This window comes from Struthio camelus, chromosome Z (assembly GCF_040807025.1).
Source record: "Struthio camelus isolate bStrCam1 chromosome Z, bStrCam1.hap1, whole genome shotgun sequence".
In the NCBI taxonomy this organism is placed as follows: Eukaryota; Metazoa; Chordata; class Aves; order Struthioniformes; family Struthionidae; genus Struthio; species Struthio camelus.
Genome location: NC_090982.1, coordinates 48,320,739 through 48,730,997, shown reverse-complemented (window position 1 = coordinate 48,730,997; position 410,259 = coordinate 48,320,739). Strand labels below are relative to the sequence as shown.

General features: G+C 37.4%; 1 protein-coding gene across 1 annotated transcript; it reads right to left on the bottom strand.

The window, feature by feature from the left end:
• Positions 1–57,534: 57,534 nt before the first annotated feature.
• On the bottom strand, positions 57,535–358,603 carry FBXL17 (F-box and leucine rich repeat protein 17). Its single transcript, XM_068928189.1, has 9 exons — positions 357,691–358,603; positions 347,741–347,863; positions 345,407–345,664; positions 344,464–344,595; positions 266,678–266,785; positions 256,178–256,308; positions 156,899–156,975; positions 75,545–75,687; positions 57,535–59,830 (listed from the first exon to the last, which is right to left on the bottom strand). The coding sequence occupies exons 1-9, from the start codon at positions 358,441–358,443 to the stop codon at positions 59,693–59,695; spliced, it is 1,863 nt and encodes a 620-aa protein (XP_068784290.1). The 5' UTR covers positions 358,444–358,603; the 3' UTR covers positions 57,535–59,692.
• Positions 358,604–410,259: the final 51,656 nt, after the last annotated feature.

The following is a 410,259-nucleotide window of genomic DNA, read 5'->3' as shown; positions in this document are numbered from 1 at the left end:
TCTCATTTCAGCATCTGTGCAGATTCAATGTTCTCCTGTGATGACATGGCAGGACTGAAACCAGTTAAGGTAAACAAGAACCCTGTTTGACCTTGTGACATTTTAAAGTGATATTTTGTGGTACATGTTGTCCAAAGGCCCGTGCTGAGACTGTGCTTTTCCAGAATTTACCATGTGACGAAAGTTAGCATTTCAGGATGCTTTCTGTGCAGTGAGTAACTGCAGCTGGTCCAGACTAGAGCATCAGTGGTTGGTTAGCTGCCCTGCTTTTAAGCAGTCTTTTCAAAATAGACAGAAGGAGATTTAAAAAAAAAAAAGGAGGAGGAGGAGGAAGAGAAGAGAGATACACCTGCAGATAAAACTAAGATATTGAATTCAAAGCAATAACATATGAAAAGAAATAGGTGTTTTCAGATATATGAGGTACCTGTTCTTGTAGTAATACATTGATCACTGTTACCTTGTTTATGGGTGTGCCAGTTGGCTGTCCCTTGCCAGTTTAGTTCTTGTTGCTTGGGATGAACAACTAGCAGTTTCTTTCTCCTTCTCTGTCCAGGTAAGTTAAGAAAGAAAAGTAGTGGAGGATCAAGGGTATCCCGTACAATGGAAACCCCTACTTCCCTGACTCAAGCACTATATAGTAAACATAATTATTAATTTTTATTATTAATAACACATATTAGAAGAGTAAAAACATTCTCAAGATACCCTTTAACACTTTTCAGAATTTAATCAACATTCAGGAACTTTTCCAATTGGAGTTCGCAGAAGTGCTACAATTTTTCTTGCTGGCCCATTTCACATGTGAATCACAAGCCGTCAAATCGAGAACAGTTCCTATCTGTTGCAAAACTACGTGCTTGCTTGTGCGTAACTCCCAGCGCATAGCAAAGTCTCAGGCTTTGACACCATTCCCTCCTCGTGCAGCAGCACCCGTCAACCAACATTACTCACAGTAGTGATAATGAATCAACAGAAAGAAAACAAAGAGCTGCAATGTAGGTTATTACAGGTCATGCTACAACTCTGCTTTCTTAGCTCTGGAGGCACTTGTCCTGATATGTAGCACAAGCAATAGTGGATAGTATTTTAAAATCTGAAGCCAGCCCTCTGAAGTCTGTATGCAAAGCTAGCTAAAGGGAAGTAGTTAGTCCTTCTGTTTAGGATAAACTTCAGAGCTCTTTTGGCAATGCAAGCTTTCTGTACAGTACATTTGCTGACCCATTTGCAGAACAGCTGCTTTCTTAACAGAGGCAACAAATGCATTACTAAGCTTTGTGTGCCACGGCTGGCTCTCAGTTGCTGCTGATGGTGGTCTTCGAGACGGCTGTCGGCAGGGAATGAAAGTCACCTCTGTGGATACCGGCTGTAGTTTCTCACCAGCGCTGCTGGTTTTCTAGACACAACAAGTTCCACTCGTACGGCCGCAACTGAACAAGTTTCTTTATGTTGTGGAGAAAATCTTATCTGGTTAAAAGAGCAAACAGAAACAAGACTGGTATATATGAATACAATCAATTAGCAAGCAAATGCTAGACAAGTCTGTGTGCTGCTACACACCTGGGAGTGTAGGTCTTAGTTGGCTGAGAGAAATCTCAGAGGTTTCAGTGATGAAATACTGAAGATATATTTCCTTTAGGCAATGTGGTTGCAGTGGTTTCAATTATTCTGATTGTATTGCAACAGTATTTTTCTTGAAGAGCCAATTCTCAGAAACATTTGATGAAGAGAAAATCCATCCTTTAATTTAAAAAATACATTTCTGTACACCGTGAACCCTAAAGTTCTTAAATACCAAGGCAAATATAGAAGCCCACAAATTCATGATTGGGTAGGGTTTGCAGTCCTGTGCTTGTGTCAATCCCAATATAAAAAAGAGGAGAGTTAGAGAGAGAGAGAGTCAAATAAATTCTAGAAGACAAATAAACCACAACTTTCAAGACAAAGACCTGAGAGAAGGCACTAGCAGACCATTTTTCTTCACTTTCTTTATTTCTAAATCAGAAAGGTCCATTAACATCACACTTAGCTTTGTAGCTTTCTTATGCAGGTTTTCTGTCTGCGTACAGTATGCTGAGTTTGGCGGACTTTTGAATTCCAGTAGATTAGACCCAGCCAAACAAGAACTCAGCAGACATAGCTGCCCTGTGTGATCTATGCCAACAAAACAGATTTCAGTTTGAAAAATGCCAGGCTGATAATGGTCATGGAAAGCCAGATGCAGAAAAGAAATAAGCTTTAATTTTTCTAAGGCTGCTTAGCAAGACTTTGATTATAGTCTCATGGTCAGTGAAACTGCTACAGATGTAGTGCAGAATGAATTTATGAAAACCTTGCAAAAGTTGGAATGACATAGTCCGCTTTGAATCAGTTCTGAGTAAATGCTATTCTTATTGTCAGTTGTTCCACAGCCCTGCAAAGTGTTGTACCATTAGAAAAGAAATTATCTATGAGAATTTTCCTACGCTGTAAAGTAAAAATATGAGGCCATATGGTTGCCTTAGAGAGAGAAGGTACTTCTTTGGAGAACTTACAATCCCTCTTGTTTTATTGTGATTTTTTAATATGTAGTCCATCTCAACTTAGCTTTTTAAAGACTTTGCACTGCTTAATGTGAATAGTTCATGAAAATGTTACTTTTTGAAACTGAAGTTATAGAAAACTTGTATAGTGAAGATATAAATTTTGCATCTTTATGGCAATAGTTTGCTCCTTCTGTCCTTCATTTTGGACCTTTGCCATATACACTCCAAAGACGTACTTTTCTCATTTGGCATTGGAAGGGTGTGCTCAGGAACTAATTATATCAACCTTCCATTTCAAGGTGAAGAAACCAGAAAAGATTGTGGACTCTAGCTAGTAGAAGAATAAAGAGTAGTTCTGAAATATAAGACAACAACTCTTACAACTTTAGAGGGGTGTGCCAAAGTCAAGAATTGGGTAATTACTGATAAATCATAAAAGGGCAGAAATATGATCGTGAAAAGAATTTGTAAGTAGATCTCTTAATGAGAAGGGATTATTAATGTCTTGTAAAATCCACTGTGTATCCTTTATGCCACAGCATTTAGCATTTTTGCATAAACAAAAGAAAAAAACTAATTGTTTTATACTTCTGAAATCCTTAGTCAACAGGCATTTGGTGGGAACAGAGTGGAAAATCATGTAACTGTAAAGGTTGCAACTAATGTGCTATCAGTTATGACAGTAAAAAGGCTTTCATTTTGACTGATAATTGATGTTACCTACTGTGCAAACATCGCTACATTTTCTCTGAGCAAAGAAATAGGATTAACAATTAATTTTGCACAACTATTAAACCTTACTTCAGAGAAAAAAGAAAAAAGTAGAAAGTAAAAGTAAAAAAAACCCCAAAACCCCAAAACGTTAAATCAAACCAGAATGACAGTGGAGGTCAAAAATCGCTTTTTTTTTTTTTTTAATTTAAGTTACCTAAAATTTGACCAGCTTAATATTTCTTTAACATGTACTAGAATGTGACAGCTACCAGAACTTTAACAGCAGAAATTCGCCAGGTAACTTATTGCCGCATCTTCACATTTAACAGATTCACAAGGTTAAATTCCGCCTTTGTCTACATGGCCTAATAAGCAGCAGAATGGATGTTCTTTCCTCAAATGCAGCGCGCGACTAGCATCGCAACTGCCCTACAGTAGCGCACAGTTAAACTTCCTGCTCCTGGAAGGCACTGAGGGAGACTGTCACACGCTGAGCACATTCATTTCTCATTAACTTTAGGAGCAGTTAAGGATGGATGCCTAGAGTTTCACGGGACTGAATTCAACACGATTAGCCCTTCAGCACCATCTTCTGCGAGTTGCACTAGAGAAAAACAGGGATGTTAGAAAACATACCTGACTTGAGCCCAGAATCCATGCAAAACATCAGAATAACGGCTTGCAAGTCACTCACGAGAAAAGCTACAGCAACACATTTAGCAGAGCTCGGGCAGCGTCACGCAGACCTGCCACGGCAGGATTTCTCTTGCGTGCCTTGTGCCTCAAAGATCATGTTTCGCGGCACAGGAGCTAGGGCTTAATGCCAGGGATGACCTTCTTACACCTGCAATGAAAATTTAAATGTGTTGTAAAAGAGAACTCAAGACTGATAAAATGTATGATAAATTGTGATTAATAATTGAAATGGTTACATGAAAGAGCAAAGAATATTCAAATGAGCTGAAGTTTTTGCCTGCAAATTTGTACTTGCCAACAAAAATATTGTGTGTTGTAGATCCAGAAAGTGTAGTACGTGTTGTTTTAATGTAACTGGGCAGGACAGCAAAGGATATCATTATAGCACAATAAATAACCCTATAGTATAAAGCCTGATGTGACTGTTTATATGGGTAGGCTAAATATGGAACTCCAAACCCTTTTTCTGACAAAGTCTCTTTTTTACGTACATATATATCTGGAAGAAAGTATATTTTTTCTAAAAAACTTAAAAGGTTATAATCATGGTTTAAAATAAGTAACTCTGAATTTTTCCTTTGTGGCCATCAATTCCACTTCTCCAAAGAACCTCATAAACACAATGGGCCCAATGCCAAAACAAAAATTAAATGCTTGTGTGATCCCCAAGGGAAGACATACTTAAACTATGAAGTATTCTCACAAGAAACCTTGTAAACCTAACATGAAAGTGAATGATCTAGTTTGTGGCATTCACGTTTGTTGCTTTGACAGCACTGTTTATCAAAATAACTACAATTTTCAAAAAAAGACTCCTTGATTTTGACTATATTGCTTTTCTGTCGGAAAGGAACTATAAATAATAAGTTCAGTAAGTTTTTGGTTTAGTTTGCAGTTGATCTAGTTTGTTCCGCAGCAGTCAGTTAATCCCTTCAAAGTATCATCTACTCGTCAGTTCATTATTTGCTCTGAGCATAGATGGAATATATTAAAACTATTTGGAAGTATTTAAAAAGAAAAAAGGTTGGAAAAGAATAGGACCCCTGCATGTCAGCCCTTTAGAGAATTAAAAAAACTCAGATGCTTTGTTGCATTGTTTCCCAAGATATTTCTACTGTCCCTTCCCCTTTTCCTCATCTACTCTATTTATCTTTGTTTTTCTTATACTCATTTAGGAACCGCACTTAAAAAGCAAGTCAGGTTACATTTGACAGCTATAGCTGCACTTGTATTACCCTGATAGTCTCTAGCTTCTTTTTGCTTCTGTTACTGATTTATAAGAGCTGGCTGTAATTTGGTAGCATGCATTCAAAAGGTGTGGCAGTTTATCATCGAAAGATATAGAAGTAGTAAAGGTCTCGGACTTGCACAAACTTTCTGCATACACAATATGCTATTGTTTGCACTGCATATGCATAACAATTGTTTGAAAGTGTTCAGCTTTCCTTGCCAGTAACTTCTCAGTCATGTGTATGGGCCTAGACCTTTTACAGGTGGAGTTTTTGATTTGGTCTGCTCAGACGGACTGAGGCAAAATTCCTCCTGGACTTCAGTGAAATCTGGATTTCACTCAGAGTGAGTAAGTAGCCTAATAGCACCAAAGAGAGGTCCTCTGAACAGCAAGAGCTGCTGTGTGCAGCTAAATGGCATTAAATCTCAGAATACTGTGCCGGCTCTGCTAACGTAAATAAGTTTTATTTGCAACTTGCATAAAAAATGTCTCTATATTAATGGATTTCAGAAGCTTGAAAATTTCATTCTAGAATAAAAAAATTCTCTGATGTATTTCATGCTACGGGCATCAAAAATAGATCTTGGTGAGTCAAGAAACATGCAGTAGAATATATGGAAAATATAGCTGGTTGTAGACAAAGGAAAATATATGAGGCTGAATGTGAGTTAGAATGAAATAATGCATTATATTCAGTCTTACATTAGCAATTTCACTTGACATATGCAAACAGGGGATGATTCAAACAGGCATGGAAGTCATAACAATCTAGCAGCAATGAACTAGCCTATGGTTATTCAAGCAGTAATGTGAAGCAAGGCTGTAAAGGTGATTATATGACATGGTTGCCTGTAGTAGCAAGGCAATGGATTCATGTCCTCAGTGCTAGAAGTTCCTTTCCTCTCATATGTTCTTGTGTTTCTAAAATCGCCACTGGACACTGGCAAACCACCCTGAAGCATGCATGGCTCCGCGGGCACAAAAATTATTAAGTGTCGTGTTTAGATACGCAGCAGTCTAGATGCGTTTTATATAGGAAGATCATGAACAGTGTTATCTTCCCCTTTTTGCTGGAAGCTCAGAGGCATTTGAATTTGGTACTTTTCTAGGAGCATCTGTTTCACATCTGCAGCTGTGCCAGTTCTGTAGGTCCCCAGAGGTAGGGATGGCTCTGGATTACCAGTCTCTGCCAGCTCAGCAAGTTGTTACCCGCAAATACAGCATTAAAATACTGTAGTTCTGAACCTGTAATTCCTTTTTGTGACTTTTCCTCAGCTATTCTTGGGTGGTCAACAGGAGGGCTTGCTTAATGGTATCACAGGTCCTGGAGGACCCGTCCCATTAAGAAATCAGAGCTGTGGAATACTGCTGAACCAGCTTCGTTCCCTGGGGGTACCCAAAATATCCTTCTATGACATCTTGTACTAGGACCACGCTCCTCAAGTCACAAATTATGCTGGATTGAAAACACTGTAGTAGGTGTGTCACAGAGTTTTCGTTCCATTCTCACAGGTCTCACTGTGGGCCAATTTAATAGGATGCTGAGGGAGAAATCACTCCCCGGACAAACCTAAGGGGAGAAATAAAATGTAATAAGCAGTGAAAACTCTAATTTGGACTGAGACTTCGGAGCAACACAAGATTAAAAGACTGAAGTCTGGAAGAGTTTTGCCATTGACTTCAGTGAAATCAGAATTTTGCCCAAATATTTTAATGTAGCATAATCCAGGCCAGGATTTATGGACACCCTGCATGGTGATATCAGACAGCACAAAGCTGTATTTAATCAGATTGGAAGTGGAGAGTCAGAAAGCGCTTGTCTGTGGTGAGTAGCTTCAATAAATAGTGCCTTTTAAAGTCTTTACAAATGTGTTCCATCATCTTTTTTAGACAAAGAAAACACTGCACCCCAAACTATTAATATTATCAGCTATTTTTTGGTTTAATTAAATAAACTGTGTTCTCTAGCTGGTATTTTGTCACTAACCTCTCAGCTTCGCAGATCAACATTCCCGTACCTCACTTCCTCACTTCAGATTTAGTCTTTTACTGTTGTAAATACTTACTTAATGCCATCTGGCCATTAAGAAATTAAAAGATGAAAGTCGTTCTGTCCAGGATATAGTGTAGTTACTGTACTTATAGTGCAGTATTCACAGCCTACATTTTCCAGTAGTCCTTTACCAGATCTGACACTTGCTTGTTGTACAATCCCAGACAAATCATTTAACCTCTGAAGCACAGTTTATATATCTGCAAAGTAGATTTAATAATAATTACCTACTTTTCACAAGTGTTGAGGGGATTCATTAGTGTTCATTAAGCACTTAAAATGCCTTGGATGAAAAGCACTAAATTTAAAAAAAATTACTGTTAGACTCAGATTCTTAAATGCCAGAAAGGACTATTGCAATACTCTGTCTGATCTTGCATATCACACATAAATTCATCTTCATCTGGTGCATGTAATTGCTCAAAAGTTTCTCTCCTAAAATTATGTCCAGTATTGGGTTTAAAAAGTTCAAGGGTGGACAATGTGATATCTCTGGGCAGCTGAAACCTGGTGATACCGTAAAACTGTTTGTTACACAACTGGATCAGGTTTGCGGAGCTTCGGCTTTTATCCCTTTTGATTTCATTTAGCTTTTGTCAGCTACAAAAAAGTGTTCTTTTATAAACCAGTATCTCTTCTACTAGTTGATGTTTATGATTCCCTCTTACTAAAACTTCTCTTTGATACACTAAACCAAAAGAGTAACTATAGGAGCTCAGTAATAAACTGCTTTTCCATTTTCCATTCATCCCTGAAGTTCTTCACTGAACACTTCCAGATTTCCAGCTTTTTTTCTTTTCTTTTCTTTTCTTTTCTTTTTGGTGGCTACAAAAACTAGATGCAAATGGACTCAGTAAGCCATATAGAAGCAGTGGATCTTCTTGCTTCTCACAAATATGCATTTCCCTACCTACGCTTCTGACTACTGCATTATCTCTATGAATAAAATTGAAGCAAATGAAAGTAGAGGTTATTAACCACTTGACTATTCATCGTGGTTCCCCATTTCTTAAAAGCCACTGCTCTTCCTCAGAGAGATACACAGCCTCTCAGTCTGCCAAAATGACCAGCATTTTCTTTTCTGTATGCCGTTGCTCATGCACTAAATTATAATAGAAGAGATGAACACCTTACCCCATTTTAATCTGCTCAAGCACTGTAAGTAGTAATCCAGAGATGTTCCCCTATCCTAGGAATATATTTTGAATTTTTGGGAGACTAAAGATATGAGTCAGTAGCCTTTCTCTCTCTGCACCTTATTTGTGTACATTTACATCCGCAGATTTTTGCAGATTTACATTGCAGATTTACTTTTGTGATCCCGTGCCTTGGGTGTCTGCGTCTTGCAAGGATTTCTTTCACAGGACATTTTCTCCTTCCCCACATTTTTTTCCTCTGCTGCTTTCTTGCATCTTGCATTGTTTCAAACTGACTAGAACAATCCTCCCCCCCTTGCTTTGTCACTTTTCCTTAGGAACATGATCTCCTTATTTTCCAGTGGCATCTATTCCTTTGGGACCTCCATCTTCATGCTCATCCAAACAATGAACTGCATTTGAGTCAGTTTTCTTTACTTTGCATTAGTTAGACCAGTGTAGCCTGATTTTCTGCCTGGAAATATATTTCTTATTGAATAAGATAAATGGCATTCTTGACTTTCTTTGTCTTGTTTTTAAGATAATAGTAAAGACATCAGTGACAAGAAAACCAAAGACTCCTAGAGTTAGAAAGAAATAGTATTATAAGCACATACAGTAGATTTAAAATAAATTATACATTATAGAAAACAGAGAGAAAAGCTCCCTGTGGTATATTCTCTAGTGATTTTGCCAGTGGAGTTTCAAATGCCAAGTGTTGAATGTTCACCTTCTCTTCAGAGGCTATTCCATAATCTTACAGCTCTAACCATGAAAATTTTTTACTCTGACATGCAAACTACATTTCCTCTTACTTTAATCTTATGCCATCCTAGCTAGCTGTATCCCTGAACAGTTCTTCTCCCTTAGTGGGGTTTACACTCTTTCAATACATGTGTTTGAATTTAATTAGGAGAAGTTTCAAATCAAAATGATCAAAACTAGTTTTGACTCTGTCTTATTGGACTAGGTTGATGTGACCTGACCCATAGCGATTTTGCAGTTATTTCCACAGAGAGAGAATAACAATTATGTTAAGATACATGCACTTTAGCTAATGCACTAGTGAGGTCATCAGGAAAGAAAACAGCAGAGATGGCACAGGCTGTTATACCCATATCACACCATCCTGAAGAAGCAGCATAATAAAAATGCAGTTGAGATGTATACGTTAGACTGAGTACTTCTAACTGTGAAGTCAGTGCTCATTTGCCATCCAGGCAAAATGAGACTTTTTTATGCTTCTCCTGCTCTGACACCTTTTTTTCTGCGTGACCCTGCTGACACTCTCATGACTGACACTCTCATGACAGGCTAGTGGACAAGACAAACCTTTGGTCTGAGCCGGTGCAGCTGGTCTCATGTTCTTAATGCAGCAGGAACATCCTCAGGGCCACTGTAGTTTCTGTGCAACATGTGAAATGTTTTAGTCCAAAAATCTTTTGGAAAAAAAAATCTTATATTCTTTAGATGGATTATGGCCCCGTTTCTTGAATTTCCTTAAATAGCAGAGATGAGCAAACCAAGACTTACATGCTTAAGACCAGGCTAAGGTTTATTTTAACTCCTTGCAGGCAAAGATCTCAAAGTAAATACCAGTCTAACACCACAGAATTCCTCTGGGAAGTACTCCTGATTCTGGATTATTCTAATAGCTTTACAAATGCATGAATAGGCTAAGTGAATGATTCCACACAACTCTGACATAATACTGTTTCTGCATTTGACTTGAAGACTTGAGTAGACCACATACATGTAACGCCCCAGTGAATTAGTGTTACGCAAACAGAGCTAGGCAGAGTTGCCGCCACAGGCGGGTTATAACCTTGTTAGTGTAAAATTAATCTGTATATATGTGTATGTATGTATATGTATGTATCTATGTATAAGTGTATATGTGCTAAAAAGATATATTCTTGAACACAGAATAAGTCACAGTTGAACTCACAAGAGCAAGAATCCTCACAAATAAAAAGGGACCCTCACAGGAAGGCACGGATTTATCAAAGGGCCAGACCTCCCCTTTTCACTTCTGCTTACCATCCTCTTCCTATAGCAGAATGTGTAGCTTCTGGATCCCAAATGCACACACAGGATATGGGGAGCCAGGTACTATATGACGGGTGAAAAGGGCAGCCACTCTTCATGGTGTAAACCATGTTCCTTCTCCCACCTTCCCTCAGATGTGGGGCAGTCCAGGAGAGAGGAGCAGGATGTCCCGTCTCTCCAGCTCACCCTTCTGCCCACAGTCTGCCCTTTTCCAAAGAGTCATTCTAAAATGAAACTTTCATTCTGAAATGCGCTGCTAGTTTGTGGGGAGGTGGAGTCCTCACTAGGAACTCATGGTCTAGACCAAAACTCAAGAAAAGTTGAGACCAAAACTCAGTGAAAACTGAAATGATAAAACCAGGCCAATAATTTCAAGTTGCTTCCAAATTAATAGGAACTGTGCATGAACACTAATTGTTCAGCACATTGTAATCCCCTGTCGGAGGGAAAAACAGAAAATGAGCAAATGTTCAATCTGCATCATAACTAACATTTCACATGCAATTACATACATTTCATTAACAGTCAAAGTGCATATCCAAAATAGGCAGACTGGTAAACATATACATAAGGTATAGTTTACAAACCATAGGCAGCAGAAAAAGTATGCAAGCAAGCAGGAGACTTATATTAGGAATGGACATTGCTGATAATATTGTCAAAGGATTTTATGCTGTCTCTAGTTGACTGTAAGTCTTTTTACTAGTTTATGGATCCAGAATTCTCCAGCCAGCAAAACAAATGTGTAAAATACAGCATGATCATTTGGGGGCTTGATTTATCTGCTAGATATCCAACTCCTCCTCCCTCTTTTACCTATGTAAAGAGCAACGCAGGCGTCACCTGTTGCTTTCTGTGTGGAGCCCCATGATCTGAAAAAAATAATGACAACTGACAAATCAGGTATCCTGATAAAAATTTCTGTTTTCATTTCTCTATGTTGTTTATGCATTTTTCAAATTCTAGCCATTTTTTGTCCAACCATATGCTTTCTGAGAATCTCCTACCAGAAACGCACATATTTCTACTTTCTGAATGACAGCTCTAGATTACCAGGTCAACAACGTTGTAAAGAGTTCATTGGCAACCTCTCTAACAGATAGATCACTCTGAGTTTTAAAAGCTTCCGTGTACATCTGGCGGAAGGACTGGGCACTACATAAGACAAAATTTTCTAATAAATCCTGAGGAGACTAAAGAATGAAGTGGAATTTGAGAATAAGCCCAATCTTCATGGCAAGTTGCCACTGCGCTGCCAAATGGTTTCAAAATGAAACAAGGAGAGAATGAGCGATCTTCACAGAGCAATACGAACGGCCAGAGGAAAGGAATTAAAGGCAAAATATTTTGAGGTTGTAAGGAAATCAAATTAACTTACTATTAATGAAAGACCAAATTCATATCACATCACCACTGGCTGAAAAGGCTTTAGCAGGTTATTGGGTATGACAGATAGCTTTGAGAACAAGCAAATCACTTCTATGCAGTTCCTCAGGTCTGTTCCCTGGTTGCCTACTATGGCAACTAGGTAATGGAGATTACCTCATGTCTAATTGGGAATGAATAGACTACCATGTATGAGGTTGTTGGGAAGAATATTTTTGATTATCTTCAACTCAGAGCAGAGTGTCTTTGCAAACAGTCCAAAGCAGAATCATTAGCTTGTAGTGAGCAGGGTGATGTAGTAAGTAACAAAATGATAGGCAGTTTGGGTAACCTTTGGAATTGTATTAATTTGAGTTGCTTTATTAGTCTTTCTAGAAAATTCACATTTGCCTTTTTCTCTTCCACATGTGGTAGACCTGTGGAAGTCTCTACTGTCCTGAGACTAAATAGAACAAACCTCCTTTCTTAGGGATAACTGTGAGTACTGAAACGAAGATCATGTGTCCATGGCAGTGACTTACTTCCTAAAGTCCCTCCTTCACAAATACCATGACAACCTTCTGCCACAGAGCTAGGCAAAACATGCTCTTACACTTCTGTATGAGGACTGGTTAGACGGATATGACACTGTCAGAGTAAAGCACTAACATGTTCCTTTGTCCCTGCTGCTGTGTCACACTAGGTCAGGAATTGGTCCTGGGCACTGAAAAATGGAAGAGTTTGAGAAGTGAGTCTTGACTAATAGTGTGATGAAAACCAATTTAGCTGTAATCTGGCAGCTGTAAATTTAACAGTGATGGCAGAATATCTAAAATTAGGAACTGGACAGGCAGGCAGACAGTATAGGAATAGAAAAAGAGCCAGCAAGCTTTTGCTGAAGTTTTCTGACTGTGATGGATGAGTATAAAACTGAAAGAAAATGATATTAATGAAGATGGCTTAATTACTTTTCTAATGTCTGTTTCATATATTAGGGACCAAAACCAGGGCAGTAATGCCAAAAAAACATAGTTTTTTCATATAACAAAATCCAAACAAATGGACAAGTAATGAGGCTGGCAAAAGCACTGTCTGAACCAGAAGATGGTAGCATTAAGTCAATGTGGTGCATTTCTGGCTTTCAGATGGAACTGCTTGATGATCAATATGTGTACTTGCTCTATGAATAAAAGGACTGACATGAACCCTGCAAAAATGCTCAGCAACAGGTCCTTAAAAACTGTAAGAAGTATGTAAAGTAAACCATAACAAAAGAAAGAAACCTTGGGATTTATCTGAGATTTCCCCCATTATCCTCACATTGGGATGTGGCAGTATACACTTTGCTTATGCCATCTGCGCAAGTGAGAAACTCAGTCCAGCACTCCAGGCACTGCTATATTAAATATTGATGGGAATTCACTGTATAGTAGATTTTTCCTTCCAAGGAACTGATAAATAGTTAATGAAGAGTTAGGCAGCTGAGTCCATCCTGAATGGGTAATTCCTTCAGTAACAACAGTTTGCCCCTTGAGGGTTCATTTTTCCCCCTTGTACAAGAAAATATAATTGTGTTATACATTATAATTGTAATATAATAAGCTCAGGTTTATTGTTTTGTAACCTAAATACACACACACACACACACTCTTTTATATATATATATATATATATATATTTTATATATATATATATATATATGTATTGATTGCTGGCTTCTCAATTATGTGAACACCTTTGGAAATCTTTCCCTGCTCATAAATAAACAATGAACAAGTAGCTAGTCAGCATCTGTCTGATGAATTACGGTGTTTGAAGCATCACAGTCAATGTCGTCTAGTCAATAACAGACAGCAGCAAAGAAGATACCAGCCTATCAGGCACAAAATGAGTCTCTCTAACTTTTACTCATTTCTTCTTCCTAGCCACAGTGAATAAATATACCCTAAAACATTCTAAACTGATGCTACTACAGTGGCAAAAGCCTTAGTATGGCGAGCCAGCTGTTTGCCCACTGCGTATTTATTGGCTGTCACTTGGCCAGAAAGTCTGCTTCTTTGTTAAAAAAAAAAGAAAAAAAGAAAACAAAGAAGCCCTTTCTTTTGTACTTCAAGAAGGTGGCAGCAGGAGCTGGAATCCTTCTATCTGTGTACAGAGGAAAAGCAAGGCAGGCAACACTTCCTCAACAGCACACTGCTAATATGCCTCAATCAGGCAGTGAAAGGAGAAAGCAGCACTGCGAATCCTCGGGAACATCCAAGTCTGGAAAAAGCATATGCTGTGTATGTTGTTTCTCTAACGAATCTGACCACAACTGAGTTTTGACTCTTAATTTGCACTAGGATACGGAAGGTGAATGCTCACAAATAATGGTCTGGTGCTGCTTTGAGCTGGTGCTCAAATCTAATCCAAATAAGCCTTTGCCTGCTATAGCAGTTCAGTAGCATAAGCAGAGGTCTAGCTCCAGGTAGACCAGACAAAAGAAAGCGTGTAGAGACTGCTCAAAACTTGTACTGGCTTTTTGAGTCATCTGTTATGAATGGATCCAACGGTTCATAGCACCTGTAAGTATCTGTTCTGGAGGCAGACACAAGGTGATTGGGTTGTTGATCTAACATTTTTAAGATCCATTTAACGTTTCACAGATATTTTAAGAGAAATTATATCAAAGAATGTTACGATTTTTTTAGTCTAAGGTCGGGGGGGAAGTTAAGATGTAAAATATACCAGTTAATTTTTACGTAGGTATTTTAAAATTTTACTGGAAGAGGTAGAAAAAGCCAGCTCAGTGCACCAAACAATAATATTGCTGACAATGCAGTGTACCACATAAAAGACTACCTTGTAGAAGCTAAACTTTTTTTTTTTGATAGCTAGGCCACCTTCACTCCACATTACTCTAAACCATCATAAAGCATGATCTACTCTAATGCACAAATAGCACTTGCTAATTCTGCTAGAAAAGGACAATCCTGAATATAGTGCCAAACCCAAACAAACTTTGCAATGTACATTAGGGAGATCCATAGCAGAGGACTGTTAGAACATAAACATTTCATAAAGCAATAAATCAATATTACATTAAATAAGTAAACCTGAGGATGGACAGCCACTTCTCAAGTTAATGGGGGAAGAAATTGTTTGGCTTATGTTTTTATGTTTTAAAAATAAGCCTATTTTCCCCAAAAATATATTTGAGTATTAAGAAGAAGAACTTATCTGAATACAGTGGAAATATAGTCTCCTTGTCAGTTAGGCACAAAAACCTATCACAAAAGAAAACGGGATACTGCTATTTCACCAAAACAGGCACAGAGAAATACAAATTGCGTATTTTACGTCCAAAAGGCCCTCTGTCCCCAAGGGAATTTATCTGAATGGAAAGAAGCTTGTGTTTGTCACCAACAGTCCATAGGAGTTTGGGTTGTCACTACAGCTATTGATCATGCTGACAGCACTCTTTTACCAAAAGGCACTGCTTTTCAGCCTGCTCCTCAGCTTCCCCCTGATCTATGAATAGAAGAACAATGTATGCCATTTTCCGTCACTGCAGCCACTCTCTCCTCTTCTGCAAAGCTTTTCTCTCACTGAGGCCTTAGTCACCTTTAACAGAGAAAGGGGTAAATTTGGCTTTCCATTCTTTTCTTTTTTCTTCTGCCTATACTGTTTTATCAAATCATAGATAGAGAGTATCCTAACTACCTAAGAAGCAGAGTACAGCAGAGGAGGTTGCAAACAGCTGCCCGCAGCAAGACAGAGTATATGCAACAGGCAGGGTCCTAGCCTTACCCTTCGGTAACACCCTTTAGGCCCTACTTTGAGTCACAAAGACACAAATATAAGAACGTGAAATCAATCCTGCTAGATCAGACCAAGTCATCTAGCACAGGGTTGTGTCTCTGCCAGTAACCAAAAGCAGGTGCTAAGGGAAGTTCCTTAAATGGATAGCATAAGCTTATAGGATGCTTCCTCGATGTTGGTACATTGCTCAGACCAGGATATGAGAGAGGCTGAAGCTTCCTTCTGAACCTAATGTATGAGAACAGATGCCAGAGAAAGATGGGGTTTGTGTACTTTTATCAGAGTTCCTATTAACAAGGCTTAATTCATCAAAGTATGACTGAAGATTGCCTGATGAAAATAAGGTGATAATGCTCTCCTGTGTACAACTTCATGCAATTTAGAAAGGAACATCAATAGTGAAGGAATGGCAGCCAAATCAGTCTGCAAACTACAGCAACGATGACAACAGCTCTTGAAGAAACTACTTCAAGGGTAGGTTTACCTGGATAAAGGGTCATGTTTCTAGTACATTTTCACAACTCCTTAATTAACCTAGGACACGCAATCACCTTTGAATGGGCACAAGCAACAGTTTCGTGCGACGGAGCTTTCCTTTATTTATTTGGGGGGATGAAAAACACAAACCACCAGATCCTGGGTACAATTACACTTACAGAGTATGTAGTTAAAAAGGGGATATTTTGAACAGTTTGACTGAGAAGAAGGAGAAAAGCTTGAAGAAGTTGTTCTTTAAAAAAACACGTGATAGACTGGGCTGAAGTGAACAGGGTGATAATTATGAAACACTTGTTAGAAAGTGTGAGACAACACGGACTGCAGCAAACCTCACCCGTCCTGACAGATCTTGTGAAAGGCAACACAGGCTAAGCCACCAGTGAGAATAGCGTGGCTACAACTAAATTCTAGAATGGAGCAGCTGTCATTGGGACAGATGCCAAAAAATATTATGGAAGAAAAAAAAAGGACTGAGATAGAATTTGGAGAGTAATGGCTTTGGCAGAGAAGTATGCAAATACCAGTGTGATGGACATCTCACTAAGGAGAATGCAAGCAGTTGCTACTTCTGTAGTGCAAATACAGCAAATCACACAGCTCAAATAAGACTCATTCAAGAGTACCAAAGGAAATAAAGTGTGAAATAGCAGAGACACCAATAAGAAAGCTGAATATAATGGCCAGTAAACTTAGAGCATAGGAAGAAAAAGCTATTTCGCCTGGTTGGTAGTCAGACTGTAGAAATCACCGTCAGAGTGGGGTCATTGAATCAAACCTAGATTACAAGGTAAAAAAAAAGGTTGGTTCATGCTGTGCCTTAGTGATAACTCTGAGGTTATTCAAGTGACAGGTGATCTGCTCCCAGGTTTTGGCACATAAAGATTTAAGGGGGAAAGGGAAAGAGGTTAGGAAATAAGAAGTCACATGCCTCAGCCACTTGTAGCAGGACCGGTTGGTACATTATAAGGTTTGCCACCCTCTGCAGGACCAAGACTGGCCGCTCCCAATGACCAATGGCTATTTTTGATTGGTGTAGATTGCTCTGCTATAACAGATTATTGATTCTCCTTTAGTATCTTTCTCTGTGAAGCCTCTGATCCTTGATCAGCTTCTCGTTCAGCTTTACTACAGCTAATATATTTCTGTGACAGAGGCTGCTGGCCAATGAATCAGCTCTGCTCAGAGGGTAAAGCATTCAGAGGCTTACCATTAGTGTCTCTACATTAATGCATGGAGCTTGAGCAGCAGTCAAGAAGAATTGCAAGGTCACCAAATCTCTGTGACTGTGCTCGTATTGTAGCCTGGTGATTTGGTGGGACAGCATGTGTGATGAGGGCTGTCATGGATGGACACAGGCTATTTAGGGAGGGAAGAAGCAGAGGGAGACTTGCACCCTGCATAAAGCAGCTTCTTGACTGCACAGAGCTCCGGGATGAGATCGGACACTTGTCTGTATGTTGCCCTTGGATAAAGCCCAATTAACCCTGGGGACATTGTGTAGAGGATATGCTGCAGACCACTTCACCAAAAGGATGAAGTGGATAAGACTTCTTACAAATAACAGGAAGAAGTCTCCTGACTGTGGGCCATTGTCTTCAAGGGAAATTTCAACTGTCCAGACATCTTCTGGGAGGGCAACATGGCACTGTGGAAGCAACCCAGGCAGTTCCTAGACTGCGCTGCTGACAATATCCTACCTAATCCCATGCTCGATGGGCCAGCCAGCGCAGGCAGAGTCCTGCTTGGCCTCCTGCTCACAAGCATGGAAGAACTGCTGGCAAACGTGGCCATAGCTGGCAGCCTGGGCTACAGGGACCAGGAGATGACTGACCTCAGGCTCCAAAGGGAGGCTAGTGAGTAGTGAGTTGCAGAGCTGGGTCTCTGGATTTCAGAAGAGCAGATTTTGGCTTATCTAGGGAATTACTGGTGAATGACTGATTTTTAAAGAGAACTTACATAGAGTTCAGGGACCATCCCATTATGAAGAAAGACTGGAGACTTCAGCAGAAGGCCTAAGTAAGGAGCTTTTTTGTGAACTAAAATGCAAAAAAAAAAAAAACCTCAAACAAACAAAAAGATGTTCAAGAGGTGGAAAGCAGGGCAGGAAACAAAGGAGAAGCATAAAGGAGGAAAGAGTTTAGAAGAACTATGTCACATGTCTCAGGCACCTGTAGTGACTGGATACATTATAAAGTTTGTATGCTCAAGTACTTAGTAAGAAAATCAAGAAGGCCAAAGCTTAGATGGAGATAAAACCAGGTCTGGACTTAACTTCTATAAGTATGCTAGTAGCAAAAGAAAATTTGAAGAAAGCAGGGGCCAGTTGTTGAATGGGGAAGACATCCTAATGATGGGCAGTATAGAAAAAGATAAAGTACCTAACAAATTTTTAGTCTGACTACACACAAAGTATGCTCCAGACCTCTGTGTTTGTCCAAGCTGTTCAGGAACAAGGGGACAGCCAACAATGGCAAGTAACAGGTTAGGAACTACTTAGAGAAGCTGAATGTATTCTCTTCAGTATCACCATGTGGGATTCACTGAAGGTGCTGTAAGAAGTGGCAGAAGTGATTGCAAAGCTACTGACCATCATCTAGGAAAAATCATGGAGACCTCTAATGACTGGATAATGGTGTTATGCCCATATGTAAGAAAGGCAGAGAAGGATGACCTGGGAAACTCTAGGCTGATCAGCCTCATTACAGTCTCCAAAATGCTCGTGGGGTGCTTGTGGCATCCGTCGCCAGGCGTGTGAAGGATAAGAAGGTCCTTGGGAACAGCCAGCACAGATCCACAAGGGCAGATTGCACTTGACCAATCTGAATGCTTCCTATGATGAAATGAGTGGCTACATGGGGCAAGGAAGAGCGCTGGATGTAATGAATACCTTACCAGGCTTTGTCAGCATCTTCACAGCACTCTCATTTGGAGTCAGGGGAAGGATGGGCTGGACAAATGGACTGAGATGGAAATGTGGGCAAAGGGGAGTGAGTAATCAATGCCTCTGTATCTAGTTGGCAGCTAGTAACAAATAAAGTACCCTTGGGGTACTGGGGTACTGTTCAATAGTTTCAATAGTAACCTGGATGCTGAGATAGCAATTTGTAAATGATACTAAACTAGGAGAGGAGGTGAGGTGCTATTAAGCTGAATAGTAAACCCTCACTCCAGATGGACCTTTAGAAACTTGAGGATTGAGGATTGTTCAAGAAGTGCAAATTCTGCACCTGGGCCTAATAACCTAATGCATGCATGAATAGAGGCTGGAACCGATTGACTGAGTAGCAGCCCTGACATAAAGGCCGTCGAAATGGCAGCAGGCACTAGGCTGAATATGAGACAGCATTGCACTCATGTCACAAGGAAGGCAAAACGCATACTGCCATTAAGAGGAACCTGGCCAGCAAATGGAGGGGAAATCACAACACATCTCTTCTCAGCCCTCGTGAAGCTGCACCTAAAATACTGTGTCCAGTTTTGGGCTCCAGATCAATACAAGTAAGGAGAAAGAGGGTCAAATAGAGGGCTACCAAGATGGTTAGGAGCCTAGAGCACTCCTTCCAGGAGAAGTTGAGAGAGCTGGAAGTGCTCAGTGTGAAGTAGAGGTTAAGGGGTTATCTGATAGCAGCCTACAGCTACTTAAAGGGAATTTACAGTTTGCTGGAGCCCAACTCTTCTCATTAGTGGAAAACAACATTAAAAAAAATAAAGGAGCAACGACCACACCCTGCATCTTGGAAAGCTCAGGTTGAACATTTGGAACAACTTTTTCATGAAGGGTAAAAGTGCAGCATTGGAATGGGTATGCAGAGAGCCTCAGTATCTCAACCCTTAGAGGATGTTCAAGATTTGACTAGGCACAGGCATGTCTGACCTGATCTCCTCTTGGTGATATTTTTGCTTTGGGAGAGAAGTTGAACTAAGCGACTTTCAGAGGGCCCTTCCCCATAGAGTGTAACAAACACTCTATGAATCAATGACTACCTCCAGCTTAAGCACATTGTATTTCTCATAAGCTGTGTGTGTCTGATTTCCGCTGCATCAAAAAGGACTAGTTTAGATTTAGAAGCTACTCTTCATACCGATTTTTCACATATCCTTTGCCTTAAAGGAAAGACCAGCAGGGGAATTACGCTTCTGTAACTTGGCAGGAGACCTACAGTTTAGGATAAGACCTATTTTCATGCTAGTTTGTCCTGTATCACCTTTGCCAAGAAAAAGTGCATGTTTTGCTTTGCAGTGTCACTTCATTTGAGAGGATAGCCTTGAGTTAGTAGCAGCAGTGAACGAAGGTCAGGAGATTAGAGAGAAAAACTAATCGCATGCTATAAACCCACCACATATACTTCATTCTGCACCAGGGCTTTTATCAGCTCTTGTTTGATCAGAAATCAATCCATCCCTTCACAGTTTACTTGTTCATGGGATAAAAAATTAGAGCTTGCAATAGTAAATATGGAAGTGATAGCTATAATTCATCAGCCCTTTTATCTCTGATAAGCTTGCATTATTCACCATAGAAGCTCCAGTATCTCTCATTTTACCAGAGAATGTGACATTTATTTCTATACACCATTTATACAGATAAACTTACTCACAAAGCTGAGTCCACAGACATACCTTGAATGTCTTCCCAGTGCAGCTGTACTGAAAAGACTATTGGTCATTTGTAGCTTCCATGGTTTCATCTAGCTAAGAAACAAACCTTAAGATAGCCAGAAGTCTCTTCCTTTATGCTTTCCCATAAAGTAGCAAGCATTAGGGCTAGCTATATTCTCTGGCTGAATCCATTAATGGCCTTTGTCTTCAGTATGCAGCTCCCTTCAGCTTCACATGCAGCTAGAACACAACCTTTTAACAGCAACCTTTGGTTTTCTTTCATAGTCATCTAAGCGCAAATCTCAGGGGGAATGCGTGATTAACACTAAAAAGGAGATTCCGGCCGTCCTCTGCACTCCACACAAGGACTTTTCAAAAGACTGTTATTTACCCAGCATCGTAGGAAACGTCCAGTGCTCCAGAAACGTGTGGAAGGGGAAAAAATGTAGGTCCATGGTCTAAGAAGCACATAAGAGAAGAAGAAAGAGCAAACAGAACAGAGGGAGGAAGGACAGAGAAAGGCACAAAACCTCAAAGATCGATCCCCTCTGGGACTAAGCTTTGCTTGCACTGTGGTAGGGCAGGAAGGCCTGGAGGTCGGGGTGCCACGGGAAGCTGTGCCCCAGCCTTGTGGAGTGGGAGGCTCAGATTTCCCCAGCTGGGCGAGAGCTCTTGTGGACCTACGTGCACGGAGAAAATCAGCAAGGCGTAGCCCCTGCCCTGGTCATGGGGCATGGGGAAAGAGCAGCAGGGAGAGGCAGGGGAGCTGCCAGCACCCTTCCAGCTGCCTTCCCTGGGCCCCCCTCCAACTCCCAGTCCCGCTGGACCCAGGCTATGGGGACGCCCAGCGAGCACCGTGCTGTTTGCAGGGGCTGGGGCACGCTGGCTGCGAGCGCCTTTCTTGCAGAACACGGAGAGAGGTGAAAGCGGGAAGGTGTCACTGACAAACCCTCTAAATCCCTGCCCGGATCCTATGCCTCACCTGTCTCCGACTGCCGGTTGCTTTCTTACTTCTTTCTGTCTCGTTTGATGCCCACTGCTGGCTTTTCTTTCTGTATCTTTTCTTTTTTTTCCCTCTCTTTTGGAGGTTATTAAAATGCAGTCCTTTCTTTCAGAGCACAACCTTTCTTGCCCTGTCATGAAATAAAATCGTATTGAACCAGAAGGCTTTACTTGGAGTTCGGAGAGGAATTAAATGCACCAGTTTTAACAGGAACATGCATAAACATCCCCAGACTTCACGTCCTGCAAAAGTGAGCTTGCTTGTTCATGTTAAGACATTGACAATCTATTTCCAAGATAGGAGACATACCACTTTGCAACTTTCATACATGAAACATTTCTCAGCGCTATAAGTGTCTCTCAAAGCCAGCACTGCATCTATTCCTCTTACAATCCTCTCTAACTGCCTCCTTTTCTTTGCAGTTAATGCATATAAATAACTGCCTTGAACGAGTATTATTTGTGTACAGTTTTAATGGGGCAGAAAAAAGTCCTAACTTTGTCAGTGTGTTGCTGCTGATTTAATTAGTGTATATTTGCAAACCAGGAAAGCACACACGATATCTTCCTTCTGTCTGCTGCTTGCTCTCCGTGTCTGTTAACAACAACACATGGATAATACTGGAGCTGCTAATTCTCTGCTTGTAGTGCTTAGTGCTCTTGCCAGCGCACTCATTACTAGAAAGAGGCTGAGGATCAAACTCATCCCTAGAGTAATCCAGCGTAGCACTCACTGAAGTCAATAAGAGTTGTGCCTGCCCATGCCAGAGCTGTATTTATCGCTGAAACTGTCTCCAACCCAGAGATGCCTGCTCTGTTTATTCTGTCGCGCCATGTCTTGTATTATCAGGAGAGAGTAAGACGCAAAAAGTTTACACCGTTGATTTAATGTCTGCCCATAACAAGGCTGGAGATTCACTGCACTGAAGCCAATCCGTTCAGCGAAGTGCTACGCCGCTGCACAAAGCGCTCCGTCTCAGCGCCGCAGCCGATGGCGCCGTACAGGGGACCTTTCAATATGCTCTGCGAGGCTGTGCTAGCAACGCTGGTAATATGCAGCCTGCCTGACTTGCTGACTTGCTGAAAAAAAGAAAATTAAATACATCTCTCATGTGGCTGGATTGTGGAATTTTTCCACACCATTAAATAAAATGTTGCTCCAGTTTATCAGCATTTTCTGAGAGAAAAACATTTCTTAAGTTAAACTAACGGAGCTGTGTGGGACATTCTGCTTGTGCACACTGTATTTTTTTCTCTAACGCATATAATGTTTCTTCTGTTGTGCCAGCAGCTTATCAAAGGTAGAAAACTGGTGGCTTCTTCATCTCTTACCAGAATAAATCAAGAGTCTCTCTTCTGAACTCAGTGGAGTCAGACCAGCATAAGGGAAGAGAAAATCATGTTCTGCCTGATCCGCCCTGTAAAAAAATAAATGGCAAACTTTTATTATGAACAGCTGAGTTACAGAAAGCTATTTTTTTAATGGACTTTGAGTGACAGAGGCTGGGACATAATATCGGCAACGTTTCAGGAGTAATTAAGAAAAATAGCTGCATGACATGCATCTTTTGCAAGCAACAAGCATGAGAAAGAAGTTCTTTCAAACTGTAGGATCCCTTTGTTCATGTATTATGCACACACCTGGCTATGCACATAGGTTAATGGCAGGGCAAAAGGAGTCTTAGTGCAAATGTGATAGCCGGAGCAAAGCAAATACAAAGGAAAGCTATACTGACAGACAGACAGAAAGGTTTAATGTTAGCCATTGGAGCTGCTGGAACTGATACTTTGAGCTAGAGTTTCTTAACATTAAGGCTTCCTTCTCCTCCTTCCTCAAAAGGCTATTACATAAGCCTGGTTATTGGGTTGGACTCATTTAAAATCCAGCCTTGTGTCACCTATTAAGCGAACAGATGTAGATCTACGGATGGATGAATTACTACTAGCTTCAAAGATGCTTGATTCATGTGAAGGGATTGAGGTGTTGTGTGATGCCTGGGTTTTTTTTTTTTTCCCATTGGCTTATCCACAGGAGATATACTTTGCAAGACACTAACTCACTTGGCCTTTTTGTCTCAGTCAGAAATATTCTATTAAAAATAAAAAATGATCCTAACAGGGAGATACCAAACATCCATCGCTTAATCTCTTGGGTCCCTTCAGCCAATTTGAAAGTCAACGTTGGAAGAGGTAATTTTTTGCTGTTTGTTGCAGTCTGATCTCCTACTGCTGTTTAAATTGGACCAACAGATGAGAATTTTAAATTAATTGAAGAGTAAAGTGAAACTATTGCACATACTTTTACATGATTCGCATTGGAAAATGTGATCATGTTAAAAAAAATTAAGTGCAAGGGGCTATAAGAGGTTTTCTTTAACACACAAAAATACACAGAGATACACATTATACAACAACAAAAAAAGGCTCTCACTATAAATTCTAGCTTCAAACAGGTCTGAATCTCAACTGTTTTAGGGGTTATTAACATATTCTTGGTAAAGGATCTGCTTTTGCTCCTGTGTAACCCTACATGAGATATAGATAAATTATGTGCATCTCTGCAGCCCAGGCTATGCACGTGCATGTGCACATTAACATCCATGCTCTTACTGAGACCTGTATGTATTATAACGTGGTATTGTGCCTGACAGGACAGTCAAAAAGAAAATACAAAACAATCTGCTCTTAAAGATGCGTGATGAAATCATTATAATGAGTTGCAGCAGTTTTGGCAGTGTTCGCCGATCAAAATATAATCTCCAGCACAGTCCTTACATATTTTGAAAAAATACCAGTCTGCTGAGTGAGGATTTATAGTTTTAGAATCAAAATTTGTTTATAGTTCTTCAAGAGGAGGCAGAAGCCTGGATGATTTTCTTAGTATTTAGAAATGCCCAGGAGAAAATGTTAGCTACAGGTGATCCCAGAGAAACAAGTCCAGTGAGACAGCACTGCAGCATGCACCAACACAAAACTCATTAGCTCAATGCTGCTGTTATTCATTTCGCGTCTGATAAAGAAACCACTGGATAGTTTAGCTTTATACTTTGTTTAGGATAAAAGTAACCTCATTTCAATGGCTTTTTATAATTGCATGTGCTACATTCACTTTAAAATATCAAAGTCTCCGGACTGCAGCTGATTTGTATCAAAACAGCCAACTGCAGGGAAGCCACACTGTAATGCGAGGACTTGTCCTTCCTATAAAATCTCATATCTTGTAAAATTAACACAAGCTTGACAGTGAGTTAACAGAGAATATAAACATGCTTCCACCGAGCGCATCGAAGCTCCCCCCAAGCGAAGAGCAGCGCAAGGCGGCCCTAGCAGCGTTGCAGAAGGAAGAGGGATCGTCCCTGTCCTGAAGCGCAGCTCATTCTGGCCCTAAGCGACGCGACGGATTTCGCCTTCGCAGAATCGCGACCCGCCGAACAAATTGCTCAGGAGATGGCCTGAGACGCCCAGGTCTCTTTACAAACTCTTTACGCCTCTTTACAAACTGCAAAACAGCAACCCCGGTAAGCAATCAGAAGGGGGAGGCTTAATTGGGTCCCCCGGAGTTGGTAGTCTCAGGGCTGCTCTGAAGCAAGCAAACAAGACGTGGGCCCAGCTTTCCGCAAGCTAGAGCAGGTGCTGTGCGCGGGGAGGCTTCCTTAGAGGGCTGACGAAAAAACCCAGCCTACTTTGAAATTTAAACATGTGGCTCGTGACACAGCAACTTTTCTGTTTTTCTCCTTTGCTGGTTGATGTTCAGCTCTAGCAAGGAAAATGGAGAGTCACCTGTTATGTATTAAACACTCGTTTCTGGATAGGCTGTATTGCCTGTTTCATGTTTTGTCCAGTTTTAAGGGGAAACAAAAAATTTGCTTTTGTATTTCCATGTGGATTTTTGAGGCATCCTCAGCAAGCGGAGCTCCATAAAAAACTCAGCTGTAAAAATTAAGAGATGTTGGACGAGGGCAAGGTTTGGCGTTATACAGCTGTTAATCAAGTGCTCCTGTGGAGCAGGTCCTTTTCCAATTTTTTTTTACTGAGCAGAAGTTCAGTACCGAGAAAATGATGTAGGTGATCTTGGGGTAACCTGAATTGGCTATGCCGTCTATTCTGTTTCCTTTAGTTCCTGAAGACAGTAAATCTTATTTAATAACATTAAGTTCCTTTCCTGCATGGTTACAATGACGCGACCTGACGTTTCACGAGCGCTGCAGTCACAGCAATGAAGCGTCCGTTCCCATTCAACACATAGCACTAGGCTGGCATTCAAATCCTATTCCACCAAAATCTTTTCCTTTCTTTTCTTTTTTCTTTTTTAAGGAAAAAAAACCTCCCGCAAGAGGAGCCCTTTCCGACTTCCCTGAAGCGTGTAGGTGCTGCGCCAGCCCTTCGGACGGGTCTGCAGTAGGAGGCTCCGGCAGAGACACGTTTGACGCCGGGAAGCGCCTGTCCCCGTCCCCGGCCACCAGGCTGCGGGCCAAGGGGCTCCCCCCCAGCCCCCACCGTATGGAGAAGGCGCTCGAGCCTGGCTGTGGATTCACTGCCCAACTCTTCACCTAAAACACCTGATTATTTGGGAACGGTGGCCAAAGTCTTTTCAAAGTATTATTTCTGCTTTCCCTGACTGCACTTCACGGTGGACACACATTGCTGCAGGGTTTTCATTTTTTGGAATTTTAGTTCATGTCAATTTTTGGCTAGTTGTGCTTGGCAATTTCTCTTTAAAATAATCTTCCCTTCTTTCCCAACTCTCTCTTTATGTACAGTCCTTGGAGGCAATTCCTCAGAATAGTTAAAAAAAAAAAAAAGAGAGAGAGAGAGAGAGAAAAAAAAAAAGGAATAAAGCCACCTAGTAAAGGAATAAAGGAACACAAGGCACATCTATGTCAGAAAACTCTTGTTAGTGATTTCTGAACCACTTTTGTTGCTGGAATTTAAAGCAAGAATAACAAAACCCTGCTATAAAGGAGGACTGAAACGCTTTTTCTCCCTTTTACCACTTTGTATTATCATGTCACTCTGATTCAGCTGAAGCTGTGGAGAGGGAGGGAACCACATTCTCAAACCCTCTGATTTTTGTAGCAGGCCTAATTTTAGATCTGTTGTGTCAAGTTTTTCTAAACCTGTCAGTTTAATTTGGCAGATGCGGGTTAATGGAGACCTACTGAAAGCAGGGTGAAAATCTATCTGGGTAGCAGAACATAACTCATGATTTTCAGCGGTAAGGTAACAGATAAATGTCTCTTCCCTGAAGTTGTAGCAGGAAGCTATAGACAGAGGTACCTATTAAAAAAAAAAAACCTAAAAAAGAAAAAAAAGTTAATGGCCATAGAAAGAAAAAAATTGCAGCTACGTTAGATGATCCCTTATCTTCAAATTCTGAAGTGGCAGCTGCAAAAAGGATCAAGACAGGTAGTGCAGCCGAAGGCAAAGGCTTAGGGACAAAAGGCATTAAATGGAAGCAGAGCACTCCAGGCACCATGATACAAATCAGCAGTGGCGGAAGAAGCCTTTCAAGAAAATAATTTAATATTTGTTAAATAATTTGTAAGAATTATTACAATATTACTTAGCTCACTTCAGCCCCAGACTGCCAGTGAGTCAGGAGTCCAGAAAACGCTGTCCTGACTGGACATGGGTCCATTTAGGTAACTTAATACATAAATCTAATCTGTGGAGAGCTGAGGGATATTCAACTTTCTAATTAAATTATATTAATTCTGCAGTGATTTTCCTTCTGGTAAAAAAATGCACAAGTGAAAGTTCACAGCAATAGAGCCCTTGGTAGTGAACCCTAGGTCTTGGGGGAGCTCTCCTCAGCACTTCATGCTGGTCCCCTAAATGGCTCTTCAGAGGGGCTTAGCACTTCCTATTGTATCTCATAAGGAATTAAGTGTATTTAAGCCTTTTAAGTTCTTAAGGGCCACACTTCCTATTGTATCTCATAAGGAATTAAGTGTATTTAAGCCTTTTAAGTTCTTAAGGGCCAACTTTCCAAGAGCTCTCCTCTTTAAGATAGTCACATGATCATCAACGCACAGTCATCAAACTTGCTTGTGAAAATGGGCCATCCTCTCACTTGTGGTGGCGCACGCTGTAAACGCTTGCGGAAAAGAAAGCCTGGAGCGTTGCAGCAGAGTTACCTTGCATGCAGCTGGGGCTTGCCAGACAATACCCTGTTCGCTCTGAGCAAGCGATCGTGGCCACAGCACAGATCCGACAGCCATGTCCGGCAGGGTAGCCAGCAGGGAAGGAAGGAGCCGCTCTCCTACAGCCACGTCATGCCAATCGCACAACTAAATGTTGTGAAAGTCAGGCCATTTAAGTTTCCTAAGAGTGAAGAAGAAATGCTTATACTCCTACAGCTCCTTCCTAGCTAGATTTTTGTTTATAGAGGATCGTTTGCAAGACATTCTGCAAGCCGGCAAGGAAGCAACCGGTGACCAGCAGCTCTCTGGAGGCCCTAATGTGTTTGTCAAGTCTGGCATAGCTTTTCTCTATAGCAAAAAGGTATCTCAGTTATAAATGCTGTTCTCCATATGTCCAAAACTGGGGACCTAAACGACTGGAGAGTCACCTCCTAAGGCAGAGGCAGAGCACCTTTAGTGAACTGTGAAACCAAAATCACTACAGAAGAGAAGCGAAGCGCAGGCATACAAATCCTGCTACTTTTGTCAGGGAACTACCCTCCGCCCATGTTGAGTGGTTCTCTATCAGACTGCCCCATGTCTGGTAAACTCCGGAAAAATCCTGGACACACGTACACGCACCGAGCACCACCACTGCATGTTAAGTGCTAGCATCGGCTGGGCCTGGGCAGGGTGATTGTACATAGGTAATATGCACAAAGCAGATTCATTAGGTCTATGACTTTTGGACCATTATTCATCTGCTTACCATGAAAGACTCAGTTTAGACTATTAAGAATTATGGCAGCTTTAATTTATCAATATGGTTTTACTGCAGCACAAAATCAGCATCGGCACAATGTGAGGCACTTCTAACATGTCGAGAAGCAAAATCAGCCAGTGAAAGAAACTCCACTTACGAAGAGAAGTTACGTTCAGATGAAGGCTATTTGAGCAGGATTTGGTTTACGTCACATTCCTCCTGGGGTTAGTTCAAAACTCATTGGAATACTTTTAGTTAACGGTGTGAATCGTGCAATCATAAGGAAAAGGGCTGGAGGGGAGCTGCAGAGGTCACCTTTCCAATGGCCTGGCCTAAGGCAGAAACCCCAGGGGTGCTAAGCATTCAGCAGTGATTATCTCCGATTCTGTGAGAAGTTTGCCTTTCAGACACGCTGAAGGGCAAAGGCCACCAAGAACAACTCTGATCCGTTGTACCATGCTTGAGACATTCACTGCTGTGGGTTAAGGGTCAGGGTCTATCCAGATTATTTTCCATTGTTGCTTATAAAGGAATGGCCCCTCTGAATTCTAAGAAACAACTTTAAAGCCTTGGTTTAACAGCACAGGATTTGCTATGCTGGATCACAGCACCCGTTCCACTGAGAGTGGTTTCCCTCCGTGTTGGGCAACCCGTGCCAGATGCTTGGGAAGGTCTCCACAGGTCTGAGCAGCGGAGATGCATCAGCGGGATGAACACATACGAGACTGTCCGGGCTTGCACAGCTTTTGTGCCATGCTTATTGCTGGTCTAATTTGCACAACAATAAATATTGTGAGCTGTCATAAGTGTATCCAGACTTTTTCAAGTATGTGACCTGCCATATCAGGGAACTTTGACTGCTCACCTAGAGAAGAAAGATTTCCTTGTTTGTGTGCTGAATGCACTGCTTTAAACTTCCTTATAACCTACCACAGTGTGGGACAAAGGTGAAGAAGAGAGTCTTCAGTTTTACTATACTTTGCATAAGTGCTTTGCAATGATTTGAAAAGCTACTTCACATTTTCACTATCGTCTCTTCATGCCTAGTTAAGCAGTCTTACTCTATGCAATTTCCTCTCTCGTCTCCCCATACCTCCTTTGTTGTCCCTCTCAGGTTTTATGCAACTCCTGCTCTCTTTTGTAATAAAGCAGACTTTACTAAGCATCTGTGGGCCAGATGCAACACAGATCTAACCAGTTTAGTAAGCACTAGGGTCAGCTCTGGAGTCATTTTGCACATCTCCTCCAAAAGCTCTCAACTTCCAACGTATAAGCAGGAGTTAAAGCAAGGAAAAGTTTAACCAAAGAGCGGTCCTAAGCCATAGCAATTCTCAATAGCTATGCTTGCATTTAGAAAAACAATTCAGGGCAATACATGGGGTTGCTTAAGCCTCCGGAACTAGCGTGACTCTTCGGGGTCCTTTAGAAGAATTGGTATAAGCTACCTATCCTTACACAAGCTCTATCTAGTCTCAGAAAAGTGACGAATCCCTCTGAGGATATCTGAAATGAGGTATGATCTCCATGGCTAGGCAAAGGTGAAAAGTAACCTTTTCTAAATGTTATAGTCATATTTACAACACTAGTTTCTCTCTCTTTCACACAGACACAAGTGTCTTGACTGCCAGTTGTTGCTAAGGACTTAGCAATGATATATCAGCCGTGATTGCGTACTGTCTTGCAAATTCAGGGCTTCTCAGCAGAAATCACAGATTAAGGTTACTTTCATAACATACCTTATCCAGTCGACAGATCCACAGGAGGGAGCGGGGCACAATGTCTCCATAATTCACCTTCCAGCACCTAGCCCCAGTATTTTCTTGGGTTTAAAACCTGACTTGCAAACATGAATTAGGCACCAGAGAATAGGATCCAAAAGGTCAAAACTCTGAGGAAGAGCTGGTTAAGCTAAACAGGAAATGCTGGGGAAGAACATAGGGACCTGGCTTCATGGCATGGCCCACGCTTCCTAATAAAATATGGTCAGAGCCATGGGAATTAGAAAGTCTGCATTTTGAGATTCCTAGCTTTTAAGTCTTTGCACCACATTCTTTTAATTTAAAGTAAGATATATTTATTCAAGTGATGAGATAGCTGGTTCATAAATTTGTTACGTAAGCCACAGTTGTGATTTTTTTATGAAAAAAATTACCCACTAAATTGAGCCTTATTCTTTTTCTATTTTCTGGAATATACGTTAAATAAAAGGATAGGTGATTTTATTTCATAATTAACAGGAATCTTTAGATAAATGCATTGCTCAATACGTCATATCTAAATTGTATTTTTTTGCTTTAAAACACTTTACCACCATTAACTAATTAATTTTTTACAGCCCTTTTTTAAATGGTGGAGTTCCATGGAACAAAAGCCATCTTAATCATTCCCCTTGTTGTCTTCTGGATGTTCAGGGCCATGGCATCAGAGATTGCTAGGTTCAATACGTAAGTCAGCTCTATGGTCAGTTATGAAAGGACTCATCTTAAAAGAGGGCCTGATCCAACCCCATAGAAATCAGTAAATCTATACTTCTCCACTGTACACATTGTGACTGGAAGAATTTAAGAAGTTATTGAGCTAATAAAAACAAATGATAAATAGGGCTGGGGAAAATCTGCTGTTACCTGAACCGGAGTTGTTGAACTGCCAGCAATCTGGCATCCTGAAAGGCTATTTCACCCTGAAGCGCTGCTCTTTGCACCTTGGAGAGACGCTGCTTGGAGGGTACGTCTGGACTGAGTAATCGGAGTGCCCCGTGGTGAGCAGAGGAGCCTCGTTTCCAAATTGTCCTGCTCCTTCCCCAGCTCCAGGCAGGACGCAGGGGAAGAAGGGCTCAACCCAGCGGTCCCTCGGCTTCCCCTGCTACAGCGTAGCCCAAGCGTCCTCCCCTCGCGCACAGGAAAGCAGTGAGGGTCAGCTGTACCCCAGCACGTCCTCCTATTCACCCCCAATTATGGCTTTTCTGGACTAGCAGCCCAGCAGCACCCATGGCCCTGTTAGGCTGTGAACAAATTAGGCTTCAGCCTTATTAGGACTTGCTAGTTCATTAAACTGTTCTTGTGTAATAGATGGTGTAGCAGGATCTGCTCCGGATAAGAACGTTGGCTTCTCCCACAGGAACCTAACAGCAATGAGGAACAACTACAGTATTTTGAGCAATTGTCATAGTGATAAAAACATTAAATCGTTGCCGTTTACATCAGATGCCTACAAGCTAAATTCTACTTTTTCCAAGTCTGGCAGATCTGGAGGAGGAAAGAAAAAAAAACCCACTGCAATCATAATAATTCTCCAAAATCTGAAAACCTGGGAACAGTAAATATTTATAAATTTACCTTCCGAACAAGTTTTGGGGGTGTAAGCGGATATTGTTGATATGCAAACTGATGCACAGAGAGCTCTCATGATTTACACAGCAAGACAGTGGAAATTCTAGGGAAAAAAATCAAGACATTTTGATGTGTAATGGCTCTTCTCAAACTACAGAACTGTATTTCAGACGCGTTGACATGTTGTAGATTCACTGCTTTCTTCTCAACACGTTACTCTTCTATAAAAGACAACCCTTGTTCTCTTGCACTGTCTTATCTGTTATAAACTTAACTTTAAAGTATGAATTGCATGTGTTCTCAGGTGGTTGTACTTTGCTCTCATCCATTACCTGATCTGGGGAAGGTAAAAGGTATATTTACATTTCTATAACAAACTTTCAGTTTATCAGACTCATTTTCTTCTTTCCTCCACCCACCCTTCCTATATTAACTGTGTTTGCATGATAACAATTAATAGAAGCAAGAATTTTTATGATAGTTCCTAGGATCGAGTTTTCAGCTTTTAAAATTCTCACTCTATGTATACAGATCGTATTACCTTTGGGAAAGCTTTTATTAATCTCAATGTCAGGGCTGTTTCAACAAATCTACCGTAGTAATGAAAAGTCATCTTATCACATTTTGCTCTCAGTAAATTTACTATTCTTTGATAAGGTTGCAAACAACTGGGAAGTAATTGATCTGTAATTAGTGTGGCAACTGCACAAGATAGACTGCACTGGGATTTCATCATTTATCTGCCCAGTGCTGTGCATCCTGCTCGGTAATATTAAATTATTTAGCATCTCTCTTCAAATACAAATGGTCTTATGCATCCTCCATTATTTTAGGAACTCTCTGAAGCTGAGAATAACATTTAAATTTCTGATTATCTGTCACCAGTGGAATTATTGCTGGAGAGATCATTTTTCACACGTGCCCTGCTGTGTCCTTACTTAGCAGGCCATTGTCTGCCTGCCTCTATGAATGGATGCTACGAAAGCCCCTTTGATCTGCACCTAATTTGCCCTTTTTATCACTTGACTGCACTAAGCCTCCTGATATATGTGATTTCCACAGCTGAATTCTTCAAGAGCTGTGGTAACTAAAGGACAGAAGCCTAGCATGCAATGGCATAGCATCGCTACCATCATCTTCACCACAGTTTCCAGTTACTAAAGCTCTGTCAGCCACCCTCAGGAAGCGTGCGCTGCTTGCCATCATATCGGTCCACAGTGAAAACAGGTGCCTGTTGGCAGGATGTGTTTATAGCATGACTTTTTAATGTCACACTGGCATGAAACATGTAGGCTTCCTCAGTGTTGTGTCATTTCTTAACTACAAAGATGGGAGGGAAAGAGGTAGTGCACATATGTTTGTTGACCTGGGAACAGAGGTGGCCATAGTGTAAAGTACATAATCGAAGACATAATTCCTGCAATAGATGAGGGAGAGAGGGATAACATTACCCTTTTGTCGCCCAGCTTCATTTTCTTTTCATTAATAGTTACATTAATCAATTTATCAAGAAGGTCAAGGAGAACCAATCGCTTGAACTCAGAAGTGTCAGGACAGTTGCACATTAGTTCACGTCTCGTCTCTGAATCCTTATTAATTTCTGCTGTATCACTGACACAGGAAAATGAGCAGAGCAGAATAGCAAGTGAATGCGCTCCAGCACTGTATAGAGTGACACGATAAAATTTTGGGTATTAGTTTCTTTTCCATTTCTTACACATCCTAAGTCTAGCTTTTTGTCCACAAAGCAACAAATAGCCGAGCAGAGTTTTTTGATGAGCCGAGCTGTTAATCTGGGACATAACAATTAAGCCCAAGCGGTTCAAAATTCCTCCCCATGTATATTTGTCATTAGCTAATTTCATTTGCTCATTGCCTTAGCTTTGTGAAGCCCTCTGGAGTGTGTCCCGGCGTAAGCAGTATCAATGAAAACGCCTTGGTGTTCTTTGGCTTCTTTTAATCGCTAATAAATATATCAACACCACCATTCCTGCCTCAGCACTTTGAGCAGTGTGTTGGTAATGGCCCATTTCTAATGTATGCATACTTTGCTTTTCATGCTTGCGGTATTTAGTGCTCTAGGTATCCCTTTTTGTACCAACTGCCTAGAGATTCACTTCTCTTTCCATATTACACCTGGGGAGTGTCTAGCCCAGCAACAAAACACAGGCAGCCTTTCTCTTCTGCCTTCCTCTGGTAGCATATGTTTCAGTGATTTCCTGGTTTCCCTGCAGCCTGTTTTCTAGTAAAAATTACACATGTGCTGAGAAACAGCCATCTTCGCAAGTGCCTCAGCGGAGCTCTGTCGTGCAGAGCGTCGCAGATGGCCCTTAGCTCGGTGCCAGCTTCGCAGGGACTGGAACTGGGTAAGTAGGTTTTGAGTACAACACGTCTGCAAACTGCACCTCGTTTCCTGCAGCAGCGAAACACGTTTCTCAGCGTTGTTCGTGGAAGCTGACCTGCTGACAAGAATTTTGACTTTGAGGCATTCTTGACGTATGTTAGATTAAGTAAAATGCTGGACTCTAAATACATCCTTTTATGTATTACACTTAATCAAATATTTATCATTCTTTCTGCCCATAATACCTGTAAATCTCCCTCTCTCCAATCCTAATCTTCCTTTTTAATCTCTGAGCTAAGCAGGAATCACAGATTGCAAAATCATGCATTAGTTTGTTCACTTGAAGTATGATATAAAGCAAGAAGCAAGACGTGTATCAGAATGTATTACATTTCCCAGGACTGACTGTGCTAAGAGTAGCTAGTGCTGTGGTATATCCTGGAGCACAAAGTGCTCCTTTTCACCTCGTCTGAACCCACTGCGAAGCAGAAAGGTGAAAAGTTAGCGCTTTCAGCAAGTCTCACCACACAGAACAGCAGATGCAGTTTGGGAACCTCAGAATTAGTGGGATTTAACTTAAAATGTATTAGTGAGAGAGGGAAAAAAATAAAAGGGAAATGAAAAGACGCTCTAATGCCATATGCTATAAATCTATTCATAGGCCCAAGATGCTTAGAACGAGAGGCAAGAGGAAGAAAGCACTAAGGCCTCCCCAGTTTCAGCTGCTTTACCCTTTGCTCCTCCCTCCGGGCTTAGCTGAGCTGAACCATACTTCAGATCCGCTTGCATAAAGTATCTGCCCTTATTTGACTTCCCCTAGACTCCGCTGCACCGACTGATTGTGAAAATCAAACAGAAGCTGAACCTCATTAGTATACACTAATGGGGAACTGGCAAAAAGCCTCTCGACACACAACTGAATGGCAAGGGGGTGCACTGCAGGCAAGCCAACGGGAGCGGTACAATCCTGACCACGGGATGAATATTTTGCGAAGGCTTTGCAGGCGCCTGCCAATGTAGCCCTTGCTGCTGCCTTGCCTCCCTTGACTTGCACAGGAGCTATCGAGGGGCTGCCTCCTCCGCACTACACTTAAAGTTTTTTGTTTTCTTTTTTTAGTGCAACCGAGCAGAGTCTGTAGAAGCTGCTCATGAATTCGCCGCACAAGTTTCCAAAGCATTTCCGTAAGCCAACAAGTGCAGTTGAAAACTGCCAGGCCCAATCCCAGATTTGTTCCAAGAGATAGATGGTGTCATACAAAAAAAGTGCTCTGTGTATTTTCCAGAGCAATGATAAGAAAAGTTAGGTGCATGAATGTGTTAAGACTACCGCTTGACTCAAGAAACTGGTAATGACAACCAGCTTACCAGTTTAAACCCAGTGCGCACTAATAGTGACCAAAATCAACTACCACACAATTGACTGATGGCCTGGGCGATGTGAGCTCGGTGCTCTTGGTCCAGACCACAGAAGGCAGGCATCCTCCTCCCAAAACCCCATCACCCAAGCCGAGGGCTGGCAGAAACAAGGGAGATCCCCCAGCATCTCAGGACTATTCCCTGCATGGCATGCTTGGTGCTGGACCTTTGGAGCAATCCATGGTGGGCACGCGTGGCCCCAGTGACCAGCAGCTCTGACCACAGGGCTGCTCCCGGCCCCACCAGGGAGGGACCTGGGAGACAACTGCCCTGGGCCACCAACTTTAACCCACAAGAAGGTTGCCCAACGTCTCAGTGTTTTGCGGCACCCTGAGACATCCTCAGTCATTAAGGGCGAGCAAATTTGCTGAAAGAGCAAAAGCAAAGGTAAACGGAAATTATTTCCATAAACAAAAGTGAATGGAAATAGGCTGAATCCTGATGAGCCTACGTAATGATTATGTAGAGGAACGGAGAAACATAAAAGCCCTACATGTGCACACGCACTTATAGCCTGCCAAAACAAGAAATGATCAAAGCAAAAAAGAAGCAGACATGGACAAGTTTCTAGCAAGAGAAAAGTGTGGCCAAGTTCACTGACCTTTATTTTAATTTTCTTTAGTTCTCAGCCTGATGAAGAGTCCAGGAAATGGAATGTGCTAATCCCAGCTGGTACAATCTGCAAGAAAGGTGCAAAATCTCTCCAAACCAGAGAAAATTGAATGCAGCCAGAAGCCTGTTTAATCTCCCCTCCCCCAGTGTCCTTCTAAATAAAGCTCTGCTGATGCCTCTGTCAGGGGCCACCAAATGAGGCAACAAGGAAGTTGCAATGCGGCGGAGAGCTCGTTTTTTTAAAATATATTAATATATCTCACAGAAAGATGAATTCAACCAGCTGAGAATTTGTTTGAAACACTGGGGGATAGTTTTTCATGCAGCAAGGAAGAGCTCCCGATTTTTTTGTTGTTGCTCTATTTCCAGCCCCTCCAGTTATTGTCACATCATTCGATAGCACCCAGCAGAGCAATAGGGGAATATTACTAGGGAACGCTCTGGCGGGGGGTTTAAACCGACTCCTAGGTTTGTTTTTTAATTTGTGATGTTCCCAGCCTGCTGCTACATAAACGTGAACGCTGAGGGTACAGATGGAAATTTTCACAATTACTATTACGTGACATTTACAGCACGCTTTTCATCTCAAAGTATAAACTCAAGACAGCGAAAATCCTTCCGAAGTAGACAATTTTGCACCCCTTTTACAAACGAGCAGGCGACGGCACAGAAATACGTACGTGCAAGCGGCAACCCGCAAACGAACCCAAAGCTGAGGGAAGATGAACGGCAGGTCTGCCAGCCCCTGGCCCCGGGCTCGGGCCGGTGCAACGGCAGTACCAGCTTTGCCCGCTCCAGAGGGATTTATAACCCGCCCTATTCGTGTCAGTGGGAGCGTTACCGCGGCCTTTTGCGGGGCTGGCGCGAGGCTGTCGAGGTCACCCACGTCAGCGTGGGGGGACAGGGGCGCGGGGCCACCGGCCAGTCCCCACCGCTGACTCCCGAAGGCGGGTGCACCGCTTGGGTCGGCCTCGGATCGAGCGAACGCCCGGCTATTTAACCTCTCTCTGCTCGCCTAAGCATTCCTGAAGGCTAATCTGTCCTTTCAAGCCATTGAACGCCGCGGTGCCTAGCTGGTCGCTGAGTTTTGTTTTGTTTTTTACCAAATATCTTTTGAAAAACTTAAAGACATTATTTTTCTATTATTTCAAAACTAAACCAAGATTTTTATTTGCATTCTTTTTGTATTTTTGTTATTTTCTTCTTATACCCCCCCCCCCATTTCTGCTCTGTCAGGTTTTAAAACTTCTATAGAGTTTTCACATTCCTTAGTAAAAATTCTGCAGCTTTCTCTGTCTTTTGCCGCTCTAAGCTCTCTAAACATGGAAAGGTATGGGGTATGGAAAGGTGGAGAAAAGTAAAATTAAAAATGAAAATTAGCCTTCTTAGGCTGAGGCTAAAAGGATGAATCAGAAGAAAGAAAAAAATTCTGAAATAGCAAAATCTGAAGCTTTTCTGCAAAAAAAAAAAAAAAAGAATAAGGACTTTCAAAGGAAAAGCACAAATGACAATTTTAGGTAGCAGAACTCTGCCATACATTCTTTTCTTTTTTAACTTGTAGTCAAGAAGGTGAAAAACACAGCTTCAACTCATATAAATCAGCAGGCTGAGAGGGTGTGGTGGTGTGATGATACTGCATGCTGCATCGCTGCCAGACAATCTGGAGATTCATTTTTGCCATTTCAGTTTTTGCTTGGTATTTTAGACCTGTGCAAAATTTTGTGATGTAACATTTAGGAGCAGCTGAGCTATTTCTTTTCATCTCTGACTGACATTATATAAAAACAATTAATTAAATGCAGAGAATGATTTTGCTATTTAGCAAACAAAATAAGATCATTTAAGTAATCTGCAACTTTGCAAAGAAGAAAACAGCAAAAAACACTAGTTCAGAGCAATGCACATGCATATTTCCAAGTCCTGCTTTAATAAATAAGTCCATTAACAAATTTCGAGAGGCTCATACACCTTCGAATACCTCCCTCTAATGAGAAAGCAATAGAACCTGAAAATAAGGGTAGGATAGAGCTGGAAAAAGCTGTTCTTTCTTGTATATTTTTAGGCGCATCAGACTAAACCTTGTAATGTTTTTCTTTCACATATGATCATACTCACTCAGCAACGTAGACATTCAATGGCCACATTTGCATGTGCAAACTGGGTAATTACACAGTTGATGTTATCAGATCTAGACTCAGAAATACAAGGGGAAAAGGTCTATTCTGCCTTGAAAGCGTGCCTTTTAAGTGACAACAAACGTTCTGTGTTCACATGTCCGCAGAAAAACTATGTTCAGTGACTTTGCTAAATTCAGAAAACCTTACCATTAAATTAATCACAGCCTCCCCTCCTGGGTTTACAGAGAGAGGATGCACCACAAGCATGGCAATTTGCATTGCTGGGGCTGACATGCACCTCTGCATGTGTTTACTGCATTTACTGAAGCTTTAAACACAAAGGAGGGAAAGCAAATTTGAACAAATACCTAAAGGTTTGTTTAATAATGTAATAATCTTCCTGGTTAAAGCACAAAGTTCTGGAAATTGCTCCCAGAGCTGGTAAAGCTGCATTCTGAATCTGTATTTCTCTTCCTGGAGAGACCTCAAAATAGGCTGTTTTCCCTTCAGATGACTGAGGAAATGCATTTTTTGCACCTGAAGGCACGTGCAGGAGAAACACAGAGCCCTCTTCTCGCCTTAGCAGCCTCTCACGCTGGTATCTACCAAAGCCCTTGTCCAGGTTTTGTACCCTGAACCTACCACTCTACCTGCTTTTTACCCACTCTTAAATTTGGGTGTAGTGGTCACTGCGCCCTCTTGCATTTGAAGCTCAGTGAAGGGCAGCAGGGATGCCTTGGGCTCCCGCACACCAGGACGCTTTGCCCTGCTCAGTGTGGCTGGACCACCACGTCCCCTGAGCAGCGCTGCCCTGTCCAAACCGCTCCTCTCCCTGCTGTTTCCCCTCTTCGTCCGCATATGAGTACTGCGACACCCAATGTGATTTTTATAGCGTTTATGTTCTCAAATTTACTATTTTATGAGGCCTTATTAATGAGTTTTACAGCTAAGATGTTTGTTCAACCTCTCCTCACATGCTGTTAAAACTGTGCTGTTTTAATAGCTGTGAGCCCACAAGATCAGATCTCCGCTCCAGAATATTTATATGTGTGGTAAGATTATTCAATTTGCCAACAAATGAGGTTACAGTACCTTGTAAGTCATTCATTTTGATGTTTATTTCCTCTGAAATTGCTCTCAGGGGTAGATCTTCCTTCCTGTCAAATGGCTCCGCGTTCACTTCTCACCAGCTGTTCCCCCTTTCCTCGGCATCCCTGGATGGTTCCTGGTTTGAAAGAAACACATATTCCTCGGCTCGTTTCATTTCTACCCGTGCCAACGAAAGCAGACTCTAGCTCGTTATTTTCATCAAATGCTATAGGAGGAAAGGGAAAAACGCTGGGAGAAATCAAGCAATATTTTTTTCTGAGCTCTCTGGTTCACCTTTTCCGTATGTAAACGCACAGCTCTCCCTGGGAGGGTGCGGTGCAGACACAAGATCCTGGCCGTCCTCTAGGTCTGGGTCCCAAAAGTAATTCTGATGATCTGGTTCGAAAGGCTTCGCTATGAAGAACTGCGCTATGTCAGCAGCACGTACTCCCTCTCCTTCACCTCGTTGCTTCTGAACAGGCCATTTCTGTTCTAAAGACAACTTCAATAAGCACATAAAGATGCCAGCCCCTACTGAAAGGGGAACAGGACGATTACAATTCCTCCAAGTTTAGGACTGAGGAAAAGTCTGCCGCTGCCTGTCACGTGCTGTCTTCCTAAGTGTAGGTCCAACTGATGCACTTGGCCATTGGAACCGTGGCCTGAGCGTGGCCTAATTCTTCGCCAACAACAACAAAAACTAAATGAGGCCAACAGGGCCTTTGTGCTATTGTCTAAGCTCTGAGTGTCACTTCCAATGACTTTGTGCTGCTCTTTCTCTTCTTCTTCTGTAGGGCCTTTTACTGCTAACGAAAACAGAAGTTGCAAAGCATGCACGTCTTGGTATCTTAATAGGTTTTCTATTCTACCGGGACACCTTAGCATCTTGAAAGTTTTAAGTTGATATACAGTATAACAGTAAAAAATTAATTATTATTAAGGGTTAACCAAGGACCTGAGTGGTAGAAACCAATCCAGTTGTGTATAATTAGACAGTAGCTACCTTGTAATATTGAAGCTGTAAATAGCCCCAAAGGGGACCCTGACAGAAGGCTGAGGTGTTTACAAGGCACAAGAGATGCTGTCTCGAAGTACATAATTCCTGTTGCCATAACTATTGCTGATATAATGGATGTGTTCATTAAAACCAGAGGATTATTTGTTTATCCATCTTTTTGCTATCACAGGCACTTCCTCAGAGGAGGGGGGGCAGCTTCTTTTTAATATAGGTTTATTGTATACACCTTTATTTTGCCCAGGCAGAGAAATATTGAAGGATTGCTTTATCGATTGTTAACCAGAGATCTGCTCCCTGCTGGGAAAACCCCCTTCTCAGAATCGCTTCCAAGCAGCACAAAAGAAAAAAAAAAACCAGAAGGGAAGGAAATATGCACGCCACATCCATTTTTAGATCCCCGTTGGGTCCAGAGAGTGCTGACACCTATTAAATCTTTGTCTGCGAGGCATATTCTGCTTTCCCCAGCAGAGCCATGACAAAGTCAGGTTACACGCTCAGGTGGGCTGGCAGTACATGCAACCTGTGCCTGCATGAGGTGGCTCACGCTAGGCGGAAGGTAAGATAGCTACCCCAAAATGGAAAACATTCCTTACTAACGTAACTTCAAAACGCTAACGTTTTAAAGTGCTGTTGCAGCCTTTGAGGGGACGATCAGTGGGGATTTTGTCTGCAACGGAGCAGGAGGGAAAAGGCGCAGCCCTGGCTAGCAGGATTCCCAGGAGGGTGCGAAGCTGCAGCAGAGCTCACGCAGAGCGCATGGGCAAGCACGTGGCCCCAGCACCCGCTATACGAATATACATTATGATACCTATGCCCTAGTCCTTTTTTACTGTTTGTGCAGCAACCTGATGGAAGATATTAGGACGACTGCAGCAAAACCAAATTAACAAACAACTGCTGAGCAGGCAGCATCTCTACGTGGAGCTCTTCGTAGCTTGTTTCTGATGGTGTTGCTGGAGCAGAGGTGGAGGCAGGAGGCTGCTGGTGAGGTGATGTATTTGCAGGCTACGCCAGAGGCTTCATCACAGGTCTGCGCACACGGAAACAGGCAAGGGGCTGTTTTTCACAGACTGCTATTTCTGGGTGGGCTGTCAGCTAAGCCTAATTTTTCTTCCTCCTTAACACTATCTGAGCTCTGAGGTGGATTTAATATATGTTGTGCTGCTAGCTCTAAAAGACACTGCTCCTGGGAATCAGTGTTGGTATTCTGTTGTTGCCAGCACGCTGGCACTGCTTGCTAATTTTGGAGCAAATGTGAAAAATCAGCTTGAGTTTCAGAAGGTGGAGATCCTCTGAAAGGCTATGGAGAGCCGCAAGCATGATAGGAATAGTAAGTCTGACTTACCTGCACTCTTCCTGCAATGCTCACTTGAAAATTAAATAACCTGCTTGGGGAAGAGTAAGTACCCCACAGACATCCATAAAATATCTCACTTGAACTGGATGATACCAGAGTTTCCATGCACAACTTTATCTGAGAAAAGATTAATTTAGCAACAGAAGCCAGCTTTGCCTATAAGAAATAAGAATAGTGCTTTCTCCTGACACTACCTGCAGTTTAAATCTTTCCCTTATTATTGCTGCTAGCCTCACCTACCATGCCTCATTATTTCATACTTCAGATTTCCTTCTTGTCTTTGGTGTGCACCTTTATCCACCTCTATTTTTATACACACGTATATTTATCTTAGTCAAATTTTCATCATATGTGGAATTTCTGTCACATCTATATTGGAGCCCAGAACTAGAAAAAACATATGCCATCTCCAAGATGGAGTAAATGCAGTCAGTGGGCCTGGTGCAAACAGCCTAATCCACCAGCTCACAGGAAAGTCCTGGGTGTTGGGGCCAAGCCATACTCCTTTCGTTCCGGCCAGGTGAGAGGAAGCACGGCTATCGCACTGAAGGCATGGCAACAGGCTCCAGTTGAAGTGACCCAGACTTGCACGTTACGTTCTTCTGCATGCTGATACCATCAGAAAGGGAAGAAAACATAAGTAGGTCCTGTCCAATTTTGTTGCTCACAAAAAAAAAAAATGCATTCAAGAGCCCTTCAACTGCATGGGTGCCCAGTTGCTGAGGATGAGTCTGGAGGCCAAGACTTGTAAGCCATTTCATTATTAACCATTTTGCCAAAGGGTAAAACTCCAACGGGTTCAAAGGCTAGTTAGGCATTTCAAGCCTGTACACTGGCATGAGTGTTTTAAAGTCTTATGAGAAGTAGTTCACTGCAAAGTTAGCTTAGTAGACACTTCTCATAGTTCAATATTTTAGACATCTTACATTATTACATTATAACTTACATTCCATCTTACATCCTCACCTAGGAGTGGCTTCATCCAGCCTCTGCCTGAGCCAGCCCACAACTCGTCCACTCAGTCGTGGTCGGTAACAACCTCTTCAGATATTACTGAAGCTCATGAGAGCAAAACAGCTCTGTAGAGATTCGAATAACAAGATGGCAAGAAAACATTTCAAAGGAAATTAGCACTTTGTGTTCTTAAACAGCATGGAAATGCTATTGTAAACCTGCTCCTGGCCAAGTGGTAAGGACATGTGCTTAATTTGAAATATTGATTTCATGATTAAGCACTATCCACAGTATTGACATATGTCCCTGAATCAGGGCCTTAAAATGAGCGATTCTTCCAGAATCAGCTCCCAGAGGAGAATAGCTCTTCTAATTAGCTACTGCTGCCATTCCCTCCATAATCTCTTCATTTTGTATGACTGGAGTTTTATTTGCTTATGATAGGAAATAAAAGCGTTCCATAAGAATGCAGGAAATAATGAATCAATTAAATCATTTCTTACAAAGACATTTGATCCTGGAAAATGCTGAGCAACAACAACTCCTTCCGAAGTCACCACGGAAGCCATCATACTACTTAATCCACACCGTCATTAAAGCAAGGCATGAGCTTTTCCGATAATTCATGTTTTCACACACCAACAAAAATCTTAAAGCATAAAATAACATTATTCTTATTTAAAGGGGTCTTGAGAGACTGGAACATTTAGCGGTTGGCAATAAATACCCAGTACAGCCACTTTTGGAACTAGCCAACTCTCCTGCAGTATTTTTTAAAAGATGACAGCACTAAGACACAAATTCTGAAGAAACGCACTACTGGGTCCATTTGCACAGAGAAGTAGGGAGTTTTAGCAGCCATAGCTCTTGTTAATTTTCAGAGATGTGGTGCTGCCACTGAGTGCAAACCTCTCAACGTGAGCACTCTGTTCTGCCTCAAAAATAGATCAAATCCCCTCTTATACCTTCGCTACATTTGTATAATTACAGCGACCAGAAGACAATGTCAGAAAAACTGCTTACAAATTCCTCCCTCCATTAAAAATGAGTACAACTTAATGGGAAAGGTTACTTTTTTGATATTGATACAGTATTGATACCTATAAATAAATAAAACCTGTGAGATTAGAAAGGATAGTGTCCCGCATGTTACAGAACGGGAAAGCAATTGGCTCAAGGTCACTCACGTATCAGACTTGTTCAGGAAAATAGTTTGGTCCTGAGACTCTCTCAACTCTGTTTCAAATTGCTGACTAGGGGAATGATATTTATATATCTCTGTTCATAGATAACAAGATATTTAATATGTACGTCTGGATAATACTTGCACTGAACAAGCAGGAAAAGAAAGACAGAAGAGGCAAATGTCAAACGTTTTATGTTTATGTGCACAACAAGAGGGAGAGTCAGCAACTTGTTTTTGTCTTCCACTCCCTCAAAACATCTCGCCACTAAAAATTAGATGTGACAAGAAATTAATCCATATTGTGATCTAATTATTGTTGGAATTATGGGAAAAATGTAAGGTGTCTGAAATACTTAGCTGTGAGAAGTGTCTATTAAGCTAACTTTGCAGTGAACTCTTAAAAGTCTCATAAGACTTTTAAGCACTCATGCCAATATGCAGCTTTGAAATGCCTAAATAGCCTGAGGACTGTGCTTTTCTCTTTCTAAGGCACAAAGGAGTCCACCAGAAAACCTTCCTCTGCTCCTAAAAGCCATCCCAGGGCCTGGGCACAGCATTGGCTTCCTGGCAGCTGTTCCCCACGGCAGGACATCGGGGATGAGGCGCCCGGCTCCCGCATTGCCTCTGCCCAGGTCGGCTCTTGCTCCCTGGCAAGGCTGAACTTGGGGGAACTGGTTACACTGGCAAACTGTTAAAAGCTGAGAAAACTATTATTATGTTTTAAAGCTCATTAAACTACCTGACTTATCTCACTAAACGATCTCTGTGAGAGATTACTGTTTGAGGTAGTGTCACTAGGGGCAGCCACACCACGATCAAAAGCCCGTAAATACTTGTTTACATTCCTTTCTACTAACGCAGTCTGCAGTGGTACGTTTTCATACTAAGCCGTGACAAGACAACGTGGCAGTTTGCCTGTTACTTTGGCAAAGCCAAGCAAAAGGAAAACGCTGTGCTCCAGAGAGCCTGCCACAAAGTAACGTGTGCCGAGCTGACCCACTGTGTACCAAACTCCTCCATCACCGGCACGATCGTTTGCACCCCTCGCTACACCTAGAGGAGCTCACCTGAAATGTGGAAGTGGAGGGTTTTGCCCCAGTTCTTTTTTTTTGGGCACCTACTAGCTGTAATTGAAGAACATAGAATAGAGCTAGAGAAAGATTTCTCTTTCAGGTTATTTTACATAAAATATTTCTAAAATTATGGCAAATATTTTAAAATGGTGATGAATTGTTTATAACCAAATGATCTGGTAACATTTCACATTATCTATGATCACTAAATTAGGTTAAGGATGTCAAATTTCAGAGCACAAAATAAGGGGCCTTATGCACCTTTGCACTAAAACCTTGACGCCGTGCAAAGCCCCAGAAGAAGGAACGATAAGTCTCTCCGCGTTATTGGCAGAATTATGTAACTAGCTCCAATGCAAATAAGAACCAGGATCATTGCTTCCTATCTGACACAGATACTGACACCCATGAGAAATTGCTACAAACGCTACTACGACGATTACAGCTCTAATGATAGACTACAGCCAATTTTCACAAATGGAAACGACTACTGGAACTGCAGGCAACAGAGAAAAGGGGCTTTTGGGTTCCCTTCTGATTTTACTGTAGTAACACTGATATAAATCGCAGTCTCCTTCCGACAAGAGGTCACGAGGTCAATGGACTGGTGTAAATTCAGAGTAGCTTCATTTCAGTCAGTAGGACTGTTCGGTTGTACAACTGTATGAGACCATCATCAGGTCCCACAGGCTTGCAGACCAATTTTGCTCCTGTTTAACTTGGGGTAGCTCCAGAGTAGATCCTCATCATTAGTGGAATTAATCCAAATATATACCATTATAATCTTTGGCAGCGTTCTCCTATTCAGAGACATGTTCTCTCTTTATTCCGTGCACATAACTTCCCTTGACATTAACAGGAAGGGATAATAGACATGGAAATGTAAAGAGCGGTTAATACTCTTCCCCACGACCTTTCCAGGGCCATCATATTTTCTCAGGCTGACCCCTCATTACGCTAAAAATTGCAAAGAAATAACATGGTTTCTGTTGCCTTTTTTGTTCGCATCAGGGACTCCAGACATTTGCCCTAAGTACGTTTTGTTAATAGTTACGACAAACGTATTCCAAAAATCCACATCGTTCCCAAAGAGGGGAAAAACACAAAGGAAACCCCAGTTGGTGAGGGAGGACAATGGGTGACATTGTAAACAGAGCTGGAGCTGCCTGCCTTGATTGCCACTCGCAGATAAAAATCATTCCTCACACTTTGAGACAAAAGTAAATGGCAGTTTGCAATGTTAAGAACCCCTGTGGAAATAAGATGAAATGAGACGAGGCTTCCAGACCTGTGAGAAAAATCAATCTGATGGAAAATTGACAAACTTGTTTAACGTGTCGGCACAAGATCCGAGAGCTGACCCGTAGAGACCTCCACTTAGGCATACCGTGAAGTTACTGTCAGTTCTCTTAATCTGTTCAATTACACAACAGGATCTCAGAGGGGACTTTTTACCAAACATCACTTTAAATTAACTTTTCTCCTTTGTGTTTTAAACTTCCGGGCCTTCCCCCCATCTTTGCAGCAACATGGGCAAATTATTAAAAAGCCCCATTGCCAATCAGTGTAAATGCTATAGAAAGAGCAGCCTAAAATTTTGATTGGAACGAGATAAGGTTATGCAGTTAAAAAGAGAAAGCTGCTCCTCTCATTACACGTGGCCAAATTCACCGCCAGGATAACTCCTCTGAGGTAAAGGTCCGTTGTTTTTTTGATTTCAGGGGTGCAGGAAAGGTAGTTAACAAGCAAAACACCATTATTTTTATTCCATTAGCAATAAGAAACTGTGCCCCTTTTCACAGCCACAGGCCAGAAAGTGAAATCAGAGAAAGATTTCAAATGGAAGAAATACTACTGTGCCAAGCTGACCCTAAACACTCCTCTCTTCTGCCTACCTCTTTTTTCCTTGAGGAAGTGGAGGAGGCAAAGTTTGGAAGGGAAGACGCTGAAGTATCCAAGCGATCAAAAACATTTAACTTCAAAGAATTTTTTAAGTAGGGCAGAATTGAAGACAGGATGACTGAACTCCAGGTGACGTGGGAGGAGGAGGACACAGTGTGGGCTTTCCTTTCTTATCTTTTTAAATGCAGCTTTGAAACAACAGATTAATTTTCCCCCAGAACTATGGCGTCCAAATTCTGCAGTAAAGGACTCGGAAACTGAGCACAAATACAGAGCAGCAGGAATACATCTTATCAATTAAGCTCGAGTGCTAAGACTCATTTAGATTAATAGGTGTTACAGTGCCAATGCCCAATAACATTATTTAGTAGGTTCATTTTCAGTAAATGCAGAAGTACCTGCAGTAACACAGCCTTTTTTTTTTTTCTTTTTTTTTTCTTTTTTTTAAATCAGCAACCCTCAAAGGAAATGTCCCAATAGCTGCAGTAGTCTGCTTGCTATTAAGTTGGATGGATTTTACCGAGGGAGGAATTCTTGGTCCCGTTGAATTAAGTGGGGTTAAGCTTTAAACCAGATTCTTCTCTGTTTGTTTGTTTTATAGCTTGTTTCTCTATTGAACAGATTAAAGTTGAGGAGAAAAAAATTCTTGATAAAATAATAACAAAAATAAAGAGAGAAACACCAAGACGACTGGAGGTGAATTTTTGGAAAAAATTGTCCATGGAGCATGAACACTGTGCAAGAGATTAGGTCTAAGAAGGAGGCAGAAGAAAGCAGGATTTTTTTTTCATTCAGAAGGGATTAAGTGATTTTATACTGTGCTTGTTAGAGTAAGAAGCCTTACTTCTGTAACCACATAAAATACAAAAGAGCATCAAACACAGAAGGTCTCGTTAGTTATTTTTATGTTAGAGGTAAAAGCATTAATATTGTTATATTCTAAACAGCTCTTGATAGAACAAAATACTATCAATTGCTTAAACAGACAATACATTAAATAATTCTCACTCAATTAATAGTAGGTTCTTGATCCGAAGATTTAAGTTAAAGGTTAACTGTAATTTATATTAGGTACCTACTCTACTATATATTAGGTACCTACTCTACTACTGTATCCTGCAATGCCACCAGAAATAGCTTTATTTTAGGAGGGAAAAGGTTTTCTCATATATAAGGCATCGGTAAGGCTCACTAGAAACTGGTTAAAAAGTAGTATCAACTCTTTTCCCACTTCCTCACTGACCTGAGGAAGGCCTTGTTGTTCTTTTCAGCACCAAACACTTTATAAAAACTATGCTTCTCAATTAAAAATGTTACTTATTCTCTCCAATACCTTTTCACAGCCTTCAAAAACTTCACCTGCATGGCTGTAGGTTTTGCAGTCCTCATTTTTTACATTCCTTCCTCCAGCCTCCTCAGGGTCTGAGGAGTTGGACAGAACTCAAGCTAGACTGAATAGTAGATAGCCTTATGTTTGTGGGTTTTCAATGCTATCTGGCACTCTGCAGATCCACAGCTTGGGCCACGCACACACAGAGGAACAAAATGAGAGACTAAGGAGGCAAGTTCCAAGCTGGTGTGAGTACAGATAGATTTAACTGAGGTTAAAGAGTCCCAAATTCATGATATTTCCATTTTGAAAGACTGACAAAATGTTAGCCCTCAACCATATCAAGTCTGACCCGCTGAGCCAAATGCAGAGGTGGCACATTACTGGCAGCTGATTCCAACCAGTAGCTCCTGTATGTTACTTAGTTGGAAAGTACAATAAACACCATTAAACACTATTCAAAAGGTAAAGGTCAAAGTGCGCTCAAAATGAGAATAGTATCAGCTCTACTCTTTTATGAAAGCTTTTGATGGATCTCAATGCTCTGAGTCACCTACAAGGAAGACTTGGTATTACTAAGTATTAATACTAGTACAAATGCTAATTATTAACCAATAAAATACTAAGTGTTTGCCAGGCAAAGGATAAGGAACAGCAAGGAAAAAAAAAAACCTGCAGATGTAACTAAGACAATACATCTGGATCTCATTATAAAATTAAGTATTATAACACATATATAATACATTAATTTATGTAATGACAATGAAGCAACCCTCACGTCACGTTTTCACTGTTCGTAACTGAGACAAAAATGTTAACATAGTAACAATAGCTTTCCTAGGAAGAGGGTTTAACTGGACCTAAAACAATAAATACTGTGGTTAAAAAAATCCTTTGGGGTGGCTCAAGGCAAGTTAATAAATTAAAAAACAGCCTTCCCAAAATAGCTGCCAGCACATTAGACTAGTTGTTTTGCAGATAGCCTAAGAGGAAGCAAGATCCACATATGACTTGTTTCATATTTATTTTAATAAAAATACTTGTGCTTTTTGGCTGAGAAAAAAGAATCATCCCAGTGCTAGATACCATCAAACAAGGAGTTGGAAGGGCAGATGTACACGCATGTGGTAAGGACAACCTTATTTTTTGCTTTTGTTGATTCAGACTTCCCTTACAGAGAGAGCAAGAGACAAATTCCTATGGCCCCTGTCATAATAGCATGTGGGCAGCTTCAGTTAAATTTCCAAAATGCCTCAAGGACTTAATTACCTAAGTCACGCACAGGTTTTTGAAATTCTTACCCTTTATCTAATACCAGGAGTAATCTGTGATTCCTATCTATTAGAGCTAAGTATTCCTATCAGGCTAAGTATTACCATATATGGTCATTATCTGTCCAGAGTTTTTCTTGGTTTTCTTTGATCCACGTGCTTCCTTCTCCCCACACGTACTCGCTACGGAAGTTTTCTCTGCCTTTCTCCATCCCTAGGTGTACTGGGCGACTTCCCAGAGCACAAACAGACAGATGGGCTCATCGTACTTGCAGAGAATTTCTCTTCCTTTAATTTTGCCCTTGCCACTTCCCAAACATATTCTGTCATGCTGGCAAAGATCCTACACAAGGCATCTTTATTTCTGCCAATTCACAGTCTTATCCTCACCCTGTAGCATACTGAACTGTTGAATACTTAAAAGTGTTAGGTGCCTCTAGTTTGTTTTCTAATGGATTCAGATGTAATATTTCTCTTCAGTTTTCAAGAATATCAACAGAATTTCATGTAAGAAGTTCTACGCAAACATACAAAGGTCAGAAAGGAAAAAGTAAGTATTTGAAGGCTGATAATTATTTCTGTACTTGATAGCTGCCTGCATTTGCTCAGCTCTACCTCTGCTGAAGAGTCTTACACCCACAGAAGATTTACACAAAATCTATATTTTTCTCAGCAAATTACTTGAGCATAATTTACTGCACGTCCTTGCTGGAATAGCTCTCAAGCCTTCACAGATGCAAAGCCAGCAGGGAGTTGCTGTATGTGATTCCACTTGCCTTGCAGATAGCTCGGAGATGCAATTGCAAAACCCAGCACTCATGGACAGCTGGGAATTTGTGACAGTCCCTGAAGGACTCTGTGACCATAAACCAATGAACGGATTACACTGATCCATAAATGCATTTTTCTCCTATCTCTGGTTGATGAAATACAAATATTCTTCCTACTGTTAACTATTTCTGAAGCCATACACAGGAGAACATAAAGGCAATGGCATAGATTCAAGGAGAAAGGCCATTTTAAATCTCTGTGTTCAGAAAGTTTTGCTAAAAACTAATGATTCATTCAAACTACAGAGGGAAGCACTGACAACTTCTGCCACGGAGCAGAAACGCGAGCAGCTCTCCTCGGCTGCGGCAGCATGTGGGACGGGCCTCAGGCTTCAGACAAGCCCGAAACAGAGAGGCAGCTTTCAGTCAACAGCAGCAACATGCAAAAAACGCCTGATCCGCAAGGGCTGCGGCCGTGTGAGCAGAGCCGCCTTGCCCGATCCACAGCCACTCTCGGCACAGAGGCCACCGGGCACACGATGCCTACCATTAAATTCCTTACCGCTCAGAGAGCGGTGTTTGCACCCCAAAAGCCCAGGGGGACGTGCTAGGACATCACTGACACAAAAACCAGCTGGAGCTGTTCAGAGGGGTGTTAGCTGTCACGGGCCAAAGACGCACCGGTGGCTGCTCCGTGACTTGACAGCTGAGGGAGCGGAGCGCCAGGGCCCAGCGATGCTCCTGGCACTGCTCGTTTCACCGGTAGAAACGTAACCAAAGAATCAAAATCACTCGCTGAAAAACGCACAGTGCCCAGTCAGGGGCCACCACAGAACAGAAACCGTATCTCCCCGTTTCCAGTTTTCAGACCTCTGTTTTATATTCCAGTTCATCCTTACCACTGGTTTTAAGCTAAATTGATCTGAACCCTCCACAGTTTCCCCAAATTGTCACAACTTCTGTTGCTTCAGAGACACTGTATTAATTTTTGGGTTTTTTTCACTCAGCATTGGTCTCTATTTTAGTTTAATAGAAAGAGTCTTACTCTAAAACTTCCAACTCCCTTCCCTTGTTCTTCTGTTGGGAAGTCCATGAAGGCATTCGGGCTTCAGAGCTCTCTTCCCATTTCTGCAAAGGCATTAAAAAGTAATATTTTTTTTCAGCTGCCCCTAGCAACTTCCAGGCCCATTTGCTCTGTAATGTTCCTTTGCTGTAAGTCTCTCCCTTAAAGAGATTTTTTTTTCTTATTGTGTAGCTTGCTCATCGTCTCTATATTTGAGCATCTTTTAAGGCATTAAGCAATTAACATTCACTACATTTATTTATCATGTCTTCAAGGAGAGACATATACGAAGCATTTTGTTTTGTATGGATATATTAGAGAAAAAATACCCAGCCCTTAGAGCAGAGAACTGTAAAGTTTGTATCAGCTTGGGGCCACGTTTTGCACAAGATGCGTTACTGTTGTACGAGACGATCCAGTGAGAGCGCCTGGTGGCCATGGCCTAAAACAACATGAAGACAATCTTCTAGTGCATGAAAAGGGAGACCTGAGACCTTGATCTAGATTCAGTAGGAAGCCAGACCGAGGCAGCTGGGACAGGTTAGCTGTGCTCACAGGAGCCAGCGTTGAAAAGGCTGCCCCCGCAGCTTTCTGTACTGCTTGGTATTTTGAAAGCACTGAAGGCTGTAGCACCTTGCTGTAGGGTACATGATGAAAGCATGAGATTGTGAAATTCACGGTCCAGAAGCCTTTATAACTGCAGAGTAGCTCAAAATGCCTAATAATCAAGGTTGTAAAACTTTTCATTTCAAGACTTCTAAAGCTTATTTATACACAAATACTTTTCTTAAGGTACATATAGAGCCCTGCACGACAATAGAAGTGGAAATGTTTCCGCCAGTCGTTATTGGTGTTTTTTCCCCCCAAATAAATCTGAAACATAATCTTATTAGTAAAATTTTATAAAGCTGGAACAGTTGGACTTACCTTACATAATCCTGACAGCCCTAGTAAGGAGATGGCAATTAAATAAAAGGTTATGGAGGCTTCTAAAAATAAAAAATAAAAAAAAATCTTAATCCACATTTCTTTTTGACAACTGTGGCTGTTACAGGGCACCCTTACTTCAGCACTACCTTATTCTACCTTGTGAAAGTGTCGCCAGTCAATCAATCACAGCTGCAATAGTGGTGCTTTACCCATTTATTTGTAACAATATCAGCCTAATGCAGTTAAAGGTTGGTCCAGAGGAACAGCTGAGCTATCTGACGGTTCTTCAGCAACTCGTATCCTCTGCAATGATTGCACCTGTGGGCAATAGCCGCAAGGAGACAAGCAACAGATGAGGTAAGGAATCTCAAATCATCTAGTCCCTTCAATTCCATGTTAAACAGAAGACGAAAGAATTAATAAGCAGTCTGTACAGAGCACAGGACAAACACTCTTGGTAAGAAATGTTGTTCAGTGAATATCCAAATAAGTTACTGTAACTACCTTTAACATTGACCCCATTTCCTATTCTTTCTCCACAGAAAGCAGAAACTGCTGACTTCACTCCTATGAGCAGGATAAGATACCTCATGCTGTAACATGAAATGCTGAGGATCTGCAACTGAACTGTTGAGTAACATTTAATCTATGTGATGGTTTTGTTTCCTGAGTCATTTTGTCTTTCAGTTGCTTCTTTGAACTGCAGCATTGCAGCAGCAGATCAAGCAAAGCAGAAGTAGTCAAGAACAACATATTATGTTTTTAAATTCCTGAAAAAGTATAAGCAAAGAACATCACAGCAACACAATAGTAATTGAATCCTTTCATTTAAAGCCTCTGTTTGAAGTGTGGCTATTTAGCAAATGTTTAAGTTACTTACCTTAAGGTTATAGATGCTTGCACTTTAATTGAAGACATTTAATGGAGGCAGTCAGTTTGGCCTAAATTTATGCTGTAGAATAAACAACTTAAGAAGCGAAATTTCAGGAAATTCTTCTCATTATCTATTCACCCTGATGTGTAGTTATGAAACTTTTTTTTTTAATTTTTGCTTGAATTTGAATATTTGCATTTGAATACATGCAACATGAGGTATAGAAAATATTTTATAGATACCTAAGAAAAAAAAATACATCCATCTCAATTTTCACCTTTCTTTTAAGGCATGGAATGACTATTTTCATTTGCTTTGGACTTGATGTGCAGCATACTTTCTGCATTTTGCCTCTGCCTAAAAAAAAAAAAAAAGGGAAAAGAAATTGTGTGTGCAGATGTTGGATCAATAAGCAGCTGTCGGTAAAGCTCAGTGCTTTGCTCTGCACACACCCTCTTGTCAGCTCCATGCCACTTCCCAGGGCGAGACTGACTGTAGGCAGAGAAAAGATGATACAGTAGCTGGAGAACAGTTAAAGCATAAGAGATTACAGGGATTTGGGAGCTTAAACAAATATTTACCAGTAAGTCCTTAGCTTAATTTTGATAGACTTTTGCAGTTAAATGTCTATCACTTTTCCCTAGCAGAACTGCATACAATTTCATGAACAGAGCTGTTTATAATGTTTCAAATAAAACTTAGAACAAACAAACAAACAACCCCCTTCCCTTCCCTCCCCCCCCCCCCAAACACACACACACAGGTTTCATTGATAAGCTGAAAGTAAGCCTCAGGTTTTTTGGCTTGCAAACCTGATCCAAGATTTGGACAAACACGAGCTCTTTCCAACTCCTCTCTTCCACAGATTGCAGGGAAGAACTTATCTTTTAAAACCTGAAAATCAAATTAAGTGCAGCGTTTTTAAATACTTCTCAATCAAAGAGAAACGCATTGTGATCATGCCAACACAAGCTGAAAGCAAAAGAAGAAAACAGTTATTGAACCTTCCACTCCTTTTCCAAAAATTCTTAAAAAATTGAAAGCCCCCATTTTAAACTTCTAATATACTTTGCATAGTCTCAAGATCAAGACATGGCATAATTTCAGTTATGCTTTTGTATAAAGAAATCATGATACCAATGGGTGCATGGTAATCCAAAAGCTAATACTACTTCTCTCCAACAGATGACTCAATTATAATTTAAAAGACCAGCAGACTTCTGTTACCAGGGAAGTTGAAAATGTTTGTAAATGTCTACATGTATCATGATCTTACCAAGGACTACCATGTATGGGAACTCCCACATGAATTCATCAACTCAACATCTTTAAGACAGCCATAATATGTTTATTCTCTTTCCCTACATGATAACCACAGGAGAAAAGATAAAGAAATTACAACGCCAAAAAAGACAGGGTGAGAAGACGGAAGGGAGAGGACAACTCTTCAGTCAATCAATAACTTTTCTACAGCTTTTCAGAGAAAAAAACCCCAAGAAACCACAAAAATTTGCCAAGTACCCACCTGGTCTATTTCAGTGAAATAAAACTATTCTCATCAACCATTCATGGTTATCCCCTACCAAATCTTTTAAGCCGTGCCAATCTATGGGAGATCGCATGCTCAACACAGAAGAATCTCCCAAGTGTGTCTGTGGTTTGAAAAACTGACTCAGTAACACCACTTCTAAATTTACCAGAACTTCAGACAAAATCTCCATTACAGCAGGTGAGACATGGAGAAGGCTGGGAGAGAAGGCAGCTACAGGATGAAAGAAATAACAGATTTAAATAATTTAGTTTATTGGACTCTTTAAATGCATCTTCTTTAAAGTCACTCACTGTTAATATGGAGAGTTCTATAAATGAGCAGCATATACCCTCACCTAATTTAAAATATACATCTGAAAATTTACAAGATCTGACACCATAGCCTGTTTACATGCATTTTTATGATTATTATTTTTCAATGCATTCTTTTATGAGACACAGGACTTTTTTCTTTTGTTGTACAAGATCACATTACCTGGACAAGGCCCTGTCTGCCTCCTAAAAAAGTTATTTTGTGCCTCTGTAATATGTTGATGCAACTAGCATGTTTGTGCTGCTACCTTTCTTCATTGGTGTATAAATTCCAGAGTTTATTAAGTAGCAGTAAGGCCATAGTTATTTCTTGCGAATCTGGGTGGTTATCAGTGAGCCCACCTGGAAGCCAACTCAGTCACTGTAGAAGTAGCACAGAAATCTCGGGGCAATCGTTGGGCAACACTGAAGGTAACTCCCTCTAGCCATCTATGACCACACTGGACTCAGTTTATCCATATCTAAGAAAATTTTCAGAAAAATTCACTTTGTCAGTGCTCAAAGACAACTAGAAGCTGCCTTGTGCTACACACTTGCTGAGAAAGAAGATACGCTAACTTGAATTTGGCAATTCACTAAAATTCCTGCTCATCCGGGTGTCTGGGCAAAGTAAACATGAATCTGTGTGCAAAACACCATGGAGCTATTTCCCCTGCAGGGACAAATCTCATGAGGACGCTCCCCCCCACATCGCCTTCAAAGTGGTGAGAGATGGTTAAAGTGACAGCCAAGTGAGCAATTCGAGTGGGATTAAAAAAGAATTAGATCTGGATTTAGAATGGTGAATGATTGAAAATAAATTGTTATTTTAAGAGCCTGCATGCCCACAAGGTTATCTGCTGACAGTTCTACAGAGACTGTAAACTCCTTGGGAAGGGTCTGGTTTTTTATCCTCTCCGTAGATCCTGCAAACCAACTGCTGGGTTCTAATCCTGGATTTGGGCCTCTAAGTTCTTTCATAATAGAGCGGAATAAACTCTGTGTGCACATGCCTTGTGAGTGCAGAGTTTCAGAAAAGCCACCAGTCTGAATACTAAGGTGGGGCAGGGGAGGCAGTTTAAATCTAGAACCACAGAATATAGTTATACGATGACTGAGGTTAGCAGGGACCTGAGGTCATCGAGTCCAAATGCCTGCTCAAAACAGGGACAACATAGAGCAGGTTGCCCAGGGCCTTGTTCAGCTGGGTTTGGATATCTTCAAGGATGGAGATCCCACACCTCTCCAGGCCAAAAACCATTGCCAAACCTGTTCCAGTATCGGACCACCTTCACGATGAAGATTTTTTTCCTTATATCTAATTGGAATTTCCCTCCCTGCAATTTGTAATCACTGCATCTTGTCCTTTCACTGTGCAGCTCCAAAACATCTCACTCCGTTTCTTCTACGGCCACCCACCGGTTTAGTTAAGAAAACATTTAAAGCTTGCCTTAGCCTTCTCTTTTGTGGGCTGAACAAATCCAGCCCCTCCAGCCTCAAAACATTCTCTGCTGATGCAAATTCTGAGCTGTGGGCCATCTGAAAGAGTCGTGAGAGAAAGAGAGTGAAGAATCTTACTGGCAGGTTTCAACAAAGATCTTGAAGGAACAGAGAAACTGACAGTAACATGGAACTGACGGAACCTCGGAAATCCAGCTTGGGACTTGCCTGCAACTTTTTAAATCCACTGTTAGTTTTGAAACAGGGGGAATTGGGCATTTTTTCCCTTTATAAGGTACAATATCTTTTCTTTTTCTCTAAATGATATTTAAAAATTAAAGAGCACATAGCACTGTCATTTATAAAAATATTTAAGAAAACTGACTTATAAGGAAAGTAAAGAGCTATTTGTAGCAGTAGCACAGTTAGAAGAACATGTTTTAGTATGGATTTCTTATACCATGGAAAATTCCAAAAGATGTAAACACCAACATCCACGGAAAATATTTAAATAGAGATTTAAACATTGAGATTTATAAAGATTAATGAGTTCAGAAAAGAAAGAAAGAGATGAATAGCAGGTAAAATTTTGTTTGAGACAAGACAGGAAAACATATTTCCAAGTACATGTTACGCAAGACTACTGACTGACTTAATGGCAGAAATAAAGAGATGACCTACTAGCTCTGTAATATACACACAAGCTTAAATATCAAGTCAGAGGTTTTTTTTTTTTTTTTTTTTTTTTTTTAAAAGATTGGAAAGGATCTTTGGAGGTCATCTGGTCCAACCCAACACTCAAAACAGGGCCAGCTTGGATCTGGTTGCTCTGTGTTCTGCATCCTCAAAGATGTAGATTCCAGTCTCTCTGTTAGCAGAGCCTAAATATAGTTAGCAGCATAGATAAACAGAAGACACCACCTTTTTCTTCTTTCTTTTATTGCAACCCATTGCAAGGTCAAAGGTTTCACGGAAAAATAGAAACTTACAAATTGTGTGAATTGTTTTAATGCACTCATAAAAAGACATTAAATGAAGAATGACTAAGATTCGGCACTATATCTGCAATATAATCCATTGGCTTTATTCTGAAAATATTGTTGCCATTTTGGAGTAGATAAAAAGCCCAGCATTGTACATGTTCACATGTATTTACGGTATTTCAAGCAAAAACTTTATCATACATTTTTCCAGAAAATTTGTTCATCCTCATTTCGAAAAGTCTAATAAAACATTCAACACCATCACTGGAATTACTGTGAGCTGATGTTCCTGTCATCAAGAATTATGCTATGGAAATCCACATACAGTCCAATAGATTTGTACAGGCATACTAAACACTTTTTCCAGGTTATGCTGCACCAGACCTTCTGGATTAGTAAAACATTTTGACGATAATGGCAACCCTTCAGCTGAAGCTTGAGCATTTCATATTTTGGATTAAAACACTGTAACCTTTAAAAAGCAAATATCCAGTGTTACATAGCTCAAAAAAATTTGCAGCCAAACGGTAATACTCTAAAGGTTAGTGCAACCTCAAACTGAAGCTGCAATGTCTGTATTTTCACTATCCACCTGTCAAATTTAACTCCTTAGAATGCAATGTGACACACAGAAAATTAAACTTTTTATGTATTTACTCTGGTTCTTTTCCTGTACACATCATATTGCAAATCAGTTTTGTACTAAAAAGAAAAAGAAATAATACTGCAAGTAAGGTAGCCTAAAGAGTTGTGGAACAAATATGAAAGTCAGGACAATGTGTAGGAAGCATAATTTAGATGATATAAGTACTTCTCATCATCCTGAGATTTTACTTCCAGAGTTAGTTAGTTAGGCCTTGTTCCTGCAAAACGATACCCCTGCTTGGGATCATTTTTAGATGGCCTTTTCGAGGTCAGTACTCCCTGCATTGTGAAATCTGTTCTAAAATAATAACCACACATGAAACCAGAGAAATCCTCTTACTGACTTCTACTTATTCATCTCAATTTCACAATTCAGCAACATAACAGCATACTCAGAGGAGACAAGATCATTAAAAAACAAAACAAAACAAAACAAGCTTTTCAGTAAGATTTTTAAATATTGTCTGCTAACTTATTTCTGATAGTTGGTGTCTTCAATTCAGCATTTGACTTTACGAAGTGGGAACCGGCTATCTCTGTTAAGTTAAAGGTAAAGTACTGTTAACTCACCTATTACAAAAATGGCAAGGTGCAAAGATTTAGAAATCTGTACAGCATCTCCTATATGATCATTTTAACAAAACAAAATGAAACAAGAAATCACTTCTGCAGTCCAATAATAGAAAAGAAGATTGTCCATTAAATATCCATTCCATCATTATCATCATTTTACTAAGATTTCTGTTCAAAATAATGATTTGTGTAATTATCAAAATGTTTATAAGAAAAATCACAATTCTTTGCAGATTCTCTTATTACTGCACATCTTAAAACTCCTGGGGTAGCTTTAGTCTAGGTAAATAATAAGCGTTGAGCTGAGCTCCCAGATTCAGCACAGGCCTATACTGATCAATCACACTGGTGCTAGCACTGAGTTACCATTTACAAATCAAAGGAAACGCACATGACCAAGGCAAAGGAAAGTAAACAGAGGAAAACAAGCTTAATATCTTCTATAATTCAAGCTATCCATAGAACTAGTAGGCATCCACTTCAAGAAGTCTACCAAAGGCTTTTATATCTTTTATGCAAACAAAAAGATACGATGCATTTTTGAAGTTCTGCTTCAATATGAGTACATAGTTGTACAGTACATCAAAGTCAGTGTATAACTGTTTCCATTTTACTGTAACCTGTGTAAACTTGCAATTATATTGCATCACATGTAAAGTTGTGAACCCTCTTCTTTATCTCTGGGGACTTGCAGATTTTTAGAAAGACAATTTAATATTCTGGATAGTTACAAGTCTCTGACTACATTGCAGTCCACTTTCTCTCCCACAATTTCCAAGAGAGACCATCAAACATAACATTTTCATCATTAAAAATTAGACAAAACTTGTTTTAAAAATAAAAAAAAATAAGGATACTTATTTTGGAATAAGTGATTTTTCAATATATATTTTGTAGAAAATAAAATGAGGATAAAAAGGAAGTTTAAAATATTCCCGCAACATTGTACAAATAAAATCTGCAGTCCCCATTAGACCTACTGAATGCAGCAGTGCAGAACTGTCATTGCGGTAGAGGAGGTTAAGAGGCAGTAGACATACTGGGTGTCCAGCCCATTTGATAAGCCCGTTCCAACGTCCTCTTGCAATCCTGTAGTACAGTACTGAAGGTTATATGCGGATACTGCTGCACTAGCTGCTCCACTGTGGCTTCATTCACCTGCAGTCAAAGAAGAGAATCCGTAATGGACAAAAAGGCTAAATAAATGATCGGATTTCAGACTCCCGGGAGGACCTGAAGGACTGGGCTCTCCACTGATAGTACAGGTTTGAGTGCATTTACGACACAGTAAATGAACAAAAGGCAATGCTCCGTTACAGGGGTGTGGGGGGAACACAGCTCAGTCTTATTCTAAAGGGAAAAGTATTACATAATGCATCCTAGTAAAAACTGTTCTTTCATTATTTGAAACTGAAAACAAAGAGGAATGACAAATAAACAGCCTCAATTTCAAAATAATTTTGTTTAGATTGTTACACATTGTTGCAGTTTTCTATTAAACTATTTTAATTCCATGCTCCCCTATGCTGGCCACCCACAGAGCCTAAATCCTAATTATTCAAAGTAAAACTATCTTGTTTAACATGGCACTGTCCAGAGTAACAGATTTCTTTCTCTACCTTGAAATAGAAGTGTATTAATTCAAACTCCCTCAAGCAGACAGAGGTTTGAAACATAAGATTTTTTTGGTTTTGGAAAATGAAAATTTATTACACCTGTGCTGATTAATTTATGGCATGATTATGATACTTTCATACACACTAAGTAGTACCTCTACAGTTAGCCTTATCGAAATGAACTTGCACTTTATAGTAACTATCAATGTGACTACCATGACTTAAAAAAAAAAAAAAAAAAAAAGGAAAAAAGAATATAAACAATTCTATATTGCTGGTACATCAACTGGTCAACATTTCCAAAGGCTAAAAGTCCAACATATCTTTGCATGCATCACAGGCAGAAGTTTTTAATTGTAGCCTTTCGGTGCGAGGCTAACACTGCGCTAAGGAGTTTGTGGGCAGAAATGGTGGGATCAATAACTAAAACACGCAAGCCTGTCAGGTCAGGGATGGCCCTCCGAAATCTTAGACATCAAAGGTAGCACCTTTATTCTTGATTAGACAAGGCAATCAGACAAGCCTAATTAAACCTAACACCTTTACAATTGCAGTGCTGTGAGGGGATTAATTTGTCAATTATTTTTAAGCTGATTGCAGTTCATATCACAGAAGTAGACAGCTTCCTTCATCCTTTAGATAAATAAAAGATTAACCTAAGAACCATAACTTTCAGGTAGCTTTCTTTGAAATCTTCGCTGTACACTTGGACATTTTTAAATGCACTGATATTACATTTAAATGCTGAACAACCTAGATCAGTAGGATGTACGACTGATATAACTGTTTGCCTTCCCCTCTCCCCCTCAGTGAACCACATTCAAGGCCAAAAGTAAAAAAATAAACTAAAATGTTTACTATCATTACAAAGATCCATCTGGGGAATAACATTTTAAAGCACAGTGACCACAATATTTAATAATATTTTTGTCCTTAAAAGACATCAAGGAGTGCATCCTTCTGAACAGTGATTGCATCCAATGACAGGGATAAATGAAAGGTTTAATATCCAGTTCTTCTGCTCTGATAATAGAAACGCTCAATCTTCATTGGAATTTTCATCTAGCCGAGACTGACTTGGATAGAAAACTGGTTTAACCGCCCTTCAAGGCACAAGCTGTATGCTTTTGGCAAATAACTACGTTACAGCAACGTCCTCCAGTGCCAAAAAACAAGAAGTGACTTTTAATAAATCAAAATGAAATCAGAGACAGCATAAGTTCTCCAAAATATTTGATATTTATAGATGAATACATACTTTCAAACTGTCAGCAACACTTCATAGAAATATTGGTTGGAAGGGAAGAATCCTCATAACAGTATTTGTTACTTTTTGCCTATTCAAAAATAGCCAGAAACCTCTTCTCTTTAAAATCTGTGGTGCACAGTGCCACAGCAGAATCTATCAGGTTACCGCTTTCACCTTCTGCTCTCAAACACTAATTCTGAATCACCAGAATTATAAACTTACTATTCTTGTCCACAACAACTTCTCCTAACGGTTACCTCTGGCAGAATAAAGATGCTTACCACAGACAGCTGCTTGTTTTGCCCTTCCTAAGTGGGAAACTAAAGAAAGGATATTGCTTATCTACTAGATATCTGTAGATATTAACCATGGAGAGAGGATATCGTGCTTTAACACACACCTGTTTTGCTTTTCTTGTTCAACAGCATGGATATTAGTGTTTGATGTTGTACCAATATTGTTGGACACTGTACCTAATTGGTACAATATCATAAGCAGATTTTCTATCACAGGAAACAAATTCAGAAAGTAAGGCAAATTTTTTTTTTTTTTTGTTCAAACGCAGTACGAGAAGAAATGAGCAGTCTTTGACTCGAGACTGAACATATATTTGCAAGCAATAGCCTAGCTAGATACAAGTTAATGTATTTAATACAAGGCTAATTTATGGAAAATGGCATGGCCCATGATAATCAGAAAGGCAGATTAGATGTTACAATAGTCTCTTTTGGTCTTAAAATCTATGGAGAGATCTATGGAAAAGCATTTAGCTTTAACCACTTGTGCCGAGTTTTTCAATACAGTTATTACTACATACAATAATATTCAATAAAATTATTACTAATTACTATTATTACTTTGCTAAACAGGAGAAGAATTTTTTTGGTATTGAGTGCCAAATAGAATAACTATCTGGTTGAAAAGTTTATAGGAGACACAGAAATATAACCACTTGGGACAGCATGACATTGAAAGCAATGCAAATGTGTAATTTGTAGGTAAAATTGGAAGCCAGATGACAGATAAGGATGTATCCTTATACAGTACAGCAAGTGGACAAACAACAAATAGTGAGGAATTATGGATGTACAAATTCAAATTTAGATTATGCAGAAGCAGGGGGGAAAAAAAAAAAAAAGATCCTATCTGGCAGTAGGACAACCTAACAACCTATATGAATTCCAAGAGGAGAAGAAAACGTGGAATGTTAAGCCACAAACGATTCCCTATGGTTCCCTACCAAAACAAACTGAAAGCTTGTCTTTTACCATCCGGAAAGTCAAAAACAAACACTAAAACAGTGTGAAATTTTTAGTATTTTAAGCTTTCTATAGTATTGGACTAAAACTAAATCTAGAAGGCAGGAAAACAGAGAAATCAAGAAAATTTCAGTACTTCACTATTAAGATAAATAACGTCTACAGGAACTCCCTTGGTATCCTTGTCATCCGTCCCGTAATGGTAGGATTAAGATGCAAAGTCGTCTGATATCTAAACCATTAGAATACAAGCTTCTGTCTCTTTGTTTAGTTGGTGATAAAACAAAAGTATTGAATGCCATCCCCAAAATAAATTCATTACATAAACAGAATAACTTTCCTTTCTGGGCTTGAACAGTCCTATTCAATGAATGAAAAATAAAAATCTTTATATCTTAATATGCTTTAAAATGTTGTATTTTTCTTCCACAGAACTTCCATTAATCTTCATCTTTTGAGTTGTCAAAAGGAAGACTAATGGCTGAAGATAAACTAGCTAGATTATCTAATACATAATCATTCATTTGAATTTGAATAGCCCCTTCAATTACAGTTTTAACACAAAATGAAAGAATGCAGTTCTCACCATTAAGAATCTAAATAGGTTTGTGTGATCTTAGTCATCAAATAGAAGAAATAAAACAACAATGAATGCTGGTTTGAAACTTATTTTTCTTGCTGAAAAAAAATTATTCCAGGCCAAAACGAAGATTCGTTTTATGTAACTGTCATAAAAGCAAAGGAGAAGATGAGTTAAAGAACCTGGCAGGAGGAATTGATGTCATTCCCTTTTAACTCTACAATGCAGAAGTCACGAGTTTGAATCCTTTTTCTTAAAGGCATCTGAACATATATCCCCTATTTCCTAGGACAGTATACTTGACTTTGTGACAAATGTTATCTAAGACGGGTCCTCTCTAATTTCTTCTGACGGCGTAGTATGGCTATACAGAGAGCATTTAAATGTTATCTGCACCAGATAAAAAAATGACTTCCTTGTGTAACAATTAGGAATTCATCTGGGAAAGAGGAATATGAATACCCATCTAGTCCATATGAAACAGAACATCAACAGAATGGAGTTGGGACATCTTCCTTGATGTACGCTAATCTCCCTCTACTAGGTAGGTATACATGTAACGTGGGTCAAATATTGGGGAAAATAGGAGATCCACGGTCAAAATCCTTTCCCTGCTTTAGATTAATTGATCTGCCTAAAGCAAAAACGTTGAAAAACTCTCCTCCAATCTGAAAATATTTTTCCCCAGAAGAAACTAATCGGCAGGTATGATCAACTGAAACTACAGTTTTCAATCAATAAGCTATTCACTCAGATTTTTGATCTGGTATCACTAGATTTACCAATCTGGTAAGACTGCCAGTATTCAGTGGTTTGGTAGGTCACTGGCAGCTGCCATAGAACTTCAAGAGTAGTTTCTTTTATGCCATCCTCCCTGAGTTGTCATGGAAAATCTGAAATGCAAACATAAATAAAACCTTGATAATTTTCAGGTTTTGCTTTTTAATGTGCCATGCCATTTGGTAGACCTCCAGTGATAATTTCAGTACTGAATTCTTTCATTTCTAGACTCTAAATTAAAGAGTTTCTAAAGATATCAAACCATTCCATAGGGAATTATTTAGGAGTAATGTCTATTTTTCTTTATCTATTGCTTTCATTATGTTCCCCGCACAGATCTTATTAAATTCAGGAGACTCAAGTGCTCCTAATCCCGTCAAGATAAATTAGAGCTTTCAATTGAAGCCATCAGTAGAATAAGAAATTTCTTTTTAATGAGGCTGATACCCTCATTTGCAAGTGAGGAACAGAAACAGAGGTTGAGGGGCTTTTCCTAGATAGGACTTTCCTAGTTACTTTTAGCTAGCATGCCTTTAGTTGATATAACGTCCAAGAGCTCTTCTCCTGGATCAGAATACTTAACAGCAAATAGCAAAGCTTTAAAAAGCTCTGGTTTTGACCAAGAGAGCTCCTTTACTGTATTCCTAAGGAGAGCTGTAAGACTGCCTACCAATCTCAAAAGCTCCTCCTGGAGGTATATCAAGAGCAGCCTCAGAACGCAGTTCTGACCCTAAAGCTAGCGAAGCGCATCAAGAACTTCCGTTCTGTTCCATTCAGAGCGGCACTGAAAAGGGAGAGCAAAGTCGTTGCCTGGGCTGCAAGTTTCATGTTGCTCACACTCACTCATGCTGAATTAAGAAGTATTCTCCCTTAATCTAGAAAGTACATGTTTTTCTGTTAATCGACTGGAAATATTCACATATACACACACACAGTTGCACATCACAGCTAGCAATGGGTTTTAATCACTTTCATGATCTGCATCAACATTCCAAGTTAATAACTGACATGAATGAGTGGCGATCCAGTTTAATAAAAAATAATAAACTCATATCACATGCCAAAATTACTCTCTTCACAAAACACTTCTGAAAAGATGCTATGATTGCAAAACTACTAGTGCAGAGATGCAGTAATAGAACTTAACTAAATTCACCTATGCTCCTTAACTGCTTGTAACATTATAAAGGAATGGACTGTTAAAACCGTTTCTGCATTGTATCAACTCTTGCAACAGGCATGCGGCTGGCTGATTTTGGAAAGTGCTGACCTCACGGGCGCTTGCCTTCTGCCTGCAATCTCTCTAGGCGACGGAGCCTCGCTGCAGGTCATACAGATTAAATACGTCTTCAGTCATATAGCTTTACTGACCAGTTGCTAATCAAAAACTAACAAACAAAACTATAATATGATTAGCCTGCAGTATTTGTACAAAAAGGCATTAACAGTACGAAGAACAGTTAGCTTAATTTTAGAAATCAAGTACCTGCTAACGCGTCCTGAAATTATTTGGAAGTGAGAAGCAACACTGATGATGAAAGATTTTCAGGACTGCTGCACAAATGATGTTTGATAATAAAGGTCAAAGTGGCACAAACATGATCATTACATTTCTGAATAAAAAGACTCACAAAACCAATCTTGCATAAAAAAATTACAAGCTGATTGGATCCAAAAGGGTTTTCTTAATACGTTATTGAAAATTTGCTTATGCAATGGCATTGCAACATTAGGGGCACTGACATTCTACGCATCATTCTACCTCAGCATACATAGGGTAGTATTACATGAAAGCCCAATTTGCATGTAACAGATAAATAAATGAATCTATAGTCATTATGTGGACCCATAATCATGGATTTCAGATATATTCTATTTTCCAATTTTTCTAACATAACAATAAAATCCAAAATATACCTACTTGGAGTCGTTAAGAAGGTAAATTCATATATACTTTTTCTCTCTTCTCTATGCTATCGTTTGCTTCCTCAAGTCAATGTCTTATAAAAAGTGTACTTAATAACAAATGTTTGACTTTTTTTTCCACTAATAGTTGAATGAGTTATATTCTCAGGTGGCCCAATTATAACTGTTGCCTGTAGCCATAACAAAATTAAAGATTTCTGGAATCGTTTGTGTGAAGTGCACTTGATCAGCTAAGGCAGACATATTCCACAGAGTGTAAAGGACTTGCCTCGTGCCCAGGGGCACAACCTTTGTTTGGGACTTTAATAAAATAACAGCACTACTTATGTTAGCACGGCATCCTATAGTCCAAATAAAGTCTCATTATTTCAACAGAAAATGCATTTTAGCTTAATGGATGCTGTTATTAAAAAAAAAAAAAAAACCACACATGAAAAGGCTGTATTTGTGGACTCATAATGAAATTGTCAAGTACAGTCTTTTTTCCAAATTTTGACATACTATTATTATCATGACACTCAACAACTTAATTGTGTACCTGAAAGAGCTTATCCACTTATCTCCCACTTAGATTGGGGAAGGGGAAGAAGAGGGGTGGATAAGCAGAAATATACGGCATCTCTTCTGTGGGGTAAAGGGAAGCAAACAGAATACACAGGTCTTGCCGTATTCAATGGAAGCACTTCTGGGAGGATTTCAGAAAACGTACCAAGGCTGCCAGTGGAGCAGACCCCCTTTTAACTTCTTGGCTTAAACCTCAGCAGAAAGGTACAAGCCTGGAGGGATGAAATATTTTGTTGCGGTTGTTTACACAGGTGAATGTTACTTCCTCAAACTGCCAGTCCCTGCCCAACCGCTGCCATCTCAGAGAGGAAAGCGTTACTGCGGACTAACAAAATAATCCATTTCAGGCCTCTGAGCTTGCATAGTGTTTTGCAAGAGCCTCAAGTCTCAAGGCTTGCAAGAGACTTGGGACTTGCTCTCTTGCAAGAACAGCCTTGCAAGTCTCAAGGCTTCCTGTGCTAATCATTACTGCCAACACAGTACTGGGTATGAAAGGCCTGTAATGGAGATTTTCATTCTCAGTTCTCCTTGCTCACCATTAAATCAGAGAAACTACTCTCGAGGAGTCTTTCGGGTTGGCTGGTTGGTTTGCTAATTCTGCTCATTTCAATCAAACTTCTTCTAGACCCAACCTGTACCAGTGTTCATAATTATTTCAAACTGATGATGAAAGTCTGTGTGTTGCTTTGTTCTTATTTATGAAAATTACAGTTCACAGAAACCTTATCTAGTGAAATGATAGTTTTTTTAATATAATGAGAGATATTCTTTCAGATTACTTTCTGCACATTAAATTAGTAGTTTTGAACATTCTCCTTCCTATTCTGCTAGGTTAACAATTTGAGCACGTTATTGCAATACTTGTCAAAATGAGGACCTGTAAAACTAACAGGAAAATCATTCTGAAAAAGCTTCTGGCTGACAAAAATAATTGGAAGTTCCTGGGGACAGTGCTTCTAAAAACGTTCTTTTTATCATAAAAAAAATGCTGACTACATCAGATTGCATTTTCCCTTAATAGTTGGCCTTACCCCGATTTTGAACCATTGATTAGCAGCTGAGAGCCCATCTCTTATTACAGTAAGACATGGCCAGGTGGCTGTTTTTAATAACAGGAGCAGACTCATTAACTCAAGACGACTATCTCTAGCTTACTGTCACACATCACTAAACAACTCAGCCTGGAAGATAAAAGTGTTTTAGTAAAGAAGTAGTTAAACTAGAAGCACAAAAAAGTTCAATTTGTATAAAGAATCCTCTTTTATATCTTAGCAGATGCTTTCGTTCACACACTTTCCGTTAGCTAGGGAAAAAAAAATGTATTGTTCTGTCTTTTAAAACTGTTGTGTTGAAAACCAAAGTGAAATAAATGCTATTTTTCTTCTGTTGTGGGTTAGCAAGGATGACTAATTTCTTTTTAGCAGGATTCACAGAATTTATGAACCTAAAATCTTCGTTATTCATACAGAGATGTATCAATGGCAGCTCCTACATTATATACATTGCTTTAAAAAATACAGAGAAACCTTTTAAATACACAGCAATGTCACTTGAACAAATTATAGTGATTTATAGAGAAAATAAGTGCTTTAGAATTTTTTTTTAAAGGGAAGGAGGATTGGATTTTTAGTCTTTTTCAATATCACAAAACCATAATTTCAAATCTTAAAATGAACCCCTTAAAAATAAAAGAACCACCGGCAGTAATTTGGCAGCAGTTTTGATCAGGCTAACATTTGCTGGCATTTTATGAACACGGAAAGTAAATTGCTGTGATAATTATATTAAAGCAAGCCATGGCTCTGCGTTCTTGGTGTTCTACTGTTGACTAAGAATAATTTGGCTGGAAAAGACATACTTCTGTAGCCTAAGATCTTATCTCCCTTCTTTTCACTTACAAACTATCTATGTAAATTAAAACACATTGTGGATGAAGGGTAAAAATGTTTCCAGTCATGCTTACTAATAAATATATAAAGTGGAAAACTCTTTTTGCCCCGAGTTAACAAGCTTTTTCACAAGCTGGCATTTCTGCGTACACAACAGTTGCTGCAGCCCAGTCACGCCATTGATTTGCAGTTTGAACAAGATATGTATTTACAAATGTTTCTAAAATAGATTATATAGAAGGGTGAAATGATAAATTACTAAAAATCTACTGATTTTCTAAAAACCTTACTCTTACTTGAGATGCAAATCATTTCTTATCTGACTATTTTTAGGGGTCATCTATTTTTCTTCTCCTCTGTGGTAATATAAAAGAGTGTCTTTTTTGTCAGTTGTACTGACCAGCAATTTCTGTACTCTGTAATCTCAATACAAGTATAATAGGAAATAGTTTTTACAGTTGATCTATTCTCTGGAATAAGTTACAGATTTAAGCAGTATTTTCATGAAAAGCAACCTGTACTTCTCAAACAACAACAACAAATAAGCAAGGAATAAAGGCCACGATTTTTTAAGTGAAGTAAGGGAATCCATTCACAGCCAACTTTGTCAAATTGCTTCATTTCATTCACTCAGTATCTGGGAATACTGAATTTTGCAGGTCTTTGTTTTTCAGTGCCATTTTTCTGTATTTTTTCCCCAATACAGGCCTCCTGCATTTAAGTGGTGGCACTGGTGTTGACCATTGCAAAATAGCACGCACCACAGCTACAGGGAAAGGATCCGCAACTGTGAAAATCTGTCTGAGAAAAGTTGCTAACTCCACCCGAAGATTATTCTGACACATTGTTCACCCAGTCAAAATGTCACCCAGAAAAACGGACCAATTTTTTAGCCGCTATTTCCTAGGTGATATCCAACCATTTTCCACAAAGGTGAAGAGTTCAGACTGCCATTATTTAAAGCTCTCTGGGATGTAGCGAAGCGCAGTAAAGAAGTGCTACAAAAACATCTTTAAAATAAGTTCTCGCAATAAATAGCAAAGAGAATGCTGCCCTCTTTCTCTGATTTGTTTCACAGAAACATAAAATGTGAAATATTTATAAATATTTCAGATATATTTAATTATGATTAAATATTACATAATTAAGATTACTTAATTATGATAAGTAAATATGATCGAGATCAATTTAGGGGCATGAACGTATAGAATTGTGTTCAGAAAAAGAAACTTGAAACATGTAAATTTGAATCTGTGAACCTTACACAGCTATAATTTTATGCCCTTAAGATGTAAGTAAGGCTCATAGGAAACCTGATGTCAGTTTTGTGGGCGAGAAGTGAGCCATCGCATAACTGCCCACACTGCTCTCAAAGTATTTCAGATATCACTGCTTATCATAGAAGGTGTGTGAGAAAACAGTTTAGGGACACAAAAAAACATCATTGCTTACTGATGGCAGATGTAAAGGAAAGGACAATGATACTTTAAAGTATATATATATATTCATAAAAAATACACAGATACAGTTAAGACTTGGTTTGAAGACTAGACGGTTATGTTCACTGCTGTGGTTGTGCTGGGACCAAGGTAAATCGAGTATAACCCCATGACTCTAGAGACAACTCTAGGTGCCTCCTGGTGGCAAACAGAGCATCGGCATACCCGAGCAGCACTCCTAACGCTCCACAGCGGGCTTCCTGGTGACTGCAGAGCAGCACAGCTGCTTGGTGCTCCTACACACCCATGCCAAGTCCCAAAACATGGCCCTGGATGGCCCTGCTCCACTCGGGGAAAGTGGCAGCTCCTGGGTCTGCTGTGCTACCAGAGCGATGGCAGAGGCCACAGCAGGGAATGAAGCCTGGCTCAGCAGTCTTGGGAACTGTACGCACTGCTAAACTGTACTGTAACGCCAGAACGCAAAACAGAAATACTATGCTTTTATGCCCTTTCCCATTATGAAAGGCTGAAAAGTCCTGTTTAGGCCTACTAATAAAACCAGTTCCCTCTATTACTGCTTTCAAAAGAGATGCGGAATCAGAAATGCAACATTTACTTTTCATGAAACACCTAAGTCACACAGTCTCCAAAAGTCAGTTAGGTGCCTGTACACGCACATACATACATATACACATCAATACACACGTTTGGACGCAGCACATATTGTACACAGAGAAAGAGGCACTTCGGGAAAACCGTACAGCGCTCCACACTCTGAGTGGGAAACAGCAATATGTCTTAACAGATCAGGCTCTTTCAGGAATGTAGCTGTGGCTTGTGCACTGCCACCCACACCTGGTACCTTGAAAGAGATCGGATGGGAGAAGTGCCTGCTTGCTTCTGAGTATATATTGATGCTTATCACTAGGCAACCAGTGAATTTTATTGTCCCAAATATAGACACCTAAGTATTTTTAGGTACCTATCTTCTATCTGGACATCAAAATACCTTTGAAGGTCTAGATTACAAGCAATCAGAAGTGTATGTATTACTGAAAATAATGGGACTTGGGCTCACTGTATCTATACCGTACAATGTAGGACCCTGTAGATATCATCAAGCTAGCGTTACCTGAGATATCATCAAGCTAGCGTTACCTGAGCTAGTATGGAAGTGGAAGCAATAAGTTATATTGCATATCCATATGACTGTATCTCATGAGCCTTGCTGACTGATGACTTTCCTCGCAAGGTGCTGTACTTTGGTAGTCAAGCTGCTTTCAGGACCTAAGCCAGTATGTCCACACTGCCCTGCATCAATAATATCAGTTCATCCATAGCACTTTCATCATCTCAGATACTACAGCTGTGTAGTGCAGGGCAAATATCTTATAAGCCAGATTTACCTAAATCATAAAGGTGCTAGGGAAAATTAAAAAAAAAAAATATATTTTCTCGGTAAACCTCTAACATTTTGACATTGTAAAGAATGTTTAGATTTTGTTTACTTGAGCATAAACATGTTTTGTAAAGCAAATTTCTACTATGGTAGTTCTGAAAGGCTTTAAACATTTACCGATCTTTGACTTCACTCTTTTCTGGATTTCTCTAAACAGTCATTATGATGTTCGATGTTGAATATTAAGTATTAAAATGCTTATTAAAAAACCTCCAACTTAAATACGTGCTCTCACTATGATGATCTCATGGTGAAGTCGGCATGTTTTATGAGACTTCCAAAGATAATGACATTTATTTTAAGGCAAAGAACATTTTGCTGCTGTGGTGTGCATGTTGGATGGTAGGGAACATGATAAAAAGAAAGGTCATGGCAACAGCAGTTTGATGAGAAATGAATAATTTGATTATTTTCATGGTGTGGATCAATAACACTCTGCATCCACTGAAACCCATTGCCCGGAGGCACTTAGATAATCAATGGAATAAAACAGAGCCTGCCTTTACCCAGGCTTGCAGCCTCTCTGATCTTTCTTGGGAGGACCCTTGACGCCTCTAATTTATGTCAACTGCATATCAAAGAAATTCCAAAGAGACTGGGTCATAAAGAGTATTTTACTGGTAACCATTTGAAGTCTACTTACATATGTTCCTTATGTAACTTTGTGTTTAAGTGCTTCTCCTTTAATGCCTAGGAATTCCTAGAAAGGCATAAATGCTACCTGGGACAAGCACAACAATCAGTGCCTTGGAAGAGGAAGGCTGATCAGAAGGGCCAAATCTTCTAACTTCTCATCGCAAGCTGAGAATATTCCAAGAATATTCAAGAATTTCAGTCAAAGGAGCATGCAAATAAACCCTTCTGCACCACCCAAGATTTCTCTTTAATGATGTGCTGGACATTGACATTTTTAACCTAACAGAGCAGCCACTGGAAAAAATTAGGCCTGCATGATATTGGGGAGAGACAGCTGAAGACATGATTTTCTTCAGTAATTTCTCTGTTCTTTTGCAGTGGAAAAAGGGAGCTGGCATCTTCTAGCTGCCAAAAACTCTCAAAAGTCAAGGATACTTTGTTCATTCTCTCTGTGGAACTATTTTTCCCACCAAAGCTTCAGAAGCCGGAAAATGGTTCCCAGTGGTAGTCCTAGTACTACAGTGTTTGCTTTTACAGCACTTATTCCTCTCTTATCAAGTTTTAGCTACCATACTTTGAATACACAGACACACACACGCATGCATGCAGAGTCAACACTGCTTTTCTATCTGCCCTGGAGCTTTCTCAGAAAGCAGTTTTTTTTCTTTTAGTTCAGCTGGCTTTCACAACACAAAAGACGGTGTACAATCTTTTGTAAAGAACTAGGAAAACATTAACCACCAATTAGAGGAATACAGACTGCAGTTCATATAGTTTAACTGATAAGGTAGTAAAACTTGTTTTCAGCATCAAGGTCATTGATTTTCTACAGCAGCTGAAGACAGGATAAAATTATTGCGCTTATTAGATCCACGTTGATTGTACAACAGTAGCTAAATCCACAAAATAAATATATGTAAAATTGATCAGGTGATTCAGGGTCAGATCTAATTCCCAAGGTCAAGTAGCCCTTTGAACATTCTCTAAGTACATAATCTTAGCCCAATTCATCAAAGAGACTCATACACTCTGTCTTCTACGGGCTCTTACAAAACACTAAAGTTTAGGAGATTAAATAGAGTCAGCTTTAACAGACAGAGCAATTCTTCCAAAGTGCTTGCCCTCCCCTCACTCTGGAAAATTTCTAAAGTTGAGCTTGCAAAATGATATTTTTAAAAATTTCTAACTCAGTTAGAAATTTTTGTTCATTGACAGCTGATTTTTTTTTTTTTTAAATTGTCCTCTATAAAGCAGATGCATTGCAAGAAACGCAAGGGAGTGCTTTTGCTCATGAAGCACCTTAGACTAACAGATTGTGTTTCTACAGGTTGTATCCAATTAGAACTTTGCAACCTGTGAGAGATGTTTCTGATGGGGATCACAACCTGGACATTGAGGTTTGGTTCACAATGGCTGAAAAAGAAACAAGCCCTGCAGGTGCATTTGCAGATTTGAGATCGGAGACTTTGAACCACCAGCGACTCTTAGCTCTTTCTGCCCTGTTTCCAGACCTCTTTCTCTCTCTGAACTAATAGATCTTTGAAAACATGATTCCTGAAGCCTATGTACAGGGTGATATGGTGCTGGATTGTCTTGTTCTCTTTTCTTCTAGTGATGAAGTGCTAAGAGGCATCCTCCTCTAAGAGCTGGATGGAAATGGGGGACTGGTTGTAACTACCAATAAACAATTATGAAGGAGGGCAATCTACTGCCATTTACACAACTTGTATGAAAGTGTTAGGAAATGCGCTAATTTCTTCTTTTCTTTGGAGACAAGAATTTTTCCCTCATTTGCCAGCTACAAGAAGATGGACCTGCTTTGTACGCTCCCTACAGGCATCAGGGACGCAGCTGAGTATGTAAGAAGGTTCAGATGAGTAGCGTATTTCCTGTTAGGTGTATATTACCCAAAGGGTTCAATTTTCTGATAAACTAGAATGCAGCAAGGAGAAGGCAGCCCTCAAACATGTGGAAACAATCCCCAAAAGAATGCTAACATATAACTGCACAATTTAGCGTCAGTAGTGTTTGAAATGACTTAAAAGTTATGAACCAACTAAATCACATCCCAGGAATCACGCTTTTCTCCCATACGACAGGACTAAAGGGTGATGAGCTTTATGGGAAGAAGCAGAAGAGAGGATAGACACGAGGTATACCATATATCCAAATGTGCAAAACTCACCAGCCTATATCTATCAAACTCTCGAAACTACAAACTGGGGCTCTAGACACAAAGACTCCATTTAAGATATTCATTATTTGTGAGACTTAGGGCATATATATTTAAATATGTTTCAGGCTTTAATTAAACTAGAACTAAACTTCTTTTTTTTTTTTCTTCTTTATACAAAAATGAGTAGTGATGGAGTACTGAAAAGGAAAAAAGAAAAAAGAAAAAGGCTGAAAGAATTTTAGGGGTTAGTTAAATTCATTGCTATCATTCCTAACATTACTCAAGAGCTTTTATTCAAGCTAATATGGGAGGAGAAAGCTTCAGTTTAAAAAATATGAATTCAATACAGTTGAACTTCTAGTATAAATATGCTCATAGAGATAAAGAACATATATTTTAATCGAGGCTCTAAAAATAGGTAAGACATGAATGCACTAGTTTTTTTCTGTCCTTCCTCTGAATATTCCTACTTTTCAGGCCATCCAACCAAACTGACATTTTGACTGAGGACTTCCTGATGTGAAACTCATTAGCTCTAACACAAGCTAATCCCAAATCTCCCCTTTTCCCTAAAGGCTCCCCCACATAAATGTTATGCAGTTAACATGCCTGTCTCTCAGTTCAGGGGGAAGTTATCACCCATATTCAGTTCCTTTCAAATTATGAAATTACAAACTAGTATTCTGTTTAACAGAAATCTTTACAGACTATTACATTTAATGAAAAGAGTAAAATTAACCTAAGGCATTCTTAGTACAGTCCAAGTGGGAAAGCTCTATAATAAGAAATTCAATACTTTTTCTTTTGTTTTTAGCATTATCCAAATCCTTGCCCATTGTGTTTCCGAAAGCATCAGAAGTGAGCAAGAACACAGACCTGTAGAAAAATCTCTCTGGAAGTAACACCACAACAGTTTTATTATTCTTGTGTTTCTTTTTATTTTCTTTTTTAAAAGCAAGCAATCTGTCATAGTAATGATATGACATAACAATCACTTTTAGCCAAAAACGGTCAAAATCCTCAGAAAGCAGATTTTCCTGGTGTGAGCACCTCAGTCCAAATAGTCTATGCGTGTGTTTCAGAAATCTGTGTCAGCAAAAATTTTATAATGTTCTTTTTAGTTCTCTAGATACTTTTTTAGCTAAACATGTAAACCCAATACACTAAAAGAGTTTCCGCAGCAGCGAATACCAAAGTTATTTGTACAGAAAAATAAAAATCTCTCTCTCTCACACACACACACACACACTCTCTGCACTCGCTCAGAAGCGGACTCCAGTTGACGCAAAAGCTGCTTACCTGATCGCATCTCATCAGCCCTAAGTATCTGAGAGACTTGCTGCTTTGTGCAATTTGGGTGGCTCCATGGTCTGTGATTTCTTTACACCATCCAACATCCACTGTCTCTATTGTCATGCTGTATCGTCCAATAGCTATCAGAGCTGTAAAATATTAAAGATATGAAACTATGGAGGTCAAAATTGGTGATGGGAAAACTGAGTTAAAGGTATACATGAAATGATATTGAAATGAAATTCTGAGTAGCAGTTTTCATAAATTTCCTGGAAGAGTACAGTCTTTCATCTTTCTAATAAATGGACCTATATCATGTGAAACATCTTCTATTTCAGCGTTTTATTACTATAGAATAGCTCTTTCTCTTCAAATTAGGAATATACATATGTGCACATACAGACAAACATAGAGATATTTCTATATATTTATCTATCAACCAAGATGGATATAAATCCCTTCTGTTAGCAGATATATTATACAGAATTCTTTTAATTTCTTTTTTCAGAAGGATCAGTCCGTTGATGAAATGACTATAGAAGAAAAACAATTCTACCTCACTCTTCAGAGAGAATAACTGATTTTACACTACTAACACTTTTTCCCAACAAAGTAATATTACAAAGACAGCATAGAATAATAGGGCGTTTTCTCTGTCAATACAACAAATGGTATTAGAAAACCCTACAGGTATCTTATGTCATGTATTTTGTAACTATGTCCTAAAATTGCATTTGTTTCCCATTGTTCATATTGATGATGTAACAACCACCATATGCCTCACTTCCTTGTTTTTTTCAGGAACACTTTTCTAATAAAAAATAATAAAAAAAAGCTCAGGAGAAATTAAAACAAAAGCTTGAACCTTCATAAAAGGAACAGAAAGAACATCTGGAAATTCCCTGAAAGGACTGAAAAATGGTAGAGAGGGCAGAAACCATAACACATCTGAACAACTTGGAAAGGCTTTGTCATGACATGGTGAGTCTGGAACAACAAAATGGATTGAGATGACTAGCAACCTGATTACCATGGACTAGAACACTTTTCAGGAACCATAGGATAGGAGACCTTTAGTCAAGTTGGCATTTATTAACCGAAACTAGCAGTAGCCTTCAGCAGCTAAAAGCTCAGCTTAAGAAAAAAGTCCAAGGCTTCCAGGGTGGAAGTCAGCTATCTCGGTGTAGCCAAGGTGTACAACGTTTTTACTCTAGTTATACACAGTTGCTGAAAGAGATGTGGAGGAGCGACTTAGTCCAAATAATGCAAGTATTTACTGCCCTTAAAAGGATGATTTTTCAGCGGTTGTGGGCCTGTTCTGTTCAAACTACAGAACTAACTGTCAGAAAGAAAAAAAAGTAGTTATGAAGAGCTGAGACCAGCTCTTGATATGCCAGATGTCAATCTTAACTGCTCAGGGTATAACTGAGAGCTAGGAGCAGAGAGAAAGAAGAGAACCCATCTGACCGCACTGTGGTTCTGCAGAGACCAGTACGGAGAGCAGATAGCACTGAGGATAATTTGTTAACTTATAAATATTCAGGTGGACTTGATTTGCAATCAAAATCAGCCCAAAGAGGCCAAATACATTCTCAAAAGCTGTAGAATTTGCAGTGGAACATCATTTTTTTTCTTGCAGCAGTTCACCAAAAAGGGCAATGACAATTCAATTCTGTAACTGACATAATGAACTTATGATACAATCATCTGCGTACTTTCATTATGGTTTCATTGATTTTTGTAAGACGTTACCAACTCTCCATTCTCAATACATCGCTTGAAAACACACCCTAATTTTGTAAATGTGTACATAGATGGATAAGAGAGCCTGAACTTGGTACTACTTTTCACAGAGCCCTTTAACATATCATTTCTATAGAAAGAACCATAGAAACCATAGAAAGAACGAACGATAAACTGATATATTTTGCAATAAGTTATAGCAATTAGAGATTATAACAACTGTGCAAAATGTTACAGACTGGTTTAAAGTAGTACAGGAATACTGACGTCTACCATTAAATTAGAATGTTATTGACTACACAGTCTCAAGTGCTGTTTGTCTTTGAATATTTTTGCTAGTTTGTGTAAAGTTATAACTTTTTTTTTTTAAACTTAAAAAGGAAAAAAAAACCTTTTTGCCATTTCACAAACTATTATAAATGGAAGAAAATCAGCAGAAAATATTTTCACTGGAGTACATAAGGTGTCATCACATCTCATGGGTGAGGAATTCTCCTTCTACAGGCATTACACAAAATTGGACATCTGAGATCTGAGACCTCCCTCACAACACCTAGATTAGAGAGGGAAGTCAACAATGGTGCTGTTTAAAGACCAAGAAAGGGAGCTGCTATGCTGTGTGCAAAAATCTCAAGTCTAAAACATAACCTGAGCATCATTAGTCCAAGAAGCTGCCTGGAATCAGGCAAAAAGATGGTTTAAAGTATGAAAATCTCATGCAGGTATTTTCATATACACATATGAAACTCGAAAAATAAAGGATTCTCTTTCTTATTCAGTTACAGTAAAACACTTCATAACAATAAAAAACAATTTAAAACAGATGTGTAATTTGTCAGTTGAAACGTTACTCTATTTTGGCATTTTTTGGAGTAAAATTTCTAGACTAAGACTTTAATTAAATCTCTGTTAAGTTTTATAGATTTTTTTACATAAAAATGTTCTCTTTTGCACAATGGAAAAAACAGTTAATAATTATTAAAATAATTACAAAATGATTATTGAATAACGGATCTTGCACTTCAACCAGACAGTTAATGCTATTTCTCTGATTAAAAGAGCAAAAAAGAATAAGATTACTGGGATTTGGAAGTAATTAAGTTTCCATAAATCAAAGTGTATATATATGATTTTTAGACTACATCTTCATTACTACACTCTGTCAGATATCAGGTAAGCCAGTACACATAGTTCAATAATTTCATGAGACAGCCAGCACATTTTTGGTATAAATATCAAGACTTACTGGAATAATACAAAATAGAATAAAAAACCTCTGGATATTGCATATCAATATGATACATTAAAAAAAAAAAAGGAATGGAAAACCAAAAATACCATCTGGAGATTTTTTTTTCTTCTTCTTCTAAGCAAGCACATTTTACAGTTCAGAAGTTCAAAAATTTCCAGACAATTGGTAATCTGATGTCCTCACCTGTGCTTCACATTACTGTATATGAAAATAATTGGATGAAGTTTCATGCTATAATTGATCTGTGTGTCTAATCCCAGCTATTTCTTAACCATGCCTGGGATACGTTTTAGGTTAGAACTGCTGAAGAGGCAGTACTTTTTTGGTCGACTCTTCCTCTATCCTTAGCACCATCTCTATCCTAAGTGTTGCTATATAGCCCCCAGATATCATCTGCATATGTTTTATTTTCTGTTCAGCAGTATTAAATATTTGAGTATTCTATGATAAATAAGAATAATTTTCAAAGTATTTTTAAATTTACTTATAGATCATGATAAAAATCAATTACTGTATTACAGATTGAGGACTGTTATACTATTTTACCATGCCCTAGTACAAAATAACCGATGTCTTCTGTACTTTGCAACTCCGTCCCCAGGTTAGCAGCCGTCTTGCTGGAAAACTAAACATTTTGACAACACTGCATTCAGAACATTGTTAATGTTACACTGCGTTCATAAATTACAACAATTCATGTAACAAGCACGCATTTCTGGAGCGTATGTCATTTAAAAACGTCAATGCTTTCAGAAAGCCTCAACGCATGTAGCTGCATCCTCACGAGAACAGCAGTACTTGGGCAGAGGAAAGGTCCACTACTCAGTCTCTGACAGTGCCCAACAGCGGAGGCCAAGGAGAGACCGTGAGAGCACATGAAAACGCATCGTCGCTCTCCCAGAACGCTTCACCCACATGAAAAAAAAAACTGCGGTCAGGGACGCTTTCTGAACCTGAGATGAGCTCTCTGCACTTCCATGAGTCCATCTAATCACCCTTAGAGGCAACCAAATCCTTTAGCCTCCGTGACACCCTGCAGCGAGGAGTCCCTCAGTTCAACTACCTTCCTGTTCCTGCCCCTTCTCAAATGTTTTCTGGAAATCTCAAGAGACTGCATCAGCCAGCTCTTCCTTATTCCTCATAGACTTCTTCAAAATACTCAGATATGGCTGCAAAGCACAACTTCCCTTAACGAAAGTTGCAGCAGCTCCTCCCCTGTAGGTCACGTTTATCCATGCGTCCACTAATTCTATTCTTTAGTATACTAACTTGCCTTATACAGATGTCAGGTTTATTGATTAACATTTTCCAGCTTTTCCCTGGAACATTTTTGAAATACCTCTGCCAACCTGTGGTACCAAAGCAGTTTTAAGCGAAAGATTATACGGAGCAGCTAGGAGCTCAGCTATTTCATCCTTGAGTTCCTTTAGAAGTCTTGGCTACACACAGTTCTTCCGCTTGTATGAACAAAATACTTTAAGTCACAAATTTCAGTTAGAAAAATATTTGCATTGCTCAACAGCTTTTTTTTTTTTTTCCCCTCCCTCTATCTGCATTTGCCCACAATCAACAGATAACAGGGTTACTCCCAGAAAGCTGAGCAGTCCTTGAGCAAGAAAACACATGGTAAAAGTCTCACCAAGTTCGGACTCCACGTCTTGGGAACTTTTAGCACAATCAGCAGTAAAGACGACTCAAAGGCATGTTTCACTACTAACGACAACCAGGATCAAAACATAGCGATTAACAAAACTGATAGTAATAGCAAAACATCACATACTGAAAGTAAGCAGAGGTGGGTGCACAGGAATCCACCACAGAGTTTAAAGATGTTAGCTTTGACATATGAACATCTCTGTATGTGCATATTCAACAGTGCACCCAATTCTTTTCACTTTTTTCCCTATACTCCCATTTATTTTTAGCAAAAACAAATTTTCAGGTTTCTTTTTTTCAGAGCAAGGTTAGGTGGAGTAAAAGTCAACTGATGCATGGCTCCCGTATAGCCAAAGATAAAGTGTAATATCTGTTTCTGATTGGAACTGGATAATCACCTGTGCAGCCTTGAGATGTATTAAGCAAATACGTTTTCCAGTTTCAGTGGTACTTTGTTGTAGCTGAGACAGTGAAAGGACATAGGCAGGGCAAGATTTGTAAGTCGAAGTAGCATATTTTAGATGACCAATTGGCACAGCTGGAAAAATCAGACAAATCTTGTCCTTAGCGCACCAACGTTAGAAACTTATACTAATTAAACTGGATTTTTTAAGAACTGATTTAGTTAAACTGTTGCAGTTCAATGCATCTACCAGAGGGAAATGACTGGCTTAGGTGATGGAGGAAAAAGTCGCCGCTTAACTGCATGCAAAATACAAAACCAGTGGTCGCAACGTAAATATCATCATGGTTAACTGCTTCAGGACTTATCAGTCAGGCAATGAGCTCACCCATCTAACAAAACCAGGGGGATTAGAGTGCCCTATTTATTTAGCAGGATCTTTTAGGAAAACTACATTTGGCAGTGTATGGCTTTGTGGCTTTCCTCCTTGATTTCCTAAAAGGACAGGAGCAAATATTACACTAATCTGTTAAAAAAAAAAAAAAAATCAGTAATCTGCCATTTATATTTTGAACCAAGTCATGACCACTCCAAAGTATGATGTCATTACAACAGAAAACAGAACATACGGTCTTTGGGTATGAAAAGCTGATATTTGGCCCAATTCTAATTTAACTTCAGTGTATTTTTATATCTTGGGGGGGAGGGAGGGAAACAGGTTTTGCATAATTTTTAACACATAAAATTGTTTGGAAGTTTAGTGTATTAAGCAGAATTATATCCAATTAAACAACTTTTTTTTTTTTACTGTCATGCACCTACTACATAATAGAGAACTTCCCTAAATCAATAAAACCTAGTTCAATTTAACTGCAAATGAACCTCTCTGAAATTGAGTTGTGGTGCTGTTTGTCTCCTATCATCATCTAACACATTGCATTTGCAAGAGAAACTTCATTTGGTCAGCCTTCGCTAAAGGCTGTCAAGAAAAGCTGATTTTAGAAAAGCTGGTTTTTAAAAGCTGATTATGACTGACATCACCTCAACATCATGGCATTATATATATATATGCATTCACTCAAAAAAAAAAATTAGCATTTGTTTATTTAGTTCTCTTTATCATTAATGACAAAAGCATTTAAAAATGCAAGAATTAGAATTTAAAATTTCTAAACTCTCTAAGGTCAAGTAGAAATCAATCAGTCCACTGAGTATTACACTAAGTAAAAGCTTTCTTATGGAACTTTTCATTATCTTTTATTTATTGCATAGCTAAAAGCTATTAAAGGTGGCTATGCTAACCATCTACTAAGTACTGAAAAGCCTAAAGGACAAAAAAATAGTGAGGAAGTTTATGAGAGAGTTAAAATGGAAATAAGTAGATGTAATAAAAAGAAAATTAACAAAGAAAACTGTAGAACTAGATATTAAGAAAACCCTGCAGCAGCTAGACCTAGTGGACTGTGAAATATTCTCCTTCTCCTGTTGGTGGAAGTTCTTCTGCTTGAGTCATTTAGCATATGAGTGGACAAAGCTCTGGAGAGACCACAAGGAACACGAAAGACAGATAGAAAAGACCTTTTAAATTGTCTTATTCAGTCATTTATATTATTGTAGTAAATTAGAAAAAAAAGATGTAAATGGCGCAGATATACACATGTAAATGTATACACAAGTTATATACACGTGACTGCAATAAAGCTATAGCAGGCATATAATTAGTTTGATGTTCCATTTCCAATAACTTGTGGAAAGTATTAATAAATTAGCCTGCAATTAGAAATAAACACCACTTGACTGTGAAATACAGTTGCATACAGAGATAATGTACTGCCAGCTAATTTTAATATATTACTATATTTAAGAATTAAAATTAAAACATTAACTTATGTAACCAATACCCACTATGCTATATAATAGATTATACATTTATTATTCAGTTAACATAAAAATTGCTTACACATGAAAAAGACTTTCCTTCACGATTACCTACTCATGAATGTCATTCATTTTATTTTCTGCATTTTAAAGCTATAAAAAAAAAAAGTGCCTCATACTCATAAAAATCTTCTTTCCAAAAAATTTTGCATTGATTTTTAATACTTTTCTTGAAGAAGATGGCAACAGAATGTGATTCCTCAGAGCAAACCTTGATGCCATAAGCAAAAGCTTGATGAGTTTGCCCATGCGATACAAAGAGTCTGGCATACTCAAACAGGATTTGTGGTCATCTTCTGCATCAATAAGGATGATGGCTATCTACCATGTAAATCACAGGAGGTCTTGCAACTTGGCCAATCCAGCCTATGCCCAGACACACAGGGTACATGCACCTAATCCCATATCAATGGGTCACAAATCATTTTACTGTTTTAACTACAGACAGCCGTTGAAGAAACTGCAGTTTGAGCTGTCTGCTACTTTGATCAGCCAGCACAGAAGAATCATAGCTCACAATTCACATTGTTTATGCCTTACATGAAAACTGTATGTATAAAACTCACTGCATGATACAGCTTTTTACAACAAATGTTTCCCTTACTCCTGTTGCACATTTTTAAGGCTATGTCTACAACTAAATAAATGTTTGTCCATCGTCTATTAATAGAAATTATGCATCAAACACAATAGTCCATCTGCTAAGAAATAAAGGCCATCACAGGTATATCACTCCAAAATTTCACTCTGCGCTGGTTTCCCACTCAAGAGCCCAACCCTCTTCAGGCTTTTGCTCCTCCATCTGACAAGTACTGTGACATATATTTTCTTCTTGTATAATCATGACCTCGCATAACAGCTATATTTCAGTGGCACCATGAAAGAGTAAAGCAAGAGAGACAGAATTTGTACAAGAATCGCCTTCCTGCCAGGGAACTCAGCCAATCTCAGTTATAATCAAGCACTTAAATACATTCCTGATTTTAACTGTATGAGCAGTTCCCTTGAAATAAAAGTAAATACGGAAATATAGGAGGTAACCATGAAGTTCACTGTTCTTATAATCAAATGTCAACCTTAATTCCTTAACTAGTTTCCCTTTTAATACTTACATACATGTAATAACTAAAATAATCAAACAAGGAAGCAATTAACTCATTTTCCCCATAGCATGCAATGCTGCAAGAGGGAGATTGTTCATGTTATTTTTAATATTGTACAGTAGTGATATTTTAACATTTAGCAAGTGTTCACAGATTACAGCACATGGATAGGGATACAGTGAGGTAAATATTTAAGCTTTGGTAAATCTTAAAAAAAGTGTTAGGGAAAGAGTTGCCCAGTATGAAATATTTCCCCGATGGAATGCTGTATGACCTCTCTGGATGGCGAGCCTGCATTTTAACAAACTTGGTGTATTTTGTTTTTTCTATTGGCTTCACCTGCCTTAGGCTGCTTGAGGTCTCCTGTGATAATTTTATTGTTATACCTTTGTGCATATGTGGCTATGGGCAACATGTCTTGAGAATGAAGTATGGGACTGCAATAAAATGCAGAAAGATATAAAGGGCATGACCACACTGGGAAACCAATCTAAAAAAAAATGCCTCAAGGAAATGAGAAGGAGTCAGACTGTATCCCTTAAGCAAGCCTGTTTTCTCCAAGAGTTTAGCAAATCTGGGTAAATTCTCTCTATCTGAATGCATATTTTGACCTTTATTTGGAAACTCAGCGGCAAACCACTCAACAACTACTACTGCAACAGTAATTTTGACTAAAAATCTACTTGAAAGAAATAACATTTATACATTTTAAAGCAACATATTTCTGGTTTCCTTTCTGAAAATAAAATCTCATTATTTGAAGCACTGATTACCTAAAGCAGCCTTCAGAGAAACCTCAAAGACAAGAAAAGTCCCAAGGAACTGAACAGAACTCATGCCTCTGAGAGAAAAGAAGAGAGACCAGGTAAATATCTACCAATTATGTTTACATTTCTTACAGATAACATTTTTGAACGTAAAATACCATTGCAAATGCTCTGGGGAAAGACTATTTAACAATCGGCAAGAGCCACATGTTGCCTTTTGCGACAAATTTGTAGAGGACTATATTCTACAGTACAGTCCACGAGGGCTTTTCAGGACGAGGGGCTGTGCACTGGGCCACCTCCCTCCAAGCTTGTTTGACTGGCACGAGGCCCTTTGGCAGCAGTCAACAACAGATCTGCTACAGCAAATGGCACGGTTACCAATAAACTGGTGGAGCACAAACTGCTGTCTTCCAGGCCAACTTTATTAGTTGGTATGCAGAGAAAGGGCAACTGCTCCACTTTTATCCTAGAGTTCAAACCCCTAGAAACATAGGGAGATTACAGGGTATGATTTCCCAAATAAAATTAACCTTGGTGCTCTTTTTTTTTATTTTTTAATCTTCCCAGTGAAAAATACACATGAAATAGCACAGCTGTACAAAGATTATTTAAAAAAACTACCTGTTCTCCCTACAGTAAAGTAAAACTCTGCCATTAACTAGAAACTACATAAAAAAGCAGAAAACAATCAGTGATCTTTAGTAGTCATCTTCAACATAAACAGTAAACAGTTGTTTTGCCAGAAGTCCATGCTAACAACAAAGCTAAGCTATGGTAGTATAAAATACAAAATGGTTCATGGTATTTTACAGAAGACTCTGAAGAAGGGATTTCAGTGTTGATAACACTGAATTACTGCTAAATACATCTGTATTCTAAGTAAACTCTACCTGTGCAGAAGAGAACTCAGAAACCTTCAATATGAGGATGCAAAAAAGATACTAGTACAGAAAACTGAAAGGTATGTGAATATAAACATGAAAATATAAACAAATAAAAATCAGTTCAGAGATGGATTATGAAAGTGATAACAGTTGCTGGTTTTAAATCCACGGTCTTAAGACAGTGATACCCTCTGTGGGCCAAGCTAGTCAAACCAGATTGGCCGTGTTCTTACTTGTTTAAGGGCAAAAAAATATAACTTGTTCTCCTTACTTGATTTGGCATACAAGTGTTATCTGTCATTGTCACAGACGTATTCTGATTGCAAATGGAAGACCAAAGTAATTTAAATAGGACAGCCCATCCTGTCAACAAGAAAGGTTTCTATATATAGGCTGGTAGCAAAAGGAAGACTAGGAAAAACGCAGCCCTGCTGTTGAACATGGTAGGGGATTTACTGACAACGGACTAGGAAAAGGCCATGGTTCTCCATGCCTACTTTGCGTCAGTTTTTACCAGCAAGGTCTGTTCTCAGCGCTCCCAGCGTCGAATGGTGGATTTAGGGGATGGGGAGCGAAGTATTAGCGAGCAAAAGTAGGTCAGGTTAGCAAACAGGACACATACAAGTCCTTGGGACGAGATGGGATGCATCTGAGGGTGCTGATGGAGCGGCCAATATCACTGCAAGGTCTTTCTCTATCATCTTTGAAAGGTCGAGGTGACTGGGAGATGTTCCCAATTACAACAAACAGACAAATGCCATCTTCGAGAAGGTCAAGTAGGAGGATCCAGGGGTCTACAAAACAGTAAGCCTTCAGTCCCTGGAACTTTATTATTTCTAACGATTTTAATTCTCCTGGAAGCCACATAAGAAACATAAAAAGATGATGGGGAACAGCCAGCACAAATCTACCAAAGATTAAAAAAAAAAAAAAGCCTGACCAACCTGATCACCTCCTTATAACGAGATACTCATTCTGTGGACAAGGAATATGCAAATAACTTCGTATCACGAGAGGCTCAAGAACGACTACATAGCATTGAGAAGAAATGCTATAGTCTGAAGATGACCGGTTTTTAATTTCCAGCTTAAAGATGAAAACATTTTTGTTTCAGGGCAACAAAAATACCAAAAATTACCTGAACCTTATAAAATAAGAACAAGAGATATACAATTAAGGTGAAATATAACCCTTTCAAAATAGATAATAGGATGTGGGTTTATTTAAGCAGCATGTAACTAATCTATGAAAGCTGTTACTGAGTCCCACAGCTTAGCAGCATTCAGAGATGACAGGCACTAATAATGACAGTGAAAATTCAGATATAGACAGGGTTAATATCAAAGGTTGTGAATGATCTGAAGTATATGCAATTCAATAACTAAGAGAGGTATGAAAGAAACTATCTTTACCAACAACTGGCATGATTTGGAGAACTGATGTATGCACCGCTGATAAATTTTAGTGAATGCCTTGAAAAAGCTGAATCATGGAGTACTTGAGGGGCGATGGAGACAGTCACAGAATGCAAAACATCTCACACAGACCAGATACAAAGTTCTCCCACTGTTTTGCTGGAACTTCTTGGGATAATAAACCAGCAGAAGCTAGGAAAATCACTTATTATCCAACTACCACTTATTATTCCAAACTTCTGATGAGCGAGTTGGGTTTGGAAACTCCAAAGTTTACAGATCAGGATGTTGAGATATTGATTTTCAATAAAGGAAAGTTTTTGTTAGCTCTCAGTCACATGGGTTTGTAACAGAGTGAGCAGAGACAGAGCGGGATGCTTTCCTAACAAAGGGAATTTTAGCCATTTAGTCTGTTTAATTATGGGATCAGCCAAAATGAGAGACAGTTGCTTTGATGAATGACAGAAAGTAAATCCTAAACCATGTGGGAACACAACCCTTTTATGAATTTTGCTTTGTCCTTCTCACCAAAAGATCCTAGCTACTGTATTCTTCTGATTAATAAATGCTGACTTGCTTTGAAAAGGCTTCTCAGTGCTCGGCAAATACTTGCTGAGATAATGGATGACATCTCTGACAGGGGTCTACACTCATTCTGCCATTAAGGGAAAATGTTGAAATCGGGGGGCCTCTAAATGAAGAGCAAGAGAATTGTCATTTGCCCCTGCAAAAAGAGTGTGTGTGAAATTTGTCACTCCAAAAAAACTAAGCAGAAGAGTGCAGGCAGGAAAATGTCTAATAACCGAGTAACATGTTACTTCTGAAACATGTACTAAAGGCAATTCTACTGCCATAAAGTATTTCAAATCAGCTGATACTGAAAAGAAGATAATAACTGCCTAAACCACAATTCAGTAGAACAGCTCTTAAGTTTCTATGAACTTTGCATTGAACAGAATGCAGTTGATACTTCTTTTGGCACACAAAATCGAATTTAATGGAGATAAAGGAGCCCTATAAGTACTAAACAGAAGTTGAAAGATGCTTACAAAAATGAAATTTCAGGTATAAAATCCCAAAATAGAAGAAAACGGCTACTGGAAATTGTAGATTTCATTGTAAAACTCCTGCTACACAACTTCAGTACTCAGGGAGGTAGCTATTTGACTGCTTACCAAAAAAAAAAAAAAAAAAAAGTAGCCAGCAATAAAAGCACAAACACCATCACGAAACAGAGAATGAGGTGTTACAGCAGACAGACCATTTGTACACTTCAAGAAACATCTGTGGGCTAAGTGTTTTTTAATTCCTGGGAACACATCCAATGCCTCTTTAAGATATTGACACAATATTTACTGTTCTCCAGTCTCAGGATAGAGGTTATTTTTCATGAAGTATTGCATATTTATTTTTCTAACTCAGCCAGTCCATATTCACTGTCCTTCTTACTTAGTTTTCTTGTAAAATGATATGGGAAGACTGGAAAAATGAGATTCATGCACAAGGGTTAGATTCATTGCTTAATCTTGTAAAGTTGTAGGCCTAGGAAGTATGAACATGGGTTTGACAGAACAGCACTAAACACAACGAAGAGATTTTTTGAGGACTTTAAGACACTAGGGCACGTTATAAAAAGGCAACTAGCTATGTGAAAGGTCTACGCAGGATAGAAGATGACTGTATGTAACATAATGCATTATGAAAGAAAAGAGCAAAGCGGAACAGAGCAGAGCAGCAGATGAAAAAAGCAGAACAAGATAAACTTCCTACGCATTTAAACATACACATATAGCTGTATAGCCCCAGACATACGCACACATAATCCAGTAAATATAGGATAACATAGAAAATTAACATCTGTATTAAAACTCCGACAGCCCTGCAAGTTCCCTGACATAACACCATCTTTATTATGTTTTCCACTCTAAACAGTTCTGGACCTACTAAGACCTCTGCAGTTTGCAGCAGGACCTTGAAAAAGTCCTGGCATCAAGACGTTTGCTTGCCCTGTGCAGCTCTGAAGATTTGGCTGTGTTGCAAGCTGTTGGAAAAAAAAAAAAACAAAAAAAAACTGAACCAAACTACTCCATAGACACACCTCAGTATATCCCATATACCATCTCGCAGTCTTATTACCCAATTTGTCTGGCTATTTTCTATAGTCCTGAGGACCGTAGTTTGAAAACCACTACTTTCGTAAGGAGAGACTGAAGAATTTCAAAACGAAAAGAAGTTATTTGGCTTCAAAGGACAGTAGAAAAGCTAGAATTAGTCTAAAACACATTAAAGAAATACTTAGGCTAATATTGGAAAAGTAATCTAAAAAATAGCAGCAATAATAGACACTGCCAAGAGATGTAACCGAGATATAATTACAGTATTCCCACAGCATTAAAAGAGAAGTCTAAAATGCAGAATTCAGACAAGATAATTCAAGTGCACCATCACTGATCTTTCTACTGTTTACTACCTCTCTTAAGGACTTCTTCCTTATTTAGCTAGAAAATAAATTACCTTTGTGCACTAGCTTTGTCTTCTTTCATCCACAGTTCATGTTTCTCAATGGAACTAGCATTAACACACCTATTTTATTTAGAAAGTTTCTCTAAAGACCTACAGCTTTTAATAGATGATGTGCATCACTTCAGAAGCATACGGATAGCTATAGCTATGAGACAACATAATGTTTCTCCCTGAACCGAGCCTGACCACCAGCAACATTCTCCAAGACATAAAATTTGCTACTGTCATCAGCCAGCATGATCCCCAGGAGGCATACACATAGCTCAAGTATAGTGGGTACAATGGGCTATTGTTTCGATTCCGCCTCTCATGTGGAAAATCAAGTAGGATAGGAGAGGATAGGTATGAAGCTCGGCAGTGGCAGGATGGTACGAAGCTCGGCAGTGGCAGTACCTATTTTACAACCTTAAGCCTGTGCAGACTCCTTATCTAATTATGCCCCAGTACCGTCGTACACGAGCATCCAAGACAGCTCTGGGAACACCATTTGCTGTTAAAGGCTTTGCAGCGATGAGAAGGACAAGCATTGTATTTTGTCAAGGAGAGCTGAACCTTCAGAAACGGGGGAGACTGTCTGGAAGAGAAAACCCATGGACTTTTGTGTGAAGAGGGTTCACACGGTTAATTCAAGGTACAGATTAACCTTTCAGCTGTACAATAAAATGTAACAGAATCACACATACATTTGACACAATGTACTTTAAAATGCTGTCAGTCAGTTCCCTATGTCCTTATTAAAAGTAAAATTAGAGTGAAAAATGTAATTTTACACATAATCAAGACATACTTATTTTACTTTGATGAATTCTGGAATGGATATACTGCTCTTCTTAAAATTGCTGTTAAGCTTTAATATGCTACTGAAACTATCCTTTAGATCCTTAAACATGACCAAAAAATACAATAACATTTGATGCCCTGGTTGACAGACTGTTTTGAATGTTTCCTATTGTGCCTGTTGCTGCTTAGGTCCCAAATCACAGCATGAACTTACATACTGCATGTGCTGCAACACATCTATACAATCAGGGAAGGACAAACTGTCACTTTCAATTTTGCATTTTTCTGTTTTTGCCAGCATGTATCACTCCAAATCTCCACATGAATTAACTTTAACACAGGATTTTGTGTTTGCTAACATAACATTTAATATGTTCCAATGCAGATATGCTGTTCTGCTTTGGGGAACACAGGCAGAGAACAGTGTGCTGTAACTTGTCATTAATTTCATTATGACTAACAGAACTGAGGCTGCTCACATAAATCAATGCAACCAGATGCTTAGAGTGAGTACAACCGACAGGCAGAAATGAACAAAATTAAAAACGGCTCCATACTGTGAATCATCACAAGCAGACTCAAAAAAACAGTGCAAGAGCTACTCATTTTAAAGATCCTCCCTGTAAATGTCTGAGACGTGTTGTGGATATTCTAGTAGGACAGCGAGAGCCATGGTTGCATGAAAAGAATGGATTTCTTTACAATTCCTTACAGAATAGTTTGGTACCAGAGTCAAACTGCCTTCGCATAATGACACAGTTCATCTGCAAAATGTTTGTAGCTGAACGGTTACACAATCTTCCTTAGAATAACAACACTTCCAGCATTAATTAGCTGTCCTGTATAATGAAACTTGATAAAATTAGCTGAGTGTAATCACCTCAGGAGCTCTTTAAAAAATAACTAACGTGACAGAAACGCAAACCCAAAAGTGTTAGTTCCTAAGGCCTTTAAAAACACTTGTTTCCTGAAGTATTTCTTCAGTGTACTTCACATTCAGGCATCTAATCTATTCCCTTCACAATAAAGGCCATTTCCTTGCAACCATACAGAAAAGCAGTTTAGCAGAGTAAAATCTCTTCTCTTTGACAAAAACAGAAGTTTGATAAAACTGGATGGAAAAATACCAACGATTTTATGCCAATTAGATCATTTCTAATTACTCGTACTACTCATTAATAAAGTTTAAAATCAGCAGCATAAAAATGGTTTCAACAAAATAGAAATCCATAGCCATGCTACTTGCTAAAGTACCTGCTTATCTAAGTTGTTCAGCAGGGATTAATCTTCCTGTTGGCCAGTTAATATAAACAGGGAAGTTTTCCTCCTTTTGTGATCTTACGCAAGAATGCAATTTACTGGATACCTTGTGTAATAATTTTATTTTGGACAGCCTGTTCAAAAGATGTTCAGAACGGATATTAAATCAGTTTTTACTAAACTTTTTTTTTTTGGTGGTAAAAATCTGCTGGATAAAGAATGGGTGTCTGGGCATTGGCATGCACACTGGCAGCACCAGGATAGAAGATAAATTGTACTGGGTACTAATTGTATTGATACCCAGTATCGGGTACTAATTTTTCAGAAAAGTAGATTGTTAAAACACTAAAAGTGAGTCTTGCTCTTCGTTTGCAAACGGGGACTTAACTACTGGCCCAGGAAGAGAACCAAAGCTGTACGCTGGGAACTACATGCCTCAGTAATAGAGTCTGACTTCTTTTTGTCACCTCTTTCTTTTGTTTACAGTTTTTGCTGTCATGGTAATAACAAGTTGTGGTACATTACTTTTACAGAGTATTACAGATACGATCTTCAAAGCTGCATGAAATACTACATACACATTTCCCACAACGACAAGTAGTGGGCTACAAGTATGATCTGTGATAAAGTGAGGAAGGAACAAAAGGGTCTCTGATAAATGCCGGATATCTCATTAGCCAGTGGTTTTTTTTTTTTTTTTTTAAAAACAGTGCTTAATTATTGGTGCTGGTTTAAATACATATATAAAGTAAACTCATAAACTAATTCATACAAGCTTAAGCGAAAATAATCTTAGTGAAGGAGAACCACATAAAGGCTCATAACCTTAAGACAGGTAACTCTTGGCATTTTCAGGTTCTGGCACAAAGTTCCCCTTTATCATTACTCATTAATAAAGCTTAAAACTTTCAGTCTAAAAATGTTCCTGTGTAAACTCAGTTGAACGTGTGTTTGAATCCTTCAGTAAACCCCCCCCTTTTTTTTCTTTTTTTTTTTCATTTTGTCACAGGAAAAGTTGTCCTTCCATTTAACAGCAGAGTCATTCAGATAAACGAATCCAAAATCTCTCCCTGTCTTCTGGCAGAACAATATTTCTGAGACTGACTCTTGAAGTCGCCTGTTCTACTACCAGCTAAAATTCTTTAAAAATGATGTAAACTGTAGCTTATGGGAACGGTCCAAACATCCAGACATTATCCAAATGGAGAGTGGTATACATGGAAACTTTTTAGACAGTGGCAAGTATTTATCTGCAGCAAGTCTACAGCAGTTTTGAAGTCTTTTCTGGATGCGTAAGCAGTCACATATGCTGAAGAAAACTTACTCCTCCTTGTTGCTGGAAGAATAATTCCTTTAAAAATTATTAATATTTTTTTGAGCACGAATTTTAGAATTTTATGAGGAAGAATGTGGTCAATCATTCCTTGTTTTGCAGTCCAGAAGAGTAAGCAGTGTAGTGCTGGCATAACAGTGACCATGAAAGACAAAGACAAATTACTAGCAATGGAAATTTCCAAATATATGATCTCAGCAGATAAATTACGGTCTCTTCTGGCTTGTCCTCTGACTGCTTTTATTCCAGAGTGCTTTTATGGGGGCTGTCCTGCTCTACTTTCCATTATAGACAGCGTGGTGCACACATGGCAGGGCCCCAGTCTGAGCTAATCATTCTGGGACAAGAAATTCCAAGTGCATGAATGTACGCAGGAAATTTTTTTGTAGCAGAAATGTTGGGAAGCTATCTCCAAACTTAGATCTAATTTGTTCGCTATTGAAATTCTGAAACTATGAATATTTAGCTGAATTGTATGTTCACGGAAGCTACCAACCAGGCATGAAGGTAAAAAGAAAAAGGCCAGCATACAATAACATTTAAGCTTAAATCCATACTTTCACTTTTCTTTAATAATAAGAGGAGAAAAAAGACAGACAAACATTGCCAAAGAGTTTCAGAAGTAATTTTTTCATCTGTCTACCAGCCTTAAGTTTCAGTGAACACTGCTTACAATTACTACCAATTCTGGTGCAGGTAATTTTCAACACTAAACACACCTTCGTGCATGCAGAGAAAAAAGCGAAAACAAAAACTTTTTTGATCCTCACAATAGATCAATATCTCTTTGTTTTTGTCAGCTGTAAACATTGCTTTTATTCTGAACGCCCCCTGTTTCACTATATTGCAAAAGATATGTCCCCAAACCTGAAATGGACTTCCACCACATTTTACTGTTATTGCTTTTTGCCTTGCCGTATCTCTCCTTGTCTTCAATCATATTGACAATAATTGTTTCCAGAAAGAAAAGTTCAAACTCCTTTTCATCCAATATAGTACTTGTGCCAAAACTCTGTTTGCCGCTGTAACATTCTATCCCTTGTACCTAAACACTTGGTCATTCCAAAAAAAAATGATACTGCATAGGACCTACCTGGTAAAATCCATTACTAGCTAAGTACCATCAGTCAGGCCACTGCTAGATAACAGTATCTTCCTGAGGAGAAGCCCATGTATGATAGATCCTGTGGCCTTCCAAAGTTAGCAATTTCAAATATTCTTTCTCGGTTCAGTCTGTTATTTGCCTTCTTTCTCAGCCCTTTTGCTGCTTGCACACTCATTAACATGAACAGCACTGCTCGTACCATATTAAACAATTACCAAAATTAAATGATCAATAAAATAAGCAGTAAAAGTCAATAAAGAAAAAAACCCAAAAGAATAAGACAATGAACATATACTATTTACTACTATTTTTTATTATTTTCAATGCAAGTGAAATTAAAACTAGGAAGTATCCACAGAGCTACTTCTTAATTTACTTTGGCAGATAAGTATGTCCACAAATTTGTTAAGCTATAGAATCGTGCAGGAAATGATTAAGATGTAGGTGAGATGCCAGGACCATACATATCCATTTCAGAAGGGCATGGAGTACCTATTATCTTTCACGAACACTAAACTAAACAGAATGCATAACTCCTTCCTTGCCGTCCACAACATAGCCATGTTAAAATTTCAGAAAACTGCAGCTGCTTCACTAAAACAAGCCTTATCTGGAGGGGGAAAAGTAACATTGCATTTATTCACACCTAGAAAAAATTTAGTGGAGTATAGCAGCTATAACTTTCACTTGTGGTAGGAGACAGTGAGTCTGCTACAGCTGATGATCTTCATCTGAGCTATTCACATCAAAATGCTGCAAGCAGAGGAAATCTATGAAACTTTGTCTCTCTTGGTATTGGCCTGTTACTATTTGAAGGATGATAGATCCCATAGCAGAGAGAGGAAAGAAGAGGGAAAAAAGATATAGCTAGCTGGAGGTATGAACATGTCAAAATTTCTCTACTCTTTCTACTGTTCTCTAGATTCCATAGACTTCATGCCAAAGTCGCTTGCAAAGCTTCTTTAAAAGACAGATAAGGCCAACAAATGAAATCCCCAAATCGCAAAACCGCCTCCTGCAGGCTTTTAAAGTATAGTGGAAGCGATGAGGTCGTCACATAACTTTCATGGGCTAAAACTTTAACGGTTTCAATGAGAAAAGCCTCAACTCACTTATTTTCTTCTTTTCCTTGAAATGAATGGAGTTCAGTTCTGACTGATTATATCAGAGAACCGCACTCCCACGTACCATTACCATAACTTATTTTCCTTTACTGAAAATCCTGCATTACAGTGACAAGAATTTAGTCTTAAATTGTGATCAAAGGTAAATCACCAAGTTATGTTCCTTTTTTTAATCTATGTATTCACTTAGCTTTCCATGCAAACCAGCTTGTTTTAATTAAACATTGCCTTACTGGGACGTCAACGTAAATAGCAAGTAACCTCTCCTCCTTCTCCTATTCACCCCCCAAAAACTAAACAAAAAGAAAATATTCTGGTATTGGCAAAATTAACACTGAAAGTTAGAAGTATGTTAGCTGAATTAAAAGAAGACATAACTATATCATAAAACAGATGGTCCTGTAAAAGATTAATAAATAGCACAGTAAGCAACAGATTGTTGCTTAATTAATACCAAGTCATGTTCAGGTAGCATATATTGTATCTTGGGTGCAATTTTAAAACCAGTCAAGGAGAAAGAAAAGTATGAATTATGCCAGGTACAAACTCACTTTATGTTTCTAATAGCCTGAGGTAATAGCAAAACATAAAACAGAAAATAGTACAGCCAAGACGATTAAGAGTTTAAACAGACAGAATTATCCTGTAAATCTGTCACAAAATGGTTCATTCTGCTTATAATGCAAAGTTTTCTTCATTTTTAAGAAGCAACAACCAACTAATCCGTGTTTCTATAATATCACTCAAATTACAATTGCACCATTTGGTCGAGAGAAAACTAACACAGATTCGCTTTCTGTTGGTATGAGGCAACGGGTTTCAACCAGTGCTCCGTGGGCTGTAGGGACCTGCAATATTTCTGAACAGTGCCTAGGAGACTCAAATACGACATAACAGTCATCTATGCATATTGCTAGAATGAACATTTTCTAATGGAAACGTGGCCAAGATCCACACACCGAGAAAGGCTAAATAGCACTATGACTCAACAGTTACATTGATATAAATAAATTTTAAAAAAAAGATTTAAATTGTTTAAATGTATTGTTACATTAGACACTCAGAAGGATCTGTCTCCTTTATAAAATGCAAAAAACACACAATTCTATTGTCACATCTAAAGCAGCAAATAGAAAGTCTGATTATTATACATATCAATATTAACAATGCTTAATTTTAAACAAGGGCATGCATTCATTAAATGTATACATGTACTAACCAAATCTGCATGAACCTCTTAAAGATTAACAATGCACCAAAGTAGTTAATTGCTCAAGAGGATTCTTTATCCCTTGTAAGTCTCAACATTTCTAATATTTTTTAATGTTAGAAACTGCCATGCTTTCCAAAAACATCCTCTCCTCCTTTAAACAGTCTCAACAGAAAATGCTAACATTCAACTCAAAGAAGGACACCCTTAGACATTGGGGGTCATCGGAAGATTAAAGTCCAGGGTCCTGAGCCATCAAATGAAATCATCAGTCTTTTACAATGAGATACTGTATCCTCTTCCTCTAGTTCTAGTTGTTGGTACTTAGCCGTTGTACTAAATTTAAATTTAGGCCAGGACAAGCCTAGAGAAATGATCTGGAACAAAATCACATAAAGTCTTACAGTAAAACCACCAATTCGAATGCAGCTGCAAACCACAGAAAAACTAGAGCACGCTCTGGAGTGTATATTGGAAAGCCCTGCAAAGAATCCATTAAACAAGCAGGCAGCAATATTCTGTTCTAACCAGAATTTTACAATAGCTTTTAGATGTAGCTTCAAGACGAGCATGTTGCCTTAATGTGCTCTCAAGTCAATAGGTGAAGACAAGAGTTAATGGAGCAGAGACTACAGCCTGGAAAAAAATTTGAAGTCTCCTTGCTAAACACATAATTCCTGCTTGTTTGCTTCTATTTAATCATTTCAAAGCTTAAAATAACCGAAAAAAAATATGCGTACGTGGAACACTTTACCAGCAAACGGAAGTTTCATCTGGTATAAAATTCATTATCTGGATGCTTCGTCAAACTAATCGCTTTTGCTGAAACGGATCACCTTTACCTACTATAGCTTGATAGCTGTGTAGGCAGGTCTCTTCCACATCCCTATCCCTATTATACACCCGAATAAGGAAAAAACTTTTTTTTTTTTCAGCTCAATGAAAAATGCAGATTCTACTGTAATTATTCAGATTCAACCGTAAGCCAAAATAAAAGCATTTTTCCCCACTGACTAAATGAAAATACTCAAAGACCTTAAAGAAGGCAGTACATTAAGCATAAGAGTTACTGTGTTATGTTTGTTAGTCCTTGGATGTTAGAGGAAACAAAAAAGTAAATCTAAGTATGTTACCTTTTGTTTATTCCGAGTACTTCATAGACATCAAACATGGGAGGGAATCACAATAAGATGGCTATTTAAGCCTTAACACGATTGCTACTCAATTTTAGTAAACGCGAACATGTAGCCAAAATGTTTTTAAATGAATACTGTTAAAAGAAACACTTTCCTGAAAGGACAGATATTCTAGACTACCAAACCTCAGAGACAATTTTCAAAAATTAAATACATACGATAAACTGTTTCAAATCAGCTGTTTATTAGCTCAGATCAATACAGCCTATTCTAGCTAGTCATCTGAAACAAGTGATATACACAGCAATAAACCTGTTGCTGAAGCATATTTAGTGTTCACCAAGACTAAGTGTTTAACAGGCCTCCAAAGCATAATCTGTCAGTACTAGAAGATTTTGTTGCAACTTTAAAGCCACGAAAATTGCTGCATAGCTCCACCAGGAGCTGTACAACTTCCTTGTGTCAAAACAACTACAAGAGATGCTTTGCCATTTCCACAGGGCCCAAGCACAGCTCTTGCATTATTTCCTGCTTACCTCAAATTTTAGCGAGTAGTTAGATGATGCTTATCTCCCTACAACATATTCACACTGCCAACAAATTTAGAAAGTTCAGACGTACTGCCAACTTCATCTCTGCACCAGTTTGCAAACTCTATTGCTACTGGGATTACAAGCTAACTAGACTACTGGATCCGTTCTACGTGATTTTATTTAACCTCTGAATCCTTTCAGCTAGTGAGATTAGAATCAGAGGTACTTCACATATATTCTTAGCAAAAGAGGGTTAATCGTAATAAGTTAGGAAATCAAAATATGCTAGAGAACATAGATAACCACATTTGCATTAGTTATCTGTTTTTTTCAATGTATTTGTCCCAGTATTTGATAGAATGAATACTCCAAGATAAAAGAAAAGAAAAAAAGGCATGGGAAGAGGTCACTTAACATGATTTGATATAGTTTCATCTCAAGAAAATGATGTTTCCCAACGCAAAACAATAAGAAAAAGCATAATCCGCTTCCATTTTTTTGTGTTAGCAAAACACACATTTGCAGAAACAATACTTAAGGGAATTTCTTGGCCACGCGGGAGATACTTGAGTTCTGAAGTAAATTAACAGCTCGCTCTGAACTACTACAGATCAGACGTGATGCAGAAGCGAGATGCTGGTCACTGGGGTGATGGTGCCAGATGCACAACTCCCACTGCACCAACTTGTCAGCTAATACGCACGCAGACATCTCCTGCCTGCATAATACATTATCAGGAAATGGATGCCTAGCAGCGTTCGGTAAGCCCAATAAGGGCCCTTTCAGTTAAGACACTTTCACACAACGTTGGCCACTTCAAGCAACTTTACAGAGAGATTAGCGGCCAGCCTTTTTTCGGTTAAAGGCCTACAGGAGCAATCATCCGTATGTGGCCAAGCGGGGAGTAGAACAGACAGGCAGTTTGGTACTAATCTTCCCTCAGGATTCAAGGACTCAGAATAAAATCCCCAGTGAGCAAATACTGTGTATTTATGTAAAACGTAGAACAGAATTATTCTATCTTTATAAGACAAAAATGACACTTCTCCTCACAGTGATAATTTACGTGAACATTTCCAAAAGAAAAAACTAGAGATGCAGTTAGACAAGCAATTTTTTTATTCCAGCAGCAAGCGAAGCTGTTTTTCCCCAACAGCTGCTGCAGGACTCCACAAACTCACAGCTAGGGACAGCTACTTTCAGCACAGCAGGGGAGCGCGAGCACCTGGAGAGGTTTGCTTCAAGTAACACATGAGAAACATTCTTAGGCCTGTCAGATGGGTTTGTTCCCAGTCACACCTGAAGCCCATTTTTCATGGGCACTGAAAACAATAGCTTAGCATGGCACCAGAAGCTCATCATAATGCCCAATACCAGCCATTGCAGACAAACCTGATCTGTCATAACCTGAGGTCTGAGCACCTTCAAAGGTACTATTCTGATTTTTGCAACCAAGGATCTAGACCATCTTGTGGTTCCATGAGATTATACTGAATACAGTATCTCTCTAAACCACTAAATCAACAGGAAGGCTTACACGCTCCCCTGGCAGATCGTAGATTACTCATTACTGACAACATTTCTCCTCTGAGCAACCACTGTTTCATTAAGAGACTCTTCACTCTGCTTTAAGCATATCGGATCAGCACAGAATCCTGGAGGAGCAGCAAGATTTAAAGAGTTGGGAGAACAATTTCTGGGGGGGGGGGCTGTAACAAACGAATAATGGAACTCGAGCAAAAATAGAGAAGTTAGAATCTGAGATAACTTGAGACAGACTATTAGAAAAAAAAAAAAAAAAAAACCACTAACTCATTTAGTACCTATGCCTAAGGTAGATTTTAAAAGGCTGTTCTCATTAGGCACAGTTTCTCCAGATGTCCTCCTGAACCCCCCTGATTTTCATCAGGGTCCTGATATTCCAAGAACTTCCTGTGTCCAAAATCTAATATTCAATTTGACATTTTATTTTACAATTAAAATATTTGTTAGTAACTCCATAACTAAGGAATAAAAAGGCAGCCTTTCAAATTTATTTCAGAACATATTAAAAACTACCTGCTATCTTGCTTTTTTTTTTAGATGAGTAGTATTATTTCTCAGTATAAAACATTTGTATATAGTTCTTCCAAATGCAGTGTGATATAGTACCCAGAAAAACACCAAAATAAAACTTCTCCTTATTGCAAGATTCAAATCTAAAGGTAAAATATGTAAAATTTAAATTAAGCTATTGAAAGAAGATGTTGGAGGAATAAGTATATTCTGTACAAAATAACTTCAGATATTTCAGATTAAAAATCATGATCTAATTAAATAATACATGGAAAAAGCACTAGGCCTATCATTTCTCCTTTTTTTCTTCCTTTTATGCTTTTTTGAGCTGACTGCTCTAGTTCCAAATTCGAGGATTATTGTCAGAAAGTTGCATTAATAATAGATAAATAAGCATAATCATTTATAAACAGTTCAAACAGATTCTTTAATTAACTCTTCTCCTTATTAGTTTTGTTATGCTTTTGCTTATTCTTCCTTCTATTTTGTAAATATATGTAGACAAGATGGAAACAGAGGGAAAGAAGGGGAAAGACCAGCTGTAACGGTCAATGAAAAATGATGAAAAATATAACTGGTGAAACACTACGTTATGCCAGCTGATTGCATGGTAACTCTGCTGAAAAGCTGTTATACGCACACACTTTTATTTATACCTATTCAAAAGCAATAAAACGTCAAAGCCTTCAGGATGAAGCCAATTTCCCTCTTCTGTATGTGCACAGCTTTTGATTATAGGCTTGCTCTTGACTGATGAACTATTGCGTGGAGTTCTGAAAATCACTTTGCAAAAATAATGCTGTGTTTGGGCTCAAAGTTTCTCCAAAACTCAGCTATAAGGCTTGCACTGATTTTAAAGAGAGGACCAGGACCTCTATTTTCTCTAGAGAATTCTTGGGAGTCCTCTGCCAGGAAGAATAAGACTACACATATGATTAGTTTGTGGTATTCATGGATTTTTTTCTCCTAAGAGGAGAAATCAAACACTGTTTTAAACAGTTCTTTAAAAGAGAATGATCTTTCAACATTGTTAATTCGTGCTCAACATAATGAAACTTTCAAATAAATTAACACTAAATATTATATATATAAGAAAAGTATGTTAAAATTACAAATTAAAACAACATTCTCTAAGGACTACCTTCCTCAGTGTTTTTAGTATGTTTGTTCTAACCTCTCTTCATAAACTTCATTGCCTTTCAAGATTCACTCAAGTGTTTAAACACGCGTCTTGCTTTAGTAGGTGCAACATACGTAACTAGTTTCATGTACATAACTGGGAATCCTAGGCCGTACACTTTGTATGGAAAAAAATGATTTCTGTCTTTTTTTTTTAAACACAATATTAAGTAAGAAGTCTGAGTACTTCTGGGACTTGGAAGTTTTTATGCATCCAGCAAGTCCCATACCAGCTTATAGCATTTTCCCACTATTTTCCCTGCTTTTCTCTTTCCAGTATTTTCTTTACACCATCCCCTTCTCCACTAACAACAAAACACACATCTAAACTCCCTGTGTATACTGTCGCAATTGATGAGGCACTCTTCAGTTCACGTGATGTGTTCCACGACCCAAGTACTTGTCTTTGTACTGCAAAAACACTTACTGGTGAAGGCCTGAAATGAGATTTCAGCCTTTGAGCATTACTTCAATATAAACATGTAATTAGAATAAAAGTTGCTGTAATAAAGGCTTGCAGCATTGCCATATTAGGTAGTATATACCACGTAGAACTCAAAACCCTTTCAGAAAAGGCATTTTTATTATCAGATAGGGAAATAACACAAGACAGATTAAGCAAAATTCCTGAAAGCCATAAACCAGTCTGACCAGGACAGGAACAGAGCAGGGTCTTCTGACCCTCTGTCAGTTCATTTAGCCTTTAAACATACTGCCTTCTTTACATGTGATACAAACTTAAAAATCACATTTAATTGGCATTAATTATAGGGTTTACTGTGCACTTGTTCACTGTTTTAAATAATTTTATGTAATAATTTCTGGATATTTAGAATCAATATGCTGCCACTCCAAGTTTTGCTGCAAAATACCCCAAAAGGAAGACAGGATTATAAAATGCTGCTTTGTACTTCAAAGCCAAGTGTTTTTTTTTTTTTTTTCTCTCCTCGCAAGGACTACCACTCTTTCCATGGAGCAGCATGAATTATACTTTTTCCACCTAGATCTTTTTTTTTCCTGACCTCCTTTGGCATTTAAGCGCAGAAAAGAAAGTATTTCAGCGTTGCATGTGTCACTCTCAGACATCTGAAGATCCGGTTGCCTGCAGAGGCCATTTAAAAACATTAGCGTTGTCCTGGGAAAAGCAGCCTTTGGACGTACTCTCATCCATAACAAAAGAGATTCTAAATAATAATAAGTGTGAGAATATATTGTTCCTCTTTGACCACTGGTGTAGGAAACCTGGGTGTATCATAAAGTCTCACGAAGAGAAGCAGCATGTAGAGGCAAATAATGGGAAAATAGGACACCTATGGAGCATGTTCAAACTCTAGGGAATAGCTTTCACCAAGATTAAAAAGGGAAATGAAACTGAATCCTTTGACTAGCTTTGCAGTGAAGTGAGCATACAGTAGCAATCCGTTCCACTCATGGCTCTAAAACTTTTTTTATGCTGTATTTATGTAAGACAGTTTTGTTACATGATTTGATTTGGCAAGCAGGAAGTTGATTTCATTTTCAATAAAGATTTATTTTCTACACAATTACACTAAAATTGCATTTTACCTGTAGACACAGGCACTGTCTTTAAGCGCAGGGCAATTTTATTTCTTTAGTAAATGTTAATGTTTAAAAATGAACTTAGGTTAAAAGCCTTTAAAAATTATTGCAGCTTTTTTGATCAGCGGCTTTAAGACAAGTTGACAGCAGCCGGATGGACAGTTCATGCTTTCAGAAAATGGATGCCCTTTTATTAACAAGTTTACTGTTGATCTAGATTTACTTCTTACAAAAAGAATAGAAATCAACCTTTCCCCAATTCTGAGCGCTTCCATGTTTTAGTTAGTTGCATAGCTACTTAAAATTACATTAATTTTAAAACAACATACAGAAGCTTGCTTAGAGCATCACATTTTAAAACTTCTTCCATTTCTAAATTGATTTCCTCATGAGAAAGAGCAACATGTACTTTATTTGGCAAAGTCCATGCTTACATACTAAAATTACAGAATATCTTTCGTTATGACTGAACAATTCAAATCTTGCTTTGTCAAGCACTGTCTTTTATGGTTTATATATCCATAGATCATTCAATGGAAAGAAAAAAAAAATCAAAGCAAGGAAAGGTAAAATCTTTCTCCTCCTAAATATACATCTACAGTCCCACAAAGGATCTTTCCTTATCAACAGTGAAAAGAAACCCGTTTGTCAATACAGAGCACCCTGAAGACTAAAGAGACACAGTAACCAGGGTCTTTGGGTACTTTGTTCCTGAACAACTGATATTTCGGGTTCCTTTTTGGGAACAAGGGGATTCAGAGACTGAATGTCAAAACATTTTACCATTGCTAACTCCTGTATGCATCAGTTTTGTGTATCTGAAATACCTTAGGTCCTTGCAGTTCACCCCAAAACAATACATGAATTACTAACAGCTTTAACAGTTTCAACTAAATACACAGATTAATGGCCTGCCTCCAAATTCCCCAGGAGTCTGTGCAGTAAACAACGAACAATTCTGAGACTACCTTTTAGCGTAACTTGATTTAGCAAGACAGACATGCAGCGAGAGCATTTCCTGGGCTATGTGAAAACATTCGTATATGTACAAATAGTATTTGATAGGGGCTGCTTTAAGCAGCCGGGCAAATAATTGCGACACACATCATGCCAACCTTTGCAACTACATCTAATGTGTGCTATGCTGTCACAGCAAACGATTCTAATCGCATCTTGAGCATCAAATTGGATAAGTTGGTCCTTTCCCCCCCCCTCCCTTCTCCCTCCCAACTATGCTATGAAGATTCACCACAGCTGCAAGTTTCACTGGTTCTTCAAGGCTATTTTAGCGTGGTGGTACCAAAAGAGCCCAGAAATCAGCACAAATGCATTACAATTACAGCAGACTTCTTATCATGAACTTTGATATGAAAACAGAGATCCAGACAAACTGTATCTGCTGAAGATAAAGAATCACTCACGTAAAACATTAGATTTCAAGTTTTAGTGTGCAAAAGCCCAGTCCCCAGCCTGTACTGCGGCGTAACCAAAGCACATTAAAAAAAATTAAAGATGGAAACCTACATTAATGGACAGTTGGGAGAAGAAAATAGTTTGGCATAAGACAATTTGATAATACCACAGCTTTATTTTGAAACCTAAAAGGGTAAAGAAAAAAAACTTTTATCTCAGGAAAAGAGATTCACCTTTTTCCATGGCAAACGGGAGATTTGAGATCATACTGATTAAAAAAGACTTACATCTATCTCATTTCTCACTTCTGCAGAAGGGAGTCTGCGAGACCAGAAAACATAAAACTCAAACCCCAGTCTCCTTGCGTAAGGTCCGCAGTGTCTTTCAGCACTAGCATTTTACCGGATGGGAACTAAACTATGGGGGCTGTCCATAAAAACAGAGGAATCTGAAAGGTATTTATGAGAGATCAGAGTCATTTGTACGGACTCACTGGAACCTAGCACATGTCCTCTATTCTCCTGGAAATGCTGCTTCAAAATAGCCACACTACTCCATAATTCCTACTACCTTTCCCTTGGGAATCTTTGTTTAAGAAAGGATCATTGCCTGTCTGTTTCTCTGCGAAACAAAAAATGATTAAATTTAAGTTTTATCACCCAGCCTTTGATAATTTCAGTTAAATACACATTTTTTAAGTAATACAGCTTGAAACTTCCAACGTATTTTAAAAGGTGACACAACATATCAAATTACCTTTGTACTCAAAAAGTCACATTTGAGACCAATTTTATTCAGTAATGCCCACATATAGGGCATGCCCATTAATAGGTAGATGATTAATAACAACACGTAATCATATTATGTGAAATATATCTGCTGTTAAAATCAATTTTTAATTTAATTTTCTGACTTGTGTGCAATAAAAGCAGGTAAGTCTCTGACTTAAAAGATCAAATTTACTTCACTTTCCTAGGGAAAAAAAAAAGATATTTGTTATTGAATCTTAGGGGATATCAGCAGGTAAAAAAAACTGAAAAATAAATGAGAATGAACTTCCCTGTTTGTTATCGTGTACACTGTTCTACTCTTGGACTACAGAGTAATACTGAATAGTTTCCTAAACTCTTACTCAAAGTTTTCTAAATAAAGTAAATTATATTTTTATTTAGCTTTTTCTGTCAAACTCCAAGAGTTTGGCTTTAACCCAAGGACACTCAAAAAACTGAAAAATTCTAAATGCTGCCAAAGCGTACACCAACATTCAGATAATAATCATGCGAAAGAGCAACATTTACTTAAGCAATCACATTTTTCTCCTCAGATATTTAAGATTTTTTTCAAATGTGGAAAGATATGAAATGCGGAAAGATCAAACTCAAGTTCCCAAGACCATTCTATAAGAATTCATACGGGATCAGAAAGCAGATTTGAAATTTTACTTCTGCATTACGTCATTGCTTTCAATTAAATTCACAGTAAAGAATTAATGGTGAAGAGTAAGATCAATTTCCTTTAATAACTTAAAGGGCTTCTGTTGGTGAAATCATGCTAGAAGTATACTTTTTGCTTCTGAAGAAATTAGTGAACACAACAATTATCTGTTATTTTGCCCATACTATAATGATTGAAACCCTGAGAAAAGGTACAGGGCCAGCTGGCATAGGTTCTAGACCTCTCAATTTCCAAAAAGTTAAAAAGTTTCTTCAGTCTAAATTAAAGTCATCCTAAACAGAACCATCAAGAATCTGAAACTTGATATACTGCTATCACAAACCTGTCCTAAACTCAACTACATACTCACATCTTCAGCCGATTTACTTGGTAACACAAATTTCAGAAAATATATTTCAAAAAAAAATTTTTTGTTTTTTTTGGCAAGACCCATGCTCCACACAGCAACAAAATTATTTAGCTAAGGTCATGCCTATACAAGGAAAAATGCATTGATTTAACTAAACTGATTGATTTTAAATCTAGTTAAACTGGTGCAAACATCTAACATAAATGCACTTACCCCAGCTAAGACCTCACTTAAATTGATTTAGCTTACTTCAGCAATTTATCAACATTAGCTAAACCAATTCTAGGAAAGGTTAAGCAGGTTTAAGTGCTTCTGTATAAGCAGTTTGAACAGATTTAACTACATTGATTTAAAAACGTTTTAATTAAACCAGCGTAACATCTCATATGGGCAAAGTTTAAATTCCAAATGCAGAGCAGTGCATTTAGTTACACTGTATCCAAATTGAAATTTGTGCTCATTTCCACTTGAATAACCCGGGGCAGGCAAAAGGGTACACGATATACACAGCATTTTCCTAGAAGTAAAGCAGAACCAAGATTAATGTTCAGATGCCTAAAGAGTTTGTGTGACCAGTAGGAAGAGGAGAAAGAAAAAAACCCAAAAATCTAGGTTGTGTACTGAGCAAACCTGGATCAGGTATTGGCGAAACGCAACAATTTTACTGCAACGTTTTACAAAATCACTTCTCAGAATAGCAGCTCCTAGATATATTTCAGGCATTAAAAAAACACAGAGGCAGTATTCAAAAAAGAATTCTCTTTTCCGTATCAATCCAATTGGTGTGGGAATTTCCTGCTGGGTATGCATGGTATTCTTTACTCATCACATATATTTCAAAGTCAGTCTCATAGCTAGCGATGACCAACAGTAAAAGGCATCATAACTAATTTTCCCCTTCCTTCCAAAATAGCAGCCGCTGTACACTTTTAAAGAAGACAGCATACCAGCTCCTCCACAGCAGTCTTAAGGGGCATGGCCATACGCAGAGGTGCAGAACCAGCCCTCCACACCTCATTGCCTGGGAGCAAGCCAGTCCCATCCAGAAGCCACCTAGCACCTTACTCTGCCTGAGATGACGCACCTCTAGCAATAGATACACACCTCTAGCAATAGGTGACACACCTCCTGCGTGCAGCTCGCCCACCTCCCGAAGCGGGCGAGCTTGGTGCGCCAGCAGAATCAGTGCAGCTTCCTGCACCAAACACATCTGCATGGACACGCACCAACTTCACCTTCACAATCTGTAAACGTGTTAGGGCAAGATTTGAAAACAACATACAACTACAATAGGTAAGTTTTAATTTCCATTAATCAGCAGAGCAAGAATCCCAAAAGTAGACACTAAATTAACTCCCTGCAGGTGATGCAGTTATATGTTACACCACTTCTGCTCTCTTCCCACCAGACCACTTGGCTTTCTGCTGTTTGGCTTTTTGATTTCACAGCTATCCTTCTCCACCTGAACTTTACTAGCACTCTGAGTACAATTCCATGATTCTAGCTAAAAAGCTGTTTAAATGTCTTTCTGACCCCAATTCCCCTAGATGAATCAGCTAAGACAGTATTAGTGGGCTGCAAGTCTGAATCCCTCCCTTGGCACCTGAGATCATCACCACTGCAAGTTGCTCTGTCACTGCTGGTTTAATTTCTGGCATCCAAACTTACTTCTCTCACAGAGACATATCTCATAGCAAATGCATCATTAAGTTAGTGGTTGCATAAGCTTAAAATTGAAGCATTTAGAGAAATTCAATAGCGTGTTCCAAACTGAACCAGATATTATATCGCTCCTCCACTTTTAGGAGGAAGAAAGAATTGTAGTTAAAATTTCTGAAAGAAAATTCTGAATTGATAAATTTTTTTGCTTTAAAATTAAAAATCTATAAAAACGCTACAGTATGCGTTGATTTGATAACTCGGTAGGAAACAGGAAAAAAAATGTATCTGAGATTTTTCTACAAGTGAGGAAGGAAAAGGCAGGAGTTTTAAATGTTTCTTCATCAAGTAGCTTCTTCCTATTGTAATTATTCTTTGCTAGCAGCCACCAGGCTGCTCCACAGGTAGGGTTAATGTTACATGCTACTGATAGAATACTAAATATCAAAGATAGAACTATATTTGCAGATGATACCACTAAGCCTTTTTCTTAATTGTTTTATGAATTATTTGCCCACTCAGAGCTGCAATCTCTCTGAAAGGTATAGCAGGAACTTCAAAAAAAAAAAAAGTTAAGGATGGATTAATCTCACCTTATTTCAGCAATGTAAAGTTAGAAGTCTCATCCTAACTGTTTATCTAACCAACTTCTGTACCCAACTCAGTGGGTAACAACCCAACTGCTTCTAGAGACACTCGAAACAAGTGAATCACCCTGGAGACACAGGTCTCACTCCTCACTGATTGAAGAGGCAAAACTGGCTTAGACTCAGGCTAACACAAGGCGAGCTGAATCCCACGCTGACTAACAAAGGAAGACAAATATGAACAACTCAAACAATTTATGTATTTCCTAGGGAAATTGCTGATGTGTATAAAATAGCATATTCACACCATACTTAAGTACAATTTGTATGTTTTGCTTTAACAAAAATAACAGTATTTAAATCTGGTATTTGCTAGTAAGGCATGCTAACCAACGTGTAATAAGTTTTGCAGGTTTAAACTTCATCTAAGATAGGGATTTTATAAAAGGAGTAAACATGCTCACATAGATCGAATTTAAGAATCTTCTATATAATTTTTTTCAGTCTGTATCTTACATGAACGTGTGTAGAGGGCTTCACTCAGTTCAAACTCAAAATCTGCTTAACAAATTTATACACTTTTCTTAGTAAATAAATTTTTACTTAGTTGCAGATATTGCTACATTTCATACTGTCATTTATCTTCGTGCAGACTTCATACGAGCCGCTGCAAGACTATTAGGAAAGATTTTTCTTTTTGTTTCTTCTACTGCTGTTAGGTAGGCATTGCCTAGAAGGTTGCTGCAATAAACAACTACGATGAATAAATGCAGACAGATCAATTTACACAGTTTTAAAAAGCCACAACAGAATAAACTAAAAACGAAGAGGGCTTGGCACTTAGGCGTTCTGTACTGGGCACAGACTTCAAGAACATCAGACTGCACTGAAGTGCTATTACATTTTATTAGCCTCACCTGCAAAAACACCTTCAAACAGACCTTCAAAGAAAAACCTATGAATGCCTCTTTGCAAGACGGCTGTGACTTTAAGATGATTTCCATTACTGAAAACCTTAACAACACTAATGAAAAATCTGAGATCTTTGCTGAAAGTGCTACTAAAATCTGCCACCAGTTTTGGTTGCTAACACCTGCAACAGGCTGAAAATAAAAGGAGGCAGAAAATGATGTGGTTTAATCACCGAATCAGTTCAGCTGCAAATTAACCAGGCAGCCAAGTGCTGGTGTTGGAGAATATCTACCCTGGGCAGAGGAAGCAAGGATTAATATGTTGCACCTGACTGCCAGCTCTCTTGGAAGCACCTGCTGTCAGTGATGGACCAAATCTATAACAAAACAATTTTTAGCCTTTAAAACTGCTAACTCAAACCCAGGACGAGACACGGCTGGAATGGTTCACGTTTATGACAACCCAAAACGTCAAGGATGTTTGGATATTTTCTCCTAATTACTCAGGTTCACATAGAGAGGAAAATACTCCTGCTCCAGCTGTTACCAACAGAGAACAGGAAGAGAGATGAGTATAGTCTGGACAAGGAAGGGAACCAATAGGACAGAAAACCGTCACATGAGAGGATCGGTTGTCTGCCAGCTACGAAGACAAGGCGGGGAGCACCCAAATCCCCGCAGTGAAAGTACAGAATAAATGAAACATGCTGTGGAGTACAACTGAAGTACTACAGCATGCATCAGTTTGTTTTAACAGAAATGAACAGACTTATTTTTTCATGCGGAGTACAGTAAACACATTGTTATAACAATGTGGCATGTTGAATTAGATTCAACTTATGAATTTATCCCAATACACTATAGTCATATTTACAATGTATGTCTTTTCAAACAATCTGCTATATCTGTCTTGCAGCTTTAAAAAAAAAAAAAAACAACAAACCAAAACCTTCTATTCCCAATACTGATAATCAGCAAGTGGCTAAGACACATTTTTATATCTGCTTAGTAGTGATATATTAGTTTAATCTCTACAGCACTGGCAGTGCAATTCTTTCCATATGGGTACCCATATGCTATATTACTACCAACATATCTTCTAGGAAATAGCCATATGTTTCACTTTTAAGCCTGTATAATTTAAAGACTTCCTTGTATTTTTATCGTTGTTCTCACCGTGCATTTGAAATATCTGCAGACATTAAATAGCCTGAGAATAATTAATGTTATACTGAACTCTGTGCAGGCCTATCTTTAGAAGTGCTTCCACATTCTTGTCCATTTTCAGCATTTTCAGCAGTGATTTAAAAGAAATATATATATGTGTGTGTGCATGCGCACGTATTTCTTGCCTTCACCATTGACTGCTTGCACTTTTTCCTTCTATTTCTATGAGCAGTGATGAACACTTACTAATATAATGCAGAGCATAATGTTAAGTGAACACTCATGCTTGAATTTAGCCCACTAAAGACAAGGTAATTGAGAAGTCTGTATCTCCGTGCAATCACAGCACTGCACCAGCGTACCGCAGGAGCCTTTGAACGTCCATCCCATATATCACACCAGAGCCAGTAATTCTAAGACTGCAAAATTTTACTCTCCAGGACTGGGTTAGAAGAAGGTTGTCCTCCCCCATCCACTCTCCCTCCCCGAGTATAGCCCACTCGGGAGCCGTGGCCACGAGAGCAGGTTGCCACCTTAGCTTGGGACCTAGCAAGTCTCCCACAGGCAGCCTGGCTCAGAGAGAGGGGGAAATTGATACAGCTCACAAATTACCCTATTCTGGACTCTTTCCCTATAGCGCTGACTCCTCCTAGACACATCAGGCACGCTATGGGCGTACAAAAAGACAGTGGGTAAGCTACTACTAATGAAGAGCGCTCACTTATAAAACGCGTGGAGTTTTAAGGAAAAGAATACTGTGGAAAGCAGCTATTTCTGAACCCCTGAGAATGAAACTCTTATCTTGAAATCTAATTCCAGAGGAGTTACTGCTACTGGGTACTTGGAAAAGGTGGCTCTTTTGGAGAACTGAAATGACCTTACGGACTCTTCCTAGTCACGCTTTTCTTGCTGTGTCTCAAATTATGAAGTGCAGCTAAAAAAAAAAAAAACAAGTATAAATTGGACTGATAAGTCCAAGGAAAAGAGAACTGATGAGACAGTATATGACTTTGCAAGATCTTTTTAAAATGCCTTTATTCAATGGTTTTCAACAAAACAAAAAAAATTGTCCTGTGAAAGGAAAGTCTAGTCAGAAACTCTCTGCTACTGCCATTTGTAATAACACTTTCACTGCATAAAGAGGTTTTTATTGATCAGCAATTATATTTTTCCTGCTGTTTCAGTATTATGTCATTATTTCTTGTTCTATTGCTTGATTTGTTCCCACAGAGATCAAACTAAATCTGTTTATCTGAAGTTTATTTAGTACGCAGTTACAAAGAGGTTTAATCTCAGGATTTTGTAGTTGTCCTGTTTTGAAATGCATAACAGTTATGAGTTAACTATATGAATTATTATGAATTAAGATATTTGTCTGTATCAAAATATGGATTTAAAAATATCATAGGTATTTCATTTTCAGTAGAATTTATACCATTGTTTATCCAATTAAAAGACATTAGGCTGAAACATCAGTCCTACCAAATCGAGAGCTAGCTGGCTCTTAGAGTATATTTTTTACTTCCATTGCTGACACAGGGTGACAAATGATAAAGGTCCAGGATATTAAGGGACAGGGTAACTTTCTCTGATAACTCATGTCTCCCCCTCTATTCTCTTGCCCTCTCTCAAAAAGAAATACTCATTTTGAAATAAGGTTGTGGTTCTAAATGCAATTAATAAATACAGGGATTTGATATATAAGTAACTATATAAAATGTATTTTATAATCAATGCATGTAAACTGATTGTTTTTGCCTATAATTTTGAACACGATATTCTTCAGTGGGACTATTTACAGCAGTAGAGAGTTGCAAAATTAAATTCCAAATACAGAAGTTAAATATATACAACCTAACACTATAACAAACATGATTTCATTGCTGTTTTTCTGCCCTTTGTTTATGGCAGCAGCAGCAAATGAATTGCATTTGAGTTATACTTCCCATATCCATGTAGGCACATATATACTAACTCATCATCACATAGAAAAGTTCTAAAACGTGTATTAATGCAACACGTTATGATGTCAAGCCTCTGCTTTATTTATTTAGAGAACCAAAAAAGCAAAAATAATACTACTACCAATCTCATCTACAATAACAGCCAGATATTGCACTAAAATAAAATTTTAAAAAGTATTGTTTATAAAAAGTATTGCCAAAGAAAGTTATGTACGATAATGCATTATGCTTGATTGAGTTTTCTTATAATCTGTGATCAATTTGCACCACAAATCTCATTTCACTTATTCAAACCAAAAAAAAAAAAAAAAGCAAAAAAAACCCAAAGAACTTTTAAGGTTTTTTTTCCAGCAAATTTCAGGAAGATCACCATTAGTAACAGCCTTTTGTTTTATATTATGTTCCAACCTACAAAACATGCTCAACATAAAAAGGTGCATTTTTGCTGTCCTGAATGTTTCAGTTCTGTCTTTAAGGGATTGTTAGTTTCAGCTCTGTTAGCACTGATTATTGCTCTTTCTTCTTAATAGTTGTGCATCACAATGTAAATGCCACTAAATACTGCCCAGTTCCAAAAGAGCAGTCTTTCAAATCTAAAAGCAAATTGATTTCCTCAGCTGACTACAGAATTGATTTACTAGAACAACAGAGCAGATTATATGACATGAAGATTATCATGACATAACTACTTTCGGTGTTTAGTCACGTCACTGCAGGAAAGATCACCGCAGTGAATCTGAGGCTACGCAGTGCTCCACCTGTACGGGCAGCCTGGTCACTCTCCAGGGAGCGAGACAGGACCAGAGCCACCAGCAAACAGTGCTGGGTTTCTGGCCTGCCTCCCCAAGGAAATGAGGCTAAGCAAAGCAAATTTGATGGCTTTGTGTGTCTGTGTGCCCACATTTGCCTTTTTACCACCTCCACAAAACAACAAAACCCCAGACCCTGTTTGAGCACGTTGTTCAATTCCAAACATATCTGACAGAAAAGCAGAAGTCCCAAAGACGCGAACTTCTTTCTTACAAGGTTTGTGAAAGCTCCTGTCTTCTGAGGAGGAGACACCCATCAATGCTCACATGGAGACAACAGTGACAGTGGGAGCTCAGCCTTCTGTTTAGATATCAGGGACGCCACGTGAGCTCAACTCCCAAAGACAAATCTGTAGGAAACTAGGCTTCATTGGCTGTGCTGCTCACAAATAAATTGTTTTCTAAAACCAATATATACTGTAACATAAAAATATTAACTGGAACAAAAAACCATAACAACTGAACTAATAGTCTGAGATTTCTCCTCAGTATCTTAGAGGTGATACACAAGAGACTGCTCTTCTAGTCATATCTCAAAATCTCAGCTTGCAGAGAACGTATACTTTAAAAAACAAAGCAACACAACTTGGCTATTCTAGCCCTGAATAAACTATGGCTCTGCGGTAGAGCACACAGAAGTAGACCCTGTCTGTTCCAAAATAATTTCAGTGGCTAACGTTGATAATGTTACCTTGAATATTGATTTTTACTGCTGTGATTAACCCTGCTCTGACTGTCACTATTAAGAGCTTTCTCACTGACTTTGTGGCAGCGAGATCAGATAGATCTCCAGCCTTCATTGCGGCCTTGAGATCTACAGCAGGTCCTAGGAAAAAAACTTGGTATTTGTGTGCTTTTCATGAAAGTCAGGGAGATAAAGTACATGCAAAGTAGCAAAATAAAGGAGAATGGATTCATTCTTAATTTTTTGCCTCCTAAATATACCTCCTCAAGCCAGAAAAAAAGCAGGTGTATGTAAGTGACCTCAAGGAGTAACTGTAAAGCTGCTGCATGAGCCTGTTAATGGTGATGTGACTTCCCAGCGCTCCCAAGAGGGCTGTGCCTAAACCAGGTGACTGGGCTGCTGTATGCCCAATATAGCCTGGCAGCTTATACTGCCTGGCACACAGTCAGTGATGGAGTTCAGTAAAGACTAATAAGGTACTATTTTGGAAGTTCACTGTAAACCTGAACACGAATGATCTTCCAGAGCGTAGTATTTTTGTACAAAGAACGACACATACGTTTCAAACTCGGGGGTCATAAATTCATCAGCTGTTCTGAGGGAACATGGCAGCAGCTGTTAATTGGCATACAACCAGCACAGGACGCTAACACAGTTTAAAGATAACTCCACGGACACTCCGTAGTGCCTTGCTCATTCCGGAAATGTTTTTATCTTAAACTTCAGATATTTAAAACACAAAGACAGTGCCAAGTAGCTTATGAATTTGTATGTAGCTTTATAGTTTATAAATATACAAATTTTGTGAATAGGTGTGAATATATAGAACACTGAGAAAACAGTTATTAGTAAGGGAGTAATTATTAGCTATATTTCATGTAGTTGGTACTTATGAAATTTATATTCATAATGTGGGACTAGTAAAACAAAAGTAGACTAAAACAGTAACGATACACGCGTCATTATCCGTGACAATCACGACATGTAAATAGAGGAATGCTAGTTTAGTAATATGCTGTCTTTGTAATTCCAGACACATTAATACAGGCAATGCTTGAATTATAATAACGAGTCTCACAATTAATACCTTTTCTTTGTATGACAAACACACGTTTGAAGAACAGGCTGTTTTTGAGGTCATACTTAACAGTAGAAGCAGCCAGCAAAACCTTTGCCTTGTAGCAGGGAGAGCACAGATGCTGCTGCTAACCTACTAGACTCGCCATGCATGAAGTCAGAGGGTACAGGCATAAAACAAGTTTTATTGTTGGCTCAAGGCAATGTGCTTGAGAATTCTAGCTCACTTTTCTCAGTCCTGTTTTCCAAGTCTGGTAATACATTTTTACTTTAGGGTTTTCATGTACACTTTCAGCAATTCTGATCTCTTAGAACGTAGATCTAATGTTTTTGCACGATAAAGTAAGAGTTGGTTTTGCAAGACATATCCGCTATTTACAATGGTTACTGTCATTCTAGAATGAAAAATGAACATGAAAAAATACCATAATTGAGTAAATTACACGTGTACCTTTTTTTTTATTATGTCTACCAACAGGACACGTAAAAAAATTATCTGGACTGTCACATCCATACCTCAATTTCTTCTGTCTCCTAAAAATAATGTATGTCCAATTCATGTTTCTGTTTGTTTTCAGGACTCACTGCCCAATTTTGTCTCATCTCGCTTTCAATCTCACACGCTATCTTCTCTAGCGGTAAGACTAAAGTTATCATCTTTGTATCTTCCCACCTTTCCCGGCATATTTCCTTCATGTTCCTTCAGAACAAAAAAAGCCATTACTTTCTTTTTATTGAAATTTTTCTAAACAATCACTTCTTTCAGGTAAGAAAGATTTCTCATATCTAATAAACATTCCCATACATTCAGGTACCCACAAGTTTAAAAGCATGTTTGAAACATCAATAATTAAGTTTTTATTACAGGGAGCGGTTCACTATTTGTTTATCTCTCTTCAGTATCTTCCTTTTCTACTGAAATTAGACAGGTTTGTTATTAGAACAAGATGAAATTTTCCAAGGCGGGTTGGAACTGGATGGCTCAAACATTTCAAAGAATAAGGGTTGCAATATACTTTTCTCATTATTTAAAAAATAAAAAAGTTGTCACAGTTGAACATGCTAAAAAAGCCTGACCCAAAAAGATGAGCAGCAGCAGCAGCCTGAAAAATATAGGGAGACGGTTTGAAGGATACACAGGAAAATTTCAGAATTCCAGTGAAAAGGCCTCATAGTTCATCAGAAACCATACTATAGCATATGCTGTATCATACAGAGTCATTCAGGAACAGCCACATGGGAACAACTGTTCTCAAGTAACTTCACGTACACACCAGTCTATAGACACTTCACATGACCTGAGCAATAAAGATGGCGGACTTTGTGTAGAAAAAGCACTTTAATTACCACCTGTTACCCTCCTGCTCCAGGTATCACAGATCCCTTAAAAAGCCACCCTCGGAGTTATGCCCCCAGCATTCTGCGACTGCACCCTTTCATGTTGGACTGCAGCGCCTCACTGAGTCTCTGCATTTCCCCGTTTGATTTCATTTACCTCTTGTCTCTGGTTTTATACAAAGAGCGGGAGCTCTCGAGGACAAGAACCTCAGGAACCTTTTTGTTCTGCTTTTGCACAGTGCCTTACAGAGACTACCAAAGCGTTTTCAGCATTTGTCCCAAAGTACTTTAAAATTACATTATAGAAAATGAAACAACTAGTTCCATGACCTTAAGGACTAACAAAGCTTTGTTTCAGACTGTGTTGTAGTTGATTGAGCTTTCAGTTGGATTACAATAAGGCTGTAGAGGAAGGCTGCTAATTTTACATGTATCAGAGAAGCTACGCAGGCAGGAACGGTCATCAAGGACCAAAGAACATGACTGGAAAAGAAATCCTGACAGAGGATGAGATACTCTGGCATCCGATATAGCTTACACTACTCACTCTTACAACTAGGGCATTCATACTGGCTCACTCATACCTGGATCTGTGGGCATCTAATGTGAACTAGCATACAACATCTTGGACTATTTGCTTCATGGGCCACTACTAGTGTTTCTCTCTTTTACCTGAAGGCCAGTTTTCATGAAATGTGTGGGAACTTAATAGCTGAAATTTCTATCCCTTTATCAGATTTAGCTGAAATTAGCCAAAGAATAAAAAAAGAAATGTATTGGGCAGGGGAGAACAGATGTAAACACATATTCAAATACAGAGCGATAGGCAACATAGTAAAGCTGAACACTCAACACTTAGGCAAAACCAGTACTGAGGTTAGCTGCTTACCAATTTCATCCTTTATGTCTCCTTGTGGCATGCTGATGACATAATGGTATTTAATTATGCGATCCCAACACTGGCCCACTGAATGGGCAGATTCCCTCTCTCCAATATTTCAGTAGTATCTGTTCAATATTTCTCACTAACCTCAGAATGCATTATACATCCTTTTTGCATACCATATACCATTTCTTTATGACCTATGCTAATGGTGGTGTTTTCTCAGTATCTTTCTTTACAAGAATTAAGATCTTATTGTATGTCCGTAACTGTGATGGAAGATAGAATTCTATTATTATCACCATTTATATACATGGGGAATTGAGATGCAGATTAAAGCCAGAAACAGCCAGAGGGTCAAAAACCATCAAATGATTTTGAAATGCCTGAAAAATGGAAGTTTTCACTGAACCTCACAACAGCTTCCTAATTTCACCTACAGATCCTATATATAGTAGATTGGCTGCACTGGGACACTTAGGGGCCAGTAAGAAGTCTAGGTACATTGCTTGCCCAGTACCACACAAGAACTCTCTGGTGGAGGCGTTCAGGGAATTCAGCTCCCTAGCAGGGCACTCGGGTGCCTTAATATGACCCTATACTTTCTTCTACCATCTCCAGTTCATTCACTACACATTTTCCAGCTTCCACAATAGAAGAGAAAGTACTACAGTCAACAGTCTTACTGCAACCCCAATGTGTTCTTAGAACAGAATCCATTCTGGTCAAGGGCTGGGGTGGGGGGGGGGGAAAGCATTAAGCATTTAGATATTTAAAATCTATTGTGCAATGTCCAGGCAACTAATAATCTTAAATCAGGTTTTTCCTCATCTGCGAGCATTTGACCTTAATACATATGCAGAATCTTGATGTTTTAAGGTACAGTGTCTCTAAAAAGATGCTTTAAGATGTATAAAAATTGTAAACTAAAAAAAAAAAAAAAAAACACAAAAAGCCACAGACACACTCTAAAACACCATCCATGGGACTAGCACAAAGATGCAACCTCTTGGGAAGAGAGAGCAAGTTATAAACTGACATCAAATCTCTCGATTTCAAGGGGATATACTCTAGTGACTATGAACTCCTTTGTCCCAACCCCCAAGGCCTCTGCCTACTCTCCTCTTTTCCCACCTCCTCTGGCTCATGTTCTTCTCTATCCCTCTGCCCAACTTGCTTCTTATCTTTCACCATTCTCTGCTCTTTTCTCCCTTAGAATTGGAAAAAACCCTCTTTTCCCTTTTCCTTTACCTTCAAACTGTTGCCTTCCACTATTCCTCCTCATTGTACTAAGGCAGGTGCCACACTTTCAGCTTGCCAGAAGCCAACATGCTGGATCGAGGAGTGCTAGGTACACTGAAAAGATTTTCTCCTCTTATTTCCAGTGTTGAACAGCTGATCGGGCACTTTCCAGTTGCCATTAGCAGCCAAGAGCCCCCAAGCCTTGAGCGACAAAATGTTCCCTCTTTGAAGAGGATTGACATGAAGAGCTGTGAAGCGATATGCAATACCCAGTGCAGTCCAAGTATCCTGTTATTTTGGCTGCTAACCCATAAGTCTTGCCTAAGCACACGCAAACTGAATTTTTTTGTTTTCAACTTTACAATTTAACCAATGTGGATGAATTTGTACAGGAACAGCTATTACACCAGTATAACTCTGCCCTCAAATTTCATGACATTTTAAAGTCATGACAGCTAATCAGTGAAAGAATTTTAGTGACAGTTAACATGGAGAAAAATTAACTTAATTCTTGAAAACTGCTGATCTGTTTGAGCAAAAAATCTTTCAGAAGGTTAAACTGAAGCAGACATCTCCCATGGAAAGAAGCTTTACAGAAGCTGTAAGAAATTGAAGACAATGTTATCTAGTAAAAACTATCAGGCAGCCTCAGTTATGAACTGCGCTACATTTATCATCTACAACTAGGAAAGCTATTTAAAGTAAATATGCCATTGATAGTAGTAATTATTACATAGAACAACTTATTTACTACAAATCTACCATACTTTCCTTAACATCATTAAGGAAACTCTAACTTATTAAACCTTAAGTTCCATGTTAAGTACACTTGTAATTTAGGAATTTAACAGTGAAAGAACATTGTCTTGAGGGAAGCTACCAATGGTGCTTTACTTTCTCTAAAGCTCATTTGAAAGCATTACTAAGTGTTGAATCTAAAAGCAGTAACTGCAGCTTAAATCTATTACAGTACAATGCGACAGCAGCCTGCTTAGGAGATGAATGAGACTATCCTATTGATAAGGTCATAATCGATCTGAGGCAGACTTTTTTTAAATTAGTAAAATGTTGCAGCACTTTAGAAAGTGTCCAAGAGCCCTTCTCCATGAAAAATCTACCAACTTGTAGAAAGACTGTCATTTATTATGTTAAACAAAAATTTGCCTCATAATGAGAGAGTATCATCTGTGCCTTATTTATTCTGACACCTATCCTTTCATTAAGGGTGAGCTTATTTTTCCGAAGATAATAAGCAGATCAGTGCTCTTAATTTCCTTCTATACCTACTCCTATGTAGACTAGCTCTTCTGCAGTCGCGTGAACTAGTTAAAAGCCAATGTTCACGCAACCAGAACTCCAATGCACTCAGTTCAAAATACACTGAATTGAATAGATAATAATCAAAAATAAATTGTTAGCAGCCAACTTTAATTTCAATAAAATAAAAACATATATAGGAACACCTGGAATAGCCTATACTTCCAGTCATTCAGCACATAAGGTAGGGAGGTGAGGATAAAAAGGATCACAATCTCATAGAGCCTGAACAAAAAAAAAAAAAAAAAAAAAAAAAAGGGGATACTCATCCTCACGGCCTTTTGCACAAAGGCTGTCCCTATGAGCTGCTAAGCACCCTTAGCCCCCATTGATTTCATTGTGCTGAGACCCTGGCAGGATCTGAAGTGTTGAGAGCAATGCAGTAGTGATGTTCACATACACACTGTGAAAAACTGGATCATTTAAGAAAAAGAAAGAAGGTATAAAGGAGTGGAACACTTCAGTCTTTTAATGCAAATTGAGTTAATTTTCATAGACTTTAGAAAGAAGTTTTCCCAAATACTATAGCTCCATCTAAGCTGGTACTTTTAAAGTTTCCTGCAAAAATATGTTTTTGAAGATCAAAGAGTGATGAAAATGCCAATGACCAAGGTCACACAAGGACAACATTTCTGACTGAACCCAGCCACTAACAGCAAATAAACTTCACTTCAACTCTTTAGTAGATGTAAAAGCTGTGGGGCAAAGCATGGACTCTGTAATAGTAAAGTGTTAACTATTTCCGTGTGAAAGAGATGACTCAGCTTTAAATATGAAAATGCATGTCTGCTATCCTAACCATATTTGAAACAATCTCTTACTAAGGCTGAGACTTTTCAGTTCTACTTTTCTGGGTTATTTAACAAATAATCTTAACTTGTTACATTACAGACTCTTAACTGTTGCCAATCTTATTTTGGGAAAGGCCGTGGGCTGAGCTAATATAAAAACTGTTTAAGAAAAAGAAATAATTCATGGGCAAGAAACATAAAATGAGTGAAGTCTCTTGAAAGCTTATATTTGAATTACTGTTCTCATGATGCTTGATTTTTGGCTACATAACACTTCTAATTTTTAAAATGTAAAAACATACCTGTACAGCATGTGAAATAGGTACTGTTCATACTACGTATGTGTGTGTGTGAACATATACATATATATGTGTATGTTTAGAGTATGTTTCATCTAAAAGCTAGAAAGAATCTAAGACACATTCTGTGCTTTTACTCAATATTATGTGCTACAGGTAGGAAAAAAAACGTAGTAAAACTAAGGCTGTATTTTTAAACTAATTTCCTGTTTATTGCAGAAACTAATGTAAAAAGAAGGGTAGGCTGATAAAATAAACAGTCATACAAACAGTAAACTTACCATCATCATCATCAACACAATCACAGTGCATACTCTAAATATGATGCTAAATACTTTCAACAAAATAAGCAGTGACATTTACTTCTCATTATTAACATGAAACATAATTAACAGAAAAGTATGATACAGTACGATACTTGAAAAAACAAACTGGACTGGGGTTAACATTCTAGTACAGCAGTTACTTTCTCCTGTCATGACTTTAGAAAATGCTACAACTGACTAGACATAGAACGAATCTTCCTCTGCAAACAAGTTATTTCCTTTTAAGGAGGTTTTTATCTTCCTGCAAAGCATGTGATACTACTTATTCTCAGATAACAGGATTTATTGGCCTATTGGTCTAATTTGGCAAGAAAATTATGTACTTCTCACCCTGAAATTCTCACATTTCATTAGCACCACATCTTTTTATCCGAGAGTAATAAGAGTGAACTTCAACTCAGGCATAATTCACACACAAATATGTATTTTGCATGCAATTCCTGTGTACGTCATTCTAGTGATATTCTCCATTGGCTCTGTTATTCTAAATCACAACGAAAAAGTAACACAACGAAATCTTCCAGATGAAGAAACACTTTCTAAAACAATAAATATTTCTCAGATTCAAAGTCAATTCAAAAACTTCAAGGTAATAAAAACTGTTTCAAGGGAACTATACGTTCCCTTCAAGTCAAACACACGTTCAAATGACTAAATCAGGAATATATTGTCTTGCAATGTTCTGAAGGGAAAAAAACAACCTTAAAAATCAGCATATGTAGGGGAGTCTTGGGTAAGAGACCTGAAGGGCAGTAAGAAGTCAAACGTGCAGCATGAGGACATGTCACAGGTGGCTGCTCTCTGGAGTACCCTGATTCCTAGCAATTGTCAGGTTCTCTCAAGGAATCATTCTCACATCTCTTGATCTTCTGACCATCCAGCACCTTGGCGAAAGACTAGGTCCTTTCTGTTAGTTGGGAGAAACTAACTGAAAGTAACAAAAAATCTCACAGTTTAAGGGAAAAACTATGCACCCAAGTTGTATCAGTGTTGTATCAATGCCTCTTTAACTTAAGATGCAGGAAATAATGAGAGAAGTATGACAGAGGTCGTCAAACTCCATCTTTTTACTCTAATCAGAGGGTCACAAAGACATGTTCCTTCTTGTTTACTTTTCTGATTCCATGAACACTTCAGTACTTTCTGTAGAAGGTGTCAAAATGCAGATGTTGCAGCACTCAGCTGGTTCGTGCCCAAGTCCTTTCCTGTATCTAACCTTAAAGCTCCGGACGGCTGACACCCTACCTTCTGACAACTGCCCCACGACACACACAAAGGGACAGACAAATTTTGCTACAATTCACTGGGAAAGAGAACAGAGTACAAAGCCCAATGGACACATCCTAGGGTCTCTGTAGCACACAGGGAGCAACACAGCACCAACCAGGGTACCGTCACTACAAAAGCAGGTAGGATAACTTGTGCAATAACTGTTAATCACTCCATCGCCACATGGCAAAGTCTTGGTAATTTGGCTGGATTCTGGTTTACACAAATCCTATTGGTAAAGCTGTTCTATAGGAGAAATCTCAATGGGATTTCCGTGAGCAATCACTGACATGCCTTGAGGTATTTCCTAGGGAATTCTTCAAGGATGCATGATGTCACTCTTCCAACCCAATCAGTGAAATATCTTAGGGCTGCAGTGTGTCCTTATGTAGGCAAAACGCAGCTTTATGTCTCACTTCCATTAGGGTGAAAAGTCTCTGCTTCCTCAAAATCTCACTATAGTTACGACTGGATGAGAGCCAGCTGTCAGCATCTGGAGGAGGAAGATACGAAGCTCTTTCTCAGGGACTCTTCAGAACACAGAAGAAATCTTGTTAGGAAAACAATGCATCTGTACCCTGCCTAGAGGGTTTACATATTGTGAACATTTGACAGAGTCAGTTCAGCTACTGAAAAATGATAGCTTTTCTTAAACTATATTAAGTTCATGAATTGTCACTGTGATCCTGACTATTTATGCTTTGAATGCATATGAGGTTAATTAAAAGCTATAAATTAAGTCTAGCGAAAAAAACTTTACCATAGTTTCTACAAACATGGTAAAAAAAAAAAATACTTCAAAAAGTTAGAAAGAGACTAATTTCCCCCCCCAAAAGAGAGAGACAGAGAGAGAGAGAGAGAGAGAGAGAAATAGAAGAAAATCATGTTAACGAATAGAAACATAGATGTACCAATAAACTAAGTAACAGAAAAGGGGGTTAGCTGTAGCTTCTGTTTTTGTCCACTGATACCTAGATGACAATATCTAGATAATTGTTTACCACATAGTGTGGGGTTGCTTTCCTCCTTATCTATTCTCTCCTGCAAGCCTAGTAACGTGACCTGCAAGACCTCAATTTACATAAAAAGAGGGCACCACTGCTTTTACATATGTACCCTAGTCAAAACCATGCAGACAAAAGTTTTAAAAACTCATAATCTCTTCTTAGGTGGATTTGGGCAGGGATGACTGGCTAATTGGGGAAAACACATGAAAGCACCTCACAATCCAATTAGCACTTCAGTGCAATTAAATAGCTTTGCTATTCTGCAGAGACATGGCTTTGATCTTGCACTGAAAAGTGTCCTTCCTTAAAGCTGCTGTTTTGATTTTTTCCTCAGTAATTAGTGCTAATTGTAAAGCTATTCCTGACATGCTATAAACAGAGTATTTTGCTGCATTTGACACAATGACCTTAAATCAGTGTTCCCTTTTGTCTGTATTGTACTGGCTTATTATTGGCCTAGCTACTTTGCTCATTATTAAAAGCACAATATGCAAGACATGTTAAAGTCAGATGAAACAAATTACCTAAGTTTAAGAGATTCTGTGGATACATTCATCGGCGTTTTTAAAACTTTGGTTCCAAAGAAACAGAGGAGAGAATCTAAAATAATTTCACAATTTGATTACATTTACATTAGACTACTGTTTTAGGCTTCCCCCCCCCCCCCTTCTTTCCTTTTCATCCGGAGCAGGAATAGATGAATTCTGATTTACGTCAAGGCTTTTCAGTCTGCCAGACTATGCAGACTGAATAATGAACTGTACAAACTGCTCTTACTCCAGTTGTCTTAGCCATTCTTCTCTCCACTCTACGCTTCCTAAACCTGGGAATTTACTGGCTGGGTTACAGACCTCTGTCCCCATTTACAAAAAGGTTGTATATGTCAACTCTACCATAAACTTTTTGCAGGTAAACAGTCTTTATGTCTTAGGTTACATCGTTAAAATCTGAAAATAAAGGTTTAGAATCAACACAATAGCAGTCAGCTGCAAAGAATTTTCCATTTTAAAATATTCCTTAAGAAAGCATATATTTCACAAAGGGAATAAACTGAGTGTAATATAGTAAAAACAGCTAAAATATCATGCATAAAGCAACATCCTCTCAGAGCAAGCATCTAGAAAGAAAAGAGAGCTCTTTATAACACACAGTTTGATCTCAAATTTCGTCTCACTAACACAAAACCAGACTATTATATGCACTAATATTCTACTTCACATGAAAAACGTTATATCAATATTTGCAATTTTAAGGAATCTCTCACATATAACATCTTTCAAAAGACAACATTTTGAACGTCAACTGCTACAAAAAAATATAGAGATGAATTAAGATACATATGGATTCACAGAAGCCTCTCTGCTTATATTATACCTGTAGTGTTTAGATTACAAGATTCATTAGAGATAAGCATTTCTAATTTGAAACAAGCAAAACTTTCTGGCAAAAAGTGCACCTTTCAGAAAATACAGTTTCAGTCACGCTAAGAGTACTTGGGAACATGAGTCAAATTTATGAATGCTTTTGGCAGGCATTTTTACTTTGCACAAAGCTGTCAGAAAAAGAAATTGGCGATTTGTGCTGGTTCTTATTCTTTTCCTCGTCCTTAATAATTTCATAGTTCAAGAGTACAGAAATCACCGAGGACACAAAGCAAATCCATCCAAGCTAAGCCACGCAGTTGAGATAGAACTGCTCCCTTTCTAAGGTAACATCCTAACCCACATGGAATATTCTACATGTGGTCTTTCTCAGTTCCTCCTACTTGAATCCCATTAATTTTCTATAAAATGCTTGGACTCTGAGTGTACTCGGTTAATTGTGAAAAACAGTGATGCATCATTAGGAGAGAGTGAGAAATACAGTTTTGAAGTGATATCATGCCGAAGTTTCGCCTTCTCTGCTTTTCATGCAAATACATGAGAGGAAACATTCTGCAGAAAAGCAACACAGCAAACATTTTCATTTTGTTTCGCTTCATATTTGTTTCAATTAATTTGCACAGATGTAGACAGAGTATGTGTTAAAAGACAGGACAACCGCGGATGCCAACAGCAATCACATTTCTCATCTCCGTGCTATATCTTGCTGCAAGTAGTTTGGCCCGATACTCTTAACGTCCCTGAGAAGACCTTTACCTTGCTGTGGGTTTGTTTGACGTTTTACGGAGATTTCCAGTTTTATGAATCCAAAATTACATCAACAATTAAAGAGCCTCAACTGAGAGCCACGATGGATGGCTGACTACAGCTTTTCACATCGATGGTCTGTTGAGCTGCACTCAGCCTCTTGCCACTGGAACATAACCAGAGGCAGAAAAACACCAAAACTGCCCAGGTAACTAACGTTGTTCCCAGCAGATAATTTTATACAGCCTAGAAGGGCTGGTCTTGTAGTAACATTGGCAATAGTTACAATAGTTTACAAACCTCAGGTAATCAGAATAGTCATTTAATAATCAGTTTTCAGAACTGAAAAAGTTTTATGACCTCTGCTAGATTTCAAGAAAAATCTTTACATTAGCTCAGAAGCATTTTTTCCATTTACAAGCTTTGAGCCAAAAGCCACCAGGTTAAGGTCCTGGGCAACATGCACTAGGTGACCCTGATTGAGCAGGGGGGTTGGACTACATGATCTCCAGAGGTCCCTACCAACCTCAATCATTCTGTGATTCTGTGCAAGCCAGCTACTAAACAGGCAGCTAATCACTTATATTTAATAAATAAATGACAGCATTTTATATTGAGGTTGCTCACAAAAACATAGATCATAAGGCCTAACCCTGCACTTTGACGTCAATGGGACTTTTGCCATTGGCCTCAATGGGAAAAGAAGAGGCCCATTAAAATATAATTTTACTTTTAGTCGGTCTTAATTATACAATGATGGAATGACTCATTCAATTGTCCAATTCATAACATTTTAGCATTTATAAACATGATTAAAACAGCTCTGAAATAATAATTTAGCTTTAGAAGCATCATTGTAAATAACATTTACTCTATTAACTCTAGTAATAGGCATTAGAAATAAACCTAAATGGCACACACTTAGTTTTGAAGCAAAAGGTGCGTCACTGCTAACGACACTGATATGTTTTATCAATACATTATACAAAGTCAAATACTTGGACAAAATACTGAATTAGGCACCAGATTTCCCACGGCTTTACTAACGGGGCATTCCATCTCACCAGCTCTCTCCCCCAACTCCACTGCACATTACCTTCCCATCTTTTTAGCAGATTTGTAAAAAGCACGCAAATAGTCGATAGCGAGACTAAAGCCAAATTCTAGAACCAGAAATTAGTTGTGTTTGAGAAAAAAAGGAGGATATTGTTCATTTTTCCAGTATTCTTACCCATTATCTGCTCCCCAGTCAGGCTTCCACAATGAAGAACCCTCAATGACCATCAAGCACTTTGCAAAACATTTCCCTAAAACACTTATCTCAACCCTAGCAACCTCTACTGACACTCCACTTGCAAGCGTCGTTACCATCCACAAATAACACTTTCGCATCCTAACCACACCAGGCATTAGACTTCAGTATTTTCCAGTATCTCAAGGTTACTTTCCTCTTGCTAGTGCTATAGTCAAAGCAGACTTGAAATGGGCAATCTTGTGTAAGAAAAAGAAGAATGCAAGAAGAAAACAAATTCTCCAGCACTTCCTAGAAAGAGAGAAAAAGATCTGATGATTTATCTTATGAAATGTAATTTTTCTCAACAACCCGAAAAGGTCTCTTTAATTAGATAGACAGTGAATAATCCTGGTATGAATAGCTGCATTATGAAATCTAATACCTTAAATTAAATTGATAATTGGCATTTATTCTGGAATCTTAACCAGAATTTGACATACCAGAAAATATAGGGAAAAGGACATTTTTCACAAGTCTGTAATACCGCAGGTAGATCTAAGGAAACCAGTCAGGACCCAAATAGATGTTGGCAGTCAACAGATCCTCAAAAACAGAGTCAAAAGGCCAGTGACATTCAGCAAGAACTATAACAAGCTGTTGAAGAGCACAGAAAGATGAGGTCTCCACTGGGTCCACTGAAGGAGGGGCTATACCAGCTAAAGCTAAAAAGCCAATTTTGTCACAGAACTCACGTTAAACAACAATTAGAAAGAATTGACCTAATGCTGTGAAATACTTCATGCTATAATACTTACATACAACAGAAAATTAATTCAACTATAACATCTATATCCTGGAAGATGGTAGGAAAAGTCACAAACTGCCCAGAAACAGTAATATGTTACATTATGTGAATGCCAAGAACTAGAGACAGGTCAGGTGGGTTATAAGGCTCTCCAATAGCCTCTTCCTAGGCTGCATCAGAACCTCCCAAATGTTATAACAACTAAAGTTTAAATTCCAAAAGCCAGATCTTTCTGGATGCCGAGTAGGCTAAAATCCACAGGGCAATCTGCCACTTTTGTCAGATCCCAAAACTGTCGACCAACCAAGTCTGTGATCATTTCCATTCCAGAAATTCAGAAAGTATTTTAAAGATGAGGCTTTATCTGTGAAAGTAACCTTCCATTCTTTAATATAACTTTGGATATAAGCCAGTCGCCTCTCCTGCATAGGCAGGGCAGTCGGTTTACTTTTGCAGCATTCTCCCCCTCCTCCCCTCCCCCCCCGCCCATATCACGTAGCAGATTGGAGCAAAGGAGCCAACCCAACTCACAAGGGATGAGAATGATGGGCAAGGAAAAGATACATGGTCATCTGAATGGCTCAACTTTTTCTGCCAGAAATTACCTTCACTTCTTTCCCTCAGCCGCTGGTGTCAGGGTGAGCACTCCCTAAACTTTGAATAGGGCTTCCTCCCACCCCAAATGTTTCAAGGTAAAATACTGAAGGTTGTTTACTAAACATTTAATGCAAAAGCAGAAGAAAAATCAGGTCGAAGTTTGCTATATTTGAAAATCTCTGCAGGAATAGAAAGAAACTCACAAATGAACGTCAGATTATGTACTTTTGGTCAGAAAGAAGAGGGAAACTAATACATCATAAGCATCTTATGACTATGTTCTACTGACATAGCACTTACACTACCACTTCCCAGTTAAAGGTTGGCCTTGCTTCAAGAGCATACGCACACAGTTCTAGTTTTTACTTTAAAACTTCCTAATGAAAAATGCCTTCATATCTAAAAATAAATGCATTGCACTATGGACAACTCTTGAAGAGCTAAGAAGCGTCCTGCATCACCCTATTAATATTCACAATGGGGGAATATGATGGAATAAAGAAACTCTCCACCTTCCTCATATGGAGACTGTATTTAGTCAAAAGAAACAGGTGAATTTTTAAAAGCTAAATAAGAGTTTAAGATCTGTTTTGCCACATTTTAAGTACCACTATTTGGAATTCATTCATCTTTTAGTACCTGTGGCAATACGTAGGCAGTGAACTGTGAATGCTGCCCTAGCTAGAGATGAAAGAATTTTAGTGTTTGGACTGTTAACGTGAAACATGTTTGGATGAGCCTCTTCATTTTCATATGCATTCCATGCATTTACAGTAGTTTTATTTGACCAATAAAAGGTTGCTTTTCCCACTTTAACTGTATTCCTAATTTCTATGCAAATGTTGACTTGTACAAATCACATATATGTAAATAAAAGTTTAAAAACATCACACTCACTATGTTCTAACATAAAAACATGAGAAGGCGGCTAGCAAATAAGCTTTTGCTAAATCATACAGTTGCTTAAATAATTTTCTGATGATACAGAATACAATCTTGATTAACAAAAGGAATGACCAGTTACAGAAACAGGCTTGTCCAGGTCTGTACATCACTCATCCTGATTTTACAGATATATCTGACTACCAACCAATAAACGCCTGCACCTCTCTCTGGGAGCAAGGAACCTGGTCCTCGTCAAGGGCTGGGCAGAACGGAGCACCTTGGGCTGACTGTGCATGACACACCTTGGCCACGCTTCCTGCTCTCTGAAACGTACAGCGGTACGCAACCCTCTGCACTTTCACTCTGTGTCACTCCAAGCGATGGCAACAGTTTTATGCTGCTCAGTCTCCTCCAACCTCCCAAAGCCTTCAAAGCAGGATCTGTGCTCCTTCGTCAAAGGGCTGCCCCAACTCCACAGCAGCTACTTCATATCCAACACCTCGGTGAGAGGTGGTGCCTGCTTCACAGAAAGGCACTCGCCTTCATGAGGCCCAGCACTCTCGGTCTGCCATGTTTCACATACTGCCTATCCACTACCTCAAAAATATACACAGCACTTCCTTATGTAAAGCCCTTGACCCCATCCCCAGACCGGGATGACGCCGACCTCCCTTTCTGCACTCCCATACGATGCAGCACTCTTTTTCAAGCCACACAAATAGCACCTCTACCACATATTGCACCTCCGCTCTCCTGTTGCTCCTCATATGCCCAGCGGCACTGCAGCCTGTGCTGAGCTCTGAGCCATAAGGCCATGTTACCTAAATACACTCGCTTTCATGAACTGCAATTATTGTCTTAAATTGTTACAATGGCATAATTCTGTGCTTGCAGAAAGAGACTGAGAATAGGTCAGTCAAGATTTTGGTCTTTGCTTCCTAGTGTTTTCATCCAGACAGTTTTGTTCTTTGTTGTACTCCCAATCTTGTGTCACTGTGCTTATCACAACGTTTGATCCAATCCACCTTTCCTTCACCATTTTATTACAGCCACAGACTAATTTCCTCTGTAGCCTCATTCTTCCCCCAGTTCACAGTCTTCTATCTTTTCCCCGGTTCCTTATTCCGGTTGTTTTGCCCACTCAGCCTCCCTTCTTCCCGCTCTCAGGAGGACGATCCAGTCTTATGGTCCTAGTTCCACTGTTCTTTGATCCCTCCCCATTTGCTTCTCTGTCGTCTTAGTTTCAGGCTTTCCCTCTGTTGCTCCCAGGTTTGCCCTTTTTCCAGCTTCCCGGTCAATTTATTCTTTGAACTGTTTTCCACTTCTTTTTTCTTGCCTTCAGTACAGCTTTGGCTCCTCTGCTTTCGAAACAGGCAGCTTTCTTTTTCTCGATAGTAAATTGTCAACAGAAGGAATACTGCCAGCACAGAGGAGACAAACACTATACTTTCGATTACAGTGCTCAATTCCAGCTCAGCCCACAGATGCTGAGAGTGGGCAAGTTTTGCTTGTATTTGCTGTTTAATTCTATCACTTCATCTAGATTAAACTGTAAACCTTGGCCTCATAGTGCCTCACTACAGCATCTTAGTTCATGATAAGGTATTTGCTTGAAGTAAGTAAAAACTAAACCAAAATAATACGGATAAATGCCAGCTGTATTCAAATTTCTCTTTGGGTATGGATTACAAGGGAAATGTGTTATTTGGAGCTTCTCTCTTCAGGTTCAAAATACTCTCTGTTAATTACACTTCAGGGCATGTTTCCAGGCTCATTTATTTTCCCATTACAAGGGCCAGAAAGAATATTATGGGAGACTAAAAACCTTGGATCTTGGATATCTTTTCAGCTATTGGGTTTTCTTTTTAAACAAAGGAAAAATTTAACTGAGCAGTCCTTTAATAATTTGTGAAGAATGCACACAAAATGTAATATAGAGCAGCACTCTTGCATCTTTTACTGGCTGACTACAGACCGCATAGAGAACGCGCATGAATTTACCTGATTTCATACTCATTGTGTCCATTTTATAAATAATTCTCAACCTCTTTTGAGACTTAGATTTGCATAAGAGACCAACGTTTAGGGAAAAATCAAATGATATGGTTAACGCACAAACATGCGCGGATTTCCTTTAATGTATAACCACTGCAAAGCCATGGTTCAGTGTTTCCCATTTTGACATCAGATAAGAGGGGAGAAAAAGGAAGTTTATGCCAGTTCTCCAATAAGTGGCATAGATGAACAGTGTGCTGTAGTTTGACATGTCCTCTACTGCCTGTTTGTCAAGCAACACTTACAGGCAAAAGGGAGACTTTTTTGCATTACTGGTCTTTCAGTTTTAAGTTATTCTGATGAAATATACACTTCCAATCATACCTCCTTCTAAATATTAAACATTTCTGTGTTTTGTTTGAATTACAGTCTCCCTAAAGAGAGCAGAATTGATGACAACAATAAATACAGTGCCATTTGGTATCCGCTTGAGACAATAATGCAAATATGCCACGGAAAAGGTATCATTAGTTAAGCAGTAAGCTTGTCCTTTATGCTATTGTAAATGGATGTTTCATTTCACAGCTCTGAAGCCCGTGATTCACGCTTAAGCAGCGGAAACATAGCTATGAACTTTAACTGTTCTGAAAAAATTAAGCATATCATAACACAAATCAGAAATTCAGAAACACATTAGTTGCATGCTGAACGTATTTCCACAACTGAAACTTCTTCTGAAATTATTAGGTTCCACCCACATCAGTTTACTGCAAGTTTCTAGCTAAGCGATGGATCCTGGAGACAACATTTCTATAAGCTGATCTTAATTACCATACGTACTGATTAAAATGTCATTCAGAAATAGACCGTAATCCATCTTCCTATCATATTTAATAGGTTTCTAGAAAACACCCTAAAAGTACAGCTTCTAACAGGTGATGAATTACACTGATGCCCTGCACTGCCCTTCCAGTTAAGTTCCGTCATATTTCCATTATAAAATAGTTTCACTTCCTACCTACATCAGGCATATGTGTTTACATGTGACTGAACATTAGCCTTTACGTAGCAAGCATGCGCTTCCTACTTGTACAGTACCTAGCACACCACACAATTTACTACAAAGTAATATCAATGTTAGAAGGATGCATTTTAAATTCCCCAAAGCAACTAGCCTTTCGCACTACTAGCTCCTGATCTAATCCTTCAGTTGTCAGGCACACTCTCGCATGGCAGTGTGTATTCTTCAAGAACTATCACCATCTATAATACTGGTATTCTTCAGGCTCACCAAACATCTTTCCATCTTTTTTGCGTAACAGTTGTTTTCTCTATTTTTTCATGTAAGGAGATTGAAAAATGTAAATGCAGGACTGAAGCTAAACTGTACTGGGTCCTGCACATAAGGGGAAATCAGTGAACATCAAGTATTGCCTTAGTAACATCATTAGGCAGGTGGCTGTTATTGCTCAGCATCTGTCAAGTTTTTAACATTTTGGGGTACACACATCTCTTGAAATTACCAGGGCCCTACAGATCTACCTCAGTTGTAAGTACATGCATGGGAAAGAAAGTGAGAATTTATAAAAGGTTCTGATCACTTGTAACAAAATATTTTAGAGAGAAAGGCACAATAGGGAGACAAATAAAATTAAATAATCCAAATGAAAGGCCTACTGCTGTAACTTACTAGCATAGACTTAACCTTAGCACAATTTAGACCTTGTCTTGAATTCTGGACTTTGTATACCATGGAATTAAGTGAATTAAGCTGTCTATATGTGAAACTCAAATCTTGGTTAATGAACACACAATAAAACGGTCACGTTAACGTCTCTAGCTTATTTGGCCCACTCAGCCCATAGACATTAATAGCACACACCTCTTGCAAAGTATGTTGTATATACAGCAGTTACAAACACAGGAATATGCTGCGTCTTCATTAAAGCCAGAGTTAATTCTGTATAGAACAAGAGGCTGGAGAAACATAGTAGAATATTAAAAAATTGCAGTAATATGTCTGCTTAAGTTTCAGTATATTCATACCAGACTATTCTGTCTCTGAAATAGTCCCAGTCAAAACAGAGATTTGATAAATAGTGGTAAATTCATTTTAAATATTCAAAGATCATACAATTAACTTCAGCTTCTCACGAGGTAATTCATAAACACATATATAGGGTTTAAACCAGGATACAAAGAGTTATGACTTTCCCTTCCCAGATCCCCCCTTTCCTCCTCCATCCTAGAAACATAATCAACCGTGGAACCAGAACAAATTAACTTTATTATGGAACCAGAACAAATTAACATGAAGAATATCATAACCCACTATGTCATTATGCCAGAGGTACAAACCAATTTCTTCTCAAGCAGTTTAGCCAGGTTTCTTTTTAACCACATGGACAATTTTAAATCAAAAGTGTCAAAAAGGAAATGACTAAAAAAAAAAATTGCACCCCAATTTCATATGAAACTAGGTCTACCCATGTGGAACAGGCTTATCACAAATTCTTGTGACAGAATAAAGATAACTGATAAACTTCAGCGACCAAAGTAATTGAAAAAAAGACATCTCGGTCTTGTGATCCGATTTGTTTTTGAAGAATTCTACACACCTTTGCAGCTGAGATGTAGGGAAGCATAGGGATGATGAGCCCTATACTTTTGGAATCAGGCTGTCATGGCATGTTGCCATGTTTTTCAAGAGAAAACTAAAAAACCAGTATGAGGGGTTCAGATGGTGTAGCTATTCTTGGATTACCTTGGAGAACGTTCCAACTTCCCTGCTGAAGTCCTGTCAGACCTTGGTATATTCAAGACTGTTCTAGGAAACATTTCGATTTGGCCTCTTGAACTTTTTCCCCTTTTACATTACAAATTACATAGTAACACAAAAGAACCCTACTTGATGCGTTATCTATCTACACTATACTAACTCTTCCAGGTTAACAGATAACCTATTGATACTTTGCTCTCTATTCACTTCCAAGAAAGTAGACTGCTAGCAGGGTCCAAATGAAAAGTTACTTCCACAGCTTTTACATTATTATTGAAAAAAGCTACTATAGAACCACCCAAACAAAATGAATAGCTACTATATTCAGAATAAGTACAGACAGCTGGCAGCAATGGCCTTGACAGTACCTACAAAACTAGTGACAGAGGTTGGTCAAACACGCACATCATGATGTACAATTACTAGAAGAAACTTGCAAAATCCCCCATAAGCCAGGAATAGACAGGATGCTTCCTGCAAAAATCTCCGAATTTTCTTAAAAATCCATGCCAAAACATCCCAGGGAAGTTGACTGACAGATCTCTGCAAACCCTTCTGATGGCCTAAGCACAGACTTTCTAAGATGAAGTGCCATGTACTTCAGAGAGTTCCCTTCTCTTTATTGCTGCACTCCCAAGACAAGCCTAAATAACTGCCCACATCTTGTACTGGACTGAGCTGCATAGCGCTATCTACCCTATGGCTAGCTCTCTGGGCTTTCTGCCTTTTCCTGATATTATTTCTGCACACTATTAACCCCGTAAGTCATCTGGATTTGACATCTGTAAAACCCTCCTCTGGCCTACAGCAGCAGGTACCTAAATTACTCTACAGAGCTTCAAAATAGCAGTTTTTCCCCTTCATCCAAAAGCTGCAAAAGACCTACACACATTTTAAATATATATTATACTTTTTCACAAAACCCTATAATCTTTGGAGGCTTATAGAAGTCCCCCTTAGCTCACTTATTTCCAGCTCTAGGATGAATGAAGCAACCCTTCCTGCACCTCCTGAGCTTCTTCTCTTCTGTGAATGCTTTTGAGAGCACCGACTAGCCATTTTCTCACGTTCTTTTCCACTAGAAAAATCCTGGCGATTGATGCTGCCTTTCACACTCTAAGTCTTGGCCAAACAGCGGTGCAACTTTGCTGGTGCCGAGCAGCTAGCTTCTGTGCAGCTACCCTACGCATCTTATTTGGTTGTTGGTATGCCACTTGTCTAAGTCATCGTCCTGCTTTTTTGCCTAGTTCTTCAAACCAGTTCTCTTGATCTTCCCATGTATATTTTTATTCTAAAAAAATAAAACTACACATACTTTGCAAAGGATGATGACAGCTGACAGTTTTGCAAAGCTTGTATTCCAATTATGACTGCCACAGAAAAATTTCTAAATATAAACAGCACATAAGCAGTATACTTGTAGGGAGTATTTCATAAGGTCCACATTGAAAACTGCATCACTTGCTCAAAAAAACCCCCCAAAAAACAAAAAAACCCACCCTCCACTTTAAAAGAGCAACCTATTTAATCAACTGCCATACGTTAAAGATATCATTCACTGAAACATATACCATGATACAGATCTACCAACTAGATTCAAGATATCTTTTTTCAAGCACATGCATTTATGTTTCGAAATTTGCTCATTAGCTCTTGTAGCTTCCTTGTACCTCAGAGTGTGTCATTATTCAACAACATGCATGTCAACAATGGCCCTAATAGACCAAACATGTTCTGCCTTCTGATCTAAGTAGTAAATATTCCTACTACCTGCACAGTGCCACATATATATTTAAATAAATAAAAATCAAAGTAGAAAAAAGCCACCGGGAGGTAAAGCATCTGGAACTGAGTATATAACTGATTCAAATACATTTATTATTTTACCATTAAGCAAACAAGACGACAAATAAATTAAGGAACACCACACATGACTAGTAATACTCATAACATTTGTATTTGTTAAGAATATAACTAGATAACAGTTAAACTTGTCTTTAAAGCCATCTTGCATTCACAGCAACCTATACTTCAATATTTTCCTGAACAGGGATGCTCTCCTGAGTTAGGGCTGCAGTAAACAGAAGCTGGACAGCTCACATTGGTTTATGAAAACATTACATGAAGATATCTAGTTTTATTATTTTTTTCAATTGCTAAAAAAGTATCAAAACAACTTGTTTTCTGCAATGCCAGATAAATTGCTACTTTAGCATAGATCATTTATTTGTAAGAAAAATGTTTCCTACGAAACTAGAAATTAGTCTTTTTTGTTAGCTTGAACTATTTTCTACTTTTCTAAACCATAAGGCAGGCCCATAAGGCAGAAATCTGTCAAAGAATCACTCCATGTTTGGAAAACTGTTCCATTTGTAGAAGTACCTCATCACAATTACCAGTTCGCTTATTTGATAAAATCATCATCTCATTTTTCAATTTAATACATCTGTATCCCCTAAAGACTACAAGACATTAAGGTGATGAAATCAACACAATGCTGACCAGTTACTTTACAATTCCATTTTAAAGCTTTAAGGGGTTTATGCTCTGCCCTAGTACCTACTGTGACAGCTGTTTGTAAAATAAAAAAAAGCGGTCAATAACAAGATTTTTTTTTCCAGCAAAATTTTCAAAATGCCTAAAAAGGCATTTGAGATGAAAAACAACAGGGAAAAAGAGAGCTTTACAAAAAGGTTCAATACTAGAGTAACTGTTTTCTTTTGCATCTTCTCTTTCAGTTTTCAAATAGCTATATAAAATTTCTCTGTGCAAGTTAAAAAGAATGATCTTTACTATTCCTGAATACAGCACAGAAACATTCCTTTAAAAAATTACAATTCCAACCTAGAGTAGAGACTCTGCTCATGATATCTTCTAGGGCTAAGAGATGCTATTAAACCATTCCCTTATGTATGAAGTTGTTCAGAGTGCTGCCTTGCAGGTGGTCCATGATACACTATTGCTCCAAAAAGTGCTGAATAGCTCTAAAATCCTTCTGACTTGCCTACCTAGAAAAGCGATAGCAAAATAACCCAGGGTGTGAGTTTAGTAATTGTACTCCATGCTTCACTAATTCCCTAAGTAGACAATTATCCTGCATCTCAAAGCACGCATAATCAGTCTTCTCCTGCACATAGTCAACATAAAGCATTTATAGCTCCTTCAGAAGCATATGGAAAGTACTAGTAGTAATAGAGGACATACACTTTTTATTATGCAAGTTGCAAGTGATATAAATAACCCCAAACCTCAAATTTCAATTACTTTTTTTCTAGGAGAAAATAGGATAAAAGCAAAAGTAGCAGTAGTCAATTCTGAAGTCTTCCCCATAAGTAACTGGATTGGAAAGACAATGCAGTTTAAAAGCAGAGAAGTAGGGTAGACTGCAGTTTTATTCATTATTCTATTTTTTTCAGTCCTGTCATACATGCCATCCTTCCTCTTCTCTTCCAGCCCCCACACCTCCTTTAAACCCCTTCTATTTTTTCAAAACTTTTCTCTTAGTATCTGACTGTATTGCCCTACAAGACTCTGCCTTGTCTCTGGCCTACTCCAGCATACAAAATATTTACTTTCAGTAGAAAGAATAAATTGCACCTTATTCCTACTCAAGGACTTGGTGAAGAAGTTATCCTGCATCTCAAAAACATGCATTGTTTGCCTTTTCCCACCAGAAAGGGTCAGAGAGACATCTAGGAAACAGAATTATCCACATGAAAAGAGGACAAGCGGAAGTCAAGCACACAGGAGCGGTGAGTTGCCTGGAATGAACGACCTCACTAACAAACACCCACTGCACGCGGAAAAGAGTAGAAACGGAGCAAGATGTTCTGCTTGGCACGGACAACCATGAAATCATGGCAAGCAGGCTTGAATTTTTATGCCAAGGTACAAGGACTTTAGAAGCGTGCTACCACTCAGTAGAGAAATAGATATGAAGACCTGAAGAAGAAAAATTTTCAGGGTTTTTCCAATCCCCATCACTTACTGAACCCTTATCTTCCAAAGGCGGAAACCACAAAAGCTTATTTCATCACTGATTTTGTTAGAATTCTGCAGGAAGCTAAAGAGCTACAAAAAAGAGGAGTCTTGGCCTGACAATTAATGCAGATCTCTGCAGGAAATACTAGACATCAGTTTTCAAGACAACACAGAAATATTTATGCAGGATAGATGACTGTTGTTCTGCCTGTATAGTACAGATGACATCTGGAACTATGAAACTAATTTTTTCAGGTACAAAACAGCAGGATCTTTCTCTTGCCATGAAAGCTATCATCACCTTTATATCATACGTTCTAATGATTATTTTGCTGGCTGAGAGGGATTTGATAAGCTCCAAATAATTCTACTCGTCCATGATATCCAAAAGCAAAACTTCAGGAAGCCAATTTCTACAAAGCAGAGAAAATAAATCCCCTTCTCTGCTGCTTATATTTTCCAATCCTATCCCAGCGACTTTTCTCTGACTAATGCATTTGCAAAGCTTCTTACATTAGGCTGTGTCCATTTTTCTTTCTGAAGTGGCGACTCTGCAGGTCAGCTTATCTAATTTAGAGTCTAAAGCAGACATGTATTTTGTGCATAATTTCCTGTTTATTTGCTGCCAGACAGTTTGAGGCTTACCTGTGCCTACAGGACAGAAGAGATGTCTCCTGGACCCTGACGGCCATAAAATTATTTCCCAGATTCTTTTCAGCTCAGGAGAGTTTTCCCTAATATTTCACATCTTCTCATGCTAAATCTTCCTTTGTTCATGAATCAAACTGGAAAGCAGCTTTTAGTTCTCTATTTAAATTATTAGAGTAACAGATCTGTTCGTGAGCTTTCTTGCTCACATCACTTTTCTACCCAGTTTTTATTTTCAATCTTCATTTTCCCTTTAAAATGTCACCTTGAGTACTTATGCTTTATAAGAGCAATCCATACTTCCATAATTACATAGAACAGCTGTGAGTGTATTATGTATCCTTACCACAGATGTAGTTATTTTTCCCACCTAACTTAGTTTTATGTAATTCTAGCCTATCCTTTCTTCAATGAGAACAATGACTTGGTGCCAAAACTTCTAGACAGAGCAACAAATATTTTAATCAATCAATGATGCTCTCCTGGTGCTCAGATATTTTTTGGATAGATAGCAGGGTTTTCAAATGTGTGGTTTTAACTGACAGATAGTTTTAGAAATATACACACAAGAAGCTCACAAAGTAGATTTCAAATGCCAGATGAAACACACAATATTGCTGAAATCCGCCTAAAAGCTGTAGGTCCAAGAGTCTGTGCAACACTTGGAAATTCTGTATCTGGTTTCGATCAGATTTTTCATTTTCTAAACAGGAAATCCACATATAAATATTTAAGGCAGAACTGTATACCTTTTATTCCATTGCTGTTTGCAAACAGAAAGAAAACTGTGTCAGACATTCTGACCTCACTACCACTAAAATGTGAAACTATTTGTTTTGCTAGCTCATACACAGTAAGATATAAGATGGAAAACAGGCACCTGGAAAAGGCAAACATAAGTATGAAACATTGAAAGCAGAAATTAGACAGGAGCATTGAGCTGGAAAGAACAACTCACAAACCTAAGTTTCTCATCTCAGATAAGCTTATTTCCAACAGGGGATTCGTGTGCTTCAAGTACAAATATGACACAGGGTATGTTTGAGGAACAAGTAATTTAAATCTACAAAAACTAAGGAAAATTCCTGCAAATATGCAGAAGGAAGTGGCAAATCAGAGGAACTGTAACCTGAAAACAAAAAATAAGTAGCAGCAGAAACATTTAACACTATAAACTACATATTTGTTATAGAAAAATCTGTGGTGAAGCTAAGGTTGGTAAAGACACTGTACACTGAAAACAGAGATAGACATCTGTTAACTTTCAGTTTGAGGATATAAATGAGACAACAGAGATTCTTCCTATCTAACCACACAAAGTTATTTGTTAAAATACTGGGCAGGCCTAAAATGAAAAAGTAGCTGGAAAGCTTATGAACATAAGTGGCTGATAAGAATGAAGAAAACCTTGGTTACTAAGATAAGCATCTGACTTCCTATATATCTCCAATTCCAATATCTTACCACTGATGCATGGCAATTTTCTTCTGTTAGTACTTGTACCAAATGGTCTAGAACATTTTATTTTTCTTCCAAATGACCAAAATATTTTTTTCTTCTTTATGGAAAAAGTACTTTGCGATTATACAGAGCTTTAGAAACCAAACAAATACTGGCTGCACGATGCATCAGGCAGTCCCAGAAATATCTATCCCATAAAACATATCACCCTAAAGATAGTTTTTGGATAGATGATGCATAATTGCAAACTGATAGCATTTTCTAGTCCTCAAACTTCACCTGGAAAAGGCAGACTTCAATCATAATAGGGACAAGGCTCATTTAAATATTTAAATTGGAGGGCTTAGAAGCACCCTTATGCACAAAATTTCTGGTAGCAACAAAGAAATGGAATGGGTAGAAATGTCATGTTTCTGTACTGGGAATGAGGGCATGCGTCTGCGTGGGTGTACTCTTTGTCCCAAGCAAAGGGGTACCCCCAACTGAACACTCCCTGCCTGCCCTTCCCACTCCAAACTCTACACCTTTTATTTCCCTCAATTTCTCTGCGCTTTAACACTCAGGCACTCTCCATCCAGATGTCCTATCCCATTCCCCAATTGCTTTTCTTGAGGGTTTCACCTCAGAGCCCCCCAAGTCACTGCTGTGGCACCAAATCCTCAGCCCTGCTCCCTCCACAGCTATTCCCACTGGCCACCAACACCAGCTGCTGACTTTAGGTCTGCTCTCATGCCTGCCCGAGCCTGCTGCCTCACCTGGTCCTTCAGAGCAAACTCACATCAGCTGTTAGCTTTAGAGGAGATTGAAAATACCTGTGCTGCACTTACGAAAACAGCAGGAAAGGGGAAAGAGGACATGTCTAGGAAAGAGGGAACCTAAGAGTTGCACAAACACAGCTACTGTGACTCAGGTTCAGCAATACGTATTCAAAATTTGCAACGGCCAAAGTTAATAACTTTTTTCTTCCAAACAATTCTGAAACATAACAAAGAAGGCTGATGTCTCCAAAACAGATCAATGTTGCCTCAAGACCATCAACAGAAGTCAAAGTTACTATAATCTCCTTTGGATTCGATGTAAGAGAATTCGAAAATACTTTACCATCAATTCATACTTTGAAAGACAGAGATAATCTTTTCCAAGATCCAGAACAGCTCCAGGTTCCAACTGACAGCATAAATCCAAGGGTTTCCCCCCCCCAAACATTGCCTGTGCATCTTGTTATTTCCTGTGACTGACTGGTTTTATTTTGAATTCCTCTGCTTTTATTCCAACACTTCTAAAGCTGCTTTTATTCCCTATGTGATAGCATCGGATGTTCAAGATTTAAAGTCTATATCAGCAAAAAAACCAACAGGGTTTTCCATCTTTCACAAATCTGAAGTGCACCAACTCGCATTCAGCAAAAGACCTGTCAGTAGCTCCATTATCAAGTACAGTAATAAGCTTAGCTTTCTGCGTGCGCTTCTAAGCCACTTTCCATAGGACTGACACAAATACTTCTTTGTTAAATTTTGATTTGAGATCGTGGTCTTTTTATCAGCAGACCACAAGGTACTTCAAAATCTTTAATACTGGACTCCTTGGTTATCAGTTGAGTGATGATACACAAAATTGCAAATGTGCTGATCACAGAATCACGAGCATTTTACATAAGGAACACAGCACAGATGTGCTGATAGGGAATTTCATCCACTTACACAAAGAGTTATGAGTACCTGTACTAAAAAGATTTATGGGGTTTCCGCATGTTATCTGAAACAATGAATCTTTCCACATGAACCCTACGATCAGTTAAATCTCCATGAACTTAGGAAATGTTTACTTGTGTGATGGGTTGTTGTCAACTCTCCATAAATTTTTTCAATAAATACTACAGCCCAGTTAGATACTTAACAAAATTCATGCACTTTAGGAATCTGAGGCATATTTTGTATTTGTACATTTTCTAAATAGCTTAAAATCCAATTTTTATTTTTTGCTGCACATCAGCAGCAGTACTTACAACTGCATGGGTAGAGGAAAATATGAAAGGGTGCATCTAATCTATACAGTCCATTTCCCTTCCATTAGAGACCATCCTCCTCCTAAAAAATCAAATTAAATGGTATTATGCATTAGCTGCAAGTAATCAAATTGTACTTTATTCTACCAGAAAGACTACTTTGTTGGCCTTTTTATTTTAGTTAAAAAAAAATAACAGGGATGCACGTGAAGAAATTCACCAGTGACGTACTTTATTATAAATAAAGTGTTCAACTGCATTAAAAACTAGTCAAATATGTTTAAATTAAATTTAAAATGCTATTTAATCTTTCTTTTCCCTTAAAGACATCCTTGTAAGATGTGTACCATTTTTCTACTCCAGTAGCTTTTTCCAATCATAATTAAGTAATAATAATAATAAAAAAAATCTTTCATTGAAGTTATATTTTTGTGTGTGCCTGTTTGTACAGGCATGTGCAGTTACAGGTAAATGCATACATGTGCACACATACGGCTGTTGGCAAAACCCTCTACATAAGATCACAAAATGATTTTGTGTAGCTACAAAGTCATTGAATCTCTTAGCCTCTTGAACAAGACTCATGCAAAACCTCACTGCCCATAAATCATAAGCTTATAATAAAATATGAATTGCAGGGGGAACAGAGACCTCTGTGAAAGGGTTTCTTTTAGTCTGCAGTCCCTATTGGTTCCAAAGTGTATTTCTCTATTTACTGATTAAAGGATAAAACAGATTTCTTTTTCCTTCCTCTTTTTCTCACGAATAACATTTGATCACAGACCTTACTTAATTTTCCTTCTTTAATTATCTGACAAGGACATGGCATAGTAAAGAAAGTAAATTCTTTTTTTCATAAAAATTGATGAACCACGTCTAGGAGAAATAAAGAGCTGATTTGTCCCTAAGCTACCTAAGAGAAACAAAAGAGGCCACTTCACTAGCCAAAGTGAAATCAGGGGGTTTTACCATTTATTTTGGTGACACACACAGGTGTCATTTGATGGGTATACGGGCCAGAGTTTAAAAATAGATACTTCAGTCCAAAATTTTGTTCTAGTAATCAACACTAGGTTAGTAGCTGTGGAAAGCGACTTCCTCTAAGCACCTCTTTGTTGACTGAAAATTTCCTGTAAACTGCCCTGATCTAAACAGTTCCATGCGGATCAAGGAACCAGGAAAGGTCTTCAGCAAAGCTCACAGAGCTGCTCGCTGCACCACTGCCACCCCACGCAACAAAACAGCAGCTACCCTCCCTCTCACTTAAACGCAATTTAAGTGAGATGCAGAATTCAAAAGGCAGCGCAACACTAAAGACGTTGTTGTGTTTGATTCTTCCAAAAAGCTAGCGCTAAATAACTTTCCATTTAGTGTATAGTCCTGCTGCCTGGCCAGCTGCAGCACCCGCATACTCTGTCTAAGGATCGCACGCTCCCAAGCGGCGGTTCTGGATTTCCTCGATGCGTGTTCCTAAAACCTAAGCGCCGCAGTGCCTCTTCAGGATTTTATTAGATTTGACCCTGACTCCCAGAGTTTGGGTCTGGAAACAGCTTGCAAACGATTTTACTTAAGATTAGTCAAGAAAAAAAACACAGATGCAATAAATCAGACAAAACTTTATGGTGGTATAAGAAAAAAGAACAAACTGGAGACTAACGGTAAAGGTTACATCCCACTGCCGTTTTCCACTTCATTGGTCGAAAGAGGTGCAAATCTCTACTTCTAGGGAAATACCAGGGATTCAACTCGAGAGCGAGAGGCTACAGGAGAATATTTAAAATACATTACTCTAGGGATTTGTTGCACCAGGCCAGCAACTGCTTGTAGCAATTTAATTACGCTATGTGACCTTTTACTAGAACGTGCTCTAAGTACTAGGATCTCCTCAGCCAGAAAGTTGTTTGTCCATTTTTTACTACAGCGATGCTACAAGCAGGGCCTATAAGTTAGAGGTTAGGGACCTTTAACCTGTACTGCTGTTCAGATGCACGGAGCTTTCTTGTTTTCATGTCTGCTTTAGAAACAAAACTTAACGAACTTTTGGTTTACTACCATGAAAACATAGCATCCAAACACTTAAAAACCTTAAAAAAAAAAAAACCCTCTTACTGGCTTACAGCAAAGCTATAGTGTCAGTGTTTTTATTTTTTATGCAACTGCAAAAAGAAAGCAAATAAACAAATGCTTGTAAATTGATTGCAAGTAAATAAGTTAAAAGGAAGTAGAGGAAAAAAAAAATACCGTTCTTAGCCTAACAAAAAAATCGAGTATGCAAAAAAAAAAAAAGCCACATAAAAAGCTTCCAGTAGCAAAAACCATTGGCTGGCTAAACAAGAAATGGAAAATTCTTTTGTGAATACTTAATATTTGCTAACATTTGCTCATTTCCAAAGTTAATTCCAGGTTCATAAAAAACCAAAAAACACACACCCACACCACACACATTCTCCCCTCCCCCCCAAATATATTACTATGGGAAGATCTGAATTGCACTTAATTATTATCAGGACTTGCAAATCTCACACCTCATGCATGAGACCCACACAGCTCTGTCCCCCACATCCCTATGGATACGGCTAGGTATTGTTAAGTCTAGATTTGTCAGTTCTGTACCCATATCTGAATGTCAGCTACATTGCTGACTGATGGTTTGGCACATGAGGTGACAGAGGGACACAGTCCTCAATGCCATCCTTTGAGGGACACTGCATTCAAAGGAGCCCTATAACATAGGCAGGGCTAACAGCAGCCTACGACTATTCAGACGATGACTATGAAAATGATGGAATCAAACTCTTCCCAGTAGCTCACCTAAAGATGTAACAAGGACAATGCCAACACCATGGTGGTTTGCAAGGTTCAAGATGGGCATGGGGGAAGGAGGGGGAACAAAAGGGAAGAAAAACCCAACAAACAGCAACACCCCAAAACCCAAGACTTTTGGAGGTAAGGGCAGCAGTGGAACAGTTGCCCAGGGAGGCTGTGGAACCACCATCCGTGAAAGTTTGAGACTTGGCTGGATAACACCACATCTAACCCAAGCAAGTGCTGGGAACAGTCCCACCTGGAGAGGGAGGCAGATTGCATGCCCCCCGCAGGTCCCTGCCACTCAAACCTCCTGTGGTTCGACGATCACCTCATACAGACAGACGGTTTGGCTAATGCTCATGGTAAGCCTCTAACACAGCAAGATCTAGATGTATGACAAATTCTTACCACCGATAAATGAGCTGATGAACAACTCTGATTTCATTCCTGGCATTTTTGTTTCCTGGCTACTTGCTAAACTTCTTAGATTTTTTTTTTTTAAATAAATAAGTAGCAATTTTAGGATCCTCTCTTTGTGAGTGGCTACCTTAAACTAAGCATCTGTTAGGTATCTTAAAAGATCCTGAGAAAACCCTTTAGCTTAAGATGTATTAACTCAAATATTTGAGAGTGAGACACACAAATCAGTTACTTTTAAAAAAAAAAAAAAAAACACCAACCACAGACAAGGAACTAAGAACTGCTAGCACTGTTGCCAAGTGTGGTGCCAACTAACAATTGAGTTGCCACCAATAAAAATGAGATATACTGGTTTAAGTGTAAATTGGGTGCTAGATGATTATGCCTGATATAGAACTAAAGGATTTCACCAAGACTTCATCAGGATTTCATATGCTTCCACACGTAAAGCAGAGCGTTGCGTTGCTCTGTCGGCTGCGTGTGGCGGGGTGAGGGGATGGGCAGTGCTAAGGGTACATACTTGCTACTACATCTTTAAGTTAAAATGATTTACCTAAAGCTTAAGCAACAATTTCAGTGCTTTCAGATTTTGGTTGTATAGACTTTTTTTTTTTTTTTTTTGCCAAGACCTTGGCAGACAAGAGCAAGATGCAAGTTCATAAAAGACAGCTTAGCTCTATAGCATATAATATGTGTTATATCAAAAGAGTAATAGGATCATAGAGCTGGACTGTAAATAAATAATATTAATACCATCAGATCACTGAAAAGTTTTGAAGACTGCAATACAGAATCACTATCTCTAACAAATACTGCTCAGACTCTCCAGACGGTGTGTTTTTTTTTTTTTTTTTAAAAAAGGTATGCAAACAGGTTGACACCATGGAAGGTATTTCATTTATCAGTTACAAAATAGCTATAAATATGAATAGAAGAACCCAAAATGGACACTTTAAATTCATCTTTTTTCCTTAGTTCGTCAAGAATTTTGTTTTTGCAGAAATTTGTTTCCTTTATTCATTTCTAGTTCTTTCTCCTTGGCAGTTTCTCTTTTTTGTTGTACTAACAACCCTGTAGCTACATATTATGGACACTTTTTATTACGCTTTTGTATTAAGCATCTTGTAAACAGAAGTACCGTGGTTTGGTTCAGTATTTATAGTTAACAAATAAGCAGGTATGAGGCACCAAATGAGGGAGAATTGCAAATCAAGTAATCCTGCTGTCAAAGGTTTTCTGAAAGATACTTGACATTTAAAAGGCAAAATGATCCCACTTGACTTATGAAAAATGAAAATACATAAATTAAGAGCTACTCAGAGACTAATTTTTTTTAATAGAAAACTCTTCAAGACTGACCAAACTAAATCCTTGCTGTCAATTTTTGAATTTTTGAATGCACAAAGATTACTTGCCTTTCAGTTTTTCTTCCTGAGAAGTTAATCCCTGTCCTCTACAGCAGTAGCAAAACTGTTTCTGCCCTCTCTTGCATTGGGGTGCAGGAAGAGTTCTTCAGTTTACAAAGACAACAGTAACTTTTTCGTATACATCTTGGGGGGGGGAGGGGGGAAGAAATCGAATACTTCCGTTGCATCTAAGCTGATGAGGAACCACCACAACAAAAGGAATGCAGAGCTGCAATTCCACTTATCCTACTTCATTATCTAACATAATTTTATTTTTGATTCAGCCTCTGTTCTCAGACAAGTTGATAAAAAGCTGTATTATTAGAATTTTTGTTACTGTTTTTGCTGTTCACTTATAGTTCCATGTTTCAAACTGTAGTACAAAAATAAACAAAAAAGATGTAGCCTCTGCTCCTTGATATTTTAATAATCGGCCACAGATATGCAGTTCTGGAAGATCTGTTCATACATGTACTTACTAAAGCCTAGGAATTATACTAAAAGGCAGAGATACAATAGTATTCTCCTTTGTATTCATAAAAATTATTTGACCACTGAACCATTTCCATTAAGTTTTTTCATTTTTTTATTAAAAAAATAGGGTTTTAATACAATTAATGTTTATGATAGAAATAACACCAAATACCTGATATAATGTCTATTCTAATAAAGTATAGAAATATTATAATCATTTTTCCATAAAAATAGATTTCCATTAAATAAAAAAGTTCCTAAGCATTCAGTCTTTTAATGTAATCCTTCAGACTAGAGACGTGATTAAAGGAATAAAAGCATTTCTTTCTCCCATTTGGACAGTCACAATAATTATTTCTATAACTACAACTATTTCTATAAACTACTTCACATGGTTTTTAAGAGGTGCAGATGGACCGAGTATGGTCAAAAGTCATCCTTCCCTTCAGTCACTGTAATCTGAATATTGCTGGAACTCAACAGCAGTCTCACATCACAAAATAAAACTTACACTTATTTCAGAATAATTACTCAAGCTAAATAAAAGTTATTACTTGTTAAGAAGTTTAAACAAAAGTTATCATATTTAAGCATTCTGAACTTATTTTTCCCTTAAGGATGCTGCTAGAAGTAAATCACCACTTTTATTTAGACAACACTGAAGTAGCAAATTCATTTTTAAAATGTAATTTGTTATAAAATATTTGATAGTGCATTAAACAGAAAAGAGGATCATAAAACTGAATGCAACAATTTAGAAGAAAAAATAAAATGAAACTGCAATCCATCACTGCCAGTTTAAAATACAATGCTTGTATGATTCCAAATATCAGCCAGAGTTTAATATTAAACTGATTAAATGTAACAAGACCTAGTTTAAAAAAAAAAAAAAAATCTTTTTCTCTCCTTCTGGAACCTTTTTTTTTTTTTTTAAACATACACTTTAGACAAACACAAATGCTGTTTCTAACTTTAGAATTATGAGAGAGACCCTTAAATAACCCCCACCGAGATGAGTATTAGTTCGTATAGACATCATCACTAACGCAGAAAATGTATGGATTTTTTTTTTTTTTTTTTGAAGTATATTGGTAATTGCTACTCGGCAAATCAAGGGGATTAGAGGCAAATCCTAAATTAGTTCAAAAGTTCAATGAAATATAAAACAGGATTATAACACCACTGTGTTAATGTAAGTGATTATTGCTGTACATGGGAAAACACTAAATATGATAAATTGTTAAATGAAATTATGCTCTCACTAAGCTAAAAATGAGAATCACGTTAAATGCAAGTCTCGAGTCCAAATCCACGGCCTTTGCTCAAGTAAATCTACCACTGACGGCAAATTAAATGCTCCAGTGTTTTAGCAATGTTAATTTTCCATTGCGGTAAGAAATTAGCAGATACTGTTTTGAAGTGAAAGATAAGTCAAAACATAACATGACAACAGATTTGTTCGCTGGCTTTCAGTGTTATCAAAACATAGCAACAAATTGCAGTGACCCTAATGTTCACATTTGGTCTACATTTAATTAGTTATTTGCACTTTAAATCAGTTTAAAGCGGTAAACAAGAAGCTTTTAGTTATAATTTCAGTAATGTTTTTGCAATGGGGTAACTCGCTGAAAAGGCCCCTGGCGCACCATTCTCAGCACAGGGGTCAACGTGCACGCTGAAGGAATACAGCTTTATATGATCTTTTAAAAATGACGTAAGAGAGGACACGTATTCACATATCACCGGGGAACAGAACCCAGATCTCGGGTCAAACAAAAGTTTAGCTTTAAAATACAGTCCCCTAGCACAGTAAATTAACACATTAAATGAATAAACAAGAGCCTGAAAACGTACTTCTGACAATGTAAACCGAAAGAGCTCGTGGCCATTTAAGTTCTCGTTACATCACAAATATATTTTGTTTTCCGGTGCTCAGAAGTGAGGTGCACGCAGAAAGCTCCAGGCACTGCTCCCCCAAAAAGAGAAAAGGCATTTCTGCAAAGATTAACTGAGGCACCTCTCAGACCTCGGGGGGGGGTGGGGGGGGGAACATGAATTATTTCTAAACTTTCCATTATGACCAACAAACTCCTGCCTGAAGTTTGTCAGTAAAGAATCAATATAACCCCCCAAAACACTGTTAAAGTTCCCCTCAGAAGAAATTAAATGAAAGCAGCAGTAACCGTGGGTCCCCCTCTGCGACGGGCCAAACCCCGAGTACAGCACGGCTCCCGTTTCCCCATTTAGCACAACCACCCGAGAAGAACTTGTGTGTGCAAATCACAGGCTTCTGCTCTCTGCATCTTGATGACTCACAAGCGCATCTACATCCAGCTCCCTCCAGCCAGCTATTCGACTACATTATTTTTAAGGATAGAGGCTAAGGGGACAGCCCACCATCTAGCATGATAAAAAGAAAAAAAAGCTGGAAACTTTGGCTTATCTCATTGCTCAAAGAGAAAATCCTTTATTATGTACTGCAGGACAAAGGATTTGCAACTATGTTATTTGAGAAATATGCTATCGCTGTAATTTATCTCCCTGTATGGGGCTCGAAGATGCACAGTGGTGCTCCAAAGTAACTTTTAAAGAAAACTGCCTGGAATTTTCATGACATTGGGAGTATTCTTTAAACTTACACAGAGAAATTGATTTTTGATATGCTTATGAATTACATATGGTGCTGCAAGATTGTTCAAAAGGCTCTTCTTTGCTTCAGTGGTTATGATTACTTTTGACAAAATTCTAATTTGAATTCTTAATCATAATAATTTATACCGAATCCTCCAGACAGATGACTAAAGTATCTATTTAGTCCTTGAACACTGTTACTTGAACTACTGCAGCTTTCCTCTGTTAAATACCCAATCCCAAAATACATGAGCATACATACAGCTTTCCTTACATTAATAGACCTATTGGTTTCGATGTCAACAGGATCCCTTATGCAAATAATATGATGCGTGAAGAGGTGCAGTAAGTAGTCCAAATCAAAGCTTTATTTACAATCACATAAAAAACCTCTGGGCATGTAATAAGAGGAAAAAAAAAAAGAAAAATACACCAAAACAAAGTTGAAAAATGTCCTTAAGAAAGCTGTATAATCTATAATTTATTGTCTTAGTCAGACTGAAAGGTGCAGAGGTTCTGAAATACACAGAAGACTCTAGGCCTCCACTCTGCACGCTCCAATATGAACTAAATAGAGGAAGGGATAATAAGGTGTATTGTGTATTGTTCTTTTGTTAGGCCACATAAAACTCCGTAATTGACCCCTGCTGCTAGAATAAGCTTTTCGTTGATCCTTATAATTACTTGAATTTCTATAAACCTAAGAAATATTTAACCCGCTTCAGAATTCTCAAAATATTTCAATGTACACCCAAACAAAAACATTTAACTAACCGCCAGAGTTTTTGCCAAAGGAAGCATCGTTAACGCAAACAACACGATATAGATTCTTTACCATCTACTCACCAGATGATTAGTACTTACAGTCTTCTGGAGTTAAATTTGCAGCCCATCCATAAAAAAAAAAAGAGACCCAAACTAAATAAAGCACTCCAAAACTCTGCTCTAAACATCAGCAATGCAGCTAATCTGTTTCATTAAGTGCAGGGTCATGAATACTTAGGCATTAGAACAAAAAATAGAGAGAAAGTACTTTTGTGGAAAGGAAGAAAAACAAGTTTAGAAGAAAGCAACATATCTGTATCTTTTTTCCTTTCATACATATATACACACACATGAAATGTAAGTGTGTAGCACCACAATTTTATATCGACACACACACACACATATATATACACCCCCATACATTCATATATATATATACGCATCAGAGACAAAAACATATCTTCAGGCCCCTGTCCTGAAGAGATTATCTGTATGCTTAACTACCAGCACGAACAAAGTTCTCAGTGGGATTACTGCTTGCATAAATCGGGTCATTACAAGTGAACAAGAGAGAAGAAAACATGCACAGGATAGGAAAATATAATATGGGAAAGACCAGTTCTAAGAAGAAATCAAATAAGGGAAACAGAGAATTCAACCAATACAACAGCAATTCAGAATTATTTTGAAGGGCATAAAGAAAGCTATATATTTAAATGATCTCAATTAAGGAAGAGATTGCATAACCAGTTACACGCATAGAGGAAACCTTTCTGACTTCAAAATATATTTACTGCTCATCCTATTCTGTCTACTCGTATGTGGCAGGTTTATCCCGCAAAGAATGCGTTCCCTCTCCCAGCAACACTGGGCAAAACAAGATGGCATTTTAAAAATAATATCAGATTAAGAAAACTCCCAAAGACTAAAATTAGGAAACATACAGTTTTAGCAAGTTTATCAAGTATTAGAATCACTAATGCAAATGAGAAGCCGAAAGAAAATGTCATTTTGTGAGGAAATACATAGAATATGTTTATTCTTTGTGATTTACATGACAAATGCTAGATTTTGTAGAGAAAACCCTAGAGACTCCTGCAATTTACCTGTATTATTCAGTAGGAAGAACTGATCCCCTGATAATTAAAGTATACTATTTTAAGATAGAAAGCATATGTAGTATATATTATGACAAAATTAGAATTTGCCAGTATTTTGGAAAACTATTTTAACATCGCTAGTTGCATGTTACTTTAAGAAAAGAAGCCATAATCCAGTTAAAGAGTGTTGGCAGGGAGACCCCCCCCCCCCCCGCCCCCGGCACAACTTGCAATTATGTTTTGTCTTCTGATAGTGGACTTTGACCCAATATAAACACTATCTTATGCCTCCAGACACCTATTTATAACACTATTCCCTCTATAATATTTTTAAATAGAACTATATAATTCAATTATAGTTTCTTAAAAATCATTTTTTGGTTCAACATTCTCACTTTCAAAAAAAATTATGTGCCCTCAGAGACACTAAATATATCAATAAATGATGAAAAGAGCCAATGTTAAGAAAAAGGAAACACAGAATACTCACAATTTTGGAAAATGAAAAGGCTAAATATCTAGAGAACTCTTCTTCAGTATTCAGAATCTTAAAGGTATCAACAAAATACTACAGTTGATATCAGCCCCTTGTGTCAAGCATTTCATCTGAAAAGCTTTGTGCAATTAATTAGATAGGTAGAAAGAGATAATTTTTAAGTTTGGCAAAATCCAGAACTACTAGGCAATCAAACTGACACCAGATAGCTACTGAGACAACTGCCACCTTCCACAGGTTACAAGACAGGAATCACTATGAGATACATATAGCCGAAATTGTATTAACTGTACTTCTAGTAATCAGAATTTGAATAGTTTGATTTTTCAGAAACACATTAAGCAAGTTCTTAGAGTAGAGGTGTGGAAGATCCTGGTTTACACACTTCCTGTCAAACATTTTTGAAAAGTTTTCCCCTCTCTTAGGTGAAGTCTATGATTTAAATTTTGACTTGAAATTATTTTCTCCATAACCGGGCAAAAACCACTGGTCTCACCACTTTTTTCAAGTGCAAGTATAGCATCCAGAGACTTATCTTTCACCACTGCTAGGAGAGGCAAAACTTTTTTGTAATTCTTAGTAAATGCATGCGTAGAACTATGGCAAGATCAGACCCTTAAAACATCTATTCCTTTTTCATAGGCTAGTTTCTTCAAATCTTTTCATCTTTGAACACAAAGTCACCCTTTTGTGCTTCAGGGTACCTACTACTATGCACCATTACCAACTCTCTAAATAATATTTTACTTAGAAAAGTATTTCTTAAAACAAATTCCCAACACTCAGGAAATCAATAAAACCCAGAATTAGAGCATAAAATTGAAGAGACAGTTACACAATTCTGTGTGTGATTGCTGCCCTAGCACACTGCTATACATCTTCACATCAACCTAATTCATTTGACACACAGTCTCCCCGCAGCTGAGAAAGTCTAGCTTTCTTACTAGTTCTTAGTAAAAGATTAAATACAAAACCCTCTATGTTTAAGTAGTGTTAAGGTTGTGACACAAATCAACAAAAGGCAGGAAATTCAAAGATAACACTGACACTCCATGCTTAATTCATGATTGTTTAACAAAAGGACAAAACGATATAAGGAACTAGTATCAGCTTTGACTTCATTCTGTCTGCACTCTTGAGCAAACAGGTGCTTATCTCGGAGATTATACTGGTTCAGCCTCTCCCATCAGTCGACGTAAATGCTAGTAGTTATTTAGCCTTTAACAATATGCTAGGCTTAAAAAAAAAAAAAAAAAAACCCACTTACAAACTCATATTTAACATCCTAACATGCTATATTGCAGTGAAAAGCATTACTAAAAAACAGGTTTTCCATAAAGTGACACTTGATGATCATAAATATATCATTATGCAATAAACTTTTCAGAAGTAAACAAAGTATACTCGAACCATTCTTTAGCATTAGAGACAAAAATTAGACCAAACAAAAAATGTTGTTTTACAATACAACGTAAGAAACTTGTAAGTAACAAAAGGTATTTTATTTTTAAGCCAAAATATTTGAAGGATTTTTCAGTTACATGCATATACACTCATCCACCTATCTTAATTTTAGCTTAAGGGAAATGACTTTAAGACTTACACACGTACAAGCAGAGATACTATATACACAATACTCATGTCAGTGGACATAAACATATACTGACAAAACTTTAGCCTAAGATAAAATCTTAACCTGAGAAGCTTTTACCTTTGAAAAAACTCTAAGAGATAACTTACATACTCTGGAAGGTTTATACTAGATACCTTACAACAACCTTAACTGTGCAAAATATAGCCCTATATTTACTGTTTTCTTCATAAGTTAACAACTTTTAACTTATGTGTACTTCAATTCCTCTTTGAATCCTCTTTTTTGTTTAAAACAATGAAACACGTTTCACGGTGGCAGAATAACAGAGAAAATAACGTTGCCTATGACTACAGTATCACAGACATAGAGGATTGTGTTAATCTTTAGGGTTTCAAAGTAAAAGTTAGAACTTCAGTATGTTTAAAAAATACTAATTGCATATGAACATTCCTGTCTGATATTTTTTCTTACCATTTTATTATGAAGAAACAAATAAAACGAATTAAAGGAATAAAACAGTGAACTTCACACTTCATAGCCTCCCCTGGAGTACACAGTTATCTCACACGTATATCCCTATAGCGTTAATTGTGGGACAACAATTACAATTTTTGCTAATGCCTTCATTATTGCCTAGTGTCTCAAATAAGTTCAAGTTGTCCTTGTAATTTAATGCTTTTTCCAGCTGAACTTCTAAACAATTATGGGCTTGTCCCCACCAGCCAAAATTGCACTGAGGTAACTGCTATAGCATCTGAACACGTTGTCAAACATTTTCAGTGGAGGCTTTTGAAACCACACATCTGTTAGTCCATCACACTCCAAGGATCTGGTTACCAGTCCTAGGTACGTTTCTAAAAACCCAGTGAGAAACTCATACAGTAACAATTGAAAGTTGTGTGCCAAGATTTTAATTTTCAAAGCAAGTATAATTATGCGTTTAATGTATCCATGTACACAAAATACACATATTCATACCCTCAAGAGCATCAAGCAGATCAAACAAAGAGCCACCGTTACATACAGCTGCACGCTCCCACCAAGTCACTGCCTCACACAGTTTTGGACACTGTAACACAGCACAAACAGCCTGGCCAAAACATTAACGGAACTATCCTTTCTATGAGACTGAAGTCAAACAATTTTAATAGACTATGTTTCTACTGATAAAGACTTACTTGTTTTCTGGTGGAGCCTGAACAACTGCATGTGGAGTCACAAGCCTTTGCAAGGCAACAGGAAACCACCTGAATGATCCCCCAAGAAATTAGGCTTATGGCTCTCAGCTGATTTCCTCTACTTGCCACAAGTACAAAGGTGCAGAGGACACCTCTGATTGCTCCTGTCCCTCACTTCCCACATCCCTCCCTGTAGCTGTAACTCTGAAGAGCACTGATAAATCTCCTTCTCTTATAAAACTATACAGAGCTTTGAAGAGAGGCATCTTCTTTTACAAAGGAAGTTCAACAGACAAACTGCACTCACAGCACTGTAAGGGGCTGGCTCTTTTAACTTAATAGCATCACAAACAAATGTGGGAAAAACTTCCACTAAGTTTTCAGGAAGTAAAGGAGAGAAGGATAAAGCAAAGGGAGAACAGGGTGAAGTCTGGCTCCACCCTGTAACACTCTTGTTGACCTAATTAATATTCACTTGCTCTCACATCTTTGACTACCTAAGGCAGAGTTTTGACTTCCTTATGAAGCCTAAATTATGCTTATAAATTCTGCTTTGCTACAGAGCTTATTTTGTATTTTCAGCTTAGACATCACAAGCAGAGGAGTATATTTGTCAGGCTGGCTCGCTGAGATACATTGAAGATTGTAAGGATAATCAACTAGTCTTAATTGCATCAAAAATCAGTCAGTATCACAACCATTTGCTGGATGGCTTACTGATCCTATTAGCATAACCTACCAGTGATTTTTTTTAAGTCAATACTAAAAGCTTGTATTGATACTGTCAACTAAAACCATTTTCAAAGTCCCAATGACTGAGCGCAATAATGTTGAATGACTGCAGAATCCAGTACGCTAGCGTCACGTGAGCTCTAGCCCATAGAAATTAGCTGAAGCTCAGTTTGGATGACTACAGTAAGCTGGCGCTTAACCATCCAAACCCTAGAGATATTCTCCACTCATTCATGCTATAAAACACACTCCCCGCTTTTCACCTAGGAATGGATACTTCCTTTCTCCATCCTCATTTACTTTGCTTCAATTTATCAATGTTTGCTTCCTTGCTTTCGGGAGAAACCTTATTCTCCTCTCAAAAACTGCAGCCAATGAAGAGTGAAATCAGAACGAGAAATCACTGATGGACAAAATGGGTATTCTGTTATTGCCCTGAGAGCTCCTTCTCCACTGCTTTAGAAGACAGAGCAGGGAGAGAAAGCAGAGCTAATAGATCTGTTACACCCAAAGGGGCAGTCTCACTTCCAACAGAGGTCCTATACCTCTGAACCTAGAGTAGTGACGTGAAGCATTTTCATTGTCACTTTGCATTTGGCAGAGAATTCCCCTCCGAACTTCCAGTAACTAGCTCACCAGTTCACCAGTTCAAATTCACAAGCTGTGTGAAGACTCTTTATCTCTGCCAGGCAGTAGCGAGCCAAGAAAACCTACATTTTCAACTTTACCAACATCTGTTCTGTCCGTGCAATTACTAATAACAGCGGAACAGGGAATGTGAGTGTTTGGTCCCATCCCTCCTCTCCTCTGCCAGGCCCCAGAGCTCCTACAAGTTTCAGAGCCTTTATCATGAGCTCACGCCCACACACCATAGGCATGATGCAAACTGACCTCTGCAGAACAAATGCGCCCTGATTGCACCCATGCAGACCCCAGGGAAGTGTGAAATCTGAGGGGGAAAAGATATGAACAGGTTTGGGACCACTGGAAAGGTAATTTATCACTTGGACATAGTAACTCTTTATGAAAGCTATGGAGTAAAAAGTTAAAATAAAAAAGAGTGAGAAACACATAATTTCTGAGATAATAAACAAATAAAATGAAATTTAGAAATCTAAATGGGAGTTAGACTTCTGAGAATCAAGTGTCTTGCTTGAGGTCAGTGTGTTATTAGAAGAATAAACAAAAAAAAAAACAACCCAGCCTCTGCAAGCACATTCAAGTGCTCAGAAGTTTTCCTGCCTACATAAAATACAAGCTCTGTCTCTCTGTGTGGTCCAACAGAGGGAAAGCCTAACCTCTAGGTCCTCCTCTCTATTTTATCATATTAGCATTTGTTAAGGGGATCATCTGGTTCATTCTATTTTTTATGGCCTACACTAGGCAATCAATCAACACTCACAGTTGCTTAGTTATGTGTTTACAGTATCTAGAAATACACATATATTTTCGGATTTGCTCTCAAATGCTCTCCAGGGTGATTCGAAAGGCACTCTACCCAGTCTGCCCAGTAACCGTCAATTCTAAATGGTAGCACGTATACATACTGACTTTCATATTTCGAAGCACAGATATTTCTAAGCATGCCAAACACTTTTTGCTTTTACTATATTTATGGGTAAAGGTTTTGAAAATCTTTATCTATATATTTCCTGCAGCTTTATAGGAATCTCTATACAAAGCTAGCAAAGATCAATTTGACCAAAAGAAATAGGTACATTACATACCATAGTCAGTGATCTTACAGGATACTAAATACAGCTCTTTCAGGTTCCGGCCTTCTTTAGCGATCACCTCCACACATCTGGAATATACATAAAGTAAAACTCAGAGTTAAAGGAAAATGGATCATCTTTAATTAAAAGCTCAGTCACAAGTGTAATGTACTGCATATCAATTTCTTCATTTTGTGAATTATTCTGTAGAATAACAACTTTGGAAGGTTCCTCTTGCCCAATTTAAGCTTTGAGAGATTTTTTCTGGATAAGAAGAATAAACACATTGTGATGAGGACAAAAAATGAGAAAATGTAATTTTAAATTCATGTTTCTGTTTATTCAATGATTATTGCAGAAGTCAGCATTCATCAGGTCATGAAATGCTACATGGCATTCGTATTGCAATATGTTGCTACAGAAGCTTATACAGATGAGAAGACAGCTCATTTGGCTGCCTTGTCACAGTTATGATGAATTTGCAATGAATCATATGTTTTGTCTGTGAATCCCTGTTTGATGTCCTTTAAGCAAGAAAATTAATATGAAAACTAAAACTGTCTTGTAAAATAGCTGTTATAATATACTTGTGACCAGATCTAAATTAATGTGTTGTTTACAATTGTTATATTTACAACTCCATTGTTTAAACAGTATCACTCATAAAAATATATTTTATAAAATATATTTTTAGTACCAATAATGTAAAACGCATCACTTGCTCACAGATCAGCTAAGGTGACTATTGTGCAAGTCTGTACAGAGAGACATTTTAAAAAATGATTTTAATAGGATAAATTGCAGCAATTTCTTTGGATCCAATATACTTCTCTTTAATTTTCTGATCAATTACCCAATCATCTACTCTGACTCTTAAATCAATTCTTCTGCATTACACAAAATTAAATTATTCGCTAATTTTGAACAAAAACTAGGTATTGCTGAATTGTTGCAACTTTTGGAAAATACACCTACGCCTGAAGGAACCTTTTTCCTTCACTTACCACTACCAATAGATTATCCTCAGTTTGATATAACTGTTGATGCTGACAATTTTATTCTTTTTAAAAGCAGCCACCTAATTCTTATAGCTTACAATAGTATAATAACTGAATCATAGCCTTTCAGAGCTATTTGTCCTCCTTCTTTTTCCTTCTTCTAAAATCCAGAACCAAAAATCGCTACTGTTAATAAAATACGATGACTCTGAAAGAACACTTTAATCTTGATTTCTTTATCACTATTACAACATCATCAATTTTCAACAGATCTTTTAAAACTGTGTGAACCTCATAGTTAGAAAATTTTTGCAAGGCTTGTCCTCAGGAATGAGGTCTTCTTAGTTTATGAATTAAAAAAAGGAGAGAAATGTTTTAACACTGTAAACCTGGAAGAAAAACATTTCGGGGAGGGTAAACCTCTTCATCCTTCACTTCATACTTAACGTCAACAAACAGCTTCTCTGCTAAGACAATCAGCGAGCATGACAAATATTTTTCTTCTGGAAGTTACACCAAGACTACAGTTTTTAATATAAACAACTCTAAAGCAATTCAGTTTCATCAGATTATTTTCATACAAATCAGGTAAGATTTAGAGTGTGAAACATTCTACAAAGGAGATGGAAAGCCTCTGTGATCCTGCAAGACGTCATTTTGAAAGAGGTATTTGTCTTGGTGAAATGGCTTATAGTGATCAACTGGGCTTTGAGAAATACTTTGTATTATTTATTCCAGAACAATAGTTCTTCATACTGAGATTTTATTATTAATGTTAGTAATAAGAATAAAAGGGAAATTATTATCCTATATTTTATTAGATGCTACATTTATTAGGCACCGCTGCAAATAAGATATAATCAAAAAGTGAATGGACATAGCAATTCTAAAAACATTTTATGTGCATAAGTATCTATTAATACTTATGGCATATATAGTTTAGCAGAGAACGAGATTCTAAAACATTTCTTGTTTTGGATAAAGCTCCTAAGCCTAGAAAAATATTCGGATGTTTATATCTAATGACTGCACTCTTAAGTTTTCAAATTATTTTGAATCATTTTTGTTTACTGAGAGACAATTAACTAATCAAAAATACAATATAACAATCACTCTCAAATGATGGTACCAGTCATGACTACATAAAAGCCTACCTAATTTTCCTTATAATTTCTGTTATACAAAAATTTGATTATATATTGGCCATGGTCAGATTAGTACTGTCTACACATAGTCGTATCTGCTCATGCATCCTTCAGGATCTGCGTATGCCTAAAACTCAAGGTCTGGTTCTTTCCCTGGCTTCACACAAAAAGGGTTTAGCTGCAGAGGAAGGAAGTTGTAGTTTTTGCCCATCCTGACATAAGATGGTGCCCAGACAGGGCTTCACTAGCACTGCCAAAGCTACAGTGTGGTGCTGGTGGTGACGGTCCATTTGCCCGGCAAGCTCGGTACTGAAAAGGCGCCCTCTCCTCCTGTCCTGCTGCTGAAGGACAATGTCACGGCTTTGGTCAAGTTGACTTAGGTTCCACAAACTCAGACAAATACTGCTATATTGTTTTTAAAAATCAGTACATATTAAAAAGCTTGCCTTGGCAAGTAAGAGTCTGAAAAACTCCTTCACCTGAAAAGACCTTTAGAGCTGCTTCCATTAAACAGAAACAAATGTAAAAACTTAGCTTCAGCTGCCTCATTTCTTTGTTTTCTGAAAATATTCAAATCACCTAACCTCTAAAGGAATGAGGAAATGAAACATTTACTTCAGGAAAAAAAAAGCTTCAATATAGCTGGAATATTGAATTTATAAATTTCTTTATCCATCTTCAATAACTGCAAGAGTCAATTTAATTTCAGTTTTAATTTCTGTTATCCCTTTTATGGATCTTGCACTTGTAAACCAACTTACAGAGATGTATGAAACACTTTATATGGCCTTACTAGTTTGTGCTGTGTAGAGGGTCATACACAATACATAATTGTTGTTACAAATGTTTTCTTTCCAACATAAGGGAAAATAAGAGTAGTTGTGTATTTATTACTTTTACCTTTTAATCTTTGTTAAATATGACAGTAAAGAAAAAGGGTAAAAGAACAAAATGACATTAACCTTTTCTAGAAAGCAAGGATCAAGTCATGTTAATTCTGTTGGTATAATCCATCAAAATTATATCAGATTATTGCCATATATATCTTCTGAAGTCTTTATATTTACAGTCTGGCTGTATTACACAAATCTCGAGTGGGGGTGTGTGTGCGTGTTTGTGTGCTTCTTATCTTTTTAAGAATGTTGTAATGTTGATTTTAAGGTCCTAACCAAAATTTTAGAGTGAATATAGGGTGAAGGAAAAGCTAAGTCTTAAGCAGGTCAGCATAATACTGCTAAATAAGAGAAAAAAAAATTATTATTTAAAACAGTATCAAATGACAGAAGTAAAGTGAAGAGAACAAATAACGGAGCCCTGGAAAACTTGAGGATGAAACCCTATCTGCTGGTGAGATGATACTGCTTGGTCAAGATAACACGGGCTGTGTCCCAAGGCTGAGAGATGACCTTTTACATTCTCCTTACATTAGGGGACTGAATGGTCTTTTGCCGCCTCATCCAACTAAAGAAAGATGGGCAACATCTAGATGAAGTAGTGAAAGTTACAGAGATGCAGATGTTTGTTGTTCATTTTTTCTTCAAATGTATTTCCAACGTATTCCTTTTTCCGGGAAAAAAGATGATTTTTACACTCAGAATAATTAATTACCAAAAAATGGGCCAAGGGCTAAAGAAATAAAACTAAAATTATACCTTGGATAATAGCAAACAAGTCTGTATCAAGACTGGCCCGAACGAAAATAGCTTGACTTAGAACTTTTTAAATGAGTATCATTTTAGACCCTTGTAAGACATGAAAAATACCCAAACAGAGAACTATAAATACTTATTTTAGGAAGGAATTATTTATTCATTCAACCTGAAAATATTAACTTACAGATTCTTATGCCATCTTGCCAAGTTTTCCCTAGACCCACTCAATGTTTTAAGAAGGCTGTTCTCTTATAGACTGATGTGCAATTCAGTTTTATTGCATTTGATTCTAAAAGTAAGAAATTAATACAACATACAAGCAAATTTACAGCGCAATCAGGAGCAAGAAAAAGCGGAAGAGTATAAATTGCTTTCACAGAAACAAGCCAGTCAGACAGTATTTCAGAGAACAAGAACATAAATAAGAACACACCTACCTGATGTTAATATGAAATAGAGTTATAACACTATAAGCGTTTGCAGGCAACTAGACCTTGTTGTGATGTTACACACATCAACATCCCAACACTCCATGGTTTAGTAATGTTCAGACACTAACAAGCCTCAAATTGCCTCTTATTTTAATACTTTCTAAAAATATCTTCCCACTTGAAAAGTTAACAATTTTCATGAAGAATAAAGTATAACCACAATATTGCTAAAATTCCAGCAACTTGTATCAGGCAATGACTCTCAATCGATGCTAGAGAAACTTTGGAAATTTGTCTACTACTGTGTATTTGCATATAGTGTTCTGCCCCGCTTGGTCTGTGTAAGATGTCCAGACAGACTGAAGTGTACAAAAAATTACCAATATCAAGCTTCTCTGCAAAGAAGTCTTCAGAAGTAACATAACCGCATAATGGAAACGTATGATATATGTCTACGGATAACTTCCAATTTAGGCCCATAATCTTGACGGTTTCCACATATAAATCTGTGAATGAATTCACAAAGTCAAGGTTCCTGACTTCTATATTTAATGCAAACTGGAAGAGGTTAAAAATAATGAAAAAGATCACTAATTAGAAAATGAATCATTCAACATGGCAACTGCTTTTTCCTTCTCCTAGTCAACTGATCCCTAAGTTCTTTGACTTACATGAAGGTTTAAGGTTAATGAATTAAAGTGTGTAAGCTTCCAGCTATCAAAAAAGATTCAAAAGGACTTGAATTATGGAAAATAAATTGTCTTTTCTATATACATACACCATTTTTATGCTTTTGGTCTAACTCTAAAAGCATTGGAACATGGTATTAGTGACAACTGAAAGGAACTAATGAGAAAATATGACTGTAGTTCTTGCGAGAAAAGTGGTCCTAGGAGACCTTGTTACTGTTTGAGATGCTCTTCAGCCCTGAGTGAAGCTAATTGGGGTTGCCATACACTGGTTAAGAGACCACATTTTAAAGGAATGAGTCTCAATCACCTTAGAGGTGTGAAAGGAAATGGTACCATTAGAGACACATTAATCCATTCATTGGTAAGATTCAAGATGATCACCAGGCTGTGTACAGCAAGGCTTTCTTGCATTTGACTGTCATACATTTCTCTCTAAGCAGAAAAGTGAACACTTTACTATCCTTCAAAACATTACAAAGACGACCACTGGGAGCCAAAAGAAAGAGCAAAGCTGAAATATAAAGTAGGAAAACAGAAGCCTTTCACAACGGAATATATGGAGGGTCTCAAAAATTATTATTTCGCAGGTTAAATTCAGATAGAGAGGAGTGGCTGCAGGTAAAATAACAGATATTCACAGTGCTTGGTTTTGATGACTTAAACAATTCCTACAGAAGGCAATAATGCAATATAATAACCCAGTCTCCCCCTACAAAACAAAACCTCTTACATACACACAAAGCACATACAGAGGTTTAAGGAATAGCTGTAATCTTAGCCCTTCTGTACTCAGGATCCTAGGAATAACAGGAAGGCAAAAATAGTGAAAGAACTACCATATTACTGAGACATCTGTAAAACCTTTCAAAATCTCATACAAGTAAATGATGAATGATGCTGATGGATACGTATACTTTGTTCAGGATACTCTTTTACTGCTCACTGGATTTACAGGTCTCTTTCACTTTTTTGGTTAATACTTTATACCATATGATTTTTACTCATCTTTCAAATATCCTAGCTCACTATTATTACTGCCTTTTTAACATTCAAAATATGTACTTTCAAATTATTTTTAATTTGAACATCTACAGCTGCACCTGTAAGAAACAGTATCAATCACAGCGACAACAAAACAGGTTCAGACTTTCAATCAAAAGCACAAACTGAATGCGGAGAGCACTTTTTGTCTGGTGCCAATATGCAAAGTGTCACTAGTTATCCAAGTTAGCAGCAATTATCTTAGGGCAGCCATTAAGTTCTGATTAGCAGGGAGGTATTCTTCAGAAAATCAATGTAATTTAAAATTAGATTTACTAAGCAGTTTTGCTACTCACGGCAGAGGGAAATAGATAAGCGTTTTGTCACACTGGCACTCACAAACTACAGAGGTAAGGGCAGATAAGTCCCAGAGCGGCTGCCTGCGCTCTCAGCTAGTCAGACGCAAGCGCGCGCCAACCAGAAAGCCACACAGAGAAATTCATCAGCGCTGCGCTCTAGCTATTATGCCCTGTCTTTCAGCAATAAATATCTATTTTCAAATATTTATTAGCGGGCTTATCCAAAATTAAATGCCTTTATAATTCCTCTTACCCTCATTGCATGCAAATCCAGCAAGCAATTAAGCCAAGAGAGCAGAGATTTAGCAAACTGTCTAATTCTGCTGGCTGACATTTATGTGTGGGGGTATTCCAGGTGGCCTTTTGGCCATTTGATTCCTTTCTGGCTTAGAGCAGCCAGATACTACAATGGGCTTAAAAGAAACAAACATCTGTGGGTAATAATTGTTTGTCCTTCATGACTCCGATTTTGCACAGCTAATCATGCTAAAGTCTGCCAGATAATTAAAAGGTATCTCTTACTCTTGAAGGACTTTTTAAAGATTTTGGAACTCACATTTGAGATGAAAAGACCCATTTGATACAATACTGCAAATACAGTTTCTTAAAGCTATCACTTGTTCACCATCATAAACAAAAACAGGGAACTGACTACTACAAGCAAGCAAATACACATTTCTTAGCAAGCGCTATGCAAACAATGATGGCTTCCCTTTTCAGCTGTTTTATTTTGTGCCTTTCTGCTGAGAAACTGGTACACTACTTTTATTCCAGGTATGATACAGCTAGGTTACTCTGCTGTATTTTCAGGGGCTGGGGTAGTAAATTAATTGCTTACATACAGATTGCTTCTTCAAGCAGTTAACGTCACGATAGCTTTTCCTATGATAAGCGTAAGGGTAACAGTAACGTAAGGTATCATAAAGTTATCTACTTGAAAATGCAAACATGTAAAGATTTGGATAATAACCACTGCACAGTGGTTACAGAGAGCGCCAGGAGTTGGCAAACTGTAGATTCAATTTCTACGCATGTAAGCAGATCTGTGTGAATTCAAACAAGACACTTGATCTTCCACTGTCTTGTTTTGATTTACATGAAGTATAGCGCAGTATGAAGAGAGGGTGTGGTGAGATTTAAATGCTGAATAAGTGTTCTGACTGAATCCCTAATTGAAAGTATTATTATTTGATGCTGAGTATGGAAAAAAGCTCAGAGACAGGCTACCACGCATGCTGCAGCTTCAGAGGAGTGCAAAGGATAAGAGACACTCAAGAGCTAGGAAAACCGTAACTCTCCTGGCAAAAATCATGTGAGGGAAAGGTGCCCTTTCTTGTGTGGAAGGGTTAGGCTTTCAGCAGGCATAGCCTCTCTTCTTCCTGACCTGCTTGAGATCGTATTCGCTTACTTCAGGCCCAAGGATGGTCCTGCAGCTACAGTGGCCTCAATATCGACAGACTTCTAAAGGAAGCTTGTGCTGTCTCATTAAAGGAATAGCAAAAAAATATTCATAATCCACTTGTTTTTATTGAATGGAAAACAGCTGTCTTGCCTCAATGAAAGCTTCCAAGTCTATTATTAAAAACAAGAACGGGAACTAAACTGCTGTTTAGTCTAACTTCCCCCCAAAGCCCTTTACATTGTCCTTTTACAAAGGTTACATTTTAAAACACCTATATAAAAATGAAGAAAAGCCTTCACTTGATATTTTGAGAATTTTAAAAAAGCTAAAATATTCAGTGTTCTTACAGCTTTGTACTTCTTGACCTCAACAAGGACTTCACTCTAAATATATCAAATGAAAAGAAGATTTTATCATGTTCATTGCTTGATTTCCGTGCCACAGAGGTTGACATCTACCTCACTAAGCTTTGCAAACAGGCAGCTAAACAAACCTACTGAGATTTACCCTCCAAACGCTTTTGCATCGCTCATTTTTTTGTGACCCAGATAAAACCCTAGCCTGTACAGGCTATTCTTTTGTGCATATCTTTAAGGATTATCCTTTCTTGAGATGACAGTGCAGATCATGGTCAATAGGTGACATGGACTGAGAACGGACCTGAATCCAGGGTTTCCCTGACAATTAAGAACATAGTAAAACCTCTGCTTCAGTTTCTCCTTTTCCAAAATGGGAACACATTCCATAAATCTAATTTATTATTGTGCTGTATATATAGGTGATTCAATATTGGTAATAGCTCAGTACTATGAAAGCATAAAATCCCTATAAAAGTTTGATAAATATTCTCAACACTGTTCCTGGGAGTAGTAGCATTGTTAGAGTCATCACTTTATATGGGATCAACAAGGTTTACTGGGAGAGGTAATCTCTTCATTAGACAGTAATAAAAGTAAAATCTTTGACTGGACATAAGCAAGCGTTGTGGAAAACAGTCCCATCATCAGATCTCATCTTTCCCCTCTACTCCTGAAGGACATTAAAGTTTGAACAGAATTTCTGCTGATATAAAATGATGATGGAGCAGAAGAAGAGCCAAGATAATCAAATGGGAAAAAAAAAATTCCAGTACTCATCATAATCCATCTATCTATGAAAGTGAGGTTGGGTCCAATTCTTTAAAAATTAGAGCAAGGTGGTAGAACTTGCATTATTTTAATGCTGCTGATGTCAGTAAAACTGACGAAAGAAAAAAACTCAAGCTCAATGCATTTTTGGACAAATGCTATAAACAGAGAGAATCAAGAACCTGAATAATGCCTGAATTCTAAAGTACTCCAAGAAAGTCAATATGCTATCACTAAGGTTTCACTCAAAGGGTAGCACCACAGCAAAGCTTGTGGGTGAAATTTGCTATATTTCTTGCGCCATATACTACTGGAAAGTTTTCATCTTAGCTGAGACGCAAAACTCCATGCCCCAAATGGATCTTTAAAAATTAGGGTAAAATCTGAAAGTCTTGATTTGCCCTGACTAAACCTTGATAAGGATGCCAAGGTTCTTAGAAGTTTCACTTTAAGCTAGAAAGAACGCAGTCAGATTGCAGTGACTTTTACAGAGAGTGCTTAAAGGCAAATTTCAGAACCTCTTCACGAAATGATTATGAATTCCTTTCCACAGGGCTCTCTGGCTAGCATTTCTATTACTGGCACATTGCTGGGAGGCAGGCACCAAAAAAAAAAAAAAAAAGCTTGATGGCACTGCCTATGCTTTGTCGGAAATAAAATTGCCTCCTTAACCCAGACAAGATGCCAGCAATATTTATTCAAAACTGAAACAGCACTATTTCTTTCTATGTGCCATAATTTTAGGAGATTGCTAATTATATTCTGCAAATACAGATTTTTCAGTACCACCTGATATTGTATGAACTCCACCTGATGTCTCTTCATTGCTTAAAGTACTCAACTGAATGACTTTACATTGAATCTTACTGGAAAATAACTTGGCTAGACAGAATACTAGGGTATATTTTCCCTTTCTCTTTAAGCCATATTGAGAAAGCATGCCAATTTTCACTAGTTGGAAACTTCGTAACTGAGCAACTACAAACACAGTGAAAATAAAGGAGACAGTAGTTTGTATCCCTGAATTCAAGTATCACCCTTAGATATCTAAAAATCAACCAGAAAATCAATCTCTATTGTTGATGTAGACCAAAATAAAAGTTTCAGTTGGTAGATGAACCCATAGTTCACCAAAACTAAACCTTTTAAGTAAACTGGGTTTCTTAAGAAATAGAGAGACTATATCTAAATCAAGGATTTGCCATTTTTTCATGCTAGTATGTCATTTATAAAAATTTGCTTTATTAACAGAGCCTGGAGGCTGATCCCTGTGACCAATTTGGAATCTCACAGAAAGGGACACAATTTCCCAGGCAGCTCTGCAGCAGCAGAAATAATTTTTGGCACCTTGAGGATCTTTGCACCCAACAGAATTCAGAAGTCCAAAAGGACAAGAAGATTAAAAATTAGCTTTACATAATCTGATGACAGATCCTCTGCACAGCAAGATAAGTGAAGAAAAGTGAAGAAAATTTTTTCAGTCCTTCCTGTCTTAGGGTCACCTCAGTCTTTCTGAGATGGTTCTCATTTCGGCAGGGCTCTGAGGATGCTGGTACCCGGTAATCTGTTGCATCATGGCATTGTTTGTATTTGTTACAAAAGAAACACTCATCCAGTGTTATCTGCCTGCTCTTGCATCTGCACATTGTGTCGTTTCACTGGCTACCCCAAAAGCTATCTAGGTGTTGAAATTTAATGAATTGGCAGTCCTAACAAGTAAAAATAACTTGAGAAGAAGTACAAGGATTTTGATGGAAATTCTAAGGAATTAATTAGATAAATTTTTCTTCCTAATCTATCAGGAAAATTTTAAGAAACTATCATGCCAACAGTTCATATCATCTAGCTGTGTTTCTCTGTCAGCTGATGTAAACAGTCCTAAATACTGTCAATCTAAGTTTCAGGCAAACCTCAGCTAACTTTGCACTGAAACAGAGCAGGAATAGTCATCTGATTCCTTATGGCATCTCAGCTATGACAGTAATTATTACATTCTGCTGCGAAACAGTCAGAAATAGCTTCAAATGATGATTTCTTAAATTGATCCTGCTGGATCCACAAGGGTACAACTGTATAAATCATTAGAAAGTATGCAGTCAATATCATTCCACAGAATTTTTAATAAACCATTATTAATAAAATATAAACAAAATCTATGAAATCAGTTAACTGCAAGTCTATCTTTCCTTACTTTCCTGTAGTACAATATTTAAATTAGGTTAGAGCAAGCCGCACTTTATTTCATTAACAACTTTAAAGATCTACCTTTTCATTCTAAATACATTGTACTAAAGTAATAAATGCTGCAGCTGGCTGAAGCTTTCCCAGGAAAGAACAGTATTACTATATATTAGTCTTAGCTCTAAAATTTGGCAATCAGGTCAGCCTTAGTTGGAATTGCCAGTCTTTCTGTACAAGAAGTCTTTCTCTACACAAAAATAATGTAGGCACATTTCTTCACTCACCAGAGAAGGTGGGGGAAAACTAAAGGAGCTAGTGTGTACATTTGCTAGAAATGGTGGGGGGGAACATTATGTATTTTCAGTATGTAAAACATTGAGAAATCACAGAAGAAATAGTTCTAAGGAAACATAATCTCACTTTGGCTTTTATTTCCAAACAGCTAAGCAACCCCACGCGTAAAAGCATGCTCATGGTAAGCTGAAGCAAACAACATGAGCAAACCACTCAACACAATGCATCAGGTTACTAAGAAATTAATTCAAAGCAGATACCGTTTGCCAAAGCTGCTCTCTGACGTGTATTGTGTTCAGAATTTTTGTGGCTGCCACTGCAATTGCTTTACCTTATAATTAGAAAAAGTGAAAGAAGAAATCTCTGAAATAACATAAGCAAATCATGTATTTTAAGAAAAAATGGTTGTGTTAGAGGACACACTGTTTTCAGTATCATCCAATGCGGGCTAAGATAGTCACAGGATATACTGACGAAGCTATTTGGAAAAAGATCACATTCTCACTCTTTAGCTTCTGATTAAATTACTAGTTTATAAGGTTCACATGGAAGCCCCAAATAATTCACAGATTACTGGCAGAGCACGTAAAAGAACCTGTTATTCATGGCTAGGGATAGCAGAGTAACATATTATAAATTCAAATTATCATGTGGATAAAAGCCTCCTTTATATTCTGACTAACCTGCCTGTCCCTATGATAGACACATGCAATCCTTTCTTCTTGAGTTTCTATTTGCCTTAAGATTCCAAAATTCACAGTGGGCCTGAAAACTTGTTTTTTAAGTGCTGTAGAGTTTTATGATGAAGCATAAGAAATTCAAAACAAATGATGTTTGTCTCTTCATTTTTTTTGTTCACTAAAGGAAGGACTGGAACTCCGTTCAGAAGGGAACGGACAGCCAAGGTAATTCCCAGCGCACAGGTGATGCGTTTACACTGTTTTGATATATGAGTTAATACGTGTTGCTCCAATTTCATTTTTCATCTGATACTTGTTACTTTCAGGATCAAGTGCACAGAATGAGTTTAGTTTAGTTTCAGCACAGAACGACTCTCTCCTGAAAAGAAAAATGACATTTCTTGATAAATAATAAGTGCAAAAATTCTTTGCCATGGCAAATAGTATCGAATCTGTATCTCCAGGTATGGTGATACGGCCAGCAAAAGCATTAGGCCTTTCAACTACTTTGATGACCATTTTCTTCAAATCTTTCAAATTCAGTCTTTCAAAACTGCAATAGTGCAAGAGGTGCATGTCTCCCAGTGGGATTTTCCTAATGGAGGACTTCTCATGATTCCTGATTACAGTTTTTATTTTGGCCTAAAGATTTATAATAGATGAGTCGTGGCGGACAAAGATTCCCTCCCATTGTGTGATATAGTTGTAATCATAGAGTAGGCTCCGGTTAAGAACACTCTGGCTCAGTAAGGTACCAGAAGGAAGAGATCTTTGAATCTGGTATTCATATTTCACTTTCAATGACCAGGCTTAAGGTTCATTTGTTTTGCTAAAGATTCAGATGTTTCCGATGACATTAAAGAGGAAGCGACTGTCACTGCAGCATCAAGACCTCTGAATTCTACACTTAATAAAAGTATCATACATTCTAATGAGTAAAAAACAAGCAGGCATCAATTTAGATAGATGTGCTTGTGATCTTCATTAATGTTAAGCTTTTCAGATAAAGTTTTTTGTATGTACTATAAACATTTCATGGTAGAAATGTTAGGTCTTCAAAGATGTACTTTAAACTATTTTTAATTCATCAATATTTCTAATTAATAACATAGATAAAAACATACCAGATAGTCTATATCTGCATATTTTTCTTAATGCAGGATTTTCTCAATTTGATTAATATAAGAATATGAAAACAATATTAATCATATTACAACAGCATATTGCATGCAGATGCACTGGAGATACAAAGAAGTTTCATGGGATTTAATTCCACTCCTTACTATTTCCCCCTAAACACAGCACTGCCACCTTGTGTATATGAGGTAGGCATATATAATCAGATCCATAAAACAATGCCAGTTTTCTTCTAAAAGGAAAATATGCTAAGGTGAATGCAAACTTTTTCATATCAGGGATAGATAAAGTTGTAGTCACACTCCTACTACTATATAAATGTTAAGAGCTGCAGCTAATATATAAGTTGACAATGAACGCTTCTTGGAGCACTCCTCTTAGCATCCTTCAGCAATAATTCATTTCAAAAGTTTACGGCTTCCAGACTCAGACATTCTAAAGGATTTTGTAATTACTGAAGATAGAGTGAGTCTTCTGTCCATAGCTTTCCTTGATTTGAAATCCAGATAATTAGTTAATATCAATTAATCAGTAGCACATGTTTAAAAAAATGAGTTCTAAATAATCTAATTTTGGTTATAAGCAACTGATATTAATCGATAATTTAGGAGAAGAGTGTTCCTGTGAAAAGGATGCAACATCAAAAGGCAGCCCAAAATAATCCATAAACCTTTCTTACTGTAATATGCTGTTAGAACAGGAATCCACAATGCTTTACATGCTGAGGTAAGAAACTGAAATCTCTCTAAGCACACGCAAGTAAGTATGTGTGAGAGTTATCTAACTGGCCTCCACATATCTCTTCAGTTGAATCTGGGCTTGAAGACTTGTCTGTTTTTAATAACTTCATTAGTGGAGGAACAAAAGAACAGCCATAATTCTTGCCCATCAACTGGTATCAGCTATCATAACTGCCATCAACTACCATTTCATTATTCTGAATCATTTGCACTCTCATTCAGTATGAGAAATTATTAAGCTACAGGCTGTCTTTGCACAAACTACCACAGCAGTTACAGTAATCCCAAAGCTTGGTTTCTTCTGCCTCTCTCTTGTGGGTGGCTAGAAGTTACCTTTCACCAGTGGAAACTCAGTGATTTTCAAAATCTCTCTTCTTGTCAATATTTTAAATAATGGTGTTTGGGGCTAGTATCAGTGAAAAACGCTCGAACTAAACTCTATAACTTTGCCTTCACTGCCACCCTCTGGGCTCCCTATTTCAAGTATAAAAGACTACTAGCTGTGGCATAGGCATTGTAGGATGCCTTGACATGAACCAGCCTTCACATGCTGATTAGCTGTACTAAACAGGCTAGTGTAAGCACTAGCCTGTTTACACAGCACCTCCCTCCTCTGAAAATATCTGTGTTAAAACTGCTTTACAGATCTATTGGCTGGAACGCAGCACAAATTTAAAGCAAACAGCACTTTGAATTATTTTAATCCCAGGAATTAAGATGAGCCTACGCCAACATGCAAACTAGCTTTAAAGACCAATTTGTGATTGGAAATACAGACATACTATTGCTAAGAGGTTATCACTGACATTCAAACTCCAGATTGAAGTATTCAGAATTCACTGATGATTAAAAGAGCTTGGCGTCCATTTTTATTTTACCAAGTTGTACGGTACTCCTACCAATGTAGGTTCCCACACTAAATAAAATAACCCTTTGTACATTGCTTGTCAACCATCCTGGAAATTTGGCCTGTTTTTCCATGTAGAAACAAAAAAGCAATGGTAAAAAAACTCATACACGTTTGGGCTGAAATAGAGGACCAGTCCTTGACATGGAACTCCACATCCACACCTGCTGTCAGCATCATCCTAATGAACCATTGCGTTTTGCAGGATACTCCTTGACAATGATGAAGACATTATGCACAGAAGACTACCGTCATGAAAGGGTTCAGATGGTTGGCAGCTACTCTGAGGAATCAGGACATAAAACTCTTTTCACCCTCTTAATCATATAGTCTCCCTGCAGACTTAAACATCTGCAGACTTATATTCAAAATTATTTACTTCTGTGCTTATCCAAACTAACTTTTCTGAGGTATGAGATGACAGGTTTACAGCTCAAGGGCTACCCGGGGTGACAACAGTGCTGACTGTCAAAGACAATGCAAGAGAATTTTCAGGTTATGTCTGCACAGCGGCAGGATTTGGTTTCCCATTCAGTTTGTAAAACCTGGCAGGTCTATTGGAAAAAAGAACGATCAAAGGCGAATTTATGACTGCGATCACTTAAAGCAAAGCAGGTAAAGTTCACACGATTTGTTCTTACTGCAACAAATTCAAAGAATTAAAGCTTCTTCCAAAGAATACTCAGAGTACTGAAGTCACAAAAAGAAGAAATGCTTTTCAAACATCCAAGAACATTAAAATCTGTGTTTCCTCTTATCACAACTAAATACAGGACAAAAAGATAAAAAGGAAAAGAATATACCCCCTGGATTAATGTATAACTCTCTTCCAAATTTTGTTTATGCCACACATAAAATGATTCACCTATGATCTCAATGATTTCTGTAAAAAAGCAAAACCTCAGTCATTGAAATAATTCTTTGTAACCCTCTCTACCCAACAAGATCAAGGAAGACAGAAGTGGCCACAAATCTTTAAAAGTGCTCAGCTGAGGGTCAAAGGCATGTGAAGGTTGTTGGTAAGCTGTTCTTAAGGATTCTCAAATACTTCAGCAATGTCCTCTAAAGACAGTCACAATGATGTAATTAACAACTTATTATTATGCTTTGTATTCTCCTATAAACTAGCAGTAATCAATCAAAGACTAGTATCTAAAAGAAAAAAAAAGAGGGGGATTGAAAAAGAGTTTGGTTTTATTGTTTCCCAGAAAAGGGAAAGGGAGTAGGAGGAAGATGTAATCCATGAAACGCCTGCAAAACTGCAGAGCAAGGTATTACATATTGTGCATTAAAATATATTGTAATACATTTATCAAGTGATGAGAAAAGCAAAAAAGACTAAATTAGCACATAAGGAAAAACATATTTCCTAATATAAAAATAAATAAGCAAGAAAATATTTTATGTAGGAAAGGCAATTCTCTAGATTCAAAAAGCACTTAAACAAAATCATGTTTAAAAGAAAGCTTCTGTAAATAGTAATTTTAAAATATAAAAGATAAAATTAGACTATTTGAAAGCGTGTGTTGAACTTACTAGTTAACAACCTAGTCACTTATACTTTATATCTGCCACAGAAGTGCAAAGGCATCAAGATATGGTGAATGCAAATTTTCCCTCCAATTACTTATTAGTAATTACTTACTATATCCACATACTTCTTACATACTGTACTTCCCAAATGTATTGTGAGGCCTAATTAAAGCTTTCAGAGTAGCTTTTTAAGAACCTACAATAGGGGTAAAAATAGCTGTTCACTGTTTAAGCTCCAAATATTAACAACATACAAACATTAAAAAACAAATAACAATGTAAAGCACCCAAATATATAGTATAAATAACTCCAAGAAGAAAAAAAAATACATCTTGTAAGGAATTAGGAAAAATGGATTTACAAAGCTGACAAAGAATGCGTCACAAGTGAGATACCTCGAAAATTAGAAACAATAAACAAATTTGTTTTGTGTTGAATAAAGTTCAAAAGAGTTGTTCCAATTTTCTGTGCATTTCTGTGCATTTCTCTGAAAATCAAAGAAACAACAATACAAAATAATTTGCATAACCGTCTCTGAACAGTGAGGATAAACAGTGATAGTAAGATATCATATTTAATAGTACAAAGGCCCTATGTGCTCACATTTCGTGTACTCGTGGAGCAGAGTATTAACTTCTGTCTCCATGTTTGCAAGCACGTGCTTATAGCAGCAAACAGAAGTCTAGCTTCCCAAAGAACCCTAGGAATAAATATGTATGGCAATACATGTCAATAAAGTACTGACTTCTGCTTCTGAAAATGTAAGTCATTATACAGTCATGTGGGAAAAGTTGTCAGATGTGACAAGGAGCCAACAAAAAGGAATACGTGCACAGGTGAGATGCAAAACGACATTTATCTGAAGAATTTTACATGAACTTGCCTTCCTTTGACAAGTATCTACAAGCAAGGGGCAGGCAGACGGGGATGGATACTTCATATTGAAGTCTGTAACTTAGAAAATTGGAGAAAACTGAAGCATAACAGTATCCTGAGTGCATTCTTATTGTGATTCAGTTCAAAAGTGATTGAGACTTCCTCCCATTCCTCCAGAAAGACGTCTCAACACTTCCCCAACTGTTTCAAGCTGACACAGATATTTCAAAAAACTGGCAGCAATCAGTAGTTGTGAAAGCAGCTGAAATTCTAAATCTTAACACATCTAGCGGGAATGCATGAGACAGGGGAAAATCAGTCCATCTTTCCAGAATAAGGAGGAAGTTCAGTATACCTGACAGAGGCTGCTGCCTGTAACAGATCGAAGGGCTTGCTGCCATGAATTAGAGCTTGCCTGCTCCATAATTCTGATTTGGGGGCATAAGCACCCTTTACAATTCTCAGGAAGAATTAGTAAACATCAAGGTTCCCAATGCTCTTTAAATAAACTTCTGCACATTGTACATCATACATTTAGGCATGTGTCAGAGCCAATACTGGTTTGCTGTAGGAATAAATACAGCAAATATGATTTCACTTCTAGATATGCCTTTCTTAAATCATACTCTTAACATAAGCTCAATTATTCCAGACATGAAAAATACATAGTCTTTGCTCTTTTCTGCAACAAAAACATCAATGCAATTCCTTTTGGTGTACTGAGAACAGATGCTTGAACTGTCTGGTTTTAATAACTAACATAAAATATGTTACCTTATGTATAAAAATAAGAATATTTGTAACACTATGGTGACTTGCCAGCTTACCTAAGTAGAAAGTCTCTTGACAACAGCTGTTGATGGCAACAAAGGTAAGAAGTGAGTTTAACATACACTGCCAAATAGAAAAAATATTTCTGAACCACTTTCCATGAATTCTTGAAACCTGAACAATATATTTATATTTACTAGCACAGTTTATATTGGCTTCTGTGACTATTGGAATAAACCAGGAAGGATCTTTTGCACTGAAAAGAAAGAATTAATAAAATCTCAGATAGGTACAATCTGTCTCGAACTATATTTGAGAGTAAGACTGACAGCTGGCTGACTTTAGAGGAGGCCATATAAAAAAAATTTGGGGACTACTGAAGAGATCCATCCTCTTGAAGAAATGCATTTTGCCTGAAGCTGGGGACTGAGAACATCCTGTTTCCTGTGTTTCTTTGTACACTACACAAATATCAAATGTTTCAAACAGTTCAGGATATGTGGGAAAGCATTACCTGAAGAACGTGGGGTTTCCAGCAACAAATTAATCCTCTTACATAGCTTTATATTAATACTGTTGAAGAGCTACAATGATACTAAGCTTTGTGTTTGAAATAAGGTAACTAGACATTCCCATTTAGTGAGAACAGTTCCAGAAAACGAAAAACTACTCCCAACATCTTCTCAGAAATACTTGCAGTAGTATTTTGTCAAAGATTTTCCACAAGAAATAGAATTTTCCCTTTATCCTTCTATTATATCTGTGTCTTGGCTCTAACCGGTTTTCAACATCATGGAAAGAACTGGATTTGACTCTCACGTTGACTCCCATACTCCACTCTTGTGTTGTGTTGCATACTCTGATGCAAAAATCCTTTGACATACGATCCAGCACAGGGGGTAGGTCCTCTGCATCCCTTTAATTTTGATTTTCTTCCTTGTTTAAGTGGCTCCTTTAGTTTGATTCCCAACATTTCTGACTTTTGATTACCAGACAGGGCAAAGCTGTCTCCAGATAACCACAGTCAGTTCAGAAAGCGTACGGAGAGCAGCTTTCAACCTCGACATCCCGACATAGGGTACAAAAGTTGGTATGCTACGTATCAGCACTGATCAACGCTGATACCAGGCAAAAACACCTATGCAGAAATATGGGATAAACAAAAGACGGCCACTGTAATTAACTACTGCGATATTCACTGAGGCATAATCAGTATATATAGTACAAATAAAGTACCCTTCACCTTCACCTGGAGACCTCAGTCTGTTTAAGAACCGTACTAGAAAAAGAAAGAGGATCCTGGATTAACGCTACTTTCTCCCAAGGTTAAAGGTACCCAAACCGTTAACAAAGTTTCACGTTCAGTGCTGCCCTTTCACTTGCTCAACTGTGTTTGACCACATCAACAAGTTCAACTCACTCCAAAATCAGTGGTTCTTTCCAACTTCTGATCAACCCACTACCTAGCCCACTGTATTCTTCTCTTCTCACTTCTCAGCTCACCACCTGGCAGTTTGCCTTTCCCTAAACAAGTTCTGGAAGAAATGGGATATAAAGTGGGTTGGAGTAGAAACATGGAGGAAGGTAACTGCTGACAAGGCCTCCTGCCAGGCAAATAGAAATGATGCCGCAATTTGACCTCCAGGGCCTCATGCATTTAATTTGTTGTTGGTTCAGATTCATGATGAAAGATAAAGAAGTTTCCTCTGTTCCAATGAAAATAGATACACAGGGCATCTGGCTTAAGACCAGTAATGACAAACTACTTATCTGCACTATAGCAAGTTGTAACCTAAAGAGCAAGTGGCTCTTCCTCGATAGGAATGTGAGGCAGACAGCCTAGCCCTAGGCTGCTAAGGCAACCCTGAATACTTTAGACAAGTGCCATCAAATGCCCAGACCCAACACACACGGTTTCTTTTTGAGAAAAACTATTTCTTCTTTCATGAGTGCTAGACAATTCACAGAAAATCTTCACTAACCTGGACAAAAACGCTGGTTTAATCACCCACTTTGCTTTGAAAGTTTGGATTACAAAGCTGCAAGTGTTCAAACCAAACCAAAAACATCCCTAATTACCAGCCATCAAAAATTATCCTGTCCACTTTCCACAAAACTGCAAGTATAAAAATGTATCAAAAGAAGAGATCCACAGTCTGGACATAGCTAATTCTTTCTGAACATAATGCATTACGTTCAAAGAAGAAGTGAAATAACTCTTCTGCCAGCTCGTACTCTTGGACAGTCCCTCTAGGTGCCAGCTATACAAACAAAAGTCTTTGGATACAGAAGCCAGCTCCACTATTTGTACCTCAGTTCCTTGCACTCCCTGAAGACTATGGGTGTCAACTATAAATCTGTTCTCTTGGGAAAATAAACAAACAAACAAAACATAATAGGGCATTATTGAGCCCTAGCATGTGAAACACTTTGAAAGGAATATTAAAGCATAAACAGTGAAGGCCAGGGGGAACTTCACTTGGTTTAAGATACTGAAGTATGACCAGCCTACCCCCTTCCTCGAAACTTTCTTTTCTCCTTTTCTCCTTAAAATCGACACTGCGGACTGTAACTTAGCAAAATGCAAAGGAATTTCACAACAATGAGTCATGCTCTACTATACACTTTATACTTTAACACAATAAATTGGCTACTTTTTTGTAAACTATTACAATTTAAAAGTAATCCTGAAGCCCCCACTGCCAGATATAGTTGATAGAACAGCAATTTTCTCTATAGACAGATAATTCAGCATACCATGGCAAATATATCCCAGAAATGCAGAGAGAAAAAAATCTCACCCTGCCAGTAATCCTTCATTTCAGTGAGTTAAGCAAACCTAGTAATGTTCCTTTGACATTTCAAGAATCGCTGCTAACAATATGGCACAGAAGGCATTACCAGGTGAGGTTCAGATGCCAACCAGTACCAGTTCTGCCAAGTGCCAGAATCCTAGTTCATTTAAAGGGCCTCCTGAATAAACAGGGTATTTAGTTGTTCCCTGGTGTTCACCACAGCTCCATCCATGGGCAAGTTTCTCCCCTGCCAACAGACTCCTCAAAAGAAGACCCCTCCTTCAAGGTGGCAGCTATCACGTTACTAAAACAACCATTCAGACAAACCAGCGTCTGCAGTAGGTGACCATCTGCAGTGTGGCTCCAGTATAAGTGGATTTCTATCCCCAAAGTGACTACGTATTATAAATCCTTCTTTGTTCCAATACAAGGAGGCTATGAGCTGCTGAAACTCACAGTTGCAAAGCCTTGGCTATTGGGCTAAATCCGTAGAGGTTTTAGCTCTGGGGTTTGCTGGTTCAATTCCCTCTATATTGGTCAAGAGAGCAGTTAACCACAAATGTATTTGTTAAATCACTGCATCTACGAAGGCTGCTGGAGCTCATTTAGGAGTGTGTAAATTTAACCCCCACAAGAGACACAAACATTGTGCAATGTTGCATCTGCTTCACAATCAAAGCAGAAATAATTTCCTTTAAGGCATATTAAGAATGGCCTTATTTAAACTAAACCTCAAACATACATGTGCTTTTATTAATTTATTTGTAATTTGAGAAATGGTAATATTTCTCACTTTTACTTCAACAAGTTTTATCTTCATCAAATAGCTGCACAGTAAAACAGAAAACAAAATTCTGACATAAAATAGCAGCTGTGTTCATTCTTCTTCTCTATTAAAAATGTTACTCTAAAAAGCACAAACAGCAGGAGCAACCAGGGTTAAAAGTGACACCTCCTCATTTCTGGTCAAGGGACAACGTGATTATTTGCTGCCCCTGACACAGGGTAGATGACAAAGGGCCAATCTTGCCAAATAGAAATGTTGGTTAATATAGAGCTTTATGCATTCATCGTAAGAAAAATCATCTAATTTACAGAAAATCCTTGTTCTTGAGGTGCTACCCAGTGAATTAAAAAATAGCTATTAATGATTCATAGCTATGAGTCATTATAAAAGACACATTTAAAGAAAATAATACTGAAGCGTCACCAAAGTAGAGAAATCTAAGAGGGAATACCAGTACATAGAATTTTGTAATTTGATAATCAGAGAGTATATATAAAAACAAACAGCACCACTGGAGGTTCAAGTACCTATGTTAATCTACACTGAGATGTTATGCTGTTACAATAGATTACAAAATGAAAAATTGTTAAATAGTTCATTTCTCCATTCTCAGAAAACAGAAATGTATTTAAACCCCTGCCTTGCAACACATCATTACAAATTTCAGGCACAGTAGTAGAAAATCTGCAATCCCACACTTCACATATCTTCTGTACACTGCTGGGCTAGCAACAGCACTCAGAAATTGTCCCTTTGCATATTGGTGAGAATTACTGGGGGAAAGCTACAAAAATAGCTAGAGATCATGTGGGGAAGAAAATGAGATATACAAAAACAAAGCAAGTTCCAGAGATCAGCGTTTGTTAATGTGTATAAGATTCTACCCCATATCAGCAGATGACACAACTGTAATCCTAAGAATTTACAGAAAACGCAATGTCAATAAAAGAAACAAAAAAGGAAGAACTAAATATAAAATCCAACCAAAACAGGGTACGAGAGTCGAAGGGTAAGGTCATAGGTACATGACTCTCACCGGAGAGACATATTCTGCTCATCAATGCAAAAGTGTTAAAAAGAAAAAAAAAATCAGTGTACAATACAAAATCTTGAATGTCTCTTTTTGCTGGAAAAAACAGCTGCTGCTTTTAAAATAATATATAAATAAAGGACATCTTTACTTTGAGACAAAAGACTATATTAGCTCATTTGTTTAACTTCCTGGATTGCTTGAAAAATTGAGTAATTTCATACATCCATCCTAATTTTCTCCATTCGGTATTTGTTTCAGTGAGAAAACTGATAATAATTACTTGATTATCAAGCAATTAATTAATATAAAAATGCATTTCTTTTAATAAAATAATTAAGTACACCAAACTACATGACTGAATCTAAGTGTTATTTGTGCTCACATTTAGAAAGGCCAATAATTTGTTTATGGGGCTAATTAAAGTTTTTATTTGGGAGAGGCATAAAAGAAAGGCACTAAGGATGAATAAATAAATACTTGCTGCATCCTCTGTTATATTAGCATGTTTTTAATTGTACTTTGATAGAAGGACAGGATGTAAATGCTGAAAGAGACAAATATTACTATATAAAAAAATCTGTGAATTAGAAAGCATCTAGGGGAACCTCTGAGATTAAACTAATGAGACTCAGCAAAGGACTTCCCAGAAACAGTAAAAAATATTTTAAAAATGCGATTGAATATTTTTAACTGTAGGCATAAGGCTGTTTTCTGACAGACTGCCATCCTAACTTAATCTCATTGAACAGGGGCTGGAAGTTCCAGCATAATATTCTTTGAGGTATCTAATAACAGACATTAGAAGCAGTCATTTCTATATAGGAATTAGCATGAGGTAACGTGCTAGATTTTTTTTCGTTAGTTGGTTTGGTTTTGTGTTTTGGAGGGGGTTTTGGTAATAATAAAGCTCTTGGACAAGACTTAGACAATACAGTTGATCAGCTGAACTGATCTATTATTATTACTTTCCGATAACCTTTTTTATATGCTTTATATGATTTTCATCCACATCATTTTGGGGTACTGCTCCTGGCCTTCCAAGCAATGAAGCAAATGAATCCAGGAAAATGAAAAAGCTGTTCTATTTTCAAAGCTTACAGTTTGGTAAATACTGGAAATAAAAATAAATAAAACACGAAATCATATTTGATTAGTATTCTACACTACCCTAGTGCACAGATGAAAGATTTTGGTCTTTATAGTTACCAGTTAGGCACTTACTGATGTTGGAAGTAAATGAGTTTGAACTGATTAACGATGGCAGACATACACCTCAAAGGAAAGTATTTAAGTCTTTGTTTTACCTTCTGCTGAAGTTCGACTGTCAGATAATTCTCATTGGTGCTTACATTTCACCCAATCCACAGTAAAACAATTCTGATGGGTCAAATTAAATGAAGATGTAACATGCTGCATGCCACTGTACCAAAACCACTACAGTCCGTATTTCTTTCTTTATTCATGAAAAAGCTTAATACTGCAAAACATGGGTGACAACCGTACTCGTGAGAACGTCTTTAGGGACCGTGAGCATTTTGCCATTAATCTCCAAAACAAGACTTAAAGGACTAGAGATACTTCAAAGTAGTTCTCTCTCCTCACTCAGATGTGATCTGCAGATGAATCAACACTTTGTTATGAACGGTACTGAAAGAAAAACAGACATACCTGGTAACTTCAGCAATTTATCTGATCTCTAGCTATCCTGGAAAAGATCACCTACAAAAGAAGCAGTACAGCCTCTCCTCCATACCTATTTCAGTGTCCAGACTAATAAATATCAGAACTGTTTAAGGGCAACAATATACAGGGAGAATTGTCTCACTAGAGCCCTTATAATACTCCAAAGCAGAAATACAGAAACAGGGCCCAAGGCAATAACCCACCAGGGTATCAATATCAATTGACAGGGTTAAGCAGCAATAATATAGAAACTTCTTTAAGACAAGAAATAGGCAAATAGGACCTGCCTCAAGAAGGTACTGACTTTTCCCAAGAAAGGATTTGGTACTTGACCTGATCTTCTCCAACCAGGAACCACATAGGTCCTCAAGGCTAAGGATCATAACTGAATTAAATACGTAACTTTGTAAACCCGCTCATTCAAGCATTGACCATAAACTACCTCAGGTCTCACTTCTCTTCATAAGACATGTTTGGCTCCTGTGTGCATTTCTTCTACGCTCTGTAGACACTCCCAAGCAATACACTATTTTAGTGTTACAAATAATGCAAAGGCCAGTTGTTGAAATTTTGCATGTTTAACAGGAAGTTTTTGTTCCACCCCTATTTGCAGAAAATGCCTTTTCTAAGCAACCTAAGTAACTCTAAGTTCACAGTTATGGTTCTGTTCATGGGAAACCAAACTTAATGGCTCTTGCAACTTGAAATTATATGAGTTTCCTTAAGTATACAACTTTTCACAACTCCAAATGACAGACGCTTCAATGCAACCACTGTATTAACAAGTGTATTCCCTTTTATGAGCCAACATTCAGGTTGAATACTTTTATATATTGTCTTTTTCAGCCTTGGGAAGAGAAGGAGATTTCATTTAAACCTTTATATGTGTGTATGCACACAAACACACACACACATACATACAACCACACATCATAAATTATTTTGTCTGATTCATTAAAAATGTAATTACATGCATCTTTGCATTAGAAATAATCCTATTTAAAATTAAATGTGAATATCTGATGTAAATCAGGGGCCGCATTTATTATAAACTATTAATTACCTTAAAATAATTGGCAAATGCTGTTTTATGCATTTCAACTGAATTGCATGTTTATCCAAAAATAGCTTTCCACACAGTGCCACTAAAGAAAAAAACCCTCCTGTCTTAACCTAATCATTTTCTCATACAATGTAAACAATAAGAATCCCAGTAAATGTACATTAAGTTTTTAAATATTTATGTATAGATATAATGTATCTTCCTAACTCACAAAGAAAAATACATGAAATGTAGGTGCTGTCTGCACAGCACAACACAGTGCTGTACAGAAGCAGATAATGCTTCTCAGCAGGGAAAACTAGCCAAGGCAGAGAGCTGCATTAGCGTAGGATGTGAGCTAGCTCACTTGGAGCACTGCACTGTGTCATATAAATACAGACTTCTCAACCATTTAGCTACGAATTGTCACGCTTTGACAACTAGCACCAAAAGAGAAACTTCAGGTGATTAACTAAAAGTATAAGTGCAACTAACAGTGTTTGAATGCTGGCTTCCTGCTTGCTAATTTGATTTCGGTCAGCCAGAACTGGCGCTATCTGATGAGAGAGGGTACCTTGCTGGCAGTTCTGCAGATGCTCTTCAGCACTACGACTCCCTGGATAAGCTCTCCAGTCTTGGCAGAGTTGACAAACAGAGCTGTTCCTTCAGCTTTCCCAGTTTAAACCAGTTCCCACCTCAATCTTTTTTATTAGATTTGAATGTAGTAAGTTAAAAACCATTGTATTTTCTCACTTGATTTTTTTTCTGGTAACTTATTTATAAGGAGAGCTATTTGCTTTCAATATTGCCAAATATTAAAAGACCACCAGGATTTCTAACATTTTCCTTCTGCACTTGCTCACAACCAAGGGTCTGAAAGTTGCTGCTGTACTGCTGAGCATGTAAAAAGAGGAGAAAAGAGAGAGAAAGGGGGGAAAGAGAAGAAGAGAAAGGGAGAGAGATGGGGGGAGAGAGAGAGAGAGAGTGAGTGAGTGAGAGAGAGAGTGTGAGAGAGTCAGTGGGTCTGTACAGCAGGAAAACAGCCAGAAGGAGGGCAGTAGCACTGACACTGGCAGTAGCAATATATATTTAATATACAATTACAAACTCTGTGACTCAGAATTTCTTATTAGAGACTAGTTAGACAAAAGACATGCTGCACTACATTCATTTCCCAAAACTTACTTTTACATAGCCTTTCCCAGAGAATGGACAACAACAACTCCATTAATCACATCCTTCCCCTTTTTAGAGTTAAACAAACTTTATATTTTACACGTGAAAACAAACTGTAAACATGGATTTCCCATTTTCCCTGTAACTCAGGCTCAAAAGTACAAAGGACTACAGTACCAAGCCTTGAATAACTAAACATATTTTATTATTTATTATATTTATTATTATAGTTATTGTATTATAGCAAAACTGTGATTTCAATAGTCGCTTTCTTTCTAAATGTAAATAGCTTTAAACTCCTCCACAGAATAAAGCAGAGAACAACAAATAGAGATAGGTTTGTTATTTTTAACTAATAAATCCTGCTTTGGAAAACATAAAAGCAAATACGGCGAAATGTGGTAGACTACTTCTACTCATTACACACTACTCGAGAGCCAACAGCATGATGCAGACAAATCTTATTCAGCATTGTACTAAGGGGTGATTAAGCAAGGGGTGATTTCTACTGTTAAGGTCTCAGCTGGCCTTCTGTTTCCAGTTCTGGACAGCCCATTTCTGAAATAGACAAAAGCAGCTACACGTAGATTTTTTGCAATAATTAGATGAAAAGTTTAAGGTATTGGGTGTAGGTAGCCTAAAATGAAGACTAAGAAAGAGACTTACAAAAGCAATCTTCTAATATGTCAAGTATTGTTATTAAAAATACATTAATATATGGTTCTTCATATTCTTTGAAAGGAAAAGAAATCATTTGTAGTGAAGAATATTTTGATCATGTTCCCCCACCTCCCTCCTTACTATCAGAATAGTTAAGTACTAAAACAGGGCTCTTAGGAAGTAATGTGGCATAAGAGGTTAGACACACTTTTGTGATGAATGTTCTCGGTACAGTTGATATTGCCTCCGAGCAGAGAAGGAATTTAGAATAAATGATTAGTCTTCCAGATCTACATTTTTATGATCCTATAATTTTTATGAAGACTTCTAATTTCATCTTGCAAAACAGGGTAACTGCTTTCTGCTTTCCTTTCCTTATTGCGCAAAATGACACCTGGGAGTAAAAGTGGTTTTGTGAACTTTATGAAGGTGCAGTATATTCATGCCCAGATAAACTACAGGTGGCTCAATAAACAGCACCTAGTCTTCTGCTAGCTATTGTGGTGATCATCAAACTAAAGTTATCAAGATTATTACTATTTCCTCTGGGTTTTTCCCATGCCTTTTCCAAAGGCTGCTCCCTGCACACAACACTGCAAATTTATATCAATTAACTAGCAGGACGTATTACATGATATAATCTTTCAGGCACAAGATTATATTTAAGTTTTTGATGCTCCTGTGGATTTCCAGTGGATAATTACAATAAATTAAGGTTTTCAATATATAATTTTAGAAGTGATCATTCTCTACATCTGTGGTTTCAGGAGGATTTTTTTTTCTTTTTTTCTTTGTAAGTCTGAAAAATCTTACGTTATTTTAATTCATGAAAGACAGTCCAAATCTATGGATATTGTTCTCTCTTCCAAACCAAATGAATGCTAAAAAAATCAATGTAATCATTTTTTACAGAAGATAACTCAGTAAACATACTCCAGCATTAAAACACCTGAAAATATGTAATAAACCGAAACAGGAATCCATCGGTGCTAAAAAGTTAAAGCTTTCTGCTTTTAAATATCACATGAGGGTCAAAAGTAAAAGTAGCTATGCACCAAACTGGAAACGTTTTATTGATTTAGTTAGATCAAGGCCTTTCTTCTGCAAATGCCAGATACACATTAAAACACATACACAGATCCTATATACCAGTGAAGCTGAGTCACAAGTCAGGCCTGTGCTATTAAAACATTATCAATCCCTAATTAACATAAAAGAACAAATGTACACAGGATGATCTGAGTTCATCACAACATGTAACGAACACAGCTTGGAGGAGCAATGTGCAGTAACTAATACATACATATCCACCTCTTTATCTGCTACCGCTTCTCATTGGAATTACTTCCAATCCAATTTAGCATGCTTTGTTTCCAGCTTAGCTCAAATTAAGTGCTCTCACAGTCTCCTGTTGTCCTGTCCTGGAAAATCCTTGAGGCCACCTTTTCTCAGTCATATTTCCTCCAAAGTTTTGATCACTCTTTAACATTGGGATTTCAGCGATCATATCTTTCCATGCTTTCTCTCTCCTATTTTTTTTTTCTTTCGCTACTGGGGGTTCCTATTTCTAATTCTTTGTAATTTTATACTCTCTTCCTGTGTAAATTTATTCATATGCTGATGAGTCTCAACTTCCTTCTTTACTCTTTTCCTTGCTCCTCTGCCAGTTTGTTTTCCAAAACACAAGTCTGAACGCATAGAAATACCATTCAAGGCAGCTGATAACACTCTGTCTGCACCACTTCCTCATCATTTAAGTTCATAGGTTTTAATTCAGTGTCCCCTCCTCCCTGTCTCCTCTATCCATGCAAGCTGTTAAAATGCTTGCTTCGTATCCTTCCTCCCAATTCTTTTGAAACACAATTGCTACAATTGCTTTCTGTTAAATTACATTGTCTTTCCAAACAAGACTCGCAATTTTAGTTCACTTGGTCTTTAAAAATCTCATTAGGTTCTAATTTAGCCTACATGTTGAACAGCTCTTAAAAATAATGCCCTTTATTTCAAAAGCAGCATCAGGTATCATGCCTTTCTTGCGTCTCTTTCCTTTAGCTCTCACCCATCTCTCCCTGTGTATGAAATGACAATTCCACATCAGCGTGCCGAGCAGCGCATCTTTTCCATTTTCAAACACATCCCCCAACGTACCAGTGTGTATGCAGCATACTAAAGGTAGCAACTCTTAAACCGAAACAAACGCTCTGTATTACTCTTGTAGAGAAGAGGGTCTGGAGGGCTCTGCATTACCCAGCCCTGAAACAATTCTGCTGCGCATCAGTTCGTCCTGAGACCGCCAGCACCCCTGCATGCACAGGCCACCTCAGTGCCTTTCCCCATCTTCCTCCAGCAAGGTGTCACAGGGGAAATGAGAAAAGCAAAAGAGCTGACCCTTCAATTACTGAAAATGTGATGAGGCACACGGCGGACTTCTTTTGCTCTCACTTTAACAGACAGCGTCTGCTTCCTGCAGCAACTTGTTCTGCTCCCGCAAGGCAGATAAATGAGAAGAGCAGCGAGGCAGAGAAGAGGGTCTCCCCTGATAATACCAGAAGGTGCTCTCCTCGGTAGCCAGGCTGGCTTTCCAGAAACGTTCTTTCCACCGTGACTTGGTGTGCTTTACGCGTTGGTTTGATTGAGACAAAGTTTTCAAAGGTTGAAATTATATTTATTTGTGTCTCGTACAGCTTTGAGCAAATCGCCAGCACTTAAATAATTAATAACAATAATAATAACAACAAACAATGATAAGTGCACTCTATGGATACTGAATCTCTTTGCAGAGTCCCCTAGAAGTCATTAGGTATCCTCCCCCATAAATATTTAATAAAGATTTGATTTCCAGGCACTTCCAGTGTCTAAAGCGTTCTCTTGAAAAGCCTGTGAAAGCATGGAATTGTTAAACGAAGACCAAAGAGGGATATTACTTCTGCACTTTACAAAGTTTGAGCACTTTATGTCAAATGATATGTGCTGTTATTATAGCTCTATCTTGAGTAATGGTTTTAATTTCGTATTTTGTCAAAGGAGACAAAATTGTGTCTTGTATTCTATTGCTAATACAGGGTTAGAAGTGACTTATCTGGTTAATATTTTAGACAGGAGTGACCGTATTGCAACTTAGACATGAAAAGTGTAAGTTGGCATACCCAGACGTACAATTAAAAGAAGAGATCATGAGGTGGCCTTTAACCAATATTATTTTTAACATTAACTCTAGGGATGGAAAGTCAGCTCTATGGAAGCCAGAGGCAAAGTCAATATTTTACTGTTCTGCAGAAATATGTTGAACACAAAATGTCTCTATTTTTTCCTAAGACACAAAAGGTCTTGGATATGTGGCATACCTAAGAAATGTGTAAAACTCTGGATGGTAACACTACATTCAATTGGAAATAATGAGATTATTCTATTGTTCCTTTTTCATCGTTACGTATCAGTACTGTACACTTAAGAGGTGGTGTTGCTGGAAGTTCCAAAGATACCTGACGCGTTATAACTTGAATTCATCTGCATGACTTGGGGTTTTTTGTTTTAACCTCAGCGTGTATTAAAAATTCAAAGGTTTGCAGGCAATGTCTGTGAACAGCTTCTTGAATACAAAATATGCTACACAAAATAAATACAATGACATAGTTAATGTCATATTAAGACTTCCGTAATCATATTCTGCTTATTACTGTGTACTTATGGTACTTGATGATAGCAGACACAATAATACTGCCCCTTATCCCCCCATTTACAATAATTTACATCTTTTTTTAAAATAGACCTTTTCCTATTTCTTGCTAGTTCTGTTGCATGAGCGCCGTCATCCAGCAAGAGCTTCACCGTGGGTGCTCAGTGGGGTTTAGCCCTGGAAGCTTTACAGAGAGATAAAAGCGAGACTGCTCCCTACAGTACTGCTCCACGGGGACTCTAGCGACTGCTCTAGCACAAGACAGGGCTGACAGCGACCTGGGGCGCTTCTCCCACGCGGGCGGGAGCTCTCGGGGTATCCCACTACAAGAGAGAGGCACGGAGGGCGGCTGCAAGCACGGACCCGAGGCTCGGCAGAGCGGGGAGCCCGGGGCACCTACCTGCAAACGGCAGGCCCATGTCATGCCCGCTTCCCTGTGGGGCTGACAACAGCTTGGGGCATCTCTGGTCCTTCGTTAACGGTATGGCTGAACTTGATGCTCTCCCTTACGTGCTCAGAACAAATTCTCACAGCCTAATTTGGATGTGTTTTGCTTAATTTCCAGGACTGTTTCTCCTACTCACAAACACATACATACACTTACGCTGGAGTTGCACTAAAGCATCTGAATCATCGTGACATGCGAATGAACAACACCTCCTCCTGTGCTCTGCTGTCCTTCTTCCACATTGTATCCTAACTTCTCTGCCAGATTCACCACTCACATTTTAAGCTCCCTGGAGCAGATACCTCACCCGCTGTATGATCTTTAAAGCTAATAATAAACTTACAAGCAGTATAAAATAACAGTATAAAAATACTCTACTTGCTTTGAAAATAAGCTAAAAAAGTTTCTGGAAAGCAGGAGATAGCCACGATACATTTACACTATCACATCACATAAAACTCACTGTCGTTGCTAACCTGAGCTTAGAAATCCGAACGGGCTCAAGCGCAGGGGTTTATCCCCCTTAGCCTTTGCCTTGCCTCCCCTCTGCCGGCACTGCTGCAGCCGAAGCCCGGGGCCAGGGTGGCTGCGGCCCCCCATCCCACCGCGGCCCGGGCAGCCGGCACCGACGCGGCTGCCCCCCGTCTCCCCCGCTGTGCCGGCGCGGGGTGCTGCCTGCTCACCCGCCCGCCCCGCGGCTGCGGCAGGGCTGCGGCGGGGCAGGGGGCCGCGGCTGCTCCCGTCGCCTCGCCGGGAAGCAAATTTCTTTGAAAAGATGCTGGCAGCAAGAGACGAAAAGTTTCCTTTGGAAAGCAACCATGTGTTGCGCCCCTGGCTGTCCGCTGGGCGCTGCTGTAAGTTTCTGCCGTTGTACACACACACACACACACACACACACACACACACAAGCGCATACGGTGTTTATGTACATAGTCATCATAATGGTCTTTTGTAGGGCTTTTAAAACGGCCAACGGTCCAAATTTTACATTATACGATTTTTTTTTTTTTAAGTCCAGCCCCTGTAATCTCTAACTCCTAATTTCACAAACTAGATGGAACCTGCATTTTTTTAAATAACAGCACAGAAGAATATTATGCTGTAACTGAGTTACTGTTTGAAACATATGTATAACTTAGTTAAAAAACACTTACTGTACCAATGTTCAGCCATATTGACTGGTTTGTTGGACAGATGAGTTTTACTCTGCGACTAAGGCATATATAATGGTTTTATTTATTTTATAATTTAATTTCATGCTTTGTAATACATAAAACATCCTGAGGATACCCTTTTCATAAGATAAAGAGCCTCTAAATTCAAGCAGAATGATATCCACTTATTTCAATCCTCAATTATGGAATGGCAGAGCCCCTTCAGTAACGAACAATTTCCATTTAAGGACTGCTTTCTATCTGAGGACACACGATAAAAATATTCCTGTAAATAAAGATATACAAATAAAAATTTATTATAAGATTCAGATGAAAAATTTTTCTACATATATAATTTAAAATTAAAATCCAAATAGCATTTTTCTGTAGAACACTGTTTTACACAGACCTGAGAAAGTATCTTTTCAAAGCAATTATTATAGATTAAGTACTACAAGAATTTAAGTTTTGCCGCTATAACAATATATTGGGAATACAATCACCGAGTGCACTATGTTAGGCTAAGAAACGTCAGTAGCACTTTTACTATGAAATCCTTTGTGGAAAAAAAGATAAAATCATCTACAATCTCTCAACAAACAAAAGACTTCTTGTATTATTTAGGAGAAAATTATTATACTTATTCCTACGTGAAAAAGAAAATGCGTTTGCACATAAACTGTGTTAAAGATGAATAGTGTCTTTCTTTAAGAAATGTAAACTTATCACACTTCACTAAGGCTGTACGTGTGCATGTGGATCAAAATGAGCTTCCCAGCTGTAGATTTTATTTTCACAAAATTAGAGCCATCTCACCGTACGCAGCACACGGTTATTTATTTAGTATTTAGCATGGATTCTATCAGCAAGACCAGCCTCATCAACCACTCCCACTAGCTTGAGTAAGATGTCACAATCTCTGTTAAGGATAATTTCAATATTAAGACGGACTGACAAATTACTGTTTTTTCATCGGTTATAAACAATATAAAGAGAGGAACAATAAAAAAAAAGATATATGTACTGCACTGTGGTGTCATCTTACGTTGTATCTCAGATGGGTGCAAAAAGTGTACAAAAAATTACGGCAATATTTGTGGGCATGACTGTTTTTTTTCCTGCACAGTATTTTGAGCATATACGTAATTTACAAATCATAAAAACACTTAATGTTACTGCAAAAATAAAAGTAACATTGGCTATAAAAAGAACTATTCTTCTGAAACCTTCCAAAGCACAGAATCAGACTGGACAAGGACTGGGCACTTTCACAGAAGGAATTTACTAGAGAGAAATATCAAAAATAAGGCTTTTTATGTAAAAGATTATCTGAATTAAGAGACCTGTGTCTCTGTGCAAGAGAACACACAAATCAGAAACGCTTGGGAATTTGTTAGCGCTGACACTCCTCTAGGACTAATTTTAACTAGCAGGATGAGAACATGAAGTTGAAGGCAACTTAATGAAATCGATTATAAAAAAAGAGGTCAAAATATTTAAGATCAAAATGGGACCAAGAGCAACAAAACTGAAAAAAAAAAAAGTGGACTGCAAGGAAGTAAACTCAGAGAACTGGTTATACTCCATACGAATCTCAAGTCTTGAACTAACTAGTGTTCTTTCTCTCTTCTTTCTCTGTTTCTGATCATTAGAGAAAAAAATTACTGGACAAACAAGCACAATTTATCTGAATAAGGAAGAACAGCAAGAAGAAGCCATTCTGGGTAAATCATAACTCTTCAATGACCTTAAGCTCAGAAGCAATTACGTAGGAATGGATACTATGTCAAACGAGTAAGTGTAAGTATAAAGTGTGACCGCATAGGGACAAAATCAGAAAGAATCAGGCACAACTGGAAACAATACTAGCAAAGGACAAAGAACAACCAAAAGTATGCTCTAAGTAGGCTCAGTAATTACAGGAAGATATGGGAAGGTACTGCTTGATCATTCAGTAGCAAAGGAAATCTGTCAACACATGATTCTGAAAAGACCAGAATTAAAAGCCCTTTTTGCTTCAGTCTTCACTAGAAGAATCACCTATGATCAGATGGCTAACACAATTACAGCTTAACAAAGCCTCAGATTGACTCGAACAATGGACTAAAATGTATGCTCATTAAATCAAAAAACAGATTGGAAGGGTGAATTAGAATTCAGAATGATATCGAACAATTGTAGAAATGATAAAAAAAAAGATGAAATTCAATGAGGATAAGTGAAAAGTTCTGCATTTAGGAATAATCAAATCAACAGAGCTCTCACAATTACTCTTACAGCCACTTAAGAATAATCAACTGAACAAATACAGAATAGGGAACAACTGAAGAAAAACATCTAGGAACTATAATTTATAAAAAACTGAAGATGGATGAACACTAGCATGCTGTTATAAAATAGGCAATCATCATGTAAGAGTGTATAACCTGAACAACTACAGGTTGTCAGATGTGAAGTAATGCTTTCTCTTTATTCAGTGCTGCTGTTAAGAGTATCAGAGTCAATTCTGAATCCTGCACTTCAAGGAAGTTGTGGACTAACTAGCTCAGAGACCAGAGAAAAGCAAGAAGACTCATCAAAGTCTGGAAAACATGATCTGCAAGGACTGGAACTGGAGCTTTTGGGAAAAGGTGACTTAACTCCACTCATCTACCCAAAACTCTGCAGACAGGCACAGGTTAAACTCCGTACTTTTGATCTATGAGGTGAGGTGGCTTAAAGCTACAGTAAGAAATACTCGGTTTAAATGTGAGGACAAGTTTGCCACTGGTAAGGATAATAAGGTACTGGAATAGATTGTCCAGGAAAAAGGTCAAATCTCCAAGAAGAGAAGTTTTAAAGAACAGTTCAGATCTAGATATGTCAAGACACTTCCAGCCAGAGATTAATTGTTTTACATGGTTCTGTGGCATGTATATAGCTCTGAAAGCCTCTTAACAGCGATCACCATCACCATCTGAAAGATGTCATTTGGGTACGGAACATTATTCTGCTTTTCAAGACATATCAGTGCTTTGGCCTCAGTCACTTCACCTTTGCAAAACAATTCCACAACAGCTCTATTGTGCTGGAAAAATTATAAAACTCCCAGAAGCACCCCCACCTTACCCAGTGTTTTCTTACACTTAAATCACTCCATTTGCTGTAGCGTAAGGTTTAGAAATGAAATAGGGAAGGAGGAGAGAATTCAACAGAAAAAATGTGAGGCAGATGAGAGGCAAGCAATATAGCAAGGTGTAAAATGGCAGAGAAAACATCTTAAGCATGCCTTTATTTTTCTTAAAATACAAATTCAAGCTGCAATAAATCTTTTCATTTATTTACCATAGGAGAACATAATGAATGAACATCTAGATCAGGATTTATTTTAGCACTGTGACAAGTTAAAAATGACAGCTAGACAAGTTTTTCATGCCACATCAATAAACCACCAGAATGCCTAACTGCAGCTAAGGCAGAGACGCAACTGTGCAGAGCTCAGGCAAGTGACATCCGCGCTTGTACCGTTTGACCTCTTCAGCACAGATCTCAGCACAGGAAAACTGTCAAAACATTAAGCTGAGTTCCCCAATTCCTCCCACCCCTTTCACTGATATTTTGCCTTTAGTATAAACCCCTAAATCAGGCCAGAGCCCAACAGCCAGTCTCACCCAACAGTTACGACTCCCAAGCTTGTCTTATCTTGCCTCATGTTCCCTGATAACTAGCCTCCCTGCCCTCTCTACCCAATGCAAAATATCCCGCACTTGCTGCATTAACTCGACACTTTTAGTTTTGCTTGCTCAGATACTGCTGCCGCAGACCCCAGGACACCAGCGCCCACTGGCCTCCCCTGCTGCCTTCGGACTAAGGAAGCTGCGGGAATTTGTGCCGGAGCCTGCCCCTATGCCTCGCTCTCTCCTCAGAAAAAAAACCCAAGTCACAGGCTAAACGTAAAAAAAAAAATGCTCTGGCAGAACGCTAAGCTGTCTAATTCTTGTAAGACACCAATTATTCCAGTTTTTTCAGAACTATCCACTATTTGCTCACAGTTCCTGCTAAGGAATGAACTCATACTTCCCTGCATTCTTCTTTTTCTTCTAATATATCTGCAGAAAGTATTTATTCTCTTGCCCTCAACTACCTATAACTCATTTTGTACTTTTAGCCTTTCTTCAACAATACATAAATACAAGCTAAAAACAGCTGCAGGGAGAAAAAACTGATGGCTTGGCTTGGTTTTCAATAGGTTTTATTTGAGAAAGCAACACAGTAAGACATATAGTGATATTGTGCACAGTGCGTTAGACTACGGTGCACTTGTTTGAAGGCCAAAATACAACAAAAGTCAGCAGAGAAAAATCAGCATACTTCTACAATGCTAAAGTATAAAAATTAGCTGAAAAGCTGTGGCAGTGAACCACTTCACTATACAAAATCTTGTTAAGACCACCATATGACAGCATGAATTGACAAACTTTAAAAAGGATATTCAAAATTTCCAGAAAATTCAGAGATGAGGGCTGGAGAACTTATTTGGAGGTTACAAGGCCAGAACAAACATCCAGAGCGGGAATATACTTTCTATTGAGAGCAGTAGCATGAATTGGAATTGATTAGTGAGGCCTTATTTAGTTATGCAGTGAAAAATCTGTTTTAAAAAAGCATGTCAAAATGTGGGGTTATACTTCACAGATCTGATCAGCGATAAAAGCAGCTTCTCAACAAGAGACCACAGGATACAGAAGACGTTATGGAGAGAGGAGTTTTGAAGCTGTAAGAGAAAATCTTACCCAGTATAAAAGCCCTTTAGATCAAGGGCTTCTACACATGATAGTTATTTACAGAAAAGCCCATAGAATGAAGCAAAGTCTTCGTTAATAGACTTTTGTTAAAGTTGAGTGCAGTAAAGAAATTAGCGAAGAAAAATACTGGTAAATTACAAAAAACTACTTCGTTACAAGCAATTTTCTAAAAGAATTAAATCATACATCTTTAAAAAGCAACGTTGATTTATTCTAAGCACAAGGCTTTTTTTATTTATGAGCTTTTGTTGATATTCCACTTGAGAATACCATGTAAAAGCATATGGTTTCTAACATCAAAGAGCCAAAGAATGAAACTCTTCTGAGTAAGTTATGGCACAGTAGTGGTATGAGTAGCGTTTTTCTTCCATCTCTAAAACTGGTTTTTCTTTTACAAAATGAAGTTTAAAACCAAAAAAAGATGTATTATGTTGCTTCAGCTGCTAAAGAAATAGCTATGAAAATTAACATACAGGAGAAATAAATGGATTTTCACTTTAAAACTGTAACTTAAAAATTGAAAATGCTATACACTGTTTGACAATGTAAGCAAGAGCTGTAGATTCAGGTTAAATTCAGCTTTACCATTTATTAATTTATTAGTAACCTACTAACTGTGCATGATGAAAGTTTAAATGCCAGAAATGCAAAACACTAGTTCTTTCTGGAAAAACACACAGAATTAGACTTTCTCCAATAAAAATTACACACTCGAAACAGACTGGGCTTTGTTGCTGCTTCTAAATATAGAACAACTACTTTCCTTTTTCAAATAAGAGCTATCTTTGCATTATATGTCTAGCAATGGGAAACTGTGTTTGAGTAATCTAAAGTGTAAAAATAATAGTCAAGTCCTATATTTTTCAGAATTGGTTGGTATTTTTGGGTATCTTGTAAACTCAATACAAAGAGATGTAATAATTAATTTTCATCGGGGCAGGGGAGGAGAAGGAGGATTCAATACTGTTTGAAAACTGGGAACGGCTCAGTAAATTCCCTGGAGAACTGATGTTCAAAGGTCAGATTAGTGATTTTTCTTAGATGTACTACTAACAGTTGAAGGATGACAACACAAAGTATGATTGAACTTGTCATTGCTGGCATAAAGGACTGAGGGACTAAACTAACACACAAGCTCCAATTCTTTGCTGTAAATTTAATCAGAAGCAAATGAAATACTAAAACTGCCTACTTCCCCTGGGATGCACTGTAGCTAACTGGTAGAGTAGATTTTATTTTTGAATCTTAGTTCTACTTTAGGACTTTTTGGTGTGCGTTTTGAGGGGAGCTATGAGCTGCATCTCACAGCTGCCTCTCCCTCCCTCTGTATTTCTTCCAGCCTTCCACTGGGAAGGGACTAAGATGACACTAAGAACAATTAAACATTGGAAGAGGTTACCCATAGAGGCGGTGAAATCTCCCTCACAGGAAATTTTTAAGACCTCACTAGACAGGACCCTGGATAACCTAATCCAAGGCCCTGCTTTCAAGAGAAGGTTGGATGAGGTGATCTCCAGAAGTCTCCACCAGAAGTAGCTGCCTTGGTTATCAAATATGTCACACTGAACAAGCCTGCAGAAGATTTAAAAATATGTAAAAGGAGAAAGCGTTATAGGTGCTGCTTCTGCTTTTTAAAGTGTGAAATAAGGAACCAAATACTGAGTTTTTCTGCTTTGCTGCTGCTTCAGTTTTTCAGACTGCTGCAGTTTATTCCAACTCATATATTTGTTATGTTAGGTAAATAAGGTCACTAGGTAAGCAAGTGGATATCTAAAAGAGTGCTCATGCACCCACCTACGCAATAATGGCGAAAGCAGCAAAAGCAAAGAGTTCTGAATTTGTCAGAGGAGCATAAAAAATGGATTCATAAGAAAAGAACCACTGACCATCCAACGACAGACCAGCAATCTTACCAGGGGGATTTCTCATCAGCTGGGTATTTATTTGGGTAATTTTAGTGGTGGTTGTCCAAACCTCTCTCATATTCTGTTAAATAATTGACAGATGGACTGCAGATCGAACCCAAGATGGTCAACTCCTCCACTTTCATGCTGGGAAATGACACAGTCATGAAGAAGATAAATGATTTCTGCATAGTGCAAAATTGACAAACTATCCCATTTCCAAAAGATTTCATAAGTCTCTTATTTCTCCATTAGGACTGCATATACTTATTTTGTTTTTTGCGGGGGGTGGGGAGGGAAATATTTTTTATATAGTTTTTGGCATTCCAGACTGATAAAAATTAAAGAATTCTTAAGACAGCCACATTTTTTTCCAGTGTACTCAATATGAGAAAATTTACTGAAAGTACAAAACTATTATCTGTGATCATTATAAATATTTACTGACCCAAATATAATATCTAATTAAATTATTGAGACCATACAACCAACTTGACCTGCTACTTGTTTGCTTAAATCCAGAGATTTTATTGGTTTGTCACATTAGGGACTGAGAATTATCAAGTGCATGATGCATCATATGTTACCACAGTAACAGGTGGTCCCTTGTTTATCCCACAGCTATAGCAACGGACCCAATTCACACAAGAATTACTCAGAAGTAACTTAAGAAAACTAGAGAGAGATTAATTAACTTTAGTCAAGAAATACAACGTTGTTTCTACAATGTTGTTCACTTCAGCCTCATCTCCCAAGAGTAAATATCCAATTAAAATCTGAAGTCAAGATACTTGATACTAAGCACAATATTCTACAGTACATTTTTTTTATATGTAACTAAATATACATGCCTCACTGTAAGCAAGCACTTCATGTCTGCTGCCCCACTGATATGATGCAAGGAACTGTACTGATTTTGAAAATACATATCAAATGCTATTTCAAAAAAACTGAAAGGGTCCTGCAAGTCAAGACCCATGCCTATTTAATCAGCAAGATCATTAGCACACAAAGGAAGCTTCAAAATTATTTTAGATGTGCTTAACACCCTTTGTGGTATGTAAGTGTAAAGTTAACATACAAGAACAGTTTCAAACCAATGACACATGGTTCAATATATTAAATATAATATAAATATTAAATATTAATATTAAATAAAATACTAAATATAACAGCCAATCCCTGATCTTGTTATTAAACAGAGTGTTTACTTGATCTAAACAAATAAATGTTCCTTGTTTCGAAAGAACAAGCCTGAAGGAAGAAAAAAGGCATTCTGAAGTTTCTGCACAAGGGCTGAATTCACTTCCCATCTGAAAACAAGGATTCAATTTCTAGTACATGCACAAATTTCACCTTGTCTTCCAGAAAATTACAAGTTACCCAAAATGAGTATAAAATGAATGTTATTAATCTTGAAATACGCATATAAGGGTGTTTTGTTAAAAAAAAAAATGTATTGAAAACATTGGTCCTGTGAGAAAATGAGCACGGCCAAACTCCCTGGACTCTCTTTACAGTCAGTAAGGGGCGAGAGAGAGACTGACTACACAAGGCTGGCTCATGCTTTGAGTTCCTCTCTGAAGGACTTTCTCTGCAGTGACTAAGGACATAGGCAGGTCCTGAGCTGTTACCGCCTCTTGGACAGTTAGCCTTTACAAATGCCATTCAACCAGGTTTCTTGGTCTCCAGTAACGTTAACAGAACAACTCATGGCATTTCAAATTTCCTATATAGGAAGATCCATTGAAATGTTCTAGATGAGCAGCTCAAGCACATTTGAGTATTAGAGAACTGCAAGTGTTGTCCTCTGAGTTGTTCTGACATGTGCTGTTGTTTCCAGCCCCAAGCTTCCCCCCGCAAAGCTGGCTACCGCCTCCTTCGGCAGCATTCCTGTTTGTGCCCTGGCAACATCTCTCAAAGCTTATTCCCACTGCAATATTGAGTAGTTGGTGAATTATTGTTGAAAGATGATAACTACAACCTCTTGCTTTCAGTTAAATTCACTGTGTGTCTATATATGCACATTTGACAACAGAAAAGACCAGAGCATAGAGTTAGCTGGTATATTTACATTTTCACTGCTTTGGCAATTTAAAACATGTGTAAAAATCTAGCCTGTCTGTCCAGTGTGCTCTTTCTGTGCAACATGCCAAAGAATATCAGTGAATTTGAGTCTGCAAGCAAAAATGAAAATAACTGTAATGAAGAGTTGCAGCATCAAAATTATATCCCATGAGAACTCCTCAATTTCTTTATTCAGTGTTTATGTTTAATTACAATAATGGAATATGGATATTAAAAAAACAAAAACAAAGATTCCTAAGAAAAATCTATTTTAAGAATATTTTGAATTTCAAAACACAATTAATGTTTTAGGCTAAGCCATATCCCAGGAGCGCTTTGATTACTTTAAAAAATTGCATTTACAAGGAAAAGAAATTCTCGGGATTACTGTTACCCTCAAAATAAGTCCTAACAAGCTGAAGTATAGAAATGTATATTCAGGAGAACCAAAAATCTGCCTGCCCTGTAGAGTGACACCATGAAAAAAAAGACAACAAAATGTCTTCTTAAACCAGTTAAATCTAATCTGAGACCTCACACACAGAACTTCTTTCTAGTAATCAGATTGGGAACACTCTGGGAAAAGACAGCTACAGAAGGAGAGTTCAGTAATTTTGCTGTGCAGCCAGTTCTGACCCCTGCGAGTGCTGCTAGGAAGTTAAGAACGGCCCTCCTCGTGAAGGGTGCTCCATATGAATGGAGCGCTGTGGTTTCTTAGGAATTGTACTACACAAAAATTCCTTCACAACTTTCTGAGAATTAAGAACTTTTGGATTAAGTGGTGGATATCTGAGGATATCCACCAGATGGTTACCAGGTGGACTATCTAAAGGAACTTCATCCTGTTTTCATTTGCTCATTTATTCCTACAATGTATACTTACTCTATATTTGTCTAGATGTGAGACACTGAATATTTTAACTTAAATTTTACTACAAAATATTCTAGCTTGTTAACAGATTACAGTCTACCCATGTTAAATAAGTGTTATAGCTTTTATTTAAAAACCTGAGTTGAAGATACCTACTCATTGTAAATCACAATGCTGCATAGAAGGGAAAACAAGGAATGTTAGTAATAATCAGGGTTCCTAAACAAAATTGGCACTAAGAGGAATACTCCATCTTTTGTGCTACACAATTTTCCATTTAATGGAAAAAAGACAGGAAAAAAAAAATCTGTAAGTGAGATCCTGAAGTTCTGACCTTTAATTTCAGTCTATATGCTAATCCTTCCTAGTTAAGAATCAGTTCTCCAAATCATCAATATGGAACACTTCAAGCATAAGCCCGCACTGAGAGTTAAAGAAGCAACTTTGTAAACATAAAAGTTTTCAAACTGATTTTCATGAAAAACGGCTTGAAATCTCATTGTTTTTAAGAATTTCAGCTTGCTGTAGAATTTATCTTTTATATTCCTAAAGAGTTGCTTTCTTCTGTATTATCAATAAAACTAACTCTGACCTTCCTTCTCGAAGGTTAAACTTCCAGCTCCTGTTTGAAACGCTAGAGTGCCTTTTCTCAGAAGAAATGCTACATATACGTGCCGCCAGCAATGAGAAAGAATACACTATTGCTCCGACCCTTCATTAGTCAGAGGATCTTGGCAACAGCAATACTGCTTGTATACGGTCTCTGCATGAAAAACTGTTCTCAAAGGTAACCTTGCCAAGGGCTATGCTCCGTCTTGGCAAAAGGAAGCAAACTTTACTTTTCTATCAATCAGTTCACGCTGCATGAGAAACAGGTGTTACAATAGGAAATGGGACTTGGAGCAGGAACAAAATAAAATTCTCTAAAAATAAGTTTGGTTTGAAAAAAAATGGAGACAATAAGCCTGCAAGGCTTACATGTTTTTGCAAAATGCAAATCATGAAAACTGGTTAAGGGATTAAATGCTCTTTTTCAGAAATGACCATGGAGATTATAATCATTAATTAAAATCATGTAAATAACGTTCTGAAAGAACTCTCCCTTTTTATCTCATAAGTTTCAAATGGCCTAATGGTAAAAAGGTTTAGTCTCAGAAGAGCTACTCTAATTAAAACTAAAACTTCAGTATAATTAATAAGTGTGAGTAAGCTCGCAATCTCATCCTCTTGCAATGACAATTTTTTTAGCAGAGAAATGAAATTATACATTTAAATATTATAACAGGTTACATTGGATTATATTCCCATATGTCCACTCATATATTTTTAATCAATAAGTAGCACTATTAAGACTTTCTTGACTTGCAGACACTTACTACTGCTACTCCTTAGAGCTCTGTATCCAATACTTTTCTTCTACCCATATTATAATACCTTTTATCACTCATCTGTAGAGATGTATATATGAAGAACAAAGCACAGATGCACACAGTAAAAATAATTCCAAAATAAAATGCATCTGTTGAGTACATTTACTGTCTGCATGTTCTGTAGTTCCTCCACGGGATTCTAGTATACGAGAAAAGTTTTAAACTCACATGAAGAAAACTTTTTAATACTGGGCATTCATTTAAAAGTTCTCATTTATTACAAGATAGCAAGGTAGGCATATCACTGAAATTTTATTACTTGTTAGTATAATAAGATAAAATGATAAACTAATGATGATAAAATAAATTGACATGTAATAACAAACTGGAGCAATAAAAGTGTTTATGTCTAGCATTTTTAGAAACAGAATAGTCACACTTCCTTTTGTCTTCTAACTGGCTCAAAGTAAAATTTATGCACTTGCTCTGAGAAAAGGAAAAAGAACATAGTTTGAACTCAAGTATACTCTGAAATATAAATATCAAAATCTTACTGCTTTGTGTCAATAGGGAAAGATGAAGTGAATTTGTAATGCTATGACAGACTATATGACCTTTTTATTCACCTTTTTTTCCTCTAAACTCCAAATAATTCTGGCAAGTGAGAGGGAATGAGAGCGTGGGCACGCGTGAGCACTTCGTGTATCACATGTATTGAGGCTCAGTCAAAATATATTGTCTTTTTCATGTAAACGAGGGAATTCACTGTGCAGTTGTTCCTTTTTTGAACTTGAAGACTGTTTTTAGGACTCCTTAACTATATTTACTCTACCCAGAGAGTTGGATGCTTTAATCTCCTTGAAAGCTTGAATTTTTTTAAAAGCTATTTACCAGTTTTGAAGTATACTGCCAAATTGAATCTTTGGAAATACGATGAAGATATTTTTACAAATTTCAGCAGAGTACTCTTTATTTTGAGGCATTTCACTGGAAGATATTGGAATAAAAGTGGTAACACTATGTATTATTGATAGACTAGAATATATTTAAAAATGTATTTTAGAAGAAGAAATAAACACATGCAGCTAACATCCACCTAAACTTCACCTAAAACCGTGAACATTTCAAACAGGGCTAAGATATTTTCAATCTATTTTTCAAATCAACCTGCTACCATTAAGTCATTTGTTACTGTTATGCTTTAAACAAACATGATTCAAATGATGCAACTGCAAGAAGTTTATGCTGTTTTCTAGCATTTGCTGTCCTGTTCTGTAACAAACTAAAAAAGCATGCCAGTTGTTCTTTCTTTTGTCAGTATCTGACGCAGTAAGAAAAAATATATGAGAGATGCAAAGAGAACACACTGATAGAAGACATGGTACAGATCAGTAAAAAATATTTGCTTGGAATTTGAATACGAAACCCATCTTGCAATGCATCTAAAAGCTGCAAAGGCAATTTGCACTTGTACATTTTCTTAGTCTGTAAATATACTCTCGACATAGACTGTCAACATCCCTTCACATAACCTTCCCCCAAGAATAAATAAGAAAGAATTAATCTAACAGCTTTAACTTCTTATAGGGTTATTTTCATAACATTTCATAAGCTCAGTACTGACAACTTCAAACATCTTCCAAAGTAGCAATTTTACTACATTTTGATTAATAAGAGATTATATAGAAACATCCAGCTGAAGAGGATAAATACATTTAACTAATAAATTTAACTGTAATAATGTTCAACCATCTCTCAAATCCTAAACTCTGCGGATGTCACTATTTTAAACATAAGCCTCTATCTCAGGATTTATAGAAGTTACATTGCGGTAGAGCAAGTAGCTTGGAAAAAGCAAATGCATCTTTTTAAAGTCCATTTTATTCTAGATGTAATTGAAATGCTCTGTGAGCTAACTCAGTTGAAGTGTTTGTTGTGATCTAAACAGACATGCAACGGAATCACTAGGCAACACATGAAAAGATATACAAAGCTCTAGTTTTATTTCCTAAAATGAGTGTTTAAATTTCCATTTGTGCTCAATAGCAGATACAGATGATTACAGTATAGATCACTAGATAAATTGGAATCCCAACATAACTCAATATGTTAATATTATCCTACTGACCCCTAAGTAAGCTCCATGTTAAAATCACGTAAACAACACATTTTGCTTGCTTTCAGTAAAGACGAATAAATTAGAAGAAATAATTTGGAGTTTGGTAAAGAATTTAAGACATTGTACTGTCAGTCTGGAACCATTCAGTCTTAGACATTTATAAAAATTCTCCTGAACCATATCATTGAAGCATAGGTCTGATAAACTAATCTATAATATTCAAATAGGCTTTCCCTCACCCATCATTCTATACAATTTTTTATACCATAAGACCAGTGAATTAAAGAGACTCAAATTACAAGGGAACCACACTCCTGTGTAAACAAGTTTAAAAAGCACTTCTAGATTTTTAAGCACAAAATGAATTATATACTACTCTTGGATTGTTTAAAACTTCTACAAAGCCTGTAAAATTATAAGTAAAATGTGTGTGTGTGTGAGAGAGAGGGAGAGAGAGAGTGTGTGTGTGTGTGTGTGTGTGTGTGTAAATACTTAGGGAAAACATGAGTAGAGCCCAGTAATTTGTGTATTACTTGGAAAATGGTTGTATAATAAGAAAATCTGTCACCACATGGATTGCTCTTTATTACCAGGTGAACATGTCAGGCACGCATTATTCCTTTATGCATACAGAGGGATAGCCAAAACTAAATCATCATTTTTCTGTTTTAGTGAAACCAACAGTCTTTTTTGAATTCCACAGTATTTTGAATATCAGTTTAATTTGTATAAACACCATTTCTACATTTAAGATACAACTTTTAATTTTATGATTAAAAAAAGACTGTAAAAATCAAAGTTTTTCAATTCACTATTACAGAAACAAATTTTGCTGCTGAAATGGAAAGAAATTCACTATAGCACTGCAGCCTAGTCACTTTTTTGGTACACAAAAAAAGTATATAACTTAATATAAGATTGAAAGTCTATAAAGAATGTGACTGTGTAAGCAGAAAAAATGTTGTAAATTTAAATTCCTCTTCCTCCCAGTAGCATTCATTGCACTGATCCAACATTGCTAATTCTGCTGGATTGCAATTAAATAAACAATATGGTAGAAGAATATTTAGTAGATGTAGGCTTTCAGATGATCACAGTACTCTCCTAGTAAAGTCGTTCATATTTCATAAAATGTGGGCACCATAACTGAGTCAAACAATACAGTGCGAAGAAGGATCACAGAATTATAGAACACATTCTTTTCTTCTTTCTTTGGTACATAACTTGAGAAAATGACCTCGCTTTCTACCTCCTGGTCCCTGAGCTGCAAATAGCTGGGGGCAGGTATTCTGAGGAAGTACCGCTACATGCTTGCCCTGTTCTTGCAGTCTCCTCCAGGCACCTGATGCTGGCAACGGGCAGAAACACCAGACAGAGCTAAGTGGACCTTCGATCTGACCTGATGCACCGCTCTTCTATGAGCCAAAGTACAAATCCTGAAGTCATCGTTAAACTTCACAACTGCCAACAAAAAAGCTAACGCTTTGTGTGTCACAAAAATGACAAAGATCCCAGACTTGCATATCAGCTTTTTTAGCCTTTAAATTTTCCCTAAGTATTCTCAAGTGTTTTTCACAAATACTCTTCTACCATTTATTTTCATGCTAAGTTACACTTCAAAAATATGGATAACGGTGTTCTTTTATTAAATCTGTAGTATTTCTAAACTGCTTAGATTTATACTTAGTAACACATCAAAGACACTTAAATAGAGGGAGTTTGAAGAAACAGAACAGGGCTACACCACCCAGATTCTCAACGCGACAACTTCCTGAACCGGTCAAACTATGAAGTCTGGCCATAACCAACTCCTAGTGCTTTGGAGAAGGCTACTTTACCTGGTATACTGAATAATGAAGACAAGCTGAGGAGAGAATTCTGCTAAAACATGGTAGTTCAGGATGATGAGGGGAAGAGGAAAGCACAAGTTCAGTGTCAACAGTTTCAACTCAAATACAAAGTATTAGGCATTTTAATGTGAAGCTGACACTCTGAAGTGTTTGATAAGTTCTTTTTCTTATGTTTCCATATCCTTTGGATATTACAAGCTTATCCACTGTCATTACAAGAAATTCATGTCAAGAATTCAGAAAATTTGAAATCCATTTATTTCTGTGTCTGCAAGATGCACCATGCCAGCATTTAAAAAAATATTTTAGAGATGTTAAATTCATGAAAGATCACTAAAATTAAAATTGTTTTCAACATGTGAAAAAATCAGTATGAACCGCATAATTTGTCCGTATATTCCTCAACTGTAAGAATATACACAGCAGGCCCTGCAAAGCAAATAGACTTCTACTCTAAGCAACACAGTCCAGCAGCTGAAAAATACTCTTGAGGCATATAATGCTATTAAATGTATCTGTAAGACTTCCATGCCTCAAATACTTACTCAGTAAGGCTCTGGAGAACCCAGATCATATAGAGTTGGCACATTTCGTAAACGGGTATTTATTTCACGAAGAAGTAAAACTCTTTGTGACAAGAACAGGTGCTAAACATTTCAGTTTCTCCCCATCACAAGGTTAGCTCAGAGTTTGAAACTTGCAGATAGTAACAATTTATGTTTATTTAAATAATTTGGATATCTTTTCCGCCATCTAGGCCCTTTTGTGTGATTTAGAGACATCGGACAGCTTCCACAATTACATGGCTGCTGAACTGTTAGACACAAAAGCGGCTCATATTTGAGAGACACACTGTAAAACGCCTCTATCCATTACCCTGGCTGGTTTCCTCAATTACCTCTCACAGTGCTAAGTTACAGAAGTTGTTGGATAAGAGGCACAGAGTATAAAATGTTCAAGAAGGAGAATTTTAGACATTAGTAGCCCGACGAGTTTTCATGACTTGCTGTTAGTACTTTAAACAATAACTTCGCTTTTGTATTTTTCTGCACTTGTGCAGCAGGCTTCTGTCAGAAAACAGATTATATTCTTTCTGAGGTGAACTTAAAAGTGCAACTGCAAACTCAGGAGGTATTCTGGATATAAATGTGCCGTATGTTACATTTTCAATAGCAAATTTTCTCTTCCTACAGATTTTGTAAGTACTATAATAGCAACAGTCACAAATCCCTATGCTAGTTTCTAGTAGCAAAAGTAGATAATATAGTAAGTTTGTTCCTAAAGCTTTTGATGTGAATTGAAGAATGGTCCCAAATAAAGGCAGAAGACTATGTCATCCTTACATCAACAACTTGTTTCAGGGCATATCTGAAGGAGGAAGCATTCGAGAACCTCTTTAGAACTTTGCTTTAAACATTTAGTCATGAATGAAATTCCACAGTACAGGGACAAAGAAATTCAATGTGTGTTCACAGACCCAATGTTCACTGGCCAAGATTTAATTTCCAAAAAGACACAGGGGCTTCTCAGCCAACAATACTCATGTTTAGCTCCTCATACTGAGACGCTGGTGGGGCCAGCACACTTAAGCCTTTCGCTGCTCCGCTATTCATTCCGACACGTATCAACATGCTCCAGTTGCTGCCAAGGTTCAGACAGAGCTCATTCAGTGCGCGCTGAATGCTAGGGCCAATCAAAGGAGTTCAAGGAGAACATGAACAAGTGTTTTGTATGCAGAGCTCAGCCGCTGGCAGAATGTGTTAATATAGTACTGTTCCTAGTTAATGCCTCTGATTTATCCGCTGCCTTTTGAACTAAAGCAAGTTACCTCTCTCTTGAACTTCAATATCAGCCGCTGCAAGTGGGGAAATACTTTAATTATGGAATTAGAAAATGAAAGTTTAATTTTAAAATATTAACTTCCATTCTGCAGCACAGAGTAGTCTGTGAACACGGAAAACCCAGATAATAGCAGGACATATTAAAAAATTAAAATTTTAATAAATTATGTCAAAGGAATAAACCAACATAACTTAACTTATTCTTTATAAAATTTAACTTACTTTATATAGCAACACAATACTAAACTATCCTACCACATATAACATAAAAATGTGAATTTAACATGATCTAAGGATAAATATATTCCTTTACCTACAATCTATGTCAGTCAACATGCACCAAGCAGGGCCCAACAGAGAGCACTTACAGGCAGAACTGTCAGTAATACTACCATTATAGATGGGGCTTCAAAACTAAGGCTACTTTGAGGTCTCATCTGAAGCAGGACAAACTACTTTGTGATATATGAAGAGACCCTTCGTGTGTGTGTGTGCATGTGTATATAGAACAGCACACTGGGTTTCATTTAAGTTAGGTCTTAACTCTAAGTTGTTTAGATCTGGAGGCTTACCTTCTTGGGGATAACAGTATCATTTTCATAAAGCTATATTTAAATTACTGGTGAATATAAAATCGGTTCCAGCTTACAGAATCACAGAATCACAGAATCGTTTAGGTTGGAAGGGACCTCTGGAGATCATCTCGTCCAACCTCCCTGCTCAAGCAGGGTCACCTAGAGCATATTGCCCAGGATCACATCCAGACGGGTTTTGAATATCTCCAGCGAAGGAGACTCCACCACCCCTCTGGGCAACCTGTTCCAATGCTCTGTCACCCTCACAGTGAAGAAGTTTTTTCTCAGGTTCAGATGGAACTTCCTGTGGTTCAGTTTCTGCCCATTGCCTCTTGTCCTGTTGCTGGGCACCACGGAGAAGAGGCTGGCCTCATCCTCTTGACACTCCCCCTTCAGATACTTGTACACGTTGATGAGATCCCCTCTCAATCTTCTCTTCTCCAGGCTGAACAGGCCCAGCTCTTGCAGTCTTTCTTCATAGGAGAGATGCTCCAGCCCTCTAATCATCTTGGTAGCCCTCCGCTGGACTCTCTCCAGGAGTGCCATGTCTCTCTTGTACTGGGGAGCCCAGAACTGGACACAGTACTCCAGGTGAGGCCTCACCAGGGCTGAATAGAGGGGCAGGATCACCTCCCTCGACCTGCTGGCAACACTCTGCCTAATGCACCCTAGGATCCCATTGGCCTTCTTGGCCACAAGGGCACACTGCTGGCTCATGTTTAACTTGTTGTCCACCAGCACTCCCAGGTCCTTCTCGGCAGAGCTACTTTCCAACAGGTCAGTCCCCAGCCTGTACTGGTGCATGGGATTATTCCTGCCTAGGTGCAGGACCTTGCACTTGCCTTTGTTGAACTTCAGGAGGTTCCTCTCCGCCCAGCTCTCCAGCCTGTCCAGGTCCCTCTGAATGGCAGCACAGTCTTCTGGTGTGTTAGCCTCTCCCCCCAGTTTAGTATCATCAGCAAACTTGCTGAGGGTGCACTCTGTCCCTTCCTCCAGGTCATTGATGAATATATTGAACAAGACTAGACCCAGGACTGAGCCCTGGGGGACACCACTAGCCACAGGCCTCCAACTTGACTCTGCGCCATTCACCACAACCCTCTGAGCTCGGCCAGCCAGCCAGTTCTCAAGCCACCTCACCTCAAAAGATGCATTAGGTTTCTAGCTGTGACGATGATGCCAGATCCTGAAACAAGTGCTAATCTGAGCTCTTTTCATTATCAAGAGATTCAGTTGAGCAGAAAAGACTGCTTGAAATTCAGCAATCACATTTCTCACTGTTCCAGAATGACCCGTTTCACACTAGAGCAAACCAGTGAGTTCATACATATAAACAACTATCTGCAGATGCTGATTTTCAGAACACAGGCAGAAATAAGTCAAAAAGGGTTAAGGGACCAACATCTAATTGAAAAACAGCTTAGTTTTCAGCTGTCTGAAGTGAAAAACAGAAGTCTTCACATCCTTCATTATTGATTTCATCTTAGATGATTTCTAGAATAATTTCAGTTACCTGTCTTAGGCAATTAATACACATAAATGAAAATGCAAAATGAGAATCTGAGCTACTGCAATAGTATTATAGCACCTTCCACAACAAATTACAGTATGAATTTAAGATAACATTATTATGTAATATGTCTTTCTTAGGATATTACAATTAACTGAAGTGTTATAATACATGTATTTCTTGAACACTAAAAAAAAGGCAGGATTGTATTTGTTTTTGTATTGTATTTGTTCACAAAATTGATTTAAAAGTATTTAATTTTTTTGATTATGTTAACATATTATATTTATTCTTAAAGTAAAAACTGTTGACCTCTCAATTTTTTATTTATTTCCTTATTTTTTAAACAGAGCCCTTTTCTAGGAATGAGAAAACTTTACCTGCAGACGTTTTAAATCTGCACAGGTATCACAAGCTTAACTAAACTTTTTTTTTTTTAATACATCATATACCTATTTTTTTTTTAATTCCCAAGCAACAGCTTCAGATAAAGAAGATAATCTCAGTTCATCTTGAAAAGATACATATTATGGTTATGTTAAGAGTCAAAATACCTGAAATACAAACTTGATTCTAATAGCGCAAAACCAGATGACCCTAGATTTCAGTCAATGTGTTATACAAATATCTGATTTGTATTTCCTCCACAATTCAGCACTACCTGTTATGGTAGAATGTCTTTAGTCACTCAAGACCACTGGTTAATGTTGCTTCACTCAAATTCTCCCCCTTAGTTACATTCCACTTTTCCTGTAGAATCTGTATTGAATAGCAAACACAACAATTCTCAGAAAGTAATGCTAAGTGAGAAGGCCAGTGTATTGATTTTCTGATTGTTTCTACTGTAATAAATACTTAAGGATAAATCTGACAGAAGGGTTGGCACTTCATGATGTGGTTACAAATTTATTAATTTTTGCCTCTAAGAAACTGCACAATTGCCTATTGATTTACTGTGTCCTTTAAAATTTGGTTGTATTGTAACCTTTTAAATTTGCTTACTCTTAAACTACTTTTGATTTGTTAGTGACTTAGTCCATTCATTTGATCAAGTTCCTAATAAGTTAGGGTCTTTGGTTTTAAAATTATTACAAATTCAGCATGACATTAAATATAAATCATCATTTATCATAATTGAGTTTCATTGTTATTGAAAGACAATTATACACACATCACTAAATGTTTGATTGAAACAAATTAGGCAAGAAAATAATTTTATAGCCTATAATGGGAAATAAAGCTGTTATATATTCAGAACTCCTCTATTCTTAATATATGCTCCGGTAAGATAAAATCACCTTAAAATATTCTTATGTGTACACTTGCTTTGTAGAAGACAAATTAGAAAGGCATCCAATCTGCAATATTAGACAGGGAGCCAGTGCAAAACTGCAACAGAATTTTGTATATCTGTACAAACACTGAGGCTTGGATCTGCTGCAAATTTGACTGGATTCACCGAGTCTGAAAGTGTACTGCAGATAAACTGCTGAACTACAGGCACAGCTATTCAAGACAAGCACATGGGCGCTGGGAAGAGTACAGGGAGCTATAATACTTATATTTGCGCTTGGAATATAAAACTTCCTTTTCACAATGTCTGGTATCAGGAGCGAGGCAGTGCTGGATATTTCTTTACCACATAATTTAATGTAAAATATCGCAAGTGGCTTCCAGGGACATTGTACTTTAAACAGTAGTAATATCACACTCTCATCTCTGTTCAAGTACTCTCCTTCCTTCCTTCCTAAATTCTCAGTGATACACAAGCCTTGTGATCTCTAATTGAGTTCAGGGTTTTAAGTCAATATCCCACATTTAACATTGTTTGTAATTTCTGACACGGGTGAAAGATAATATTGTTTGTTCATATACTTGGCTATACTGCTTAGCTTTTGGAGCATTTTTTTTTTCCTCAGGGCTGAGGACGATGTGAAGAGACTGCACAAAGAAGATAATGGTAAACCAGAGAATCCATCATTTTATGAAATTTCCTCATAATCTAGAGAGGGATAACACTCTAATCTGATTACAAGTAATGGCATTATGCCTTTCAATCACTATTCTTTTTCAATAGCTTTCAACATCAAGTTTGGTCACTTTGAAAATAATTAAAAATTACTGTGAGATTGCAAATATCCTCTAATATGAAAATCAAGCTGTTACCATTCCATTTTATACTGTAGCATGAAAGATTAAGAATCGGAGCCTAAAATTAGCTCTGTCTAACACTTAGCAAACTCCTTGATAGTAGGAGGTAAATCTTCTCACTCTTACAGGAAGCAGTACAAATTCATAAGTTTATGGAAACTCAAGAATTGGGGTTTTTTGCAAGTTCAGCCTTTGGGAGATGCTCACAAAAAGAAAATCATTCTTGACATACACTCTTTATGTGACTACCTGAAATCAACTGATAGAGCCTTAAAATGAAAAATGGAGGAAGAAAATTGGGAGAGGCATCTGCTAAAACTGTATGTGAAAACAAAGGACAGAGTAGGACTGAAAAGGATCCAAAGATCTGAGCTAGTAAATGGGCTCATAGCACAAAGATGCAACCAAGAAATTTTGCATTAATTGATGAAACCTGCCCAAAGACTGAAGAAAGTAAAACTAGGAATGCAGAGCATTATGGAAAAACAAAACTGTCGTGGACTACTTTTACAACCAGGAAACAGGTACTGAAGAAGATTAACTGTTTAAAGAAGACAGAGATAAAGAAATAGGAAGCCCCACAGCAGTAGCTGGAAGAACTGCATTAGAAGCATCTGGGGACAGTAAGGAAGAAGGCAGGGAGATTAGGGTACCAAAGACCTCATACACTGGGCTGCTGGTCCATACGGGGAAGAAATCAGGCTAACCCACAACATTTAAGTCTATCCTTCCTCAGCAAAACACTTAATGAAGTACCTAATTCTAAGCTACTGTATGTACTTTCATGCTTACATACACTGCTAAACAAAAATACTTTTCTGAACTGGGAACTAACCAAAATGGTTTAAACTCCTTGATTATGATATGGTAGTGTATTACAAGAGACTAGAGCACCTCAACACTAGGATTTTGGGAATCTGTCCTAAGTATACCACTAAGGCTATTTTCCCCTTAATGTACTTGCATAACTCTCATTTCCAGTACGGGGAAAAATAGACTTAAGAATCTGTATTTAGTGCAGAAAAACAGAGAATTCTAATGCCTATAAATTGAAAATCTATACCTATTTTCATCAAAAAACTGAATAAAAATGAAAAGCTAGAAGAGAACAAAATCTTTTTGGTACCCTTTTTTTTTTCTTTTTTTTTCTTTTTTTTTTCTTTTTTTTTATTAACGTGAATAACATGGAAAATTCAGTGCTGGAAAGCACATTGGGATGCCTCCATCAACAAGCCAAGTCTTAAAGCACTTTCTGCTACAGAATGATTACAATGATTTTAGCCCACCTAACTACAGTGTGCTAAAGCTGTCACTGTGACCTAAAACCTACCTATTATTCCATTATGCTGTTTTATCTCTGAAAAATTTCTATATAAAACATTCAATGTATAATAATATCTTAATTCAGTGTATTCTATCATTCTGTCCTATAATTTTTTCATTTGTTTCTGTTAGCTCCATTTACTTTGGTTTTGTTCCACCTAACTCCTTAGATGATACATGGTGTGGGCTCAATTTTAAAAATAAATACTTATGAAACCTAGAACTCAAAGGAGGAGTAATCTCAAGTATAATATACTCTGCTACTTCACTTAGGGGGGAACAGTCATCATAGCTTTTGCCCATGAATCACTGAGTGATGAGTCACAGAGAGCTGTCTGACTTAACAAAAGATGCTCACTCCTCCTCCTCCCCTCTGTAAAATCAGCCTCTCTTTCTGTTTTCATATATGACGTGACTAACTGAGTTTATTACTTTGTTTTCCTCTTTATTTGTATGAAAGTATCTTGCCTACAACATCACTGTCTCTCAGTTCAACAAGAGACAAATATTTAAAGTGATTGGGCAAATGTATGAATGCCAATCTGCTTGTTTGTGTGATGGTACTTGGGTTTACTTTCAATATTGTGGCTTTCAAGTGTACCCATAAGTCCTCACTACCTTTTACTATTTTTTGCGAGTCCTCCTAGACTGTACCAATATACTTTTACTATATCTACATTCTACCACAGATAGTCTAATCCTGTCATATCGATCCCCTTTGCAATAGGGCACACAGGTAACAAGACAAAACTGAAAAAATGCCACATCAATGCCACAGCAAAGACTCCGTTCTCCATACCTCCCAGCACAAAACTCGGTTAAACTTGCCTTGGAATTCTCGATCCTTGTATAGTTCTTGATGTGAGCGTTTTGAGAAGGGTATATCGCTCTAACCCTAAGGAAAAGGCACTGAACTTATTCTCATGGAAACTCCTATGCAATTCAGATATTAGGATATTAAGGGAGTGAAAAAGCTATTATATATAAATATGCATACACGTGCAAATACATGCAATGCATTCGAGTTTCTAAGGAAAATTTCCGGAGGTTCAGCAAGCCTAGCATGGGCTCAGGAATCTGTTAATTGGTAACAGTTCTGTTTTCTCTTTTCACAGCCTGACAACTCTTTATGCAATTGCTGAACACGAAGAAAGAGAATGGCTTTTGTTATGAAGCTTAAAGGCCTTAAGAAGAGGAGGTGTCATTTGCTCCCTACACAGACTTGCTGTATTTCTGTTCCCTTAAGCAGATCATCTACTAAGAACAACTGCATGGCAATATAAGGGTTTATGGTTTGTTAGCAGAACTATGAGGTCTTTGTGGTAAAAACTAATGCCCTCAGTAGGCAAGAAATGATTGCAGAGTGTCTCTTGTCCCAAGACACCTTTTATATGATTTTATGAATAAAACAGCATACATAAATCTGATTTACGTTAAAACCATGTTAACAAAACAACTGTAAAGGTCTTTTCTGTCCTAAAATATTGTTCTACAACAGCAGTTTGGCTACATAGCCAGCTCTGTGAGAAAATATACTGCAAAAGTGGTTTAGGAGATGCAAACATGCAGGCAATAATTTGTATTATTCTCAGAGGAAAATATCTTTCCCAGGCTTATTCTTCTATTCCACATAACTCTGGTAATTTAAAGAATATAAAATTCTAAATCTTCTTTTGTGTCTCAATTATAACTTACATAAGTCTCTAAGCAGTATTTAAAAGGCAAAGAACTGAAAACAAAATTCTACTTGCTGACAGAACAAAAATCTAGCTAATACAGTTTTAGAACGCTCATCGTTTTTAAAATCTGTAAATACTTTTTTCCCTACAGATTGTGGCTGGTTCAGGAAACTGCTCCTGCTCACTGATTTTCTGGAAGCAGTTTTAATGTGCTCTCTTCCATGCAATGCATAGTCCAAACCAGCAAACTGAATCTTACACTAGTCTCTATCTTAGGAAAAAAAACAAAGAAATAAAACATTGTGCTTAATATTCCTAGATACTGTTCACTTATAAGTCATTGTGTCTACCGATATTTTAGCCTTACAGTCTTTTCCTACTCTGATAAGGATGTTTTCAGTGCTGTACATGTGAAGACAACTGTTTTTATGGAACAGAAAAACATATAAATAATAAAAGAATGTCCACAAAAAATGTTCAGACAAAATGCTTGCACATGCAGCACTAGAGAAAATGAACACCTGTCAAGGAGTTTAAAGAAAGAATTTAAAAGTTCTCACTCCTTGAATAAGAGTCAAACTCTCAGAGATAAGATACTCCTCATCATGCGCTCACTAAGACTATCTATAGGATAGTTGCATTCTCCTGAAAGTTGGCTGGTCTCAGAGTAAGATTTTTGTCTGACTATGAGAAGGAAGAATAGAAAAGTCTTCAAAGAAAGACAGAAATAGTTTTCTGATACCATTCTACATCTCAAATGAGCTCCACTCCACACACTTGGTCCCTGTGATCAACAGAAATAATCTGCAATGTTCAATTCACAGAGAGTGCATCTCGCGATCAGGTAGACTTTACAGAAGATTGTCACGGGAAGTTTAAAAAGAATATGGAATAGAGTCCTGGACACCTACAAAGGAATCTCATACACATAGCCACTTATATAAAAGCTTGATAAATCTGCCTCACAGCCTTAGAGAATATCACTGAGGAAATTCAACATCTCCATTATGGACTGAAGGTATTGGCTCCCCAAATTCCTCTTGCAGTAAGTGGAATATTCTTCCCTCTTGGAAAGAAATGGAATAAAGTATGCTTGCTTAATAATTCCTCTGATAATTCTTAAATGATCTGTATGAGGAGGAGGAATACCAACAATTTCTGTGTAGGTCTTCCCTATTGGGTAAGTAAGAATGGGAAGACTCAGAGCAGATGGCATGTAGAAGAGGTGGTAAGCATCTAAGAGATTGAAAGCTGCAGAAGTAACACTTGAGTCTTAAATGCTTTACTGTGGAGTTTGACCAGTTGCTAAGCCTATGAGTCCTCTGAGCAAATCAAAGAATTTACCTACCACTGTTTGGGTTCATATGAGGTGTAGCATCTCTAAACAAGTTTTACTGAGGATGCACGCACCTCTATCCTTCTCAGTCACCATTCTGTATTTATCCAAGATGGCTCACATTTCCCCTATTTGTTTCCATAGTACTAGATACCCCAGGAAAGAAGGGAAGGAAGACAGACGAAAAATATGTATATATGAAACGATACTTGTAGCTGAACACTTTCACTTTATGCTTTGTATGTGTATTTCACTGTGGCTGACTTCAAATAATGCCAGTTGGGCTCACGTTACTGGGTAAACAGCAAGAAGCGGACTATTTTGCAAACACGGCATCAGTTTAAAATGCTTCTGTTATGCTGAAAATGTACCTGAAAGTATGCATGGAGTTCCAGTTGACATTTCTGTAATGTCCAGATTAGAGGCATTACAAAGAGCCTATCCAATTCATTTAAGCTTTACTGCAACCCAGCAGGATTTATCTTAGGGGTTTGTAGCACCTTCGAAACAATCGAAATACTATTAGTCTTGGGCAGAAATTGCTGTTTCTCTCAACCTTTTCTTTACAGCAACATGCAACATAGAAAATTTCCTGGAAGGTTTGATCCTGGGCAGCTAACACCACTCTATCCCATCAAAGGTCCAGTCATGGTGACCACGAAGAAATCACCTCCATGCTTCCCTTCCAGTACTTGCAGCTAGACATATAGCATCCTGTAAGTTCAGGGGATCCTGAAAGCTAATATAAACTGAAAATCCTTGGTGTGGTGTCCCACTGACCTCAGCCCTCACAATGCATTATAGCAACTATGGAATCTTACCTTTAAAAAGATAAGGCCTGGATTACAAATCTGCCTAATTTGAGCAGCCTTGGGGTTGACCTTTGAAGGTTCACCAAGAACCTAGTTTGCAGAATAATTTGAAGAATCTCTGCCATTGTTTGGCACTTCAGCACCCAGGTAGGTAAACTTGTATTCTTTGTCTGAGGCTTGCTGACGACACAGTAAATTTCCCAACAACTCTTTTTTCCTTGAGAGTTCAAAAAGAAATATCACGGAGTGACAATAGTCCTCAGATATCACAAACCAAGAACACAGATATCATATACTACAAATCCAGGAAGGCTCATGTTCCTCTGCAAGAGAAAACTTGGCATAGACTAGAAGCAAATGAGAAAAATAGAAGAAAAAGGTGGCCATAGGCCAAGCATATTGTTTGGAACCATACAGTACCAGTTCAATCTCACATTAAACGTAGTTGAGAATATACTACCTGTTATACTCTGACTTCAGAGTGCATGCAGACTTGATTTTGTCAGAGTGAGAAAAAATCCTGAGCCCCACACACTTAAAATTGAACCATCGCTATGTGAAGGATCTTGAATTTTTTAGGAAGTTTTCTTCTTGCATCAAAAAGTAATATGGAGAAGTTACTGAAATAGTTTTTAAAAAGTCTTATTAAGCAGTAAAAAATCCTGATACCCTGAAGTAGAACCCTAATAATCCTGTTAAAGAAGCAAACAATCCTTTAGATGATTCCGAAGTGCCTGTCAGTCACAGATTCAGAGTCACAGATTTAGGTAGTGTAACAAGAACCCCCGTGTATGAGTGATGACAGAGTAGTTTCACATGGTTAACACAGGCTACACTTTCTAGATAAAATCTGCAGATGTAAATAGCTGGAATCTTTTAAGCCAAGTGAGTTTGGTCACAGTTTTACTGTTCTATCAAAACAATAGTGTTGTAAAATAAATGAGAAGTGAAAGGGTTAACATCACACTGACTGTAGTTTGTCACCTTATTATAACTTGCCCTGAAGCAGCTAGCATTCTAAGATTAAAAAGATAAAATCTTCTGATGGCTGTCACCTCGCTCATGAAATTTCAAATGCAATAAAAGTCTACAAAGCACAGCTGAAAATTATGTGAAGTTCTGTAGCACAATTTTATCCCTCCGCATTTTTAAAATTTAATGATATGTTGATCTCTCTTATCACTTGTTAAAAGAAGCAACAGGGAGACACTTTAGTATGCAGCTGATGATGATCCCAACAATGAGGTTCAGAATATGAAGTCATACATTGAGAAAAACACTTTTTTAATTATACATGATTTAAGGGGCAGAACATATCAAGATTATTTTAACAAAATGCATAATCAAATAATGCCAGAGCTATCACAAGGCTAATTACTGCATCCATGTTTAATTAATGTAATTTAAAAGATACATTTTCCAAACTGGTATTTAAGAAGATATGATCAGTTGATCTGGAGAGTTCTCCTGAATGAATCACATCTCTGTTTTACTGTAAAACTAAAAGCTATTCCTACAAAATCCACTTACTGATACAATGAAATATGAATGCAGGACTTACTTTTCCATTAAAAGACATTAATCTTGCTGTGTGACACGTACTTCAGTGGTGAACTGGATTCGTAACCAGCTGGGACTGGCTTAGGAGCTGACCTCCTGGAATCCACACAGAGCTCTGCTGCTCTTAGCAGAGCCTCGCCAAGGTGCTGCCACCTGCCCAGGCACAACCGTGGTGCTTCAAGAGCCAGCAGCAAAACCTACTGTGTGTGATAAGACTGCCTGTCCATCTTAGGCATGCCAGCCTTCTGCTTTTGAATATATGCAACCCAAGGCTCAGCCCAGCAATCATTTACAACCGTGAGCAGGAAGTCCTGGAAAAAATTAGATTGGGACCTGGTCATAGAGGCTGATGTTCTTTGGACATGTTTTGGCATCATCAGACTGTAAAATAAAAAATGGAATTGGAGTATCTGATTTCCTTAGGGATAACATTTCACATTTTCAGTTACGTGAGCCAAAAGAAACAACATATTGATTAAGATGCTGGTATCTATTTTATTTAGTCATTTGTCCCCTGAGTTTTGACAGAAGTTTCTTCTGTGTACCGAGTTTCACTGCTTGTATCTTGCACTGTAATGTAGCATATAACCAAAAAGATTCCCATGACAGAAGCTTTAATAACAATTAAGATAGTCTGCAGTTGCATAGTTCTAATTTTTCGCAACTCTTTAGACTTTCAAATGCCATCATCCTCCTCTTCTCTTTCAAGATTACACAAGCCTAGAGACTGATTTTGCTCGAAAAAGCAAAGCATTACGTATTTCTTTCAAAACTAGCAAGTATGCCATCTGACAGCAAGAAACTGGAATTCAGACCTGAAAAAGCACCACTCAAGTGTGTCTCTGTATCATACACAGCCTTCAGTCACTCTGGAAGCAAGATGCCAAAGAATGGGTCTGAACTGCGATACTGGCAATGAGAACAAATACCACCTAGGTATAGCTTTCTATTCCTTCCTTTTGGGGTGATTGTTTTCAGTGTATTATTTTCCTTAAAAATGGAGCATTTTATCAGTGCTGCTTTTACTAAGAATAATGAGGAATTTACATATCAGTGTTGCTTGCTCGAGGAGTTCAATTAAGTATCACTCTAATTTTTCCAAACACACAAATTCATGACTTGGCCAGTCTACATTGACCAGAGCTGAACTATTGTAGTGACATTATTTTACTTTTAGATATTCCGTTAAAAATTAGCTACTATTGATATATATCTGTATCTATACATCTATATCTACATATAAAATATTACTTTCATTTAGTTCTGTTTCCTATAAAGTACATCTCTGAGAGCAAAATAAAAATCTAAAAATGTTTCATTTACCTAACACCCTGCCTAGCCCTGTTAAGGTGAATATAAGATAAACGCAACAACTAAAATATCCCATGAATTATCTACTACAGGCAAAACAAAATCTTTTTTCATAGCAGTTCAGGCTATATGCACGTGTTGACAAAGTAAGATAATATATACCTTCCTATTACCTCCAACAGCTCCCTTTCTTTCCCTTCCATCCTCTACCTCTGTAATACTTCCCCAAACCTGTTCAGTGTACTTAAATTGCCCCACTGTCTCACTTCTGATCCCTTTTCTTGTCCTGTCTATTCCCTCTTCCTCATCAGCTTTTCTGATTTGTGCATATCATTGGAGGACCCACTGTCAAAAAACAAAGAGTACTTTTAAGGATACTTGTTACACATATCCAGTGATTTAATTCAACAGTAATACTTTGTTGTGCATATTTTGCTTTGATAAATCAACACTAGAACCCCTTGAAACAGAATTTCAAAAGGAAATGTCAGGAGATTAGCTGTTAGAATAAAATTAATGCACTTCTAGATATATTTAATGAAGATTAGCTGTTGCTCACAGTTTCCAATTCTTTAATTTTGGTCATCAAAAATGTATTAACTATGCATACTTAAAATCTAAACTACACTTTTACTCAATACATTAATAAAAATACACATTATTACAGAATTACAGTAAATATAGTTCTAAACATAAGGTATCATCTTTGTGCTCCTCTGGATTCCATTTGTCTGCAAAATAGCTTTTGAAATACGCAAACAAAAATCCACAAGAAATTTCTTATTACAGATTTTTAAATGTGTGAGATGCTACACAATCACATTTACAGGAAAGTCGTTCTACCACATCCCGTTATAAAAACTTAAATATTCATATATGTATACGTTATGTATTGGAAGCATGAAACTAGACCATTTAGCCTTCCCTGAGAAAGAAAACAAAAAAAATAAAGGTAGCTCTCACATCAACCAGTTCTGCAAAATATTAATGCTTGACGTCACTGTTAAGAACATCTTAGTTTAAATTTTATTTTCTAATAGGAAAGGAAAACAGAGTAAATGCTGAATACACACGACTGCACAAGTAATATGGATATAGCAAAAATGGTTAACCTTTAACTAAATTCTCTGTAATCCTGCTTTTACAGTTAACTAGAAAATTTGCTCTGGTCACTTACAACACAAATATATAAGGGAGGGGGAGCCTTTATGTCCACCTTTCCACTTGGGGCACTGGCAACTCACACGTTCCTGCCTACTACATAACACTTTTTTCCACCAAGGTAGAGAGAAGCTGCAGCCCTGTATAGCAGACAGAAACGTGGGAGCTTCACGTCCCGCTGCCCTCTTTCCTCATGCAGCCTAAGCACCACACAGTTAGCAACTATGCTGAAAGACTTCAGTTCCTCTTGATTTGTTGGTGCCCTTTCATGAAATGCTACATGCAATTTGTATTTCTGTTGTTCTAATTTTGCCTACAAACAGCATTACAAATTCTGCAAGTTTATGTCAAAACTATTGTGGCAAGACATTATACATTCTTAAAAAATTTTGGCATTGTGACCCTCTAAGGAATCTTGAGGAAAATTAAGATGCCAGAGCCTGTTCTTTCACATACAGTTTTTCCACAGGATCAAAGTTACCAGGTCAGATCTACTGAGAGCTTTTAAGATAGCAAGCATTAGGTCTCTGAAATGATCCACTGTTCTCAAAAGCAGTGAAACGTCTGGCATACAAAGGTGTTATGCTTGCTTAAATAGTTTGTTTTGTGAAAGACAGTGAAAGAAATCAGGCAGGGAACCCTGCTGCACATGGATGATTACATTTTCACATAACATAGTGCTTCAGTCTTGTCACAATTCATTCTCCACTGTGGACAAATAAATACAACCTAAAATACTGACTGGGGCTACATAAGGAGATTCATATGAGTTTTGGTTGTGCAGCCACTGAAAATCAATGCTTCTAACTCTATTTCGCAAATCCTTTTTCCAAATGTCTCAGCCCAGGCTTGCTGAAGAGAGTTTAGTCAAACCCGCAAGCACACTAGGACAATCTAAACAGACAACCTGACAGGATCACAAACTCACTATGCAAGTATTAGCATGACTGAGATAAGCTATCACCAGCTACAAGATGTGCAATGTCAAGATACTCTGATGTGTTAATTTTTGAATAAGGAGGCAACATAAAATCTAGGGGGATACAGGTGACCCATGGGAACAATAGTAATAGGTTCAGCAGAGTGAGAAACAGCAGTATCATTTTTTTAACTGTGAAAGCTACAGCAGGTAGTTTGAAGTAAAGAAAACAGTCCGACTGGGAAGGATAAAGAGGACATCAGACAAGCCAAGATTTCTGAATGTGAAAAAAAATGTGTGTGTGTCAAAGTGAACAGGAAGAAGCTGGAAAATTATTAAAGCATAAACCTGATTTCAATATGTGAATGCTACTAAGATCTAGGAAAGTTTATGTAAGTTACTACTGGAAAAAAATAACCAACAAACAAACAAAACCTCTTCAGCTCAAAACGGCAGCCAACAATAGTCCTGCAATCTAGGAAGACCAGTAAGTTGGGGGGGAGGGGGAGGGCTGAAGCAACAGCATTTTCAAACTTCACAGGACTTTACTGGCCAGTTTCATGCACCGAATTTAGAGAAGGGGAAGCAGGAAGAAAACAAAACTGCATAAAGAGAGAAAGAAAACAGGTATGAGCAGCAAGAGGACAAGCATAAGAAGAGCAAGCATGGCATCAGAGACCTACGTTCGATGAGAAAGGCAGGAAGGATTGCGGGAAGGCTCATAGCCTGCAGCTAACCCAGTAGCAACATGAGTCAAGGTCACAGCTGCAGGAAGTACATTGCCCAAGCAAGTGTAAAAAAATATCTGATGCAACTGCGGTATGTAATGACATAGAAATCTCTCTTTACCTCTTGTTTTCAGAGAAATTGAGTGTAAGGAAGTGCACCTCAACAGGTAAGATTTTGTCTTCCTTTTGGTTGTACACGTACACAGACAGAAAGAAGGCATTCAGGACAAGTATTGCACATAATGATAAAGCATATAATAGTTCTATGAACCTCTTAGAACAGCCTTTAATGCATTTATAAACTACATTCATAGACCAGATTTTGACCTCTACCAGTTTTAATCTACACCTTGGGAGCAATACGCGACTAGGAGAGGAAACAAGTTTCTATCAGTGCAGATGAATCTTAGGTATAAAACACAGGATGAAACAACAAAGCAAAGAACATATTCTATTTACTCCTGAATAGGGTGCTTGTTCCTTGGGGGATCCTTTCAGCTAGGGCATGTGAAAAAAATATGTACTTTCAGTTATCTCTCTGCTTTTCTTAGGTGCACTGTATTTCTGCTCTTTGCAACATGCTTAAGATTTATTTACATAATTCACAATTCAACATGCTTTCTATATGAAAAAAATAAATCAGCAAGTTTCAACACCACATCTGAAAAATTTTCTATCAAGAATAGAATAAGAAATTTGGGAGAGGGACTGATGCAAAGCAATTATTACGCCATTACAATGACTTCTGTAGACGGTAAGCTAACCTGGTCACTCTGGTAACATCAGTGAACGAATTCTGTTCTGTTCCTATGCTTCATCTCACCACTGCTTCCTCCTGAACAGATTTACAATCTAATTATGCAGCCAGGCTTACAATACTCCTCTGCCTCTCATCCTCTCCCTTTCTTTCTATCATGCTAACTTACCAGCGACAGGCAGGAGAGGGGAAAATTCCCCTTAGAGTTGATCCTCTGAAAACTCTTTATTTTCAAACACGGAATTTTGAAACCAGCTATTTATCAAGCCCTCTCAGAGCTTAAAGCAGGAAAAGTTGAGCTGCCTCAACTATAACTTTTCCCACGAGAATCACAAAAACAGCAGCAGACACATAGACACAAAATAGGAGGGGAAGCCAATACGAGGTGCAGCAATGTTACCAGCACCACTTTCACTAGCTAGGGTTGATCACAACACCAGGGCGCTCGACACAGTACTGGACACAGCCATCTTGCTGGGCATGTCTGAGCAACTTAGGAACTAGCTGATTTAGCTCTTAATGAAATCAGCCATGATTTCTGGATCCTCACAGGATCCCATGTCACGCTGCCAGCAGGGCAGAGCCTGTCTCCCTCACTGCTCAGGAAGGGGCCAAACGGGGCAGGTTGTGCTGCTCCCAGTCCTGTGCTGTCCGCCTCTGCACAGGGTCACACAGCTGTGCCACAGCTCTCACATCTGGAGAGCAAGAGCAGGGCAGAGCGCATGCCCTTGGCAGCACCGCCCCATTACTGCTTTGCGTTTTAAAACTCGCAATGAAAAGCACAGGCTTCCATGGACGCAACCGAAATAACCACCAGCAGTTCCTCCAAGTCTTTACAGGCTTTGCAAATCACTGTCTGGGACGGAAATGTCAAAATGCACACTGATGTGCCCAGGTGAGATGCCATACATGTCTATTCTCACATCAAGTAGGTATCCATCTTTATGCATAGACTTTCTTCCTAAAAATCTTTCCCCATAGATAAAGGGGGGCAAAGAGAGGAAAATCCAAAAAAACAAAAAAGGAGAGTCCTTTGTAGCCTTAATTGTAGCCATTAACCTGAGTTAAAAAAGCAGCAATCATGCACTGTTTGCCCAGATGAAAGCAAGCCTGGAAAGCCTTCAGACAAACCTTCCTTTTTCTGCATCTCCTCCTTCCCATGTCTGAACATAAAATCATAGAAATGTTATTTTAACTGAGACCTTCTGGGAAAGATAAGGCAGTCTTATTCCAAATTGGGAAAGGCAAAATAATACTCTGTAAGAAGCAATGCAAGAAAAAAAAAAAAACGTGCTCCAAATCCTTGAAGTATCTAAATCAGGGAAATGTCCCAGAAAGCCTTGGAAATCTTCTTCTCATCCCTAAAGTCTCTCTTCAGACTCATTTCCAAGTATTTTCCAGCATGTACTCAAAAATATTCACATCCTTTGACATGGTATAGAGTAAGGCTGTTATCTGTTTCTTATGTCTTTAGATGCCTTCTCAGGAAGATTTTTCTTTAAGAAATATCGATCTAGCCCGGAATCAAAATATGGCTGTATCATCCTTACACAGTGAAGATTTGACAACATCATCTTGTGATAATCAGGTAATAGAAAAATAATTAGAATCCTAATTATCACAAATATTTCTATTTATTTGCATACTTCTTCAGAATTGCATCTCATGCAAGTCTTATCACTAGTTCCTGGAAAAAAGGGAGAAGCCATACTTTCATTGTAATTATATTGCACCCACTGTTTTTCTTCTTATGTAATTATTTTACAAAGATTAAGTTTTCAAAGACTGTTACGGGAATTTTTTTTTTCCACTTTACTCCCAGCAGCAGGTGAGTCTTTAAAGGTGTTTAACAAGATAAAACTGTAGTCATATTCAGAATGATAAGGTAAAAACATAAGTAATTTCTGCCGGAAACTTCTAGATGCTCCTTACAGTTTTGCAAGTCTGCTCAAAGCAACGCAAGAGATAACCACAGTTCACAAAATACTGGGCAGTTTTATATATATATATATAAAATATATTTATAAAGTCAATTTGTTACAATACGTTAACTGTTTTTGTCTCTACAGTCTACACACCTAATTCTACTTACTGCTTTTTTGAAATACACTACAAGTCTGAAATTTGAAAAAAGAATACAGCGCAGCTTTACATGAGGAGCTTGTTGTTTGTTTGTTGGGGTTTAAAGAATTAAACATGCTAAGAGCCATGCTAAGATGGCTAAATGAAAGGTGTACAAACAGCCTACATTACCACACGGTATTCTGTAGAGAAAGCACAGTACAAAACCAAACATTGACATTTTATTTCATAAAGCTCCTGCTTTCATTAAGAGCTGTGCTTAGCTAGAAACATATGCTCCATTACCGGGAAACCTGACCCCCACAGTGGGTGCCACTCTCCGCACTCGGAGCCAGCCGCTGCCACTGCTGCTTTCCAGCTGTCCCAAAACTCCCGTGGCCCAGCTGTTTTATACTTCAGTGAAGCAGGTGTTGAAGATGACAAGAAATAAAGCACACAAGACACAGGAGCACACTGACAAACATCCGCGTGGTTTAACAGAGCTTGCATCCATGAAAGTTAAGGATCCATCTTTCTCTAAGCTATGACTTCATTGTGAATATACACATTTTAAGATGACCACTGACACATTCTACTAGCTTTAGCCATTTTTCAACCAGTAATACGAAGAAAACAAGTTTTCTGCACCTAAGGTATCTGATAGCTCTATAATTAAAATATAACTAAGACAAGATTTTATTTTTTGACTAAAATAAAAGAACATAAATCTTTTATCATGAATTTGTTAAAAAAAAGTTTTGGGGAAATAACACAGACAAAAGTACTTCTCAGGAAAATATTTCTCCTCTCTCGTTGCCATTTGGCACCAATCGACTTAGTGCAGACCCATTGAACAGATAAATCAGAATTTGGGGTAGGTTTTTTTTGTGCTTTATCTAAAGCAGGACAGGAGTGAACTAGGGCCAACAGAACTAACATAGCATGGATCTGTGAGAGCTAAGAAGCTTTGTGAACTTAAGACTCAGCTCCTGAAGGAATGTGAATCTCTGGATCTTGTAGAACCAAAATACAACCTAATTCCTGTGAATTAGTTACAGGGAGAGAAATGTAAAAAATTTGAAATACTAAACTGGATTTTAATGGGCTCCAAGTAATACAAACTTAACTATTATAAATGTTAGTACAGACATTTCTCAACCGTTTGCTTGTTGTCATAGCCAAGCACATCTACCCTGGAATAAAGCTCTGTGAAGTGCCTGAGCTAAAATTTGCAATCATCTTAATCAAATCAGTTCACCAATGAAGTAAAAGTTGATGTCATCCTAACATATTCCTTACAATAGCAGTTTTCCTTCAGCATTCCTTCAAATGCAGTTTTTCAAAGATGAAGTATTGCAGAACAAGGAGATTATAACTCCTTCCTCTGCCCTCCGAATTTAACATCAATTCAGCAAAGTCTTTCAGCATACGCTTAATTTAATCATTGAATAAATCCAAATTAGCTTAGCAAGATTTTTGCACAGTCAAAACATGCATAGGATTACTCATGTGCTTATTTTTAAGTAAAGTTGCAAATTGGAGTCTTATACAAACAAGCAGGAAAACCAGCAGATTATTAATCACTTTGGATGAGGCAGCTGCAAGTTCCATCAGGCACAGCACTGCTTACTACTGCTGCTACGCTCTCTTAATAGAGAACGCACGTCCCCGTTGTGATAGTCTTCTAGCCCCTATAAAGCTCTTGGCTCACCACATTTGGATGAAATAAATGACCACCTCCGCTCTCTCACTTTTACACACTCCATACAATAATTACCCACTGCGCAACCTAATGAGAGTATAAAAGTATGCAAGGCAAAGTCTTTGGAAAGTAACAATCAACAGGAATATAGGAATTTCCTAAAGCTGTCATAAAGTAGCAGTGCTTTGGAAAGTGGATTTATAGTAACAGAGATCAAAATATTGAGCTGGCATTCCTCTAAAATCCCTTGACACAACTTCATTTTGGTATTCTTTTCTGTGGAAGACTAAACATTCCTCTGCAGCTGCGGCACCGCTATTTTGAGTTAGCAACTTCTTGCCTCCTTCTCCAAAGGACTAAGGGAGGAGTATTTTTTGTCTCGTTCCTCTCTGGCAAGCACCTTTACCTTCATGGCTCAGGCTGAATCTCTCTTCTCAGCTTTTGCATTTAAAAGACTTTTTTTCATAAGGACTATGCCCAGGACATGAACAGACGATTGATGTTAGTGTGTCATACTAAGTTACCACTCTTGCCTAGCAGAGGAGCGTATCACTGTGTTGCCAGCTGTCTGTCACACAAAGCAGGACAAAACACTCTGCTGAGCACTCTCCAGCAATGAACCTTTTTCACTTCCACTTGCAGTGGAATAGCAGTACCAACGCGGGCAGCCAGCAGATTTCAGTGATTCAAGGATTGCTGTGGAAGGACAAACAGCAGCAATAGGGGAGCAACTTACTAAGTATTTTTTTCTTTAGCAGTTACTTTAACAACCCTTTTCTAACAATCTGATACTACATTTGGGCATTGCAATATACGCAGCTACATCACAGGGTATAATATATTCACAGAAAGATAACAGAGTATAAATGTTGTCCAGTTCTCCATAGATACGATTTTATTTATAGCTATGAAGCAACTGCAATTACATTTAAAGACCAAATCCACGTTACTGGAAACCAAAACCACATAAACTCAAACAACTACTGTCCAAAATAATTTCTATGTATTAATTTCCAAATACGAAGGAGACAAATTAAATACAAAAAAAAAGATGGAGGAGGAGATAAGAAGACATTACACTTCCTGTATTGATAGTACATGCTAATTTATAAGTACGAAGACACTATTAGTTAGTTTTAATACTGAGAAAGCAAATAAATGATCTTGAAAGCTTTTTCCAGGAAGCTTTTTCATCACATAACTGGCAGCAAGAGGGGAAAGTGCACAGGTATTTCTTTACTGTATTAATCATATTAATTTCCACCAACAGAGCAAAAAGAGTACATGAACGATTTTAATGAAACCTGCATAAATTACATCTGTCATCATGATTTCATCAATATTTTTGGTAATTCCTTTAAAAAAAAAAAGGCTAGAGATAGTTAAGTGCTTAAGTTCCAGATCTTCACACCAAAAGTGAGGCTTACTGGTGTATTATCAGCCTCTCCCTTCAAAAATACTAATAAACTGGTACTCCATCCATCTTCTCCAAATAACCATGTCATATACACTTCATTGCAAGCTAAAAATGACAGTGTTTCTTCAAGAAATACAGAATCACAGAATGGTTTAGGTTGGAAGGGACCTCTGGAGATCATGCAGTCCAACCTCCCTGCTCAAGCAGGGTCTTCTAGAGCGTATTTCCCAGGATCACATCCAGACGGGTTTTGAATAACTCCAGCGAAGGAGACTCCACTACCTCTCTGGGCAACCTGTTCCAGTGCTCCGTCACCCTCACAGGAAAGAAGTTTTTTCTCAGGTTCAGATGGAACTTCCTGTGGTTCAGTTTCTGCCCGTTGCCTCTTGTCCTGTCGCTGGGCACCACAGAGAAGAGGCTGGCCTCATCCTCTCTACACTCCCCCTTCAGATACTTGTACACATTGATGAGATCCCCTCTCAGTCTTCTCGTCTCCAGGCTCAACAGGCCCAGCTCTCGCAGCCTTTCTTCACAGGAGAGATGCTCCAGTCCCCTCATCATCTTTGTAGCCCTCCGCTGGACTCTCTCCAGTAGGGCCATGTCTCTCTTGTACTGGGGAGCCCAGAATTGGACACAGCACTCCAGGTGAGGCCTCACCAGGGCTGAGGAGAGGGGCAGGATCACCTCCCTCCACCTGCTGGCAACACTCTGCCTAATGCACCCCAGGACACCATTGGCCTTCTTGGCCACAAGGGCACACTGTTGCCTCATGCTTAACTTGTTGTCCACCAGCACTCCCAGGTCCTTCTCGGCAGAGCTGCTTTCCAGCAGGTCAACCCCCAGCCTGCACTGCTGCATGGGATTATTCCTCCCTAGGTGCCGGATCCTGCACTTGCCTTTGTTGAATTTCATGAGGTTCCTCTCCGCCCAACTCTCCAGCCTGTCCACGTCCCTCTGAAGGGCAGCACAGCCTTCTGGTGCATTAGCCACTCCCCCCAGTTTAGTATCATCAGCAAACTTGCTGAGGGTGCACTCTGTCCCTTCCTCCAGGTCATCGATGAATACATTGAACAAGACTGGACCCAGGGCTGACCCCTGGGGGACACCGCGAGCTACAGGCCTCCCACTAGACTCTGCGCCATTCACCACAACCCTCTGAGCTCGGCCAGCCAGCCAGTTCTCAAGCCACCTCACTGTCCACTCGTCTAGCCCACACTTCCTGAGCTTACCTACGAGGATGTGATGGGAGACAGCGTCAAAAGCCTTGCTCAAGTCCAGGTAGACAACATCCACTGCTCTCCCCTCATCTGTCCAGCCAGTCATTCCATCAGAGAAGGCTATCAGGTTGGTCAAGCAGGATTTCCCTTTGCTGAATCCATGCTGACTACTCCTGATCACCTTCTTGTCCTCCACATGCTTAGTGAGGACCTCCAGGATGAGTTCCATCACCTTTCCAGGGATGGAGGTGAGGCTGACAGGCCTGGAGTTCCCTGGCTCCTCCTTCTTGCCCTTTTGGAAGACTGGCGTGACATTGGCTTTCTTCCAGTCCTCAGGCACCTCTCCTGTTCTCCAGGACCTTTCCAAGAGGATGGAGAGTGGCCTAGCGATAACATCCTCCAGCTCCCTCAGCACTCGTGGATGCATCCCATTGGGGCCCATGGATGCGTGGATGTCAAGTTTGCACAAATGATCTCTAACCTGATCCTCCTCAACCAAGGGAGAGTCTTCCTTTCTCCAGACTTCCTCTCTTGTCTCCAGGGTCTGGAATTCCTGAGGACTGGCCTTAGCAGTAAAGACTGAAGCAAAGGCAGCATTCAGTAACTCTACCTTCTCTATATCCTTCGTTACCAGGGCACCCGCCCCATTCAGCAGTGGGCCCACGTTTTCCTTAGTCTTCCTTTTGCTATGGATGTATTCGAAGAAGGCCTTCTTGTTGTCCTTGATGTCCCCTGCCAGATTTAATTCCAAATGGGCCTTAGCCTTCCTTGTCGTATCCCTGCATACTCCGACAACGTCCCTGTATTCCTCCCAAGTGGCCTGTCCCCTTTTCCACATTCTGTAGACTTCCTTCTTCTGTTGGAGTTTTGCCAGGAGTTCCTTGCTCATCCATGCAGGTCTCCTGCCCCCTTCGCTGAGCATTTAATTGCATTTAATTTCTCATCTGCCTTAGTGATCTGCCACAGTTGTAAGTATTCCAGGAAGAGAGTATGTAATTTTTATTTTTACTCTGGAAAAGACACAGATCCATGAACCCTGCCAGAAGCATTTCTATCTTGTCAGTTTGATGCTGGGCACCTCCTCTTCAAATATACTTGCATAAATTACTTACTTGACTTCTCTCCTGTGCTTTTTTTCCAAAGGTAAAATTTAAATTTGAGTAAGTTCAACATAAAGTTCAAATGAAAAGATTAAGACATGGATGCATAAACCATGAAACAAAACCATGTATACTTTATCCAATAAAAAAGTAGAACCTCACATTTAAATTTGATACAGCCATGGGATAGTACAAATCATTCAAAAAAATGCTTTAATAAAACATGAAGGGCTTATGGCATTTGCTTGGCTCAATCTGTAATCCCCTAAAAACTCTTCAGGTTAATTATATCCAAGTACCTTTTTTCTCCCTTAGGAATTACAGAAGCATTATACAATATGTAAAGAAGAAAATATGGCCTGTTTAATGGCCTGTTAATATCCTAAGGCTTTTACAATAATTGCACAGATGTATTGTGAACCAGAATTTATGAGGCTAATCATTGCCTAAAGCATACATTTGATATGAGACTTTCTTTTCAGGTTACTTTAGGTCATATTATACCTAGTATATCCATGCTTTCAACCCAAGAGAAAAAATTGATACCATAGCAAGAGAAAAAAAAAGTCACATGTATTGGCCAGGATATGACAGTCCTAGGGCAGTAGTAGGAATCTACTATTCTAGGGCACTACAGTACATTAAAAAAGCTAGAAAGGGGCAGAAACTAATCTGGATTGACCAATCAAAATCAGGGAATGTTTTGATACAATATTTTTATTTACAAAATACTATACTATAGTATACTGTAGTAAAATACTATAAATGCAAACAAGATAACTGAATATTCTACAGGAATACCATTAAAATGAAACCTGCCATTCTATACATCTGAACAATTCAGTATTCATCATACAGTCTGAGTTCTCTGCACAGTACCAATAGTAAATCCATTGACATTCTTTTCCTCCCAAAAGATAGTATTATGTGTTCCCGGACTAGCTGCTACTATTTGGAGTAACATTCAACAAGCTCATCTTAAGATATGGAGGTTTGTCATCATAAATTAATGCAGTTTCCAAAATTTTGATAAAAACGGCAAGCAATCCTGAAGTAACTATGTCACACAAAGATCCCACAAAACCACCCTTATTCTTGAGGTTTTTCAAATATCAGGCCAGTTTGTAATAATGAAATAATTACAGTAAAATGATTTGAAATTTATCAACTATCTTCATCTGCCACTATCTGTATATCAGAGTTATTCTGACATGAAATCATTTTTCTTTCAAGTCAGAAAACATAGAACATTATTCACTTCTTTGGTAAAAAATCTAGGATTTGAAGTTCCTTCACATCACATAAACCAGAAAAAAATAAGTAGGCGTGACAATAATATATTTTCACCAAAAATACTATATTTAATCTCCCATGCAGAGTTTGGCTAAAAACAAACAAACATCATCTTTAAAGTATAACCTGAACTTAATCTTGGTATCTAGATATCCCAAGTATCACCACTCATTCAAGGAAAAGATAGCATTTGCCTAGATTCAAGAAAAATGAGACATAATTTGTCCAGGAATATCTTAATTATGTTATGCACAGCAGGTTTGTTTATAATCAGAAATCTATTTAATTTTTTTCCATAGAGGTTTCAGTCTGTCCTCTCATCTGTTTCTCAAATTCTGAATTAGTTAGCACTTGTGCAGTCTCTCTCCTTGGAGGTTTTCAAGACCCAACTGGATAAAGTCAAGAGTGACCCAGTTTGGTCTCAGAGCTGACCCTGCTTTGAGCAAGAGGTTGGAATAGAGACCTCTGGAGGTCCTTTTCAGCCTAAATTATCCTATGCTCCCATCCTAATTATATTGCGTACTAGTAAGTCAGTGGTCTATGGAAAATTTAAGATCTGTCTCCATCTGAAAACGTCAACATTGCAGAATTCACTTTCCTTTGTAATTCATTCTAAGGGTTAATTATTAGTTAAAGTGTGCTTCATTTCAGACTTAAATGTCTAATTTCTACTTCCAGCCACAGTTCTTTCATCCCTATTTATAGATTTAAAACTTTCACCGACTGATATTTTATCTTCAAAAAACTTCTAGACCTGTTTTGCAAATAAATCATCTCTGAATCTTCTTTCTGAAATGTAAGATCATCAAATTCCTTTATTTTAAAAAAATATTGGTAGTAGAACTGTTTGACACATTGTGGCCTTACACATAATAGCCTTATTAATGGTATATGCAGAGATGAAATAAGCTTCTTCCCACTAGCCATTTTCAACAAATGCTGTTTCATCACAGCTTTCAGCTAGTAGCTTGAATTCAGTTTATCCTTCACAAGCCCTAAATCCTTTTCAGAATTACTACTCTCAGAAGTATAACTCTTTCCCCATTCTGTAGATACATTCTGTATTCTTTATTCCTAAGTATACAATTTTGTATATGGCTATACTGAAATGCATTTTTGTCAGCATGGGTTCAGGTCACCAAATAACCTAGATGGCTTGGCATCAATGCAGTCTGTCTTCAGTATTATTTATTACTTCCCTAACATTTGTACCATCTATAGATTTTACCAGCAGTAATTTTATGCGTACCTGAAAGATGTACATAAACAAAAGTTGAATGGTTGTGGGTCTATTACCAACCTCTCTCTAAATATGACACCAGCCTAGATTCAAACTAAGAAGGCAAAATGCATGGAAAAAATATGAGCGAGAGTCTAAAATGAAAGAAACACCATATTAGTTTTATTCTGAAGTATATGTAAATTGGATTTATAAACTCAGTTTGACTAGCCTTCAAGTTTATGAATAGATAAATATTTGAATCCCTTCCCTGTTGCCTGAGAATGAAATGAATGTGATAAGACTGCTCAGAAAGAAGAAAGAATAAGCTTCCAAAGGAACAAAGTGTTATGTCCCTTGCAAGAGAGTACTACAACCACCAAATCTCAACTTTTGCTAATTATTAGAGCATTCCCACTACTGCAGGAGCAAGTGGTGCATTCTGATGTCGTTCTGTAAGTATTTAATAGATTCTTATTTCTTTTTTGGAAACTCCAACACAAATGAAAGATAAATACAGTAATCTGTAACTTAATAAAATGCTGCTTTTATAAATGAATGATAGTATGCTCTACTTCATTTAACCTTCTTTCAATATGTGAAAAGAATCCCCTAGAGCTACAGATACTACAAATCTGCTGTATACCATCAGAAACTTAAATCTTAAGATAGATGCTCAGATTATTAGATATTGGAATATAGTAGTTTCTGCTTTTCTTAAATTCAGTTCCCAATTTGTGGAATAAGAATAATGCTATCTTTTCACTTCAGCTGTGGTTTGTAACTAAAATAATATATATTTGTGACCTTTTAATCAGTGGATCTTAAAATGATCATTCCTCCATCCATTTTACAAAGAAATGGAAGTGATGAGAGTTTAAATGATTTAAGTTAAGAAGACAGTTAAAGTAAAGCCTAAAACAGCATTCAATTCTTATTCCATATTCACAGTACCATATAGTTTCTCAAAATTTCTCAGCATTTCTTCTACAGCATTTTTTTTAACCAATCTATCATGCAATGATAATGTTTTTTTCTTTTTCTTAAGTTTAGTTTATTCTGCTTATAACTTCAGATGAAGTTAGAAACCAAAACACTCTTCCTCAACTCCTTGCAATTTAGTGTCAAACTAATTTAAAATTTTTATATTAAAATTCAACCAGTCTCACATAACAACAATACATTATTTTACCAACAACATTTAGAAACAGGTGTGGGCTGATCTTTAGCTACTGACTATTACATCTAACTCCACTTCAGCTTGCTAATATGAGTGTCTCAGTCCATTGATCCCTCCCCGAAATCTGTGTACCACGATGTTAACACAAGCACTGCAGTTCAGACTCTATTTTTTGGTAGATCCTCAGAAAGACACTCATAAGTAACAGAAGATTACTTTACACAAGCAATCAAATCCCCAAACCAACAAATATCCTATGCACTTGAACCTTTCAAAGGTTATGAGAGAATAATCAAATTAAGAGCTTCTGCCTTTTCCCTGTTTCTTAGACACAACAGAGAGGTGCTAAGGTCATGGTGTCTCCAAGCCCTGACATAGTCCTTCTGCCTGCAAGCTGTTGTCCTCTAGCTTCCTGCTGAAAGTACCAAGGTTTATCTGCCAGAATATGTAACTCTGTAACAAGATGATGACACAGACATAGGATGAACGAGGCAAACAGCAGCTGCAACTTGCTTACAAATAAACATAAATATCTAGGCATAACATATAATAATATCTAGCCCCAATCATAATCTCAGCTTATTCCTTCTTTTGGAAAATAAGGAGGAGACCACAGTCTGACCATATCTTAACTCTTCACTCCCACTTCCCAGCCACAGAACCTACAGTTTACTGAGGCATAGTTCCTAGTAATACCAGCTGCATTAAATTTAGCCAGTGTGTGTGTAAAAAAAAAAAAAAAAAAAAAAACTAAAAAAGATGCTATACAGAGGTATGTAGAGTACAGGTATCCAGGTCTGTCTACATCAGTTTGGCCTTTCAAGAGAATTTCCCCACAAGCCCTGAAAAGGAAGTGATCAGAAATGCCTGGCATGGCAAAACTGCTGGATCAAAACACAGTAAATGATGGAAAGCTAGAATGACTCCAAAATTTCCCCTAACCAAATATACCAAGGTTAAGGTCGTCCAGAAACCCAAAGAGAGCCTGGTAGGACTAGCAGTCAGTCGGGTAACATATAGGTGAAAGCTTCACCAGGAATAGTGGCTGCCCTGCCATTCTGCCATATACGCATTCTTTTGAACCATGGCAATATATACACTACATTAAAGAAAAAAAAAAAAAGCAGATGACTCACTGTTCCTGTTCTTTCTGGGCCCATTTCTAAGCAGCTGTCTATCCTGCTGCCTTTCTTTACCCTTCTAAGTCTTCCTTCTGAAAGTGGCTCTCTGGTATTATTCCTCATTTTGCCTTCTAGAGATTCCAGATACCTCCACCGCCCTTAATACCTCTTTGAACATCTCCATCACGTTGCTAGAGACTGTAGCAATCCATCTTTCAGTAGCACATTTCCTACCATATGTTAGCAAAAATGCCTCTCATGTTAAAGGCCTAATTGAGAGGTTAAGTCAAAGTCAGATTTCTAACTAGATTGCTCCTGACTCTGCATGAATACAGACAGCTAATGATTAGGTGTGCTCTAAAGTGTAGCAATTTTTTATTAATTTTGATTCAAAGTACAAAATTTGACATATAAAGCTCATCTACTAGGTTTTGGCAACATAAGAGAGCAACCTGTGGTCTGACACAGTGAGAATCTTTCTTTTTTAGGTATGATGAAAGATTCAGCTTTTCTCTTAGGATATTTTCAGGTATGTGGACTGGGAATTGGCTTATTTGCAAAAAAAAGTCAAGGGTTTTTTATCATGATGAAAAAGTGTAGGAACTTAGTCTTCACACTTTTGTATCCTGAGTGATTTCCATTGAATGCAATAAAAAATTAATGAGCAAGAAATCAAGACTCCAAATATACAAATGCCTAATCACAGATTGCTATAGCATTTTATGTTTCTCTAGCATTTTATGTTTCACTTTACAAATAAAACCAATACCAGCTTCAATACTAACCTTAAACTTGACTGTAACTGTCAGTCTTTAAAATGCATTTGTTCTATTTCCACTAAATTGGTTCTCATTTTCTCTGTCAGCTTGCCCCTCAACAACCTATCCGTTTTGATGCAACTATTTAGAAATTACTTCCAATATTATTAAGCTTTTAGTATCCTTCCACTTGCTGAACTCTTTGCTTAAAATTAATTTTTTCCTTGCTCATTATTTGAGTTAGAACAGAATTTTCAAGTACATTGAATTTTTTCTTATGAGAAATGGTATCGACAGTTTCTGAGCACAAAGCACATTTTCAGGCCAACGTATAGAAACCCTACTCATAGCAGCAGCCATCAAACCCACAGTTTTGGATTTTAACACAGCTGCCAAGAGTGCACTTATATTGAATTATCCTGGTAACTCACCTCTGTTTTACGTGCATGTCCTAGGAAAGATGAAGAGTGAAAGAAAAAGAGAGTAGGGAGAAAAAAGAAAGTAGAAAAACTACAGTATCATAGCTAAGACACTGGTCTCTTCCTTGCTATGTACTATATCAAAACCAGTTTAATTATTTTTAATATTCAAAACTATTAGATATGTTATAAAATACTACTTTGTCTAGCCTTATAACCTGTTTGGGAGTATTTTTGGAATATATGATAATCTTATTTTTTGCTGTAACTCTGTAACTATTTCAGATTATGTAACTTCAATATAAAGATCTGTAAGATTAATTTTGCTAATACATCAATGTTATAGTAGCATAATCTCACTGATTTCTAAGTAGCTGTTACTGATGTTTACCAACATAGAGAATATTGGTCTCTAGCACACACAGCTTCTAGCTCAGCACAAAAAAAGCCTTTGAGTAAAGAGATTTAATCACAACAGCAGCAACAGCAAAATCAATGAATAGGTTAATTCTTGCTTATTTTTTCAAGTCTGGTGGTGTGACTTTTTTTTTTTTTTGGTCATTTTTGGGTTTCATAAAGAATGGAAGAATTATTCAAAGATCTTCATGAATATTTTTAAGATAGTAATGACAGTAACGTTTTAATTAATGTACTAACAAATCCAAAATAGTTTTTCTTAACAGACATTAGCTCCATTTTGTTAAACAAAAAACCTAATAAAACGTGAGACGAGCTTTCAAAGTAAACCATCCAACTGAGTTGGTAAAGCAACCTGGAAAGAGAAAAGTCAACTACATTTATCTGTGACCTTTCCAGTTTTATCAGAGATGCATTAAAAAGTTCAAGTGTGTATACATATCGTTATATATGTATGTGTGCATTATATACATATATGTATATATATGTATATATATGTATATATATGTATATATTATATACATATATCATATAAAAGGGCCAATGAAAGGTTTCAAGTTGTTCATCAAAATACCTTCTTAGCACTGTAAAAAGGTAGAATTTAAAATAAAATACTTTGTATTAAAACTCATTGTAATTTCAATAGAATTCAAAGCCAAAGTATCTCTCATTCACATAACCAATGTGAATAACCCAGAAAAGGAGCCAGAAAATTCAGGAAAAATGGCTATTTACCAGCATTCTTAAGAAAACTGTCACTATTACTCTAACACACTCCAAACAGAAGATGTCAATAATGGTTTAGGAACTTTAACTTCAGAGTTTAAAAAAAAAATGCAGTCTTCTCAAAAAACATGCTAGCACAAGACCCTTTCCAGCAAGTATATCTGACATTTTAAAATAACTTCACTGACCATAAACATGAAAAAAACATAATAAAAAAGATAGCTTCTGTTCACGTCTCAAGTCATTACAATCATGTCAGATATCAACAGTTTTATTACTAATCCAGAAAAAAATAGGTATATTCAAGTGTTTTCAATAAGACACATTCCTCTAGAAATAGGCATTGCATTCTGCACTAATTTATATTCCTAAGTTCCATTAACATCAACTGATACTGAATCAGAGATAGTTATATAACGAACATGTCAGACCCCTCCTCATAGCTAGATATAAAATGAATAAGCCTAGATGAAACTGAGACATTCTGGTGGCTAAAGAGCAATTGAACAGAATCTCTAAGAGAAAAGGAACAGACTGACTCACAAGAAACCCTGCCGAGTTCATTAAGATTACTAGCAAAGCAAAAGTATCTTGAGAGCAATAGTATGAAAACCAATTGAGAGAGCTTGCATTATCATAGATATTCGACAAACTTCTTCTGATAGTTATTTACCAAAGAGTAAAGAATTAGTTTTAACTTCAGAGCTGAACCTGCTTTGAGCAGGGGGTTAGATCACATGACCTCCAATCTAAATTCTCCTAGGATTATATAGAAAATTCAGAGACTAGACATATGGCTCTACTAAACCTTCCATTGCCTTTAACCAGTAAAAATAAGTTTATCAAATTCACTTGCATATTTTAATATCTAGGAAAAATATAGTTTTCATGGTGTTTGCTTTTCCCACTCTCTCCTACATAGTCAATACAAGTGTGAGTCATGAGAAGTTTATTATCGCAGCAACTAACAAGAAGCCATGCTGTTCTTCACTTGTGTTACCTCCAGCTGCCAAGTCTTCCCAAAAGTTTGCATAAGAGGCATACAACAGCAATGATGTCTTTTTGGACTGCTGGAGAAGACTCAAGTGTTTTCTGAAGGTCCCACTTTTTAATGACAAACTTTGCTCTAATGGGACTTGAACCCACAATGTTATTTCCCTTTATTCCTATTGCTATGCAAAGGTGCTCCGTACTCAAAAATATTAGCCTGCACTCTTATGGTCAGAAGACAGATTGCAAGGGCTGATCTAAGCATGACCTGCACAGCAACAAGTGATAAAAAAACATAACTGCTCCCTAAAGCTGCAGAGCAGAGAAAACTCAGTTTATATTGAAAAAGCCAAGCACCCACAGAGCTAAACTCACTAGGTCAGTTGGAGATGGTTCAAGTATTCAACCAGACCCATATGGAGATGGTACTGTCACTACAGATAACAAGTAGAAGTGCAGACAGCAGAAGGGGAAAGACACAAAGAAAACAGGAAGGCACATTTGCTCATTAATCTAACTCTTCCCATGAACAAATTAGGTAAGTGAAAAAGAAGAGAAAGACATCAAAAGGATAATCACTAGGTGATCATACTAGAAGACAGTAAATTAAGACAAAAAGACTACTGGCCAAACAAACGTTGGAATTTCACTCAGTATTTGTATGAACACATGACTGATTCATTATTTTCATGTTTTCTCACCAACTTGTCTCCTACAGCTTAGAGTAACCATAGCATCCAGAGCCTCTACAAAAAAAAAAAATGTGGTATTCCCTACAGTATACCCATAGGAGATATTAAACCTTCCCAAGCTCAGGGAGGATACCTAAAACAGAGCATTTGCATTTTTAAGAAGTAACCTCTAGACATTTGTTGATATTGCTGCTAACATAACCTGGCAGAGAAAGTACAAGCTACAGATTTTATAATGTCACTCATCATACATTAAATATGTAAAAATAGAAGGGTCAAACTGCAGTCTGGCAAATCCATTTCTATTCATTACAATAGCCAGGCTTTACTTTACATCAGTCTTGAAAAACATGAGACAATGAAAGAATGTGTAATTAACAGACGATGCTTAGGGTTATCTCTACTCCACAGCACCAAATGCTTGTAATGAAGTGAGTTTGCTGTAGTACCAAGTAAGATAAGATTCATATATCCTAGAAAACATGTTATACACTGATGAACAGCATAAAATTGACATAATGTTTCTTCAGGGCTATAAACGTGTTTTTTTCCTACTTTAATTGGCAATGACTAGATTGACCTTTTCTCTATAATTGTAACTACAGTAGAGCAATTAGACAAATCACCACCTCTATCATTTCCCACACATATTATATAAAAAACAAAGGAAAGGATTTTCAATCATGTCTGCATATTGATGTTAAAGCAGAACAGTATTTTACACTTCAACTCATGAGTGAAAGTTGGAATGAAAAAAATTCTTTAAAATCATATACTATAATGAAAAGTGACAAATACATTAGAAACACACTACATCTCAAATAACCCTTTACCATGCTATAAGTGAACACTGGTGTCCTTCAGCATGATCAAGAGTTTTTTCTTGATAATTCACAGTTTCACGTACCCTTTGGCTCACTGAAACTTAGAGCTCTTGTTTTGTAAGTAGTGACATAAGTATCTGGTTTTATATAGACACTGCCTAAGTAACCTGTGCAAGTTAAGAAGATTTAGAGATTCGTAATAATTGGATTTTGCATTGGATAATTCTATATTAGAACGTTCTCCTCATTTTTCATTAAACCTTCCTCTCCTCTGCAGGTACTTACTATGTGATGCGAGAAAGTGAGATGACAAAACGATAATATATTCTGATCTCACTGCTACACCACTAATCAAAAAATAGTCGTGATTGTTAATGGGACATTATAGAGAGTATCGTATTTTAAGAAGAGACTACTTTACAAGACAGACAAGGACACCTGCTTGCAAACTACAGGTGGAAAAACAGTTAAATGAGTTTCCTGTGGAATGTGCAAGTATAATTAGGATTTTAATCCTGTTTTAAGAGCGATGTTCCTATGAGCTTAGGGAATTTATATCAAGCTTCTGAGCCTGAGAATAAGTTCATAAAACAGATAAAATGATATGATAAGCCTTAATCTAATATTTCTCAAACACTATTTGATTTTGAAGCATGCCTTTAAAAGTCTTGCCACTGCATATTTATCAGTAAAACTTCTGTGTTCATAACATATTGTCTTTATAAAAATTATCTTTAAAAATTCACTATGAAGTTCCAGAACAAATTACACACACTATGCATATATATGTTTCATATTTCAGTGCAAAAATTGGTCTCCTGAAGTTCAGAAAGCACTAAAATATTACATTATAAGATGAAATCTTTAGGACAGAAATTGTAAAAGATCATCTCTTTTTAAATAGAGTAAAAATAATGGTGTAAAACATCTGTAAGTCTCACATTCTGGAGATCTCTTGTAATAATAACTAATATTGCACATATTGTTGAAATAATTTCTATTTCAAAAAATTGAAGGGGTTTTGTGCCACTCTTGTCTCAAGAGATTTACAAGTGTATTGCTATTCAACTGTCATTTTTTTAACTGAAGAACACAGCTGGGGTTTCTCACCTAAACTATACGAGCAATGGATTTTAAGACAGTGTAATCTGAGAGCTGATTCTCCTCCAAGGTACTTGAAAAATTACCTATTTATATTTCCTGAAGCAAGAGCTCTACATATTTGCTATAATGAAAGTTACTTTGAGGCAGGTATCTATTTAATAGCACTACTTTCCAGACGTTTGCTGAGACTAGTTGTGACAGGCAATCGGCAGTATGCAAAGGAGAGAGAATGATTATATGGCATTCTCTGCTGATACAGTCACTAGCACAATTTGCAGTCTCAGAAGGGGGAATTTTATTTTGCTCTGCTCTTTATTTTACCCGCATAAGTAATACTCGAAGTATCTATATAAAAGAAGGTATAAAGTGGGATTAAATCATTTCCTGAATTGAAATTGAAGATCCAGTGACATCCTTCAGGTGTAATTTCATTTTTGGAATCCCTGTTTTATGACCCAGGGGCTGCAAAAATTGGGCTTGTCTGAGGAAACGATTAAGACAAAAATCACCACCTAAATTACCAAAGAACTGCACCACAAGACCAGTTCTGCCCATCCATTGTCCTACAGTAGCATGCAGGGTCTACAGACAGAGCTTCTCACTGTACAACCACAAATTTACTGAGATACAGGCACAGCAGCCCGCCCTCTCACCCCTCACAGAGCTAGGGCATACTGCTAGAGTCACCTCTTTCCAACAGGATGAAGATTGGCCTGAAGACTGTGTTAAACGCCATACAGGTATGGGCTTGGCTCAAAATGCTAACTATAAATATAAATAAATATATAGAATATAAAAAAGATAAACAAACGATGGCAGACACAGCGTGCAAGCAAATTAGAAAGGATGATTGTTGGCAAGTGAATGAATGTTTTTAAAGGACAATTAAGTGAATCTGCAGGGAGCAGCAGTACTGTGAAGACAGACGGCCTGAGAAAGTCAAGTACCAGTGAGCCAAAATTGCCCAGAGCGGAAACTGGGTGAGCAGCATCAGACAACATCACCGCTATCCAGAGCGTTCAGAGGGGTTTAAGGTAGCCAAGTAGCCTTCAACTCATCCTGATTCTTTCCCACTGATCACAACACCAGTCAAGGTGCAACTCTAGTCCTTACAACTGTTTCCAGCTGCAGGAGCACTGCTATTTTCTTGTGGCCCAACCCAGCAGCCACAGCTATGCACTGCGACCTGGAGGTCACAGAATGCATTTATAGCAATAAGAAACTCTGGAACGCAGCGTGGTTTAACGCCAGTTGTAATTCTTGCTTAAAGCATGGTTACTTGTTTGAGAAATCCTAATTTTCCAGGAAAAAAGCTGAGCTACATTTTAAATGACAATCTATAATCACGCAAATAATCTTTCTTCCAAAAGACTTATATAAAGTCTAAAAAAAAGCTCAAAAAAGACTATTTTCTCCACAGTAAACAAACAGAATTCTCTTTCAGAAACACAGGGCAAACTTAGAGGCTACATTCTGTTCCTGTTAGATGCGTCAACAATCAAATTTGGATTGAAGCCAGCAAAAACCAAATAAACAATCATTAATATTTTAATAAACCTGTAATTTACAGGGCCAGAGACGAGGGCAAGATCTAGAGAAGCAAAAATCAGCACCTGTTATTGTTTCTATCCTGGCCATTTGCCTGTTGGCATCCAATATAAAAAATAATGCAACTGCTCTAGGGAGTTTTTGACGAAGTTTATTCTGCACTTCTCGTGCCATTTGTAATGCAAAATTATGGGAGAGATTATAAAATAGAAGATATTACAAAAAAGTAAAACTGAAAAAAAATTGAAAATCACACTTTTTTTTTCTTTATCCAAAGGTACACATTTTATATTACTATGCATTACAGTAGGGTTTTGTATTTATTGGATTGAGATATTTGGAACAGTAGTTGGAGACCAAGCAATGCATAAAAACTGATTTAGAAATAAATAATCTTTAAATTTCTATGTTATTAGATCAGTATTTTCACAAAAAATTGCATATAACAGCAACAATTCAAACTCCAACTTCTGCACGACTTTTTAGAAATAATCATAATTTGACATTGCTTCAGCTTAATTCACGAAATTCATTAAATGTGTGGATTCATAGATACCATCATTTTGGTCAGGGTGTATCAGGACACACTTTTGCGATCTTTATCCAGTAAATAATTTACAGTATTATATTGACTGTCAACATCTCAGAGATATATACATACTGTATAGGAAAACAATGAGTCAAAACAATATGCTATAAACAAAAAATATAACTGTATGCGCTACTGACAGTTCTTTTGAAACACTTATTTTAAAATTTGGACTCAATAATTTTAAAAACTTAAGCAAATCTAAATTAACTATCAATGACCTTCAATATTTTGTCTTGTTTTTCTAAGTAAAATATTGTCTTGTTTTGAAAATGAACACTGAACAGAACAATGAAGTCCTTCTTGCTATGCAGTACCAGAATAGCCAAATACATTTTTAAAGAAATGATGACACAAAAATCTATTCATATTAAAATCTTTTACTCTTTTAGGGCACATGTTTAAGATAAAATCATAGTTGTATCTGAGCTTGCCTGAAAGTAAGTGTTTGTCCTTTCAGGTGAGGAGATCAGAAAATATAAAGAGGTTATTCTAATGAACTGTGTTAATTATATTGCTATATTATACTCACTCTTTCAAATGTAATTTATGTAGACTGTGTAATTCATTGAGCTGCAGAGTAGAAATATGATTTGTGAAATGATTAATTGACACTGCAAGTAGGATGGTTTAAAGCTCAAGAGCTGCATCTATCTAAATGCAATAGACATGAAAAACAGCCTTAGCCTGGAAAAGTAAAGTATTACTAAAAAAACAAAAAAACAAAAGAAAACAAAACAGCTTTCACTTGTATTTTTATTTCATTTCCTCTCTTTTGAATTGTGAATCTTATATTTTTGGGGCAAATTATTTTGTCCTAGAAGTTTACAAGGTACTAGTATAAAATGGATTTTCTTCATTCAACTATCAACTGAGGGTTGAAGGTAACTTGTAATTTCTGAGCTACTACTTTTAGTAGGAATGCCCATCACAGTCAGCCACAAGCTATGACACATATTGGCAATTCTGCTGCTGCCACCAAGAAAGAGACCAAACACAGTCAGGAAAATAGTCTGAATGGAGAGCATTGAGAACAACTATGTGGCACAGAATATATTTTATTTCTTGTTTGGTTGCCCCAAGGGAGTCTAATATCATTCTAAACTCCTGCCACAGTCTCTCAGGCCAAAAGACAACTAATAGATGAAAGCTTGCGCACACACTTCTTATTTTTCCCCTGCTGAAATGCTAAAGGATGGCACAAACCTTCCAGGCCAAATGAACCTGGCCAATATTTAATTAATGTGTCTGAAAGTAGAAATGTGACTACATTTTGCCATATAGATTAGGGAAATACTTTCTTTAAAGTTTAAATTCTCAATTATATTACTTTATTATTAGCTAAAAGCACAACTTAAACCACTTTATACAACATTTAGAACACAGAAGTCAAATTCACCTAGATGTTTATTTGAAATGACTAAACAACTACAGATTCACACTACTCTACTTAAATGATTTTTGGTGAATTGGGTCACATATTGTAAAGAGAACAAGAATAGTCATAATATACCATTATGCCTCTAAATTTTTAACCAAATAGTTTCATGTCTCTATGGTTTTTGTATTTTTTAAAAAGCTAATATAACTAAGTATCCAGCCAATATAAAATTCTATTAAAAAAATAAAAAAAAAAATCCACACCACCCCTCTCTCAAGAGAGGCTACACATCTCAATTTAGACAACTGTTAAAGGGAAAAAAATCAGGAGCACTATATACAAATTTGTAGTAAAAAGATACAACTGAAAACCATCAAGTGAAATAAGAGGATAAACAACAGACCTATCAAATTCAGGAGGTGAAACCTTCTGCTTTAAGTGCTTTATTCACAGTAGGAAACTGCTTTCAATATCTGAAAAGACTGCATGAATATTTGAATGCCTTTTCTTAGGCTTTTCTTAGTAATATTTTACTTACTGCTCAGTCTAACAAGCTTATTGTTATGCCTTGTAAATAGAGAGTTGCATCAGCATGGAAAAGCAACTTCTACAACAGAATGATATCTCGGCTTTGCAAATAAAATTTATCTGAAAATATTCTGATAAGTAAATACTTCAAGAGTGCATTTTAGTCTGAGTGATGTAAACGGATACGTTCTCAGCCCCAGGTTTTGACACTGAGGATGCATCTAGCATGCCTGATCTTGGTCAGTCTTAATCTGAACCTTGAACAGAGTACGGCTTCAATAAAACCGTACTATCGACTGATACATTACCTTACCTCTGAAACAAACAAAAACTTTAGTCCTTTAGATTCAGAAATTAACTTACGTATAATTCTTACCTAAATATAAGCAGGATATTTAGTCTTAACTTCTGCTTTTGAGAAATGCACCTTCACATGCCTAATTTTGCTGTATTTTACATTGAAACAAATCTTGGAAAATGCATCCACTAGAACAGGACCAGACCAACAAAAACTCCTCCAAGAAATGTGATTTCATTTCCTAGTAGGGATCCTACCAGAAATATTTTCTTTTACATTCTACTTAGTAGATACTTCTAAACTCCCAAACTAGGAAGCATTCATTCACTCAGCATCTTTAGCAAGCCTACACAGCTACAAAAATCTGTTACTACCCACCCAGAACTTATAGTACACAATGTTCAGAGTTCTCTGTTACGCACACACTATATTACGTATGTACATATACGTATGTATACATAGGGTAAAAATATGAAATGAAGGAAAACAAAAACATAACTTTAAGAAATATATATTGTGAAAGAAAAATAACTGAAAATAAATACATTGGAAAAATATCAAAATGTAATATGCCAAAAACCATATGAGAACTTTAATTCCACTGTCCTCAAATGCCAAGTGTAAGGTATGTTTCACAGGCATGAAATTTTTTGAGTGCTGTAAGACATATCATGGATGGCTCGTTGTTCTGCTCACTTTTATAGAATGTTCTTTTAAAAGTACATTGCTTCATTTTATGAGACTAGAATTAAAGCATTTATGCATTAATGACTTGACATTTCTATTTGTGAACAATCTTATCCCAAATGGGAACAAAAGGAAAATCTGTTTCTTTTTCTTTTGCTATATACACAATCGTAAACTAGGCACACAATTTAAATAGCTTTCCAAGTAGGTTAACAGTTCATTGTAGCTTTTCTTTCCCTCTGACCTGTGGAAACTTGAGAAGGAAACTAGGAAAATACTATGGGCAATATGTAATTCCTCCAGAAGATGCTTCACTTTTTATTATTATATTTCAAGCTCGCTGAGATACAGATGAAAATCAGAAATGCAAACTAGTATGATCTGTATTTTAATTATGTCCCTTTAGAAATAGGGAGAACTTGTAAACAAACTGGTATTCCATTAGTCTTTTAGGATATTAAATACTATATCAGCTATCCTCTTTTGGTAAAAAATGTAGTAGTTAAGATCAGATATTGATGTTGGTTAGGGTCTAATCTCGGTTTTTTAAAGAAAAGGCAAGAAAATCATGGTGGGGGCAGGGGGGTTGCTTACAACCATACTATGAGAGTAGCAGCCTACAGAACAGCGTGGGTCATCTGGGACCTGGAAAACTTGCCCCCCTGCACGACCTTTGGCACTGCTCTTAACTATTCCACTGTTACAGGCTCATAGCAATCCTGTTAAATGATGTTAGCTAGAAAAATTAGACTCTTACTAGATACAACTTAAAGGGGAGACAAAGGAAAAATAAGAAATAAGACAGAGTAGGAGGAGGTAGCATTGGCAGAGAGAGGGGAAAAACAAGAGCAGAAACTGAATTTTTTCTTTCTTCTCTATATGCAATACCAATTGGCCACTGCTTAGCCAGTACATTTTCCAGAATCAGGATACGATGGTCTTTCCAAAAGTAGCATGACAAATCTTGAAAAGTCAGGAGCCAGCAAGGAAGATGAGTACCATGATAAAGCTCCCTTATTCAACCTTCAATCTTCTTAGCTGAGCAATTAAAAAGTAAACTAACCCTAACAGCAAGTGTTAATACCAGAATGTTCTTCAGATTATAAAAATGGTTGCCAGAGAAAAATTCAGACCATATTTAATGAGTGGATAGGGTGTTTCTTGTCTGTGAATCAAAACCTGCAAGGTCTGTAAATGCTCCACACCTCCCAAAGCTAGGCATCCATGCTGGCTGAGTCCCAGCTCCCTCCTGGGATATATCAGATTTCTCACTCTGTGGGATAGAAAACTAGATGCATGGACTGAAGGAAGTCTCAGAACACTCCTGTGTGGTTCTGATCTAGAAAATCAGCAGATCATGATCACAGGCTATGCAGAGAAACAACTCAGACTCAAGATAGACGTAACCCATCATTTTGCCTTCTTTTATTCTTCTTAGCTTCATTCATTTGATGTTCATTGCCTACACCTGCCTAAGCATCACCCCAGATCACCACTCTGCCTATCCTACTGTTTGTATTCCTTATTTCTTTATTACTGCCAATCGCAGAACAACCTAGTCATTCATTCTGTCAGCTCATCTTGGTTTCATCATGCTCTTCTTTCCCTTGGGCAACTAAACCCCTTCAGAAATGCATTCATTTCTCATCTCCTTTACCCCAAATCCTTCACAATTCACTGCTCATTGGTTTATCTTAAATGCTAAACACATAAAAATATCACCATCTATAATTAGTCAGTATCAATTCATTTAAAAAACACAGAAAACCCTTACTTCATTTTACCAAAAAAAAATAAAAGAAAGAAAAACTGGGCAGGGGTATCACAGAGTTAAACTACCTGAAGGATTGGGCAGAAGAAATCAGAGTTGAACTGACTGAAGAGAATTAGAATATGTATCTTACACATTTCCAGCTTCAGTGATGGCATGTCCCACCAATAACATGGATCCTATGTTCACTTACAAGAAAATTAAAAATTGCCAAATATTTAATTTTAACCTTATAATCCATGCAGAAATGAGCTGCCCAAAGGGAATTTAGAAGATGAATTATGCAGCCTTCACAATGGAATTTATAATGGATATACTGACAGACCCTAAACAATATCATCACTGCAGTAATTCATTAAGACACCTATCACTTTCTCTCTCTTCTTTTCCAAATACTGCGTCTATTCTGACAGCATGGTGAATTATAGGTGGTAACCTCAGAATGCAACTCTAATTGCAGTAAGGATTGCATCTCCTTTTTGAGCACCAATAAGTTGATTTTTTTTAAATTCTTCTGTACTACTTCAAGTTATACCACTGCAAATATTTTATTTGTAGAGAAATTTTATATATAAAACTTTTCAGTTTTCATGATGCACTAAGGACTCAAATTTATAACATTCTGTCATTTTCATGCCTTCAGGGAACATTGCCCTTTCTTAATTTCTGTAAGGACTGTCATATAGAAAATACCAAGCCACATTTGTGTCAAGTCTGCCATTTTTAATTATTACCAATCCAGTCCAAGCAATTTCTCCTTTCGTTTAACAAGTGTATACCTATCTGCTAAAATTTTTTTTTATGCCACAATTCATAAAATTGTTTAGGCTGATGCTAAGTCCCTTGCACTAAATTAATAACTAATCACAGGAGATATTTATCATCTCAAGTTTCTTACATGAGAATTGTCAGACTTAATCACCTTCCTCATATTTTCACTATTTACAGAGCTTCATTTATCATACATTTCAGCTGTTTGACAACAGTGGACTGTTTTCCCCACTTCTCAAGTACATAAAGAAAGCTAAAATGGTGGCAAACCATAATATCCTGAAAATCTTACTGCTTCTGATAACATCCATTCCCACCCACAAATGATTTGGAAATAGCCATTTATTTTAATACCAGTGAGAGGCAGAAGTAGAATTAACAGTAGAATTAACAGTTTGTAAACTTATTAAATAGACAGTTATGCTTAACCATAGGAAATGAACTCCGATTTTTATCTTCGGTTAAGCTTTGCAGATAGTATGAGAATGATCTGTTTCAATCAAATGTTTGGATAAAAATCATTTGATAGCAATGCCAAAGGAATTGTTCTCAGAAGCATTTTTAAAATGGGTTCAGGGCTTATTACTAGAAGCTGAAAGGAGTACTAATTCTCATAAGCATTGTGATTTCTGAGACAGCTGTGATGTGAACCATGCCCCCACACTTCAAGTCACTTGGAGACTGCTCTGAAAAGTAACATATCATTTACAGCAAAGCGATGCAGAATGGCCTGTTAATACGGTCACTTCAAGCTGTGGCAGGAATTTCATTTTGCATTACTGAGCATAGTAAGATGCCATTCTCATACAGTATCACACAATGGGGGCAAAAACTAAATCATGATATTACTTTACTGAAATAATGATGGAATGACAACTCTCAAGTCTACTAATGGAAATATTTTGGCATAAATGTTACCGTAGTGTTGCGATGAAATACTACAGAACATCTACTTGGATAATTAGAGTAAGAAGAACCATGCAACTTCACATTTTAATTGATTAAGAAAAAGAATTGACCCCCTACAACCTGTAAATAGTTGTGAAATGAATAGCAGAAAACTGCATTTATTTATGGCAGAATATCAATAGTAGAGACAGCTGATCAGACACAATACTGTTGCTTTTTAGTTCTCCATAAATTTGAGTCAAAGAAACTACCATAAACAAATTTATTAGTAGAGTTGTATCAGGTTTTATGTCAGTATTGAAAAACTCCTAAAAATCAACCCTTTTGGATATAATTCAAGTGAATGTCGTTATAAAACAACTGAACTGAGGTGATAACAGAAGACAAGGATTATAAGAAAACACACTCTTTCCTGTCATCTGTCAAAAGCCTCTCAAGCAACTAGAAGAAAAAGCAATAATACAAATGAAAGGCAACTTTTATTTAGATATGTCTCTGTGTTCCTGGTGAATATTTTCATGGTTCCACTTCAGAGTTTTCTGATTTCACTAAGTCATGATGCTCCGAACCTACCCCATACCATAATAAACTCACTTTACTTAGCCATTATATTAAGGAATAATATTTATCATAAAATCAGAGCATTACTGTATTTAAAAATATAAACTACAATCATTGTTAAGAAAAAATGCGTTCCAACACTATCTAGATTATTTTAACTCTTTCTTATTTTATCAGATTATACACATGAGGAAAATGAAAAATGCTAGATACTCAATATTTCTTCTCCTATTACACCTAATAGAACAAAGTATTAAAGTGACATTTTAAGGACAGTAATTAATGCTGCATTCCAAAGTCTTTACTGAGTCTATATACAAAAAATATTTCTTTTTCAAATGCTACTTTTTTTTCCTGTCGTGACAATATTTTCCCCTTCATCTGGTCAGATGAAATGTTCAGTAGCTGTAAAAGCAGTAATACTAAGTTCCACAGAACCTACTCTGATTTCTTGAGCTATTGCTTCCGTAAAGATGCATCAAGGCATCAGCGTCAAGAAAAGGGTACTCAGTCCCCTATTGTCTTGCCAAACCGAGATTAAAACGAAAAGTCTAGTGGCCTCTACACTGTAACTCTATACTGTCTTAAGTTGTGTTTCCAAGATGTTGCTTCCAATTGGTTCCAGAACAGCCAAATTGGTAGAGATTTGACAGACATTTTTTATTTTATTGTAGCATTGTGAACACACAGGTGGGCTAACGCTGCAGGAATGGGAAGGAGATATGAAGATATAATATGGTATACGTACATTACGTTTTGCAGTTTCTATTCAAGCATAAAAATGGTAAAAGATTACCTTCCAGGATTAAAGAAAACAGAACATTTTTCCGCTGAAATAAATAACACTTTACTCAAAATTTAAATTCAGTACTTTTAAAATAACAAGTAAACTTAAATACTTTCCAATCAAATAAACATCTGTTCTCAAGGTCTACAGCAATACTGACTGTATATAGAATGTGAAAGGAAATAATCTTAAAAATTTGTAATCTTGAAATGTTAACATTTGTAAAATAAATTTTTCAATATGCAGTTTTAATGTTTCTGAGCAAGGAGTTACTATGAATTCCTGAAAGATCCTTCATGCCTGTGTTCACATCCCAGAAACTGATAAAAACTGATAACCCTATTACTGGGTTTTTAAATCTAAGCCTTAAAATAAAAAAGTTGAGGATCCAATTTATGCTCTTTGATATCAATGGCAAGGCTCACCCTGATTTTACTGCTTTAAGATTTGACTCTCTTTTATCTGCTTATTTACTTCTGATCCTAGATTAATGCAATTTCCGGACTAATCACAAAGGATTATTTTTTCATATATATCTTTTCATAATCTCTAAAACAAACAGGCCCATAATTTAAAGAAGGAAATTCATTAAAGTATGCCAACTGTTTGTCCAACTTCAGTGCTGTATTTCAAAATTTAAAATATCTGAGAGTCAACCTCCAACTCATTTCACAAAAAAAATTTTTTTAAGGTAAAGCAAATTTTCTTACAAATTTAATTAAAATATGACACTCAAAAGAGAAAGAATTTTAAAAATAGTGTTCATTGCTAGTACATTATGTAACCTCTTTATGGAGTTTAACTTTTTGATGTAGCTGGCTGTAAATATCCAATAAATATACAGATATACAAATGCAAGAGGACTCAAAGGAAATGATCTTTTAGATAACACTGAAAGAAGGAAATGAAATTGGAATTAATAAATGCTACATTAATTCATGACAGGTGTCTCATCATAAAAAAGTACAGTTATTCTTCTGGAGGGCTTTACTACATCCTCAAGTCCAAGTTATACAAACTGACAGGAATAAGTATCAGTGTTCCTGAAGCACCTTTCCATTTCAGTCAGATTAAAGGCGATGAATACCAATACACACCATTAGCACCTATTGTCATCACTGATAAAGTATACATTTTTTTCTTGTGTAAAAACATAGGCAACTTGACAGATATATTATATTTGCATTTTTAAAGTATTTTTATTAAAATAATTTCCACATCAATATGTAAAGGCTTACATTTTCAAGAAGAGAAGATTCACTTTAATATACTACTTTCCTTAATTGAAACTATTTCAGGCATTCACTAATCCTGTGGTTTATTAAAAATAGAACTGTAAAAACTCGGCTACTGTTTTGGTGCTCTCTTCCGATAACGAAATGCTGGAGGATCCACGTACACCGGCAGCTTTGGGACTCAACATAGCGAGCTAATTACTTGCTGAGACCATCTTTAGTGTTGTATACACTACCCACAGCAAATCCAGATCAGACTAGATGCTCCCAAAGCTATTCATATGGGTTCAAAGGAAGTCATATCAGCAGCTGACAAAAAAAATTTTAAATGTTTCCCTAGCATATGGAAGGCCATGTTAATAATTTACTCTAAGTAACAGTGTAGAAATCCCCATATGCTCTATGCCAACAAGTATAATACTCACAATACTCAGTCCTGTGAAAATTATTCTGCATTAGTGACCAAGCAGAAGAAAGCAGATGGAGACTCAAAAGAGGAAAGGCTCCTTTCTCCTCACTACTGTGCTGCACAAACATTTTGATTTTCAGGATTATGGTCTGGCTTCCAACCATTTACCATATTTCCTCTGAATTTGTTCCACGTCTTAAAGTCCTGACTACTAACCTTGCCTGAAAGCCTGTATTTCTCAGTTCCTCCACCTTGGACTACAGCCAGAAAACTCACTGATAAGTCCTGACCATTACAGTATTCATAGACTGTCCCCCTACACCATTTACTCTGTTTTATCTACAGGGACATTTGGTGAAAGCACCAAGGAAGGGTAGTAGTTTTCTCAGAGATGGTAAAATTAGTCCAAATTCAGGTTTCGCACCTGTACTTAAGGATGCATCTAGAAGATGCCCAGGTGTTCATCTTCTACCACATCACTACAAAGTCTGATGGCAGTAATGAATAGGACTACAAGTTCCTCAATCAATGTTACTTGCTGTTTTACTGTTCATGACACTGTATATCTGCCATGTGGACGCTGTATATCTGTCTCCTACCACAGTCGCAGCTTACTCTCAATAACCTCCAGATGCACTACAAATCTCAGCACCTGTTAACCTACAACAAGGGCATGGCAAATTACCATCTACATGGCTCTCTTGAGATATTATTACTGTAATATTTGGCACCAGTCACAGAGGCAGGACCAATGTTCTTGAATGGCTAAGAAACTATTGTACTGTGACTGGAGAAACCTATAATTAATTTTGTTATGCAAGTAGACCCTTACACTGGATGATTTGCAGTGCTACAGACAACAAAATGCCTCACTACAGTTCAAGATAAAATTCCTTACCTTAATGGTTAAAAAAAAATTTATTGTCTGCTCCATGATGTTTATTACAAGAAACATAGATACAACAGAGGCTGGCAAACATTCAGTACAAATACTACAAAGGATGTGTTTTATTAAGAAAGATGACTTAAGGAGGTAGAAGCACTCTTAAAGATTTTGCAGCTTATAAATATCTGTCTCTAGATGAATTAGTAATATGGAAGTAGAAATGAATTGTAACTCCAAGGCCACACTGATAAGATTCATGACAGAATGGTAGATTAATTGCTGCTTGCTCCTTGACCATTTACGGATACAATACAGGACAGATGTTCCCCAAACTTTTCTTAGAAAAATCTCACAGAAAACTCTGCCAGTATGTCATGCCGCACTTTCCTGAATCTGCCAGGAGCTTTATTTGTAGGTGTCACTGTTTTAATGGATCGACTGAAATTTGACAGAACAAATGCAACAATCATTATGACAACTTTAAGGCGGTATAGATATTTAAATCAAATCTCAGATTATATTATTCAATCACCATGTACAGAAATCCAACATTTATTCCTGTCCAAATGCAAAGATCTGAGATAATCGATGACACATATTAATAGAATTTGCAAGTTTTATTTTGTTGATATTTGAAACAAGTAGTAGGCATTTTCCTACATTGTATTAAACCAACATAATAAATACTATGTGAAGCTTCTGAGCGAGCTCTAATACTTACAGAAGAAATAATAAAGTTAGATTTTTATAATAGGTCTTTTTGAGATCTTCTTTAACTCTCAATTTTTAAGAGATTGTTTTACAAATCACTATAAGAGCCATTTTTTGTGTATGTTAAAAAAAACTCAAGATTATCTCAAGTGGATATATTTTTACCTTAAGTAAAAATAAATCAATTTTTACTGCTTTATGTATGCCTTGCAGACACGTACTTTTTAAAAAAGAGCTTTAATCAAAGCAGGAAAAATAATAGTTCTTTCTAATATTTGCATGTGGGAAAGAGTCGCAGCACCATAATCTTAGCAAGTATTTGCCACACAGAGGTCTTGCACTCTGAAAGCCACAATTCCTTTCAGTTACTTAGCAAGAAATGTAATGGTCACTGCATTTGATGCAACACTAAGTCAAAAGCAAGAGAGCACTGCAAATGTTCTGAGGCCACAGCCTTGCTTGTGGAAAGAATTTTTATGAATTTCTGGAAACAATAAAGAAATCTAAAGTACAGTTTTAAAAACTGTGATTTACTTCCGTCATAAAACCTCCCAATACTCGACTACCCTTAGCAGATAATTCATAGAAACACCTTTAAATTGCATGGACTTTTTTTAAGAATTGAAATAGTTACTAGCTTTCCTTCTGCCTGGATTCTGCAACAAAGGGATGGAGAAAAACACAGTTTTCCAAGGCTTCAAAGGCAAAAGAAATGAGCAACGAAGAGACTTGTCAATTCTGAGATACAATCCCAACCTAACTGGAGCTCATAATTAAGCAGACTTGACAAAGCGTGGGGGCAGGGGGCGTCAGGTAAACCTTACACTGGTACTATCTCGCATGCGGTAAAAACAACGATGAACAAAAGGTGCGCTCAAAGGCAATGAAATGCAGAAAAGCATCCCCTCTAAGAGCCATTGCTTAGCATCAAAGGAAAAACAAACAGATAAACTTCATCTTGCCTTAAATCATTAATGAACCATTCAGTCATCAATTTACTAGGGCAGTTGAATTTCCTTATTAAGCACCTGAGTAGCGCTGTGAACTTCCAAAGATCACTCTTATATCCTCAAAGTGAACGTGATCATAATGCTATGCTGAATTGGTGTCAATCTGATTAAAGTCCAGTGGTTGTATTTGATTAACAGAAATCCACATTCCTGCTATTTAGTTTTCAGCCTTTTTAAATTCGCTGTTTAAACAGAGGAGGGGGAGGAGAGGCATCTTTCTGCTAAGGCTAATATTTGGAACTTCATGTCGCTTGTGAAACAGGAAAAATACTTGAGTTGCCAAATGATAATGTTTATGAATAAAATTTAAATAGGGTACTAAATATTTTCCAAAATTTTTTTTTCTTTGTTTGCTTTTAGCCAGAAGCTAATTTAAATAGTCCTTTGTAGGCAGGTTTAAGTATCAGTCACACGTTGACAGAATATAGACAAGTATGATCAGAAATTAAAAAAAAAAAAAAAAAGAGAAAGAACTACAGAGACAAAAATCAACTGTTTGCAAAGTTTAAGCCCATAGCAAGCTTCCTGTCACTGCTGGAAAAGCTTTTCTTCTCTTGTTAAGTCTCCAAATTGTAATTAGACTTGTTATGAAGTATTAGAGTTATATGCATACAATTGAAAACATTTATCATTCCAATTAAATAGTAATTTCAAGAACAGTTTGCCAAGAACCAGTTTGGATGACACTCGGCAGACTATCCTCACCAAAATGCTCATGTGGAAAAGTACACTATTTTTAATTAATTAAAATCTGAAAAGCTCCTACCTTTCAAATTTACAATTTTTTCTTAGCATTTTTTCTGAATCTGTCTAAAGTTTTCCATTACAGTAGCCTTATTCTGCATATGCAAATAAGCCCCCATAGACAGAAAGAACTAATGCAATTTAATGCTTTCAAAACCACTGACGTTATATTCAGGGTCTGACCTAAATCCACAAAAACAAATCTTAAAGGTTAAAAAGAGATAGAGTAAAAGTTTGATGACACTTCCTTTCCATTCAGTATGCTTATATTTCTGTATTTTTACATTATACTTTTACTAAAGTCTACGATCATTTATACTTTAGTACATTTTTAAAGATTTTAGAAAATCTCTTAACAGAGTATGCTAGAAATATGCAGACATGGGAAAGAAATATAATTTCTAAAACATCTTTCTGATTAGTATGAAACATTATTTAGAACACCTCCAAGTTAAAAGTAATATGTTGGTTTTATTTAAAATACCTGTTATAACTATTAGTAACCACTGTGTCAACCAGAAAGATTTTTCCTGTTCATTTTAAGGCCGTTGCTTTGATCAATTTTCTCAATAATTTAAAAGAAAACTTCCACCTTTGAAATCTCTACATTTTTCTTACTGTTTTTCACTCTGTCTGCAACATAATTATACATCTTCCATATGTGTTTGCTTAATCTTAAAATAGATTAGCCGATCAAAAGGAGGGAACATAACAGTAGAGGAGGAATATTGGTCAGAAGGAAAAGTTGAAGTTAATACCTCAATTATTCCTTCATTCTCACTCTGTTTGCTGAAGGATGAAGGACATCTTGCTCTCTAAACAAACATGAAACCTACTACTTAACACACAAGCAGTTTATTTTTTTTTATGTAGTCAAATATGCCTCATTATTTGTAGCGTGCAAGTCTGTTCAAACGCTTGCCATTAACCGAAGATTTCCGAATAGCAATTGTACATTTCAATCACTACTATTAAAGAGCACATTCTCATATAATCTATAGCAAAACAATAGATTAGTGCTATTATCCATTTATAAGTAAATTTCTCTCTACTACAGAAACATATAGAAAATATTGGTCTAGATGATTTACCCAAAGCAAGCAAGATGACCCACTCAGAAAACAGTAGCTTGCTTTTACTGATCTCCACCAATCCCCGAGACACAAAGAATTATCCTCAATTAACACAACGGGTTAAGTATGCTTTTTACCAGTTTTAGAGGCTATAATGAAGTTACCTGTCATTAATGATCCAGTTCAGACAGAGATTGAGGGAATTAAGGTTTTTGCATCTCTTTACTATTTCCATCACGGTTTCATTATCCAGTTCTGTGATATGACGTAGATCCAAGCTGGAAAGATTTCTTAGCTATTGAGACAAATATGATAGAAAGAAATAATCTGAAACTTATTCATATACATAACTGTTATAAAAACTTTTATACTTTCTGGAAGCATGTATAATACGTGACAGCTAGCCAAGAAAGATGAAGTTACTATATTTTCCGCAAAAAGGAAACCTATCAGAGATATTCACACAATCTGACTTTTACCATCTAAAATCTACACCCAAATTTGGAATTCAGGCAGGCTCTCAGTTACTTCATGAAATCAGATCTCTCCTGCATATGAGTCCATGCCACCTGTAACAGGGATGTAGGCCTTCCTCTTTTTACCATATGAGGTGTAAGGTTTCAGTTTTTGTACCTAGATAGGAATGCCTACTCATTTAATTAAAATAAAGAGGGGCAGGGAGGGGAGACAGAAAGCGCATTTGCGCTCAGATTCAAATACATTCCATTACAAAATCCAGAAATCTGAGACTTTACAAAACTGAGTAAACATCATAAAATTTCCAGAAAATGCAGCATTTAAGTATTCCTACCTGCACAGCCATCAGTTACGACTTGAGAATTCAGAATAACAAAATTTGGAGTAGCAGAACAATATAATTTATGATCTATGCATTGGGTAACTAACATTAATCTGATTTATTAGCATTGTTAATAATTACAATGGTCTTCAAAAGCAAACAAAACTCCCTTACTACTTTTATAAGCCATGGATTGACAGAAGGAGATAGATTTGAGGCTGATATTTACAATTTTCTGCAGCATCCTCTAACAATAGATCAGTTTAGTCATAGTAACTCCCAGGTGTTGTTTGCTTTTTAAGCTTTCTGAAATAATCTCTCTTACACTCTGGAACAAATAATTGCATTAGGTAATACTGAAACTTTAATTAAATTGGCCTTCCTTGTAAGAGAGAATAATAATCCTTTTCAGTGATTTAAGTCACTAGGGATTTGATTAAGTAAAGACATACAAGTGAGATCATATAATTGGTCCACTTCAGTAGTTAAATATTAAGTCAAGGTATTTAAGAAAAAAAATGAAGACTCCAAACGGATTAAGTCTTTAGAAAAGGTGTTCTGGTGTTTTGTTCTAGAAGTTTTTAGCATTCTCCAGTCTAAAATTCTGCCAAAGAAGCATAAATGTAAGGAGCCTGACCTCTGAGAAACAACTGCAGAATATTTCTATAGGAAGCAAGGAAAAAAAATATATTCCTATTATTAAAATGCTATGCCAGCTGTAACTGTTGAGCTGCTGCTTGTAACCCCATTGTATTTCTGATGCTCTTGTTACTCGCTTATTAGAGAGAGGAGCATGTGATTATTTCACAAACGAACAGATCTTGCACACTCTGTCTCTCTGTTTCATGCATGCTCTAAGACGTTTAGAAAACTTATTTTCTATGCACCCCCAAAAAGGGCATAGCTAATCCCTCATTTTTTGGGATGAGTTGCAAGGAGGAGGGGAAGCTCAAAGCAGTTTGAATTATCCTCACCTTCATACAGCTATTCATATTAGATAATTTTGCACCTCATTGGTCTTTGTGCTATAATGGCAGTAACATGGCCAAGTCCTGTGACACACACCGAGGTCCTGTGCAGAGTTCTAATAATGCAAAATGATGAGTACTTTCTCAAATGTGCTTCCTGCACATGTAGAATTTGCTCTGTGGCTGTTTTGTAAATAAACTGCATGCACAAACTCTGACAAATCGTTATGATTGTGTTTCATATATCTAGCTGCATAAACAAAAACCCAGCAGCAATATCTCTACTTAGAACAAGGGATCTATAAATAACGACATATTGTTGAACTAGAACATTTTGTTTCTGCTTTCTTAGTATGTTTTTAAAACACAGTGTGTTAGGGCTGACTATCCCAATTACCAGAAAGCCATGGGCTCTTAAGAAAAATGTAATATATATACTTCCTGCAGCAGGACAACTTTGCCAAATTCTGATTTAGCAGATTACCACAGTGATTAAATTCTCTGCGTGCTCCCATGACATTCATTTCCCTAGTAACCAGACTTACTTTTCCTGAGATGGTATAGCCCCTTATTCCCTTTTTATAAAATAGGAAAATGAGACACAAATAAATTCACTACGATCACGTACAGAGCTTGTGATGATAATGGGAATTAAAGTCAGATCTCCTGAACCCTCTGAAGTAAGTGCAAAATCATCTTATATAGGGCAACAAATTCTATAGTATAGGAAATAAATCTACTGGACAATTAAACAATACATTATGCTCTACAACATTAATCAAATATTTACCAGGAGACCTCAAAGATAAGTGGAGAACCTTCTCATTGCAAAAAGAGAAGTTCTAGCTAAAATACACCTTCTTCTAAGACAACACTTCATTATGAGCAGGTAATAATACTGCTCTGTTCATTCTTTGTCATTGTTGCTACTTAAAGGGTAAGTAATATGAACTTTCACTAAAGATAAAAGAATGTATGAAGGTCCGTGCTCCTTGAAAATGGTGTCTAATTCACCTAACTTCAAATTAGGTGAAGGATGACAGTACGGTATCTACCCAGTTGAGGCAAAGATGAATGCAGCGGAAAATTTATGATTTCCCACAAAAAATGGACTGTTGCATTATACAGGTAGACTCAAAAACTACACTGAAATCCTATTAGAAGTCAGTGACGAAATTAATAGTATTTCCATGAAGCAACTTTATCAACCAACACTTACTGTCACATTCCTTCATTTCAAACAGCCTACTTCATACCTGACCTATTTGGTAGGTTAAATCTTCTTTTTATCAGACATAAGGTACTTGGAGCCAGCAAACCTTACCACCTTAGAAGTTTGAAGAATTCCTCTATAGAGGGGGTGGTGGTACACTAGATAAGAGCTCTTCAAGTATAATTTGATTGATACAACCTTAGTACTGCCATTTCAGAAGAGCAAATGACTTTCAAGGGCTGGAGGACAAGAAACACATCCCCTTAACTATCATCAGATTCTTAACACGATTTTGATTGATCTGAACATGGCAAGTAAAGAAAAGTGCTTCTGTACCTACTTAAATCAGAGGGATCACAACACATAACTCTGAAGTAGCATTAAATTGAGAATAAAAAAAAAATAGTTGGACTTCTCAGTCTTCAGCACATGCATAAATCCTGAGTAATATAGCATACCTGTATTCAGCATTTTTCTACAGAAAGAGGGTATTCTGTTATTTAAATACTCAGTCTCAGGGCAGCACAATAATTAAAGCTTTCCATGTGCGTGTGTGTGTGTGTGTGTGCGTGTTAATTAAAAAAAAAATCTTCATGTAGCAGTATCTTTTCCTTGAACAATTTTAGGGCAATTTTCCTGCAAATATTCACCTTTTCGCCAACTCTTAATTCTATAGCTCTGTGAAGAATGCTGAGCATGAGTACAATTTAAGCTTTGCACTCACTTCTAGCAATAAGACAAAATGTTCAACTGAAAAAGGAATTTTTAATGCGAGAATAAAATAGACAACGAAGACAGTATGTAGAAGGTTTAAAGATATAACATGAAAAATAAAATGAAAGAATCAGAGAAAGGAAGCATAGTTAAACTAACTTTGTGCGCTATACATAACATTGCTGAAATTATTGAATATTGACTCATGAATAACTGTTTTAAAACTGTGTAATAATAGCATTTAAATTTCAGAATCTAGTGAGGTGAATGAGATTAGGAGGGGACAGAATGTCGCTGGAATGCATCTCAAACCCACTAACTGACAGAGAATCAACAATCCAGTATTCAAAGTTTTTCTGAGGGAGATTGCCTGTGAACATGTATAGAAAGGGAATCGCTGGACTGTAAACAATAGATGTAAATGAACCACTTAGATCACAAAATGGTCCGAAACAAAGGAAGTTGAAAAAAACAGAACTTCAGTTGTTTTAAAAAGTCATGTTAAAATATTAAATACTACTATTGTTAAGAAATTATGTACTACTTTTGGAAATAACATACATGTTTAAAATTATTATAAAGGCATTTATATTCAACACTTTGGTTGGTTCATTTAAATGAAATTTTATGGAAGTCAAAATATTTCAAGATTCAGAAATTATTACATTATTTTTGTCCATGAATGCTATGGATTTCACAAGACTTATCTTGATTACTCAACCTCATAACATTAAAGCTTTTTGAAATATTGAGAAGCTAAAGCATTTCAAAACTATTAAATTAAAAAAACAGGGAAAAATATGCTCAATTTTGAGACTGTTCAAATTTAGGATAAATTTCATATAGTTTAGATGAAGATTACTGTTACCATTCGGATCACCATTTTTTTTCCAGTGTGAGTGTACCAATTGTTGTGAACAGTTAGCAGTTATTGTAAGAGAGTATTAATATACCAATTTAATGAGTTTGCAAATCTTTTTTCACAGCTTTTCCAACTTAACTCCTGAACAGATATGCTTGCTTAAGAATAGAACAATTCACAGAAGATCAATCCTTTTCAGAACTAAAGCCAAATTATTTCTGAAGGAAAGTACTTATAAGGACCTAATGAGCTTTAAATTCACACCTTCAGCTAATTAAGCTTAATTTTCTCTGTGTAAACATGCCTTCAGGGAATAAAGTGCTTTCTGCTTACACCCTCCTAAGGAAATGCATGATCAGAGGAAGTAAAAATAGCAACCAGAAGAAAAATTATCAGTCATATTCTTTTCACCACTATGTCAATAGAATCTATAAACTATTAAAATAAGGGCACATGCTTTACTCAGAATTAATGTATGAGCTAAGTAACTTGAAATATACTATTAATATAAACAGTTTTCATGAAATAGTAATCATACCTGATTTAAAGAATTGGAAAATGATTGAAGTAGTTAAGGAAGAGGCTATTTTCCCTCAGTCTGATTTCATGTTCTGCACATTCACAACTTTTAATTTGATTCCTTAAAGTTAAATATCGCAGAACATTGAGCTCCCATTGATTAAATAAGAAAAGGTTCAGAAATGAGTCAAACCCTGTGTTTTAAGCATAGGACGGTGTTTTATTTTTCATTACTTAAATAAAACACAAGTCAGAGTCTGTTTTGAAAAGTGGATGTATATTCATGCCTGAGAAAAAAAGGAAGCTGAAGACATATTAATTAAGGAAAGAAATTTATTCAATATATTGCTTTATTTCGTAATACAACATAGTAAAGCACAACAGCAAAATGAAAGGCATTTATATTCAAATTGCTACTGCTCCTAAGCTCACTGATAATAATAATTTGTCTTCTGATTTATTGCATACATAAACAAGTTAAGCTACAAAAATAAATATACTGACCTCCTTCCTAAATTGTTTTAAAACTCATTGCACAAGAGCTAAAAATTATTTGCACATATACACACACTATGTGCAATATACTATCTGAGTTAAAAGATTTGCAGTTTATAAGCTGAAAATAAAAACTGCTGATGAATTGGGTTATTGCTAAAATCATGCTTTATTCTTTTTATATTATTTACCTTCAAGTATATCTAATGAACCGTTTTTGTTCTGGAAACTTTCACACACCCACCAGCCAAACACACATTGAAACCTTTTCAGTCATGCAATCAAGCTTCCCTGTAATAGCTTTTCTACTTAATGTGCAACTTGCAGAAACTGCAATTGGGTACAACTATCAAAACCTTAAAAAGGTAAAAAGAACATCTCAAGAGAGACATAGTCAGCTCCACTTAACAAAATGGTAGGGTTTAGTTTAACAAGATGAAAAAAGTTCTCTTACACAGTCTGTAGCACCATACCTTTTTAAGTGTCAAGCCAATCCTCATACACAATCTCCTGGAATCACTATGCTCAAAAAACCTTATATAATGACTTTTTCCCATGATGGGGAAAAACAGACTAAGGTCTAAAAGGACAGCTAACGCAAATACGTTCAAATAAAACATTAGCCATCTTTAGAAATATAGGTTGTTAGATGAATTGACAAAAAAACCCAAAAAACCAAAAACCTGTTTTCTCTTGACCTAGCCCAAGAGGGATAACCATGTTCTTGTTTAGGAAGTAGAATGATCTTAAGATTGGAAGATATGCTGAAACGTTACTACATAAAGAGCCTTAAGGCAGAGTATTTTGTGTCAAAATAAATCAGTAACTAAAGAAAAGGTAGCACACAGTACCTCAGTTTAGAAAAGGCACTTGCAGGATCACTCTGGCTATGTTTAGATTACCACTATAAATCTGTCAAGTCAATAATCTCTGCACTGAATGAGTCACAAATATTTGCACTATAAATCTAAATTTTGATTGACTTCCCACTGGTCACCAACTCAAACACACATACGACTGAGTAGATTGGACACGGCCCTCGGACAACAACAATATGAGATCAAGAAAGAATAAAGATAACATTATTCCCAAATCAGTTTTCTTAGATAAACTGACTTCTTGTATTGGGATTAGAAAAACAAGTTAGAACCTTTTTCTATCAAGCTGTTGTCCAATTAGGCTTTGTGCTTGTTTTAATGAAAATGTACATAATAAATGTTACCCAGACATAGTCTGTAAAAAATATATAGAAGTACAGATAGAAGGCTATGGCTACAAAGCATTACTCCAGCACATATATCAGAACTCAAAGGAAGAAGCCAAAGCAGTAGCTTGGAAACAAAATCACGTCTAGATGTTGAGATTCACTGATGTTGGCTCTTAAAATTCTATTAGAAATGCAACAATTAAACTACTGAAAGGCATTTACCACAAGAGGGAAAGAAAATACAGCCTACTTTTGGGGCAAGGCAAAGATACAGGATCAAAAATCATGAGGAAAAATCACCTGTCTGCGCATCCCATCTTCAGTGCAATTACCTGAACAACATAAACCACAATGGTTTTATGATCTTTGAGCTTACAGACTTTCTCCTTCTCTGTATATACGTACGTACGTGTGTGTGTGTGTGTGTGTGTGTGTGTGTATATATGTGTGTGTGTATATATATATACATACATACATATATATATATATATATATATATATGCAGCACTTCTCAGCTTACCCAGTAACTACTATTTACTCTGGGTGCATTTCTTACAGTTTATAACAGCTTCAAAGGAAAAAAGAAACTAGAGATAACATTTTTGCTCGAGTGAGTGAGTGTGTGCGTGTGCATGTGCGCGCGTGTGTGTGCGCGTGTGCGTGATATCACAATGTTTAGAAGCAAAAACAATGACAGTAAACACTGGGGTGTTTCTTCTTTTCTCCTACATACAACATTTTCACTGTTATAACCCATAAGTACCTCATAATTACCTATTTAAAAAGATATTTAATTCAAACAGCACTACAAGTCAGAATTTTCAAGTGCTGGTATTTTTAAAGAGCTAAAAATTATTGGAGGGAAAATACAGTAATAACAAAAGATTCAATTTTTATACATCTGTTAGCCTCAAAGCATTTTTACAACGGAGCAGGCCAGTGTTGTCATCTCTAGCTTACACGGAGGAAGCAGAGGGACAGAAGGGATATAAGTTGGGACAGGACACAGGACACCCTGACAGGCCATGCAGAGGTGAGAACAGATTCCAGATATGTTAAGAATACAGAACTGAGATTAATATTATGCATTCATGAAGTACCAGTTAAGAACTGACCATAGAATAAACCATTAGAAAAAAAATGAATGATGTTTAAAAAAACCTGATGTCATTAAAGAAACAGTGTTATTAACAGACGAATTCTGGGAAAGACTGATGCAGCTAATTTAAGAAAGTTACTACCCTCCAGATACTTGCTGTTGTCCTCTGTTGGAAGTTAGGAACTCTAAAAAACAACTGTAGAAATGGAATGTGACTCTGGGCCAGACACTTCAGTGCACTTCAGAGTTTTAGTGGAATTGTCTGCTCTACTACAAGGGGAGTAACACCTGGCAGAGGAGCAGTACAACAACCACTAAAGTCACTGCAGCAAGATTAACCAGGAATCACTTGCCAATAGCCTTAGAATAAAACAACCAGAATTCCAGCACTGACTTTGCTGCTCTCCTGCTGTACGACTGGGAAAATCTCTTACCTGGCCTTTATCCCTCAACATATGACATCAGTATACTTCCCTATATTGCACATGTACTTAATAAAGGCCTCTGTTGAAAGAGGCAATAAAAATAAAGAAATATATCATCATCATAATATTTAGCAAACCTTTTAGAAGTCAGATCAGAGAAAGCATGATGTATTCTCCATGAAAAGTATAATTAAAAAAAAATATTAAGAAATATTCAGAGTCTTCCTTGAACATGCTTCAACCCTGTAAAAAATTCTAATTTATATTACACCTGCAGGAGCAAGCCAGGAAAAACTCTCTTTAACCTGTAAAATATATTTACTCAGAAACATCAGAAATTTCAAAATTGCTGCTTTCAGTTCAAAATAAAATTTTCAGTAGGCAATGCCACACTTTTCACCAACAATATTCCACTTAAGGAAAATACTGTTTCAAGTGCTTCGCCAATACACCTGGCCATTATTTGACCAACCTAAAAAATCCCAACATACATCAGAAAAAGAAAACTTTGGGACAGCGTAAGAAAGCACCATGAGAAGTGGGATAACTAAAGAAAAAAGTACTTGATAATAAAAGTGTATGAAATAATTAGCACCTTCATAGTAAATGCTACAAGAAAAGAGTTCACTTGTTCAGGATTCAATCGTAAATTCCCTAAACATATTCGAGAACAAATTAAAAAAAAAAGTGATGTTCAGTGCTATTATATCACTCTCTTTTATATTGCCATAGCCTGAGAGAAGGAAACAGGAATTCCTAAGTCTCATGTCCCAGGAAAAAGCACATGCAACACTTACCTATCCCACATGACTTTTTCCAGTTTTGGGACAAAATAGCCTCCCACATATGTTCTGAAGGGCAATCTACATCTATGCCAGTCCTATATAATTCATGATTTCTAGCCATTTATTACTAAACCACATCAAAACCAGAACTAAATATTAATAAGAAAATAAAGCTCTTGATTTTTTGTAACTTCAATCAATTACATGATATTACAAAGTCACTTCATAGAAGGATTAGACATAATGATCACCTATTAAACACTCAGTAACTCTAGGTCAGAATAATCCAGTAACCAAAGTATGCTTTGGTAATCCAGTACCAAAGTATGAACAATGATCTGTGCTAGAATTTCCCAAGCAACTTCAGGTTACATAATTGCTGTCAGACTTATTTCTCTCCTATATTTATGTTGTGCATATAAGTACAACCCATCCTGAATTATTTAGAACATGAAAATTATTGTATTACTTCTCCCTCCCATAGATACATGTGCCTTTTAAATACCTTCATGTCATTTCCATATCCTTTGAGTCCTTCCCAAACTACATCCTTTGAGTTACTATAACTTTACCATGCAAATTAATTTCTTCAGCTTATTTCTTTTTGTACATTTTCTGGAATTTTTAATTTCATCTATATTTTCAGCTACTGAGCTGCTTTAAACTGATCAGTGTATATTAGAGGTATGCTGGATCCATTATCGTGACAAGAGTGCTGCACACCTGCACCAGAAACTACATTTGAATTTTCTTCAGTCATATTAACATTTTCATTCAATATGGTCTCCACTTATTTCAAGGTCTCTTTGACCACTTCTTGTTTACACTAGCACTCCTTCACATTCAATACCCATTTTCATAGCCATCTTTACCCATTATGATAGGTTCCACTTCCCTACAGTTTTTTTTTTAATCTTCCTAGCTAAAAATACTAATTTATCTATTACAGATGCATTTCCTCTGACCTCCCTGATGTTTGCATGATCTCTCAATTTTGTTTCAGCTCTGAATTTTAAATTAATATGTTGTTTGCGTACCTTATCCAGGTCATTAAAGCATTCAATAAAATCAATTTCTGTAGTCACAAAAGGGAGCTCTCCCACAAATCACTCCTCTTAGGTAAAGAAAAGGAAAAGGAAATAAAATGTGTCCATAGATACACCTAGAATACAGAGACGTATATATACAAAATGTAAGTACATATGGGATATCCTACTGCAGTAAGGCGTCCAAGTCTCTTGCACTCATAGTTTGCATTTCCAATTAATTGGGAACAGCAAATTATAGAACATTTGCAACTCAATCTCGTGTAATTAGGCATTTTAAAGATGATTGACATGTACAGTGTTATTATTTCTAAGAAAAAAATCCCAACCATTGAACATGTTTATGATATAAAGTTAAAGCAGAAAAATCTGAATGCATTCTGTTGAAATGATGCAAATTTCATTTGTCTTGTAATGGCTCTACCCATGACAGGGTTATTCGTTAAATGTATAAATTTAGCCTTGGTGATATCTATATTTTGGGAATTGTCACAAACACTAACAACAAGCTAAAAGTAGCTATAGTACTTACATTGGTGAGGTGAATGACTCCTTTAGATGTAACAGAGCAGCCCATAAAACCAACATACTGCAGCTCAGGACAATGTTCAGCAAATGCTTTCACTGACTGATCTGTCACCTACCAAAAAAATACACAGATAGCAGTTGAATAGGTGATATGAGTACATACCCAATACAATCCAAGCAGTTTCTCAGTAACACTGGCAGACTATTCATTAATAGTTTTATTATTATCACTACCACTTATTTTGAGAGAAAAACATGAGGTATGCATATGTATCTATAGATATGTATGAAAAGAAAGAAAAAGGATCATCTCTGGAAGAGTGCAGGACCTTCTCTTTGGAGAAGGGAAAACAGAAGAAAAAGCCAGAATGATGGCCACTGAAATTCAAATATTACCATTCTGTTTATCTGCAGATTAAAGTAAAAGTCCATTCTGTTTATCATTCACATAACTATATAAAACCATCAAAATATCACCAAATTTAAGATATTGCATCCTGCAGACGCATGCTATACCCATCACTGACTGCACTGAATCTGAACTAAGTCACATCTTCAGTTTATATTCCATTTTTTACGTATTTTTTTAAACTAAAAAACGAAGACATATTGCAATCTATTAATAGTTTTTAACTTAAACGTAATATCTTGGCCATTTCCCACATAAGACTAGAATTTCATGGTAAGATACCATTCTGTGTCAGTTAGCAGTTGAATAAGGATGTTACCTTTATTATTGTGATAGATCTATTTCTATAATTCCTTTTGTTTTATAACTGTTTGTCTAACAAAATTTAGTAGCTATGAAACACAAATTATTTCATAAATGTTTTGTAAGTAGACTAAATATACAAAAGGATAACATTTTGTGAACTTTTTTCCTTTAAGCATGCGTTTCCACTACAAACACTTCTGTGCTTTCCTGAAGTTATATTGCAGGAAATATTTCCTGTTTTCCCAGAAAGTTATATTAAGACTTGTATTAAATCAAGAAAACCAAATTTGCATTATTTTTAGTTGCTATTCAGTTATTCAGTTGAGTATCCAACTAGATGAAGGTATTAACAAAAGAAATATTTGTTGCTTTATTTTCTATTACTAAGAACAAATATTTTATTCCAGCTTCATTATTTCACTTATGCAGATTTTTAAAAACTTGCATCATACAGTAAGAGTATAGCACAAAACCCATAAATTCACTTTTTAAAAAATATGAAGCCACTAGCATCAATATTCTTCTGATGAAACAGTATGTGCTGAGTGTCTATGCATATATTTTTTGTTAGATGCTTCAGATGAGTAAATATCTTTTTTTTTTTTGGTTACCAAATAAATCATTTTTTTACATTTACAGTAAGCTCCTTATGTTAACCTAGTAGCCATCCTACTGAGTATGTCTTGGACTTTTAAAAGGAAAGCTATAGGAAGACATTGCACACTTTAGAATAGAGAGAAACTTTTTTCTCATTAAGATAAAACAAAACATCACTGTGAGCATACGTATACATATACCACACTTATATAAGAAAATATACATAGCTACGTCTATCTCTTCTCATTTCTTCACATCTGTCTACCGTTAATTTAGTTTAAAAGACTGTCTGAACAGCAGAGGAGAAGGTCCGTACTTCATTTGATCCAGGCTGCACTACTACAGAGTCCCCTAAAGGATGGAGAAAAATGGAAAGCAGTTTCCCAAAAGACGCGTTCCAGAATGCAGGGTCGAGAAGGCAGGGAAATATGAGACACAGCAAGCAGAAGGATGGCAGCAAAGCAGAAGGGAACATCCAGCTTCAAGGATGACAGAAATCAACTTTTCCTGTGCAAAGTTTGTAGCGACCAAGGAAAATGCTAAAAGTTGATGAAATAAGAGGATGCCTGAAGTGAAACGACTTTAATGTGTTTGTTCACTCGGAGTTTCTTCTACTAAAAAGCTGAGTATTAGTTTGTTGTCTAATAAACACCTCACCGCAGCAATTTAAAGCGCCTTTGGTGAATTTGGCTTAAGGAGGACGCAGCTCCCCCTCTGTCCTGTTGTAATATTGAATGAACACAAAGACCTTTCTGTACTTTTTTTAATATGAACATCCTAGAAGGAAAGGAAAATGCAGTTTAGCTACAAATAATACATTGAAACTATATGCACATGTAGCTAGGTTCTATCCCTTCTACCACCTTTCTCCAAGTCCAAACATTTAATTCTACTGCAGGGTTACAGGGCTCTCACACTGTAACCAATAATTTAGAGTACACCTTTCACATACTCCCAGGATCTCACCTTTGAACCTCCTCACTGTTCCCTTTGAAAGGCACCTGCAACCACAATGGCTTTCTTTCCTACAGGTAAACACCAAGTCCTAGCACCTCAACCACAGATCTCATCTCTAATTTCAATAAAGACTATTTTCCTCTTTTCCATATTGCATGCTGATACCTATTTCCTGTTAAATCTAATTGCTTATGCCCTTACATAAGAAGTTATACTACAATTGCCATCACTTTACTGTCAGATTTGTTAAAAAAAAACACAAAGGACATTAGACAGTTTTACTGAAGAGCGTAGCAGAGACAAGAGTTGATCCCACAACACGCTTTCTTTTCCAAGTCACTGAAAGTGAATGGCGTCCCCTCTGAAGCTCAGTTACCAACCCAAGTGCTTACATGTGCATGACAGGTAGTCATCAGTCTAGACCCTGACCTTTCTTCAAAAGTCCCTCACAGAATAATAAAGACTCTCCAGGGACAAGAGGAGGACAGAGGGAGGAGAGACAGCCACACAGATAATTAATAGCTTTTCAAGCTCTTCAAAAATCTGCCTGTATCAGGTTCTGAACTCCTTGAGCATCATATTTAGGCATAGCTGAATTTCTAAAATTCTAATTCTTGAGCTGTTAACTTTTATTACTAAATAAGCCAACAGTTATAAAATTTAAGATTATAAAATTGACATGAGTACCCTGAAAGCACCTCCACATCTTCCTTTTAACAAGCTTTTCTTCTGAGCAGCATACATACTCAGTGCAAATGACGCTAATGCAAAACTCTGTTTTGACTTTAGGACAAAACGTGTACTTTCCAGCCGAAACGCACAAGTAATGTCTCACTGCACCTGGAACTGTAAATCCTGAAAGCCCGAGGACGTTCCGGGTTTGCAGGGATGTCTTGTTGATTTTGCAGAACTCAGAAGCAAAACAAGTTTTGAGATATCTAGTCCACGAGGGAGCCTCAGGTGAATACATACATAGGAAGAGTACTGCTGCTGCGCTGGGCATCACCTTGATCCCAGCCCCATCCCTGACGAGCATGGCCCTGTACTGCACGTGGGCAAAACACTCACAAAACAAATTTTTGAAAAGATGGCTCAGAGGTGAAGGATGCACAGAGGATTATAGGTACAACACCATGTTCAAGTGGTTTTGGGTTGAGGTTACTGGATGTGGTTACACGTCAAAAGCAGTTTTCTTTAAAGCAACAATTTCTCAGTGAGTAAAGCTGTTTTAGTTGCATGCCTGCCAACTACTAGTAAGAAGTATGCCTTTGGGGCTGTGTATTTAGAAATCAATGAAACTGAAAATGGGCCCAAAGGAGAGGAAACAGGTTCAGGTAAACAGGTTCAACCAAAAAAATGGGTAGTGATTGTGTCTTTTTGTACAGATCAGTGTATTTTAGTACGAAATTTCCTCTTTGATTTTGTTCTGATAGGTTCTTGGATCTTCATCTCTGCACACTCCTTTCAGCTGAGGATAGCCACACCAGCTATTTGGGAAGGTTTTGACTACTGAAAGGCCTTGACAAATACTATCAGAAATGAAAGAGTGACAGATTTGCCCTATTCATGGCACCAGGGGATAATAAAAATGGCTTCTGAAAACTCAGGTAAATTTTAAATTTAAGCATAGAAAAACAGAAATTCAGTCCTTTCCTTTCAATCACATGAGCTTCTCTATAGAATATAAAAGAAACCCCCTGTTCAGCTCATGAGATAGGAGGAGGACCCTGTTACAGTCTTTCCCTACTCTCTTTACAGAGAGTTCGAGTATGAGTCTTTTCTTTGTTTCAGATAGCTTTGCACTAGCTAGTAAGGAAATGTATTAATGAACAATTAATAGTATAAATGCCTAAAATCAAACATTTACTACAGAACTTAAAAATTTAAAATACAAATAATTTCTTCCATACAGGTGACATATTTTGGGTCAGTAAAAGCATTAAAAAATTGATGCTTGGAATATAAATAATAAAATTACTAACTCTCAGAGCATTTTGTTTGTTCTTACTATGGAATTATCTGCATGCTAAACAAAATACGTGAAAAAATAATTGTAGTAACAGTTAACAACAGTACTTTATGACTATCAGCATTAAATAGTTTGCAAACTGGCAGTGAAACTTTTCAGTGCTTGTTAGATGTTCAGCATCTATCTGGTCAGGAAAAGGTTCTTCATTCCCTCTCTATACCATGCAAATCTCATGATTTTCCAGATTCCAAAAATTATTCAAAAAAAAAAAAAACAACCTTTCAAAAGTAGTTTGATATTACCTGAATACGCCTTACATTTACTGTGGTAGAAATAATCATTTTAGAAAAGCATTTTGCTATTGCAGACAAATGTTCTTAAGTCTTGGCTTATAAATAAATAAATTAAAAAGCACGGTATTGAAACTGTTGATGCCCTTAAGCTCAGTTCAATAACAGATCCCGTCCTTTGCTGTCAGCCAGCAAAATTCCACTAACTGAAGGAGTTATTTTGATGTTTTATAGAGAAACATTATAAAAAATTTCACGATCAGCACTGTAATCTCACAGCCTGCATTCTTTACTCTACCAGTATACAGGCATATATAATTTCATTTTCAGCTCCAATGTCATTTATAGCAATTGATATTTCAATACTGTGGTGCCCAGCCAGCCAGTCTGTAATGGAGGTCACTTGATACTTTATGTAGTGAGCTCCTCTTAACACATGTCCGCATTCTCCTCTGATTGTGTTAGGGGAGGAGGAAATTTTATATATATGTATATGTGTGTGTGTGTGTGTGTGTGTGTGTGTGTATATATATTTTGTGTGTGTGTGTGTGTGTGTGTGTGTGTGTGTGTGTGTTTATATATATATATATATATATATATATATATAAATTTTTACATGTATATCCACGCACCTGCAGTTTCACAAGAGGAATGATTCCTTCTCATAAAAACAATGTGGGATATGAAGTATTGAAAAACTAGATGAAAACACTGTTAACTAAATATCTGATGAGAGGACAAAAAAAATTATGATTTGTATTTTGGCTTTTTGTTCTCATCTTGTTTCAGGGGAGTAAGAACGTGTAGTAATTTGGACTTTGTTTACAAACAACACATAGCATTGTCCCTAAGTATGCTGACCAGACAGAATAGTTGGTAGCTGAATCCTATCCATCGTGATTCACGTATGCTTCCAAAAAGATAACAAAACAACGTTTGTAGGTAGAAGTAATATATTTCATTAGACTTATTTGTATATGGAGAAAAGAAGACGACAAGTTTCAAACAGATCTGAAATAGAAGCAGAGCTGAATATGAAGCTAAAATTAATTTAAGATTTAGAACTACTACTATTGCTTAATTAGACACTCTTCTATTTTACCATCTACAATGCCTAGCTCATGTATATACTGACCTTACTTGCCTATATACGTTGTCACATCTACTATTACGGTACTACTACAAAACAACATTCCACTTTCTTCCTAAATGATGAAATTAAAAATTGTCTAACAATGCTATTAAAAAGGCTTATAGACATTCTTGAAATTTTATATTTAAACTGTTACACATGCAGGCCAGCTCACTATTTCTGGTATAAATAGGTCCCAGAAATGGTAATCTCCTTCATTGTATAGAGATGTTTTATCCTCCTAAGAGGTGACCTATTCTGCAGAACGAATGAGGGGAAAATGCGTGATGCAAAAATGCATGGAAAATTAGGAATAGCATGTATGCAACAACTATGCAATCTTAACTCTGTTTGTAATTCAACCTGTAACTGTGTACTTTTTCCTTTTTACCACTCAGGAAACAGGAGAAGCATATGAAACGTGAATCATAAATATGCCTTTTGGAATCAAACATATTTTAAACAGAGTATGACCAATGGACATTCAGACATACTATACAAATAGATTAGATTAGTATAATCTAAAATAGACTGCCATAGAAAATATACTACCGTTCTGCTAAAATGACTCCTGTCAATAATGATACAGAAATTCACAGCTAATTCTTTTATAGATCACAGTAGTGTTCTTTAAGGAATCTTTAATAATTGGATTGTCTTGTCGACCTTCATTGACTTTCATTCATCCTGTCTTGCTTGATGTTAGTCTTGCTTTGAAAAAGTAATGTAGGATGATGAGGAGAGATTGGTAAGTTATGCACTAAAGCATTGTGAATGGGAAATACATTGGTCTGGAACTAATGGTGCAGATTTTGTTCCTATTAAAAAGATCTATGATAAGTGAGATATAGTTTAATCATTTTCTTTTTATGTATCGCAGCCTATTATACATGAATTCCAGTTCTGCATTGTTTTACAGGAATTCAATATTTTGGCTCTTCTGAATTAGATTCTATAAGTATTAGTTTATTTTACATTCTATTAAATAATTCAAGTAGCAAAAAGGAGCAATTCTCAAGTAAAGATGATAATTCAACAAGAAAGTTTGAGGTACAACAACGCAAGCTACTTACATTCCAACTAAAATGTCTAACAACTCATAAAAACTTAGAGAAGCTGAAACAGAAATGACTGGAAATGAATAAAATGATAGGAGTATAAATATGACTTGGAATGGAATGAGCATCATGTCCTCTCATTCATACAGGTGCACTGCAATGTAAGTAATGTACAATTTTTCAGGCAAAAACCACAAATAAAATTTGAAAAGCATTTAAAAAATCTCCTTCTTCAGAACAATGGCATTACTAGGATAAACTCCTGACAGGGTAAAATATGCTGCCTTCTAAGCAGAAAGCCAGTCTCCCACAAATGCAGTAGGTAAGCGTACACTGCACAAGTCAGTACTAATGGTGAAATAAAACTCCTTTATTCGCAGTTCTCTACCCCATAAATCTATGACCGTCTTGAATACACAGCAGATTAACCATACTTATCTTTGGACAGCATGGGAAGGAGGATTTCCTTGATTTCAACTTTATGCTTGATAAGCTTGGAAAGGCATAGGTTTACAACAAGCCGAATAGGTCATTCAGTCCTAACACTTACCTGCTTTACTTGTGCATAATTCCAAACTAGAGACTTAGAAGGCCCACATATAACCCACTCAGAAATCTGCCCTGCATGAAGCATGTAGCCAGGTCCTCCAAAGATATGTTTTATACCATGTCGTCAAGAAAGGTGCATTCTCCTTGGTCTATTTTCCCCTAAAATCTTGTCAAAACTCCATGCATGCTAGAACTAACCATAATACGCAGATAGGCTAACCTGCATCTGAATTCACTCAGGCATCACCCTGTTTCCCCTTCTTTTTATTAAAATGCATTGACATTGTGAGACGTAGGCAAATCACACAGAACAAAGGCATTTACCTCAGACTAACTCAGCTCACCAGTTTATTATCAAAAGAGGACGGACATCCCCTGCCCACACACACACACACACACCCCCCACACACATCCACCTTAAAACCATGAGATACCTCAGAAACAGAAACATCTTCATCTAGTATAAAAAAGGCAGCCATCCTTGTACTGTCCACAGGAATGTCCCTAAATGTAACCAAACAAAAAAATACACACACACACAGTACAATAACTTGAGAGAAACTGCCTGATGCCAGGGACAATTTTACACAGGTTTCTCCAGCTCCCATTGCTTAAAACCTACACTGCTACCTCTGCACTAAACTGTAAGCACACCATCAGCTTGCCATGATGCAAGGTAAAAAGCTGTTGAATTAATTACGCCTTGTCAAAGGATGAGGATAGAAATAAAGGCTAGTCCTTGCAAAGAATGATGAAGACTGATTAAGACAGATATTCCCTCTTTGCCATATAAGGAAAGATGATGCTCGTCACATGCAGAATTTATTACTCAAATTTTTAACTTAATGAAGACACATAAAACATTCCCAGTCATAAAAAATTGCATTGATTACAAAAGCGCAAGGCATTAACTGAGAAGGAGCTCCAGGGATACATACGTTTTGTTTTCTGATTTTCATAGCGGCCCTTTTTTTTTTTTTTAATTCTCCTTTCAATTCTTCTCTCTCATTGATCAGGTTCATTGATAATTATGGTAATTAGCACACAAGTCTAATATGCTATATTAAAAAATATCATGAGGTTTTTTCATGAGGATCTCTGAAACCACTAAATAGAGTACAGTTTTCAGTTAGCTCTGGAGTATTTTAAGTAGATAAACTTAATCGCCCTGCAAGCTTGACCTAGAAAAAAAGATTTTCTAAGCTGTTCTCCTTTTATTTCTGTTTTAAATGGGCAAGTGAAGTAAACCTTTCCCTGTTTCTGGGATGCATTGCCTCACAAATTGTCTCTTTTGGCTAAAGGCTTTTTAAAAGACTTATTAAACAGGTTCAAACTAAAAAAGAGACTACAATATTACACTATAAATTAAAGACTAGTGAACTATTAAACTAAAATATACACTTACCAACATTTAAGATTACATATACTTTCCTACTCCTACTTTTTTTTTTTTTTTTTGCTCATATGCTGTTAATGTCTTTCAACAGCTAAGACTACTACTAGAGCTCATGGGCTCAGAGAAGGCAGGTCCTTCAGTGCTTGGGGATGAGCAACAGACAATCCCGATCAAAGTGCCTAAAAAAACCTCCTGTTTTATTTTTCTGTGTTGCTGTGGCCACCCTCTTCTGAAAGTTGTCTCTAATTGAAGTATCTCAGAAACACCCAAGGGAAACAAGAAACAAAACAGCAGAATAGTAAGATAAGTCTTGACTGATCAATTTCTGACCTCTCTCCTTCCTAGTAGGTGAAAACAGAAAGTATTAGCATTCTGGTCTGCCCTTACTGGGTAAATGGGAAAAAGAAGAACATACATCAAAGACAAAATATAACTTGCCATAACAGATGAGCTTGAAAAAAGATTCAAAGTAATGTATCCCTAAAAAACAGTGTTCATTGTTTCATTTTTAATCTGAACTCTTAAATCGTTCACTTTCATTAAATTCATTTCCACAGTAGGCTGCAATACTCACAAAACATCCACTTTACGCTATATACCCAAGGCGTGTTCCACCAAACATGCCAGGGCACTCATTAGCATCTATTTCAAACCTTTCATTTGATGAGGAAATTTCTTAGAAACAGGCTATACAGTTTGGATGAGTGTGAATATAAAACCTAGTTTAATGGTAGGAATATGGCCCAAACATGTTTCACATACACTCATAAATATAGGGAGATAAGATTCTTTTCTTCTCCCTCCCCCAGAAAACAAAGGATGAAAATGGTGAAAAATTAACTTTATGTTCAAAAGACTTCTCTCAAATTTAAAATGGAAAAGGTCTTCACTATTCAAAAGTAGTGATACATTGTCTACTTTTCATGAGCAGCAGTTTAAATGATAGTGGTCATAAAAGCTCTGACAAAGCAATTATTATTTGTAAAGATGTATGTAATTCATGATTCCCTATTGCAATCACAAAACATTGATATAAATAAGGCATGGATAATCCATCATCATGCTCAAGTGTTCATAGCAGCCAAATTTCATTAGTGAACAGGAGCAAGGCATGGCTCATGTTAACTAACTGCCACTGGATATACTATTTATTTCTTCTCATTCAATAACATATACGGATAAATTTAACCATTTCCTTGGTCAAAATTCAACAACTCTCAATTTTAGCTTGAAGTAATAATGAAAGATTAGGCACTTGAAGTGGAGAAATATAAAAGTTCCTATTCTCTCATCTCTGAAAGAAATAATCTAACTGAAAAGGAAATTATCCCTGTTTTTTTAAGTACCATTGTGATGTTTAGGCTATATCTTCATCTTTTCACAATCTGGGCTTATAAACTTTGATAGGTTTCTTTTCATTACAAAAACAGTCTTCAACATAAATGTGCAGAACTGCGACTCTCAAAATGCCTGTGTACCTGCTGCGTAGAACCTATGAGGCACTAACTCTGTGGCTGTCCCACTTGGATGCGAGAATCTGACATCTGCCTAGAGTTCTGCCCTGTGCACCCTGCTGGCTTCCTCAAGCTCCATCAGATTATGCTGCTCGTATGAAGCTCTTTGCAACAGTATGCCACTTTTCTCTTTTTTTCCCCAGGAAAAATTGAGAGGAGGAGAAGAGTGGAAAGGATAGCACTGCTATCCTTTTTCTTTACACTCATCCATTAGCTCAGGAGTTAGTATACTTGCCCATGATACGAGAGGAGGGTTTCAGAGCTGTCATTTGAGCTGAGAACTAGTAGGAGATGTGGTTTTGCATGTGTCTCATCTAAGCTCTTCTGGGTGTCAGCGCTTGCAACCCCTCCTCCGTTGGATTGTCCTACAGGGCAAGAAACACGACACTCCAGTAAATAAGGAATTTTAGCTTGCAGCTTATTCTCCAAGGCAGGCTGTCTGCAGCTTTACAGAAACACACTTGCTTACGTAAGAGGCCAAATGGCATAATTATGAGATACATACATGTCTGTATCTCATACATACGTATGTATCTCATAGCATAGTCTTTAAAATAAAAAATCTACTCCTGTTCAGCTTTTAAGGAATCACCATAGGTGCCTACATCCAGGAGGGGCTTCTGGGCTCAGAATGAGGAGTGATTTTGAAGCCTTGGCAAGAGGTGGGATTTCAGACACATCCCATCCTCCTTTTCCTCCTCATGCTATTAGGTGCCTCCTCATGGTTTCGGTGGATTCTGTTCCGAAACACCTAACTACCTCCAGGGACTGTATACACAGTCTGTATACTTTTCTTGAGGCTGAGGATTCCCCTCACAAGACTCTGACACTTCAATTCACAGAACTTAAGTCCCTTTGTGGATACGAGCTCAAATGTTTCCTCGCATGCCAGTGCAGTTTTATTCTAAGTTTACTCTTCCAGCAAAGCAATACTAACCTATAATATTTTCCATATCAGAAATCTAAAATTAGCCTATTTATGTTTCATCTGGCATTTGCTCCTCTAGTTATCTACTCTGCTTTATTTCCTTTTTATGTATAGTCCTTATACATGACAAAATATCAGCAATCCACAAAAATCTCACTACTTCCAGTACCATTACATAAGTCGTACAAACTACCATTCATTCATTCATGAGTAGACAAGTAAGTGCTTTAGAAAACGGTCAGTTTCATTATGATTTTTGCCATTTTAATTTGATATAATGTAGTTATAAACAAAATTTGTCCTAAAATTGCCTCAATCTTTCAGAACCTACTAAAAGCCTATTTATTAACTCACTGGAAAAAAATGTAGCTTGAGTTAATTACTAAGAAGTGACTACTCACAATACATATTCATTGATGGTTTGATTAGTGAAGAGCTAAGAAAAAGTAGTAACTTCTTCCATTAAACCAAAGGAAGAGAAACCTATCACTACCTCACTGTACTGTAAGCTGCCCGTCATTCCCACGTTTTTTCCATGATTACCAACAGTGACATTAGTTCATCCCGGGAATTGCATTTGCTGCTGCCATTACAGTATCGTTGCTTCATAAAAAAAAAATCAAAGGGTGCAAGAGAAAGAAAAACTGCAAGTAACAAAAAGTAAACTTTTGCTGCAGTTTCTGAAGTATCGTGTATGTGCAAACACAGACTACTTCTCTGCTTCTATATTCAGTCAGCCCTCTCGCCTCGCCCTGTACTGCTAATATACACGTTCATGATTCTTTCTTCCCTCACAGCTCTCTTGCTTTTCTTCTCTTCCAGGCTCCTGCTGGAGGGCGACTCTGGCTTTGCCTTCTAGCACCAGGTTCAGTTAATCTTGTTGCTGCACTCCGGGCTCTAAATGCAGACGGATCCTAACTACAGACCCTGAAGTCACCGGTAGGGCAGAGAGTTGGAGCCAGAAAGCCCCATTGGGAGCCAGAGTAGCTCTAGCTCAGATCTGCGCTACTGTGGCTGCACGATTTCTGGAGAGCACGCAGAGCTCCCTCGCTTCTGCTCACAGCGGGGTCGGGGCAAGCTCACGTCTGTCGGCAAAAGTCGGCACGTACATCACCTGAATTGCACTTCTTCCTTCTGACTGTAAAACCGCTGATCCCTTGCCTTAGATCTTTCACTGTTTTGCTTGAGCTTTCTCATTGGAAGGAAGGGACCAAGGGCAAAAAAGCCATCTGTTGGGATGGCAGGGAGAGAAAAAAGAGAAACTACAGCAACTAGCTCCCAGCATGGCAAGCCAGCAAACGGGAGAAAGGAAAAAAAAAAAAAAAGGATTAACGCCCTGATTGTACTGATTGTAGAGTAGCTCTGCAGCACATTCTGGTCTCAAGAGAGATTCCCTCCTTCCTGACTGAGGCTGAGAGTTTCTTAAAGGTGATTGTAATGGAAAAGTAAGCTGTCAAAAATTCAAAAGTACTCTAAGTTTTCTCCACTGCTCAGTCTAAGGAAGATTTTTTTAATAAGGAGGTTAAAAACAAGAGGCATAAGAATTGCTACTGATCTGCATATTTAATATGCAGATAAGTTTTTTGTGAAATATCTATGCAAAGGACTTAATAGCCTGCACCTGCAGAAATAACTTGTCAGACTTATTTTTACAAAGAACACGTGGCAATACAGGCTTCACTAATAATCAAGATTTCAGGACTCTCTTGAAATACAGTACTCTGAGCAAACAGCTATTTAAAAATGTACCATTAATGAACAGAGAACCCAGCAATGAATTATTTCATAGCTCAAGTACAATAGTAATAATCTTTAAGAAGTGTGCAAGTTAACAAAAGCAAGCTCAGTTCCTCATGTTCATGACTCATGGAGTTCAGTGGTTATTATACTAACACACTACATAACATATACTATAATTTAAAAAATGCATCCTAGAAGGCAAGCTTCATTCTAGGAAAAATAAATAAATCAGTTATTACTATTAAGAATTGTAATGTGCTTACATTTTTGCTGTACTTTTAAAAATTGATCTAATTCATAGATAAAATCATTTTTATTTTTCAGGTATACTTCAATAAAGACTAAGAATCACTGGCCAGTTATTAAACTTTTATGCAGTGCCTTAACTCTTCACAGTATGTCAGGTATAAATGCAGGCCATTTCCAAAAGTTTCAACACTAAACATAAATAAAACATGAAGATGACAGACAAAAATAGAAATAAAGAATTAACAGTTTAAATGTTTAAATAACAGGGGAAAAAATGAGATAGTTATAAAGTAGGCAGATCTTATGCATTCCAGCACTTTAACAGGCTTTATAAAAAGGAATACAGAGCTTAAACTTGGAAATAAAATTTAAAATAATGATGGAAAAAACACATTTTGAAGAAGTCAATACAAGTATCTTGCATATAAGGGAGAAAATAAACATTATCCATGGAAAAGAGAGAGAGAAAAAAAATATATATATAAACAAGAGTAAGGACTAATGTAGAGAGATGACTGGAATAAAAATTTTGGTATGTTTATTTTCTGATTTTATGTTTCATCTGTATTTACAGTTGGCCTCTTCAATTACATTCAAATAGCATCAACTATTTTAAAATACCATATATGAAAAAAAAAAAAAATTCCAGTATCATCAGTTGAATAATTAAAGTGAATCACACTTTTATCAGGTATCCTTTTAAAATGTGTTTGGATGTAATAATTCTTCCTTATTTTTAAGACTATTGAACAACTGGTTATAAATAATAGTTTCTGTTTTATCTTGAGGATAGCATACGTCTATAAAAATTCCTTATAACTCACCTAACAATTTTTAGATACAGAGCTCCAGTTAGCTCTTTTAGGTGGAGCACAATGTACTCCTTCCATTTCTACGGCACAGAGAAACTGCTTAGTTTTATTCTCGAGTTCTCCTTAGTGATGCCAGCCACCAAAAGAGATGTGCTTCCTTTCCTATTTTGATCTATTTTATCTCCTGAGTTAATTATTACTAAACAAAACAATATATCTGGAATTTATTAAGTTTGGAATAATAAATAACTATAGACAACTACTATCTTCAGAGTGGTTTAAATGTTTGAGTTAGAAAACAAATCTCAATTTTCAATATAAATTATCGCTGATTACACATTAATTAACTCACAGTTTAATAAAGTACATTTTGAATGACCTTATATTGAACAGGGCAATCAAAACACCTTAATTTGTTTGTTGCAAAACTCAAATAAAATTGTAAAAATAATCCTTTAGCTTATAAAATACTGCCTTTATATCCAAAGATAAAATTTATCATCAAGATGTTGCTTATTCTGGATTGGAAAAATACTACTTCCAAAACAAAACTCTTCATCTTTCCTCAGACAGCAATTATACCAAATCTGCTGAACATCAGGATTTCAGAAAAAAAAAATTATGTACTTGTTTAATTGTAGATGGATAGTGCCATTGTATTACAAACGATCTAATGAAAGGCACATCAGGAATACTGTATCTTCACAAAGGGAAGGCTAAGTGATGCTCAGCTTTTGCTTTGCCTTTTTTAAAGCAGAAGAATACAAAAGAATTTCTATGAATTTAAAATAGTATCTTGACCATCCTTTCTTATTCATAATACTGTATCAGGCAGACAGAGGTGTACACATGATAAGAAATGTTACAAAAATTTTCTTTCAGTATAATTGCGAATACAAAGGACAAAAATATTTGCATTTAACTGCCAAATATCTCCTTGGTTTATTGGCCTATCCTCTTCATCCCTCCTCACCAGACAGCCACCTATCTTCAAAACTTTAAGTTGCAACTTCGTTACTTCAAACACAAAGTAACATCAAAAAAATTCTCTAATGTCATCCAGTTTTCCAAATCAGTTCTTAATCAGTAAGAAGAGCTGGAATCGTATCCAAGTCCAATATTCATCCTTTCTGTAACAGAAAACGAGTTAGCATTACCTCCCTTGCTTATGCCACCGCACTCCTATCAGCCTATTTCCTGTTCTGTGCTATGAGTAAAACCACCATGGGGTGGGGGGAGAAAGAGTACTCAACAGCTTTACTGTTCACCCTAACAGTACAGATGCCATTCCCATTAAAAAACTTGTCCTAAAGAAGTTATCTTTTATTTTCACTTTCCCTCTGCAATTTCCTCTTATACATTCCCAATAAAATGACAGGCTCTGGCACATTTACCTGCTTGATTACTCTATCGCAACTTCAGGGCTTCCAAGGGGATCAGAACATTATGTCATGGTGTACATTAAAATAACAACTGCTTTGTGCTTGTATTATTTTTCTTCTGAAACAGATCCCAAATAGCATTGTTACATTGAGAAAGACAGAAGGTCATGTTCACACAGAGGCCTGCAACTATTAAAGTCATTACACCTGCGAGTTATTAAATACTGTTAGTCTACTTCCATTTGCTTTATTCCAAGAACATCTTCATTTCCACACAAAGACACTGTTCCATTTTGTTCAGTACTCTGATGAGTTATGACAGATGTCTTCTGATAGCCTCTTAACTGCCCAAATGAACCATTCTGGTTTTCTTGGTCAAGCCTCTGATGTATACATGTTCCTGTCACAAACACCACCACGACCATTACTACACCATAAACTAGCTCTACAGTCAAATCATTATCATAAGCAAAACCAACATATTACTCCCTGAATATTATTATTTCAGAAAGAAGTTGCACTCCCTTGATATAGCAGTATTTAGTAACTTAACTGCATTTAAGCTTTTTATTCAGCTTACAGTTATTCTGTGGAAAGGTGGTATCAGATTATCAGACTATCAACTAAGTACTAAATTCATGAGCAAAAATACACAAATTATTCTGTTAACAGTTTTCAGTAACCAAAAGAGACAAAGTGTTACTGCATGGCAGAGTCATTTTCAATTCTTGCACAAGGAATTTCTTCAACTATGAAAGAACATTTAGTAAAGGCCGGGGCAGCATACGGCATGTATACATGTACAAACATGATTCAGAACATACCAGAACTATGCATCACATTTATGTTCCACTAAACAGTAGATCTGTACTGCTACAGAAATCTGCTACTGCTTGGCTGAGATCCACAAATTTTAGAAGCGGATGCCAACATTGAAGGAGAAGCTACAAATATAACTTAAATCTGGTGTTCTCGTTGTTATAGCAAATCATGAATGAAAATCCAGTCTTCTATTTCCAAAGGAAAGAATCTTCTAAATCAATTCTGAAGGAAAAAGGACATTCACACATCTCAATGTTTCCTTTTCTAAATGCTAAGTCTCTTTCCTAATTCTAAAAATATCTCTCAAAATGATCAAATTAGCAGGTGCATGTCAGTGGCTGACTTTCAATTTTTTCTCCACATAAGACATGCATAAGCTCAGGCGCAATTTCTCTCTCTCCTTTTTAACGACAAATAATCCACCTCCAATGCTCAAACCGCAGTTTGTTGTGCTGTCTTTATTCTTTTATGCATTCAGCCAGAAGATTTTTATGTAGTCTTTTAAAAAAAAAAAAAAAAAAAAAGAAGTTAGTTTTATTAGAGATTGGCTATCCCATTTTCACTTTTGTTCAAATTCTACTGGAAGGACTTCTTTAATCCAGTCTGGTCACAAGCTATAATGGTACATAACAAACATTTCTTCAGGACAGACAGCTATAAAATCATGAATGCCATGGAGAACTGCTCACTGTCCCCACACACAAAACCTGTATTCTTGCACGTCAGTTCCATCTAATTATCTAAGGAACTGATAGGTGTTAAATTCATTAAAAAAAAAAAAAGAGGGGGGGAGAGAGAGAGAGAGAGATTGTCCATCACACAATGAGTAGACAACCATGAATGCTAAAAGTTTATATAAATCTAGAAAATAACTGGATGGATTCACAGGCAAAAAGTGCTATCTAAGACCATTAAATGGAAAGATATCACTTCTCTCCAGTCTCCACAACATGCAGCTGAATTCTGCAGCCCTGTCACTATACATCGCTCTCATACTCTTCCCCGGAAACCTGCCACAGACCACTGTCGGGCAAGGATACTGACTGGATGAAATTCTGGTCTTACCAGTATAGCTATCCTCATACACATGTATTTAGTGTTTTTGGAGCTTTTCATTTTCCTGCTAACAGCTTCTCCTGGTCCCTGATCCTCCTGCTGTAACTGCATCATCTGCTACGCTTCAGTTTCTTTCTGTTCAAATGCTGGATACCCCATAATATTCTTTGTAAGCCAAATTCCTCTATCTTACGTAAATCTCAGCATTATCTGAACTACTCAGGCCCAGCATGTTAAAATCTTAGTGAAAAATGCAGTCACATTAAGCATATTCATGAAAAAAAAACTTAAAGCTTATATAAATGATTATCAGAAGTTGAATAACTATGAAAACTATAATCATTATACATTTAAGATATGGACTGCTGAAATTAATGGGCTAGAAAAACATCTCCCCTGTACTGTATTCTAAATGCGTAGCTTTTATACAGGCTTATCAATGGACGATCAGAACCTGTCTATTCCAGTTGCATTTGGACAGCAAACACTTAGTGATGATACCCACCGAAAGGAAACGTTTCATAAACAACAAAAAATTACCTCCTAGAAGAAGTTGGTGTTGATGCTAAAACCATGAACAGAAACTGTCGCAATCACCTCCTCAGGTGGACTAAGTTGTTTGTTCTAAGAAAAAACAGTTTGCCTTGTTGTTTCCTTCCTTCCTTTTCTCTTTCTCAATTTCTTTCAATGTTGACAACTATTCAGCATTGACAATTAATAAATTCATTAGAAGGTTTTACGTATTGCTGTTGTGAAACAAAGTAAAATTAGCCAAACTGTTCTCGCTGCAATTCCAAGAGGATCATATTTCCATTCAGTTTAAATACTGACTTTGCCAACACCGTCATTGCTATCATGCAATATCAACTCAGAAATGGTTGTTCCTGACAAACTTTCCACGCATTTAAGATGTTGAACATTAACAAAGCAACAAAGTAGCATGAATATACTATGATGCTCATTATACCATTCCTATAGAAAATACTAATTATGTACTTCCTGTTGGTATGCTCGAGGGATAAATATTTCCCAAATTCTTTATTATGTCTAAAAAATCTTCCGCAGTGAAACAAAGCAAGAAGCAAGCTGAAGCAAGTGAAAACACTAAAAAAAAAGAATGGTACATCTAACCAAAAACCCAAACCTTTCATCTTGCCAAGGCATAAGCATATTCCTAATATGCAATGCAATCAGGAACACAGGCTTATAATACCTACAGAAATTAATATATATTTACAGTGGTAACACAGACATTGTAACCTCCAAGGCTAAAAGGCATGCAAAAACAGCAAATAGCTCGTATTTACTCTTGCTTACAGAACCATTCAGAAGTCCTCAGAGCAAAAATAGCATCTATCCCTTGGTATTGTGCGTTTATTTTAGCATCTAGCAAATGCAACTGAAAAAGTAATCTTTTAAAAGAATGAAGTAATGTGAACACCTTCTATCACAGGAATTAAGCACTTACCACATTTAAGAAAACTATGAAGTTGCACAGTTCCTTGACATATGTTTCCTTTTCAAATCTTTCCTTTGTTTTTCAGAGAGACCATGTAAATTTAATGAGGGGGAAGCTGCTGTAGCAATTGGAAATGTGAAGTAATACATACGCGTACTATACTCTACACTATAAAAACACTGAAAAGGGTACTGTTTGCTTCTGTTTTTCATGGAATTGGCCTTGATTATGAAAATTAAATCCATTCACACTGTATTTCAGCTGTGTAATTTTATGCATGGTCAATATGGCTTTATAGTACTGACATCATCAGCTGTAATATAAAAGTTATGGCTGCCACCACCAAACACTGAAAAATTGCCACTGTAATAACTGAAACCAGGCAAAAAGACCCAAACCCTTCTTACAGATTACCTGCGAGACACTTCCATCTTATGGCATGCCATATACACTATTTGCTGATTCACTATCCCCTCTGCCTTCAGAAATGTAAAGGGAAAAGGAAGAAGAAAAAAGACTCCCCAAATTTTTTTAGTGTAAGTCAACAGAAGCTTTGTCTGCTCAAACCACCAAAATAAACGTCATTACGGAGCTCTTCAGTTCTGATTATATGGAGTCTATCTGAAGAGCATTGGGCGCCACGTGTTACAATGACGGGATTAATATATGCCTTAAGGATGAGAGGGGGATATGAAGTTCCAAATTTTGTTCATGAAGAGCTTCTTAAGCGTACGGTACAAGGTCTCCCATCTCACATAGGAAACAGAACAAGGAATAAAATGAGAGAATTTTCTATATTTTACAGTAAAGAGGAATTAATAAAAGTTAACCTGAAAATAGAAGAACTCTGACCACAACTGCATAGCTCAAAGAAAATAATTCATAATTAAGTGATTTTCCTCTTTTATACACTTTAATAAATTAACTCCATAAAGAGAGAATGAAGTATTTTACTGAAAAATGTTAAATAATTCTGTGGCATAATGTTTAAAAACAACAGACTATTGCAAAACTTACCATAAAACGCAAATCATTTTAACGGACATAACCATTTGCTGAGATGCCATAAGAGCATCTTAAAATAGTTACATATCCATTACTCAAAGGAATTTAATTATCCTTCTTAGGTAACATACTTATTATATAAGATAAACTATTATGTACTATGAAAGATCGGACTCTGTTTAAAACAAACAAAAACAAAACGCACACACAGAACGTCACCCAAAATTCAAACAAGATTACTGACTTAATTTATTTTAATGCATCTCTTTAGGGAGGACTAAAAAACTTAAAAATTTTAATCAGCCTTGAAGATTTCTTTCAGATGACAAATGATGTTGTAATTAAATGACATTCACCTTTTTTCTTTCTGGAAATACTTCTCATAGGGAGAATTATACATGCAGGGAAAAAAAATTCTTGTAATACAGGCTAATAGCATGGTTTTATAGCTGCATTACATGCTAACGCACATGGTATCAGGTATTCACTAGTAATGTTTTTTCATCCTGCTCAAATCTGAGTACCAATAGTCTTCAACATCCATTAAGCAAAATCTATCCAGAATATTCCAGACAATCATAGCCCATAACAAAAACAGGTAATGCCAGATTCCAAATCCTACCCGGAGCAGACTTTTTTTAATCAAAGCACTTGGTATTCAGAACCGGTAGGAACTACTGGTTCAGACACAGTCAGGAGATGTAGCATGAGCTTACCATTAGTGAAAATGAGACACATTGCATGGAAACTGAAATATTTTTAGTCTGATAGAACTACTATTAAAAAAATTTTTGATAATTAGAAGCTGTCAGAAGAGATTTTTTTGTTATTTTTCCCACCGAGCTGTACTACACTTAATTGAAAAAACATCATTATATCAGTCTGATCAAGTAGTGCCCATACACACATTCTCTCAATCTGAAGCACAACCATCTTCAAATCCTGACAAAGTTTAAATCTTGAAGAGCATCAGCCATAAAGTAAAGACTACTACATAATTATGCCAAATCACATCCTCTAAGTCTTGCACTTACATGGGATACTTTTCCATGCCTTCTGATCTACTCAGCACCACAACTGAAGGTCTTATAGCCTGGCTCAGCAGAGAATCTAGTGCAACAGGTTCGACACCATGATTTTCTTAACAGCAGCTTTAGAGCACTGTCCTTACACATTTGCAAGTTGGTATAGAGTCCTCCATGAAATGTTATGAGGAAGAAGTAAACATGCTACACCCTGTGAGAGTATTACATGACTGGTACTCGCCTACACTGAAAAACTGCAGAAAGTAAGTCATTAAGATGGTAATCGTCAGCATTCCCTACCATGATTGACTACTTCATTACAATCACAGTTTGATATCAGAAGTAATAGCAGTAACTGGTAAGAGAAACCTCCAAACATACTAACAATAAAAACGAAAATTAAAACAGTAGAAACAGAGGGACTTTTAATATGCATGAACACAAAGACTGAAGCACAAAGAGCAGTTTTGTTCAGAAAAATTAAAATACAAATTGATATTGTATAGGATAACTATACATATTCTTGCATATACATCAGTCAACATTCAGTTTTATAGATTTCACTGAATATTCACCTCTTGCCCAGGAAAGAAAACTTAAAAGTTCTGCACATTCTGTGTTTTATTCCTTATACTTCTGTTCTTTGCTTAGCCACAAAGAGTATGCTATATCTTATGACAACAAATAGAAAATATTAAAAGAGAAAAGGAGTTGCATTTTTTATGTTTGCACTAAAAAAAATGAGAAATGTTGATTTGTCAGAATCATAATGGCAAAACTACTAAGCTAAAAAGCATTAAAGAAAAGGTGTTTATAGCTGGTAATAGATAATCTACCAAAATTCTTCATACCTGACTTCTTTCTTTGAGCATTTTTTTTTTTAAACAGATCTTTGCACCATGTATTCTGACTGAATTTACTGAGCACACAAGGAGTTCAGGTTACTTGATAACTTTATAAAAATAATGTGTTTTTTTGCTTTGGTTGTTATCATATTGTATAAAGCAGTCCTGATTTTTCCTCTCTGAAAGCTGAGAGAACAAGTCATCTGTGTTATTTTGTAAGAAAATCATACGTGCAGTAGTTTACCTGGCTGATACCGTTTATAACATTAATTTTCATCTAACAGAGTTAAGCCTAAATAGGCTGCGTGGGTGCACATGGGAAAAGAAATAGAAAATGTAACAATAAGCAGAAATAAAATAACATCAAGGAGGCACTTAAGAAACATTAGTCATACCTTCCACCTCACCCCCTGTGTTTTTGCCATCTGGATTAACAATTTTACGTTTCCAGGCCAAAGACTAAAATTGGAAGACCAATAAAGGCCCTCGCCTGCACAGTAGAAAGGGAAGGAGTGGGAAGCTACAGCTCTGCAAGAAGCACACAAACTACAAGATCAGGATGTTTCTGTTAGCAGATATAGGCAGAACCTGAGGCATGCCCAGAGATGTAGAGATATCCAGTATCTCTGCCCTATCTATCTAAACGATATTAGATGGAAGCAGGTGATGAGGTTCACACGGACATTAACTGGATTTCATCCTTTATCCTGACATGTTGTATAAAGGTACATGAAAGCCCTTCAACCAATCACTGGTCACAGGCAGTCAAAAAGAGCGCCTTGCCGATGAGAAACGCAAGCGAGCCTGTTGTACTCGTGATAATCAGAGGCAGACTAGAGTCCTGATTAAGCCTAGTGCAGTAACAGACCTTCACGCAGAAGGGCAGAGGTAGCCTAACCCCTCGCCACGCAGAGCCGCAGCTGCAAGCTGACAGGCTTGTGTGAAGCCCTGCACACTGCTGTGCGATAATGGCAGCACAAGCACAATAGAGGGTGCTGAAGTTCAACAATTCAGTTTTAAAAGGGAGGAGAGGAAAAAAAAAAAGCAGACAAAAAAAGGTAACTCCAGCTTATGGTCTTCCCAGATTTCATCACATGCACAAAACATGCACGTGAGATCATAACTTGCTAGTCTCTAGGCCATCACAGAGAATGAAAGCTAGAACAAACACACACAAGAAATAAAGCCCTCAAACATACCAACCCACCCTGGAACAAACACCAGACATCAAGTAGCTTCTTCAAGCTGGGAAATAAGTTTTTTTTTTTCTCCTCCAAGAAATAACTTTTTTCTGATTTTCCTAATCTCTGTCAATATAACTCCTTTGACTCCCTCCTCCTTCCCCCTGCCCCTCCCTATTGGTAAATACGACAATTACAACAAGGAAAATAAATGTTTATGCCAGAGCTGTAAAACAAACTATATAAATCAATAAGGGAAGATGAGCCATTATCTTTCTGAAAAAACACACAAACTATTGCCAGCCGCCTAAATCTTTTGATGAATTCCTTCACAAGTCAGCTGCAATTCTGTGAAAACAGCAAACTATACAATATCCAATCTTTTGCATAATCAATGCAACTTCAACATCTCCACCTTCTGGCAGAGCAATCAATTAGGTCAGCTCTCAAATAATCATCAGTAGTGCCCAAGTACACTGTTTAATGACTTCCAGTTGTACTGTGTAAGCAACTTTCTTTTTTTTTGGGGGGGGGGGGGGAGGGGGGGGAAGGTGTGTGTACACAGACAATGAATAAGTCCTCCCTGCTTACAGCTGTAAGCCTAAGAACAGTTTTGTCCTTTAGAGCCTCAACATAATATCTGGAGAGAAGATGGACATTTATTTTTCTTGTCTCCTTCCGTTCTCAGTTCTTCCATTCCCAGTTCAGCCTCATATATCCACAGAACCTGCACACTGTAAATGAGGCCTCAAACCTCTTCAGGCTCCCCTTGGCAACCTCTTTCTTTTTGGAAAGAGCAGAATGACCAGCTGGGCAATTATAAAAGTCAGTTCTTGTCTCATTCCTTTATCCTTGGCCAGTTACCTCCTTATCTGCCGTAATTTTAATGTCTTCAAAAATTCAGTGGCTGGCTCTGTGAACTCATTTATTTTAATTCCTCTTCTTTTGACCTCATTAGTCATAAACTATTCAAACAATTATTAGAAGAAATTTTTAAGGAAAGAAAAAGGACATGGAGATAAATGACAAATCTAAAACACATTTACCAAAAGTATATTATTGACAACTTAGCATCTGTATTTTTTACAACTGTTCAGGGGAGTTTTCTTAGATGAAGAAAATGCAGTTAACAACAAATTATTTGAGTAAAGCATTCGACAGCATACCACAGAGTAACCTATTAAACTGGAGAAGGTAGGAATCAATATAGGAACTAAAAGATGGGAAAGGAAGTGGCTAGCAGGGAAATGGCTGTGAACTGGGTTGAAAAGAGAGCAGTCAAGGTGAATGGGATACAGTTCCTACAGTAAGTCTTGTAATAGATATTAAATATTTTCATTAAGAATATGCACTCCCAGAAAGGAGAAGACAATGAAATTTACTGACAAGCAGTACTGTCAACACAGATGAGAATCATGTCTATGCATTAAGAACGGGATGAGTCTGAAGATGGGAATACAGCAAATGGGACGAAACCCAATAGCATCACATACAAAGTCACTGCTTCGGTAACTAACCAGAACCTCTGTTACAAACTGAGATCTCACCAGCTGGAAACACAGAAGAGGAAACACTACGTCAGTTGCCTGATCACAGGATAGTACAACAAGCACTGATTAGATGCTAGCATGCAAAAGAAAAAAATAACCCAGAATGTATCAGGCAAGGTTTCCCCAGAGGAGAGAAGGAATATAACTGTATAAAGCATTCAACAAAAGTGTTTAAAAGAAGTTATTTGCAACTCTGTCCACTCATATTCAGATCAGACAAATGTAGAAAAGAGGCACCACTATCTTGAAATGGAATGGAGACAAATGAGATGGGTCAGAAGAGCACAGAGTTTATCAAAGTAAGATGCAGTCAGCATAGAAGATCTGCTCTCTCCCCTGAAATACATCAGGAGGTAAGAATATCCATGGTAAAAATTATTTTAGCCAAGGACAATTACAAACACAAAAAATCACGTGCAGAGGCTGGCCACAAACAAATGAAGATTCGAAATTCAAATAGTTTCAAATTACCAGAGATATAACATTTCAAAACAGCCTACTGGTAGTACTGGGGTAAGCAATGCAACCACTTTAGGGGTTGAAACAGATGTATTTCTGAACATTTATGTAATGTGATCATCTATAGTAACAAGCAATGGAACTCACTGACTCAATAGTCTCTCTTCCATATCTATGTTTCTTTAAAACCCTTACCCTAATAAAACCATCAGCCAACTTGCATTGACTTCTGGAGCAGCAAGGCTTAACCTAACAACAAATTCCAAGGAGTCTGGTTTACTTGGCAGAATTCAATGAATACAGCTGCACAGGAACATTTTGGAACAGAGTTGTAATCTAACCGCTATTCTGCTCAAACAGCACACGTATAGTAGCCAGAGGCCATAAAAATATAACTTGGCTATAGCTGCAGCTGTCAAAAGATTTGCATAGTGGTTTTTGCTCTTCCTTACTCTTCCCATAGACTTTGAAATGCCACATACTCATCTAGCTCATGATGATAAATCCTATTGAAAGGACATCAGCTTTAAAGATCAAAGCAGAAGTAAAAAAGCAGGTTGAGGCTCAGAGTGACTACAGATATATACGTAAGTGACTGACAGAAAATAACTGTGTCAAAAATAAAATGCCTAGTTAAAGCATTAGTACCAAGCTTTAATATTGCCTCAAAATGCATGTGTGACAATATGAAAACTTTTATTAGGCAAATATTTTCAAAGGAATATAATAAGGCATTGCTTCCTTGAGGAATCTCCTCTCTTACTTTGAGAATCTCCTCACTATATATTAAAAATTCATAGTACTAAAATGGCAATTATACTCTGTAAGCAAACCTTTTTTGCTTTCTATTAGGGGTTTTAGTCTCAAGAGACCTTATCTATTCTGCAAAGGGATACACATTTGTCTCCACATGCTACAAAGTCTAGCCTAAGTTCCTTGTGACAAATAGAAGTAAGAAGTGCCCTATGAAAATATAGTTAACCTGAGGCCCATGAAATGCATTTTACCAGGGTAAAGTTATTTACTAGGGACTGGAAAGAGAGGAAGAGTAAATACCTGACAGCAATTGGCACTAGAACTGCTAGTTTCCTCAAAAGTTAGAGCTGTTAGCCTGAAAATACAGACTAGACAAATAGGAAAAAGTGATTGCCTCATTTTGCAGCTGTTTTTATTTCCCGTCTCGATGCTTCACTGCACTGCAAGAACTCCAGGGAACTGGAAACGGCAGTTTATTCAAAACACTCATATTGCTGTAAAAATATGAAAACAATATTCCAGCCTCACTATGAAATGACCTTGATGATCTGAACAGCATTTGTCAGAGAGACTAATAAAATTTGTAAAGATACTTGCTGATATGATTGATTGCATTCTTCACTGCTTCAGTTACCTCAGACTAAATTGCCTGTCATCATAATGATGACTTCTGTAAGTGCCGTTTCTTAATTTTTTCCTCAGTCTTTCAACAGTGATCTCACAATAGATTGAAAGCGTTTATGGATCAATAACACGCAAGAATAAAATACTGCATTCTAACAACAAATATTTTTAATCTTTCTGCTTATGATGTGTTGTGACAGAGCATCACCAGAAAATGTAATTTCTAAGTAAATGGAAAATAATATCAAAAGCTATTTTGCACACATCCAGCTCCATAAACAGCAGAAGAATCTTACAGATTCTGAGTAATATCAGGTACTGGTGAACCACAGTTTTACCAGGGGACAAAGACAATAGGAGAAAAAAAAAAAAAGAAAAAAACACACAACAGATTATAATTGGCATACATACTCTATAGGTACTTGATCACAGAGTCTGTACTGCTCAGCCACTCAAGCATGCCTGACCTTCCCCCCCCCCCCCCCCCGCCCCCCGACCGAGTTCAAGTGCACGGTGCCACGATAATCAGAATAGCTTTGCATGGAACCAGAACACTATTTGGGCTCCAGGCCCTATGAAAGTGTCTATACTACATCCAGTCTGTTCATTCATATGGGAACCCATTTATTCAGTTCACAGTGATAGACAGCGGACTGCGTTTTCAGGAAACAGTACTCAAGAAGCAACTGTATCTCCGTAAGAAGAATCGTAAATATTCTTCCTCTGAGTACCGTTCAGGCAGGTTTTCATTTACAGCCTTGCAGACAAATGTCTCAAGTTCCAAGCATTCATACAGGATCTCTCTTTGATCACTCACAAAAGAAAGTTGGGAGAACTACAAGCAAACAGGAAATTTCTCTGCAAATCAACTATGTTCGCTAAGAACAGAGCCAAGAAGTCAGCCTCCAACAAGAGCTTAACCTTTGGACAGGTTCAGGCACCACGTGAGCATTGCTGATTTGTGCCAGCTACAAATACTACAGAGCAAGGTACGTTAAATCATTGCAAGCAAAACTTATAAATGAACAAAACAAAACAAAAAAATCTAGAAAAGAATCCAGTAAACTGGTTGGGAGCCAGCTTGACTAGGGAGGAGCAAGAAAAAGAAATTATATAATGTCTTTGAAGATGGCAACTAGATGTAGACTCGTCTTAATAATAGCTGCATCTAAATTACCACTTCTGCCTTGGAATCCAGGAAACACAGGAAGAACGTGTCAGGGCATGGATCTAACCCTGGGAATGACATGGAAAAAGTCACTTTTCCCTGTGCAATCATTCACATGTAAAATGGGAATAATATTTCCTTATCTCCTATAGATGCAGAAAGATTGCAAGAAAAATACATTAAAAGAGCGTGAGAAATGCCACGTTAGAGAACAAATAAGTAATAATGAAGATAAAAACAAACAAACAAACCCTAAAGTCTACCCCATTATAGTATTTCCTTGTTTTGACAAAGAAACAGGTCAGCAAGTGCCAGTATAGCAAGTAACTGTTTCAATGTCCCTGGCAAGATTTCCAGCAAGACTTGTCTTGGGAAGTGGGAAGATCATAAGGAGCAAACCTATACATGCTTCACTTTCCTTTTTCATCAGAGCAGATAAATCAGAAAGGTATCATAATTCATAGCCTGGGTTGTCTTTGCTCCTTCAGCAGTTTTGGTCCTCAACCTTCTTAAGTTTCCACAACTAGGAAAAGACTCCTCTGTCAAAACCTTAGTCCTTATTTTCAGGGTATAAATTCTCAGAGACAACAGCAACATATCATTGTCACCTGATAAGGCATGCTAAGGGGATTTCAGATCCTCCTCTGGCACCAGCCAACACCAGATTAAGGATGGTCAGACTGTGGTCTATTACCATGATCAAATGTGTCTGTTTCAGTGCTCTTTAACAGCATCTATTAGCCATCTTTTTACCTGCTATCCTGTACATTCTTTCATCACAAAAATCTAGGCAGATGACATCACACTTGAAAACTTTATTACAGTTCTTAAACCATGCAGCTCACCCTTCAACCTCTATCATTTCGATTAATTCTAGAAGCAGCATGTTATACAAATCTTTTTCAATTTATTGCACATACATGTATCTATCTCTTTAGAAATCCAAGTAAAAATAATGCTGCCCGTTTTCAGTTAAAATATCCTGAGGTTTATAAGATACTCCTCTGTTTCTGCAGGTGTGTGATGAGTGCATATAAATATATAATGTATCTTTTATTAAAATAAGACACATCAGTGTTGTTAAACGGGATGTCTTTAAGTATGGTTGTCTGGTTCCAGTTTTACAAAGACCGAATGAAACCCAGTAAAACTGAACAAAATACTCGGTGTTTCTTAAAGCTATTTTGGTTGCATCACTCCTGCAAGTACAGTACTAATAAAGCACAAGATTATTGCAAGCTTGGCAACGTAACAGTAGGAGTAACTGATGAAAATGTTATACACTCTCCAAAACTCAAATCCAAGTTTTGAATTTTTCTTTTATGACAGCAAGATCCTTTGATTTCCTTAAACTGATCCAGTTGCAAACTACAGTTTTATTCAATTAAGGTAATAATGGATTCTAATATGTAAATAGATTTCATAAAAGTTATATTTACAAGCTAATAAACACTACCTAGCTCTGATATAGTGATTTTCATCAGCCAATCTCCAAGGTTTTTACTAAAAAGCTCAGTACCATTCGCTTATGCAGACAGAGACTCAACTGCCTCAGGACACAGAGCTAATCAGAAGCAATGTCAGGAAAGACTGCAAATCTCTTAATCCCATTCCTTTCCTTTTACCGCTCAAGTAGTGCTTTAATTTTAAACACCCCTCTGTTCAAATCACAGAATGCTATTCAATAATATTTTAGACTATAAGTTATAATTTCACATACTTAAATTAGGCTATATTATTTCTTAGTTATATACAAAATTATGAACATCCCAATGTTAAAGATATAGGTATGGTCTTTCAAGACTGTAATAGTTTTTCATTTACTTTTAAATAAACCTTCCTTCTCCCCATTGAAATACCTTCAGTACTTTTGAATACAGGAATACATGAAGCTATACATAGCTTTACAAAGCTCAATATAGAGCTATATGTGAAACAGCATAAGAAACAGCTTAATGCTACTACATCCCAAAATCTTGACTTATAAAAATATAATATGCAATATTATAAAATGTATATGCATTTTCTAATGAATATACACATTTTCAGACAGGTTCTGTTAGCATGCAGTAAGTTTTGCTTTGTTTTAATTTTCCACAGCCATGTTCCTCAAAGGATCCCCCACTTTACAGTGGGATCGCAATGTCGGGTAACCTGCTGGCTCCGTGCCTGCCTTATAGAACGGTGCTACAAAGAGAATTCTCAGTAGGCTGTAAACTGCAGCATGATACAAAAACAAAAATGTTATATAAAACTTCTGTGTAACTTGGTTAAGCAAAAAATAAGAATGAAATTACATATCATCGCTGGTTTACTCAAAACTTTCACAGATAAAATCACTTGCCTTTTTGTGCATTTAGTCCTAGTTAGGTTGCTGTGTACCAACCTAAATAATTCCTCTCCATGTTAACAATTTGTGAGGGCTTTCAAGGGCTGGAAGATGATTAGCATGACTAAAAGTTTGAAGCTCAAAGGCACAAATGGTTAAAGAGTTATTAATACTGCATTGACAACGTCTAAATGGGACCATCTAGTGTTGTGCCTACTAAAACTGTAGCCAGATGGCTCAGACAACCGACAGTAATTTTTTGACTCTGGGATTCCACAACATCACTGGTAACTTTGAAGTTACTTTAAAAAAAAATACTCTGTTCTCCACCTGTAATTAGATTTGAGTGGATACCCAAATAGATACCTTCTACAAAAACATGACAAACCTTGCACTTCAGAAAGACATACTATAGATGTTGCAAACAAATCCTGCATATCCCCTTTCCTTGCTGATCCAAGCTGGAAGAAGACAGACCTCTCTTCTTGCTCGCAAACCTTACTGCAAAAGTGATGATGTAGCCTCAGGGAAGGACTGACTATTTTACTCTCATCATGAAACAACAGCCAGGAATTGGAAATAACATCCCAGCTTTTCTGACGAAGGAAACACCATTTCTTCCTCTTGCTCTCAAAATCAGCTGGAAGAGTTTGCACAGTAGGCTTGTGTAAGGGTTTACGGGGGAGTTTCCAGGGGATTCAAGGGGGAGTTTACAGGGGTTTTCTTCTGAAATGTCCACTATGATACTATTTTCTTATGGAAAATAAGGGTGCATCACAGTTTTGAAGAGCTTTTGAATTCAGGAGACTTAATTTAGGGCCTTTCTCAAGAACGAAATAGTTTCCTGGAAAACAGAACAGAAGTTTTGTGCCCCTTCATATTTTGAAGACAGGCTAACTTCTCTCACATGAAAAATACAAACAACATTTTTTTGTTTAGTTGGGCTGCTGCCTGCCTCCCCCACGCCCTGATAACAAAGCGCTCGAATTCTGTCATGACATTATTGTCAAATATTTTATAAAACTGAAAAAAAATTATAGCTTTTAATAACCAGGTATTAGTATAGGAGGAAGGTTATTAACTACAGATAACCTCAAACTACCCTTACTAATTTCAGTGAATATCTAAAGTCTGCATAAAATTAGGTAAGTCAATATTTATTATCAAATAATCAATATAACAGAGATCTGAATCTATAATCCAACTATTTGCTACAATTTAAATAGAATTTCTTCACTTATATGTGCATACATCCATTTTGTTAATTCCCTTTAAGAACAAAAAGGCAAAATGAAAACATTGCACCTGCAAAATTAAGGCTAAAAGTTTGGCACATTGAAGATGAGGATATTAAAGAATTTAAGAAATATTTTTTGTTACAAATACTAAGTAATATCTTCAGTTAAACTTTCTTCATTATGTAACAATTGTTTTCTATAAAAATATTCTAAATAATTTTACTCTAAAATTGACTAAATTCTTCAGTCTGTGTTAACACGGTATCTAAGCTGCATGTAAAAGAAAAGGAACAAAAAAGAATGTAATAAAACTAATCTTAAATGCTGTATAACAGCATATTACACTTGCAGCAGTATCACTAATTATCGAATTTGTTCTTCCAGATAATTAGCTGTATTCAGTATTTTAAAACAAAGGCGCAAAAGTGACTTTCTTACTTAAATAATTGCAAAGAAAAATTTAAGCAAGTACAAATTAAATGCATCGTTTTCTGATCACTTTAATAAAATAAATCCTAACTACTAAAGCCTCTATAGTATATCTGTATATAGATAACAGCAGAAAAAGTAAAATATATTTTGCTTAATAAAAGAACAGATGTCTTCAAAGTTACACAAAACTCCATAACTTGTACATCATCTTTTTAAAATTTAACTGACCATTACTCCCATCCCTTTATTTCTTCCCTTTTAATCTGTTCTTTAGCCTGTAAGGATGTTCCCTTTTATCTCACTGATGCTTACTTTCCTTAAAAGCTTTTAATAAGGGGCTGTCAAAAAAAAAAATAATTCTTTTTTGAAATCCAAATGCACTTCACCAACCAAAACATCCCTTTTCCACAATTGTTCCACATCCTTTCCAAAAAATTCCCTATAGGCACACTCTTCCCAAGTAGATCTAATTTATCCAAGTGTCCACTAATTCTACTTTTTAATATCGTTTCAGCTACTTTACCAGGGCAGTTGCAGGGCCTACTGCCCTGTAATTCCCTGGATCATCAACAGAATGTCACAGTCAGCACCCTGCAGTCCTCAGAGGCTGAAGCAGTTCTAAGCAAGAGGTTACATATGATCATTAGTAATTCAGATATTTTATGGCTGAGCTTCTTCTGAACTCTGCACTGAACGCCAGCTAGACCTAGCCATTTGTTAACGCTGGTTTTTACCGCTCTGCTCCTCGCTTCTCCTGTAGGCTCTTCAGCTTCAAACAGAATCTCTGATGAGTTTTCCAGGAAGGAAGGTTCTGGCCTGGGAATCCTGAATCCCCACAGCGAACAGCAACGCGGGAAATTCATTTCGCCTCTCTACAAGGTGGCCCTACAACCTCCCCAACAGCGTTCCTGCTCTTGATGCGTTTGAGGAAAGTTTTATCAATAGTTTATTTCTTTAGCTAGTTGTTCTCCATATCCTTGTTTGTTGCTTTACTATGTATTAAATTTAATCTGCCAGATTTTTTATTCTTTCCGTTTCCTTCATTTGGAAATAACTTCAATTTTTGATGGACGCATTCTTGCATCCAGTGATTTCTCTTATCATGATGTGTAACCTTGTCACTTTCCTTTTGCCGTTTTTCAAATCTTTATTATATGCTTCCTCTTTTCCTTAAATATCTTCCACTGTCTGGATGGATTTCATTTTCTTTACTGTACCTTCTACCTTCTTTTCAGTAAGCTTTTTCATTTTACATTTTTCATTTTACATGGGCATTTTTCATTTTACGTGGGCATTCTTTTGTCCTTCATTATTTCTATTGATTTAAGTACATAATGGTTGCTTTTAAGGAGAGGTTCTTGAATTAAAAGATTTTCCATCAGATCCCATGCACTACTCAGCACCACCCTCAGGGTTAAGTCTCCTCTTATGCACTCTATAACCAGCTCCTCCATAATCACTGATGCTGTCTATAAATCCCACCTTAGTTGCATTTCAGTGTGAAATCTGCCTATAACTGACGTCTCCTATGACTACTATATTTCTTCAGGACAATTATATGTCTTGCTCTTACCTCTCTCAGTATATTACAGCCAGTGTCACCATCCTGGTCAAGCAGTCAGTAACAAGAAAACAATATTATATTCTTCCTATTTAGGCCTGGAATTTCTCTCTATAAAGATTCAGTGTTTCAAGGTGAGGTGACTTTTTTTTTTTTTTCAAATTGATTCAACCCCTAACTCCCTTCGCATGTACCACAAAGTCCATGACCTGCCTTATCTTTGCTAAATAATTATCTTGCTACATAATTTGTGTCCCAGTTCTACAGTGTCCTGTCAATCTCCTCCTCTCCATCCAGGTTCCAAAATGTCCATTATGTCAATGTCTTCATTTATGGAATTTCATTAAAAGCAAGGTATACCTAGAATGATTTTTCCTGGTGCACCACCTCAAGGCAGTATCTTACCAAATAAAGATGGAACCTTTTCAAAAGAAAAACGTAGTCCAAAGAATACTGAGGAATACATCAAAATATTTAAGGTTACTACACCTCAGCCTTCCTGAGTCAAAAATCTTCACTTTATCTAGATGTTAATATAATGGAAAACTTAGAGGACTTCTCTATCCATCTTTCAGAGGGATAACAACTATTTAGAATTAAACACTAACAATGAAAGATAACAATGAATGCCAAAATTTTGGATAGGAATTTTTTTTAAGTAGATCAAAATTAAAAATAATCAAAAGGTTTTTTTTCTTATATTCCTTACTGCAATAGATGGATTCAGTGGATTTCAAAAAAGGTATAATCAAATAATCTTTGTTTGCTAAATACTGTCACAAAGATTCAGAAAATATTTCCATCAGTCAGGTAACTTAAGTACTGCTAGGTTTAGAAATAGGGATCTAAAACATCTTGTCTTGGTATTCATCACTATGATAAATAGAAATTCTGAAACATGTTTGTTTAACATTTTCTACTGCTTCTCCAAGGAGAGGCCTTTACTACTCTTTATCTAGTTTGTGTTCCCTCATTTTCACTTTTTCTGAAAACATTAATATTTTTAAAGTAATCCAAGCATTCCAAAAGTGATTGCTATTCTAAATGCAGTACGCATGAGATGAATTTATGACGTTACGTCCTGACGTGAAGCTCACATTCAAGATATCCCACTTTAAATTTCTATTAGGATGTTTAAAACAGATAGACTGCCCTCCCAACACTTCACGCACACATACTGCCCACTTGCTAACAAACTACCGCTTTTTAACCTTACACAAAATTGCTGGACACTAAAGTTAAAGATAATTTCCCCTGAACTATATATAAATGCAAATTCATAATCATGAAAAAGCTTTATTCCAATAGGAAGTAAAATACGACTTCTGCAAATATATAAAGTCTAAACTAGAAAAAAAATGTTAATCTGTCTTGTAGTAGCTTACTTGGAAGTAGTCACACCATGAAAAAATAATTTCCTTCATCATTTCTTACTAGTCTGTCACTCATATTTCAAAACTTCAAGTAAATATTCCCATCATTAAAATACTATTTTTACACTGGCATAAAATGTTTTCCAATACATTACTGTAATGTCATGATTGTAGAATTTCTGTATTTTAATTTTCAATTACATGGGAAAAAGCAAGTCATTTACATTTTTGGGATATTCACAATAATATATACAACAGCAGAAAGCATGCAGTAAGAGCTGTAAACAATATTTCCTCCTAATAAATTATAGTTTCAGATTAAAATTTTACATCCTCTAGTATTAACAGTACAAAACACAAGGTTTTCAAATAAAAACATACATCCTAACATATTATTTACTAGAAATATTTTGTTGTATTAATAGTCTGAGATAACAGTACATTACACCATTAAATAACATGCAGCCTTAGTTATTTGTATATTCAAATATCTAAAAATCCCTTAAAATCTCATCAGCATAAAGATATTAATAAATGGAAATCCCTCTTCTAAGATGGAAATAGGAGAGAAGTGTTTGTGTAGGGATTTGGGGTGGGGGGAGAGGGGGATAAGAAGTAGAAGATGAATGCATTAGTGCTGTTTGTCTTTTTAAGCTTCTCTTTTTACCCCAGACATTTCCCCAATAAAGACATGACTATGGTAAGAATATTTACTATTTATTAAAGAACACACCCCATAAGGAAAAAGACTAACACCTCAACAGAAAGACTAATTTCTTGACTACCTCAACAGAAAGACTAATTTCTTGACTTTATGTTACTAATGATTAAAGGTTAAGATTCTAATACAGAACACTCACTTATGAGTAGTGTAAAAAAAAAAGCTACAGATCCTTTGTGCCTCACCTTAAAGAGCAACATGTATTTTTAACACAACGTGTATGTATTTTTGACAATTCCATGCCACACTATAGCTATGTTGAGAGATTCTTGGAAGTACCCCAAATACCTATAAACCACACTACTGGTCATAAACTTCCTTGTTTTTATATATATAGAGATGTGTGTGTGTGTGTGTGTGTGTAGATATATATGTATGTATGTATGTATAAATCCCAGTACCATTGACATTTACAAAAGACAAATTAAACTTCAAAGATAATTCTGCTAGACCTGGTAATATCAACGACTAGAAATATTAAAGCAGCAGGCTAAGGCAGACTGAACATGAACAGAAAATTTCAGTGTTGTTTTTGTTGCTTCTTTTTCACCTTACCTATCAACAGAAGAAAAATTTAGTCTATCGTATCTCTTATGGACAGTACTTCTAAATACAAATATATATAACATTAAAGTCCGCTTGCAAAGCAAAACCACTATCAGCAGGCAATTTGACCACAATCCTCTAAATGCTTTACTGTTTTTACTCAGAATAACTTTCAGAATAATTTCTAAGGTTCTTTGAGGTTTTCTCCTGGAGCTGCAGAAACAATCTGAATAAGGCAGAACAAAGTCTTTAGAGTATTCTACACACGTTGGGTAGACACACATTGGTTTGGACAAGCAGATGAAGGATCACAGACATTGAAATAATAGTGAAAAGGAAAGGCTTCTTTTTCCAGTATAAGAGCACTTAGGCTCCTTCCCTACAACCTACGGTTGACGTGTACTCCTGGTTGAATCAAGATCCATACAAGAAAAGAAAGAGGCAATCTGGTCACCAAGGACCCAGACATGTTTGACTGTACCTCAAAGCAAAGGCACCCCTTCTCTACCTCCCAAGTCTACTATGTTTTCTTCCATAAACAGGTCCTTGGCCTTAGCACAAGGTTCTCTAACCTGATCTCTCAGCCTCTAGTTGTCTGATCATGCTAGAGCCTGCCAACTGAGACAGATACAAATAATAAACCAAATGTGATGTTTTGTTTGTTTGTTTAAAAAACAGATTTATAAAGAAATGGACAAATTCCAGGTGAATCCAATTCTATAAGACTTCTACCCATGAGCATCTGTCCATTTGGAAAACTTTATGTAGACTTGCCAAGAGTAGGGGGACAACAAGTCCCTGAGGAATGGCCATCAGCACCATCTTTCCCTTAGGTCTATCCAAACCCTAGACCTGGACACATAGCATTTGTGAGAGTATGAAATAAAAATGGCCTAGCAATTTTTTGGTATCAATGCTTTCCTCTGAAAAGCATAAAACTCTTAAAATTTAACTTGGGTTTCCATTACCTCTTTGAGGTTATTCAAATTAATCTTATTAAGTTATGAAATGATTAGCACAGATCATTTCTGTAAAAAGCATTGCTGTAACATTCTCTTTAGCCCTGAAATAATTTAACAACCTTGACGTCTATTATTCTTAATTTACTTAATTTTCCACAATAGTTGCAACTATTAATTTCAGTGCTTTTCCTGACATCTACCTTCTCAGTGGAGTTTAAGGTAATAAATTGTACAACTGATCTGGAACTCCTGACAGCTTGTCACTCAGCTTTCACAATTTTGTGATCTGTGTCAAAATCTGCTTCCTCAAACTCTGACAGGCGACAAGTTGTGTCTTTGGCAACAAGAAACCTAATAGGGAAAATGCATACTTCTGAATCTTTAAAGTAAACATGTGCGAGTATGCTAATAGCAAACATTATACCTATTGCAAAAGGTAGCTCAAAGCATGTAGTTCAGAGTATGCTGTGTCATTCGTGTGAGAGACACCTGTCACACACTTATCTCATCATCAGATGCAACTAACCATTCCTTTGGTCAAAGGTAATAAATCCTGCATTTCTGGAAGCCATTATCAAAATTTGAATATCTGTTCTGAATCATGTCATTCCATCTTTCTTAGATACATGAGACTAAGAGATACTATATCAGTTTGAAATCATAAATATCAAATCTGTTTAAAATGAAATCTCACTGTCAATCACTTCAGGATGGCAGCTAAAAAATAAAAATAATAAAAAAAACACATACACACTAATGGAGGTATCTCTCATGTCCATGAATGTGTCTTCTGAAGTCCACTCACTTTGTGATATTTCTAAAGAGAAAACAACTCTCCTCTCACTATGACTGTGCTTAGAAAAAGTAATGCTTACAGTCATTTTTATCCAAAGTCACCTATCCAAAATGGTGGAATCCAAGTCCTGGGTGACACTTTGACTAGTTTGTTTCTAGAAAATTAGAGTTTTTTTCCACTTAGGAATGAAAATTGGAAGACGAGAAAACTATACATAACAAATTACTTGTTCCTAAGAATTCCAAGGAAAAGAAAACTAATATTCTAAAAATGCATCTTTTCAGTTACTGGTCAAATAGAATAAAATAGGATTTATCTGAATCGCAGATATTTCATTGCTTATCTGTAAGAAAGAAACATCTTAAGTGAACATAAAAAGGTAAGAACTGTCAACATAATTATCTCCATGGTCCTAGATGCTTTATTATGTTCCTAAAAAAAAAAAGACCTCCCCTATCCATGTCCTGGCCTAACAAAATCTGTTGTTTTAACAACACGTTACATTGTATCACTCTTTTAAAATGTCTTGTAACATGCAACCAAACATGCTACAATAGCCAAACAACATTTAAAGTATTTCCCCTCAAATTGAAGTGCAGTTTTTCCCCTTTACAACATCAACCATTACCTCTTCCTGAATCATTCTATCTCACACAATATTGCTGGCACAGATATAAAGAACAAAACTGAAAGAAATTCCTGATTCCTTCCTGTACCTATTTCTGAACCAAAGAGTGCCCAGCATACATCATAACAGCATTGTTATTTGCTGTTGGCACTTGAAACTTTGACAACTGCAAACTTCAGTAATTCAATTGAAGATCACATGAAATAGAGATTACCCTGAACAATCTAGATTAGCCACAAGCTGGGACACGTTTATCTCAGAATGAAGGCAGACTATCAAATCATAAAAATTACAAAAAATCTCACTGAATAGGGTAACACAGGTTTGAAAATTCTGTCCTTAAAAAAAACTCCATCCCCTTCTTCAGCAAGGGGCTACGGAAGTGAAGCTGAACCTTCCCGGTCATGGTGGCTCCCAAACTGGACACTATTCACCCTAACTAGTGGAGCCTTCTGACTTGATCTTCTTCCCAATTCCTTTCCAGTTCAGCAGGAAGTTGATGGAAATAATCCGTTAACACTTGTGAGGCACTTACATGTATGAGACAACAGAAAATAAAAGTTCTGCCTTCAGAACAGAACATGAGCAAGAGAAGAGGAAAATAAGGTGTGAGGCCACAATTTGAAAAGCAAATATTAGCTACATTTCCACTAGAACAAGCAACATCCATTTTGTGTTCCAATGAAGCAAGGTTCTGAGGTAAAAATGCAGAATATGATCATTTAATTAAGAACTACATCATAATGCATATGTCAAAAAGGTTAAGAAAGGTTATATGCACAACATTATATCTGATTTACCTAGTTTTTGACCACTTGATTTGACCACTAAACACAGGATTCATATGTATCACACATTTATGAACATATTATACATCCAGCATAGGCAGCCATTTTAAGTATTGTTGTAATTCTATACACAGTCCTACCTTGTTATTTGTCAACTTTATATAGAGTAAGTACACTGTAGAATAGTATTATCACTTTTATCATCATTACTTCATACAGGAATAATATCTTGGTTTAACAATAACATAATTTTCCCTATACAAATTTTAATGTTCTTGCCCAGCTATGCCTGTCTGATCTTCCTAAGACTACGGTAAAGCTAAACCCAAAAGGATTATTCAGACATGCTCCTTCATGCTGTCAAACAATCACTGACAGACAGCTGAAGTTTTCACCCTCAGTGTGAGAAACAAACATACTGCCATTTCTGAAGCACAGGTTAAAAAGTAAAGTTCATATGCAGTGACAGTTTGAAAAACACTGTTTGTAAAAGAAATTATATCCTAAGTGTCTACACTAATAATTTTTCCACTTTCAAAATTTTAATCTGTCTCATATTTATACTTCAGGAAATTGACAAATTAATAGATATCTGTTTTAGATACTGTCTTGTTATGCGTGATAGTAGCTTAATTAAAAACTGTGCACAGCTTAATGTAAATTTTACCAACTTTACTTTTGTTGCAGAGCAGAAGGAAAGCATGAGATAGCTCAAATTCTACAATGTAGAATAAATTGAAGGCTTTTTATTTTAAGCAAAACAAAAAAAGAAGGATCTATGCTGACAAAAAGTTCAGGAATATCACTTAAACTGCCCTTTCTGCAACATTTCTCTATTCTAAGATTTTCTATTGTAGATATATTTAGCAGTAGTTTTATTTCTCCTTCATTCTTCAAATCTTGCTGAGAATGACAGTACAAATTGCTATTAAATACATTTTTGACAGAACACTGCGGAAGCCTTCAACTGAGAAAGCTGGTCTCAAGGACAAAAGAAACACTGACTTATGGAGTTCTCTGAAACCAAATTTGAAGATTTTCAGTAGCTTCACAGAACTGATTCCAAATAGATATGATTTTGAATGAGTATAGATAGCATTGTCTCTTCAGTATCTGATGCAAGTTCTTTGTTGCTTTTTCTGATGTTTTCTGATCTTTAATAAAAAACAGGAAGTTTATCCTCTGAAGATATTTTATAATATTGGTGCTCTTGAATGTGTGTTTAAAAGGCCTTGAGAAGGTTGTGAGAAGGAGGGGAAGGAAATATGCTTTATTTAGTTAGGTATAACACTGCATCTGCACTTCTTTTTTCTTGTGACAGATTGCACTTGATGCAGTTTCAAAAAAAACAACCACCAACAAAAAGAAAACATGATTCTTTCATTTGATGGTGCAATGACAGAGTGATATCTCTAAATAGGAAAAAAGACAAAGGAATTGAAGTATGATGTTGACACAAGGTAGACAAACTCATGGAGAAATACATCAAACGTCATGGTGAAACATGTCAAATATGCAGACCAACTAAGGTAATTTGGAAACAAAGTAAAGCAAAATTATATCGAGCATAGAAAGTTACAATAAATTTAACCTATGCAGTAGCAGAAGGATTCAGAAGAAGTGACATGATCAAAACAAAATAGCTGCATTTTTCACTGATAAGAAGATGCTACGCAATTTGAAAAGGCATCCTAAAACTAATACTTAAGTCAAAACACAACATGAAGTCCTAATGAGATCAAATTTTGGGATGAAAAGAGGTTAGATGTTGAAAACGACGTGGAGAAAGATACAATAGATAATCTGCACTTGTCTTGGATTCATGAGGTAAGAGAAAAGGAGGATTGATGTGAAGCACAAACATCATAACATCAATTTCATGAACAGAAGATACTTGAGAAATGAGAGCAACTCAATTGTATTTCCAGTCTAATCTTCCTAACTACTGCAGAAGAAACATTGACGGCCCATTTCTTTCTGTAAGTATTTAATACTAATAATATTAAAACTGATTCTGGAGCTATGCATGAAAAACTGAAACTCAGGTGTTACCTCCTAAACTACACTCAAGAGTAAAAAGTGAATTTCAGAAGACAAAGGCGAGTATCGCATTCTGCTCTCTTGCTCTTGAAATCAACTGTATACTATGCTACCCAGCAGCTCTCTAAAGTAACTGAAAACAAGCTTGTACCTGATTTTAGATATGTTACTAGGCAGTTCTCAGAAGACCCACATGGCATTCAGAATCAGTTAACCATATGAAAAGTATCAGTGTTGCCGGCACTCTTAATAATTATGATTTCCAGGCCACCAGAATTTCAAGAGGATCAATGTACCAACGAAGCAGCTCTAGAGCACTAACAGATCTCCATATACTAGTGATATTGTCATAGACTACTTAAAGGACAAAATCTGATACAAGACTTTGATCTTAACTAGTGGTTTTTTTAGGTCCTATTTAATTCAAGGCGCTGCCATTATTCTGCATCCACAGATGCAATTATAGTTATAAGAACAGGAAACATATATGCAATTTCCTAGTTATAAAAGATACAAGATATCTCAGAATATCAATGCATTTATGGGACTTTGAAAATATCACATTAATTAGGGACACTTACCATCAAAATATGATTAGCAAAGACATCTTACCAGAACGCAAAAAAAGCTTTAATTCTTGTGGGCCTGAGAATCTGAGGTATCTCAGAAAAAGACTGGGTTTGATGAAGCTTTTCACTGTTAAATTTTGATACACTCCAAGAGGATTAAGTATCCCATATTTATAGAGTGCTTTAGAAATGCAGAGAATTATATAAGAGCTAAGTATTATTATTCAAAGTATGTTAGCCAATCAACTAAAGACAAGACACCGTCCTTTTCTGAAACCTCAAACGCACTAAAGAAAGGATTTTCAAAATTACTGAACTGCAGTTCCTGGAAGCATTTTTTTTGTTTTTTAAAGTTCTAGAGGTTTTTTTTTTTTTAATTACACAAAACACTTCTACAGAGTGGTGATATACTGTATACACTTCATAGACGAATAAGATATATAGGGAAAAAAATAACTCCAGCTAGGGACCAAGTATAAAAAAAACCATTTGCATCACCTTATATATTTGTAAATAAACTGGTTTACAGGGCCTCAACAAAACACTTCGAATCTATTGATTAATTTTGTAACATACACTCACTTCAGATAAACTCCTCAAAAAACATAGTAATCTCATACTTACTATCTCATCTAAAGAGATAGACTTTATAGGCTTTGGCCTAATCAGATAAGCTAAGTTTTTAATCAGAAATACTTTTTAGAACCATCTGCCAAGGTGTGTTTGGTGAATGACATGATATAAATCTTACTTGACCAAAGCTGCTGAGGGCTATTCAGAAAAGGAGAGTTTTATCTGTATATGAAATAAAAGAGTAATGAAAAGAGTAACAGTTTGACTGTAAAATCAGAATATCAATCATTATAGAGGGAAAGATCAAGTACTCCTATACCAGTCCTGCCAGAATAAAAAGTCTCCCATTATCATTTTATAATCATGAATATTCCTCACTCAAAGAACTGAGTTTATCAACTTACTTGAACTATAGAAGCACCTACTCACATCATTTTCCTTTCATCTTTCTTTTGTCATATATGCAGAACTATAATAAAAGAATTAAATACATATTCCAGTTCTCAGTTCTAGCTTGCTGTAATTTAGAGTCCTATTTTTACATTAAAAATTATATTTTAAGAGCATCCTTAGGGTCCCCAACTATTTCCTTTCAGGTCAATGCCCTTAAAAAGCAGCTTTGTCCCAGCAGCAATCAACCACGAATACAATGACAAATAAACTCTCCAGCACATATCCTTTATAATATTCAGCTGGTCTGTTTAAATTACCTCCGCTCTTTCCTATATTTCAAGGTAAAAATATCAAAGGATGGAGTGGCATGTTTATTAAGATCATTTGCTAAAAACGAGAGAGAGACTGTTTGGCCAAGAGCATCATTACCTTTATTAAAAGTATGATCTGCAGATAGATCAACTCTTGCTGCCCAAATTTCCTAAAATATTTTCCCTAGATCTAAAAGTCCTCCTCACAGTACAGAATAACACCTCACTGCATCTGCAAATTTTGCCTATGGAAAAGGCTACATAGACACTTTCAGGTTTTTTTTGAAATCATCATCTCTACCCAAATGGTTTATTGTTCCTTTTCTGGAACCTAGACATATATAGAGAGATAATATAAAGAGAGCATCACCTTTTTCTTTACAATGGAAGGAACGGCATTTCTGGCAAAGTCAGAGGGCAAGCTAGGAATGTAATCAAATGAAATTAGGGAGAGAAAAGTATCTATTGCCCTCCCTACAATAAAGCTTCATTTACTTAAAAATTGCACTCACTACCGAACTATTTAGAACTTTCAGGATCCCCCATCTCTTCAGTTGTTTCTTGCTCTTTACAACAGTATTTCTCTAGCAGACAAAGTCTTCCAAATAGGGAAATATCAGTGAACTTTCTCTATATGGTTTACATTTCTATTTCTTAGTGATCCATTGAAGTTTTAAAAGGTCAACATCTTTTACTCACTAGCCTTAATGCACAAGAAATTTCTCATCTGTTTACCTTTATAGTACCCCCAAAAAACCTGAAGACTGCCAGATGAACAATTTAGAAAATTCCATGACTACAGCACACCATAATACATGAACTGACAATCACATTTTTCTTATAACTTCCAACTCATTCTTCCATTTTATTTATCACACTCTTTATCATCTTTCATGTTCCTTTTTTCAGAATATTTATATCATATCAATACTGTATTTGGACATGTATATGTATTTCATACATAAAAATGTATAAAGGTTAACATTTGAAAATATGCAATTTTAGCCCAATTTCCTACTCTCCCCACTAATAATTTAAGGGCAGATCTGTAGAGTGCTCGTCCACTCACACAAAGTCTGGAAGAAAGCAAACCCATTGCTTTTAATTTTCAAGATGATTTCATATTTGGGGGAAAACAACTTAGTTTTAAAGCACTAGAGTCTGAACATAAATTCTCCATCTCCTACACTGAGACAAGAAATATTGCTCCATACCAGACAAATGGTTATTCCAAGCTTTTGTCTCACTGGATTGAGTGAGTAACAGGCTGTTATTAGCAGGAGCATAACACCACAAGGATGGTCAGATATTGGAACGGATCACCCAGAGAAGCTGTGCAATCTCTATCCTTGGAGATATTCAAACCTCACCTGGACAAGATCTGAGCAACCTGCTCTAACTGGACCTGCTTGGAACAGGAGCTTGGCCTGGATTTTATAAACCATATTTCTAAGGCTTTCATGAGAAGAGTCTATTTCTATACTATTATTTCTTTACTGTTATTACTAAGCATTTATTTTAACTCACAATTTAATAGGTCTTCTGCTTCCTGACTTAACTAATATAACTTCAAGAAAGAAAACTCAGACAATGGTACATACATAGCATCTTTCACTAGAAAGATATCTCAGTCTTAAAGCAGATTGAAAATATTAACTATTGACTATTAACTAACTCATGAGGTAGCTCTTATTAGCACTGTTTTATCAATGGGGCAATCAATGCACAAAGGAGTTTCATGATTTATGCAAGATGACAGGGAAAGTCCGTCCTATTTGGTAAACTCCAGCGTTACAGTCTCTAAGAAAGCACATCACAAATGGTTAAGGCAAGAACTAACTTTCCCTCTGCCTTGACATTCTGCTGGTTAAAAAGGAAGAAAGGCAGAGAGAAAAATCACTGACTTCCATGTCAATGGAGATCCATATATTGCCCATCTCTCTTCAAGCCTAAACTTGTGTTCTAGGCACAGAATCACCCAATGAAACTGTAGAATAACATTTTAATATGGTAAGCAAGTTACCTGAAAATAAAAATACTATTTTAAAATATTTTTATGACATTGGAGTGATACCAGCCACACAAGGCAATAAGGAACGGCAGAGAAAATTAATTAAAATCAACTTTCTAATGACTTGTAAGCATAGGATTTAGTGTGCAACCACCAGGATGCTTAATTAAGGAATGCAAAAATGAGTTATATTTTTTTCAGTAAAGTGCTGTTTTTCTTTTTATCAAGAGTCATATGTTCTCACAAATCAAGAGCAGAATAAGCTTGTTTCAAGGACACAATGCTACATGTTTAAATTTTGTTAGTTGTAAATATAATATTACTATCAAAATAAGACCGAGTCGTACATCATTATGTACGCTCTGACAAGGTTCCCCAATGATCAATTCAAAATGACGGATAGATTAATCACATTCTAGTTTGACAAACTACATGGAAAAATGTGGCTCATGAGTACAAAAATCAAGAGCTGGGCCAGCTACATCAGATAATGAAGATTCAAAGGCTCCTTTTTCATCAAAAATGTCATTTGATTAGTCCCTCTTCAAAAAAGAGCCCCTTTTTCCGATAACGTAGAGACGTGCTTTCTTTTATTTTTTTCAGATTTATTATTATCCTTACATGGAAAAAAAATAGAAATTGTAAGGTGGCAATTTGTTTTGCTCTGATTGAGCTATAAATAGAACAAATAGAGCTATTTCCTTTCAGGACTGCATGAATCATAAAGCGTAATACTAGTCAAGTACAGAGAAAAATAAAGGGATCTTGTCCAAACAACTGTGCCCCACAGTAAAATAAACAAAAAAACAAAACCAAAAACCCCTAGAGACACACAGAAAAATCCTACTTTGAGATAATCATAAGGATGTATTTTATATTGTACAGCTTGACCTTAATATATTAATTACTGCTTTTCAGATACATTGCTTCACTTTCACCTAAATAAAAGTAAACATACATATTTAACCCTTGCAAACTTAAAAGCGAGACCACTCTAGAGCTCAAAAGAATAGAGGAGACCAAAATAGCACAAATATGCTACTTTATCATTCACAGCTGCAAGAAGACTGCATATCTTACTACATGAACGAAATGATACCTTGTGACATACATAGGAGAAAGCCTAAGTTAGAGTCCTTCATTGCCGGTGATCAAGACACACACAACCGTCCAAGATATCATGCTACCATTTCCTTCATTAGTGCACCTTCATCAGTCCTCACAACGCTTACGCTGCGAACAAATGTGAACATTAAATGTTTCACAGCTATAAGTTTTACGCAAGACACTAACATGAACAGCTGACCTGAACACAAGCATCAAATCTAAAACTGGTTTGCATATTGCCCTTTGAGATTATTTCTGTAACTTAGGAGATAGCACATGTTAATTTTTTAATACTTGCTAAATACAATTTGAATTAATATCATAGAATACACACTATTAACAGGCAAATTATGTGACAATAGCATACACAGTCTCTATGAAACTACCTCTGACATTTCACAGTACTGCAATGAGTTTATCTGCAAAGCAAAAGCATCACTGAAATCGTTGAAATCAAAGTTACTGATCTTGCATTATTTTTCTATTACAACACAATAGTTAAATTGGAGTCATTTTAAAAGAAAGGAATATTTCTTATCAATAAACTGAATGGAACTCTATTCTTTACTGCATTTTTTTAAATCAAAAAAGGCATCTATCTATTTAAAAGGTACTGTTTACATTAGTTTTTGATATATGCCATCTATGGTGATTAAAAAATACTGATATAGATTATTGTATATCATATCTTCTATTTAGAAAGAGATATAAATGCCAGTAACCATTTTGTTTTCAGTTACTAAATGGCACAATTTAGTAAACGTATCATTTACGCTTAATGTAAAGATATCACTTTGCACTTATACCAAAACAATTTATTTACAAACCTTTCTTAGAAAGTAAATATCAAGTCCTTGCCATTATTTACCAATTCTCTTGCTTTATCTTTCAGAGTTCGCCACATGCACAAAGCTTAAACTATACACACACACAAACACGCATACATATGCGCTTACACTCATGCGTGCCTATATATTGCACATACAGCTGAAAGGAATTCAGTACTGCATTCATATTACTGCAGTGGTTGTTTTCTTGTCTTTAAAAAAAAAAAATTTGTAACACTTAAAGATTAATGTAATCTATGCCTGCAAACCCTGAGCAGTTTCTGTGTAAACAGGTTTATGTTTAGTTGTATAAAGATGGAACCATTTTCTCCTATGCAAAAACACTGACACATTCACAATTCCAGGCTTAAACGTCTACATATGTAGAATATTTTGAAGAAAGAAGAATTTGTACGTAGTGTAAATTTTACTGAAGGTACACAAATTGTTAATTTCAATATTCTTTTATCAAATCTTGTTTTATCAAGACAGTTACTATAATAGCATATCAGTCTGATTTTGGTCATTTTTGTATGAACTGAAAAACAGATAACCACTTCGCTGAATGGTCGCTGTTACCACTCAATGGTATAGTATACCTCACCAGTATTAAAAGTACACACTTTGTACTTCTCATCATACTCACTTCAAAAACCAGTTCAAAAAGCACATGGGCCAAAATACTGTAATCTTTCATAAACTTTGACCTCCAGTAGTTCAAAAAAATATTATAAAACAAGATGCTGTCACAAATCCATATTCCAAAATAGGACTGGCATAATCTACAAATTCTTTTTTTCCCCCATCAGGAAGCTCAGGGTAAATACAGAAACATGAATGTCTTCATTACCATTAATATAAGTTTTCTAAAAATGAATTAGAAAGGAAACTTTAAAACTAACAAAAACTGTTTTAAATTGGTGAGTAAAAGTACATTCAAATAGAGAACTATTAATTATAAAGTAATTTGTTCAAGTTTAAAGAACAAGTATCTCAATAAACTTAGTAAAGCTTTTAAAGTCTATCCAGGAAAAAAATAAAAGAAAAAGGACAAGTGTTTAGAAGAGTATTTTCTTGAAAGATAAATAAAGAGCATTTCCTAGCTAATGCTGAAAATTAAGAACTATGAACACTATTTCCTTCAGAAAAGCTCAAAACTAAGATTTTGCACTTAAAACTTAGTATTTTTTTAACCAGTTTAAGTAGATAAATAAAGTATCAGGATTTCAAAAGGCAAATAGCGCACTGGAAATTGCGCCATATGACATTTCTATCCATTATTGTTTTGCTTATGTTGGTTAACTTATTTTTTACATTCAGCTTCAAATTAACATTTGTGAACCACTAAAAATGATGAAGCTATCAGATACTGAACTTGCCCTCTTAAAGGATTTAGTTTAATTGTTCTTTATTTTGTGCATATTTGTAAGAGCTGAAAGCATGACTGGTAATAAATAAGCAAACACTTCTTCCCTATTCATCTTCATTAGGCCTATCAGAATTTGGAAAAAAATACTTGGGTCTGTATTAGACAGTGCCTTATTTGTTTAGGTGTAGAGTATTGCTACACGAGCAAAGTATGGTATTAAATGCATACAAAGGGCTAATGTAAGTTTGAGGGAAATAGACAGAAAAGTTACATACACAATTAATATAGCTGATCACATACTTCTATTACATTCATTTTTAATATTAAAATTGCAAAAAAAGGGAAGTGAAACTCTGCAAAAACATCGAAACATGACTGAATATCATGCCAAATGAGACCTCATCCATTAAATAGCATTATCTAATCACAAAAATCTAAAGGGGCAGGGGAAGGAAGGCATACTAACATCAGATGTTTCCTTATATTTTCATTACAATAAACATTTCATTATGTTCCAGAATATGTTTTCTAAATACGAAACAACATAACAGTAATTCAAGATGTCGTCCCAGTCGTCTCCTACTAAATCACTGATAAGAAGCAAATAATATATTTTTGTCTTACTCTTACAGTATCTTTTAATAATGGTCTTTTGACAGTACAAAAATTACTGAAGCTCATTTGTAATAGTAATTAGTTATATTCATGAGGTGATGAGTTTCCCATGAGGCAGCAGAAATCAGCACCCCCGAAATAGGTTTAACCCACGTGCTGTATGACCCGTTTTCTATCATTATAGTTTGGTCCTATGTTTATTACATTTGCTCAAGGAGGAGTAAAAAGAGAATAGTTGGAAGAGGAAAAAGATATACTAGAGACCATAGAATTTCATGAGAAAGTCATCTGGGTACTAACATTTCACAAATTCATCTGCCACATCACACGTTCCCTACTTATTCCCCCTCCTTTTTTTTTTTCTCCCCTTTCTGGTACAGCAGATTTCAGTTCCAATAGGAACGTTCTCTCTCACATTATTTAAGTCTCCTTCAAAGCAAGTTTAATATGATTGATTTCCATGTTCCTGATTGTCTTGGAAAAAAAACGTGGTGTTTTACCCCACTCAATGAATCCCTAAAATTTTTTTGGAATTTTTGCCTATGTTTATCAACACACTGTAAGACTGACTGCTTATCAAGTCTGACGAAGGAAAAAAAAAAAAAAAAGAACCATGAATAAAAACAATCTCTATCAGAACTAGCTAGTTTTATTTTTTGAACCACCAGAGACTGATATGCGACCTTACAAATTCATTTACAAATTTCATTGCTAATGAAAGGTCTAATCTCTGCCAAAATATGTTTAGATTGTGCTCAACAGGTATCAAAGTTAAAACTGTAACTAGGTGAGCCAAGCTTTGCAGGGTGCCTTTTTTTTTTTTTTTTTTTTTTAAAGTTCTATTGCCTTTCACATTTTAGAAGTTTGCATAATCAATTTTATACGTTAAATATTGGGAACTTTTCTATATTTATTACTGCTTTGTACAATAAATTCAGTTGTAGTTAGTGTTACACGGCAACCTTAAATATCAGGGAAAAAAAGCAAGTTAAAAAAGCCAAAGTAAATACTGCACATATATGACATGTTATTTACATTTAGAAATGCATATGGTCATAAAAGACTATGTGGGACTCACAGCTCTTTTGCAATTAAAAAAATCCTTATGAATATTTATAATTAATGTTTAAGCAAAATCATTGTGGGTTATTTTCATTCAAAGTTTTAAAAGTCATAATTAGTTAGATGAGACCAATACTCTTGATCTGCAAATATACGGCAAATTTGTCACTTGATTTATTAGGACCAGAACTTAATATATTACACAGTTCAGACAGACCAAACAGAATTGACACAATCTTTAACCACAATGAAGTTTTGTTGTGTAAAGAACAATTTAAAAAAGCATCCTTTTCTTTCAGAACAGTAAACACAAAGCATAAAATTTATTTATTTTTACATCACTTCTAAGTCGTAAAACTCCTGTTAGCACTTCAAGTCTAGAATTCCCTCATTTTCTCAGACCTACGCAGTTTTTCTTTATCCCCCTCCCTTTTTAACACAAAACTTGCCGCAAAGTTTATTAATATTTATTAGGCAAATTAAGAGGATCTCTAGATTAGAAGATTTTGCCACTAGAAAGACAGAGTCAAATTGTAGGAAAAGAAGATCAAAACAAATACTTGAAGTAGTTTGCTTCAAAAATAAATTTAACAAGCTAACTTGTAAAATGATTACCAGAGGGTCAACAACCACACGGCCTTACCAAAAAAGACCACTGAATTCCCCTCAACTTTCCTCATCCTCTTAACCACAGCACACTATCACTGTGTAACAAAGCTCATCCAGATATTAAATGCAAACTGTACATTTTACTTACGTAACGTATTTGCTGTATTTCTTGTTCTAACAGAAAAGTCAGCTAAGTGCCAACTGTACAAATACCATTTACTAGAGCTCATTATTTATTACCATTTTAATCCATCACAACCCCTTCCTCCCCCTGCAATGTCAGTCTTCTTTCTTATTCCTACCTTTTGTTTTTGCTTTTCTTCTTCTTCTCCCTTATGATACACTTCTGTTTTGTCATCTGTGCTCATTTGTTACTCTTTCAGCTGGCAGCAGGTGAACCCGGGGGCGGATGCTCCATTTAGCCATGTCTCAGTATGTCAATATTCTGGTTCTAAAAGCCAGTCACCATCCGGGAAGGGATCGAGGGGGGCTTTAAGCCCACCAGAAAAGCCTGCCCAATAAAACCCAGACCTGCAGCCAGTAATACATTGGGGTCTTGGAAAGTGTCCAAACTTTCCTCCTCCCCACCCCCTCCCCTCTTATTTGTTCTCTGCACCCTAGTGAACAGATAAGACATTGAGGTGGGAGTCAATACTTCCAGTACATCTCCAGGGTCATTAAAGTTACTGCCTTAAGTGATATATTCGTGCAAACAAATATCCTGCATTTGAAAATACAGGCACGCAAAATGCTAACAACCTTTCAGCATTTCTAAAATTGTTTTATTCACTGAAGCAAACAATGGTCTTATGGGAGTTTCAAGATACACTCCTGTTCCAACGCAGTTTGTACAGTCAGTTTGCAGTCCTTTTTTGCAATTGCCAATACGTTCTTCATGCTGGAATTACTATCACTGGTGTACCCATTGTTAACAAAAGTTCTTTTAACAGCCCTTCTTATTCTATTTATTTTAAAGCAAAATAACTGTAACAGAGAATCCCTAAAAATTCGCACAGGGTGCAAACACTGCTAATACTATGGTCAAGATACATTTACTCATATGTCCATCTCACTGTAATACACACTGCTGCAGTAGTTACACACGTGCTACGGGCAACCTATATGAAAGAGAGGCAACCTAGCATCATTCAGCACGTGAACAGCTGACAAGCCCAAAAGATACACTTGCAGACCAGAACAGATCTTAATTTGATATACATCCACAGTATTTCTGATGTGCTAAACTGTAATGTCATTTTTGCCACATTTAATGTTTCATGGGATGTTTTTGAGTAACATTTTGGAATATTTACCCATCAGCTCTGTCCTCCAATGCAAAACCATATCTTGCATAAATACATTACAGCACCACTGAAGAACTAAGTACACTGCTAAATTACTGGTTGAAATAAACAAATAAGCAGGATTCAAAACCGAAATCAGTAGGATACTACACAGATTCTGAGTCTGAGCCCTCAGTGAATAATTCTTCATGTACTCCAAAACATAGGATGAATCATTATCATTACTTCTGCATTAGAGCCTTAGCAAATAGGATAAGGTGTCTGTCACACTGTCCCGTGATGTAAATTTATCTTGTTTCATGAAATGAATTGTATCACTATAATAGAATGTTTATCAAAGTAAGTACCTAAAGCATTCAGCACACCGAAGAGCTGCAGTTTGGGAACTAACAATAATTGGCAAGAGATATGCTCCAGTTCTTGCTAACAGGAGGAAAAAAAACCCTACTTGAAATGGGAAGCATGATTATAATCTTACACATACTATGAAGTCACACGGAAAATATTTCTTAAGGCAAATCTGGTGGGCAAAGCAAAGCATTCCTCAAGATACATGAAGTAATGAATCAATCCAAAGTAATAAATTTAATTCCTCAAACTGAGATATATTTATCAGAAGATTTTAAAACACTACATACCGTGAGCCTATATGAAAGCAACGCATGCTACTTTCAAAAGACTACAGAATTAAACATCTGTCAGTATGCAAACTACTTCTGAATTCATTTAGTACCTAAAATATTTTATGCTTATATTACTGATGGATGATTCCACACCAATGGCAGATGAGGTCCACACATGAAATTCAAACGCCATAATGGCAAGCTTTGAGATGTTTAGAAAAACTCTGAAAGTTGGTATCGAAGTTGAACTAGTCATTGCATTCCATCAGCTTCTCCTCTTGTGTCACAGCAACACTCTTGGCTCAATAAATCGTTGTATGAACAAAGAGATCCCTGAGAGCCAACCACTGCCTTCAGATAACATTAACTATTTTAGGTGTGAATGTTGTGGTCATCACCATTAGATGATTGTAAGAGACTCAGAATTGCTAATTATAAGAATATAGTGAATTTCTACCGTTAAGTTAGTAGGTATTTCAATAGTTATTTCTTGACTTTTCAGTGAATTTTGTAATACATTAGACTGCTAGAGGTATTTTTATTCAGATGGAATTTAAAAACAATCTTCCCCTCCTCTTTCCTTCTCTCTCAAGTTCCAAAAAATATCTTTAGCTGTATTAGCCGAAGCACCATTAATGTGATTCTTTCTCTACAATCACGTAATGCAAAGCACCTTGCTGAAAACGATTTACATGCTATTTATTTCAAAATAGGACACACAGCTTCTTTTGATTCTACCTCAGTTCACCATACACCTTTACACTGCAAAACTAGAAGTTTGGTGTAAATCTCTCAAATCATACAAATTTTAAGGTTTTTTATTTTTTTTAAATGACAGAACCAGATTGACAGGCACTGACTGACAGACACCACTGGGCTTGCAACCAAGACCACTCCTTTCAAGAACTCCCACGATAGCCAAAGGTTTCTCCACCTTCTAAATATTACTTAATTTCAAAAGTATCTCTTTGTAGAAATTCCTGGTAAAGTGGCAGTTAGCATGGAAAAGAATTCATCTTGAGGTGAAGTCAAGAGGAAAGGAAAGGAATGCTTATTTGATATGAGTGCGTAGAAAACATTGATCTGAGACAAAAATCAAAGCAAAGAAATAGAGACCCCATACATTGATGAAGGACACGAAACAGTGCAATTTGTTCAACCCATTTCTGGCTCTCATTTTCAGCTAAACCAATGGACCAATTCATTCCTAAATAGTAGATGATTTCAAGTGAAGCGATACAACAGTTAAACAGTAAATAAGATGCAACTTAATTAAGCATCCACTGAAAGTACTTTCTAAACAACTACTGTGCTGTTTAATAGCAGGTTTGTTACCCATATTTAGGTAACAAAATTTAATATAGCTTGAATTTTTTAATTCTTTTTTAAACTAATATCTGAAACTAATAATAAGAAATTGTTGGCTGGCTATGGAGGGTTACTTGTTTTAAATGAGAGAAAACACTCAGCTTAGACCTTTTTGTGCAAATATCAGCTAAAAAAGAAGGCTGCCTGACTAGTTTTTTTCCTTTGAGAACAAACTCCTGATTAGCTTGCATTTATGTGATAAAAATATCCATCTGCACTTTATTTAGCCATATTTTTCAGAGCTTTACATCTACCCAAATTTCACTTAGAGTAATCCCCAGAGAAGCTCAGAATATTTCAGTATTGCTGTTAGGATTCAGGACTTCAATTTTAACACTAGAAAAATTATTTAGCTTTGCAATGGAAACACGTGGTACTACAATAAAGCAAACCTAAATAAAGCAAACTATTTGCGTATTTAGTAATAGAAAGGAGATTACAAAAGTAAACATGGGAGGAATTCTTCACTTTTACCTTTCCAAACAAGGTAGAAATGTTATGGAAAAGGAAGGCCTCCAAATCTGAAACAAATTTAATAATGTAAGCATAATTAGCTGAATACAGAAGGCTGAACTATTCATAAATTTGGGCGCTTTTTTTTTTTTAAACTCTAAAAGTTAAAAGCTCCAGTTTAAAGCTGGAGCTACAAAACATAGGGGAAAAAAAAGGAAAGTATTCGGCTGAGATTTTACATTTTGTCAAGTGGAACATTAGCTTTCAGAAGATAAACATACTATCTGAAGTTAGATGCTAAAAATAATAAATAAATTAGAGGAACAAAAACCGCAGGTAAAATACAGTATCATTCTTCTAAATGTTTAGGCCAAAATGATTAGTATGAAGACTGACGGCTCCACAGCTGAACGTGTATATACTTCACTGCTCAAAGGACTTTTAAAATTGAGAGCCATTTAATAGTAGTAATGATAATAATAATAAAAAGTCATGTGCACATAACAAATTCATTCCAGTTTATCGAGACTACTGCAACAGGATGAAAATCACATTCAACTTTCGCTTTGAACACATAAATGTATTCCGAATGTGTGTTTTTGGTGGATTTGTCATTATTTCATAGAAGCTCACAGAGGAAAGAAGGAGAAAACGTAAACAAAGTAAGATCATCTTTTTTCAAAAGATATATCAAGATTAGTCACAGATTGCAATGATTTCTATGTTTATGTGTTAAAATGATATTCATTTTAAACAATATGGGCACTTGGGACTGAAGTCTCCAAGCTCAATGAACATAACAGTAAAAAATGAAGAGTTACAGGAAAGCTCAACTACTACACCGTCAAGAACATGAGTTCTGTATTTTTGTACACAACTATTTCAGAAATACTATTTTTTAAAGACACTGCAACGGTGCTAATTTTACTGTTTTTCAGCTAATTCTGAAATATCTTTCCAAAGTTTTCAGAGCTGCACACACATTTCAGTTTTGCTTGGTCAATTCTGAACTGAGTAAGGCTTTCCCTACTGTGTTTAAAACTGCTGGGGTTTATTTAAACAGCAAGTTATATTTTAATTTACACAGGGAGATATTAAAAGGGCCCACTATTATCTGAAACATCTGGCAATATCCGAACAGTCACATTTCCAGATAAAAAAAGAAGAAAAACAAAAGAAAAAACAAAGAAGAAAAACAAACCAGAAAAACGAAAGAGCTGATAATCTTGCACAGTGTTGAAAATTGAGACTTTAATTAGCAGTTATGAAGTTAATATTTAAAAGTTACATAAAGAAAAATTTTCTAATTAACTTATTAGAAATGTATTTTCAGTAAGACACTCCAGATGTCTACTGATACCTACTGTTTTCAGAGCTGACAAATTCATAGCTGAAATACAGTCAGTAAAGTTGTATTTTTACACTATTATATCTAAAATTGTGCCTGCTAATAAAATAAACTTCTTTGTTATTACTTTTGCTGCATAAGCGTAGTCGTCCAATAAAAAAGGTATAATGTTTATATATTTTGAATTATAAATTGGAGTTAAAAGGATGCAGATATGAAAGAGTTAATCTGTGCTTAAGTTCCAGTAAGTTTGCCTAGCGCAATACAGTAATTTACAGAGTTGTGCCGTGGAACACCATGAAGCACTACCAAAGCTACAGAGTCATTTTATGTCTTGTGTGCGTGCGTGTGCGCATGTGTGCGCGTGTACACACACATCTGAGTAGGCATTTGGGTTTTTTTTGAACAAGCAGCCTACTCCTACCAACTACGCAGCATAATCAACACACTTGAAATGGTAACAGGCAATCACTTATAGTTACCTTACAGCTACCTAGACCTCATATTCTAAAGCATAAAGAATATCTTCAGGTGTAAAACAAACAAACCACCTGAAGTTTTAAACAGAATGCAGAAATTGAGATTAAAAAAAAAAGACATGATCTTGCAAGTGTATTAACAAGAAAAGAATTTCCAAATTCTGTAGTTCTCAGAATAAATCAACAAGATATTAGTTTTTTTCTATGCAGTAAATTAATCAACTTTTCCTTTTGTTTTTTTTTAAAGGGGGAATTGTAACAGTATATCATTTTCTTCAAGAAACTGAAAATAAAATAGGAACGCATTGTCTTTTTCAGTCATCAAAATGCAATGCCATTGAAAATTTAATTAGTAAGACACAAGGATGAAAATAGAATATCCAAAGACAGAGCTTTTCATTTCAAACATGGGTCTTTCATAGATTTTACAGCTGCTTTAAAGCCACTGTCAGCATCTTATAGCAAAGCACCTTTAATTGCCCCAAAGAAGTGCGAAATGAAAATCTTCCTTCTCCACTTCAGTTTCCATCTTTGCTCATTCACTGAGCATCAAAGAGAATCAGCTCAACCTGACATGCCGGCACTATTCCCCTCAGTGATCAGGCAGGTGTCGAGGCCAGACAGAAAGCCTGTTTTCCACAGCCCTTTACCTTGTTTGATCACTGCTTACTTTTGATCTGCCACTGCCCTCGCTCTGGTAACGACTTCCCCTCGCAGAACTTACCTCGCATCTGTCAGAAAGAATAAAGGGCATCACGCTGCGCCCTGACAAGGCCTGTGGGCCCGGAGACTTGCTGCCAGTGAAACGCTCCCCAGCTCCCACAATTTCCCATTCAGCCGCTTTTGTTCCGGTGGGTACAGGGGCTCGGGTACTGGTGACAACAGAAAGGATTATACGCCAACTGTGAAGCCAAGCCTTCATGAATTTATAGCTTTTCATCTTGGCTTCGTCGTCTCCTTAAGTGCTGTGAACTTCATGGTGGTTACTATGAAATACACATTCAACAAATGTTATGGAAAGTTTGTTTAAATCCTCTTTCCTCCGAAAAGAAAAGCCAGTGAATGTCCTGTAGTTAAACTAAAGAGCATTTTTTTTTTAAATGAAAGTTTCCCAATTGATGTTGTATGAGGTCACTAAAGGCCAGAGGGCTGAAAGCACTGAAAGGGCAGAGAAAGCGAGAGGTGAAGGGCATGGGTTTTGTTTTATTAATAAAAATATTTGAGAATTTATAAATGAATTAATTACACCCATTCTTTTTCTTCAAAACTACTATGTTTCTGTGCTTTAGCAGTAGGTACGTCTGAAACTTCTTAGATCTTTTTACTTGTAGAACATACCTAAGAAAGAAAAAAATTTATGCAGCTAGTACTATAAAAAATAGAGATTCAATGTTTCTCATGTTACAATTTTAGCTACATCTCTTTTTACTTGCATTGTTTCTTGGATTTGCAAATCCAAGACAGCAAATATTGAAAGATACAACTTGTCACTAACTTATGTTGAAAATTCACCTCATTTTTCTAGTCAACTGGTTATTGCCACTCAGAAACAATAATCCTGACTGCAGAATTTAACTGCAGATCATATCTGAAGAACTGGAAGAGCACCTATCAAGGCCTGCTGAATTTTGCACAGCCAGATAATCATGCACATAAGCAATACTGCATCAGAACCGGTTACGTCCCCACACGCATCCCAGAATATTTCTGAAATGAAGCAAAAGAACACAAAGAAAATGAGATATCTGCTCACTCTCTTATCTTTTTCGATCAAGAAACTCAAGGCCAGTATACTAACATCACTGTAATTTACTAAATACTGAAGTCTAGGCTTGCAAGATTTTAATGAGACAAAAAACAGGAGAGGCAAAGCAAGACAACAACAGATGGCTTCAGACTTTGCACAAGGAGCTAATTTGGAATGCTGAAGCACTGATCACAGGAATATGTACAAGGAGGCTCGCTGTCTTAATCAAAAATACGAAACATATTCTCAGGGGTTTTAATACAACTACTGTTCTTGAGGGGGAAAAATCAACTCTGTAAGTATGAAATTGTTCAATATTTTCAAATGAAATAATCACATTTTGTCTAATACTTTAAGTGTCAATGCCATGGTCTATCCCTACATCATTATCTTTGCAGCAAACATCTTTTTCTTTTAACCTAATTAAAAAAGGAGGGGGCTACTGAATGAATGCAATGGATACAAAACAGATCTGCAGGACAGAAGAATACAGGAATGGCAACCGTACAAAATTATGAGAATTAAACTAGAACAGAAGGTAGACATCTCTGATTTGAATTAAAATACAAAGTTAGAGTTATTACAGGCAAATCATGAGGGGGACAAAAACATCTGCAAGTCCCAAGGAAAGAAGACAAAAGGTATCTGCAATACATCTAGGCTTAACTGATGAAGCATCTTTGCATATGGCAACCTATGCGAAGCCTTAAACGTATTCTAGAATGCAACTACCTCGCTATTCTGGAAAGAAAAAAAACTGAGAAAAATGAAAAAAATGCAAAACCCTAGGTTTAGTAAACCTGAAAAAATAATAATTAAAGTCATAATTATAAAGAGAGCAGGCATTCAGAAACTGTTAGATGCTGTCCCATGAAAAGTTTATTCATTGAAATTATTACTTTCATGGGAACAGATGACTAATTGCAAGAAAGGGTGAGGTTTTGGGGTCTCCCCCCAAACAAGATTAAGATACATATACGATGACTGAGCACAAGCTTATACCAATACAAGCTTTTTTCAGGCTGATCTTTACTCCAAGCAAATTGAAGCCATCTGAACAAGGTCACCATAATGCCAAGCCTAAGTATGTCTTTCACCCAGCTTACATGCTCAGTGCTATGCTAATAGCATACAGTCCATCATGTCAGCGTGGCAGAATGAGCTTGCATCTGCTACTACCACATTAGCTAAAAATTTGAAAAAAAAAAAACAAAACCCAACCCCCCCCCCCCACACACACACACAAACAAAAACCCACCACCACCATCCTTTGATTCAAATCCTAGTGAATAACTGTTTTGTACAAAATGGAACGAATCCTACCGTCAACTAAGTGCTCTTAACTTAGGCATTCTGTCTGGTAATTTTGTAATTTCTTTTCCCTCTTCATGCGAGTCTTAAGATACTCATTCTGATGAGAAACAGCAACATTTTTGAAATTCTATTTTTTCACTAGGTGGAGGGATAGGCTCCTTAATGACACTGTATACTTACTTCCAGACAAACTGACCTTCAACAAACTTAGTGTCAGTAACTGAAAATAGAAAATAAAAGATAAAATGAAACTATACCAAGCAAAGAGAAAAAGTGTTCAACAGAAGGAAAGCTTGACGGGGAAAAAACATCCCTGAAGCCTACATAAAAGGACCTCAAAAACACAGAATAACAACTATGGGGAAAACTATGTGATTGCATCATAATCATAATGTATTATTTGAATTTGAAAAGGAAGTAAGGTGTGCGGCCTTTGAGAAGCCCTTTGCCTTATTCAAACAATTTGCAAGACAAAATAAAAATCTAGATTTGTTTCGAGAGAAATGACAACACCTTATAAATATTTTGTATACAGGCATTTGCAATAAATAGAAAAAAAAAAAGAGTTACTAAAAGAAAAGGCATGGCATTTGTATAAAGTCCTTTTGTCTCAGTAAGAAAGGTACTAAAACTTCGGCCAAGTCAATTGCACTTACCTATCAGAGGAGATGTGGAAGAAAAAAAAAGTTTGTATTTATACAATGCAGTTATGTAAAGAATACTGAAAGATCTGGTACTTTGTACAAAAAATGATGACCTTTGTATGAAGCAAAATAGACTTGTAAATACTAAATAAAAATATAGAAAAAATATATGGCTCAAGCAAGCTTTAGGCTCTTTCTAAAGAAACAGACTGTCACACCTTTTTTTGTTTAAATTTTTTTTCTTGTTTAAGTTCAGGTCAGCATAAATGTCAGGATATTGCTACTATTAGGCCAAAATTCTCCCAATCAAACAAAAGATTACAATTTTTTCCTTTTTTATCTGTAGCTTTAGAGTACTGTTTTTGCCAGCCTAGCTGGGGAAGGGAGAGAGTTTTGAAAAAGATAAGCGGAGACTCTCAAACCACTCCACAATCCAACTTTGACTACAAAATAAATAGTTCCCTTGAAATGTGCTATAAGGTAGAGGGACATTTCCCCTTTTTCTCCCACTGAGCAGTCCAGAGTGGTCAGAAAGATACATCGTGAATAAAAGAAATGGAATATTGAGGCTGAACCAACAGAAGAACTCACACACTATCAATGACTTGTCAAATTCACCAAATAATATATGAATTGAGCTTTTAAAGACAATTTTCAGGTAGCAGAGGGAGTCCTTCACATCCTATACAGATGCATAAAATTTATTTCAACTAATTTTTAAAATAGCAAATCTAAGCATATTATAAAGCAATACTAAAATTGTTTACATAATAAAGAGTTTGTGTTTAAGAGGAGAAAAAAAGCAATTATTATGAATACTGCATGCTAAAATGCCTTCAAACTACTGGGCAGTGAGCAATTTAAAGTTTCAATTATCTGTATAATTTGCATATTAAAGGTTTAAGAACTGATTTTGGTACTTCTTGGACCATAAATTCACATAGAAATACCCTGCAAATTGACTAACAAATTTTTAACCTAGTTGACAAAAACTACGGTGTTAATAGATTGGACTTCATTAAGGCATTACATTACCCATAAGCTAAATTAGAAGTTGCAAAAGATATAAATGAGGCATCAAGCTAGTATCTATTAATTGGTTCTTGGCCTTTACTTAATATAGTCGTCTATTATAAAAGACAGCTTTGTTCAATTGAAGCCTGTTGGCAAACGCTCAGAAAGTACACTGGGGAAACACACCGTAAAATGTAGAAGTGTCTAGCATAAAATATACCTACATACATAGATATGTATGCATGCAGAGTACAACCGCAATAACTGTTTCAAAGTTGTATCTGTAAACAATATGGCAGTTCTGTTCATCAGAGGTCTACTTATGACAATAATACTTCAGCCCAGCAGAGAACTAATGTTTCACATTGCTCACTATACGTGGTTGAGATGTCACTTCAAGATTAATTCAAAATCCATGTAGTACCCAAAAAAGTAAGCACTCAGAGTTTCTATCAGCAAACTCGGCATTTTAAGCGTTCTCTCACTTTTCATTTTGAAGAAACTGTATTCCAAGGAACATGTTCAAGAATGAATTTATCTAGTTTGATGCTTATAAGCTCTACCCTTTGGTCCCCCATATATCCCCATATCATACCCATTTATCATTGATTTTGGCAGGTTTTGTTTCATTTTAAGGAAAGAGTATTAGTATTCACCACTAGTAGGAATTAGTGATACAAATTGCCTACATGTGCTCTCAGAAATAATACTGGTAACACTGATGACTTAGATGCAAACAAAAAAACTGGGGAGGAGGGGGATTGGAGGGGGTTGACCACCTCTAATCCATTCTTCTCCATCAGAGTGAAGTCAGAACAAGCTATAAGGCTGCATATATTTGGTGAGTGGAGTCGCTTGTCAGAAAAGCAACCTGTCCTCCTGTTAGGCCTAGTCTCATTTTTAAGGTGATTCAGGGGAGGGGAGAGGGAAGAAGTTTACAAAGCCTGTTCTCAGTACCGTAAGTGACCGGTACAGAAAGTGAGTTCTGGGAATGTAAATGCAGTTTACCCATCCTGAGGACTTGACTAGCAAGGCTTTCCAGAACTTCTAGAATTCCTTTTAAGCCCCAGGCTACGTTCTCTGACAGTGTGTCAAAAATAAACAAATAAGCAAAACAAAAAACAAAAAACCCCCCACACAACCAAACAACCCCCCCAGAAACAAACAAACAATCAAAACCAAAAACAAATCCAAAAAACCTCACACTTTTAATCTTTACTTTTCCAACACAAAGCCTGGCATCTTAGTTAAGAGTTGAAGAAGGATGCTGTGGGGATGAAGTCTCTGAAAGAAGAGTGGTAATTCTTTTCAAATTGTTGCATTCATTTGCTGATGAAAGATTCAGAACTTCCTGTTTCCTCTGTTTTCCACGTTCCTTAGATTCAACCACCACGGAATAAAGCACAGATGAGAAGAAAAATCACCTGGTTTTATTGATCCTATACTATAACAGGCACTGGCATCTATAAAGATTAATTTCAGGTAGTCCTCCTAAATCTTTTCAGCTGAAAGACAGAAAATGCTCGTATCATGCCATGCCATCACACTGCAATGTAGAGTCCTCTGCATAGTCCATCTCAGAATAAATTCACTTTAACACAGGTAATACTGAGAGAATAATAGTTTCTTTTCAAACCTTGGCCTGAAGTAAAAAAACTTGGCCTTGTCAAACTACATTATTAAGAGGACACAAAAACACTAAAAAGTGCATTCCTTTATATCGTGGTTATCTCCTCTGCTAAAATTCAGTTTTCTATATCAACTCAGATGAATTTGATTTTTTTTTAATTCACATTGGAAAAACAGACTTGAAACACATGAACTTTTCCAAGCAAAATGTTAACTCACAAACATACTCCCTCTCAAGCTATATGGGAAATTTCTGTCCAGAGTAATCACGGAGGAGATGTTACAAAGCAACTGAAAATTGTTTAAAAGTGGAAATTGTTGTGCTACATTAATTATATGTAATACAAACTGTACTGACAGCAACACCAAATGAATTGACACTTCTTCAACAATATTAATTTTCAAAATCAACAGCTGCTTTTATAAAACATGCTGATTTTGTGGTGTATAAGAGACTAGTAATTACTACTTACACTCTCAAATCTAACTTTTCTACACGACAGGTTTAAATCAAGCAAAACCACAATCACACGGCTTCTGAATATAACTGCAAACAGGTTAACCAGTAATAATAGCAGCTATAATTAAAGTGTCACCTTTCCCTTTAGCTCAAATAAAATAATTTGTAGTACTCCATCTCAAAAAAAGTTAATGTTTTTCAAATCTGATTTCAACTTTTATAAATTAGAGCAATCTAATATTACTTGTAAGATAATAAAATTTGTCAGAAATAAATATTCCTGGAGCATATTGAATTAGCTGGAACAGAACTGCACTCCAGTGTGATGAACAGCAAGTACTGCAGAAGTCAATTGTTCTAGTAAATGCAGTCACAGCATACTAATGACTCTAGCATGGTAGAGTTGATACATAAAGAATGACATCATTAACATAGCTACCAGATAAAAGGAACACATTTATTTTGGGCACAAAGTCTTGAGTCAAGGTATCTAAATCTTTAATCTGCCTTTTGCCTTTTATTTATGCATCTAAATCTACCTTCTTTCAAAGTAAATTTTCCTTAAAAAGCTGGCAACACAGAGATAAAAACATGTTTAATTCAAGAACCACCTATTAAAATTTCTTTTTGAACTACTGGACAAAAATGAAATAATGCATTTTTGCTTGCTAATTTTGTTTAAAAATAGAGAACCAATAATATTGTAGAATGAAATATCTGAATTCTTGCTTTTCAAATAACGTTCTAAGAATCACATTTATATATAACTATACTACAATGAAATCTGCATAGCTAATGTTCTCTGCTGAATGAAAACCGCCTGAAATCAGTCACGCTTTTCAGATCAGAAATGCTTATATCACCCCAACTATCAAATCTTTATTCTTAATGTTCTCTAATATGCTTTATTACTTCAATCATGCTATTCATCTTTAACTTTGCAGCCAGTAGTGAATAATAAGTGAAAATTGCTCTACATGCATTAAAATGTCTACATTTTATGAAAATTGAAATTAGTATCTAATTATCCCACATTTTGTTTTCCATGCATTACTGGTAAATAGACTAGCAGTAACAAAATAGTCAATAACAGGTATCTGGATTTTATTATTTCTTGTTATAACACTTCTTTCTTAAAAATATACTTGCAGTTTTTCCAAAATACTGAAGTTTGAAACAACTACTTTAAACCCCTGTTCACAATCTTGTTTCCAATCTGAAGGACAAACTGTAGTTCTGTCTTCTTCATAGGACCAGAGCAAATTACTAACAAATCTGGAGTAAGTTTAAAAAGAGAAATCTGTTAACATAGCAACTTTCTTATTATGCCACCACGTTTAATTTTAGGGAATTGAGGTGTACATTCCCAGATATATCAATCCCATTCCTGTAGTCCAAGATATGGCTGAGTAAAAGCCATACATGATACAGTAGCAAGTGAAAAGATTGAAAGAGAAACTGGAGCAGCAGTATCTTACACCATGTCAACACATTAAATCCCTTGTTTAAATAATTTTTTTCAGTGCAAAGACAGTAAGTTTTAAGGGAAGCAACTACCTACGTTGGAGTATACATTACCCAGTCCTTTACTGGGTAAGCACGCACAGTAACACAGCTAATCTGTCACCTGCATGCAAGCAGCAAGTAAGCTACTGCCATTGTATTTGAAATGTCATGCCTGCATGAAAATACTAGTGTTACCTTCAGAGCCAAAGAAGGTCTGAACTTCCAAGTAACTCCACCCACATCAGAGATAAGGAATATGGGAGGGTTAAAACCTCTCAGGATGACACAGCCCTATTAATATTATCAAAAGAACTGTTATTTTGCAACAAAAAATTACTTCCTCCAAAGTGCAGTCAGGTTCTTTGCTTGTCATTTGCTTAACAATATAAGTATCACAGTAACATTATTCAAGTTTAAAATCCTCTGCCCAGATTTATTTTTTCTTTTATATTTTTCTTCCAGTGAGAAAAATCAACCACCTGTTTCCCTAACTGAGCCCTGTATCATTTGAGTGATTACAATATCACAAACAAAAAAAATAAAAGGTTAAGCGTAGCAAATTTTCTATAATGGATTATCTATATGCAACACCTTTTCCAAGCAGGATAAAACTTCTGTATCAGAAAAATAAAAGAAAAGGGAAAGAATACCTACAAGTTGTATATATAGCAAAAGTTTGTTCATCTCAATTTACCAGCAGTACAAGTCAAGCCTACACCTACAAAAGGGCTTCGAGAGTCAAACCTATATCGTAGTATTTGTTCCCAGCATAACTTTTTAAAATACAGAAAGCAGTATATAATTTCAGATTTCTGTAATAATAATTTTGTATTTCAACAGTGTACTTTTTCCATCTCATTAAATACACTGCAATAACCATTTGGTATTGAAAATTCATTATAAATACTTCAAAATCTGAAGAAAATATCACCTGCACATAACAGGAACAGCATAGTGCTTTTCAGCTCTACAGTTCTAGAAGAGATGTAAAAAAACCAGGGACATTAACCTCAAGAGTATCTTTCTAGACGAAGCAAGTTTTAAGAAGTTCTGACATGCAATGGACAGGACTCAAAATGGAGAAAAATGGTACTACATACAGCTGTTATGAAGTCTATAAAATATATTTTTTTAAAGTATATGCCATTAAGAGTTTCTCAGAAATGCCTAGCAATATAGAAATTCTCAAATAGCACTTAATTCTAGAAATTCCCCATGTTTTCATGAAATAAGAATTATATTGTCATTTTAAACAGAATTTTAAGCAGTATGTGTTTAAAAGCATCCAATTTAAAAAACAAGTCTCTTACTCACGATGCAGGATACATATTGTCAATATACTTAAGCAGTCCTTAGTATTTTCAAGAGGCTGCACAACACCAACAGCTATCAAAAGTAATGCTAAGGACCATTTCCCCTCCCCCACAATTCAGACAACTTCAATACAACCCAAAACTTTAGTTTTGTTTTCCTGCATTTTAAAGAACAGTTAGGCATTCAAAGCATTAAAAAGCATTGACAATTTTAAAGAACTTTATAAAAATACAGGTGTTTTAAGAGCAGTTTCCAAACAAGAACAGGTTCGTAAAATATACTACTCTGCATCTGTGCCATTCTTCTGTAATAAGCTGCAAGCAAATAATTTTTTTTTGTGTGTGCAAAATAAACATCTTTTTAACAAATACACTGTGGCTAACCCTCTCCCCAGTAGTAACAAACAGCTCTGAACACATAAGGCCTAAAAACAAACCCTTCTTCGGGCACGTGACATTGCTGTTAATAAGGGAGAAAGCACAAACAATAGCAGGGCCAGCACTACCCCTTCAACAACAGCAAGCAAACTGGTGGCCTGTGCAATCATCACTGTAAAAATGCTACTACAATTACTGGCAGCAGTTAGAGGAAGTCTGTTGCAAAAGCAGGGCTGTCATTACATCCTCACTCAGATCAAAATAGTCCCATTTGCTTACATTTAACAAAAATAACTAAAACTTTGGGGGCGGGGGAGTAGAGGGGAAGGAAGCTACTTTGCAAGAAACCTATTTTTTTTTTAGTATGGCAGAAGTTCTCAGAATTCACAGTACTGTTTAATGAAACAGTAGATATACCTTAACAGATCACAGCTGCCCATACCTGCTTCCCTTTACACATGCTCCTGCCCTTGTATCAGCTCTGCTGCTTGACAGACCTACTAGCTTCTTAAGCTCACTGCATAGTGATCTTAGCTAACCAACCCAGCAGAAAACTACTCATTTTTAACTTATTCCCTCCCGTGGGGGAGGGAATCCCCCCCCCATCCCTCTCATCTGTAGGTTTAGATCACAAAGCTTAGAAGACCATTGGAGACCGAGCATGGGAAGAAGCAGCAACATATAGTGGGACTGCAGCAAGCCGCTAGACAGACAAACCCTATTTCGCAGAAATTTGCCCATATATTTCCACTGTTTTTTCCACAAATAGCAAACAAGTAGCTAGTGAGGCAATAAGTATTCTTCCATGCTACACAGCATACTGCTCTCAAGAGATGAAAGAATAAGGAGATGTACAAGCCGACCCGCATTCTGTTTAGCTCTTATCAGTAATGCAAATTCATTTTACAGCGTTTATTTGCGTGCATTTGTTTCATTCTCAGTTAACTACTCTGAAGCCTAAAAGAAATCTATTCTTATTTCTTGCATAGCCTAACCCTCCAAATATCAGTACTGGCTTGTGAAATTCAAATATTAATTTGCTAAGGATATTAACAGCAACAACCATTCTTTGTATCTACCCTTCAAAATGTCATTGCTTTGTTGTCCATTTTAGTTTATATACAGTTCTTAGACATTTTCTCTATGCCTAAACAGAAAAAAAAACTTAAGAGAAATACCTTCCATTCACATTCGATCTTTTTCCCTAGAATTTTTATCTTAGATAAAAAAATAAAAATTCACAGCTCATGCAGAAAACATTCTTACTCCATTCTTCTATATTTACAAAACATGTAGATGATGGAACAGCAGCACAAGCTTTCCCATATCATTGCTATGGTCATTTTAGTTAGCATTCATAAGCTAATATTCTAGACAGACATATACGTATTACCCCAACCTTCAAAAAGACTACAGATTTTAAAATAACTTTTGTAAAAAAAAAAAAATTACAAACAGTAATTTCTGCATAATTTCAGCAGAAGGTACAAACCTTACATAGACATAAAAATCTTCAGATGCAGTGGAGCTAGGAGACCAGAAGACAGTCACGAGCTGGTGTTTAAAGACTTCACCAGCAAAGCAGTCTTTAGAAAAGTTTCAGGCAGAACAGGCAAGACAGAACTCAGACAAACAGTACAGGGGTGGGGAAGTGAAGATAAGATACAAAACAGGAGAAAAGAGGTACACCTTAAGCTAAGGAATCTAGGAAAAAAACATTAGGACAAAGCTGTGCATAGCTCTGAAAACCAGAGCAGGCAGTTTAAGATTCGATACAAGTAAAATAACTATACCTAAAGCCCAAAGTGCAGTTTATTAAGCACTGGCATTCTGAATAGAAAAAAAAAAAGATAGTTGAAAGACCATAACAAATGCTACAGTAACACAGGCAGCAGTTTCTAGGATGAGGAAAGAATGTAAACTCTGTCCCCAATAACACGTTTGGTTATGGATGATAAGTTTGGATATGGAAGTTTAAAATGAAAAGGAGAAAAGCCATCAGTGAAATATAAATCCAAAAACATAAGCATCTGGACCACTAACACTGTAGCTGAAAAATTTAAGTGAGACAATTTAATCTTGACTTGAAAAAGAACGATATTTAGGATAGCTAGAGCAGTTCATTCTCCACGCCCACTCAATTTGCCCTGCAGACTATGCGCCAACACCACTTTTGGTGAACGCGACTATCCTGAAGAGCATCAAGATACCGATGAGAGGACACAAAGGCATTTTGTCCGCAGATACTGCTCCAACGGTCACTGTAGCAGCACAAAGCGGTGGGGGAAGGGGGAGCAGAAGTTTGTGGAACTTCTTTCCATTACAGCTAACTGCATGGTAGTTTTGATCTCTCATACTATGAGCTGTGTATGGTTTTAGTCAAGTTCTTCTTTGTAGAAACAAAGCGTTTTCATCAAGCTTCAGAAATTAGACAAGTTCATTTATCTAGCTTCATAAAAAGTTCAAGTGGAATTTGCTGGAACAGGATATAAACAGAAAGATTGTCTGTCATTCATTTTTACATAATCTTGTCTTTGTCCCATACAAATAAAAGTATATTTGTATCTATTTTTAGTCTTTGATGGATGCAAATTACCACCATTTGAAAATAATGATACTGACAGTTTTAAGGATTTGGTTCACAGCATCATACTTGCTATCTCTTTCAGCAAGAAGCATCACAGCTCACTGGGAGCAATTTTATCAGATTTGATTTATTGCTTATCCTTAAGTGAATGGCTGAAGATTTTTACCAAGTACAACATAGGTCAAGATGATGACTTAACAAGTGAAGAACTTCAAGTGCTTCATCTGGAGTTTGCCAGTGTTCCCTTCTGCCACAAGATATGGCTAAATTAAAGACAAAAAACAAAACAAGAAACCCAAAATCTACAGAAATGTAAGCTTTCTGTTACAATTCAATTTAGGTGATGTTGAACTAATATATGTATCAGCATACATCCTGTTAAAACACACTCCAGGTTTTGTGAAAAACCTTTCTCATTCTAGTATCAGAGAACGCTGTTTGTTGCTACAGAGGTATGATACTTGGTTACCACTGACCCACGCAATAATTAAATATAGGTATTTCAAGCAATCAAAAAGGCTCCATATCCTGCTACCAATCCCTGGTCACCAAGCTTTTAATCAGATTAAAAGCTTAAGTAATTCAACAAAAATATAAGTGCCTATGCTCTAGTTTAACTCAAGATTTATTACGCCCATTACATAATATATAAATCTACTCTACATAAACACAATTAAACTTTTTAGTTAGTTCAATAACATCTAATTATTTTTAGTAAGCAGATTGAGGCATAAATTTGTATAAAATTTATTATTTACAGGAATCCAGGAAAAAATTTGACTGCATACATCCTTTTCAGTAAAGCAGTTACATGTTATAACAGAGGTTTTACAGCTTCAGTAAAGCTCTTTTTGAAGTCAATGTGTTACTGCAACTTTCTATTAATTTGATTTTACTTGCATTCATTCTTTATACATAAAATGCTAATAGGTCAAATTAAATCAAATACCACAACAGTAAAGAAATTGTACGGTCATCTCCTGAGCTGACCACTAGTTACATTTTAACTTTGCATTTGCAGTTCAACAGAGTGTTTAATAAAAAGAAAACATTGCATGATCCAGAAATACCTTATAAATAAGACTCGTTTCTGTAGTGTCATTGCCTTTGGTGTATATTTCAATAATATACAATGGCCCTCCATAACTATACAGCGAGCACAACACGTGACTTGCACTTAGAATTTGTACCTTGCTGTAATTTGCCTTCCCCCTCCCTCCCAACATTACCTCCATCCATCACGTTTGGATTTTTCGTATTTCAGTCTGAAGTACTGAGACTATTAATTACAGTACACTATTAATTTGATGCACAAGTTTACTAAAATGCCTGTCATCCATGTGCAGCCATTAGCAGATATCACCTAAATGCACAAAGAAATGTATTTAACCTTCCCTAAAGCCATACACAAAATGTATTATCTGTAAATATCAAATAAATAATCATCTCTTATCATACTTAAATGCTGACCAAAATGTAGAGACAAGTTTTGGATCAGTCTCTTTTTGATTCCTATTTTATTCCATACCTCAATTTATTTTGTGATATTATTAATTTAGAGTATATCTACTGAACATTTTTATGCATATACAAAGTATCTGTTGCAATTGGTGCCATAAGTTAACCTAAGAAATTAGCAGTGGTATATTTACCTAATTTTATATAAATTGAAAGTTTTGTAACTGTAAATTAGGTAGCACAATTCATCTACCACATACTACCTAAAGTCTGAAAACAAAACTAATGCAAAAATATATATTACAACTCCTGTTCTTAGTTGCTTGAAGAAAAAGTACATGACAAAAGCCAGCTCACAGTAGCTGATAGTTGTTTAAAGACATCAACAAATGCATTACCTGTTTAAAAAAAAAAAAGTACAGAGTAGTGAAACCATATAGGTGACTTTATTATTAAGCCACAGAACTTACATGTACATTCAAGCATTTGAAAGTGGTATATACAACTAACTTTACAAGAAAATTACAGACTGTACACATACTTTGTTTCTGTAGAGTATAAAGAAGCTACGCTAGTATGTATAAAAAGACTGAACTCAAGGATTGGCAACGGGACATGGAGCCATTCACTTCTACCAGTGGCCCAGGTCTGCGGTAACTGAAGTTACATCGTTTGACAGATGCTCAGTAGTTTTTAAGTGTAATGAGTTGCTGCTTTCAGTCCAGTTCCTGGCGCTTTTGTGATGTGGATATCTATCTACTATCACAAATGGGTACTCCCGCTGGCAGCCACAGTAACGATTGAGTGAGCATGGAGACTGAACAAGCCTCTTAACCCTTGCTAGAGGTCTCTCTCTAGGTCAAGGTTTGCAGCACTTTGGTGGGACAGTGTGGTGAAGCTTGCACTGCTGCTACTCACGCTGTACCTGTTTAGTGGACAAAAAGAGGACTTCAGTTTCCAGTGCTGTCACTCTGAAGAGTTCACAAACACTAAATTCATCTTAAGAAAAATGTCTTTCACCTGTTCAAATACAAAGTTTACCTGTTAGAGACTTCAGATTTGTAGGGAGAAAGAGAGGGAAGAAATCATACAAGGTAGTAAAGCATCAGAAAACATTAAGACCCTCTTCCCCCCATACACACACACACACAAAATAAAAAACAGCAATTCTTGAGTAGAACCTTTTTAGTGGTGCAATAGAAATTAAACCTTCCTCACGCAGAGAGAAGGTATCTTTTGAATAAAAGATGGAAAAAGACTTTCAATATCACTTAAAAGAAGATACTGCTTTTAAACCCAGAAATTAGTATTAAGCAAAAAGAGCATTACTTTTCAATGGGCTCCAGATTCACCTGACAGCAAGAGCTTAAACAGAATTAGTTTAAGTCTGACCCATGCCCCTGAAAAATAACTGGAATAATAGTATAAAAAAAATTATCTCAGGTAAGCAGCATACAATTGCAGTACATGAAAAATCTATACTATCAGTCAAGAGTGCACATAATTAGTTTCCTTCAGTAGTCTTAATTTTCAAAACTGAAGCTAAGGTTCTAATCAGGGTTTTTTTTTTTCCTGAAAATACTCTTGACAGTAGTTGGTCAGAAGTTTCCTAGGTTGTATTCTTAAATACACATCCCCAGAAAAAGCATTCTTGACCTTTAAGGAGCCACAAGTTCAAAACTGCATTGTCACTGTCAAAGGTGATCTTATCCGGGAATAGGCAAAAAAAAAAAAAAAAAAAAAAAAAAAAAAACCACACACCACAAATCCAGGAATAACAGTTGGTTTCCTCTGAAGTTTTCCTCAGGATACCCGGTAGTGGTTAGTTTCAACTCATTTACTTTATACTAGGTATATCTAGCACAGATACTTAGAGCTCATCCTATTTTCAAAGAATAAAATTCTCTCAGCTGTCCTCTTCCTCTCTGCTTATATTAATGAATTACACAAAGCAAGTCTCTTCAAATACCTCAGTAAGAACATACATAACCACACTGCAAGAGTCAAACACTATTTAGTTGAATGAGCTTTATTATACACTAGTTGCTAACATTCTGAAGGTATTTAAAAAGTACTTAGATAATGATTCTGGTAGCTGAATAGAAGAGAAAACAGGATATACAGTATCAGTATAAAAGGCAGGAATTATCTGCTGTGTACTATCCATTCATTATACCATGGACCCAGAGACCTGTTATCACCAATTACAAAGTCAATACTGCCACCTAAAGGTGAATATGAAGTAATGATACGTATTTATTGCTAGATTCTTTACAGAAGCCTTTAATTGAAAATAAAAATCTGATACCTGCACAGCAAAATATTTATTTCAGAAAATAGATATTTATGTATAAGCACACATCTTGACTTTTCTAAACAAACTCAGCAAGAATGTTCTACCTGAGGAACAGTATTACAGAAAGAGAAACTGCTGAACTGATTAAAAATACAAAATCAGTTGCGAACAAAAACAAGATCAAATTGTTAGAAAGACGTTTCCTGAAGGAATATACAAACAATTTTATTGTGCTGTAAAAGTGAACAAACCAAACATTTCAGAAGAGAAGCTTCCTAAAGGACTAACTTGCCAACAGGCTGCTTTTAATACTGAACAGATGTCTCAGATTTCCCATGAAAGTATATTTTTCCACATTTCAGTTAAGTTTTAGTACAGTAACTCAATACAGTCACATTTTTAAAGCACTGAACATTATTTTTACAGTACATCAGTAATTTTTAGTACAAAAGCATCATACTTGCTAATTTAAAATGAGGGACTTTTTCATGATTACTGAACTCTACTAACCAATGTTATCTGTGAAACAGAAAACTCTAATATAATCCCCAATAGAAGATGAAGTACCATTGTCCAAAGCAGTGATACATGGTAGAGAGATCAATTATAGTACTGTTGTCATCCGAGATGTTTGCATATGCTTTAACAAGCAAAGAGTCATATGTCTGTCTCTACAAAGAAAACCAGCAATACTTTGGAGAACACAACTTTTCAATACACAAAGTAACTGAAGGGGAAAACTGGAGCAACTACAGTTCTTTGATAACTCAAAACAATCTAACAAACAAATAACAAAGTATTTTGGACAAGTATTTACAATGAAGCATGGGAAAATAATTCCTTTGCTTTAAGACTTTTCTACTTGAAGAAGTTTCTGAAATTACATGCAAAAATTGCAATAGTATATGGAACGGGGAGGGTAGGAGAGGAGCACACTCTTTAGGAATACTTTTCCCACAGTCCTTTTCATTTACTTGCTGCCAAAGGGAAACTTAGTTTCAAGCAAGCTGTTTTAGAATACTGACTCCCCCCCGCGCCCCCAAGCCATACAAACTGCACCTCGTCTGGTGTTGCAAACTACTGAAGCTTAGAGTATATAGAATTAACTATGTCTCCTCTCCGCATGTATGCCCTGTTCCAATGTACAAAGGCCTCTGGGTACACTGCTGAAGGATCTATTTTATACCCGATGTGCAAAAAGAAGGTGGGGAGGGGAACCCTGCTTTCCAAATCCAGAATTGCAAAATAAGTTAGTCTGTCTCGTATGTTTTTACGCTATGTTGATTCCAATTGATACTTTAAATAGATATGTTAAGTAACTCTTCTGACATAAAATAAACTCAAACAAGAATTTTGGTCTTAATTCTTCTGTACTGAAGGTAGAAAAAGTGGTAAATTCTCATATAACTTATATTATAGTTTAATTCAAGCCCTAATCCAAAATTCTACTCTGTATTATTCATTGCAAACTGCAAAGAGAAGAGGGGCAGAACACTAAGAGTTCGACTCTTTACAGACCGCATCAAATAATTATCTTTAAAATATTACTATAAAGTTCTTATACATCAAGAGAGAAAAAAAAAGACCAAAGATGCAGACAATTAAGTCAACAATCTGGTCATCTTGAAATGCAAACTGTTCTCCACTCACAGTGGACGCTACTCCTGGAGAAAGCCAGGAGACAAACAAGGAACAAGAAACGGCGTTAAGTCAGACCATAAGTGTTTCTTAAAAAAAAAAAAGGGAGGGGGAGGAAATCTGAGGTAGGAACGCTATCATCCTGTTACAACATTCAAAATCCCAACTCCATCTCCCTCCATCTTTAGGAGATTCTGTCTTCCTAATCCAGATCTAATTCAGCATCAAAAAAATCCAGATACTAGGAACAGGAAAGCCTGCTAATTTTCAGAAAAAATTGTTTTATGATTTTGGCTATTAAGCCACCAGGTTAAGGAAGACTAGGGGGATGGGGGGCAGGGAGGGTCTCAAGTTTTCCTAGCTCTACAAATGAAGTCCCCCAAACCAGGTCTACTCTAGCCGTAGTAACAGAAAAGGGAGAGTTTATACACCACTCCGGCAAAACTGCTTTTGTGGGCAAACCTTCCATTTGGGTGTACTACAGTCACTACTTGGTCTGCATCCCCCTACAAAGTAGTCATAACACTTTTAACACCTTTTAGAGCTTCATTCTCCTGAGGAAGCCTGCAATGAAAGAGCATTTATTTTCCTTGACAACACAGGTAAAGTGCAGCCCCATTCCATTTCTCAGTTTAAGTATTGCACGTTCATGTGGAGCAGCTCCCTGATTTTTCAACTGAAATTAGGTACTGTTTCTTTGATTTGGAGGGATAAGAGAGAGATTAGTGGAAGACGGAAAGAAGTTAACAATGTTATTAGCCAATTCATCTTCCACCAGCTTCACATATTAATCATTCATATAAGGCAAATGTGAAGTTTAGAATTTAATTCCAGCCAAATCAATACAAACATGAGAAGTCCAACTAAACTCAAGCAAGAAGCTAGGAAATTTCCTAGCTTCATCTGGACAATTCTGTAGTCAGTTCTTCCACTTATACTGAAGACTGCGAGATTATTAGAATATATCAGATTGCTTGGGAGCAGATAAGGAAGGACAACTCAATGAGCTGGCACACCTCCGAATGCCTGTAAGTTTGTTTATTTTCACTAGGTTCTCAACTTGGACAGGATGCTAGAGAAAGGATATAGCTACTTGCCTGTTCAAAAGACAGACCAAAAGAGGTAAATGTTTTAAAGGGATTTAAATAAACAGTTATGCACACAACCACCTTGTGTTGTTAAATTAACCTTACAACGTTAGCTTAACTTTTTCCTCACGTATCCCGCCACCTTGATTTGTAACTTTCACTTATTACTACTAAATGATCAGCATTTCAAAGTAAGGAAAGGATTTGTTTTTTCCCTATGAAATGCCTAGCATATTAAACCATCAAAACAAATTCTTCTTTCTCTGCTCCTGCTCAGAAGCCTAATAACGGAGTTACTTAGCAACAGAAAAAGCAACTGAACTGCATTCACTTGTCCACATTTCACTGTAAAATAACACTCAAAGGCATTATTTAGCTGCTAGTCACCTTGGTATTAATGTATTTTTGATGAATAAAAACCACTAGTCTGAGACAAGCCTACATGTAAACCCAGCCAGCATGTACCATCTATAATATGTTACAGTTTGAAGTTAGTAGAAATTACCTGTAAGATCTGTATAATTTTGAGCACCTCTGGAACAATGGGAGAAAGATGAAAATAAATATAAACCCTACTGAGTTCATCTACAACATATATACAAGGAAGGTACCAAAGCTATGGGGGGGGGGGGAACGACCCATCCTTCTTTGTAGAGCGGACTGACTTCAGCTACAAAAACCAAGTATGCATATTAAGTGCACTTTTCTTGCCACAGAATATTTTGATTTCAGAGAACGATTACTTAAGTTTGAACCCAAAACACACGTTTCCCTAAATCCCCTTCTCCATCAATACAATAGGAAATAAGAAGTGACAGAGCAAGTATCAACAGTGGCTTTATTTTAAAAGGCTATCTTAAAAAACAAAAATAATCCACAGAACTTGACACAGTAAACAACTGATTAGCATTTGTCACCAGTGATTACTCCCCTTTAAGCTAACTCCATGGCATTAACCAATTCTAATTTTCTATTTTAGAAGGTGAAACTCTTATTTTACAACTGCCTGAAAACTTATCGTAAATTGACTTGGTTCATGTAAGATTATGCTTCCACAACAGTAAGTTTTAAGAGTCCCTCACCCCAGGAAGGGGAAAGGCTGGCAATTTTGTTGTCTACCAGGATCATCAGCAAGTACTGCTTTGTTCCATATATTCTACATCACAGATTTCTTAGCAGCTTTATAATTTATTTCATGTTTACATTTCTAGATTAAGATTCAAGAAACTTGAATTTGGACTTTATGAAGTCAAAGTAAGTTTGCCATAAATTTATTTTTCCTGATCATTAAGGTAGGACAGAAGCATTAAATGAAAATAAAGATTGAAAGCTCATTCACAAAAAATTGTGCAGAGAGTTAATTTATGAAAATTACTTGACAAACTTTCACAAATAATAAAATAAAGTTTTCTTTCTTTATTTATTTCTTTATTTTCTTTTTCCACTTAAAAATTCAGTATTACATTCCAATAATGGAAGTGACTAAATAAAGAATGCAACTGAAGAACATACTTCCTGGGTTGTCTTAAAATCAAGGAGGTATTTACTATGTCTCATTTCAACTGCTAACTTAAATTGCTTTTCAGATAGTAAAGCCATAGAGTTTTTGAATGTTAATAATTGGGATGTCAACTAGTTTGGTTAGATTTAAGTTTGTAAATTCTCTGTATAACCTGAAGGGAACAACTGCAAGATGGTCAGATTACTAAGGAAGGTCAGATTACTACCCTGCCCACATATTTTACAGCAATCATGCACTTTTGTAGTCATTTCTATATATACACAAGTACATATTTATTTATACACACACACACACAGAGAGTCTTTGTGCACAATTGCACAGCCTTTCATGTACACTTATGCAGACCTTGAACATGCACAACAATTTTTTCTCTTCTTAAAAGATAATTAACACTATAGATTTCCCTATCTTTCTTCAGTTAACTTCTGCAGTATTTAGTTTTTCTTGCAGGCTTTTACGAATGTTAAGGTCTCTTATTTAAGAAATTTTCAGGTATGAAGATAGATATTAAAAGGATTTTTTTTTTTACAGTATTCAAGATTCCATTTTGCTACTTTAAAAAAAAAAGAAAAAAACTACAATCTTTCTCTCTTTGAACTATTCTGAGACCTCCATTTTGGCCATTATCTCCAATTTCTCAAGTTCTTGCAGTTCTGACTAAAGTTAAAAAAAAAAAAAAAAGAAGGGGGGGTAAAATGGTAAATGAAACCCTCTTCTGCATTAATATCTGTTTCTCTACTTGAGGCTAAATATCAAATGGCTCAGAGTACACAGTATGCCATTTTCTAACAAATGCAATTTATTTGTTCTAGTTCAACAGTTTTCAGAGTAGAGTTCATCACCCTGACATGAGCTGAAAGATAAGAATTAAACTGCAAGCAAACTTTTCTATTTACAAGCATGGAAAATGAAAAGGAAGTTTAATGCGTTGCTCTAGCATACTGTTTAGTAGATACCAGCTTTAAATATTAGAACCTGTCACTTCAGAGACCACATATAATAATTAGGACACAGAAGACTCCTATTACTATTCAAAAACATCTTTCTGCTACCAGCATAAGCACACTGCTGTACTATATCCTGATGAGAAAGCAACATATTTTAAGAAGAGATGATAAGAATTTTTTTATTTGCAGTGAAGAACTTCACCTCCAAAAATGTTTAACTTAAAAACACTTTCTACTGTAGAAAAACATACTGGTATAAATAAAAAAAATACATTTTGCATGGACTTTGCTTCTCCCATATAGGCCAGACATCTCCCAAACAATTACTTCTAGAATGTTGTGTCAAAAAGCAAAAGTTAATAACGATCTGGAGCACCATTAGTCTGACATATATGCTGAGTCAACTTGAGCTATCTCTGTAGAACTTAAATTCTTATACCTAGAGAATATTAAGCAATTTGCCATCAAAGGAGTCATTCTGAATAAAGTTTTAAATAGACAAAGAACAAGAGAAAGTTTTGACAATGAAAATGCTATTAAGAAAAAAAACCACACACACCCTTGATGTGTACTTACTAATTTGTTTTCTTGCATGTATATTCTTTGTAACTTCAGACAGCCTTTAGCAATAATGATCATTCCTTCATCTGAGATCTTGTAACATTGCCCAAAATGAATGTCTTTCAATTCTCTGCACTTTGAACCCAGCTGCAATCAATGAAATCAAAGCAAGTATTATTAAAAATACACACACACAAAAACAAAACAAACACATACATAACCAAACTCAACAGCATTTGACGGAACAATAAGTTTGAGCAGTTAAGATTTGAGGGGTTTCTTCCCCTTTAAAAAGCATCTTTGTTTCCAGGTTTTATCAGTACTGTATATACACAAGAAAAACTATGATTATGCACATGGTAAAATGAAATTGCTAACTACAGTCACCAAAAAAAGCTAAGAGTAGCACATAAGAACTCATCTGTTTATAGGGCATACCTAAGTAGCTAACAATACCTGCATGCTAGACAGTGACAGCATATGTGATTTAACATAATTACTTCACAGTTTTGTGCTAAATATTCTTTTAAGATTAACAGAGATACAGTTCATGAAACCTTCTCGTATGTCTAACGAACAACGGTTTCAATCACTTTCTGCTTTCATGATGGAAATGAGAGTTACTTTAACGTAAGTTCCAAATAGCAACTAAGCACACGAAAACTTGACAGCTATAGGCAAATTGCAGCAGGCCAAACCGGAGATCTCATTATAAAAGATATCATTTAATCCCTGAATTAAAAAAGACAAAAAAAGTATATACAGTCTCTACATGACAGCATTTACTGCACCAAGAAAATATATGGCCATAAACCTAGTTTTCCAAGTAAAAGAGAGCACTTGATTGTAATTGTATTCTGCAAAAGGATAAATATTCTTCCACATCCCTTTTTGTACTTGGTAAAAAAAGTTGGAAAATATTAAATTTACAAAATAAATTTGTTGAACGGGTGGTTACCTGCTTTAGGCCTTCATCAGTGAGTCTGTCTTGATTCCCTACATGTACTTTCTGAAGAAGAGGACACTGAGAGGCAACTGCAATAATAGAGGTGTCAGAAAGCTGTTTACACCTGTAGGCAGTATACCTTAAGAGTCCAGGACATTTAAATGCTAATAGGCATACTCCTGTATCAGACACATTGCGACAATCAGAAATATTGATTTCAGTAATATTCTGGCTTCTTGATGCTATCTTTTCCAGTAGTTCATCAGTAACCTGCAAACAAAATTCAAATACTGAAATTTAATTTTTTTCATAAACATCTTTGCTTCATTCACATAAAAACTACTATTTGCATGACATGTTTGCATAAACTATGAGAATAATGAAAGTTTCATTTTCTGAGATAAGAATAGACTGCTGTAGTAAGCTTTACACTTAACTCCAAGGAGTCTGCTCCAGTCCTTGGAGAGAATAAGAGTTAATGGTCCTCTTCATATTCTACACAAAGAATTCTCCATCCTTTAGAAAAGAGTAGCTTGCCCTTCTATAGCAGTGCTCTATTTATCCAATTAAGGCAACATTTACAGAGAAGTAAAAGGTTTATATTTCTCTGAAATGCAATGCATTTTTACTTAGGTGTTGGCAATCATCCAAAACCAGGTGCCAACCAATATACAGACAGACAAATACTACAGTGATGCAGGTAGCAGTGAGCTTCTTAAAAACTGAAAAAAAAAAGAGATTAAGATGCCACTGAACAGAAAAAAAAAAAAGAAATACCATAATAAAAAAGGGGGGGCATAATTAAAAAACAGAAGTTTCTTCCTGTTACTTGTTGAGTTAAAAATAGAATATGTGAATACTTTAAGTGTTATCTTTGATTCAATAGTCTTTTGTAGGCTATATGCACTATTTTTCCCAGAATTCCTTTGAAGAATAAAATAAATCTCTCATCCCCTTTTTTTTTAATCTATACATACTGTAATTAATTACTAGTAATTTTAAAATATGCCAATCCTGCAAAGCAGGTAGAAAACATAAGATATTCTTCATGAAGCTGAAGAGTTAAAATAGAACAAAAAATAACCCCAAATCACAACAAAAATAACCACAACAACAACAACCACCACCCAGCGTTGTTAAGACACAATGCATATCCTTTAAAGTGAGGAAGTTTTATTTGCTTTCAGAGTTTAGTTTCAGAGTTTAGTTTAGTTCATAAAACCTGATGTTCTTCATGCCAAAATCTTTCCAACAAAACCACACAAGAATACTTAGGATAGGTGAGATCTTGCTTTAACCCTGAAGAGGACAAGACAGAACCACATAAATCCCTTCTGTTGTTCATTTCTTGACTCTGTAAGAAACGAACGTTTTCTGTTGCACTCAATTTGTTTTCCATTAATAGCAAGTCTGATCTCTTTTCTTGTCATTTCATCAGCCCAGCTGTTAGCTATAAAAATAAAAACTGAAAAACAAACCACATACAAGATGGACAGTACTTGTGCTTAATATTGATTTAGGAACCTCTACAGTTTGCAGGATAGTTTTTAAAGGAAATGCCGCGATTCAAAATTCAGTGAGATCCTAACATACCTAGTAGGTAAAACCATCAAAAAGCTCCAAAGCTCTCCAAGGGTCCTTCTCCTCTACTCACTATCTTCATGAAACTCAAGAAGCTAGTATTTTATGGACTTCTACAAGTAACAAATTAATAAGAAACTTAAGAGGGGTGGACAAATAGTTTAGACAACTTTAGAAAAGTTTTCCACAGGGAAAAGTTTCCCTGAGCAATCTAAGGCTATGGTCTACAAGAATCTCACTAAACACAATCCATGAATCCCAGAAAAATTTAGTTCTAGGACCAGCTACAGAACTTAAAAGATAGATTCTATCTTTAACCGATGACTCCTACTGGCAAGAAGGAAAATAAAAGCCTGTCAAAGCAAACTGAGCAAGAACCAATTGGGTGACCATTCTTCAAAACACAGCAGCCTTAAAAAAGTTCAGTGTAAGAGATTTGATAGTTCTGATGAATGGAATCACCACTGTTTAACGAGGATCTGACACAGGTAACCTACAATCCATTCCATATAGCACTTGTTCTGTCCCTGTTTAACGATGGACATCAGTCCAAGTGATAGTCCAACTATCACAGTTAACAATGGACGTGATCTACATTCAAAAGAGTTAAACTAAGATTTCAGATGCTTTTGGTCTCTAGTATGAAAAACCTTGAAAGCACTGAGGTCCTTGTAAGCGCCTTTTGTTTGTTTTTGGTCAAAAGTACAAGTTCTGAGAACAAATTCTGAGTCATCCAAACAATTTTTCACAATGATACCTTCATACCTGTTGACGACTACTGAGATCCAGCTGCTTCCAAAACTGAAAATCTAAACACAGGTCACGCCAATATTTACAGACTAAAGATGCTGAAAGGCAACGCTCATTCAGGGATAAATTGGAAAATATCTGTAAAGAAAGGGAAGAGATATATATATATATTTGTTAGGTGAAGTAGTCTTATTTGGAAGAGAATTATTTATTAACCAGTCTTGTATAAAGCAGAAAGATATTAACATGCACTGTAACATACATTTCTAGAATTCACCCTCATCTTGATTAGCCAAGGACAATAACAAAAACCCACACCCTGCAACAGCTGACAAGTTAGCAACAGCCACATTAGCAACAACAACAAAAAAGGAACAGAATGAATCCTATGCAAGTAAAATTCTGTCAGAAATGAATAGATATGCTTCTGAGATAGCATACTTAAACTATTACAAATACAATTATTAGAACAACAGAAGTCTGCACATGTCATTTACAAGCAGTAAAAAAGTGTCTTTATTCCTATTCTGATCTACATTGAAAATAAATAAAATATCTTTCTATTCAGTTAAAAAATAAAATCATAAGGGCATTAAAACATCAGTGAGGGGAAGGAGGCAGCGCAAAGATCAGAAGAGCAAATAAGTGTAATACAAAAAAACAAAGTATAGAATTAGCATTTTATACCCTAAAGTTTTGAGTGCTGTAGGGCTACAGCAACCTGCGAAGAAGGAATAAACTGTAACTTTATGGTAGGCTCACATAAATTGCTGTTATAAGCATTATATTCAGTCTTTCCACAAAAATACTATTATAAATTGATACAAAAAGAAAGTCTATCAAGAGTGAAATATGAAGGTGCCCAGTAACCACAAATGAACTTGAATCTACAGGTTATTCTAAAATGAAAAAAGGCAATTACAATATTAGGATGTCTAAACAGAAGCACAGCTGCAAAATATGAAACAGCTCTCCCACTCAGCTGATGCCTTGCAAGTACTACGTAGAAGTACTACAGCCACTTGTGCTTCAGGGGGGGGGGAAAAAAAAAATCAAAAAATAATCAAAAAATACACACACACAAACACCAAAACAAAACCACCCACACAGAGGAATATTGGAAAGTGTTTGTAAGAAAGCACTAAGGTCTAGAAAACATTCCAAGAAAAGACGGAGACTATTTAGCCTAAGAAAAGGGATGGCAAAGGGGGGGAAGGGAGAGGAAAAAACAGGAAGCAATACTTTCATCATCTTCGTGGTGGATCAGACAGTTAGCTTCAAAAATTGTTAGATTTCTAAACTAAGAATAATGAAGCATTAAACTATAATATTTGATAATTTACAGAATTTCCATCACCGGTGGTCTATAAAACGCACCAGACAACTATCAGGAATAAGACAACCTTTATTGCCTCCTTGTTCTAGGGGATGGTTTAAATCAGCAGTTTTAGATGTATATATCCCTATAAAAACCCCTTGGAGGAAGGGAGTTGGTTGACTGCTCCTAAGAGAGCTGCAAGAGATCATGAGCCAGGGGCAGGAGGAGACGAGCAACACACCTCCTTTAAATGCAAGTGATATTCACCATTTCCACCTTTTCCAACTCCAAAAAAAGGTCACAGTCTCCTACGTAAGAGAATCCTTAGAGTGCTGAAGGATTCTGTCTGAAGCTGCCCCTTTCTCCTGCCAGCCTTTGATTGATTATTACCAGAGTCAACGAACGTTTCTTATTAGGAAATAGGTTGAACATGGGCAGGCTGAAATGCTGGCAGAAACAGTCAACACCCATTTCCTCCCTGCAGTTCTTAGTCTGCATTGGTGACTCCACTTCCAAGGGCAGAGTGAGGAGATGGCTGTGAATGGTACCCAAAAAAATGCTACTGCCTCAAAGGAAAGAGCAACAAATAAGTGGTGACTTGGCAAGAGATCTGACATTCCTACCACACCTGTATAGTTTTAGCCATTAGACACTAAATGTTGTTTAAAAAGTCAATACTGGAGAAAAGTTTTCAGCATCTTTTTGATTATTCTCAGCAATACTAAGCTATTAAAACAGCAGGGAACTTGAGAGTTCTTGGTATCAGTATGAAACAAAATATTTATGTTTTGTTACAAAAATCTCAGAAGAGAACAAGGTAAATCTGATGCATGTTATGTTTAGGTGGACATCAGACTTGCCTGAGACAATAACTACTAGAGATGCTGAGGATGGCATTATGAAATGCTTGAAACTATCTAATCTTTGTTACAAATGGGAAATAAATATTCTCATTTGTGGAAATAACATATTCATGCCAAGAAACGAGAGTGTGCAGTTCTTAAAATAAGAACACAGCAAGTATAGAACAGAAAAGCTGTTGCTAATCCAACTGCCACTGTGAATACAAAAGCTCATAAATCATATTTTTGCTTAAATCATGGTGTTACCAAAGCTAAAAATTCTCTGCACAATTCTGTTGAAATGAATGGTTGAAAGCATTTAAGGTCACATTTTAGTCCACTCTGTACATAACTCTAGTTGCAAAGAGCAGTAAGGATTCTAGAGGTGTTACCAAATACCATAGAAGTATTTTGAATACTGCTGTGAAAAACACAGCTTCTCTTCAGAGCTTGCAATTATTAAAACAAACACACACAAAACAAAAACTAAAAAACTTCAACAATAGCAAACAGAATTTATTAGCAAAACCTATATGTATTCCACGTAGTGGCACAGCATTCCAGCAACAAACCTTGCGCATGCTCAGGATCTTACTTCAAAGGGACTACATCAGTTGATAGTGAAAAATACTACATTACTGCATGAAATGCTACGACTCACATTGATGACCACCACCACTTCTATCAGTATGTACCTAGAGAATGAAACCTGCATATGTGGCAGCCTACTTACTCTAAGTACAAGCTGCTTTCTAAAACCCAAGTCTGTACAAATATGGTAGAAAACCAAAAGCATTCGTTATTCAAGTCACTGAACTCCTACCTATGAAAGGTAACTTTTTGGGGGTAGAAAGTCCTCCAGTTAATTCCCGAAACTAGTACCCAAGTATTCCAAAAAATCACATTTTTTCCCCCCCTCATTCACACTCCCAATCCGTCTCTCCCCCAAGATTTGACATATCCTTCAGCTGTCTGGAAAGAAAGAAAATACAAGTTAAGCAAAGTATTTTCTAAATGCATTTCGTTCTTTTATACTAGCAAAACAAAAGGGTCAAAGAAGCGCGCACACACACCCCAACACGCACACGCATACCTCTCACCCACTTTCAGCACTCCAAGCACTAGTCAAGATAAGTGGGTTTTCCTTCACCCTCAGCAGAAGGAAAAGATTTTTCCAGGGCCCCAGGCCACATCCTATTTAAGTCCCAGTTTAGTCCTAAGTAAACCATTGATGTTCATCATTGATGATCTTATCATAATTCCGAGATACAGTCAGTTCACTAGGAGTCAAGTTCTTCAAAATAACCGTTCACAGCCTCATTAACGACCATAGTGGAAAGAAAAATCTAAAAACAATGTATGGAACAATAAAAGTCAACTACTAGACATATCTAATAGTCAGTCACACTGCACTCAGTTTCCTACACTCAATTCAACAGTCCAGTTTTATTTCCTTGACACATATAACCATACAAACCCCCCAAAAGGAAAGGGTTCACAAGTTGTCGCACCTTTAAGCGACAAAATACAACCACCTCCACGATATTTTCTCTGGTGTATCCGTGCACATCTGTGGCAATCCACAACTCTGGACCGGATCACAGTTCAAATGATTTTAAGCCAGCCAAATTAAGTCCTTGCTTAGCACGCTGTACACTGTCAAAATTCAGTGCCTGACCAAGTTTTGGGAGGGTTTGTTTGTTTTCCCAATTTTTCTGAATAAATATTTTGCAAGGCAACAGATGGGGAAGGGAAGAAGAAACTGCTCGAGAATATTACTGAAGGATCCAACCAGAAATGCTAGAAATAAAAGGTTTTATGTTCAACTGTCACCTTTACCACAGAGTTCCTATATGATAGGCTCAGGCTTAACACTTCCCCACTGTTTCTCCATAGACAGCTTTTAAAGGCATGCTAGATATTTCAGGCTGTGTATTCAAAATTGACTACTTCGCATAAATGAGAGTGGGAATGTTTAGCACTTCAGTAGGAACAACAATAAAAAGAATATAAATATCCTTTCTTAAAACACTAAAGATGTAATTATGATATTTAAATTGGATCAATGGAATATGGGAAAAATGAATGACTCATGAGCACCTAAATAAAATCAAAGTGATAAGCACTCAAGAAACACACCTCAGAGTGTTTTTGTTTGTTTTTGTTTTAATCTCCATATAACCATAAAATGAATCAATTTAAAAATGCTCTGAGGACTAACAAAACTGTGTCAGCCTGGAAAAGTGATGCGACTTCACAACACAGTTCAGCTGATCCTAAGGCAGCAGGAGCAGTTCTATCTGTTGCCCCCTCCTGGCTCCCCTTGCACTAGGTTTAGTGACTGTGCTCAGAGAAAGTCATTTCAGGCCTGAAGCAGTTTCGCAGCGTTAGGCTTGAATCGGATTAGCCAGCTGAACCCACTCGCTTTGCAACTGCATGATCACTACCCAGAGACAAAGGAAGCAGCAGGAACACGCAGCCAGAGGTTACAAAAGGCAGAGAGACACTGCCCTTAGCAGCTACTTGCTAGCAGACTGGCTTAGCTGTTACACAAAACCCAACTTTAAGCTGGTTAATGGGTTAACTTCCATTTTTAAGACATAAATAGGAGACACTGATACAGGGCTCCATGCCTTTCCTGTTAATAGAAGAAGGGGTTATGAGACATCCTAGCTTGAAGGAGCTAATGAAGTTCAGCCACCCAGATTCCCAGGTATCTGCACTGTCCCCACCACAGCCATCTGAGCTCCTTGCGAGTCACCACAACAGTTTACAATGGAGCAGAGTAAGTCATACCACAATCTGAGAAGGACCAAGCACAAGTCAGGCACCCTGAACAAAAGGCAAATGAATAGGAAATGAAAATAGAAGTTACAATTAATTTACATTGCATTTGAACATCTTAAGACTTGTAATCTACTACCTTTTCCCATGAAATAATCGACAGCACAAGGGGAGTGAGGGGGTAGTATTAAGCCACCTGGCTCCAAGAAGAGTAGAAATTTAGACCCGTGGAAAGCAACATACCTATTTTTTTAAAATAATTCTGCAAGAAATCACAAAATATGTCAGGACATCTTTTAGAACTTTACCACTGACAGTAATGATCATAACACTATCTTCATTTTTTTGTTACCAGTATGCTGGTGCCTCTACTTCATAACTGTGCTCCTCTGTACTCCCATAAGCTCAGCAGTTCACACCACATCAGAAGAACACAGAAAAGTTATTGCAATAGAGAAATGAAGCTGCTTTAACAGGGTAACAGTGAACTTCAAGAAAACAAATCACTTTCGGCTGATAGAGCAAGAGTTAATCAGAACACTTAAGACTGACGGAAAAGAACATTTAGCTCTCTGCCACAAAGTTGGGAAAAAATCTTTTTCATTCTTCCTTGTGCTGTAACTAAAAATACAGTCTGAAACAAGTTCCAGACCAGAGAATCCGATGGCAACACCAGCATAAGAAAGAAAGAAGGATGGTATTAGAACACCAACAGCGTGAACTTGTGGATGAAGTCTAATCCGAGTGATGTATCTGGACGCCTCGGTTTCTTGAATAAGCCAGAAAAAAAAAATTAGAGCACAACTGAAATAAGTATTCTGGTCTTTTCAGGTATAAGCTTGGTACAAAAAAATGCCAGTGTTCAGGAGGCAACTGGCAGGCTGCAGCTAAGAGCTTTGGTTTTAATCATATCCTCTCAATATCACTCTGATGATTACTACACTGAATTTAAGATTAACATTATCAAAAATAAACATGTAAAAGCAGTTATTACAGCAATGAAAGAGTGAGAAAAAGTGAAAAGAAAAAATTCATGGTGCAGGGGAGGAGGAAATCAAGGAGAGGAGCCAGTGGTGCCCCAAATAACAATAATATATTTACAAAAACTGAAATACATGAAATATACTTACCTTTTCATTCACTGTACATAACCTCTAAGTTGAAAATGACAGTGTATCTGCTGCAGATAGAATAAGGTTTGATCACAGTTTATAGAAGTAGAAGAAGTAGAATATCCGATAAAGACGACCTCAGAAAGGTCATCTGGTCTAGAGCGTTTTTCTGCTCTGAAGCAACTAAGCACACCTAAAAGAAAGCTGATATCCCAGTTGTTTTTAAAACAAACAAAAAACCCACCATACACTCCTCACAACCTCAGAGACAGGAAGCAATCTTTGCCAAGACTGAAATGTTTTTGCACAGTGTCATTTACCACGTAACCTCATTTAAATCTCCCTCACATCAAGTTAAGTTTATTCTTTGTTATTATATCACAAAAAACAGGAAACAGTCACATCTTTTATCAGTTTTCTCATAGCAAGAGTGCACATCTGATCTCAAGTCTTCTTTTTCTAGATGAAGCAAAGCCTTCAAGCTATTATCATAGGTGATGTTTTCACATCCTCCTGCCCTCCTTCAATTCCTCTCCAATTTGCCTGTGGGATTTTTAAGGCGAGTCCAGTGCCCACAACCTGATACAGTACTGCAGCAAAGCCTTTACAAGTACCAAGCAGATCAGAACTTCCTTTCTGTGTCCTACATAACCAGTTCCTTTTCTTACAGCTCAAAAAGAAGGCTAAAGCGTTTAAATTGGTACTGCTAAGTTTACTCAGGCTGAGGACCACTCTACACCAGTTCCTTCTTTGCAACGCTGCTGTTTAATCAATAAAGTTAAAAGATACAAAAAGGGCAGTTATTTCTACTTGCCAAATACAATACTTTAAAATTAACAATGTGAAAGTTAATATGGAGAGCTCTAAACCTATTTATCATATTTTGAGTTCTAATCATATCCTCTAATTGTCTGCATCTCTTTAGCTTGGCACCTTCCCCAAGTTTCAGGATCCTCTTTAGTAAAGATGTCCTCCATCTCATCAGCCAGATCGTAGATAAAATACACAGAGTAGGGGTCATAGCATACATTCTGGATGTACTAACATCCCCGTGACAGATTCTCCTGGTCTGACAGACAAATATTAACAACTCCTCTGTATTTTCTCCTTCCAAACATTTTTAAATTAGTTTCATCTCAGTCACACTTCTTAACATACAGAAATAACACAAGGAAACATGAAAAAGACTTTACTAACTAGAAGGTATGCCACACAGCCTTCTGATCCACAAAACCAGGTCCCTTTTCGAGTATTAAACGAACCAGGTTTTATCAGATTTTTTTTTTTCATCACTTGCAATTTTTGCCCATCATCCTACTGTCCTCCAGGTCAAAGGTTCTCAAGCTGCGATACCCAGGTCTACTTCCAACCAAAGTTTAGTGCTGAAGGAACATCCAAATACCTTTTTTTAGAATAAGGTGGTAAGCCAGGATCTGCTGCAGGTCAAATGGTAACAGAATAGCAATACACAGCATAAAGCTTTGTCAACCTTTGTATTACAGGCTTCCACATGGATCTTTTTAAATTGTTTGCTCCCACATCTGTCTAGGCTATAGTCAGGATGACTAATCTATAAATTCCTTAGTGCCTCCCAACTTTTAAAGAGAACAGACTGAAATTATCCATCTTTAGTTCTGTGACACTTCACTCTTATCTACAAGGCTTAAAGACAAAATTTTGCCCTCTTCATAATATTTTTGACATACGTTTTAGTGATCAAATGAAAAACAAAACAGTTCATAAACATTTAATGGAATGGCTGAAAGAAGCGAGATTAACTAGCATACACACTACAAACTTCCTGAGGTCAGTAGTGCCCAACTGATGATATGCAGTCTCACAACTGCTGTTAGAACAAAACACAGGAGTTTAGGAGTTCCTACAAAGTTTAATTTAAGAGGCAGAAAACAGGAGGTTTGTCTGCTGCTCACACACAGACAATGCTAGGGAAACCAGTCGCTCCTGTGCTAACGCCATCGCAGCAGGAGGACATAGAGGCAGAGGTAGGAATCAAGAAGAAAAACAGCATTTTTGGAGAAAGGGATTATATTTTATCTGTGCTAAAGGCAAATGCATTAAGGCCTTTAAGCACCTGTATGAAGAAAACTGGTCAGAAACCTTAAGGTTAAAAGGTCCTACAACAGAACAGGACGCCTAGAAGTAAAATGGACATGACATACCTTGACTGTTAGAAGAATTGGTTTACAAGTGAGTTACCAGATAGCTATTTCTGAAAAAGTGAAACTGACAAAAGTACTAAAACAAATAGACAAAAGTAGTCACAGCTATGTCCAAAAGTAAGAAAAAAAGTCATATCTTATAAGAAATAAGGTTTATTAATCAAGTCAGTCTGGTTTCAAATCCTAACAAAACAGAGTATCACAAATAACGTGATCTTAAACTAATATTGACAAACTGATTTTTAAGTAGCAAAGTTACAATCCTGCAATTGCAGAATAGATTAGCAAGATTGGCAAAATGCTTAAACACATGAACTAACAGGAACTTCAATACTGCACCTATATCTGATGAACCCAAGGCCCATAAAATAGGACATGAGATAAGCAGATCATTGTTTGCCAACAAAAAGAGTAAAGGAACTCCATACTATGCTGGGGCTATACAACTAGCAGCATATAAAGAACAGACTTGGATGGACAGATAGAGCCCCATACACACCTGTTTCATATTCCTCCATTATCATGCCCTGTTCTGAGATCAGCCATTTGACCCAGAGTAAAACTACTATAATACCCCAACTGCCCCCCACTACTTTTTTTTTTTTTTTTTTTTAAAAAAGTGTTCAGTTCCAGGTAGACTTATCCTTTTAGCTGAAACTTGGATGAAGAGAGCCAGTATACTAAACTACACTGACAGATCAATTTAAAATGAAAACTCACTTTCAAAAGCTTAAGAACAAAATAGTTAAAAAATAAAAAATAAAAAAACTAAAAAACCCAAAAGGCAAGAGGATAGCAACAGAGATAGGAAACAAAGTGAAAGTGTACTTTGAAAAGATAAAAAAAACAGAGATTATGAAAGAAAAGAACATAAGAGGGCTTCAGACATTATGGCTGACATAGGCTGCGAAACCAGTAAAGCCAAAGTTGACTCATATTAGAGGCTAATACAGACAAGCTTTTAATGTTGGTAGGGGAAAGAAAAATCTGTTCAGTTTATAATCTATAGTTCTGGTTTACATAGGAGCACCAACTACAACGACCACCTACTTCACCCCTCTTTTAAACAACTGATCTAGTACTTCATCAGTGATACCAAACAAGCAGCTATATCTGAAGGATATGTTACAAAGTTAAGTAATATATATGAGTTTACTTAAAATATTTTTGAGGCAAGTTCCGGTGCAGAACACTGTCTCCCTTTACCTCAGGTTAAAGCTTACGATGCCTTTACTTACAAGAGCAAAGCGAGCAGATCAGTTTCCCTGTGCTCTTTTCGTACTCGCCTGCGGTTCAGCAACCAGAGCACAAACCACGTTTCCGCGCAGGCTGTTCTCCCAAGCCAGCACAGGGCTGGCCCGCACCCCTCCCCCGTCCCCGGGCGCACGGGCAAGCGGGGGCGGGCGGGGAGGGCCGCCCCCGGCCCCCGCCGAAGCAGGCCTGCCTGCCGCAGCCCGGCTGGAAGCCCACGGCCAGAGCGGGCCCAGGCGGCGGCGCCCGCCTACCTGGGCTCGCCGGAAGGCGTCTCCCCGCCCGGCAACCCGCCGCTCGCGGGGCGAGACGGCCGCAGCCCGCCGGGGGCGCCTCCTCGGCCGGCGGCAATCGTCGCACGGGGCGACCCCGCGGCCACACCGCCTCCCCCCCCCCCACCCCGCGAAGGCCCCAGGCCCGGCGCCAGCCTCCGCGCCCCCCCCGCGCCCGCAGGAGCCGGCCGGCCCGCCCGACCCACCTTGAGGAGGATGGAGGGCGGCAGCTGGTTGATGTCGGGGGCCGGCGGCGGCAGCGGCTCTCGGCAGCAATCCCCGGGCTGCTCCAGCGGCTCCTCGCAGCCCGCCTCGCTGCTCCTCTCCTTCTCGCCCTCCTCCTCCTCCGGCGGCGGCGCGGCGAGCTGCCCCCCACCGCCGCTCTCGCTGGCGGGGCCCCGGGGCGGCGCGTCCCCCCCGCCAGCCGCGCAGTCGGCGGCGGAGGGCAGGGCGCAGAGCTGAGGCTCCGCCGGGCACTGGCAAGCGGCGGCCTCGGGCTCCGCGGCGGCGGCCCCGCAGCGCGGCTGCTTGCAAGGGGGGCAGGCGGGCAGGCCGGCCCCCTTGCGCTTACACACCATCTCGGAAACGACCTCGCCGGGCGGCCTGGCCGGCCCCAGCAGGCTCCGCACCGGCGAGGGCAGCAGGCCCGAGAGGAGCAGACGCTGGCAGCGGCCCCGCGGCTCCCAGGCGGCGGGCGGCAGGCGCAGGAGACGGCGGGCGGCGCGCTGCTCCGCGGCGCCGAGGGCCGCGTAAGGCGGCGGCGGCAGGAGCAGCAGGGGGTCCCTGCCGGGCAGCGGCTGCTCCGGGGCGGGCGGGCTGGCGCTGTGCACGATGAAGCAGAGCATGCAGGGCCCGCGCAGGAAGCAGCTTCGGCTCCGCGGCGGCACCTTCCTCCCCCGGCAGCGGCGGCCCCTCTCCCGGTTTAGGCTGGCTGCCTCCTTGGAAAGCAGGTGGCCCATATAGGAGATGAGGCGGGAGGGGAGCGCCCGGCCGCGGCCGCCCCTGCGGAAGGGCCCGCGGAGGTGTCTGTCACCTGCGGGCGGCGGCGGGGGGGGGCGCTGTCATGCTGCCGGTGCGGACGGCCCGGCGCGGCGGCGGCAGCAGGTGGCGGCGACCGCGGGGCGGCGGCGGGGCTGGTTCCGGGACATGGAGCCGGGCGAAGCTTCCGCTACCGCCGCCCTGACCTCACCCGACTGACGGAGGAGGCGGCGCCCGGCGGTGCTGCCGCCAGCGGCGGGCTGCGGAGCTGGCGGCGGGGAGGATGCGCGGGGAAGGGCCCGGGGCCTCCGCGGCCGCGCACCCTGCGCGCCCCGCCGCAACCAGCGCCCGCGGCTGCGCCGGCAAACGCGACCCCGGGCGCCCCGCGCGAGGGGCGGAGCGCGGCCGCGGGCCGCTAACGGCTTCCTGCCTCGCGCGCAGGCCGCTAACGGCTCCCCGGCGCTGGCCGGCGGATGTCATCGCCCTCCCCAGCTCTTGTGTGTTTCACCACGCGTGTGTGTATGCGCAAATACAGGCTGTGTGCGCACACATGCACAACTGTACAGTGTATATGTACATATGTTTAATTGTACTACGCCGGTTATGTAAATATGTGTTAAAAATAGCAACGAATATGTTTGTATAACATGAATAGATGCATACCCTTGCTTCCACTCTTCCCTGTGTTTACTGTATATAGCGTCACACTCTGTGGAGTCTTTATTGTAATACTCTTCATTTTGATGTGTGTAAGTACTCTTACTCGCATAATACTGGTTGTTGAGCTTCCATGTTAGCTGCCCAAAAATAAAAAAATTTTTCAGCACTTCAAGTTTGGGGATAAATTTGTAATGCCAGTAGGGAAAGCCAACAGGGCACCTGCCCACGGGCATCAGAGTAAATGCACCTGTGCAAGTCTCCAGTCAGTGGCACATTAACACGTGCCTCGAGACTCCCCCCCGCCAAAGTTTTGGTCTTCAGAAACCATGGCTTCTATTTCAGCCCCTCCTTCCCACCCAGCTAATTCATTTTTCTGCATTGCCTGAAGAGAATCAAGGCCCAGATGGGGCCTCCATCCATGTTTGCTCTGCTCCGGCAGCTGCTCACGTCTGCCTTCTGTGCTGTCTCTCTTTGCTCAATAGTGTATACATCTTTGCAAACATAGGCTGCGATGCCTTTACTGAGACTCCCCCCCATGCTTTGCAAATTTCATTTACAAATGTCAACATTAAATTCTAAATTAGTGATGTAAATTGACTTACATGAGACGTTCAAGTTTATATGTGGAATTTTGCCTTTAATAAAAGGAGGAGACAAGTTGTAGTTAGGATGTGCATGGTGCAGTACTGCTATTACATAGCAAAGGGTGTAAGCAGCAGAAATGCACAGTGTTGTATACTGAGGGAACCAGAACTTTTGGCGTGTTGCCCAGGAAAAATATTATTAACATAATTTATTAGGATTAAAATACCTGAGACGCTATTATTATTATTGTTACCTGTCGTGTTAGTCTTCAACGGGACAATAAAGACACAAGTTCACTATGAGGAAAATACTATTACACCATTGGGTAAAAAGTAGAGTAATAGAACATTCTGTCTGAACTTACAACTCATTGAAGTCTATTAATATAAATTCTAGTAAATTCTGGCAAAAAGACAACATTTTTTTCCTCTGTCTGTTTTCAAACATATTTTTCAAAAAGAACAAACAAAAACAATATTAAAAGAACATGAAAGTCAAAGTCAAGCATTCCAACTGAATGGCATTCGGGATAAATCCCATGACTGAAGCCAGCTGTGCAACTTCTGAATAGTCACTGTGATATGGTTTTTACTTACATGATCACTTACTAGTATTTCCTGCAGAAATCCTGGCATGGGTCTCTGTAAGTCTTTTTTATGTCTGATACATGTTGTCCCCTTATTTTGAGAGGCATAGATAGATATAGATAGATTAGGTAGATGGATGGATAGATGTACAGGACACAGAAAAGGATGATTTTTCTTCTGTGAGTTTATATTCTACAATGTTGATGAATAACCAAGGTTAAACTTTCTAACATGCCTTCATTAACAGTTAAGTTGATATATGATTATGCTGTGAACTGCCTAGCTCTATTTATGATCATCTCTTCTAGTCTTGCCTCTTTTAAATAATTTCACCTTCAGAACATTCTCCTACCTTATTTTTGCCATTTTTATCGTGATTACTAAAGCTCAGTCTTTGAATTTGATCTTTGGGACACTGATCCCGAAGACGTTTGTTGCTATAAAGTCTGTAGTATAAAAGATAGAAAACAAGTTTAGTAACAACAACAACAAATGTTAGTAACAACATTTTGGCCCTAAAAATTAAAGCAGAATGGCTCCACTGGCAGTTTTATTGTCAGATATTAGAACCACGAAAATCTGCAGAACAACTTCTGCTGATTCAATGTAGCACATGTAACTTGTTTGTTCCAGCATGAGATACAAGAAATGAGTTTGACTGTCCACTCAGAATGAGTTAGAAACTGAGGAAATAAAAGTTTAGAGGGAAATAAACAATCTTAATTTAAAGTTTTATTTTGTGTTATCTCAGCTGTGAACGCTCGTCAAGACTTACGATTGTGTTCATAGACAGTGTCAATAAATTTTATTTTGACATACAATCAGAATATATGAAGAGCTGAAACCATTGAGCATTACTACTGCTTAGAGTTAGGCATTTATGATCATTCTAAGATTTGTGTAACCAAAATCATTTCTAAGCAGGAGTCTACTAGTTTGTTGCATGTTGGGATTTGTATCAGTACATATTTTATATTATGTTTTCCATCAGAGCTTCCATCAGATGAGATCCTAAAAAATCTGATAAAATTATCTTTCTCTTTTTCTGTGACCTAATCTGTCCTTTCTACTTAGGTTCAGTCCATATAATTCTATATTGCATTGACTTTCAAAAAATTGCTAGGGAGAATCATCAGCATTTGCAAACTTCATAACTCATAGTTTTAGAAACTAATGTATTTTAACGAACGTGACCCATCTTACAGATCACCAGAGGTTTCACTGCAGAAGAGAGGTCACATAAAAGCTTCGTGTATATTACACTTAAGAGATAATTATCTCATGTTTTAAATTTTCATATTGATACTTCTTTTGCAACACATAAGCAATGCAAAGTCAACTTGGGGAGACAAAGAAGCTGTCCCTTGTCCAACTCCCTTTCATGTTGCTATATTCCCAAATAATTTCAAGATAAATTTAACAAAACTGATGATAGTAGTTGACAGTAAAGTTGGCAACAATAAATATTGCAAACCTGCGCTTATCTGTGGAAGTTATTGCATGGTTATGGCTTATTTGTATTAGAGCTATACTAGCAAATTCTTTCTGCTACTATAGTTACGTCTCTGTTGGTTATAGAAATAAGGAAAGAAATGGAAGACTGTTTTTCCTCCCAGGCTTCCAGCTGACATAGCCATGCTGCCAAACTTAAATGTAAATGAAGCATAGAAAATAAGAAAATTTTATTATGAGCGCATAAAAGAATATTTCCATGCTGATTTTTTGGGGATTTTCTAAAAAAGCGCAGCACGGTATAAATGTCAGGTAAAATGCATGAAAAATACGTGACTATTTAGACACTGTATTTGACTAGGCAAAGTAAGAATCTGCAGGTGCATGCTTGAGTCTGTGTACTATATGGCAATGTGTAGGGGTATTCTGTTTGAAAATTAAAATTAAATATAGTATTTTCCTATCAATTGATTAAGTACTCGTAAGTCTATTAATCACCAAGGAGATATTTTTATTTTTTATTTTTTTACTCACCAGACCTCTGAGGGCTTTGAATGGGAACAGTTGGGAGAGGGAGGGTTTTTTGTTTTGTTACAACCTTCTCCTTTGTGCAGCCCTCTGTCCAAAAGCAGAACAAGGAGAACTTGTAGAAGACTGGAAGAATATTGCTGTTATGGCAATATTCAAAAAAAGGGACAGCTCATCCCATCAGATGAGCTGATAACTATTTTTCAGTTAATCTGATATCAGTTCTGTCAGAGGTAGATGCATTAGACTTGAGCTTTTCTAAGGTATTTCACCTAACAAAAAAGAAAGTCTGATTTCAAAAGTACTGCATAAAATGTGTATTACATTGATTAAGAATGAGTTTTCAACTCATATATCACAACTACACAGAGAAGTACTTCATGTATGGCTAGCATTATGCCTGAGGCCATTTAGGTTTTTAATTAACAATTTAGAAAGCAAACATAAATTCACATAAAAATACAGGTCATAAAAAGATCTGTGAAATAATAAATAATGATGGCAGAATGATCACACAAAATTATCACAAAAATTATCAATTAATTCCTTTTCCAGAACAGAATTAAATATATATTTGAAGTTAATATTTCTATTCTGTATCTTTAAGCTAAGACAAATACATTGTCTTTATCTATGACTGGGCCTACTCTTGTTTTTAATGTCCTTCAATTTTCTTGATCCCTAAAAATCCTCCATTAGAGAAATCTCTTTGGAAATGCTAACTCCTATAAATTGTGTACGTTAGTAACTTTTTACTCTAGAAGATTGTTGAAAACCACTAGCAGTTCCATTGGTGACATGTCTTCTGATTATGACACTACCACAATATCTTCATCTTATTGGTCTAAGCCGTGCAAGCCAGGGGTGTCTGCTAATGACTGCAACTTCCCTTATAAGATTTTTAAAGTAATAAATAGCTTATATTTTCTACTTACATTCTACATGTATTTTTCTGCCTCCTCTGCCCATCTGTGATAGTGATGTTTTAATTTACTGAAGTGTTATTGAATTTAATTTACTGACCACTATGTCAAGATTTGGATGAGTCAAGTCCATCCTGGATTTGTGGAATCCTGTTTTTTGGTCACCTGATAAACAGTTTTTACAAGAACAGCTGGGGGCAGTCCTGGGGGCAGGCATCCGATCCGAAGGACAGGGAGGGCTGTGTCGATGCCCTCAGGCCCAGACAGAGATGCAACCTTTATCCATATTGACATTATTCACACTCTTTTCCCTTATCTCTATTACTTAAACATACATATTTTTGTCTGGTCATCCGGATCTTTCCAGTAAATAAGGCTTCAAAGTTCCTCAAGGATTTGCAGTATTTATAGGCAGCTGGAGACTGCCAGATTCTTTTCATTGCTGTCACTCTTTAATCTGAAGTTCAAACGCAGCCCTTGAAAAACTCCATCCTGTACAATTTCTGAATTTCAAAACAAATTCAATCTGATCAAGCCCTCTTAATTCAAAAGGTGAATGGTGTAAGTGCCATAAATATGCTTCTGCTTGTTATGCTTCAGCATTTTAATATTCTAGGCAGGACATTTTTAATACATACATATATTTAGCCAGGAACACTTTAGCACATTTTTTCAAGATAGTAGAGTGTTCTTTTTCTGATGGCAAGACTGAACTAATTTTGAACAACAATATTGAATGACAAACAAGAAACAAAGAGGTGCAGGTGCCTGCGGTCAATGCAATATTTTTAACACTGGGTGTCACTATCGTTTCATGCATGGAAAGCACAGCAAGCGCTTGTTATAGCAGCAAAATGAAATATTACACGATCAAACATCCTTACCAGCTGTGAAGTCTTCACTGCATTAATTTAGGCAGGAAAATATAAATAATAGTGCGTTTATTCATTATTGCTTATATTTCATGAAATTAAAAGTCGTAAAACCAATACTGTTGGAAACCTAGAAAATGCTCAAAAAATCACGATGTTGACGTTAAGCAATAAGATTCCTTCAGTTGATGATACTAAAGGTTTATTACATACATAGAAATATATTTTGATATTTTTCAAAGATATCTCTTTGCATATTTCAATAGGGCATGTTACATACTGATGACCCCAAACTAGGATTGTACTTAATTTTTAAGCTGCGAAAGAAATAACACAAAAAATAATGAAAAATAAATAGTTATGAGATTGTATCTGGTCCTGATACTCATAAGTGCATGTTCAACTGGATTTCAGGATTGGCCTGTAGGAAGCCACAGCTATAAAAGATGTTTGGCCATGTTGCCATAGCTTGTTGCTGGTTGATTGCATAAATGGTTCTTAAAATTACCTATTCATGAGAACAGGTTCTCAAAGGATGGATTATTCTTTAAACAGTGTGTTAGGAATGCCATTAACAAAAAGATGGAAAGAGGCAACAGAATTTCCACTTTAGTTTTAGAAACAGCATAAAAATACATTCAAAAATAGACTGAAAAATTGTTCTTCGTATTGGTATAAAAATATATCAAAATATAAATATTGGTATTTTATCATTTGTCTTCATTGCTATTTTTACAGCAATCTGTTGTAGCATTGTCATCAAAATATGTATGTGTGCATGACAATTATAGTATGGGTAACTTGCAGCATTTTTATCAAGGCAATATAGTTTTGGTATCTGCTAGAACTGTGCACATAGAAAACTCAAGAGAGATATGAGCCTCATTCTCCCAGGCACTTTATGGGCAGTTCTGGCTCTGAAGAGCTTGAAATCTATTGTGTGATACAGTGGCAAGTTTGTGATGTGAAAGCCGAAACTCATCAGATGAACAGTTGCACACCTCAAAGCAGCAAGATGTAATCCCTAGTGACCTCTATGTAAAAGGCTTAATGGCTTATTATCGATATTCTAAGGCATCTGATGTTAAGCTGACAGACAAAAGACTATGTCCTGCTTTATGATCATATGCATATAGTTAATCAAGTTGTCCTCTTTTCAGACTCTATTTAAAAATATAGGATTGAAAGAGACCTCTAGGGTCAATCTGTCTTCTACCATCATGGGTATTGCACAATCCTGTTAACTACATTTATCAAACTGCATTTTAAAGACCATTATGTTTCTTGGTCTTACTACACCCCTGGAAAAGCTATACTAGAATCTCACTTCTTCATGACTGGAAACCACCTACTTATTTTTAAATTAAATTTATTCAGGATCAGTTACACTGCCAATTTCATTCTTTTACAGTTAATTTACATCAGATCTGCAACTTAGTTTGCGAAGTTTTGAGGTCGATATAATCTTGTTCCTTTGGCTTCAGTGTATTAACTGCTTTGCATTTGCTTTTATCTCAGTGCAGGCTAAAACAACACTTAACAAAATGAAAACTGGGAAGTCTGATTATTGTAGCTACACAGTTGATGTGCTAGGGTGCTTGCACATATGACCGATAAGCAGTTAGATAACAGACTAAACATGCACGATGTGTATGGTCAAAGCATTAATGAGGTTTACTCGCTACATGTATGGTATTGGTACAATGAGGATATGCTGTCAAAATAAAGCATTTAAGCTATACAGCATGAAATAATCACATGGAAATGTGAAGAACTGAAGCCTGACTGCCTGCGTCCCATACAGAAAGAATACTAATTAGTTAAACAGATGACAGAAAATTGTATCTAACAGAGAGATAAAGACACTGAAAAATTGTACATGAAGGGTAGCTGCAAACTTGCTTTTGGCTGCTGGATGCCACTGCATGCTATTTGGTCACCTACACTCAGTATTATTGTTGTTACTTGTCATACTACCTGAAAAATACCTTGTTTTTGGACAGATTCTTCTGTTGACTGTTATGTAAAATACCTGTTTGGTGAGAGAATGAAACCCTGGAGCAGCCAATATTAATGCTAACTGCAATATATGGCCAGCCCCAGAAGAGATATGGCAGGAGGCTTATTTTATCCTGCTGATAAAATAGCAGAGCTAAATTCTTATTTGTAAGTTTAAAACAACTGCAAAGAAGCTTTTCTAGATTTATGCAAGGAGAGCAGGATTCGACTCCAGTGCAAAGTTACAGATATCCTATATGGTGTTTTGCAGTACACGTGCATGAAGCTGGAGGTCTGTTTCAGCAAGCGACAAAGACCTATCTGTAAATTTCCTGGGAAGCTAGCACCTACATAAGTGCATAAAATTGCTGCGATCGTGCCTGGAAATGAGTAGTCATACAGTCTCTCATTTTATCTACAATTATGGATGCATTTAGGCATGTAAAACTTTATCCATACTTTTACACAGTCAACATATGGGCTACTTGAGCTACTTTAAAAAAGTACGTTACTGATCAGATTTTCACCCAGTCCTGCAGCTGGAAGAAAGGAGAATGACTTTCCATTATCTTCATTCCAGCAACTGACTGAAATTTATTCTAAGATCGTTTGAGAAAACAGTCGTCTGGGTGTTTCACAAGCAGTATTTTGGCAAAATAATTTTCCTTTATTGCGTATGATCTTTCTAATGCTGAAAGGTTGGTGATTAAGAAATGTTATTTAGGCTTGTGGTGCTTATATCAGATATAGTAAAGACTAATAACCACAGGTAATCACTGCTTAGATCACTGACGTACTTTATCACAGAAAACAGGAGGGAAGGAAACTGTCATTATAAAGTTTTAAATGAAAGTCCACAGAAATCTTTAAACTCCTTGGCCTTTTATACAGCACACAAACACTTTACTCCTCCTGCTCCCCACCATCCATTCCATCAGAATCACTGTCTGAGTTTCTGGGATATTACAAATTCACATTTGATTTCTTACTGGCTTTGGTTTACAACAGTTTAAACTGTCAGTTTTTCATATTTCAAAACGCTGAATGTTAATTACTAAGGATCAGAAGAAGTATGTTCCTCCTTTCTGTGGGAGAGGCAGACTCATCAACAGTCTTGCGTTCTTGCTCCTTAAAGACCAGGAGGCAATTCCTCTGGGCTATGAAAACTCTAACTGATAAGATAATTCAACAATACTGATGTGCCATATTACATCTCTTGTGGTAATGCAAGGAGGTGCCCAAGAGAGCTAATTAGAGGAATTATTGAACACCTGCAAGCTCTATTTAGTTTCCTAGTTTGTCTATAATGTAAGGAAATTAAAAAAGGGAGTGTAGGAGAGACTGAAAGAAGTCCTGTATCTTTTTCTTACATGAAAGGCTTAAGCAGAAATAGCAGAACATTTAGAAAAATGGTAGGACAAGACCAGCTTAAAGCAAGCCCAGAGAAGAAACAGAATTTAAGGGGACTAATGCCTCATGGCTATTATTCTGAAAACTTGGTGGAGATTCAAATCTCAGTCTGGGGAGAGTGGTGGAGGGGGTTAGGGTTGATATTTCACTGTGTCTTTCAGGATTAGGTGGAGAAGTTGGGGAGAAGAAGAAAAAAAAGACAGTGCAAACAAGAAGTGAAGCATCATAAAATCTGTGAGGACATCAGTTGGAATTTTATTTTTTCAGACAGAAGATATCAAGTAATATAAAAAGCCTACCTCATTTTAATTGAGTTACGTGCTTCTTTGAAAACAGCAGTCAGGATCCAGCTGCTCTTGATTTGTTTTTTACTGGCTAGAATTCTGATTTGCTCATACCGAATACAATATGTATGTATGATCATATCCTGCCCAACTGGCACAGTAAGATAGCAGCAGTGGTTTACATGATGAAAAAATATTTTGAGGAAAACATAGGTATCTGAATTTATACTTAAGAATAACCAGGAATTTAAGAATCCTCTGTCTTACTGTTTAAATGAAAGACTTAACTTACCTGAACCTAGACAGAAACCTACCTGAAGACAGAGCTAGTCTTCATTTCAACTGTTCTGCGGTCTAATTCATTATGTGATCTTTATGGCTGAATACAATAGGTCAGCACAGCTTCAGGGCACTATGAGAGGAAAAGGAAAGTTAATGTTACTGCTCTGCTGAATACTTGCGCAGTCTACGTAGAACAATCTATCTGTTTGCTGAAGTAAATTACATTTTCTAATTAGTTCCAAACATATAATCATATGAAGTTCTAATGCCATCCTAAATTGCTACTTTTGTTGGAAGAGAAGAAAAAAATGTATAAATATGACATATAATCTGCACCCAGTCAGTTTAAGCTCTGATCCTACAATGATCTGCTTTTGTGTTTAATGACATGCAGTATGTACTTCTGGAAATGTTTACAGGCTAGGGTGTCAAGTATGGTTATAGTCTTATTTGCTGATCTCGCATTGCAGCAAGGGAAATAGTTGGATGATTTCCTTAATGTTTAGCTGGGTGTGTTCAGAAAGTGTTAACTCTGCCTTAAGGCAGAAGGTGACCTCTTAAGAGCCCTTTCCATCTCATGTTAAATATTGATCCTTTGGTTGGTAGGCCACAGAAGCATCAAGCTTTTGTTTGTTCGAGATGATGAGCTACTCAGCAACTAAAAACCCTCAGATTGGTAAACATGAAACACTGTGCGCCTCAAGATGGCAGTATTTCATTTGGAAGAAAAGCCTGCCAGGAACTACAGTTTGGATGCTGTTTTATTATTCATTGTACCATAGGACCTAAGTGACAGGCTGTCAATAATTAAAGGGACAGTAGGAGAAGAGAGGGCACATGTTTCACAATCTTCTGACTTGCCATAATTTTTTCCATCTCTCTCAGCATGATGACTCTCCAGTGAGGGTGCAGTAATAATCTATTTACAGGCATTACAACATCTACATTCCAGTCTCCAGCAATGCTTCTGCTAGGAAATCCTTCATTTCTGGGATTTTGGTTTTTAAGTCATTTGCCAATAGAGATTTATTCTATAATGATATGTTGGTGCTAAAAATGTCAGCACTGTACAGCTTCCACTTAACAGTTATTTTTTGCTTGAATGTTTGCCAGAGAATACATTGAATTTACAGTACTAAAAGCAATTTTGCATCCAGATACTTAAAGAGCAGCTAGGAAGTTCCATATTTAAGATAAAATTATGTGCAAATTTGAAGTGGCTAGTGTTCTCTTAGTTGAGAAATTAGTTTCTGATGACATCTGAACTTTTTATTATTTAGGACAGTTGCTTCCAAAATAAAGCTGTCATTCCTAAACTGGGTTATGACACTTGCAAGATCAAAAATAAGGTAACTCTAAAATTGGGTCTTGCAACCCACAGTGGCTTCATAAGTCCTCTCCTCATCATATAACCACAGATAAACCCTTGTGCCCATAAACACAGGTCTCAACTCATGAGATGAGATTACTTGTGCATCTTTTATAGCAGATTTTGGCAACCTGACAGATGTACCGCTACTCCTTTAAGGAGGGGAAGGGGCTGTGCATGTGAGCTTTCACTTCCTCTGAAAGGTAGCATCTTCTGCTTCTCACTTAAGATCCATGCAGGTGGTTTGCTTTCTGTCCTGAGCTCTGTGTTTAAGGTCACAGACCATTTGCATCCATTTGGTGCTGAGCATCTCCCAGTTGCTACACTCAAACACTGTGCGCCAGAAAAGGGCAGTGGCTTCCCAGGACTCTCACAGCTGAAAGTGAACAACCTAGAAATGTGACCAAATTTGTATCAGTCAAGTTTAGGACATGTTAAGAGCATTTGCTTTGAAACATGCTTGAGAGCATTTAGTCAGGCTGGATTTACCAGAAAAAGCCTTTGGCAAGTATAGAGCAATGTTCAAGTTTGCTCCTGAATATGTGGCAAGACACCAGAACTGTGACCCCGTAGTCCAGAAATTGGGGATTTTTGTGCAAGGTCTTCCTCAGTTTGGTTTTTGTCCATTTTTTGGCTAAGGGCGTTGCAGTCATTTCATGACACAAAGAAAAATAAAGGAAGAGCTGTATGGGAAGTTCCTTAACATACAGACACATACAGACAGTGCCTGATTTTAGCTGGGGTCATTATTTCTAATCAAGGCTTGTCAGCAGATTTCACTTCATTTAATCTTCACTGGAGAGTGACCTTGGAAAGGATTTGTAATCACAGTAATTTAAAAGCGTTACAGGAGATGGAAGGAATTTAAACAATTGTGAGGTGCTTTGGGGGAATGGCTCCCAAACAGGATTCATACATATATGTTCAGGTACAAACAGAGCACCCAACCACATCCCACCTATGCTCTTTTTCCCCATACACCTCCGAGGAAGATGACTGGAAAACTGGATTGCAGGCATACACAGGTAGAGAACATATTCACCTGGAGGTCTAGGTGTTTGACTAGATATCTAGGTATAGGAATAGACACTAAAACCTTCTGAGAACAATTCTTGCCAACATAAGATTTTGTCATTTTTTTCTTATAGAAGTGGGACAAGCTAAAGAGCATTTTGTCTTGACAGACACAAAGACAGTATGTTTGCCTACAGTAACTTTCCTTAAAGAGGGATGGTGGAAGAAGCACTTCCAAAGAAAATTTAAAGAATTTTTTTGATAAATTTATAAACTAGCAACATCACTCAGGTCATATTCTCTTTCTTCCCTGTCTGGAATCCTCTTCATCCCTCTTTCCCCCACCAAAATATTTCTGTTTAAAGTGGCCAAACAGTGGAATGGCTGAAAACAGATGAATCCCACTGCCTTATTAGTCTTTTAGTGTCCATCCATCAGGCTGATGATATAAACTGCCTTGGAAGACACATACAAAAAATTACAATAAAGCATGGCTAAAAGATTTTTGGAAAAGGCATTTTACTATTTGGTAGTGACTTAGGCACTGCAAACTCCCTGCAGTCTCTGTCTTTGAAAAGAAATTAGGGTCTTTGCCAAAATTCATGCTAACTACCGCTGGCAAAAACCTACAAGCAAACTGGCCCTTTATCTGGAAGCAGCCGCTGCAGCATCACATTTCAGAGAAACTGCATCTCTCAGTAACCCCTCAAAATTTCATTGCATTGGTCCCATAAGAGCAGCTATGTTAAACATTTGCACTCTTGCTAACTGCACATCCCTGAAGTTAAAGAAAACCCTAACAGGCAAATATAAAAAATCTGGGAGAAAGTGAAAGGCACCTTGACAGCTTATATGAATGCTGAACACTATGGATCAGGACAGTTTATGTTCCTGTATTTTGCACATTTTAGTAAGATAGGACATGTTCCTAAAGGGTGGAGACGCACTGCATGGAGTACACACGTCTTCCAACTGTTACCACAGCAAGGAAACATATATGGTAAGTCTTACTAGACCAGCTCACTCAGTCAAAAAAGGAAACACCTTTCTGAGTGCCCAGACCTCTTTGGGTTCCATGCTGTCATTGAGGGATGGGAAGGAGCAAAACTGACTGAATAAGAAAATGCATAAAATAAGTTTTGATGTGCACATTTTAATTTTTTCTACAAGTGCTTTTTTAGAGATGTAGAGATCATTTCAAACTATGAACCTGAGATCGTCTTGGCATGAAACTGTCCCAGCAGCTACATGCAATATTGCACTTACATTGTTGAATGTTGAATAGTTGGGCTTGACTATCCAGTTTTTATCCATGTGCAAAGTCCACCATCATACTTATGTGGTAGTTAAGGCTGTACGATCAAGTCCTTAACTACATTCACTAGCAATCCTACTGCACTAGAGAATTTAAAAAAAGGTCCTGCTACAAAAGCATGACAGGTACACGGGAACTACCAGAGACAGCCATGGATGTCCACTAAGTCTCCGGCATTCCATGTGAGACTTATGAAATTGGCTGCATTTGTAGAACAGTATCTGTCATATGGGGATAGAGTGAACTGGCTAGGCTATTGACAGGCTGTGTCTGATAAACTGCATCCCAGGCTTGGAGAGAGCCCATAATGCTGCTCTCAAGGTAACAAGTGGAGGCAAGGGCCTCTCTCCTATCTATGTACAAAGGTGCTGCAAAAGAAGTGCTCTTTTTACTACTTGGGCTGAACTTCTAGTCAAAGACTTCATGTGCAGGTGGCATACTCATGATGAAATATATGGGAGGGGCTACAATTCTGGAGGGAGAAAACACTGAGAGACTTCCTTTAGCCTGAAAAGAACTATGAGATAGAAATAAGGGAGTGTTTAAAGAGTGCTTCTTTAAGTATTTAAATAGGAAAATTTTAGCTTGTTTGATTCAGGTTTCTTCAGAAAAAAAGTCTTCAGAAGTTACATAGAAAATGTAACTCTTGCTCTAACTGCTCACGGTGTTGCATAGACCTTAAAAAAGTTGCAGTTCTTTAGGTGTTAGACTCTTGAAAAGCCATCTCCACTTGTAGATCTTGATCACTTGGGGGAAAAAAAAAGCCTAGCCTTGAATGTCTAACTCAGGCTTTGAAAAATGTGTCTGAGGCATGCAGAAGACCTTCAAACTAGGTAAAGAAAAACTTAAAGCTATTTTTTCATTGTATAAATGTATTCAGTGTTTTCACTTAAAGGAAAGCACACTCTTCTGTGCACCTGAACCCTGGTGGGTGGCGTCAGCTTTTTCTGTGTGTATATTTCTCTCCTAATACTATTGATTGCAGTCAATAAAGTACTGCATATTTCTCTTCTACAAGTGCATGCAGCACATGGCACAGTCTACTCTGCATGTGGATATAATTCAGGGGGTTCAGAGACAGATGGTCCATTTTGAAGTACAGGTTAAGGACATTTGTGGTATGGTCAGAGTGGTTGCAGAAAGCCTGTTATCATTACAGAAAATTAGCAATGGAAAAACTGCACAACAGTGGTTGCAAAAACTAGAGCATATGCTATTGAATTTTATAGCATGACATAAGTTTCTCTCTTTAATATTTACTCAGCTTCTTTTCAGAAATCTGCAAACTGTCTTGCTATGAAGTCAGATTATTCAGAAGTAATTGCACAAATTGCTTGACACACAAGTATTCTTTCACTGCCTGAGAAGTACTCTCTCAGCTGTAGTTAAAGTTCTTTGCTCAAACAAATGTTTTGGACATAATCTTGCTGTTTACAATAAGCTAAAGTCTCTTTTAAACATCATAAACACAGTTAAAGCTGCCCTGTGGTGCCTTATGCTCTTCCAGGGTGTTTTATGCAGTGATGACTCTTTGAAAACCAGAGAACATTTAACAGGTGGCCTCAGATATATGGTGACACAGCCCTCTGTTCAGAGGCTGGCAGTAGACCCTGGTAATTACCTGTATGAAATCAAGCTGTATTAACTGCATGAAGTGTGGTTGTACAGATTGATAGAGGGATCAGTAGAAACAGCTTGGTAAAGCTGCAGTTTTGTTATGAAGACATCCAGAACAGAGTTACGATCAAAGGAAAGATGCACATAGCCTGTCTTCTTCTAACCTACGTTTTCTAGATTGTCTCAGAGGTGCTTAGTAGCAGTTGACACAGGACTGTCAGGACTAAGGTGGGTAGGAAATTAGCTTGCGAGTTTTGTAGCACATACCGTAGATGTGCATGAGCTAGAACCCTTATCCTGGGGGTGGCAGCCAAGGAATCCACTGCTGCGTAGCTCTTCTCCCATGGGAACCTGTGCTGCTGAAAGGAAAAGACAATTAGTTCTATTTACAACTCTTGAGGTCCTCAGAAACAGTGACTGGGCACTTACAAAGTAATCTTACCTTTCCTTACCTTCCTGAAATTCCTGTGCAAAGCATTTTTTCTAAAAAGAATAGTTATTTCAAGAAACAAAAAAAGTGTTTTATCTAAAGTTATTTTTAATATAATTAAAATTGAAGGCTGTAGATCAAAGTTTTGATCTGAATGTGAGAAAATAGCATAATAGAACTAGTTCAGTTTGCTACTACTCATTTAAACTGGCTAACCACTTACAGCCACACCACTCTGGGAAGCCATTAAGCCATGAAACTTAGATTCCTTATCAGCACAAGCATTTCAATGTTTCCATGTCTTATCGGTTGCTTGCTGATCATTTGATTTGCTTGTCCCTAAGATAATGCACTTTTCATATTTAATTCTTAAGAACTTTCATACACATCAGTGATGCACTTTCAGCAACAGGGTAGAAGAATTGGAAAATGGCTTGCTCAGTAATGATTACCTAATACTTATCTTTTTGGAAGTTAATTGAAGATAGGACTCCTCTTTCTTCTAGCTCACACTTCTTGAATAGCTTTTCTTCAGGAAGAGTCTAACGTTGGCATTAGCAGTCCCAGCCACAGGGGAGACAGAAGCACAGAAGGGTTTTCTGCTGTCTAGACAGAAGTTTTAGCAGACATTGAAATAGCACTGGCTTCAAAACCGCAGGAAAGAAGGCAAGAGTAACGTGTGCCTTTTCCCTGTTTACTAAGGGAGCTGTATGCAGCAAGCACATCTTTTATAGGAGAGAGTGACTTATACAGATTAATGAATTCAGATTAACGTTACCATGAAGAGAGAAAATACCATTATCTACATGCGCAGAAGGGGAATATGAGGCATAGGCAGGATAAGATAGCCTACAGTCACATAGCAGAATTAGAAATAGAATACAAAACTTGCTAGTCATTTCCTATCATCTCCTTCCTTACCTCATTTCCTCCAGAATGGGGGCTGGGAATTCAATGCCACGTCTCAATATTAGAACCCCAAGTGGAGAAAGGAAGAGTGAAGTCTTCAGGACTGTTTTGCTTCCCTGAATAGCAACATCTCTGAGACAAAGTCTAAAACTCTAAAGTGTCTTAAAATGTCTAAAATGATTCAACTTCATTAGGATTAAATGTTCTGAAGATTTCATGATGCAAAGTGTGTGAAACAATTTTCAACTTTGAAGATGAAAAGGAAATAGTTTTCAGTTTGAAGAGATTTAGTCTTCAAACATTTTTATATTATTTCTTGACATAAAGCTTGTGATCTATCAGCATAAAAGGCTCCAGAAAATAAGAAAATTGTCTTAAATTGGAATGTATATGGAAAATTATAAAACCATCCTCCTTCCTCATCTATACTGTATTTGATTTGATGGCATTTTTAAAACATTATTAGAACTTGTTATTCTTTTAATTTTTACAGTATTATACCAGTGTTTCCTGGGTCTGAAAATAGCACTTAGCGGTCATGAGACTCATCAGTCCTTACAGCCTACATTGACAGGAAGTGCAATTATGATGTTGCCTGCATCATGTTATTTGCTCCACAGCTTCCTAACAGTCCAGTGATGGTTGGAGGTAGCTTATTTAGAGGGGTACAACTTTATTTAAAAACAAGAAACATTGACTCTAAAAGGGACATGGGAAGATTAATAGAGTACTTGACAGAGAACCCACATGCCTTTAGTTTTGCTATTTGCTGAAGTTAGATGCATTTTGTGGAACTGTGGAAATTGTACATAAATACGCACCTACATAGTCAAGGTGTCTTCTTAGCATATATTCCTTTTTAAGAATACTTCAAGTATCTTTAGTACTCAGACATTTTAAACCAAAAAAGATGATGTGCAAATTAATCAAGCTATAGGTGAATATAGCACTGTCTTGCAGTCCTCACAGCGAGAGGTGTGAGGTGACAAGCAAACTTTTATTTAAAGTATTTGCATTGCTTTAGAACTGTTTATTCATTCAGGATCTGCTGAACAAATGCTTTATAGCCTGGCACTTCAGACAGGGTAGTTGAGCAGCAAAGACAGAGATAGCCTTACTGCACTGTCCTGGGCTGCTCTTCAGTTGGAGAGAGGATTGCTCCTCCCTGAGGGGAGCTGCGCAGGGCAGAGGGACACAAGGACAGGGACAGATTTCTGCAGCATGATGTGGACAGAAGGAGAAAGCCTGCACTGCAAGGCTGGACTGAGAGCAATGAAAAAAGACAGGTTACCCTGGAGCTTTTCATAGAGGCGCAGAGAAATCTAGAGTTCCTAGAGCCTGTAGCAACTCAGGAAGGCACTAAAGGGTTTTGCCCTGAAGATAAGCCGAAAGGGAAGGACTGCCTTGCCAGGACAGTGGACTGGGCAGGGAGGGATTTGTGTACAAATCCTTTAATTTCAGTTCATCTCACTCAGTTTTCTCCATGTTTTTTAAAAACATTGTTCTATTTTAGTTTGTGCTCAAATAAAAGACAAACAGACATCCAAAGCCACTTCATGGTACAGATGGAGCTGCCCCAAAATTCTCATTAAACTGGGGTGCCATTATGATTTGTAACATATTTCTATAAATGATGTACTAGCTCCTTCTGTCACTTCAGTCCTTCAAAAAAAAAAAAAAACAAGAGTATTCTTTAACATCTGTATGTTATTTGTAGTCCATTGTCTGGGTATTTTGTGCAGCATTTTAAAGGGATTCATTACTGGGGATCTGGATATCATTACTGACTATACCAGCTGAAAATAACTGAATAGAATGATCTCATTTTATTTATAGCTTCACAAGTGATAGGCATTAACACTGTAGGCCAGGGGCTAATATAAAATTATTTTCTGCTACGCTCAGTAAGTTATAGTGAACTGTAGTAGAGGAGTCCATTCACTCGGAAAAAAAAACAGTCTTTTCACCCCATCCCCCAAACTGTCACATTAAATCTTCTTCTATTCCAGCTTTTAAAAAGCTTCATCTCTCTCCTAGATAACAGGAGGAAAAAAAAAAAAAAGAAAAAGAAAAAGGCAGAGGGAGAGCCAAAACAACCCAAAACTTCATTAAGTCCCAGTGAGGACTGCAGCCCGCATAGGCCATAGGTGCTCAGCCCCTGTGTTCCCACAGACCTGCTCACATAGTACAGCATTTTTAACTTTCTTCTGCGATGGCACTGGTGCTAGCTGTGGACTTTACAGTACTTTCTTCCTCGCCGATGCGTACCAGCTTTCGCAATTGGGCCACCTACACCTTTTTCCCCCCCCGCTCTTGTTTTGCGGAATGTTTTCTTGATGGAGGGCTACAGTGGCTCCTATAGTAAATCACAAGTGAGACTAACAGAATGATTAAAATGGGGTACTAAGCATGCCCCAAACCCTCGCAATAGGGTTTCCTAGGGAAGACATGCTTGCATGGGCCTCTCCAGCAAGCTTTGCCTCCAGCTATGAAAGGAAGGTGCCAAAAATTGCTTTGCTTTTTTATCAGATTGGAACTACTTACTAAATCTGAACCACAGATCTGGGAATTGGTTTCCTCTGAGTTTATGATCTTGATGCATCAACCAGAAGTCTAAATGCATCATGTTGGATGCAGACATTTAGCTAGTGAAGTGATTTCAACTAAACAGCAACTCATCGTCAAGTTTAGGGTTTTCCACTGTATTATCTTCAAACCTTATCAGTAGGGATTTGACTTCCACTGAGTTACCGAGAAAAAAAACATGGAGATCCTGGGACAATGGTCCATTTCCTGAGAAATCTGTGCGCCCTATTTGGTGACCTCAAATCCTTATCACCATTTATAAGTCTGCCAGTGAGTTTTTAATCCAAATGAATATCTCTGTAGTTTGCATTATATATTAGTAGGACATATTTTAAAGAATTATAAAACATCATTGACAGATGCAATATTGTGCTGAGCTTCTAGAGAATAATATGGTACCACACAGAGTGTCTGCAGATATCGAGGTGTATTATCAACACACTCTCCCTTATCAACCTGTTAGACAAACATTTTTCTGACACAACTATGGGTTTCATCCTAAAATGAAATGATTTTGACCAGCTTTAGTTAAACTTGGCCTCTTTGTTTGTATTCTACAATAGTACTATCTTACCTCTTAAGGATACCAGGCCGTGGACTAGGCATATTGTAGAATACTCATATTTTACAGTCTCTTCCCTTTCTAAAGGAATATTACTGCTGTGATCATGTCCCAGCAGTTAATGCTTTTCCAACTTTCAAAAATTTGTTAGAATTTACATTTGTTGCTTAAAGGACTCCACAGTTTTTTCCTTCTTAGTCTGTTCTCATAAGTAACCTGACTAGCTAAAAAGGTCAAACCCCCAAAGTGACATGAGTCTCTATCACTCTCTGAATATAGCACTTGGGAGGCCCAGAATTTTTGTCCCCAAACTATTTACAAAAAAACACACACCACACACTAGTTTCCTTGACTGTAGTGGCCATTCATATCCATTTAATTTTTGTCATCAAGAACCAGTGTTTAAAATTAAGTTTTAGAGTAATTTTTAAATAGAGTACAACACATGAAAATTAAATGGTAATGAAATAAATGCATATTCACAACTGAAAAAGGCTTTATCACCACATCTCTTAAATGACTTTGTCCAATGTAACGTGAGTTTATGGAATTACAGCTTTTGGTATTCAGTAAGGCATCTTTCAAAAAGAATACTTAGTTTTCATTATTACTTTTCATTGTTTTAATTTAAGATAATTTCAAATCATTCTAATACATACTTTACACCCAATTATCTTTTCAGAAGATTGAAATTGGGTATTACAAACTGGCACTATATTCTATATAGAATAAAGTTAATTAGATGACCACTATCAATACTACATATAACCAGTAATTTTTAGTTTTAACTCTGCTTTTCTAAAAATATCTAATACCATATTGTTACTGGCTGAATAAAAATACTTAGGAAGCACCTCAAAGTTGAAAGAGAACCATAAAAGCAATCAAATTCATTTTGAGTGAATGCTGCTTAGCATTTTATAGAAATGACAATTTGCACCATAAGCTGTATCCATAAATACAGATTCTGTAGTCACTGAAAATTCAGTGACAGCAACTACTTTGGATACAGTGAGTTCAAAGTTAAACCCATATTCTATATTATGAGACATTTAGATGAAGCATTGGCAATTTAAAAATGTAAGAACAGAAAATGTAAAAGTCCCAAAATATAACAATGTTGAGCCCTATTCCCAGCAAGTAACCATACTAAAAGTCATACTCCCCACAATGCATATTGAGTAAGGCTATCTTTAATGGATGATGGGTTAGAAAAGATATCAAAGTTCAGTTATTTTAGAGTAAACAAAAATGCTTTTAGGGACTCTGGGAAATTCTAGATTAGGTTTCTACCTGTGCATTCTTAAAGTAGTCAAATCAGTAACAATATTTTCAGAAGCTTACAAAGGAACTAATTACAGCAGCACCTACAATGAATTCCTGCAAAATAACTAACCATGAACTTGAAAATGGAAAAAAAAACCACAAAAATTTTCTCCCTAGTATACTGCAAGTGTATTACACGATCAAGATACATATCTGAGTCAGTTCGAGTCAATTCCTTGTATGGTAATTTATTGTAATGACTTATCACTTAGAAGAGCACTACATATAGCAATATATAACCCAGCAAGCTTTTGAAGATTGACCCATAGGAATATTGATCTACAGAGATGGAGAATTTCCTCCTTTTTGCTACTTCCAAAAAGGTGCAAGTACCTTTTATGGGAAGAATAGTATTTTAGATGAATGTGAAAGGGACCTTTTCTGTTCAGACAGTTACCATTCTTAAAGAACACAGGCACAATAGTTCCATTCAAGAAATATAATATTATTTTCCACTTCAGGTAATATGGAAAGTTTTAACAGGAAAGTGTGCAGTAACTACTCCTTGTCACAATCAGCATTATATAGTTAAGTAACTTACTGCAGAAGAATGAGGAACTTCAGCTGGTATCAAATGGTTCAAGTTAAATTACAGTGACTGTTGCTAAGACTAATAATCCTAGGAATGTCTCATCTATTCCTGACTTTGTAACCACTACAGTCTAGTAAAGGAGAATCAGAGCAGTATGGCAAGAATATGCTGCTGGAAAAAATTGTCATGGTGGTTCCTTCGTACCAGTCTGCCTCCAGGACATCAGTATGTGCAAACCTGAAGTAACTTCACCAGCTGTTTGACCAGCTGGGCTCAGCCACAATTATGAGAATAATTCAGTCTTCTGAAATTTCTGCTGGGAGCTTACCTTGTGTTCTACCTATCCTGTAATGATTAAAAATGAACTCAAGAGGTACCCACCACTTTACATTTAATTAGATTGTTTTCTAACAATTAACAAATCTTTTTTAATCATAGCCAAGGATTCAAGCTTGTATATGTGTTTTTTTTTTAAACACTGAGCGGGCTTACTTTGGTTTCTAACAACATATGCATATTTCATTGCAGAGAGATTACTGAGTAAAAAAATGAACTTTATGAACTTAATAAATGAACAGGTGTATACAAGGAGGTAAGGACACCATCTTTACAAGGGCAAATCTTCCATTTTTAAGGTAAGGACAAACAGGAAGGGAAAAAACTATATTGGAAAATCTTTTAGAATTTAGGCTATACCTAGCTGAACTGCAGAGATAGCATTACTTAGTGTTGATGCTGGGGCAAGAGATCAGGATCTTTTCTGCAAAGCTATAGCATGAACATTGCACCTCTGCGGCTCTTTCAGAGGGTGCCTGCACACTGACATGCTGAAGTTAAAGGGCAGCTCAATGACAGTAGGAGCCACTACAGCCCAGCAAGAAGCGCCAGCAGCAAGTACTGTGCTACTCTACAACGAAACCCTCTCCCAAAATGCACAATAGTCAAGGAATTACAGTTCTCTCCACACACATCTTATGCATAGGTAGCATTTGCATTTTGCTAAGACTGCAAAACGTTTGTTATAAATTTCTCATTAATGGCTATCATATTATACAGTTAATATAACTGATATATTCCAACTGCCATTAACTTTGACAGAGTGTTTAACACAGTAACTGTACAATTAGATTCAGTATAATAGGTATGCAAATCTTCTGCTCTAACTGGTTAGTGCCTTAAATGTTTTAAAATATCCATGTTATGCCATAAAAGCACATGCTTCTACAAAAAAAAGTACACAGTACCCCCTCACACCCCCCTTGATAAAGGGTCCCTCTCTCCATTAGTCAGCCAGCAGGACACACCACTTGCTCGTCTTCTATGTTCCAGCTCTTTGGAGAGCTCTTTGGTTTTAGGTAGAAGCTAAACCTAGCCTCCTCAAATGAGGAATTATGCTCTTAAAGTAATGGATGTGGCATCACATGGAAGTATATGAAATAGTAGTCAAGGAAAAGTATGGGAAGGTATGAGAAGGGCATGAAAAGAGGAATAGAATGTTAAATTTAAAAGATGTGATGGTTATATAAATAGCAGAGATTTAGAGAAAAATTAGCAGGCAAGACCAGTAAGCCTCTGTCTTTATCAGCCTAATAGCATCCTGTGAAGCAGATGAAGAAGATAAGATCCTTTTGCAGAGTCCTGACAAACTGATTATGTCATTCACAAAACTAATAGTGTAGTTTGCTTGCTCTACAGAGCCGCCTGGCACAGTGCACCTACATCCTGAATCAGCTATAGTTGGACCAACTCATAGACAGATTATAATATATGCTAATAAATACAATCATTACCTCTTCTTTGGGGTGTCTCTTTAATTAAGAATAGATATTAAAAACTAGGTAAAAATTGAAATATTTCTAGTTTAAAGATGAGTATCTCAAAACAGAAGACTCAGCAGATGACAGGCACTCAAGAGTCAAAGCTAATTTGAGGTGACTATATAAAAAACTAATGTACTCATGTTCATAATAGGCATATTGAAGAAGACAAGAGACAGAACGGTGTCCAGAGTTCGGAGGAGAAGATACAGATTTCAATATGTTACAAATTTAAAAGAATATTAATAAAATGTCATTTGTAATATTGAAAGAAGCTATTTCCTGCACTAACAGCTTGCAAGTGTAACAGCAGCAGGCTAAGCTTAAAAAAAAAAATCTTTAGATTGTTTTGTAAGTAAAGTGCTTTTCCAAGGGAAATAGTAACCTAGAATTACGTATCTTAGTTATCCTGTTCATTAGAGTATTAGGAATCTGTAGAATGGGATTCACAGAAAGCAGCGTGCTCTGAATATACATAACACACTGGGCCTCAAATGAGGAAAAACAGGGGAGCATCTGGTATCTAAATCCTGCTTGAATGTGTGATAGAGTACCAAGCAGCTAAGTGTTGCTAAGATGCAGGTTCTGCTCATGCCTAGACATCAAATGTTTATGCACTGGGGGACTGAACTCATGAAAATTCAGTATGACAGGATTAGGCAACAAGTGAGTGGGTATATGCCAAATGCCCGTTTGGCATCTGGCTCCAGAAGCATCAGTGCATTTTAATCCAGGATACAAGTGACAGTAGGGTGTAAGTAGATATAAGGAGGAAGCCTACTTTGAAATGATTTAATTAGAAGAGAAAAATTTAAATTTCAGAAAAAAGCCTAAATATTAGACTGCTAAGTGTCTGACTTTCCCATTTAATACCAACTCAGTACTTAATACTGGTATGGTCGTTTCTGAGGAAATGAAAAATCCTGAAGAGTGTAGGTTGTCCTACTCAGTCCACTCTGCATTTTTGTAAACAGCAGCTTCTATATTGACCTCTGTTCCTCCACATCAATATTACTAATGTATAATGTCTCCAAATGGAAAAACTGCTGGGCTACAGCAAGCTATTTGGAACTTTTGGCTGCGTGCCTACTTGTCAGCTCCAGTGCTCCTTCCCATCAGACAGGAGCATCAAGTAATAAACTACTTAGTGTGCTCATTTCTGTCCCCTAAAGGGTATTTCCTTGAAGGGGGAAAAAACTTGATTTTTCTCTGTCCAGTAGTTTTCATCTTGTGTTACTTAAATACCATTCTGCACTTAAGTTGCCATTGCATTGATAATGGATGAGCTTTTTTTAAAATGTGCAGATTTGACACATTTATTCTATTTTCATATCATATTCCAGTAACAGGTCTTAAACCAAGACAGTATAAAATTTAATTAAAGGACAATGAGAAACGTATTTTAATTCAGCCAGGTGAAGAAGTTCCCAAATTTCTCATTAACGTATGACATGTTCTAGTAAGAATTACTTTGAAAAAACTACATTTTTTATTATAAGAATGTCTTTTCTAAACTGAATTGGGTTAAGTTAAACATGCACATAAAGCTATATGGAGAGGAAACTGTAGTCCTTTTCTAGCAGTGCCTTTTTTCACCTGTTGGATCTGACAAGAGTTGGAAACATCTTCATCAACCCAGAGGGTCTAAGCCTAGGTTTGTATTATACGAAATCATTTCAGTCACTATCATAGCTCAGATTCTATTAAAAAAATTTTATCCTCTCATTGTTCTAAGTGTAAGGCTGCAAAGACTGTTTATGTAGATTCCAGAACCACTGTTTGATACATTTTTTTAAATTCAGTTCCTCCTTTTCAAGCCAAGCAGTTGGCAGCAAAAGCTATCCAATATGCTACTGAGATGCTTTCTCACTAGTGTGAAATAAAGATATATATATATTTTTTAAACATAGCAGAAATAGCATATTTTCCACTGCAGTGCTCTACTTTTAATTTCAGTTTACTCTTTCCTCCAAGCATTGTCCTTAAGTTACTCCTGCATGCAACTGGCCCGAACAAAGGATGGAAATCTCCATCCAATTTCTTTTTCTTCAGTGTTTTTAATTTGAAAAGTCAAAAATATTCAACCGAGTTGAGCAAAAACAGGGTCTGGTTCCCTACCCAATGGGTTCTTTGTCCATAGTATCTTTGATAAGTGATCATACTTTTTAAATTTAAATAGGATAAAAAGATTAATACTAGAGAAGCATTCACACTTGTGAGTAGGACATATCTGGATTTGATATTGCTTATGAATTTCCTCCTACTCAGCCTTTTCTCTGGCATCAGACATCTGGTGTAGCTTACATTGATTTTTCTGAAGACAAAAGAGTAGATTACAAGGAAAAAATAGTCTTATCAGTGCTTCTTACATTTAACCTTTATCTAGCACATAGATCAGAACAAGATGAGAAAAAAAATAAGATGTGTACCCTATGTCTTTTTCCTCATTACCAAATCTTATTATTGAATTAACATCTGCCTCAGTCATTACTGAATACATGACTTATGCATGTTGTCATATTGAGCACTTGTATCAGTACAGTCATTGCTATGAGTTTGCCCAATATGAAAAAAATTTACTCCATTACTGTGTACTGCTAACTAGGCAGTAATTTCTTGCTACCTCATCAAGTTTGTGCAGCATTGTGAGTATTGTTCAGGTACATAGCATTCCACAGCATTTATCCAGTTTGACTGTGCGTCAGAAAAGATGTATAAACTTAGTTTGGTGCTCTCTGCTTAAACCCCTTCACTTTTTTCTCTTTGATACTTACTTAGTTTCCATCAGTAGAAAAGAAAAACGTTTTAAAATACTAGCAGCAGCAGAGTTCTTCGGTGTTCCCTTTCCACTGTTGGCAGTTCTGCCAGATTTCAGCTTTAGAGACTTTTTGTTCAGTTGATTTCAGTCATGTTCAGTCCCCATCCATTTAAGGCATTGACACTGTACAGACTTTCATGAGGAAGCCAAAATCCTTGCTATTCCTAATGAAAAACTGTCGTAGAACAACACTTCAACAGTTTTAACAGACTTCGAGTTTCCAACCTAAGTATATTTATGACCATTTGATAACCATTTTGTTTTCTGTCAGCATTATCCATAGCTTTTTTCTGATATGCTGTTGATGTGCTTAAAAGAGGAATTTTATCCTCTTATGTTTCTTGTTGCTAGGCCAAACAAGCCAATCTCTTCTAGAAATTTCTCCTAAGACAGAGCCTTCATTCTCTTGATCATTCTAGCAGGCTTCTTCTGCACCTGTTCCAGTAGCTCTCTTAAATCCACTGTATGTACTGTTCTGATATTAAATCTGTATTTCAGATACATTTTTAACAGTGATCTAAGTATGCTATTTTGACATTATCATCTTAGTGTATTTAAGAGGGGAAAGTCAGATTCAAATATGAATAGAAAAATAGTATCGCATAATAGGCTTTAAAGAGAAAAGATACTATTCTTCAAAAAGAATCCCAGACTCACACAGTTCAGAATTGTGGCATGCAAGAATATTCTGCAAAGAAAACTGTACTGACCCATAAAAATGGATCTGGGAAGGAAAGGGGTTGGATGAAAAGGCAGGAGAAATGGGAGAAAAAGGCAGTTTCTTTCAATATTAGTCCCTCTCCCTCAGTTTTTGCATCAAAATTATTTTCTTCACTTATAATTCCCATATCAGGGTTTTCTTCATGTAAATATTTCCCACTCAAGTTCTGGGAACTTGAGACAGAACGTATGACTGTGCAAACAAGAGGCTCTAAAACCGTGCAAAGAGTCAAAGTAGCATCATTGCAGTGACCAGTTTAGAAAGATGCACATTTTCATTTTAACTAGAGCAATAATACCAGTGTGATCATGCAAATCAAAGACCTAGAACCACTCAGAACACAGAAAATGCGTGGCTGAAAGGAATCCCATCATTACAGGTCAGTAATTGTACAGACTCTTTGCAGTCTGATTAGGTGAATAACTCCAAGTTAATTCCTAAAAAACTTCGTTAATACTGAATACAACCATATAATTTTCAATTATTGCATCCATTCTTCATAAAGCCTCTGTAAATCTGTCCTGGAATTCCACTTTTTGATGGAAAGTTGAAAGGGAATAAGTTCTTGTAAAAGATCTTTCCAGCTTAGTATGAATGCTAATACATTTTGAGATTACAGAGAACAGTCTAACATTTTGAGCAGCAAAATGAGGAGCTGGAACACAAACTGAATTTGTTTCATCATGTATAGAAGGGAAAGATTAACAAACTAGTTAGTATCTCAGCACTGTTCAACTGTTGAACAATTATAAACGGGTCTTTAAATTTGGCTGTAATTTGTTCCATTTTCCCAATATTCTGTCCAGCAGTGTTTTTTAAACTGATTTGAGGATGTGACTGTTTACAAGGTACACATACAGGCATTATTGGTCAAGGGCTTGTTGAGGTATGAAAAAAGTACTTAGGCTTCTACTGAGACAGAAAAAGTAACTCAGCTTTTTAAGCTAAACAGAAAGAGGGGGATGATTTTCAGAAACCTTGAGCTATGAATGGCACTTCAGCAGGAATTGTTGACTATTACCAAAAATTGATATACCAAACAGTATTTAAAATGCAAATATGTCCCAAGAAGGTCACACATTCATTTTCAGTAGAGTTCACATAAGCAGAATATTCAAACAAAACAAAAACAAGACCCCCCCCCCAAAACCAATTGAAAACTAACAAGCCAAAGCTTTTACGTACAACCCTAGAGATTTGCTGGTAAACACACAAGGCCTTTGCAATGTGATGCCGTCTACAGCTGTGTTTAACATCCCTCCAATTTATTTAATATGATTAAATTGGAAGGCTGTATCCAGTAAAACTAATCTTTAAAAACAGGACTGACAGATCCACTGATTTTTTGACCCAACTTTCTTTTGGTGAAAAAAGAAAATGAAAAACAAAATACAGAATCCATGTAAAAATCTGGCAGTCTGTTAAACAGACTGGCTGTTCTTACAAAATCTGTCGGCTGGATTCCCTTATTTTAGGCGCTCTGAAGTAGGCAAACAATGAAAAATGGACTCAAGTCAGACAGTTTCTACAGGACAATTTTCCTCATGCAAGGGGAACCTCAATTTTCATTTTGTTTGGCCTTTCAGTAGCACAGGTAAGAATAAAGGTAGACATATGGAGGATGGCTGGAGGTGCAGGGGATCTAATAACAACTGCAGCTGATCTCCTACAGGTGTAAGCTCCACTGAAATTATAAAGCAGATTCCCTACTCTTATTTCAAAGGCCTAGTGGCTGTTTCAGGTAGTCTCAGTGGGCTCCCTATCCTGTCAAGTACAGCTTCAGCATACTTGAGAACTTAACTTCTTACTCACTCAGACTGTTTCATGCATTTAACATTGCTTTGATCTGCAATGATCTATCTTTTGTGTGTTTAACAAAAGTTCCCCAAAAGCTAAAGCAATTACAAACAAACAAAAAACCACTTCATCTCATTTATCTTTCCATACCAGCTACTTGTGAATACCCTCTGAACAGGAAGTAGTGAGAAGCAGAAAGATGGCGCTCAGTCAGTTATGCTATTTCTCTCTCACCTCTGCAAAGGAAGGCAGGCAGTTTATTTGCCCTTAAGTTTGAGCTAACCATTAGTAGTTGCTCTGGAGTAGTTCCCTCTTTCTCACTTATTCTAGTTATGACCCAAGGTGTTTGTTTCAAAATCACTTTTTATGGGAAACATTTTAGACGACAGAGGCATTTACATACAATTTAAGCTCAGATTTAAAAGGAAGTATATAAAAACCCAGCAGAAAAAGTAAGCTCCACACATCTGCCAAATCTAAGAAATATATTGTCAAGCACGTGGTAATCAAGACATTTTAAATACAAACCTCATTTCTGTCATTGGGAATTGTAACTGTGACTCAGCCAGGTAGAGCAATGTGGCTCCTAAGAGTATTTTTGTCTTTGCCAACTTATTTGCATGGTCTTATGGGAGGCAGAACGGACACCTACCTGACAGTAAAAGGTAAAATATAAAAGAATTGCATTCTTACCATCTCAAGGTTACTTCATAAATGATCTTTCAACTTAGCACATTATATCAGGAAGCAATTGTCTCTGAGACAGGAAACAGAAGTCAGATATCCATCATCTTTGACTATTATAACTTACCTGTGAGCAATAACCTCAAAACATAGGTGAACAGGATTTATTATAGCTTTTTGGGGCAGAAAAAAACCACAAAGGGCTAGTAATAACCACCTCCATACAACATAGCACATAGTTACATCTCTAAAATTGGATAGTCCATACAGACCAAGAGGAAATACAAATGAAGTTAAATTAAAATGAAAAAGCTGTTTAACTGTGTAATGAACAAGATATTTTCAACCTGAGCAGTCATGACATTTGCTAGGCATACTTTGATCTGCAGTGATCAGGAGCTCATTCCATTTATCAATCACAATCCATGAAATGAAGAGAACACTTTAGATAGCAGAGGATAAACGATGAAAAATGGACAGATTACATAAATGATAAATTGAGACAACGTAGTGGTTAAGCTTGATATCTGTCCTTTTTAGTGGAAAGGCTTGTAGACATTATATTGTCTGCTAGAATTAAGGAATATAGATGCAGAATCTCTTTGCCATAAGAGATGACACAGCTGTTTCAAAATCCCAAAGCAAATGCATTCATTTCCACATTAATTTGTGCCCTCAGCTGATGTGTAATCCCCTTCCCTTCGTCTTGGGGAGACCATCACAAGTTTCCAGTAATTAACTGAAGAGCATCCAAAAAAGCCTCTGGGTGAACAGTATGCAAGAATCCAAATGTAGGTTCAAAAGATATGTGCTGAATGGGTGAAGAAACTCTGCCATTTTATTGGACCAGTTAAGCATATTATTGACTAATTAATACATAATAGCAAAGTATCCAATAAGCAGACTGTGACTAACATGGAGTATATTACCTTTATGTCCTTTAAATCATTTCCTCCATCCTGTGTAATCATCCAATACCTCTTACTGAATTGCCTCACACATTAGATTGCTGATCTCACTGGCACCACATACCTCCTATTCCTGCACACGTCCCACCCATTTTTAATTTCCTAAAGTTTGCAACTTAATATGAGGTACCTAGGGTCACTTACTGCAACTTTTCCAATCATCTTTAAGGTTTAATATAATAGTAGGATCTTAAAGACACAGATTATTCCTTTTTTCCTTTAGCAATTTACAAAAATCAAGTTGCTCCCCTGACAAGAGCACTAGCTTCTCGATAGCACCTAGCCCTAGGACCACAGAATAAGCAGGACAGCCAAGCGTCCACTGAAATGTCACTGTGGCAGTTTAAATCTCAGACCTGGGACTGTAACCTAAGGCTTACGTTACTCAAATTTCTATTTTGCTTCTGGCTCCAGAAATATTTACAATTAACGGAACTCAGGTTTTGTCCAGTAAAGTTGCATAGATCTCAGGTCTTCTTGTGGCCAAATTAAGGGAGCAGTTTAAGGAAGACCTCAGATACCCAACTCCAAAGTTCAGATTTATGTATAATCTTAAAGGACATCTCAAATCATAGGGAGTTTAAAAGTCCTCAGGCACCAAGAATTCTTGCTATTACGTGCTTTCAGAACTGTCTTTTCCTACATCCAAAACATCCTTGGACTCCAGAGTCCTGTCCAAAATGCCTTTGGACTCAGAAGTTAGGGGGGAATAACACTTAAATCATGAATGAATTGGATCTGGCAGATGTATTTGAAAGAGAACAGATCATACAAGAGTTGTGTTTAACACAGCTGCCACTGCACTTGTACTAAGGAGAAACTTCTGCAACATCGGAGATAAAGGCTATCCACCTTTTATCTATCAGCATCACATTAAAGCACTCAAGAATAACATCTATAAACTCATTTTCCACCTCAGCTTAAATCTGCGTTACACGTCTCAAGAGCAAGTTCCCACACTAGGTTGTGAGTAAAGGTCAGAACAGAAAGTGCAGCACTTGATTCAACCTGTTGAAGTTGCTCTGTTGTACTGTAGGGAATGCAGGATTCATAGCTGCATGACTAAAATTATTATGTACAACTCCACAGTTATGACAGCAGGTCCTCTGCTAAGAGGCAAGATACTCCAGGCTGGGCAGAGTACTAAAAGGGCATGTCTGCGTCTTCTGGCACCTCAACTACATTACTCAAGGCTAACTTGAGAGCCTACACACTTAGTCTGATGTTAAGAAACCCAAAGCATCAAGATCTTGAACTCCTCTTCTGGAGCTAGCTTCCTACAGCGCAAGTCCTTCGGAAAACAACAGAAGTGTAGTTTGCAGTGCAGAATTTTCCCCGAGGATGACTTATTTGCCTTGCTAGAGAAGATTCATGCAAAGACCTCTGTGCTGCTTAAGCTCTAATAAGCAACTTAAGTGTTTTAGAAAGAGACATATCAGTGCAGGATGAATTTCACCCATTTCTCACCAGCTTTCAAGTTTTATTTTAAAACACTAAAAATATCATGAAGTCTAGCTCCCCTAAGCAAACACTTGTATTCCATTTGTGTCTCTCACAAAGAGAGACTGAAGTTTGATTTTTCAGTATATTCTATACCTATTTTACTAATTTAAGCATCAGAAGCACTACAAAAGGTTTCCAATCAGTATTTAGAAGGCAAGCTGCTTTTCAGAAGTGTTTCTATTCTGAAGTTCTATAAAATGAGTAGAAGAGTCCATTACCCTAAACTTAATAAATCAAATGATCATTAAGCATATCTCCAATGAACAAAATAGCTGCACTAAATACAGATCTAGTCAGTTATACCCAAGCATAATTTAAGTCACTGATATCTCACTTCAGCAGCACAGAATAATCAAAACCTAAAAAGGAATAATGAGGTTTCATTTTTCATTCTGTTAGGAAATTTATTGACAAACACCAAAAAAAGGTAGGTGCCTGAAATAGCACATCTTCTTTAAGGTGAAAAATAAGATCAAGTGGCCTACTACCTCAAACTTATTGAAAATACAATAGAATGTGAAGTTAACAAAGAAAACGCAAGGACAATAGTTCAAACAGACCTTCCCTTTCAGGAACTCATGTTCTTTGCCATCTTTTTGGCTACATGTCACACTGTCCCCCTCCCCCCCACCAGGGGAAAATCTTAAAATAGGTAACAATTTACTTGTATATCTGTACTCCTGCTTTCAGGATAAAACTAGGCATCTGTGATATAGTCTTGCTCAAATGTACTTCCAGAATTTGTCTTGAGAGTCTATCTCAAGCTTGACTTTTTCCCTTTTGGGACTATAATCCTAATTAAAAAGCCCACAAAACTCTTCCTATGATAATTATTTCACATGGAAGTTCCAAAGCATGCTGGAAATCTTACCTGGTGATGTTTTCCTGTATTAGTTAAACTGTTCTGGAGTCTGTCTTTGGAAAGACTTTATTAGCTTTTGTGAGACTATTACCTTTATTAGAATTCTCACCAAGAAGCCCATTATTTGATGCCCATTATGTTAGTAGCAAACACTAATCTTTTCAGCTACCCCTATTAGAAGAAAATAACATAAATTTGGCATTACCTACATACCTCTGGTTTCAGATGCAAACATGATACTTACCAGTTTTTCCTAGCAAATCTCCTAGATGATGCCAGCAAGCAGCAAGATCTGGCTGCCATCTAAGAGATAGCAGCAAGGAGCTGAGAGCAGCCCCTCCAGTACCCTCACCAATGGGACACAGTCCCACTGGGTCCAAGCATAGAGGTAGAGCCAGGTGCTCACAATGGCTTATCAAGACCCCCAAAAATAGCAGCATGATGAACCAGGGCCAGGGTCTGACCAGGGAGCCCAGGCAAGAGCAAGAAAAGACAAGGCCAGAGACAGGGCTGGAGCCAAGGCTACAACATGGTCCAAGGGCCACACAGAAAACAAGGTCTAAGAAAGAGAGCTAGAAACCAACACACCTATAACATAACTCAAACCAGGACTCAAACCCTGCCTTTTCAGGGCTGAGCTTAAATGGAGGTCCTCCAGGTGGGGGATGGGAATTCCCAGATGGGGCCAATCAGGGCCATTAAAGTCTATTAGTGCCATCAGTGTCCTGAAAGATGGGGTCACAGCTGATACACACTATTTCCTGTAGATGTATAAGGATTCTCATATCATTGACTTGGAATTTTGTTCATGTTGAACCCAACCCAGGCAGATGGTATTCCTCTTAAGATCCTCTGTTGTTTTCCGTTAAAGAGTCCAATAGGGTGCTCTGATACAACTGCAGGTCTGTCATGCAGGAACTCTTTATGCAGTCTTCTAAAAGTTGACTCTTGTATCCCCTGAAATTCAGCATATACAGACCTCCTGGGAGTCTGCAAGGGAATTTGTGTGTGTAACAGCAATCTTTGACTATTTTCATGCCTGATCATACATATATATCTCTTTCCAGAGCCTACCTGCTTGGACTAGGCTAAAACAGTGGGTATAAAATTCTTTCCAGACACATGTAATTTTAAGGAAGCGGGCTTTTCTTTTTTGGAGAGCTTAGGAGAGGGAATTTTATGCAAGTCGTTACTCTTCTAATTGAATGAGTGTGCCAGTGTTCTTATTCAAGAAGTTTGGAAGCTGAAAAAAACTGTTGCACTTCTTGTCCGTTTCCACAATTGTAGCTGGTTTTGCTGGCCAAACACTTTTCCCCTTCCCTTCTCCAAAAGCATGTGTTGAAGACCTTTTAATGCACGTTTAGGACTGTTGTACGCCCTTGGGTTTCTGTCTTATCTATATTTACACTTGGTGGTGGTACAGAAGCTACTACTGCTTCAGAAAGAAAGGGCCAATTCATTTAACAAACTTTAGAAAGCTGTAATATAGACTTCTGCATTTAATCCATCCATCCAAATTGCCTTTGTCTTTAATAGAGGGAAGTAGGAGCTTTGAGGACATGGTTAATCTTATCCTAGCGATATAGGATATATAGTCACTAAAATGTGCTCTGAATTGCCCTTAATGGTGCCTGGTCCCCTGACTATAATAGATGTGTAGAGTGATGAGGTCAGTGATGGATAAATACATTGCAAATAGCTAAGCTTAGACGTGAAATTCAGACCTGTCTGATTTTTACGTGGTAGTAGTCAGTAGGAAGCTATTATTCATGCATTTCTTCTAGACTAATTACATAATCTGACCAATATTTCTGAGACTAAGATTCAAATAAAACACTTAAAAGCACATATTCAAGTCCTACAGAAGTCAAGCATGTACTTATTTCATGCATTTCACTGTTACTATTTCAATGAAATTTGACAGCATTTGAAATAGAACTATGACTTCTTATAATACAAAGTAGATAAAATGGGATTGGCAGTGTTTTTATCAGGTATCAGTGTAGTTTGTTTAAAGCAATTTTTAAATTAAAAAAAAAGGTGATTAACCAGCTTCATACATTTGGTGACAGACTGTTCTACTGTCATGCGGCTTTTGTATCTTTTAACTTACCTGATCAAGCTAAGCAACAGAGAATAATCATATATTCTGCTGAGAATTTTACTCTCTAATTGGTGTCATTCTTATCCAATGAGACTCTGAGAGGGAATTTCCTAAGGGGGAAACTCAGTAAATTTCAGGTTTAAAGAGAGTAAGAAATCTGAAAGAAATCTGAAGAGTACTTCATATTTCAATACAAGAAGCTGTTTCTTTTATTTGTGGACAATGAGGCAAAGGTAGATTAGGTGGAAATAAACTAGCTAACTGAATTACTCTGTATAAACTTTGACAAGGAATTGCAAATTTTAGCAAGGCTTTAAACACCTTTTAAACTCTTTCTGAAGAAAGAATACTCTTTTTGTTCCTCTGCCCAGCTCTTTCTTCATTTCTGACTTGCCCAGCCAGCTGGCTGCCTTCCCTGACTTTTACAACATACTTTAGAATTCGGAAAGCCATTATACGATACTTCAGATTTTCCCAATTAACATCTCCCAGGCCTTATTCAATTAATAGAAACTAACCCAGCAAGTGCTGTACTTAATATACATCTGCACTACCATTCATTGTACTGGATTGCTATGCCACATTCACGTTTGATGAACAAAGAGCAAACGTTTCCTTTGTGACCCTCACTTGCAATACAATAACTGATATTGTATGAACATCCTAATACCACTATCACAAACCACGAGATGTGAGGTTTGGGGAAGTTCAAGTCAGAAAGTTAATGAATGAAAGGCTGTTCCGTCACCAAGATCATATTTGAGGAAGAAATGGAGGAAATAGAGTAAATTATAGCCTGACAAAATGAACACAGATAGGAGAATTAAGAAATTAAAGTGACAACTAGGGTTAAGCTCATTAAAACTTCCAACTTCAGATGAATTTGGATACTGAGTTGAGACTTCCTCAGGTACATCTATCCCAGGCAATCATTCTGTAGGGATAACCAACTTCACGGGGCGGGCAGGGAAGGAAGGGAGAGCAAATATAAATTCAGTAGTTTTCCTCTGAGCCCTGATATTCATCCACATTTTGTCCTTTCCCTATCTACAGGAGCTTGGGAAGAGAATAATTCTGTAATACACGCATCCCAGTTAAACTTCTGAACACATTGATCCGTTGCAAAAAAATCATCAGAGGGAAAGAAATGTGAAGATACTACTTTTGATACCAAGCTCTCCTGAGTTTCATACAAACAGGCATGTGGGTAGAGAAGGGAGATGCTATTAACATTGACTTTGAGAGAAAGCATGCAACAGGAATCCACACCACAGAATTCACATAAAAGAGAGGTGATGAATACTGCAGCCATGGAAAGGGGTTGATTGCACTTTTCCCCTACTCAACACGAGAGAGTAGGGGATCCACATGAAACTACACATAATTTGCTATGCTACTCATGGAAGTCCTCGCTTATGTACGAAGTTTTCCATTTTCTCCATATTAAATACTAATCATCCCACAAAAATCATATGGATTAACTTTTTAGTAATGCCATTCTGTTTTTCTTCCAGAATCAATGAGAACTACGTTTTCATTTGAGCAGATGATGTTAAGGAACCAATCTCTTCTCAATTTTACCATCCAGACTCAGTGCCTACCTTCACTCCTAACTGCTTGAAAGGAGTTAGAAAGTAGGTTAGAACTTGATCCTAATTTCCTCATGGCAGTACAATGTATACTATCAATTCGGTATCCTGTTGCACTTTCCAGTTTGAAAGAACAGCAAAACATCCTTAACCAGCTGATTTTTTAATGAGGTGACCAAGATAACTTAATTTTTATGATAAATTTCCCATTTATTTTAATTCATTTGAATCTAGCCTGCATCAAGAGCCAGTGGAGGTAAACAAAAAAGTAGCAAAGCCCCCAATAATTGCTGCTTCTGAAACATTTCTGTCTCTTACATAGATGAAAAAGCAGTTCATTTTTTATGCTGAGAAGAAGATTAAAATGAGAAGAAGAAAACCAAGTGCATTTCACTAGTAAGTTTGAGACCCCATTCCTCTATTCTTTGTTTACGTTTTTAGTGAAGATAACCCCTTCACTGACAAGCTTATAACGTACCTCAACCAGCCAGACCTCTTCCTCCTCCGCTCCCAAGAGCAAGCACAGTCCTTTGACCTTTCCTATCCATAATATAAAAACATAGCAACACGTACATACTTAAAATTTTCTATAAACATAGGACTTTCCATTGCACATATCTCACCCCTAGGGGAAAAGATGGGAATCTTGATCATATCTTTTTCTGCATGGCTGGAACACGCTCTCCTATTACAGTGAGATACATCATAAAATCAACTCATCATTTCATAGGGTGACAGAGAGGCAACATATTTTGGCATGATATACTCCTGTTGGCCTCAGGGTTCAAGTATGCTTTTCAGTACCTTAGTGCAGGCTACAGAGCCTTCTTGGTTACTAGTGTCCACTTGAAAATTACTACCAGTTCTTAGGGAAATATCTCCATCTCCCCAGTGGTTCCAGATCTCCTCTTGGCACGTGCAGCTAAAGTGGGGGCCCACTCTGGATATAGCAAAGGAAGTTCTGAGGAGACACTGTTCTTGTTAGTGTGCTTCAGATTTATAAATCCTCCACATAATTTTGATGAAAATATTTGTATCTAGTTATCTTAAAATAACAATTAAGCCAGGTTAAGATAAAATATAAATAAGAGCACTTATTCATTGTCTCAGGAAACAGTTGAAATTTGATAGAAACATTGGTGAAGTCATTAAAGTAAAACCACTTTTATACTACCTAGGCTTAGGCAGGTGTCTCTCTCTCTCTTCTTAGCTGTATTGCTGTCATCTATCATGATGGCAATTGGCTTTCAGCCTTCATGCATACTTCATGACAGAGGTTGTATCCATCAGAGAGAGATTATTTGAGTTCCTCCATCAGAGAACGCACCCACTGTTCCCCAGAGCTGCATGCAGACACTCTTGTCAGAGAAGTCCCGACAGCAGACACCTTCAGGAACATCCTTTTGAACATGCCTTCCCATGATTCTGAGCTTTGACTGGCAGTCTACTTTTTGAAATCTTCTGGGAAGTCCAGACAAATTTAGTTTTTCCACACTAAAGCTCATTCAGTCTTCTCAAAAGCAAATAAGCATTGCTGCACTTCTTGGGGTATACAAACATCTCTTTATACACAAGATAGCCTATCCTTTATTGACTGGTAAATTAACAGCTATGGGACACAACATGGGACAAAATTCTCCCTGCCACCCTTGTGACTTGCATATTTCAGTGCAAAATATCTCTTATATTGCCCTTCTATTCTGTATCAATATGTACCCTAACAAACATACATGATATATGACACATCTAAAGGGATAAACGTAGGGAGTTAATTATTAGATCTTTATTGACACCAGACTCTGTTTTATTTAACTACTTTTTTGGATAGCTTATGCTTAACAGTATTGCTCTTAACAGTAATACTTGCATGCTGCCGCCAGACCAAAATTTGATTACCATTAGAATTATGTCAGATGTCACTAGGCTAACTCTGGAAGATCTTATTAACATGGATACGGGGCTGTTTGAAGGCATAGTCAGTGCAAAACTAATAAGCCCTCTCAGAATCGAAAATGGGCAGATACCTCTCAAGTGCTATTTTTTTACCTTCTTTTAGTGCTAAGCCTAAGTGCATAAACCCTGCAAGACCAAACTGGCACCATTCAGAGCTAACTCTGGTGTTCTTCACCAATGGCACTAAATAAGCCACCCACCCGTAATATTGTTTTTAAATCTGCGTAAAGTAAAATTACATCTAGTCCAGAATGGTGGATTCATCTTTTCGGAATCAGAGATGGAAAGATACCCTGATTCTCCCAACTAAATCTAAGTCCTTATCTGTTAGGCTTGAAAGTAGTGATAAGTGAGTCGATGGATCTCTGCACATATGCTGCAGGACTCAAAGAGCTATGTACTTTTCCTAAAGCTTCCTTAGATGCAGACAGTCTCCTCATCCAAACGCTTGACCATCTGCTGATTAACTTCCAGAGTAGGTAGCTTTGGGAAGTTATGAAAGCTACTGTGTATGCTAGTATGCTTTGAGAAGAAGGAAACTGAAGTTTTCTACCGGTAAAATACTTAGATATTACTATATTTTTTGCCTAACTTTTTAAACTTCAGTTTAAGAAGAACAGAAAAACTATCTTCAGAAGGTGATTTTGTGTTAAATTTCAGCCTCCCATGACAAATTTGTTTGGTCCTGAGCAAGATAATTCATAAATAACATACAACAAAGCTGGGAACAATACATACTCCTTTCTGTTCATACAGTACCTGGACTCCAGTTAAAAAAATCCTATGAAACGATAGATTTTCTAGCAATATAAATTTGACCACAAGTAATTAAAATACTGAAATTCATATTATCTGCTTTCTGATGTATATGTGCAAGATTAACATGTGACAACTAATATTGGCCCAACTAGGCAGGAATGCATGGAAGGTCTTTTCATTTTGAAGCTTTTCTTTTTCCTGTGATTCAGTTTTAGTAAGCTATATAGAAAAATGTTAATGAACATTTCTGCATGATATCCAGATACAATTTTTGAGGCTCAAGAATTAAATCAGATAAATAAAATGTTCAAATTAAAATTACTGCACCTGATCTTTATTGTATCTATGTGAATTAAAATTGTTCTCTGCACATACAGGAGAAGAAAGCTCCTCAGCAGAAAAAAGTGCCTGCTCACAAACAAACCTCACTTTAAAAAACATATAGCAGAAACGTAATTTCACATACTAGATACTGCCTAACCCTTTAAGTTGAAAATACAGATGACCTTAGAAATACTTTGGACAAAATCCTGGATTTAAAATGTAAACTAGCTATCCGTTACTGTCCTGTCAATTTTCACTGCAATTAACTTGAATTCTAGAAATACTAGTGCTAGCTATATCTACCAAGTTAGAAAGCTTTTAAGGTTTAGCGACACTCCTTCGTGACATTTCAGGTTTAGCAGGAGGTTAATTAGACACAGTTTCAATATCACTGTGTTGCTTTAGGGCATAGCACAACAGGCCAGTTTTCAGCTGCTTATAAACTTAGAAGCCCTAGGAGATACCAGCTTGAGACTTATGGCAGGTTTAAACTGTTTTTTTTCTCCCTACATATTTAGAAAGTATACTGAAATTTTGTTCCACAGCACAAACTAATTGAACAAACTTTGTCAGTGATGTGCTGCTTAAGGCCAAAATGGAAACATAGTCTTTATGTCTTTTATGTGATGGCTTTTAGGCACAGTGCAAATGATAACATCCAGATGTCCATATCCAGCAGGGCTTAGAGAGTTTAATGCTAACATGGGTCGTCTTGGTCATTAGAAACCTACTACTGCTTTTATACTTGGACACACACAAAATGGAGAATTAGAATGAATTATGAAACTATTTTGCTATAGCAATTTCCTGTAAAGCACTAAATACTAGCATTTTATCAAAAAGAGATGAAAGAAATGACATAAAAAAGGAAATCATTAGTTTGTCAGTGAAATGATAAGCATGGTTGGCATTAATAAAAAGTGATGAGACTAAAGTGAAATTTATGTGTATATACTGCATCTTTTAGACAGCAAAATCCTAAATTTTCTTCTGACCCTGTAACAATTCTTTTTTCAGGCAGTAGAGATACAAAAGAATGTTTGCCATAATTTGTCTAAACCACTTAACTGGCCTTTTTTAAGTTTGGGGGAAGTAGGGATACTACAAATAAGACAGCTATGGAACAAGTGTTCTATGTATTATTACTCTGTCAAGCAAATGGGAATAGACTCTGAAATTAAATCTGATCAGACCTTTTCACCTACTAAAATTCTATTCGCTCATATTTTATCACATCAGAAGCCCTACAGATATTACGTAAGGTGCAGAAATAAGAGTGGTAAGAGTTCAGATGACATCATGGGGCACAGACAGTTCTGAACAGGTGTACAAAAAGATCAGCTTTCTGTACACGGTGAATCAGATAGCTTTTCTTTTTAATAAGCTTTTCTTTGAAAGTCTCCTACCTAAGTACTAGCATGGTCCATTCTGTTTAATTAAAGAAAATCAAGTTTGGGGTGAGAAAGAATGGCTTCTAAATAATTTTTTCACTCAGCCTGTGATATTAGCATCACGTAACCTCTCTTTTTTGTGAGACCATTTGCATGGCAGTAATTTTATTGAAGAAACAGGTCAAGTCACATGAATTTGAGAAAAGACTTCTTATGGGTCATAACTGAGAGATAACTGCAATGCAAAACTCAGTTCAGTAGGACTACAGCAGCCAAGTACCACAGACCATCAGGTAAGGAGCAACATCCACTCCTCCAACTGCCTTGAACATATTAAGAAAAAGTGTTTCCTTCCTTTTTCGTGCTCTTCTTACCAGATCAAAGCTTTCTGGTTCCCATGACAGAGCACTGACCAGGTAGAAATGATACATGATACTGGTAGCACAGAAGTCTCAGTTTGGGCATTGTGATTTCATGAACGTGGAAATTTGCCAGGACTCAGATGACAGCTGTTACAGATAAGATGACAAGGCCAGCAAGACTACAAGGCAGGTTAAGCTCTCTCCTTATTGAATCTCTCTCACAGAATGGCTGTTAAGAGTTTTATAAGCAAGGTTTTGGCACAGCTTGAAATACAGGGTCCCAGAATGAAGGCACTTCATCCCAAAGGCCTTGTTTAATCAGTCAGTGCTCACAATGCTTTCTGCAGCCCTCAGGGTTCCCCGAGAGGCGAAGAAACTGCTCTGTGCCAGCAATAGTCTTTTTGGAGAGGATATGGAGGACTTTCTGCAGAAGCAATGAAGCTTTGCCCTCTCTCAGGTATTTGCCTTCCTTTTTAAAAGGAATCTGCTCGTCCAGACTGTTCTTACTCATCATCCTCTGTTCTCTAACACACCTCTATTATTGCGTGTATTTTAAAATATGTATTATTTAAAATATTACAATAAATTAAAACAAACAAGCTACTTCACTGAGTTCTTACTATGTAATACGTGTTTATTCAGGCTGAAAGGTTTACTATTTCTATTTGGTTCAAAAGACATAGAATCAGCCTATACTTTCAAAAACATTTTTACAGGTTTTTAAAGAGGTGTGTAATTTTCAATTCATGGAAAGAAATGTATCATTTCTGAATATGTTAAATTGCTTAATTATTTTTCAGTTACAAATTTGAAAACAGAAATGCATAAAAATACTTAACAAAAGAATGCTTGCTAAATAATTGAGTGAAAAACCCTAGGCCTATGTGTTTATTAAATAATTTGCCTCTGGGAGTTTTTATAAGCTCAGTAACTGGAAATCTCATGTGATTTTTTTTTTTATAAACAAGAAATACTGTTACGAATAATATTACCTGTTTTTCAATAAATAAATGAACTGGGGCATGGCTGAAGTTGTTCACAACCAGTATCACGGAGAGAGTTCTACTCCTGAATCAAACTGCCACAAATATAAGAGATACTTTTTAGAGCCTTTGCTTCAGCAGGAATACTAGAGCATGAACCTGAATATTTAAAATGATTTTGAATGTTATTAAGAGTATGAACTTGATTAATCTTCTCTATGTTCCAAAATTCTGTTTTAAAGTAGATTAATTCCAAAAGAACTGAGTTTTTTTCTCCATCCCTTCTAATGTTTATTTAGTTATCTTTGAAAAAAATATTAATTTTAAAATCCTAAAATGTATGGATTAGGTTATTTAAACCTACTATACTGGTACCAAGGGCACGAGGCTCCTTTTTCGGCACCCCATCACTTCCTTTGTTAACCTTCTGCCTCCTTTGCTTTTATTTTCTTTGATATTTCTGTCTCATTTTGTTTTCTGTTTCCTCTTTCTTTCCCAAGTTTTAAATTTTCATCGGTTTCACTGTGAAGAAAATGATAATAGAGCAAGAGCTATATCTATGACTTGGACAGCTGAATTACCTGCACCATTACCATTGTCTTAAATGAGTATCTGTTAACTTTTTAATATTTAATTATTGATACTTATTAACCACCTAATTAATCTGCATTATATTAAGCAAAAATAAACAATAGCTATAATTAGTTACAAATTAAATCCACATGATTTACTCTTGGTTACCCCATGGTCTTGTATCTGTAACAAGTTTGTCAGTGTTTACCTTGTGGATATGTATAGAGAATTGCTAAACTAATTAAAAAAGAAGATGCAAAGCCTTTGATTTATTTTGTGTAGCAGACATCACTTTTGTGGTGGATTGCCAGAGAATGAAGGCATGTGCAGGCTACCTAAAGCTCAAAAAAAAGATCTATAGATTTTCCATGTTAAAAATCATAGAAGGGTCCTCTCCATGAGGACCTAGCGACAGTGATTCTCCATGTTGTTTTATACAGTTTAAAGCTGATTCCCAAAAATTAACAGAGATCTTTTTTTCTTATAGAGGTTTTCTGGAAGTGTGGCTCTTCTTCTTAGTTATGTTCCGTATCTTTTTTCTCTACAAATGTACTGATTTTCCTTGTAAATTGCAAGCAGACAGGACAAAAAGTATAATTCATCCAAGGTGATGTGATGGATCATATTGTCTCAAATATTCATTAATGCCTTTCCCACACCTTCAATGATAACTTTCTCTCATTCATGTACAGTGTGGAAACTCTGTTTAGCGCTAATGTGCAGCAATTTACTTTTTGAGGCCTCTGAACATCTTTTCCAGTTTAACCTTGGCTGACTCAAATGCTAAGAGGGAATTGTCCTTGGAATATGACAGATACTTCAATTTTGAATCGTTACAATTTGTCCTTTTTTAGAATAAGCGCTAGGTTTTTTTAAATTAAAGTATAAGATGGGGTTTAGATTTAGAATAATATTGAAAAGCCTCCTCTCCTTAAGGATTTAACAGCTTTTGGGAATTATTTCCTCTCACACATGAAGTGTGCCTTTATTATATACTTTGCTATTTTCACTAGGTTTCCTGCATATAAAAGTGGAATTACTTGTAATTTTTGTCCATTTAACTATTTGCTTCTCTATAACCTGGGACTTAAAAAAAATGTGTATTACCAAACCTGGATACAGACCTTTGAAATCCCATTTTTGTTCAGAAGTATTTTTAATTTTATCTATGGCACTTATTTGATTTAATAAAGGGCTTTGTCTGTTTGGACAACTAATTAATATTTTCCTTTTTTCCCTCAAGTTCTGATTTATTGCTGCCTATACTCTCAGAAATAGCTGTCTGCTCTTGAATCATAGTTGACAGCTTCCTGGGAACTGATTTCACCATCTCTTCTGCTGAAGATCCTTGTTAGAAACAATTCAATTTTTAGGATAGGTGATCCAAAATTACCTCTGTTGCAGAACTTCCTTCACTGCAGCGTTTCAGATGCACCAGGATAGCGCAGAAAGTCTGAGCATCCCTGATTTTTTCCTGACCCTTGTGCATTCTCTGATTACAGTGGCAGAGAAGAGTAGACAAGTTATTCATTTGCAACTAGAACAAAGCATTTGCTTTGTCCTTGTTTTGTTGATACTTGTTATCTCGGCTGTTTCCTCTCTGGCAATGGTCTTTCCCAGGTTAGGAAAGCCCATCAACATCAGGTTAGGAAAAAAAATCACCAGAAAACCCTGACTGGACAACAGTATCAATTTTATTCTACAATTAAGTATTTTAGAACTCCATTTCAACGTGTCTGTGTCAACACATACTACAACATGCTTATATTTCTAATTTATTATGGCAGATCCTTGTTCTTTCCTCAGCAGGACTCTGTGCTGCCAATAAGTAACAGGTCAAATGCTCTTTATTGTCCTTCATAAACACGATCATAGCAAAGAGATGAGGTCTGTGGGTACAAATATTCAAACCCAGTACTGCTCCTGTTGCAAATCTGACAGTCCACACAGCCAGAAGTGATTACTCAAAGATGAGAGTAAAGAAGATGGAACTGTACTCACTATTCATTGGTTTAGAAATGTCATTGGTTTAGAAACGTCATGCTAGCCACATTTCAGACATTGTATAATATTAATACTAATCAGCATATATTAGCAGCCAGTCATGTTCACAACTGTTCAAACAGCTGAGTGCCTCTAAGCTAAATTGATTTCATCCCTTAGATACTCATTAACACCTCTTCTTCCCATCTAGATAATGGAACACAGTTGTTCAGAGGTGTTTATGAAATGACATTCATTTGATTGATAAGTGACCTTGACTGAATGAGAATATATGCCTGTTGGAATTTAAAGGATCACCTCCCTTTTCAATAACCAAGTCGAAGTTGTAGACCAGCAAATCCTTAGAGAATTCAGAGGTCCACAATCTGTAAATATTGATATAATTTTCTTCCATGAGAAGCACATTTGAGAGAATTAATTTTTAAATAATGTCTTACATACACATACTAGTATCCTAATTGTAGAAAGAGCTGAAGAAATGTGAGAATGATGGTCTGATTTGAAAATAAATTAGTGTTTAATTATTTGGTTTTGTAGCTTAATCTATTTTGAAAAACTCACTTAATTGGACTCTACTGTAACTTTTTTTTTAAGATCAAATGAAATATTGAAGCTTCATATATTGTTAATTTTATAGGGCATATAACTCAGCTATGATTAATTAAATCATAAATTTAATTATGATAAATTTCTGATATCAGAATTGTAAATTTCTGATACAATGCCAGAAAAAAATTTTGGTTTAGTATAAGGCTTTCTAGAGCTGCATTATGAAAGTTTTTCAATAATAGATCAAACAGACTAAATAACTAAAATGTCATTTCATTGAAATCAGATCATTCTCCTAGTATTTCAGCATCATATCCTGTAACAGGCAAGACTATCTTTTCAGCTACAAATATGGGAACAACCCTTGCTGTTCATTTCTGTTCTTTACTTCATGGAAAACATGAGATGGCATTTAAAAGCAAATGACAAATGCTGACTTAAATATTTATTTAAGTGTTTAAATAAAAAGCTATGGTTGGGATGTTCAGGGATTCTTGACTGTGCTTGTACTCAGATTATTTGGGGGAAATTACTGAAACCCACCTGGCTTTGCTTTGGAGAAGGTACCTGCAATGTGAAGATGCTCTCAGTGCTGACTATCTTGACCACCCCCAATCAGGTACACTTTAAGGCTAGAGCCCTGTTCCTTCTTTTGTTCACTGTAGCTGTTTCTGCTTCTGGCAGGGCAGAGGGACACCCAAGCAGTAGCACTGCGAGCATTTGCTTCTCTCTGCATTGTTTGCCCCAACTGCAGCATTTTCTGATGCTTCTGTGGCAGAGCAGGCAGGTGGGCAGATGCTCAGCTGCCCTGGATACGAAGCTGGATACAAGAAGCCTGTGGGCCAGCTGTGGTTTACAGATCACTCATTGGATCATGCTGATTAGCTGTTCTGGTGTGATTGACTATTTTGTAGTCCTTCCTGCTAAAGCTCTTTCCCTTTTTGTCAAATACTTAAATATACGTGAAGATACACTGAAATAGAAATTCTGCTGCTGCAAGAGCTCCCTAGTGCACGTATTTCATGTGTAGCTGGACAGCATCCACAGGTGAGACTGTGGGAAACTGACTCCAGCACACACCATAAACTTGGTGGCAGTGATCTTCACTGGAAGAGGCTAACATGAGATCAAACACATTAATTGGCTAATTCTGAAGAGACATTTGAATGGAAGTCTTCCCCTTTGCAAGACAGCACCCCCACCACTAAAGCATTTGTTTCTTCTTTAAAATATTTAAATACAAAGCCTAATTTAGAAACACATTTTTGGCCAAAATCTGCTGGCAACTGTTACAAGCTATTTCCATTGTATAAAACAGCTGTTGATACTCAATCTCATTTAAGTGAGACACAAGTAGAAACAAAGATATTCCAAAGTGGGTTCATAGTTATTTGCATAAGTTAATTTCCCATTTTTAGAGGCATGCTTTCACTGTTCCACCACTATAGTTTTTTCTATATTATTCCTTTTTCTCTCTGCCGCTAGAAGTGAAAAGATCAATCCGGCATGATCCGCACGATATGAAGATCACCGAAGATCACCCATCTGTGTCCTTTTTCAAGATATTCTTTACATTAATCCAGGGTCCCACACAGTTTACAGCTCAGCAAACACAGTCAATAATACACTGTTAATCCTCTCCTAGTGAACAACCGTTTGTAACCTAAGTCTGCAAAAGTCAGCTACTGCCACAGGGGCCTTCATAGTAGGGTGTCTTGAGCTTGGGTCCCACAGAGTGGCTACATCACTGGTAGCACAGTTTCACAGGGAGGTAACACTGTGTGGATTGCATAGCTCAGGTGTGGTGAGAGAGGCCTTAGCACCATGCTACAAAAGCATGAGATGTCAGTGCTGTTGGTAGGAGATGGGAGACAGAAATCAAATGCATCTTATGTTGACAGCATCAAACTTGACAAGCCTGAGATAAAGCTGAAGACTTCTATGAAGACTAAGGTTTAACCCGAAAATGATCAAGGGAGTGAATTTTTGAACTAGGGATGTTTGACACAACACAGGATAATAAACAAGCAACTGTTCTTGGTCAGTTCTTCCAGTGTTCAGGAAAATAGGACTTAGTATGCACAGTAAAAATGCAAGGCTGCTTCAGAATAAAATGGAGTTGTTAAAAGGAATCAGCACTTTTTCACCTAATTAGAGGTACTGGCAATAGTCCAGGCTTTTGTCTAGCTGCTTGGGTCAAAAGTATAAAAATGATTTGAATGCAATATAAAATACACATCACAGTGGATATTATACTGCCTGTAATAATATTTTTACATGTAACCCATCATTATCTCTCACATTAATTTTGAACTGCATGGTAACAGAAACCATAGGGCCTTGCCATTGGCCTTCTGTTTCAGTTCATACAATTTTTCACTAAATATTTAATAACTGATTTTTGCATTGTGATCTTTATGCTTTCACCATTTTTGGTACAGGAGTGGACTTTTTTAAAGCACTGGCAGGGAAGAGGGAAGGAAAATCTAAATTATAACTCCATAAATAGGAATAGAATAAATGTTAAATAGTTAGTTCACATGTATTGTTTGTAGATATTATTCTCTCTGATCATAAAGACTTCAGGCTGTTTTTCAACTGCCAGAGCCTTACTCCCATTTCATTCATAAGGTTGAAAAGCTAAGAAAGGCTGAAAGTAAAATGTTTAATTTGTAATTATCATATGTTTTAAGTTACTGAATAATAATTGGGTAGCCATTAAATCACAATGATTGCCAGTCCATGATGTGATCATTCAGGACAGCCTGCTTAGATTTGCTGTGAACAATTTAGATTGGTTGCCCACCTAAATGAATTGACATCAGTGTCTAATCCAACAACAGATGGCATCATTTTTATATTTTAGCCAGCACTTATGTTATCACAGAATCACAGAATGGTTTAGGTTGGAAGGGACCTCTGGAGATCATCTAGTCCAACCTCCCTGCTCAAGCAGGGTCTTCTAGAGCGCATTTCCCAGGATCACATCCAGACGGGTTTTGAATATCTCCAGCGAAGGAGACTCCACCACATCTCTGGGCAACCTGTTCCAATGCTCCGTCACCCTCACAGGAAAGAAGTTTTTCCTCAGGTTCAGGTGGAACTTCCTGTGGTTCAGTTTGTGCCCGTTGCCTCTTGTCCTGTTGCTGGGCACCACGGAGAAGAGGCTGGCCTCATCCTCTCAACACCCCCCCTTCAGATACTTGTACACATTGATGAGATCCCCTCTCAGTCTTCTCGTCTCCAGGCTCAACAGGCCCAGCTCTCACAGCCTGGGCACCACGGAGAAGAGGCTGGCCTCATCCTCTCGACACTCCCCCTTCAGATACTTGTACACGTTGATGAGATCCCCTCTCAGTCTTCTCGTCTCCAGGCTCAACAGGCCCAGCTCTCGCAGCCTTTCTTCACAGGAGAGATGCTCCAGTCCCCTCATCATCTTTGTAGCCCTCCGCTGGACTCTCTCCAGTAGGGCCATGTCTCTCTTGTACTGGGGAGCCCAGAATTGGACACAGCACTCCAGGTGAGGCCTCACCAGGGCTGAGGAGAGGGGCAGGATCACCTCCCTCCACCTGCTGGCAACACTCTGCCTAATGCACCCCAGGACACCATTGGCCTTCTTGGCCACAAGGCCACACTGCTGACTCATGCTTAACTTGTTGTCCACCAGCACTCCCAGGTCCTTCTCGGCAGAGCTACTTTCCAGCAGGTCAACCCCCAGCCTGCACTGGTGCATGGGATTATTCCTGCCTAGGTGCCGGATCCTGCACTTGCCTTTGTTGAACTTCATGAGGTTCCTCTCCGCCCAACTCTCCAGCCTGTCCACGTCCCTCTGAAGGGCAGCACAGCCTTCTGGTGCATTAGCCACTCCCCCCAGTTTAGTATCATCAGCAAACTTGCTGAGGGTGCACTCTGTCCCTTCCTCCAGGTCATCGATGAATACATTGAACAAGACTGGACCCAGGGCTGACCCCTGGGGGACACCGCGAGCTACAGGCCTCCCACTAGACTCTGCGCCATTCACCACAACCCTCTGAGCTCGGCCAGCCAGCCAGTTCTCAAGCCACCTCACCGTCCACTCGTCTAGCCCACACTTCCTGAGCTTACCTACGAGGATGTGATGGGAGACAGCGTCAAAAGCCTTGCTCAAGTCCAGGTAGACAACATCCACTGCTCTCCCCTCATCTGTCCAGCCAGTCATTCCATCAGAGAAGGCTATCAGGTTGGTCAAGCAGGATTTCCCTTTGCTGAATCCATGCTGACTACTCCTGATCACCTTCTTGTCCTCCACATGCTTAGTGAGGACCTCCAGGAGGAGCTGTTCCATCACCTTTCCAGGGATGGAGGTGAGGCTGACAGGCCTGGAGTTCCCTGGCTCCTCCTTCTTGCCCTTTTTGAAGACTGGCGTGACATTGGCTTTCTTCCAGTCCTCAGGCACCTCTCCTGTTCTCCAGGACCTTTCAAAGATGATGGAGAGTGGCCTAGCAATAACATCCTCCAGCTCCCTCAGCACTCGTGGATGCATCCCATTGGGGCCCATGGATGTGTGGATGTCAAGTTTGGACAAAAGATCTCTAACCCGATCCTCCTCAACCAAGGGAGAGTCTTCCTTTCTCCAGACTTCCTCTCTTGTCTCCAGGGTCTGGAATTCCTGAGGACTGGCCTTAGCAGTGAAGACTGAAGCAAAGGCAGCATTCAGTAACTCTGCCTTCTCTATATCCTTCATTACCAGGGCTCCTGCCCCATTCAGCAGTGGGCCCACGTTTTCCTTAGTCTTCCTTTTGCTATGGATGTATTTGAAGAAGGCCTTCTTGTTGTCCTTGACATCCCTTGCCAGATTTAATTCCAACTGGGCCTTAGCCTTCCTTGTCGCATCCCTGCACACTCTGACAACGTCCCTGTATTCCTCCCAAGTGGCCTGTCCCCTTTTCCACATTCTGTAGACTTCCTTCTTCTGTTGGAGTTTTGCCAGGAGTTCCTTGCTCATCCATGCAGGTCTCCTGCCCGCTTTGCTGGATTTTTTACTCAGAGGGATGCACCCATCTTGAGCCTGGAGGAGGTGATACTTGAATGTTAACCAGCTTTCTTGGACCCCTCTTCCTTCTAGGGCCCTACCCCAGGAGATTCCCCTAAGTAGGTCCCTCAAGAGGCCAAAGTTAGCTCTCCTGAAGTCCAGGGTTGCGATCCTACTTGTTGCCCTGCTCCCTCCTTGTAGGATCCTGAACTCCACCATCTCATGGTCACTGCAGCCAAGGCTGCCCCCAACCTTCACATCTCCAACTAGACCTTCTTTGTTTGTTAGTACAAGGTCTAGCATTGCACCTCTCCTCATTGGCGTCTCCACCACCTGGGTCAAAAAGTTATCCTCAGTGTTCTGCAGCAACCTCCTCGACTGTTTGTGCCTAGTTGTGCTGTCTTCCCAGCAGATGTCAGGGTGGTTGAAGTCTCCCATGAGAACCAGGGCCTGTGATTGTGAGGCTACTTCCAGCTGTCTGTAGAAGGCTTCATCGAAGACTTCCTCCTGATCGGGTGGCCTGTAGTAAACAGTGTCACCCATGTTACCCTGCCCTTTAATCCTTACCCATAGGCTCTCAACTTGCTCTTCATCCACCCCGAGGCAGGGATCCATACATTCTAGTTGCTCCCTCACATAAAGGGCAACTCCACCACCTCGCCTTCCTGGCCTGTCTTTCCTAAAAAGCATGTAGCCATCCATGACAGCATTCCAGTGAGCTATCCCACCATGTCTCTGTAACTGCAATGAGATCATGGCCCTGCGACCGCACACAGATCTCTAACTCTTCCTGCTTATTCCCCATGCTGTGCGCATTGGTATACAGGCATTTCAGAGAGCCAGTCAAGCATGTAAGCTTCCCAGGAGAGGTGCAAGAGGATCCTCCATAGCCATGTTGCATGCTGTCTCCCCTGGCTGTATGCACCCGCTGGAGGCATCCTGACTTGAGCGATGTTTTACTGACTACCCTGTCACTATCCCACGCCCCTTCCCCCATCTTTCCTAGTTTAAAGCCCTCCTTACCAGGCTGGCCAATCTGTTGGCAAAGACGCGCGTGCCCCGCTTGGTAAGGTGGATCCCATCACTCCCCATCAGCTGTTGATCTTCAAACAGGGTTCCATGGTCATAGAAACCAAAGCCCTGTTGCCAACACCAGCGGCACAGCCAGTTGTTAACTTGGAAAACTCGTCTACTCCTCCTCCCATCCTTTCCCCTCACAGGCAAGGTTGAGGAGAAAATGACCTGGCCTCCCAGACCCTTGACCACCATCCCCAGAGCTCTGAAGTCCCATTTGATAGTTTCCAATTTGCCTTTCATGTCATTAGCACCCACATGGCAAAGCAGCAGAGGGTAGTAGTCTGATGCATGGACAAGCCTTGGCAGTCTTTCCATGACATCTCTTATTCGAGCCCCTGGCAGCCTCTAGCAAGAGGTCAGGTCAGCAGATAGGTGCCTCTGTCACCTGCAGCAGGGAGTCACCCACAACAATCACTTGCTGCTTCTTCCGGGGGTTCCTGCATGGCACAGGGTCTGCCAGGCCAGTTGCCTCCCTTGGAGCCATGCCCAGCTCCTCCTCAGCTTGGAGGGCACTAAACTTGTTCTTCAAGGCTAAGTCTTGAGGAGGAGTAAGAGTCTTTCTCCTTCTACGAGAGGTCACCAGCTTCCAGCCTTCTTCATCGTTACGATGTACCGTTACACACAGTACAGAGCCCTCCAACAACTCCGCTGCAGTGGGGGGTATCCGGCGATACAACTGGTCAACCGCAGCACACCTCGTGCAGGAG

Coding starts and splice junctions, on each gene's coding strand:
- FBXL17 (XM_068928189.1), bottom strand. CDS start 358,443: ATGGGCCACCTGCTTTCCAAGGAGGCAGCCAGCCTAAACCGGGAGAGG. Junction 256,309..266,677: donor GAGTCATTCACCTCACCAAT/GTAAGTACTATA, acceptor TTGTCTCAATAG/CTAAGAAATCTTTCCAGCTT. Junction 59,831..75,544: donor GGCTGATGAGATGCGATCAG/GTAAGCAGCTTT, acceptor CTTTGACTGCAG/GTGAATGAAGCCACAGTGGA.